Here is a 576,716-nt window from a genome sequence, read left to right on the forward strand (position 1 = left end):
ATGGAAAAAGCAAGAGAGTTCCAGAAAAACATCTATTTCTGCTTTATTGACTATGCCAAAGCCTTTGACTGTGTGGGTCACAAGAAACTGTGGAAAATTCTGAAAGAGATGGGAATACCAGACCACCTGATCTGCCTCTTGAGAAATCTGTATGCAGGTCAGGAAGCAACAGTTAGAACTGGACATGGAACAACAGACTGGTTCCAAATAGGAAAAGGAGTTCGTCAAGGCTGTATATTGTCACCCTGCTTATTTAACTTATACGCAGAGTACATCATGAGAAATGCTGGACTGGAAGAAACACAAGCTGGAATCAAGATTGCTGGGAGAAATATCAATAACCTCAGATATGCAGATGATACCACCCTTAGGGCAGAAAGTGAAGAGGAACTAAAAAGCCTCTTGATGAAAGTGAAAGTGGAGAGTGAAAAAGTTGGCTTAAAGCTCAACATTTAGAAAACGAAGATCATGGCATCCGGTCCCATCACTTCATGGGAAATAGATGGGGAAACAGTGGAAACAGTGTCAGACTTTATTTTTGGGGGCTCCAAAATCACTGCAGATGGTGACTGCAGCCATGAAATTAAAAGACGCTTACTCCTTGGAAGGAAAGTTATGACCAACCTAGATAGCATGTTCAAAAGCAGAGACATTACTTTGCCAACAAAGGTTTGTCTAGTCAAGGCTATGGTTTTTCCTGTGGTCATGTATGGATGTGAGAGTTGGACTGTGAAGAAGGCTGAGCACTGAAGAATTGATGCCTTTGAACTGTGGTGTTGGAGAAGATTCTTGAGAGTCCCTTGGACTGCAAGGAGATCCAACCAGTCCATTCTGAAGGAGATCAGCCCTGGGATTTCTTTGGAAGGAATGATGCTAAAGCTGAAACTCCAGTACTTTGACCACCTCATGCAAAGAGTTGACTCACTGGAAAAGACTCTGATACTGGGAGGGATTGGGGGCGGGAGGAGAAGGGGACGACAGAGGATGAGATGGCTGGATGGCATCACTGACTCAATGGATGTGAGTCTGGGTGAACTCCGGGAGTTGGTGATGGACAGGGAGGCCTGGCGTGCTGTGATTCATGGGGTCGCAAAGAGTCGGACACGACTGAGCGACTGATCTGATCTGATCTGATCTGAAGGACACTAAATTGATGCATGGAATGTAAATTCTTTGAAATAAATAATGCCAGTCCTAAAAAAAAAATAAATAAAAAAGCCTTGCATTTAAAAAAGAGAGAAGGAAATGAAATTTAGAAAAGTAAGCAACTTGGCATTATAACTTGCCTCAGTACCCAGTTGGGAGGATCCCAACAACCTAAATACTATCTTGATTTCAGACTTTCTTGGTTAGATCTTCAGAAGATAAACATATGACCTATGCTTTATTCATGTGAAAATGTTATTTATTTAAAATTTTCCATGAAAGTAATATGTTTATCCCAGAAATTTTCAACAATAAACATAACATAAAGAAAATTAAACTTATTAATGCTAAAATTAAATCCATACTACTAACTTTTTAGTGTTTTTTTTCCATTTTTTCCCTAAGTTCATGTATGTTTATATAAACATATGTTTATATATTTCTCTTTAAAAAATGTTTTATACATAATCAGTAGCATGAAAAGGCAGCCACAGAATGGGATAAAATATTTGCACCTGATAAGGGGCTAATATCCAGAATATATAAAGAACTCCTACAACTCAACAATAATAAAAACAAAATAAAAATGGACAAAGACTTGAATAGACATTTCTCCAAAGAAGACAAACAAATGGTCAGTAAACATTTGAAAAGATGCTCAACACCACTAATCGTTAGGGCAATGTGAATCAAAACCACAATGAGGGGAGCGGAAGAAGACGGCAGAGAGTAAGATGGGGAGATGGACTGCCTCCCCACAAATACATTAAAAACGCCTTAAAATATGAAGCCACTCCTACAGAGCAACTTCTAAACCAGAGCAGAAGATCCCAGGCCTCCAAAAAGGCAAGCTAATCTCTCTGGAACAAGAAATCAAACCAATACTGTAAAGCAATTACTTTTCAATTAAAAAAAAAACAAATTTTTAAAAACTACAATGACATACCATCTCACACCCACTAGGGTGGCTACTGTTATCTTAAAAAAACCGAAATAACAGGTGTTTCCAAGGATGAGACATTAGAACCCTTGTGCATTAATGATGCGAATATAAAATGGCACAGCCTCTATGGAAAAAGTATGGCAGTTCCTCAAAAAACTAAAAACAGAATTATAACCCAGAGTCTCGAAGAGATCTTCGCACACCTACGTTCATTAGTCATAACAGCCAAATCACAAGATCAACACAAGTACCCACCACCAGACAAATGGATGACCAAAGCATGATACATAATATAGTGGAATATTATTTAGCCCTGAGTAGGAATGAAATTCTGACACATGCTATAACGTGGGTGAACCTCGAGGACATAAAGCTTAGTGAAATGAGCAGTCACAAAAATACAAATACTGAATGATTCCATTTATACGAGGTACCTGGAGTCATCAAAATTCATAAAGACAGAAAGTAGAATGCTTGTTGCCAGGGACTGAGGGCAGAAAGAAAAGTGGGGAGGGAGCAATGCTGCTGAACAGTAGGGAGTTTTAGTTTTGCAAGATAAAAAAAAAAAAAAAAATGTTCTGGAGATTGGCTGCAGAACAATGTGAAAGCACTTACCCCTACCTAACCGTGCCCTTTTTAAGATGATAGATTTTGTTACAAGTATTTTACCACAATTGAAAATTAAAAACATTTTATAATTTTACTTCATTTAAAAATATCTGCTGAACATCTTTTCATATCAGTTGAACATTTTTGGTATTATCTTAGCAGTTCTGGAAAAGCCTATTTTATTGTTCCATACCTTATTTAACCAAATTACTGGTTTTTTTCAAATTCACATTTTCTACAAAACTCAAACATCATAAACAAACTGCAATGGACAGTGTTCAGCTACTTTTTGGACTCGCATGAATTATTTCCCCAGAATAAATTCCTAGAATGGAATTGCTGGGTCAGAAGAGAGTGGGACTGTGTCAAGGGTGAGACTGGGGTGGGAAATGCAATATGAAAACCAATCAACAGAGACCTGAAGTGGGGTGTGGCATAAATTAAGTGTTACATAAATGTTTCTGATTAGAAAAAGGGACTGTAACTTGCTCATTCATTTATTCCTTATCTAAAATGTACCGAGACTCCGCCATGCACCACTGTTCTAGACACTGTGATACCATGTTGCCCCATGAGATGCTCTCTTATCCCTCAAGGAATTTAAAGACTAGGGAAGACAGAAACAAAGAAATCACCAGCTTCAGTGTGGCATGGTAGATGAGGAAAGGGAGAGGTGCCCCAGAGCTAACAGAAGCCGGGGAGGAGGCTCAGCAGTTGGGGCGGCTTCTCCATGGGACTAACTGTGCATCAGTGGGCTGAAATTTGAGGGACAAGTCCGAGTCACTCAGACTTAGAGAGTGGATAACCCCATGGTATAGTGCACCTCCAAGATGGCACCCAGTGATCCCGACCTCCTGGATCAGGGCCGTTCTGAGTGCCCAATAGAGAAGACAAGTGTGTGAACTCTGAGACTAGGTTATAAAAAGCACTGCAGTGTCCTTCGTGCTCTGCTGGACTGTCTGCTCTAGAGGGGGTCAATGTTTGGGCCATTCGAGAAGCCCTGTGAAGAAGCCCAAGTGAAGAGGCACCCAGGCCTCTGACCAAGAGCCAGTGCAACTCACCAGTTAGGTGAACGAGCCATCTTAGCAGCGGATCCCCCAGCCCAGTGGTGGCTGCAACCCTGGCCAATGTCTTGTTGGCAGCCTCGTGAGGGAACCTAAGGCGGAACGGAAAGTCATGTAAGTGATCACTGGTTCCATGAGCCACGGAAAAGTTTTGGTGGATTTGCTTCTCAGCAATAGTTAGTTTAACATACTACATCTAAAATTTCTAAAATGGGAGATATTTGGGGTGACCCCAGAGAAGGTTACATGTGGGGGACCAGCAGGAGATGGAGAGGAAAGCAGCAGCCAGATGATCCTCGGCCGTGGTACACTCTGCCGCCCCTCCCTCCCCCGGCCGATGGACCCCGTCTTGTTCACGTGTTGGGTGGCATCTGGAGGAGGTCACACTGGGAGGACGTGCGTGTAAAGGACAGTGAGTCAAGGGGAAACCCTCAAGGGTGAGCAGAGGCAGAATGCTCTGCTCAGCCACCCACGAAAGAGGGGCCACTGAAATAGGAAAGAGGAGGAGAAAGAGGAACTCCAAAAGTCAGAGTTTCAAAAAAGAGGGAGCGCTTAATGCTGTCAAAGGTAACAAATCTAATTAAGGGGACTTCCCTGGTGGTCCAGTGGTTAAGACACCACTCTTGTATTGCAGGGGGCACGGGTTTGATCCCTGGTTGGGGAACTAAGATCCCTGCACTAAGATCCTACATACCACTGCATGAGGCGAGGGCAAAAAAAAAAAAATTAAAGGGGAAAAAAAAAGGAAATCTACCAAGGCCTGGAAATGGGCACCAGAAGGGTCACCCTTTGCGTTCTTGGTTAGGACCGTCAAAATGCTGGGTCTGACCCGAACACCAACAGTCCTTCAGTGGCTCATGTAACACCTGTCACTCCTCTGTTCCTCTGTCCCCTCCCACCTTCTCTTTTGGGCTTCCCTGGTGGCTCAGAGGGTAAAGCCTCTGCCTGCAGTGCGGGAGACCCAGCTTCAATCCCTGGGTTGGGAAGATCCCCTGGAGAAGGAAACGGCAACCCACTCCAGTACTCTTGCCTGGAAAATCCCATGGACGAAGCCTGGTAGGCTACAGTCCACCGGGGTCCCAAAGAGTCCAATAGGACCGAGCGACTTCAACCTCACCTTCTCTTTTCTTCTCTTCCCGTTGGCCACCTGGCCTCTTCCTTGCTCCCACCTCAGGTGTCTATGCTTTCTGCCTCTCAACGCGTAGAAGTTTCCTCATTAAGGTCCACACTGCTCCTTCCTTCCCCACAAGCTGATGCCCATCGCCTTCTGAGTGTGACCTCCAATGGGTCCTGCAGTTGAAACTCCCATCCCCACAGACACACCTTCTCTTCCGTCCTCTGCTCTCTTGCTCTCCCTACTGATCACTCTACAGGCCACATCTTTTACCTGGTCTTGCCTTTTGCATCTCCCCTTCTGTGTTGGGTGTTGTCATTATAGACATGCCTGAACCGGCTAAGCCTGCTCCTGCCCCTAAAAAGGGCTCTAAAAAAGCTGTGACCAAGGCCCAGGAGAAGGACGGCAAGAAGTGCAAGCACAGCCGCAAAGAGAGCTACTCTGTGTACGTGTACAAGATGCTGAAGCAAGTCCCTCCTGACACCGGCATCTCGTCCAAGGCCATGGGAATCATGAACTCCTTCGTCAACGACATTTTCGAGCGCATCGCTGGCGAGGCATCGCGCCTGGCGCATTACAAGCGCTCGACTATCACATCCAGAGAGATCCAGACCGCCATGCGCTTGCTGCTACCTGGGGAGCTGGCCAAGCATGCCGTGTCCGAGGGCACTAAGGCTGTCACCAAGTATACCAGCTCCAAGTAAATATAATATGCCTTGCCACTGTTAACGGAGAAGGCAATGGCACCCCACTCCAGTACTCTTGCCTGGAAAATCCCATGGACGGAGGGCCTGGTGGGCTGTAGTCCATGGGGTCACTAAGAGTCCGACACGTCTGAGCAACTTCACTTCACTTCACTCACTTCTCTAGGGTGTCAGCTTCAGCAGTTTGAACTCTATCCCCAAAATGGAGGACTCAAGTGTTCTCCAAACACCAGTTAAACGCTGCAAAAATAAGGCACAATTCCTGTTTTCAGGACTTGTGACTTCCAATCACAGGGTGACAGCTGCTACATCTGAAGCATGCAAAAGCACTAAGAGGTCTCCAAGGAATGAGGGAGGAAGCAACTTTGGAGCAGAGAATACAGGAACAGGAGAGGGGCATCACACTCCGATGCGTCAGGACCGTGGGGGTGGGGGTGGAGACGGGGACCGGTTGAAGGCAGACTGTGAAAGGTCTGGCGGAGCGCACACTCAAGAGCCTTTAACCTATAGGCCAGAGACTTTCAAACTGTCCCCTGCGAAGTCCCAGGGCCTCACACCTGCCAGGCCACTGGCCGACGGCAGTCAGGCAGGATGGAAAGTGGTGTTCTAGCCTCCACTGGTTGACATATCATGCTTCTGACGAGTCCTTCTCCTGGAGGCTCCAGTCCCGCCCACCAGCATTTTGAAAACCATCTCGGCCGTCAGTGAAACCTGTGGCCTTAAAAGAAACACCAAGTCCAAGGAGAATCAATCATTTCCTTTGGCCGACACAGGAGGGCAGGCCAGGCTTGGGGGCGGAGGGGCGGTGAGGTGGGTTAAGAATATGCAGGTGTTCTTGGTCAGCTTTGGCAGCAGTGGGTGCAGAAACCAAACCTGGGCTCTAAGCAGGGCTAGAGCCATATCAAGGCTCGGCCCGAGAGCACAGCGGCCTTCCATGCGTGTAACTAACAAATCCGGCATCCTGCGGCGCACCTGTGATCGGTGCCGCTGCACTCGCTGCTGCCCAAGACGTAAAGCAACTCACGAAAAGACCCACACCTTCATTTGGTGGCAAAGGTGGGGTTAGCTCTACCCAACTCTGGCGTTTTTAAAGCATTGTTTACAGCCCTAAACCACCAGATAAAAACAGTGCAACGGGCCGGAATGAGACGAGGGCAGAGAGCGCGGCGGAGGGAGGGGTAAGGACCACGGGGCTGTGGGAGTGGGGGTGGGGGTGGAAAAGGAAGTCAGGGAGTGGGGCAGGGGGACTGGGCTGGTCCCTTTCGGGCCAAACTCGTTTCGTTATCTGCCAAACCGGAGAAACTCGTGCTCTTGCAGCCACTGGCTCACTCTAAGACATTTCTTTGTTTCTGAAAAGTATAACAAGTACACGAACGTGCCAGATCCCCATTTTCTGTCCATTTCTGGGAAGATGCGGCGAAGGGAAGGAAAAGGAGGAGTTTTCCTTCCTGCATCACACCCATATCTGAAAACGCTGACCTTCGGAGTCCTCTCGGTCAGGGGCTGGCTCGGCGGGGGGATGGCTGGCTGGAAGCTACGTGACTGCGCGCTCGCCGCGCCCCCAGCCGCCCGGGACAGATGAGTGCCCCTGGCTGGCCCCGCCCCCGCAGCCCGGGCGGAGGGGAGGGGCGGCCCCTCTGCCTCCCGAGCCCCCTCCCCCGCCTCCCCCACCCCTCCCCGTCCTCCCCCGCCCCCTCCCCCCGCCTCTGCGCAGCTCCAGGTGTCCAAGTCCTGGGAACCTTGGACGCTCCAGACGCAGGCACCTCCTTCTCCTTCCTGGATCCAAGACGCGAAAGGTCACCAATCTTGAGTCTTGGCTTCCTAGTTCTTAGACTCACAACTTGGTGAGGCTCCCTAAGGGCCCTTCCGGATGCTGGTTCCATGAATGATGCTTTTCCACTCTGCAAGCATCAATAAGACCTTATCTGTAAAGCGCCGTGAGTTCCTTGCGATAAAAGTGCTGACTTAATTTGTCACCCATTGCTTGTAAAGTCAACTAAAATGGCATTTTAAAATCAACATTTACTTAGATGTAACCCAACCATAACAACCTTCCTGTGCAGCTTGCCAAATACTTTAAATGTCAGGCTAGGATCTGAATCATTACTTCATTTTTACAGATAAGGAAATGAAACATTGTTTATTATAATAGTAATCACCATGATATTATTATTACTGAATGATCCATTTTGAGTGAAAAACATAAATTGCTAAATACATGTATATCTGAGAAAGTCTTCTGGACCCACTTTCAAAGAATTCTTCCCATCTGACCTTACACAAAAGGAAAGAGCAAAGCGATGTTATCTTTTAAATCAGGAAAATAAACAGTTTTCTATTTTCTTCCCTCTTCTGTAAGCACTGACATTTGAGAGGTTTCTCACCATCACTTGAGCCTAAGCATGGCTGCGACAATATGGGGATCACCTAAAATGATGAGCTGGGAAATGGTAGAAATGGGGTCTGCAGATTTTAGGGAAATATTAATACCTTCCTGCTCCTTTATTGGTTGTGTGGCACGGTCTCCGAGACCCCTGAAAATGGTGAGCAGGGTAGAAAGGAATGAGATTTGTCCACATCCTCTTGCTTCCTTTGTGACGCTTGGGTGATGAATGTCCAAGGAACCTCAAGGGTGGAGGTCAAGCTGTCTAACTGGTCTGGGTGGGCGTGGTGGAGGTGGTAAAGGAATCTCCTCTCCAGACCCCCCTAGGTGCAGTTCAACCTGCACTGCAGGCCTAGGAGACATGACCATGATCCTCACTGCTGCATATATGAGGCCCAGGAAAGTTGCCTCCAGTAAAACAGCTGGGAAGTAATAGGACCAGCTTTCAAACCCAGCCATCTCAAGTCCAGCTTCAGAACTGTCTCCTTGGACTCCAGGAGTCTTTGGACTCCATCGGAGTAATGGTCCTGGGATGGTAGAGACTTGCCGGGGGAAGGAGATGTGGGTCTCTCTAACCTACCATGAGCTGGCTCCAAAGCAGGGGGATTTGTGGAAAAGAAATAACACAAGAGTTAGCAGCCTATGGACCATGGGCTACTCCAGCCTGTCACCAGTTTTTGTACATTTAGCCAGTTAAAACTGGTTTTTACACTTTTTTTTTTTTTTTAATGGTTGTGGGGGAAATAATCAAAAGAAGAACATTTTGTGGACACTTTTTTTTTTTTTTTTAATGGTTGTGGGGGAAATAATCAAAAGAAGAACATTTTGTGGCCTATGAAAATTATATGAAATTCAAGTTTCCCTGCCCATACGTGAAATTTTATAGGAACGCAGCATGTTCATTGCTTGCATATTGTCTGTGGCTGCTTTCACATTACAAACGCAGAGTTGAATGGAATGGGTTCTCGTTATTTGTGGCCCTTATGTTCTGTAAAGTCACCAGGAATACTAAATCAGCAATACTGAGCCACTGCCCCTAGGGAAATACAGGGTGAAGTTCCTGCAAGCCTCTGGCCACATTTTTGTTAACAGATCAATACATAACCTTATGTTTTGTATTTCTGTTTACAGAAACATTATTTTAAAGTATATTGCTCGCTCACTAAGACTGAACCCAAGACCAACTGCAGTGTAACTCATGCTTGGACAAAACTTACGTAACACGTGAATTTTCCTCTTTTAAAGCACATCTTCCTGTGCGTGGGAACACCAGACAGCACTGCAGAGCACAGCACTTGGGAGCCGTTTTAAACAGCAGAATCACTCACACAGTGAAATAAACATGACACAAAATAGACCCCAGAAAGAATGCTTGTGCACAGTGTGTGAGCTGAAATACGAAGGCAGGAGCTCTTGTCTGCCCTCACTGCTGAGAACGTGGGTGTCAGGCGATTCGTACGTTTTCCTGCTCTTCACACACCCATGGTGGTGGTTTAGTCGCTCAGTCATGTCAGACTCTTGTGATGCCATGGACTGCAGCCCACCAGGCTCCTCTGTCCATGTGATTCTCCAGGCAAGAATACTGGAGTGGGTTGCCATTTCCTTCTCCAGGGTCACACACCCATAAAGTGACTGCAAATGCACACAAATATTGATCTGGGGGGCTTCCCTGATAATTCAGTTGGTAAAGAATCTGCCTGCAATGCAGGAGACCCCAGTTCTATCCCTGGGTTGGAAAGATCCCCTGAAAAAGGGAAAGGCTACCCACTCTACTATTCATGTGGAGAGAATTTTCAAACTGTGAGTCAAAGCTTCAGTATCTTCCCTTCACGATCTGCTTTTCATTCAGCAAACATTTATCTATACTTTTACATTTGCAGGAGTCTGTGCTGAGAGTGGTAAGCTGTTCAGAGTTACTAGTTTAAATAGGAACACCCCCCTACCCCGCCCCCGCCTTGGTCAGCGGCTTCCAAGAGGGCGATAGTTAGTGATAAAGAACCTGCCTGATACTACAGGCAGACAGAAGAGACATGGGTGAGCGCCCTGGGTCAGGAAGATCCTCTGGAGGAAGACACAGCAACCCACTCTAGTATTCTTGCCTGGAGAATCCCATGGAGAGAGAAGCCTGGCGGGAGACAGTTCACAGGGTTGCACAGAGTCGGACACGACTGAAGCAACTTAGCACACACGCACGTCCCTTGTCAGTATCCTGAGAAGTGGAGTGTGAAAGGCTTCTGGGAGGAGAGGAGCCTTGACACACAGGGCCTGGCCACTTTATAACTCCGATCATCGGTCTCCGAAACGGATTAAGCAGTTTGCTTGTTAGGACTTTCTGGGATCCAGCAAGGGTGGAGGCAGTTTACAACCTGAGCCCCTGATACAGCGGGAGGAGGGGGACAGAGGGAAGGTGCAGAGGTCTGAGGAGTGAGGCAGTACCAACAGGCAGGCAGGAGGGGCCGTGGACTGGTTCTGCGGAGTTTCAGGTTGAACTCTGAAGATTCCCATCTCAAAAGACAAGGACAGGGAACAGAAAGTCAGTTCTGGAAGCAGACTTGGTGGAGGAAAGTCTTTCTGCAGCCCTTAGGAGTTCCAGGTGTTAGTCGCTCAGTTGTGTCTGACTCTTTGTGACCCCATGGACTGTAGCCCACCAGTCTCCTCTGTCCAAAGAATTCTCCAGGCAAGAATACTGGCTGCTGCTGCTGCTAAGTCGCTTCAGTCATATCCGACTCTGTTCAATCCTGTAGACGGCAGCCCACCAGGCTCCCCCGCCCCTGGGATTCTCCAGGCAAGAACACTGGAGTGGGTTGCCATTTCCTTCTCCAATGCATGAAAGTGAAAAGTGAAAGTGAAGTCACTCAGTCGTGCCCGACTCTTATCGACCCCATGGACTGCAGCCCACCAGGCTCCTCCATCCATGGAATTTTCCAGGCAAGAGTACTGGAGTGGGGTGCCATTGCCTTCTCAGAAGAATACTGGAGTGGGTTGCTATTTCCTTCTCCAGGGGATCTTCCCACCCACCCAGGGATCAAACCCGGGTCTCCTGCATTGCAGGTGGATTCTTTACTGTCTGAGCCACTATGGAAGCCTTTTCTAATGCGGGGTCTCTTTAAGTGGACCCAGCAGACGGAGGGGCCTCAGCTCCACAACCCAAGCAGATCCAAACCAAATGCCTAACTCTGTCCTGTTCTCCTCTCGGGGCTTCCCCAATGAAAACACAGCTCTGTGGGGGAAACTAAGGATTAAGTGTCTTAAGTATTTACTTTTCTGATGTCTGGCTGTATCCCAAGAAAGAACTCAAAGTACCGAAAAGAGTGATGGACTGAATAATTTTGCAATAACCCTTCACAGGGAACTCTTTCTCACTATCCTTTGGATAAGACTTAAAGGCATCTGTTCATGGGATTAGAGAGACCCTATTCTGTGTCATTAATTGAGGGACAGTCCATGGACATCATTGATTCAATGGATATGAGTCGGAGCAAACTCCAGGAGGTAGTGAGGAACAGGGAAGCCTGGCGTGCGGCAGTCCATGGAGTCACAAAGCGTCGGACATGAGTTAGCGACTGAACGACAGCAACAAACCATGGACTTTAGAAATAGCTGAGCACTGTGGAAGGGGAAACCACTAGCAGGCCAAGCCAGGAATTTTTTTCAGGAAACGGTTTGGGGTCCGCCCTAGCCCATGAACAAGTCCCAGCTTTATTTTACAGAGAGGGCTCAAGGTGATCTTATTCTGGAAGATTTTCAAAGTCCACCACCCCCTGAAAAAATTCCAGCAATGCTTACATTGTATGTACAGACAGAAAACTTGCGTTCCTTTCCCAAAGCCCCTCCAGAGTCTAGTATACCTGAAGTCCCTTCATACCTACCCTGACCCTTCGTCTGGGTGACAGTTTTATTCTTCCTGTCTCTTGACACGGAGACAGATACTCAGTTTAAGAAGCAGCGTCCTAAAAATCTGATCCCACTGAATTTCCCCACTAATCATGTCCTGTTTCTCCCAACTACAGGACTTAGTGGTATCAAAGGGATAGTCGTAGATGGAAGATTAAGTAACAGGATGTAGGTTACAGGATTACAGGATGGATAACAGTGTGACCTTCCCCATCCCCCACCCCACAAACACACATACCTCAGGCCAGCAGCTCGGCCTGCACATAAACGGCCGTGATTCTTAGGCACTGCAGTGTGGGCCTGAAAATCCTGGCTGGCGGACAGAGTTCATCCTAGCCGCCGGAAGCACTAACCATCTACTTTAGCATCTGATCTTATGGAGAAGTATCATCCATTGAGTCATAGAACTGGGTCTCTCTACCTTGAAATCTGCTCCTCTCTTCCGCCTCCCCGACCCCTATGCGTCATGAGCCTCTGAAGGTTTCCAAGCAGCTTCTTATACCTATGAAAAGCAGGTGTTAAAGATAATGCTAAAAAGAAAAAGAAAAGTCAGATGAGTAGATGATAAGCCCTTTCGTGGAGAGGATTAATTTGAAGGATTTGTCAAGTCCAGAGGTCTCTTCCCGGCTTGGTGGAATCCTGGTCTCCCCTTATGGATCAGGTTGGGAAATCCCAGTCTGACACCTCATTTTTGAACTAGGATGCCGCCTCCTCCCATGGTCCCAGCGGTTTATACTGATGCACTTCAAGGGGACCGGGATGTGGAAGTAGCAACGGGAGTCTGAACTGAAAACCTCAGCCCTTCAGCTTCATGTACATTAAAAACATTTTTTTCTCCCTGTTGTTGCAATCACATTCATTCTCTTCATGCCTCTTCCAGAGGGGAGGCTTTAGGCAAAGATAAGGGGATGTGAGGAGAGCCCCTTTATCTGGAAAGAGAAATGTAGAATAGAAAAGAGAGGGTGGCAGTTAAATTACATACAATATGCTTCTTATCCATTAGGGACACACGTCTGGCAGTTCAAAGATTTTAAAGGTAGCATTTCCCCAAATTCTTTTGTAAGCCTAGACTTCTGTTTGTGAGCTGTTTGTGCTGAGTGAAATAAATACCTGAAGACTCTATTGCTTTTTTTTTTTAAGAGAGCCGCTTGTATAAGCGAGGGGGTACATGACTAGAGAAGTTGGCTAAGTTACAGTACACCTACCAGGAAGTACATATAACAGAGCCCCCCACCCCTGGAAAATGGCCAACGTAATTCTCAGTGCAGACAAGGAATGCAACTACACACAGCTCTGGTAATGCTGGAGACAGCTGAGGTCTTCATTACAATCGGGGAGAAACACACAGAGGACGCATTTGGAGTTGAACCTTACTCTTGCCATTTTCCAGAAAGAAATTTTTACCCTAATTAAAATTTCCTCCAGGCTCCACTAGTCCTAACTCTGAGGATAAAAGCTTATTTAGATCCATCTTCTCACAGAGTCCAAACTGATAACGAGAAGACGATAACCACCATCCAGTTCTCGGCTGCGGGCATGGCCTGGAGGAAGAGATTCCTGTATCCAGCACACCCAGACTGGTGGCCTCCTCTCCACCATTTTCCTGAGACCAGAGCCTTTTTTTTTTTTTTCCAGAGTGCAAAATGCTTCTTATTAAATACTTTGGTAACCCAAAAACAATTTGTTTTTAAACACAAGAATCCTTTAAACACAAGAATCCACAAAGATATCCATTGCCGGCAGTGGATGTTAAATGAAATCGCCAGCTTGAGTGAATGGCAACTATAAAACTATGCATTTGGTTTCTGACCTTGTCCAGATAACCCTGTTTATCTGTATAAACTCACTGTTGCTCCTGTATTCATCATAGAGAAGTCTTCGTCCACAGTCTTGGATTATTCTAGAGTCTAAGGAATGCACATCTTCTAGGGACATTTTCAAGTTCTCTCTTACTTCTGGGTATTTTGAGGAATGTTGAAGCCATTCTGAACACCATCCCAATTAGCCATGAGAGCTTTCCTGTCAGCATCCTCTGTCTTCAAAGGCAAGTATCATTGTACAGGCAGGCTCCCCTGGTGGCTCAGCGTAAAGAATCCCCCTGAAATGCAGGAGCCGCAGGTTCCATCCCTTGGGTTGGGACGATCCCCTGGAGGAGGGCATGGTAACCTACTCCAGTATTCTTGCTGGGAAACCCCATGGATAGAGGAGCCTAGTGGGCTACAGTCCATGGGGTCGCAAAGAGTTGGACATGACTGAAGCAACTTGGCACGCACGTGTGCACACATTGTTGTAAAACAAATGGTCTGTGTTCTGCTCCACACACGTTTTTGGAGTTCTGGAAATACGCCAGGCACTATGTTACGTGTTGGGAACAGAGGCAGGAGTAAGGTAATGTTTGCCCCTAAGAGGTTGCCGTCTGGTAGCAGAGCCAGACCAAAACCAAAACAAAACCCAGACAGTGACAGAGGATCTGGGAAAAGAGAACCCAGGGGGAGACTTCACCCACCTTGGTGGGCTTCTTAGTCTCTGGAAGGATGGCTTAGAGTTCGCGGGGGAGGATTTAAAATTTTCCATTCATCTCTGTCTCAGAGTGTTTGGAAATGTGAGCAGGCCGGACACTTTGGTCACCTCCAGAGATGCCTGTGGCCTTGCGGGTGGCTCCCAACCCACTGACTAAGGGCCAAGCATTTGCTGTGGGTTCCTGGGCACTTTGCCAGGCAGGGTACCGTTTTATTTTTAATTCTCAGAAACTTCGTATTTTGAAAACTGATGTCTATCAATTAAAGTGTGTTGATTAAGTAAACCTATTTTTCCCATTATAATTTAAATAATTTAATAATCTAAGTGATATATGTGCTCTGTGTGTCTGACTCTTTGCGACCCTGTGGACCATAGCCCTCCAGGCTCCCCGACCATGGGATTCTCCAGGCAAGAATACTGGAGTGGGTTACCATGACCTCTTCCAGGGGATCTTTCCAACCCAGGGATCGAACTCACGTCTCTTACACCTCCTGCGTTGGCAGGTGGATTCCTTACCACTAGCGCCACCTGGGAAGCTCTAAATGACATATGACTATTATTAATTATAATCAATTTAATGGCACATAACTGCCGGTTGAAACTGCTGCTTATCACGGGATAGCAAAAGACACTACACAGGGGAGGATGTAGTTTCTTATAAAATCAACCAAGTGTTTTAATTAGTGTGTACAGGCTTATTGTGCTAAGGCATGGTTTGAATTAGACTTTTCTTGCCTTTTATTTATTTTTTTTTTTAAAGATAATGAAGTAGCAACCAGTTCTTTTCTCTGGGAAACACTAACTTTGTGAAACAGGGACTGGGTCTGAGTATCAGGGACTCTAGGGCAATTTCTGACTTTTAAAAATTTTGATGTGCACATTTATTCCATTTAATTGGGTTTTTTAGTTGATGCCAGTCACTCTTTTTCTATTCCACTTCTCCATGAGGCCTCCAGACCTGTATGGAAGGGATGCAGAAACAAAATTCATCCTCTTTAATTAACCTAGGGCATTCATGAACCTAAAACATCAAGTTAGGGAGAAAAGCCCTTAGATTCCTAGTAATTATCCAGGCGCCCTTCTCTCCCCACATCCCAGGGTCCTGGGATCTTTCATAACGTGACTTCCAGGCCCTGTGGCTTGCACAGCATAGGTGGCTTCTCTATTCTTCCCCGGGCCAGGACAGTCCATGGTTTCAGCTACCATCTACCCTTCCATCCATGCATCACACCAGGCTTCTCTTGGGAACTCCTGACCTAGATCATGTCCACCACCCACGGACAGCTCCCTGAGATGCCTTCGGAAGCCTCAGTGCTCTCACAGCTAAACTCACTGTACCTTCCAGCATCGTCCCAGATCTGTTTCTGCTCCTGAACTGCTTATCTCAGACGGCAGCCGCCACCCCTCCACCCAGGCTGCGGGGTGGGGTTTAATCCTCACTGCCCGTCTCTCATTCCAGCCAGACTGTCACCAAGCCCTGTTGTCTACCTCCTAACCAACCGTGTTTCCAGTGCCTCCTCTCCTCCTCCCCACGGCGCCCTCTAGGTCCTGGCGCTCATGATCTCGGGGTGGGGGGACTCCTGTGAAGGACTCAGTACTGCCTTCTCGGCCTCCAGCCTTCTTATTGGATCCACTCTCCACACCACCTGCAGTCTCTTCTTTTAAAAAGTCAGATCTGATTCTATTGCTTCCCTCCTTTAAAGATTTGCAAGCTTCCCACTGCCTGTAGGGTGACATTCAGATTTTCGAGAAAGGTATGCAAGGCCCTTGTCCACCTCACAGCTCCTGCTTCTCCCAGGTTTTTCTCCTGCCACACCTTCCCTACAGAACACCTCCCCCCACGTGAAGTGAAAGTGAAAGTTAGTCACACAGTTGTGTCTGACTCTGCAATCCCATGGACTGTAACTGCCCAGCTTCTCTGCTCATGAAATTCTCCAGGCAAGGGAGTACTGGAATGGGTTGCCATTTCCTCCTCCAGGGGATCTTCCCAACCCAGGGATCGAACCCAGCTCTCCTGCATTGCAGGCAGATTCTTTATCAACTGAGCCACCAGGGAAGATGTTTCCCATGTGCAAGGCCCTCCCAACTTCCTCCCCAAGCCAGGCTCCTCCAAGCTGCCCATCATCGCCCTGCCTGGAATGCATTTCTGCCCTCTCCCTCACCTTCATCCTTCAACACCCAGCTCAAATGTCATCTCCTCCTCAGGAGGAGATGGAGTGGAGTCCAGGTGGAGTCACTACTCCAACACATTTTATTGAAATGATTTCTCTGTCTGTCTTCTTGAAAAGACTACAGTCACCTCCAAGTCAAGAGGGATGACATATGCTTCTGTGGCTTTCCTTTGTTGGCACCTAGTAGCTATGGCTGTGAGAGCTGGACTGTGAAGAAAGCTGAACACCAAAGAATTGATGCTTTTGAACTGTGATGTTGGAGAAGACTCTTAAGAATCCCTTGGACTGCAAGGAGATCTAACCAGTCCATTCTGAAGGAGATCTGTCCTGGGTGTTCATTGGAAGGACTGATGCTAAAGCTGAAACTCCAATACTTTGGCCACCTCATGCGAAGAAGGGGACGACAGAGGATGAAATGGCTGGATGGCATCACCGACTCTATGGACATGAGTTTGAGTAAACTCCGGGAGTTGGTGATGGATAGGGAGGCCTGGTGTGCTGTGATTCATGGGGTTGCAAAGAGTCGGACACGCCTGAGTGACTGAACTGAACTGAACTGAGTAGGTATTCAACAAATGTTTGTTGAATGAATAACCAAGTTAAAATGGAGGGCTAATGCTGCTGAATTCTAGAGACTTCATGAAGAAAAGAAATTGTCAGGTCTTCACCACTTTGCTTATGGAGTCTGGTTATCCAAGCTTGGACAGTATTCATCTTAATATTAATTTGATGAATATGCATAGTGTATTTTACGCACAAGTTTAAACCAGGAAAGAATAAGAACCCGATATTTAGAAGTAATGATACCTAGTAACTACTGTGCATTGGGCAAGGTTCTATTAACAGTTTTTGTATAATAATTTCTCTGCTATTGTTATGTCTATTTTGCAGATATGAAAACTGAGGTTAAGTAACAATTTCTCTGAGATTATATGCTCAGTGTCAGTGATGGTTTAACTGTGAAACTCTGTCCAGAGTCTGTGCTCCCACCTGTTGCACAAAATGAGGTCTGTTATTTTTGTTGTTCTTTAGTTGGTAAGTTGTGTCAGACTCTTTGTGACCCCCATGGACCGTAGCCCACCATGCGCCTCTGTCTGTGGGATTTTTCCAGGCAAGAATACTGGAGTGGGTTGCTATTGCCTTCTCCAGGGTATCTTCCTGACCCCAGGGATCGAACCCAAGTCTCTTGCATCTTCTGCATTGGCAGGAAGATTCTTTACCACTGAGCCACGTGTGAAGCCCCAAACGACCTCTAGTATAATATTAAAAATAACAATAGCTAACTGACTCAGTGCTCACCACATGCTGGGCTGTGTTCTAAATGCTTTATGTGATTTATCTGATGGGGACCCAGACAGTTTAACCTAGCCATGCTTTGATTTTCTCATCTGTAAAATGACGTAACAATGCCTCCCAACCTTATAGGTGTGCACTGAGGATTAAGCAAGATAATAGATGGAAACGCTAGAATTGTGCAGACTTACGCACTTAAGTGCACAATAATTCACGTAACCCAGTGGCCACCCACAGCTTTAGGGAATAAAGTAGGCATGACACTTCTGGCCAACAGTGACATGGGTCCCAGCCCTAGAAGAGCCAGAAGTGTGAATGACAGTCACACTGGAGCACCTGATGGAGGTAAACTCAGAGGGAAATGGCTATCATCAAAGCATTCATGTGCTGTTTTATTGGAGAGGAGAACTCAAGGCCCTCCGGGTGACCGCTGTCACCCTAATGTGACTTCTGGCCCATTTGTTGCTGCAGTTTGAAACCTAAAGGCAGTCACAGACTCTTACAGGGTTACTGCTTCCACTTCTGGAAGATCAGATGGTGGGATTTAGTTATCTTGAAAGTCTCATCCAGTTCAACATGCTCTGACCCCACAGCCCCACGCTCTGGTTGACCAGGATCCTTTCTCAGTCTGTCCTTCCTTGCTGTCCCAGAGGAAGGCACCTTCCTTCTTTTCTTAAAGTCACCCTTCATCTTGTGAGCCCATTCTGTCCCTGTAACAGAGGGACTCTGAGGCTGTCCGCATCCCTCCATCTCCATGGGCAAATTTCCTTTGTCCTCAAACCTATGCATGTATGCCCCCGAACGTAAGAAAACTGCCCTGATCTGCTTTCTCCAAATCCCCTGCTGTGCCTGTACCTGTCCAGCAGAGTGAAGGACCATTAATTCTCTCCCCGGTGCCTTACCACATCCCGTAGCATTCCCTCATATTGCTGTCCTTGCCCAGTGAGGGCAGCGGGATAAAGAATTCTTCAGTCCATCTAGCAGAGATGGGCTGAATACCTGTCAATTAACAGAAGCAAGAGAATACAAAGTGATCTTCCTGCTTTGCAAATTGAAGCCTAAGAAACTACTTCAACGATTTTTTGTTTTTATGGTTTTTTTTTTTTTCTTGTTTGTTCATTTGGAAGGATGTGGGGCAGGAAGAGGAAGCATATGGAGATGTGAGAGATGGAAAGAGATGAAGGAAGAGACAGAGGGAGTCTTTCAGGCCATCTGGGAGCCCAGGGGAGGGCCTGGAGAAAAAGCTGGTTGGAAGGCATGAGGAGAGAAAAGTCACAGGAGAGAGGAAGTATTAGTGTGAAGGAACAGGGGCCAGAGTGAGGGGAATTCAAATATCAAGAGGATGTGAAGAGGAGGAGGTCAAGGAGTTTAGTGTGAAAATTGAAGGAAGAAATGGCATTTCATTAGGCAACATAAGAAAAAGCATCTGGCTCTTTGTGTCTCCAAACACAGAGGTAGGTGCAGAAGGGGTGATGGAGAGTTAAGAACTTTAGTGAGTATATTTTAATGATTAGATTCTCTTGCTTGTTTCCTCTTTATCCTATTTCTTTCTTTTGCTGCTTACTTGAGGGTTTTGTTGAGAGGCACGGCCCCTATATTTCCTGATTTTTATCTTGATTTGTACTTTTCTTGGCATAGAATGGGTTTAGGATCAGAGAAAACTGGAAAGTAAGTCAATGCCAAGAAATGAAGTTATCAGTCTTAGAAACTGCTTTTTTAACTGTTAGGTCTGCTTTGTTATGAAATGGGAAAAAAAAAAAAAAAAAGAAGAAGAAGTCAGCAAAAAACGCGATCCTGAAATTTAAATGGCCACTGGTCCCACCGATGCCAGGCTGACCTATGTCCTGGAGTCACTGACAAGGGGGAGTTCCCGGAGGATCCTGCTGGACCTCTCAGGATCAGCCAGCCGGAGCTGCCCATGGGTGGCAACTGGTGAGGATTAATCTGACCAAGAGTGATTATGGCATTAGGCTGGTTAAGAACAAACATCTATGTCCTTATCCTGCCTTACCAGTCAGGTTGCTCCGTTTCTGGAAATTTATCTTCTTTCCTTTCCGGATGGTGGCAGGAAAACATATCCCATTTTCAGTATTCTGGGCCATGGGGTGAAATATTCTCTAGCTCTTTTGAGATATTGCAACATTTTGCACGGCCCCAGGGACTTCACATCTCTTCTTGCTTTAATAATCTTTACAGTCTGTATGACCTCTTCATTTCCTGCTTTCCTGGAATGATATTAATGGTCTATTCATATTTTTACATTTAAAAATACTGCAACAAAATAGAGCTTGACTTATCTTTGCTATTGAAAAAAAATACATCCTATCACCCCAGGAAGTCAAGAAAACTGGTTTCTCTGGAACTTGACATTAAATCCCCCGTTTCCTTGATGAATTATCTGAGCAGGGCTAGGAACCATCACTCAACTACAGACCAGTGACTGGGAGGAGTCAGTGGCCTTGGACAGTGTTCAGCTTAACAGCCTTCGTAAGCTATTTTTCATTAAGAAAACTCTCAAACCATATGCCAATAAAAGATATTTCACACACAGGTCTAAGACCCTTCTAGACCTCATTCAGTTCAGTTCAGTTCAGTCGCTCAGTTGTGTCCGACTCTTTGCGACCCCATGAATCACAGCACGCCAGGCCTCCCTGTCCATCACCAACTCCCGGAGTTCACTCAAACTCATGTCCATGTAGTCGGTGATGCCATCTAGACCTCATTAGCAGTTTTAAATAGTATGTATCTTGTTGAAAATTCAAAGAAAACATTGTTGTTCGGTTGCTAAGTCATGTCTGACTCTGTGACCCACGGACTGCAGCACACCAGGCTTCCCTGTGTAAACTGTACTGTTTAATACCTTAAATCTTTGACAACTCTGAAAAAGAGTGGAAGGCAGTAAGCAATGTAGTGAAGAGTCCTTGGAAGCAAAAAGCTAGGACCCACTGTTGAAGATGTATCTTTATGTTAGAGTTGTTACCACGGGCCTTGAAGTTCTGACGCCTCACACATGTCAAACCTGGATCAAGAACTCCTATCACAATCCAGAAAAAATGGTACAGATGAACCGATTTGCAAAGCAGAAATAGAGACACAGATGTAAAGAATAAATGAACCGATGCCAAGAGGCTAAGGGTGGGGGTGGGGTGGGGATGAATTGAGAGAGTGGGACCTACATATATATACTATGGATACTATGTATTAAATAGATAACTAATTAAAATAGAAAACTTACTGTATAGCGCAGGGAATTCTACTCAGTGATCTGTGGTGACCTCAATGAGAAGGAAATCCAAAAGAGGGGGGATTATGCATGGCTGATTCACTTTGCTGTACAGTGAAATTAAAAAAAAAAATAAAAGAACTATTACTGAAGCACACCCTGGGCTCTGACAGCTGCTGCCAAGTGGCTACTCTCACCAGCATGCAGGAAGGCCTAGACACCAGCGACAAGGGAATTGAAGGGACAGATGTTGACCGCGAAGGGACCACTGTGGGTCCTGGACAGCAGCATCTGCCAGGATGCCTGGGCCTGCAACAAGCCTGGGAGAATGTTCTGAATGACAAAGCATTCTTTCAGGTCAGCTCCAGCTTATCTTTGGTTTGGTTATGTAAAAATACTCCACCAGCAAAGAAAAGAGGTCATCCAACTCAAGCTTGAAAATGCCGGAGCTGGCCACAGGACAAGGAACACACAGTTTTAGCCTCGTGACTGGTAGAATGGTTAGTGGATACTATCTGATCTGAAATGTGGGTTTCTACAATTGATTAGATTTCTTTTCCCTGCCTTTTTTTTTTTTTTTTTCTCCTTCCTTCTCTTGTTCTTAAGAGGATTATTGTAGGTGGTAGAGAGAGAATTGGATTGCTTGGAATTATTCTCAGATCTTTGGAATAAAAACTACACTGTCCAGTTCAGTAGCCACTAGCTACCTGGAACTATTTAAATTTAATAAAAATTAAGTAAAATGAAACATTCAGATCAGATCCTCAGTCACAGTAGCCACATTTCAGCAACAGTCACGTGTACCAGTGGCAGAATGCTGTGTTGTATTGTGCTGTTCTAGAATTTCTTGAGTCCCTTTGCATATATTATATAGCTGCTTTATTTCTTTAAGCGTCCCACTGTCTTTAAGCTTTTTCATTTATAAAATGAGGCCAGTAAGGTCTCCTTCAAAGGACTGCTGTGAGATTTAAATGTAATATTAATCAGGAAAGCATGTATTTCAGTACCTTGCACATTGATATGCTTATTAAAGGGTAGCTCAGCAGCAAGTCCTCTCAGACTTAAGCCAAACTCACTTGTATTTGTCAAGTACCTGTAACCTACGAAGCTTTTTGAAACAATTTCCTCAGGAATCAGACAATTTTTATGGGAACAAGTCACTGTTTTTGTGGGAACAGCATCAGCCAATAATGGCTGATGTCAAGTCATAATAAAAAGAGTAAGGTTTTTGCTCTCCATGGTGCTCTGTATCTTGACAGAAAAAGAGAAGGAAAGAAAGAAACGAAAATCCCCTATGAGGAATAACATTTCTAGCCCTCAATTCACTTTTTTTTTTTTAAGTCTAATGAGATGAAAAATCTCTCCAAAGAGGTGTTTATACTATAGGTGTCAACACAGCCTTGGGTCCAGACAGGCAAACCGGCTGCTCTAATGGGAACTGTGTATACACAGTGAGGGTAATTACTTTGGCTACAGCCACCGACATGATTTAGCAAACCCCCAGCCTGCAAAGATCTGATCATTCCCTGGAGAATGGGTCCAATTTCACCGCAACTGCACAGACCTACCTGAGTTTTCCCTGCCACAGGCTCTTTGAGGGTTTTTGTAATTTGCATTCCTTAGGCAACTGGAATTTAAATTCCTTAGGCAAATTTCATCCTGATGGAATACCAAGATGACATGCATGCCATGATCTCATTGTTTAGGCTTTCTGCTTTAGAATCATATATGTATGCTTCAACAGGCAGGTGAGGGAAAACATGTGGGCTAAATCCCACTTTGGTTTCACGAAGGATCCTTTACCTTTCAATGTGCTCTTGTTTTTCAAAGCACCTTCACGAATATGTCAGTGGCACTTCACAGTATTCTTGGCTGGTGGAAAGGGCACCGTGATGAACTGCAGATCACAGGACGGGGTTTCTGAGCCTGGGCCGCAGTCTAAGGGGCCTGTAAATAGCTATTTCCCTTGTATCCATGAAGCACTGCAAGACCCACCCAGGTCAGGTGGGTTGCAATCAGATGACATGTCAAGATTTTTCTGCAGGTACAGATGGGGAGGAGTGGGTCTTCTGTCTCACAGGAGGCATCACTGGAGTCTTGGTACACCACAAATCACATATTCAGTTTGCAAACAGAACTACAAATTCTCTGAACCATTAATCTGAAGCAAAACTTTTGCCTTATATTTAACTTTAGCCTACTTAATTTTTCCTTAAGCCTCTCAGTAATTGGGTGACAGAATAATTTCTTGGGAACTTTGACTTAATGTGATTTTGCTATGGACTTCCCTTTTCTCTGTGTTCCTTCTGATTCCAATGCTGAGATGACCTGAGTGAACTGGATCTTGCTATGAGAAATTTGTCACTGGATTAAAGAAAGATCAGCAGATGGGAGATGGGCTGGGGTAGGGATCAAGTGAGCTGGAATTTAAACTTCTTTCAGGCTCTGAACACTTTAACCTGTGGCTTAGAAGGAGAATACCTACGCTTCAGGGGGTGCATGTGAGGATTGAGTATGTGAAAAGTTGACAGAAGTGGCAAAAAGAAACCATGAATGTTGGTCTATGGGTTTGTCTATGAGAACTTGAACAGAATTTGTACCTACTCGTGTGAAAATTGTATAAATCTTATGTTGAATTGGTTCACCGTGCTTTTCAGGTCTACTATATCCTTCTACTTCTCTGTATATTCATTCTATTAATTTTGGGGAGTTTGATATTGAAACTCTAAAAGTCTTAATTTACTACTTAAAATAATTGTATATATTTTTGTATATATATTATATATATTATACACAAAATAATATATAGTGGAAGTATTTATAAACTTGTTCTGTATTTTCCAAGTCTCCTGGCAAATGTGTTAGTCTTTCATAATTAAAAAAAGTAAAAAGAAAATCTCACACAGCTCTTTTGCCTTTATCTTCTTTTGCATGCATACACACTCACACATACCCCTCTCACCAGTGGTGTTGGAAAAGCAGCAGTTTGGATTATCTTTCCTGGCTTTCCCCACTTTTTTACTTTTCCAAAATCTCAGCTGTTTCCCTTAGCCCTGCAGGCAAATTTCAAGAATTTTAATTCGTAAAATTAAGAATCCATTTAATTTTGTTAGAATCTCCCAAGTTACTCTATCTGTAAACTGGTGGGCAGGATGCTATGGGGTGTTATTATTTCCATATTAGTGTCCATGAGAGCAGATTTTCAGGACTGCAGTATCTTCAGGTCTGAGCTCCATATGGGTGAAATAAACAGGTGTTGGAATAACTGACTAAATGAGGTGCCAAGGACAATGGTGGTGCCAAGAGCAATCTGAATCTACCTTGGTGCCCGTGAGAGCATGTCTCCCACCGTGGTAACCACACTTAGCCTATGTGTAAGTCATGACTCCAGAGGCATTCAAACAACTGAACTTTTACTATTTCAGGCCTGAGACATTTTGATTTTTCATTTTATATGGCCCTGAGGAAACCAGGACTGGAGGCAGGGCCAAATAAAAAAGGCTTTGGGCTGTGTGTCTTTTTAAAAAAATTAACAAAACAAATTCTATTAAGGTTGGTTTTCCCCTTTACTAGGCCCATAGTATTTGTGAAGAGCAAATTTTAAGATCTGTATCACATTGTATTGGAGAAATGAGACTGGCTGAATTTCGAGCACAAAGAACTCTCTAATTTAGAATCCAGAGCATCTCTGCAGAGCATCTATGTCTTCTTCAGTTTGAACTTTGAGATTTCACTAGATGTAACAAGTTCCAGTCCCTGCCATCTCAAAATGGGCACGGAAGAGCCACAGTGACAGAGAGCATCATAGATTCGATCGATTTTCAAACAACAGACACAAATTCAATCAATTCCACTTGGCAAATAATAAATTTATTAGGTGCCTACAAGTACAAAACACTGAAAGCTGCTGTCGGGGATTATAAAGACATGTAGAAGAGCCCTGCTCTCAGAGAGCTTACAGTCTAGGCAATTAGTCACAATTAGTAAGTTGGGGCAATGTCACGGTAGGTGGCTTAAAGCAGACTTCTTGAAAATGTTCATATCCTTCACATTCTCCTCCGGTCAAATATGTAAGGAATCCTTTGAACAGGAAAGCAAACAGTGGGAAAGAGACCTTTTATGGAATGAATCCATGACCTTGGCTTTGCTTAGGGGCATCTTTCGGTTGCTGTTGCTTATTCTTGTAACTTTCTCAGCATCGTTTCCTCGTGACCTTTGTTTGGAGAGCATCTCTGTGCTTCCTGAACCTTCACCAGGGTTTCCTGTTTGTGAGTGAGTGGCTCAGTTGCAGTTTGGCCTTGGAATGATTTGCAGTCTGATTTTTTCCTGCAGCAAATCTGTATTTTCATTTCAATTGATGCTAGGATGGTAAGCCTTGCCATCTGTGGTTTGAAGGGTGGTAGAGAGATGCAATACAATGGAAAGCAGGCCAGACATTTCCCTTACTTTAAACATTTAATAGTGCACTTATTGATTATATTCTGTACAGATATAGAGCAAGTTATAAACCTCTTCTTTTATTTACTTTTTTTCACTTAGACTGTATTCATGTAAAGTGTATTTACATTAGCAAAAAACAAAAAACAAACCAAAAAGACTTGAGGTACAAAATCCAAAAGAATATCTGAGGTATAAATACAAGTATATTTTAAATAATAATTTTTATCATGCTTTATCTATGTTGGGAAGCACAGTGGACAGGTAGGTGTACATATTTCTTAATAGAATGGTATATACAACATACAATCTTACAAATCTGAAGGCCATTAAAATTGCATATACAAGTATATCTTCATGAGGAACACTAATATCCAAAATACTCAAATTAAACTCTCATCTGTCCCCCGCCCCTTAATTCTTCAAAGAACCTTTGAAATAACACTGACAATGGTAACTAAATTATAACAAAATTAAAATCCTTCTTACAACTCTCATTCATACATTATTCACTTTTGATCCATATAAAATAAATTTCACTAATACTGTCTTTTGAGCCAACCTTTACTATTACAGTAAAACCTGTATAAAGACCACCCTTCCAAAACCCTGCACAAGTGTATTTTTATTTGTTTTTACTGTGATTAGAACTTTCCATTACTACTAAAATCTATCCCAAGGGCTTCAGAAAAGAGAAGAAAAAGAAATATAGGAAAAACAAAACAAACCCTCTTTGCTGATAAGGACAAATCCAATTAATAAACATATGCAGCTTTAAAAAAATGCTGCTAATAACCATAACAACAACAAGCAACTTTTTGGTTGGGTTACATTTGCACGGAGTTCCCTGGGACATAAGTTTCCTGTGTTCCCATACATAGTGCCTTTAAGAGTTTCTCCTAACACAGACATGCAAAGACTTTGCAGATACATAGAAAGTATTGATACTTGATTCAGAAGTAGATAGAGTGGTCAGTTTTCACATCTCAACTTAAAAACCAAACCAAACCAAAACAAAACTGCTTTGGTGCTAGCAAGGAAGAATTTCCATCCCTGAATTCACCTCTATTGGATAACAACAACTTTGCTCCTTGCAATCAGATTTAGAGACAAACTGCGTTCGAAAGGGGCTATCTGAGTAAATTACAACCACTTTTAAGGTAAAGAAGAGGTTGGTGGAAAAGGAATATGTCTACTAACTCAGAAAAGAAAAGAAAAAAAAAGACATGGGTGGGTTGTCCAACACCCCAAAATAAACGGGTTCCCTTTCTGGACGATTCCATGGGTGGTCAGATATTCCCAGTTAAACTGGACCTGGTGCATCAAAATCCTTCTTGGAGGTGTCTCAGTGTGCCAGACACTGCGGCCCAACTTACACATCTCTGCCATTCAACCAGCAACAAACACACATACACACGCTCCTCTGTGCAAACCTTTCTTTGCTCTTCTCAGTGAGAAAACATGTCAAAGAGGACCAACTATTCCAGTGGATACACCCATCCCTCCACACACTGCAAAGAAAATGACATAGGTACATGTAACACAGACGCTGACATTGCAAGAAAATGAAGTCTCTTCATTATCTTCCCGAATGCAGTTATAGAGTTTTGCTTCTCAGAAGCAATTCAAATAAGAATACATTTTTTTTTTGCACAGTCATATATTCCAGTCAAGGTCCATAATACAGACCTTACACAAACAAGAAGCAGCTTTAAAAAGGTATCAAATCGCTATAGTCAGTTCCCACTCTCCAATTTGTAGTTTCGTTTCAGGATCAGACACTGAACCCAATCTTCCAAGAACTGGCAAGTGTTCTAGAAACAAACGCCCAGACAGTGGACACGCTTCAGGAATCACCTAGATTTGGTGTCTTTGGTTTCAGTGTTCTGATGACTGAAGGAGTCTCGGATCTTTACCACTTCAGCTGCACACAAATGTCCAAAAGATTTCGTGTACCACTCTGGCATGTGGCCCCTACGGCAGACAGAAAGGAAACGCAAACAAATTATTCAAGTTGGAAAACCCTGAATCAGCTGAAGGGATTTCTGAATACACTTCTATTTCTTGATGTGCAAATGTGCAAGTAAAGATCTTTCTTACTATTCCAAAGTAATCTCCTGGCACCTTCATCACACTTATGGAACCAGAAGTTTCTCAAGGAACAGCCTACTGAGTGCAAATATGGGATGAGACTGGGCTTCCCTGGTGGTTCAGACAGTAAAGAATCTGACTGCAATACAGGAGACCTGGGTTCGATCCCGGGGTTGGGAAGATCCCCAGCAGGAGGAAATGGCAACCCACTCCAGTATTTTTGCCTGGAGAATCTCACGGACAGAGGGAGGGTTAAGTCCATGGGGTCACAAAGAGTCAGACGTGACCGAACAACTAACCCACACAGACTGGGTATAACTGTTCAGGAAACCTCTGGCATATAGAACAAAAACAAAAGTACGGCAATGTAAAGACTTCAAACAAGAATTGATTTAGCAGGACAGCCACTTTGGAAAGTTTTCAGAGGTTGATTTTTTTTTTTTTCTTGTTTTTTTTTGATAAGAACTCACACTGATCTAAGACACAGAGCATAGGCCTAATTAATTACTAAAAGGGCATGTCATATTATTCAAATATCTTTGAATATAAAATAACACACATCGGCTTGCTGATTCAAACTCTCATTTCCTGTGGCTTTAAGCTCATGGTAGAACCACCATATCTGCATTGCTTTAATACCAAATTCTCTAAAGGGTGGAAATTAGTAAGTGGTATCCAGAAGACCCAGAAATGTGAAGGAGTTACTTTATAAACACTGCTCTTCATGGAGCATCCAAGATGCAAGGATGTATTCATTTAAGCCATTTTCTTTTTTGCATCAGACAAAAAGTCTGAATCTACTTTATGCCCCTCACTCACGATGTCAAAAAAAACAAAAAAAAATCAGCATCAGAACGTACCTTAAGTCTGCTCTGCACATGTAGGTGAGTTTGGATTTCCCTGACCCACAGGGTTCGATCAGATACCTGGCCAGGAGCACATTGACCCTCACTCCCACCACAGGGGCCCGGTCATGATCCACCGAGGTGAGTAAAAGGGCACAGGCTCCCTTGGGTAAATTAGTCCTCCATGTTCTGCAGAGACAAAACGAGACGGGGAGTAAATGGGAGGAGGTTCCTGAAAGCCAAGTTTAAAACGGGGCCTCACTCTTACAGGAGGGAGCTGAAAGGCAGGATAGGGGCCCCCTGGTGACCCAGCCTGGGCAGAAAGCATCCTTGTGCAAGAACTCACGAATGGCTCACTCTGTACAGAGCCCCTTCTGCAGTGTGTATACAGGCTCACACAGTCAGTTCTTTGAAAGAGAACCAAACTGAAGCAAATTTGAAAACCCTTTTTATGTTTCACAAATGTACTAGAACGTGGACGTCCAAATGAATGTTACTCTGTTGGAGAAGTTCTGGACTAATGATGTGACATTTCCTCAAAGATTGTTGAAATTCTTCCCTCAATAATGTCTTCAGAGAATGTAGGAACTACATATAAATCAGCTTCAACCACAGCTCACTTGGGACTCAAATGTTATTTCCTGGCTGATGCATTCACTAGCTATTTCTGAGAAAATCTATCCTAAAGGGGAAAAAATAGCTACCACTGAGCACATTTGATGGACTGTGCCTCTCTCTCTGAGCTCAGTTCTGAGACTTCAAACCATTTTCAGGGATGGACACACTGCTGGAATAAATGCAGATGTTATCTTTCTTATCTGGAAGGGGTCAATGCTTTTATGGAAGCGTATGTTCTATTTTAAGTAATTTTAATGTAACGTTCAGTGACATATAAGCTCATTCTTGCCATAATAATCAATCCGGAAGCTCTCACCTCAAAACGACATAGTCCCGAGCAGGATGGGGTGCCATACTGTTTTGGACATACTGGTAAATTTCAGTCTGGCTGTCCAGGATTTCAATCACTTTTGAATCCAACAAGTCTACATCCCAGAGGTGCTGCTCTTTCAGGAGGCGCTTTAAGATTTCCTCGGGTGTTGCAGGGACTTCGATGGTTGCCCGCCAAAGCCTCAGAGGTGGTCCTTCACTCACCTAAGAAGAAGATAGACTTTTCAGTGCCGAGACAGTCCCTACGCATCTAGACTCTTAAGACAAACTGCTAGCCGGGTACATGGACCTAATGCTTATTTCTGACTTTAACAGGCTGCTGACCTCAAGCATATTCAAGATCAGAACAGAAAGCAGATAGGACTGCTGGCGTCACCTCTGATTTTATCTGTTTTCCTGGGACCCATATTAGGGTCAGTGCTATGAAAGTAAGATCCGTTTGCACGTCCAAGCCTGCATGGCCATCTGGACTGTGCTCAAGGTTTCTTTCTTCTCAAGGTGGTGGAGACAAGTCAACAAATACCTCCACGTGCATGGAAAGCCACACAGGATACCTCTGCCCTCAAGGGGCTTTCAAGTTAAACCAACCATCCCTGCCCCCAGCACTCCCTGCTTATTAGAAGGTGAGAAGAGTGACTGAGAACAGAGGAGAGCCTGAGGAGGTTCTAATCAAAGGATGGAAACAGCCAGCTCCTCATAAAACGCCCGGAGGCCCAAGACCATTAGTAAAACATTCCAGGAAACTCTTGCATGATTCTGTGGAGCCAAAGGATTTCACTAGGGAGTTTCCTCTGACATGAGTTCAATGAGCACCACCCCTCATTGAACTGGTTTCCACTCTTACCGCGGGGATATGAATCACCTATCTGCCCAGCTCTAGAGGGAAAGCGATGGGTGACAGGCCGCCCCTGTGTTGGCAAAAAGGTCTGGTCTCTAATGAATCCAAGTCCCAACCACCAGACTCGAATGGCCGAAAATGAGAATATGACTTACCTTCTTATAAGAGAGCTCGGCCTGCTCAGATGTGGAGTAACTGACCCAGCCTTTGAACTTCTCCTTGACCTCTTTAAACAGGCTGTCCACACAGTCTTGGAGGAAGTGTTGGTAGTCGGCTGAGTCATCATTACAAAGGCGTCCTAACGCTTCGAGGGTAAGGGGCTTTAGCTCCTGTTCGGTGTAGGAATTTCGACATCGGCTCATTTCCTCAGGAACCTGGGAGGGACACGAGAGACAAAAAGGATGTCTGCTGCCCGTCGGTGGAGGTGCAGGATCCTCCAGGCTGCGAAAGCAGTCTAATCCCCAGGCTTCCACCAGGTGAAGGGTGTCCCTGCTGACTCCATGAGGTATCACGAGGACACAAGCAGAGCACCTTCATAAAGGTACCTAAGCTTATTCTTGTGCAAGGTCCTCCTCTTTAGGAAGAAGTTAGAGTAGAAGACAAAGTAACCAAACAAGGCGTACACTGACGAGGACACAGAATTTTGTTTTTGAAACTGAAGTATAGCTAATTGTTTTATATACTCCATTTAAACTTATGATAAAGTATTGCCTATATTCCCTGTGCTGTACAATGTATCTTGTGGTTTAACCCCTCAAACCACTATTTTGTTCTCTATACCCATGAGTCTGTTTCTGTTTCACTGTATTCATTGTTTTATTTTTTAGGTTCTACATATAAGGACATACAGGTGCATGCAGTACTTGTTTTTCCCTGTGCGGCTTATTACACTAAGCATAACGCCCTCCAGGTCCATCCACGGTGTTGCAAATGGCAAAACTTGAAATTTCATTCTTTTAAATGGCGGAGTAGTATTTCATTTTATAGACACACACACAGACACACCCCACATATTCTTTAGTTCTTTATCCTTCCATCTCATGGACACTTAGGTTTAGTGTTTTGTTTTGTTTTTTCTTTGGATATACACCTAGGAGTGGAATTGCTGGATTATAAGGTAGTTCTCAGAGGAGGCAATGGCACCCCACTCTAGTACTCTTGCTTGGAAAATCCCATGGACGGAGGAGCCTGTTAGGCTGCAGTCCGTGGGGTCGCTAAGAGTCGGACATGACTGAGCGACTTCACTTTCACTTTTCACTTTCATGCATTGGAGAAGGAAATGGCAACCCACTCCAGTGTTCTTGCCTGGAGAATCCCAGGGACAGGGGAGCCTGGTGGGCTGCCGTCTATGGGGTCGCACAGAGTTGGACACGACTGAAGCGCCTTAGCAGTAGCAGCAGCAAGGTAGTTCTATTTTTAATTTTTTGAGGAAAGGCCATACTGTTTCCCATAGTGGTTGTACCTCAGATACAGAATTTACTTCAGATAATTTGTAGCTTTTGTTTTCTAAATAAAGGGGTATGAAAGTTGGCAATTTCATGAAACATATTAACTCTACTGAGCTTATATATTATAAAATATAAAAATAAGACATTCTCAGACTACATATATAATTTCCAGCTTGGAAAAGATCTTTTGGTTATGATGTGAAAAGTATGGAGCCAAAGATTCTGCCCTATTTATATTATCCTCAACAAATAACAATGGAGAAGGCAATGGCATCCCACTCCAGTACTCTTGCCTGGAAAATCCCACAGACAGAGGAGCCTGGTAGGCTGCAGTCCATGGGGTCGCTAAGAGTCGGACACGACTGAGCAACTTCACTTTCACTTTTCACTTTCATGCACTGGAGAAGGAAATGGCAACCTACTCCAGTGTTCTTGCCTGGAGAATCCCAGGGACAGGGGAGCCTGGTGGGCTGCCATCTATGGGGTTACACAGAGTCGGACACGTCTGAAGTGACTTAGCAGCAGCAGCATCAACAAATAACAAAACTTTCCATCTCCCTACCTGGAAAAGCTTCTTGCACTCAGCAATCATATGGGCTAGCCCTTGAGTGGCAGCGAGATTCTCATTCAGATCTTTTTGATCTGGTTTGCCCAAACTCTGTTTTCTTTGCATTACCCTAGAGAGAGAAATGAGGGAGAGGCAAGATTCAAATGTTTATATATTTTTAATCAATGTGTTATTCTAGGAAACCTAAAGGAGAGAAAAAGGCTATTTCACTGGAGCTTATTTGACATTAAGTAGTTGAAGAGAGTTTTACTTTGGTCACTAAAATTTCTCAGTTGTACCAACAACACACAAAAAACATGAAAGAGACAGTCTGTGATGAAATCCAGGCTATTTAAAGCCATCATGTTAGGGACTTCCCTTGTGGTCCAGTGATTACATATCTAAGCTCCCAAAGCAGGGGGCATGGGTTCGACTCCTGGTCGAGGTAACTAAGATTCCCCCATACCATGCAGCCCATAAAAATAAAACCACCATGTTAAATAGGTTGCTATTGAAACAGAGAAGCTTTTAAGGTCTATAAATGTGGGGTAGGAAGAAGGAAAGGCAGCTTTGACTGGTGGGTGGGTGGGAAGCACTCATCATTGGGGTAAATAGGACCATTCTTTCCAGTTTAAAATTAAACAGGAGCCCCTCCTGTTGGTGAGAGAAAAGTCTATTGTTTCCTAGGGGTTTTGTCTTAATCTTATCTGATCTCTTTCTACTGCTCCCCTTTAGTTCTCTATCCCATTAAAGCAGGAATGCTCTAGTCAATGGTTAGAACTAGTTAATTAAGCATTGTATGTCTTTTGGAAGCAAAGCTAACTTCACCTAACACAACTAGGCCCCACCCCACCAACTGAGAACTATCTGTCAAGTTCCTTTAGAGTTGAGGAAAAGGATCAGCAGGATGAATTTGGTAGAAAGGAGTTAATGACGCCTTTCCTACTTCATATAAAATATTCGTGTAAGTAAGAAGTTCCTCTGCCATTTTTTGTGTTTTCCCCATCCATCAGACAGAAGCAAGTTAGTTCCTTAATGGACCTGCCTCGCAGTCCCACCTCATGTATAAAATAGATACTAACAGCAGCTTCACCTCCTTCAATTGTTAGGAGGATTAAAGTTGATAATGAAACCCAGGGTGTAGCCCCTTGCTGGGGACAGAATACGGTGCTGAGCAAACATCAGCCTTAGTTATTTTCCAGATTCCTCGACTTCCACAGTCACTTCACCTTCTCTACATCTAAGGAGAAACTCTGCAACATTGGCTCAGCAGGGTTCTTAACTTCGAGGCTGAACACCATCCTTCCTTATTTCACATCCAGCTCCTTTCAACCTCTGGCACAGGCCAGCAGCTCGGTTCTACTGAAGAAGCCAAGCCAGACTGGTTTTATTTATGCAGAAGCCAGGACTGTTTTTGAGGTCAGTAAACCCTCATGATTCTTTGTGGGTACAAAGTACGATGACCATGTTACCGAGGGCACTGACAAAGGGTCAGGGGAAACCCTTGCCGTGGCAAAGCAGGAATGCAAATGTTTCTCAAAAGCGGGTTAAAACTACATTGTCTAGGAGGCCACACCCCCAGGGCTGAGTAGGAAGGATAGGAGAAGCACAGGGGAGGAACGTGAGCTGCGAAAGAAGGAGGTCAAACTCCGTTTTGCTGGATTCACGTATTAAAACAACAAAAAAACAGGCGGACAGCCCTGTTAGGACAGGGAGGCTGCCGCTGTCCGAACAACGGGGCGTGTGCATCGTCACCGCGCCCGCAGCTCACTGGCCCCGTACCTGGGGGAGGAGTTCTCTCTCTTCAGAGTGTTGAGGTGGAAGAGAGAAGGCGCCAAGCACACGGCCAGGTTGGTGGGGGTCATCTGGTTCTCCTTGACGGCTGCGGTGACATCGCTCAGGAAGTAAAGGAGCGTCTGTAGGACCTCCCGGTTCTCGTCGGGCAAGAGCATGATGGCCGCCTTGATCGCCTGGAGACGCTGGTCCTTGGGCACGTCTGCACGACACCAGCACTTCCCCCGTCAACCCAGTGATTTTCCATGTACTTTCGCAAGGAAACGTCCCGAAAGCAAAGACCTCAGCCCAGCACTGAACAAGCACTTGCAGAAAGTGTACTTGAGGTTAATATGGAAGAGATTAGGGATTGCCACCAACGTCACTACCCTCAAGCATTTCCTGCCTGTGGAGGAACTGAGAATTTTAAACACCCACCATGCCAATATACTCCTAAATCCACCCAGAGTTCAACTCCAGATGATGTCTGCTGTTTTCTTTTAGTTTACAGAAATTTGATTCTTTCTTTTCTAAGTACTTTTTTCCAAAACTCCTAGTTTACCATTCTCAATTACTGAACATTATAGGCTTATACTTTTGTTCAGTTTCAAGAAATTTATTACAGACACATACAAAAGTACAAAAACTGAGATTTCTTCACTTTGACTACAAAGTGTTCAGCATCTCCGAGGACTTTCCTAATTTTAACCGATCTGCTCATTCTTTAAATGAGGAAAGGAAGCTGCGAAAATCTTCAATTTAAACAACAGATGTTTTTTATGTAGTAATTTAAGCTTTGGAAAGCCTACTGAGAGGCTGGTAGTAAAAATATATGCTTGAGAAATAAACCCATAAAAATATAAATAATTTAACAATGTAATACAATGTATATATATGTAGAAACTAATAAAACAGGTAGAAAATGCTAAACACAACTTTCAGGTCTCCTATACTAGGCAAAATTTTTCTTTTGAAAGGCATGTGGTGGAAAATTCAAGTCACTCAAACGCAGCTCCATAGGACAAACCGATTAAACAGCTCCATGGTTACAATACATAACAAATACCTTGGTGGGGGAAATGTGACCTGTGTTTTCATAAAATCTGAAAGGATGAAACAAATAATGAAATAATCCAGACCAGCTCCATGTCTCATAAAATCAAGTCCCATGCGCCAATTCTAAAGACAATTCTAGCTCTGAGAGAAGCTGCTTTTAAATTACATTGCTGTAATACCACACCGAGCCAAGAAAAACACAAGGCTGTAAAAGCTATAATCCTGATCTTGATCATTAATTTAGACAACTGTTTGCTTTAAGCTTTACTTAAAAGTGAGATGGGCATGGGGATTGTTTTCCCAACTATTTCTGGCAGAAGCTGAGATGCATAACAGAAAGATTATTTATTCATTTTACAGCAAGATAAAACACATGGACACCTGTGAAATTTTAAACACAACAGGCTTTGCTAGAGAGAAGTGAAGCAACGGAAATACCTATAGACAAGACAGAGAGAGAGAGAGATCTTGGAATCTGCTCTTTTAAGTATGTTAGATTAACACTGTTCTTGAATGAAAAAAAAAATGAGTTCCTGGATTTGAATGTAAAAATGTACAATTGCTTAGTAATTGGAGAATGATGACAAAGGAGTTTTTCCTGCACTGCTCAACAGATGTACACAAATCTGTTTTGCAAACAAGAAAGCAAAAAAGAAACAAAACAAAAACTGATGACCTGTCTCTAAGAGGTCACGATGTGGGTCCAAAAGAATGGCATCAAAGGAGCTACAGGTTTTGGCTGACCCCACTTTCCCCCCCGCCAACCATGTCAAGGTCAAAGAATACTCACATTGGTATATCTGCAGAAAGGTTTCTGAGAGTTTGTTTGTCATCAGTGGCTCAGGCAGATCTCGAAAATACTGCTTCAACATGTCTGCCACGTCATAAGCAGACTGTCCCTCATAGTTGACACAGTCTATGGTGCTTTCATTCATCTGGCGCAGAGCCTGAATCCGGGATTTGACACCCGATTTTCTGAAGAGTCCAACCTTTGTTGGAAAAACAAAACAAAGTGTAAAGTGTCAAGAGGAAAGCAACATTTTCACTGCAGAACTAGAAGATGATGCATGCACCTGAGCTCCCATGATTACATGGGACCTGCAGACGTCAGCTCTCACCTGATCCAAACAATGGTTGCGGAGGTAGCGCATGGCCTGCTGGATGCTCTGGGGGAGGGGCTGTCCTGTGCGCTGCACGTTGACTGTCAGAGGGACTCCGAATACATTCCGGTCCTTGTAGTCTGGAACCTTGATCCTTTTCATGAACTTGGGCACAGCCCTATCGAAAAAATATTGCGGTCGGAAGGGATACATTTACTCACCTTCTGCACATTTTGTCCATCTTTGCAGGTAAACCATGTGGGTTCTAGATCTGTGCTAATAAGTTGGCGATTTCAATTTAAACAAAATTACAAATTCAGTCCCTCAGTCGTATCAGCCACACTTTAAGCGCTAGATAGCCATTTGTGCCTGGTAGCTACTACTGGTCTGTGCAAATATGGACCATTCCTACCACTACAGAAAAGCCCACTGGACAGTGCTGTTCTAGATTTTCTAACCTTTGGGGCCATGAGGCCCAATAACATCTCCTCAGCTGGGGATTCTCCCTCCACTGTTAGCTCTGAGAATGGGGTCTGTCTTCTTAAGGGAGAAGATGGGCTTCCTTCCAAAACGGCGGCACAGGAAGGAACGAGAGGAGAAAGCTACAGTCAAGACCCTAAGTAGGCACTGCAGGATAGAGCCGAGAAACATGTTCCCATTTGTCCTGAAAATGGATGAGAATCATTTCTAAGCTCTTGATGAGATCCCAAAGTATTTAGGGTAAAAAAAAGATCAGGATGGAAAAAAACCCAGCAAATGCATAATGTTGGTCCCACATAATGAGAACCAACTCCAGAGCTCAATGTTGGGGGGAAAGGCAAGCTAATGACCTGAAGTTCAAATAAATTCTCCTGCTGATGACCCGAGAGAACACAACATCTTTAGCTTTCTAAAGGAAGACAGAGGAGAACAATGAGGGTTTTGTGAGCCCACCCCAGGCTCCCTGGAGTCCTGACACCGGGTCCAGCCTGAGCAGCGTGTGCAACAGCAGGAAACCGCTGTCATGTACTTAATGCTGTCAAGCAGAAATTCCAGCTCTACAAATGACCTCTCTGAATGGGACAAGAAAGGGCAAAGCTGAACAGGAAAAGAACTTTGTGTAGAATTTCTCCTTATTCCGTGGATCCCACAGTATGAGGCTTTAACGTTTGGTTTTGACTCACTGGAAAAAACTGACCAGAACTCAAGAAATATTCTGGACTTTCAGATTCTTGAGGGTTTGGTGGTGAGGGGGGGTGGTGGGCCACTCAGAACTGAGAATGTGAAATATGCAGTTTTAAATAGCCAGCAGGGAAACTCTGGCTCAAAGCATAGAGGAACATTGCGGAAGGCAGACTGCCTTGACTTTAGAGTGCTAAACCCACAGCCACCGTGTGTTACTGTTTATAGCTCAGGGAAAGGTAAAACTGAAGCGCAGGGCCAAGTCCGTATTTCCATACAGTGAAGTATATGGATCGTGGCTGTAAGTATGCATAATACTCGCTTTGTCGGGGGAGAAAAGCCCAGCGGCGGAATGTACAAGGAACACATTACGATCTCCACCGAGAATCTGAAGCATGTGGGGGATAAACCAGTCAATACTTATTTCTGTCATTCAGAACAAACAACTTCTGTATTTAGCAGGGCTCACATAATAACAGCCTTTGAACAGGAGATGCTTTGATGCCGAAGTTAACCTCACTATGAGTCCCAAGGAGGGGAGGAGCTGGGGAGAGAAGTTACGTTGCTGCGCTGATTCTGGTTTTGCTACCAAGTGCTACTCATGAAATGAACCGAGTCTCCATTTTATCAAGAACTAATATTGTGCAAGTGGATAATGAACACTTAAGATTAGTGAAAAGACTGAAGGATACCCAGCTGATACTGCAAAATGCGCTGGGATGTCAATGTAGAGACATTTATCTGCTTTGCACTCAGTAGAAAAAAATATGCACATAATGGCTCCTGTCCATGACCTATTCAGCCCAGCAGTCTATGTCTCACAGTATACACACCAAGGGCTGTGCTTTCAAAAGTGTAGACAGTTCAATACATTTTATTTTTGTACATTATTTTTGTTTATAATATATTAGAGTGGTATATTCCTTTATTATTCACTGCTCAAGAATCTTTGTTGGAAAAAACATAACCTAAACTCTTTAGCCCAGGTAGATTTTTGTGATATTGCAGATACCTGTATCAATCAAAAATGATTTCTAAAAAATGTGCATGAAGAGGGTTACAAAGCCAAGCGCTGTACATTAAGCATTTCAAAGTTGCTCTCATAACATCCTATGGTCTAAAATTTTCTTCCCTTCCTTCCAAAATATGATCTGATTCTGCACACGTATTTGCCTGTGGTGGGCTATTCCTACCACTGGGAAGGAAGAGCCCGGACAACGTGGTGGAAGAATAAGGAAGTCTCACCCTACCGACTGGCAGTTTATCATGCCCAGCGCTGAAAACTCAACCAACCCTGATGGAAATTCTCTAAAGCTATGCCAGCTTAAGCCGTATTGTGCGTGGACTTAAGAATGCAGACACTTACAGCGTCAGGACGATGAACTAAAGATACAGGATCCACCTGTTACACCCTCAGTGCTGGGACAGCGCTGGCTGAAAATGTTTTCAAATATGGTTCACTGGGCAGTTTAAATCCTTACCAGCTAAAGCCATGCTTATTAGAAGGCGTGTATTTCTCCAGCAGGGCGGTTAACTTCAAGAGGGAGTACTTCTGCAGCAGGTTCATCTGGGCCACTGACTGGCAGTTAATCTGCAGTGACACGGAGTTTAGGCTCGGCCGATGAGAGCTCTGGAAGCTGTGCCATCTCAGCCTGTGCCTGCGAGAGAAGGGGGAGGAATGTTAGTACGAAAGCTTTGTAATGGGTTGAGGCACAGTCAGCAGTGGGTCACTCACTGGCCTCTAATCTTAGGAACTGAGAAGATTCAATTTCCATTCCAGTTTGTTTTTATTTAAAATTTACTCCTTTAACCACTTTTAGTATACAGTTAAGTTCCCTTGTGGCTCAGCTGGTAAAGAATCTGCCTGCAAGGTAGGAGACCTGGGTTCAATCCCTGCGTTGGGAAGATACCCTGGAGAAGGGAAAGGCTACCCACTCCGGTATTCTGGCCTGGAGAATTCCATGGGCTGTATAGTCCATGGGGTCGCAAAGAGTCACACACAACCGAGTGACTTTCACTCAGTCAAGTACATGAAGCATTAAATACATCCACGGTGTTGGAGTTCCCTGGTGGCTCAGTGGTAAAGAATCCGCCTGCCAAGCAGGAGACATGGATTCAGTCCCTGTGGTCGGGAAGATCCCCTGGAGGAGGAAATGGCAACCCACTCCAGTATTCTTGCCTGGGAAATCCCACAGAAGGAGGAGCCTTGCGGGCTACAGTCCATGGGGTCACAAAGAATTGGACACGACTGAAGTGACTAAGCAACGACGACAACAATGTGTTATACAATCAATCAACCCCGCTATCCATTCACAGAACTGACTTCTTCCCAAACTGAAATTCCGGTACCCAGTGAACAATGTTCATTAATTGTTTAGGATGATAGGATTTTCCCATCTAGCACTTTCCTTAGGAATTTCATGGCTATAAATGGTTCAATCCCATGTTCCCTACACAGCACGCAGAAGCAGCCCCTTTCTGATCACCCGCCCCTCACCCCCACCAGGTAAGAAAAACTCTTCACCTGTTGGACCTGGTCAGGGAGGCCCCGACCCCAGAATCCCTCCTTTCCGGGATGTCAGAGGGCTCCTCAGGCTCATTCAGTGAGTTGCCTGTGCTGTCCAGGTCACTGGGGGTGGCTCGGTCATTGTCCACATCCAGGTGTATCTGCTTGGGAGAGGACGGGCATGGTGAGACCGAGTCCAAGGCCGAGTCGGAGTCTCCCTCATCGGAAAACTTCTCTGACCACTGGTTGACTATCCTCTGCATCCCCTTCACATGGTAGAGGATGTCGTCCAGCTCAGGGAAGATGTCCTCGTTCTCCAGATCGGCCAGGTCACCTGAGCTGGAATAGAGGATAGAGCCCGGCACGTTGTCGTAGATACTCAGGCGGCTGCTCACAGAGCTCGAGGAGTTACGTCTCTTAAGTTCCTTGGGGCTGCTGTTTTCTCTCCTCAGGCTGATGTGGCCGGGGCCGTGGAAGCTCCCGGTCCTCCAGTTCACAGAGCTGTTATTCCCTGAGGGAGAGAAACTGCCATTGGAAAGGGCTTTCGGGAAGGTGCCGGGCTTGTGATCTTCCGGGATGTAGAACACTGTGTCCTCTGGGTAGCTCTCCCGGTTTTTACAGTTCTGCTCCATGACGTTGTTGAAGGTGGACTGATTGAAGGGATCGAAGCCCTCCAAGTACATGCCTCCCCGCTTGTTGCAGGCGCTGAGGCTCCGGGTCCTGGTGACGGGACTGGGCGTGCTCACGTTGCTGCTGGTCTCAGACTGGCTGCTGCTGCTGCTGGTCTGCGTGGAGCTGGATATGCTCCTCTTCCGTACCATGGGGACGTTGATGTGGTTGCCGTTGAGGGCGGAGATCTCCACGCAGTTCAGCTGCTTCAGCTTCTCCTCGTCCACCCCCTCCTGCAGGATGGGCCCACTGATGATCAGACCCAGCTTGGAAGGCGCCTTGTGCTTGCTGTGGTGGGAGCCCTTGAGCTTTAAGCTCTCCATGCGCTTCAGCAGGCTGTGCGTCTTGGACTTGGCGGTCTTCTCGTGGCCCTTCATGCTGAAGCTGAAGCTGGACAGTTCCTTGGGAGAGGGCAGGCTGCAGAAGGAATCATCGTTGCCTACAAAGGTGCCTGAGGAGCAGACGCTGAGGACGGAGTTAGTCCGGGCTGGGGCCGCCTCCCCACGCTGGGGCGCGTGGGTGGTGAGGCTGCCGGTGCTGTGGACAGAAGCCACCTCCTGGCGATCGCTGAGGTCCGTCTGCATGTTTTCATGGCTCGGGGCGCTCTTCAGGTGGACAGCGTCTGGGGACCCAGGGATGGGGTCCTGTTTTGGAGAAAAGACGTCGAACTCTTCAAGCCGGGACCACCTCTTGCTGTCCCTCTGGAAAGTCCATTTGCCACTTATTGCACAAGGCTCGTCCTCGTCGGAATCTTCGCTCTGCAAAGACAGAAGGGAACCATTCGTCCCCTGAAACTGGCAGGCAGCATGGGGCAGGGCATGCCCCGAGGCCCAGGGGCCAGGAGACTGACCATAATGCCATTCGTGTCAATACCCCCCCTTACAGCTTTATTATTATTTTTTAAAATAGCCAAGATGAATGTAAGCATTTCACAGGAAAAAGCCTGAGCAAGTGTTTCAAGCTAAAGAAGAGTTATTTTATGGAAACTCTGGGATCTATAGGCTGCTCTTAAATCGCTCACAGAGGAAACCTCTGAGATCTGTGAAAATTCCAGGCATGTAAAATATTTTGAACTGGAATCAGCAATGGGTAGGACTCCCTCTGGTCTGCCTCCAGTTTTGCTGTCTGTTGACAGTATGTGTTTATATTCCGTTTTGCAACTAAAATGGTGGTTCTCGAACACTCTCATCTCTCAGCCTCTTCCCTGTTCCTTTTCATTCCTCCCCCACCGACATGGGAACCAGAGTTAATGCCACAAGAGTCCTATGATGTTTCAAACTCAGGCATGCTCCAGGCCATTCAATAAGGTTACACAAATACCCAGTTCTGCCGGCATGTAACATGCGCACAGCCGCCAGAACATCTCTGCTGGTGATGCCCGACTTACGGACAGGACCCAGGGTTACACCGTGACAGACTATTGATGGGACATCAAGTTCAGTGTGATGCATGGGAGTGTCTCCCGTGAGCAGGGCCCCCTGGGACAGTGGGTGGAGAGCACTGAACGCTGACCTGCAGGCTCCTCTCCACAGCTCCTCACAGTGTGCGGTGGGATTTGTTTAAAAGGTTTGACTCCCCCAAGAAGGCAACTTGGCGTAGGTTAGATAATTAAAATCGGTACTCTGACAATGAAAAATCTGTTCTTTGACCAAACTCACTTCTGTTTACTCTAATTTGTGGTATTCACTCCCACCACTACACCCACCTCTTCTCCTAAGATCTCATAAGATGTCCTCACATTTCAAACACAGGAGAAAATACCATCCGAATCAGTTACGTGCCGGCATTTCACTAGAATGTGTGGGATTTCCAGCCCTCCCTCTTTCTCCTCTAATTCCTTTTCTCCCTTCAAAGCTCTAGTCTTCCATATCCCACCAGCCAGCCTTCCCTGCCATCTCTACAGCTTCAAAACACAGATACTCTTACACGTGGGAAGACGGAGTTCCCAAGAACTTCAATTGCTGTTTCTGCAGGGAGGCAATGCAAAATGCACCGGAATTCCTTAAGCCTCATCCCTTTAATACGTTGTAGGCATTGAGTTAATGAGGCAAAATCACAGAAAATCTGTTCAGATCAAAAATAGCAGGTGAGATACAGGTTATTGGCTAGCTGTAGCTATTGGTTTCAACTACATAAGGCTACACAGTTTTTGGTAAACCTGTCTGGATTATAACATTTAAAATGTAGGCATTTTTAGAACAAGGAAGTAAGAATTTGTGAAACAAAATCTATCACAGAACACATAATCCAGTTTTTCATCTTCTCCTTTGCTCCTACCCTATGATACATTTTATATACATTTTATATACTCACTCTTTTCCGATGAGGACTGATTTCCAGCTTCATCACCGCACATTTGTTTAAAGTATTTAGACGCCTACAGAGCAAAGAAATAACATTAGCAAAGACAGGAAACCATGGATGGGTGGATAAATATTTTTCCAAACAGTTGACATGTTTGAGTTTCTTTAAATCCATTAATATCTACAATTGAGAAGAGTATTCGAAACTTCTTTAAAAAGTGGTTTAAAAATACTTATATATTTCACAAGTTTTTTTCATTTACATTTAATATTATTATTTTACAGTGAAATGGCACACTGCAGTGGTTCTGTCAAGTGCCTCTTATTCTTGACAGAACAAACAACCCTCATTTGAAGACATGTATTCTTCCAACAGCCCCTAAGTTGAGCCATTAAGTGTTTCCACCCAGGGCCAAGGAGTAAAAGCCAGTGATGCCTCCTTTCACAGAAACAGGAACATGAGCAAGTAACCAAGCTGAGATGCTGGTGAATAAAGTGTTTGCTGTCGTAATGTATTCTATCTCAAATCAAAATTCAAATACAAAAATAAAGCTATTTTTAGTTATCTCTGACAAATGATAAACAAATGATAGGTAGTCTTAAAAAATTTAGTGAGCTCTATATAGAAAGGAGATTTGAACTCTCTTTACTACCTAATTCTTTTTTTCAGCTTCCTGTATAGGACAGGAAATGCATTGGTATAGTCGTAGCAACAGTGCAAATGATTAATTTTAAAAACTGTATACTTCAAAGGTCAACATCTTTAAAAATTCAAAAAATGAGAGCTTGAATCAGATTCTTCTTTGGAACAGGAGTCAAATTTTTTACTCTGAATGCTTTTTTAAAAAAAATTCCTGCCAAAGAGTAATAACTTAAAATTAGGAAAGTAATTTAGCTTCGTTGAAAATGAAGTACTTAAAGCAAAACTCCACCTCACTGGGAAATAATGAAATAGCTCAAAGAAAGAAACCCTTTACAGATGCAGGAATAAATGGCATGTAAAATTGTGAATGACAGCTTTTCAGGCCCCAGATCTTTCTAACATCTTCCAGATGACCATCACTTAGTTGTCTTCAAATGGATCCTTAACATAGCTGCCGTCCACCATCAGTTAAGACTGCAGTTCTTCCTATTTCACAGGACAAGCGCGTTTAATGCACACAAGTTCAAACTGATTCTGAGCCCTCTTCAAGGCTCTATCGTTCTGATCCTGTTCTTGCAGCTTGTCTAATAACTTGAATAAAGGAGGGTAGAAAGTATTTTTGCCTGGTGATAAGACTGCCTTTGATTTCATAGATTATGTGGTAGCCTGCTTATAGGATAAACAAAGATAATCCTAAACAGAGCACCTATGCTCAGGAAAATTCTCTCTGATAATGGGAACGGAAAGAAGGCAAATAACTTAAAAAAAAAAAAAGTCCACAGACATTAAAACGAGTAGACATAAAGTCCCTTTCAAAGGGGCATCCATTACTTCAATGACTTGTATCCACAGTGTTTTAGTTCTCAAATGTTTTAAGATGTAAAGAATCCAGGATGGTTACAGTCTTAGGTCTGGGTTTCATTAATCAAACCTGAAATCAAATACCCACTTGACTTCATTAGGGCTTTAATGGTCGAGTGGTGTTTATAATCAAGTTTACTAGGCATGGATCCCTGTGGGGGTGGGGGAGGGACTTACTTCACAAGCTGCAGATTTGAGTCAAACAGAAAAGAAGGTCATTTTTGTAAAGGTCAGCGTTATCTTTTTCTCTAGGTAGCACCAAGCTAATGGCGCTTCAAAACTGAAGCCCAGGAGTTATTCCTGAAGTTTTTATGGAATTCACGTGTCCCCTAGGCACCTCCAAAGTGGGATGTTACCAATTTAGAGAGGGTACTGACATGAAGTAGCAGCTGGGGATGCACTCTGGGCCAGGCATTGTGCCTGGAGCCTCACGTGTATTATTTCATCTTGAGAGAGATACTACTATTTATTTTCAATGTATAGATGAGGAAATGAGGCTTGGAGTGGACACAAACCTGGTCCAAGGCTACAGGACTAAAACACAGTGACTCTGGCCCTGAGAAGCAGTCTCTTCCGTGTTCCTTTCTAAAATAAATGTTAATCATGATAATATACGGGAGCAGCTTCTACCCTAAGTATGACTCCTCCAGTGAGTGGCAGAACACTGGTATCTCACACTGTCTGTCCGGAAGCCCGGGGGTCCTTTTTGGCCTCCAGGGTCCCTGCTGGCTCAGCTCCTCAGGAATGTGTCAGTCTTATCTGCTGGGCAACTTGCACTCTGCTCAGAGGGGGAGGGAGCACGGAGTGAGCCATCAGAGGTTCAAGAGCTTTGCTGGCGGAGCTGCAAGCACCCTGATAAAACCATGGCAGGCGTGGTCCTGGGCCTCACGTACTCAAAGTGGAAACAGGGAAAGCAGAAGAGAAGTGAGAAAGGAAAAAGGAACGTATACCTATGACCTGATATATGGCAGAAACCATCACAATACTTTAAAGTAATTATCCTCCAATTAAAATAAATAAGCAATTTTTTAAAAAAGAGAATAAAACTTAAAAAACAAAACCCAAGAACATTGTTCCCCCATCTCTCTCTAAGAATATACCCCCCCTCCCAAAGAATAAATACTAGCCAGGTGTCAAGAACATCCATGAATAGCTTACCAGTTTTATTCTGCTTTGAGATGCTGAAGGTGAAATGAAAGGTTCAAAGAAATGTATTTCCAAGACGCTGTTATTATTTGGCACTAAAAGCATAATTTTGAGTTTCCTAAGAAATATACTATTTAAAAATATAAAAAAAAATAAAAAAGGAACAATTTCCCACATAGACCTGACAAATAAAAATTCTTCCAGGCCTTAAAGATATTTTCTTGGAATTACTGCCATTGCTTTTATTTTAATAGGACCAAAATAGTAACATAGCTGAAATGTACTAAGTAGCTGGGTGCTTCACAGAGCGTAGGCTCTTCAAGGGCGGTTTTATAATAAAGTTCAGATTGAAGATGCTACTGTCATTATACGATTTGTCATTATATGATTATCACTTTATTTAAGTAATTCTTTGGTGTATTCATAGGAGTCAGTTGTAACCTCACAGGAAAACAGCAATGTGGGATATATGAAGTTATAGAGAGAAGATTTCAGAAAAGGTATGCTAAGAGGTCACAGTTTGCATTATCATCTGCATATGCTTCAAGACAAGTGAGTCACTCCTTTAGTACTAATACTGAATGTGATGCTCTCAGAATCTTGGCCTTATCATCGGGGTTGGATCATAACAGCAAAGCTAGCGCGACTGGGACAAAAGCCAATCTCTCCAAGGAAACAAGTATGTTTACTCCTTACAAGTGTGCATGTTAAGAATGCTGGTGAGCAATGCAAACCCAAACAATCTAGTAGTTGCATAATTACACAACTTTCGGTCATTACAAAACTTTATAAAACTTTATATTAAGACAGTATCATTATCATTCTCAAGAACACACTGCCTACAAGTTTTCTGCTCTTAGTAGATTATGTTAAGAGGTCAGCGCCTACTAGATTATTGACCAAAAGGAGCTTTAAGATCTGCACAAGTTGTAAGTACATGAATGTTTATAATAACCTTTAAGCAGAACATAGGAGTGTGTACTAGTATGTAAATGGGAGCATTTGATCTGTGTGTATGTGTGTGGGGGGGGGTGGTGGCAGGAAAGAGAAACCATGTAAGAATTATTTCATTTAAAACAAACCTAAAGAAGTTTTAAAGTAAAAACTATTAAATATTTAATAATATTTTATTAAAGTAAAACTTTTAGCTGAGTTTCTGTTAACTACATTACCGTATGTATTTAAAATCAACTGCTCAAACTGTTTCAACAAGGCAAAAAGATGGAAGTCTATGAAAGAGTCTGTCTAGAAAAAAACTTAACAGATCACAAGGCAAAGTTTTAAACAACACTATAGATTCAGGATCTGCTGGCCCTTTGAATTTTGTGGGCTGAGAGAGTACATAGAAGAGGCCAGTCTAGCAAATGAGATGAATATCATCATCAGTAAAAGCAAGTGTCCCCAACTACTCTGATGACATCCCAGGATCTGGAGGGCATTTCCAAGGAAGATGCTTGCCACTTCCTTCTTCTTCAGAACATTCGTTTAGCCCTCTCCAAGGAAAATCATTTGCCATAAAAAGTCTGTTTATGTGAAAGTGTGGACAAGAGACCTTGGGTTTTCATTACAATCAACTTGATGACTATTCCTGTGAATTCTGAATCCTACCCCAAGCCTTTCTCCACATACTCAAATCTGGGTGTCGGTTTTAGGCCTGGTAATTTTTAAAGCACTTGACATCCATCATTGCATTTTCTTCTTATACTTAACCTATGAGATATTATTCTGCACATAAGAGAAATTGATCTGATGGACTGCAGTCCATGGGGTCACAAAGAGCTGGACACAAGTGGCTGACTGAACAACAATAACAGCAAGAGAAACCAAAGACCAATCAGAATACACCTGTGGAATCCAAAGAGAGAGCAAGGTCTAGTTGTTTTTGGGCTTTTCTTTTCATCAAAGATCTAAGAGTACAGATTTACTTCCTTCAAAGAGAGGCAGACTCTCTGATGGTGCTGACAGCCAGTGTAAGCCACAAAGTATGGAGGATGTCCTTAGACCCAGACAGGGTAACTACATTTCAAACTGATATTAAAAAAACAAAAACAAGAATCTAATCATGACCCCTTGGGCTGTGATGCTGCCATGATATTTTTATGACCCAGAAATTCCTAAGCCATTGCTGCTGTTTACAGGGCACACTCACTAAATAGCTTGAAATGTGTGAGATGGATGATCTGAGGCAATGAGTATGTCTCCTAGGACACATCTTAGGAGTGACCTCATTTCTATGCGTTATCACCAGTGATGAATTGAGAAGAAATTTATTCTGTCCCACAGCTAAGCATTCAAACATTTCAGAAATGTCTGGAGTCATTTATATTCCAGATGCGGTCTCCTTCCCTCCTAAACTGCGTCGGGGACATTTTTTCATTACAGATGACATAGCTATGATATTATACACTCTGCGGGGTGGGGGTGGGGGGCCTTGGCATCAGGTTCCTCTCAGAAAGTGTCTACATACCCTGGGCTTTTCTAAGCAGTCGTTCAATTGGATGTGAAAAGTGACAGTGTTTCTGTGGTTAATGTGGCTTTTTTTTTTCCTTTCTGAAGCCAGGAGAACTAGTCTATTCCATATTCCATTGTAAATACCCTATTTGTCTTTCCCTAAAACACCTGCTTAAGTTCGGTGCTTCAAAAACTAATGGATGACATAAGAAAGGCAGAAAACAGTATTTTCACAGAGCTACAACTGCTTTCTTTGCCTGTAAAAGAGAAATACATCCTGGGTGCCATTCCACCTCAATGATGCTTTTCCAAGTTAAAGGTAATACCGAAATTAAAAGAAAACTAATTTTACAATCAAATAAACAAGTGAGCTAGTCTGTGTATGATCTTTTTCTCCCCAGAATTCACCTTTGATGGCTTACAGGTTTTGAGAAAAATTACAAGGATGATTAGCTTAAAAACGAATAATATGTCCTGAAGAGCTGGAGAGGATTATCAGTGTCCTGTCACCGTCTGCGGCGTATTTTATCACTTCCACTTCGTTAAAGCCCGCGAGCTGCTCAGTGTGAAAATCCACCAGCACCACGAACAAGGCTTTCTGACAGTTTTTCTCACATTTCCCATCAGTGCTCATTTGCTGCCTGTCTACTTTCTGTTAAAGGCTGTGCTGAGTTATTTTACAGTCGTACTTAATCCTATTGTTATGAATGTGTACGTGGGGAAGCTCGAGAGGTTCAGAGATGCTTTCCTGGAATTTAAGCCACGGTCCTCCTGCCTCTAGTTTGGCGTAGTCTCCCCGTCCCCCACGTCCACTGATTCCTCTAAACGTGTTACTTCCATTCAACAGCAGCTTTGACTCTTTTAGGGTACCTGGGTGGGGCTGAGCAGTCAACTACACTGCCTTAAAAAAAAACAACCCTGTTCCAGGTTTTCAAACTGCCTGAACATTACCTGTTTCAGGAAGCACATGGTATCAAATATGGAATGGTACTGAGTATGCCCTAGGACAGTGCTACCTTAATGGCAATATTAAATAATAGGAAGTTACTAATTTTAATTAAAAGGCCTATGATTCATGAAGAAGTAATTCTCTATATACAAATACTATTCAAAAACCGGACATAAACAGGGACTTCCCTGGCCGTCGTGTGGTTAAGACTTCGTGCTTCCGCTGCAAGGGGCACGGGCTCGCTCTCTGGCTGGGGAACTGAGACTGTGCATACTGTGCAGCCAAAAAGAAAAAGACATCTGACCTAATTAGAACAAGAGCAAAGTCATCCCAGTGATAAATACTATGTTCTTAAAAAGGAAGAAAGAGAAAGAAAACACACGAAACATTTCAATTTACCTGCATAAAGCCTCAATAGCATCTCTGTCCAAAAAATCATGCTCTCTCTTGACTGAGGAAATATCAATGGGGAACAGAAGATCTGTAAGAAAAATAAAAACAAATATACTTACTGAGCATTCAGAGTCTTGCCAATCTAGCCCAGTTTAGCAGAGAGAGAAAAAAAAAAAACACAAAACCGTCAAAAACAAGATAATTTCTTGAATACTTACTGTGTGCAGGTTACCTCCTTCCCTACCAAGTGCTATGGGAATGTAAAGCAGTTTAAGACAATATCTTCTGTGTCCTAAAGGAGCTTGGATATCAAGTGGTCTGCAGACTCAAGTATCTGTTGTCAGAGATAAGTGGTTCAAAACACTGTTTCACCTTTAAACAAATCAGCAGTCAACAGACCTGCTATATAAATAATAATTTAAACCAGAATGAATACCAGAAGGATGCTCCCTTCTAATGTGGCTGCTTCCTCCCTCCCCCCACCATGTGTGTCTTTGCTCACATTTGATCAGGGAAGAGGTCACAGAAAACCAGGCCAAGGAAAGATCTAGAGAACAATGATGGTTGTCAATGGAATCCAACCATTTGCATGACATCAAAAGCTGAAGAGAATTCAGGATGTGCTATTTTTAAACAAATACAAGCACTTCCATATGGCTTTCCAGGGGTTTATATAAATCCCCCTGAAACAAAGGCCAGCTCTAAAAGCTGGTGTAGAAGGACAGAATCCCAAATCCTTTTATCGGTAGAAGAGTTCACTACTCTACGAATACGTTAAGTTATATCAAAATCGAAAAGCAGAAAGGGGGAAGAGTCAACTCAATGGAAGAATTCCCTTTTCTGTCCCTCGTTGATAAACACACAGGAAGAGTAGGGAGGAAGACGACCAGCAGTGCTTCCGTGGAAAACGACGGAGCTCTGGAACTGCCACTAGATAAGAGCAAGTTATCCCTCTGTGGTGTTCCAAGCTGTTAAAGTAAATAACGGGCCTTCCTATTAAAAGCTTGTAAAAAATCGTGAGGAAGACTCCTTCTATGCAACTCTGTGGGTCAGGAATAGAGCACTGCAGGACACCAGAATACACAGAGCCTAAAGATCCCTTTGGCCTCCCGAATGGGTAATGCTGCAGGGGGAAACTGACATGGCTGTTGGTAGTTTTGGAGACACAAGTAACTAACAGTATTCTAGTTCTGGGGTTGACGTGGGACATGATGGTTCGTTATGTTTTTATGGCTTCTAACTTATGATCATTGGTTTTAGAGGATGGTATCAAGCTCCTTATTTTCAGTCATCAATTTTCCAGAGATTATACTTATAAATACCTTTTTTTTGTTCCAATGTTGAAAACTAACATAATGAGTGTTGGGGTCCATTCTTTTTTCTGAAGGCTAAAGTTAGTGATCCTGTTCTCTGAATGGTAAGACAGACAGACCAATGAAATAGCTAGAGCTTAAAGAGTCATGAAGAAATTTATAAAATTCAATATTGGAGGGTTTACCTTTCTTCATTACCTCATAGACCAAATGATTAGGGAAATGATTAGTGGCACCCCTATAGTAGCAATAAGAGAGACTTCTAGTAAATGTAAATGATTAGTAAATAGAAGCAAAACCGATTATAAAGCTGTTTGAAGCTTCTGGCAACTGTATTTCACTTTGAACAGACACCATGCACTCTAAGTATTAAAGGACAAAGCTTATATTAGAGAATACGCTTGTATACTTAATACATGTAAATCATAAAGTTAGCACGCCCGTTGAGTGCATCTGAGACAGCAACTTTGTTATTTTAGCAATTCGAACTCAGTGTGCCCAGAGCTATATTTTAGATTATTTTCCTGACCCAAATTAACTTTAAAATTCTGTTTAGAAGAGAAATTCTAGGAAAAGTAGGGACTTGTGAAATAATTACTTTTTGTTGTTGTTGTTCAGTAGTTCTCAGAGTTCTTCAGGTTAGGATCTAAACTTCCAGCTTGGGTTTAAGTGCAGGATGTATATATTGTCAATGACCAAAATAAAGCTAGGAATTAGGAATGAGTGTGGTGGTATGGGGTGTGTGTACCTGCCCCGCACCCAGGGGCAGGACAAAGGAGAGAAATTACAAATGCTTAGAACAATGTCTAGTACAACCTCAAAAGTAGACTCAGGCTTCAAAAGACTTATAAACATCAAGGGACCCCCAAACTGTAACTTGCGAAAATATAGTCTGTCTCTTAGGATTTGGAAAGATGTAAGCAGAGACCGGAAGGGGATCTCAGCAAAGATACACATCACAAGAAAGGGCTGCTTGGCAGCAAATCAACACTAAAAATTGACATAATTGAAGGAAATTTAATTTCTAAACAGGAGAACAAAAGGACAAGCATATTCCTGCCACTGCAAATGCAATTATCTTTCCACATCTCCAGTAGAGCTGTGAACTGAAAATCCAATAGAATGCTTGGCCGCCCCACCCCCACCCCCGCCAAAGCCCTACTGAGAGACAGAGGTGCTGTAAATGGTACCAGGTCCAAAATTCTCCTACGGGAACAGTAAGCAACTCCACATAATACACACGCGGGCTAACCAAACACCTTAAAAGAGAGAAAGAAAGGAAGGAAGAAGGAAAAGGAATTGGAGATATTCTGTGAAATGGAGGAACAGTAAGATATTCTACATAGTCTAATTATAAAATAATTTTAAACCCATCTTCATGGGGAACTATCATACATTCAGTCTGGGCTACAAAGAGGAAGAACAGGCATTATTAATGAAGTAATGAGTTAGATTAGCTGAGTGAGCTAAGGATATAAAAGTGATCTCTGTGGTTTCACCCCAGTTTGCTTCTGGGGAGCATCCCTACTCCCTCCATTTCCCTCTTCAGTGCAACCTGCTGCAAGGGGACTCCCCTGGTGGTCCATGGCCTGGGACTCCATGTTCCCAATGCAGGCGGCCCAGTTCAGTTCCTGGTGGGGAAACTACATCCCATAAGCTGCAACTAAAAGCCAGTGGAGCCAAATAAATATGTCCTAAAAATGCAGCCTGTTTATCACGGGAGCACCTCCAAGCTGACAAACTGCATCCATTTAGCATCTGTTGTTCTTCAGTTGCTAAGTTGCATCTGACTCTGTCACCCCATGGACTGTAGCACATCAGACTTCCCTCTCCTTCACTATCTCCTGGAGTTTGCTCAGACTCACGTCCCTTGAGTCAGTGATGCCATCCAACCATCTCACCCTGTTGCCCTCTTCTCCTCCTATCTTCAGTCTTTCCCAGCATCATGGCATTCTGTTCATTTATTAAAGAAGAATGCTGGTGACCAGTAGATACAAGAGGGAGCCCACTGCCATTGCTACAGGAAGCAGCCTGCTTGTAATCATCCTAGAAGGATGGGAGAGCAAAAGAAACATCTTAAAATCACTATTTATTGTGAGAAGAGTTGAACATCCCTGGTGAAAAGACTGGAATGACATCGTTTAACCTGGCTCTTTCAGCAGTTCTGTCACACAATGCCTGTCTCACAGCATCTCCTTCCTCTTAAGTGGTGAAAAAGATGTATTCTTTCAGTGTAAATCAACTAAAATTATGCTTGTTTTTGAGATATCTGGCAACCTCTTAATGGTGTTCTTTGAGGTATGAACTGTTTTATTTCTACAAAATCTGCAGCATCTACCCAAGTGGTGGACACCCCTGATGGTGCAGAATTAATACTGGCTTGTTGATTAGCTGAATGGATGGTTGGATGGATAGATGGCTGGACAGATGAATGAGAGACACTTGGCAATAAGAACAATAAGCCTCCAGTTTGAATGAAAAACCTCTTCCTCCCTGCATTATACAGAGCACACTCTGCCCACCCCAAGCAGCCAAAGACATGAGTGAGACTCAAGGTGCTCAGCACCCTGTTTCAGCATTCAAGTGATGCTCAGGGTGCTGAGGAAGACATGAAGAACCAGCAAAAAGCCAGCCTGAAAGTGAAAGTGCTAGTCACTCAGTCGTATCTGACTCTTTGCAATCCCATGGACTGTAGCCTGCCAGGCTCCTCTGTCCATGGGATTCTCCAGGCCAGAATACTGGAGTGGGCTGCCATGCTCTTCTCCAGGGGATCTTCCTGACCCAGGGATCGGACCCAGATCTCCTGCATTGCAAGCGGATTCTTTACTGTCTGAGCTACCAGGGAAGACACTAAAAGTCAGCCTAGATCTTGACTTTTTTTTCTTTAAAAGGGTCCACTTTTTTCTTAATTAAAAACTGAATGACTCAGGAGAAATAATAGTGATCAAATGACAATCTAAGGAAAAGTGAAAAGTCTAATGACAAAGTAGGGAAATATATCTATGACACATGACCAACAAAGCCTCAGTGTTTAGAATAAAGAACTGTTATAAATTATCAAGAAAAGCACAATCAACTCAAGGGAAAAATAGGCAACAGATATTTCACAGAAGAGCAAACACATATGGCCAGATGACATGAATAAATGTGTCTTATCATCAATAGCTAGAAAAATAGCAGTCAAAATTTGTAAGATACCATTTTATATCCATTTGAATGGCAAAAATTAAAGTCTGGCAATGTCAAGGGTTGAGAGCATGTGCAGAGACAGGATCTTTTTATATTATATGGAGGGGTGGGATCAGTACAGGAACTTTTCAAAAACTTCCATTACAAAGTTGCATGTACATCTTTTCAACTACCCAGTAATGCTTCTCCTAGGTATGTGTGTCGGAGAAGGCAGTGGAACCCCACTCCAGTATTCTTGCATGGAGAATCCCATGGATGGAGGAGCCTGGTGGGGGCTGCCGTCTATGGGGTCGCACAGAGTGGGACACGACTGAAGTGACAGCAGTAGCAGCAGCAGGTGTGTGTGTGTGTGTGTGTGTGTTATTCCATGATGGTTACTTTGGCCAGGGGGCGGCAGAGTGACAGGAGACTGGTAGGTCTGCTGCTATCAAGGTCCTGGCTTTTTTCGGTGGTGGTGGTTTTAGGTGCTTGCTATATTTTTTCCTTCATGAAATATTCAAGTAAATAATAAAATATCTGAAAAAAAGTTGCAGATCAATAATAATCATATACCAAGGATACGCTTATGGCCATTATAAAGGAATGGCATGGGACTTCTCTGGTGGTCCAGGAGTTTGGAATCCACCTGCCGACGCAGGGGACACGGGTTTGACTCCTGGCCCAGGAAGATCCCACATGTGGCTGAGCAGCCGAGCCCGTGCGCCACAGCCGTTGAGCCTGTGCTCTAGAGCTCATGCTCTGCAACAGGAGAAGCCACCACAGTGAGACGCCTGCGCTCCGCAGCTAGGAAGTGGCCCCCGCTGGTTGCAACTAGAGAAAGCCTGTGAGCAGCAACGAAGACCTAGCGTAGTCAAAAGTAAATAAATGAAAATTAAAAAAAAAAAAAAAAAAAAAGGCGCTTCCAGCTTACCTTCATAAAGCTGGGCATACTGGGGGAATCCTGCGGCTCGGAGCCAATCACAAGCTTCTTTGGCTTCGATTTCTAGAAGAGAAGAGAGGACAAACAAACATGTTAGCTGTGTGGAACTCTGCTTCTTCTTCCTTAATAAACTCTGGTTTAGCTACATAATTCCCTGTTGGAGAAGGGATGAGCAAAAAACAAAACCCACTTATTCAAATGGTTTAAATTTTTTGCATCTTTTTGGACTTTAAAAGATACATATAATTATCCATCTTTCCTTTAAGAAACAAAAATGGAGTCTCAGCAGTAAGTCCCTCTGCACTGCTTCTGTGCTCTGGTTACAAAGAATTACAAAAACAGGGCATCATGAGAACAGTTGAAAGAGGATTAAACAATTGATTTTAGGTCTGGGTGGCTTAACTTCGTTTACTTTTCACATCAATAGAAGGCCACCAAGTACATCTGACACCTTGGAAGAGAACTGGCTTGACCCGATGGGATGCGTGCAGCGGCCTGTGTGCTGTGAAGGTGCCTCTTTGGGTCTATCAGGCGGCACAGAGGCGCTGGAGGGCACTAAGCCGATGAACCCCACAGTCATGGCAGGCTGAAACGCCCGAAACAGCTTCTGGCACCCTGTGGTTAATATCTTATAGACAGTACGGATAAATAGTACAGCCAAGAGCAACTGACATGGTGTTCAAATTCATTCAAGCCCTGCTTCAGATCAGATCAGATCAGTCACTCAGTCGTGTCCGACTCTTTGTGACCCCATGAATCACAGCACACCAGGCCTCCCTGTCCATCACCAACTCCCGGAGTTCACTCAGACTCACGTCCATCGAGTCAGTGATGCCATCCAGCCATCTCATCCTCTGTCGTCCCCTTCTCCTCCTGCCCCAAATCCCTCCCAGCATCAGAGTCTTTTCCAATGGAGTTTCAGGTTTAGCATCATTCCTTCCAAAGAAACCCCAGGGCTGATCTCCTTCAGAATGGACTGATTGGATCTCCTTGCAGTCCAAGGGACTCTCAAGAGTCTTCTCCAACACCACAGTTCAAAAGCATCAATTTTCCGGAGCTCAGCCTTCTTCACAGTCCAACTCTCACATCCATACATGACCACAGGAAAAACCATAGCCTTGACTAGACAAACCTTTGTTGGCAAAGTAATGTCTCTGCTTTTGAACATGCTATCTAGGTTGGTCATAACTTTCCTTCCAAGGAGTAAGCGTCATGGCTGCAGTCACCATCTGCAGTGATTTTGGAGCCCCCAAAAATAAAGTCTGTCACTGTTTCCACTGTTTCCCCATCTATTTCCCATGAAGTGGTGGGACCGGATGCCATGATCTTCGTTTTCTGAATGTTGAGCTTTAAGCCAACTTTTTCACTCTCCTCTTTCACTTTCATCAAGAGGCTTTTGAGTTCCTCTTCACTTTCTGCCATAAGGGTGGTGCCATCTGCATATCTGAGGTTATTGATATTTCTCCGGCAATCTTGATTCAAGTTTGTGTTTCTTCCAGTCCAGCGTTTCTCATGATGTACTCTGCATATAAGTTAAATAAACAGGGTGACAATATACAGCCTTGACGAACTCCTTTTCCTACTTGGAACCAGTCTGTTGTTCCATGTCCAGTTCTAACTGCTGCTTCCTGACCTGCATACAAATTTCTCAAGGCGCAGATCAGGTGGTCTGGTATTCCCATCTCTTTCAGAATTGTCCAGTTTCTTGTGTTCCACACAGTCAAAGGCTTTGGCATAGTCAATAAAGCAGAAATAGATGTTTTTCTGGAACTCTCTTGCTTTTTCTATGATCCAGCGGATGTTGGCAATTTGATCTCTGGTTCCTCTGCCTTTTCTAAAACCAACTTGAACATCAGGAAGTTCACAGTTCACATAGTGCTGAAGCCTGGCCTGGAGAATTTTGAGCATTACTTTACTAGCGTGTGAGATGAGTGCAATTGTGCAGTTACGACCCCATTAAAACTGACTCACAGAGGAGTTCGGGGCACAGTCATTAGTTTCTCAGTTTGCACAAAAAATATTCTTTCAACCCTTCTTCCCACCTTCCTCAGATCCGCAGAGTACTTAGCGTGTAAGGCTATTCACTCATTTGTAAATGTCTCAGTATTGCTTAATTTACTCCACATTCAAATGTTCATCACACTTTACTCCTCTGAGCCAGATAGGAGGTGGATAAGCCATCAGAGAGAAATATATATATGTCTCACTGTAATATATATCTCACTTTTGTGCAGTAACTTTATTGTTTTAGAGAATAGGTTTTAACTTATTATTTCATGAGTTCTTTGAGTCTTTAGAGAAAAGAGAATTGAGAACACTCAAATTCATTAAAACAAGTAAGGATGGCCTTACTGAATGAACATGCCAAAGAAAAAAGCCTGTTACTATCTTTTGATAAGTTAGTTAATACCCAAACAAAACCACTTATGGCAGCAGAGAGGCAATAAAAGACAGGGCAAGGTTTATTATTCTGATGAATCTTTTCAGAGTGGCGATGAAAGTAGCATCATAAACACAAGATTCAGGACTGAACTTGGGGTTTTGAAGGACAGAGTGGCTGGAACGTGTCACTCTATTGACATTGAAGAATCTCAATCTCGATACTGAATCAAACAATGTATCAAATTGTCCAATGAGAATTATCTACACTTAACAGTTTTTCTTGTATTTATATCCATACCTCATTCAGTAAGGAATTAAAGAATCTTTAAATAAAATCATAAAATAAACATTTCCCAGAAAACTGTATTGCTGGAAAAACATATAAAAGTTCAACATTTTATTTTAAGAGATGTGGAAACTACTTTCTCCTCTACCCCCATGGCCATGGCACAAAGATAGACATGGAGAGAAAAGAAGCTAAACGTTTGTTTTTTAAAAATATTTTAAATATCTTGCTTCTTCTACTCTCTAGAGGTTATTTCCATTCAACAGATTGTTAGATGTCAAACAATAGATTGTTAAAAAGTATTTGCTTTCTACCTATTTTACTTAATAAGTGATGAATAGCCACAAATTCTCAACATCTACTTTTTCTGGACTATATTCAGACATGCTATCAGATCAGAACACACACACAAGCCTTAACTGGACACAATTCTCCAGCCAGCATCACCACTTATTTAGAACATGTTCCTGATTTCTTATTAAAATGGCTTCATGCCAAGAGGCATGAAAGATGTATGGCATTATTTTTTCTAAAGAATGTTTAAATTTATTTATATAATACCTAACAAATCACAAAGTGTTTTCACATATGTGCTGTGCTTGGTCGCTTAGTCGTGTCCGACTCTTTGTGACCCTATGGACTGTAGCCTACCAGGCTCCTCTGTCCATGGGGATTCTGCAGGCAAGAATACTGGGGTGGGTTGCCATCTCTCCTCCAAGGAATCTTCCTAACCCAGGGACTGAACACAGGTCTCCTGCATTGCAGACAGATACTTTACTGTCTGAGCCTATTCATTTAAAGCCACTTCAGATCAGATCAGATCAGATCAGTAGCTCAGTCGTGTCTGACACTTTGCGACCCCATTTATCGCAGCACGCCAGGCCTCCCTGTCCATCACTAACTCCCGGAGTTCACCTAGACTCACGTCCATCGAGTCAGTGATGCCATCCAGCCATCTCATCCTCTGTCATCCCCTTCTCCTTTTGCCCCCAATCCCCCAAGCATCAGAGTCTTCTCCAATGAGTCAACTCTTTGCATGAGGTGGCCAAAGTACTGGAGTTTCAGCTTTAGCATCATTCCTTCCAAAGAAATCCCAGGGCTGATCTCCTTCAGAATGGACTGGTTGGATCGCCTTGCAGTCCAAGGGACTCTCAAGAGTCTTCTCCAACACCACAGTTCAAAAGCATCAATTTTTCGGCGCTCAGGCTTCTTCACAGTCTAACTCTCATTTCCATACATGACCACAGGAAAAACCATAGCCTTGACTAGACGAAACTTTGTTGGTAAAGTAATGTCTCTGCTTTTGAATATGCTATCTAGGTTGGTCATAACTTTCCTTCCAAGGAATAAGCATCTTTTAATTTCATGGCTGCAGTCAGCATCTGTAAAGCCACTTCAGGAATACATAAATGCCTACTGATGTCGTTACTCTTATTCATTTCCCACCACTAAGAAAAAGAAATGTCCCCAAATGACCAAAAATTGATCTAAAAATCTGTTCACATACCCACTCTTCTTGGGGGCAGTTGGTTAGAAAGAAACGATGTGACTAAGCCAAGATTTGCATCTTGTGCAGATAATTTAATGGAAGGCTTACAATGGCTAAAAAGCAGCACTTTCAAGAACTACAGAGATCAGTAATTTTACCTGCCTTTTCCTTTCCCTAATATAGATGAGAATGTCTTTCTTTTAGATATCAAACCATGGGAAACAGACACGCCTCTATTTAGTTTACATTTAACAGTGTCCACTCATGAAAGTTTAGGATGCATAATAAATGAGAACCTGTTGCTTCTATAGAAATCAGAATTAGAAAAACTGTAAAAAGCTGTCATTGACTTTTTAATAAATGGGATAGTTACTGACTTCACTCTCACCCCTTTGTAGTTACCAAGAGAAAATGGTAACAATCTAAGATCCATTTTATTTAATATGAAAAGAACCCATGTCTCCTACCAGGTCAGGTAGGGATTTACCCTTTCTAGTTCCCTCCTGATCCAGGCCACGACTTCCACTCTTACCCTAACTGAAACTCCAGGTCTCCTGTTCTCTTTCCTGAGACTCCTGCCACCAAACTTGCCTCATCAAACTTCCTCCATTACATTTTTGATCTTGTGTCTCCTGCACAAACTTCCCTGGAGCTCCTGCTCCACTGCTTAGAAAACAAGTCTAGACATCTCCCCGGGGTTTTTAAGGTTCTCCACGTGGCATGGAACTGTTCAGCTCCCTGTACCTGCTCCATACCCCAGCCAGAGTAAACATGATCCTTCTTCACCCCCCAACACATCCCTGGTGGAAAATACTCTCCCATTTTCTCATTATCAAATTTTACTCATCCTTCAAGGCTTCAGCCAAGTGTCACCTCCTATAGGCAGTCTTCCCAGATGCCTCCCAACAATTCCATCAATGGTTAACTTTTATTGAGCACTCACTATGTACAAGGCCCAGTTTAAGCACTTCAAAGGTGTATGAATTCTCTGACTCCTCATATTGATCCTAACACGTGAGTTGGGAATATCCCTAAGATATGAAGATGAGGGAACAAGTGGAGAAACAACCACTTCTTGCCATTCAATTGCCATAGTGTGACAGAGAGCAAAGACTTGCAGAAATAAGCAACCCCAATTTCCCTGGAAAAAAAAAAAAATCAATGAACAACGTTAACAATATTAAGCCAAACCATGTGAATGCAGCATTACTACTGTCAGGCGAAGAGCTGACTCCTTGGGAAAGACTCTGATGCTGGGAGGGATTGGGGGCAGGAGGAGGAGGGGACGACAAAGGATGAGATGGCTGGATGGCATCACTGACTCGATGGACATGAGTCTGAGTGAACTGTGGGAGTTGGTGATGGACAGGGAGGCCTGGCGTGCTGCGATTCATGGGGTGGCAAAGAGCTGGACACGACTGAGCGACTGAACTGAATTGAACCGGCTCTCGGGACAATTTTTTTTTTTTAATTCCCCACCAGGCACAAGTGCCATCAGAAACTGAAAATGCAGTGGAAATACAATGATACATTTAGATCTGGGTTTTCTCTAAGCCAACAACAGACAAACGTGTTAAGGAGGAAATAGGAAATTTTTATTGGAACCAGCTTCAGTAATGACTTGTGTTAGATGAACGAGGTTCGGGAGAACCTTTGGTGTCTCACTGGGAACCATGAGGCCGTATCTGCACACTTCCTGGCATGATGGGGTGACCCTAGCTTCCCCTCACCCCTCAACAGTAAGTTAGAAATTCCCCAACTCCGTCATCGTTCCGCGGAACTCGCCATCTCAGTGGTTGAGCAACGATCGGGTCTGAGCAGGATGTGAGTACTTCCACCTCCCCTCTGCTCTGACTTCAAGGTGGAAACTCTCATCGAGCTTCCTGGCTTCTTTGTGATTTGCCCTGTGCTTCCAAAATCAGGCCTCAAGGCAAATGCTCCACGGAATGCATCTCTTAAATACAATTCTAAGGAATCGGGAGGAATGTAAGAAAATTCAAGCACGTTCCGGATTCCGTGGATTCCCCTAGGCGGGCAGACTTGCAGGCACAGATCCATAGAAACGCGGATGCTTTACCAGCCGCGGAGAAGCACGTGGCTGTGTGAAGGCAGGCGCTGCTTTCTGATCTAAACCATGATTCCTAACCCCGGTCACAAACATTCCTTCAAATGGAAGGAAGAATTACTTCAAAGGATCAGTTCTCCTGCCTCCATTCAGGGCACCCACTTTACAGGACTGCCATACAGCTGGGCACCAACAGGCCCACCTTCCCTGGCAGGTGGGTTTCTCAGGGGCAGAGGAGCAAACCACCAGCCTCAGACACTTGACCTCGGAGGCTCTGAGCCCGGGTCCTGGCGGCATGACCTGGGGGAGTCTTCTAACCCGCCCCTACCCCCTACCCACGACTCCCAAGTGTTCTCATTTTCTCCACCTAGAGAGGATCCGACAACATCTTTTTAAAGAAGCTCCTGCTGCTAAGTCGCTTCAGTCGTGTCAGACTCTGTGCGACCCCATAGACAGCAGCCCACCAGGTTCCCCCCTCCCTGGGATTCTCCAGGCAAGAACACTGGAGTGGGATGCCATTTCCTTCTCCAGTGCATGAAAGTGAAAAGTGAAAGTGAAGTTGCTCAGTGTCAGACTCTTAGTGACCCCATGGACTGTAGCCCGCCAAGCTCCTCCATCCATGGGATTTTCCAGGCTAGGGTACTGGAGTGGGGTACCATTGTCTTCTCTGAAAGAAGCTCCTAAGTAAATGTAAAGGTAGTCAGGATCGGGGACCACTGAACCAGGTAGCATTTCTTCATATTCCTTTATCCCAGACTCTTTCTTCCCAAGGTATCCTAGCATCCTTCCCACAGAACTCTGATAACCCTTGCTCGTCCCTACCCTCATGAACTCTCTCCTAGTCCAAAGGGCAGGTGAGCCCTGGATTGGTCTGTAGGAAATACATGATTTATGTCATGTCATGTCATGTCACTCCTCTGCTCAGAATTCCTAGATGACTGCCACTACCTTTCAGACATGACTCCTCAGCAGACCCCACAGCCATCTTAACTCACCCTCTGCCCAGCCATTCTGCTCACGGAAGGCCTCCAAATGCAAGCTCCACTCTAGTCTTCCTGAACTCCTTTCGGGTCCCAGGATGCACAGGCTCTACATCTCCTACCTCTCTTGCTGCAGATAAATTCTCCCTCTGTACCCCATCAACCTCTCTCCCTCTCCTTCCCTGGACAGTGAATATACCTACTAGAAGCTTCTTAATTCATTCATTTATCCCGAGAGACTACTATTTCCACATTGGAAGCACATTTACATTTGTTTGAAGGCTAAGAATCCATTGACATTTGACTGAGAACTACGACTTAAACCCCTATCTCTTTGCAATTAATAAAAATAAATGTTTAGCACACGCACACACATGCTGCCAAAAGACTGGCTACTGGGAATTACCTATGTAAAGTGAATTTCTAGTTGGGCTAAGTCAGATAGCACAATGTATATGCTAATAGTTATTAAACTCTTCTGTTATCTAATCACAGCAAAGATTATGACTAGCCACTAGCAACATTCCTACCCTCAGGTGCCTAAAAAAAAAAATTCTAAACATCTGCTGTGCCTCTTCTCAAAGAGACCAGAGAGGAAGCTTCTGCAAGACCAGTCAATATAATTCAGTTCCTGGGCCATCTGGCCTTCCAGTAGCTGACCCAAATCCACCTTTAGATATATTCTAGCACAGCCACACATTTACGTGCAGCGAATCACCCTTCACTTCCCTGTTCAGCTCAATATTTATTTATTGCACATCCAGGGTCTGTGCTGCCTGCTGTGTTCAGGGACAATCAAAGACACAGGTCGCTGCCCTGAAGCAGGAAGCCAAAGGGAAAGGTAATTCACAATTGAGGATACTCAGCTGATTCTCTTATGAATGAGCTGGCTTCCGAAGGGCTCTTCTGATATCCATGTATTTTAGTCCCAAGGGACTCTGTCCAGGCAGCCCCCAAGAGTCCTCGTTTCATGGATGAGAGCCAGACTTCTGACAGCGGCTGCCGTGCCCTCGCGCCTTCCTCCATCCTGTTACCCCAAGGCCCCCGGGCTAACTGACCCACCCTCACAGGCTTCTTCTCACCCACCCCATGCTCCCTCTTCTGCTTCATCTTTTTCTTCTCCCAAAACATTTATTATGTTTATGTTGTCTCTGCCCTCTGTAAACTCGCCGAAGGCCAGTTTCTTTGCCTGTTTTACTCTTTGATATATCCCAAGCACCACCAACAGTGTGGGATACATACTAGAACTGGGGGCTGGGAAGACTCTTGGAACTTGTCCATTTTTTCCTCTTTACAAATGAGGAAGCTGGTCCAAAGTTTAGCCAACAATAATTTGCTTACGGTCCCAGAGGGCACCCCCACCCCCCCTCACCCGACCAGCCCTCACTCCTGGTTAGAGAACTTTCTGCACGTGGCAGTCTTGCCCACAAAGATTACCCTCACTTTGAAATCACTAGACTGTTTTCAATACAAGTAAGAACTGGGAGTTTTGAGGGAGTTCTCTTTTAAGTTTTTTTTTTTCCTCCTACTTGAGATTCAGAGGCAGATACATTGCTTTCTAGTAAAGAACATTCCTAGAAATAATATAAAGGGAGGGGGGCAGGACCCATTTTCCCTAATGATGTGATGACAACTTAATAAATGGCTCTGCTTTAAAGAAGGGACACATAAGGCAAGCCCACACCTGATAGTCTGCACAGGAGTCCACACTCCAGCATTGTAGAAATTAAATCAATTCAAGTTTCCTTTGGGGATCACTGAGTTCAAGTGTTTGCAAAACACTATTTTTAACACACAAACCAGGAAAAAAGCACATAGCTCACATCAAAAAATATATGCCCTTTCCGTGCAAAGGCAAACAGCTCTGGATCCATTTAAGCTCAGGCAGGACTGGGTGCTATCACTCCAGGCTTGAGCTGATCCAACTGTTTCCAGGAACAGAAATCATCTCCCAGTGAATCAGAAACTGGCACTTACTACCCAGCACACACACAAAAATCAAACTTAAATGAAAATAAACTGTTAAGGAAATGGATATTGCATCCTCACATCTTTCTACTTCACTGCAATCTGAGGTGGAACAAAACCCGCCTCCATCTACACACTCTCTCTCTCTCTTCCAGTATTCTGCACCACATATTCATGCCTTTCAAACCACCTGTTGCTAAGAAAAAAGATTTGAAGTAGTTTCTTAGATGATAACTGGATAGATTAGGAAAATGATTTCAAGAGAGGAAGCCATCTTAAACCAACTTTAAGGGTCCTTGTTTTTCTGAGTCTCATTTTTTTTTTTTTTTTTGCTAAATGAAGAAGATGGTTTAAAATTATATAATTTGCTTCCTTTTAAACTTACTTTTTCAAGGCAAAAATACCTGGTTACAAACCTAAAATAGCACCTACTTCCCTATCTCCACCATTCAAGACTGACATGTCAGCAAGTCTTTCACATATGTCTGCAAAGCCTATTCTGTAACACTAAGCACCTCTCCCCAGTCCGTGGCTTTTGCCCTAAGTTCTACAGCGTCACAGCTCAGGAAAGATAAAATACTGTGCAAACTGTAGTGCTACAAAACTTTAAGTTAGAAATAAAGGGAATAGTGAGGGATGGTACAGAAATATTCACTCATATTACAGTCCATCCTGACAGAGAAAAAAAGGAAATCTAGAATTGAACGAAACATCAAGTTGCCTTATCAAAGACCAATGAAATTAACGACATGCCAGATACTGGCTAATACAAGCAGACTTTAGCCACTCCTATGTCTAACCTCAAACAGGAAACACTACAGACAGACCTTGCCTTTACTGTACCTCACGGATACTGCAGTTGTTACAAATGGAAGGTTTGTGGCAACTCTGTCAAGCAAGTCTATTATTGGGCCACTTTTCAACAGCCTTTTAAAAAATCACTTAATAGATGACAGTATAAGGTAAATGTAACTTTTATACGTGCAAGGAAAGCAAAAAATCTGTATGACTTGCTTTATTCTGTGGTCTGGAACCAAACCTGCAGAACCTCCAAGACATGCCTGGGTTCAATTAGACTTTCTGACTCTTGAGTAGAAGGTGTAAGAAATAGAAGTATTACTGTCTCCTAGGTGAGCAAAAGAATTATTTTCATCAAAACTGCTTATGACATTCAGCCCCCGCCCCCACAAACACACACAATCCACTGGTCAAAATTTGACCCAAGTATTTTTGTTTAGTTTAGGACATTAATGGTTTTATAATATACGCTTTTCCTACAAACACATTAAAATCCTCATTTTGTTGCTTCCCTGTTTTATTTACACACGAGGACAGGAAGAGGTCTCCAGTTCCATTCAACTCACATATGACCTTGGACTAGTCCTTGAACTTCCAGGCAACTCAGCTGCCCCTCAGTAGGGAAGAGGCAATGTTTTTCCAGGCTGCCTTTGCATAGATCTGGAATTTCACCTGGAAAGGCTTTTACAAATGCATAAGCATCATACAAGATCCCTCTTTGGTGTCACACAGTTTGAAAAAGAGAGTTGTAAAGAGATGTCCTTGATGGTGAAAATGACTGCAGAATTTCGGCATCCTCTATCTCCTCGGTTATCTGAGTGAGACAAAAGGCAAGGCAGGGCGGGAGTGCATGGGCCACAGGCTATTTCACCTCCCAGGTCCCTTCCTCTCCGGCCTCCTAAGTGCTGCAACCAGGGAAATGCTATGAACTCAGGGTGTGGAAAACTTTTGTCCCTCAGACATCCTCTGGAGACTCTTGCAAGGAGGAGGAAGGCGCCTTTCTGTCGAGCTGCAGGAAGCAGCCTCTAGCCCTCTCCACAGGACACTCAGAGGTGGGGCAGGGGAGAGAACAAAATGTGGATGGGAGGCGTCAAAGGCATCTGAGGACTCTACGCACTGACCTCAGCCTTCAGCTAGCTTTTGATTTTCCTCCTGGGGGCAGAAAGGGGAAGACATGAGGAGGCCACCCGGTCGAGGTAGAACGTGTGGATGGAAAAGGAGCATACTTTCCACTGTGAAACTCACTCCAGTAGCAGCATAAAAAACAAGAATGAAGGACTGAGAGACTTGATTCCCACCGTGTGTGTTGGCTTGACTTCAGCAAAGGAATACTGTTTTTACCTTTTGGTGCCGAAGAACATTATTTCCTAATAGGTAGGCCTTTTCAAAATGCCATTCAAAATGTTTCCAATGACCTCTGGGAGAAAACTTTCCCTTGAAAACATTATTTTGGAGTGCTTTCACAGAAGTAAGCACTGTTCAGTATAGTCAACAGAGACTAGAAAATGGTATCCAAAACTCCTTCTTCACATATTAAAGACAGAGGCTTGAGTTCTCCATTCACGAGGCCCCTGAGAGGGGACGGAGAAACCACTCATTTGTCAACCTGGGACCCTAACGTTACAGGTCTCTACCTACCAGCACAAAGAAACTGTGGAGTAACTGCAAGGCTCTGTTTGGCCACCAAATATTGTTTTCTCAACCGAATCAACTCCTGACAAATGTATGTCCACAACCGGGATCTACAGTCACAGACACCTGGTTGAAATCCTAGCTTGGTCATATACAGTGATCTCAGGAAAGGTATTTAACTCTCTCCCAGGGCTCAGATTCCTCATCTTAGGAATGGAAATAACTAGATCTACTTTGTGAGGTTGCATGAAGATTACATGTGACAATGAAAGCAAACTTAAGAATACATTTTAACTTCTATAATGTGGCTCAGTGGGTTAAGAGTCCGCCTGCAACGCAGGAGACATGGGTTTGATCCTTGGGTCAAGAAGATCCCCTGGACGAGGGCATGGTAACCACTCCAGTATTCTTGCCTGGAGAATCCCAGAGGACAGAGGAGCCTGGTGGGCTACAGTTCATAGGGTCGCCAAGAGTTGGACATGACTGCGGTGACTGAGCACGCATACATAATGTCACTACTATTCTGTTAAAAGTCTATATATTAAAAAAAAGTCTATGTATTTTTTATAAAAATTAAAAAGAAGTATCCACACTAGAGAAAGCTGACCGTTGCTTATTAGAAACTATAAAATTTTTTTATATATACATATACACGTACATATACATATGTATAGGCTAAAAACACAATACTTTATTCCTACCCACTGTTAATTACGATGGCAAGGAGGAAATAGCTAGTGAAAAAAAATGTTGAGACCCAATTAAAGAAGTTCCAGGGAAACTATACTTACTTATCATTGATGATGATAATCCTTAACAATAACACAGGATCCCACAAGGAAAAACGCAAACAGGCAGGAAGAGGCTTTCTCAGCTGGGAATCTTACCCCTTTCACATTAATTAGATTTCTGACTGACTTGAGGTGGAAAGAAAACACCACTGATCATACTCCCTCCAGCCATCTATTCCTATAAAAACGTATTTTAACCCTACAGCACTGTCCTCCTTAAAAAGAGTTAGAATTACCCTCAAGTTCTGGAATTCCTCTCTACACAATGGCCACACAATCAGATACACAGACAACTGTGAAAATCCACTCCAGAAAAGCATTCTCCTCCTAACTTCACAGCCATGGAAAATAGGCACTTGGCACTGTGCTTTTTAGGACACAATGCTGGACCTTTATACCTTATGGCTGAGCATCAGTTTCCACCGCCCCCCCACCCCCACCACAGCGAGGACAATTTTTGATGTCCTGCATGCTATGAAGATTACTCCTTGTACTGCAGCCCCACAATGCCAAAGTATATTAGAGGTAAATCTTGCTAAAATGAACATTCAGAGAAATGACTCCATTTAGAAATTAAATTCTCTCTCCTCCACTGGATTCCAACTCATATCATTGTAAGCATTAGACTAAGTCAACTTTACAAATGAAAACCACTCGTCTTCCCAAGCCAGCTTTATAATTTCAAGAATAGGCTTGGCAATGATGAGACTTTCTGCCAGCTGTACCACGAGCCTGCTTGCGCTGTAATGTTCTAAAGCACAGAGAATTTGGTCTTTAGCACTTTGGCAATGTCCAGGGAGGAAGGGGAAACATCTGAAGTTATTTTTACTTTTGCAAGTCCTCTGGTTGTGCACAGTGAATGCTAGGGTGGGTCAAGTATTGTCTAGAACCTTCAGAGTCTTTTTTTTTTTTTGCATGGCCTCATTTCCGTCTTCCTGTTGCTAGGAAGGGGAGCTAAGCATGAGAAAAGCGTGTTTACAATACTGGACCATCCTGTCCAGCACAAGGCTCTCTTCAAAAGAGTACAATTCACTTCACCCACTGTACTCTGGATGCCCCATTCATCTGAACCAAACCACCCTCCCCTGAATATTTTCAAATTGCATATTTACCCACTGAAGCCATAAAAATACCACTTTCATTTGAACGTTGCATCATGGCTTAAAATCTCCATGGGGACACCAAGGGAAACCCAAGTACTTATTTTTGTATTTGAAACCACCTCTTGGAATCCCACCAAGCCTCTGATTAGAAGGCATCTCACCGGGGCCTCCCATACCCTCTTAAAGCCCCACACTAGTTTTACAAGGAAGAGTTTAACTACTATCCAGATTTTTCACTTCACAGTGATAAACTGTTTAATCATAACATGCTTTTCTATTAATCTGCTATATTTTCCAGAAGCAACCAAGCATTCCCCTTTAATGTAAAAACGCCCAGAAACTTCGCTCCATCTTTGGTTTTTGAACTACAAGACAGAACAATAATAAACAAAAATAAAAAGGCTTGAAAGGGGCATCCGATCTCTCACCTTTGCTCCAGAACTATAGGAAAATCCTTTGATTAGTCCAGTGTATTAAAACTTGGAACACTGCCTTCAATTAGCCATAGTAACTGTTTAAGCTTTTTGGTCTTTAAGGAGTTAGAGGTGGTGTTTCTCCTAAGGTCCACAATTAGTAAGTTAAGACACAAGGAAGTCATTGATATGACACTTCTCATTCACTGGAGGGAAAGATGAAGTTGGAAGCTACTTAGTCTGATTCTGTGGAGGAGGGAAACCAAGTCAATTCTCTGTCTTGGGCTTCCAGCCAGTTTGGTGTAAGGTGTCACTCGGCATGAATTAAAATAAAATCTGTTTTTGTCAAAAGCAAAGTTTTAAAACCAGCTGGGAGAGAAAGTCAGTCCGCTGTGCTTCATTTTAAACGCTGAACAGTAGTGCTAATGAAAAAAATATGCACTCAGGTTTGGGCCACGCTGTAAATCTGGCATGCCACAAGAAAAGTTAATACACACAATCGCCAACATTTTCTCAGAAAACGTCTCGAAATAACGTCTGAATGCACATCTGCTAACTATTTGACACTCATTTCCCAGGACTCAGTTCTATTAGGGGGACTGTTGACTTATAGGGCACCCCTCCGACCATCTGCTGCAGTCTGCAAGCCAAGATGGCACTAGGTCCCTCCATTAATTTCTCACTTATGCTCTGCAAATTATCTCTGCGGAGGACCAGCCTGCAGGCCAGATGGATGCTGAATTAGTCAACCTCTTGGAGCTGCTGATAGATTTACATCCAGAGTTCTGCTGGGCTATTATTTTCCTTCAAATCTTCAGCAAATAGAGTTTTGAAAAAAACAAAAAAGTAATCTGAGACTCGGTATTCTGCCTTCTTCAGAGCTATGATTTTTTTTTTCCCATCCAAATGCGTCATATACCCCGCCCTCACGAATCTTCCGGTAACGGAGGCTGTGCCTGGACTGCATTCCTCCGCCTCACCGGCCATCACTAAGGCAGCTTCTGAATCCTAAGAATGTACCCATTTGCTAGCCAAGTTGAGTGTAAAATGACTGGGGCAAAGCAAGCTTGGGCAATATTTTCTTCTCCACTCTACATGCAGGGGTTCCCTCCTTCTCTAATTAGCACACACTGGGTACTGAACATCACAGAGACTGTGCTCAGCCCTTGTCGTTTGATCCTCAGCACCTCCCAGCGCGGTAAACACAGTTATGACGCCCGTGGTGCAGCTGAAGGAGGTACGGCGAGGTGTCACTTCTCAGATTCACTCAGCTAGAAGGCTGCAGACCACTCTTCCCACCCTGCCGGCCTCACCCAGGGTCCGCGCGCTGGAAAGGCACGCGGAGACTGTTAAGTTACACGTGGCGGCGTCGACTTGCTGCGGCCAGAGGTGTAACTCCTGCCTAAGGATCAAAGGCTCGGTCCGCGAGGCTGGCGGTGGGGACAAGGACACGGAGGGGCAGAGGTCCAAAAGGCCGTCACCTCGATATACGGAAAAAGCCAGATCGCCCGTTGTGCTTCCTTCCTTTTGGCGGCCCCGGGATTCGCGGCGCGCGGGCGCCTCCTCCGGAGCCAAGGGCGTGGGCATCCCCGTGGGGCATTTTAGGAAACCCAGTTCAACGCCCCAGCACGTGAAGGCACAGTCTTCCAGCAAGCGCCCCACATGCAAGCCTTGGGGCTGGCTAAAACAGCTGCAGTACTCTCCAGGGGCAGGCAGCCACCAAAGCAAGACTTTCCTGGCTAAGCCTGAGTTATTTTCCAGTGTTTAAAATATTTGAACAAAAACGGTTGGAAATTAAAAGTTTTTTGGTAGGCTCACTTTTAAGCAGTTGAACATTTTTTTCCAAGGGTCACCGCAGTCTAAATACCCCTAAATAATAAGATTCTCAAAGGAGTCAACGCTGATTTTGGACTTGTAGCGTGAAGGACAGCAAGCGCCGAGCCCTGCAAAGGTCCTCAAAGGGAAGAGAGTAGAAAGAAGGTCGCTCCGCGCCCCCTCGGAGCCAGAGGCCACCGCCTCGGATTTAGAATAAGAATAGAAAGACCGCCAGCGAGGCTGGGCAGAGGGACTATGCGTCTTGCGACCCCGGCCCGGCCCTGTGCCCCCCAGCCCGGCCTGCACCCCCAGCCTGCGCGGGAAGTTATTGTGGGTTTCACTTCATCATTTACGGTCGCCCACCCCCCACCCTCACCAGCCCGTAGCCCTTCCCAGAGCCCACGGGGCGCGTCAGCCCGCGGCATTACCCGAGATTAAGACCTCCCTCCCGGACGACGACCCTGGTTTTCCCCACACTCCACCTCCTGCACTCCAAGAAACACGGGCGACTCGGTTCCGAGCCTCCTCGGAAAGCGCTGCCAAAGCACAGAACGTCAGGCACCGACTTGACAAGGCAGGGTGACATTTCCTCCGCGGCGGGTTCCCTCCGCAGCTGGCTCTCGAGGCCGGCCGGACGGCAAGGCACAAGTCTAGCTTACGTGTTAGGATCATGGTGTCCGGCTTCTCTCTGCACATCAAGTGCGGCAGGGGACGGCGGGCGCGCGGTGGGGAAATCGAGGCAGCCCCACGCAGCTCGGCTCCGGCGCCGGGACCCACGGCGGCACCCGAGACGCGCGCGCCCCTCCGAGCGATCCTCAGAGCATCCTTGCTCGCCACCCCAGAAAGAACGCGGGGTTTGCCCGAGATCGAAAAGGGGAGCGCTCAGAGAGCTGAGCCAGAAGCCCGGGAGCGCTGCTGGCTCCTGCCGCAGGGAAGTTCGGCCATGGCCGGGACCGGAGCCCTGCGCCCTCGTACTAGCCGCAGGAGCGCTCTGCCTACCGCCTAGCCGGCAGGCCGCGCCCTCCTGCAGCGCCCACCCCAGAGGGGAGGAACTAGACCCTGCGCGTCTCCTCCTCCCCGCCGCCGGGGTTTCCAGCAGCGTCTCCCGCCGGCCTCAGGCCCCGCCCTACTCTCCCGGCCCCGCCCCCTCACTACCAGGCCCCGCCCCTCCCCTCATCCCGCGCCGCCCAGCTAGCCCGCCACCGCCCGAGGCCTCCCCTGGCGCTGCCCCCCGTCAAGCCCCGCCCCGTTCCTCCTCCGCCCCGGGCTGGAATGCCTTTCCCCCGGCCGGCAAATCCGCTGAAGGAAGCGCCTACAAGTCTCTCATTAGTGGTCTTGGGGGCAAAGGCAAAGGCTGGACCCTGGGGGCATTTACTTGCTGGGGAGGTCTGGGCTCCACTCTGGGAACACTTTCCCTCATCTTTTTCTTGGTAGGTTTGCACACTTTTTTCTTTTTTTTTTTTCACTTGTTATCCTGCCTTTCATCATGACTGGAACCGCATAAATTCCTGGGAACCAAGGCGAGGTGGGGAGGGAGGGGTGAATCAGTGTTTCATTACATGTAAAATGGGAAGAAGACAACCTGTCCCTTGGACATTCATCATTCATTGCTAAGGTGCGCAGGGGTACAGAGGAATGTAACTGACGCTGTAGTAGAGAGGGACAGCTGTAACTCCACGTGTCCAGTCTCCTGTGCGCAGCCAGAGCCAAAGGTTTCCTAACCAAAGCCCTTGGGCCACAACCCAGTGCAGCTCCTGGAACTGGTAGTGCAGACTCCAGACTGCAGAATTAGAATCTCTGATGTTGAGAATCTGCATTTTTTTTTTTTTACAAGCCCTTGGGTGATTCTGGTGCACTGCAATTTGAAGACCCCTGATATAAAAGGAAGCTTCATTTAAAAAGATTACAATTGACTATAATCTCTGTAAAATTAAAAAGAAAAAAAACTCTGATAGAGATTGCATGAAAATTTCCTTTGAGGCTAGTCAGTGCTTTCTGCCTATTTCCTCTGGGTAAAGAAAACACCAATCTAAACCTATTCATTAAATACATCCAGAGCATTTATTTACCATGAGCCAAACACTGTTCTAGGCTCTGGAGATTCAGCAGTGAGCAAAAAAGATACACATCCCTTCCCTTCTGGAGTATACTTCCTAGTGGGGAAGATGCACAATAAAAAAAATAAGTCAGTGAAATATATATAATGTCTTGGAGATATATAAAGTTGGGGAGGGGACAGGGAAGCTTGAAGCAGAGTCTGTTTTCAAATAGGGTTAAATACAAATGGGAGAATTTAATCTCTTGATTAGTTTAAAATGTGTTGATTTCATAGCTGGGTCTTAGTTGACATACACAACTTTTTCACCCCATTGCTTCAAAAACAAAATAAAAACACTCATTTCACCACTGATTTCCTAATTTACCCAAACCGGAATTGGGCTCTGAGGAGTGGCATCCTGGGAGTGCATGGGGCTCCTCTATTTAACGGTTATTTCCAGGGCTTTTACCTACTTAGAGCTGCTGGGGACCCCAAGATAAGCAAGGGCAGGCCCTTTGCCTGCTCAGAGTTTAGTCTGCTAACAAAGCAAAGGGCTTATGAGAAAGAGGTCCTGGAAGGGCCTGAAAAGTGGGGACCCGACCTGGCCCAAGAAGAAAGAAAAGGGAATGTCCCTCTGAAGTCCAGGAGCTGGAAGAACGCTCAAAACAGCCGCCAGCAAGGGGGAATTCGATTCAGGGGAAACTGGAAAAATAAAGGCAAGAACTTTCAATTCCCTACACTACTGTGTTGACAATTTTTAAAAATCCTTAACAGCAAAAAACAATGTAAACCACTATAAAGAAAGAAGGCATCCCATGATCAGATTTGCATTTTGAAATCTTTGCTCAGTGCGTACTTCTTCAAAACTTGAAAAAGAGGAATATTTCCCTAAACTTCCCTTATACAGTAAATTCTCTTGTTTAGAAACAATCCAAACCTTAAAAATATAGATACTCTAAGCCTCTCCTCCAAAACATATCAATTCTCAGAATAAGTTCTTAATGCTTATTAGTTGGTTGAAGTTGTATTTTTCTTGAATTAGGTTTCCAGGCGTCTGTGCAAGTCTGATGTACCATCTGCCACTAAGCTATTCATCTTTCCAGAATAAAACCTACTAATGTTAATATTTTTGTCTCAAGTCTCATTCCTTTTTCCTTGATTTTTTAAAAATATCTTTTGATGTGGCCCATTTAATTATTCATTTGTGGCTGTGCTGCGTCTTTGTTGCTGTGCAGGCTCTCCTCTAGTCACAACGAGCAAGGGCTACTCTCGGCTGTGGTGTGCGGGCTTCTCTTGCGGTGGCCTCTCGTTACAGAGCATGGGCTTTAGAGCACGTGGGCTTCAGTAGTTGTGGTGCATGGGCCTGGTTGCTCTGCGGCATGTGGGATCTTCCCAGATCAGGGATCGAACCCCTGTTTCCTGCATCGGCAGACAGATTCTTTACCACTGAGCCACCAGGGAAGCCTCTTTCTCCTTGATTATTTATGTTGTTTTCTCTTTTTTCATTCCATCTCTTTGGAGGTTTGTGTGACATGGATTGCTCACCATCTAAAAACAATAGTAACTCCAGACACATTTCCTTGGTGATGCATTGGTTTTCATATAGCCTCCCCTGAATCTCATTGTCTTCTTCCATTCCTTGGTTTCCTAACATAGCCTGTGACCTGGGCCAAATCCCCAATTTTATTTTTTAAATTCTTACTCCCATTTCGTGGAGAAGGCAATGGCAACCCACTCCAGTACTCTTGCCTGGAAAATCCCATGGATGGAGGAGCCTGGTAGGCTACAGTCCATGGGGTCGCAAAGACTCGGACATGACTGAGAGACTTCACTTCTTCTTCTTACTCCCATTAGAAATGGATATGCTACATTCAGAAAACTGCTACACTTGTAGAATGTGGTTGAAACAGGACTTTGGAAATAGGTCACTTACCAACTGTGTGATGAATATATTATTTAGCCCCCTAAACTTTAGCTTCATCTTTGAAAAAAGAGGTTTGAAATAGTGCATATCTCATGAGGTTTTTCATGAAGATTGATAAGCTCATGCACATTACAGCTTAGCACATAGTAAGTACTTGATAAGGCTAGACATTATTATTATATATTAGTAAATGGGCACATCAAACTAAGCCAGGCAATTAGTATTTAAATAACCATCTAGGAGAAGATGAGGAGAAGGCAATGGCACCCCACTCCAGTACTCTTGCCTGGAAAATCCCATGGACGGAGGAGCCTGGTGGGCTGAAGTCCATGGGGTCACTAAGAGTCAGACATTGATTGAGCAACTTCACTTTCACTTTTCACTTTCCTGCATTGGAGAAGGAAATGGCAACCCACTCCAGTGTTCTTGCCTGGAGAACCCCAGGGACGAGGGAGACTGGTGGGCTGCCGTCTATGGGGTCGCACAGAGTCGGACACGACTAAAGCGACTTAGCAGCAGCAGAAGATGAAAACAACAAGATTTTGATTTCAATCTTTGTGAATCTGAGGAACCTGTACAAACTGGGGCAAGGAAGAAGTGGGGATGTCATTAAGAGTTAAACACACAGTGGTCCTTTCCGGATGAAAGAAGGTCCCCAGGAAAGAGCAGCATCCTGCCTCTCCATCTAACCATCAACTCATCACCCATGGTTTCATTTGTCTATCACTGGAAGACGCCATTAGCCTGGGTTTGTCAGCCAATGCATGGCATGAGATTTGAATATTGAAACACTGGACTCCAAGAGGCACGGAATAAGGGAGCCCATTTCCCTGCCCACAGTATATATGGTCCTCTGATACTCCTTTGATAAATGAGAATAAAAAGCCCTCACAGGGACTTCACTGGTGGTCCAATGGCTAACACTCTGTGCTCCCAATGCAGAGGCTCCTGGTCAGGAGATAGATCCTACGTGTCACAACTAAAGATCCTGCATGCCACAACTAAGAAAGATGCAGCCAAATAAATAAATATTTTAAAAAACATCACAAATTACCCCAGGTTTTGTTGCTACTGTAGCTGCTGCTGTTCTCAATGGTAGGTTAAAACCAACAACAAAGAAAATATTGGACATAAGGACCTGTGATGCTGCTCTTCACTTCCTGCCACACTCCTCTCAGTTGGAGCATCAATTTCAGGGAAGTTATTCACAAGGATAGCCAGGCCCTGTCATCTACATGGATGTTTTCACATTCAAGGGCTGTATTACCAAGGCAAACAAATCACACGGCGAACTTCTAAACTGCCAAACAGAAGGCTGGGTGACTTAATTGGGCTACCCTTTGATTCCCGTGTGTGGTAACTCGCTTCAGTTGTGTCCGTTTTGCGACCCACCAGGTTCCTCTGGGAGAAGGTAATGGCACCCCACTCCAGTACTCTTGCCTAGAAAATCCCACGGACGGAGGGGCCTGGTGGGCTGCAGTCCATGGGGTCGCTAGGAGTCGGACATGACTGAGCAACTTCACTTTCACTTTTCACTTTCATGCATTGGAGAAGGAAATGGCAACCCACTCCAGTGTTCTTGCCTGGAGAATCCCAGGGACGGGGAAGCCTGGTGGGCTGCTGTCTATGGGGTCACACAGAGTCGGACACGACTGAAGCGAAGCGACTTAGAAGCAGCAGGTTCCTCTTTCCATGGGATTCTTCAGGCTCTTTTCTGATGATTAATATTATGTATCATTGATATTGCCCCAGGGCATCCTTCTTGCTTTTTTTTTTTTTCCCATTAAAGAAAAGAATAGAACTCAGGTACCTACAGGCAGTCATGCAGATAATGCCGATGAGGAAAGCAAGTCATAGAGGGATGGCTAGAAGTTGAGGAACCCAGGGCCCCTCCAAGAGGGCAGTGCCACTCAGGCTCACTTGGTTCTTGGCTTGTGTTAACACAGCAACCCATTGTCCTGGGTTTAAAGATTTTGTTTTCAAGAGCCCCTAGATTTCTAAATTTTTATACCACATGTGCCAATTTTTAGATGCTGGCAACTAATTTAAAAAAAAAAACAAACATTGAAACCCATCCCTGTTTCAACTTTGGGCTTCATTTAGCTCTGGGGCAGCTAGCGTAAACTTCTGCTCTAGTGATACAAGCCAAGCACTCTCTTTAAAAATTTATTTCTCTCCCACAGGAACTAAAAGATTTCTGCACTTGGAGAATGTTGTAATATAATTTGTGTTCAATGGACCATTGTGAAATGTGTGTGGGAAATAAGTTTTTTATTTTTACTGTTCAAAGGAAATGTGATAAATAGTAGAAAGTAGTGAAATAGTTTGTAAACAGTATACAATTCAGAGAAATAATTAAATTTGAAATTTAATGGTTGTCCTTAAAACATTCATTCATGGTGAAGCTTCCATGGCCCAAATCTGGATTCTTTTCCCACCGTCTACCCTGGTATTCAGCCTTTTCCAAAATATTTGAAACCCAGATGCCAGCGGGTATAGGATGGTGAAAGAAGAGAAAAAGCAAGGTTTAGGAGGGGAAATGAATTAGCCTGCTTGTAATTCTACCTACAATAGCGGAGTCTGGCAGGCTACAGTCCATAGTGTCATAGAGTCGGACATGACTGAAGTGACTTAGCATGCATGCATGCATGCACACGATAGCTCTCTTAGACCATTTTTTGACTACATCTTTTGAACACATGAAGTTTAAAATATGGGGAAGGTTAACAATCTGTCAGTCAGTTTTAGTTCAGAGGAGGAAGTCCCTTGTTCCTGCATAAAGGTGGTAAAAATCTATTTTCTGGATAATCACTTAAGCCTCAAATATGATCCAGCCTAGCACAGAACTTTTATTATTCAACAAATATTTATAAAATCCTAGAAAAGACACTGTGCTGATGAGATAAAATTCAACAGGAATAAATAGGTTCTGGGATGTTATGTACAGAATGGTGATTATAGTTAATAACATCTTACTGCATATTTGAAGGGCTTCCCAGGTGGCACCAGTGGTAAAGAACACGCCTGCTAATGCAGGAGAGGCAAGAAACTTGGGTCCAATCCCTGGGTCAGAAAGATGCCCTGGGAGAGGAAATGGCAACCAGTATTCTCGCCTGGAGGGCTTCTGGGTTCCTCACTTCTTGCCATACCACTGTGACTTGCTTTCCTCACCAGCATCACCTGAGTGTCTGTAGATACCTGAGTTCTATTCTCTTTTTTAGTGGAAAAAAAATGAAAGAAGGATGCCCTCCGGCAATATCAATGATATATAATATTAATCATTAGAATAGAGCCTGGAGAATCCCATGGACAGAGGAGTCTGGTGGCTACAGTCCATAGGATCTACAGAGTCGGACATGACTGAAGTGACTTAGCACGCATGCATATTTGAAAGTTGTTAAGAGTAGATCTTAAAAGCTCTCACCATAAGAAAAAACAATTTGCAACAATTTGTGGTTCAGTTCACTTCAGTTCAGTCACTCAGTCATGTCTGACTCTTTAAGACCTCATGGACTGTAGCACGCCAGGCTTCCCTGTCCATCACCAACTCCATAAGCTGACTTAAACTCATGTCCATGGAGTCAGTGATGCCATCCAACCATCTCATCCTCTGTCATCCCCTTCTCCTCCCACTTTCAATCTTTCCCAGAATCAGGGTCTTTTCAAATGAGTCAGTTCTTCGCATCAGCTGGCCAAAGTATTGGAGTTTCAGCTTCGGCTTCAGTCCTTCCAATGAACACCCAGGACTGATCTCCTTTAGGATGGACTGGTTGGACTCCCTATAGTCCAGTGGACTCTCGAGAGTCTTCTCCAACACCACAGTTCAAAAGCATCAATTCTTTGGTGCTCAGCTTTCTTTATAGTCCCATCTCACATCCATACATGACTACTGGTAAGACCATAGCTTTGACTAGACGGACCTTTGTTGGTAAAGTAATGTCTCTGCTTTTTAATATTTTGTCTAGGTTGGTCATAGGTTTTCTTCCAAGGAGCAAGCATCTTTTAATTTCATGGCTGCAGTCACCATCTGCAGTGATTGTGGAGCCCAAAAAAATAAAGTCTGTTACTGTTTCCATTGTTTCCCCATCTACTTGCCATGAAGTGATGGTACTGGATGCCATGATCTTAGTTTTCTGAATGTCGAGTTTTAAGCCAACTTTTTCACTCTCCTCTTTCACTTTCATCAAGAGGCTCTTTAGTTCTTTTTTGCTTTTTGCCGTAAGTGTGGTGTCATCTGTGTATCTGAGGTTATTGATATTTCTCCTGGCAATGTTGATTCCAGCTTGTGCTTCATCCAGCCTGGCATTTCGCATGATGTACTCTGCATCTAAGTTAAATAAGCAGGGTGACAATATTCAGACTTGGCAAATTTCTTTCCCAATTTGGAACCAGTCTGTTGTTCCATGTCCAGTTCTAACTGTTGCTTCTTGACCTGAATACAGATTTCTCAGGAGGCAGGTCAGGTGGTCTGGTATTCCCACCTCTTGAAGAATTTTCCAGTTTGTTGTGATCCATACAGTCAAAGGCTTTGGCATAGTCAATAAAGCAGAAGTAGATGTTTTCCTGGAACTCTCTTGCTTTTTTGATGATCCAACAGATGTTGGCAATTTAATATCTGGTTCCTCTGCCTTTTCTGAATCCAGCTTGAACATCTGGAAGTTCACGGTTCATGTATTATTGAAGCCTGGCTTGGAGAATTTTGAGAATTACTTTGCTAATATGTGAGATGAGTGCAGTTGTGCAGTAGTTTGAGCATTCTTTGGCATTGCCTTTCCCTGGAATTGGAATGAACACTGACCTTTTCCAGTCCTGCGGCCACTGCTGAGTTTTCCAAATTTGCTGGCCTATTGAGTGCAGCACTTTCACAGCATCATCTCTTAGGATTTGAAATAGCTCAACTGGAATTTCATCACATCCACTAGCTTTGTTCATTGTGATGCTTCCTAAGGCCCACTTGACTTCGCATTCCAGTATGTCTGGCTCTAGGTGAGTGATCACACTATTGTGGTTATCTGGGTCATGAAGACCTTTTTTGTATAGTTCTGTGTATTCTTGCCATCTCTTCTTATAATATTTGTGGTGACTGATGTTAATTAGACTTATTCTAGATTTATCACAGTGATCATTTTGCAATATATACTTATATTGAATCATTATGTTATACTCCCAAAACTGATATAATGTTACATGTCAATTATATCTCAATTTGGGGCTTCCCTTGTGGCTCAGCTGGTAAAGAATCTGCCTGCAATGTAGGAGACCTGGGTTTGATCCCTGTGTTGGGAAGATCCCCTGGAGAAGGGAAAGGCTACCCACTCCAGTATTTTGGCCTGGAGAATTCCATGGACTGTATAGTCCACGGGGTTGCAAAGAGTTGGACACAACTCAGCGACTTTCACTTTCATATCTCAATTTTTAAAAACTTCAGTAAATGACAAAAACAAACAAACAAAAAACAGAATATAAAGAGAAGGCTTGGAAGAGAAAGCTCTTCGGTAGACAGTAGAAGCAAATAGAGTCTGCCACAGTTCACTGGTGTGCTGGACACACTGAATTCTCAATCTTGATTTGGTAAAGCATGCTTTCCTGAGAGAATTATAATATTCACAGTAGAATTTCCTTTGAAAGGCTATTTCATTTAATAGCTGAGATAGTTAATCAGCCCAAGGCCTCACAGCCCCAAATGGCAGAGAAGTGACCCCAGGACACCTCATCAGTGCCTCTGCCACCCCCACCTTCCATCTGTACTTTACCAAGGATGGCTCTGATCCTTTCAAGTGGCCTTTGACAACACAAACATCAGGCCAGAGAAAAGTAAAAACTGGGATCCTTTTTGAATCCACAGAAGAAAATGGTCTAATTTCCCACTGAATTAGACAATTTTAATGGCATGCTTTTGATTCTTTGTCTATTCTGACATTATTCTCAATTGAACAGGATTTTTTTTTTTTTTTTTGAGCTTGTAGCAAATAACTTATTGAAAACTAAGGATGGACAATGTTATTTTTATACAAATTAATAATATTTAATCTTTTGCTTTCTTATTTAACTTTTGTGACTATAAAATATTCATTGTTTAGAAATTTGGAAAATATGAAAAAGTATAAAGAAGAAAATAAAAACCTTCTCATAATTGCACTACCAGAGACAACTGGAGATGATTGACATTTTTATGTCTCTCTTCCCAGTCTGTTTTTCTAAGGACAGATCCTTTACTGTACAACATTGGAATCATAGTGTATATTGTTTGTAATATTTTCTTTCACTTCATATAACTGAAGAATATAGCTTTTGAAAGTTGCTTCGTATTTCTTCTTATGGATAGACAACAAATCGTCAATCAATATTGAATTTTAAATTTTTCACCGTTTTTCCTTTCATGGACATTCTTGAATAAAAATTTTTAAAGACCAAGAATGATTATTTCCTTCAGGAAAATTCACTTACTTCGAATTAAGAGGTAGAAAGACATTAGGACATTTGATATATATTTCGAAATCGTCATCCAGAAAGTCTGTACTTATTTTACATTTTCACCAGTGTTTGAATGTACCCATTTCTCTACAATGTTAAGCATCGTAATAATTTCCATTACTAATTTAATAAGCAAAAATATATTATCTCATTATTAAGTCTACACTTGTTTGAATATTAAACTGGATTAATTTACTATAGTAAAAATATATGTACCATAAAATTTATTTTAACCACTTTGAAGTGTACAGTTCAAAGGCACTGAGTACATTCACACCATTTTTCTAGCTGTCACTACTATGCATTGCCGGAGGTCTGTCATCCTCCCCAGCTAATTCCCCATTCTTCCTTCCTTCCCCAGCCTCTGGGAACCGCTGTTCTACTTGCTGTCTCTGGGAATTTGACTATTCCGTGTAGCTCATATAACTGAAATCATACAGTATCTGTCTTTTTGTGTCCAGTCCTTTTGTTATACTGGTTGAGTGTTTTCATATTTATTAACCAGTGATAATTTTAAAACTTGCCTATTTAATCCCACAGTTTTGTTCTTTTTTTTTTTTTGATGAAGCATTTTGTCTTTTCTTAAAGATATTAACCATTTGTCATTTGTCCCTATAAAAATATTTTTAGTAGTTTGTTATCTGCCTTTTAAGCTTGATTATGATATTTTAAAAAATTAACAAACAACATTCGAAGATCTTATTTGTTTTTCTTAATGATTAACTAGGAATTTACTTAAGAAGTTTTCCCAATGTGGTTTGAAGCCAGAAATGCTAAGACACAAAATCAATTTGCAAAGCAAGGTCATTTAACAGGTGGGACTTTTGCTTTAGTTATAAGTTTCCTTATTTACTCAAAGAAATATTCTAGGTATCTTATTTGATTTTTCTGTTTACTCTAGCATCACATATAGATGCTATATATAGAGTAAGGCCTCCATAAAGACTTACTGCAAAAGGCTCGCAGGTTTAGTGTATAAGTTGGAGACTTAGGGGCATTGAGTTTCCATAGTTTTGAAAATCTGCGTGAAATCATTCACGAGTTTGTTTTTACAAACAAGATGTTTTGTGTTCACTTGAGTTGTAATGCGTTGCTTTTCTTCATAGTAGACTGCGTCTTAAAATAAAAATACTATGGCATGGGTTAGGGTGACTGCCTGAAAATTAATAAACAGCTCTTTTTCTCAGCTGCTAACTACAGCATGTTGGCCATTATAGTATTATTTCTGGAAACCCCTACACAGCTCCAGATCATTAACTTACTTTAATGGCCAGAAGGAGAATGAAGCTGCAGTCAGTCGTTAAGCTTGGCTTTTCATGCATAGCTAACTCAGTCAATTATCTCTTATGAATTCAGTTGAATTAAGCTGCTTGGGGGGAACTAAATGACAACACATTAGACATTTTAAAAATAGCCCTGGTTATAGGAGTCATGAATTGTGAAAGACTGACCTTTGAAGATTTATCAGGAGAGACCAGAGTAGGTTGACTCTCTCCTATACAAATATTCTACTGCTGGACTCACAGCTATTTCTGTATTGATTATTGTAATCTTTTTCATGGGTTGACAAAAAAAACATACAATAAAGGGCAAAAAAATTAGAAAAGCCCACTGAATGTCACAACTGAGTTCTCCAGGTCTGAATTAGAAAAATGAATGTGTGAGGGTCCTTCAGTCCATGCATGTGTAGAAGAAAGAATGCTGATGCAACTCACGTTCCTGCCCTGGTCACAGACTCTATCAGTGACCTTGAGTTGCTTACATAATATTATCTCTTGTTCCTTAGTTTATCTTAAAAATTATATATATTAGATATATATGATATGTTCGTATTATGCTTTATTGTGCTGTGCTCAGTGCTCAGTTGTGTCCAACTCTTTGTTACCCTATGGACTGTAGCCCACCAGGCTCCTCTGTTGATGGGATTCTGCAGGCAAGAATACTGGAGTGGGTTGCCATTTCCTTCTCTAGGGGATCTTCCCAATCAAGGGATCAAACTTGCATCTCCTGCATTGGCAGATGTTTTCTTTACCACTAAGCCACCTGGGAAGCCTCTATATTTTACTATAGATAAATAAAAATAGATATAACTTATATGACAAGGATACTGGATCATTTAGCTTTAGGCTGAAGACATAATATAATTTGGAGGTGAACATTATTATCACAAATAAGATATTTAACTCAGAGAGATTATACTTAGCAGCTTGCTTGATTTAACACTGTTAAGAGCAGCAGAAGCAAAACTTGATCCTGGGTCTCTCTGCAGTGATACTTGTGAGCTCGGAGCAGGTTTTTGGGTCTCACCTTTTCTAGAATGTAAATTGAGGGGATGGGACCAGCGGTTCTCTCAGTTCCTTTCAGCCATCTATAGATTCTAGTTTGTCCTGACTTACAGTGTAAAGCTGAATTTACACTCACATTCCTTTCCTTGTTTAGAGCTCTAACATATCCAACTTTCAAAAAATCTACTAATTTAAAAAAAGAGTGGAAAGGAAGAAGGATCCACTCTTTTGGCCACCATGCCTCACACCAATTCAAAACAGAACATGGTGTCCCGAGTGTGCTACTGCAAATCCCAGGATTGCACCTGCTTGGCCGAACTCTTTTCCCGTGACAGGCAGTTTCTCATGTACAGAGCCACATTTCTTGAAAATCCCCAGGGAAAGCTGAACAACCTTCTTGACCATCACTGAGGCCTCATGAGGTATGTGGTGTGGTCCCTACACATGCTCGTGAAATTCAGACCATGCAGTGTGGTTTTGTAGAATTTCAAGGCTCTTTGCCAAAATGATCTTCTTCAAAATGATCTCTTCCTTTTTTCCTGTGTCATTGTTCTAATTTGCCGATCATATTTCGATTTTAATCTTCCCACCTGGGTTTTGAAACGGAATGCCTTTATTTGTGTGATTTCTTTCACACTTTTCACTAAGAGTTATTTTCCACTTTTCATACACTTAGTCTCTCTTCAGAATTTATTCTTCTTTCTAAGAAACCTATTGTGATTGTTATAAAAGAATATAAAATCACCATGGCAAAGTATTACTGATAGAATATTTTGGACCCATGCCTTTCCTCACAGTGATACAAACAGTTTTAAAACAACTACCAAACTAATAAAAAGATGACAATATGTGCGCTGGCTGTCTTGCTTTTATGCACTAAAACCTGCTACATCTGAGCCATTATCTATTATGTTTGGCATGTAACAATGCTCTTTTGCGTAGTACTCTTAAATATAAATGAAATTTATATTTCTATAATTAAATTTCATTTTCAATCAGATCAGATCAGATCAGATCAGTCGCTCAGTCGTGTCCGATTCTTTGCGACCCCATGAATCACAGCACGCCAGGCCTCCCTATCCATCACCAACTCCCGGAGTTCACTCAGACTCATGTCCATCGAGTCAGTGATGCCATCCAGCCATCTCATCCTCTGTCGTCCCCTTCTCCTCTTGCCCCCAATCCCTCCCATCATCAGAGTCTTTTCCAATAAGTCAACTCTTCGCATGAGGTGGCCAAAGTACTGGAGTTTCAGCTTTAGCATCATTCCTTCCAAAGAAATCCCAGGGCTGATCTCCTTCAGAATGGACTGGTTGGATCTCCTTGCAGTCCAAGGGACTCTCAAGAGTCTTCTCCAACACCACAGTTCAAAAGCATCAATTCTTCGGCGCTCAGCCTTCTTCACAGTCCAACTCTCACATCCATACATGACCACAGGAAAAAGCATATTAGTATTTATCAGTAGTAATAAGTATAAATGGTCTCAAGTTGTCACGTAAAAGTTGAAATTTATAGATTATATTGGTCTCTTAAAAATAAAAATACAGCTATATATATTATTTGGAGAAGGAAATGGCAACCCATTCCAGTGTTCTTGCCTGGAGAATCCCAGGGACGGGGGAGCCTGGTGGGCTGCCTTCTCTGGGGTCGCACAGAGTTGGACACGACTGAAGTGACCTAGCAGCAGCAGCAGCAGCATATATATTATTTGACCTACATTAAAAAGATTGGAATATGGAAAGGCTGAAAGTAAAAGAATAGAAAATAATTTACAAACCAAATACAAATTAAAAAAAATTAGGGTAGCTACATAAATACAAATAAAAGGCTTCGATTCAAAAAGGACTATAAATGATGAAAAGTTACTATACGGCACTAAAAAGCTCATTTAATGAGGAAAATAAAGTAATTCTGAAGCTATGTACCTCTAATAAAATAACCTCAAAATTTACAAAGCAAATATTGGTAGAATTTGAGGGAGAAATGGACAAATATCATATTGTTGAAAGATTTCAACATACTTCTCTCAATTCTGGATAGGTTGAGTAGGCAGAAAGAAAAGTAAAATAGGCAAGTTTTAATGACCATGTATAGATATCTGTACCCATCAATTAAAAAAAAGAATATATACATTCTCAACATTGCAATATTAAGACCAAGCAAACCAGACAAAACAAAACCACTGACCATATACTAAGCCATAATGCAAATCTCAACACATTTTAAAGAAGTGGTATCATGTCAACCACTGTGGTAGTTTTAAAACACATCACAAAACCTTTTGCAATCCTCTCATCAAGTGATAGAATCAGTGTCCCCTCTCCTGGAACCCAGGCATTCCTTGTGACTTTCAGTGACTAGAACGTGGCCTAAGGGCTTCTGCCCTTAGGTGGGTTAGAGAAAGTCATGTAGCTTCAGCAAGTTTTTCTTGGACAGTTTCTCGCTCTGGTGTCTTCCATGTAAGACATTTGGCTGCCCTGAGTTCCTGATGTGGAACCTCCAAATAGAAAGGCCAGGAGAGAGATGCCAGAAGAAATCCAGCTGTTTTGAGTTTCCCCTGCCCAGGCACCAGTCATGTGAATGGAGATCCCAATTCCAGTCACTTTCTGACTGCAACTGTCCAAGAGACTCTGAGGAATGCCTAGGTGAGTCCAGCCAACCTCCAGAGGAAAATGCATACGTGATTGCTATCACACTCTGCCCCTAGTAGTTAGTTCTACAGAAACAGATACTCAGAACCACCACATTCTCTGACCAAAATGCAAATAAGTTAGAAATCAACAACAACAATACCCGCCACCACTCCAGTATTCTGGCCTGGAGAATTCCATGGACTGATAGTCCATGGGGTCGCAAAGAGTCAGACATGACTGACTTTCATTTTCACTCATAATTTAAGAAACTACTAAATATCTCAGGACTGAAGAAGAAATTATAATGGAGAATGTTAAATACTGAATGATAGTGAAAGTAGTCTATATTTTAAATGGTGAAACACAGTGGAAAGAAGTATTTGATAAAATATATAAACTTAATTATTTATATTAGCAAAGAAGAAAGGCTAACTATTAATAAAGCACCCAGTTTTGAAAAAGAACGAGGGAATTAAAGAAGGCAAAATAAAGAAATTAATAAAAGAGCAAAAATTAATAAAATTAGAGGATAAGAAAGGCATGGAAAACAAGTAGTGAATAAACACATGGCAAGATACTTAAACTGGTTAGTAATGAAAAATGAAAATCAAGACCATATTTTACATATACAATATTTACAGTGAAAAAGTCTGACAATGTCAGGAAATGTTGGAAAGATGAGAGCCCATTTACATTGCTAGTTCAACCTCCTAGGAAAGCAATTTCATATTCATTTTAAAGCTGAACACTGTCTATGCTATGACCCAGTAATTCTGCTCTGTGGCTTGTTGCCTAGAGAAACTCTTGCAACTGTGCATCTAGAAAACTGAAGGAAGCGTGCACTAATATTATATTAGGAAAAACTGGAAATAATCTAAATGTCCATCTAATGGAGAACAGATCTTTTAAAATGGCATGTTTACACAGAGGAATACTACACGAGCAGTGAAAGTAAGTGAGCCATAGCTACATGGAACGACATGGACAACTCTTTAAAACAACTTTGGGTAAAATATCAACATTAAAAATGAAGCCTTACATGGTAAAAACATTTCATAAAATGTAGAGGGAATAATAAATTCAACATTCAGGACTGTGTTAGTCTCTGGAGTCAGGGAGACTAGCTAGGGTAGAGTGCATAGGTAGCTTTAACAGGAAAGGTAATTTCAGATATTTAGTTGGGTTTGGGGTTAATGGCTTGTTGTATTATTATACTTTATAATTTATATTCACATACATTTTCTTGGTATTAAATATTACATCACTAAGATTTTAAGTGACATAATCCTGGAGAAAATTTGTTTATTATACTGATAAGAATCCTGAAACTTCCATTTATTTGCTGCATGACTGTGGAGAAGTAACTTTATTTTCAAATTTTATTTTCCTTATACATACATGGCAATGGGCTTCCCCAGGGGCTTAGTGGTAGAGAATCCACCTGTAATGCAGGAGACGCAGGAGACTTGGATTCAATCCCCAGGTTGGGAAGATCCCCTGGAGGAGGAAATGGCAACCCACTCTAGTATTCTTGCCTGGAAAATTCCACAGACAGGCAGCCTGATGGGCTACAGTCCATGGGGTGCAAGGAGTCAGACAAGATTAAAGTGACCAAGCAACAGCAGCATACAAGGCAACAGTAATACCTTCTTGGGTAGTTGTGAGGATTAAAATAGATTATGTTTATAAAGGGCTCCATATTTACTTATATATGAACTTATTAAAAAATAGGAACTGAAACTGTAACTCAAAAATCTGTTTTGGGGGTACATGTGCATATTTTATCTGTTTAAACGTCTCAATATACTATATTTATAGCTGCAATTATATTACACTGCTATTTTATTTGTGTCTTAAAAGGTTTCTTTCTCTTTTAATTATTGTACTATTATTGTGTGTTGTAGTATTATTGAAAAGTTCCAGAACTAGTGACTTAATGAAACTAAAAACACTTAACTTTTTAATATCTAAATTTTTCACTCAAAGCAATCCCCTACAGCTATCTTATTTTCTCCTTTTACCTTCATTTGCATTATGAAAGCTAAATAATATTAATAATGATAATAATAGTAGTAATAATAATTTGACTCTGTAAAGGAACAACTGTGTGTGCGTGTTCTGTTGTTCACTCGTGTCCAACTCTACAATACCATGGACTACAGCCTGCCAGGCTCCTCTGTTCATGGCATTTTCCAGGCAAGGATACTACAGTTAAGTTGCCATTTCCTCCTCCAGTGGATCTTCCTGATCCAGAGATTGAATGAACATCTCCTGTGTCCCCTGCATTGGCAGGCAGATTCTTTTAACATTGAGCAATCCGGGAGGCCGCAAAGGAACATCTACTTTCTGCTATTAAAGTTTATTCTTATTGCATAGCATCTAAGACATGAGACTTTCATGTTTATTTCAGTTCTATGTTTTTAAAAAAGTTGTATCATATTGCTATCGCTCATGCTATTAGAATGTCTAAAGTTGGGAAGATAAAATCCAACATAGGGTTACAGAAAGATTTCTAACATTTCTTAGCACAGAGATCCAGAGGGAAAAGCAAACCCCAAAACTTAATCTGGAAGTGACAAGACATTGCTGGTTAGTTCTGACTTAACCTGGTTCTGATATAGCCCTACTCCTGAAAGACACTTTGAAATCTGCATTGAATTTAGAAAGAATGAAGGAACACTGATGAATGTGGTATAAATTTTAAATCTTTCTGGGATACTCAACCTCATATTAAGGCTTTTATTAGCAAAACAAACAGTGTTAGATATGAATCTATCAGTTCACAATTTATATATTTTTTCTTTATTTGTCTGGTAGGGTAGGTTTGCATATCTGTGTCTAACAGCCACACTTCAGTCAAAAGAATGATTTTGCTCATGAGGTTATAATAGAAACTGAACACAACAGTCGTTATCTCTGGGATTCTTCCTCAGAACTGAGATTTTAAATAATAATCTCAGTCTCCCAGGGGAGTGAGAGATCTAACCCAAAACCCTGACCTAAATAAATCTCAAGGGCAGAACTGAAGAATGGCAAGTTTAGGGAAGCTAACTTAGTATGCACAGATTTACTTCCCCCCTTTTCAAAATGAATGCAGCGCTTCTTCATACAGCTTTGTGACCTAAATTGTTCTATCCCAGTAGCTTTCATTCTATCGCCAACCTCACATCCTGAACTCAGAAAAGAAAGTTCTTTCATGCTCATTTTCAGATCTTGCGGCTCCCACTGACAAAGCTTCATCTGGATATTCCACAATTAGGAAGAGGTAGGAGCCTTTACCAGAAAATTACATGCATGGTGCGTGAAGAAGCAGGTCTGCTGTGACCGAGGCTAAGGTTTAAACAATGTTTGAGGGGACACCCTGTGACTGAGAAAAGGAGGCTGTCAGAGATGTAGAACCCAGTTTTGGTTTCTAGGCCACCAACAGCCACTCAGGAACTAAAGGGAGAAACTTCAACTAACTCCTGAGAGTGTGTGTGTGTGCAGGTGTATGTATACACAAATGGGGCACACATATGCTGGCATTTCCTCATAGAGGGCTTACGAGGGCTTTTCCTAAAGACCTGACTGTTAGCTTTAGCCTTGATGCTTACTTCTCACTCTTCCAGAACAGGAAGCACCCAGTTTGATCAGTAATAAGGTGAATAATATGTATTTTTTTTAGGAAGATGATTGGAAATCTCTCAGCAGAAACAAGTTATAGAAGGCACAATCTTATTCCTAGTCTCCTGACAAAGCTTAACTGATGCAAACTTTCAAAACCTCTCTGTTTGCTCTTCCTTGTCCGAATCCCATCCAAGAATCAGGCTCTCTTCCTAACTTCTTGTTCATATGTGAACCCTATTCTTTTTCTTTAATTTCCCTGAAATTCCAAAACAGTGCGACTAAGCTGCTGTCCATTATAGTCTGGACATTAATAATCGCCTCATTTCCTACTCCCAGAACTCACTCTGATATAGTCTCTTTCTTTCCTAGGGACAAACTATCGACTCAACTTCTCTTGCCTCCTACAAAGGGTAGGCAAAGCCCTGTTCACCATTAGTTCATAAAAATCTCCGTATTTGTCCTTTCTTTGTCTACTCCTCACCTCATTCTACAGTTCTTCCCGGCTCTATGCAGATCCACCTACACCGTCAAATCTCCCCAGACAAACACAGACAACATTAACATTTCCTAAGTGCTCCTTTATGGTGGATGACTGTGTCCTGCATCTTCAGAAAGGCAAAGAGATCCCGTAAACTTGGCCAGCCTTCCCACCAGCTGGAACAACATCTGTACATAGGAAGGAACGCGATATAAACAAACTAGCATCCCGACTGGCTGGGGCTGGGATAAAACAGGTGCCTATGAGACCAAAGGCTCCATTAACAGTCACCGGGGTCATCAGGCCTCTTGTTTGCACTTGGTTTGGGAAAGCTTGCCTAAGTGAATTACTCACAGCGTCTGAAACTGAGACTCCATGCTGTTGGTAACCACAATACTTGTTTACAGAACTCTTCCAGAGGATGTAATAGGCATTTCCCAAGATCTGTCAGCTCTGGGTCAGGATTAAATCAGCCATTTGTCTCTGAAGGGTGTAATACTGCCTGCAAAACCAACACCACCAAAATGTCTTTTGCAGCCTGTGGTGTATACATGTATGTGTGTGTGTGTGTGTGAATATATATTCCTCCAACCCTTTTAGAAGCTTAAGAGAAACATACAGGAAAGACAGGACTCTGGTTGGGTCAGGAGAGGATTTTCTTTTATTACATGCACCATCTGTTTTCAACAACCATTATTTTGGTTAGAAAACATTTAATGAGTGTTTTCTTTTTTCCCCTTTCTTAAAATATTATATTTTTATTTATTTTTGGCCATGCCACACAGTATGTGGAATCTCAGTTCTCTAGCCAGGAATTGAACCTGTGCCCCCTGCATTGGAAGCGCAGAGTCTTAACCACTGGACAACCAGAGAAGTCCCAATGAGTGTTTTGTTTTAAAATTCATCTCATCCTAATCAAAGGATCATAACCAAAGAGAAGTGATGGAGAATAAGAATTGGAATGGTTTGCCCAGCAGGCCCAGTGAGTCCTTTAAAGGTATATTTCTTTCTTCTAATTACATTAGACAGTGATTGGAAGGATGGTCACTAATAATAAGGGTTTCATTGTCTCTCCTGTTTTCTTTGTTGCCCATACCCTAATGACTCATTCTGTGGTACTTGACAAGGAGCCCTGGAGGAGCCCTGGTCATGTGGTTTGTGGGGACAGACACAAGATTGTCAGACACCGGACTGGCTGTAAAGGAAAGGAGCCTGCAATGGCTTTAATATCCCGTGAGACAGAAGCATGACAGATTAGCGGGCAGCTCCTTCCTTCTCAGGAAACCAGGCCTCTGGCTATAGCTTTGTCTTAGCTCAGTCTCAGATCTTTATAAACACTTTCCCCCTGAACTTTAAAGGACCTGTGCTTTTCAGCAATACTTAATGCCCATGAAGCAAAAACTCAGATAAAGGGTTCAAGCATAAAATCTTACTGAAGAGCCTGATTTCTCAAAACGCTTTCTATAAACTCAAGACTTTACATCCAGAAAAAGATGACAATTGTGAACATTTTCACCAGAGAAAACACCAGCCTGAAAAAATGCTTGAGCCTTGGTAAAAGATTCTGAATCTCAATTGTTTTAAAGAAATACAAAAAGTTGTACCATTAGGGACCAGTTGTAGTCAAGGCCTTCCGTTAAGATTCCTGGATAAGAGATGTTTAGAGACAGAGCAAGCCAGTTGGGAGGTAATAACTAGAATTACAGGGAATGGAACTGTATGATGATAAAATATCCCAGGAAGAAGAACTGTAGTGAGGGGAATATGAATCCTTATAAAACATGCATAAAGATATGTGGGTGTATGTCCAACACAAAAAAAAGACTTGAGTCCATAAAAACAAGGACATGATGTTTACTTGGGAAGACACAATATTTACACGTCAGTTCTCCTTTAATTAATCCATCAATTTAATTCAGTTCAGTTCAGTTCACTCAGTCGTGTCCGACTCTTTGCGACCCCTTGGACCACAGCACGTCAGGCCTCCCTGTCCGTCAACAACTTCCAGAGTTTACTCAAATTCATGTCCATTAAGTCAGTAATGCCATCCAACCATCTCATCCTCTGTCATCCCCTTCTCCTCTGCCTTCAATCTTTCCCAGCATCAGGGGCTTTTCAAATGAGTCAGTTCTTCTCATCAGGTGGCCAAAGTATTGGTTTCAGCGTCAGTCCTTCTAATGAATATTCAGGACTGATTTCCTTTAGGATGGACTGGTTGGATATCAAGAGTCTTCTCCAACACCATAGTTCAAAAGCATCAATTCTTTAGTGCTCAGCTTTCTTTACAGTCCAACTCTCACATCCATACATGACTACTGGAAAAACTATAGCCTTGAGTAGATGGACCTTTGTTGGTAAAGTCAAGTCTCTGCTTCTTAATATGCTGTCTAGTGAAACAGTTGGCTTAAAGCTCAACATTCGGAAAACTAAGATCATGGCATCCAGTCCTATCACTTCATGGCAAATAGATGGGGAAACATTGGAAACAGTGGCTGACTTTATTTTTCTGGGCTCCAAAATCACTGCAGATGGTGACTGCAGCCACGAAATTAAAAGACGCTTACTCCTTGGAAGGAAAGTTATGACCAACGTAGACAGCATATTCAAAAGCAGAGACATTACCTTGTCAACAAAGGTCCATCTAGTCCAGTCTATGGTTTTTCCAGTGGTCATGTATGGATGTGAGAGTGGGACTATAAAGAAAGCTGAGCGCCGAAGAATTGATGGTTTTGAACTGTGGTGTTGGAGAAGACTCTTGAGAGTCCCTTGGACTGCAAGGAGATCCAACCAGTCCATTCTAAAGGAGATCAGTCCTGGGTGTTCACTGGAAGGACTGATGTGGAAGCTGAAACTCCAATACTTTGGCCACCTGATGTGAAGAGCTGACTCATTTGAAAAGACCCTGATGCTGGGAAAGATTGAAGGTAGGAGGAGAAGGGGACGACAGAGGATGAGATGGCTGGATGGCATCACCGACTCGATGGACATAGGTTTGGGTACACTCCGGGAGTTAGTGATGGACAGGGAGGCCTGGTGTGTTGTGGTTAATGGGGTCGTAAAGAGTTGGACACAACTGAGCGACGGAACTGAACTGAACTAGGTTGGTCATAACTTTTCTCCCAAGGAGCAAGCATCTTTTAATTTCATGGCTACAGTCACCATCTGCAGTGATTTTGGAGCCCAAGAAAATAAAGTCTGTCACTGTTTCCACTCTTTCCCCATCTATTTGCCATGAAGTGATGGAGAAGGCAATGGCACCCCACTCCAGTACTCTTGCCTGGAAAATCCCATGGACGGGGGAGCCTGGTAGGCTTCAGTCCATGGGGTCGCTAAGAGTCGGACACAACTGAGCAACTTCACTTTGACTTTTCACTTTCATGCATTGGAGGAGGAAATGGCAACCCACTCCAGTGTTCTTGCCTGGAGAATCCCATGGACAGAGGAGCCTGGTGGGCTGCCATCTATGGAGTCGCACAGAGTCGGACACGACTGAAGCGACTTAGCAGTAGCAGCAGATGGGACCAGATGCCATGATCTTAGTTTCCTGAATGTTGAGTTTAAATTTAATTAAGTACCAACAAAACAACAACAGTATGTTTTAAGAGTAATGATCACTAATACGAATTGCATGCTATGTGAAGTACTTTCTGAGTGTTCTCATCGCTTAAATAGTTTAATCCCTCAATAATCTTATAATTATTCACTTCCTCATTTTATAAGTGAGGAATTTAGGCAGAGTTTAAGCAACTTGCCTGAGGTCACACAGCCAGTAAGCAGAAGAACTGAGATTTGAACCCAAGGGTTCAGGCTCTAGAACTTAACCATTATCTGTGCTTTCACATCAATAGAACTGAAGAGTGAGTCTAGAAATTGATTTAAATACAGGAATTTAGATGGTATCAAATGTAGCGCTGTGGAACATGGGAGAAAAAGAGGGATAATCATGTGGCCATCTTATGTGGCCATCTGGAAGCAAATAAAGTTGAACCCCAGCCTACTCTTTACCCCAAAGTATTTTTCAAATGTATTGAAAATTTTAAAATGTAACCATCTGAAGATAATCTGGGTGAGTGAATGACAGGAATTGGGGGACGACACTTAAATTTTATACTACTGGCAATTATTGTCTGTTAAAATTAATTATTTTTAAAAGAGAAAGAAAATAAAATGGTAGGGCTGCCTACAGGGTGTGAGTGAGAGAGAGTGTGTGTATGTATGTGTGTGCGTGTGCATGTGTGTGTGTATGTGTGTGTGTGTAAGTGACGTGAATTAATGCTAGTGCTATTCAGAGCTGTTCCTGAAGGAATCGCTCTCTGGAGGTTTACTCTACCCGGGAAAATGTGGCTGTCTCGTGTCTATGCCTATGTGATGCTTTAGATGGTTCACTTTTCATACTTTCTTATTAAGAGTATGAACTTTTCCTCCAGGTTATTGAATATAGTGTCTGAGTTTCTCTGAGTGAGAGATGGTGCTAGAATTTGGAGCACACTTTGGGGAAGTTCAGTGCCTATAAAAAGGCAGTTGTGCCAGATTTTCTGAAGTTTACATCGTGGTCTGCAAAAATTGTGCTGAAACAGCAGTCAATGTTGATCACAGTGGACAAGTCTGTGTGCTTTTCCTGACAGGTGCAAATCCTTCTTTTGGGTTCATTTACTAGTTTATAAGAAGAACACAACAATTCTGAGTTTATACATATATATCCAAAAGAAATGACTCAATACATTTGATGGGTTTCAATGCTATCTCAAGTAAGCTTTAAAGCATCTTTGTTTAGTCAAGTTATAGATTGTTCTCAGTAAAAGAAGCGATGGTTTTTACCCTGCATGGGATATGGAGGCAATGACGAGAAATGAGTTGAACTATTTCCAGTCAAATATTAGTTTTTAGAAATCTGACTGGCTGTAAGCCTTAATGTTAAATTAATGTTGTCTTTTTATTATGCTTAAGAAATGTCTGTATGCAACCACCTGGGGCCTTTTCATCAATTATCTGAAAAGGTCTGCCTTTTTTGCCCTGGGGTGAGAGGAATTTTGTTTAAGCTTATGACTTAATAATAAGGCTTGGTAACTATTTTGGGCACCACACACTCAGGCGTCTTCCTTTCCACTCTGTTGCCGCTCGCTGTATGTTGTCCCTCTGTTGGGATTGTTCTCTGCTTTAATATTTTTAAAAATAATTCTTTATTTTGTTGTTCAGTTGCTCAGTTGTGTCTGACTTTTTGCAACCCCATGGACTGCAGCCTGCCAGGCTTCCCTGTCCTTCACTATCTCCTGGAGTTTTCTCAAACTCATCTCCATTGAGTCGATGCTGCCATCCACCCATCTCATCCTCTGTCACCCCCTTCTCCTCCTGCCCTCAGTACACAGTTACATATAGAAAGTATGGAAAAAATAGACAATACAAATGATCAAGGAAGAAAAAAATATAGAAACAAGTACTCTTAATATTTTAATATGTAGATAAGGGTACCCTATTATATCGATCTTTGTTTTTCACAAATTGAAAAAATTCACATCATACAGGCTAACATTTAGAAAATCAACACAGAATCGAATGAACTTGGAAGTGGAGCTCCCCCATCTATTGAGGTAGCTAATATGATTATTCAAATCATTTTCTAAGCAATTGCCAGTATATTTTATATATTCTGCATACATGTATATGAACGCATTTTTTTTCACAAATTTCTACGTAAATTGTTCTACAACTTGCTTAAAAATATATATATAGTAAAAATAATGTACATGTCTTCATGTTAATGTATACAGATGTACCCAATTTCTTTCAAGGTTTGGATAGAATTCTGTTACATATCTATATCCTAATCCTAAGATAGTTATATAACTAGCTTATAAATACTATAATCATAATGGATGTCTTACTTTATAATTATTTCAGTTTTAAACTTTTAATCTACTTATATGCTATAGAAAAAAACACGTTCAACAAAATCAGATTATTTTCAATACCTCAGAAGGACCCTAAAATATTGAGATAAATGCTTTTAAGGTTAAGCATTCTAATATTTGTTTAATACATTCCCCTGTACTTTATATTGTTTACTATACTAACTTGTAATTTGAAGGTTCTCATCATAACTTTGCTGAAAATCTTGCTCATTTTAGAGTTACCCCTTATTTGAGATTTCCTGTTAAATAATACTTATTGATGAAAACTCAATAAAGATATCATTTAAATAGTTTGTATGAGGAATAAAAGAACCCAGGGCCATAGGTGAATAGTAACTTTATCTGTCTATATTAACTATATGCCAAAAGCCTATATAAAGGAATTTGAAAACTCCTAACTAGTTTCTGTTTGATAAAAATGAAACATTTTTGAATAGATGAAATGGAGACTAATCCTGTTTAATTTTTCATTCTGAATCCTAATTTTTAAGATTTTTTTTTTTAAAAAAGAAATGAGCTCTCTATATTTATTTTCAATATGTTTTTACTTTTTAAATTTGGGAAAATGTAGTAATTTATTCTCCTGTTGCTTTGCTTATTCAGCAAGGAGAATCCACTCAGCAAAGATGCAACTAGGTATTCAAGATGAATAATCTCTAAACTCCAGTACTATTCTTAGTTTCAATTAAGACATTGTTAAGCTCACTGGTGACCAACCACTCCAACCCTTGCCTCAAGCTGTGCCTTCAGCAAGCTCCTACCATCAATATGATGCCCCAAAGGCCATCCCGAAGGATCTAAATTACAGTCACACAAAGAATATTGAGTGCATAGTTTGGTTTTGTCCTGACTTTCTTCCTGCTGTGCCAAATGATTACAAGGTTATGAGGTTAAAGTGTGCTGGACGCACCAGATACTTTTTATATTTTAGCCCTAACTTTGCCTTACTTTGTTCTGCCTTGTGAGACGCCTGGAGGAAAACTCTTCTCTTCCTTCCCACCAAAGCCTAGAAAAACTCATCAGATATTTTCTCTCGGAAATTCTGACTCCCGAGTCATTGGTGGGCTGTGTACTCACACACTTCCCATCCCTTCCTTCCAGGGTTTAATCATAGTTGTCGGTTTGGAGGAGGAAAGGGTGGATTCCCACATGTATAAACTCTAGAATGAGAGGTTATGAAAAGTCCAAATGTCCCTGTGTCTGAAATGGCTAAAGAGAGAATGTCTGCAACTCAAAGGTCAGGGACTTTGGGCGAAAGGCTTGCTGAGAGAGCATGCCTGGCTAGGATGCAGCCAGCTTGTGATAACTATTACAAGATCTGCTCAGGAGCAACTTGATGCCTCTGCCCCTTTGGAAGTGAACACCTGCCTGAAGTTAATGTAATACATGAAGGAGAGAAAGAATAGCTCCCTCCTGTTGCCTTTCTGAGGGAATAACCTTTTTTTTTCCCTCCAGGTACAAAGTTTAAATGAAAATGCCAGGATTCACTGCAGTGACAGAAATTTGATTCCCAGACAGGAAGCATAAACAATTGTGTGAATGGAGCCCACGCAGAACCTTCAGACTGATTTACCAGGAGCTCTTTGGGACTCCTCATGCAAACTCCACTCCCTAAGTCAGAAGAGGCAGAGTGCTTCTCCACACTGTGACTTCCACAGTGAGTGCAGGTGCCCACTGCAACTACAGTAGACACCGTTCAGCAGGTTTGCAACACTGACACATTAAGAACTGGCAGACTGAAGACTTTTTGAGAGTAAAAGACAAAATGAAAACTTAGTAACTTGAGGTGGGGTTAGAGAAAGTGCAAGAGTGGAAAGTGCTTGAGCCTGGAGGAGTGTGGAAAATGAAAATTCACTATTGAGAAGAAGAACATGTGTTTTGCAGGAAAGCCTGCTAGTAGTTAGATCCAGAGGGAACAACAGGAATAAGAAGAGCTACGATGAATTAAAAAAAAAAAAAACAACTTTAAAATGACCATGATTAGAGGTCATTTAGCATTTGAAAAATAACAAAGCATTGGTAATCACATTGGAGCTATTTATTGGCTTCCAAATCATGGGCTAACGGAGCTTAATCTAGGCAGGCTGAGGGAAGAAAGGTCAGACTGTCTGTCCCTTCACAAAAATAATAAATATAATACAGGGACTGTGACCGAAAGGGGGAACTTCAAAAATGTTGTTCTCAGCTCTAGAATCTGAATATGTGGCACTGTGACTATATTTGAATTAAATCTAAATGTAAAACCTGGGAGAGAATCTGGTATGCTTTCACACTCTGACTGGGAACTTAACTTTTATAGTTTTTACTACATTTGAATCACAATGATACTCTTTTTCTTTTCCCACCAGAGTAATTCACATTTTTCCTCTCAATGTTTACTTATTCTACGTACTACTTGATACCAAAAATAAAGCAACATTTTTTAAAAAAGAAAAATATCTTACCAGTTTAGTTTATCCACTAGTTTACAGCAGCAGAATTCTTTGAAACTAGAAACCATGGGAATATTTCAGGATTTGGAACTTGTGCATATAAACCAGCTGGGCTTTGTTTAAAATTTTAAAGCCTTCAAATATTTCACTGAAAGAAACCCAAGATATCTTTTTTTATAGATGTCAAGAGGTCACATTTTTATTGGTTCATCTGTGTGTCAAATAAAAAGTCCTTAATATTTTTAACCACAGTAGGTCTCTAGGTTCTCTGCCCAATCACCCTATATCATCAAGACGGGTTTATTATGAGTCTAATTTTTGCTAAAATACAGTACTTATTTGTGGGAATCACATTTACTCACACTTGTCCATCTTTCTATTAAAAGGAATTCAAGAAACAAAAGAAGTAAAATTTTACAAAGCACTTGCTCTTCTCTGGGTAACCAGGTTACATTTCAATTTAGAAACAACTGTTCTGAGTGCACTTGTGTGCACACACATACCCATGCTGAAATAATCTGCATATTTGGGGAGAACTCATTTTTATTCAGCTAAACCTTTCCCCTAACTTCTCTATTCTCCATGAAAGTTATGATGGGACGTTGTCAGACCAGGCGGTGAGGTTCTGGCACAGATAAGAGAGGGGGAGATGCATCCTATCACATCAGCTTTTTCTTCCTCAAGTCCAACAGTATATTAGGGGGGTACCTATAAAGCGAGATGATACTTCCCATAGTAAAATCTGGAACATTCTCAAAGCAGCTGCATATATACTTATTTTCAGCTATAGCCCTGCTTCTCTTCCAGTGCTCTCTGTAAGGATTCTGCACTTAATCTTTACTGCTAGTCCCTACCCTGGTAGCTCCGTTGGTAAGGAATCCACCTGCAAAGCAGGAGACCCAGGTTTGATTTCCTGGGTGGGGAAGGGAGAAGGAAATGGCAACCCACTCCAGTATTATTCTTGCCTGGGGAATCTCATGGGCAGAGGAGCCTGGCAGGCTACAGTCCATGGGGTTGCACAGAGTCGGAGATGACTTAGCGACTAAACCACCACCACATTCAGAACAAATACACACACACACATACACACACACACACCTGTCTGTCTGTCTCATTGTCTCAAAGCATGAAATGGATCTAGGGTCACCTAGCATCGTCAACAGAAATAAGATGAGCACTTAAGAGTCTGAGCTCCCGACCAGGCGTGAGTGCCATCTACCCCTCCATGAGCAGTGCCACTTCTGGGAACCTGAGTTGTATTCTTAGAAACAGCTGCAGAATCTAGCAAGGAAATTTATGTAATTAGCGAAGCAGGCAGAGATAGGATTTTTGGCTTCAGATTGAAATTCCACTTCATGATTCCAAGGTGGAGAGTGTTTTGTTATCTACCCACGTGGGACTGATTTCCCTCTTAGGCCTCTAACTCAAATACCAGTACTGTGGCGAGGGCCCAAGAAACTGCAAGAGATCGAGGAAAAAAATTCTCATGCATCCACTCCCCAGAGTTTGGGATTCACAGTTTCAGGTGAAATTCAAACAAGGGAAGCAAAGTTGGGGATCTCACACTATTTTCCTTGTGAGGCGGTGGTGTCAGCCACCCCAGAGGTCCAGGACTGTTCACTCACAATGACTCCAGAGCAGTGTCCTTTATCCAGGGATTGGGACAAAGCTGCACATTCTTGCTTTGAGGTCTTTCTAGGGGTGGAGGAGGGACTTGGTTGACTCTCCTTGCTCTGTGCCCTGACATGAAGCCTGAGAACCCTCTCCCTCGCTTGAGGCACCATGTCATTCAACATCCCCTCTTTTGTTTGTTTATTATGCAAACTATAGGCGTAGCATCTCAATTATAAACCCAGACAGGGGCTTTCCCCTCCCCACACCCGCATCCCTGTCGCCTAATAAATTGCCCTGGGTGAGCTGGCACCCGCCCTGTGGAACACATCCGCACATGTCCTCTAGCTCCCCAGGTGGCAGCCCGGGCAATGTCCAGAGCCCTTGGTGGGTCAGCTGATGCATGGTCCTTGGGCCATTCTTCCAGCTGAAGGGCAGATAACAAAGAGGAGGAAGGGAGGGGACCCGGGAAAGAGTGGAAACCTAGCAAAAAAAAAAAGAAGGGGAGAGGAACACAAGCATCAGTAGCGCCAGCTTCAAGTCATAAACCTTTGAGTCATAAAGAATAGCTGATGAGTGGACCAAGCGCTGTTTAAGTCAGAGTATTCCAGTACCTGTCCCAGCTTGATTTAAAACTTTGACACATTTCTCAGCATCTGCCTGTGGCTTTCGGGGGTGCTGCCCTCCTGGACTTGGCGGTTAGGCGGTCCCATCTCCCTTTCTCCTCACTCAGAGGGTTCTCGCCCTGGACATGTCTCCCTACTTTCTACTGCTTTTCTTCTCTCTCTCTTATTGGCATTGGTTAAACCTCCGGGATGATTTGGCTTTGAAACCACAGAAAGCTTGCTGCTGCTGCTGCTGCTAAGTCACTTCAGTCGTGTCCGACTCTGTGCGACCCCATGGACGGCAGCCCACTAGGCTCCTCTGTCCCTGGGATTCTCCAGGCAAGAACACTGGAGTGGGTTGCCATTTCCTTCTCCAATGCATGAAAGTGAAAAGTGAAAAGGGAAGTCGCTCAGTCGTGTCCGACTCTTTGCAACCCCATGGACTGCAGCCTACCAGGCTCCTCCGTCCATGAAATTTTCCAGGCAAGAGTACTGGAGTGGGGTACCATTGCCTTCTCCATAGAAAGCTTACTGCATGCTAACTCTCGCTTAAGAGAGAGGACTTTTATCAGGGAGGGGGACAGGAGAGGTAAGGACAGTCAGTGCCCCTCACTGTTTTGGGGAAACATTATGTGGAGGAGGGGGTGTTATTAGGATGGATCTGGGGTGTTGGCACTGGGGGAGATAGGCCTATAAGACATTATTCTATATCTAAGCAAAGATTCGGACAAGACTGAAGCTACTTACAACGTATGCGTGCAACCTAATCTACTCATCTCTCTTCACCTTAAAGGTACCATCTCTGTGTACAGGAAACAGAACTGAAACCTCGATGGTGAATACATTTGCTCACAATACTAGCATAAATAGCTATAACAACAACAAAGCTAAAAATTCCAAGAGCAGCTTTCAATGGAGTAAAGAGTGGTAGGGATCTTTTAGGATAAGCTGTGAGGGCTTTTTCAAATAAAAGTCCTGATCCTAAATTAGCCCATACTCCCCCTCCCTGATTCTTCTGAAGTGAGACTGATAGGTTTTATGTGCCTCTGTCACTTAAGGAACTGTATCCCCAGAGAGAACAGTCCCTGGTCAGCATCCCTTCTGAGATACAGAACATATAGAATGTATCAAATGGTAGAGTGGAATGTGGGCCCATGTTAGGAACATTGCACTTCATGTTGTTGTTAATTGCTAAGTCAAGTCTGACTCTTTAGGACCCCATGGACAGTAGGCCTGCCAGGCTTCCCTGTCCGTGGGATTTCCCAGGCAAGAATACTAGAGTGGGTTGCATTTCCCATCAGGCTTCTCTCTCCATGGGATTTCCCAGGCAAGAATACTGGAGTGGATTGCCATTTCCTTCTCCAGGGGATCTTCCTGACCTAGGATCAAATCTGGATCTCTTTCGTCTCTTGCACAGGCAGGCAGACTCTTTATCACTGAGTCAGCTGGGAAGCCAGAACTTCAAGTAGAAGGTCTATAAATCAGTATTTGTAGACTGAAGGGACAAACTATTTCATTCTGATATGAACTCTGCTGGGAGGGATTGGGGGCAAGAGGAGAAGGGGACAACAGAGGATGAGATGGCTGCATGGCATCACTGACTCGATGGACGTGAGTCTGAGTGAACTCCGGGAGTTGGTGATGGACAGGGAGGCCTGGCGTGCTGCGATTCATGGGGTCGCAAAGGTCAGACACGACTGAGCGACTGATCTGATCTGATTAAAATACAGGTAGATGTTTTTGTGATGAATAAAATACAAATTTGTTTCAAAGTATACTAAATTTATAGCAGCATTTTTGGGAGGGGTACACTTCAGTCAATAGGAAATAAAAGGAAAGATAAAATTCTGCAGGCATTTACAAAAGCTTTTTCCTTCAATAAAGAATGTAAAACTGAAAGTTTAGGAACCAAGACTGACGAGTGCGTGCCTAGATAATGGAAACTTCTGATAAAAGAAACACTGTCATTACTATTATTGGAACAGCTTTACCACTTAATAGAAACATCATAAGAAGGAGTTCAGGAAAAGATAAACAAGCGTAGGAAAATCCCATGGATGGAGGAGCCTGGTAGGCTGCAGTCCATGGGGTCGCACAGAGTCGGACATGACTGAAACGATTTAGCAGCAGCAGCAGTAGGACCCTGGTAGAGAAACTGAAACAATTCTGGAGATTGAAGAGTATCAAAGTAAAAGCAATTATTATCTTGGCAACTAAATGGTGGTAGGCTATCGTTTTATATAACTGGGTTTGGAGATGCTTAAATGCTTATCGAACTGGCAGATCTCTCTCGGGTCATTGTCTGCACTGTGAGGTTGACACTAAATAGCCTAAGTATGACTGAGCCTCCTCCCTAAGTCATAAGCAGATATTGTTAGTAGTACAGGCATGCTCCTGACATGCATACACTAACAGCTGAAGGATAGTCAGGTAGCCTATTTTTTTAGCTCCAACCTCATTGCTTAGTTGGTAAAGAATCTGCCTGCAATGCAGGAGACCCTGGTTTGATTTCCGGGTTGGGAAGATCCCCTGGAGAAGGGATAGGCTACCCATTCCAGTTGGGCTTCCTTGTGGCTCAGCTGGTAAAGAATCTGCCTACAATGCAGGATACCTGGGTTCAATCCCTGGGTTAGGAAGATGCCCTGGAGAAGGGAAAGGCTACCCACTCCAGTATTCTGGCCTAGAGAATTCCAGGGACTATACGGTCCATAGCACGACTGAGCAACTTTCACTTTCACTTTTGCATGTCTGTTACCTTGTTAGTACTCAATTAAAGTCCATCCTTTTATAATACGACCACACTTCCTTAGTATGTTAGAGCTGTGACATAACACAAATGTTAATTCCTACATTTATAGAACATTTTACCTCATTCTATTAGTATTGGATTGTTTGATTGGTGAACTGCTGATCAACTTTAGGAGAAAGGAACATAATTAATCACTTTGTGTTCAGCACTGCCTGCAAGACCTCTCAGAAAGTACCCAGGACTAAGAAATGCTTTTCAAACTGGATGGCAGGCTCCTTAGTCTAGGGCTGGCAGACATTTAGGCGGAGGAGGAGTGACCCCTCCAATCTCACGTAAGGGGCTCATTCAGGCAGATGAACAAAGTACCTGTGGTAGCACCAACTGGGTAGTTCTTGCCTTTGTGTGTGTGGAGTGGGGCGGGAGGTCACGGGTGGCGATGCATTATGGTGAGTGAAACAGTGGGAAGCAGAGGAGAGCTGTCTACTGTTTCTAGAACAAAGTAGCTAAATGCATCCAGCAGGCAGTCAGGGAAGAAGGAGCCAGCAAAATCGAGATGGTACCCATGGTCCAACGTGGTGAGATAGTAATCATCCAACCAGTGAGAGTAGCCTGGTCTTTGGCCAATGCAGCCTGACTTCTTCCCTTGGTTTCCTAGCATCTTTCTGCGACATCTTATCTCCTGATATTCCCTTTGAAGACTTTCTGTGGCACTGACTTTAACCCAATCTTATCTTTATAAAAATATTAACTGGATCTTGAGCTAGAAACATCATTCCTCTGGAGCAAGCAGTACACACCCAGAGGAGACGATTATACTTATACACCAGGAAAGAACTTTTTTAATAATGTGTGTTTATTCTGGAGACTTCTCCACCAAAGTTTTTGCAAATGTTCTACACAGACACTTGACTGTGTTGAAACAGGACTAAAGCTGTTTGTCAGCTTGGATAATTCAGTAGAATAACCTGCAAAACTATATTAGTGAAAAAGGAGCTATGATGACTGTGAAATTAAATCCAAATCAGAAGAGACTGTGAGCCTGGACTTCCCACTTCCTGGTGGGTTTTGCAGTATTTTGTGAGCACAAGCTTGTGGACATGAGATAGCCCTGGAGACGAGTAAAGGAGACCACCATTAGAACAGGTAAGCAGCAGAATGGAGACTGATCTGGCTCTGGAAGTGGTTCTCAAGTTGTTTTCTTTGCAGTCGCATTGCCAGATAAAATGCAGGATGCTCAGTGGCACTGGAATTTCAGATATATATCAAGTAATATCTTAGTACACAAAAATATATCACATCATATCCCATGTGATATTTGGGATATACTTAAAAAACAAAACCCTCACTGTTTATCAGAAATCCAAATTTCACTGAGTGCTGGTTATTTTTATTTGCTAAATCTAGCAACTTTATTTCACACTGTGGTCTAAATGGATTTTCAATGTTAAGTTAAAAAAAAAAAAGGGCAGATGAAAGAAGGGTAATTGGCTTTATTCAGAAGGCAAAGAGCTTAAAGTGGTTTGAGCATGATACACTGAAAAGGTGACTGCTAGATAAATGGCATATAGACTGAGCAGCAGTATTTATATATTTCCAGAGAGATTCTGACCTTGTCACAAAATTTTCTAGTTCTGAGCACTTAGTTTCAACGCCCAGCTAGTGGTGTCTCCCTGAATGAGTGAAGTTCTGCTGGCACAGAACTATTAGTTGTGACAGCGGACCCAGGGCCAGGATTTCTGTTTGCCATGGCTCTTTTGGAAAGGAAGATTTGACCTGGCTTCCTAAAACTTAAACAGTTGCTACTTCAGCTACATTTTCCTGAAGAGTATAGCCAAAGCATCGGGAAGCTCCAATGAAACCAGTAGCATCCACACCTCTGTGGATTCCCCTACCCTGGCTAAATGAGCTGACCACACGTGAGTGGCAGTGACTCTCTATCCACTCAGTCTTGTGGCTTGACAGGAAGTAGGATGAGTGGCCTCCTTTGGTCCATTTCCTTAAGCACATATCGTTATATTGGCTCATCTGAATCAATCAGATGATTAGAGAAGTCCAGAAAGCTAACCCAGAAAAAAAGTGTTTGGTTCACTCCTATTACGCTCCCCTAGTGGTACTGCTGCTGCTAAGTCGCTTCAGCAACTGAGCACTAACTAAAGAGACCATCTTTTCTCTCAGGCTTTCCTTAATGGCATGATATCACAGAAGTCACATGAGCTCAGGTCCCAGCATCTTTTTTTGACCACCCACCACTGCATGTCATTCTCTTCCCACACAGCTGATGAGCTATTAAGCCCAACACATCTGACCTCTGCAGGGCATCTCCCATTGCCCTTGCCACCACCCTCACTCAGGGCATCATTACTTCTCATTAGGACCACTGACCATTAACTAGTCTCCTAGTACCTGATCTCTCTGCTGTTAAGTCATCTTATTTAAACTGATCAAACAAGCCAACTTGAGGCTGCTGACTAATTTTTTCTCAAACACGCCTTTGATTGTGAGTTTGGCCATTGAAAATCCACCAGAGGTTTCCTATCTCACACCAGGTCTGCCTACAAGAGAGGAAGAAGGTGGGGGCTGGCAGGTGAGCCCAGTGGGTGATGCTAATTAGCTGCCCTGTAGCTCTTGAGAGAATTCCTGTTTGTCAGAACTGGCAAGAAAGGAGGCAGGTTTCCTGAGCCCTGAACCCACTTCCATATGATGAGAATGAAGAAAGTTAGAGAAATTGTGTCCAGTTCATCTCCTTTCAAAGGAAACAAAACCATGAAAATGGACTGAATTCTGAACAAACAAATCAGAAGACTTCAAGAAGACTTGTATAGAGCTGAACTATACAACTAGAGGAAATGAACAAAAGACCTTTTCTAGTGGAAGAAATCTGTGTACATTCTAGGGTAAACACTCAGCAAGAAGATAATTCGGAAAATGGTTAAAAAGGGAGTTAAGGAAGTAAAAGATACAAAAGCTTATAGAAGCAGACTCTGCCAAATCGCCCTTTGTCTTAACATTTCCTAGGTTCTTAAGACTAATTGGTTCAGACTTTTTCTGAAAGGTTGCAGTAGAATTTAATCTTCATGTTAGGGATTTGGGGACTCTTTAGTAAGCGACTCTGATGACACAGAATTACATGTATTATGTGTGCGACCTGGACCATAGCTCCCTTTGGATTTACCTGGGTTCTTACACTCATTTCCCCGAGGATTACGGATTAAAACTGAATGGCTTCTCAGTGGGGAAACGTTTTATCTTCTGGGTCTTGACGCTGTTATTTGTGGCCTGATTGATGATGCCTAAAATCAGAGTCCAGCCCCCAAGGAATGCACAGCTTTTCCCGTGAGTCTGGCTATGTGAGAATTCGCCACAGCAGCTATGAAAACCATCTTCTATGATAACTTCCATTGGATCAGTGACTTAACTCCAGAAGGAGCCCCACAAAACAGTATTTCTTGAGTCCGTGCAGTCTTGCAAAGGCATCACCTGCATGGATTATTTTCGTTGTCAAATCTCCAACTGGGCATTTTATGAAGCCATGATTTAAAACAAAAGCAAAAACTAAACTTCTTATTTTTAGATCACTCAATCAATCAATCTGGTCTTTTATGACTCACAATACTACTGAGTACCATTTACTTAGTCCATGTACAGTCTTACTTTGTTTTCAAAATAAAAAACCCAACAAATTCCTATTTTCTCTTCATTTTTTCTGCCCCAAGGGATATAGAGCATCTGAAAATGAGGATCAGACTAATTCTTGCAAATAAAGCCTCTCTATGCCACAGTGAAAACATTTCTAGTAATGCTGCCACACTGGACTCAAATCTCCATTTTTTATTTCTTAGAGGTCACATCTAAAATAGAAACTCTGTCATTAAGGCTTTTCTTAAATAAGTAAAGCAGCACAGTTTTTAGAGCTGCTTCTCTATAAAGAAATTTACTAATATGAATATTAGATGGCTTTCCAAAATTCTAATGGGTGGCCAAGCCCGTATTATTTCCCAGATGAAACTCTTCTTCTCAGAGCTCTAATCTGTATCTAGATTTGTCCCAGATCCACTCCAGTTTTTTGTATCATCGGGTGCCAGAAAGGAAAATCTAAGAGGGTTTAAAAAAAAAATCTTTTACCACCAACAGCAATTTGGTGCCATTTTTACTGTACCTATCATGAAAACAAATGAGACAAGTCCCTGAAATTGATTTTACGCTTAAAATACATAGACTGATGGTCAGGATATTATTGCTAATCAGGAAAGGGAGTGGAAAGGAACACAGGAACCTCAAAGGAAAGGAAAGGACACAGAATCTTTTGTCTTTTGTCCTGAGATGGAAATAAACCCTCTCCCATCATGATAAGCCTCCTTTTGATCTTCCTCTTGGAATAAGGAGAGGTAAACAACTGGATGTTTTAAATTTGCTTTTACAAATTCAAAGTGAAGTCTACAACGAACTAATTGTTGACGGGCATTATTTCAGTCAGAGAGCCAACTACAGAAGTGACCTTCTTGTTATTCTATCTACTTTCCTAAGGATGCCCCCAAACCCCCACGGCAGTCAGGAAATGGACTTGGAGATTAGAGGGCTGTTTTTCCTGATGGTGACCCTGCAGTTATGACTGATGGATGGAAGCGTCTAATTTATTGTCATAACGTTAGGGGAACTCATACTCCTCTTAGCATTGTAGCAGAGGTCACAGGTATAGGAAATGAGATTTAGAATTTTCTGTGAAGTGTATTACTAGTCCAGAAATAGTGCACAGCCATTTATCTTTATCTTCATCATGTTATGGGTCAGGAGGAAATGTGACGTGTAGAACTTGGAAATTTGGGGGCTTTACTTCTAGATACTTCAAGGTTAGAACCTAGTAATACTGTTCATTTTTAAATTTTGATGTGTTTGTTTCTCACAGATCAACTACATCTGATGAGACTGTTTTCAGAATGTTTATATTTTAATATCTAAGAACTAGAAAGAAAAGCAGTGGAATGTAACTTTTTTTTTTTTTTGCTTTGAAGTTTGGATATACAGGGATTTAAATCTTGGCTCTGTTGTTGAATTACTTAAGAGAACTTGGGCAAATTACTTAATCCTCCAGACTTGAGTGTTTTTATAAAATGGGGAAATAATCACCATCTTGTAGGGGCTTATTGCTTTTAAATTTAAGGTCTAATATGTGTAAAATATCTTGGAATATTGCCTGGCTTTTAGTAGAGATGCAATAATAAACAGTTCTTTTTACTAATAAAAACCACAACTGGTCAGGTGTCAGGGCACCTAGGCTTCAGTTCACACTTGGGTTCTAGAAATTGCTTATGGCTTTGGTCAAATCTTAACCTATGGAACTTCAGTTGCCCTCTCTGAAAAATGAAAGAGGTGGTCTAAATCAGTATTTTGTTAAAAGCCTATTGTTATTATTGCCTTTCATCAAATTCCCCAAGACATTAAGAACATGGAAGAACATTTCATGATTTAGATCACTTAAGCACTAAAATTCTGTGATTTATGCAATAAAGCTGATTTCAAGCTTATTTAGCACAAAATTTTAATTTTTGCAACTGCTATTAGGCCATGCCATGCTAGACAGGACTATTGATATATTAAAAATTCTTCATAGATTAAAAGATATGATAGATGCATTTCTACATGTTCCTTAATATTTGAAGAGCCAGTAGTTCTCAGATGATGATTCAAGCAGTCTCTGCTAAGTCATGTCAGTCGTGTCCGACTCTGTGTGACCCCATAGACGGCAGCCCACCAGGCTCCCCAGTCCCTGGGATTCTCCAGGTAAGAACACTGGAGTGGGTTGCCATTTCCTTCTCCAATGCATGAAAGTGAAAATGAAAGTGAAGTCGCTCAGTCGTGTCCTACTCCTAGCGACCCCATGGACTGCAGCCTTCCAGGCTCCTCCGTCCATGGGATTTTCCAGGCAAGAGTACTGGAGTGGGGTGCCATTACCTTCTCCGTCAAGCACAGTAGAATGTCTCAATTAAAACACAGTCATTATCGCTGGGAAGAAAAGTTATTGAACAGTCTTTCACTGTTAGAAATTGAGAGAAGTATTATGACTTGAGAGTTAGTAAGATGTAATGGGCATGTGCTATTGATCCCAGAAGACCACTTTGAAAGTATGTTTCTATACCTTATTGCAGACTACCTATTTTGCAGACATCTAATGCTAGAGGAAACAATCATTTAGAACGTCTGAATGACCTCTGTTCATCACAACAGAATGATCATCTGTCCATTTCCAAGGCAATCCATTCAATATCACAGTAATCCAAGTCTATGCCCTGACCAGTAATACTGAAAAAGCTGAAAAAATAATGAAGTCTACTGGTATTAGCTACTGACGCAATCTTTCACAAACAACTCAAGAGGAGTGGGACCCACAGAGACCACTTTGTGCCTGAGGGCTCCTGCAGCTCTGAAATTCTGTGACTTACAAAATACAACTCACTTAACACTTACTGAGTACTAATTTTACTGTTATTTACTGGTTATTAGAACACGCCATCAGATGACTACTACTGTGGGCAAGAATCCCTTAGAAGAAATGGAGTAGCCACCATAGTCAACAAAAGAGTCAGAAATGCAGTACGTGGATGCAATCTCAAAAATGACAGAATGATCTCTCTTTATTCCAAGGCAAACCATTCAATATCACGGTAATCCAAGTCTATGCCCTGACCAGTAATGCTGAAGAAGCTGAAGTTGAACACTTCTATGAAGACCTACAAGATCTTCTAGAACTAACACCCAAAAAAGATGTCCTTTTCATTATAGGGGACTGGAATGCAAAACTAGGAAGTCAAGAAACACCTGGAGTAATAGGCAAATTTGGCCTTAGAGTACAGAATGAAGCAGGGCAAAGGCTAACAGAGTTTTGCCAAGAGAACACACTGGTCATAGCAAACACCCTCTTCCAACAACACAAGAGAAGACTCTACACATGGACATCACCAGATGGTCAATACTGAAATCAGATTGATTATATTCTTTGCAGCCAAAGATGGAGAAGCTCTATACAGTCAGCAAAAACAAGACCAGGAGCTGACTGTGGCTCAGATCATTAACTCCTTATTGCCAAATTCAGACTTAAATTGAAGAAATTAGGGAAAACGACTAGACTATTCAGCTATGACCTAAATCAAATCCCTTACGATTATATAGTGGAAGTGACAAATAGATTCAAGGGATTAGATTTGATAGACAAAGTACTTGAAGAACTACGGATGGAGGTTTGTGACACTGTACAGGAGACAGTACAATGACCAAGGAGATCAGACCAAGGAGACAGATCAAGACCATCCTCAAGAAAAAGAAACGCAAAAAGGCAAAATGGTTGTCTGAGGAGGCCTTACAGATAGCTGTGGAAAGAAGAGATGTGAAAGGCAAAGGAGAAAAGGAAAGATATATCCATTTGAATGCAGAGTTCCAAAGAATAGCAAGGAGAGATAAGAAAGCCTTCCTCAGTGATCAATGCAAATAAATAGAGGAAAACAACAGAATGGGAAAGACTAGAGATCTCTTCAAGAAAATTAGAGATACCATGGGAACATTTCATGAAAAGATGGGCTCAATAAAGGACAGAAATGGTATGTACCTAACAGAAGCAGAAGATATTAAGAAGAGATGGCAAGAATACACAGAGGAACTATACAAAAAAGATCTTCACGACCCAGATAATCATGATGGTGTGATCACTCACCTAGAGTCAGACATCCTGGAATATGAAATCAAGTGGGCCTTAGGAAGCATCACTATGAACAAAGCTAGTGGAGATGATGGAATTCCAGTTGAGCTATTTCAAATCCTAAGAGATGATGCTGTGAAAGTGCTGCACTCAATATGCCAGCAAATTTGGAAAACTCAGCAGTGGCCACAGGACTGGAAAAGGTCAGTGTTCATTCCAATCAAAAAGAAAGGCAATGCCAAAGAATGATCAAATTACTGCACAATTGCACTCATCTCACATATTAGCAAAGTAATTCTCAAAATTCTCCAAGCCAGGCTTCAACACTATATGAATGATGAACTTCCAGATGTTCAAGCAGGATTTAGAAAAGGCAGAGGAATCAGAGATCAAATTGCCAACATCTGCTGAATCAACAAAAAAGCAAGAGAGTTCTAGAAAAACATCTACTTCTGCTTTATTGAGTATGCCAAAGCCTTTGACTGTGTGGATCACAACAGTCTTCAAGAAAATTCTTCAAGAGGTGGAATACCAGACCACCTTACCTGCCTCCTGAGAAATCTGTATGCAGGTCAAGAAGCAACAGTTAGAACTAGGCATGGAACAACAGACTGGTTCCAAATAGGAAAAGGAGTACGTCAAGGCTGTATATTGTCACCCTGCTTATTTAAACTTCTATGCAGAGTACATCATGAGAAATGCTGGCTGGAGGAAGCACAAGCTGGAATCAAGATTGCCGGGAGAAATATCAATAATCTCAGATATGCAGATGACACCACCCTTCTGGCAGAAAGTGAATAACAAAAGAGTCTATTGATGAAAGTGAAAGACGAGAGTGAAAAACCTGACTTAAAACTCAACATTCAAAAAAGTGAGATCAAGGCATCCTGTCCCATCACTTCATGGCAAGTAGAAGGAGGAAAAAGTGGAAACAGTGACAGACTTTATTTTTGGGGGCTCCAAGATCACTGCAGATGGTGATTGCGGCCATGAAATTAAAAGACGCTTGCTCCTTGGAAGAAAAGTTACGACCAACCTAGACAGCATATTAAAAAGCAGAGTTATTGCTTTGCCAACAAAGGTCCATCTTAGTGAAAGCTATGGTATTTCCAGTATTCATGTATGGATGTGAGAGTTGGACTATAAAGAAAGCTGAGCACCGAAGAACTGATGCTTTTGAACTATGGTGTTGGAGAAGACTCTTGAGAGTCCCTTGGACTGAAAGGATGTCCAACCAGTCCATCCTAAAGGAGATCAGTCCTGAGTGTGCATTGGAAGGACTGTGTTGAAGCTGAAACTCCAATACTTTGACCACCTGATGCAGAAAGCTGACTCATTTGAAAAGACCCTGATGCTGGAAAGATTGAAGGTAGGAGGAGAAGGGGATGACAGAGGTTGAGACAGTTGGATGGCATCATCGACTCAGTGGACATGAGTTTGAGTAAACTCTGGGAGTTGGTGGTGGACAGGGAGGCCTGGCGTGTTGTAGTCTATGGGGTTGCAAAGAGTTGGACATGACTGAGCAACTGAACTGGACTGATGGGTAGCCATCTCAGAAGCTGCTGAAACAGAGGAAGAAAATTACTACTCTTATCAAAGATTTAGAAATCCTGCATGGTACAGGACGAAAAAGTGAATACCCTATTCTCACTAGTTACAACTGAGGATGAAAGCAAGAAAGGAAGAAATAAGAAGTTGCTATGAAATTATCATCTCTCCCAACACGGTGTCAAGTGTTTCTATAAAGGACTAAGTGAAATTTACCACTCTAATAACAGAAAGTGAAGAGGATCTAAAAAGCCTTTTGATGAAGGTGCAAGAGGAGAGTTAAAAAAGCTAACTTAAAACTCAATATTCAAAAAACAAAGATCATGGCGTCTGGTCCCATCACATCATGGCAAATAGGTAGGGAAAAAATAGAAACAGTGACAGACTTTATTTTCTTGGGCTCCAAAATCACTGCAGACAGTAAGCACAACCATGAAATTGAAAGACGATTGCTTCTTGGAAGAAAAGCTGTGACAAACGTAGGGAGTGTATTAAAAAACAGAGATCCATATGAGGGCTGGACCATAAAGAAGGCTGAGCGCCTAAGAATTGATGCTTTTGAACTGTGGTGTTGGAGAAGACTCTTGAGAGTCCCTTGGACTGCAAGGAGATCCAACCAGTCCATCTTAAAGGAAATCAGCCCTGAATATTCACTGGAAGGACTGATGCTGAAGCTGAAACTCCAATACTTTGGCCACCTGATGCAAAGAGCTGACTCATTGGAAAAGACCCTGATGCTGGGAAAGATTGAAGGCAGGAAGAGAAGGGGACAACAGAGGATGAGATAGTTGGATGGGATCTCTGACTCAATGAACATGAGTTTGAGCAAACTACAGGACATAGTGAAGGGCAGGGAAGCTTGGCATGGTACAGTCAGTGGGGTTGCAAAGAGTCGGACACAAGTTAGCCACTGAACAACAAGAACAAAGTGAAATTTTCCAGAATGGTATTATTTATGTCATTTAGGCTGAACTGATCTAGGCTTATTCTCATCCTCAATTCATATTTTTTAAAGTTTCTAATAGATATATGTCTGTGGGGACTGCGTTCACCGAGCGTTCCTAGGTGCTCCATTTCCTCTTCAAACATTGTTCACATACAGGAGAAATAGACGTTTTTTGTAACGTCTAACATGAAACATCTAACTAAATCCTTCCAAAAGGCACTGCTAATGATGACTTTAAGGCTCAAATTCCTTGAGGGAAGTCAGTGTTTCTAGAGAAGCTGATGCTCCAGAGGAGGACCTTTTGTGGAGGAGAGAAAGGAAGAAATTTGGGTCCAAAGCAAATTCTGAATGAATCCTAGTGCTACAGCTACAGGAAAGGCTGCCCTTGGGAGCAGGTTTATGTCCATCATAGAGCAGAGCTCAGGATTAGCTTACAGGCTCAGGAGTTAGTATAAAACCAGTACATCTATACGCAATCACCCCATAAAAAAGCTGATCCTAATTAACATCAACCCAACAAGAACAATAATTATGCTTCGTCTATATGGCTCCATGCTTTTGAGAAAAAATGTATTTTTTATAGACATCATTTGGGGGTGCTATTTTTATATCTAATTTATAGAGTCTGAGGAGTTAAAGATGTAATTATTTATTTTAAGAGTTAAGTTCCTAGACTTGTAAGATGCTCACGCAAATATTTCAGTAATACACTTGCAGCTTCATTAACAGAGAGCTCAACAGGGTGTGGCTAGCAGCTTTTCAAACCTAAATCCCTGCTTTAGAAAATATGTGAATTAGAGAAACTAAAGGAAGGAAATCAATAGTTACTTAGTATCAAGTATGTTCCACACACAAAGGGCTGGGGTTTTAACACTTAGGAGTGCAATTATTCCTCACATAGAATAATTTCCTGTGAGATAAGTAGTATTTTAGTATTATTGTTATACTAGGATTAAATGAGGCCATTTGTATAAGGAATTTATATCTGGGCTTGCAAAATAGCAATTCCTCAATAAATGTCAACCATTATTATAATTCTCTTTGACAGATGATACAATTTAGACTCAGTTTATTTTATAGACTTCCCCAACTCACATAGTCAGCAAGTGACAAAACGGATTTGAACCTGCCTTACTTCAGTTGGTTAGGAATAGATACTATTTTGAACAAACTTCTGATTTTTATATATATATATATATATATATTTGTGCAAAAATCAGAAAATGGAAATTCTATGTTTTGGTTGCTTAACTGATCTAATAGGAGTTTCCTAATCCTCTATGAAAAGGAACACAGGAATCAGCTCCCAGAATCTTTCAGAGACTGCAAGATTCAAATAAATCCCAGATTTAGCAACCCCTAGATAACTCTCTTTCTGAGTTCCCTGTCTCTTGTTAAATTCTGCTACTTCTCCAGCATTGTCAAATTGATATTGCTACTTCTTTATTTCAGACCCTCATCATCAGGTCATCCCAAAATTATCAGTCTGTATAAAATATTTCCTTTTTTCCCTCTGTTGAGAGGTCATTGAGACTGCATTTCTTCCCAGCACAGTTAGGATGATTGTTTTGAAATGTTTTGAACTCTGAGTAAACTCACGTATTTGAAAAACTGACATATTTTTGAAAGGTGCTTTCTGAAATTGTCTTGACTATCTCAAAGTGAATAAAGATTTGAATCCTCTTTTTAAAGGTCCCCATAGATTGAGTCCAAACTTTCAGTTATAAAATAAATAAGCCACAGGGATGTAATACAGCTTAGGAAATAGTCAATAATATTGGAATAACTTTGTACAGTGACAGATGGTAACTAGACTTATAGTGGTGAGCATTTTATAATGTTTAAAAATATTGAATCACTATGTCATACACCTGAAACAAATGTAATATTATAAGTCAACTGTACTTCAATTAAAAATATAATTTTAACATTACCAAAAAAAGGTCCTCATCAGAGGTTTGGCTTCTTGCAAACCAGTAGGGGAACCTCTTTCTGAATACACTCCACTCCCTCAGAGCTCATGTAGGATGGGAATTGAAGCGTTTCACGTGGTCTCTTTTCAGACCAGCCTGATGACTTAACTTTTGGTGCTTCTAAAGAAACCAAACAACATTACACTTTCTTCTCTTTTTTTTAGCTACTGGATTGAGGATAGAACTATTTAGTGTATTGAATTTGAAGTACATATGAGACTAGAGATCTGGAACGATTTAAGAATTAAAATGCATTTTGAGAACCCATATTGTATCGATTTATTTGGTCTCTGTCTCCATCAAATGTTAAACCATAAATAAAGTCCACTTTTCCTAATTTAAACATGGCCGACAGATGTTTAAGTGCTTATCTTCAACTTTTAACCATCTGCCCACACTCTCACTTCTCTCGTTTTATAAACACACATTAAAAAATCAACATATGTTCAAAATAATTATAGACTCACAAGAAGTTGCAAAAATAGTTACAAACATCATTCAGCTTTCCCAACCTGCATAATCAAAACCAGGAAAGGGACTGGCATAATACAATTAATTAGACTACAGACTTTAGTCAAATTTCTTCTGCATGCCCTCATTAAAAAGAAAAGTCTTTGTGTGTAATTCTCTGACCCTTCCTTACCTGCAGATAAAGATGCCTAAAGCCATCACCACCATCAAGATACACTACTGTTCTGTCACCACGAGGGAATTCTCTCCTGCTGCTCCCTTAAAGCCACACCTTCCTTCCTCTTTCCTACCCACTGCAAGCACTTATCTGTTCTCCGGTTTTATAATTTTGTCTTCAACAATGTTACAGACACAGAGTCCTACAGTTTGTATTGCTTCTTCATTATGAGTAGAGGATAAACTTCCCCACTTTTTAGACATGAATCTGTAAAACTCAAACTTCTCAGCACCTTATGTCCTTAAATTGTATTTCTACTTTTCTGCTTTGTTTTTCTGGATACAGAATTCCTTACTATATTTTGTAAAAAGTCAAATATATTACAATCAGGTTAGGACCTGGTTTGGTTTTATTGCTTCTGAAGCAAGAGTTTAATTGTTTTTCATTTTTTCTCCATTTCCTCTAGGGGAAAAAAATGGAATAAGTTTTAAATTGCCAAGAGAAGGATAACAATTGTCTACACATAAGCACTTTCTTTGTTATAGAAAAGACAGCAAGGGAGGAAGAATAACTAATGCTTCCTTCCTCTCCCACCTCCAATTCCATGTCCTAATCCTAGGAATCTATGAAGATGTCATGTTACTTGGCAAGGGAGAATTAAACTACAGATAGAAGTTAAGTTTACTAATATGTTGACCTTCAAATGGGAACATTACTCTGAATTATCCAGGTGGGTCCAGTGTAATCACAAGGATCCTTACAAGTGGACAAGGGAGACAGGAAGTTGGAAGTAAGAAGTACAAGAAGAATTTGCTGGCTGTTGCTGACTTTGAAGATGAAGGAAGGAACCATGAGCTAAGGAAAGTGGGACAATCTCTAGAAGATAGAAACGTCAAGGTTTCTTCCCTTGAGCCTCTAGAAGGAAGGCAGCCCTGCCAACACCTGGAATGGAGCCCAGTGAGACCCTTTTGGACTTGTGCCTTCCAGAACTGTAAGGTGATAGATCTGTGTTTTTGAAAGCTTGTGGTAATTTTTTAATACAAATAATAAACTGATTTTGTTTTGAGTCACAGAAATAAGAAGTCATACTAATACAATAGTCAACCTTAAAACAATTGAAGGAGGCATTTTATACAAATATTTCTCCATGATCTTTAAGAACAGAATAAAGTTTTGCCCATTTAGACTGATGGTGAGTTAGTATATAGAGTTTTACCCATTATTGTATAATAATCTAATTATTATTATACTATTGTGTAATAATCTATAGTGGAATACAGTCTGCAAAAACACTGATCACTATGCCATTCACCTGAAAAAATACAACACTGTAAATCACTATACTTCAATAAAAACTCTATTTCCTGCAAAAATGAATTCTTACTTGAACCATCAACATAATCAACATTTCTACTGTATTAGTGCATCTTTGTTGTATATGTACATATATGTGCATGTGTGCTCAGTCACTCAGTTGTGTCTGACTCTTTGTGAACCCACGGACGATAGCCTGCCAGGCTCCTCTGTCCATGGGATTATCCCAACAAGAATACTGGGGTGGGTTGCCGCCTTCTGTTCCAGGGGATCGTCCCAACCCAGGGATCGAACAAGAGTCTCCAGGAATGCAGACGGATTCTTTACCACCGAGCCACCTGCGAAGCCACGTGCACATATATACATACCTAAAGAAATGAACAAATATTTACACATAACATGCATACATGTATTTTTGTGTTATTTTTGTTTTTAAATTAGGTAGAACAACTTTCCAAAGTGAAACAGCAGCCTTTGACCCCAATTTGCAGAACACAAGTATGTATATTAGAGACATTAATAGAATCAGGAAAAGCATTAAATAGTACTTTAAGCAAAATACAAAAAATGGGAAAGATTACTGCCTTAGCATATTAGTGCATATCAGAAATAAAACATTTTGAAACTTCAAAAATAAACAAAAATAGAGAAAAACAATATATAATCAATTTCTATGTACCAAGCACTCAGCTTTAAACAATCAATCAATTCATTGTCTACTTCTTTGGTCCAAATCCCACTCACTCCATCCCACCCAACCTGAGTGGCTAACTGTGAAGCAAACCCCTGACATCATATCATATCATCCATAAATATTTCAGAGTGTATCTCTAAAGGCTAAATTTAAGTTTTAAAAGACTTAACAATAAGCACACTAAGAATTTAATGATAGTCTCTAACCATCAGTTCAGTTCAGTTGCTCAGTCGTGTCCGACTCTTTGCAACCCCACGAATTGCAGCACACCAGGCCTCCCTGTCCATCAACAACTCCCAGAGTTCACTCAAACTCATGTCCATCGAGTCGGTGATGCCATCCAGCCATCTCATCCTCTGTAGTCCCCTTCTCCTCCTGCCCTCAATCTTTCCCAGCATCAGGGTCTTTTCAAATGAGTCAGTTCTTCGCATCAATTGGCCAAAGTATTGGAGTTTCAGCTTCAACATTAGTCCTTCCAATGAACACCCAGGACTGATCTCCTTTAGAATGGACTGGTTGGACCTCCTTGCAGTCCAACGGACTCTCAAGAGTCTTCTCCAACACCATAGTTCAAAAGCATCAATTCTTCAGCACTCAGCTTTCTTCACAGTCCAGCTCTCACATCCATACATGACCACTGGAAAAACCATAGCCTTGACTAGACGGATCTCTGTTGGTAAAGTAATGTCTCTGCTTTTTAATATGCTATCTAGGCTGGTCATAACTTTCCTTCCAAGGAGTAAGTGTCTTTTAATTTCATGGCTGCAACCACCATCTGCAGTGATTCTGGAGCCCCAAAAATAAAGTCTGACACTGTTTCCACTGTTTCCCCATCTATTTGCCATGAAGTGATGGGACCGGATGCCATGATCTTCGTTTTCTGAATGTTGAGCTTTAAGCCAACTTTTTCACTCTCATCTTTCACTTTCATCAAGAGGCTTTTTTAAGTTCCTCTTCGCTTTCTGCCAGAAGGGTGGTGTCATCTGCATATCTGAGGTTATTGATATTTCTCCCGGCAATCTTGATTCCAGCTTGTGCTTCTTCCAGCCCAGCGTTTCTCATGATGTCTCTAACCATAATACCTATTAAATGTTCAAATCCTTAACTCTCCCACAATTTTAAAAATTTTATTTCTTCTAGTTGAGTATCAGAGTGGAACAAAGCATTTTTATGTGACAATGATATATTAGCGATTAAGTCGACTGACTCTGAGGGTTTTGAGTTTAAATTTTGTTTTAGACACAAATTTTGTGGGATACTTGGGTTGCATGAAAATTCGAAATATATTTCCCACCTTTCCTGTTATTCTCTGAAAGTTTTTTAATAAGAGGAGCTAGCTCTTCGATGATATGCCATTAAACCTTCTATGTGTCATCCGTTTACTCTGAGGAATAACAGTCTTCACAGTCTTTATCATTGTTGTTGTTTAGTCACTAAGTTGTGTCCAACTCTTTGTGACCCCATGGACTGTAGCCCACAGGCTCCTCTGTTCATGGGATTTTCCAGGCAAGAGTACTGGAGTGGGTTGCCATTTCCTTCTCCAGGGGATCTTCCTGACCCAGGGATTGAACCCGTGTCTCTTGTAGTGCAGGTGGATTCTTTACCACTGAGCCACCTGGGAAGCCATAAAGAACTAAAATGCACACTTAAAGTATTTAAATATAGCTGCTCTCAGCATAATGAGTATACTGCTTATAGAAATTAATAAGTGCAATAGCCTCCAACCACCCTTCCCTCAAATTCCTGCCTGAGAGTTGTGGTAACGCACTTGAGGTTTAGAGGCTTATTGGAATATAAATTACAAAGCAATCACTCTTTCAAATGGAATTTGAAGGAAATAATACAGAGTGATAGCAGGGGCTGCAAATGAAATTGTGGTGGTCTAGGGCAAACGTGCCAATGTTCCCGTCCATTTTGCTATTTTATACTCCAGATGCTGTTCCCATCGTTACTGTGACCAGGAGAAATTCTGGTTCTTGGACTGAGAATCACGTAAAAACCACGTGCTGTTTCTGGACAGAATGGAAAATGCAGAATCACAGTGGAACTACTCCAATTTAATATCTGTAGGATAGATTTACAGCAGTGAAATTAACTTATTCCTTCTGTAATTTCCTCCCTAGTATTTGCTGGAAATTTGAGTTTGTCAAACACACACACACCCACACTTCCCACACACTTAAAACTAAGATTTCAGATGATAGAAAACATTTAAGATGATAACATATATTTGATTCTTACTTATTTCAGTGGATATAAAACATCTCAAGTAAATTAAAATAACTATGTTTCAGTAAAATGGTTCTAAGTCATTTGGATATCCATACAGAAAAAAATTTTTATCTCAATCCTGATCTTACAGCAATTAAAAAAAATAATTTCCATGAATTGCAGGTCTAAGTGTGAAAAGTAAACAATACAGCTTTAAGACAAAAAAACAGAACTTCTTTCTGACCTGGAAGTAGGCAGGCTTCATAGATAATGCAAAAAAGAAAAAAAAACACACAGAAAACCCATTAATGATGAAAGAAAAATGATAGATATATTATGTTAAAATTAAGATCTCTTTATCAGGAGACAGTATTAAGAGAATGAAAGAAAAAAAAAGAATGAGGGAAAAATTTTCACTATATATACATTTAATAATGGTTTTTATATCACAAATATATGAAGAACTCCTAAAAATCAGTAAGGAAAAAACAATCCTCTGTCTGTCATGAGAATGGTCAAAATGAGACAGATGGGAAATATCAAATGTTAGATGTGCCACAAGTGAGAGTCTCAAAAACTGTAGGAAGATAAGTTGGTACAGTTTGGAAAACAGTTGGTAGTATTAATTAGCTGTGATACAGCAATTCTACCAAATATACACCAAATGGAAATGTGCACACTTGTTCACCAAAACACAAGCACTAGAACATTTATAGCAGCAGTATCTGTAACAGCTCCAAACTGGAAACCATCCAAATGCACATCAAGAGTAGAATAGATAACAAAGTATAGTTCAGCTCGCCTTTGAACAACATGTTAGTGGTACCCTTCATACAGTCAAAAATTCACATGTAACTTAGAGTCAGCTCTGCATATCCCGGGTTCATCATCGGAGGATTCAACCAACCTAGGACAGTGAAGTAGTGTAATATTTACTGCTGACAAAACTACTGCACAGTTCAGACCCAAGTTGTTCAAGGGTCAACTGTACATCGACAGAACAGAATGCCACAGAGCAGTGAGAACAGCTATGCCCAGCAATAGTGGATGTATCTCAGGAGCATAGTTCTGAGTGAGGCAAACGAGACACAAAACAGTGCAGACTGTGTGAGTATGTTGTGTGTGTGTGTTAGTCACTTAGTTGTGTCTGACTCTTTGCAACCCCATGGGTTGTAGCCCGCCAGGCTCCTCTGTCCATGGAATTCTCTAGGCAAGAATATTGGAGTCGGGTTGCCATTCCGTTCTCCAGGGGATCTTCCTGACCCAGGGATGGAACCGGGTCTCCCGCATTAGAGGCAGATTCTTTATCATCTGAGTCACCAGGGAAGCCTGTGACTATATTATGAGGAAGGAAACAAAGCTCTGCTGTTAGAAACCAGGAACCTTGGGGATGTGTGGTGCTATGACCTGAAGGGGTACGTGAGGTGTCTCCTGCAAAGCTGGCGATGTTTTGATTCTCAATGTGGCTTCTGGGTAAATAGATGTGTTAAGTTACCAACCTCTACAATTACATATTTCTGTGTATATATTATCCTTTAATAAAAAGTTAAAAGGCAATTACTTTGCATGCGGGCTTAGTGTGCCTATTTGGTTTGATTCTCTTTTCATGAACATGTCCTTGGCTTTGTGATGCTGGATTTACTGTGGATTGCTGGATATCAGTGGCAGCCCCAGATGTAAACGTTGAGTTTGCAGTGGATTTTCATATAGATGGTTAGTAATCCGGGTTCTTATCAAATGCAGATTGTGTGTGCAAACATTCCTCTACCTCTTAAGGTCACGTTTCAAGGTATCCACTAATGGGTATCTTTTTTCTGAAGCTGACCAAGTGTCTGCAGCCCAAACTCATTGTTCTTTGCTCTGTGCTCCCACTGTTCTTCGTTTGTACTTGTGTTACAGCACTTACTCTGTTACTTAGGGAGCTGTACTTAGTTGTTTGTGTATCTAAGCTTGTCCACTGGATTGTTAGCCTCCCTGAGGAGAAGTACCTTTTCTGAGTCACACAGCACAGTGACCAGATACGAAATAAACGCTAGATTGTCTTCAGGATTCCAGATCTGCAGTCTTCTGAAGCCACATATTGCTTCAGTAAACCTTGCTGGCTCAACCTTTAGCCACACCTAAATCCCTTCTTAGGCTTCCCAGGTGGCTCGGTGGCAAAGAATCCACCTGCCAATTCAGGAGACACAGGTTTGATCCCTGGGTCAAGAAGAGCCCTGGAGAAAGAAATGGTAACCCTCCCCAGGATTCTTGCCTGGGAAATCTCACGGACAGATGGGCCTATGCTTTTTCATGGGGTCGCAAAAGCACTGGACACGACCAGTGACTAAACAACAACAACAACAAACCCCCTCCCAGCACTTGCACTGCTATCAGCTTGTTCTAGGCCAGCATCATCTCTTGCCTGGGTAGCACCAGTAGCTTCCTAGTTTCCTTCCTTCTACTTTTGTCCCCTTTGAGTCTATTAGTTTAGTGGTCAGAGTGACTCTTAGAATTAAAGTCAACTAACATCACCAGACCGCCTGATCTGCCTCTTGAGAAATCTGTATGCAGGTCAGGAAGCAACAGTTAGAACTGGACATGGAACAACAGACTGGTTGCAAATAGGAAAAGGAGTTCGTCAAGGCTGTATATTGTCACCCTGCTTATTTAACTTATATGCAGAGTACATCATGAGAAACGCTGGACTGGAAGAAACACAAGCTGGAATCAAGATTGCGGGGAGAAATATCAATAACCTCAGATATGCAGATGATACCACCCTTGTGGCAGAAAGTGAAGACGAACTCAAAAGCCTCTTGATGAAAGTGAAAGTGGAGAGTGAAAAGGTTGGCTTAAAGCTCAACATTCAGAAAACGAAGATCATGGCATCCGGTCCCACCACTTCATGGGAAATAGATGGGGAAACAGTGGAAACAGTGTCAGACTTTAATTTTCTGGGCTCCAAAATCACTACAGATGGTGACTGCAGCCATGAAATTAAAAGACGCTTACTCCTTGGAAGGAAAGTTATGACCAACCTAGATAGCATATTCAAAAGCAGAGACATTACTTTGCCAACAAAGGTCCATCTAGTCAAGGCTCTGGTTTTTCCTGTGGTCATGTATGGATGTGAGAGTTGGATGGTGAAGAAGGCTGAGCGCCGAAGAATTGATGGTTTTGAACTGTGGCGTTGGAGAAGATTCTTGAGAGTCCCTTGGACTGCAAGGAGATCCAACCAGTCCATTCTGAAGGAGATCAGCCCTGGGATTTCTTTGGAAGGAATGATGCTAAAGCTGAAACTCCAATACTTTGGCCACCTCATGCAAAGAATTGATTAATTGGAAAAGACCCTGATGCTGGGAGGGATTGGGGGCAGGAGGAGAAGGGGATGACAGAGGATGAGATGGCTGGATAGCATCACTGGCTCGATGGACGTGAGTCTGGGTGAACTCCAGGAGTTGGTGATGGACAGGGAGGCCTGGCGTGCTGTGATTCATGGGGTCGCAAAGAGTTGGACACGACTGAGCGACTGATCTGATCTGATCTGAACATCACTCCTCTGAAAATCCTCCATTGGTTTTCTATCCTAGAGTAAAAACCAAAGTCCTTTCAATGTTCTATCAGGTCCTTCCTTCTGTTACCTCTCTGACCTTTTTTCCTATATCTTTTCCTTTGCCACTCTCATTCACATACGGCCTCCTTGATGCTTCTTAAGAAAGAACCTTGGGGACCTGCCTGGTGGTCAAATGGCTAAGACTCTGTGCTCCCAATGCAGGGGGCCCAGGTTCAATCCCTAGTCAGGGAAATAGATTCCACATGCTACAAGTAAGTCCTAGCCCAGCCAAATATATATACACATACACACACACACACACACACACACACACACACACACACATATATATATATATAGTCCATTCTAAAGGAGATCAGCCCTGGGATTTCTTTGGAAGGAATGATGCTAAAGCTGAAACTCCAGTACTTTGGCCACCTCATGCAAAGAGTTGACTCATTGGAAAAAGACTCTGATGCTGGGAGGGATTGGGGCAGGAGGAGAAGGGGATGACAGAGGATGAGATGGCTGGATGGCATCACTGACTCGATGGACGTGAGTCTGAGTGAACTCCGGGAGTTGGTGATGGACAGGGAGACTGGCGTGCTGCGATTCATGGGGTCGCAAAGAGTCAGACACGACTGAGCGACAGATCTGATCTGATCTGATATATAAAAGAAAGACTTTTGGGGAAAAAGGGACCTGAAGCTTGTTCTCACTTAAAGGACTTTGCACTTACTATTTTCTCCGCTTAGAAAGCCCTTTCTCCCAAGAACCATAAGGCTGCTACTCCTCCCTTCAAGTTTTGACTTAAATGTCACCTTCTCAGAGGGCCCTTCTCTGACTACGTTGTTTCAAATGACACTCACATTCTCCTTATTCCCACCAGCTCTATATTCTTTCTTTTCTGTTTTATACCACCCCACAGTACCTATTATTAATACCTACCAACATAATAATATATACATAATATATAATTTACTTATTCTCTGTGATTTGTCTCTCACCAGTAGAATGTAAGCTCCATGACAGCAGAAATTCTGTTACAGTCATTGATGTGTACCCAGAGCCTAAGGGCATTTGGCACATAATAGGTGCTCAATAAATATTTGTTGAATGAGAGAGAGTCTCTTTAACCTCTCTGTTTTTCTCACTAAAATAAACACAAATTGCTTTCAGGCAGGGATCATGTCAAATTCATCTTTCAGAGTTTAATATGGTCTCTGGCAAAGGGTAAGTGGCCATTAATATTGAAGTGAACTGTTGAAGAAAAACACACTCTATGAGTCTCTGAATACTGCATTCCAAGATGGACATTCCAAGAAGGGCTGGATACATGATACAGAGGAGAAACAGAGAAGGCCTCAGTTAACCAACAAATATATCGATATTAAATTTTATATTACACAAAAATGTAGATAGAATTTGAGAAATAAACAGAGGCTAGGGAGATTCTGGATTCTTACTATCATGAGAGTAGGGAGTGAGGATTTTAATCATAATTACCTGGGAATATTTGAGGGGTTCAACACTGCTACCTCTTTGGGAGAGCCTCTCGCATTTATGGAATATTTATTATGTGCCAGACTTCTGGATGAGATTTCCAGTGGCTGCCCACTGGTGTTTTCTTGGCCCGCACCCCTTGAGCTCCAGCCTGAATAACTGTATTTCTCTATGTGGTGACACTTTCTTATAGAAGAAGTAAAATCATACTAAAAGTTAATATTTTTCTCTTGCTCCCTTTCCTCCTCCTCCTTCTCCTTAATGGAAAAGTATTCGTAAAAACAAAATAGTTGCTTTGGGAGTTTAAGTTGCTATATAGAATCCAGGATAATTATTTTAAGGAGGTCCATACAATAGAGGCAGATTTAAATGACTAAACCAGCTTTTAAAGCAGCTCCATTGGCAGTAAAATTTTTACTAAAGGGAAAGTAATGATAAACATGAAATTTAGACTAGTAGTTACTACTGGGAGGTGGGAGGAACTTTCCAAGGCATTGGAGACAGCTTCTTAAGCTAGATGGTGAGTACATGTTATTACTTTTCAATATATTTCTATGAGACACATATTTTTATGAAATATTAAAAAAACTAATTGCTTCTCTGGACCAAGACTTTTCTCAAACAACCACTTAAAGACCCTATATTAGAATTAAAGTAAGTCACTTCAGTAGCATTAAAATTTTCCAGGGTAAAATAACTGTAAGCATTTCAGCCCTCCCTGTGGAAAGCTTTTATGTAAGAGTCTTTCAACAATAGAATCTAAAATAGCCTTTTCCTGTGAAGGTTGTATACAGATTTCTTTTGTTTGTTTGTTTATAAGTCATTTGTTTTAAACTCTAAATAATCTTCTCTTAGTGCCAATATTTAGAATTCCAGCAAAGGGGAAAAGCCTATTTAATAACTCAAAGAACTCTAGTGATGACACACAGCCCCTAACCACTATTTAACTATAATTAAATAAAAAGGCATTCAGATCCAAATTAGGAACACAAGTAGCATGGAGACAAAAGAAGGAACTCCTAGAGTTTGCTTCTGCATAAGCTCCAGGCTTTAGCAGGTCAGGAGAGACGCATCTGGCCTGAGATAGGTGTCTTACGAGAGTTTGGAGCAACAGAAATATGATATAGCCACTTTTGTTATTTAAAAATTTCTAGTAGCCACTTTGAAAAAGGAAACACGTGAAATTAATCTTAATACTACATATAGTTTATTTTACCCAGTATATCCAAAACATCATTTCAACAAGTGATCAATATAGAGATTATTAATGAGATTGTTTACATTCTTTTGCTCACAATGAGCCTTAAATCTGAAGTGTATTTTATATTTCAAAGAGTGGGTCCATTTGTGGAACCTACTGCTTTGCAACTGTAGATGATATAGCCATCTTTAACAAAAAGACGACATTCATAATACAAAATTATATATGACAGTGAACGTTAATTTAGAATTAAAAAGGCATCACAAGGAATTACTGGAGATTTGAAGATTCAGTGCCACCCCCATCCCCACTCCACCCTTTTGACCTCTCTCTTGGCAATTCACCAGAAATACTTAACACAGAATTGTTTCCTGACTCCAACTTGGCTTCCCCTCCCCAACCTGAACAGGACACCTCCTGGCACTCACAGGGGCTCCACCTACGTCAGGGTCTCTGAAGTGTTTAAGTTTTGTTAGTGTTACAGGTGAAGCCTTGATCCCTAGCACCTGAAAATGTTGGAGATAAGGTCTTTAAAGAGGTGACTGAGTTAAAACGAGGCCATCAGGCGTGGGCCCTAATCCAGTATGACTGGTGTCCTTAGAAGAAGAGGAAGAGACATGGAGAGAACAGGCCAGAGCAAACTAATACAATCAGCTTCTTGGGAAACTTCCTCTGCTTATGGACTCTGCTCTTTCCTGCCTTATCCCCTCGCTCACCAGCAACCTCCTCCTCTCGGTCTGCTCTGATCCAACCCAGTGTGAGCTTTCTCTCTTCAAGTCTTCCTAGTGGAGAGACCTCCTGGGCTCAGAGTGCATTTATACTGACTGACTTCCATCATTTAACTAAGGAACTCCAGCTTCCATGGGACCACTCCCATGTTAGTCCCATGTAGTGTTACTTTGACTTTTCAACGTATCTTTCTTCCCTTATGAGGAGGGACAAGATTTCAAGACTATCAGGGACAGTGTCATATCAAATAGGAATATCACAAATATTTCTTTCTGGGGGGATGTGCTTGTGGGATCTCAGTTCATTGTCCAGGGATTGAATCCGGGCCATGGCAACGAAAGCACCAAATCCTAACCATCAAACCACCAGAGAACTCCCTCAAACATTTCTTCAGCTATCTTTTTTTAAATTAGGAGGGAGGAGGCCCATCCAATGCTGTGGATGATAAAACAAAAACAAGGTGTGGGGGACTCTTTAAAAATGTTATTTTCAAAGTTAAAAGAGAACAGAATTCACCATACTTGCTGATAGTTTAGTGCTACATCTGCATCACGGCCGTTATGGCTGAAATCCCCTAATCTCTCCCATTGCTTCCTACTAATGCAGTGGGTCAGAGGCATTTATCTTTGTTTCTGCTGCAGCAACCCAATCCTGGAGGTTGCCTTCTGTTTTTCCACTGCTTACAACAGTAACGGAAGTTCACAAGAATATCTTCCAAAAAACTTTGGCCAGAACCAAAGGAAATGAGTACATTCAAGGGTGAAAGGATGATTCAACCTCTTTCAGTGCTTAATTCTTGGTTTGGTATTCCTTCTGAAATTTCTGAAAAGAATGCCAACAAGTTGTAATTACCATGGTGCTCCCTGGGAGATGGAAATCTGCCAGGAGTCATTGGATTTCAACCAGAAATTAATTTTAAATAAGTGTTCGAAGGAAATGAGTATCTTTTGGGGTTATTTATAGGGAATATCTGTGGTCCTTTCCCAAGTTCACAAGCATGCTTGATACAGAGTTTCATAGAACTATGCTTATCTGCACTTTTTTGGGTGCAGGCTTGAATGGGTACTAAATATAGTAATTCATTAAAAGGTTGATAAAAGAGAGTGGCAAGTATGTAGTCCCAGAATAAGTGTACCTCCAAATCTGCATTTGCTCCTCACAGAGAAATGTACGCTTATTCCCCTAGTAAGAAAATATATCTGGGTTCAAAATATTTATCAAATGTCATATTTTTCCAGTAAACCAAGGTCCTCTAGGGGAGACATCCATCACCATCCTCAGGAAAGTGAGAGGCCTGCTTTTGCAATCAGAACGGCTTTCCAAGTCTGTCGTGCCAATCGCCTTGTGGAATGATTCAACCTCAGCTTCGGAAACTTCCCTGGGAGCTGAGTGGGCGGCCATGAATCATCTCTCACCCTTTACACATGTCACTACCGATCACCTTGGAATATTATGTGAAAATAACACTTCGCATTTTTGTAAAGAATGCTTTTCCTAAAGGAGGAAAATTATCTCAGTAACTTTTATGTTGAAATGACATTTTACATACGTTATGCTAAATAAAATATATTATTAAAATTAAAACAAAACAAAAAGAATGCTTTCCCTGATGACGTTAGACAGTCCCAGAGTAAAAGCAGGCCCTGGTGTGCAGTGTACCCTGAACTGAATACATTCCAAAAATGTGTGCAAATGCTTCTCTGATTCTGAGTCAAATACCTGATCTGGAGGGCTGTCTGTCACAGTCAAAGCCTGACGGTCTGGCAAAAGCACAAGGATTTCTTTTGGGAATTAAAAGAAAACAACAACGAATTTTAGCCCTTTTATAGTCAATTTGAAGGAGCATTGTGATCTTCAATTATCTGGTTTTGTTATAGATGAGAAAATAGACCCAAGAAAACCTCTCTTAAAAAAAAATGCTATGTATACACTGAGAAAAACATTGAGAGTAGTTTTCTAGCTATTTCTCATTTATTTGGCCACAGCTGATGCCATAGTGTCCTACCACGTGGGAAGGAATGGCAGGAGCCTTGAAACCTTTGGGAGCTAATGCCACTTTATACTGCCAGTTTGCTGTGCACTTTTCAAGTTGCCTAGACTCCCCGGGATACCTGTTGAAGCTGACTGATAGAGTTTGCAGCATTCGGCGATGGCAGTCATTCTGTTGCAAGATCAAAAGCAGATGAATCATCTCATCAGAATGTTCTTACAAACAGTGACAGCTGCAATGGCATTTCTGACCCTTCACATATAAAGAGCTCCTGTCAATGGTGAGCCATCAGGCTAAAGGGATTGTGAATGCAGCTTGTTGAAACCAAGTCAACATACGATAACTACTGAAACCATGCCCCACGAAGAATAGTTGATTGAAAGGAGGATAGCTAATTTGTAGAAAAGACGATTCAGAGAAAATCTAGTAGTTTCTCTGTGTAACTGAAGGACTTCTGGGAAGGAGAATGAAATATGTTTTTGCTTGTGTGATATCAAAGTGTAGAATATGGCCACAGCAGAAGCCACATGGAAACAGATTCCAGACCAACTCAGGAGTCTCCTTAAAGATGCCCCAATACCGAATAACATGCTCTTCCCTGGAGGTGTCCAAGTGGACATTTGATGGTCATGGGGCAGAAACACTGTGATTTTACTACAGAAGTACTCCTCTTTTCCTAGATTTCAAGGAACATCTAAAAATAAGCAAGGGGATCATTACAGAAATTTAGGCTGTAGCTTTTTATTTTGCCACTTAAGGATATTTTAATTGATATTTTTTACTATAACCATTTAACAGAACAAAGGATAAAGCTAAGAAGAATAGGAAGGAAATACTGTAAGAATAAAGGATAGTTCTGGAGTAGTACTAAATAAATTCAGCACTATGAAAGATGTACCATCTATGTAACTTGAAAGTGAAAGTGAAAGTGAAGTCGCTCAGTCATGTCCGACTCTTTGCGACCCCATGGACTGTAGCCTACTAGGCTCCTCCCTCCGTGGGATTCTCCAGGCAAGAGTACTGGAGTGGGCTGCCATTTCCTTCTCCAGGGGATCTTCCCAACCCAGGGGTCAAACCCGGATCTCCCGCATTCCAGGCAGATGCTTTAACCTCTGAGCCACCAGGGAACTCCAACTTGAAACATACAACAACCAATACTGTACATTCTACATTCACACACACACAGACACATATACATACACATACACACAGATGTGGGTGTAAAAAGAAATTAGAAATGTGCATATATTGGAGTGGATGGGAAGAGAGACTAGGATAGTGTGCATGCATGCTAAGTTGCTTCAGCTGGGTCCAGCTCTGTGCAACCCTATGGGCTGTTGCCTGCCAAGACTCCTCTGTCCATGGGATTCCACTGGGACTAGATGGGACATCTAGTTTAAAAATGACAACAATCTGATCTACACTATTTTACTTCTTTATATAAAAAATGACAACACAAATGTGATAAAATGCCCACACTTTTCAATTCTGGATGCAGGAAGCAAGAATGTTTGTTATCTTTTTAGTTTGTGCTTTTCTATGTTAAAATAACCACCCTCTTCTACCAAATAAAACAGAACAAAACATCAAGCTTTACTACATTGTCTGTATTTTTCTCATTTCAACAGGCACTAACATAAATTAAACTGTCTATCAGCACCGATCCACAGGCCACTATCTGGGAGACAGGAGTCTTCCTTTATCAATTGTATCTCACTGCCCACTGTGGGACAGGTACTGTGTTTGTGCTTTCTTCTAGCCTGTGATTCTGTGGTTCTATGATTCTCATTTTCAGTAGATACTCCTTGTACAGTTGCTTTCTGATCTTACATTTCCTCTGAAACCAGGAAAAAAACTCCAATTATGTCAACATAGTTTATTAATAGAAGCTATTGTATGCTGATTAGACTCTCTAATTGGTAGCTATTTAAGCTCTTGATTTATTTTAAAAAGAAGGAGGGAGACTGAAGAAAAAAGCTTTTTAAAAAAAAAAGAATGAAGGAATCTCCAGGAAGCTAGTGGTTTAGTTGTTCAGTCATGTCTGACTCTTTGCAGCCCCCGGGACTGTAGCCCGCCAGAGGCCTCTGTCCAACAGATTCTCTAGGTGAGACTACTGGAGTGGGTTGCCATGCCCTCCTCCAGGGGGTCTGCCCAACCCAGGGATCGAACCTGTGTCTCTTATGTCTCCTGCATTGGCAGGTGGGTTCTTTACCACTAGCACCAGCTGGGAAGCCCATAAAAATAATACTAATTATATAACATGTAATATCAATTATATAAAATAATATAATAATCATGTTACATTAATAAATTTTAGAAAGTGTTGGCAAAGGGAAAAAGCAAAAAATGTTCACTCCTCAAATTAATGCTAGTGATTCTTGATTTCATGGTGATGGTGTTTGCTTTGAACTGGGACTGTTTACAAAGGCAGCACAGAGATGGTGGACCTGGTTTTAGATGTTTAACAACTCAGATAAAGCTGCACCTCCTTGGCATGACATTGAGATCATGAAGTTCAATCAATATCTACAACTAATAGCAATTTACATTTTATTATGAAGTTTCACTATAAACACATCCCTAACCACCGATGTCCAGACATGACTTCTTTTTATGTCACCAAACTCACTGACTAGTAAACTTCTCTTCATTCCTTAGAATACCACTGAAACATAACTTCCCCTGGGAAGCTTTTCTTTCTACTCTGCTAGTCCTCGCTTGCTGCTCCCTTTGTGTTCTCATTGTTTTTTTTTTTTTTTTTTTTAATACACTTTTATTAAATAGTTCCTACTTTATTTTAAAGTATTCTTGTTATATTAAAATAGTTCTTATTTTATGTTAAAATTATATTTTATGTAAGTCTTCCACACAGGACAGTGAGGAGAGGATGTCATTTCCATGGCTTATGAATGATGACATAGAGATAGGCGAAATGAGTAAAATCACAGACCAGGTGAGTTTAAGACCCTGAGCTTGAAACTAGGTCTTCTGTCTCTAACTCGTGTTCTTTCTACTCTGCATGATAGGATGCATGATAGGATGCCCAATTTCACTAAATACTACAAGCATCATCATTGTTCTTTAAAATGACAGTAATGAAATAATTTAAGAAAAGTAACAATGACTCTTAACAGTCTACATTTACTGTGTGTTTATAATATGCCCACAACGTTCTAAGATATTTAGATGTATTAATTCATTTAATCCTCATAATGATACTATAAGTACTACTATTATCTTTAGTGTACAGGTAAGGAAATTGAGATGCTGAAAGATGAGATAATTTGCTTGAAGTCACCCAGCTAAAGAGGGGCAGAGTAGAAATCCATACCCAGGTGGTCTGGATTTGTCATCTATATTCTTAATGGAAGTAGACTTAACTACTGGTCTTTTCTCTTCTCAATGGAACTTTGACCATGAACAATGTCTACAAGATAAGTTTCAATTTTGATACTATACGTACTATGGAACCAAGATTTATCTTTAGCTTTACATCTATAGCCTCAACTCTAATTACACAGCACAAAAGAGAGTGGGGGTCAATTCAGATGATTGACTACATTGAATTTCATATGGACAGTTATTATGAAACAAGTAGGCTTTTTATTTTTGGAATTTCCCCCCTCCTCCTCTACAGATAATAAAGGAAACTGGGAATTGAGAGAGAAAAGGAAAAAACCAAACGATTTCTGATTTGTTTGGGACTCCATTCAAGGTTGAAGGTATCATTCAGAGTTGTGTTTCAGAGTGTTCAAAACAACTGTTCTCTTTTGACGTAACTTTGAGATGAAAAAATAAAATTGTAAAATATGTTGTGACAAGCTACTTTGTGAAAGACTTTTTACATGTAGAACAATGAAGAATGGAACACTTTCATTACAGTTTACATTGTAAACACTATCTGAGTATAAAACCTAAATAACAACAAACTAAAAGCATATGTAAGAAAAAATCTTCATAAATATTTTGTGCCCTTTGATAATAATCAATCAAAAATTCACTTTATTAAGAAAGCAAATTTAAGAAGGCAATATTGAACAACTATCAGAATCATAAAATATAGCTGAGAATGTATCCAAGAAGAAAAACTTCTCATTTCTAACACACTAAAATATAATTCATAATCACTATTATAGTTATTTAAATGCTATTGCAGTTTACTAATTAAGAAGAAAAACAATTCATGCCTCTGAGATTTTAGGAGTCACTAAAATGCCCGATATATATTCTGGACATTCTCATCTACACCTTAGCAACACTGAATATACATCTCTCATTGTTTCCTTAAAATATATCTTGAATACTATATATACAGTTTTATTCCTGGACATTTGGGCCAAATGACCTGGTTCTTTCTCCTTCAGGCTTTCTTAAATTACTGTCTTTTTTTCTGTCCCTACATTTTCCTAATTTGCCTGTTTCCTGCACTTTTCCATCCTTTTCCTCTTTATTAATTAATTCACTTACTCATTCATTCATGCTACATCTATTTCACTTCCTACACCACGGCTTCGTATTTACCAAAATTGAAACTTCCCCCTTTTAACATATTACATGTCCTCTCTTTGTCAGGGACACCTTGAGCTTTTAGAATCAGTCTCTCCTACAAAATGAACAGTGGGAAAGTAGGATCCCTCCTAGGTCTCTCCTGAACCCTCACTTCACTTACTTTATCCTGTCCTTCCCTAAGCTAACATCATTTGGCCTCCTAGTGTTTAGGTGATGCTCATATACACACTGTCCTAGGAAAAGTTACTGTGTTTTAGGTTTCAGGTTGTAAGGTACTAGAGGGTACTCAGAATGAAGTGTCAATAATGACCATGCTCACCTCTTTTAACGGAGAGGGCAATGGCACCCCACTCCAGTACTCTTGCTTGGAAAATCCCATGGATGGAGGAGCCTGTTAGGCTGCAGTCCATGGGGTTGCTGGGAGTCGGACACGACTGAGCGACTTCACTTTCACTTTTCACTTTCATGCATTGGAGAAGGAAATGGCAACCCACTCCAGTGTTCTTGCCTGGAGAATCCCAGGGACGGAGGAGCCTGGTGGGCTGCTGTCTACGGGCCGCACAGAGTCGGACACGACTGAAGTGACTTAGCATAGCATAGCATAGCACCTCTTTTAAAATTTTTATTGGGTGATTTTTTTTTTTTTAAACAATACCTGGGCTCTATTCAGCCAAGATAATGAGTTGGGAGTTTCACTCGGAAATTAGAAACAAGGAAGATAAGTAAGAGGTGATAAGAAGTGCCTAGTTTCCTTCTATTGGTTTTGGAATTATGCTGGGATGAGTATTTCTAACTTGGACAATTACCAAAGTGACATGAAGAATGAATTTTCTTTGAAAAGGTAGAAAGGGAACAAACCCGAAGCTGTGTATAATCCCCTCTAAACAACGAATCAGCTGTTTGCATGGCCTGATAGAGTGAACTGGTGGTATCCCATCTGTTTCTTTGGCTGGCTTTACTCTAAGAATATATTTCCTCTCCTTCTGTACTGAATTGTAAACACAGGCACCCTCTTTTAAAGGCCAGTGTTCCTCAGGGTTATGGACACTAGAGGAAATTCCTTTTAAAATAGCTTTGTGATAGAACTTCTGTCCTTTACACGAAATAAACCTTTTGGGAAACAAAACAGAATGGATGGGAAATAACATGATAAGAAAAGAGCTCTGTACTTTTGCATTAATTTCAAACCCAACCTCTTCACTAGGTGAGTTGTTAAAAGTTGGTGCTGACTCATTTCCCTCCCTCTGCTGTAACCCTGGGGGGAGACACCATTACACGTCTCGCACATACTCATAAGTGTTAGTAACTTCTTGGGTCTTTGATGTGCTTTGGGTCAACAGAGTCATTGCAGCACACCTATCATGGGAGTGACTTTGAAGAGAGTCTTGAGGCTTGTAGGGGCAAAAACACTCAGGAGGAAAAGCTCCTGTTAAGAAACATATTGCTGTAAACCAGAAATATTTCTAAAGTCTTCATTCAGTCTAGCAAACTCCAAGGACAAATGGACCCATGAACTAATAAACTCTCCTGGGTGTGCTAACATACAGGGTCTGTGTGGGCTGAGGGGTTGGAAAACAGAGGGCCTGTGGGCGCTGCTGAACTCTGACAGCAGTAAATTTTGTCACAAAGTTCACTTACTTTCAGATATTTGAAGGTCAAGGTAATGAGAACCCCTTGCACAGACTAAGCTTAAATACACTATTACCCTCAGACTTTAAAGATCGCTTTAGTACTCTCTTGATTATTCATATGGGCAAAACTCAAATTCTAGATTAAAGAAAAAATTTTACATAAAAATAAATAAATAAATTACTGTAGATCTAGACAATTTCAGGGTAATATATGCACACACCTATATACTCACAGGTTTTAGAAGCAATAAAATATTTTATTAAGCTAAAGTCATGGCTATTTCATTTCATTATGAGTAGGATACTTTACAAATGACATAAATCATCGGCAAATAAAATGCTGCATTTTAATGATCTTAAAGCATAACATCTTTTTAAATGGTCACTAGATATTTTGCCGATTTTGCCAATTACTTGTCACACGTTGGCTGGAAATTCTGAACCATTCTATTCATTTATTAACTCAGCCAGAGAACTGTTTTAAAATTTATGAGAATGCTTGTGGTCAAATTCCTCCATTGCTTTTACCTATGACTCAGTGGAGAGAATGCTTCTCAGTCGGTTAGTGGTCCAAGCACCTGTCTTGTATTTGGGACACTGTGACTGTGACACTAACTGGCTTGTTCCTTAGCACTTTCTCCATCACAGTGCTTGAACTGGGCCAGTCTTGTAATGGAGCACTTTGTGATCACATGCTAAAGTGAAACTCTGATAGCACAGATGGCATTACTGGGAGGTCACCCTAGGAAAATCGAGACAGCACTGCGAGTTTTACTTTTCTATAGGAAAACAGGGTTCATTTCAGCCTGCGATGTAGTCTAATACACATCATTTGCACCTCCAAGGATACCCAGTACATATTGTAAGGCAGGGCCCTGAAAGTGGGATCTCCCACCCCAGTGAGTGTGCAACTAAGGCTGAGTTGCTACAACTAGAGGCCTACATGCCACAACAGAGACCCAGCACAGCAACCCCACACACACAAATACTCACCTATGGACAAACAGAGGTAACCTTAAGAGATTTAAAAGACATATTATGCATTTGAAAAGAAACCTGACTGAAAATAATGCTAATCAGTCAATACCCATAAAGAAGAACAAGCTAAAGCTGATACTTATTCTACTCCTAATGTAAACTCTTGATATGTTGACAAATCAGATTTGGCAAAATGTCTTCTGCCACCTGCCTCTGCCATGAAATTTTCAAAAAGACTATACTAATATTCACATATTGATATTCATGATATTCATGATTTTTCAGAATGAAGCTTGACCTGGGGTACAAGTACACCTTGAGATGAAATAAAGTTATAATAATTACTATGATGCATCCACCCTATGTATCCAAAATATACTCCTTTGATTGCTTCCATGATGATTAATTATGTGATACTCAATCTAATGTTTAATTTGAAATGTTTGGAAGCCACAATTGAAAATTCTCACTTGATAGACTGACAATACACTAAAGACATATTAAGGAAACACTTGTTCTTCTTGCCTTGGTAAAAATGCTTAATATAATCCTTGAAAAATAATACAATGTCAAGTTAGATTACATTCCTTTGATAGTAAACACTTACAAAAAATTCATAGTAAATATTATTAAAATTTGAAGAAACAACTTTTATAACAAATTATGTAATGGAAAGGGCATGGTATGGTTAAATGAAAGCACAGATGTTTCTCATAGGTCTCAGCTTATATAGTATTTGCTAAATTTTATTTCAATGATGGAATATGAACGATTGCCTTCTCACTTGTATTATGAGTCACTAAAGGAAAGAAAAACCAATGAGGTGATATTCTTATAATAAATGACTCTTTCAATAAAAATAATATTTTTCAAAAAAGCTGTTAATTTAACCACAGAAAGTATTCTAGGCTAAGTTTACAGGGACAACATTGCAAAATTAATAGATGAGCTATTTTAAGAAGGAAGTAAAAACTAAAAGTGTACAAAATGCTATAGGATGATGTTGACATTCTAATGATTTTAATTTAAGAAACTAATAAAGCATAGTGAATTCTTTACAGTATTTGAAATGAGGTAGGGAGTGACCACAAAATTCACTTATTATTATACAGAGGTTCACTGGTTATTTTACAGGAAAGAAGTTGAACCTGAAGATAAGTTACTTATTTTTCTTTTTTTAGAAAAGCATATGTTTAAAATTTGTTAAAATTTCTATGATGGTAAGTTGCTATTACTATTACATGACCTGAACATACATTTAAAAAAATCCTATATGATTTGTTTCCTCAAGATAAAGGTGACATTTAAACAATGAGGGGGGAAGTAACTGCTTTTTAAAATAAACAAACAACGTGGATTATCTATAAAGCACTGTGAAAATATTTTGGAAATGAGTGCATTGTTATGTGAATTTTTTACTGAAAATTATGTGTTGTGTCTCCTATTAAAACTCCCATAAACAAAGTTAAAAGAAATTTAATACAGCTTTCTAACTAGCTTTTTTTTTTTCTAAATGAAGAGTTGCAATAATTTCAAGCATATGTGTTAAAAATATAAAAATGCAATTTCCTACTAGTTTTTAAGGGATCAACACAAAGATATTTATTAGTGAAGTTTCAGCAAAATCCTTTCTTTAGACTGAATTGGCAATTTTGTATCATGATATAGTTCAAAAGTTTCATAGTTTCATTTTGTCCAACTGGAGTTACCTATCCTTTGCCTGGTGGCCTTTAAATTCAAGTACTTAAATAAACTGACAGTTTGAATCAGGATGCAATACATCAAGATTTAAAAACCAAGTTGAAGTACAGTCTGTCACATTTCTTTTTCTAAAAATTATTAATGATAACATTTATAGAGAAAGCAAAAAAAATTGTTTAGCACTACTAAAATGTAAACCTCAACCTTAAAAAGACATTTTCCATGTTTGCTTTACGTAATATATTAGTATTATTATACATAGCATTACATGTAGATGATTTAAAGTAGTGGTTCTCAACTGGGGCAATTTTACCCGCAAGAGAACATTTGGAAGTGCAGTGGCACCCCACTCCAGTACTCTTGTCTGGAAAATCCCATGGGTGGAGGAGCCTGGTGGGCTGCAGTCCATGGGGTCGCTAAGAGTTGGACCCAACTGAGCGACTTCACTTTCACTTTTCACTTTCATGCGCTGGAGAAGGAAATGGAAACTCACTCCAGTGTTCTTGCCTGGAGAATCCCAGGGAGGGCGGAGCCTGGTGGGCTGCTGTCTCTGGGGTCGCACAGAGTCGGTCACGACTAAAGCGACTTAGCAGCAGCAGCAGCAGAGATGTTTTTGGCTGTCGTAACTGAGGAAGGTACTCTGACGTCTAGACTGTAGAGACAAGGGATGCTGCTAAACATTCTACAATGCACAGGACAATCCCGCATGGTAAGAATTACCTGGCCCAAAATGCCAATAGTGCAGAGCCTAAGGAATTCTGCTTTAGAGATATATAAATATGTATACATATATACATAGTATACTATGTATATACACATACAATGTATACATATATACATAGTATGCACTCAAGATATTTCACTTAGGTGTGTACTCAATTTAAAGTTCTAAACCACTGCAAGTTATGGTTTCTCAGAAGTTCAGTTATGCTGTTTGGTTCAAAGTGCAAAATATCTGGTATTTGTTTCAATATACCATCATATCTTGACTCAAAGTTCACCTAATTTTTACCCCTGTGAATTATAAATCATGATTGACAAAAGAAGGACTTCTTAGGAAGCAAGGCCACAGAGCTGTTTTTCTGTTGTTTTTCTTTTTCTTTTTTTTCTGTTGTTTTTCTAAAGTGCCAAAATGTTTAAAACAAAGTTAGATTTTCATAAGGTTCTATTACATTTGCATACAGAATGCAAGAAATTTAATCTCAAAGTAGTGGCACTATGATGAATTTCATAAAACTTATCCTCTGATTACCTTGGAGTTTCCAGGCAAAGAACTGAATTTAAAAACAGCTAAAGACTTTTGTTATCAGGATCTCTGTCTCTACTTTGGTCAGCCTTTAAAAGAAAATTGTGGAGATAAACACAATTGTTAGCAGTTATCACTTTTATTTTTCCTCCAGTAAAAGGGTATTAAATCTTACCCAAAAGTTGCAGATTTACAATTTTAGTTTTCAAGGTTAGTATATTAGTTTTCCTGTTTTTGGTACAGGGGGTGGAGATTAAAAATTGACCAGAGGTGTTAACAGTCACTTTCCAACTTTAAATTCCTCTTATCTGATAGTTTATCAAACTTCCGTTTCCTTTCTGCAACGCCCAGAGCTTCAGATCATTCTTGAATCATGGCTTCACAATAGAGATTTAGCAACTGAGTTATAAAATTAAAAAGGCAATGGAGTTTTGAATATAGGACCAGACAGATGGAGATAAAGACAGACCAACAGACAGACACACTCACACACAATGAAATGAAGCAAGATAGTTTTACAAGTATTTCCTTAAAACCTGGAGAAGCTGATGATGGAGGAACAATATCATAAAAACCTTCTATAAATAAACAAAAATTAATTGTGTAGTAGTCCTTATTTGGGGAGGGGAAGTGAGTGATTTTAGCTTCCATAGCTTTGAATGTCTGTAGGGCATAGTTCTGTATTCCTGTGAGAAGATGGAGGAAGGCAGAAGGAAACCAACTTAAGTTTATGTAATTTATATTGTCTGTATTGATTGATTTTCATGTTATTTTGTTTTAGTTGATGCTAAAGAATGTAAAGAACGCTAAAGAATAAGAAAATAAAGAGAATGTTAAGAGTCACTGATGGCTTTGATTTTTCTACTGAATTTTCCTAAAGCCTGTACATTCTCTGCTGTTCTTTTGTATTAAGCATTTTTTTTTCAATTCTGACTACATTTAAATAGTGTTTTAGTAATAAAAAGTATTCATTAAAGGAGAATTTCAAAGTTTACAGGACTGAAATATATTGACAATGGTTATAATATTTACTGGGAGCAAAAAACTTCAGAAGAAGAAATAAAATACACTGAGCCTATTAATAAGTTGTAAAATTGGAACATAAAGTGAACAGCAACAATGGATTTGATCTCCAATAGAGATCCATATTTCAAAATCATTTCTGAAAATTCATTTATCATGTTAAATCAGTTTTGGAAAAGCTCCTTCTCAGACATTTGGAAAGAAGGAAATTTCTGCTTTGATATCATAAGGCAGATGGTCCTACTTATTTGTTATTCGGTAACTAGTGGCTCAATAGAACCACTTTGAATTTTCCATCCTTTAGTGATTTGATAGTTAAACACGTATATTTTGACATTTTTTGGAAAAACTGTTTTATGCCTTCATTATCTTCAAAACGGAAGCTACATAAGGCATTTGTCATTCTTGCTGCTTTTAAATCTCTTTCTCTGAAGTTCTTCATATAAATCTTAAATAATATAGTAATCCAGGTCATTTCATCTGTAGGAGTGAAACAGAAATCCAAAATGAATAGTGTTTTAGTTTTCTCATTCTTCCAGACTGAAAACTCCTGAACAAATGATGGGGAGGGAGAGTAAAAGCCAAGAGAAGAATGACTGGTATCTCCTGCAGGGACCTTTTAAAGATGAGCATCGATCTATTTCTAAAAACCACTGGCATCCACTGCATTAGTTACCAACAAATACTAGTCATGCTTCCTCTGTCTACTAGATAAACACCAATATAATACCATATCATGCTTGGTAAGGGAAATGTCAATTTCTTTTTCCTATTTCCTTATCACTGAAACTGTTATAGTTTAATAGCTATAAAATAGAAATGAAAAGTCAGCTAGCACTGAAAAGAAAAGCAAGGAAAAAAAAAAAACAAAAGAAACCCCAAAGCAAGGAGTGGGGGACTTTAAAAAAATCTCCATGAGGTCCTGGCAGGTAAAACAATCCTATGTGTTGTAAATATTAGTGTTCTAGAATGAAAATTGAATACAACTCACACATTGTATGTTGGCAAACTGCAGCTGATCAAGCATGAGATTAAATAAATCATAACCAGGACTTTACTCAACATAGAAAAGTTGTTCCTACAAATGCTTGGCACCTTGCCTGATGGACAAGAAATAATCGGTGCCTTCAGCTTAAACTAACAGTGGTATAAATACATAAACACTCTAGGGAGAATTTAACTTAATATTTCAAAGGCTTCCATCTCTGTTTAACAGCTAGATAAATGGCATTCTTTTTATTTGGGTTGTATAAGATGACCAGCCAAGCTTGCAGAGTTGCCTCGATCTTGTCCGTATCCCTAATCCTCTCCTAGGATAAGTCAGGTCTGTTAAGACACAGTTAAACAGTACTCAGCTTTTCTCTGGAACGCTCAGTAACTGCTGTTTCTTCTCTTGAACTGTAAGTTCCGCAAGGGCAGGGGTTGTGATGGCTCTGTTTATTGATATGTCTCTAGCACCTAGGACAATGCTTGACATACACGAAAGAATGAATGAATTCGGGTTTGTTCATTTCCTAAGGCTGTTATTTTCTTTCTATCTTGCTTCATCTGAGGATTTGGTCTTGGTATTGCTTTTGGCACTCATTTTACCAACGAAGATTGATTTAGAAAATGTTCATTTTGATGTGATACTTTTATGTCATAAACTTAAGAGAAAGGTGAAATGGATGAAAAATGATGGCCTAGCTTTTTCTTTTTGAATTTTTAAAATATTTTTTTGATGTGGACCATTTTTAAAGACTTTATTGAATTTTTTACAATGTTTCTTCTGTTTTATGCTTTCTTTCTTTTTTTTTTTTTTAAAGCTCCCTGACCAAGGATTGAACACCGAACCTCTGCTTTGGAAGGTGAAATCTTAACCAATGGACTGCCAGGAAGTTTCAATTACCTGGTTTTAATGACAGGCTGCCTGGTATCATTGTCAGTGCTTGTGTTTTCTCAAGTAGCTTTCTCAGAATAGTTTCAAGAACTTCAAACATGCCTTTCATCCTCATGTTATCTCTGTGATACGTGAAGTATTTTTGATATCACCATATAACAGCTTGGGAGGCAGGCAGGTCTGAAAGGCAGAAGTCCAGAAATGTTTTCCATTTGACCAAATGTTTGTGTCTACTTCTGGACTTCACTCATTTTAGTTTGACCTGATCAAAATTTGCTTTACTCCAGGGTACTGGACTGGTTTTTATTTGCATAGCTATATTCTGTTTGCTATAATAGAGAATTTTAAAATGGCTTGTGATTTACTTTTGATTCTTTAAGTTTTGAGAAGAGATGTTTAATGTGGTGGGAGCTTAACTATAATTTATTTGTAATTTCACAATTAAAAGTAACATTTATTTATTCATATTAATTTTTATTAACTTATTGCCCTTCTTTATAGTCTCAGAGATGATGGTGAAAGACTTTTAATAAAAATAATGCAGGATAATATCAACATTAAAATGCCCCAATAATTAACTTTAAAATACTGAGAAAACAGGTCTTTCCCTCAAGAGTGATTACTGGCTACAGGTAGCTCAGGAAAGCAAAATGATCACAAACCTCATGAATGTGCACTCATACCCACTGTGCATGGGCTCACAGTTATGTATCACACAACCTCATGTGTGCTAAGTCACTTCAGTTGTGTCCGACTCTTTGTGACCCTATGGATATAGCCCACCAGACTCTTCTGTGCGTGGGATTCCCCAGGCAAGAATACTGGAGTGGGTTTCCATGCCATCCTTCAGGGGATCTTCCCAATCCAGGGATTGAACCCGAGTCTCTTCCGTCTCCTGCATTGGCAGGCGGGTTCTTTACCACTAGCACCACCTGTGAAGCCCATCACAAACCCTCAAGCACACCCTTCCAATCTATGACGCTATATTCTTGAAACACATATTCTTCTCTATTTCTATGTAAATTTTGACAAAAAATGTGCCTCACTGAGTTTATCAAAAATCTTCATGATTTCAGAAAACATATAATTTGGGAAGATGCTGGAAAATTATTGGTTTTTACACCAAGGATATGCATTTTAAAAGATAAGACATTAAGAAAGAAAACTAATAGAGCTGGCTTCGCCCATGAATCAAATCTGAAACAGAGGGATTCTATTTCCAGTGAAAAGAAACCCCCAGCAGATTCCTTTCCCCTCCTTGGCTCCTCTTCAGTGATGAAACTTCATCTTTTAGGAGTCTTGGCCAAGTCTGCAGTTAAGGCTCCCACAATGCAAAAACACCTCAGACTAAGGTTTCATGAGAATGGTACTTAAATTCATATCAGAGTAAGTACCTTTTTTTTTTTTTTTTCTGTTTTCCTTTATAAGAAGATCTATCCTGGAATTTCCCCCTACACCAAATGAAGGGCTCAGGTATCATAAAGAACAACTTGCATGTTGATGTAGAAAATGAACAAACATTATTAATATAAATGACTAAGAAATACTCAGAATGGGAACTTCACTGGTGGTCCAGGGGCTAAGACCCCGAGCTCTAAACGCAAGAGGCCTGGGTTTGATCCCTGGTCAGGGAGCTAGATCCCACGTGCCTCAGCTAAGAGTTCGAGTGCCGCAACTAAAGGTCCTGCAGGCCACAACTAAGACCTGGTGAGGCCAAGTAAATAAACACATAAAATACTAAAAAAAAAGAAACATAGATATACTCAGATGGCTAAAGAGAATGGAAAATAGGCAAATGCGAGTCCTTCAAACCATGAAGAGGATCCTTAAATGACTGAGTTAGTGTTCTTCTGTTGTTTCAGTAGGTCTTTAGGAAAGCCACATTTTACATTTTTGGAACTCTGCTGACAGGCTGTCAAGATAGCCCTCCTCCTTGCTTTGTTTGGCGGTCCCACAGCCCTACCTGGGGAAGTAGGGCCAGTGGCCTGCGGTGACTGCTGTGTTTCAGGCTCCTCTTATCGCTGGCGGAACTGGCATCTTGTCAAGTCTTACTGAAGAGCCCTTATTTCTGTAGCCACTGAAGAGACTGGAGTACAACAGTCCTGCCAGGCGCACACCCGCCCAGACTATGTTTTCTTCCTCGGAACATGGAAAGGCCACTTTTGGGGAAAGGTGTAAGGAGACAAACCAGCTGCCACTTCCGAGGGGGAAAATTTGATCCCTTTGTGCTCTTATCTGCATCCACTTCCAACAGTACTGATTCATCTCTGCTGGGTTCCAGAGAAGGTAAAAAGGAGAGCGGAAAACGCTTGATGTGAGTGCTCATGGCCACGAATGAGTGACAAGAGATGGGTCTTGGTGGACGGCTTTGATAACAGTCTTAGTTCAGGACGGGGGTCAGGTACTGTCATACCCGGCCCCACAGGTGTACACGGTGTTTGATCAATCACACAGCCACCTGGGGAGAATGCACAGACAGCACATACTTCTTGTTCATTCGTACGTTCATTCATTCATTCATTTGACAATTTATTGAGTGTTACCATGAGCTGGCACTGGTTCTAAGCATTAGGGTTATAGCAGTGAATTAGGGTCACAGCAGTGAACAAACCAACCCCAAACCCCTGGCCTTTCGAAGCTTACATCCCAGTGAAGCCTACATTCAACATTCTCTATAGACATGATAAAGCCAGTAAGCCATTTTCCAAATGTCTTAAAAATAAATTATTTTAATTAAAAATAATCAACATGTTAAATTTTCTACCTTGGTGCCAGGCTGGCAAAATCTGAATTTAAAGATTGAATATGGGAAAATAAAACCTCAAAGATAATGTATTCCATTATCTATATATGCTTCAAAAATACTACCATGGTAATGCTTAGACTTTCCAGGTGGCATAGTGGTAAAGAATCTGCCTGCCGATGCAGGAGATGCAAGAGGTGCGGCTTTGAACCCCGGGTCAGGAAGATCCCCTGGAGCAGGACATGGCAACCCACTCCAGTGTTCTTGCCTGGAGAATCCCAGGGACAGAAGAGCCTGGTGGGCTGCCGTCTACGGGGTTGCACAGAGTCGGACACGACTGAAGCGACTTAGCAGCAGCACAGAGTCGGACACAACTAAGCACACAGCAGCAAGCGTCCTGCAAGGTAGGACAGATTCAAGAAAATCCAGCATCTAGTTTTCCTTAGAATTCTATTGTATGTTGATTATGAAATATTAAACAGCCACTCTTAGAAACCGCATATAGCTTTTACTTGTTCAATTCTACCTCATTACACAAAACCAGTGCACAAGCTCATGGAGTAACCTGCCTGCATTTCTGTCCACCTCTGCAAAGGGCCACACCTCACTCCCCAACACACCCTCAGAAGAGCTGCAGGAGTCAGTTTACCAGGTCATGGAAGTGCAGGGGCAGCAGCTACCTGGGGGAAATGATGGGGGGGGGTCTTCCCCCAGCTGCCTCCATGCTGGCCCCTCCTCCACTCATGCTGTTTCCCTGGAAAGGTGTCTGAGATGGTCATCCTTACCACACTGCCTCCTTGCTCTGTGACAAAATAAACCACACATAGCATCACTCTGCTCTAATGGGTTTCTGCTCCAGACGGTCCTGTCAGACCCAACCTTATCTCCTTGTCAGGCTTTCAAGGTCCTAACACTCTAAATCAACCCAATCTGGTAACATTCACAATCATAAAGTTAACAGCAATATTTCATATTTCCTCTTATAAACTGATTGTACACATGGGATTTCATTTGATTAAAATGATCTCTATTGACAGAGGCTTACTCTGAATTTCAGAAAGGTCAAGTGATTTGCTCAAAGCCACCCAGTTGCCAAGTTAGAGCCCAGTGCTTCTGAGTTCCAAACCATTTCTCTGGCTACTGCTTTTCCTTTTCATGACACACTCTTTGCTCCAGTGGGCTCCAGCTCATTTTCAGTTCCCACCACTGGCCACACTCCTCACCGACTGGTAATACCCTTCTGCTCAATTTCCCCAGCCCTGTCCCCAGCTGGACGGTTCAGGTCCCTTCCTTGCCCCAGGCTTCCCACAAAGTTTTCTCTTCTTTTTCTGAAAAAGTTCCTTAGCGAAGGTTTAGCCTAGAGTTTCTCAACCTCAGAATTACTGACATATTGAGACACATAACTTCTGCCATGGAGGCGCTGTCCCAGTGCATTGCAGTGGGTGGACCAGCATCCCTGGTCTCTACCCGTTAGATGCTAGTGGTGGCTCCAGCTGCGGCAGCTAACAGTATTTCCAAACACTGCCAAAAATCTTTTGGGGCCAAAAGACGGTTAAGTCTTGCTGAGCCTGCAGTTATTCTCTAGTTGAATGATGTGGGTCTGGTATGTCTCCCCATGAGACTTCAAGTGTGGGCAGAATGCATTTTCTTTGTATTCTCTGAAGATGTTCTGCACTCAATAAATATAACGGACCTTTGCCTCTCCTTCCAGTTTCATATGGGAGCTGCTGACCCTATCTTCACATTCCTGATTGAGTTTTATGGCATAGTAATTAAAAGTCCAGGCTATAGAATTTTAAGAAATGGGCATTAAAATCACCTCTATCATTTATTAGACAACCCACAGATGAAAGAAAATATTTGCAAGCCTATAAACATGCCTCCTAAGAAGATAATAGCAACAAGTACATGAAAAGAAACTCCAGGTCACTAGCCATCAGGAAGAAGTAAATCAAAACCACAATAACATACCATTTCACACCCACTAACATAGCTATAATTTAAAAAATGGAAAATAACAAATGTTGGTGAGAATGTCGAGAAATTGGAACCCTCATGCATTGCTGGTAGATGTAAAATGGTTAATCCTTTGAATAAGTTCAAAATAAATAACTATCACTCAAAAATTCTACTAGGTATAGATAACAAAAGAATTGGAAATGGATGTTCAAAGATAAACTTGTACAAGAATGTTCATAACAGCTGAACAATAGCTAGTTAAATATATTTTACAATAAATGTATTTTCACAATCGTTAAAAAGTGTAAACATTTCAAACAGCCGTCACTGGATGGATAGATAAATAAAATGTAGTAGAATCATACATGGAATACTATTTACCCATAAAAAGATGAAATACTGATACATGCTACAACATGGGTAAAAATTAAAATATTATGCTAAGTGAAGCAAGCCAGACACAAAAGGTCACATATTGCATAACTGTATTTACATGAGATATCCAGAATAGGCAAACCCAGAAAGCAGATCAGTGGTTTCTAGGTGTTGGGGAGCAACGGAGATGGGGAGCGACTGCTTAATGGGCATGAGGGGTTCCCTTTGGGGTGATCAAAATTTTCTGGAGCTATATAATGGTGGCATGCAAAGCAATGTGAATACACTAAGTACTTCTGAATTGCATATTTTTAAATCTTTAAAATGGTGAAGTTTGTGTTTCGCATATTTTGCTACAATAAAGAAAAATGAATGGCTGGTAATGGTTCAGTAGTAGGGATGTCAGTGAGGGTTCTTTTGAACAAGGTAGGTTTCTGAGCACAAAGGAGATACAAAATTTGAACTTTTCAGCCAAGAAATATAAGGGTGACCAAAATAAAGATGGAGGCCTGAGCAGAATGGCTGGTGGGACAAGTGGGGTTCATATGCAAATGCTAAGGTAAGTTCTTTTATATTCCACTATAATTACATTCTATAATAGAGTTACATTCTACTATAGAATGTAACTATAGAACTATATTCTATAATTTTGATCCAAGCAGGAATTGCTTTAAAGCACAAAATATATTTTCCTCAGAGACCAGATGCTTCCAGATTATTAAATACAAGTATCAGTAAGTGAGCACATCAAGTAGGATGCTATGTTCCTTGGATTTTGTAATCAGATATTATTGTCTTCTTACCCTTAAGAAAAGGAGCAAATATCCTTCGGCTCACTCACAGTTCATCAATTTTTATAACATTTGTTTTATAAATACTGCGTTCCTGTGGAGGAGAGAGGCGTAGACACACATTGCATATTTATTTTTTCTACATCAGAGGGTTCCACACATCACTGCTTTAGGGACTAAATACAGCTTTTGATTTACTATTGCATTAAAGTGTCCCCCCTCAAAAAAAAAAAATATACAGTTTCACATAAGGACTGCTACCCGTTCACATGGAGATTAACAGACTCAGGAGGTGTGACTGTGTGTCCTGCAGGGGAAGCGCGGTGACAGCCACACAGTCACAGCCTGGAATGTCGGCAAGAAGGGCTGTGGGCTGAGCGATGAGAGGCAGCCCCAGGAAGAAGGTGTGAGGTGACTGGGTCTCAAAGCTAATGGTGCAGACTCGGGCCAAGGGAGGCCTGGAGGTGACTCCTGTGCACAAGGAGGTGAAGGGACTATCTTTCAAGTCTTCAATCCTTAGCCACTTTAAACTCATTGGGTTTTCTCAGCCCTGAACTAAGGTTGTCACCTTTCACAAGTTTTCCCTACAAACTAAACAAACGCTGTCGTGTCGCCACCTCGTTCGCTCCCGGGGAGACGTTAGACACCACTGCCCTCGATGATTGCTGCTGGCAGCACACCCAGATAGAGACATATAGGCTGGAGAGAGGCCTCCAAAGCTGGCTGGCAACCCAAATCCTTCCCCAGGGACCCATCCCACACAATGGCGAAACTGCTTCCAAAGGCTTCCATTTCTTAATGCCAAGGAAAGCACTGCCAAGGAGAAGTTAGTCTTAGTTCTTTTAAGAGACAACAAAGAAGGCTGAAATTCTGAAGTCTAAGAAGGCCTTTTGATTACTTTCATCAATTAATATTTTGGCAATCTCTGGCATTCACAGTACTGTGCAATGGAAGATATCACAGACATATTACATCAGGAAACAGAGCCATCCTCAAAAATATATTTTTGATTTAATCACTCACCCTTGCTATTGTAGATGAGAGGGGGATAGAGGAAGTCCTATATCTTCAAACTCTTCAGATTATGGTAAGAAAATTTAAAAAGGTAGATAGTGTAGATTATCCTATGTTGGACTTTAAGCCATTGTACTAAAAGTGTTTTGAGAAAGGAAATTTACATTCCATATCAGCATTTTGTTGAGTTTATTGATAATGTTTTATATAGGCTAGAAACATGTCTAGAAACATAGCAAAATAAGAAACTAATTATTAAAAATTTCCCCTTGGACTTTACCTTCTGATTGCTCCTTCACTAGAATTTCCCCAAATTCTACTTGCTAAAATTTCAAAAGAGTTTCTAAACCCCAGGCACTCCCTGGTGATTCCAGAACTCTGTGTCCTAGCACAGCTTTCCTCCTGCTCCTGCCGATTGTTTTTCCGAGACACTGTTCTTCCACACCTTTCTGCTTTCTAGAACTATGCCTCCCTTCTCCACCATAATGAGAGGAGTTTAGGATTTGGAATTGAACAAACCTGGTTGAAATCTTAATTCCATCAGTTACCGGTTGTGTGACCTTTTGCAGTCTTCTTAAATATTTGTGCCTTGATGCCTTCATTTGCAGAAAAGGGAGAGTAACATTATAGGTTTGTTAAAGGCTAATGTGAGAGACTATATTTAAATCACTTAGTACAGAGTAGTACACATAGCTCAGTTCAGTTCACTTCGGTCGCTCAGTCGTGTCCGACCCTTTGCGACCCCATGAATTGCAGCACGCCAGGCCTCCCTGTCCATCACCAACTCCCGGAGTACACACAGTAGGCACTCAATAAAAACTGTTTCCTTAGCCCATCAGACAAGAACTGCACCTTCCCCTCATCCCACAAGTCTCTCAGTTGGTGTCTAATATCTTCTGGGGTATCTTTGCACCTAAGACAGTTGTGCTTTGTTTAAAGAACAATAAATGCTCATTTAAACTAACATTATAATCTATTTATGTCTCTGAAGCTTACTTTTTGTGTTGTGTCTATTTTTGATCATTCCTTTGATACTTTTCTTCAATGCAACAAGGATTAAAAAGTCTAAAAGGAAAAGCTGACCACCAAGGATATTCATTAAATAAGGCAAAAAGAGAATACATAAAACTAACTTTAACTTGATGTTGCAAACCAAACCATCAATATTAATTGTTATAGAAACATTTCTCTGTACATATTTTTGAGGAGGAAACTTGAAAAAAGGATTACTTGGTTGGCTAACACCACTGGAATGTCAAATTCCAATAAATAACAAGCGCTCCATTTTATTGGACTGCTAGGAATACATACATATATATATGAAAGTAGAGCATTATAATTTGAAAATTTTATTTTAGTCTTTAAGTCTTTAAAACTGGCTTCAACTGTTTTTACTTTTATATTGCTTTTAATTTTTCAGTGGTTAATACATTTCAGTAAAAGGTAGAGGGTTTTAAATTACATAGTAAAATAGAAACAAATCAAATGATTTCCTAAAAATGTGAAGAATGTCTGAAACTAACTCTAATAAGAAAGGAAAATGTATGGAGAGTATGTTTAAGAAGCTGTTTCTTTTTGCATTTATTTTACCCTGAATTGCCAAGACCAGATTATTGAATTTTTGGAATAACGATAGGCTCTGAGGACATATAAAATATCTGACAACAAAACTTTTTCTTTTTGATTACAAACATTTGGGATCTTTTGATTGTAAGTTACTTAATATTTCACACAAACTGTTTCTGTTTAACATATGATGGTTTCAGAATGCGGTGGTCCCTAGGAATGCTCACCAGTACTTCAATTCTCCTTTTATTGGGTATATGTCACATTTGTCTTTCTCTACCTCCTTGAAGATATATGTATCTTCATAGCTTGCTTTGGCTAAATGAACATTTGTAAGTAGAAGTCTTTAACAGTTAGTGGGCAATTCACCCATTCCCTGGCTCCAACACTGGAAAAATTAGAGGGAAAAAATGATGCCTGTTCATGATATATGTTCATGCCAGGGCGAAGGAATGCAGAGTATACGAAATGAGAGGAAACCTGGAGAAGCAGTGGTCAAGGTTATGGAGACGTTCAGAGCCAAGTGAAGTGTTTGAACTCTATTTCAAAAGCAATGGAGGAACTTCTGAAGGTTTGTGAACTGGGGAATGAGGTGACCAGAGCTGGGCTACAGGAGAAGCTGGAAAAGTTTTCAGGTGCGTGCTAGAAAAAGCCTAAGGAAAAAGGCCATTGTCATAAATGGACTGTTCAGGCTCATTCTGATGAGAGCTTGAAAAGAAAAGAAAAGTGAGCTCCTTGCAGAGACTGAATCTGCTGGCACCTTGATCTTGGACTTTCCGGGCTTCAGAATAAAATAAATTAAACATATTTTCTCCGTAAAACAACCAAAAAGCTTTTACGAAAAGTGAATCTTCTATAAAAACAATGACTAGCTACTTGTTTTCTGAGACATGTACATGAAGCCAGAGCCTATTTTCTAGAGGATCTCATTGCCAGTGAGCAGATGGCCACTCTGCTGGTCAGAAGAGCTTCTTCATGAACTAAGGGGCCACTGAATCTCATTAATGTTTTTTGCTTCTTGGCTGCTGTTGGAGGAATGTAAAATTCTTTGCAAAGTGTGAACAAATGGTGTCGACTCATCTGTTTATTAAGGATGTGAGAGCCTACGTAGTATCTGAGCACTCCAAACGCCAGTGAAGTTGATTTTAGAACACTGGTGATTGTTTATGGGCAGGGCAGGCTTGGACAGGTTTTGACATGTGTATCCCTGTCCGGCAGGACTCGGACATGGGGTGGGGAGCTTCAAGTGGTGGTCAAAGGTGAATTCTATTCTGAGAAGGTTCTGGTTTGTTTTTCCTGCACTGCCCACTTCCTTCCTTAAGGAGCTACTTCCTCTTAAACGACATTTCCTTGCCCCATATTAGCACAGGGCCACGTGCACAGTAAGGGTGAGATAGGGTGGTAATCCACAGGGTTGAGTGCTTACAGATTCTCTCTTCCAGCTATGTCGACTGCAGCTGCTCACCCGAGAGCCAAAGGCCAACTTTCTCACCCCGCAAATAATATAATGCATTGGGTAAGTTAACCATCAAAGACAAAACCAAAAAACAGAAGCTTCTCTAGGAATTTTCTAGGTAATAACGGAAGATGGGCTCCTGGATTAGGGGCTCAGTCATTTATTTCTTTGTGAGGGTTTCAATGAATTTTCCTATCTGTATCAGGAAACGAAACGCCAATCTGAAGAATTCTTGGAGAGCTCAGCCACTTAATCTCAACTAATTAAAGTCTGTTTCACAGGCGGAAATGCTTGTTTCTTCTATACCCCTGTGTGATTTTAAATAGAAAGCTGATATTCTTGTGTAAAGGTGGGAGTTCTGCTGAGAAGAAAACCATACTTCTTTTTCAAAGTGGCTCTTGACTGAGAGCATGTTTCCCCTGGACTGTTGAGGCAGCCCCAGGATGCTTTCAAAGGCTTCATTCTCCAGGCACTCCAACCAATGTAATCATCACATCTACATCTGAAGATTTCCCAAACAGGGGAAGTAAAGAGATTGGTCCAACAGAGTTCAGGAAGGAATGTGAACAGCCTGGCTGGCACCTACAACCAAAGAGGGCAAACACATCATTCACTTCCTTCCCGCGGAACAGGTATTTCTGAACTCACCACTGGTTAGAAGAGAGCGAACAAGAACACTAAACTGCATACGCAACACACAGAAAGGGAGATGCCCATGTGCATGGGTCCATTTTGGGGCAAACAAAACAGCAGAGATTGCCTTTTTTTCTGCAGTTGGAAAATTAGTTTTTCCCAAAATTTGATTAATTGACTTGAATATAACACTCCTGATGAATGCTACTTTTGATTTACGTTTTGAGTTTTTACCTAGGAAATAAGAATACAATTATTTCGCATATACTTTCATATTTTGGTAAAGATACAGGTGGCTCAGATAGTAAAGAATCTGCCTGCAACGCAAGAGACCCGTGTTCAATCCCCAGGCCAGGAAGATCCCCTGCAGAAGGGAATGGCTACCCACTCCCAGTATTCTTGCCCGGGAAATCCCATTGACAGAGGAGCCTGGCGGGCTACAGTCCATAGGGTCGCAAAGAGTTAGACAAAACTGAGTGACTAACACTTGCACTTTTTCATAGAGAAATTAGTGCTGCTTACGTGATAGTGAACACACATATATACTGCACTTTACCAGAAATGCTTTGTCTGGTTTTACACTTTAAGTTAATGGCAGAATAGAGTATGTGTATTATTTTCTCAAGTTTATGCATTACTATTAGATAAAAACCCAATACACACGCTCTGTGGTCATAATGAGTCCTTTAATTCAACACACACTCTCAGAGGGACAGATGTATGCATTTTAAGACATGTTAAAAGATAAATTAAGTTTTTGAGATATCTGATATCTGTAGTCATTCCATGGCTAATTTATTGTGATACTGGCTATTGTTTTACTTCCCATCTTATATTAAGACATCACATACAAAGAGGTAAAGTATTAAAGAAAATCATTTCACACAACCAGTGTGATGGCTCTTATATTTCACTGAATAGAAATACAAAATACTTTGACCTGCATATTGGGGCATTTATGTAGTGGACTTAATCTTAAGTGTGAGAAGGTACTTTACAAAATATCTCTACTCTGTTCCCGTCCCTTTTTTCCATTAGTAAATGGGATAAATGTAATATTTTGAAGAGCTGTTAGGAAAGTTACAAGAGAGTATGTATATCAGGGTAATTTGTAAACTCAAAATCTATATACAGACATGAATAACTTGTTGCAACAAAACTGAATGGGCTATGGTAATGACTTACTAAGTTCTTGTTCTAATATTATGATCAGAGCTTTTTCTCTTTCAATCTGTATATTTGTCAAAAGAGAATTCTGAAACATATTTTATTTCCTCTATTGTGACTCATGATTCCTTTTGAAGGAATTTCCTGTTCATATAAACAGGAAGCACACAATTACTGTAGAACATCTAAATAAAATTAAAAAGAGAAAACGCTGGCAAATTACATATTCAAGGATTCATGTCTAGAATACATGAAGCATGTGTGCATGCTAAATCACTTCAGTTGTGTCCGACTCTTAGAAACCCCATGAACTCTAGCTCACCAGGCTCCTCTGTCCATTGGATTCTTCAGGCAAGAATCCTGGAGTGGGTTGCCATGCCCTCCTCCAGGGAATCTTCCCGATCCAGGCATTGAACCTGCCTCTCTGCATGTCCTCAGTAATAAAAAGACAACTTGGTTAAAAAATAGGCAGAGGATCTGGATGGACATTTCTTCAGGGAGGGCATACCAATATGGTCAATAAGTATAAAAACAGGATAAGCAGTACGATCCAGGAATACAGAATGGGAAATGTACATCAAAACACAAAAAGATACCATGTCATACCTGCTAGGATGGCTCTAATCAAAAAGACAGACAGTAATTATGTGTTGGTGAGGATGCGGAGGGCTTGGAACTCTCACCTGATGAGACTGTAAATGCTGCTGCAGCTGTGGAAAACAGCCTGCACATACTCAAAAGGTTAAACATAGAGTTACAATATGATCCAGCATTCCACTCCTAGGTATATACACAAGAGAAATGAAAATACATGTACACACCACAGCTTGTATAAGAATGTTCACAGTAGTATTATTTATGATAGCCCAAAGCAGAAACAACCCAAATGTCTGTCTACTGATAAATGGATAAATAAAATGTGGTATATACATACAATGGGATATTGTTTGGTAATTAAGTACTGACACATGCTACAAGACTTTAAGTGAACAAAGCCAGTTGTAAAGGATCATATTTTGCATAATTCTACTAGATGAAATATTTGGAATAGGCAAATTCATAGAAGCTGAAAGTAGAGGAATAGTTGCCTGGTCATGGGGGGGATGGAGGTAGAGAGGTTTGGGGGGAAAAGGTAGAGTCACTGCTCATAGGTTTCTTTCCTTTTTCTCCCTCACTTTTGTTTCCCAGCTTTACTGACTTATAACATTGTGTAAATTTAAGGTAAACAACATGATTCAGTCGAGGGTTTCTTTACCAGGTGATGAACTGTTCTAAGATGGTACAACTCTGTGAATATACTAAAAACAATTTGAATTATACACTTTAAAAAGGTGAATTGTATAGTATGTGAATTATATCTCATTAAAGCTCTTGAAAGACGGCAGGTAGAGGGAGAATATGCTTCTTTTTCCTGGATTCTAAATTGTGTTTTTCCTTAAAAATAATGGATAACTTGATAAGATACAGGAACAAAGAAGCTATCTACCTCCAGACTGATGAAGAGAACCTGGCCCCTAGAAACTAACGGTAAATTCTGAAAGTGTTCATTTCCTTCAAACTGGTGACCTGCGGTTATCGGGAGCATTTCTATCTTAAACCAGATGGATTAGTAAAATGATTTGGTCCCGTGCAGACCAAAGAAGCTAATGGTCAAAAGCTTTGATGCTGTCAAACAACTAAGCAAATAACACGTTAGATGAAAAGAAAACAGACGTACAGACACCACTGAGGGAGTCTTTGATCTCCTCTGCGGTGGCTGCTCGCTCATAAAGGACACTGAAAACTGTTGCTTTTTCCTAATGAGCCTTCCCGGCCTTATTAGGGTCACTGATTTCACGTGCATCAAACAGGCGGGAAACGGCACTGCCTTCTAAGAGGGGGCTTTGATGTTTTATTGATACTCGCCAATAAACCATTTCTTGCACTCTCAGCCAGTAAATAGTGATTATAGGATACCTTAAAAACTACTATATTTAGCTTCTGCTGGTGTGAACAGAAGGTGCGCTGGAAAGGGTTACAGCTGAAAGTCCAGAATGCCTTGGAAGTCCTCATCAGACTCACGCAGCATCTTACTTTTTCTAGTTTATTGTTTATTTCTTAAGCTTACGAGTCATTGTTTGTCTCACAAAACTGTTAAAACGGTAAATTGTAAAGCAAGGTTAGGTTGCAACGCATCCACGATAGCTCACAACGTCGCTCCTCTTTTAGGTTTTGACTCCTGGGGAGTTGAGGGGAGACAGGCTGTCTGTGCACAGTGTATGGAGTATGTGTACAGGAGGGTTCTATCCAGATGGACATTGTTTTCAGGATTACACAGAAAAGAAACACCATGCAAAGGGTTGTAAGCATTTGCCACTTTGCTTCTGGTTGGAGAAGGGGCTGGTGGGTCACTGTGTCACATGCCGCTGGGCTAACAGCAGAGACACATGTGGGCCAGGATACTCAGCACAGGAGAAAGTGGGCTTGTCTATCACAGGACTTGTGTACTGTACAAAAAAATGCCTGACCTCCAAGTTCTTCAAATTCTTGGTTTTATTGCTAAGCCTCAATTTCTTTTAAATCCTGATAGGAAGACGAGAGAGAATCAAGGGAGGGGTTTTATTCTTGTTAACTGATGGAGATGATTGCCATTTTCTGTTTAATGTATCACTGAAGAGCGCCAGCCTTAGGGTCAAAGGAATTTGGTTAGAATCCATGACTCAGCATTAACGACTGTACACATTTGGGCAAATTACTTAACCTTTTTACTTTTCCATGACTAAAGGAGGTGATCTCTAGCATTGCTGTGCCTCTAAATATTTTAAATCAAAAAAGACACAATTAAGTCCTTAATTCCTAATTTACAAAAGGAATATATGTTCTTTGCATAAAATTTAGAAAACACAGAGGATCAAAGAGTTGGAAATTTCATTCACTTTATAATCTTGGGCACCGCCAAGTCAAAGACTGCTAGAATAGGGAGATACAGCAACAGTTATCTTGTCCAAACTTCTTGAAATTTAACAGATGAGGAGCCTGAGATACGACTTCTCCAGGAGCACACAGAGTACTCGATTGAGCGTCCTGTGCTCATTACTTTAAAATGTCTTATCCCCTAATTGTTTGCAAATGGCATTTTTTGATCTTCCCCTTTAGTGTTCGCTGCAAAAGTGGGAACTTGGAACCATTCTTTCTGTTTTTCTTTGGCCACACCTCATGCTATGCAAAACTTCCCTGACCAAGGATTAAACCAGCACCCCTTCCCCCACTGGAAGCGCAGAGTCCCAACCACTGGACCACCGGGAAATACCAAACCATCACTTCTTATATGTAGATATACTTGACTGTATTTTCTTCACAAAGGGAATCCTTGTGGCTTTTTAAAAAACATGTTGCTGTGTTCAGCTGCTGGCATCTCCACAAGACACAAATAACCTAAGAATCCCGACATATCTGGCACATCCAGTTTAGTCCACTGTTTACTCTGACTTATCCACGTCTGTCACAATGGCCCTTCTTGAGTTCTTAGTTCCCTAATCAGTGTGGTGGCAGCTGTTCTAAATAGAGAGGTGACCCTGTTTCACTTGGCCACTGGTCTCAGAAGCAGACACAGTATGGGGTCAGAGGTAAAGCAATATTAGGAGACCAGAGAGCCAAACTTAAAGGGTTGGGGAGACCAACGGTTCTGGGCCAAGGAATGCTGAAGCTGGGTTGGAGGATAATGTGTGGGGACAGATTAAGATTCTCTTCCTCCAGTCAACTGCACACACAGGAACTAGGTAGCCATTCTTATTTCTTTGCCATTCCAACCTGACTATTCAACTAAAATCGCAGACTTTGGGGTGTGAAGAAAACCATGACTGAAAGGCTGCTCCCCGCAATCCATCTTCACATCAAGTGATATTAAGGCTGCCTTGGCAACTGCAAGAGAAGCAGCATGTTTACCTTGTCACTTCTGGAATTTTAAATTCAAGTATAAGCTATTTCTGTACATTCATAAAATATCACATTGTATTAGAGTTCTTAAAAATAGCCATTTATTTCATTACATTATCTTCTTTTGTAATAGGAGAAAAAATTGTTTTAACATGAAAGAAATAAAGCTCTTCCATGATTGGTTCTGTTTGCTTGTTTTCTCTGAAGGAGCAATAATATTTGGGGAAGAAATAATGGCATGTGTAGCAAAAAAAAAAGTATTAAAAGGATAGTATGTATTCACATTTTGACTACTGCTAAATAGATATTTTACAACTCTGGTTTATGTTTGTGTATCGCCCTTGGCCACTGTGATCCTTATTTCAGACAGATGTTCCTATTTTCATCTGAAAGAAGTTTCAATACATTTTTTAGTATGTTCTCTTTCTTCCTAATAGTTAAAATTTTCTTCTCAAAAGATAATGTATTTTAAAGACTGACTCTTATTTTTAGTTCTATTCAGGTCATGGAGTATATTTCATGGAAGGAAATTTGCATAGGATAAGAATGTACTCCAAAGGAATTTTAAGTGAAGGCCCTGTAATCCCACATTCAGTGCACACCTCATCTTCCAGCACACTGCTTCAGTCTCAACAAAATATTTAAACCCATTAACAAACATCAAATAATTTGGCCTGTCATCTGGATATTTCATCAACACAATGTTTTGATACTTGGATATTTCTGAGTTGTTCATTTCATCCAGCTGTTTGATAATTAAATAAATACAACCTTCATGTGCCATAAGTCCTTAGAGCAAGAGAGTCTGGGATTGAGGATCTGGTTGCAGGAATGAATTCTACTGGTTTATCGTCTCTCTCTGAGGCTAAGATCATAACAACTGAATGCCACGAAGTCTCAACCACTCACAAGCTATAACAATTAAATTTTTTGTTTTTCTTTTTTTATCTTTCTTATTTTTAAAACAATGGAGTATATTCAAGGCAGTGTTAAGCCCTGAATCACACTGTAATTATTTTTTACACAGTTTATTTGCATTCAAAAAAATCTGATAACAGCACACAATTCACTCCAAGCTAGATACTGGTCCCTCATCCATGAGTTGAAGACAAACACAGGTTCCAATAAAACATTTAGTAAGTGGCTGGGTAATTCAGGACAGGTCTATTTCAAGCCTATTTCCTGTTTACATAAGCATCCAAGTCTAATTCTAATTAGCATCCTGAAATCAGCCTTAATTAGTACATATATTTTGGATAGTTCATTTAAGAAAACACACAGCCTATGAAGAAAAGATTTGTATACATGGAGATCTGAGGACAATATTACAATGAAGAAAACTTTCTAAGCACTACCATTTCAGATCAAAGGAGGCTACATAGGGAAACATTTGCTAAGGGGTAGAAATACCTTTGCTTGGTTCTTTATTTAAACATCTGTCTTAGGTTGAACATAAAATAAAACAGTGGTACATGTAAGTTATATTTGTAGAATGAACATTTGAGAGTTACATGGATTAAATTTTGAAGCCTCACTCAACCATAAAAAGCACACAAATGCTGGGAAGTTGAATTTTGGGGAGTCGTTTTGGCAAAGAAATGAGTTGTATATAAAGAAGAAAAAGCCCAAATTACTGATTTATAAATAATGTTGTTTAAAAGAAGACAAACCAGAAAATATTTTGAGACCTTTAGGAGGACTTCAGTTTTCTCTTTTAAACATCATCACCTTTCTATAAATTGGACATTATTATACCTACTTTTGAGATGAACTACAGTAGAAAGATTCAGAAAAGTTCAGCATCTTACCCAGCTCATTCAGCTATTAAACCACTGACACAAAATTTGAACCTAACTCATATTTATTCAGATTCCCTGGTAGCTCAGTTGGTAAAGAAACCCACCTGCAATACAGGAGATCCAGGTTCGATCCCTGGGAAGATCTCCTTGAGAAGAGAATGGCAACTTGCTTTAGTACTCTTGCCTGAAAACTCCCATGGACAGAGGAGCCTGTCAGGCTACAGTCAAAGCCCATGTTCTTTGCTGTTCACACATTTTGCAGCCTCTAAAAGTTTTTTAAAAAATAAAAAATAAATAAAAGTTTTTCAGTCACTAAGTCATGCCCGACTCTGTGACCCCATGAACTACAGCATGCCAGGCTCCTCTCTCCACCCCTATCTCCTGGAGTTTGCTCAAATTCATGTCCATTGAGTTGGTTATGCTAACCATGTCATCCCCTTCTCCTTTGGCCATCTATCTTTCCCAGCATCAAGGAATGTTGGTCTGAATCAATAAGGGAGAGGCTGAATTCCAGGTGGAGGTCAGGAGCCCATGAGACAGTGAGACCAGGCTACCTGGGACGGGCCATCCCTCCTAACAGAGAAGCGGGTGGGAAATGCTGCTCCTCTGCACCCCTGCTGCTGACCTGGGAGCGCTCTGTACTGTGTACAGGAGTCACCGGAACTGGGTAGGTAGGATAATCTTCATTACTGTGCACGTTGCACTTGAAGCACCAATTACCACAGTACATTAATTTAAAAGGGCTCTCCAGGTGGCACCAATGGTAAAGAATCCACCTGCCAATACAGGAGATGAAAGAGATGCGGGTTCAATCCTGAGGTTGGGAAGATCCCCTAGAGTAGAAAATGACAACACCCTCTAGCATTCTTGCCTGGAAAATTCCATGGACAGAGAACCCTGGTGGGATACAAAGGGTCCATGGGGTGGCAAAGTGTCGGACACGACTGAGCAGGCACACACGCACGCATACATTACTTTAAAAAGATAAGGTAAAGTTTAGCAGATTTACAAAAATAAAATAAAACATTAAAAAATGGAGCAATTTGTGTACTTTTACATTTTCTGCATCATATTGGCCATATTTTTCCCCAAAGGGAACTCAAGTTGTGTCTAGGGTATAAAGAAGCTGTACAGGAGTGTGTAATACATTTGATTAACAGGCAATTTACTTGTGATAGCTGTTTTCTCCTGCTTGTTTTTATTGTGATAGGGTCTTAACCAGCATTTAATAATAAAGAACATTGAGGCTGCTTGCATTTTTATAAGCATATCCATTTAGAAATGAAAAACTGGGAGCAAGGCAGTAAAAGGAAGAAATACACTTTATCTTTGACTCTAATTTTACAGATGAAGTATCTAAGGTCTCTTTGACTATGGAATGACATTCGATGGGCCAAGGACGACAATGGCCTTATTTGCACTTATAAAATGAGGTATTGATAGCTTGATGTTGGGTCTAAACCTGGTCCCTCTTTCCTCTGGGAGCTATATGGAAAATACGGAGAGAAAGCATTGCATTCTCCTCAAAGCTTAAAGCCAAAAGGAAATCTGTATATTCAACTAACTCTAACCACTTCATGGTTAAATTTCTTGATAAATTTCTTCAAGGGGTGGTATTCTGAGCCTGTGTATAAAATATCAACCTTGGGGCTAATTTGTGTTAATTTTCTTGTGCAGTAGAAAGAAATGCAATATTAAAGGACAAAGCCTCATAAACTATGGATTCACAATAATGAATCCATAGGTTGAACCCACCAAATCTAGAGTTTTTTTTTTTTTTTTTTTCTTTTTTTAGCTGAAAGATAATTGAATCTTTTCCCAGCAATCATTGTCTTGGAGGATATTTCCTTAGAAATGGGGCCAGATGGCTCATCATCACCCACTAGGCCCCAGTAATAAGTCAATTTGGACAAATTGCCATATACACATTCAGTCATGGCAGCCTTTAATTTCTAACAGCTTTAAAAGCATCCATTAAAGCAAAATAGAGGAGAAAGGACTATAAATAGCTGGCAGTTTTTAGGAGGATTGTTTGAAGACTAGAAGGTTTGGTACTTATACAAAATGCTAACAGTAAGAAGCAGGAAGAAGCGGTAAAAGGCAAAGTGAAATTTAAAAACCTACAATTAAGGTATTACCCATTTTCTGATGTTAAAATGGAACCCATTTTGGAAATTCTGAATAATATATTTCTAGTAAATCAAAAATATATTCTGTTAATGTAGAATGCTTTAAACCATATAAACTAGAAGAAATCATGAATTTACTTAAAGATTAAAAGAATGCAGAAGGTAGGCTCTACTATGGTGTTTCAGCAAGGAAAATGGTGCAAAATCAAGGTGTAGAAGCCTCTCTTTGACTATGATCTCTTTAAGTCTCACTCAGTTTTCTAATACATTGTTATGTTACAGATCCTTGATTTTCTGCAAACTTCAAAGATTTTATTTATTAGTTCAATTCTTTTTAACAGTCTTAGTTCAAGTTGATTGCCACATCAGTTAATGGCATTATTTTACCTTAACTAATGGGAAATGTGATTAAAAAATTCTGTCTGATCCTCTTTATAAATTGATGTTAAAAACAGAATTAAAACTTAGAATTCCTAACCCCCTAATTAGGCTGTCAACCTTGTCATACAGTTACTCTGCCCACATCCATAGGAAATTACCTATATAATGATGCCTTCAGTGGGGAAAAAAAGAAAAACAGTAATTTGTTTGAGTGTATTAAACCATAGGTTCTTAATTACTTTTAAAAATTAATAAACTCTGACAGTATTCCTTTTATACTCTGAGCCAGGTAACTCTTATTGCATGTGCTTTGGAGATGGATTCAAAAGAATCAATTAAAAATATTTGGCATAAATGTTGTACAGAGCAACGATTATCACCTTTCTATTGAAATAAAAACTTGAGGTTGATGTTACAATCTGATCTCTATCTACAAGGACTTACTACTCACCCAGGTAAACTGTTAGGTAGTAGAACAAAGCTACAGCTAGATGTTCCTGGCTCCTAGGCATCAAGGGGATAAAGGAGACACGGTGGGTCCTGAACATAATTTGACCTTTCTAAAATAAGAAATAAAATACAAAGCACCAAGTCTTTTCAGTTATGGAGTTTTTTTTTTTTCTCTGTAAAATGGAGAGACTGGAGGCTTATGTGGCTTCCAAGTCCCTTCCGGCCCAGATCTTCCATGATTATACACAAATTATTCTCATCCAGAAGTCCTTCCATGCTTTCAGGTGTTTTGCTTGCTCTGAGGACCCTGCAGTGCAGTGGTTAGGAACAGGCACAGTGACTGTACACGGAGAGGACGGAGCTTTCTGTTGCTCAGATTCCTCGCATTTTGTTGACCTTTCTGACCACATAGAAGATCATCTGCAGTAGTTTCAGAGTAGAGCAATCAAAGCCACACATCTCTTCCTGGGTTATAACTGATCGATTTTAAATGGTATGGACCTATACACGTGCTAAAAGAATGAATGAATGAATGAACAGGTCATTCATTCTGACATCCTTTGGATTAAGTTTATAAGTATCAGGTAACTCTATGCTCTTAAACATCCAGGCTTGCATATATTTTTACTTTTAGCCCAAACCAAGTTCTTTGTGTGTATGTGTGTGTGCATGTGTATAAATATGCATGTGTTAACCAATATGTATTTATATTGGTATACAGAAGCAGCTTAATTATAAAGGAAATCTAAAAACAAAACCCTCTATTCTCTACAGACTCTGATAATATAAAACTAAAACCTATCAGCTCATTAAACTAACTTTGACCATCCTTCCTCTCTGTGTATTAGACCTGAATCTCTAACTCACACAAAACCATCGAGGAAATCAGAATATGTACCCTCTCAGGATACCCCGCCCCACAGGTATGTGGTTTAGTGAGGTATTAGCACCTTTTAACACATTAGGAAAAAGCTTCCTGTCTTCAGGTGAAGCTGTCCTCCTCCAGGACCTGGAGATCTGAGGACAGGCTGGACTTCAGCTCCGAGGCTGGAAGCCCTGCAGCAGGGCTGCTGCTGCCCAACCATGGCTCTGGGTTATACACTTAGCAACTGGAATCAGCCCAATTTCCTGGAAGTTCATAAAAACCACTCCTCTCCAGAACCAAGCATTTGCTGAGCCTACTGTGTGATCTCCTAAAGCAAATCAACCCTGAAGGACTGGAAGGACTGATGCTGAAGCTGAAGCTCCAATACTTTGGCCACCTGATGCAAAGAGCCAACTCACTGGAAAAGACTGTGATGCTGGGAAAGACTGAGGGCAGGAGGAGAACAAGGCAACAGAGGATGAGATGGTTGGATGGCATCATCAACTCGATGGACATGAGTTTGAGCAAACTGTGGGAGATAGTGAAGGACAGGGAAGCCTGGTGTGCTGCAGTCCATGGGGTCACAAGGAGTTGGACACGACTGAGTGACTGAACAACAAACAATTGAGTGCCTTGTACTCTGCTGCGAGGTGCGGGAATATATAACAAAAGAAGACAGGTCCCTGTCTTCAGAGCACACAGTCTGGTTGGAAAGCCAGAACAAAACCAGGCAAAATGGTGCGGTCAGAAGTCAGGTTCTGAATATACAATCACTTGATTTTTCTCTCTTTTCCTTATACACAAAGGACACTGGGTAGGAGGACTTTGAGAGTACTGACCTACGGCTGTAAGTTTTTTATCTCTAATCTACAAACAACAGTGTGCAACACATCACATCCAGTGCTCATGGTGAAGAAAAACTATAAGAGTAGCTACGATCTGCAGATGTCTGGGGAGATTAAGGGCTTCATGTTAAATCACTAAAGACTGGGGTGAATATTCCAGGATTGGGATACTATGGAGGCAAAGACACAAAAATAGGAACCACTTTTAAGTTGTGTGTGGAGCAGTGAGAAGTCCAAGGTAAATGAAACAGGTATCAAGGTTGGGTTATACGGGGGGGAAGACAGGTAGGACAAGATCAGACTGGGGTCTACCATTCCATCACCTCTAGTAGATCACAGGCACATAATCGCCAAATGACTTGATATCATTTGGGGATATTAGTTGGATCTGTCACCATGGAGAGCCTTCCTCAGTGTGAAATGTTCCAGGATGGGATCCAGGATCCCGGTCAATATTACACCATATTCTAAGGACCCAATGAAACAACTACCCAACACACACACACACACTCACACATGGGCCCAGACCTCAAGAGGGAAACAATCCTGATATGTAATCTCTGGCCTATGCCATGTTCTCTGCTTCAAAGAAGACTCCAATGAGGGGAAAGTATTAGAAATGGGAAGCTTTCCAGAAGAAGAGTGTTAAAATATTGGCTCCTGCAGAACCGTAACCCAGAGAGAAATGTTCTCCTCAAACAACAAAACAGTTTACAAAGTGGCTTGAAGTCAGTTGGAGAGAAAGCAGAGTTTGGGAGGTAAGCCAAGGAGCTTGCATTTCTGTGATGCTTGTTCTGGTGCCAGTGATAAACACGAGTGCATCCCACCAGCCCTCCGCCTGCGAGAGCTATCTAAGTGGCTACAGCGCTTTCTGAACATAAATAATCTTAATCTTCAAATGAAGAGTAGACACAAGAGAACAATTCAGGGAGACTTTTTCCTTAGCCCTTTATGGAAACTTCCAGAGGAACAAACTTCAGCCTACTATGGAAATCTCACTTGGAATAGCTGTTTCTGGAACCTCAGGTGTATCTCTGTGCAGTTTACCAGACTGGACTTGCTCTTTTCCTGTAATATCGACCCCTAAGCCACAGAAGCTGTAGAAGAAGTAGAGGGCTTAGCCAGTTTCAAACTCACACAGAGGGGCTGGTTGTTCAAAGGAACATGAAAATGACATTTGAGTGAGTCATGTGATAGTTCATCTAGTTGTCCTTAAGATGTTTTAAATACAGGTACAGGAAAAGGATATAATGATCACTCGGCAGTGTGTTTTTTTTTTTAAGCAACATCATTAAGTTATTCATGAACAATTTCTATTCAGATGGAAATATATGCATTCTCTTTAATTTCATAATATTAATTTAATTTCATAATATTGGTAGGGAAAGCCCCAGGATGGGGAAAATCTGAATTTTTTCTGGAGATGCACATTAATAGCACAGATCAGCCTGTTTGCTTCACACTGTCACACTGGCAGCAGGTAAGGGTGGCTTGGCATGCAAACTATTCAATTATGAGTTGTTCTGGATAGTGTTGGACCATGAAGAAGGCTGAGTGCCGAAGAACTGGTGCTTTCAAATTGTGGTGTTGGAGTAGACTCTTGAGAGTCCCTTGGACAGCAAGGAGATCAAACCAGTCAATCCTAAAGAAATCAACCCTAAATATTCATTGGAAGGACTGATGCTGAAGCTGAAGCTTGAATACTTTGGCCACCTGATATGAAGAGCTGATTCACTGGAGAAGGCCCCGATGCTGGGTAAGATCGAGGGCAGAAGAAGGTGATGACAGAGGATGAGATGGTTGGATGGCATCATCAACTCAACAGATATGAGTTTGAACAAACTCCAGGAGATGGTGAAGGACAGGGAAGCCTGACATGCTGCAATCCAGGGGGTTGCAAAGAGAAGGTCACAACTGAATGACTAGACGGAACCAACAAGAGGCTCTCTCTACTAACTGTATTCAGGAGGCTGAGAAAGATGGAAAGGACAGCTAAAGCAGAGATGAAGAAATAAATCTATGAGGGAAAAGAAGGAGACAGCTGGGAAAGAAAGGAGAAAAGCTTTGGGGCTTTTCTACATCTAAGTTATTCTTACATAGACTCAAAGTCTAGTTGTGAAATATTGTGCTTTCATAAAGGGCTTCGGGATGACAAACTGTGGATTCCTATTGTCCCTGCATGGGGCTTCCCTCACAGCTCAGTCAGTAAAGAATCTGTCTGCAACACAGTTTTGATTCCTGGGTTGGGAAGACCCCCTGGAGGAAGGCATGGCAACCCACTCCAGTATTCTTGCCTGGAGAATCCCATGGACAGAGAAGCCTGCCAGTCCACGGGGTCACAAGAGTCAGAGCCTGGCAGGCTACAGTCCAGGGAGTTGCAAGAGTCCATGGGGTCACAAGAGTCATATATACAACTTAGGGACGAAACCACCATTGTCCCTGTATGCACACTTCGAACTTCTCTTCACCTGAAATAAAAGCAGATGCTCAGACATTATCCCAAGAGGTGAGACGGGCTTTTAATTAAGAGTTAAGGCCACTTAGAAATGTATTATTATGCAAATTTCTGTAGTAAACACCTTCAGTATGAACAAGCAGATGGTCCTATTGCACTTGCACACAAGTTTTCCCAGACTAAGGAAATGTACCTGTTTGGGGTACATTTTTTTCCTTTGGTTTCTTTTTCTTCAGTTCCTGGTCTTCAAACTCATTCTGCCCTTTGATACGTTTTTACATTCTAGCTGAGTTTCGACTGTAGATCATAAAAGGAAGAGAATTAGAAAATTAATGTTGAGGTAAGAGGCTCTACGGATGTAACAGAGAAAACAGAAGAAAAGCTTTTTCCCTTTCCTTCTTCATGCTCTGCCCTCACGTTCTCTGAAGGGCAGAGGAGTGCTGTGAGGAGCAGCTCTCAGGCTTTTCAACAGGAACAAAGGATGCTGATGGAGAATGTCTCTCTTGGTGCCCCCCTCCCTCAGTTCCTTCCTAGGGGACCCTGCTGGGCTGCAAGGAAATAAGAGGCATTACTCGCGCACCACTCACCATCTTTCAGGAACTAATTAGCTGGTATGGACTATCCAGACCGTGTGTCCCTTTCATTCCTCCTTTGGCAGCTTGCCTTTTGGTCATTTACCATGCTTCAGCAACGGGGTAAAGTTCAGATCTGCCCATTTGTCTCACCCTTAGGAGCACGGATGGCAGCTTTCTTGGGGAAGGCAATCGAAAGGGCTATGAGGGGATTACCGATGGATTAGGATTATCTAATCTGGTGGTTTTCAACTTTTTAAACTAGGAGTCCTTTTACAGGTTAAAAAAAAACACAAAAAACTTGAGCACCCTGACGGGACAGTAATTATACTGTTTGTGTCTGCTGAGGAAGGTGAGCATGTGCTCATAAAAAAGAAAGTCTTGTTCATCTCGTCTTCTTGCTCTTCAAACACATTCTCTTCTCCTGCCAACTCCTCTTGGAAAGCCATCTTTCCTAGGGCATCAACAATACTATGAATTCCTTGTGGTTCAGACTCAAGTAAAGCAATGAAGGTTTACAGGAGAAGCCTGGTATCTATCATCTGTTGGAAAGTCTTACTGACACAAATACAGATTGTTGAGATGTTTTGGAATAATGACTAGGAATAACAAGGGAAAACGAAAGAAAAATCTCTTTCCATTTCACGATAGGTGTTTCCATTTGTGAAGGCTTAAATTTGAAGATAGTTAGTGGTTTTCTTGTTTAGTGATGATTTAATGTATGTGTGAATCCAAAGAAACTGACATCAACTTAAGAATGCTGGAGATTATGGAGAGTATGATCCTAATGTGTTTTTAGCAGTGTTGCTGCCTAGTTAGTGATGGGCCTCAGGGTGAGGATTTCAGAGGACACGTGAAAGGCATACCAGCATGAGGAAGAGTTGCTAAGAGGTGCATGGTCAAAAAGAGCAACCTTTTATTTTTCCTGTGCATGGTCCCCATTTGTTGTTTCTCTTTGTTCATCGTTTAAACAAATTGTTCTCAGTATCTGGACTCCATCTTCTCTCAACAGATAATTAGTCTTCATCATCAAGAAAATAGAGGTGATATGGTTTGAACGACTTCAAGTAATTAGCAACATCTGCATTCTTGGAACCAAAAAGAGCTGCTCTTATCTTTCCATGGATTCTTACATTCCCTCCCCCATTCTTTTCCTATCTGCTGATCACTCCCAAGTCGGTATCTCCAGGCCTATCTATCGTCTTTCCAGTTTAGACTCAGACATGTACCTGACCACTGGCCATGTGCAGTGGGATGGCCACAGGCCCCTCATGCTCACCTCTTCCTCCTTAACCTGATTCTCCTCCAAAATTCCTCATCTTACTGGAACTACCATTCCTTCAAGCACCCAGGGTAGGAACTGGGTAGTAAATCTATATATACTTTGCTCTTTCCTTCACTCCACATGTGTGCTAAGTTGCTCCAGTCGTGTCCGACCCTGTGCAACCCAGTGGACTGTTTCCTGCCAGACTCCTCTGTCCATGGGATTCTCCAGGCAAGAATACTGGAGTGGGTTGCCATGCCCTCCTCCAGGGGATCTCCCCGACCCAAGGATTGAACCTGCGTCTCCTGCATCTCATGCACTGCAGGCAATTCTTTTAACTGCTGAGTCATTAGGGAAGCCCAATGTTAACACCCCAAGTATTATTTTACCTTCTAATAGTTATCAAGTCCATCCCCCACTGTGGAGTTCAGCTAAACTTCCTTCATTCAGGCTCTCTACCCTGGATGCTTACAGGGACCCTTAACGACTCTTCACTCTGCCTAAAAATAAGGTCCCTGTCTGCTCATGTGACATTCAAGACTTTTCGTGACCTTCCATTTCCACTTTGATCTGCCACTTTCCTTGGTCCACTTCACCAGACTGTACATACTAACAACTGCTTATATTCCCTTTACTTGAAATCTCCCCCTGTCCTTTCTTTCTTCATCTGACTGGCTCTAACCCACCTTCTCTGAACCTTATGACTAAGCTAAGTGCCCCTCCTCTGTGACCCTATGATACCTGGTGCATACCTGTCTCTTATCACCCGTATGTTACATTATATTGTAATTAACGGTTAATGCATTTTTCCCTCCTACATTTTTCCCCCTCCATCTGATGCTTCCAGTCCTGAAGGAAGATGGTTGCCTATACTGTGATGCAATGGTTTGTTTTTCGAAAAAATTCAGAAAGTTTCTGACATACTTTGAGAGCCGAGCTGTAGTCCTTGCACTGCCTTGAACTGGGGCAGGACTACCACACGCTTGTGACCCACAGAATGTGGCTGTGTGACCTTAAGGTCAGGTCAGAAGCCGTGATGCTGCCTGGCCTTTGCTCTGGAGTCCGGTTCCACCTGATAAGAAGTCTGGCGGCCCTGAGGTTCCCGTGCTGGGAGGAAGCCCAGGTCACATACCTAGAGGCCACGTGTAGGTGTTCTCTTGAGCCCCAGCTGAGGTGCCAGCTGATGGCCAGACCCAGATGAAGAAACCTCTGGGTGGCTCGAGCCCCCGGCTACGGCGTCACCCCAGTTTTTGAAACTTTCCCCTCTGAGGCCCCAGATCTTGTGATGCAGAGGCCCCTGTGTTCATCCTAAATCCTGCTCCACAGGCTCGGGAAGCTTCCTAAATGGTTGTTTTGCACCACAGTGTTTGGGGTGGTCTTGTAGCAATGGTAACTTAAGCACACCACAGCAGTAATCTGCTCATTAACTCTTTATTGACTCATCACTTATTGATCTCACCTCATTATTTCATCATGCTCCTGGTGCTCGTGTCCTAAGTAAGCTAATGCCCCCAAGTCATTGTCTCAGGGACTTTTTAAACAAGCGAAATCTAAGTAAAGATACTGCCCAGCCCCCACCTTTAGAAGTTACTCAGGTGGATGTAAAACACTAAAAATGGTTTAAAAAACCACTTTAACAGGCTACAGAAGGGGCCAGAACTTAGACCGAGACAGTGGTCCTGAGAAAGCACAATTACTAGAGAAAGCAGAGTAGCCTGCTTTACCTCCAAGGCTCTTTGCAACCCCATGGACTGTAACCCACAAGGCTCAGGCAGGAATACTGGAGTGGGTTGCCATTCCCTTCTCCAGAGCATCTTCCCAACCCAGGAATCAAGCCCGGGTCTCCTGCATTGCAGGCAGATTCTCTACCATCTGAACCACCTGAGGAAGCCCAAATACCAAATACTGAAGGTTAAAAGTCCAGTAACAGCTTTTGCCCAGAATTGAGATTTTTAGAGGCCATTTGCAATGATGGCAAATTAAAAGAAGAACTGAGATAAAGATATGTTTCATTTAAAGAAAAAAATAACTTTCTTTCCAAAAGTCTGAAAGCTTGCCTTTAAAATATCTTAGATTTTTTTTTTTTCTGTAGGAGTCTCAGGTATCTCAGGTAAGATTGATTTAATCAAAAAAGAATTAGGAATTAAGATGGCAATAGTGGTATCCTTAGTGTTCAGTGAAGTTATTGATAATTCAACATACGCAGTGTTCCTCCTTTTACTGGGGAGATCCAGTCACATGGTGGCGTTCTGGATTGCATGTATTTATGTATGTGTGTGTATCTCGTCTAAAATAGAAGAATTTGATGTTTCAAACGCTTTAGAAAATGAAGACCATTCAGAAATCTTATTGAATAAAGAGTCCAGGGTTGATATCAATTTAGTATTCATAATAAAGGTACCTACAAAACCATGACTGTTTTTACATGACCACATTCCATCATCCAACATTCACCTGCATAGCACTGCCTCACTCATTCCTTTACCAATTCAAATATCTGGAGATAGTCCAGGGAGAAGGGCTAGCATGGCGTCCCAGGGTCTAGCACAGCGCCCAAGACATGTTTCTAATATTTACTGGATGAATAAAGCAGTGCATAAAGCAATGCCTCCCATGATTTAGATCATAAATACTGTTCATTCCTGTCTTGTTGTCAGTACCGTGCCCCACCCAGAAGTGACCTTGATTGCAAAACTATAATGAACAAACCCAGACTGAGTGTCTCTATTCAACACAGGCAGAAACAGCCTCCTCTGTTAACGAGCATACCATCCGGATAGCCTGTGTCCTTAACCACGTTGCAAGGAGTTTCACCTCCTGCCCAGAAAGAAGCCAGCAAGTCGCTTTTTAAAAGTAAGTATTTAATGTATAACCACTGAAAATAGATAAGAGACAAAAAATGTGGCTGAAGTGATGGTGAGGATTCACGACTTGGTTGGATGCCAACTGAAAGTCAGTTCCAGTTGCTCCATTAGCAGTCCAAACTTCAGGCACTGCCAGACATTACTATCTGCTTGTGCAATTTGGCACAGTTGCTACTAGGTCCGGAATATAATTGCAAAGCTAGTACAGCCAATACTTGGCCCTGAAGGATCCACTATAGAAGATACAGCACCTTTTAAAAGAGAGACACACTATATGCAATTATAGTACCTGTTAACACTTACCGAGAATATGCCAGGCAGCGTTCTAAGTGCTTTGATTAAAGTGGCTCCTTTCATCCTCACAACAACCTCATGTGGTAGATGTGTTACTATCATGCCCATTTCACGGTTGAGAACATTAAGGCACAGAGAGGTGAAGTAACCAGTCCATAGTCACCCACACTGTACGTGGCAGAAAGGGAGTTCAAGTCCCCTAAATCTGCCTCCAAGATCTATGCTCCAAGTAGCCACACTGCTTTTGACAACAACGGTGTCTGCTTGTCCCGATGCAGTGCAAATATCTGACTATGAAGACACATTACAAGTACACTCAAACGGGTGTAAAAAATAGTCCAGGTTTAGCTCCCAGGCTAAATCCAAATGCTGAAAGCTAACAATGGTGCAAGAATAATTTTCTAACCGAAATATGCAATATTTTATTAGTAACCAGCCCCATTGCCCTACCTGAAATTGCTCAAAGTTAAGTGTTCTTTCTGGTCTGCAATTCATTTTAGTGAGATATTGCTTATGGCAAACCTAGTAAATAACATGTAAATGATTAGTTGCAGTCTTCAGTCACTTGAAACCATGCCTCTGCTCTCTGTCACCTTTAGTTATGAAGCAAAAGGCAAGCCTTTCGATATGGAAGTTTCAGGAAGGCAGGGACCTGTTAGTCCTGGTCATCAGCTCTGTATTTGCACAGAGCGGGGGCTCAGTAACTAACTGAAGCACCTCTTACATCGCATTGCCTGGCACAGCATTTCCTCACTCCTGTCTTATCCTCCCAGTCCCTGTCCCTGTACCACTGGTATCCTCACTTAACCGTTAACGTACTTTCTTACGTCCCTAACGTTTGCTGCTGCTTCTGTACCTCCTGCTCTGACTAGAGACCTGGATCTCCGGAAGCACACCTCTTCTCTTGCAGCTTTCTCCTGCTTTCACATCCATTAAATAACTTGCAGGAAGAGCCGTTCTCTCTGAACTACTGTTTCCTGATCCTAACACTCCAAATGCTCCCATTTCTTTGAAGTTGAGGCCATCAACTCTACATCAATCCCATCTCCTGCTGCTCCTCCTTCTTCATGGAAGACTCTAGCTCTTGGTTCATACACTTCTCTTTCATTTCAACTCCAGCAGACTTACCAGGAGGCCAAGTTCCTGTAGAGACTGCAACCTTACAATTTCCATCTGTGCTTCAACCTGGCAATTCCAAGACCATCACTGGACACAATATGGGTTGTTTTATCCCCTAGAGGGCTTGCTTCAGAAGTTTTCAGCTCCAATACCTCATTCTGATTCCAACCTCCAATCCCTCTCCTTCCACAGCCCAGTTCTGGGTGAACCACTCATTCATTTCTTTCTGACATGCACCCTCAATTCCCTGGCATCCCAGCTTCTTCCTGCCTTCAGCCAGACAAATCTCCACACAGAATTAGAGCTGCAATCCACTCCTTTCTCCTTACTGTGATAGTGAGTTACTGCTGGAGAGGATCCCGTAGCTTTGCAGACAGGAGCTATCACCACTCCAGGCTCCCTAACCTTCATGGGGCTCTTGACTCATTTCTGGACCTCTCTCTCTCTCTCCATTCCTTAGTGATTCCTCCAAACCTTCCTGACTCATCTCAGGCTCTGAACCATTTTTATCAGATTGCATTGCCAGAACTGCATTAAGAAAGTTGAGACTATCTGTTATGATCTATGTCAGCTCTCCAGACACTCCTTGTCAAGTGATCTCTTACCACAACTATCTCCACTCCATTTCCACTAGTCTCAGGCTTTAACTATTTTCTTATCCCTTTCTCAGAGTTTTGACTTCTATGTCTTTCTCTCTCCCTCCCTCTCTCCCTCCCTTCCTTCCCTCTCCCCTTCCCCCTCTTCATCCTCTTCAACTGGCAACTTTCCCTTCAGCTTAAGTCTCTTTCATCCTTATTAAAAACCAAACAACCCAAACCAAAATAACAAAAACAGCAATTAACAGAAAACCAAAACATATCTGGAACCAATTCTCTCCCATCCCAAACAATCCCCCTTTATCACTCTTTTTCCGTATTAGACAAATGTCTCCAAATGATAAGCCTTCAGTGATGTCATCCCTTCAGTGACACACCCGGCTGCTTCTTGCCTTTCTGCATGTTACCCACTCTCTCTGAAATGTCTCTGCCTGCTAGGACCCTCCAGGCTGGGCTGGGGCCTCTCCCTGGAATTTCTTTGGGACACTGTGCCCACTTCTGGAACTTCTACCATTTCCTTCAGTCTACTTGAGTAGAAGTGAGACCTTCTCACACATGGAGCGAGTCATCTTCAGTGCTGTATCTCCACAGTTTGGCACAATGCCTGGTACATGGGAGGGCATCAGTGAGTTTTTGTTGAATAAATGCTTCCCTATAAAGTTCTACCTAACGGCTCTGCTCCATTCATTTTACCTTTTTATTGCTTTAATATGACTTGATCATTTTCGACCCAAATAATCACTGCTCCCTGCCAGAACAATATTGTTCCCATCTGCTTCATTAAGCTTCTGCAAAGATCTCAGAGAGTTCTTTGCAGTTCAGAGTTCTGGATGAAGTCAGCTGGCCAACAGAACATCATTTCTTCTCTCATGTTCTTCTTCAATGACTTCTACACTTAGGAATGTCATAAACTAATAAGATTTCTAAACTATTTGAGCAGAGGATTTGATTGCTAATTTTTATTATCTTAAGTAAGTGCATTATCCAAATCATCACCCAAAACCAACTTCTAGATGATTACAATTTCATAAAAGTCAGGATATTTTAATGCAACAAAAAAGTTAGAAGGAATAACGAATAAAGATGGAATAAAGGATACGATTTTAAATAGAATACTTGGAAATTAACATTAACCTTAGTATTAATTTAATAAAGTATTAACGCATTTGATACTTAAAAACATTCAGCATGTTTCTGGATTAGTCTGCTCAGGCTGCCATAACGGAATACCAGAGACTGAGTGCCTTAAACAACAGAAATTTATTTTCTTACAGTTCTGGATGCTGGAAATCTAATAGATTTATATTTATTACAGTTCAAGGTGCCAGCAGGGCTGGGGTCTGGTGAGGACTCTTTCTGGAATGTAGACAGTCACCTTCCAGCTGTGTCCTCAAGTGGTCTTTTTTCTCTCTGTGTGCATGTTTCTGGTGCTTCTTGTTCTTAAAAACACTAGTCTTATTTGATTATGACCCTGCCCTTTAGATCTCATTTAATCTCAGTTACTTTTTTATAAACCCTATCTCCAAATACAGTCACTGAATTCTGAGGTCCTGGGTGTTTGGACTTCAACATATAAATCTGGGGGCTTCCCAGGTGGTACCAGTGGTAAAGAACCCATTTGCCAACGCAAGAGACATAAGGACGCAGGTTTGATCTCTGGGTCAGGAAGATCCCCTGGAAGAAGGCATGGCAACACACTGCGCTATTCTTGCCTAGAGAATTCCATGGACAGAGGAGTCTGGTGGGCTACATGTAGTCCACAAGGTCACAAAGAGTTGGACACGGCTGAAGTGACTTAGCACAGTTCAGTTCAGTTCAGTCACTCAGTCATGTCCGACTCTTTGCAACCCCATGAACCACAGCATGCCAGGCCTCCCTGTCCATTACCAACTCGCACAGTTCATCCAAACTCATGTGTATCAAGTTGGTGATGCCATCCAGCCATCTCATCCTCTGTTGTCCCCTTCTCCTCCTGCCCCCAATCCCTCCCAGCATCAGTGTCTTTTCCAATGAGTCAACTCTTTGCATGAGGTGGCCAAAGTATTGGAGTTTCAGCTTTAGCATCAGTCCTTCTGATGAATACCCAGGACTGGTCTCCTTTAGGATGGCATACATGCATTTAAGTTTGGAAGGGCCACAGTTCAATCCATAATAATTGTTCATTTCTCATTTTGTTGCAGGTCACTGGAAATTTCCTCTTGGATTGGCACCAATCTGCAGGCCAGGATTTGGAAAACACAATTATAAACACTGCAAAAATCACATATTTGTTGTTCAGTCACTAAGTCATGTCTGATTCTTTGCGACTCCATGGACTGCAGCATGTCAGGCTTCCCTGTTGCTCACTATCTCCTGGAGTTTGCTCAAATTCATGCACATTGAGTCAGTGATGCCATCCAGCCATCTCATCCTCTGTCGTCCCCTTCTCCTCCTGCCCCAAATCCCTCCCAGCATCAGAGTCTTTTCCAATGAGTCAGCTCTTCGCATCAGGTGGCCAAAGTATTGGAGTTTCAGCTTCAGCAACGGTCCTTCCGATGATTATTCAGGACTGATTTCCTTTAGGATGGACTGGTTTGATCTCCTTGCAGTCCAAGGGACTCTCAAGTGTCTTCTCCAGCACCACAATTCGAAAGCATTGATTCTTTGGTGCTTGACCTTCATCATGTTCCAACTCTCACATCTGTACATGATTACTGGAAAAACCATATCACATATACTGTTTTTAAAAATTACTTATTTTATTTATGTATAGGTTTACGCCTTGTTGCTGTACTTCTTGGTAGAATATGGTCTTTAATTTTTGTTCTTTCTAAAATTTTCTATTTATTTTAAATGGCAAAGTGCTTGAGGCAGAATCCTTGGGTGCAAATACTTTTAGAAAAAAATTTAGCCACCCAGTCAAACATAGTCATTAAGGACCTAACATATAAATAGAATGCAATCGAATATTGCCAGTTGTGGTGTCATGGAAAGAAATCTATGCTTAAAATAATAAGATCTGGATTCTTAAACTCTCAGAGATTAAGCTTCTTCATCTTTAAAATGGAGATAATCACATATGTTTCCTTAATCTCTTTGAAGGGATTCCATGGGAATTTATGTTGACTTTTTTTTTTTTTTTTAAGGTGTAAACACTACACAAATAAAGGAAAAATAATAATTATTAGAGATAACGCAGTTGGGTTAAAAATATTGAGACATGGGACTTTGATGGTGGCACAGTGGATAAGAATTTGCCTGCCAACTCAGGGGACAAGGGTTCGGTGATCCCTGGTCTGGGAAGATCCCACATGCCGAGAAGCAACTGAGCCCACGCACCACAAGTACTGAGTCCGTGTTCCAGAGCTCGTAAGCTGCAACTGCTGAGCCCAAGCGTCTAGAGCCTGTGCTTCACAACAGGAGAAACCACTGCTAAGAGAAGCCCGCGTACTGAAGCTAGAGAAAAGCCCGCGCAGCGACACAGACCCAGCACAGACAAAAATCAATAAATAAAAATATTGAAACATGAAGAATTAGGTGACAAAGCAATTCTTACACAATTCACTCTCTAAAGTTATTAGGCTACTTGATCGGGGACTTGGCCTGCCCCTGGTACTAGCAAAACATTTTACAAGTTTTAGTGATGTTTTTTCACACTGGATGGGTGCTGGGAAAACCAGATATAGTAGTAATACTTTAGCTGAACAACTAAGTTTTAAGAGTATTGATAACTGGATACATATGGAGAGAAGTCTTTATTTTGTCACTGATCTTGTCCTAAGTAGCATTTTGGTTAAATTAAATTTTAAAAATCTTTGATTACAAGTTCCAAGTGGAATGCTTACAAAGTCTATGGGTGTCACAAAGCTAAAATAAAGAGCTAGGATATGAAGAGATAAAGACTCGAAATTATCTCAATAGACTGGAATGATGGGTAAGGGGAGGTATACATAGGGTGAGCAAAATTAGATTTAACTGGAACATGGGCAAACCTTCTATTTAGATTCAGTAAAATCTAAACAAAACCATGCTGCACAAGAGAAAAGGCCTGAGGATTCCAGTTTCTGCTAAAAAGACCTCTTGCTTATAGGTGACCAAAACTTAATATGAATCATCAACAAGACATAAGTGATAAAAAGACAAAGAATAAATACACTGCAATTAAAGATTACATTAATGCTTTCATACAGCCGAGACTAAGAGAGGAAAGAATAGTACCATATCCTACCCTGCTCAGAGCAGATGAGAGTATCTTATCCACTACAAAGGGCTGCCAGGAGGCTAGCCAGCATCTAGCAAAGGCTGTTTAAAGATTCTGAGACATTCTCCAGTAAGAAAAAGCTGACATAATTAAGGACATATATCCTGGAAATAAGAGCTTAACTTTCTTACTGGCTTTCAAATACCTAAAGGTTCAGGATAGTCCCATTATAATTGTTCTGTTAAGGTGTCTGACCAAACAGAAAAGGCACAAGACTTCGAGTAAGAAGAATGTCTTGACTCTAAGGGCACACTTCTACTGAGGCGCAAGCTGTGTTCACAGAACATGTTAAGTATGATCAAGAACTGAAACCAGAAAGGTAATCTCATCATGAACAGATCACATCGGTTCACTGTTAAACTACCATGTACATCTCCATGTACATACTGTGAAGTTATAAAATGTTCACATAAAGTCATCCGAAGGACTGAGGTAAATGGGAAGCTATCATATGATCCTGCTCCCAAACCTGGCAATAGCAGAGCAGAACTTGGGGTAACACCCAGAAAACTGTGGGAACAGTGTCAGGTTAAACCAAAGTTGAGACACTAAACACTATGTAAGAAGTATTCAAAATATGTATGGCACTCGTTACCGTAAGACGTGAAATCAGTTAAAAAATGAAAAGCCGTGCGAATATCATAAATACATTAGTGGATACTGAGCTAAAATGAGTTTTGAAAGAAGACATTCTTACTGAGGATTTTCTGAATTTCTGGGCATGCATGTCAGAGAGTAACAGCAGCAATGCTTTTTCCAAACTGTCCTGGGACATTCACGGTAACGTGAGTCTGCTCCAGTGTAACTGCTCTGGTGCCAGTTCTCCTCCAGAGCAGTAAGCACTGTGTGTTGTGCATACATGTTGTGTTTACATACTTATAGATGCATGCGTGTATGTACACATACAACTAGGCTTCCCAGGTGGCTCAGTGGTGAGTAATCCCCCCACCAATGTAGGAGACATGGGTTCAAACCCTGGGTTGGGAAGATTCCCCGGAGAAGGGAATGGCAACCTGCTCCAGTGTTCTTGCCTGTGAAATCCCATGGACAGAAGAGCCTGGTTGGCTACAGTCCACAGGGTCGCAAAGAGTCGGACACTACTGAGCAACTAAACAACAACACACACAGCTAAAATCAGATTAAAAGAAAACAACTACAGAAATTTTCAAATATTCATTATTGATTTTATTCCTTTTCCTGTTTCCTTACTACATGATATTGAACCTGAAAAGACTTAACAAACCGCTTACGTTGTTTTAAGTCAAAGTAACAATGGAATGAAAATAGGCTTCTCTGAGCAGGCCCCGGGGCCCATCTTCTACAGGCTGCACATCCTAGGATGGCCTGAAAGTGTGCTTAAAAAGGCGAGGAACTGTTGCTCGGGGCCCGGGCCATACACTAATTGTATTTTCCCGTCTTCTCTGACACCATCGTGGATTAAGAAGAGTCTGAAAATAACAACCAAAAACAAACAAACAAACAAACAAACCCCAAAAAGGCAGCAAATGCTTACAAGTAACGAAAACATGGCTGAGTTATAACATCTGGACTTTATCACCACAACCCTGATGTCAGGGCACAGCCCAGATGTTAACTAGAGTAACCATCTAGAGTTTGGGTGAATGTGGTCTTCCCTTTAATTTACAAAATCCTTCTTGCAAAAATCCTTGAAAACATTACAACTCAGGGATATAAGTAGTCTACCAAATATTTAGGAAACCAACTTTGGTATTACACAAATACACCAGCTTTCTATGTGTTTTTATCTTCTCGGAATGCTGTGGCCACCTACCTGGAATCCCACTTCCTCTCTCCACCCCCTAGGAAAAGAATAAAGAAAAGAAATAACAAGTACTTGGAAAGAATGGCAAGAAGGGAAATTGTGAATGCACAAATGAGAAATGACCAGTCCTGGGCCTTAAAAGACATGCAGACAGAAGTCAGGACACGCTTCCTCCCCATTCAAGGGCAGGTTGCCTATGGCAGCCTGCTGGGATGAGCGTCAGGATGTCTGTGTTTTATGTATTCTCTCCACATCTTCTAGGCAGTTGAAGAACAAGAGAAGACATTAGAGAACAGATGGAAAAGAAAACAATAAACTGTATCTTAAATTTCTTTCCACTTTTGATTACTATATTGAAGTAATGCATAACTGATGCCTTATATACTTTTCACAGTCATATAATTAATGAAGCTATGCTACATAGGCTTGTCTTTGGGATGATACTGACATAAAATGGAATAAAACTACATTCCCTATCTCCTAACCCACCCACACTCCCAACTGCCAAATACCATTGGAAAAAGCGACTGGATAAAGACCAAACTATGGTTAAAAGCATGAGTTACTCATAGATGAAAGATCTCCTGAGAAGGGAATGACAACCTGCTCCAGTATTCTTGGGTTTCTCTGATGGCTCAGACATTAAAGAATCTGCCTACAGTGCAGGAAACCTGTGTTCAATCCCTGAGTCAGGAAGGTCCCCTGTAGAAGGGAATGGCCGCCCACTTCAGTATTGTTGCCTGGGAAATTACATGGACAGAGGAGTCGGGCGGGTTGGGAGGCTACAATCCTACCATCCATGGGGTCACAAAGAGTCAGACACGACTGACAACTAACACTTTCACTTTCTTTCACCCCTTTGTGATTTCACATACGGGGGTTATGACATGACTAAAAGTCTCTTTGCTTTAACAAAATACTTAGAGTTCACTGAACAAATACCTAGAAGGCAGAATAGTGCTGGTTAAGGCAAAGATCCTAGAGACAGATGATCTGGTTTCAAATCCTGACTCTCTCACTTACTATATGATCTTCGAAGATTTAACAACCTGCTGGGATGAGTTTAGAATCTCGTTGAGTGACAATCTATTATAAAATTGGGAAAGTAATATCTATCCTATTGTATTTTTGTGAAAATCAGTGATAAATGTCTGAAAATCCTACAGGAGTAGGATTCCCTTCTATGGCAAGGGAATATGCCATTCCCTTCAACGGGGAACCTTCCTGACCTGGCATATAAAAGCTCAACAGATTACATTATTAATTATACTAAAGGCAGAGATGAGTCCTGTCTATTTTTGTATCCCAGTATACAGTAACTTGATAACTGTTCAGCAATAGTTTTTAAATATATGAATGAATGAAAGAGGAAAGAGGAAATGAACAAATTCAGGGGTTGAAACCACAGCCTCTACTGAAACCAAGTGAGTTTACCCTCGGTTTCCAGGCCTTTGTTTTTATTTTTTTGTGGGGATGCTCTGTCCTGTGCATTGCAGGGTACTTTGCAGCGTCCCTGGCCTCTATCTGCTAGATGTTTTCACTGTCTCTGCACCCTCTGCCAGGGTTCACCATGTTCCCTCTTATTCCTGCATCTTGCCTACATTTGCCTGACTTAACCAACCCAGTTCCATCCCCACTGTCTGTCACGATCACTTTCCTCAGGACTTCAGGGACACCTTCTTTGTTAACGGCCATAGAGCTGGGCCTTACCTACAGGAAGTTATTCATACTTGTTAAATAAAAGAATATTGCCCTTTTTTATTGTTTAATGTTTATTGTACCCGTCTTGGGCGTAGGGCTCGTATTCTATACCTTTTCACCACAACATAGCATCGTGATGAACAACTACTTGGCACACAGCATATCTGGATTGAAGGACATTTAGCAATAATGCAATTGAACCCCATCTCTGAAGATGAAGAACATGAGGATGGCATAGGTTAATGACCTGCTCAAGTCTCACAGAGCAGGTACAGTCCCAGACTGGGGAATACAAATCAGACTCTTAACTAATCATGCTTGGCTGAACAGATGGAAAAAAAAATTCCTAAAGGAGGTTTGTAGTAATCACATGTATTTATTACTATGTAACTCAAGCTCTCAAAATTCCTAAGAACTCAAACAAGGTCTCGCTTAGATTAATTTATCCCAAGAATAATTGCTTTTCTTGCCACAGATTTCTAAAATAATTTAACTAGTCAAGGAACAAGGGCAGGCTCCTTGGAGATGGCCACAGGTGACTTGGAATAAATACCAGTTACATACTGATTAACGTGTAGAATGAAGGATACTTTTAAAACACATTTTGGAGGCTCGGAACCTATTACATGCATTCTCTACACTGTCTAGTATGTATTGGAAGATAGGATCAGAGACCAACTTCTCCCTTGAACTTCTTTCTGAAGCACGGCAATCAAGACGGTTGACCACAGTGGTCATATCTTGTGTTGCAAGACCAAGTTGTCTGACAAGGATTTTCTGTCTAATCTTGATAGGCAGTTCAAAAGAATGCAAACATTTATCTTAAAAAAAAAAAAGCCAAAAGTCTGACATGCCCATTGAGCAAGTGAATAGCACTACGGCTATTGGCAAGGATAGATGATCTCATGTGATAATCTACTTTCTATATTTTAGTCATCGTGTGAATGGATGCCCTGGTTAAAATGCAGATTCATGAATAAGGAATTGCTGGCTGAATTCAGCATTGGAAGTATTTTAGGGGAATATCCTGATTATATCAAACATGTCAACTGCCTACAGGATATGATGCCGACTTTTGTTTATGTCAGCTGTAGAAAAAAAAAATTTTTTTTTTAAAGGAATAGAAGCTGTGGGAAAGTGGTACACCGAAGCTAGAATGTTCCCTTAATCCTAACCAGCTGTCCTTGCTTGAATGCATGTGAATTTAACAGCAATTTCTCTCTTTCTCATAATGTGCTTGGTGAGTAGCCTGCTCTGTATGCATTTTATCAAAGCAACGACAGAGCTGTTTTCCAACTACCAAAGTGTCTAAGACAATTCAAGAAGGTCATATTCAAAAGCCAACTTAAACAAAATGTATGTAAGTACCAAAAACAGACTTCTCTAAGGCTGTTAAATGCCAAGGAGCCACAATTAAGTAACTACTGGAACACAGCAAGTTTCAATTCACTTAGCCTGTTTTTAGAGTGGTTATTATCTCAAGTTGAATCACCCAGCAAATCACAAGTGCAAGGGTGAGAGAAACACAACATTCCAGCACCTGAAGATAAATAGTCTAAGTGTCACACTCCAAACTCCTCAGATCTTTCAACTACTCCTCCTTCACATTTTTCTTTAGGGACTGACAAATTATAAATCCTTGACTACAGAGGAAACTGTAGATTTACTCTGAATCTCTTGAAGTAATAGGTCAAGAGGATACACAGAAGGAAGGAAAGAAATAACATTTTTACTTTTGGTTATGAAACTATGCTATGGAAAAATATGTAAAGAGTGAGTGATTTTGATTTTTGTTAGTTTCTAAAAATGGTTACCCACATATGCTCCCGTTTATTTATATATCTGCTTCCTGAGTTTTATTTCATTTCTTTAAGATAATAGAAACATCATGGACGTGGGGTTCAAGAGAATTGAGCTCACATCTGTATTTAAACTCCTACTAATAATGTGACTTTCGACAAGTTGCTTAACAGTCTGAGCTTGGGTTTCCTGACTTGTCAATGAGGAGAAGGCTATGCGCCTTAAATGGCTATAGCAGCACTCAGAGAAATGGATGACCCATGTAAACTGCTGGGCTATTCCACAGGTTCTCAATGAAAATTGGTCTCGCTCTCTTCTGATACTGCATTTCTGTGATTTCTCATATGGGCAGGAGACTGTCTAGAGCTAGCCTTTAGAACAGTTTCATTTTGCAACTACAGGAACAATGACAAAATTAAAAAAATTAAAAATGATAATTACAAAATGCCCATCAGTCACCCCAGCAGTATCTGTCATAAAAATTACAGCTATAAATAAAGATCTTGGCCACCCCATTCCTAAACAATATGAGAAATTATGAATACCAAATGCCCACAGACAATCCAATGGCATGAATAATAATGAACTGTAATGACCTGAATTGAGAGAAGTTAGAAATACGTTAATATAACAAATTTTATGAAAAACATATGAATACAGAGCTAGGATTTCCTTAGGACCTCAGAGGGATATGAGCAAGTGAGGGACTCTGAAGGTCATTAGAGTGATTATATATCTGCCTCGGACTGTGGGGGTACAGGGAGTCAGTGCTTTTTATTATAATTATTTTATAAACATAGATACTACAATCTTCAAAAATTTCACAACTTCTTCAAACCCATCATATTTCCTCCGTTTTTTCCTCCCACCTGCCCTGCTTGAATTGGCATGTAAACTTGTTTCTTCTGAGTAAGCCATGGGAATGTTGACTTATTTGAACTGGCGTGTGTGTGTGTGTGTGTGTGTGTGTGTGTGTATACGCTGCCTGAAAAAAAAGTGTACTGGTATGCTATGCGGGTGCATACCAGTGCTATATACAAGCACCAGAGATGTTTTTTCTGTTTAAGTAGATTCCTATCTAATTGGGTGGAGAATACTAACATATGAAATAGCAACAAAGAGATGAAATAAATAAAAAGAAGCATATAATTAATTAATACAACACTGAATCATTAAGTATTCAGTTTAGTTCAGTTTGGTTCAGTCGCTCAGTCGTGTTCGACTCTTTGCGACCCCATGAACCGCAGCACGCCGGGCCTCCCTGTCCATCACCAACTGCCAGAGTCTACCCAAACCCATGTCCATTGAGTCAGTGATGCCATCCAACCATCTCATCCTCTGTTGTCCCCTTCTCCTCCTGCCCTCAATCTTTCCCAGCATCAGGGTCTTTTCCAATGAGTCAACTCTTTGCATCAGGTGGCCAAAGTATTGGAGTTTCAGCTTCAACATCAGTCCTTCCAATGAACACTCAGGACTGATCTCCTTTAGGATGGACTGGTTGTATCTCCTTGCAGTCCACAGAACTCTCAAGAGTCTTCTCCAAGACCACAGTTTCAAAAGCATCAATTCTTCGGTGCTCAGCTTTCTTTATAGTCCAACTCTCAAGTCCATACATGACCACTGGAAAAACCATAGCCTTGACTAGACGGACCTTTGTTGGCAAAGTAATGTCTCTGCTTTTTAATATGCTATCTAGGTTGGTCATAACTTTCCTTCCAAGGAGTAAGCGTTTTAATTTCATGGCTGCAGTCAACATCTGCAGTGATTTTGGAGCCCAGAAAAATAAAGTCAGCCACTGTTTCCATTGTTTCCCCATCTATTTGCCATGAAGTGATGGGACCGGATGCCATCATCTTAGTTTTCTGAATGTTGAGCTTTAAGCCAACTTTTTTAGTTTCCTCTTTCACTTTCATCAAGAGGCTCTTTGTGTTACAAGAGTGCAAATAACATGGACATCAATAAAGGCTGATATTGTTCTAAATGTTATAAAAGCAAGAGAATTGAAAGGTGGAGATGACTTGTACTAGGGGACCCTGCTCTGTTGGAGGAGAAATGAGCACGGTGCTTTAGTGGAACATAGGGAGCTAGGGATGACTAAAGAGAGTTCATCTAGGTAACAGAAGACCTTCACACATGCATTGAGGGGTTTTGGTAATACATGCCTAAGAAATGCACAACACAAGGTTTTTGGGCAAAAACAGTGACGAAGTTAAGACGGCAGTGGCATGCAAGATGGATTGAAGTGGCAGATGCTGGAGTTACAAGGACAGGCTTAGAAGACCTGTTAGACTTTATCTACTGAAAAATAATGGCAGTCTGTGTCCCGGTGGTGGATGTGGAACGGGAAAGGAAGGGGCAGACGCTGAGATACACAGAAAGTGAATTTGACAGTATTTTGTCACCGAGGTGGTATGAGGGATAAAGGGTCAGGGAGGCAAGCTATAGAAGTTTATGAGGTTAACCTTGCAATTGTTGAGTTTAATCTGATGTTGCAAGACCACCAACATTTGATGAACATGTCCAGTAGACAGTTGGAGATACAGGATTAGAGTTTAAAGGTGAGGATAGGATAGACAAAGCTGGCTAGCTAGCTAGATGAATAGATAAATGTGTAAATAGACAGACATGTACACAGATAAAATAGATAAAGGAGAAAGGCTTAACTAATGCTGGTTGGTACAGGTGGAACTATAGTATCGTGTATATATATATAATAGTTTGAGCTTTAGGAATTATCACATAAAAGTAAGGATATAATCCAAAAATAATTTATGAAAAACAATATACATGATGTGTACAAGGGAGAGGGTACTGATTCAAATAGCTCCTAAGTGTTTGGTTGATACAGAAAGAACATGAGATGTTCAGTCTCAGCTTCCTGATACCTATTTTTTCCTTTTAGTTGGTTCTATACTAAATGTACTTGTATATTTTGATATACAATGTTCATACATGCATTTCTGCTTTTGCCAATATGTATATGTACATTTGGTTTTGGCTTCAAAGAAGAATGTAGATTTTAGAAGGAGAGACATAAACAAACCCACAACATACTGGGATGAAAGGATTGCAATTGGTTGATGGGAGAATGTGATTTTAATAGAATGAGCCAGAATGGCCTCTCAGTTGATGTACCATTTATTGGAGACCTGGATGAAGCGAAGGAGAGAGCCATGTGACTATCGGGAAGAGTTTTCCTAGAGGAGGGAACAGCAATTGCCAAGGAAGAGCAGAGGCCAGAGTGCATGGAAAGGAATGAGCTGGGGGAAGAATATAAGAAGGTGAAGGTGACTTAGGAGAGGTAGGCAGGCTTCAGGTCAGGTGAAGACTTCTTGGCCACAGAACAGATTTTATTCTAAGTGTGAGGAAAAGCTACTAAGGGTTTTGAGTTGAGGAGTTACAAAACGTGATTTACATTTAAAAATATCCCTCAGGTTGCATTGCTTGGAATATGCTACTGGAGAGAGGCAGAGGCAGAAGTGAGTGAGTGCGGGCTGAGCTGCTCCGTTGTGTCTGACTCTCTGTGACTCCATGGACCGTAGCCCACCAGGCTCCTCTGTCCATAGGGAGGCCAGTTAGGAGGCAATAGTGTGAACGCAGGTTGGAGTGACGGTGGCTTGGCCCAGGGCGGCCGTTCTGAAGATGGCAGTCAGAACGTCCAGGCGTTTTGCTGGGAGAGCTGACAAGACTGGTGGATGGAAGGAGTGCGAGGTATGAAGGAAGAGAGAAATTAATGATGAACTGAGATGGAAAGATAAGTTTTACGGAAAAGTGAAGAACTTGTCAATTTTGGACATGTTATGTGATTTTTGGCCAGTTACTTACCTGTCTGGACATATTTCCTCATTTGTAAAACAAAAATATAACAGGGCTAATAAATCTACTTCAGAATCTACTTTATGTGTGTGTGCATAGTTGCTCAGTCGTGTCTGACTCTTTGCAACCCTGTGGACTGTAGCTACCAGGCTCTTCTCTCCATGGATTCTCTAGGCAAGAATACTGGGGAGGGTAGCCATTCCCTTCTCCAGGGGATCTTCCTGACCCAGAGATTGAGCCCAAGTCTTCACTGGCAGGCAGATTCTTTACCATCTGAGCCACCAGGGAAGCCCACTTCATAGTGCTATGTAAGTATTAAACAATACTACAAGAGAGGCTCTGAGCAGAGCAACACACTGCATGTCAGGGGTCCAGCTAAAAGTAAATGTCAGGGAGTTGAGGAAACTTATCATCTTTCTGAGTTTAAAGAAAAAAAAAAGTTTAAAAACTTTAGCTACAATTTCTTTCGCTGAGCCCTTTTTTGGGGTATGGGCACTACAGTTGGTGTGGGAAACAGCGTTCGTTCTAAATGTCAATTAACATAATGAGTGCTAAAAATAATCATTTTTATGGTGACTGTCATTGAATAAGTAAATTTAGTATAAAAATGATGGATATTAGAGACATTCTAACTGAAATAGGAGACTTAAAAGAAGAGACAAGGTTTATATTTTGAAGAGAAGAACAGAAAGAACTGAACAGAATTGCTTGAGGGGAACATATTCCATGAGAAATTATAAAAGGCATTAAAATTAGGAGGAAAATCAATAATTATGTGATTATAAGAAAATCAGCATATGTTTTACAGGGCGTGGCTTGTTTCCATCCAGACTTCATGTTCTCAAAGAATGACGTGTGATCAACAGTAAAGTGAAAAGAGATCATTTAACTAAGGAAGCCGTAAATTCACCAATATTGCCAGGCAACTCTGAGGAGCCCATTTCCACTATCACATCTGAGGTCTTCACAATACCACACAGTGCACTGCTTCCAACTTATATCCAATCAATACAGAAAGAAGAAAGACTGCTAGGCGGATGGGAAAACACATATGCAGAGGCCACCGTGCCCTTACTCAGCAGTCTCAATTTTCAAACTGAATAACCATCTTTAGTTATATATCTCTGAGAAAAAGTTGAGGTAAAGACATTGATTTTTAACAGGCATATCATTCTAAAGCATGATGCTTTGCTTACAAAAGACATTTTTAAATAAAGTATTGCTATTTTACTCATTTAACAGAGAAGAATAAAAAAATAAAATCTACACTTATTTTTGCAAAATTAATGCTTCTGCCATTTGAGGATAATTATCCACCATTTGAGGAAAGACTTGCTTTTCAGTGACATTTGTCCCTGGGACTTCCCTGGCAGTCCAGTGGTTAGGACTCTGTGCTTCCAATACAAGAGGCTCAGATTTGATCCCTCGTCAGGGAAGTAAGATTCTACATGCTGCATGGAATGGCAAAAAAAAAAAAAAGTTTGTCCCTTATGCCTGGTTTTCACACTTATTCCAGGGAACCCTTGGTTCTCATGGAAGCCTTCAGGGGAATCTTTTTTTAACTTTGGTGAAGAGGAGCTATTTCTTCGGAAAAGGCAATGGCACCCCACTCCAGTACTCTTGCCTGGAAAATCCCATAGATGGAGGAGCCTGGTGGGCTGCAGTCCATGGGGTCGCTAAGAGTCAGACACGACTGAGTGACTTCACTTTCACTTTTCACTTTCATGCATTGGAGAAGGAAATGGCAGCCCACTCCAGTGTTCTTGCCTGGAGAATCCCAGGGACGGGGAAGCCTGGTGGGCTGCTGTCTATGAGGTCGCACAGAGTCGGACACGACTGAAGTGACTTAGCAGCAGCAGCAGCAGGTATTTCTTAATACAGGTTATTGTGAGAATATTATTTCTGAGTCACAGTTTCTGCTTCCTCTAATTCTGGGATAGATTTTCCCTCCATTTTCTATCCTCATTACCTACCTAAGTTGCACAAGTGCAACAGCTCAGTCGCTTAGTTACATCCAACTCTTTGTGACCCCATGGACTGTAGCCCACGAGGCTCCACCTTCCATGGAATTTTCCAGGCAAGAATACTGGACTGGGGTGCCATTTCCTACTCCAGGGGATCTTCCTGACCCAGGCATTGAACCCATGTCTCCTGCACTGGTAGGCAGATTCTTTACCACTGAGCCACCTGGGAAGCCCTTAAGCTAGATTTGTACCCAAATATAGACCCAGAATAGGCATAAATGAACTTGACATTTATTGTCACCTTTAAGCAGATATTTAATTACATTTTAATTAAAAAATTAAAATGAAAAATATTATTATTTATAAGCTTCATTCCAACCCTATTTATCTAATTTTTGCTTAATTCTATTAATAACTTAAAAACCCTTCATGATATACTTATATATGATATATACATATAAAAATGTACATATGTATATGACTATATATATAAGAACACATACATTTATATGTACTCATACATACATATTGATATATATAAATTTGACTTTGTTAATATCTTATACTATTTATATTTTTGTGTTTTTTTTAAAGTAAATATTCTACGAGTTTTACAGCACTTGAAAAATTCTCTTCTATTGAGATATTGGGTATTCTTCTATATCATTGGTGGGTGAACAATACATGAACACCCACCACAGTCTGAACAGTTTGGCCATATAAGATGTGCATAACTTACTAAGAAATCCCATCCTTACAAGAATTACCCTGTCACAGAGAAACTTCTACACATATGTACAGAGAGGTATAAACAATAGTATTCATTCCTAATAGCAGATGCTTGAAAAAGTGCATAACTGAAAACAAACTAAATGCCTTTCAACAGAAGGATGACTAAGTAAAATACAGCATATTCATAAAATAAATAATAAGAACAAATGATCTTTTAAGTTTCAACATGAATAAAATAATTCTCAAGGAAAACCTATACAGAATATTTTTTGACATAAATCTCAGCAGTATTTTTTTGGAACTGCCTCTAAAAGCAAAAATAAATGGGACCTAATTAAACTCAAAAGCTTTTGCATAGCAAAGGAAACCATCGACAAAACAAAAAACAACATACTGAATGGGAGAAAATATTTGCAAATAATATGAGTGATAAAGGATTAATAGTCAACATAAATAAACAGTTCATACAATTCAACATCAAAACAAAAACCAAAACCAAGCAATATGATTAAAAAATAGGTAGAATACCTGAATAGACACTGTGCCAAAGAGGAAATGTAGAGAGCCAACAGGCACATGAAAAGATGCTCAACACTGCTAATCATCAGGGAAATGCAAATCGAAATCACAATGAGATATCACTTCACACCTTCAGAACAGCTATCATCAAAAGAACATAAATAACGAATGTTGGTGAGGATGTAGAGAAAAGGAAGCTCTTACATACAGAGTTGGTGGGAATGTAAACTGGTACAGCCACTGTGGAAAAGAATACGGAGGTTTCTCAAAACGCTGAAAACAGAAATACCATATGACTTAATTCCAGTCCTGGGTATGTATCAAAAAAGAACAAAAATAGTAATTCAAAAAGATACAGGCATCCCAGTGTTTACAGCAGCATTATTTATAATTGTCAAGATGAGGAAGCAACCTCAGTGTCCATCAACAGATAAATGGATAAAGAAGCTATTCAGCCATAAGAAAGAATGAAATGTTGCCATTTGCAAACAACATGGATGATCCTGGAAGGTATTATGCTAAGTGAAATAAGTCAGAGAAAGACAAACACTATGATATCACTTATATATGGAATAAAAAAATGCACAACAAACTAGTGAAAATAACAACAACAACAACAAAACAGACTAAAGAAAGACTAGTAGTTACCAGTGGGGAGTCGAAATAAAGGGATAAGGTAGCAAGATGTACAAACTATTAAGTATAAAATAAGCTTCAAGGATATATCGTATAACACAGAGAATACAGTCACAATTTTATAATAACTATAAACTAAGTACAACCTTTAAAAATTGTGACTCACTATATTGTGTGCTCAGTTGCTCAGTCAAGTCTGACCCTTTGCAGCTCCATGGACTGTGGCCCACCAGGCTCCTCCATGGAACTTTCCAGGCAAGAATACTGGAGTGGGGTGTCATTCCCTACTCCAGGGGATCTTCCCCACCCAGGAATTGAACTCACATCTCTTGAGTCTCCTGCAGTGGCAGAAGGATTCCTTACCATGTGCCACCTGAGAAGCCCATATAATATTGAACAAAAACTAAACATCAATAAAAAGCTTAATTTATAAAAATATACTCAAAAATATAATTCTGAGCAAGATGACTTACAGAATGATATCTGCAGTATGGTCCCACTTAAAAATTTTAAATGTACAAAACAATAATTAGCACTGTTCTGGGTTACTTACATATATAATAAGAGTGCAAAACCATTATGGGAAGGATTGAATCCCAAGTTCAGGACTAGAATGTCAGGGGGAGTTGGGGAGGAAATGGGAGGGAATGGGATTCAGGAGGGGCACACAGTAATTTTAAATTAAAAATTTTGAGACAGTAATTTTAATGTTTTATTACTTAAGTTAGTGGTTGATACATGGGGTTTTTTTGTGTGTATGTCAAACACTTAATAATGATAATCTTGCCATTAGTTAATTGATAACATATCTAAAGATGTTTTTGGACAAAATATTTTTGGAAGGCAAAGGTACTGATTTCAAATGTTACCTGAACTGTATTGAATCAAAAAAACAGCGAGTATGTTATGAAAACAGCAACTTAAGCCACATGAGACACTGTGATCAAATGTCCCAGGGTAAGACTGCATGGACCATTAGCTAAAGCAACATCACCTTCATTTTACAAAAGCAATTAGTACATGCTTCAGTCTTCAAAGTGAGCAAGGATTACCTACTCTTAAAAAGTTATTAAAAGCACTTGGCTTTTGACCCTTAGAGCTCACTGGGTCCAAAGAATGGGTTAGCTTTTTTCCATTGTAATAAAAATTACAAAATGCCATTTTCCTAGACTCTGTTTAAAAACAGAGATGTTACGTAAGTTATTGTGATTCAAAAGCACGCACTTTTATGTAAGTGCATGTAAGAAGAGTGGATAGCTCATGTCATGGTGTTTCATTAATCAGTTAAAATACTTTAAGTCCAGGTAGGGACAAGAATATGGAACAAGGACAGGAGAGTAAGCACACACCGGACAGATTATGAATTCTGTCCTAATTCCACTTGTAGCTCATTTTCAGTGCAAACTGGATAAAGAAAAAGCAGACAGTCACAAAATCGGCTGGAGTCAGGGTCCGTGTGGGTTGATAGGGGGGTTAATGAGGATGAAAGGCCATGAAGGTTCACTCCGGGAATACTTCATGGGCAAAGTGGGAGTCATGCTCAGGGTCACAGAAATAAAAACATTTTCTGCGAACTGAGCTCACAAGAATGGGAACCTGGAATGCGTGTGTCGGTGGCTGAGAAGATGGGTGCGCTGTTGTGACCCATTCATTCTGGTGTGATCAGTGAGCAGGGGTTTACCCTCACCTCCCTGTTAAAGCCCTTTCCAGATGCCGTCTTTTTATTTTCCTTTCTTTCTTTAAAAAATATTAAATGTTTATTTTTTCCCATTTCCCAGCTTATTAACACTTGGCTAATCCTTGGGGTTTGTGCAGTGTGGCTGGTCACAAACTGCTGTTATTGGCTTAAATAGGGCAAAGGGGCATTTACAATAGATTTTCAGCCTGCACTTTGAAATCACTTTTCTGAGGTTTAACCTCCATGTTTATCTTCAGTTGTGCAAAGATTATGCTGTGCCAAAGAGCTCTGTCTGGCTGGAAACACAGCCTGGGTTCTAAGTCATCAATTTATACAAAGGATCACTGAAAGACTGAAAGAAATCTTTCTCTTCTTTTCTTACCCTAGCCAAAAAAAAAAAAAAAAAGAAGAAAGAAGCTTAATATTATGCACAAGATGCTGTACACAAATTGGGATTCATTACTGAATGTACATTTCACAAATGCACAGTGTAATCCTACATGTAACATTCCCAGTGCTGTTCTCATCCTATTGCTATCGAGGCCACCTGCATGCAAAGAACACAAATAAGGCAGACTCCTTGGGTTGTCTTGTCACACCTCTACATTTTTCATCCTGGTGCTCCCAGCTGCACACAGGTTTTGCTGGCATTTGGTTGAATGTGGTCTGCAGCCCTAGCATAAAAGAAAGGGCCTCAGTTTTTCCCTGGGACAGTATTCCACTCTGGTGTGTGCTCAGTCGTTCAGTCGTGTCTGACTCTTTGTGACCCCATGGACTGTAGCCCACCAGGCTCCTCTGTCCATGGGATCCCCAGGCAAGAATACTGGTTCGGGTTGCCACTTCCTTCTCCAGAGGATCTTCCTGACCCAGGAATCGAACCCAAGTCTCTTGGGTCTCCTGCGTTGGCAAGCAGATTCTTGACCACTGTGCCACCTGGGAATGAGTGCCGGCTCTTAAGTAAGCCCTCTGCAGAGTTCCTATCAATCAGTAACACTTAGAGTAAGGAAACCTAGCCAGGTGAACCAAGACTGAGGAGGCCTGGTACCACGCGCATCCCCACGCTGCTGTGGCTTTGGTCCTATCACTCCCTTCCTGCCCCACTGGCTTATCATCTCATTTGTTCACCCAGAGCCACACATGAGTCAGTGTGCATGTGCTCATTTCATTTGGCTGGAATTCACTAAATGAAATTCTAGCTTCTTGTAATAGCACAAAGGAGAGATGTTCCTATTGCAGTCTGAAAGTACATGCTCAAACTTGTTTTCATCGGTGAAAAATTATAGTCCAAAGACTGACTCATCTGAGGTGAAAAACAATATGTGTGATGGCATCCTTTACAACCTGAGATGGGCTTCATTTTCAAAAGTTTTATTTTAAATACAGCATATCGTAAAGGTATATGAGGAATGTCCTTACTCATCCAGTTTAGCTCTCTTTTTTTTTTTTGCCAGATGTTTATGTTGGTGAGAAACCAATAACACTGTCTAGACCTCTAGGATATAGTAATCAAGCATGAATGGAAAACATTCAGAGGTCACACTTCAATCTGGACCTACAACATCCTGCTATTCAAAACCAGATTAGAGATGATGGCTCATGATAAACGGAACCACACCGAATGCTGAGTCAGTGATTTGAAAGTTGTCTGCAAAAAACTAAATATGTCACCAAAATTCTACAAGATAAAACAAAGTCTAGACATCATTAAAGGAGCTGAATCTCTGCCCCTACTCCAGGCTGTTAACAACCAGATGCTACGTTGTGACTTTTACAGCAGCATCCTGTAAATCAGAGAGCCTTAGTCTGTTTTTGAAGAGAGGTTCCCTGAAGTCTTGGCTTCCTGAGGGATGTACGTGTGTGTGCTGAGTGTGCGTGTATGTATGTACACAACTGCCTAGAGGTGTTCATACTAATAATAAATCTCTTAAAGAGACACAGAGAGAAAAGTGATTTGTGGTGTCAGGATACTTAGAGATGACCAAGCAAGATTTCAGCCGGCAAAATATGCTGTGTTTTTTGCTATGTCCTGGTGATTTCTGTTGTCGAGAGGTTGTTAATTAGTTTTTCATTAATAGTGTTTCAGTTCTTGACTGAAATAATTTACTGATTGGAGATTCTTGCAGTACAGGATCAAAACTGACACTGAATTCAACACAAAGATATTTTTACTAATCAAATAAAGAGGAGACTGGATATCTTGGCAAATCGTAAAAACAGCCTCTGTTCTCTCCACCTCTTGGTTGCTACTCTCAAGCCCTTACTGAACTTTCGACTGGGAATACATTTGTGTTATACTGAATGCAAGATGTGGGTCAATGACTGTCTCAAAAAAGGGCAAACCTTACTGCTTCCAGCCTATACTGGGGCAAAATTGTGCTGGGATACTTTACGTTCTTATTTTTATTCTTTGGAGGAAGCAAACAGATGAATCCATTCAGTTACTAGTGTGAGGGTTTTTTTCCAGTGTTGAGGAACACCCGTATAACTTATCTGGCTGAACATATCAATGCTATTGTGAAAAAAATTTTCAATGTGAAACCCCTGTATTTATCATCCTCTGAGCACACATGCACGCGTGTGCATGCGCGTATGCGCGCGCACACACACACACACACACATCACTGCTGTCACATTCCCATAGTGACATAGAGGCTCTTCTCTGCAATGATTCAAATGTTTTCATTTCCATGTGCAATAATGGAAAAGTGATCATTTATGAGTTGAAAAGCTAGTTATCTCAAAGAAATTTTCACTTATAAATCATGTTTATTGGGATACAAATGAGCATGACTCTACCAAAGTACAGAAAAACCAGTAATGAAATAGTCTGGACATCCTTTTGTTATAATGTACTTGGGTCAGTAGTCAGTTCCTACTGTAGATAGACAGGAGAGAGAAAGAGGGAGGAAGGGGAGGAAGAAGAAAGCGAAAGAGGGAGGGAAAGAAGAAATGAGGGAAGAGAAAAGGAGGGAAGCAAGGGGGAAGGACAGATACTGATTGGCTCAGCAAGTGCCTTATGGGATCCGTCAAACCATGCCCTAGAGGCTAGTTTTCTCTGTAGGTTACTTTTTTTCCTGCCATCCAGAATCTATGGAAGTCTAGGGACAGTTTTTAATTTACGCTGTATATTTTCTAGCAGCTAGCATTACAGTCTGGAGAAGGCAATGGCACCCCACTCCAGTACTCTTGCCTGGAAAATCCCATGGATGGAGGAGCCTAGTAGGCTGCAGTCCATGGGGTCACTAAGAGTTGGACACGACTGAGCGACTTCACTTTCACTTTTGACTTTCATGCATTGGAGAAGGAAATGGTAACCCACTCCAGTGTTCTTGCCTGGAGAATCCCAGGGATGGGGGAGCCTGGTGGGCTGCCGTCTATGGGGTCGCACAGAGTCAGACACGACTGAAGTGACTTAGCAGCAGTAGCAGCAGCATTACAGTCAGTGCACAATCAATATTAGCTAATTAGTAGCTAGTACAAGGTTATGCCCATGCAATGCAAAAACCCTCTGCTTCAATGGATGCTCTGTCTGCCTTCTTGGTTGTACAGCATCCGAGCCACATCTCACATTTTCTCTAAGACCCCTTATTTGAAAACAAAATGTTCAGCTTTAAAAACTTTCTTGCTTTCTTTCATCCTTTGGCTTCTCTACCTGGAAATACTAAGATGCCACAATTAGCTGGATTCTTTGGAATATATTAGAGAAGTCACTTCTAAGAGAAAATGAGGCCATGATAGGTGAACTTACTTTCAGTACTCAAAATATGCTCTAATTAAAATGTGGAAGCTGTTAAAAGCAGTATTAATTCAAAGTCATACCTTCTTTGGTAATTTTCTCACTGATTTAAACTCTGCATTTGATAGATAACTAATGTTCAAATTATTGTTTCTCTAATTTTAAAATTACTGAAAGCAATCTAGAATGTCACTGATCTGAAATGAACTAGAATTTTTTGAGCTCATTATATATATACGAGAATACAGAATTGCTTCACTATAATTATGTGTGTGTGTGTGTGTGTGTGTGTGTGTGAGTTGTTCAACTGTATCTGACTCTTTGTGATCCTATGAACTGTAGCCCACCAGGCTCTTCTGTCCATGGAATTCTCCAGGAAAGAATACTGGAGCAGGTACCCATTCCCTGCTCCAGGGGATCTTCCTGATTCAGGGATCAAACCTGGGTCTCCGGTACTGCAGGTGGATTCTTTACTGTTTGAGCCAATAGGGAAGCCCCCATGATTACAGACTTGACCCTCAAATTCTATTACCTCAAGTATTTTTCTGTTCAGAGTATGATACAACCTTGGTGACTGGTAAACATTTAAGAATATAATAATTATGCTGTATTTTTGAGGTATAATAATTATGTCATATTTTAATATAACTCATCCATCATTATCTTTCTTTTCTTTTAAAAATCCAAAATAGGAATATCTCTTTTAAAGTTATTATGGGAAGAAAAAATGTCCTTACTTCCAGTTTGGTTCCATGAGAAATTCTGTGAAATAACAAAAGATTTTGAAAAATGAATTTTAAGTCTATAGCCCATGTATGTTGAGATCTGAGATCAATCTCATCAATAAACTAAAATATTTAAAACACAATCTCCAAGTTTAGTTCATTCTGAATTCTGAATCAGTCAAAAGCACCCTGTTTTAGATAGTGACATATTTTCAACTTTAGTACATTTCAACTTTGTAAAAAAGTCAGTATCTCATCTTAAAGAAATGGTTAAAGCTATGATCTCATAGCACTTTGGAGGTATCGAGTCTTTGTTCCATGAAGAGAATGGCTAGTTCATCAGGGAAGATGCACTAATTTGTCCGATCCTCTGCAGAGAGGGTCTCCCCTTGCTCCATCGGGTTGTCCACTGATGGCCTGATTTATTGATTTACATTTATAGGTTACTCTGCTCATGAGAGGAGTTGGGCTCGCTGGGATGCACGGATCAGTTTAAACTGATGTCTCTCAACCTTTATGCTCATGTTCCATCCCTCCCACCTGTGCATGATTTCTCTATCTTCAGCATTTTGGAGGATGCAGTTTACACTATGGAAACAATAAACGGATCGTGTGTATCTTTAAAACTACATGTGCTCTTTCCAATACTGCCCCTTCAAAGTGTGTCTTTTCTCATCCCCTTGAGAGTCATTGGTTTAAAGATCAAATCAGTGATGAGTTTTAGACCTCTCTCAATGTCAAGAGTGGAGAAGGCAATGGCACCCCACTCCAGTACTCTTGCCTGGAAAATCCCATGGACAGAGGAGCCTGGAAGGCTTCAGTCCATGGGGTCGCTGAGGGTCGGATATCACTGAGCGACTTCACTTTCACTTTTCACTTTCATGCATTGGAGAAGGAAATGGCAACCCACTCCAGTGTTCTTGCCTGGAGCATCCCAGGGATGCGGGAGCCTGGTGGGCTGCCGTCTATGCAGTCGCACAGAATCGGACACGACTGAAGTGACTTAGCAGCAATGTCAAGAGACATTGCACAGTTCTTCCTTAAGAAAATGGGGTTCATGTTGCCCATGCCAGGTCCCTCTTAAATTCAAAGGTAGAATTCAGATGTGATGTTCATGGCTGGTGGTTAAGGACTGTGTCTGTCTTGTTAGTTATCTGGTGCTTAGCACAACATTTTGCATATGATAGATTCTCAATACATATTTGTGATATTAATTAATGATGATGGCATATTTGGATGTTTCTGATTTTTGTCTATGGACATTCATTAATGGATTTTTAAGGTACTGCCAAAAATACCCTAGCTTAAATGGGAATAAAAATAGTACTACATACCTCTGAGGATCATTTTTAAGATTAAAGCACTTGGTAAACACTCAAATAACAACTTAGTTATTGTTATTATATTATTTGTCATAAAGAATCCATCCAATGATAATAACCACCTCAGGCTGGGTGCCATATTTAGTTCATATTACAAAAAAATTAGTTCATACTAGCTGCTTTGTCTTTGACGATTGCCTGAGGAATATAACAGTAGTCCTGTAGTTGCTAGTTTGATTATTAAAGGGATGAGTATCTTTGTTTTTTTCCATGGTTAGGTCTTCATCAATAATTCCAGGAAAATGATTCAAAAATATCAGTGGCTGTTCACAAGCAATGTGGGACGAGCACAGAAGGATCAATATGAACACATCATCATTACAAGTAAATAGCCCCAACACATGCCTTGTGAACAGCGTATCTTCTTTCTTCAAGAATGGCCTATTATTATTAAGTGACAGGAACAAGAAATTGAAAAACACATAAAAGGCAAGCTTGACTTCAATCTACTCCTTAATCATTCCTCTAGAATAGAGCTCCTCCAGTGGAATGTTCTTTTAAATCCAGTTTTGGTTTCCTGATACAGATTCTGATGCTTAGGCAGACCTATCACTAATATGAAACAGTCACTCAGTTGTGTCCGACTCTTTGCAACTCCATGGACTACAGCCCACCAGGCTCCTCTGCCCATGGAATTCTCCAGGCAAGAATACTGGAGTGGGTAGCCATTCCCTTCTCCAGGAAATCTTTCCAACCCAGGGATCAAATCAAGGTTTCCTGAACTGCAGGCAGACTCTTTACAGATTGAGCCATCAGGGAAGCCGCTAGGGAAGTCACAAATATAACCCTTCTATTAAGCCCCTGACTTTGAACACATCTCATGATTGTAATTATAATGACCTTTGGCAAACTGTGCTGACTGTTCATACATACTATTTTATGCCATTCTTTTCTGGAGAGACATACTATTTTAGGTGAAGAAAGTTACAGAAGTTTCGCTCCAGAAAGGGAGGCGTGAGAACTATCCCTTTCAAGTGGCAGCCTTGATGTTGAGCATACTTTTTCCTACTTCAGAGCTGGCCCACGTGCTTGGATCTCGCCTGCTGGTGCTGCTGCTCTTTCCCATGTTTGGCTCCAACTATCTAGCAATTTTCAAAGCAGGTTCCAACTCGTTTGGGAAGACTCTCAGATATTGTATAATATATCTAGCCTGACAAACTCATATGCAAAGACTAGTGTGTGAAAACAGTTATTCTCTAATCAATTCTTTTTGGATTTCAACCCAGGTTCTGTAAAAGTCACCTTCGTTAGAGTCTTCTTTGTTTTGCACCACAGGTACAGAAGTACATCCCATGTTCCATTCAAATGTTACATTTTCTTTTCATTTCCTTAGGACTGATGAACTCCTTTTGCCCAAAGACTTAGGCAAAAGTTGAGGTGTCACCCTATAGGGGTGAAGCTTCCTTGCAAGTAGAGCACAAGGAAACGGGAAGTTATACCAACCAAAAGCTGACAGAGGGTTTACTTATGCCAATGACTTTTCTGAGGACTTTGCGTAGTAACTCACATGATCCTTAAAACAATTTATGGCATAGATACTATTTTCATCCCTTTTTAAATTGGTGAGGAACAGACTTGCCCAAAGTTACCCAGGCAGTCTGATAGCACAGCCAGCTCGCTCAGTAACCGTATATTTCCTCTCATTCAAGTTGGTCTCAACATCAGAATGCTTCTTTTTTTTTTTTTTAAACTGAAATAGTAATATCTAATTTAATACACGCTCATATCCACCCTTCAGAAGATGACCGTGTCTCATGAAGCACTATTAATGGTTGTCTCTCAGGCCCTTTGAAATGTTCCATAGTGCTGCATTCTTCTAGAGAAGTCTTTGTTTACTGGAGGAGCCTGCATAGTTTGAGGCATACATCACTCCTGGTTAAAAGACATTCTATTTGCCCTTACTTGCTTTTCACAGTGAACCAATGAGTAGAAAACAGTTCACAGGAGTCAGTCTTTGTGGTTGCCTGTCATGGGAAATGGGCCAGAATTCTTGATGCCCTACCAAATTCAGAGCCAATATACTGTACCGTGTGTCAAGCATTCTTTTTTACTGGTGAAGTGGAGACTTGGTCAGCTGAAATGTAAAAATCTACTTTCCAAAAGATAGAAGATGCTGAACATCCAACAAAGTATCCCCGGGGGTGGGGAGGGGGACTCTAACCTAACATAGATATCTGAAGCATTTATTCTATGCCTATTGAATCTCACTGCTGCTGCTGCTGCTAAGTCGCTTCAGTCGTGTCCGACACTGTGCGACCCCATAGACGGCAGCCCACCAGGCTCTGCCATCCCTGGGATTCTCCGGGCAAGAACACTGGAGTGGGTTGCCATTGTCTTCTCCATTGTGTGAAGGTGAAAAGTGAAAGTGAAGTCGCTCAGTCAAGTCCAACTTGTAGTGACCCCATGGACTGCAGCCCACCAGGCTCCTCCATCCATGGGATTTTCTAGCCAAGAGTACTGGAGTGGCTTGTCATTGCCTTCTCCGGGGATCTCACTGAGACTGGTCTAAATTTTATTAATTTCTTCATAGGCAATTCAGTTCCTCCTCTCTTTAATGTTTAGCCATGGAACTAGTGACATGTGTTCATAACAGTTTGCAGTATTTAGGTTTTTTCCCCTTATGTCATCTTTCCCTAAAAGAATAGACTGAATACTTTTAAAAATCAGTATGTCTTACACTGTAGAAATTGTTCTTATTTTGTGTGTGTGTGCTTAGTTGCTCAGTTGTGTCCGGCTCTTTGCAACCCCATGGACTGGCAACCCCACGGACTGAGCCTGCCAGGCTCCTCTGTCCTTGGGATTCTGCAGGAAAGAATACTGGAGTGGGTTGCCATGCCCTCCTCCAGGGGATCTTTCCAACCCAGGAATCGAACTAGGGTCTCTTGCATTGCAGGTGGATTCTTTACCAACTGAGCTACCAGGGAAGCCCTGTTCTTATCTTATTACAGGTTAAATAAGAGCTAACATTTTATTGCTTTTTGGTTAATTTCTTCAGTCCACTTTCCAAATTGATGAAAGATACTTCACATATGTCCTCTGGATTTTGCCTTACTTTTAGTCTCTCTGTGTCTTCATCTTAATTTTTTTTTTAATTTCCTTAGAGGGCGTCCTGTTGGTGCATCAGTTTAAACTTGTTAGCGGATCTTTGTGAAATATACATCAAAGGATTCCAGCCATCTCATGTACGATAGCCTAGCATCTCAGGCAATAAGAATTTTTGACTGAAAGTATCTGAAAGCCATGGTAAGCATTAAGCATGTATTTTTAATTTAGGGTCTTTTGAGAGAATTCAAGGTGTCCATGAACTTGGAGGGGGAAATAACATTTTTATTGTCACTAAATGTAATTGAGATGTAGCATTTTTTTGAATTATGAATGTTGACAAATTGACACCATTCCACACACAGTGGTACTAGTGTCCCTGTGACTTCATCACCAGTGGAAGTGAGACTCTTCCAAACCACATTACAGTTATCACAAAATATCATTTACACTCATCCTTCCTCGATAGTTATGGCAGATGTCACATCCACTCCAGATCACACACGACTGCAGTTCTGTCCACAGATGTTCATGGGACGCTGTTGGCCCCATTCAGCCACTAAACAGGAAAGCTGAAGATCTGCATGTTGCCACCTAGATACGGATGTTGTTGCCCAGGATTTCCTCTCTCTGATGGTTGGTGACAAGGAGATGAATTAAGGATGGCTGTTCAGTTTAATGCTATTAATTATGGCTGCAGCAACAAACTGCACACCCACATCTTTTAAAAACATCAAATTTGTATTTAATTCCCTATATTGAATCCCATGGACAGAGAAGCCTGGTGGGCTACAGCCCATAGGGTCTCAAAGAGTTGGACACGACTGAAGTGACGTAGCACCTGTTTTGAACACATTATCCTGTTATAGAATTCATTCATGTTATAGTGCCATATTATAAATTTTGGGTTTGAACACCTTGATCCCTATATTTCATTCTAATTGGTTTCTGCTATAATTCTATACATTTTATTTATATATTAAAAATATTATTCTGAGAAGTGAGTTCAGAGGTTTCACCAGAATGCTAAAGAGATCCATTGGCACAAAAATGTGAAGTCCTACATGAAAGGATTAAGGGGCAACAGGTTTTTCAGGAATGAAATGCTCCCCAGAGCCAAGATGTCACTGAGCCCAAAGGGAAGAGTGGCAAGGACACAGCACACATGTAAGACCGATGCAAATTTGTCCAGAGAAGGGCTGTCAGCCCCATCTGTCACTCACTGTTAACCTCAAAGTTCTAATTCCCTGAAAACACAATGCCGTCCTATGTTTTTAGGAAAGAAAAGAGACTGAGAATAATGGTTGCAGAGGGGACGGGAGTAAGAGAAGCCCCGTGGGCTGTGGTTGTGCAGAACCAGCAATTACATATAAAGGAGGATGCAATTAAGACAGTCTGTTCTGTCCTTCCTCACGACCTGTCGGTCTTTCACCAGCAGCCAGCAACAATCCTGTCTTTCGTTTATGTAAGCCTGTGGATCCTTAAAAATAACAGATGGAATTTGTTTTATACATCAGAGAGTTTAAGGGAAGGAGAGGTAAATGATGGTTTGCGTATATAACACCATTTGGAGTAGAAGAACTAGGAGCTTCTAAGTTATGTAGTGCGCGTGTGCGTGCATGCGCGTATGTGTGTGAGAGAGAGAAAAACAGAGACCTACATTGATTGAGAGAGAAGATACCTAACAAGGAAACTTAAAACTCTGTCCCATGGCCAAACAATCCAGTCAGGGGAAACCTCTGAAAGAAACTGAAATCTCAGATTAGTGTTTGAGAAACTTGGTGAAAGTCATCAAGGTAACGACCATCATGGAAATAACATTCCAGGTACTATTAACAGAAGTTATTTCCCTTCAGAGGCTTCCAAACACGTTTCACCTGTCACCTCATTAACTTCACAACATAAGAGAAGTGGGCGGTTTGGATTTTCTACTGCCCTCCATTCTGCAAGAGAGGGCAAAGTAGCGTGATGTAGAATAAAGACTGGATTTGATGTTTAGAGAAGTGGCTTTTTGTGGATAATTAACAGCTAATATTTAGCCTTTGGCCAGTGGGACGGGGGTGCAGAGGAGACATTTGAGGGAAAGCATAGAAGTGTCCTGAGGTCTGGATGTGCACCAAATAGGTCTCCACTTGACTGAGCTATGAGCCAAGCAGGAGAGAGGACACAGAAAGAGTCCAAGTCCCCAGCAATCGCAGTCAGCTATGGTAGCCAAAGTCTGTTCTTGTTTAAGTATCATATCTGGCTATTCCACTGTGTAAATTACCAAAGAGGTTCATAATTGTCTTAGAGAACCCTTACAATATAAAGAATTTCTTACTTCAGTAGACCTAAAGCTAAAGTCCCACTTGCTGTTAGAGCTGGGGAAATGTTTAATTTTTATCACATGTAAAAAGTAACTATTTTTCTCCACGAGGTCTTCATGAGGTGCTATATTTTGGACTCCATACAGACCATTAATATATAACAGACAAATGACAAAGCAGAGACAATAACTTTCTAGGGATAATATCCTCATTCTAAGAGACCAACAGCTGTCAAAAGCTCTTCATTTATGAAAATACAAGAGGAGGTCTGGGAAGCAAGACTGTATGAATCAACCTCTAGTTTCAAATTAGAGCACCAAGCTACAATAAAATATTTTTGTGTTATTTTTAATAAGGCATGATTTGTGAAATCTTTCCACTTGGGACAAAAGATTTGTCAAGAAAAGCAACAGTGAAGGGACTGTTTTTTTAAAGAGCCAATCAATAGAGTCATGAATTTTACACTCCCATATCTTATGTCTTAAACTTCTTTTGGCCAACTGGAAATTATCATTACAAAAATCTACTTTAAAAAAATCTTCCTATAAAGTTGGATTTGTTCAAGGTATCATATTTTACTCTAAAGCCACAATAAAATTATTAAATTTAAAATGGTTTACTCTTTCTTCACTACCTTATGGTAGACTTGACATTGTTTACTCTTTTCCAGTCCTGAGCAGCATTATTTAGTTTAACAGAGAGAAAGATTTTCGTGGGCATTTGAGACAAATTTACAGCCTACAATGATAAGTAACTGCCAGGTTATCTTCTTAATCTGCTTTATCACAATCACAAACCTTAACTTTCACCTCTTCAAGTTATGTCAGGACAATTAGGTCAAAGTCAAAGGGCCTTTTATCAAGAACACATAGCACAGAAACCTGGATTGACACTTGGAGGCCACATCCAATATTTTTAACCATTGAGAACTTCATTTACTCTATGGAAAAACAATTGGATTAACCAAGAAGGTTAAGAAAACATAATCTTTGACCCATCCATGCAAACAGCAGAAGTATACAGACTTGGAGAGCAAACAAGAAGCAGCCATTAAACACTATTGGTGCGTCTTCCCTGGATGCAGAGAGGTTTTGTTTTTTATTGTGAGAAGCTATTTTTTACATCAATTTATGAATATTCTTAACATCACAATCAGGCAGAGGTTCCCTTTTCCTTAACATACCCTTTCAAACAGTCTGCCATTCTGTCTCTGTCACATGAACCCTAGAACGTTTGAACTGCACACTGTATTTATGTTTTATTATATTTCAAACGCCTGCCTCCAGCATATCTGACACCCTCTTGGAACTCAGAGCAGCCCCAGGCTGCCAGAGGAAATACCAGCAGGCTTTCACTGGGCTGCATAGATGACTGCCCTGCCACCCAGCCTCCCAGGCCCCTCTCTGCATAGGCCAGGCCACCTCACCAGACCAGCTCCACAGCCGACCCTCCCCGGCCCATCTGACCTCGGTGCTTTTGCCTGGTGGTGTTCATCACCACTGATTTCCTGACATTTGAAAGGTCCTTGCTTTTGTTTTCAAGGTTAAAAAAAAAAACAACAAAAAAAAACACAACCCACAAAACCTCTCATGAAACCTTATCTAGAAATAATCAGACCAGAAACCAGAGAGGCACTGGAGTTTCAAAAAAAAAAAAAAAAATCACTCCGGAAAAGCTAAACCTCAGAACAAGGGAGACTGAAATCCTTGCCATGACAGTGACGAACTTCACCCCGTTGATGAGCTCATGCATGATCCGAGTTAATAACTGTGCCTGTATATTTGTTTTCCTTTTCAGACCTCTCGTCCTCGCCCGCCCCTCTTCGCCTCTCACCTGCCAGCCGCCTGTCTCGGGTGTTTTTCCAAATGACATCCAGGGCTCTGGCCGTGGAGTCTCGGATGTGATCACTGAAGGACCTCCGGAGAGGGGCTCTCAGGGGCCGCGCCATCACGTGGGCCTCGGAGTCCCCCATCCGCCGCGGCCGCAGCGGACTTCAGCGCAGCCCCGGCGCGGCAACCCTCCCGCGGGGCGCGCTCCTGCGGCGGTCCCTCCCCGGCTGCGGGCGGTCGCCGTGCGAGGCGGCCGGGGTGCGTGCGCGCCGGGCCCGGGGGCGAGCGAGCCGCGCGCGAGCCCCGCGCCCTCAAGGGCCTGGCATTGCGGCTGGGCTCGCGCCGCGGCCCGGGGAGCGCCGACTGCAGGCGGCCGCCTGGCCCCGCGCCAGGTCCGCGCGGCTGCCACATCTGGAAAGGCTTACAAGTGAGCCAGCGACACCCGCGCGCAGCTCTCGGGCTGCCTTCGTGGCTGTCTAGATGATTTTGGCTTCCTGTGTGATCCAGTAACCTGACTTGGCAGAGCTCGGCTGTTGGTCTAGGCAATAACGTGTCCCCCTGCCCTGGCAGGCCGGGTACCCTTGCGTGTTTTGAAGGAAAGGCCGGGCAGGAGGCAGAAAAGGGACGGAGGGAGAGGAGGGGTGGGCAGGTGGGGCTGTCTTCCATCTTCATGGCTAATTCTCACTCACATTTGTGTTTTATTAACTCATGTGTGTTTCTTCATTAGGCTGTTTATGAGACAGAAAGTCCAGCCTTTAGTTGTGGTTGTGGGAAGGAGCTAGGGCTGTAGCGAACATTCTTCAGATCAATCTAGATTCCCTCTAGGAAACAGACACCTGCGTTTTAAAGCGAAATATTAATCAGCTCCTCGTATTTCCCCTCTAACTATGCTTCTACTTACAGCCAGTGGTTTCATCAGATAATTCTAGGTTTTACCCTTAAATAAGGATCAGATGTCCCCTGGTTTTGTGAATCTTTTGGCTCCCACTAAGCAAACTTCATCATTGTAATTGCACATCAAAAACTCTGCCCAAAAGAACTTAAAAAATAAATAGTGCCAAGCACCATGAAATAAAAATATGAGCCAACTGCTTCTTTTACAAGATATGTTTTTGAGTTTCTAAAATGCCAAGTAAATCTATTTCTCTGCCAATGAGTTTGGCTAATTTTCGGCCTTTCAGTGCGTTAATAATCCTGTCTTTTTTTCACTGTTCCCTAAATCCAATCTTAAAACTTTCAGCCTTTGGCATGGAGGCTTAATACTGGCATCAGATAGTATCTAAGAGCTAATTTATAACTTTTCAAAATTACAAGATGCTGTAAAAGCACTTAGTAAATCGCAAGGCATGATGCAAATGCTAATTATTATTGTAATTATTTTTGTACATGAAATCATTTTCAACCCGTGCTGATCCTGAATCTCCAAATTTCTGTAGTGTGCATCCTCTTTCCCATCACCTTTGACAACTGAATTATACAAAGGGTGAGAATTAAATTAGTGTAGTTATGCTCACGAGTTACAACTAATACTAGTACTACTGCTTATCAGTAACTCATGTGTCCTAAATTTACTGTTTCCAGAGTGCTCATGCCCTTGAGTCCCTTCAAACTGAGAATGTGCTCCTTGGTAGATACCACTTTGCTTTATCACTGGGCTGAGCATAGATGAGGAGTCAGTACCAACTGCTGAGGCATGTAGACTTCTGTGCCTGTGGGGGACAATCCTAAGGGAATATTCTCCATAAAAATCTCAAAAAATTGGACTGCCTAATGTCTGGTTCCCTTTTAAAACAAAGTACCAAAAGTCTGTGTGTGTGTGTGTCCTTCAAAGAAACCTGGGCACTTTGAACCCAGTTTACTCATTTACTGGTCAGATGGAACAGAACAGGTCTACGTGGACACTTTTTGCAGAGGAGCAGCATGAAGCAACCATAGCATAAGCAGGGAACCACACCCTGTGCTAGGCATGGGGAAGCGGAAGATAAATGGGACCCTGGCTGTGTCTTGGAGGAGGGAAAAAATCACACTGACTCACAAATGATTTCAAAATAGTGTGATTAGTTCTATGATTGAAGCATGTGCCAAGAACCACCGAGAAGGAAAAGGTAGCCTGCACTCCTCACTCCTGTTAGGCACGGACTTCATCTAAATTTCTAGAACTATGACAGAGTCAGGGACGTACAGTCATTTCTAGCACAGATATCAACAACTGATAGTCTGAGTCATGCAAAGAGACCGACTACAAAGGCACAAAGCTCTTCTCTACCCAAACACAGAAAGGAAGGGGAGCAAAAGAGAGGACATAGTATTTACTGAGTACCTATGATGTATCACAGGCTCTCTTAGCACTGGCTATAGACCCACGTATATAGACCACTGCTGTTATACAGACTACTATCAGTTTACTTTGTCCTCTTTATTGATGAGGAAGCTGAAGCACAGAGAGAAATGTTTTGAGAAAGGTCAGATAGTAACTGGCAGATCCAGGATTCACACCCAGTGCTGTCTGCGTCCAAAACTCATTAGCCTCCCAATCAATTTTAATGGTCAGAAACAAATAATAGTGATGATACGGATTCATTAAAACTATCTAGGCTCAGTTGATGCTAAGTTATGGATCAAAACTCCATAATCTTATTCAACTAAAACTACCACTGGACCCACTGTGTGGAGGAAGAAGCCAGAGTTTTAGATGTTTGAGGTGATGCCACCTACGGAACATCAGGGTCAATCAGTCAAGAGAACCAAGAGCTAGTCAACACATATTGTCAAATGATGGAGCACTCTGCTCATTTCTCCAAAGTGTTCCCAAATGACTCTCCTGCTTTGCAGCACTCTCTTTCCAGGACAATACTCCCAGTTTTGATACATTGCTTCTCAGAAAAAGTACTTCTTATGCTAAGTACAAGTTCCATTAGGTAGAATGACCTAAACTATCTGAAAGATTTTTTGTTTTTTTAAAAGGAAAATTACCAACATAAAGGTTGCTTTTTTCTTTTCTGGCCATGCTGCATGGCATACGATATCATAGTTTCCTCCTCAGGAATGGAACCTGTGCTCTCTACAGTGAAGTGAGGATTCCTAACCACTGGACCGCCAGGGAATTCCCATAATGTAACTTTTACTGAGAGATTACTAGAGAGGAGACACAGCTAAATGTTTTCAAGCAAGATGGGCTTTAATTTCTGATTTTACCATAGCCCAAAGTAGGGCTGGCAACTTGGCCCCTCATTTCTAAAAACTCATTAAATCCAAATTTCATTGTAAGGTCATTTCAAGTCCTTATGGAGAAACTTGGCCACATACCATGGGTATGGTGCAAACACATTCTAATACACAACCAATTTAAAATTATATTTTTATTTCTGTTTCCTATCTGCACTTACTGGCCATCAGAAGTGTTCCACAACAAAAAAGTGCCTTTCAGAATTTATTGTTTATAGAATAACTCCTCAAGTTATATTTCTACAAATTTGAGATAATCCAAGTCTCCTGTAATTGTGAGAGGTGAATACAGTATGTGATAATTAGTGTTGGTTTCAGCTTAGCAGATGGGAGGAGTGGGAATACGAGAAGTCATTTGATGTTTTTCAAGATCCTGCTGGGAATTGTAAGAGCAGTGAAAATAGCAACATCATGCCCTGATTGCTTTCCAGCTCGTGCTTTTTATGATAAAGGACTAGTTTCAGCCATTGGTGGAGCTGCCCTCTGACCTGAGGAAGCTTTGCAAACGCGTCTAGATCCCTGGAGAGCAGGGATTCTAGTCAGTATACCAAGCTAGAGATTCTGGCTTATGTATGTCTCTGATATTTTCCATCTAAGCAAATCATCCCACTCTGGCAATGTATTACAGATTTTATCTAATTTATAAATGTCATCTTCTTATTGCAAATTAATCTTTTAATTTCATAGTGTTTCTAGGTCTGTGTGCTTTGATCTAACAGCAGGGATACCTTCTTGTCCGAGCCAGTGTAACACAAATCTGCTTTGGTCTTATGGTTACTCTCACTTGCTGATGCAACTTACTTAAGCCTTTTAGGACTACTCAAAGTTGGCTCAGAAGGAAAAGAATCTTCCTGCCAATGCACGAGACATGGGTTCGATTCCTGAGTTGGGAAGATCCCCTGGAGAAGGGAATGACTACCCACTCCAGTATTCTCCCCTGGAGAATTCCATGGAGAGAAGAGCCTGGTGAGCTATAGTCCATGGGGTCAAAAAGAGCTGAACACAACTGAATGACTAACACTTTCAAAGTTCTGGTAGATTCTTTCAAAATAATGTCAATGATGGGAAATGGAATGTTTATTAAGAGTCACTGCCATGCATGGACCTAGGTCTTTGGTATAGGAAGGACATTATTAAAACTGCATTTGGTTAAGCCCTATGAGTGAGACAGTGCCTGCAATAGGACAGCAGGTTTAGTGAATGACAATGTCTGCCCTGGCAAAATAAGTCTGTCTCCAGGGCTGCAACTTCACAAAGGAGATCTCTTCCATTAGGGAGGTATCCAAAAGCCCATGTCAAGGAGAATTCATAGTCTGAAGCTTCTGTAACTCTGAAGAACGTGTAAATGCTTTCTGTTTACTCCAGTGAATAACATCTAGCGTGTAGATTACATGCTGCCAATGACTGCTTCGTTTTGAATTTTGTTTATTTAATATGATCATCTTTACTACATTTACTACGTTTGTATATTTACTACTACATTTGGTGCAAATGGCAATTTTATTTCTTAATTTGCCTCTACGTTTGGCACACTAAGGAGCTTCCCTAGTGGCTCAGAGGGTAAAGAATCTGCCTGCAGTGCGGGAGACCCAAGTTCGATCCCTGGGTTGGGAAGATCCTGAGAAGAGAATGGCAATCCACTTCAGTATTCTTGCCTGGAGAATTCCATGGACAGAGGAGCCTGGCAGGCTATACAGTCCATGGGGTGGCAAAGAGTTGGACACAATTGAGCTATTAACACTTTGGAATGCTAAGGGTTACACTGAATTTGGTTGAGCATCTCTTTTGTGATAAACTCTAATGTTCTCAAAGGGCTCAAGTCAAGGTCGTTTACACTATTAGGTATCTATGTATGCTTGATGGACCAGTAGACCATAATGACAATATTCTTGGTGATCTCTGACCTGGCAGACAGGACTCTCCTCAGAAAGGGAAGAAAATCTTAGAATCTATATCTATGTATATAGTTCTTTAAATATTTCTACTTTTGTCAAATGTGCAAAGCATATAAGTATAGTGATTTATTACCTAATTTACAAATAAATGTATATATTGGGGTTCCATGCTAAGAAAGTTTTACTGATGGGAGTTAATGATCAAAGAAGTTCAGAGACCTTCTCTGAAACTAATGATATATACCAAAATCACACTATATTTCAGAGTAAAAACTTGTTTGGGGCATAGTATTGAATAAATATAAAAGAGGAAAGGGTGTAATAGAATAGGAAACGAATATAACAAGAGAGAAAAAGACTTCCTTTTCTTCTTGATTGATGCAACAATTTTTTATTTCCTTTTCAACTATGGATATCTCATGCTTTCTGAAACAAAGTTCACCTGGGCTGAGAGAAGTCACGCCTGTAAAAACTGCTATGGAATGTTTGTGTTACCCCCAAATTCTGATGGTAAGGAGAAAGAGCTTTTAGAAGATGATGGGGTCATGAGAGTGAAGCCCTTATGAATGGGATTAGTGCCCTTAAAAAAGAGACCTCAAAGAGCTCCTCTGCCATTTCTGCCATGTGAGGGTTCAGCAAGAAGATAGTGTCTATGAACTGGGAATTCAGCCGTCAGACACTGAATCAGCCAGCACCTTGATCTCAGACTTGCTAGCTCCAGACTGTGAGAAATAAATTTCTGTTGTTTGTAAGCCACTCAGTCTATGGTATTATGTTAAAGCAGCCAAAACAGACTTAGACAGAAGCAGGCTTTATTTCAGTCCTGCTTCTTGATAGCTTTGTGACTTTGAGACAGCATTCTCACAACTGCTAAAGATGGGATTGACTAGATCGCTAATTCTGGCCCAGAGGGGAAGATGGAAATGGTGAATATCAGAATCATACAGGATGGGGCCTCTTCTATTCAAGTGAAACAAAAAAGGAAAATAATTCTACTGGGCTAGATGGCCTCATTCCCTTTCTGAAAAATACCTCAACAGAATCTTAACTATTAATAAATTAATGGACCATTTTTAATCCTTTCCTCAAGCTATTTTCAAGTGGCTTTGAATATATTTCTTTGGAATTGTTCATTTATCTTGTTTTACTCCTGTCTCAATTATTTCTTTCTCATTTTCTGTAGTTGACTTATTTTCTATACTGACATTTTTGGCAAAGAGATAATAAAAAATGATAGAGAATGGAAAGAGAAAGTAATGGTGCTCCCAGAATTTTTAATATAATAATTTCAAATTTTATTTTATGATTTCAGAAAGTTAAAATATTTTAAATTTCTATAGAAAAACATACATGGATACCTCACCAATACTAATGCTAAAGAAAATAATGCATATATAATTTATATTTTCCTATAAACTTTCTTTCTTTCTTATAAAATAATAGGCTATCTAATGGTAAAATAAATTATGGATACAGTAAAAACTTTAGAAGGAAGTGATCTCCTTTTTCTTAGTCTTCACTTTCTTTTAACTTTAAATTCTTCCTTTTATTCTTTTAGTTTCCTATCCTTTATTCTTCACAATGTAAAATTCCAGTATTTTATTAATTAAAGGAGTTTAACATTATGACCGGAGAAGGCAATGGCAACCCACTCCAGTACTCTTGCCTGGAAAATCCCATGGACGGAGGAGCCTGGTGGGCTGCAGTCCATGGGGTCGCTAAGAGTCGGCAGGACTGAGCGACTTCACTTTCACTTTTCACTTTCATGCACTGGAGAAGGAAATGGCAACCCACTCCAGTGTTCTTGCCTGGAGAATCCCAGGGACGGGGGAGCCTGGTGGGCTGCCGTCTGTGGGATCGCACAGAGTCGGACAGACTGAAGCGACTTAGCAGCAGCAGCAGCATTATGACACAGAATTATGGTCATGTAATTTCTCTGCTTATTCAGGTTTAAAGTTTATTATGACTACTATGGATTGCTTTTAAATTGTATTTATTTCAATTCATACCAGCTATTTTATGGATAATCTTATTGAGATCTGGATCAAAAAGAAATAACCTCTCACCGATTCTGAATTATAAGGCTTCCTTCTGAAAAGCAAATAATATATTAAAACTGTTTATTTTACCTTTATGTATGTCCACTGCCACAAGTCTCAGTAAGGAATGCCAGGTATGATTATCCTTTGGATTATAACAATTAACAATAACTTCAAATAACATGCTACACTAATAATAAACCAAAAGTAATTCTGGATGATAGCTGAATGGTATCAAGCATATACACTCAGGAATAATTTCAAAGTCAGACCAAATAGGAATCCAAATATTTGTCTATGTTAATGTAACCTATTGATTACACCCTTCCAATAAATGTTTTATATTGTGATAAGACCTGAAACAGTGCCAATACTAAAAGGCTGGGATGTTTTTGTGAAAAAACTCTTTTACAGGTTGACTTAGCTTTTGTCCATGAAGGGATCCTGCTCTTTCTCTTCTCACTCTCTCTCTCTCATACACACACACATGAATACAAAACAGTGTTTTCCAGAAAATGTAAAATAGGTGATGCAGGACTGTAATCTCTAAAAGGTCAAAAAAACAAATAGATGAGCTATACTATTGCCCCAAATAGATGAGGTGTACTATTGCCTGGGAGAAGTTTCTGGGTCACGGAGTAGAAATAGGAAAGCCACACACAACCTGACAGTCTTGAGGGGAAAGGGATCAGAGTTTGTGGGGACTGAAGCAGGACAGAGGAGCGGCATAGACAGTGAGCTTAGGGGGTCTGCAGAGGGATCTCCCCAAACGCTTGACTGAATGCTAATTGGCACAGGTGTAAGAAGGAACTCTCCAAAGCCAGGGAAAGAGGTATTGGAGATCAGGAGGCAGATAACTTCCTGGAGCTCACAAAGTGAAAGTAAAAGTCGGTGAGTCGTGTCTGACTCTCTGCACCTGTAGAGCCCATAGAATTCTCCAGGCCAGAATACTGGAGTGGGGAGCGTTTCCTTTCTCCAAGCGATCTTCTCAACCCAGGGATCAAACCCACGTCTCCCACACTGCAGGCAAATTCTTTACCAGCTGAGCCACAAGAGAAGCACCTTTCACTTTCACTGAAGCCTAGGATTACTTCTGTTCCCACCAGTTGGCATGAGGAGTCCTCAGGTAATCTGGGGCACTGGATGAAATCCCCAAAAGAGTTATGTGTCAGTAGGGGGACTAAATTAGTGTCAGAAAGAAGAAGAAAGGAAATAATAAAGATAAGACAGAAATCATGGAAATTGAAAATGGACAAATGATAGAGAAGATCAAATCTATTTCTTTGAAAATAATCAATAAAATTGATTAACATCTATTTGGGTTAACTAGAAATAAAAATTAAGTTTAATGAGGTCACAAGATTCAAGGTCAATATAAAATAATCAGTTGTATTTCCATATACTAGCAATTAACGATTGTAATTAAAATAAATGCCACTTATGATATGATTAAAAGATACAAACTACTTAGAGACAGATTTAACAAATATGTAGACAAAAACATATACATTAAATGCTATAAGAAACTGCTAAGAGAAACTAATGACCGAAATAAATAGAGACATATACCATGTTCATGGATTTGAAAACTCAAAATTGTTAGGGTTTTCCCCATAATAATCTCCCCTTAATGATACACAGATTCAACATAGAAACAATGAAAATTCCATAAGGTTTTTTAGAAAAAACTTGACAAGTTGATTCTAAAATGTATTTGAAAATACAAACGACCAAATGAACCTAAAAGACTTTTAAAAAGAAGAGCAATTTTTAGATGATTTACACTACCTGATTTCAAGATTTACTATAAATCTTCAGTAATCAATTCAAGGAAGGATGATACTGATATAAGGATAGATGTACAGGCCAATGGAACAAAATAAAATTCCCCAAATAGGCCCATACTTTACTACACGTTCAGTTGGTTTTTGATAAAGATGCCAAGGTAAGCCAATGGGGTAGGATAATTATTTTCAAATGTTGCTGGGATAATTGGGTAACCATTTGGGAAAAATGAATCTCCACACTGACCTCACACTTAAAGCATTAAGTCTAAATGGACCATGAACCAGAAACCTAAATGTAAAACTCTTAAGACTCACAGGAGAAATTTTGTGACTTTAAGGTAAGTAAAGCTTTCCTAGGCCTTGATAAACATGAATCATAAAAAAAGGAAAGAGAGAGAGAACAAAACAGAACAAAAACCTCTGTTCTTTTAAAAGGACTGTGAAGAAGAGGAAAAGACAAACTACTGGCTGGGAAGAAATATTTGTAAAGCATACATCATCAACAACTTGTATTTGGAATGTATGAAGACTCTTATGATTCAGTAACACAAAGGCAAATAACCAGGCTTTAACAGTGGGGCAAAGAATCTTCATAAAAGAAGATGTATGAATGACCAGTAAGTACAGTAAAAGATGATTGGCCTCATTAGGGAAATGAAAATTAAAAGCATATTGAAATACCACTTCAGTCGTGTCCAACTCTGTGCGACCCCATAGACAGCAGCCCACCAGGCTCCCCTGTCCCTGGGATTCTCCAGGCAAGAATACTGGAGTGGGCTGCAGTCTCCTTCTCCAATGCATGAAGGTGAAAAGTGAAAGTGAAGTCGCTCAGTCGTGTCCGATTCTGAGCGACCCCATGGACTGCAGCCTACCGGGCTCCTCCGTCCATGGGATTTTCCAGGCAAGAGTACTGGAGTGGGGTGCCATCACCTTCTCTGTATTGAAATACCACTACTTACTAAAATTAAAAAGACAAACCATACCAAGAACTATATTGGAGAGGATGTGAGGCAACTGGAATTCTTATACATTGCTGGTGGGAATGTAGAATGGACAGACAGCTGTCTGGAGATGAGCACAGAAATAGAGGAAGCATTTAGAAACCTCTAAATCAATTCTGAATATTCACTGGAAGGAATGATGCTGAGGCTGAAGCTCCAATACTATGACCACCTGATGCGAAGAGCTGACTCATTAGAAAAGACCAGGATGCTAGGAAAGATTGAAGGCAGGAGAAGGGGATGACAGAGGATGAGATGGTTGGATGGCATCACCAACTCAATGGACATGAGTTTGAGTAAGCTCTGGGAGCTGGTGAAGGGCAAGGAAGCCTGGCGTGTTGCAGTCCATGGGGATGCAAAGAGTCGGACATGACTGAGTGACTGAATAACAACAAAAAAAGTGTTAGGTGGGCTTCCCAGGAGTCTCAGTGGTAAAGAATCTGCCTGCCAAGCAGGAGATGTGGGTTCAATCCCTAGGTCAGGAAGATCCCATGGAGAAGGAAATAGCAGCCCACTCCAGTATTCTTGCTTGAGAAATCCCATAGACAGAGGAGCCTGGTGGGTCGTAAAAGAGTCAGATACGAGTTAGCAACTGAACAGCATAGCAGAGTATAATAGTTTGACAGAGTAATTCTATGTCTGTTGAATCTGACGATAACACACTTTGCCTTCTATTTTTTTTTTCTGTTTTTCCCTCAATTTTATTTTTTCAGTGCTCTCTTTTTCATTTTAAAATGGTATATGTCCAGAAGAGATTAAAAAAATTGGTCACCATAAATAGTTTGGGAAACCCTGCTCTAAATGTATGTATAATATACCTAGAGAAAATAACTGCTTGGGTATTTCAAGGGGTGGTAATTTAGCTTCCTTGTATGTACATGGAGAGGGGTTCCCTGGTGGCTCAATGGTAAAGAATCTGCGTGCCAATGCAGGAGGCATAAGAGACTTGGGTTTGATTCCTGGGTCAGGAAGATTCCCTGGAGAAGAAAATGGCAACCCACTTCAGTACTCTTGCCTGGGAAATCCCAAGGACAGAAGAGCCTAGTTGGCTACCTGTCAGGGAGTGGCAAAAGAGTGGGATACAACTTAGCAATTAAACATTAGACAAAAACAACAATCTACATGGAGAAAAAAGGTAAAACACTATTTCATAAGTGTTTAATTAGCCTCTAAATTAAACAACTTTCATTATTTGCACATTTCTTGCTATTTGTTATTTACAAATAAAGTAACATAGGCAGCAATAATATCTGAAGTTGGAAATTGAAAAAAAAAATGAAAGGACATAGAAGTATTTTTTTGCCTTTGGAATTTCGTGCACAATAAGAGGTTCATTTCTGCCACCAAGACCATAGATCACTGGTGATACAAGCACATCCAAACCTGAAATATTTAAAGAAAAGCAAAGGATGGATGGTGGCAGGAAAAAGACCAGGAAATTTTGTCATTTAAGTGTAAAATATAATTGTTTTAAAATAAGCCTCTTTTTATCTAGCTATTTTTTAAGAAATGGTTAGCATTTTGTAGGAGGATGACTTGCTCCAAAACCTTTGTTGTTGTTGTTTAGTTACTCAGTCGTGTCCGACTCTTTGCAACCCCATGGACTGTAACCCACCAGGCTCCTCTGTCCATGGGATTTCCCAGGCAAGAATACTGGAGTGGGGTGCCACTTCCTTCTCCAGGGGATCTTCTCAATCCAGGAATCGAACCTGCATCTCTTGCATTGGCAGGCAGATTCTTTACCGATGAGTCCCCAGAGAAGCCCCTAAAATTTTGTGCAAAGACACTGTAAAGAAAGCTGAGCACTGAAGAATTGATGCTTTTGAGCTGCGGTGTTGGAGAAGACTCTTGAGAGTCTGTTTGACTGCAAGGAGATCCAACCAGTCAATCCTAAAGGAAATAAGTCCTGAATATTCATTGTAAGGACTGATGCTAAAGCTGAAACTCCAATACTTTGGCCACCTGATGAGAAGAACCGACTAACTGGAAAAGACCCTGATGTTGGGAAAGATCGAAGGTGGGAGGAGAAGGGGACGACAGAGGATGAGACGGTTGGATGGCATTGCCAATGTGATGGACATGAATTTGAGTAGGCTCCTGGAGTTGGTGATGGACAGGGAAGCCTGGCATGCTGCAGTCCACGGGGTCGCAAAGAGTTGGACATGACTGAGAGACTGAACTGAACTGATTTTCTTTAGTTCCCTAAATTCATGTTACCTCCTTTTTATCTTAATGGTATCACTCGTTACTTATTATCATGAGCATGGTGAATTATAATAAAGTAGAACTCAAGTTTTAAAAGTGTATCACCAAAACAAAAACCAAAATCTTCTGACTTTTCTCTAAACTCATCACTGAATTCCTTGTGATGTATACATATTAAAAGTCCTTGATCAGTGTTGACTATAGCTGTAATCTAATGGGTTGTATGGATGTGAGAGCTGGACTGTGAAGAAAGCTGAGTGCCGAAGAATTGATGGTTTTGAACTGTGGTGTTGGACAAGACTCTTGAGAGTCCCTTGGACTGCAAGGAAATCCAACCAGTCCATTCTGAAGGAGATCAGCCCTGGGATTTCTTTGGAAGGAATGATGCTGAAGCTGAAACTCCAGTACTGTGGCTACCTCATGCAAAGAGTTGACTCATTGAAGACTCTGATGCTGGGAGGGATTGGGGGCAGGAGGAGAAGGGGAGATGGAGAAGGGGAGGAGAAGGAGGATGGCTGGATGGCATCACTGACTCGATGGATGTGAGTCTGAGTGAACTCCAGGAGTTGGTGATAGACAGGGAGGCCTGGAGTGCTGCGATTCATGGGGTCACAAAGAGTCGGACACGACTGAGTGACTGAACTGAACTGAACTGAACTGAGTGCATCATTTAAAAAAAAAAAAAAAAAAGGTTCTGCCTCCTTTTTCCAAACTACTTAATAAAGAGTTAAGAATGAGGATGTCTAGATTTTTGCAGCTGGGGTAATACCACTGATTAATTTGAAAAGATTTACTATTCTTAGTGAAAACTAAAATCACTCTCTGAGGCCTGCTAGAGTCTGGACTCATCCCATTTTTTCCTATCTTCTGTCCTTCCAAACACAAACTCTGTGTTCCAGCTGGCCAGGCCACACCATTGCATCACCGTGTCTTGTGCGTTCCCACAAAGCCTAACTTTGCCAACACCACTGTCCTTGCCTAGAAATGTGTCAGATCTTCCATTCCAGTTTTCACAGCTTTCTGTTTCCCCAGATTTTCTCTGGATCGTTCCAGCCCAGGTGTCCTCTCTCAGATAAAAGTCTAGAGTCTCTTGACTATCTCACCACTTAGTCATTGCTATGTATCTTGCCCAGCAGGCTGGAGGCATTCTCAAGGGATGTGTCCTCAAGGTCTGGAATAAGGAAACTCTGTGCTGCCTCAACAGAAGAGGCAGGAAAAGAAGCACGTACTGACACCCCTCATTCCCAGACCTCCCCTCCGACCCCGATCTCCGGTGCTGAGCTTTATAGTGGAGGGCAGGAGAGAGAAAGAGGTTACCCTGTCTGGGATGGGCTGACATTTGGCTGGACTTGGATTAACCTGGAATAGGGATAACAGGTTCCATTGAGGGGAAGCTAAAGACTGTGGACTTACTAAAGAACTATAATGTTTACATCAGCTGTCAGCAATATATGGCAGTGATTTTTCAGTGTCACTTGGGCTGTTTCTAGGATTCCATAAATTATGTATAAACTACTTATGTCATTCCTTCATTTCCCTCTCTGAACATGACTCCTGAGATTTATTCCTTTTCCCTAATTCATCGAGTCTTTCTGCCATCTGACTATCCAGAATCACCACTGCACAGGTTACTCCTTCATCTCCAAACACCCTCCATCTCACAGAGGGTGGAATTTCTGTTATGTGGTGCTTGATAATCCTTGCTGGGCCATTCAAAGATGAAGATTAGCTGTAGGAGAGGACGAGGAGGGTGTGGAGAAATTTATATCTAAAACAAGAACCTGGTCCAGATAAACATCTCCTTATTGAATGCGAGGGGCTTCCCCAATGGCTCAGCAGGTAAAGAATCTGCCTGCAATAAAGGACAGAGGAGACATGGGTTCTATCCCTATGTTGGGAAGATCCCCTAGGGGAAGGCATGGCAACCCACTCCAGTATTCTTACTGGGAAAATCCTACAGACAGAGGAGCCTGGCAGGCTACAATCCAGGGGTTGCAGAGTCAGACACGACTGAAGTGACTGAGCACAATGAATGTGAGAAGTGGAACAACCAGGACCTCCAGCTCTTCACTGCAGAGTCTCTGTTTTTTTTTTCTCCTTCTATCATGTCTGCATTTGGAGTTATTTCCACTGCTTTAAAATGCTGTTATTTTAATTTGATTAGGCAGTGAGTATGCTAGATAATTTGCTGGCATATTGAGTGCAGCACTTTCACAGCATCATCTTTCAGGATTTGAAATAGCTCATCTGGAATTCCACCACCTCCACTAGCTTTGTTTGTAGTGATGCTTTCTAAGGCCCACTCAATATGCCAGCAAATTTGGAAAACTCAGCAGTGGCCACAGGACTGGAAAAGGTCAGTTTTCATTCCAATCCCAAAGAAAGGCAATGCCAAAGAATGCTCAAATTACCACACAATTGCACTCATCTCACATGCTGGTAAAGTAATGCTCAAAATTCTCCAAGTCAGGCTTCAGCAATTTGTGAACCATGAACTTCCTGATGTTCAAGCTGGTTTTAGAAAAGGCAGAGGAACCAGAGATCAAATTGCCAACATCCGCTGGATCATGGAAAAAGCAAGAGAGTTCCAGAAAAAATCTATTTCTGCTTTATTGACTATGCCAAAGCCTTTGACTGTGTGCATCACAATAAACTGTGGGAATTCTGAAAGAGATGGGCATACCAGACCACCTTACCTGCCTCTCGAGAAATCTGTATGCAGGTCAGGAAGCAACAGTTAGAACTGGACATGGAACAACAGACTGGTTCCAAATAGGAAAAGGAGTACGTCAAGGCTGTATACTGTCACCCTGTTTATTTAACTTATATGCAGAGTACATCATGAGAAACGCTGGACTGGAAGAAACACAAGCTGGAATCAAGATTGCTGGGAGAAATATCAATAACCTCAGATATGCAGATGACACCACCCTTATGGAAGAAAGTGAAGAGGAACTAAAAAGCCTCTTGATGAAAGTAAAAGTGGACAGTGAAAAAGTTGGCTTAAAGCTCAACATTCAGAAAATGAAGATCATGGCATCTGGTCCCATCACTTCATGGGAAATAGATGGGGAAACAGTGTCAGACTTCATTTTTCTGGGCTCCAAAATCACTGCAGATGGTGACTGCAGCCATGAAATTAAAAGACGCTTACTCCTTGGATGGAAAGTTATGTCCAACTTAGATAGCATATTCAAAAGCAGAGACATTACTTTGCCAACAAAGGTCCATCTAGTCAAGGCTATGGTTTTTCCTGTGGTCATGTATGGATGTGAGAGTTGGACTGTGAAGAAGGCTGAGCGCCGAAGAATTGATGCTTTTGAACTGTGGTGTTGGAGAAGACTCTTGAGAGTCCCTTGGACTGCAAGGAGATCCAACCAGTCCATTCTGAAGGAGATCAGCCCTGGGATTTCTTTGGAAGGAATGATGCTAAAGCTGAAACTCCAGTACTTTGGCCACCTCATGCGAAGAGTTGACTCATTGGAAAAGACTCTGATGCTGGGAGGGATCAGGGGCAGGAGGAGAAGGGGACGACAGAGGATGAGATGGCTGGATGGCATCACTGACTCGATGGATGTGAGTCTGGGTGAACTCTGAGAGTTGGTGATGGACAGGGAGGCCTGGCGTGCTGCAAATCATGGGGTCGCAAAGAATCGGACACGACTAAGCGACTGAACTGAACTGAACTGAACTGATGCTGGATAATATGTGAAACTATAGGACACAATAGGACACCTCTGATGACTTTGCTTGTTTCAACCAACTTTTCATATATATCATTTCTCTCACCTTGACCATAAGCTCTCTGAAGCTAGTACCTTAAATAGTTTTATAACCACAGCACACTATTTGGTAAAAATAGATATTCAGAAATATTTCTGGTTATATTTATGATAAAACATGACATTACTTCAGTCTTTCAGTGTCAGGATAATTTTTCTTAAGCCTTAGGCTTTTGTTATGCTGTACAAACTTTGAACTATGTAATGAAATTTATGTGCATGTGGAAGAATAAATGTGAAACTTTCATTGACATTAAGCAATGATCCTTAAACTTTAGTACGGATAAGAATTCCCTGGAGAGTATGTAACATTTAAGATTCTTGGGTCTAAGATATTCTGATTAAGGAAGCATGAAGGAATATAGGAACCTGGGTTTTAAAACAAATATTCTAGAAAATTCCAGATGTACAAGCTTGATTTAGAAAAGGCAGAGGAACCAGAGATCAAACTGCCAACAGCCACTGGATCATAGTAAAGGCAAGAGAATTCCAGAAAAAAACATCTATTTATGCTTCACTGATTATGCTAAAGCCTTTGACTATGTGAATTACAACAAACTGTGGAAAATTCTTAAAGACATGGGAACACCAGACCACCTTACCTGCCTCCTGAGAAATCTGTATGCAGGATAAGAAGCAACAGTTACAACTAGACATGGAACAACAGACTGGTTCCAAATTGGGAAAGGAGTACGTCAAGGCTGTATATTGCCACCCTGCTTATTTAACTTATATGCAGAGTACATCATGTGAAATGCCAGGCTGGATGAAGCACAAACTGGAATCAAAATTGCCGGGAGAAATATCAACAACCTCAGATATGCAGATGACACCACCCTTATGGCAGCAAGCAATGAGGAACTAAAGAGCCTTTTGATGAAGGTGAAAGCGGACAGGGAAAGAAGCAGGCGTAAAAGTCAGCACTCAAACAGTGAAGATTATAGCATCCGGTCCCATCACTTCATGGCAAATAGGCTAACAATGGAAACAGTGACAGACTTTTATTTTCTTGGGCTCCAAAATCACTGCGGATGGTGACATGAAATTAAAAGATGCTTGCTCCTTGGAAGAAAAGCTATAACAAACCTAGACAGCATACTGAGAAGCAGAAATATTACTTTGCTGACGAAGGTCCATCTAATCAAAGCTATGGTTTTTCCAGTAGTCAGGTATGGATGTGAGAGTTGGACCATAAAGAAGGCTGAGTGCTGAAAAATTGATATTTTTGAACTGTGGTATTGGAGAAGACTCTTGAAAGTCCCTTGGAAGGAGATCAAACCAGTCAATCCTAAAGGAAATTTACCCTGCATATTCATTGGAAGGATGAATGAAATCAGTCTGAATTCAGATTGATGCTAAAGCTGAAGCTCCAGTAGTCTGGCAACCTGATGCGAAGAGCTGACTCATTGGAAAAGATCCTGATGCTGGGAAAGATTGAAGGCAGAAGGAGAAGGGGATGACAGAGGATGAGATGGTTGGATGACATCACCAGCTTGATGGACATGAGTTTGAGCAAGCTCCAGCAGTTGGTGATGTACAGGTAAGTCTGGAGTGCTGTAGTCTGTGGGGTTGCAAAGAGTTGGATACAACTGAGCAACTGAACAACAATTCTAGAAAATGTTGAAGTGTACTTCAACATCTTACATTAAGAGAGTATGCTTTTATTTTCAATTAAAAATGCCATTTTTCTTTCAAGCAGAAAATTATTAAATCTTCTTTATGTGCAAGGCATTCAAAGATAAATTAGACATTGGTTTGATTATATAACATGAAAAAAATAAGTCTTAAAAATCATAACAGAAGGCATAAAAAGATAAAGATTGTATGAGAAGTTTAAATATAATATTGAGAGATCTGGTAAAAAGGGCTGCTTTCAGAGTAGTGGAGATCTTGGAAGCTTTCAAAGAGGAGGTGTATGAAGCAATTTGGAGATAGCATGAAAGGAAATTTTAGGAAAAGGTCACAGGAGTAGTGCAGACTCTGAAGTAGAAAGAGCAGGATGTGGAGGGTATACGCATTCCTGTGATGGAGTCTCAGGGGCGGCTGGAAATGAGGTGGGCAGTTTGGCTCACTGGGCCTGGACATTATGCAGACACATCTTCATTTGGATGAGACTTCTAAGAAAGTGTAAGGACAGACAAGAAAAGAAAATCCAAACATCAATGCCACGTAACTCATTTAACATTTAGGAGGGGGCTCAGTGAGACAAAGATTCAATCATAAATATTATTTGTTAATTACATTAAATAAGATATTAATGAGTTCTATGATATGAATAATGTAACTTTATTTCTATGTGCTCTATGATATTAACATCTATGATTTGAGGCAAACAAAGTTAAGACTCTCAAATTGGAAGATTAATACCAATATTCAATCTAATAAAATAAAAATCAAAGCACTGTCTATCTAATGCATTTCTAAAATATAATTCCATATAATTGACTAGGTACTTTATATACATACATATACATATATTTTTTTTACCATCTATATCACTTACGTAGACACTTAAATATAAACCAGGCTCAATTCTAGAGAATCACAAAAAAGTTATAAAGTATTCCTTTGCTCTCCTTCCTCTTAAAAACAAAACAAAACAAAAATCTGAAACCCCTAAGGGTTAAATAACTTCACTAAAGAAAACAGAAAGGAGATAAGCTGAAGTCATGGGAAATGGTAGAGAAAGAGCAAGAGGCTGGAAACCTACCACAGATGGAGCAAAGATTTTCCAGATGTGGAATTCTTCCTATGGATCTGCGCTGTTGGCCTGGCTCACTTAAGTTCTACCAGGAAAGAAAATGCAACCATGGCTTCCTTCTATCTGTAATCTAACTAAACCTCTTTTGCTGAAATTTTATATTTTGTTTCTGCTAGGAAAAAGTCTTGCTATCTGTGATCTGCAGTTAGTTTTTAAAAACTGGCTTCCATTCCAGATGGGAGTGCTTTTGAAACACCCGAAATGATTTGTCTGTGTGTCAGAATAGCTCTATTGCGAAAGTCATTTCTAACTTCTCTTTGTCACAGTGCTGTGTCCACATCACAGAGGGCCAGGGAGCTGCCTGCACGTGAGGGTGGTGGGGTTACTGCTCTGTTTATGTTCTGCTGTCAGGGACCATCTGGGAGCACGGCTCCTGATTAGCTGCAGAGTGATGAGTGCCATCTTAGAGCCAGGGTCACACGTTAGAGCAAGATAACTTGTTTTTTTAAGGCCCCCAAATTTGGTACTCGAAAATATTACAAAACAATGAAAGTTTCATGCTGTAATAAATAAGCTGGTGTTTTGACTTACCAAAATCCACAAATTTAGAAAACCCTTATATCCCCCACCTGGCTGAGCTGGGTTTTACACAGATGAAAGCTACTGTTTTCATGACTGCAGCTAGAATTCAATCATTGGTGGTCTCAGAGGGGAAAAAAAATCATAGAAATGCCTCCATATCCCACAAACAGGTGACTTTTTAAGATTAAAAAAATACTAAGTCATAAAATATAGGGAAGTTTAATAGAACTCAGATTTTTTTTCCTTTTAAAGACATTTTATTTTAAAAAATGTATCAACTGTCTCACTCTTTGATTATTTGTTTCTATGCTTCCCTCTTCTGGTTTTATACTGTTAACTCTTATTATTTAATATCTGACATATATTAATCATATTCAGTGGAATAAGGGAACGTGAATATAGACTATAAAAATATGAAATTGTTGAGGGCAACAGCACTTGACTCAAATGAATTACAATGCAAATTAAAAACTGAATGGCATGGTCAGGATGACGTTAAGTGATTTTAAAAGGAGATGATTTATTTGGTCAAGGGGGAAAATACAATCAACCCATGAATCTCATAAATACAAGATATGATGGTTGAAGGTGACTGAAAATGGAGAAACATGTTCTATGGGCTAAAAGGTAATTATGAAGCAGTGATAGAGTTCTGTAGTCTAAAATGGCAGTGTAACTGAAAAACTGTAACTTTATTGAACATTCACTATATATGCAGTTCTTGCTAGATGTTTTACAGTAAAATAAATCATAAACAGGAGATCAAAATATTCCATGGTTCTTCACGGTTGCTGCATATTACATATTTTGAACATGTATATGTTTATATTATACATAGATATGAAGCAGAAAATAGTGTTATAAGACACGTAAAATAGATAATTGACTATTTTTGATACTAATTATATTCCATAGGGATTTGGAGAAGGATGTCTAATCATCTGAATGCAAAGAACTCATTCACGTTTGATGATGTTCAGTTGCTAAGTTGTGTCCGACTCTTTGCGACCCCATGAACTGCAGCACGCCAGGCTTCCCTGTCCTTCACTGTCTCCCGGAGTTTACTCAAACTCATGTCCATTGAGCCAGTGATGTCATCCAACCATCTCATCTTCTGTTTTCCCTTTTTCCGCCCTCAATCTTTCTCAGCATCAAGGTATTTTCTAATGAGTCAGTGCTTCATATCAGGCGGCCAAAACATTGGAGCTTCAGCTTCAGCATCAGTCCTTCCAATGAATATTCAGGGTTGATTTCCTTTAGGATTGACTGGTTTGATCTCCTTGCTGTCCAACTAAAAGCCTGAGATGTGAGGACACAGAGATACCCTGCAGATGAAGGGTGGGGACCTCCTGAGAGTTGGAACTGATAGAAGCAGTTTCCTTTTCCATCTTTTTCTCTAGTTTGCATCATCTCTACTCTTCTTTTTTAGGTCAGTTGCCCCTTTACCCTGCTCCTCTCTGTAGAATCATGTTTCCTCTGTGACTCCATCTAACAGTGGAGTCCAAAGCACCTGTTACAGGTTGACGGAGTTTCTCTGGCTCATAATATGAAGAAGGAGAGAGAAGGAAGAGAAGGAGGAGGAGAAGTGAAAGAGAGAGAGAAACAGATCATCCACTGGTCACTCAATGTATTCTCTGGCCTTGAGTCACATGTGTCTCTCACCCCAGCCACCTGCCCCCAGTCCAATGGACTCTGGCCATAGGATAGGATGGGGGGAGGGAAGTCACAGTGTACATAGGCTGCCACTTCCCAGGGAAGAAGATAAGATGAGCAGTGACATCTGTCTGATTCAAAGGAAGAGCTCATCCAACAATACAGCAACTGAGGTTCTGGACAAAAAATAGCACTCAGGCAAATCCTTGAAGGAAGTGTATGATTTGGAGAGAAAACAATAGAAGAGTGTTTTGGGAACAGTAAACTTCAGGAGCAAAGGCATAAGAAGAGAAATAAGTAGACCACATAAACTATATGAACTATTAGAGTTTTAGTAATTTCGGTCATAATTTTTATTAGAAGACTCAGACGTGGGAGACGTACGTGGTGCTGTTAGGCAGGACAAGGTGGAGGGAGCATCAGCTTTGGAGCAGGAGAAAGTCAAGTTCTATGAGCTCAGGGTGCACTAAAGATGATATTGGGGAAGCGTCTCTTCTCAGAGACCGCGAGGTAAGTGCACAATAAATAACAGCTGTGGATAATGCATTTAGTAGTAGTATCTTTCCTTTGAGAACATGAAGAAATTCTGAAGGAGAGAAATGAAGTAATCACAATCAATGGCTTAGAGAAGAGAGTCTTTTTTTTTTTTTTTTTTTGCCTAAAGAGGAAGAGATAAAAATTAACAAATGTGGTGTGTGCAATATATTTTATGATCAATGAGTTGAAACATTTTTACACTAAAAGTATGTTAAATAAGCTCCTCTAAATGTGGTATATTCAAGCAATGCAATATTAACTTAGTACTAACAAGAAACAAGCTATTATATTATGAAAAGACATGGAGGAATCTTACATGCATAGTTGTAAGTGAAAGCAGTCAATGTGAAAAGCCTACATGTTGTACCACTGAAGCAGCACATAGAATAGCTTCCCTGTCTTAAAAATCCTCTGTGCTCCATCAGTTCATGCCTCCCTTTCCCCAACTCCTGGCAATTCCTGATCTTTTCAGATCAGTCGGTCAGTCGTGTCCGACTCTTTTCGACCCCATGAATCGCAGCACACCAGGCCTCTCTGTCCATCACCAGCTCCCAGAGTTCACCCAGACTCACGTCCATCGAGTCAGTGATGCCATCCAGCCATCTCATCCTCTGTCGTCCCCTTCTCCTCCTGCCCTCAATCCCTCCCAGCATCAGAGTCTTTTCCAATGAGTCAACTCTTCCCATGAGGTGGCCAAAGTATTGGAGTTTCAGCTTTAGCATTATTCCTTCCAAAGAAATCCCAGGGCTGATCTCCTTCAGAATGGACTGGTTGGATCTCCTTGCAGTCCAAGGGACTCTCAAGAGTCTTCTCCAACACCACAGTTCAAAAGCATCAATTCTTTGGTGTTCAGCCTTCTTCACAGTCCAACTCTCACATCCATACACGACCACAGGAAAAACCATAGCCTTGACAAGACAGACCTTTGTTGGCAAAGTAATGTCTCTGCTTTTGAATATGCTGTCTAGGTTGGTCATAACTTTCCTTCCAAGGAGTAAGCGTCTTTTAATTTCATGGCTGCAGTCAGCATCTGCAGTGATTTTGGAGCCCAGAAAAATAAAGTTTGACACTGTTTCCACTCTTTCCCCATCTATTTCCCATGAAGTGATGGGACCGGATACCATGATCTTTGTTTTCTGAATGTTGAGCTTTAAGCCAACTTTTTCACTCTCCACTTTCACTTTCATCAAGAGGCTTTTGAGTTCCTCTTCACTTTCTGCCATAAGGGTGGTGTCATCTGCATATCTGGGATTATTGATATTTCTCCCAGCAATCTTGATTCCAGCTTGTGTTTCTTCCAGTCCAGCGTTTCTCATGATGTACTCTGCATATAAGTTAAATAAACAGGGTGACAATATACAGCCTTGACGAACTCCTTTTCCTATTTGGAACCAGTCTGTTGTTCCATGTCCACTTCTAACTGTTGCTTCCTGACCTGCATACAAATTTCTCAAGAGGCAGATCAGGTGCTCTGATATTCCCATCTCTTTCAGAATTTTCCACAGTTTATTGTGATGCACACAGTCAAAGGCTTTGGCATAGTCAATAAAGCAGAAATAGATGTTTTTCTGGAACTCTCTTGCTTTTTCCATGATCCAGTGGATATTGGTAATTTGATCTCTGGTTCCTCTGCCTTTTCTAAAACCAGTTTGAACATCAGGAAGTTCACGGTTCACATATTGCTGAAAGTATACTTTAAAAGAATGTTATATAATTTTTTTTTTTTTTTAGAATGTTATATAATTTGAACTGTACTTTCCACTCAGTTTTCCTATGAACTGAAAATTTCTTTAAAAAAATAAAGTCTATCAATTCAGTAACCCCTTCTTAGGTGCACAGCACCGTGCGAAGGATTCTTACAAAACTGCTGCGGGCAGAACACGCAATGGACAATGGCAATCCACATATGATTAAGAATGAAAATGACCATAACAAGACTATATATGCTGTATCATTTCAAAAAGCATGAAATTAATATGAGCAGGAGTTGTTACAGAAGACTACAGTGAAGGTCGGACCCAAATGAGACCTTGGGGGATGGGGCAGTTAAATTTCTGGAAGGGAAACAGGAGGAACAAAGGTCAACTTATATAGAAGCAAATTCAGGAGAAAAGCAAGGTTGCTACCATGGTTACAGCGGAAGATGCAAGTCAGGGGAGGACGGGAGATAAGGTGGGAAAGGAAGGGTAAGGTCTGTCTGATTAAGGAAAAATTTGTTCCTCAGCCTTAGGAACTTTGGCATTTAGCCACTACCTGCAGCATAGTGGTTAAGAACACGCGCTCTAGCCTGTGTTGCTTGCTTTGAATCTTGCCTCGGCAGTAGTGTGACTTTGGTTATTTTAGGAAACCTCTCTGAGTCTCAGCTTCCTCATCTCCCTAATGTGGAAAACATTACGTCTACATTATATTATTGCTAGAGGATTAAATTAAGTCATATCAATAAAGTGCTTGGAAAAGTGCAGGCACAGAGTAAATGTTTGATATTGAGCCATTCAACCATTCATTCGACAGACATTAAGTCAAAAACCTCCTAAGAGGCTGGTGCTATACAGGTGCAGGGAAAATGTCTGCCTTTAAGGAAATAACAACACAGCAGGAAAAACACTGGATAAATACATAGAAGACCAGAGATTAAAAAGGGTAGATAAAGAAGTGATGAAGTGTACCACATTGTTCTCCATTTATCTATTTCCTCAAATCCATAGAAACAACAGATTTAACATTTATTTTAAGGAGTTTATCACCAGCATTAACATAATGTTGTAGGTCAATATACTGCAAAAACAAACTCATAGAAAAAGAGATCAGGTTTGTTATTACCAGTGCTAGAGAGGGGGAATTGGATGGAGGTCAAAAGGTTCAAACTTCCAATTATAAAATAAGCAATACTAGGGATGTGACAGAGAAGGCAATGGCATCCCATTCCAGTACTCTTGCCTGGAAAATCCCATGAACGGAGGAGCTTGGTGGGCTGCAATCCATGGGGTCGCTAAGAGTCAGACACGACTTCACTTTCACTTTTCACTTTCATGCATTGGAGAAGGAAATGGCAACCCACTCCAGTGTTCTTGCTTGGAGAATCCCAGGGATGGGGGAGGCTGGTGGGCTGCTGTCTATGGGGTCGCACAGAGTCGGACACGACTGAAGCAACTTAGCAGCAGCAGCAGCAGCAGCAGCAGGGATGTGATGTACAACATGAGAAATATAATTAACACTCTGTGGTGCTCAGCTGCTTCAGTCATATCTGACTCTGCGACCCTATGGGCCACAGCCTGCCAGGCTCCTCTGTCCATGGGATTCTCCAGGCAAGAGTACTGGAGTAGATGGCGCTTCCCTTCTCCAGGGGATCTTCCTGACCCAGGGCTCAAGCCCACATCTCTTATGTCTCCTGCGTTGTCAGGCGAGTTCGTTACCTCTAGCATCACTGCTGTATGTTATAAAGGAAAGTTGTTAAGAGTGTAAATCTTAAGAGTTCTCATCACAAGAAAAAAAGTTTTTCCTATTTATTTTGTATCTTTATGAGAGGATGGATATTCATGGAACTTCTCGTGGTAATCATTTCATGATATAGCTATGTCAAATCATTATGCTGTATACCTTAAACTTACACAGTGCTGTCTGTCAATTAAATCTCAAGAAAACTGAGAGGGAAAAAAAGCAGTTTATAACATTAGCAGTTGGGAGTCGCTGGAATATGTTTTCTGGGGAAGCACAGTGGTTAGAAAAATTAAGACAAAAAGCAAAACCCCAGTTTGGTGGGCAAGTGAGGGCTCTTGATGACCATTTTGCTTAAACACCACTCATAGAATTCTAGAAGATCATTTCTACATGATAACAGTAGTCAGGGCAAAATAGTTCCTTCTAGTCATGAACCACTCTCCTGAAATGGCCAAACTGGTACTCTGGACAGCCAGCACATAACAATATGAGCACCAGCCTTTTCTTGGGTATTGGTTACTTTATTATGATTGTAAATTACTGTCTTAGATGTCCCACTTAGATAAGCCATATCTCAAAATCATACTTTAGTTATAAAACAGAGATACTTATGGATCCATCTGGAAGAGATACTGATCTCAGTCCTTTGCCTATAGAAACACAAATCAAAGTCCTAAAAACCAATGGAAGATCAAGAAGAGAAGAAAAATACGATCATACCAGCAGACTTTTTAGTCATTCCACACTCATGTCAAAGTGATACCTCTCATATGTACCTTTCCAGGCTAAGTGGCACCTTTCGAAAGAAATTAGAATACGATACACAATTATCTTGTGGGCACATATTTGTGTGTACATTCAAACTATTAATAAGAGTAACTGAACTGCAAACTGAGGACTCTATAAAGGTAAATATTTGGAGGAATCAGATGATCAGATATGATTTTCAAACTAAATGCAAGCTGTATTGCTTTGTAAATAAAACTGATAGAAGGAGGTCTTTTCATAAACTGTCTTTCTTCAGTTCAGTTCAATTCAGTCGCTTAGTTGTGTCCAACTCTTTGCAACCCCATGAATCGCAGCACGCCATGCCTCCCTGTCCATCACCAACTCCCAGAGTTCACCCAGACTCACGTCCATCGAGTCAGTGATGCCATCCAGCCATCTCATCCTCTGTCGTCCCCTTCTCCTCCTGCCCTCAATCCCTCCCAGCATCAGAGTCTTTTCCAATGAGTCAACTCTTCGCATGAGGTGGCCAAAGTTTCAGCTTTAGCATCATTCCTTCCAAAGAAATCCCAGGGCTGATCTCCTTCAGAATGGACTGGTTGGATCTCCTTGCAGTCCAAGGGACTCTAAAGAGTCTTCAACACCACAGTTCAAAAGCATCAATTCTTCGGCGCTCAGCCTTCTTCATAGTCCAACTCTCACATCCATACATGACCACAGGAAAAACCATAGCCTTGACTAGACGAACCTTTGTTGGCAAAGTAATGTCTCTGCTTTTGAATATGCTATCTAGGTTGGTCATAACTTTCCCTCCTAGGAGTAAGCGTCTTTTAATTTCATGGCTGCAGTCAGCATCTGCAGTGATTTTGGAGCCCAAAAAAATAAAGTCTGACACTGTTTCCACTCTTTCCCCATCTATTTCCCATGAAATGATGGGACCAGATGCCATGATCTTAGTTTTCTGAATGTTGAGCATTAAGCCAACTTTCACTCTCCTCTTTCACTTTCATCAAGAGGCTTTTTAGTTCCTCTTCACTTTCTGCCCTAAGGGTGGTGTCATTTGCATATCTGAGGTTATTGATATTTCTCCCGGCAATCTTGATTCCAGCTTGTGTTTGTTCCAGTCTAGCATTTCTCATGATGTACTCTGCATAGAAGTTAAATAAGCAGGGTGACAATATACAGCCTCGACGTACTCCTTTTCCTATTTGGAACCAGTCTGTTGTTCCATGTCCAGTTCTAACTGTTGCTTCCTGACCTGCATACAAATTTCTCAAGAGGCAAGTCAGGTGGTCTGGTACACCCATCTCTTTCAGAATTTTCCACAGTTTATTGTGATCCACACAGTCTTTCTTCAGGGGAGATTAAAAATGACAAATGAACTTTCCTACTAATCAAAGCTCAATGTCAGTTAAAATATGGAAATGCAGAACTGCCTCATGAGCCTGTCCAGGTAGTTCATAGCCACCTCTTCAATGCTGACAGCCATTCTTTCAAGTGATAAAGTCAGACAGCAAAATGTTCACAAGACTTTTTAAAGGAAGAATTTTCAAGCTTGTTAAATACTGTGAACAGCTATAGTCACTGATAGATCAGAGATGAACTAAATGCCAGTATGAGTTGTTCAGTAAATCACATAAATGGATTGATTTAAAACTGTTTCTTGAGCATCTGTTCTGTGCAAGATCATATACTGGGTGAGGGCTGACAAAGATGAAATGAAGGGTTTATGCCTTAATGGAGCTCACAGCCTGATGTGGAAGAGAATTCCTGAACAGCAATACATCATAGGAATCATTAAATACTGTAAAAAGATACCATTCCTTTTTGATACCTACTCCATGTGCAGGAAGCAATATTTGAATTGCTACTTGTTAAAAGAAAAATTTTCATGCCCTTGTATTGCTTGTAATATAATTGAGAAGAAAAGGAAATATGTGTGCTTGGTTCTGGTGATAAGTAGCTTTGTTTTACCTGCTGCTGCTGCTGCTGCTAAGTCGCATCAGTCGTGTCCAACTCTGTGTGACCCCAGAGACGGCAGCCCACCAGGCTCCCCCGTCCCTGGGATTCTCCAGGCAAGAACACTGGAGTGGGTTGCCATTTCCTTCTCCAATAAATGGAATACCAATAGAACATTAAGAAACAGATTTAGAAAATTATCTGTACTGGAAAATATCCTATGAATTCAAGATCTTTCGCATTTAAGAATAACTTACTTATATTTTTCACGAATTCCTTGATACCTGAAAGCTAATGTGTTTTCTCTCAACAGCCCAGTCAACCACAGCCAACTTTTTCATGGATTAGTTTACATTAGGTTTCAGAAAAACTGAGAGGTTATTTGTGGGCATACCCTAAATTCCTTTCTCATAAAAAATCAGGCAAACAGAGACTATAATACTAAGAAAAGTAAAATAAGTGAGTATTTATAAGCCATTAGTAAAAATCTAATGAAATTCATTTTCTGAGAGTGAAAGGAAATAAAGAATTTGGAATGTTGGCCAAAGGCCAGTTTAGCCTGATAAAGACAATTTTCAGATCCTGTTTAACCCTGTGAAACAGCTGGGGGTCTTTGCAGTACAGAAAGTGTTTCACCTAGAATAAAATGATAAGATTCTACATTTGGCTTTGGGAGTATTGTATTTGAAGATTTTAAAAATATCTCATTTATCCATTCATTTACCAAATATAGGGCAACTACAATAATGCCAGGCATTGGAAACACAGAGCTGAATGAAACAAAATTCCATCTTACAAAATGCTTAGAGTCTAATGAGTGAGACAGCCCTAAAACTGACCTGATCTGTACTAAAATGGAGACACAGAATGGGGCACAGTCTTTCAAAGAAGAATGCTGAAATCGAGCAGGCCTAGTTTTGTCTGTCAAATCTTTTTGGATCTATCGATACTGGAACATGACTCAGAGTGGAATCTTACATTGCATGGGTAGGTCTCTGAATTAAAGAAATGATAATAAGACTGGAAAAGGAGGAATATCTTTGCGTTTCAGTTTTTCTCTTTTTGTTATCATCATTTTCCTTCTCAGTGGTCAAAGGCAGCCAAGAAAATTAATACCAAAAGGCACCATGTCTGGGCTTTGTTATTTACTATATTTACAAGGAGCTTGTAATGAAATTGTGAAAACCTCGTTTTCCCCTCTTACACGTGTCACAAAGAAGTGCTTGATTTCTATGTTCTGTGTTACCACAACACAAAGTTTGGAGAGACTGAATCTGTTATATGCCTCCAAAAGCTATCTTTCACAAGTGTTTCAGGCTATACTCATTAATTATCTTGATTTTTAACATTTTCTGACCAACAAAATAACCTAGAGACAGGCAAACAAACATCCAAAGAAAAATGACCAATGAATGTAACTAAAGTTCGATTCTGAATCATCTTTCTCAATGGCGCCCTTTGCACATTTGTATGGAATAGATCCCCAAATAACATCCTTAATTAATTACCTAGTTGAGATACTTGGCAGTTGTGTGGGTAGCAGGCATCAAGAAAGGAGTTGAGGTGAGGAGTCAAAATGTTTTGGAACCATATTAACTGTAAAGATTGAAGCCAAAGCATTTTTGTAATTACAATTAATTGGTTAACAGGTATTTACAGAGCACCTACTATATGCTAAGAGCTGTTTTAATTACAGAGCACACAAAGATGATATTCCTAATCTAGAAACACTCATAGCCTAGAGAAGAGATCATACAGAAAAGCAAGATGACAAAACAGTAATTGAAAACACAGAGTTTTCTAGGAGCACAGAAAAGTCCAGGACTAACCCTGCCTTGGAAATAATTCATGAAGGAGGTGTTATTGTTGGATAAGTAGAATTTTCAAGACAAAAAATGCAAAAAAATTAAAAAGTGTTATTTTTGGCTCATGATTTTGGTATATTTTTTATGGGTTGCTCTGCAGCCTAACAAAATTTGTGTTATATGATTTAACTTTAGAATGAGAGATTTCATATTATTCCCTATGACTACTTTTCAAATATGCTTAGAGAGTCACATTTTGCTGACTAAAAACCAATGGTAATTGTCTAATTTTCATGCCTTTGGGCGATGGAGGACACGTTCTAAATAGTAAGGATGGATATTTTTCTCCCCCATGTGATTAAATGAAACTCTATTCATTTATGATAAAGAAAAACATGGTCCATCTCTTCTCTTTTTCCTGAATAAGTAATTTCTCTTTTTCTCCCTCTATCTCCACCTATCATCTGTATTTTTAAAAAGGCAGTTGCATGATCTACATAGAAGTAGAAGGATCAAAGTTAAAATGGGTTCTGTGGCTGTATATTATGGCTGAAGTTGGACAAACCAACCAACCAACACACACAAAGGAACAGAAAGAAGAGAAAATATTGGTGGGTTTATCAGTGAAACCCTTAGCAGGAAACAGATGGCAACCCGGGTAAATTGAGCAGAGTTTAATAACAGAACTATTGACAAAGGTGTAGGGGAACCACGAGGCCAGAGGAGAGAATGATTTAAAGAACATGGGAATCTGGGTGGAAAATGCCAGCTGTGATTCCTCGGGAGGCAGATGGGGGAATAAACGACCCAACCTCACAGCCCTATTGTCCTTCCAACCATTATTCTCCTGTCGAGGCTCCTCACTGGTGCAACAAGAACACAGAAGAGAGCAGCCCAAGCTTTTGCCCACCCTGGTCCACCTCCAGATCACAAAACTGGGGAGAAGGAGGGTGGAGGGTGAACTCGAGGGGTGACATGGGCATATCCAGTGCAATACACAGCATCCAGATTACAAACGGCCAATGACGTCAAGCAGCAAAGTTTGATCTTATCGTGCAATCAGTACGGAGGTTAACAAAAAGCTGAAATAGGAATCGATATGATCAGGTGATGCTTTTCAAAGATAATTTTGGTGACAGTGTAGAGAGTGAACTGATGTAATGTTAAGTTAAGGCAGGGAAACCAGTTCTGGATGCTGTTTCCAAAGCCCAGCGCAAAGTGGAGGGCTGCTTTAAGACAATGGCAGGGAGAATTGACGTGGGATGATAGGATGGCAGCATTGACTGGACCATATGCAGGAGGCGAGGGACGGAGAGTGGGACTGAGTAGACAGGATCCAATTACCCCAGCATCTAGGACATACATTTCTCAGGGAGCAATCTTTTGCGAAAAATCAAAGATTATCTATTCACTTGAGAGAATTTCACATTAATAGAGCTAAGAATTTCTAAAGAGACTTTAAAATATGGACAAGTCTGCCTACACTGTGATAATCTCTGTCTGAATGAACTGACTCAAAGAAAGTGATCTCTTTCTTCCACATGGACAGCTGCTCAGCTGTGTTAATTGGTGCCCTGAGGAAGTGTTCAAGAAGTCTGAGCAGACACGGGCAGGAGTAACATAGCTAGAGTCTCTCCGGCTTTCACACGTGGTGGTTATAAGCACAACTCATTATCACAAGACACAGCTACCATTTTTTAGAGCCTACTTTGTGCCAAGCATTGTAGCCTTACAATTACAATATGGCAGTTTCTTTATTTATTCTCTAGAAATGGGAAAATGAAGAGGTTAAGTAACTTGCTCAAGGCTACACGGACAGGAAGCAGATGTGCTGGAAAATATACCAGTGGCTTTGGGCTCACTCTTTACAGATTCTGGTGGCATAAAGGAAGCTAACTGAAATTATTCTGTGTTGAATACAATTACACATACTAATACTTGTGCGATTAATTCTGATTTTTTAAAACAAAATGTATTGGACTCTCAAGATCTGGAGAATGCACATTCCAATATAGAATTTCTTGAAAACAGTATTTTTATTTGATTCTTTTCTTGGGAGGCTTTCTGAATAACTTGGGTTAAGAATTTTTCTTTGAGAAAAGGAAAAGGAGGATGCTGGCCCAATGCAATATTCTCCTCTAGAGTCTGAGTTCCTTCTGGGCGAGGACCATGTCTTGTTCGTAACAGCTTCCTTGATAAAACCTAATACGACGCTTAGTGCATGTTGCTTTTCAATACATATTTGTGGAGTAAATGGACCAATGGGATGCTGTTTAACAACCGCAGTCTTCCTTTGCAGGGCTTTGTCATCCCAAGATGGCAGAGAAGCAGCAGAATGATTCCACTGGGCTCAATTCATGTAGCAACACAGATCAGAAGAGAAGACAGCTACTTAGACCCCACACTGGGGCAACCACACAACTGCAACTTAAGAATTATTAATAGCATGCTCCCCAAATGATTTTGTTTAGAGCTTCATAAAGCCTGGTGGAGCTGGTTCCAGTTGGCTTGGACGAGAGGTCACACAGATTAAAATAGACTTTCTTAATAAGAAACAATAGGCTACATTCATTTAGCCAAACAAAAAAAAAATGACAGGCCTTAGGGGTGGGAATGAAGCTTAATCCTATTTAAAGGCTCAATTAACCCCTAGAAGATTGAGTAGGTCCTCTGCCTTTCCTGTCATTCCTCTGTCTAGCAGAGCTTAAAAACAAAGATTCATAAAAAGGAATAAAGATATTCATATCTGTACATAAAACACTCAAAGTATTTTAAATATGGCATAATAAATTTTAGAAATTTAGGAAACTGATTAGACTTTCATAGTCCTTTAAAACCCTTTGAAATGAATCATACTCTCTTTTGAATTGGCAAATCTGTTGCCAACTGAATAAAATATTCAAACATAAGCCTCTATCTTAACATTTAAATTCATTGATTAAAAAAACATTTCTTTCTTGTATTTATGTTCTCAAACAAAATTGTATTTCCTCCTTCTTGTATTTCCAATTATATTTCCTTATAATGTACTGTACATTCTCAAGAAATCTAAATTAGAATCCATTCTGGAGTGAATTTCAATCCTTCTAATGTTTTAATGCACAGAAGCCATGTTCTGCTCAAATCAGCCCATCCTGGGTTAAACGTCTGAGATAGGGCATCCGGGGGCCCGCTTAGGTCACACATACGAAAGGTCAGTGCATCTGACCTTTCACAAATCATCTGTAAATGAAACTTATCAACTTAAAAATTTCTGCCCCAGCAGTGTAAAAATGACCCAAAGAGATAATTAAATAGTGACACTTAATTTCATGTTTTTTGTTGTTGTTGTTGTTATTGTTGAGGAGAAAAACATCTGGGACTATGGCTTTTAAAAAGTGTTGTGTGCATTATATGTATGTTCCCTGTTTAATTAGCTCTTTGTTTTAATAAAAATGTCTTTAAGAGGAGCTTGATAACTGAGGTGCTTCTCCCTAGCACACTGACGTCACTTAGGCAGAAAAAGTCTTCACCTCTTCAGTCTCTCAAGCAATGGCATTTCCAGCCTTTCTCCCCCTGCCCCTCCAGCCAAGAATTCCTATCCTAATTTTCTCCTTGGGGTATGGAAGAATGTGCTGATTTTCTGGAATAAGATGACAACTTTGCTCTGTTACATCCTTTGTTTAAATTGTAGCCAATCCTGCAAATTACAGAGAATGTCACAGCACAAGATAAAGCACAGCTTTGGCTAAGTTCCTTTTTCTTTGTGATGCAAATGCGCTCTTCACCATTTATGTTTTGTTCTAAGGAGATAGCTAATACGTCAATTATTGAAGATATAAGAGCTTGGTAACGGTAATTTGAATCTGTTTAGTATATAGCATTAGTCCAGCGCATGATACCAACGCATGATAAACCGAGCAGTTTTTCTCTTGAACTGACACAAGATACCAGTTCCACGTTTTTCTTTTATTTGGAAGGCTTACCTTTCAACATATTAGACAGAAGAGGCTAGACACAGCCTAAACAGAGGAGAACACTTTAGCTCTCGGAAGGACATAAACTATGAAAACTCGTGTGTGAAAACTATCTGGCAGCAAAAATCGAGTCACTGAACTTGACACAACATCCCCCATAAAACAATCTTATCAGAACAACTCTATTGCATTAGTGTAAAGTCACTTGAAGTCATGACATCTTTTAGATGATTCTATAAACTTTTAATTTGGCTTTTAAAAATTACACACATCAAAGAGCTAAGTGATGTGCTTCAAGCTTGGTAAAGCACCTTTAATCTGTTTTTTAAAAACAGATTAAAAATTTTTTTTTTTAAATTTTACACAGAAAACGTTAAGACCATACTGAGGATGATCAACAGATTGTTAAAAAGCATACCATTCCACCAATCTGAGTCTAATTTTTTTCATATTTCTGCATTTCTCATTAATCCTCATCTACTTCCCACAGTACTGTTGAACAGTTATAATTATAGCACAGAGCACAAAGATATATTATCATTTTTTTCTAATGAACTATCCATATCGCTACACAATTGTATTTTTGATGGCATGACATAATCTTTAAACAAGCACAACTTTTTCTAGGACTACTAAACGAGCTACTAAGATTTTTATTTTTTTTAATTTAATTTAATTTTTAAACTTTACATAATTGTATTAGTTTTGCCAAATATCAAAATGAATCCGCCACCGTATACCTGTGTTCCCCATCCTGAACCCTCCTCCCTCCTCCCTCCCCATACCATCCCTCTGGGTCGTCCCAGTGCTCTAGCCCCAAGCATCCAGCATCGTGCATCGAACCTCTTGGTCCCTCAGTAGCCTCAAGGGACTGGTTCTGGGACTCCCTGTGGGCACCAAAGTCCACGAATGCTCAAGTCTCTTACATAAAATGTCCCAGTACTTATACACAATCCACACACATCCTCCTACATCCTTTAAGTTCCTTCTAGATTAGCTATAATAACTAACACAAAGTAAATGCTATGTAAATAGTTGCCTTTGTGGCAAATTTCAGTTTTTCTCTTTTGGATCTTTCTGGAAATCTTTGCTTTTTCAAATATTTTTGACCCAGATTGATTGAGTCCATGGATGCAGAACCCATGGATCCAAAGGGCTGACTGTATGAGCAACAGATCTCCAAAGACCATTCCTCAGTACACCGAACAACATCTAATTGTTTTTCTCAAGAAAAGAGTTGTGATCGCATTTACAATTAAGGCCACAAGAATTACACACCGTATTCTAACAAGATATAATGTTATGTTAGAAAACCATATTTTTTCATCGCATTTTGAACAAAACTTATTTTCCAGGAATTCAACCATAACTTTTGCCCAGAAACTGAGGAGATGTATGCATTTTAGATATTTAATGAAATGTCTACATGAAGATGGAATTTTATTCTACAATGGATAGGAGTGAAAACAAAACCAGTGTCAACTTACCAGCCTTTTCCTTCTCTGAGAGACCTGGAATCCCCTGAAAAAGAAGAAAAGCCAGAAATTGTGGTATTATTAGAAGGAAATAGCAAACAATATTATTAGGAACAAAATGATGCCCCATAAATGAAGCAAAAATTAAATAGGGCCTGACACTAGAGATATCAGAGAAGAGGAACTGAATAGACATTTTTTTTCCCCCAAAGAAGACATATAAATGGCAAACAAGCATATGAAAGGTGTTCAGCATCACTAGTCATCAGGGACACGCAAATCAAAGCCACAGTGAGACATCAACTCACACGTACAGAATGCCCATCGTCAAAAAGACGAGAGATGATTAGTACAGGTGAGGATGTGGAGAAAAGGGAACCCTTGTGCACTGACAGTGGGCATGTAATTCGGTACAACTATTATGGAAAGTAGAATGGAGGTGTCTCAAAAAGTTAAAAATACTTTATACTTTCCATATATATGATCCAATAATCCCATGTCTGGGTATATATGTCTAAAGAAAAGGAAAGAGGATATCAAAGAGGTATCTGCACTCCCAGCTGCACAGCAACATTATCCACAATGGCCAAGATAAGGTAACAGCCTAAGTGCCTACTGATGGATGAATGGATAAAGAAGATGTGCTGTGCATGTGTGTGTGTGGTTGTGTGTGTGTGTAATATTATTCAGGCCTGAATAAGAAGGAAATCATACCATTTGCTTTAACATGTGTTTTGACGTCATTATGCAAAGTGAAATAAAGAAAAATACAACATGGTATTTTTAATATGTGGAATCTTTAAAAAAAAAAAAAAAAACATGAAACAGAGAGAGTATAAAAGTGGTTGCCAGGGGCTGGTGGAGTGGGAGAAATAGGGAAGGATTAGTGAAAGGTATAAATGTTCAGCTATAAGATGAATAAGGTCTAAAGGATTTAATGTAAAGCATGGGGATTACAGTTGATAACTGTATTATATAATTGGTATTTTTTAAGAGAGTAGAATTCAAATGTTCTCACCAAAAAAAAAGACAAATATGCGAGGTGATGGGTATATTAATTAATGAAAGAGGGAATCCTTCCACAATGTATGTGTTCTGTGCTTAGTCACTCAGTTGTGTCCGACTCTTTGTGAGCCCAAGGACTGTAACCCACCAGGCTCCTCCGTCCATGGGATTTCCCAGGCAAGAATACTGGAGTGGGGTGCCATTTCTTCCTCCAGGGGATCTCTCAACCCAGGGATTGAAGCTGCATCTCCCGTGTCTCCTGCATTGCAGACGGATTCTTTACCCTCTGAGCCATCAGGGAAGCCCTTCACGATGTATACATCAATCAAATGAGGTATATGATCTGATGTCTATAATCACCAATCAAATGATGATTGATTTGATATATACATATCAAATCACTACAGTGCACACTTGAAATGTCTTAACATTTTATTTGACAACTATACTTCAATGAAGCTGAAAAGAAAAAGGAGAGCGAGCTGTGGTACTGTTGTAAAGTCACTAGATCCAGCTAAGCTCATTGTAAATTAGTCATGTAATTGTCTTCCTCTCTGAAGACAGACTCATCTCACCCTTAAAAGGTATTGCAATAAATGAAACTAAAAACACTTTGAATTTGGATCGAATTTTTTATAGTTCAATTTCTTTGTCCTATTTTGGGAGGCAAAGAATGTTAATTGTTTGGTCAGTATCTGGGCCTTTCAAGTCTCTGTCCAGTCCTCTCAAGGCTCAGACTCCTCCTTTATACAAGGGGATAAACACCTCGACTTCACAGGGCTGCTGAAAGCGCCAGATGTAGTGGCTTCTGTAAAGCACATGAGGTCCTTAGGAAAAGACAGCCGCTCTATTTGCTACTTTGGGCACTGGTCCAATGAGCAAATTACTGAAATGAGAGGTTTAGAAGTTCAATTCCTAGTAACGATTATCTATCACTATTATTTAGAAACTAGAGTTCAGGATGAGATGTCTTCAACAGACTTTAAGGTACCTTAAAACAAACTAAGGAAGTGAGCTTATGATTGCCATTCACCTCAGTCACTCATGTATAAAATACAGTTAGCATGAGGGTATTAACTTTTATTGGAAAGCCTTTTATAAATCTATCTGGCCTACTGGGATTTCACGCTTTCAATTCCATAACTGCTGACCACACAAGATGTCTACAAGCATGTCTCTCTCCCCTTCTTTAGGGGACAAAGTCTTCAGAGTTGAGGGAAGGAAAATAGGCTCAAATGGGAAATTAATTTTGGTGCACATGTGTATGAGAGAGAGCGAGAGAGGGACAGAGGAAAGTTCATGTGCACCTCTCTTGCAGGTCAGCCTAAGAAAATAATATCAATCTCCATTTTTGGAAATCTCAAAGATCAAGACTCTTATTTTCTTTGTGAGATATTGATTATTGTCGAGAACCTCACCTTTGGAATTTACAGGATTTGGAGATTGTTGCAGTTTTTCAAGTAAGGGAAAAATCTATGGATAAAAAAATGGAGGATTTGTTTTGGCAAAGATTGATCTACAGTGAAAGCATATTTTGACTTAATCTTGATCTACCTTTAGTTGTTCACTTCTTGTTCTCTGGCTGTGAATGCTGACTCTGCAACCTGGCAAAGATGCAGCCCTGAGGAGAACATTGGGTTATTAAATGGCAGAGTGGAGGACCACGTCCAGACAGCAGGGCATCAGATGGACTGCATAGGCTTCCACCCCTGTCCTCAGCACCCTTTTATTTACAGCAAGATCATCTGATTTCTTCTTTGTTTCAAGAAGAATTTCTCTGATTCTGTCTTCCCTTGACAAGAAAGTCATCCTACAGCTTTGGCAATGTTTGTTTACTTCTTATGTCTCTATTTTGGGAAACGTCTAAGAATGGAATTAAATCCATACTATATATTTTAAACCTAGCCTCAGATTTGTCCCCTGACTAAAGATAAGGGCTTTTAAAATTAAATTTTCTCTTTTGTTTCAAGCAAATAAACAACAAAACAAAATAGAAACCCTTTTGTTGACAAGGTTGTAAAGGGTGGTAAATAGGTAATTGGCTCAGCTGGTAAAGAATCTGCCTGCAATGCAGGAGACCCACGTTCGAACCCTGGTTTGGAAAGATCCTCTGGAGAAGGAAATAACTACCCACTCCAGTATTCTTGCGTAAAGAATCCCATGGACAGAGGGGCCTGGTGGGCTAAACTCCATGAGGTCGCATCGAGTCGGACACGATTGAGGGACTAACATTTTCACTTTCATGGAGAAGGTTCCTCAGTGTATGAAGAGCTAACACTTACTAGGTTCTCAGTATGTACAAGGTACAGTTTTAAGATTTTACCTGCATAAACTCACTCAATCCTTACACCAACTCCATGAAGTCTTAAAAAGCACAGTAAGTTTTGTGAGGTCACATTAATAGAATGGAAGCCAGGATACAACTACTCGCATGCTGATCTTCGAGATCACTAATTTCAAAATGCTAATCAGAGTATTTTGAAACAAAGGAGAAGAAAGGTTTGCAGAGGTCCTATGGGCAGATATTGACTTAGACCACAAAATGCTTGTGCAGGATGTCTGTATGAAACATTTAAAAATTTTCTAAATAAGCTCTCTCTTCTTATGGCTAAAGTGTTTTAGACAAATTGAATGTCTTACTCCAATTCCAAGTTGATCAGTGACAGGCCTTCTCCATATTTTATTCTATTTGATTACAAAGTGTGTAACCAAGCATGTGTAAGTAAATATTTCATAAAGATATTAGCCCTATCAAACAAAAATATTTTAGCCTCCAAAGAGCCAGAACCAATATGTCATGTAGACAGTGCCAGTTACTTTAGAATATCACCCCATGCTCTGCATGATTCTTTAAGTTACCAAAACTCACCTCCATTAAATAACAGCAATGGCTATATCAGCACATGGAGAAAGGAAAAGTCAAAGTTTAATGTATCCAACATTTAATACCTTTTCTTTTAAAGCATAATCACATAGTAATAACAGCTGGATATCCTTCAGCTGATTTATATTTGAATTTGAGGGAGAACCATCTCTTTAGAAAATGGTTTATGAATACATTGATTAGATTTGTGAAATTTTCTAGTGATGAAAGGCAATAAATTAAAAAAAATGCTGACACCTGGATTTCAATTAATTAAAGCTATTTGTTGTTTCTTAATTAGTAGCAACTTTTGTGTGTGTATGTGTGTGTGTGTGTGTGTGGAATTCATGATCCAGTTGAAGAAGATAGAGAATAGTTCCACTCAGAGGTTGCTGAATGACAATGATTAGCACTTTTATTGGTGCAACATTAAAAGGTGTAGGAAGATAGTAAATAATTAGGACTACCCAGGCGGAAATGGGATGGTTTTCCTGGGTGTTGAACCCCTGGGGAGAAAGTGCTGGTCAGGAGATTTCTTTTTGCCTTTGATGTAAGAATACTGGAGTGGGTTGCCATTTCCTTCTCCAGAGGATTTTCCCACCCAGGGATCAAACTCAGGTCTCCAGCATGGCAGGCGGATTCTTTACTACTGAGCCACCAGGAAAGTGCATTTCTGGGCTTGGGAAAAAAAATCACTTCATGCAAGCTGTCTGTATCATCTGGTACAAAGTAGGTGTTCATCAAATTTTTGTGGGGATAAAAAACCAAGTGTATATTTGTATATATAGTTTAAGTAATATGCATGACTGTTGCTTATGAGAAAGCTCCCATAAAAAGCATATTTTTGAATTCATTAGGGGTTTTTTTCTTAATAGCTGCCATATGTTTCATTTGAACTGTATCCTCAGGAAGTGATTTAACATTTCTGGCAATAAAGCAATTAAGTAGGATTTTCCTGCTGGCCATATGGGTTCGCTGTAACTTCATATTTTCTTCTCTCATTTCTCAATGGAACAAAGGGAAGTCTAGTAATAACTTCCAAATGAGAGAAAAAAAATTATTCATCGTCTTTTGTTATTTTTCTCTGTGATATTCAAATGATAGTAACACAACCTTTTCTGTGGCTCTCCTTACCTTCCAGTAGTGCTCCACATGCAAAGATTTTTCATTTATGTTCATTTGTTTTAGGTGTTTTACAATTGAATTTTTAAAAAGCCATTAAAGAGAAAGCTTTTTAGTAAAAGGGGAGGAAACAATTTGCTTTCTCTTAATGAAGTCTTTTAAAGCTGTGTGTGGGAACCTAGACTGTGTGTGCGTCTGTTTATGTTTCTGGACATGAAACGTTTTGGGGAAATGCTCATTTTGACGTGCCTTGCGGAAACGCTGTAGACATACGCTGATTCATTTGGTCTGTTGCTAGAATGGCTTTCTGCACTTACAGAAGGACCTCAGCTGGATACCTTTTAGGAATTTATACCAACTACACAGAAGCTGCTAACATAAATAGTAACACAAGTAATGGATGTTGTATCTGAACCCATTTTATAAAATGACAAAACATTCTAATTGATCTTGATGATTTCTAAGTTCATCTTAATGATTTCAGGTAAAATTGAGTAGGATTTTTCCTCTTTAATATGTTAGTTTTATTAATATGTCAAGTCATATATATTGTTGTTGTTGTTCAGTCGCTAAGTAATGTTCGACTCTTTGCGACCCCATGGACTGCAGTACGTTAGGCTTCCCTGTCCTTCACTATCTCCCGGAGTTTGTTCAAACTCACGTCTATTGTGTCGATGATGCCATCCAACCGTCTCATCCTCTATCACTCCCTTCTCCTCTTGCTCTCAATCTCCCAGCATCAGGGTCTTTTCCAATGAGTCGGCTCTTCGCATCAGGTGGCCTGATGCTCCAAAGCACTGGAGCTTCAGCTTCAGTATCAGTCCTTCTAATGAATATTCAGGGTTGATTTTCTTTAGGACTGACCATTTGATCTCCTTGCCATCCAAGGGACTCTCAAGAGTCTTCTCCAGCATCCACAGTTTGAAAGCATCAATTCTTCAGTGCTCAGTCTTTTTTATGGTCCAACTCTCACCAGACTTCCCTGGTGGCTCAGACGGTAAAGCGTCTGTCTACAATGCGGGAGACCGGCTTCAATCTCTGGGTTGGGAAGATGCCCTTGAGAAGGAAATGGCAATCTACTCCAGTACTATTGCCTGGTAAATCCCATGGACAGAGGAGCCTGGTAGGCTACAGCCCATCCAGGCTACAGCCCACGGGGTCACAAAGAGTTGGACACGACTGAGCGACTTCACTTTGACTTTCACTCACATTTGTACCTAACTACTGGAAAAACCGTAGGACCTATATGAACCTTTGTTGGCAAAGTGATGTCTCTGCTTTTTAATACCCTGTCTAGGTTTGTCATAGCTTACCTTCCAAGGAGAAAGAGTCTTTTAATTTCATGACTGCAGTCACTATCTGCAGTGATTTTGAAGCCCAATAATATACATTATTTAATATAAAATAATATATATACACATATATAATATAGAAATATGTATATATATTATATAGAAATGTATTTATATATTGCCTATGACAGTTACTTTTTTCTGTGTTTTGGAATTGGGATGATAGTCTACTACTGTTAAGAAGGCCTTTTGAAGGAATTCCCTGGCGGCCAGTGGTTAGGACTCCACACTTCTACTGCAGGGGGGAACAGAGTTCTTTCTGCTTGGTCCCACAAACCATTCAGTGTGACCAAAAAAAAAAAATGCCCTTTGAAAGTCACCCCCTTACAACAAAGGACAGTAATGAGAGGCTGAAAGATTCTACTTGTAGGTTCCATGTAGGGAAAAATGCTACCATTTATTTTGTCCTTTCTGTCTTTATGCTGCTGCTAAGAAGCGTCAATCGTGTCCGACTCTGTGCGACCCCATATACGGCAGCCCACCAGGCTCCCCGTCCCTGGGGTTCTCCAGGAAAGAACACTGGAGTGGGTTGCCGTTTCCTTCTCCAATGCATGAAAGTGAAAAGTGAAAGTGAAGTCGCTCAGTCGTGTCCGACTCTAGCGACCCCGTGGACTACAGCCTACCAGGCTCCTCCATCCATGGGATTTTCCAGGCAAAAGTACTGGAGTGGGGTGCCACTGCCTTCTCCGTCTGTCTTTATAGGTAGTGCTTATTTTGTATGTTTTCAAATATTAAAGATGCCGGCGCAGAAGTGTCTGGAATATTGTCTTTTTCTATAGGAATTTTTCTCTATTTGTCTTCTTAAAAATGGGAAGAATCAGTGACAGAGTAAATTATTCCTTTCCTTTAAAAACATTCCCTTTTATTCCCACAAAATGTTGTATAGTAAATTTCAAAGTGCATAATTATGTCCCTAAAAATTGCAAGAAAATGTCCCTCAGTGATGGAACTCCCTCGGTCTCAGAGGAGAACACACAAGAGTCCCTTGTGCCCACCATGGACAACAGGAAGGGGTTGGAAAGTCACATTTTTTTTTTAAGACATGAAAGACAACATTAAAGGAAAGTAGGTACACTGGAAAATGGGTTCGTTTCCATATCTATTTATAGACGCTTTTGAAATCACTCCTGTCTGTGATATTGTTAACCAGTCAATGATTTCTGTTTGCTTTCATCTGAACAAAGAAGTTCATTGAGAAAGCTGTGTCTGATTGGCAATCTGATATCATCTGTTTTGGTTTACAAAGTCTTTCTCCAGCTTTGACAGTCATCTTTCACTGAAAACATAGACTTTATTTTTAGAGCAGTTTTAGGTTTACAGCAAAACTGAGAAGAAGCTACAGTTTTCCCCCTAAATCCCTTGCCTGGACACATGCATGCTGCTGCTAAGTCGCTTCAGTCGTGTCCGACTCTGTGCGACCCCATAGATGGCAGCCCACCAGGCTCCCCTGTCCCTGGGATTCTCCAGGCAAGAACACTGGAGTGGGTTGCCATTTCCTTCTCCAGGACACACGCATAGCCTTACTATTATCAATAACTCCCACCAGAATGGTACACTTGTTACAACTGATTGGCCTACATAGTCACATTATTGGCATTCAAAGTTCATAGTTTATATTCAGGTTCACTCTAGGTGTGGTCTACTCTACAAGTTTGGACAAATGAATAAGGACAGGAAAAAAGTGAGTGTTAGCTGCTAAGTTGTGTCTGACTCTTTGTGAAGGCCAGGCTTCTCTGTTGGTGGAATTCTCTAGGCAAGAATACTGGAATGGGTAGCCACTTCCTTCTCCAGGGGATTTTCCCGACCCAGGGATCAATTCTGGGTCTCTCGCATTGCAGGCAGATTCTTTATCGTCTGAGCCATCAAGAAAGCCCCTGTATAAGGACATGTATCTACCATTAAAGTATCGTAGGGAACAGTTTCATTGCTCTAAAAATCCCCTGTAAATCCTCTGTACTCTATTCAGCCCTCTCTCCTTCCTAACCCCTGGTGACCACTGAGGTTTTTACTGTTCCCATAGTTTTGCCTTTTCCAGAATATCATGTAGTTGGAATCAATGTAGCCTTTTCAGATTGGCTTTTTTTCACTTAGCAATATGCACTTAAAGGTTCCTCTGTGTCTTTTCATAGCTTGATAGCTCATTTCTTCTAAGCACTCCATATGTTCCATTGTGTGAATGTGTTAGTTTTTTACCCATTCACCTACTGAAGGACCTCTTCGTTGCTTTCAGATTTTGGCAATTATGAACAAAGCTCCTATAAATGTCTGTGTGCAAGTTTTTGTATGAACATAAGTTTTCAATTTCACTGAGTACTAATGAGTGCAATTGCTGTAAGCATGGGTTTAGTTTTGAAATGTTCATTTTTTGATGAAATAGATAGGTGAATAGTTGTATTAAATAAGTCACGATGGGTTTACCCTTCTGACTTCTATAGGCTCCTCTAGTAGTGTGTGAGATTCATGAGCAGAGAACAAAGTTCTTACTTTAATATATGGTTATAGTTGAAAGATGACTGGTGAGACTTCCCTCGTGGTCCAGTGGTTGAAAATCCACCTTCCAATGCAGGGGACATAGGTTCAACCCCTAATCAGGGAACTAAGATCTCACATGCCACAGCTAGAGAGGCCCGCACACTGCCAGCTGCTGAGCCTGCGCTCTCCAGAGCCCGTGTTTGACAATAAGAGAAGGATGTGTGTGGCAATTAGAGAAAGGCTGTGCACTACAATGGAGACTCAGGGCAGCCAGAAATTTAAAAAACTAAATTACAAAAAAGATGACTGGTGGTGATCCTCTTTTCCTGACCTTTTCCAGATATGATCTAACAAATACCTCCCTTTCAAGAGCAGCATGTAGGCTGCTCACTGGTTTAACAAAGTGCACTCAGACCCAAGCAGCTCAGGGCAGCTCAGTCCTTACTGACAGAAGCGCCAGGTGTGGCTGCCGTACGCGTCCTCGGTGGACAAGCCAGTTGTGCTCTGGTGCCTGCTGCAGCCTACAGGATGCACAGTCTGGTGGGCCAGGAGGAGATGTGGGCTAGGTGTATGTGACGTGTGCGTGCAAGAAATGTGTGGGGAAGCAAAGGTGCAGCAACTCTGCCACAGAATGAACGGAGCAATAGGGGCCTTCCTGCTACAGTGGCGCCCATTATTCACTGGTAGGAAAATCTTCAACAGTAATATAATTGTTGGGTAGCAGGTTTCTTTTTCTTTTTTTTGCAGTAGTTATTAATATAATTAATTTTAACAGCTCCTTTAACTCTCAAAAACGTCCCAGTTTGGATAATAATTTATATGAGAACAAGGATTCCATCAATAGCATCCCATGTCCCTGGTTTTAGGGTAGGTTTGGCCTATGGAAAGCCCCAGTAGGAGATATAAGGCTGTGATATTATTTATAATAAGAAATATATCTTTGGATCTTCCATCCCTTTCCTAGCACAGGGCTCCTAAAATGCTTGGAATTTTCTAAGTTAGGAGAGTGATAAAAGGTGTCTTCTGTTATGCTAATGAGGTGACTCTTTGACTCCACTTAGAGATGGGGGCTGGCTGCCAGTGAAGCCAACCAGCCTCCTGGAAGGAGAGGGCTGTAAATGGGGACCCAGTTCAGTTGCCAGTGGTCAGTGAATTGCCAGGAGTCATGCCTATGTAAGGAGCCTCCATGAAAACCTAAATGGCCAGCTTCCGGGTTGATGAACACCTGGAGATTTGAGGAGACTGGTGTGCTTGGAGACGGCATGTTCCCATACCTACCCTTTGCAGTTCTTCCATCTGGCTGTCCCTGAGTTATATCTTTTCACAACAAACCAGTAGTCTAATAGGTAAAATGTTTCTCTGAGCTCTGCAAGCCACTATATCAGCTTAGTTCAACCCAAAGAGGGAGTCAGCGGAAGCTCCAGTCTATAGCCTGTTGGTCTGAAGCACAGGTGATGACCTGGGCTTACAAGTGGCATCTGATGTGGAGGGAGGGGGCAGTCTGTGTGACTGAACCCTTAACACGTGAGATCTGATGTGACCTCCAGGTGGATAGTGTCAGAGCTGAGTTAAATGGAAGGATACTCAGTGGTGTCTGGAGAACTGCTTGGTGGTGTGGAAGAAACCCTCTCCCACATTGGAAATTGATTCCTAAACCCCTCCAAAGGGAAAGGAGTATTTATTCCTATGGATCCTACAGTTGCCTTGAACTGTCTTTTTACCCAAGGTCATTGCTCTTCTCAAGCAGCTACCTCTGCAGACTTTTCCCCTCTAGGTCCTGCTAACTTCTCTTTGGGGCCTGATCATGGCTCAGCTCGGGGTACGCCCTACTGGTTATTGCACTAACCCTTGTATTTCTCCTCCTTATGAGTTTGTAAACAGTCCCTTTGTAACTGATCCTTCCCCCCATATAATCCTATTTTAAGTGCTTCTTCTATTTCCTACTGGAGCCCTAATTGGTACACCTCTCTTCCTTTCTTTCTTCTATGAATGTGCACAAAAATTTCATTTCTCCGCTTGCTCCCCTCTCTCTCTGTGGGGCATTATGTAGGGTACAGATGGTAATAAAATAAAAAGCCTTAAGAACCACTCATGTATCTTTTAATGTCTATCTTAGTCCCAGAAAACTGCATTTCAAAATAAGTCAGTGAATTGTGAGCCTTCTGAGAAATTAAGTTTGTGACACTGACACATTTTCAACTTCTGCTAATGTTGACAAGGTTAGAATTGTTGAGGATTAGGAATATAAGACTTGGGGAGAGCAATGCACTCAGAGAAGGCATGAAAGCCTGTAAACTATAAGATTAAGTAAGAATATGAACAGTTAGCCACATTTTTGTTTTTAAATTTAGATGGAAGGATTGGAAGGATAATTAGCCATAGCAAGTTTGAAATCATCAGCATCCAGGTAGAAGTGCTTCAACGTTAATTTTCTATATAAAACTTAAGTGTATTTTGCACATTAGCCATAAAAGTGAGACTTTGTAGACATACAAGGGCCAACTGAAACTGACACATAACTTTAGAAGTTAGATAACATTTTGACTTCATCAGTAACTAAATGTTCTGCTAGATATGTTTTCAACAAATATTTATCAAAGGCTGAATAGGAGATAGGAGATGGCAGGAGAAGGCAATGGTTCAGAGTTTTAGAGAAAAGAGAGGGTTGAAATGACCAAGTGCACCATATTTTGACTAATATCACTAAGGAACGAGTGTTTACAGGGGCAGGTGGAAGCTGAGGAGGACAGAAAGAGGTTGAGAAAGGAAAGGCGGAGAGAGAAGCAGGTCAAGAAGAGTCACATGATTGTAGGCATCAGAAAGGGTAGTGTTTTGGGAAAAGTTGGACAAAATGGCAAACTGCCTAACTGCCACAGGGAACAAGCAACACGTAGTAAGAGGTGACTCTTATCCAGCACCTACTCTGTGGCAGGCACTCTTCTAAGCACCTGGCACATATCCAGTTCAGTTCAGTTGTCCAGTCGTGTCCAACTCTTTGCGACCCCATGAACTGCAGCATGCCAAGCCTCCCTGTCTATCACTACTCCCGAAGTCTACCCAAACCCATGTCCATTTAGTCGGTGATGCCATCCAACCATCTCATCCTCTGTCATCCCCTTCTCCTCCTGCCCTGAATCTTTCCCAGCATCAGGGTCTTTTCCAATGAGTCAGCTCTTCACATCAGGTGGCCAAAGATTGGAGTTTCAGCTTCAACATCAGTTGTTCCAATGAACACCTAGGACTGATCTCCTTTAGGATGGAGTGGTTGGATCTCCTTGTAGTCCAAGGGACTCTCAAGAGTCTTCTCCAACACCACAGTTCAAAAGCATCAATTCTTCAGCACTCAGCTTTCTTTATAGTCCAACTCTCACATCCATACATGACCACTGGAAAAACCATAGCCTTGAGTAGATGGACCTTTGTTAGCAAAGTAATATCTCTGCTTTTGAATATGCTATCTAGGTTGGTCATAACTTTCCTTCCAAGGAGTAAGCGTCTTTTAATTTCATGGCTGCAGTCACCATCTGCAGTGATTTTGGAGCCCAGAAAAATGAAGTCAGCCATTGTTTCCACTGTTTCCCCCATCTATTTGCCATGAAGTGATGGACTGGATGCCATGATCTTAGTTCTCTGAATGTTGAGCTTTAAGCCAACTTTTTCACTTTCCTCTTTCACTTTCATCAAGAGGCTCTTTAGTTTTTCTTCACTTTCTGCCATAAGGGTGGTGTCATCTGCATATCTGAGGTTATTGATATTTCTCCCAGCAATCTTGATTCCAGCTTGTGCTTCTTCCAGCCCAGCGTTTCTCATGATGTACTCTGCATATAAGTTAAATAAGCAGGGTGACAATATACAGCTTTGATGTACTCCGTTTCCTATTTGGAACCAGTCTGTTGTTCCATGTCCAGTTCTAACTGTTGCTTCCTGACCTGCACACAGATTTCTCAAGAGGCAGGTCAGGTGGTCTGGTATACCCATCTCTTTCAGAATTTCCCGCAGTTTCTTGTGATCCACACAGTCAAAGGCTTTGGCATAGTCAATAAAGCAGAAATAGATGTTTTTCTGGAACTCTTTTGCTTTTTTGATGATCCAGTGGATGTTGGCAATTTGATCTCTGGTTCCTCTGCCTTTTCTAAAAACAGATTGAACATCTGGAAGTTCACGGTTCATGTACTGCTGAAGCCTGGCTTGGAGAATTTTGAGCATTACTTTACTAGAATGTGAGATGAGTGCAATTGAGCATTCTTTGGCATTGCCTTTCTTTGGGATTGGAATGAAAACTGACGTTTTCCAGTCCTGTGGCCTAATAAAGTGTGTAAGTTCCTCAGTCATCTCCAACTCTTTGCAACCCCACGGACTGTAGCCTGCCAGGCTCCTCTGTCCATGGAATTCTCCAGGTAAGGATATTGGAGTGAGTTGCTGTGGCCTCCTCCAGGGGATCTTCCTGACCCAGGGATTGAACTCGAGTCTGTTACATCTCCTGAGTTGACAGGTGGGTTCTTTATCACTGGCAACCCTGGGAAGCCACAACTGAGTGAACTCTTTCCAAAGCCAGGTGCTGACAAGGAGCACTTCAGATGGAGCTCGCTTTCGCAGACTGGGATTTTTCATATCAGCAGGGATGCCAAATGGCTAATTTATACTTAGAATGGGTATACCTTTCACCATGGTCAAAAGTAATTGGTTTAGTGGATATTTAGTTTATAAAAATGTTTGTGATTATGAGCACATCAACAAAAATGAAAGCATACAGGAAGCATAGAATAGACACCTGACCCCAGACAGCAACTGCATGATAACTGAGAACCCGTTTCTTCTCCATGGCAAAGAATCCTTGCAGAAATCATGCTATCAAAACCACCCCACTATTGTCTGCTTCCCTCAATCCACTCCTTGGATCCTTCTCCAAACATTGTTCAACTCTGTGACTTATTGTTTAAGCTGACAAAAGCTAGTTTGGGTTTTAAATGATCAAACTGGCACTAAGTAAAAAAAAAAAAGAAATATATTCTAAACTTCAACCAAATGCCGCTGTATTATCATAAACTCTTTTTGATCTCCATTTGGAATATATGGCCTCATGGTGACTTTCACTCTCCATGAAGTGAGTTAAAAACTTATCCAATCAATTGTTTTTGAGAACTTAGGATCCTGTTGGGATAACTCCAAACTTTTGTAATGGGTGCCCAACTTCATCCAAGGATCCATTTTCTGTACTTAACAAAAGAACATATTTGGTAACATGTTTTAAAATTACAACATGAAAATAATATATTTCCCATTTTTAAGGATTATAATACAGTAAGAGTCTAAAACCATAAAACTGATGTCATCCCACTTACTTAAAATGCAGAATCTAATACCAGGAAAGAATGACACAGTTTTTGAATATTTAGGTTTATTAACCTAAATAGGGAAATAGTAAAGGAATTGAAGACAGTGATGTGATCCTAAAGTGAGATATCTAATTAGTTCAGTGCATTTGGATAACAAACAGAAAATTCTCTTTGTAAAGAGGACTTTTCCTCTTTCCTATGAACCACTGTCTTTTCTATAGGAAATTACCACTATATGAGCCCTGAGTCAGGAGCACACTTCATTCAATTCTCAGGGTTTTCCGAAATTTCTATCTTTATTTTTTTAGGTAAGAAACAAATATTCTTTTAAAAGGACTGTTATTTGCAGGCTCTCCTGATAATGATTCACACAAAATCCACATGGCCCAGATGAAAGAGTGACCCATTTTTAAGTGTCTTTTGTAGAAATTCAGTAAATGTCTCACATTCTCTGCTAGGCCTACTTTTAATTCCCACATCCGTTTTTCTTACTATTTGGGTCAAAATTCAATTAATAAACAGTACTTTTCCATATATTCTCCATGCTGAGAACCTTGAGTACTAGAAAATTAAAGATTTGTTGAGGTAGGTCTGAAAATATTTCTATTCAAATACCTTATTTACATTAGGGTTTTGAATAACTATTTTTTTTTAAGAACTATAGTAAATTTTCTTTTATGATATGCAAAATTAAGAATAAAAATAAATCAAAATTGCTTTTATTAAATGCCTTAATTTGTTAATCAAAACATTTAAGATAATATCTACTAGCTCTTTTAATGGATACCTATTGCTATTCAATAGTTTTAATTGTTACAGTTAAATGTTTGGAAGATTTTTGTTCTACTTAGGCAAGGACTGTAGTATTTTTCTCTCTTTTTACCCCTTGTAAAACTTGCTTACTTTGATAGGCACAGACTGTTACACTGAATTTAGATTATTACCGTGGACTTCATATAGACCTGACATTCTACCATATAATTAATCCCCAAAGGAATTAAATGGGGTATTTGGAGACCTCGGAGCTAGTTCTATAGCCTCAAGAAAATTAAACACTTTAGATCACGGTTTTCTTAGTTATAAAGTTTTAGCATATCTTTAAAGTTCCAAACTTTAAATAATTCTTAATTTGTGCTGAAACCTCACGAGTTTCTCTTGGAAATGTCTGTCAGCAAAAAACTTAGCCAAACTGAAACCATATGAGTTCTAGGAAGTAATCTTTCTTTACTGCATAGAGATGGTATTACCCATAGCGTTTACTGTGATGGTTTTAATATATGTCCAGAAATCTTTGACCCTCCTTCCTTTAAAAGGTGAAGGCTCATTCCCTTCTCCAATAAAATATGGTGAAGGGAAACTTCTGACGTGATGTTACACAAAGCGTTGGAGCTTCCTCCTTGCTCTCTCTTTTGTGTGGCCCGCACTAGGATCAGCTAGTTCCCATACCATGAGGACACTTAAGTCCTGCTGTGTGGTTCACATGGCAAGGAACCAAAGTCTCCTGCCAACAGCCATGTGAGTGAGCCATATTGGAAACATCCTCCAGTCCTAGTTATGCCTTCAGAAATCCTGACAGCACGCGCAGGACAGATGCTAAGCCAGAACCACCCAGCTAAGCTGCTCCTAAATTTCTGACGCACAGAAACTGTGTGGGATCATTCATTGTTATTTTAAGTTGTTAAATTTCAGGGTACCTTGATATGCAGCAATAAGTAACAAATCCATTTACCTGTATATTCAAATAAGGAATTTATGACTATCTTTTGTACACATTTGTGAAACTAACTGAACTAAAATTCATCTTATTTCCTAGAGAACTAGATTTTTTTTTCATGCTCCTTTAAAAGATTGTTTCATGGGGACTTCCCTGGCAGTCCAGTAGTTAAGAATCTGCACTTCCTTTTCAGGGGACATGGGTTCTATCCCTGGTGGGGGACCAGATTCCACATGCCATGCAGTATGGCCCCCCAAAAGCCATATATTTGGAAACTAATAAACATATTTCTAAATAACTCATTAAAAAAGGCTATTTCATGTTCAAAGACATTAATTTGCTCCTAATATTCAAAATCACAAATTTCCCTTGACACAATTAAATAGCATGTTCTTTTGTGGCAGACCTGATGTAAATAGGCAGAACAATTGGCCTCTATTCTTACAATTTTTCTCTCATCATTCTTTGCAGCTAAGGATTCTGCTCGGGTTGATGATCATCAATTATTAGCATATTTATTGAGTTCTTCTGGACATTTTAAGCAAAAATAAGAACTATGCACAACATAATAAAAACTTAGTTCTACTGTTAAGGAACTTAGATTTTTCAACAAGGAATGATGTGAGCATACACAGGCATATGGTGTTCACACCATACTGACATATACACAGACATAAGGTAATGCAGTAAAGTGAATGCCTTATTGTGTTATATAACAAGTATATATTGTTAGGTAATAATACATAAAATATAATACCACCACTTCTTGGTGGTATTATTTCTTTTGAAAATAGACTTTCTCTGATTACTTTTTCTGATTATATCTTAGAGACTTAAAAATATGGAAAGATTCTCTAGTGCAATGTAAGTGTATATCAACCCAGCAAGCTGACTTATGAAACATGTGAAATAGTACTGTATCTCAATGCATCCAATTCTGTGGCTTCATTAGAGCCTGTCAGCATGTGCTGCTGAGCACAGTAGGGACAGTCTGTTACTTGAAAACACTGCCTACAGGGTCTAATAAATCAGACTGAAATCTTCGAGTCTTACATCAGAGAGAGATCTGGCCATGTTTTTAAAAATTTGTGTTGTTTTTGCTGCTGTTCTCTCTCAAGTGAGTTCATAAGGAAACTCTCTAAAATACCACTGAAAGCGCACAGAAGATTTTTAGCAGCTCATATTATTGACAAACATGACACAGACATGTCTCTAGGGCCATTCCTCAAACATGACTTTAAGGTAAGTGCCAACGTTATCAACAGGATACGACATCCTTCTTTGTTTTCTTTTCTGTGTTAATCTGAATAAGATCTTAGCTTCCAAACCAAATTCAAACCATGTACTTTTACTAATGAGGTAGAAAATGGAAGGTTTTTTTTTTTTTACAAATTAGAATCTTATTGCACATCAAGCACTTGTAGAGGCTTTACTAAACAAAAGAATTTGGAACTTAAAGCAACCAAAATACAATTATAGTTGTGTTTTCCTTGATAAACATCAAAAGTGTTATGTTTGTGTGTAAAATATACATACATGTGTGTATTTTAAGGCAACTATTAGAGTATCAAGTAGTCTTTTGACTATACTTTGGTGATGCTATGAAATGATTACCATAAGATAATGCAAGTAACTTACTTGTTTAAACACTAAGTGCTAAAAACATTTCTGCTTTTCCTGAAATTACATGGGCGTGTAAATGACTACACAAACAGACACAACTGGGAGTGAGGATCATAACAAAGAATTTTTTTAAAAAGAACTTTGTAACTAATGGCCATTATTTTACAAAACAATTGAAAAAATAAACAAGAAAAGAGAAATCTCAGAAGCTGATCAGTCTTTGCCTGTATAGCCTGTTGAGAGCCCTGAGAGCTTGGAAAGGAAGTAAAAGTGAGGCTAATGAGGTTTTGGCTTTTAGACCTGAGCCAGTCCCTTGAGGACACTGTTGGATTAGTTCAAGTATGGTGAGGGAGGGATAATATGATACACAGAAAAATTTTTTTTCTTGCTTCCAACAGTCCTACTAAATTGCACAATCCTTCAACAACACTCCTCAAACATTTAGACATGTTCTGGGACAATAATTTTTTGCATACACAAAGATAATCTCAGAAGGCCATAAATGTTGTCCTGCTACATGACAGGTTGACAAGTGGGTGGTTTCTAAGGACCAATCATAAGGTGGAGACATAAATGAAGCAGGCTGAGTGAACAATTCTCAGTACATAATTGGCCTTTCATGTGAAGACAAACAGCTGCTAGAACTTTCTGGAAAATTCTACAGAGGTTTAAGAATTCATAGAAGAACAACTTTGGCACTATAACAGATGAAAGTTAGCACTGAATAATCTCTGGGAAAAGACTTCCCTCTTGCATCATATTTAAAAACATGAGGTGGTTTATATTTATTCCAAATTCAACTAAGAAAATGGCTCTATCGACCATTCACTCAATATATAATAAAACTTAGTATTACAAGGCGTCAGTAAACTTGAGATTTAAGAGAGAGAAAAAGACATCCATATGCAAATTTCAGTAACAATTCAAGAAAACAAGAGGTAATGTTTGACAGTAAGAAGGTCTAGATCTTTATTTAAGGAAGTCCCACTCCAGTACTCTTGCCTGGAGAATCCCATGGACAGAGGAGCCTGGTGGGCAGCCACCTACGGGTCGCACAGAGTCGGACACAACTGAAGCGACTTAGCAGCAGTACACTTAGAGTATTATGTGAGTATCAGTTGCGTGAATGCCTGCTAAGTCGCTCATGTCCGACTCTGTGTGACCCCAAGGACTGTAGCCCACCGGGCTCCTCTGTCCGTGGGATTCTCCAGGCAAGAATACTGGAGTGGATTGCTGTGCCCTCCTCCAGGAGATCTTCCTGACCCAGGGATCAAACCTGCATTTCTTATGACTCTTGGATTGGCAGGCCAGTTCTTTACCACTAACGCCACCTGGGAAGCCCGAGTATCAGTTGACCTCTACTTATTTTTTGGAATGTGGTATAGCAGAATGCCCAAAGGCTCACATAAAAGTACACATAAGTGTGTATATATCTTGTCATTCAGAACTGCTTTCCCCAGTCAACTTACTAGGTTGGACAAGCAATATCGTGGGCTTCAATAAGTTGGAGCTCCAATAACTTTCCTCCACTAAGCCCACCAAAAGAACCTGACAAATCAGATACATCTGGGTAGTAAAACAGATAGAACTAGGATTTTAGGCATTCCCATCTCAGATTAGCAAAGTTAATGGTTCTCAGACTCAAGTGTACATCAGAATCATCTTCTGAACCCTCTTTCTAGAGTTTTCTCATTCAGTCAGTAGGTCTAGGGTGAGGCTCAAGAATTTATATTTTCTTTAAATGATACCACTGTTGCTGCTCCAGCGGCTGTACGTGGAGAACTGCTGAGCTAGGAGACCACATTGGTTTGATTCTAGTTCTGAAAACAGAATCTGCGGCTGGAGTCTGGTAAATTGATGGAAAGGCTGGCATGAGACGATGCTACAGAATTAGGTGACAACTAGGTTATATAGACTTGTAGTTCATGTTAAGCCCTGACAATCTCTTTGTGGTTTTTAAGGAGATGAGTCATGTGATCTGATGTGCAGTTTTCAAAGACCATGATGGCTGCATTGAGGAGAATGTATTGGGAAGAAGAGGATCAGATCTGAGTACTGATAGGTAAGAGGTGATAGTTCAGGGCTGGTGATGAAGATGGGGAAAGTGATCAATTATCACTTACATTTTGGAGGGAGAATCATCAGCAGACACTTGGCAGTGGATTGTTTGTGGGAACATGGGAGGGGCAGATGCCCAAGAAGACCCCAGGGAGCTGAGAAGATGGAGTTGTAGAGGTAGAGAAAACTGCAAGGGGCATGGCTGGACTGGGTGGTAGCAGGAGTCAATTTCAGTTTTGGACAAGGTCAGTCAGACTCTTTTAAATCACTGGTTACAGGAGTGTGAAGATCAGAAGAGAGGTCTGGGATGAAATATGAGTTCTGTGGGACCTAAAACTTACAGAGATGTGGCTTCAGAGTATGAGGGTCCCACATGGGAAGAGAGTGGGCCTGGACACTGGTATTTAAGGACCAAGTTGAGAAGGAGCCAGCAGAGCGAACTGGAAGAGAAGGACTTCCAGACAAGGATTGGAAGAGAAGAAAGAAAAACCTGCAGTGTGTGATGTCACGGAGGCTTAAAGAAGCAACATTTTTGAAATGAGAGGGGCAATCTGGAGATGGAGGTGATGCTGAGGTCAAGAAAGATGAGAATGAAAATATGGTCGCTTGATCCAGCAACAAGGAAGTCAAGGAAGGCTGAAAAACCAGCAGAGGCAGATGTGGACACCTGGTAGGGAAGCTGGACTGAGTGAGCTGAAGAGTGAGAGGGAGGGGAAGAAACAAAGACACTTGCTCACTGAATCACTGATTCAGACATGGATTCATCCGATTAAGTTTTAAACAAATATTATGTGAGCTCAGCCCTGGGGGAAAGAGGAAGGATCAGGTTCCTGCTTTGCAGTGGCTCATTACAGTCTACAAGGGGAGACAAAATGGCAAATACCTTCTCTTGTGCCCGTCTTCCCAGACTTTCCTCACACAAGTATTGCTTTCTGGAGGCATAAGTATCTTCTGATCTCATAGACCTTCCCAATGCTTTCACACCAAGGTGTACATAAAAAAATTATAATATTGGTACAGATCACTGAGTTGACTAGAAAGGCTGCTGAAGGCTGGAGTTACGTCCTAGACAAACACACCCCTCCAGCCTTTGAGATAAACAGAATCATCCCAAGACTGACTCACCTCAATCCAGGTATGGTCTGTTCTATTCACATCTAGGATTTATCCACCAAAACTATGGTTCAGGAGCCCTGGTGGAAAATAAATACTCTCTGAAATAAATAATTTTCTACTGAGTTTTGGGGTTGCCTGGCTTTAGTTATTTTTTGACCCTCCATTGTTCTATGAGAGTACAAAATGTTATCACTACTAATGTAGCATTTATCTGATATATTTTTATTTTAAAATATAATTTTTATTTGATTTTTATTTAAAAATCTTTTTACATATTTTTATTAAATTTATAATGTCATGTCTTATTTCTCCAAGGGAACTCTATGATCCCCCAGGACAGGAGATTTGAATACATTTTCGTTCTTTTCATCCTCCCTAAGCCAGTATAGTATCTTGCACACAGTAGGTAATGCTTATTGACTGATACACACAGGTATGTGAAATCCATGTGTTCAGGCTTTGTTTGAAGTAGAAGAGAATGCATTGCTTTCTTATCCAATTATTAAAATCAACACTGATTTTTGCCTTTGGCTGACAGACTTGTCTGATACTGAAAAAATCCAGCAAAAATCTGTCTAAGGTGAAACACTAGCAGATTGTGGGCACACATTTTTAAAAAACCGATTATTAGATATTTAACTATCATACCTATGAACTTTTGACTGGACACAAAGTCTACCTTACTAAAATACAGGTGGAGGGTATTTGTGCCTCTTTCTCTGCACCTCCTTTTTTGAGTAGAATATTGCATATTCTGTGAGCTCCAAGCAAACACTAGTGGTTGTTGCTCAGTTTCTAAGTCATGTCTGACTCTCTGCAACCTCCACCAGTTATAGGTACAGTAAGTCCCATACATACAAACCTTCAAGTAGTGAACTTCCAAAGATGTGAATGATGAAGAGCTGAGAGACTGGAGGCCCCAGAGAAAGGACAAAGAGAGACAAGAGGGAGAAAAGTAACTGAAGAACTGAAGAGATTCATGATGCAGGAAATGACAAGGGGGTTTTCTTTATTTGAGGAGGTGCTGGTGTTCTTGAGACACGAGATCTGAACATAGAACAGTACAGGAAGGCTGCAGCAGCCACTCAGAATGCAATCCAGGGCTGCTGTGACATCACTGGATTGTTTTTCAAGAGGGTAGATAGAATTGAATCCAGCCAGAAACTAGAACCTGTGCCATCAACATCAGTCAGTCAGTTCAGTCGTTCAGTCATGTCTGACTCTTTGCAACCCCATGGACTGCAGCATGCCAGGCTTCTCTGTCCGTCACCAACTCCTGGAGCTTGCTCAAACCTATGTCCATCAAGTTGGTGATCCCATCCAACCATCTCATCCTCTGGCATCCCCTTCTCCTCCTTCCTTCAACCATTCCCAGCATCAGGGTCTTTTCCAATGAGTCAGTTCTTCGCATCAGGTGGCCAAAGTATTGGAGTTCCAGCTTCAGCATCAGTCCTTTCAATGAATATTCAGGACTGATTTCCTTTAGGATTGACTGGTTGGATCTCCTTGCAGTTCAAGGGACTCTTAAGAGTCTTCTCCAACACCACAGTTCAAAAGCATCAGTTCTTCACGTCAGATGCAAGTGAAATTACAGCTTGCCCTCCATCTCCTATTGTGACGATTCTTCAGCTCTACCACATGCCACCCCCTCTCCCTCCTTCAATCAAAAACTCTTCTTGCCTGTTCTCTTGATGCCAGCCCCTGTATGCCAGCTGTCTCACTGTACTAGAACAGTAGGTGTCAACACATTCAAAGCAGTAACCAGCTACCTTTCTCCAAGTCTTCTTGGCCAGTAGGGACCTTCCTATTGTGTGGCAGTAATGCTTCTCATCACGTTCCCAGGACCCTACATCCTGCGTGTGCAACAACACCTGGAAAGAGGTTGTGAGGTGACCATCTAGCCAGAGGCTCTGATCATATACATCTGTCTTTCCCCACTTCTTGTCTTAAATTTTATTTTTCTCTGCTTAACTCTTCGCCAGACTCTCTGTGCAATAATTGGCTATGAACAGTTATTCTAAAATACTTTCCTTATAGAGTGTCCTAATCCTAAAAATAGCTTAGCCTTACAGGTATGGTTTCCTCTCTGTGAAAAATGCTTGTGCACTTGAAATTAGGTTAAAATGAACAAAAAGAATAGATATGAAAAAGAAAAAAAAAGATAGAGCAAAGAATATACCCCCAAAAGTTTAAAATAAGACTCAAAGATTTAAGAGCCAGTAGAAAAGCTCACTCACCCATCCAAGACTCTTCTAAGCCAGATTCCTCAAGTTACAGGAGTTTGGGTGGCTTCCTAATTTCTGTTACACCAGCTCCCTAGTAACCAATTCTCATGTTATGAGAATTTGTTCTTTTTAAACCTAGGCTAAGATTTCATAGCCATTCAGTTCAGTTCAGTAGCTCAGTTGTGTCCGACTCTTTGCCACCCCATGGACTGCAGCACACCAGACTTCTCTGTCCAAAACCAACTCCATTCAGATCAGATTAGATCAGTCGCTCAGTCGTGTCCGACTCTTTGCGACCCCATGAATCGCAGCACGCCAGGCCACCCTGTCCATCACCAAATCCCAGAGTTCACTCAGACTCACGTCCATTGAGTCAGTGATGCCATCCAGCCATCTCATCCTCTGTCGTCCCCTTCTCCTCCTGCCCCCAATCCCTCCCAGCATCAGAGTCTTTTCCAATGAGTCAACTCTTCACATGAGGTGGCCAAAGTACTGGAGTTTCAGTTTTAGCATGATTCCTTCCAAAGAAATCCCAGGGCTGATCTCCTTCAGAATGGACTGATTGGATCTCCTTGCAGTCCAAGGGACTCTCAAGAGTCTTCTCCAACACCACAGTTCAAAAGCATCAATTCTTTGGCACTCAGCCTCCTTCACAGTCCAACTCTCACATCCATACATGACCACAGGAAAAACCATAGCCTTGACTAGATGAACCTTTGTTGGCAAAGTAATGTCTCTGCTTTTGAATATGCTATCTAGGTTGGTCATAACTTTCCTTCCAAGGAGTAAATGCCTTCTAATTTCATGGCTGCAGTCACCATCTACAGTGATTTTGGAGCCCAGAAAAATAAAGTCTGACACTGTTTCCACTGTTTCTCCATCTATTTCCCATGAAGTGATGGGACCGGATGCCATGATCTTCGTTTTCTGAATGTTGAGCTTTAAGCCAACTTTTTCACTCTCCTCTTTCCTTTTATCAAGAGGCTTTTTAGTTCCTCTTCACTTTCTGCCATAAGGGTGGTGTCATCTGCATATATGAGGTTATTGATATTTCTCCCGGCAATCTTGATTCCAGCTTGTGCTTCTTCCAGCCCAGCGTTTCTCATGATGTACTCTGCATATAAGTTAAATAAACAGGGTGACAATATACAGCCTTGACGAACTCCTTTTCCTTTTTGGAACCAGTCTGTTGTTCCATGTCCAGTTCTAACTGTTGCTTCCTGACCTGCATACAGATTTCTCAAGAGGCAGATCAGGTGGTCTGGTATTCCCATCTCTTTTTTCCACAGTTTATTGTGATCCACACAGTCAAAGGCTTTGGCATACTCAATAAAGCAGAAATAGATGCTTTCCTGGAACTCTCTTGCTTTTTCCATGATCCAGCAGATGTTGGCAATTTGATCTCTGGTTCCTCTGCCTTTTCTAAAACCAGCTTGAACATCAGGAAGTTCACAGTTCACATATTGCTGAAGCCTGGCTTCGAGAATTTTGAGCATTACTTTACTAGCGTGTGAGATGAGTGCAATTGTGCGGTAGTTTGAGCATTCTTTGGCATTGCCTTTCTTTGGGATTGGAATGAAAACTCACCTCTTCCAGTCCTGTGGCCACTGCTGAGTTTTCCAGATTTGCTGGCATACTGAGTGCAGCACTGCCTGCGCTTTAGCACGCCCGTCACAGCCAACTCCACGTCCAAGGAGCCGTGGCTGCAGAGGCGCAGGAGGGCCTAGAGGAGCTATCCCACGTTGAAGGTCAGGAAGGGCGGCAGTGAGGAGATAACCCTCATCCAAGGTAAGGAGCAATGGCTGTGCTTTGCTGGAGCAGCCATGAAGAGATACCCAACACCCAAGGTAAGAGAAACCCAAGTAAGATGGTAGGTGTTGCAAGAGGGCATCAGAGGGCAAACACACTGAAACCATACTCACAGAAAACTAGTCAGTCTAATCACACTAGGACCACAGCCTTGTCTAACTCAATGAAACTAAGCCATGCCCATGGGGCAACCCAAGATGGGCGGGTCATGGTGGAGAGATCTGACAGAATGTGGTCCACTGGAGAAGGGAATGGCAAACCACTTCAGTATTCTTGCCTTGAGAACCCCATGAACAGTATGAAAAGGCAAAATGATAGGATACTGAAAGAGAAACTCCCCAGGTCAGTAGGTGCCCAATATGCTACTGGAGATCAGTGGAGAAATAACTCCAGAAAGAATGCAGGGATGGAGCCAAAGCAAAAAGAATACCCGGCTGTGGATGTGACTGGTGATAGAAGCAAGGTCCGATGCTGTAAAGAGCCATATTCATAGGAACCTGGAATGTCAGGTCCATGAATCAAGGCAAATTGGAAGTGGTCAAACAAGAGATGGCAAGAGTGAATGTCGACATTCTAGGAATCAGCGAACTGAAATGGACTGGAATGGCTGAATTTAACTCAGATGACCATTATATCTACTACTGCGGGCAGGAATCCCTCAGAAGAAATGGAGTGGCCATCATGGTCAACAAAAGAGTCCGAAATGCAGTACTTGGATGCAATCTCAAAAATGACAGAATGATCTCTGTTCATTTCCAAGGCAAACCATTCAATATCACAGTAATCCAAGTCTATGCCCCAACCAGTAATGCTGAAGAAGCTGAAGTTGAATGGTTCTATGAAGACCTACAAGACCTTTTAGAACTAACATCCAAAAAAAAAAAAAAAAAAAAAAACCCAACTCCATTAGCCATCTCCTAATGATGGATAGGAGAAAAGTCTTCTATTAGCTGGCAATCTCAGTTGGTAGGGTTCTTTTTGCTCACGGATCTAGGCTGTGTAACGATGGCCTGGGTACACAAGGAACATGCTGGGAAGCTATATGGATTGATGGTTTGTAAATAAGCCTGAACTTTTACTTTCATTTTTGACTAATAATGCAAGTACAGGCAGACCTCATTTTATTATGCTTGTCTTTAGTACTTGGCAGATACTGTGTTTTTTTAACAAATGGAAGGTCTGCGGTGACTCTACATTGAGCAAGTCTATCAGCACCATTTTCCCAACAGCATCGATCACTTTGTGTCTCTGTGTCACATTTTGGTCACTCTCAAGGTATTTCTAACTTTTTCCTTATTATTATATTTGTTAGGGTCATCTGTGATCAGTGATCTTTGATGTTACCTTTCTAATTATTTTTCGTTTTTTAAGTAACAAACTATTTAAATTAAGGTACATATATTAATTTTTTAGATGGAATGCTATTTCACATTTAATAGACTATAGCATAGTGTAATTTTTATATACATAGGAAAACCAAAAAACCGGTGAGACTCATTTTATTGCAATATTTGCTTTACTGCAGTGGTCTGGAATCGAGCTCACAATATCTCCAAGGTCTGCCTGTACCAGACAGGCCACCTTGGTTATTTGATTATAGTTTTCCTTTTGTCAATGTGTTGCCTCGTCTCATGTGACAGGCAGGTGAGAGGTGAGGGGAGCTTACTGAAAACTCCATAAGGTACCCCACATCTAGGTCCTGGCAAGTACATGCAATGCATGCTTTAGTCCTGTTTTGTTTAGTCACACAGTTGTGTCCAACTGTTTGCGACTGATCATCTGTAGCCCACCAGGCTCCTCTGTCCATGGAATTCTCCAGACAAGAATACTGGAGTGGGTAGCCATTTCCTCCTCCAGGGCTCTTCCTGACCTAGGGACAGAACCCACGTCTCCTCCATTGGCAGGCAAATTCTTTACCACTGAGCCACCTGGGAATCCCCAAGCTTTAGTCTTCTCATAAATTATTTACAAACAACAGAAGATACCCCAAGTGACAATACTTCTGTTGTTGACTCTAATTCTGAAGCATAATTTTTACTGTGATACAAAAATAAGTTCCTCTTTCAGCAATCAAACTGAGGTCTTGTGAGTTTTGGTGAGCTTGTTGAAAGTACACTTTCTTTGCTCTCTATGTACAAAATAATGGCGGACAGGAGAAAATGTTGTCTTCTCTTAGGTGGCAATTCCAGTTAGTAGGGTTCTTTTTTGCTCACAGATCTAGGTTATGAAACCATGGCCTAGGTGCACAAAGAACAAATTTTAAGCCTAATGTATTTTAATAAGTCTGACTCTGTGAAAGCCAGTACTCCAAAGAAAGTTGAGAATAAAGACCATCCAGTTTGAGGAATTCTGAGGATAAGGTATTGCTTTGTTAAAATAGCTATTGTGGTGGACGATTAAGAAGGGGGGAGAAATTATTATGCCTGGTTTTGTCATTCAACTACAGTCACTCTAGAATGTCTTCAAATTTTAAATGTTTATGTTCTAACTCAGAAATGATGCAGATAGAAATATCTCCAAATGCTAAACCAAAAAATAAATCTCCAAAAGCTAAACCAAAGAATATACCACTTTTTGTTTAAAAATACAATCTATTTTTTGAAATTTCTAGGATTTTCGTAGCATAAATATTTTTACATACCAAAAAGTGAAATATTGATATTGGCATGAAGTCAGTCCTTGCTCTTTGTTTTTAAGGAGCTTTAATATTATCCTGCCCTTGCCTTATTACTTTCTGCTAGTCTGTTCCTTGACATAACGCACTGAGAATGTGAGCACAGGACAATGTGTATAACTCCTGAGTATGAAGTCTCAAACCATGTTCAGTTGAGTGCAGCTTCCGTAAAATACAACAAAAATTTTCTAAAGTTAAGAATTAGCTTCAGCATTTTTAATGACCTTTAAATCACACATAATAAAATTTTGATTGGCCAGACTATTTTGGAAATGGAACATAAATTGCTTTTTTTCTTAATGTAGCTTTAAATTTAAAAAGGGAAAAGGTTATTTCAACCATTGCTGAAAATCTTTGGAAAGTGGATCAGCATATTTTCTTGCCTTAGCAAATAAAGCATAATGAACACAATGCAATCTTTCTTTGAAGACTTTGGTTCTTGCAATGCCTTTAGCTCCTAATCATCTAAGCTGCACACCCCATCCTCTACTTTCAAGAAGTACCTGAGGGTCAGAGAGTGAGCAAAGCATACATAACACACCCTGGAAATTTCCTGAAATAGTAAATACAGTATATGTGTATGTATGTGTGTACATATATATATATATGGCTTTACCAGGGGCCCAGTGGTAAAGAATCTGTCTGCAATGCAGAAGACCTGGGTTCAGTTCCTGGATTGGGAAGATCCCATGGAGAAGGGAAATATCAACCCACTCTAGTATTCTTGCCTGGAGAATTCCACGGACAGAGAAGTCTGATGGACTACAGTCTACGGGATTGCAGAGTTGGACACGACTGAGTGACTAACACTTTCAGGTTCATACATATATATATATATAATATACACTGTAGGTGATCTTCTTGGATTTGCCTTTTGTCTAAGTTAAAGGTAACTTGATTAACCCATCAATTAACCCAGAAAATTAAGACAGTTTATGTACAACAATACACTTAAGTGTAATGTTTTCTGAATCATACTGAGTCTCTACTAAAATGGATGTATAAGGGTGATTCTGTGATTCTGGAATATCCTGTCCAGAAGTTTACAAATATGGAATCTCTATTTATCCTCCCTGAAGACAGGGAAATGGATTAAATCGCCTCTCTGGAATTTCTATAGCACTGTGAGTCTAGAAAGTTAAGTAAAATTTAAGGAAAAACAGTTATTTAAGCAAAATTTAAGTAAAATAACTATAACTTTTTTTAGAAAAGATGATACTATTTTCATACAGGGCTTATTAGTTCTCATCTAATTAAAAACTTTTTTTTGGTTATCTTATTACTAAAATGCATGTAAAATTCTTGCAAAATATCATTTCCCTACCAATATTGAATGAGTTTTTCTTTAAGATGCAGAATAAAAATTTTTTAAGACTCAAACTGCTCAAGGGAGAATTTAAAAATGGCTCTCCAGTTTACTACTAGAGTGTCCTTCATCTCTTCTCATCGAAAATAGGACTTAAAAAAAAGGACTTTATTTAGAATATATAAAACAAAATGCCAAGCAACCCAAATTCAACATGAGTTTCCTAAAAGGTTCAGAATGCCTCCTCCTCCTTCATTACCTAACATCCATTTGTCAGATATCTATAAGCATGTTCCTTTTCTTAAGGTCCGCATCAGAGTAGGACTCTCACCATAAGATCTCACCAAATCCAGAGTTAGTCAGACACAAAGCATTTTTCGAGCTTCTTCCCTGTGTTCCAGGCACTGCTCTAGTACTGGAAACTGTGATGAACAAAACCAGAAAAGCCCTTCCTCTCAGGAAGCTAACACTGCAGGAAGGGAGACTGACTAAAAACATCAAAACAAAAAAGTTAATGTCGTATTCAGGTAAACACAAGGAAGAGGGTAAAATGAGATGAGGCCATGAGTTTGGAGTGACCTGGGCTGCGAGAGGCGATGGAAGGTGGCTGAAGTCAGGGAAGTCTGCTCTCAGGAGGTGGAATTAGAATTGCAAGCTGAGCAATGAGGAGACACAGGGAAGCAGCAGGAGCTGCTGGTAAGTGCTTGGGACAGAAAGGAGCCTGGTTTGCTCTTCAGAGACTAGGCTAGAGTTGGTGCAGCAGAGTGAAAGATGGGAGAGAACAGAGGAAGAAAAGGTCAGGGAGCAGGGCACAGGCCAGACCTGTGAGCTCTTGTAGGAATGTTATGCTGGCTGTAGGGGAAAGCGGCTGGGAGGGTTTAAGCAGGAAGAGTAGTTTGATCTGATTCATGTTTAGAAAGAACACCTTGTGGCCTGGATCCACTGCAGGGAGGAGGGAATGTGGGGGACCAGCTGGGATTCTGGGAAATATTGGAAACTTGAGTTAGGACTTGGGAGACAAAGATCAGTTGTCTCTGGCCAAGGATAAGAAAAGGGGAAGATATCAGAATATTTTTGTTGGGGAAATGGGCAGGAACTTCCTGAGACACAGATTGGATGGGTCATTTGAAGGATACAGAAGAATCATAGATTGCTTCTAGGTATTTGGGTTGGATATTGACAGGGAACCTGGGTGTGTGGAGAAGAAACCAATTGTCCTACTTTGGCATGTTAAGCATGTGATGCTTGTTAGATATCCAAGTGGAGATAGGTCATAATTACAGCTATGCGTTATCATTGCTGGCTATGCTCCACACACTGTTCTAAGTCCTTTCAGGTAATTTAGTTCTCTCAGTGATAAATGCCAAGTAGAGGCTACTATTACAACTGCTAAGGTTGTAGTAAGTGTCATAGTCTGAACTAGTCCACAAAAAACCTGGCTTGAGACTTGAGCTGGTTATCACTGTGCTGAACTGAAGGAAGAGAGAAAAGGCTTATAGGAGAGAACTATATATCAGATTTACATTTTAGAGTCATCAGCCTACAAAGCATCTTTAAAACCAGGGGGCAGGCTGAGATCTCCCAAAGAAAAGGGGTAGATGGAGATGAAAAGATGACTGGAGATAGTGTCTTGGGGCTTTCAACAGTTGGGAAGGAAGAGCAAAGGAATGTGAGACATAGCAACTAGTGTGACTGGAAGAAATCAGGCAAATAGAAATAGAATCTGTCTAAAGTTCATTGGTGTTCAAATAAAAAACTTTTAAAAATATATCATATTTAGAGAGGACACATGAGCCCAACATTTTTCTCTATGTAACTTTAATATTTTTAGAGAAAACCATATAAGCACATAAGAAATTCTTTTCCAGATAACTTCATTTATACTATCAAGTCATGAGACTTTGAGGTATGGTAGAAGACAATTAAGGGAGAGTTATCAGAACCCTGACTGAATTTCTCAGAACATATCTGAAACTAACATCCTAAATCTCCCTCATGTTAAAGTCAAGTTGATGAAAATCCTTATTTTTCATAAGAATAGGCCTTCGAGTAGTATAATATATATCACATATTCCGCCTTCGAGATAACACTAATAACAAACTAAACACTCAAGCCAAATCTAGATCTATTGTTCCATAAAACCACAGCAACAGTTCACTTATCCACACTACATAAAGACTACCATGGTCATGACGAAATGAAGAAGCAAAATTAATCAATCATTGTTCACTGGACCTATACTGAAATGTGTATAATTGAGACTTCATTAATTTCAAAACAATCTGATTTTCTGACAAGAGAATAGGTTTTCACAAATAACTGTTTTACAAATTATGAGAAAAATTACTTTTTGTTTATGAAGGTACATTTTACTGCTTATTGTACTTGAATTATAGCTGGGGAAGGAAAAGATATGATATCAGAATCTTTCCAAAAACTGGAAAGGATGCATATTTCCAAGGGCTCATCTTTCTTTCTAAAATATTGAGGTCTTTTTTCTTCCAAGTTTTATAATAGGAGCTAGAGATCATTCATCTCAACCTATAAAACATAGCCATTATCTGCTAAAATCTAGGAAAACAAAACCTCTAATAAAATTTACTTTTCTAACAATTATACAGTCCTAAGGTGAAGTTGCTTGATTACAAGATAATATGATTTATTATTGAGACTGGAGGTTGAATTACAATGCATAAATTACAACATATCAATATGTGTTATATTTGCTAAGTTATTTTAATATTTCAGACTAGGAAATATAACAATTCTAGGAGAAATTTTTTAACCTTCAGAAGGAGAGTCCTATTTTTCTCAATGTAAGAGATTAACTTCTGCTTTGAAGTTAAGTATACAGCTACTGAGATCTTACAAAGAAAAAGCAGTCAAGATTAAGCAATCAGATTACTACACAGAGCTAAACCATGTGTTCTACTGTGGGGAGCTGCTGTGTAGTTAGAGTTGGATTTATCAGAAGGCTGAGCTTGAATATGCGCTCTGTCACTTACTAGCCACATGCTCTTGGCTTTAACCTCATCTTTTTTATCTATGAAATAAGAGTAACTACAGTGGAAACAGTGTCAGACTTTATTTTGGGGGGCTCCAAAATCACTGCAGATGGTGACTGCAGCCATGAAATTAAAAGACGCTTACTCCCTGGAAGGAAAGTTATGACCAACCTAGATAGCATATTCAAAAGCAGAGACATTACTTTGCCAACAAAGGTCCGTCTAGTCAGGGCTATGGTTTTTCCAGTGGTCACACATGGATGTGAGAGTTGGACTGTGAAGAAGGCTGAGCGCCGAAGAATTGATGCTTTTGAACTGTGGTGTTGGAGAAGACTCTTGAGAGTCCCTTGGACTGCAAGGAGATCCAACCAGTCCATTCTGAAGGAGATCAGCCCTGGGATTTCTTTGGAAGGAATGATGCTAAAGCTGAAACTCCAGTACTTTGGCCACCTCATGTGAAGAGTTGACTCATTGGAAAAGACTCTGATGCTGGGAGGGATTGGGGGCAGGAGGAGAAGGGGATGACAGAGGATGAGATGGCTGGATGGTATCACTGACTCGATGGACGTGAGTCTGAGTGAACTCTGGGAGATGGTGATCGACAGGGAGGCCTGGCATGCTGCAATTCATGGGGTCGCAAAGAGTTGGACACGACTGAGTGACTGAACTGAACTGAACTGAGGAAATTTGTATTTTGTCATCAGTTTTTGCCTTGATTTGATTTGACAACCATATTAGCATCTCTGATTATAAACAGAAAACTAAGAGGTAGATTCTGGTGTCTTGCCATGTTGTTCAACTTTACTACATGAGAGAATTTAGGAGGATAAGACAAACTCAAAAAACTGAATTTCCAATATTATGTATATATTATGGTATGTACGTATACATAATTAAACCTACAATGTACCTTTCCCATAAATTTGGTAAAATAAGACTAGGAAGCATAACACTACTGATCTTTAACAGAGATAGATTCATGACAATAAAAACTTAACATAATATTCACTAAATTACTGAATCAAGCAAGAGTCTCTTGTGGAAGAGGTAAGTCCCATTCTTCTGCTCACCCCCTTCTATATCTTGCTGTGGCTCTGTGTCCATGTCACAGGTGAGGTTCTATTACAGTCTGACCAGCAGCTGATCAGCTTACTCAATTCTTGAGACAGTAGAGTAATAATAAGTAGTCTTTGTTGTTGGTTTGCAGAAATCAAAACATTCTATAGAATCAGCAATAGTTATGGACATCCAGAATTCCACTTTTGTATACTTTTGTTTGCTTTTTATTTTCCAACACAAAATATCTATAAATTCATCAAGCAGTTAAGCCAAACACATTTACGGATTAGGATTTTCTTTTTTTTTTTTCCCAGAAGTACTTCATATATAACCATGCATGTGTTTGGTAACAAGACAGGGAAATATCCATAAAAGCAGGAGGTAAGCAATTATTCAGAGAATGACTGATAATGAATTAATTAACTGAATCATTCTTTTGCTTGTCAGACAGGAATTTTACAGACTAAACTGCCTTTATTATAGAGTTGCTGTGAGGTTAAAAGACAAAATGATGCATATAAGAACAATATTCAAAGTGAAAATGGCTATTCAAAGGGGATGAACATAGCTCAAATGATACAATAACTGACCTCTAAGTCAGAAAAGACAAGGTATAGTATATGACTATTCAGGCCTCTGGTGACAATCTTTCTGGGATATTTATAAAAATGAGATGCTGCATGTGAAACAGTTAGCAGGCACATAATAAGTGCTCAAGAATTAAAGTATTATCTTCTCAATTCTCTAGTCTCAGTTTACAGTTAATTTCTCTTTGTAGGGTACCTCTCTAGGAATGATCATATCAGAAAACAGACCACACACAGTACAGTATTTTACATCTCCAGTTGACACTTGTGTGTGTTTTAAAATCACTCTTCTGACTTGATACAGGGTAGAGATGTGCTGTCATTACTTCACTGTTCTTAAATAAAAAGAGAAGAAGGTTTTCACTGCCAGAAAATTTTCTTAAGGATCGGAGATTATGTCTGATTTAAGTTTAAAAGTCCATTTCTACAAAAGTAAACCTGAAAGCACATAAAGCAGGTTTTTTAACATGGGGCTCCTCGTTTTTGAACCCCTAAAATTGTGCAACAAATTTATTTTTGCATGTGTATATTTACTTCAGAAAACAATCCTCCAGCTTTCAGTAAATATACACAAGAATTGGGATTCTTTCCAAATTAAGAATTATTGGTATAGAAAGTTCATAACAATGAAATAGTTTATGATGTGTTACATTTGTGGCTCAAGGGTTCATATTTATTTCTTCCTTCTTTGCTTTTCTACTCATTTAGCAAATATTGATTGAATGTCTACTATGTGCTTAGAGCACCAGGAATACAGCTGTGACTAAAGCATATAAAATATCTGTTGTTCTCACTGGACTTATATTCTAGAGGGACATAGATGAAAAATAATTAACAAAATACAATATAAAATCAGGTAGAAACAAGGGTTATGAAACAAAAGCAGAGCCCAGAAGTCAAGCATGACGGGTAAGGGAAACCAGGGGTTCAGGGAAGCCTTTCTGGTGAGGTGTCCTCAGAGCATAGACCTCAGAAGAAAGGTAGGAGAAAGCCATTCACAAAACTGGTGAAAAGCATTCCAGGAACTCTTTTTAGCTAGAAATCATCTTCATTTTTTTATGCTGACTTTTCTTATGCCTACAGAAGAAAAGCTATGACAAACCTAAACAGCATATTAAACAGCAGAGAAATCACCTTGCTGACAAAGGTCTGTAGAGTCAAAGCTATGTTTTTTCCAGTACTCATATATGGATGTGAGAGTTGGACCATAAAGAAAGCTGAGCACCAAAGAACTGATGTTTTCAAACTGTGGTGTTGGAGAAGATTCTTGAGAGTCCCTTGGACAGCAAGGAGATCATCACATCAGTCAATCCTCAAGGAAGTTAACCCTGAATATTCATCAGAACAACTGATGCTGAAGCTCCAATACTTTGGCCACCTGATGCAAAGAGTTGAGTCACTGCAAAAGACCCTGATGCTAGGAAAGATTCAAGGCAAGAGGAGAAGGGGGAGTCAGAGGATGAGATGGTTGGATGGCATCATCGACTCAGTACACATGAGTTTGAGCAAACTCTGGAAGATAATGAAGGACAGGGAAGCCTGAGGTGCTGCAGTCCATAGAGTTGCAAAGAGCTGGACATGACTGAGTGGCTGAACAACAATGGTCCTGCTTACTTTTTGTTGCTCCTTTTTTTGATTGTTTTCTTTCACAGGCCCAATGTCTGTAGATTTTGGCTATTTCCTCTCTTGTGAGATGAGGGTGTTTGACCAGCTGGTTCCTTAACATGTTAACATACTGTGCTGACTGTTGTTTTATTATTTTTATAAACTTCACATTTCAGATTTCTCCCAAATTCAGTGACAATTTGGCCTAAGTCATACTTCCTGGGTGACTCAGTGGTAAAGAATCTGCCTGCCAATGTAGGAGATGAGGGTTCGATCCCTGAGTTAGGAAGATACCCTGGAGAACGAAATGGCAACCCACTCTAGTATTCTTACCTGGGAAATTTCATGGACAGAAAAGCCTGGTGGGCTACAGTCCATGGGATTGCAAAGAGTCAGACATGATTGAGTAAACAAGAAAAGGATACTTCTGATTCAATCAGGAGTATTTTCAAATTAAATTACTCATTACCTGCCTCATTTGAGAATAACGACATGACTGAGTGACTAAAACAACAATAACAATACATTCCATAATTAATTCACCAAAGAGTCACAAAGAAATAAAATGTATGTCCTCACCTCTAAAGAGCTTGAAATCTGGCAGTGATAAACTTCCTGGAAAATTTAACTATGCTCTATCCCTGCATTTAACTGTAGAGAATTGTTTTTATTCTTCAGGGTAGTTTTACCAGCACCTAAGCCTATCTGAAGTTCCTCACATGTGGCACCAAAACCAGCCATCCCTCAAGCTCAGGGATGTCCAGAATCAGTATTGCTCCTTTGAGCCTCATGTTGAGGGAAATAGGTGTTTGGTAGGATTGGAGTAAAAGGAATGGATGGAGATTCACATTTCAGCAAAATTACTCTTTTTCCTGTTGAACCAATTTCTCTAGCCTGGAATCACAACATTAAAAAAAAAAAAGGAACCAGTGACAAACAAAAAACAGAAAAGAAAGGGAAGCAAAAGAAAGCCCTCAAGAAATTCTACAGCTTGATGTATGCCACTGTATGGAAGAGAATCACTGGGATTGTCCTTTGTCTACTGTCTTCCACAAAACTGAGACCAGTTCGCAGAATGAAGCTGGTGGGTGGACCTGTAATGGAGCCCATGAGAGTCACTCACACTCTGGGCGTGGGCGTGTGCTGTGCCTTTAGCTTAGAGCAGATGTTGGAAGTTCTGCAGGTTCTTAAACTCCAGGGCGCATGGGGATACCCCAAAGGGCTTCCTGGAATACAGGTCACTGGCTCCAAGCACAGTTTTCTGAGGACTGAAAGCTTTTACTTCTGAGAGTTCCAGGTGGTGCTGACGCTACTAGACCACACTTTGAGAATTCCCCAATAGTTCCTGATTAGAGAAATGCCACTGGGCTGCTGAGGGTGTCCCAGCAGTTGGAATGTCATAAGGAATCCTGGCAGAAGGGCTTAAAACAGGGCAGCCAGGGTGTGACTCCAGTAAGTGGAACTGGCAGGCTCATTCTCCTGGTATGCAGCTGCTGAGATGCAAGATTCTTTTCAGACACTGTGCAGCTCTTAGGTTGGTGCCCCAGGGAAGGATAGGCCCCATCAAAGCCAGCTGAGAGCAGACTGACTGCATCTGTACCCAAAGTGTGAGGGGCCAAAAGTCTTCCATCAAATTCTCTAATCACACATGAACATGAAATCAGCTGAAAAATCTTTCAGTAAGTAAAATAGTACTGTTCAACATTCTATAAGCCAGGCAGTGATACACTCAGCCAGTGTGAATTAAAGAGTTTATTTGCTTTCACTTCCAAACTAAATGAATTCCAAAAAAAAGCATTTCTGATCTTGAAGAATCTAAATATGATTGATGAGCTATGACAAAATTAAAGCAGAATCCTACCTCTTCCTATGTGTAAAAAATGTAAGTAATCCACAACAGGTAATAAGAGCTTTCCTATTTACAAACTAGTTGATGATTCTGCTAAGAAACTATAACTTTATATTTCAGGGAAAAATGTTTGAAAACACATAGGAAATTTGGAGGGAACTCCAGAAAATTATGTATGATTAAAATAGCAAGTCAATAAGGGAATTGTTAGTATCTTCAATATTTTTGTAACAACCTATAAGGGAAAAGAATCTGAAAAAACAGATATATATGTATGTATGTATGTGGGCTTCCCTAGTGGCTCGGTGGTAAAGAATCTGCCTGCAATGTAGGAGATCCCGGTTCCATACCTGGGTCAGGAAGATCCTCTGGAGAAGGAAATGGCAACCCACTCCAGTACTCTTGCCTGGAAAAATACCAACCCATGGGGCTGTAAAAGAGCCAGACATGACTGAATGACTAAACAACAACAAAATGTACGCGAAACTGAGTCACTTCACGGTACACCTGAAACTACTACAACATTTAATCTACAACTCTTCAATAAAAAATAAGATAAATAATAGCAAGAAAAGTAAATAGTTTGGTCAAGCAAGAAATATGTGATAGTTACTTTTATTGGCTGGTCTATGATGCCAATTGTTCAAACACAAATCTTGGTATTTTGTAAAGGCATTTTTCAGATGTGATTAACATTAAATCAGTTGACTGACCAAAGCAGATTACTCTTCATAATGTGGGGGGCAGGGGTGGGGTTCATTCAATCAGTTGAAGGTCTTTAGAGCAAAGACTAAACTTTACCAAAGAAGAAATTCTGCCTCAACTCTGTAACACAGAAACCTCACCTAACTTTCCAACCTGCTGCTCTGTGGAATTTGTACTTAAGATTATAATATCAAATTTTTCTTGAATTTCCATCCTCCTGGACAACTGTATAGATTTTGGACTTGTCAGATTTCAGAATCACATGAGTCAATCTTTAGAATAAATCTCTCTGTCTCTGTCTTTGCCTGTGTCTGTCTCAGTGTCTGCATTTATCTCTCTCATTTTATAGCTATGTACCTATCTACCTATCTATTTAATCTCTTTTTTTTCTGGAGAACATTAACACAGTGTATATCAAAGACAAGACAAGACTAATCACACTGGAGTTGCTGGACCTCAAACTGTTTTTAATATGACTATGGTGAATGCCACAATAATTTTTTACCTGAAGGTGTACTTAATTTTTCTCTTAATCTCCACTGCCTCCACCCTTTACCCATCAAAAAGCAGAGATATATACTATTTACTATTGATACTTCTGTGAAACAGGTTAACCTGTCCTTTCTATAATTTCATTTACTTTAAAGATGTCAAGAGGGATAGATTAATGATCCTTAGTGATTCGATCAAATTGAGAGATTGGATCGTCCAGCTTTTGGGCTTTCTCCAGTTAGTTCATGTCCTTTGCAGCCTTATGTGTAGTTACAACAAGTCATTATTCTGGCCAGAAACTGATGGCTCACTGCCTGAGACAGGAACATCACGTACAAGGCTGCTGTCTTGCACAACTCCTGGGATTGTGCAATGTGGTGTCCCAAATCAATTATGATCACTGAATGGAAAAAAAGTAAACTACATGTCTCTGTACATTTAGAGCTAAAATGTGCTCAAACAAAAGTTACAAGATGGGGAATGTTGCCTATTCTGGGTAAGGCACTGCTGCTGCTGCTGCCGTTGCTAAGTCACTTCGGTTGTGTCCGACTCTGTGCGACCCCATAGAGTGTCGCAAGGAGTGGGTTGCCATTTCCTTCTCCAATGCATGAAAGGGAAAAGTGAAAGTGAAGTCGCTCAGTTGTGTCTGACTCTTAGCGACTCCATGGACTGCAGCCTACCAGGTTCCTCCGTCCACGGGATTTTCCAGGCAAGAGTATTGGAGTGGGATGCTATTGGTGCAAGGCACTACACTAAGTAATTAGATATATAATCTTTTTTATTTTTTAACATGTCTATGAAACAAATGATGTTGTTGATGATGACAAAGACTCTTATTTTCTGGGTAAGAAAAAGAAGGTCAGAGATATTAATTGACATCTTAACGTCAAACTCTTAGTAAATAAAGGACATGAATTTAAGTCATATCTGATTCCAAAGCCTGGACTCTAGGAAAATGAGACTTTCACATAGTTTCAATGTCTTTTTAGATACACCATCTTGATTTTTCTCAGAGAGGCACCCTCTCTAGACATTGATCTGAAACTAAATCTACAGCAGGTGAATCTAAGTCAATACTGCATATCATTCTGAGCTATTCAGGGACCCAAATTTGAAATACTTATGTATTTATGTTTCTGGAATGCCAGCACAAAATGGTCCAAGCCATCAAGATGTTTGGTTAGTACCATTTTCTTTGGAAATGTGGTGAGGGTTTCTCAGAATCTTGGGATTTGTTTTGCTTTGATATTTTCTGAATGTATGTATCCTCTAAACCACACACTCACTTGCTCATTTATTTTTTCGTTTAACACTTACTGAGTCCTTATTATATCAAAACTCTATTTTAAACTTAGGAAAGTATGAAGATGAATTAGCTATAGGTTCTTCTTTATAGTCCTTTCAATCTGAGAAGTTCTAGTAAGTGAGAGGAGGACAGAGCAGAGTGACAAGTGGGTTTACTGATGTTAGTGACAACATTTGCAGCTTTATCAGTAAAAGAGTTCTTGCAAAACAGAGGTTGAACTGATTATGGATGAAACAATGCATGAGGTTAGCCACTGTTCCTCTATAGCCATCACTATAAAGACCATGATCATGATAATTCAAGCCAGATTGCTCTATTAGGACAACAAGTATAGATAAAAAACATTTGGGTTGATTTTTTTTTTCTTGTGGCTAGAAACAGAGAAGGAAGTAATAACCATAAAAGTGGATTTCACTTTGTAATTAGATATAATTTGTGTGTGGTGTGAAAGGAAGAAAGTCTAACTGTGTACACATGTACCCAAGTAAGTTTCAGTCAGTTCAGTTCAGTCGCTCAGTCGTGTCTTGGTCGCTCTTTGCGACCCCATGAACCACAGCACACCAGGCCTCCCTGTCCATCACCAACTCCCGGAGTTCACCCAAACTCATGTCCATTGAGTCGGTGATGCCATCCAGCCATCTCACCCTCTGTCGTTCCCTTCTCCTCCTGCCCCCAATCCCTCCCAGCATCAGGGTCTTTTCCAATGAATCAACTCTTCGCATGAGGTGGTCAAAGTACTGGAGTTTCAGCTTTAGCATCAGTCCTTCCAATGAATACACAGGACTGATCTCCTTTAGGATGGACTGGTTGGATCTCCTTGCAGTCCAAGGAACTCTCAAGAGTCTTATCCAACACCACAGTTCAAAAGCATCAATTCTTCAGTGCTCAGCTTTCTTCACAGTCCAACTCTGACATCCATACATGACTACTGGAAAAATCATAGCCTTGACTAGATGGACCTTTGTTGGCAAAGTAATGTCTCTGCTTTTGAACATGCTATCTAGGTTGGTCATAACTTTCCTTCCAAGGAGTAAGCATCTTTTAATTTCATGGCTGCAATCACCATCTGCAGTGATTTAAGTTTAGTCAACTTCTAACTATTTAATTATTTCTCCAAATTGGGTAATAGATGGAAAATGAGAAATGATGAAAAAGTGACTCCAGTAGACTGAAAATTAAATGAATCTATAATTCCAGACAGTGAAGTGGGACAGGAATTTAGAGCTCCCTACAGAAGTTGGTATAATTACAAACAAATCAAGAATTAAAAAGATAGTTGATCTCAGTTTCCCTAGAATGAAAATAGAAAGTGATGACTGCAGAGAAAATGAAGGAAATGAAACTGTTTGAAGCAGGGGTTAAAGGCTATCTCTTGGGAATGAGAGTGAGGAAGGGAAGGAGTCAGCAGATGACTCAAAGGTGAAACCTCTGGCAAGAGATAATCGACTTATGTGGTTGATGGAGGGTTTACTGAAGTAATTTCTCATTCACAGTGTCAAACTCAGCAATGAATTTGGGTAAAAAGATAAAGCTTTCATTTTAACCTAGAAAAGAATGACTTCATAAACTTTTGATGATGTTGTTTAAGATGTTTATAAATACTATAAAGCCATTCACTTTTTCTTTAATCGAGCTGTACATCATGTGGGATCTTCATTCACCAACCAGGGATTGAACCCTTAGCCCCTGCATTGGAAGCACAGAGTGTTAACCACTAAACCAACAGGGAAGCAACATTCTTGTTTGTTATTGCGAAGCTCTGCTCTGTGCATCTGCCACATCATGTTACACAGGGTAGGTACCTTCTACTACATTATGAAATGATTTCACAAGAGTCTGACATGAGAAAAAATATTCTGAAAATATGTTCTGAGTGGCACTTTGAGATTACACAATGGTATCCTTGTAGAATATATTTCACTCGTCTCTAAAGCTTGGGTAAAAGTTAAGTACATGTCCTTTTTAATGTCGAGATCCAAAACAGTATTAAAAGAGGCTCTTTCACTTCAGCTAAATTTTTGAACCATATTTCAATTCTGCTGGGTTTGAGGGAAGTAAAATTGTTCACAATCATAATTTAAGATTTTTCAGTTAGCAGCAGGAATGAGACATAGAGTAATTTGAATTTGCAAGTAAGTTGTAGTCTGTATGTTCACTTTCCAGTCTGTTCTTTGGAATTCTGAAATCATCTTTTTGTAGACCAAAATAAACAAACAACCCGACCTGACATGGTAGCCCAGACTGTGAAATCTGCTCATTAAATCTCTTTAGATCATCATGTACCTAAAATCTAACTGTTGTTCTTGTTCTTTGTAACATAAGCCACAAGACCCTAACGACAAGGTGCATAGTTCCTCTAATGTATGGACTCACTGACCTTCCTCTTGTCCAGGCAGGTGTGTTTCTAGGAGGAAGGTGACAGAGAAACTGGATGGCCTTGCCACAGTAACCCCCCAGCACACACTCTTTTTATCACACAGCCCCTAGCACTGGTTCTCTTGCTTCCCTTTCCAGGCACAGTAGATATTTCCTGACGTTTTATCTCTTCTTGGGTTCAATTCAGTTCAGTTCAGTCGCTCAGTCGTGTCCGACTCTTTGAGACCCCATGAATCGCAGCACACCAGGCCACCCTGTCCATCACCAACTCCCAGAGTTTACCCAAACTCATGTCCATCGAGCCAGTGATGCCATCCAGCCATCTCATCCTCTGTCGTCCCCTTCTCCTCCTGCCCCCAATCCCTCCCAGCATCAGGGTCTTTTCCAATGAGTCAAGTCTTCGCATGAGGTGGCCAAAGTACTGGAGTTTCAGCTTTAGCATCAGTCCTTCCAATGAACACCTAGGACTGATCTCCTTTAGGACGGACTGGTTGGATCTCCTTGCAGTCCAAGAGACTCTCAAGAGTCTTCTCCAACACCACAGTTCAAAAGCATCAATTCTTTGGCACTCAGCTTTCTTTATAGTCCAACTCTGACATCCATACATGACCACTTGAAAAACCATAGCCTTGACTAGACAGACCATTGTTGGCAAAGTAAAATCTCTGCTTTTTAATATGCTATCTAGGTTGGTCATAACTTTCCTTCCAAGGAGTAAGAGTCTTTTAATTTCATGGCTGCAATCACCATCTGCAGTGATTTTGGAGCCCAAAAACATAAAGTCTGGGTCCAGAAGTATCTAAAACCAGAATACACAGCTTTTGGTAATTTTCCCAGGTGGCACTAGTGGTAAAGAACCTGCCTGTCAATGCAGGAGATGTAAGAGACACAGGTTCGGTCCCTGGGTCGAGAAGATCCCCTGGAGAAGGAAATGGTGACCCCCTCCAGTATTCTTGTCTGGAGAATCTCATGGACCGAGGAACCTGGAGGGCTATGGTCCATAAGGTTGCAAAGAGTCAGACACGACTGAAGCAACTTAGCCTGAATGAATGTTTTAGAAAACAAAGTGAGAAAAAACTACTAAATGAGTCTATTTGTGAAAAAAGAACATTACATTTTGGTGATAGTGGTGACGAAAAAAGCTTTATCTACATTTCTGAGGAAAATCAGATACAGATAGTCCCGAGCGTGTCCTCATGGGAGCTTGAAGATGGGCTCGCTTTCTGAGGCCAAAACCTGCAGTGTGGGAGCGGAGGCACAAGAAGGTGCGGACCTGGGAATTTAATCTCTTTTCTGTAATATACACGCATTCTGGACCACCCTTGGTGTGCAGATTTAACCCTCAGTTAAACTGGTTTAATGGTTAGAGACAGCAGAGAGGGGAGGGAAGAGAGAAAAGAAAAGTGGCTGGTATTTCCATGGCTACTTCCAGGAGGGCTGGATCACCAGCAAATGAGGAAAGACGAAGAAGCCACACTTCCTCCCCCAGAAGCACGAGAAGCTCGTTTTAGTATACAGTATGTATGGAAAAGGTACTTTCTATAACTCTTGCAACCCCATGGACTGTAGACTGTCAGGCACCTCTGTCCATGGAATTTTCCAGGCAAGAATACTGGAGTGTGTTGCCATTTTCTTTGCCAGGGGATCTTCCCAACCCAGGGATAAAACACAGGTGTCCTGAGTTGCAGGCAGATTCTTCACCAACTGAGCTATCAGGTAAGTCCAAGAACATAGAGCAGGGGCTCCTAATTCTCTAGGGAGAAGGGAGTATTTTTAAAAGTCTTCTCTGGAGATTTCACTGCGTTGTTGTTGTTGTTGTGTAAATGGGGAGGGAGAGAAAAAAAGGTGTGTCTGAAGGGGAGGAGGTGGGAGACAGCATGGCCTCCGTGAGGGTGGCGTGTATACACCTGGTGGTTGGGCACAAGCTGTTTTGTTTTGCTGGAGCATAAGGTCCACTATGTGGCAAGGGGTACAAAAACAAGCATTTGAGATAGGATCATTCAGGGCTGCATGCTACACTACGGAAGTTGGATATTGTTCTCTAGAGCACAGGGAGATACCAAAGCTTAGCAGAAGTGACACGAGAGATGTGCATTTTGGATGGATGATTGTGCGTGTTGGATTCAAGGATGACAGACTGGAAAGGATATTGCTTAGGAGACTGTTGTCATAAGAAAGAAGGTGAAGACTGTATGAAGACCATCGTTGGAGTATTGATAGCAGTAACGGAGGGTGTAGTTTTTGATTCTAAAAATGTGGGTTCCAAATGGATACTTTGGTTAAATATGACTGAATAAACACATTCACCCCAAACACACTGTAATAGTAAAGAGAGAGAGAACGTAAGAAAAAGAGGTAACACAAGTCATGCCAGTAACATTTTTAACCCTGGGAAGTAGATGGACTGTTGGTAACTGCTTAGAGGGTACAGAGAGCTGTTTTCTCAACCTTCTTGGGGGAAGTCAGTAAAAAGGGATCAGATTCCTTAAGCTTAAAGAAATCTGAAACTCCAGTACTTTGGCCACCTGATGTGAAGAGCAGACTCACTGGAAAAGACCCTGACGCTGGGAAAGATTGTGGGCAAGAGGAGAAGGGGGCGACAGAGGATGAAATGGTTTGATGGAATCACTGACTCAATGGACATGAGTTTGAGCAAGCTCCAGGAGATAGTGAAGGACAGGGAATCCTGGTGAGCTGCATTTCAAGGGGTCACAAAGAATTAGACATGACTTAGTGACTAAACAATAACAACAAAGAAATCTGAACTTGCTTAAGGAATGGAGGCATCAGTTACTAGGGTTGGGAATTTAAGGATGAAAAGAGGAGGGATGACTTTACATGTGATAGTTAGATTCCCAGATCCACAGGCCCACACTGCACAGCCAGTTAACTGCCTGTCTGCTATGTCAGCAGGGGACAGGAAGTGGTTCTCTGTGGAGACAAATTAGACAGGTTCTGGACCCAAGGCATCTGGGCAGAGCTGAGGATAGTATGAGATGCAGCAGTGGAAAGAGTAAGTGAAAAGCTGGTATTCCCTTCTCCTTCACAGTTCCTTGGATTTTGACAATCAGACTTCATCTAGGAATTACTAGAGAATTTTTTTCTGGAGAAACTTGTCAGCCAAAGGGAAAAGACCAATACATGTTAGCAGTTGAGAAACTTCCTAAAGAGAGCTGAGTTTCAACCGGATCACTAGTCACCAGTAGTCAAATCCCAGAGTGGCCATCTCCAATTTAACACAGAGCATCCAATCAATTTTAGTGACTTATTTTTATATATAAACATATAGCTAATACTCATCAGATATATAAGGAAGGCTATTAACATGAAAGGCAGAATAAAAAAGAATACATACAAAAAATGAAATTTGGAGAAAACATAGATGATGCAAGGAGGAAAAGAAAACTGCAAATAGAACCATAATTACAATTTAAAATTTAATTTGATGTTACACAATGGAGTATTTGCTGCTAAGTCACGTCAGTCGTGTCCGACTCTGTGTGACCCCATAGACGGCAGCCTACCAGACTCCCATCCCTGGGATTCTCCAGGCAAGAATACTGTAGTGGGTTGCCATTTCCTTCTCCAATGCACAAAAGTGAAAAATGAAAGTGAAGTTGCTCAGTCGTGTCCGACTCTTCACGACCCCATGGACTGTAGCCTACCAAGCACCTCCATCCATGGGATTTCCCAGGCAAGAGTACTGGAGTGGGTTGCCATTGCCGTCTCCGAATGGAGTATTACTCAGCCATTAAAAGAATACATTTGAATCAGTTCTAATGAGGTGGATGAAACTGGAGCCTATTGTACAGAGTGAAGTAAGCCAGAAAGAAAAACATCAATACAGTATACTAACACATATATATGGAATTTAGAAAGACGGTAACGATAACCCTGTATGCGAGACAGCAAAAGAGACACAGATGTATAGAACAGTCTTTTGGACTCTGTGGGAGAGGGAAGAGGGTGGGATGATTTGGGAGAATGGCATTGAAACATATATAATATCATATATGAAATGAATTGCCAGTCCAGGTTCAATGCATGATACAGGATGCTTGGGGCTGCTGCACTGGGATGACCCAGAGGGATGGTACGGGGAGGGAGATGGGAGGGGGGTTCAGGATGGGGAACATGTATACATCCGTGGTGGATTCATGTTGATGTATGGCAAAACCAATACAACATTGTAAAGTAATACAATACAATTAAAATAAATAAATCTAAAAAAAGGAAAAATAATTTAATGTTAAATTTTAAGAAAAATTTAAAAATTCAATATAAGTTTTGGAATATAAATTAGCATAAAAATTTCTCAGAAAGAAGATAAAAATGAAAAAGGCATAGAAAATGGAACACAAAGGTTTTTAAAAAGTAGAAGATAAGCCACAAGGGTCTAATATCTAAATCACAGGGGATATAGAAAAAGAACACAGAAAACCAAGAGGAAGAAATAATTTTAAAACTGCAAGGATATCACCAGAAATGAAGGAATGAGTTTTCAGATTTAAAGGGACAACCAGGTACCTAGAAAAAAAGAGAAAAAAAGAACAGACTAACACTAAGACATATCAATGTAAATTCTCACTCCATTAGAGATAAACTAAGAATATAAATTTTTGATAGGTAAGATGGAAACGGTTCACGTGGAGGATTGGGAATGGGTGTCATTGTACTTTTCAATAGCAAAACTGCAAGCTAGAAAGCAATCAATACTTAGATATTTTACGGGAAAATAATTTCTAACCTAGAATTCTATATCTGTCTAAGCTCTCAGTCAAGTGTTGGGACAATAGTCAGGTATAGACATTAGAGTTGGGCCATAAAGAAGGCTGAGCCCCGAAGGACTGATGCTTTCAAATTGTGGTTCTGGAGAAGACTCTTGAGACTTCCTTGGACAGCAAGGAAATCAAACTAGTCAATCCTAAAGGAAATCAATCCTGAATATTCACTGGAAGGACTGATGCTGAAGCTGAAGCTTCAATACTTTGGCCACCTGATGTGAGGAGCTGACTCACTGGAAAAGACCCTGATGCTGGGAAAGATTGAAGGCAGGAGGAGAAGGGGATGAACAAGGATGAGATGGGTGGATGGCATCACCGACTCAATGGACATGCATTTGAGTAAACTCCAGGAGGTAGTGAAGGACAGGGAAGTCTGGTGTGCTGCAGTCCATGGGGTCTCAGAGAGTCAGACACGACTTAGCAACTGAACAACAGGGACATGGAAATCAATTTCAAAAATGACATTTCATGCACGAATTCTTAGGAAGTTGTTAGATAACTGGCTCCACCAAAACAAGGAAGTAAACCAAAAAAGGGGGTATGTGAATGAATTCCAGGAAACAAGGGATCCATTCCAAAGAGAATCCCCTGGATGAAGGGAACAGGCTGATAACTGGGAAGAGGCATAGATAACAGATAATCCATAGTGAAGCAGAAGGCTGAAAGAGGAGAGTGGAAAAGCTGGTTTCCTACAGCTCAACTCCAGAAAAATAAATGACCCAATCAAAAAATGGGCCAAAGAACTAAACAGACATTTCTCCAAAGAAGACATACAGATGGCTAACAAACACATCAAGATGCTCAACATCACTCATTATCAGAGAAATGCAAATCAAAACCACTATGAGGTACCATTTCACGCCAGTCAGAATGGCTGCGATCCAAAAGTCTACAAGCAATAAATGCTGGAGAGGGTGTGGAGAAAAGGGAACCCTCTTACACTGTTGGTGGGAATGCAAACTAGTACAGCCACTATGGAGAACAGTGTGGAGATTCCTTAAAAAACTGGAAATAGAACTGCCTTATGATCCAGCAATTCCACTGCTGGGCATACACACTGAGGAAACCAGAATTGAAAGAGACTCGTGTACCCCAATGTTCATCGCAGCACTGTTTATAATAGCCAGGACATGGAAGCAACCTAGGTGCCCATCAGCAGATGAATGGATAAGAAAGCTGTGGTGCATGTACACAATGGAGTATTACTCAGCCATTAAAAAGAATACATTTGAATCAGTTCTAATGAGGTGGATGAAACTGGAACCTATTATACAGAGTGAAGTAAGCCAGAAAGAAAAACACCAATACAGTATACTAACACATATATATGGAATTTAGAAAGATGGTAACAATAACCCTGTGTATGAGACAGCAAAAGAGACACTGATGTATAGATCAGTCTTATGGACTCTGTGGGAGAGGGAGAGGGTGGGGAGATTTGGGAGAATGGCATTGAAACATGTATAATATCATGTATGAAACGAGTCGCCAGTCCAGGTTCGATGCATGATACTGGATGCTTGGGGCTGGTGCACTGGGACGACCCAGAGGGAGGGTATGGGGAGGGAGGAGGGAGGAGGGTTCAGGATGGGGAACACATGTATACTTGTGGCGGATTCATTTTGATATTTGGCAAAACTAATACAATATTGTAAAGTTTAAAAATAAAATAAAATTAGAAAAGCAAAAAAAAAAACTCAACATTCAAAAAACTAAGATCATGGCACCCAGTCCCACCACCTTATGACAAATAGAAGGGGAAAAAGAGGAACAGTGACATATTTTATTTTCTTGGGCTCCAAAATCCTGTGCATGGTGACTGCAGTCATAAAATTAAAAGATGCTTGCTCATTGGAAGGAAAGCTATGATGAATCTAGACAGCATGTTAAAAGGCAGAGACATCACTTTATCAACAAAGGTCCATGTAGTCAAAGCTATGGTTTTTCCAGTAGTCACATACAGATGTGAGAGCTGGACCATAAAGAAGGCTGAGCAGTGAAGGACTGATGCTTTCAAACTGTGGTGCTGGAGAAGATTCTTGAGAGTCCCTTGGACAGCAAGGAGATCAAACCAGTCAATCCTAAAGGAGATCAACCCTGAATATTCATTGGAAGGACAGATTCTGAAGCTGAAGCTCCAATACTTTGGCCACCTGATGTGAAGAGTTGACTCATTGGAGCACCTGATGCTGGGAAATATTTGAAGGCAAAAAGAGAAGGGGGTGACAGAGGATGAGATGGCTGGATAGCATCACAGATTCAATGGACATGAATTTGAACAAACTCCATGAGACAGTGAAGAACAGGGGAGCCTGGCATGCTGCAGTCCATGAGGTCACAAAGAGTTGGACACGACTTATTGACTAAGTAAAAACTGCAACATGAGAAATTTCTTCAATAAAAAAATAAAACAAGACCAAAAAAAACCAGGGAGATTACCAGATGAAGAATGTCAACACATTGAAAAAAGTTTTACCACTCTGGCAGAGTCTGGAGACGAATATGGTAGAAGAATTTAGAGCATAAGTCCTACTTCCCTCAAAGGAGGTATCTAAGGGGGGAATATTGTTTCCAATAAAGGAATATAATCAAATATTATGAGCTGTGTGTCTGTGTGGTATAGGAGAGATAAATCTTTATCTTTTAGAGCTTTAGCTTTAGTTATTTATAACTAAAAAGGAAAATCAAAAATCACAGTTTAGCATATTAGTTAAGCATGCTATTTACAAATATAGAAGCACATATCAATAAAAACAGATTTCCTAATGGCTCCGTAGATAAAAAATCCTCTTGCCAATACAGAAGACGCAGGAGACACTGGTTCTATCCCTGGGCCAGGAAGATCCCCTGAAGGAGGAAATGGCAACCCACTCCTGTATTCTGGCCTGGAAAGTCCCATACCCAGAGGAGCCTGGCATGGGCGAGCCCCAGTTCATGGGGTCGCAAAGAGTCAGACACAACTGAGTGATTGAGTACACTCGCATCAACAGAAACAGCAAGACTTGTTTAAAATGATTGCTTTGGGGAGCAGAAATCCAGAGGGGAGAAATGGGGTGGATATTGCTAATTTTTATTGTACATGTAGTCATACTGGGCTTCTGTGGTGGCTCAGACAGTAAAAAATATGCCTACAACCATGGAAGACCTGGTTTCCATCCCTAGTTCCAGAAGATCCCCTGGAGAAGGGCATGGCAACCCACTCCAGTATTTTTGCCTGGAGAATTCCATGGACAGAGGAGCCTCATGGGCTACAGTCCATGGGATTGCAAAGAGTCAGACACAACTGAGCGAATAATGCTTTCACACTATGTAGTCATACTATTTTGGCTATTAAAAATTTAGCATGCTTTTTGTTGATACAAATTAAAAGTAAACATCACAAAAAGGAAACAAAGGGAAAATCACCTGGATTTGAAGTTGGCTGGGTAGGTGAGGTGACAAAGGTAGGGTATTACATGTGAATGATTAGATTAGGCAATGGGAAGCTGATTCCCGGAAAGGACCAGGTATCTGAGGGCAAGAGCTATGAGGAACAAAAAGAGATAAAGCTGCATTTTAGATATCTTGAGTTGGAAAGCAGATGTGGCCTCAGGATGATCTGAACTAACTGTATCAGGAATCCATCTTTCCGTTTTGCTTATCTTTTCTTTGTTTACTTTAATCTCTGGGAAGAGCTTCTCCACGCGGCAGTTGATGCGGCTGCATGCATGTTGTGAATTACATTTTTCAGTTTGTGACCAGAAACTAAAGTATGCAGTCTTGCCTACAGGTCTGAAAATTTCTGCAATTATTATGCAATCCAGGCTGGATGACATGCTCCCCTCTGTGGCTAGAGGCTGGATGTGTTACCAGGAAAAGGTGTCTTAACAGAAAAGTACTGCATACCACATTCATAACTTTTCTTAAAAATAGTCTTCCCTTCTTTCAAGGCCCAACTACAAAGGTTACCATAATGATAGATGTAACTGCCTTAGCTGGAATTCATTTAGCCTTCCTTCATAACACCCACTGCTGTATTACCTGTATGTCCCTTATCATTTATTACAATTAGTTGCATTTTTATGTGTGTATATTATATCTCCTCTCTGAGATTTTAAGCTCCTTATGTGAAAGTGTAAAATATAACTATAAGGAAAAACACAATAAGGTTTCTACCTAAATGAGAATGTCCAATAGTGAACTGGGAAGTGTGCAGATTTTAACGCTTTCACTACGCAAACCTTGCCTAGAAGGCCCTTTGGGTAATTTTTTTTCAAGCTTACTACTCATTCTTTTTTTAAAAAAATGTTTTTAAATAAAATTTTTATAATTTTTACAATTTTAAAGATTAGTTATTACAGAACATTGGCTGTATGCCCCATTTTGCACAATACAGCCTGTGTGACGCCCAATAGTTTAATGCCTCCCCTCCCCCATTCCCCACTGGTGACCACTATGTTGTTCTTAGTCTATTAGCCTCTTCTTCCTTTAAAATATTTGTCCTTTACATGATAATTACATCTTTTGTGAGTCTTTTTTTTGCCTGCATTACGCAGCACGTGGAACTTTCCTGATCAGGCACGGAAACTCGCGCCCCTCTGCAGTGGAAGCACAGTCTTATCCAATGGACTGCCAGGGAAGGCCTTTCCTGTGAAGCTTTTTTTTTTTTTTTAGACAATTGTATTTTTAAACAGTCAAATCTAGTGACAGATTTCATGAAGTAGAATTCTTAAAGTAAATTTCTGATACAGATGTTGATTTAGATTTATATTTTTGAAATGGACAAATTCAGGGACCGTCTTCCTGAAGAAGGTAATGATAACGTAATGATGTTTTCTTCCACGCTTTGTAAATTGGCTTCAACAATCTTTCTGAAGGAGTCCCAAATGCTTTTAAACAATGAGGTTATTTACTTAGTAAATACGATGACAGTATTTATTATATGCCAAGGATCATTTTAGTTCCTTTGTATGTTTTAACTCATTTATCACCACAATAAACTAATGAGGAAGGTACTATTATCATCGTCATTTCACAGAGGAAGAAACTAAAGCACAAAGAATCTAAGAAATGAATGTTACAGACTAGGAGAGTTGGGATTCAGTCTCAAATCAACGTAATTCACCACTGATGACAGCTACACTATTCTGGTGTGCATGTGTGCTAAGCTGCTTCAGTAATGTCCTACTCTGTGACCCTATGGACTGTAGCCTGCCAGGCTCCTCTGTCCATGGGATTCTCCAGGCAAGAATACTGGAGTGGGTTGCCATTTCCTACTCCTGGGCATCTTCCTGATCCAGAGATCAAACCCAAGTCTCTTATGTCTCCTGCATTGGCAGGCGGGTTCTAAACCACTGGTGCCACCTGGGAAGCCCAACACTATTATGGTAATGTTCTCTTTTCCAACATGCTCACTAAGGAAGGAGGTGGATGCTCTGCCCTTGAGCCAAATCCATCCTCCCCAGTTTTGTACAGCCTGTAAGCTACAGTTTTTGATGTCTAAAAAACAATCAAAGGGAATATATTATGGTGCATGAAAATTACAAGAAATTGAAATTTTAGTAGAGTGTGTTAGTTGCTAAATTGTGTCCAACTCTTTATGACCCCATGGACTGTAGTTGGCCAGGCTCCTCTGTCCATGGAATTCTCCAGGGGAGAATACTGGAGTGGGTAGCCATTCCCTTCTTCAGGGGATCTTCCCAACCCAGGGATCAAACCCGGGTCTCTAATCTGAGTCTCCTGCATTACAAGCAGATTCTTTACCATCTGAGGCACCAGGGAAGCCCCTTAGTATCCAGAAGTAAGGTGTTACTGGAACACATTCATGTACATTGCTATATGTATTGTCCATGCTGCTTTTGCAATATAATGGCAGAATTCAGTAGTTGTGACAGAGACTGAATGGCTTGCATATTTGCTATCTGACTCTTTATAGATTCATAGATCTGACTCTTTATAGATTCATATTTTATAGATCTGACTTTATAGATCAGATCTATAGAGTCAGATCTATAAAGTCTATAGATTTATAAAGTCATATTTTATAAAGTCATATTTGCTATCTGGCTCTTTATAGAAAAACTTTGCTGACCCCAGGCTTAGAAAAACAATACTTGTCTTGTCTATGTTCAGACACATTTCTTAAAAGAAATTCCAAAATATAATTGTTTTAGTAGTTTATATTAGTGATTTGATTTGATGTTTCTTATTTTAGATTAAACTTATAGTCATAGCATAATAACATATATCCATTCATTCATCAAATGTTTAATCCACATATGCCAGACACTGCTCGTAGAAAACACAGGAAAGTATAAAGATTAAAATAAAAACTTAAGTATCATTATTTTACTGTCAGTTCTCATGCTCCCACAAACATCTAAAGGTGCTTTGCACACTGTTAAGAGATCAATAAATCTTTATTAGTAATTAATTTTCTCGCATTTTACACATAGAGTGTGTTTCCCATTATGTGCTGAAAGGCTCCATATGCTTATAAAGAGATAAAAGGAAGTTATGCACAGACAGCTTTATGATGAAAAAAATGTAAAACATTAATGGAACTAGAAAAGAGGCAGTGGAACCCTGCAGCTGAAGGCAGATCCTGGAGCCAGACTGTCTGCCTTCCAATCCTGCTGTGTTACTAAGTTCCTGCTCAAGTTACACACAGAAACCCCAGTGTGGGAAATCTCCCCGCTCCCTGACTGCAGTTTCCTCATCTGTAGACTTCTGTGCTTGACATGAAAGGATCTGTAGGGTCTCAAGGATTTTGTGAACAGATATGCTGGCTTTTGATTTTTAACATTTCCATTAAGAGATGTTGTTTGGTGTGATGTGGGATAACAAGATCAGAACAGGGTCAAATAAATATTTACCATTGGCTAAACATTAACCAATGCTTTGTAATATTAGACAAATTATTGTCATTTAAAAAGTAGAATCCTCATTCATGCATGGATTAGCGTATGGGCCTTTTCACTTTTCAAAGTGAAGTGATAAATATATAATAGTAGAGATGAATTTGATGCCTAAACAAATTGTCCAGAGCTATAGTTAAAGCTGAGTAATTTTTTTTAATCAAATCTAAATAGTTGGAAAAGCCCTCCTTTGTTCTCCAGTTCAAAACATGATTCATTTAGAGAAATATAGAGATAAGTAATAACTCTTCTTGGGGACATATTTTGCACCTAGACTTTTTACTTTTATTATATCAATAGGATAGTAAGATGAAAACGCTTATTTTAAAAAAGACATACATTTGAAATATCAACAGTCTTTTAAGAGGCTATCACTGCTTGAGAAAATATTTACGAATTTTCATTTAAAATAAAGTATATGTTATGTTAAACAATGATTTATTTTTATGTTTTAGCTTCTTGGGGTAGTTGGGTTATGAAAACTGTTTAAAAACACTTTTCAATGTGAAGTGTGTGTGTGTGTGTGCGTGTGTGTGCACTCACCTAACACACATGTGCTGGCACACAGGCTCACATTCACATATGCATTCCTAGAAAGCCATCAGATGCAAAAGTGAGTATAGGGGGATCCTTTTGTGCAGGAAGCTTCCTATGCGAATTTACTTTAAATAAATAAAATAATAATGTTAGTTTAGTCAATATCTTGTCATTAATATGTATATGGTAGGGCTTCCCTGATAGCTCAGGTGGTAAAGAATCCACCTGCAATGCAGGAGACCCCGGTTCTATTCCTGGAGCAGGAAGATCCCCTGGAGAAGTGAAAGGCTGCCCACTCCAGTATTCTTGGGCTTCCCTGGTAGCTCAGCAGGTAAAGAATCTGCCCGCAGTGCAGGAGACCTGGGTTCGATCCCTAGGTTGGGAAGATCCCCTGGAGAAGGGAAAGGCTACCAACTCCAGTATTCTGGGCTGGAGAATTCGCAAAGAGTCAGACATGACTAAGTGGCTTTTATTTTCACTTTCACATATATGGTACATTGTCTTTGGGGGAAAAAGAATCATTAGCCAATTGTGATGACTATGATTCTGGAAAAATAAATTTATGATCAGAACATTTACAACACTGACCCCACACCTATCGGTAATACCAAGTATTCTTGGTAATTCTAATTCTCCCAAGTAATCAACTCTTCTGTAGAGAGGATAAACAAAAGCTGAAACGCATAGACATCTACTTAAGAAAAAATATATCTTGGTGAAACAACAACAAAGCCCCACAGTAAATTCATTTTATTAGAAAATTAAACCTTCTTTCCTTTTCAAAGATACTATATAATTTTCATGTTGTAGATGATATTATTGGCTTCCCCAATGGCTCAGAGGTAGAGAATTCGCCTGTGATGCATGAGATGTAGGAGATGCAGATTCAATCCCTGGGTGAGGAAGATCTCCTGGAGAAGGGCATGGCAATCCACTCCAGTATTCTTGCCTGGAGAGTCCCATGGACAGAGGAGCCTGGACAGCTACGGTCTACGGGGTCGCAAAGAGTCAGACAACAACTGAAGCAACTGAGCACACAGCACAGGTGATATGACTCTGCCTTCTAAGTTTGTTAACATAGACCACTTTGCCCTGAACGGTGGCTTGGCCAAGGTGTCTTTTCTCTTCTAGGCTACAGCCTAGACTGGCTATAAGCCTTACGCCAAGGGGAGGCTTGCCCTGCCCAGTCCTTGGAAGAGGAACTCCCAGGGAGAGGAAGAGGACAGAGGCATTTTGGTCAGGGGTTTCAGACCATCTAAAGAAGTTTTTTCCTCAACTACATATGTAGCATTTCTTCTGAGTCAGATGGAAAAAAATATGTTTGAACTCATATATAAAACCAGTAAAATGTTTCACAACCTTTTACTGCTTGTTTACTTAAAAAAACAAAAGCTTGTTTTTCTAGAGCCCTTCCGGCGCTAATGGTCTACAGTAAGCTAGTAAGGTAAGGCAAAGTTCTGGATTTACTTAGTGAAGGTCAAGAGTGAAACAGGCTACTGGATTTGTCCGTGGACCCCTGCTTCTTCATGCTTCAACCTCTTGGGATTCTACCCTCAGCCACAGTGAACTTCTCTTTGTTTCTGTAATTGGCAATGATCTTCCTTTTCAGACCTTCAATATGATATTTATTCTGTCTAAAAACTCATATTCTGCTTCTTCATTTAGCTAATTCCTACGGATTCACCCTTCTCATTTGATTTAGTTACTGCTACCTTATATATACAACCTCCTTCCAGGTTTTGCTTAAATAAAACTTTTTCTAGGTAGACTTTCCTGGTTCTTGTAACTAGTTAGATGCTTTGCCACCGGCTCCCACAGCAACCTGCACTTCTGTCATAGCCTCTAACATATTCTGTTGTCCATCAAGTCCAATTTCTTTGTCATACGGACTTGACTGTGAGCTTAGCAGGAGCTGGGAATGGGTTTATCATCTTCACCTTTGCCTATTTCCAGAGCCCAATGCAGTACCTGGCATCAAGCAGTTGTGAAAAGATTCATGTTGAGTGAATGCCAAAAATAATTACCTGAGCTTTTAACACAGGTATGAATATAAACAGAACTCCCATGAAGTAGAAAAAAGAAAACTGAAAATTGAACATGTTTGGTGTGAAATTCATTTATGCATCAAGTTTATTAGCCCCACTGCATGTTTTGAATGCCACTAATAGTTAGCTTAGGCTTCCCAGGTGGCCCAGTGGTAAAGAATCTGCCTGCCACTGCAGGAGATGAAGAGATATGGGTTTGATCCCTGAGTTGGGAAGACTCCCTGGAGAAGGAAATGGGATCCCACTCCAGTGTTCTTGCCTGGGAAATCCCATGGACAGAGGAGCCTGGTGGGCTACAGTCCATGGAGTTACAAAGAGTTGGACACGACTGAGCAAATGAGGACCCACACAATATTTAGTTCACTGAAAAAGTTTGGATGTGCTGCTGCTGCTACTGCTAAGTCGCTTCAGTCGTGTCCGACTCTGTGAGACCCCATAGACGGCAGCCCACCAGGCTCCCCCGTCCCTGGGATTCTCCAGGCAAGAACACTGGAGTGGGTTGCCATTTCCTTCTCCAATGCAGGAAAGTGAAAAGTGAAAGGGAAGTCGCTCAGTGTAACAAAATACCATAGCCTGGGTATTAAGAACAGAAATTTACTTCTCACTGTTCTGAAAGCTAGTAGTTAAAGATCAAGGACCAGTAGATTTGATTTCTGATGGTGGACTCTCTTCATGGCTTACAGATGACTGCCTTAACTTCAAACGTCACAAAGGCTTTCCTCTGAGTACATGAGGGAGGAGAGCAAGCTCTCTTGAGCTTCCTCCAGTAGAGACACTAATCTTATTGAATCAGGGCCCCACCCTTATGACTTCATTCAACATTAATTACTTCAATATCTAAATATATTGAGAGTTAGGGCTTCACGATATGAATTTTGGGTATCCAATGCAGTTTGTAGCTTTATCATTCTAGAATAACATTTTAAGTAATACAACTTGAAGCCATGAGAAAAAAAATTTTGGTCTATATTACACAAAGTAGTATTAATTCATTAAAAAAATTTTTTTTCAATTAAGTACTGTTATGATGATGCAAGGGAGTTTATTTTTCTGGAGTTCAGAGTACTAGTTACTGACTTGGCATTATCTTTACAGTAATTTATATAATCTGACCATATATCACACAAGGCATTTCCTCTTGAACTTTATAATGCCATCTTATTTAGACTTTCAGACCTGGTCATGAACTCAGAAATCACTCAGTCCAATTCCTTTATTTAAAGATGAGGAAATTTAGGTCAAAGAGTTAGTCAAAGTTTTTCACAATTTGTTTCAATTTATATTTTATAAAAATTGTTCTTCCTTCTCCTGCACTGTATATTTTCACCATACTAGATTATTTGGCAATTACTTTTTCAAGTCCTGACTGAAATCTCTCCAAGACTATTCTGCCCAAACAGAAATGATTATTCATTTCTCTCTGTCTCTATAGAATGTTTCCAAATGCTTGTATATCACTTCTTGAATTATGTAAAAGTAATTTGTATTAATTTACATTCTTCATTAAATAATGATGTTACTAAAGCTAGCAGCTGGGCTTCATTTATATTCACAAGTCCTAATATATAGTATAGGACTTTAATAAATGATTTTCAAACTTCATTTCTGAAGGTCATGTGGCTCACAAGTGATACGTCAATAACAGAAATTTGGGTCTCCTAATTTTCTGATCAGTGTTGCTCTTATTCTGAGATCACACTTCACTCTTCAGATGCTCCTTTTAGAGTTCTAGAGGTCTCCTATGGCAAAACCCTTCTAGGGCAAAGCATAAGTCAGAAAAGCCTCAGAAAAATCCTTCCCTGAGTTAAACATGACATCTGAATTCACTCTCTGATGTTCCACATGGTTAAAATACACCACAGCAATGAAAACTGTTATATTTCTCAGGGGGCAAAGTCACCCTAAGAACTGAGCACTCAAAGTCACGTTTGGATGTTCGTCTTATGCCTGGCTTGCAGAAGAACTGGAAGAATTGTGCAGGAATTGAACATGGTCACATTGTGAGATGCCACATAGAAAAATCACTGATGCCCCAAATAGATTAAAGGTCATGAAGTTAAGCCTAGGGCAACTGTTCTCTGAACTCTGGCACATTCTTACTGGGTTTCTACTGTTTTATTGCATTTGGCTCTTCCCTTAAGGTTTAGCAAGGATTGTGAAATTCTGAATAAAGTTACAAGAAGACAGGTTGCTTCTCTTTTCATGATTCAAATTCCAATCCTTTTCCTCTTCAAATTGTTTTGTCCTGAGAATTACAATAGTAGAGGTATTTTGCAACGGATTTGTTGCATACATACAAAGATTGAGATGGATAAAAAAATTTTTACTGTTATTTTTAATGTTGTATGAATATCTAGAATTAATAAGATATTAAAAATTTTGCCATCCCCCGAAGATGTAAAAATGTACAGAAGAAATTAGAACTGGGATACTTGATAATTAAAATTCCACTTTTAATTGTGGAATTTTAGGGTACACATTTTATATAAATACCTGTCCATATATTCTCATAAACTAGATATTATCTTAAAAGAGATAAGAACTTTAAAAAAAATTCCCAGCTAAATCTTTAAAGGTAACCATGCTATAGTATTTTGCTTTACAGCGAACATGCTCCTATCCACCTTAAGTTTTTCTGGAACTAAAAGCTGTAAGTCAGAAGACTCTGACTTACTGATTAACTGAAATTGATGTTATCAGTACAAGTCTCTTTTCCAATCTGAAAGTCAAAGAAAGGGGAATGGCCTTTGATTTGTATTTATTACCAAAGTGCTTGATTTCTTTGGTAAGTATTCCTTCTTATGTGTTTGACTAGCAGCACAGACCATTATTAATTTACCTCCTATATTTTCTTCTGCCCTATGATAAGTGAAAGAAATGTAGTAAGACTTTTTTTTAAAGAAATAAACATTAAAATATTTTTCCATCTTATCCATTAGTTACTCTTTCCCAAATAATTACAAAACACAGGGTTACAATATCCTTGGAAGTACAACATAAAATTCTTGCTAAGGAAGGAGGCAGATAAACGTGCTAACAGTAAACAGAAATAAAAATGAGGTGGTGAGCAGAACCTCTGATCTGAACCCAAGCACCCAAGATGGCCATTTCTTTTAAATCTTCTTTTCTTTTCCCTTTTTGCATATGGTCCCTGACAAAGGTGCTCAAAAGAAGACTATGTTACACTGCAAGCTTGTGGAAGATATTTGTTTGCAAAATTATGTGGAAGGTGATGTCTATTTGATTATGCAAAAGTAAAGCAGTTACAAATCAACTCTTTAAACAGTGTTTGTCCTCTGATTCTCTTCTGTCTCACAAAACCTGCCCCCCAATAAGCTGATCCAGAATTCCTGGCAATTGAAATGGCTTACTTGTATCCTTAACCCGTCAATTTGACTTTATTGGGTAATGTTACGCTCAGGTAATGCTATACAAATCTGGGTAAATGAGTTTTACTTCAAAGACCTGGGACTCAGATTGTAAACGAAAAGGGCCCAGTTTTGCTGGCCATGTGCACCTGCAGCTCCGCTTGAGGTCAGGGGACCTGCTTCTATTGGAATAGGAGAAGTTTACTTTCAGCCAGTTCAGCAAAACACAACTCATTCTAAATACAACATCAGAGAGGAAATCTCAGCAAATCCAATGATGTTGAAATCTGTGCACAAAGGTAATCCAAAAACTGGCTTTGTGACATCAAAGAGTTATCGATTGTATAAGGAATTTTGCAAAATTCTTTGAGGAATTCTCAAAATATTCTTAACTATTTATTATCAAAAATGATACAAAATAAAAAATATCAAGCATACCAGGATTTCAGAAGAGATGACAGACAGTGATATAAAGTTTAAGCAATAAGACATTGTTATAACTTTCAACAAGTAAGTTTAAGTTTTAAAGCATTACAATAAGGTATCAAAATGTACATGACATTAATGTTATTTAGGTCATCGTAGAAAGAATTATCAGAAATGCCTAGCAAACTGCAGATGCATTTACACTTGATGGATTCTATAGGAATGGGACAGTTGCTAGTTGGAAAACATGAAGAGCTACAGCATCACCATTTAAAAGTGGGTAAGCCAGGTTCCTCATTAGGGTACTTAGAAAGCACAGAAGTAAATGGGATGGGCTGCCATGAGCAACTTATCACGTATCTCTGAGTTCTAGTTTTCTCTTCTGTAAAATGAGGATAATAAAGCCCATCTCGATGGATTATTTTGAGAATTAAATGCACATAAAACACTCAGCACAGGGCCTTGCCCAGCATGAACTCTCAGTGAATGTTAGTTTACCCTGGGTGGTAAGAGTGTGAAACTCTTTCTATACATCAGAATCACCCAGGAAAACGAAAACATAGAAGTGCCAGGGCCCCACTACAAACCAATTAAATCAGAACCTGGGGTTAGGGACCCTACATGTGCTGGAATTATAAAAGCTCCCCTGGAGATTCTAATTACAGTCAAGGTTGCAAACCACTGATCTAAACTATCTAATTAGTCTAACAGTAGTTTTAAACCCTGGCTGCACTTTGAAATCACCTGGAAACTTAAAAAATACTGATGCCTGTATTTCTGTTCCTGATTTAATTTGTACACCATTCAGCTTAGGAATTGGAAGTGTTAGACATTTTTCAGTTAATTTTTATTTTAATCTCACTTTACTGAAATATGACTGACATACACAGAGCGGTACATAGTAAAGGTATACAGCTGATGACTTTGGCAATAAGTATACAACCCTGAGAAACAGTGGGCTGGAAGAAGCACAAGCTGGAATCAAGATTACTGGGAGAAATATCAATAACCTCAGATATGCAGATAACACCACCCTTATGGCAGAAAGTGAAGAAGAATTAAAGAGCCTTTGATGAAAGTGAAAGAGGACAGTGAAAAAGTTGGCTTAAAGCTCAACATTCAGAAAACTAAGATCATGGCATCTGGTCACATCACTTCATGGCAAACAGATGGGGAAACAGTGGAAACAGTGGCTGACTTTATTTTTTTTTTGGGCTCCAAAATCACTGCAGATGGTGATTGCAGCCATGAAATTAAAAGATTCTTACTCCTTGGAAGGAAAGTTATGACCAACCTAGATAGCATATTAAAAAGCAGAGATATTACTTTGCCAACAAAGGTCCGTCTAGTCAAGGCTATGTTTTTTCCAGTGGTCATGTATGGATGTGAGAGTTGGACTATAAAGAAAGTTGAGCACTGAAGAATTGATGCTTTTGAACTGTGGTGTTGGAGAAGTCTCTTGAGAGTCCCTTGGACTGCAAGGAGGTCCAACCAGTCCGTCCTAAAGGAGATCAGTCCTGGGTGTTGATTGGAAGGACTGATTTGAAGCTGAAACTCCAATATTTGGCCACCTGATGCAGAGAGCTGACTCATTTGAAAAGACCCTGATGCTGGGAAAGATTGAAGGCAGGAGGAGAAGGGGATGAGGGAGGGTGAGATGGTTGGATGGCATCACAGATTCAATGGAGATGAGTTTGGGTGAACTCCGGGAGTTGGCGACAGACAGAGAGGCCTGGCGTGCTGTGTGGTTCATGGGGTCGCAAAGAGTCGGACATGACTGAGAGACTGAACTGAACTGAACTGAACACAACCCTGAAACCATCACCACCATCAAGGTCACACACACAGACATCACCTCCAAAAGATTTTTCCAGCCCTCTTTGTTTATTTTTATTTATTTTCCCTCAGTTACTTCTAATATGCCCCAGGTTGAGACCCACACAGTATTAGTAGAATGACACTTATCTTGTGTGCTCAGGTGGCAAAACGTGTTTTCTTTTCTTTTACAAACACTGTAATTTTTGTGATTATACTAGCAATCCATGTCTTTAAAAATCATTAAATGCAGAAAACTGAAGAAAATAGTAATTTAAAAATTCCATAATCTCACTGTCCAGATATAAACATCTTCAACAGTTTGTTTCCTTCTTTGTATGCTAATTGTTTTACATGGGGGCTTATGCTGCACATACAATATTATATTCCTTCTCTTTTTTATTTTACAGTTGACTACATTTTTATTTTTAAAATTATTTTTTATTTTTATTTTTACTAAAGTATAGTTGATATACTTACATATATGTACATACCTATAATCAATTTTTTTTTAACTTTTAATTTTGTATTGGCATATAGCTGATTGACAGTTTCAGGCAAAGAGCGAAGGGACTCAGCCACACAGACACATGTATTCCTTCTCCCCCAAACTCCTGTCCCATCCAGGCCACTACACAACACTGAGCAGAGTTCTATTTGCTATACAGTAGGTCCTTGTTAACCATTTTAAATATAGCAGTATGTACATGTCCATCCCCAACTCCCCAACTATCCCTTCCCCCATCCCTCCTTCAGGCAACCATAAGGCCATTCTCCAAGTCTGTGGATCTCTGTCTGTTTTGTAAGTTTATTTGTATCATTTCTTTTTAAATTCCACATATAAGAGATATTATATGATATTTATCCTTCTCTGGCATTTGACAATATTTTTAATGTCATTTGGTATCCATTTCAGATATCATTTTAAAGAAGTAGCCTACCTTTAAAAAGCCTCCATTACATATTATTATTTTGCATATTTCAAAGAAAATTCCAGACAAATTATCTAGGAACATTTTTTGGCAAACTTCCCCTACCAAAATAAAGTTTCCCCGAGGAAGGAGAAACCTCAAGCTTCTTGTTCAAGGCAGAACTCAAGAAGCTGACATTGGTATTGCTGCCAAGTTCTCCTCATCAATTCCATTAAACAATGACCCTCTACAAGAAAGTTACGGCCCTGGATGCTGAGCACTGGGCCAGGTCATGGTTTCAATGTTCGGGCAAGCTAAGATAGACCTCCAATGGTTGAGGCAAGAAGAGGGATGAACAGAGAATATCCTAAAGCCAAAGAAATAAATCTGAACTCAGAGCTAGAGTCACTGAATCACAATCAATAGATGCCAACCACTAAGTATCTGAGAAAATCAGCAGAACTTGCCAGTTTCCTGTCCTACAAGAGTGAAAGTATTGAGTGGTGGCTTAAGCTGAAGCTAAGATGAATTAGCATAAACTAGCTTCATCTAGTCTGTGGAGTCAGTCTAGAAGCTGAAGATAAAATTTGCAGGAAAGGTGAACTCAATGGCACTAAAGGATGCAGAAGCTGAGCAACGAAGCTTCAATCACCTACTGGAAGTTAACCAGTAAAACGGGAGAAAGAATCCATGTCTGGGACACTGTAAATAGTCTGGCTTGAAAAAATTTCCTTGACATCCTTCTCCAGAATGGAAGTACTAGAGTGTGAAATTAGAACACTCGGTGCAGGCAGATTTCTGGGCACTCTCTAAAGTGGGAGCCAAGCACCACATAGTGTTATCATTTCAAGGCTGAGCTTGAAGTGAGAGGTAAACTCTGATGTAGCGTCACCTTTCTAAGATGCCTCAGCTCACAACGCTTCCATTTCTGAACAGGGACATCTGTTTCCCATGCTGTGCTGGGCTGTGCTAAGTCGCTTCAGTCGTGTCCAACTCTGTGTGACCCTATGGACTGTAGCCCAGCAGGCTCCTCTGTCCATGGGATTCTCCAGGCAAGAATACTGGAGTGGGTTGCCATGCCCTTCTCCAGGGGATCTTTCCAACCCAGGGATCGAATCCAGGTCTCCTGCATTAGCAGGCAGATTCTTTACCATCTGAGCCAACAAGGGAATTTGCCCTCTAGTATTATTGCCTGATTTTTATATGTATGTTAATCTTGTTACCAAAACAAAACTATAAACAAGGGAAGGTGTGGATGAGAGAACGGAACTTACATTGTGTTTAGAATAATGCTCAAATTTACCCTAGTCTGGGTCCCTGTGTAACCTCTCTGCTGGCCCATTTCACATACTTTCCTGTTGCAGGGCCTTTGCCCGTATTTCCTATCTAGAATTCTCCTCTTCTGGCTCTTTTCATCCCCATGAATGGCTTCTTCTCATCATTCAAGTATTACAACATCCTAGAGAGGCTTTCTAGATTATCCTACTAAAAGATTTACTTCCTCTTATCTCTGTCTTTTCTATTACTTTCCTTATCACAATGCAGTCATTCATTTATTCCAGAATGATGCATATTTGCCTTCTCTGTGCATGGTAATGGCATACAATAGTTGGTCTCCAGGAGATTACACTTTAGTTGGGGGTAGAAACAGGGCTCATACACTCTCATAAATCATTGCGAATTCCTAATCCTGTTAAGATCTATGAATGAGAGCCTGTGGAACTAACCTTTAAGTATCTGACTTTGGATTTCTTTGTGGTTTGTTATCTGTCTCCCGCTTGAATATGTGTTTCTTAAGGGCAGAGTCCTGGCTTCCTATATGGTTCTGCACTGTAGCCTCACAGTATGCACATTTAACAGATGTTACTGAATAAATGAATGCCAAGCACTTACATTTACTCTTTCTGTTATACGTCATGGTGACCATGAGAACTGCGTACAATTATCCTAATTTCATGGATTAACAGCACTGAAGCTCAGATAAGACATTAGTTCAAGGTTGTGAAACTGGTGACAGAACCAGAAGTTGAACTAGCTCATATTCCAGGTTATTGCTCTTTCTATTTCACAAGGTATGGGAGAGGCAAAGAAAAAATTACTGTAAATTGCTTTACTCTGATGTGGAACGTAAGCGATCATTTTCCTGTGCAAAAATCGAAACAGACCAACCGACCTGATACCATGCAAAAGAATCTTACAACTTTATTTTCCAATAGCATCTCAGGATCAACAAACTCTAACCTTGCCAAGCAAGCTCAAATATTTCTGGTGTTTAGTGATTGCAAAATTGGATTTCGTTTGGATCTCTTTATATTTGGCACCAAAACGGCAACTTGAACAATCAAGAACAGAGCTGTATGCTTGTGTGGCATTTGCTTGACTTGGCTAAAGGAAACCAGGTACAAAGGTACATACTCTCTTAACTCTTTCTGTTCTCTAAGAAGTTCTCGGAAATTTGGAAGAAATGCCTACAGTTGTTTCTTTGTTAATTATGATACATGAGTGTTAGCAGGGAGAGACTTGCACGTGTGTGTGTGTGTGTGTGTGTGTGCAGGTGTGTGTTTTGCTCACATATTTGCTTTTATATCCTCTGATTTTCCCTCCAAGATCTCTCCTTTCAGATCTCGGATAATACAGGTCTAGCCTCCAGCTTTAGAGAAAAGCCAAGAGCTCAAGGGGAGCCAGAGAGTACTAATAAGGCGGTTTCTGACTGAGATTCTCAGATGACACTCTGAACTTTGCACAGAATGTCAGCCTATCAGCTTTATTTTCAGATGTGCTCCCTGCAGCTTGCTTCTCTCCTCACAAGCATTGTTTTCAAGTTACCAGGTCTCTGGTAAAGCCACTCCGAGTCCTCCTCATGTTGGTGACCTTAAGTCCTGGAACAAAACTCAAGGAGATTTCCTTCTTGGAATAGAGTTAAGTACTGGAACAAAACAATCTCAACTCAAGAAGATTTCCTTCTTGGAATAGAGTTAGGTGATTTTTAAATTTATTAAGACTTCTTTCCAACCTTCCAAAGATCAATCAAAACTAAACATCTTTCCCCTAATTAAATAAAAACATGTGTATTTTAAGAAAAATTGTCTCATTTTTCTAATTCAATTACCTGTAAACCATCAGAACAATAAGAACTAATTGTTGCCTACAAATCTCTTTTGAGTTTGTTAAAAGGTAACTGAAAAGTTTTCCCTTCATATTTAAGTAACCTCATATTCTGCCAAGGATTAAGTTTGGTATGTTTGAGATTGGATGATAAATCAGTGCCCAGAGACCTTCAACACTTTCTCCAGCTGGGACAAATGTCCTCCTGTTCTGATAAGCAATTTACATTTAATCCAGTCTGCATTCCATTAGTATAACCCTTAGCCATCTAATTCCACTTTTAATTTCCATTTCACAATCTCTATCCTATTACTAGCTTTCATGTACGTCAACAGAGTACCCTGTAGGAATACATTTGTTGACATAAACAGAGAAAAATTACTTTGAGTTAAACTGATTACCCCTGTCCTTTGCAATGAGTCGCACACTGGGCTATGAAATCTAATTAGTCAAGTGACCACGTGGCTTGTGCTCAGGTTATGTAGAAGGAGCTGATCCATCCCCTTTTGTGGTGTGTTATCCTCCCTTGTCGGAGAAGGCAATGGCACCCCACTCCAGTACTCCTGCCTGGAAAATCCCATGGACGGAGGAGGCTGGTGGGCTGCAGTCCATGGGGTCGCTAGAGTCGGACACGACTGAGCGACTTCACTTTCACTTTTCACTTTCACGCACTGGAGAAGGAAATGGCAACCCACTCCAGTGTTCTTGCCTGGAGAATCCCAGGGACGGGGGAGCCTGGTGGGCTGCGGTCTATGGGGTCACACAGAGTCAGACACGACTGAAGCGACTTAGCAGCAGCAGCATCCTCCTCCCTTGTAGGAGGACTTACTGGTCTCAGTTCACCTGAAGACACCACGGTATTTCCAGGATCCTCTGGAAGGCGAATGATTCTGTGCCTTCATCCTGCTATAGATGTGATCAGCCCTCAAATACAAAGCACCTTGGAGTACATGGGATTCAAATGCAGAAGGTGCCACAGATGTCGATTTTGAGAATCTGGGCGTCTGCCTTCCTCAATTAACCTCCTACAACACCTTCATTGTATACCTCAGAGCAAGCAGCCTCGAGACGGTGTTGGTGCTGGGTTTCCAGACATGTGTCATTTCCACTGCATATTTAGTAGGGCATAACTGCCTGAAGTGGGGAGACGGGAATGTGAGGCATGTCTCACTGAGGAGGAGGGTTTTTATTTAAAAAAATATCACTCAACTGCTAATGGAAACGTCAACCTCCCAGCCCTATTCTTAAAAATAAATAAATACAAGGAGTTCCTCGTGTGAGAGGCACATTAGGGACACAAGATATTCATTTCCATGAAGTCACTCACAGCAGGTCTGTCTGGAAAAATGCTTTCATCTTCTGGGATGGGAGGCAGGGGGAAACGGTACCAGAAAGAAGGTTTAAAGACCAAGTCTTTGAAGTAGAGGGTGAAGTGGGAAGAGTGATCCCCTGGTCAGGTGAATGTGGGACAGGCCAGATTAATTTCTATACTTCAGTGTGTGCTGTGTGAGGACCATAGAGTTACAATTTGTAGCAGAGAAGTTCTACATCCAGCCCAACGGTGTTCACACGAGGTTCCCTGAAGTCCTGGTGATTCCCCCACCCCCACCCCAGGACTCCAGGGTGCAGAGGGCAGCTGGAGTGGGAGATGCCCTGTTGCCACAGCCAGGACAGCTCTGCTTTTCGCTGCTTCATGGATTCCGGTGATGACGAATTTAATTCATTTAACATATATTCACTGAACATCTACTATGCTACTGGCACTGTTCCAAGTATGGTCTACGTGATAGAGACCAAGACAGATGTGGCCCTGGCCTCAAGGAGCCTATAGCTTCAGCAAGGTTCTTTGTGGGCTGTTGGGAGGTGTGTGAGTGCTAACATGCTCACTCTGAGGATGAACAAACTGAGGCCCAGAGAGATGACGCCCTCCAAATAATTAACTGAAGTTGTTGTTCAGTCACTCAGTCATGTTCAACTCTCTGTAACCCATGGACAGCAGCACGCCAGGCTTCCCTGTCCTTTATTATCTCCCAGAGTTTGCTCAAACTCATGTCCATTGAGTCAATGATGCCATCCAACCATCTCTCTCTTCTCCTCTTACTTCAGTCCTTCCCAGCATCAGGATCTTTTCCAATGAGTCGACTCTTCATATCAGTTTACCAAAGTATTGGAGCTTCAGCTTCAGTATCAGTACTTCCAATGAATATTAAGGATTGATTTGCTTTAGGATTGACTGGTTGGATCTCCTTGCAGTTCAAGGGACTCTCAGGAGTCTTTTCCAACACCATGCTTTGAAAGCATCAATTCTTCAATGCTCTGGTTTCTTTACGGTCCAACTCTTACATCCATACATGACTATTGGAAAAATCTAGATGCTGTGACTTATATTTCTATGTTCTTCCTCCTAAGCCCAGAGCCCAGACAGGTAGAGAAAGGAATAAAAAAAAAAATCAGAAATATGCTCAGCTTCAGAGGATGTGAATTTCAGTTCATGACTAGGTTTTATCTCTATGTGTGCTCATTCAAGCATTCTCTCAGGCTGCAGTCCATGCTCTATACCCATTCTTGGGCTTGGGGGACATCAGATGCATAGGCCTCATTTCTTCCAGACCAGTGTCTCTGATTCACCTCTGATAGGAGGTCATCCATCTGACTGCTCTTTGTTCCAGGAGCCTTCCCTTCAGTCTCGGTCTGTTCACTTGGTCTGCACAGGTCTCTGTGTAATCACTGGGGCTCTGGCATTCTTCTCTGCCCTGCATCACTTCCTTCCTTCCCCTCCCCCATGCACGGGGAATACTTTCCCTCTGGCCCCCATTCCTGCTGCTCAGTCTCCCAAAGGCGACCTTTGTCTCTTTCCCTTTCCTTTCTCTGTCCCCGCTGGGGCTCTGTTACAGTACTTTTATAATGCTGCAAACCAGGATGGGGCGGGATACAATTTCATGTGTTTTCCCTTTGAGTGTGTTTCTGTCTTGTTCTCTCACTGTCTGTTTAAAAGCCCTCACTTTTTTTTTTAATTATATATTTAATTATTTTTGGTTGTGTTGGGTTTTTGTGGCTGTGTGGGCTTTTCTCTGGTGGTGGAGAGCTGGGTCTACTCTGGTTGTGGTGCACGGGCTTCTCATTTCAGTGGCTTCTCTTGCTGCGGAGCACATGCGGGCTTCAGTAGTTGCGGCTCCCCGGCTCTAAGAGCACAGACTCAATAGTTGTGGTGCATGGGCTTAGCTGCTCCTCGATTCGTGGGATCCTCTTGGATCAGGAATTGAACCTATGTCTCCTGCATTAGCAGGCAAAATTTTCACCAATGGACCACCAAGGAAGCCCAGCCCTCACTCTCTTTTAAGTGTTGGGTTTCAACTTTAGAGGGCTTTCCTGGTGGCTCAGACGGTAAAGAATCTGCCTGCAATGCAGGAGACCTGGGTTTGATCCCTGGCTTGGGAAGATCCCCTGGAGGACGGAATGGCACTCTAGTATTCTTGCTTGGAGAATCAGTCCATGGGGTCACAAAGAGTTGGACACTCCTGAGCAACTGTCACAGGCTTCACTTTCAACTTCAGCTTCCTGCCTGCTGTGCCTCTGTCCTCTTCACATCTGTAACCACCTGCAGTCCTGTCTCCAGTAAGGTTAGATCTGATCAGCTTTTACATGAAGAACAGCAACCTGCAGTGCGTATGACTCAGGATGTGGAATGCTCCTTACTCAGTCCATCCAGTCCAGACCTTTACCTGCTGGGACACATGATATAGAGTTGCTGGCGGTGATCCTATAATGCACGCAGCATCTTGTTATTGGGAGCTGCTCACATGTGAGCTCTCATCACTCAGTCCTTGTTAGGGGACATGATGGAAGGAAAGGGAAAAGCAGCCTCCACCTGTTAAAGAACTTCTCATGAACTGTTTCTTTATTATAGTACAAAACAAAACTAAAGAGTGCTTGCTTTTGAGAAGAAGAGGTTGTTTTTACACAGGCCAACACACTGACTCTCTCCTGTACCCTTCGAAATCCTAAAATCAATTGTCCATAATCTTTAGTTAATACTGTTTGTAGAAGGGAAACATTTTGTGGTTTATTCTTCTCTTCTGTGTATTTTCTTTCATCAAACTGAACTAATTGAGAGTGAATTTAATGCTTCTTCTACGCGCCAGCACCAGTGCAAAGCACGCAGGATAGAATTAAGTTTTGAGAGATCTTTGAGTTAAATTGGCAAATGAGGGTGATATGATATTATTAGGAAAGGAGCCTTGGGGAAATTTTCAACTGCGAGATTTTGCAGAAATAAGCATACTCTGTCTTCTAGCTCTGATTATCAATTGTTTTGTGGGGTCTGAATGTGGTGCTAGGACAGTTTTCTGTGTGTAACCTCATCAGTTCAATCAAGGGCTGAAGCTTTGACCCTGACCTCAAGTGACCACTGTGTTCCAAATGGCTGAAACTTTTTTCCCCAATAATGCCTAACTCAGTGTGGAAAAGAAAATCAGAGCTGTTTTGTTGGAATTAGTGATAGCGAATTTTCAAACAGATAAAGTTTTGATCCCTACTTCAGAGCCGACAGATAAATGGCCCACAGTGATAAAGGTCCTTAAGTGGCACGTCATCTGTCTCCTCGGGAAATACATTTTCCATGACACCAGACCCAAGTTCACGAGGCCTTTTTCTTCCTTCCCTTTCCAGTTTCCCTGACTCTTTTTCCACGGAGCCCTGGCCCCTTCTCCTTCAAGGTCAGGGCATCTCTGGCTGATTGAAGCGTTGCCTTTACATTTCATGCAACAGAACTAATAATAAGGTCAAGTTATTTGCTCCAGGAAAATCACGAAGGACCTGAGCTTGATATAAAGGGACCTTACCCAACTGAAAATACAAGGTAATTCTTCCCAACATGTAAAAAAGAATCTTACAAAACATTAATGTTTTATTAGTGGGGGCACCTTCCACATTAGGCATTCTTAGGCATGTACTGAGTTGCTTCCGGGGAGGTGAATCTAGGTAGTCTGGTACAAACACATATACTCTGAGCTTTCAGGCTAAACAGACCTTGCAGGACAGGTGAGGGTTGGGTGTGAAAGGTTCACAGTTTCTAGAATAAACAGAAGGTGTTTTTTTTTTTTTTTCTGAGCAGAGAGGCGGTACTGATGTTAGCAATGCTCCTTCTGCTCAACCCCTCTCCAACAACATTAAAGGAGCACTGTGTATGTCGGCTGGGCTCACCTTCATATTGGCAGCCTGTGGTCCCTAAACACCATGTCTCCAGCTTCTCCCCATCTCACCCTGCTGTGCATAGATTTGTTGAATCTGCTTGAGCTTCTAATAGGTTCATTCTTTCCATTCAATCTGTAGATATATCTCCTTTCATAGTCTAGTAAATTTGGTATCATTGACTCTGGGGGAAAAAAGATGATTTTTTTCACCTAAGTCAACAAAGACCTGCTTCTTCTTTTGTTGTTCAATCAAATAGTCAATTTTTACTCTTTATTTCCTTGGTTTTTCTTAGACATTTAAAAGTGTTAACTGTGTCCTCCTTCTCAAAATGATGTTCTTTTGTATTCAGTCATTAAGTGGCCTTGCTTCCTCCCTCCTCTTTACTCTCTACATTCAATACATGACTGCATGAATTATAATTTTTTTAACATATCTTGAAGAAAAGCTATGACCAACCTAGGCAGCATATTAAAAAGTAGAGATGTTACTTTGCTGACAAAGGTCCGTCTAGTCAAAGCTATGGTTTTGCCAGTAGTCATGTATGGATGTGAGAGTTGGACAATAAAGAAAGCTGAGCACCGAAGAATTGATGCTTTTGAATTGCAGTGCTGGATAAGACTCTTGAGAGTCCCTTGGACTGCAAGGAGATTCAATCAGTCAATTCTAAAGGAAATAAGACCTGAATATTAATTGGAAGGACTGATGCTGAAGCTGAAACTCTAATACTCTGGCCACCTGATGTGAACTGACTCATTGGAAAAGACCCTGATGCTGGGAAAGATTGAAGGCAGAGAAGGGGACAACAGAGGATGAGATGGATGGCATCAGCTGACTCAATGGACATGAGTTTGAGCAAGCTCCGGGAGTTGGTGATGGACAGGAAAGCCTGGCATCACAGAGTCAGACACAACTGAGCAACTGAACTGAACTGAGCTCAGAGCCTGCACTTAGGCCAGACCAAATCACCTGCCAGTCCCCAGATGTGACCATTTTGCCTGGAAAATTCTTGGTTTCTGACACCTCCACTAAGGTAGCTCCATCTGTCTTTAAATACTTAAGAAATACTTTAGAACACACACATCATATAATCTTTCCCTGATTCCCTCAAAACTAGTGTAGGTGTCCTGCCTGTAAGTTAGAATTGATTGTTTATTAGTGTGTCTCCCTGTTTAGCTGTGAGCTCCCTGAGGAAGTCTGTTCTATCTTGAGTATCTAGCACGTGCTTGGCACATAGTAGGCACTCAATAAATTATTGATGAGTAAGGAAATAAACTGTAAATAGCCAAAAGGTAAATTTGGCATATAAAAGCATCTTCACTACTGAGCAAATACACTGTAAAAAAGATCAACTAAAAGTTTTGGTTCTATAACACTTCATTCTGAAGGGCCAAATCCTCTTGTAAACACTCAACAGGAGTGATGGACGCAGGTAACAGATGCATTAAAATAGATTGAGAGATGATTCATCTGACCTGAGGTTTGAGATTGTGTTTATTGGGAAACAGCTATAGCTCCTTTTCTATTTATACTTCACTTATTGCTTCTTTCTAAAATGTGTGCATGTGTGTTTTTGATAATGGGAAATAGTATACTAAATGTCTGAAGAAAATGGGGCTGAAGGGAATTAACCTTTATCAGGGATTATTTTAAAAGTCCCAGAAAATTCCAAAACAAAGGTTCAAAATCTTGTTTTCCTTGGTAATTGCTAATAAAGATTAAACATTTATAGAGAGAACTGCAGCCAATATGTCATTGTTTCCATGGGTAGCCTGTTTACAACCATTTTGTACACAAACAGCCGTATTATTCTAAGGTTGGTAACCAGTTCACTAGCCTTTCAAGAAAATATTCAAACAAATTCTTCCCTGGTAATGTGACCAGAACATCATTTCTTCAGAGGCACCAACACAGTGCAGAAAGCCTTTCTAAGTGTTTGTGTTCCTCATGATAAAAAAGATGATTACTTGATGGCATCTGAATTATTACAATTATGAGACAAAATATGTTTTGTGTACTCTCCATCATATTCTGACCAAAGGTAAAAGTATTTCCTCCTGGAGGAGGAAATGGAAACCCACTCCAGTCCTCTTGCCTGAAAAATCTCATGGACAGAGGAGTTTGGCAAGGCCACAGTGCAAAGGATCACAGAGTTGGACACGACTGGGCGACTAAGCACAGCACGTAGCACAGAGGTGTTTTCTCATCTCCTTGAGTACAAAGGAATATGCCATTGATAGACATGGAAAAACTGACAAGGGTACACAGATGCTTCATTTCAAAAGACACAGAATTCCTCTTAATATTCTGTTTAGCACAGATTTTCGCTCGTACAGAAAGAAGCCTATGTATTAGGTCATTAAGAAGCCAGATAACACATTTTATGGAGATATATGTATTTCTAATTTATAATATATGTACTTCAGAGTATTCCCAATGAGGAAGGATGGTGGGGATGCCACCCACACCATGACCCAGCATCTACCAAGCCCTGGCTCAGAAAACAGCAACAAAGAAGCAGCTGGAGAAACCAGCAAAGATGGCTGTGACTGAAACTCAAAGGACAGCTATTAAGATGTATGCAGACAGGGGTGACTGAATTATTCATCTTTTTCCGTCATCCTCAGCTTCCCAGATAATGACCACATTCATTAGTGTCATTCTGAAGACAAAAGTGCGCTGTTGGGTTTCTCTGCTGATGAAAGGGCTCCTTCCTCTTTCACTTTTCCCTGTGGTGGAATATCCCGATCTTCCTGGGAACTTGACTCTAATAATCGCTCCTCATCTAAGGCTAGGGCGTGTAGGACAAGCATGTCCTTTATGGGCTGTTGATCTGCTTAGTTAACTCAATTGTCTTGGTCCTTTTCTAAATTACACACATGTGTCTCCCTAATTCACCCTAGCATGGAAAATACCAGAATTTGCTTCAGTTCAAAGAACAATCTGCCATAGAATTAAAGCAAAATGCAAACATACATGCAATTTAAATACTAATTGATTCACCAAAGTAACTTTATGTACTCCTTTTAAAGAGTGCATCTATTATATAAACTGAAGTATAACAGCAATCACGGCTAGAGAGCACACTGCGCACTGAGTACTCTGCCAAGGGACTTATTTCCGTAATCACTGAATCTTCATCAGTAGCCTTTAAAAAGGACTAGTTGAATGATTTAATTAAAATTAATATATTTTAAAACTAGCTTATTATAAATAATAAAAAATAAAATGCATACATTCATATATAAAGTATTTTTATAATTTACTATAATTATTATGAGTATAAATTATCATTACAGAATATTGTATAAAGCTATATTGCTCTGCTTCATGAAAATATTTACCATAATTTCTTGGTTCGGAGTGCTTTATCAAAATTTAACCTAAATCTAATAATTTTCTAAAAGAATTTTTAAAAACTCATAAAAGGACAAGTTATATAGCAAACTATAACAAGTCATTATCTGCTTAAAAGGTTTGTGTGGAAATGTCATAAATGAAAGAACTATCTCTACTTTTTAATATTTAAAATTTTGCCTCTTGAACTAGGTCTCAACGGAATAGAAATACTACGTTAATGGCCATGTATTGTTACGGATTTAGATCCCCCACAGTGAGCACTTCACATCCAAGCTTCAACTTAACCTCTGTCCCAAGAGGCCAAAGGGCAAGCTGACTCAAACCTAAATTCTTTAAATTTACTATCTAAATTGGAAATTTCAACAGTGATTATTTTTTTGCATGTGATGAAAATTTTTTAAATTGTTCATGTATTTCAAAGCTTGGCTACCACTCTAATTCAAAAAAGCATAAAATACATGTAACTATGAGTCATGTATTAAACTTGTGAGACTATATATATATATATATAATATCATATATTATATATCTTATATACTATATAGGACATATATAATATCTTATATATTATTATATACCACTCCTCCAGTGGATCAGACAGTAAAGAATCTGCCTGCAATGCAGGAGACCTAGGTTTGATCTCTGGGTCGGGAAGATCCCCTGGAGGAAGGCATGGCTACCCACTCCACTAATCTGGCCTGGAGAATTCCATGGACAGAGGAGCCCAGCTGGCTATATAGTCCATGGGGTCACAAAGAGTCAGACATGACTGAATAACTGACACTTTCATTTTCATATGTTATTACATATTATCATTATAATACTGTTAGAGGAAACACACTGACTGAAACCGCCCACCCTGGCCAGGCGCCATAGTAACCATTTGCATGCGTTGTTTTAAAACAGGAGGTCCTGGTAAGGAACACAGAACTAATAAGCCTCCACCAACCAGAAGAGTTTGGGAAAGGTCAAAAGGAGACACCACATGTCCAACCACCTCCCAGAATCCTTCTCTCTGGCATCCATCTTGGCTGAACAAGGTGTGCACCCCCAGGAAGGACTCTGAGTCAGAATGATTGGCTGAAGACAATCCGGAAACTAATCCCATCACCATAAAACCCGAGACTGCAAGCCATGTGGCAGAACTGTTCTCCTGGGTTCCCTGACCCTACTGCTCTCCACCCAGGCGTACTTTCCCAATAAAATCTCTTGCTTTGTCAGCACATGTGTCTCCTCAGACAATTCATTTCCGAGTGTTAGACAAGAGCCCAGTTTCGGCCCTGGAAAGGTTCCCCCTTCCTGCAACAATACTGTGTATTATATACATACTGTTAACTTAAAAATATCAGGAATTATTGATATCTACGATTCTTATTAGAGTGGCTTGTGGATTCTCTTCTAATTTCTCCTAATTACTTTTGAGAGCACAAACACTGGAAAGATTTAAATTGTATTCTAGCTACTGCTCTAAGAAAAATTATCAAAAAGAAGAAAGATGTTCCCATGTAGTCTTCGTGTGTCTTCTGGGTGAAGAGATGGTTTCGCTGTGAGGAACTAACTAATCCCATTCATTCTTATGCTGTCTGTGCAGTGGCTCCTATCTTCTCTTACAGAGAATATGAAGAGGATTTTTACACCACCCTGTAAACTCCATTCAATAATGCATGCGATCACTTCCCTGTTTCCTTTTAATAAGGCAGAGGACAATGAGGTGCTGTCCCAGCTGGGAGCATTAGTAAGGATGTGACTTTCCCCATGGCTCAGGGGTAAAGACCTGCCTGCAATGCCAGAGACATGGGCAAGAGATGTGTGTTTGATCCCTAGGTTGGGAAGATTCCCTGGAGAGAGAAAATGGCAACCCACTCCAGTATTCTTGCTTGGGGAGTCCTATGGACAGAGGTGCATGGCGGGCTGCAGTCCATAGGGTTGCACAGAATTAGACAGGACTGAAGTGACTTAACATGCATGACCGAGTATTGTTGCCTGAGAAATCCCAGGCAAGGGTTGCAAAATAGGGTTGCAAGAGTCGGACATGACTGGATGACTAAACAATAACCAGTATTCCTACTGCCTCTAGGTCTTCCTTACAGGCAGCCTTCCCTGGGACCTGGCACTGAGAGAGCTTGGGGACCCTCCCAGTCACACCCTCGTCTGAAGCCCAGAACCCTTTCCTTCCCCTTCTCCCTGACCATGACCACCCTACTCATCAGGCAATTTTTGAACATGAGAAAGACAAAATCATTAGAATAGAAAGTGTGATTTGGGGATAACAGAGTTAGAAATGTTAAGAAATAAGGCAGGTAAGTGTGTGGGAGACAGGAGGCATGCTTTGTTTCATGGATTCATATAACTAGCACGGGGAGGGTGGAAATCTAGAGTTGTCAGGACACTTCATCTTCCTTGAGAATTCTATCTCATGATATCATTCCAAAGCTCTGACAAAGTAACTGCCTGCTTTTACCTGCTGAAGTCTTCCATGTGACGAGAAGTAAGACAAGACTGGTCTTTTCAGCCAATATTTAATCCTACTTCTTGTCATGTGACTCAAGTCAGTGGGTCTCACTGTGTCAAGATTCTCCACCTGTTAAATATTGATTGCTGTGGCTGATTTCATGGCTATTCAGGGTGGATTATATGTGTCAGAAGATTATAAATAACATGGGAGAAAAAAGTGAAAATCTGGTAGAAACCATCCGTGACAAAAAAAAAAAGTAGCTAATGAGTCTTTCAGTTGTTCTAAACTCTTGCACTGTGACTTTTCAGCTTTTGGTCTTGGTAGATGAAGATGTTTTTGGTGGATAAGTTGGTTATCTAGTGTGGTACAGTGAAGATTTTTAGGGCTTGGCTCAAAAGAACCCACTAAATTGCATGCTTTTCATTTTCAGTGCCTATGATAGAGATATTGGTACATGTAAGAACTCCACTTTTTGTTCAAGGAAGCAATGAGAAGGAATAAAAACTAGTAGAAGTAGGAAGTAATCATATGTGTATCAAATCTAGCCCTTTATATTACATATCACTTAATGAATCATTCTAAAAGAAGTTAAAAATACGAACAATTCTATGACAAGAAGGCATGTCTGTCACAAGAATTCTCTGTTGTGAAGAGGACATTTATTAATGGTGTTTATAAAACACTATAAAATAATTATCAAGGGAACCACTAAAAATTTGTAGAAAGGAAATACAAAATATATATCAAAATTGCTCAGTTAAGCCATAGATCCTTACAGAAATACAACAAATATTCCCTCAAGATACTTGGTCTTATCTGTACTTTCGGCATTTATTGTGCAACATACACTTCTGGATAGCACTGCAAGTCCTCAAATATCCTCGGTGAATTCTTAAAGTTCCTGAAAAGTCACTTAAAGTTCTCTGGTTTTAGAGCGTTGGAAGTACAAATCTTAAATAAGTGACTCCTAATGATAAAAGGTGAATTTACATAACTAAATTGCCTCATAGTGTGGGTCTCCTATTTTGTGTATGAAGTGATACAAAATTTGACCAGAAGATGGCAGCATTCTGAAAGGAAAAAAGAAAACAAGAAAGCAAACAGGAAAACAAAAGGCAAGATATAGCAATCATCATGCTGTTCAAGGGTTTAAGAATGACTATTTCAATGTGTTAACTTTTTGTATAATTTATTTGTTTCAAGGTATAATATCTCCTAATCCCAAGAATAGTAACTTGAGTACTCATAAGAGCCTGCTGCTGCTGCTGCTAAGTCGCTTCAGTCGTGTCCGACTCTGTGCGACCCCATAGATGGCAGCCCACCGGGCTCCCCTGTCCCTGGGATTCTCCAGGCAAGAACACTGGAGTGGGTTGCCATTTCCTTCTCCAATGCACGAAAGTGAAAAGTGAAAGTGAAGTCACTCAGTCATGTCCGACTCTAGCGACCCCATGGACTGAAGCCTACCAGGCTCCTCCGTCCATGGAATTTTCCAGGCAAGAGTACTGGAGTGGGGTGCCATTGCCTTCTCCGCGTAAGAGCCTACCTGTACTATTTTCTCATTAAAGAAGAAAGTCCTTTCAAAGATCCAATAATTATATCTAGATCGAATTTTAAGTCAGTAGTGTATTCATTTGCTCTTGGAGTAAAAATAATATTCTAAAATAATATATATGGTACTCAAATTTATGTCCCAGAAAGATATTAACTGCATTAGAATTTTCTCTAAAATATCTGTTTGGAGTGGAGGAAAGTTCTTGTGTACTACAAAATGCATTATATAGAAACATAATTTAAAAAACATGAAAATATTCTTCCATAGAGAATTATATATCTCTTTATATATCTATATATAATTTTATTTACAAATCTTTAAAAAGAAAAAGTCCTACATCAGCCTGAAAGAGTAACAGAATTTTCCTATGTGCTTAACTTAACTAACAGCTTGAACTGAACTGAACTGAAAAGATACACAGGGGAGCATATACTCCATGTCCTTTTAATGTCTCTTCCAATTTGTACAGCAAATAGAATTATGGATCATCCGCAATGACAGTATTCTTCAAACCAGTTAATGAGTAATGTTGTTTATTCTGTGTAACTCAGAAATACACTAGGATAATTGTGGAAAATAATAAATATACGATGGTAACTAATAAAAAATAGAAATGATTTAAATTTTATGTCTTTTGCTTTTAAATGGAATCATATAGTTTTTGCCATAAAATTAATTTCTGGCTTGATAGTAATATTATTAATTAAAGTTTTCAGGTATTTGGTAAGAAAAAAATTACATTTAGTATCCTATTGCTTCAAACACTTAAGAAAAATAGTCCTTCAGCATGAGTCTGAATATAAGCAGGTATCCTTGGGGTCAATTCCTGCCACCCAGGCAGTTTGTAAGTCAGAATATATCCATTTACTCCATTAAGTTGTGCTGTGCTATGCTTAGTCACTCAGTTGTGTCCGACTCTTTGTGACCCCATGGACTGTAGCCTGCCAGGCTGCTCTGTCCACAGGATTCTCCAGGCAAGAATACTGGAGTGAGTTGCCATGCCCTCCGCAAGGGGATCTTTCCAATGCATGGATTGAACCCAGGTCTCCTGCACTGCAGGCAGATTCTTTACCAGCTGAGCTACCAGGTAAGTCCCTCCACTAAGTTAGACTGACCTAATTCCCTCCATCCATGCTTGATCTGACCATTTGAGACCCAGTAAGTGTACTTATTGCTGAAACCCATCCTTCTTTATGCCAAGAAGCTACTTGCGCTTCTAGAGTTCAGCCACAAACTATATGTCCAGTAGCTCTGCCAGGCAGGGTTCATCCCTTGTCACTGCATTAGACCTCGTTGCCATAACAATTCCCAAGAAATGGACTCATGCAGAAGGATGTTTCTTCAGTACTTGTTGGAGCTGAAGAAGAAATCAAGCCCTCCAACAGACAAAAAAAATTATGCTATGTAGACCCCCAAAGTAGAAAAAAGTAAAAGTCTAGGCAAACAGCTAAACACTTACATTTTACCTCTCTGCAAGAATACAGTTATTTATTTTAAACCTTTGGCATCATTCATTTTTAAAATTGTGTTCAAATTTGTTAATCTACAGCTCAACTGGTATCACTGACTCAACGGACATCTGTTTGAGCAAACTCCGGGAGATAGTGAAGGACAAGGAGGCCCGGTGTGCTGCAGTCCATGGGGTTGTAAAGAGTTGGATACAATTTAGTGACTGAACAACAAACAACAACAACAGCTCAATTGTCTGTCAACAGACAAACCATGTTGGAGTATTTTAATGTGCCATCTGATTAGTATGTTTTCTGACTTGATGTTTTTAAGGAAAACCTATTTTTTAAATATTTTACCCTCCTTTAGGGGCTATGAGTTCTGCCTTTAGCTGGGCCAATCAAGGAACTGAAAAGCGGTATTCACCCCATTTGGGTGTGTGCCTACCGGTCTTTAGTCTTATCTGAATACAGTTTCAGAGAACAACAAAAAAGTACCACCATAACCTTGAATCTGTGGTTTTATCTTGCTCAGTGTTCTTACCTTTCAGACAGCAGTAGAGAAGAAACGTGCTGCCCTGGCAGCCATCATCACAGCTCATCAGACACAGATCTGTGTGATAGGATGTTAAAACTGAAGTTCTGACTTAAACCCTAAGGTGAAAGATTCAATATCAAAGTGAGTTGTGATACAGGGGAAAAAAAATGTAGATCTTATAAAAAGATTTGGAGGAGAATGCATTAGAGAACTCTCAATCTCCTGTAATCCCCAAAGGATCTAATAGGATGAAGAATCAGAACATTTGGGGAAAAGTGATTTTGGAGAGGGATTTGGGTTCTGTGAGTCCTCTTCCACATTTTTCCCTACAAGGAAAGGTTAGTAGGGAGCCTGTTCTCATTTCAAGGCTGGTTAGAGGAACCTCAATGGGACCCTTCAGACATGGAGAGGGCGATGTGTCAAGTATAACATGAGGTCCCCAGGAGCCTAACCCAGCCTATTCTATCCCACCACATAGCACAAGTCCATAGTGAGTTCTTATGGGGTTTTTTTGGGGAAAAAAAGAATTAAGATTTGTAACGTTAATGTTTACAACATTAATAGAATTCAAGTTCAGCTACATTATAAATTAGAAAGGCTTTTGTTTAACAAAATGTAGAATAATTTCATAAGACATGAATACATCATTTAGATATATTACACATGGCTAGTAAATTTTTTTACATTCTGATTAAGATGTTCAAATATCTAATAAATATTTTAAAAGTTCAATATTAGGAGAAATAGAAAATTACTCTTTAATAAATATGTGAGCCCTTTTTTAGTCTATGTAACTACATAAGAGAATATTAGAATGCAGACAAAAATATATGTAGAACTATTCTTTATAGTGTTATATAATATTGTATTTAATACAGAAAAAAACTACAAATGTGCTATCAGTAGGGAAATGATTGCACAATTTTGATATATTCACAAAATTCAAAACGTAAAATTTAAATTTGCTTAGGAAACACATTTACATAGAAATTCTACTAGTTCTGAGTTCTAAATGTTTTTATCTCATAACAGTTATTTAAAATTCTGACTTAACTCCCCAATAGACAGTTTTTTAAAAAGTAAAACTATCTACCTACAGTTCAGTGTCTGAAATAGAGAATTTAATGATCTGAACCAGCAGAATTCCAGACCCAGGCTAAGGTGAGTTGCTCTGATCCAGGGCCTGCTCTCTCCTGCCTTTTTGTTTTTGATTGGCACCCAGAGCTCAGGACTCAGTGATGATGAAACTTTGTGACTGAAAGTGTTGCCCGAGCAGCAGAGAAGTTCTGGGTTAAAGTTCAGCTTTACCAGGATGCTCTTGGATATAAAGTAGACAGATATCAGAGGCTATCTGGACCCAAAAAAAAATTCTCCAACATTTTGGAAGGCTTATATATAAGACGGATGAAAGTAAGTCTGGCTGAGACAGATGGAGGAAGGCAGTTTCAGGGGTGCCCAGAGCGCCATCTGAATAGCACTGATTTATTATTATTATTTCTTTGTTTGTATGATTCTCTGCATTTCACAGTATGACTAGTTTGGTAATGCCCATTTGGTATCATAGTGTTTATATAAAGGTAGTGCCTTCAAAACGAGTCAACAGACCACAGCAAAATAAAATGGACAAAGCAATCTACGGTAAAAAGGAAGTAACTGGAGTTGTTTTCATGAGCTGCTGCTGCTGCTGAGTCACTTCAATCCTGTCCGACTCTGTGTGACCCCATGGACTGTTGCCCACTAGGCTCCTCTGTCCATGGGATTCTCCAGGCAAGAATACTGGAGTGGGTTGCCATGCCCTCCTCCAGGGGGTCTTCCCAACTTAGGGATCGAACCCTGTCTCTTACATCTCCTGCACTGGCAGGCGGGTTCTTTACCATTAGTGCCACTTGGGAAGCCCCGTTTTCATGAGTGTCCACTGATTTTCTTTCGAAGGTGTTTAATAATCCAGAAGTTGCCTCCCTTACACCAAGTCGTCACAGTGGAAAGAATAGAGTCACTAAAAAGTAAGAGTGGCAGCAATAAAGTACAGAATATGAACTATTCATTGCATTCAAAAATAAGAAAGTAACATACAAAATGCTCATTAACTAACCAGAGTATCAAGAACACTGGTAGCTTTCAAGTGATTGTGTCTTAGAACCCCATGAAGAATGAACAACTCCCTTATTTTCATATTTTTGTTACATGATTCCAACTGTTTAGATGGGTGATATTCAGAATACGCAAAATGCTCTGTGGCTGTTTTTACTTTTTCATTTAGAAATCTGGTTTGTGGTAGATAGCTCAAAACTATAGTCAAGAAAACCCTCTGTGTAAATTTAGTGTAAAAGCTACTGAATAGTCACATGGAAAATCCAGTTAACCATTTCAACTGACTCTGTTGAAGTGAGCATTGAGGAGGCCATCAAACATCAGGGGCAGCATTAATTATCAATCAAAAATCAAAGTATGGAATTACAAAAAGAATGGAAACACTGAATATGTAATTAGAACTTGGGGACAACTCAGTTTGAAATGAAGAAAGCGCTGTGAAAAAGGCTTACGGGTTATTATTACTGCTCAGTGCTATGAATTATATTCTTGGTTGCTGTGATGTGGCATGCTGTTGGCTTGCCATTTTACATTGCCCAGAAATAACTGGAAGTTGTTATTTCTCTTGGATGAAAATATGAGCTGGATTCGAGAAGTAACATCAGCACATGGAAAAACTAAATTTTTCTTATTGTAATGATGATAACATACAAAAGTACTATTCATATGACCAAATCCTAGGTTGCAGAATTTTTTTTTTTTTTTTTTTACCATTTCTTGTCCTCATTTATATGTTTCATTTTCCCCATCTTTCTTCTAGTTGTAGGAATTCTGCTCCAGATGTCTAATTAACCAGGTTATTATAAATGAAATATGAACAAGACAGAAAAACACATTTTCCAATTAAAAAAAAAAAAACATAACTACTGTGTGCTCAGACTTTAGTATGAAGGATTAGTGTATCTGGATGCAAGTTACACTTATTCTTGGCACAATGAAACTCCTAGATTCAAAGTGAAAAATCTTACGTGAGGAGGTTATTGTGGAGATCAAACAGCCCATCCCAAACAATACTATCAGGAATTAATGTGCATTTGGAATGGAAACAGATGTCAGTAACTTCAAGCACAAGAAATGAGAGAACTGTGAATAATTTTAAGTAGAAAAGTAAATGGTTATGAAAAATGTTTCTATTTTTCAGAGCCAAGCTTAATGAATTAATATTTATTTATAATTTCAAAATCCAGAAATGTGAATGGAATCCTGTGTTAAGAAATATCTCATTGTAATAATCACAGAATGATTTCCTTTTTAGAAAAATGTTTTCCTCAGCTCTCTTGTGGCTCATTTTTCCTTAAAAACGCTATAAAATTTGCCTTATTTTTCTCTCTCATAAACAATGAGGATCTTAGTGAACAAAGAAAAATACTTAAAAAATCCACATACTTTAATGTTATTGCTTAGCTAGGTCAAAATTAAATTGTCACATTCGAAAGCATTACAATCAAAGGCATTTTTCTAAGACCATTACATTTTTCTTCACAAAGTGGTAAAGTTTACTAATTCAAATGTTTTGATGTTTTAGAAGAATTGGACTAAACTCTCTTTACAAATTCTGTGTGGTTATTTTTTCTTTTACTATGCTATTTTCCTTACTTACCATAAATGACATTATGAAACAATATTTAAATTCTAGTAATTTTATGTATTTTCCCTCTAAGAAATCAGTAAAAAGGAGTATTTGCAGTTCCTGTTTGCAAAAAAAAGTTAATGTTTCATCCCTTTGTTTTAAATAATGGACAGCATTAGACAAAACTACTAGCTTTGTTAAAAAATCTGATAATCACTTAAGCAAAAATACAGAATAATATCTTGGGAAAACAAAATAGAGACCTAAAATTTTGCATATGAATCGCGTCTTAAATGATCCTTGAAAAGGATGTGATTTGAACTCCTGAATCTACAGGCTGTTCTTCAGTTTTACTGCCTACCATATATTAATAATATGTCACGTGCATAATGCCTTTAGCTTAATAATTATATGTATGAGAGGTGTGATTACAATTTGTATAAGTGCGGTTTACATTGGAAGCTTTATGGGGAATCTCTGATGGTTTTTCTTTTCTTTCTTGAATAAGTTTTAATTTCCTTAATATGCTATATAATTAGGACAAATGACCACAATAGCAGATTAGACCGTATCATATTGGATGAAAAAAGGAAAAAATAAGATCTTGTTTTTAAATGACTTAAATGTTAATAGCATTCATTAAAAATAACATCAAGTCAAAATTCATATACAAAGTCATCACCCTTCTTTTTACCTCCACTTCAAAACACTTATGCTTTTTCGGGAGGACAGTGCTATTGACAAGTGAATGTAAGACTCCCAGATTACTGTTTGCTTCTATTATGCCAGAGAGGAGAAAAATAGATTTATATAAGTGCCTCACAGTTGTGTTTCAGAGACATATTGAGAGTTTTTTGTTTTTCTTCAAGGATAGGTTACAATGATCACACAGACTTTGAAACTGTTGGTGAAAGCGGCTAAAATATCAGGTTGACTGTGGCACTGGAATTCCTTCTTTTTCAAAGTCACCTAGAAATGACCATGAACTTGCAGTCAGGACATGCTCTTGAAGCTTTATTGCGGTCACCCTCCAGTAGCATTTAGGTAGGACTTACTCTGAACCATTCTTGGGAGGAGTTGGCAGTTCCTGGCTGGGTGGCATTCTATCTACCCTCAGCTTCCACCTCCTCCATGAGCTGTGTCTCCACCCTTATCTATCTCATTGCTACTTTGGTGAAAGTCACTCAGTTGTGTCCGACTCTTTGTGACCCCATGGACTATATAAAGCCCATGGAATTCTCCAGACCAGAATGAGTGGGTAGCCTTTCCCTTCTCCAGGGGATCTTCCCAACCCGGGGTGGAACCCAGGTCTCCCGCATTGCGGGCAGGTCTCCTGCATTGCGGGCTACTTTGGTAGTAATGATGAAAAGATTAGGGATGTATTTGGTCTGTGGAAGTAGAGCTATTGTTGCCACACTGAGCTGGAAAAAGATATATCTGTCTATTTTCACCCTGCGGCAATTATAGTAATGAAGGTTAATAATTCCTGCTGTTTTTGATGTCTTCAAAGGAAGGTTATTTTGTGATTCCAGTGTTCAATATACTCTAATATGAAAGCCAATATCCTCCAACATTCCTTTTGATAGTTGAAGATACACTCAAAGCTGTCTAGCTGGGGTTCCCAAATGCCCCAGATGATTGAGGTTCTCAGTTCTGTGGTTGTTGGAATTCTATCACATGGCAACGACGGGGGTTGTTTTTCTATGAAGCTAATATTATTGTATAGCGCAGAACACCCTCCTTGTTCCAGCAGTACTTATTTTACAAATAAAATCTGTGCTTTTTCTTATCTCAGGCTTGGCCTCTTTCTTCATGTATTCAGAATATATAAAAAACTTTTACAATTCAGTAATAGAGAAAAAACCTAGTCTTTAAAAAGGCAAAAGGCTTGCATAGACATTTCTCTAAAGAAGGTATACACATGCCCAAGAAGCGCATGGTGAATTGTTTGGTACACTGTCTCAATGTTAAAAAAAAGAAGAATCGAACAGAAATTTTAGTACTGAAAAAAAAAGAGCTCAGTGTGGATTAAACAGCAGGTTAGACAAAGCTGACTAAAGAATTAATGAATTGAAAGATAGGTTAATCGTGATTAACAGCGATTTAATGACCACCTATACTGATTAGTAGCTTTAAGTAAAACAACCACCACAACAATATTTCTGGGGTTTTGGTGCCCAGCTTTAAAATCTTTCATATAAAAACCCTATACTATTTCATGCACGAACAACTCAAGCAACCGATTATCCTGGTCACAGGATGTCAGAACACTGTTCTGCAGTGGATGAAAGCACTATATGAAGATGGTATGACTACACACGGGTTGTTTGCCTAAGTGTCTAGTGTGAGAGGCATTACAAGACTGCCTCAGAGGATCAAAACAAAGAAGTTAAGTAAGAAATGGATGAGATTCTTTTCTCTGATCATTGTTGCATCTGGGACCACCTCAGTGCCTGTTTCAGTTGGGTGTTCCCTCTTTTTACTGTAAATCGCATTTTATACCTATTTGTGAGTCACGTACTTTTTAGTTACTTGTTGTGCATTGTGTGTAAAGTAGGGACTGAAATAAACATTTACACCTGGTAAAAACAAAAAAGAGAGATGGATGAGATTTTTGAAATAAAGCACCAGACCTTGTTTTTAATAATGTGTTTTTTGGTAGTAGATATCTTACCTTCTAGCTTTTTACTTTTTGTGTGTCAAATACATCTCAGAAATCTACTTGAATGCTCAGTTTTCAGCTTGATATATACATGGTATTTATGAAAAATCTGAAGATTACTCATTGGTCCCCTTCTAATAATAAATATAAAAGTAGAAATCTTATTGAAACATTGGCACTTAGAAATCCAGAGACCTTACACACAAAAGGAAAGCCAAATATTTGTGGTAGTTAGTCACCATTATAAATAGATTCATAACAGCAAATCAAATGTAACATTAAATCATTCTGAAATGAAAGTAAGCATTCTGTAAAAATATGAGAGAAGTACACAGAACAGAAATTTAGTTAATTTTACGTGGATATTTGAAGTAGGTGTTCTTTGAATTTAATGTTTCTACTTAATATTAAAGTTGAAATTTTAGTTCACAGTGAAAACAACTACTCTGTAGGATTCTACAGTTCTTTCCATTTTTCACAAAGTAGCCAGTCTGTCATTATTCCCTAAGCTCCAAATTGAGGGGAAGTACGTATTTAATACCTCATAAAATAGGTAAAATTCTTCATTCTAATATTTTAACCTAGGGATAACTGAAAACATAAAACTGATCCATTGCAAAAGACTTCTTATCTAACTTTACTAAAAAGGAATACTCAAAATAATAGTAACACCAAAACCAGCAAAAAATAAACACATGTGCACATTAAAGTGGCCCTTATGCTAACACAAAAGCTTGTTTTTCAAGGTACTTTTTTAATTGTTCTTTTTCTTTAAGGAATTTCCTAAAAGTCAGTTGCCTTCGACAGTAGAGTGTTTCTCTCCCACTCTGGGTACCTCTCATGGCCAGCTGGAGAATTTGACTAAAGTCCTAGGAAAACCGATGGCTTTATGTTTCTTATTCTGAAAGCTTACTGAAGATGGTTACCATAAAAACACGTACACATCTCAATAGAAACATAATGGCCACATCTATAAACACCGGAGTACTGAAGAAAGACTAAGGAACTGTATACAGAGTGGCAGCAATTTTTACAAATTATAAGGTGACCACACACTAAAAAATTTACATTTCAAGGGAGAAATAGCAGATACCAACAGTGATTATTCTAAAGTAAAAGATGAACACAGAATAAATGTTATAGTAAAAAGAACACTCTAAAGGTCATTAAAAGGTGCTTTAAAAACTGATGTAAGCATAAATACCATAAAAAAGGAATTCACCTCCTTTTCTATTTCTTTCTCATATATCAGCCCCACACCTGTTTCCAGTGTTCAGAAAGCCAATGCTCCAACGTTTCCCAAATCTTCAAGCTAAAACTCTCAAGAGGTGTTGATCTTTTTCCTTAATAAGAATGTGGTAAAATCAGATTGTTTGGCTTCTATTTGAATTCTGCATTTCAACTTTCTCTGTTCATTGTGGAAAGGAGAGACCCATGTCACTGCAGTCTGCCCAGTGGCATGCATATTGGACCCTATTTTTTCAATGAACCATAAAATAGCACTGGGTAGTATGTCATTGGTTCTTCCCATTTCCAATAAATACAAGCACTAACGTGTAGCATGTCATTGCATTTCACTGCTTACATGCCTTCCTCTTTTGCTAGACTGTGCGATAGTTAAAGACAGAGAATATATTTTCATTGCTCTCTAAGTCTGTTTCATCTAGCATAACACATGGCACATCATAGGTGTTCAATATTTATTCCATCAAAAGTAATCTAGACATTCTTGCAACGGAACATATCTACTATGTTTTAAATTCAAGTATTCTCTTTTGAGTTTTATTTCGGATTTGCCTTTTATTTTAAAGGCAGGCAAAAAGAGCAATCCAAACTCATTTCTCTGTGTTAAGCTAACATGGACATTTAAAAAAAAATAATACGACACTATGATTTTCACTAAACTAGGAAAGGTTATTTTGGAGCACTGGGACTTTAGATATTTGAAGTAGTAATTACTTCCTCCATAAATGTTACCTTTAGAGTCAAATACTGCTTTCCTGTTGCAGTTCAACTTTTTTACTTAAAGGAAAATGTCTTTTATTCACAATTTACCATAGTATACTTCTATATGTGGTGATTCTTCTTTTCATTTGTTTTTGTAGCATTGCAAAGTCCACTAAACATCATAATAATGACAGTAGCTTACACTTTTTCAGTTTTTTTTTCTGTGCCAAGGATTTTACCAAGCACTTGACATACCCACACAAAACTTATCATATGTGTGAAATTATATACCTATCTCTACCCTTTAATCTATCCATCTATCTGTTTATGTACTATCTATCCATCCATCCATTCATCCATTAATTTTCCCATTGGTAAGCCTTGTAGTCCGGAGAAGGCAATGGCACCCCACTCCAGTACTCTTGCCTGGAAAATCCCATGGACGGAGGAGCCTGGTAGGCTGCAGTTCATGGGGTAGCTAAGAGTCGGATACGACTGAGCGACTTCACTTTCACTTTTCACTTTCATGCATTGGAGAAGGAAATAGTAACCCACTCCAGTATTCTTGCCTGGAGAATCCCCAGGACAGGGGAGCCTGGTGGGCTTCCGTCTTTGGGGTCGCACAGAGTCGGACACAACTGAAGTGACATAGCAGCAGCAGCAGCAAGCCTTGTAGTCAAAATAATAATACAGGGAAAATCATGTGAAGGTTTTCATTCTTATTTCTTTAAAGTTCTGAGTATCCAGCAACAAAATTTAATACCATATTTTGCATAATTTTAGAACAACGACCCATTTTAGGAAAGTACCTGTATAATCATCTATAAAACAAAAAAAATAACATTTGTTGGGTTATAGTTAAACATTTCAAGTCACTACAACTAAGAATCCAAGAGTATTTCTTCTAAATTGAATAGATGAGATATCAACTCTTACATGATGATCATCAACACTTCATGCTGAAACTGTTATCCTATATAACTTACCATAGACTTGGGTTTGGTTCCAGAATTGGCCACTGGGGTGGAGGACTGTGGGTCAGTGGACTCAGTGTTAGAAGACAAATTTACTTGTGTCTGATTTATCGAAGTGGTATCTGTTCCACTCTCAGGTCCTGATTCCAGATCCTATTAAAAAATTAATTGATATGGAAGATATATCCACACTCTCTACATGCCTTTCTCCCTGCCTCCCACACATTTTCACCTCCTCCTCCTCCCAACACACACAGACACACCACATAGTTATGACAACCAACACTGGCCTGTCACACATAACCATGCACTATTTTGTATTAATGATCGTACTCTTTAGAGGGTCTCACTTTAGAATGCAAATACTGAAAAGAGGTAATACACTCCTTTAGTAACTTAACAGCCAACTGTGCATTGGAAAGGGCAGTAGTGGTAGCTAGCTGCTGCTGCTGCTAAATCGCTTCAGTCGTGTCTGACTCTGTGCGACCCCATAGACGGCGGCCCACCAGGCTCCCCCGTCCCTGGGATTCTCCAGGCAAAAACACTGGAGTGGGTTGCCATTTCCTTCTCCAATGAATGAAAGGGAAAAGTGAAAGTGAAGTCGCTTTGTCGTGTCCGACTCTTCACAACCCCATGGTCTGCAGCCTACCAGGCTCCTCCGTCCATGGGATTTTCCAGGCAAGAGTACTGGAGTGGGGTGCCATTGCCTTCTCCAGGTAGCTAGCTAGGACACTGCAATAAGTCGGTAGATATTAATATAAGCCCACAGACAACCCTGGCTCATTGTGTGACCCTGAGTAACTCACTTCACATTTCTCATGCAATGGAGTTATGGGTGTCAAATGAAAAGATAGTTTTCATTTCTTCTCACCTCACTCTCTTCTATGTTCCCATTAAATCTCCATGGTGACACCTACCATCATGGCCTGGAATCATTTAGCTCAAGGGTATGTCTATCTAATGAACATTTTTCATTTTAAATGAAAGCTATTTAAGGGCAGAATTACACTTTGTCATATGTAATTCAATTCCCTCATTTGAAAATGAGTATAATAATTGCAGGCACTCATAGAGGCTTATGAAGATTAAGCCAGATAATGCAAATTTTATGCAACAAGCACATATTCAATTTCATTAAATGCTAGGCATTACTGTAAATAATGTTATTATTAATATCATTATGTTTTCTGAGCAACTAGTGCACAATATGTGGATAAGACATGCTGGTTCAATGAACGCAGTTACTCAGTAATCGCTCCAAAGGTTGCGCCTTTAATTTACTAAATGCTATCTGCATGTTATACAGTGGCCTGAGAACACAAGGAAAGGCAAGGATGAGGAGAATGCAAAGGATGGTGGGTGGGCGGGAAGTGAAGGCATACATCACTTTATAATTTTATCCCGAGAAAATTATGATTTAAATACCTTTGTGTCTACTCTTGCTACACCTCAGCTGTACCATGGCCCACATGCTTACATATCATCTGCCCTGTACCCCGACTCTCTGGTCTCATGTTCCACCATTCTCTTGTTTCTGTTTGCTTCTGTTATACTTGCTGTTTGTCAGTCCTTCTAGCACACCAAGGTGGTTCCTATAGCAACTATGCCCTTTCTAATCCCTTGCCCAAGTATTTCCCTTTGCCGGCCCTTGTCACTCAGCTCTCATTTTGAATATCACTTCTTCAGAGAAGCATCCTTTGACATTCCAGGCTCAAATAGTTTCTCCCCTTCAACCTCCATAGCATATTATTCTCTGTTTTACAATCTTATCACCTTGTTTATTTACCTTTCATCAATTTTATCCATTGACCATCTTTACCTATGTATGTATCATCTACCCACCTTTCATTCATTTCTATATCTAATCCTTTTATGTCTCCCTTTATTGGGAATCTACGTATCACCAGAGTAGGGGTTTCACCTGTCTTGTTCACTGATACATTCACCAGGCTTATAGTAGTACCTGGCACTTAGAATATGCTCATAAATATTGTTTTATGAAAGAATAACTAGACTGACAAACATTAATATTTAACCAAGAGCTTCCCTTGTGGCTCAGCTGGTAAAGAATCTGCCTGCAATGTGGGAGACCTGGGTTCAATCCCTGGGTTGGGAAGATCCCCTGGAGAAGGGAAGGCTACCCATTCCAGTATCCTGGCCTAAAGAATTCCATGGACTGTATAGTCCATGGGTTCGCAAAGAGTCAGACACAACTGAGCAATTTGCACTTTCAAGGAGGCACAGCATCTCTACATTAGGAACTATAAGACATTGATGAAAGAAACTGAAGAAGACACAAATGACTGGAAAGCCATCTCATGCTCCTGAATTGGAAAAAATAAAACTGTGAAAAATACCATGCTACCCAAAGTGATGTATAGATTCAGTGCAATCCCTGTCAGAATGCCAATGACATTTTTCATAGAAAAGGAAAAAATAAAGCCTACAATTTGGATGGAACCACAAAACACTGTGGATAGCCAAAGCAATCTTCAAAAATAATAACAAAGTTGGAGGCATCACATTCTCCTATTTCAAATTTTAGTACTATAGTAATCAAAACAGTATGGTACTGGCAGGGAAACAGACACAGAGATCAGTGGAAGAGCACAGAGAGCCTAGAAATAAAAGCAGGCACGTACAGTCAACTGACATTCGGCAGTGCGGTGAAGAATACTCAATGGCGAAAGCAGTCTTTTCAATAAGTGATGTCGGGAAAATCAGATATCCACATGCAAATAAATTAAATCGGACCCCTTCACAAAATTTAACTTCAAGTGAATTAAAGATGTAAATGTAAGATCTGAAACTGTAAAACTCCTATAAGAAAGCATAGAGAAAATGCTTCTTGACATTGGTCTTGGCAACAATTTTCTTGGGTATGACACCAAAAGCACAAGCAATAGAAGCAAAAGTAAACAGATGGGACTGTATCTAACTATAGGGCTTCTGTACAGCAAAGGAAACAACAGAGGGAAGATGTAGCCTATAGGACTAGGAGGAAATATCTCAAACCTAATACTGGATAAGGGGTTAACATACAAAATATATAAGGAACTTATACAACTTACTAGCAAAAAACAAATCTGACTGAAAAATGAGCAGAGTGCCTGAGTAGACATTTTTCCAAAGACATACAAATAGGCAACAGGTACACGAAATGATGCTCAACGTCACTAATTATCAGGGAAATGCAAATTAAAACCACGGTGAGATATTACCTCACACCTGTCAGAATGGGTATCATAAAAAAGACAAGAGATAATGAGCGTTGATGAGAACGTGGAAAAAAAGGGAATTCTAGTACACTGTTGGTGGGAATATAATGAATATAGTTACTATGGAAAACAGTATGGAGGTTCCTCAAAAAGTTAAAAATAGAACTACATATAATCCAGCAATTCCATGTTTGGGTATACATCCAAAGGAAATGAAATCACTGTCTTGAAGACACATCTGCATCCTTCTGTTGTTATATTATTCACAAAAGCCAAGACATGGAAACAACCAAAGTGTCTATTGATGGATAAATGGATACAGAACATGTGAGATATACATATACAAATACACACACATACACACACACAATGGAATATTGTTTATCTACAGAAAAGAAGGAAATTCTGCCTCTTCTGACAACATTGCTGCTGCTGCTGCTAAGTCGCTTCAGTCGTGTCCGACTCTGTGCGACCCCATAGACGGGAGCCCACCAGGCTCCCCCGACCCTGGGATTCTCCAGGCAAGAACACTGGAGTGGGTTGCCATTTCCTTCTCCAATGCATGAAAGTGAAAATTGAAAGTGAAGTCGCTCAGTCATGTCCGACTCTTAGTGACCCCATGGACTGTAGCCTACCAGGCTCCTCCGTCCATGGGATTTTCCAGGCAGGAGTACTGGAGTGGGGTGCCACTGCCTTCTCCTCTGACAACATGGAAGGACCTAAAAAGCATTACGTGAAATGAAATAAGAGACACAAATACTGTATAAATCTCACTTATATGTGAAATCTAAAATAGGGCAAAAGAAAAACAAGGTAGAGGGGTGGTTGCCAGGGGCGGGGAGATGGGGAAAATGCGGACATGCTGGTCAGAGGGTACAAGTTTCCAGTTATAAAATGTTTAAGTTCTGGGGATCTAATCTTCACTTTCGTGACAGTATTAACATCACTCTATTATATACTTGAAAGTTTCTAAGAGATTAGATATTAAGTGTTCTCACCACATACATACACACAGGCACACAATTGTAATTACACTAGTTGATGGATGTGTTAACTAACCTTATTTGGTTATTATTTTGCAATTAAAAACCGTAACAAATCATTACATCATACACCTTAAATGTTGTTATACGTCAACTATATCTCAATAAAGCTCCAAATAGAAATTTAAAAAGTGGAAAACAAAGAAGGTGTATAAAATACATACAAAAGAATAATAAATGTGAAACAGAATACAACAGTCTTTAAGTATGTGTGTGTGTATATAACCCTAACCAAATTTCTCATTCCTGAGTGATTTCAGATTAAGGGCTACATATTCTTTTTTTTTTGCATGGAAAAGACATTTTACATTTTACCATAAGAGAAAAATAATGTATTAAAATTTCATATTGAATCAACATTAAATGGATAATCATAAGTAATTTATAAATATCAAATGCATAATCTTAAGTAGCAGGTAGTTTTTAAGCCATTTCTATTTGACATTTATGTTTATCAAAAACCATTTGCATTACTTTTCCTTCCTGTTTATGAATTAATTAGGTAAATAAGAGGGTAACCTTGCACCTTTCTAACAATATAATAATTCTCAGGTAAAATAATAAATATTTTAAAAATCTATCACTCATTGTGCTTTTACCATTTATAGATAATACTGTACTGTTCCATGTTCACAAACTCTTTGGAAGATATTATTATCACCTGATGGATGATGAAGCCAAAGCTTAAAGCAAGTAACCTGACTAAATTCACAGTCTGTGGCGGACTGACATTAAAACTCAGATCTGTCCGACCCTCACTTGTCCAGCTCTATCAAGGCAGCCTTCATAAATGTTAGCTCTACCCTTATGAACCTATTTGCAGGGCAGGAAGAAAGACACAGACACGGAGCAGATGTGCGGACATGGTGGGGAGGTGGGTGGGATGAACTGGGAGACTGGGGTTGACATATATACACTACCATTCATAAGTGAGAGAGCCGGGGGAAGCTGCCGTGTAGCATAGGACCTCAGCTTGGTGCTTTGTGGTCACCTAAATGAGGAGGGCTGGGATGGCGTTTGGGAGGGAGGTCCAAGAGGGAGATATACAAGTGTACATATAGCTGATTCACTTTGTTGTACAGCAGAAACTATACTCCAATAAAAATACCCTTATTTTATTTTTAAAGCCATTCTTTAAGACCCCAGCTCATATTATTTTTTACCACTCCCTTTATTATAGAGAATCTGCCTGCAGTGTGGAAGACCTGGGTTTGATCCCTGGGTTGGGAAGATCTCCTAGAGGAGGGTATGGCAACCCACTCCAGGATTCTTGCCTGGAGAATCCCCATGGACAGAGGAGCCTGGCAGGCTACAGTCCACAGGGTTGCAAAGAGTCGGACACGACTGAGTGACTAAGCACACAGCACATTATACGTAGAACTCACTCTAATCTTTTCTTATAAATAATTTCAAACTGAGGTCACTGTTTCATTGTATGTCTTCCCCTCCGTCCTAAACTGTAGATTCACAGTGGAGTATGAGGGTGTGTCAGAGGAGGCTTCTCCTCTGAATCTGGGACAGAGCTCCTTGATGGACAGTCAAGATCATAATCATCTGTTACAACCCACTTATTCCATGGCACAATTATCAAATGGAATGGAAATCGCATGTGGAAAAATTTTTGATGATGAGAGAATGTTAAAATTAGCTTTAAACACCAAGGAACAGAAATAAAGAAAAAGGGATGACTTAGAAAAACACAGAGACCAAAAAGAAATTTTGAGGGATTCAGGCTATGTCTTATTCATCTTTTGCCCAGTCTCTGGTGTGAGTGAAGACATGGGAGAAGGAAAATAAATTAACAAATACCAAATATGTAGTCTGTATCAGGTCTTTTGGTGCATTTACATATTTTCTTTCATTAACTCCTCCCAACAAGCCATTAAGTAGGAAACAATCTCTCCTGCTTTTACGTGAACTTGAAGTTGAGAAATTAAATACTTTTCTTATCTTCTCAGACATTCAGTTGCAGAGCTGGCATGTGAACCCAAGCCTGCAGACTCTAAAGTTTATGTTTCTATTGTATTATTGGGCTTTTTTCAATTATCTGCTCAACTAAAAACTCAGAAACACATTTTTATTTACAGAATCAACCACTGCTCAGCGAGGATGGTGATGGTCCATGAGACAGTGCATGTGATATAAAATCCAGTTTACACTTGAAATGGAGGGAGAAGAAACAGATGTAGGCAAATCCTAATCATCGCCCACCTTAGCTCTTGTTTTGTATTGTCTTTACCTTTCAATGAAGAACCACATGTAGCAGGTAAGGGCTGTTCTGCTCTCTGAGCTGGAGACAATAATGTGGAGTTTTATTTAGCAGAAATCTGTGCTGTGCTTTTTCCCCCTAAATACCTAGTACTGAGGAAAGGTTAATATAGAAGGAAAAGAAGAACCATTAAAGAGATAGGGAGAGATTAGCAATTCATAATAGAAAACTTTAAAAGAGAAAATGTATCCCACATGTACATTAATGGCAAAAAAGTACTGAGAAGCCTCTCCTATTGAAAACAGGGCTTTACATTTATTGAAAATGAAAATGAGCACAAAGTGAAATGGTGAAAATGAGCATGAAGCTTCTCTACACCTTTCACCTGTAAACAAGGGTAAAACACCCTTCTTGTTGGTCTTCAGGAGGCCACTTTGGTTGTGTTTCCTTCACGTGGATGCCTGTCCTACTGAAGTATGTGTGAGACACTATGGTACCAGGAGAGGAGTAAGTGATTCTGTCTGGGAAGACATACGGAGATTTAGGGAAGACTTCACTGTAAAGAAAACAACTGAGATGAATCCTGAAGGATAAGGAAAAATTATCCAGAAGGTTATAAACAAGAAGAAAAATGTCATTTCTACTGGCTTTCTAAGTCTAGACTGAAGTATTTAATGTCACATATTTTTCATTTTTAAATTAAAATTGTTTTTTACTCAAGGTATCAGATTCCCATAATAGTCAGCTATGAAAAGAAGTATGGGATAGTGGTTGAATGACGTGGCTCTTGTACATACAATTACTAACTTTTCTATTCTTTTTACTCTGAACAATGTTATAAGGAAGGAATGTGTTAGCATACGTAATGCACACTATATAATGCATTCATATATCCTAAGGTTAGCTACTAACTTAACTTGCTTATTTTCTGTGAAATATTCTGTACCACAGTCAGAATAAGTCTTGAATAACTTAATAATCAAGAGTAGAACTATACAAAATAATTTGATACAGAATAGTTCTATTTTGGTAGGTTCTCAAAAGGGGTCCATGGCTTAATTATAAGTAAATTCTACCATCACGTTTGCTAGATATACAAAAACTAAGCTATTTAATATGAACATAATATTAAATATGTGAAGTGTATAGACATTTTGGCATCTGTGTCTTCTAAATTTTATCTTGGGTGTTAGACTCTCAAAAGAGAGTCTATCTTATATGAAATTAATGCACAGTACAATATAGTTTTCATCTCTGTCCTATTCATTATGTTTCACTGAGTGAATTTTAGAGTGTTCTCAAGTTGATTTCAGGTAAATTCTTTCTTGTAATCTGCTGAGTTAGTTCAATCAGCATTCATTCCTCCATCCATCCATGTGCCTACCCATCCACCCATCTACTTGCCCACTCATCCACCCACTCATCCATCCATCCAATCATTCATCCATTCATCCACAGATATTTATTAACCATATTCTATATCCAGTGTAAACTTGTGGGATACTGGAAATAAAATACCAAACAAGATAAACAGAGCATCGCTAATGGTGTTTACAGCATATCAGAGAAGACTGACAATGAGGGAAACAACAGCAATGAAGAGAATTTGATCACTAGGAAACAAAGTAACTTCCCAAAGTGACCCTCTTTCCTGTCTAATAATAACCATTTTCTTTTGAATCACACACATCTCTTATGGACTCTGTGTGAAACCTAGAATGATTTGAGTGATCTTTATGGAACACTAAGGGTCGCAAGGGGGTAGATTGGGCCATCCAAGATGTTTCATTCTCAAGAGGGCCTCTGTAGGTGCAGGGACACATTCACACGTGGGAAGCGGGAGGTGGGAAGCTCACAGGGACTTGCCGCCGCAGGCTGGTTGGTGTGCTGGACGGAGAGGAGCTGGAGCTGAGGGCATTCTCAATGTCCTGATCGAGCTGGTCCAGTTTCATGATCAGCAGCACCATCGAGTCTAGTCGTGCCCTATCCCGATCTTCTCTTATTTCCTGAGGAACAGAACATGCCGTTACTGAATCTGAAAGGCCATTTCTTGGAAAGAATAAAAAGTTCCCTGTTCTTCAATGGGACACAAAGGGCACAGTAATACGCAATCTTGTATTTAAGGGGCAGGAACGTTCTATTCTGTACCATCAGCGGACTCTTCACTGGGAAGATACCGCCCTCCTGCCAAGAAGGCATTTTTACAGGAATATTAAATACATATTTTCTAGAGCAAGGCACAATGAAAAAGAGGCTTAACATCAATGATACTGATACATTTATTATTTTCAGATTAATTATTCTTGGGAAAAGTTGTATATTTTCTTTTGTCAAATCAGTTATACACACAAATCATTTATAACATACTAATAATTGTTTTCAGGTTAGACATTTAAGGATGTACACAAGATAATATTTTTGGATGACTATTTCTGAGTATAGTAAAAAAAACAGGAAAAGAATCAAACAAGGCAGAAATTTTTCTTTGTTTTGTTTTTTGCATGAGGCCACTTACTTACTGCTTTTTCAAGCTATGTTATTGCCAATATTCATTTTTTTTTTTTAATTTTATTTTTCTTTTAATATAAATTTATTTAATTGGAGGCTAATTGCTTTACAATATTATAGTGCTTAATAAGCCAATATCACTTTCAACCTTCTTTCACACACTTTTGGAAAAAAAAATCCTCTACAATCACATGAATTGTGGTTACTTCTTTGAATTCTCTATAACATAAACATATTATTTATGGAAATACTTTTTCTTATAAAAATAGTTAAGTTTCTCACTGACCATACAGAGTTATTTGCACATGACTGTTTACTATTCTTGTGTGTTCAAGTCATTAGTATTAGGAAACTTTAAAATGTTCTGTAAAGTGCAAAGTATCAGGGTTGGGCAGAACAAGGGTTGCTGCTGCTGCTACTAAGTCACTTCAGTCGTGTCCGACTCTGTGCGACCCCATAGACGGCAGCCCACCAGGCTCCCCCGTCCCTGGGATTCTCCAGGCAAGAACACTGGAGTGGGTTGCCATTTCCTTCTCCAATGCATGAAAGTGAAAAGTGAAAGTGAAGTCGCTCAGTCGTGTGCGACTCTTAGCGACCCCATGGACTGCAGCCTACCAGGCTCCTCCATCCATGGGATTTTCCAGGCAAGAGTACTGGAGTGGGATGCCATTGCCTTCTCCGAGAACAAGGGTTAATGAAATAAAAACAAAACAAAACATGAAAGCACTGTAAGTTTCCTTAGAAGCAAGATCTACTGAGAGGTGTCATGGACTCAGGACCAGCCCTTTTCAGGTAAATCGTCATTTGTGACTCATGTTGCCATGTTCTCATCTGTCTAAGATATTTACCTGGGTGAAATCAGCTTTGAAAGGGCCATCAGCAGTGACCTCAAAGGCAAACTCTACTGTGATGAAAGCCGGAAGAGTGGGTACAAGGGAGTGGTTGGGAGGTTTTGCTAAGGGGATGGATGAGTAGTGGCGTGAATGAGGTGACTGCTTGAATCAGATCTTTGATTTTGTTTTTGGACTTTTTCTTTTAATCACCCTTAATTCCCTAATCACCATTAGGGCAGACCCCAAAGAACAAGGACTAGGGTAATTGCATGGAGTCATCTAATGCCATAGGGGTCTCTGTACTTCAAACAGGTAAAGTAGACTGTTAATATTAACAAAAACTATTTTTCACAAGTCAAATAATTGGTTTATTAGATGAAGTTGGTCAAAAAATCATTAGTTCAGCTACCATTAAGAAATTATTTGGGTAAGCTGAACCTGTGCTTGGTTGAAAGTTTAATGTCAAACTGAAAGACTGAGTCCTACTTCCATAAAGTCATTAATTTTGAGAATACATTAAGAATTTTTCTGAGTTATGTTAATTCCCTCAGAGTACTATAGTGTAATTATTTCTTCCGTTTCCTGCCATCATCTGTGTTGCCTAAAACATTTAATAAGGCTCTGACAGAGAATTACAGAACTTTTGTGATCATAAAGTTTCATTGTGCTTAAGAAGGGCCAGGATATTTGCAAACAGACCTGAACGTTACACTATATCATATTCCTCAATGCTACAGAACTTTGTTATATATTTTTAAAATGTTATTTATAGTAAAACCCTGCTTATACTTTAAAATAGAGTCCCAGAAATATTAAAAAAAATTAATTCTCTTCTAAATAATACAGAAAATGGGAGAAACTGCCTGAATAGAAGATTCTTTGCTTATATAATTTCCTTCTCATTTAAACCAAACTTGTGTTTGGCAAGGTAACGTTCTTTGCATATCTCTATGTTCACGTACGCTTTTGTGTGATTGTCTTTCATTCACCAGTCATAACATCCTCAAGCATAAAGATGAGGTTTTACCACCAGGCAGACACAGAGTCAAGTTTTACACTGTATATGCAACACTTTACAGGAATAAAAATATTAATGAAATCAATAGGAGCCAGTGAAATAACATTTCCCGGAGTGTTAGAAAATATGTCTTGATATTTTTCCAGCTACTCAGTTAACGTTGGATAAAACAGTATACCCTGAAGCTATCCTACCTATCAACAGTAGACTTAGAAACAATTTGTATTAACTGGATGCTGAGATTGTGCTTTAAAAACTTTTTCAAGGCTATGGGCTGAGCATCGAATTATTTTAAATGACCTGCCAAAAGAATAAAATCAAGCAGCCTTGGTCTAAGATATTTGTTTAGAGAAATAAACTTATTGCATTTCCCTTTCATTCATGGAGGCTTCCTTGTTTATCACCTATTACAACGTTCAGCCTGAAACGTAAGGTACACAGACTAGCATCAAAGATTACACATTAAACATCACAAAATAGAGTTGGCTACAAATCAGATGCTTTGGATACATCTTCTGTCCTTGTTGTTAAAGCTCAAGTATGAATATTTTGCAAAGTTCTAACTTTTCATATGTCCATGGCTAAACTCCAGCAAATAGCTCATGTCTGAAAACAAAGCTGTGTGTTTGCAGATTCTGGCAAGGTTGAACTCTACAGCAGAGCTTTCATTTCATGCTGTCACTACAGGCCAGGGGAAGAGGAACTTCTTAATGAGCGAGGCGGCCTTAGTTCTATGCATTTCAGTAACTTAATCCCCTTAAATCAAAGCCAAGATGTGAAATTTTCTCCCCTCCCATGTTCCCTGCAGTCACAACTGCTCTGTGAAAGGGAACAAAACGTTCATCAGTGAATAAGAGATAGAAAATCTCTGCTGTCTTCAGTATTATAGTCAGCATGAGAAGACATAAGGAAAGGAAAAAAATGCATATACATATTTTCTGATAGGAACAAGGGTAAGAAGAAAATAGATAGGGTAATGAGGTATACAGTAACTGCAGGGGAAGTGTCCCATCTGGTGGAGTGTGGTCAGAGAAGAGCTTTCTGCCGAAGTAAGAGTAAACCATGATAGGGATGAAAAAAAAATGAGGTAGAGGAGAGAAAGAGACAAAGATAGAAACGGAGAGAGAGAAAGAGAGAAATAAGGAAGGAAGGGGGGGTGCGAGCCGGGGAGGGAAGGGAGGAGGAGGAGAAGAGAGGGTAGTAGAAGCCGGAAATCAGTGTCCCATGCAGGGTGAAGAGTGGTATGAGAACGCTGGGGTGAGAACAAGTGTGGTGAATAAGAAGAAGTGAGAAAAGGTTAGGGAAGCCAGGGGAGGGAAAGCGAGTGGGAGAGTGAGTGGGTGCTAGGGCAAAATGAGGCTGACCATAAACAGGAGCCAAGCTGTATTCCATTATGAAGGTCACTATAAGGAGGTCAATTTTATTCTTCGTGTAGTGGGGCCACGGGCAGGATATCAGCAAATGAGTGATTCAGTGATTTTCAACCTTTCAGAGTTCTTGCCACGTTTGACAACCAAACATTTTTGGAACCTCATCACATTGTATGTCCAGCAATGCCACACAATGAATACAGGTGCAACAGTTTAGTTTATCCTAAGATGATTCTTCCAGTTCTAGCCATAGTCCTTTCTTCTGCTGAGGTCCCATGTTACCGTGATCAAGAGGAAATAATAGAAATTTTTATAATCAAGTCCTATTTATATAATCAAGTCCTATATTTTGAGATCAAAGTGAAAAAGAAGTAACTGTTTAGGGATCCTATTTCTTGGAAGTAGGGAGTGAGTGGGCAGTGATACGTCAGGAAATCTTTAGCAACTGGATCTCCAAATAAATAGAAAGCCCTAATTTGTAGTGTGTGCCGACTTTTCTGTGTAAATACATCCACGGCCAATTTCAAGCTCCCAGATAGACATTACTGAGTGCAGTTTTGGGAGAGATGCACACAGTTGGCTCTTATGGTCTGTGGCGAGGTAATGCACAGCAGCTCCAACACACACATGAGGAGCGGGGACCAGTAGGATAGAGAATCATTCTTAGAATCTGACTTGAATGGAAATATTGACAATTAAACCAACAGCTGTAATGAAGGTGTAGTCAACATAATCATATATTGGAATAATGCATTTTATTTAGTTGATGCATTTACTCTCCCTGATATTTGCTTCCATTGCCCAGGTAGAGTTCAGTATATATTGTAGGTTTAAATTTAATGACCTTCTGGAAGGGTCTCTTTTTTTTCTGGTAGTGGCTCCTTTATCTACCTTCTTGGTATCATCCCTTATCTATGTTTGCAAAATTCCCTAAATGTATTATCACGAGCATATCTATTTGTATTTTTACTTAAGTAAGTCAAAATTCATTTCTTTAGGTTATTCATTACACCATTTGGATACTTCATTCAACACCTGAGACTTTTGAAACCTACAGGTCCAGGACAGTGGTATTGGTACCAATGTCCTAACTTTGCAGATGAAAAGTGATTCCAGCGAGTTTTAGGTCCAGGTCACATTTCTGTTGGTAAACTGACAGGCCCAGAGCTGGCTCTCCCTGTGCCTTGCCCTAGTCTCTTTCCACTTGGCCTTCTTTCCATGATTAGTTTAGTAATCATTTCCACATCATGCATACTCTCTTCCAACTCCCACACCCTGGTTTATATTCTTTCTAACATATAGAAACTATGTTTTGGAAGAACGCCAATGACCACAACTTATTACAAGATATCTTTGAAGCATCTGGCTCAATTCTTTATGCTTTTATTTAACAATCATTCAAGATATGTTTATTGACCATCTACTGCATGCACTGCGTTTCCTAGGAAGCTACTGCTTTCGTATTTTTACAGCATAAGTTTTAGAAATGCTGTTGCTGTTGTTCAGTTGCTAAGTCGTGTCTGACTCTTTGCAACCCCGTGGACTGCAGCATGCCAGACCTCCCTGTCCCTAACTATCTCCCTGAGTTTGCCCAAGGTCATGTTCATTGAGTTGGTGATGCCATCCAACCATCTCAACCTCTGGCATTTAGAAATGTTATGGAGACAGATTCTGCCTTTCTCTACCTTCCCAGTTTCTCCCTCCAGAACTAAACAGCCTAAGTAAAGCCTGTTCCACAAAACAGCCTTTCAAATATTTGAAAAACTATATTGCACCCATTTTCTTTTTCATGGTAAATCATTCTCAGTTCCTTTAATTATTTCTGTTATATTGTTTATATATATATATATGAAAACATAATTATAATGTTTTCAAATCCTTATTAGTTCTGTTTACTCTTCTCTGGATATGAGATAGTTCTATCAGTGACCCAACTAATGGCTGGTACCAAGGATTACATATATTACTTTACATGTTTTCTGACCATGAAGACAGAGAAGGCAAGTATTTCTCCATGTTCCGTATACCCTCTTTAACACAGCCTAAGAATTAAGTGCCTGTTGAGAACATGAACAGGCTATTCTTAATGGGATAGTCTCAATCTGCTTTTTTAATGAGAAGGATTTTTTTGGCTGTGCACTGACCTTGAGTCAACCATGTGATATATGTCTCTTTCTCCCAGTATGTGCCTGTGTCCTGCTAAGAACAGAAACATCCTGTTGTCTTGAGACTATAACCAGCTGTTGTCAAGGTATAGATAATGTACGTAGCTGCTGTGGAACAAATTTCCAGTTGTTTCTTTTTCAAACACAAGTCAGTGTATACTTAGGCAAATTACAAGAAAATCCTCCTTTCAATTTGATTTGTTGTCAAAACCTAAGATGGCCAAGCCACGCGGTGTTAATTGGGCAATTGGAAAGAGCTCCTTCTTTACTCCCTTGAGCTTCTTAGACCCTGGGCAGTGAAGTCACTTCGATCACAATGGTATCGGGGGAGATAAACAGAGATTTTAGGAGATCATTCTCTCCAGGGTCATAAACTGGAATCCACTGAATGGGAGCTTCTATGACCCCTCTTTCCTTCCCTCTGAGGAAGATAATTCTGACCCTCTCTCTTTCTCCAAAGGCTTTTTATTGAACAGCATAGAACACAGCACACACACAGGGAGTGGGGATGATGTGTAAGTTATTGGACATTTCACAGACTGGGAAAACATGAGCTCCAGAGCAAAGGGCGCCTCCCTTAGAGCTGCACAGGCTCCGTTTTCCTTATGCCAAGCATTTGGAAGGGAACCAAAAAATTCAGTGAAATACCCGGATGCTTCCAAATAGAAGATATTTGGCTCAGCAAATTCAGCGCTGCCTGAATGTTCTGCTTGTCAATGAGTTGTGGCATCCCATAGACAGGCATAATAAATTAAAGGCTAGGCCAGGAATAGAATTAAGACTTCCTGATTCACAAGCCAAGGTTCTGGCCTCTACACTGTCTTTGATTCCATACACATCTTACTGGCTATTCTGGGCTGCTAATACTCCTTGCTCACCCGTAAAAGAAAGAGACCTTTCAGCGAAAAGCTTGGCTCAACTTCACTCTGAATTATTTGATCTAAAGCCAGCTGGACTAGTATGAAATCTCATATTAGTGTTATAAATTTCATTTGACAATAAATTCCTCATTCTAGACTTTCCTTTCTTAACATAATATCCTGCTTGAAGAATCAGAAAGTGATTAAATCTTTGTTTCTTCAGAAGCAGTGAAGATTTTCATCTGAGTTGACTGGCAGAAGCTAAAAATAACGTAATTATTTTATGCCAGAATTTCTAGGCAAGTTCAATAAGTCAGCCTTAATTTTTATTCAGGTGCATTTTGAGATAAAATTTATGCAGACTGGTAATAAAGGTAAACAGATGCAATAAAAAAAGCACAACTACTATCTCCCACTTGCCAGACATATTCTGTTTAAACACAAAATCTTTGTATGTTATCTTTAAGGAATAATAACATGCCAATATCATTTTAATATTAGATGACAGAGAGAGATAAATATTACCCTCATTTAAAGTTGCTACAAGGAATCTTTTAACTGATATGTACATTGTAGCATTATATTAAGTGTCTGTGTTTAGTTCAGTTCAGTCGCTCAGTTGTGTCCGACTCTTTGCGACCCCATGAACCACAGCACACCAAGCCTCCCTGTCCATCACCAACTGCTGGAGTCTACCCAAACCCATGTCCATTGAGTTGGTGATGCCATCCAACCATCTCATCCTCTGTTGTCCCCTTCTCCTCCTGCCTTCAATCTTTCCCAGCATCAGGGTCTTTTCAAATGAGTCAGCTCTTCACATCAAGTAGCCAAAGTACTGGAGTTTCAGCTTCAACATCAGTCCTTCCAATGAATACCCAGGATTGATCTCCTTTAGGATGGACTGGTTGGATCTCCTTGCAGTCCAAGGGACTTGCAAGAGTCTTCTCCAACATCACAGTTCAAAAGCATCAATTCTTCAGTGCTCAGCTTTCTTTATAGTCCAACTCTCACATCCATACATGAATCCTGGAAAAACCATAGCCTTGATTAGATGGACTTTTGTTGACAAGGTAATGTCTCTGCTTTTTAATATGCTGTCCAGGTTGGTCATAACTTTTCTTCCAAGGAGTAAGCGTCTTTTAATTTCATGGCTGCAGTCACCATCTGTAGTGATTTTGGAGCCCCCAAAATTAAAGTCAGCCACTGTTTCCACTGTTTCTCCATTTGCTCTGAAGTGATGGGACCAGATGCCATGATCTTAGTCTTCTGAATGTTGAGCTTTAAGCCAACTTTTTCACTCTCCTCTTTCATCAAGAGGCTCTTTAGTTCTTTTTCACTTTCTGCCTTAAGGGTGGTATCATCTGCATATCTGAGGTTATTGATATTTCTCCTGGCAATCTTGATTCCAGCTTGTACTTTATCCAGCTCAGCATTTTGCATGATGTACTCTGCATATAAGTTAAATAAGCAGGGTGACAGTATACAGCCTTGACCTACTCCTTTTCCTATTCGGAACCAGTCTGTTGTTCCATGTCCAGTTCTAACTGTTGCTTCCTGACCTGCATACAGGTTTCTCAAGAGGCAGGTCAGGTGGTCTGGTATTTCCATCTCCTTCAGAATTTTCCACAGTTTATTGTGATCCACATAGTCAAAGGCTTTGACTACTGACATAGTCAATAAAGCAGAAATAGATGTTTTTCTGGAACTCTCTTGCTTTTTTGATGATCCAGCAGATGTTGGCAATTTGATCTCTGGTTCCTAACTTTTCTAAAACCAGCTTGAACATCTGGAAGTTCATGGTTCATGTATTGCTGAAGCCTGGCTTGGATAATTTGAACATTACTTTACTAGCATGTGAGATGAGTGCAATCGTGTGGTAGTTCACTCTCTATTAATCTCCCCTCCCATTTAAAAGGGATGTGAAAAAAATTGGTCACATATTTGCTCAATTTTTAAACTTCAGTGAGGCTTCAAATGGAGCATTTCTTAGCCCAGACTTTGTAAATTTCCTACACAGTCTCCTAAATGGTTTCAAAGGACATTTATGCAGCAGGTCCTAAGGAGCACTCACAAGTGGCAAGTGTGAACCAGGAGAGAGGTGTGTGGGCAGCAATTCCTCTCTATCTCAGGGGAATCTGAGGATGACTTCCTCCACTGGCTTTAAAGGCTCATTTTTGGTTGGGATATAATTTCTAGCTAAATAATTTTGTAAGCATTCTGTAATCAGTTTTCACTTTAAGTGCTAAAGCTTTAGATTGACATTCAAGGTCAATTAATGCATGTATTTATTTAGACACAAAATCAGCCTTTATGGATTATTCTGTGTTCTGTGTCATCATGCCTACACAATAACCTGCAAATCCCTGTAGTTTTTTGTTGTTGTTGTTGTTTTGTTTACAATTCTCAGAAGCTCTTTGCTAGCTCAGATATTAAAGGATACAGGACTTATTCTGGCTGGAAAACATCTACTTAATATTAAAATTCCATAAATTATTTCCAAGAGTATTATGATGGTCTTTCCTTAGGTGTAGATAACAAAGAAAGGCATAAATAAAAATTTACTTCTTTTCCAGAAAAATACATGACTTAATTTAGAAGAAAAGTCCTTTATTGACTTCACTTCTGTCTACTTTTCTAATTTTACCTCTCAGCACTTCCTGATCCTGCCCAGTGTTCCTCAAATTCAATCATTCTGAGGACAACTCCATATTTCTTGATATTTTTCTTTAAGTAGACTTAACATTTCACAGTTAAAAATGCATTTCTAACCTAAATGGGAAGGAAATCTAAAAAAGAGGGGATTTATGTATATGTATAACTGCTTCATTTTGCTGTACAGCAGAAGCTAATACAATACTGTATAGCAATTGTACTTCAATAAAAACATTTTTTAAATGCACTTTTAGGATCTGAATAGACATTTTTTTCAAATAAGATGTAGAGATAACAGATACATGAAAAGTTGCTCAACATCACGAGTTATCAAAGAAATGCAAATCAAAAAAGCATCAGATATCTCTTCACAGGTAGTTGTCAGAATGGCTATTATGAAAAAGATAAGAAATAATAAGTGCTGGTGAGGATGTAGAGAAAAGGAAACCTTTGCTCACTGTCGATGGGAATGTCAACTGGTACAGCCACTACAGAAAAATGTACAGAGGTGCCTCAAAAGAATAACGAAATTGATCCAGCCATTCCACCTTTAAGTATTTATCTGAAGAAAACAAAAATACTAACTGGAAAAGATAAATGTATCATTATATTCATGGCAGTGTTATTTAAATAGTTAAGATATGGAGGCAAGTGAAGAGTCCAATGATGGGTGAATGAGTAAAGAAAATCAAGAAAATGAACAATGGAATATTATTCAGCCACAAATAAGAATGAAATCATGCCATTTGTGACAACATGAACGGACCCTGACAGTATTACACTAAGTGAAATAAATCAGACAGAGAAAGAAAACTACTATATGCTCTCATGCAAATGTGGAATCTAAAACAAACAGACAAACAAAAACAAAAACTGAACTCGTAGATACAGAGAACAGATTGGAGCTTACTAGAGGCAGGCTGGTTGGGGATGTGGTGGGAAAAGTGGGTGAAGGGAGTCAAAAAGTACAAACCTTCAGTTATAAAATAAAAGCCATGCAGTGTACTATATAGCACTATACATTAGTAATACTGCATTGTGTATTTGAAAGTTACTAATAGAGTAGACCGCAAAAGTTCTCATTTCAAAAAAACTGTGACTATGTGTAATGCTAAAAGTTAACTAGGCTTCAGTGTAGTGATCATTTTGCAATATATACAAAATTCACATCATTACTATCTACACCTAGTACTAATATGTTATATGTCAATCATATATATCTCAGTGGAAACAATGAACTTTTAATATATAATGTTGCATAAAATAAAAGTGAAAATCTTTTCTTATATTTTTTCTATAAAATGACAAAATTATTAAAATAAAAAATCTTTACACTATCTGATGTAACCACACATAAATCATACTATACTTTAGGAAATACTGTACTAGAAGTACAGAACTTTTGGGTTCTCAAATATGCCATGTTCCTTCTCATTTGCAACTAAGATTACCAGATTTAGTCAACAAAAATTACATTTGAATTTCAGATAAACACAAAATATATATTTTTAGTAAAGTCCCAAATATTCAGTGAGATGGTACTGTATGGGATATACTTATTCTAAACATGTTTTGTTCTTTATTTGAAATTCAAGTGTAATTGGGAATTCTGTATTTTATCTGACAACTCTATTTTTTTGGGGGGGAGTTTTAAGACTTTATTCATTTACTTTTTAAGAGCAGTTTTAGATGCACAGCAAAATTAGAAGGAAGGTACAGATATGTCCCATATACCCTTTACCCTCCCTGTCCCTCCAATGCACACACACACACACACACAGGCATGCACACACAAAGCCTCCCTCACTGTTAACATTCCCCACCAGATGGAACATTTGTTACAACTGATGAACTTATATTGACACATCATACTCAAAGTCCATAGTTTACTTTAGGATTCACGCTTGAATTGTACACTCAATTGTACACTCTGTGGGTCTGAACAAACACACAATGACATGCATCCATCAATATGGCACCTGACAGAGTGTTTTCCCTGTCCTAAAAAATCCTCTGTGCTCTGTCTGCTCATCCCTCCCTCCCTCCCCTCACCTCTGCAATCACTGATCCTTTTACTGTCTCATTAGTTTTGCCTTTTCTAGAATGTTATTTTGTTGGAATTATACAGCATGTAGCCTTATCACATTGGTTTCTTTCGCTTAGTAATATGCATTTAAGATAGCTCATTCCTTTTCAGCGCTGAATAGATTCCACTATTGAATGTGTACCACAGTTTGTTAATTTATTCATCCTCGGAAGAGGATCTGTTGGCAACTCTATTTTTGACTCAGTAATAATGCTTCTTTGGCTTAAAACACCTCTCCCTTGCCTGAGTATATCAAAGGAAACCCCTTGGTTTCAAATTCAATGTCACTCCAATGGAGAACTTTTTCATAAGGTTGTTTCCTTGAAGGAATGAACGTTAACTGCCTTTCAAGTTTAGTGATACAACTTCAAAGAATGGAAATTGTTTCTCAGTATCTTATTCAGAGTAGTTAAGTATCTGCATATTATTCAGATAATAATCCCAAGTAAATCTAAGAATTGGCACTTTGTTTTCTCTTTAGTAGCAAAATTAAATGTGAAAAATGCATAAGGCTACTCTCATGGTATTTTTAGGATTACACATTTACTTAAATTGTTACTGTTTTGTAGTAAATCTTCCATGAGAGAGTAAATTCAGAGTAAATTTTTTGCCATTGTATATTTTATAACTATCAACATGTTATGTGTGTTTGTGGTTTTTCTGACATTAATGAAGAGCCCTCACATTGAAGAAGTATGGGAACTATTTATCTAGCCCAGTCCTCTCATTTTTTTTCCCATGTGATGATAACCTTAGCAAGTTAAGACTTTCCCAAGGCTACAGACATAGTAAATGGCAGAACTGGAAACTCTGAGTCTCCTGATTCAACTCAGCTTTGCTTCCTATTACCCAGTTAGTAACCACTAACACCTTTAGTCCTTTAAGGCATTTTCTTCAATTCTAAAGGTGACCCAAAAGGCTATATTCCCCATGCAAATTCACGTGAAGTGAGAGATTTGAGTTGAATACATGTAGATTAAAAAGTAGACTTAGTCACGCATTGACTGGCACCATCTTACTGCTATTCATCTAGAAATTTAGAAGATAAACCACCCGCCTTTCTTCTTTTTTCTCCCTTTCCTCCCCTCCTCTCCCTTTTCTTCCCCTTTCCCTTCTTTCTGTCCTGTCTACAATGAACTCTATCAGGAGTTCTTAAATATTAGTGCACATCAACATGATCTGAAGAACTTCCTAAACACAGAGAACTGCTGACTTGTAGGTGTCTGACGGAGATAGAACACTGCATTTTTAATAAGTTCCCAGCTAGTGCTACTGCTGCCAGGAGCCACACAGGAGAACCTCTGAACCTGGAAGGCTACAGTCCATGGAGTTGCATAGAGTCAGACATGACTGAAACTGCTTAGCACACACATGAACACACACACAGTAGAGCAATAGTCAGCAGTGGCTGATTATAAGGATTCTTGTAGAGCTTTGGAAACGTTGACATGCTAAGGCTCCACTGACCAAATTCTGATTCAGTTGGTGTAGCATGGAGCCATGCTAGTGCATTCTGAAAGTTCCGCAGATGTATTCAAAGAATAGTGAGGGTTGAGGAACACTGAAATACTTTACAGAGAGAGCCATTACTATGGCTTCAGACAAAAATGAGAATAAAAATTAGATTCTGACCCAGAGTAATTCCACAAGAAACCCATTAATTCCCTATGGTAATAGATTAATGGCAACTATACACCAAAAATGTCATAAAGGCATTCATAACATTGAAAACCTATTTAAGACCAATTGTTAGTGATTTGATAAAAAGAACAACAACAAAACAAAAAGTGTCTCAAGTAGCAAGTTTTTGAAAGGCAACATTCTTAACTTGACTAAAACTGAGTATCAGATAATTAGAGTAAATATTGAGGATAATGGTGAAACATTAGAAACACTCCTACAATATTAAGAAAAAGTAAAAATGCTCATTATCACAAATCCTATTCAACACTGTACTTGAAGTTCTGGCTGATACAACAAAAACAATAGCAGCAACAACAAATCAGTGAGGATTATATTACAAAGGAAGAAAATTAGTGCCTTTAAAGTCTCAGAGAATCATCTGATAACTTATTAGAACAACAACAACAAAAGGATTTGGTTCAACAAAGTAAAACAGACGCATTCGTGTGCACTGTCTTTAAACATTTAAAAAATGGAATAGAAAAAAATCACAATAACAACAAAGAATCATACAATATCTAGAAGTAACTGAATGAGAAAAATCAAGAACTTTTACAGAGAAAACCAAAAATGTCACCAAAAAAAACCTAAAAGAACACTGAACAAATGAGGAGATATGTGGTTCTGAATAGGAAAATTCTAACATGCTTCACATCTTGTGTATATATTACATATACATATTATGTATATCGTCTTTCACCACTAGAATGTAGCAATTGTTGCCTGCTTGGCTCACTGATACAACCCAGGAATCTAGAGCAGTGGTAGACATATTATTGTCACACAATAAAAGTTGACTGACTGAATGAATGAAATGTTGCCCTCCAATTCATTTATAAATCCAAAGTAGTCTAACCCAAAATCCCATGTGATTTTTAATGGAATGTGGAGAGCTGATTACTAAAAAGTAAAAATAAAGATAAGGAAAAATCCCAAAAGAAATAGATAAAAAACATTTTTTGATGAATTTCTTTAAACATATACCAAAAAAGAAAGTGAAAGTCACTCAGTAGCAATTCTGTGCAACCCCAGGCCAGAATACTGCAGTGGGTAGCTGTTCTCTTCTTCAGGGGATCTTACCAACCCAGGGATCAAACCCAGGTCTCCAGCATTGCAGATTCTTTATCAACTGAGCTACAAGGGAAGCCCAAGAAAACTAGAGTGGGTAGCCTATCCCTTCTCCAGGGGATCTTCCCAACCCAGGAACTGAACTGGGGTCTCCTGCATTATAGGCAGATTCTTTACCAACTGAGCTACCAGGGAAGCCCCACCAAAAAAAAAAAAAAAAGAGAGACAAAGATAATATAATAAACACTGTGTGCCTCTCAGCTTAAAAGTTGTCATTATTTTGTCAATTTTACTTTATCTTTATTTTTTAAAAAACATATTTCACTTCAGTTCAGTTCAGTCGCTCAGTCGCGTCCGACTCTTTGCGACCCCATGAATTGCAGCACGCCAGGCCTCCCTGTCCATCACCAACTGCCGGAGTCCACCAAAACTCATGTCCATTGAGTCGGTGATGCCACCCAACCATTTCATCCTCTGTCGTCCCTTCTCCTCCTGCCCGAAATCTTTCTCAGCATTTTTAGTTAGACTAAAAAAAAGAGGGATGACTAAAATTAATACAATTATAAATTCTAAGAATTATAAGAGACTACTATGAACAAATATATATCAACAAATTAGATAGCTTATAATAAATGCTAAATTTCTAGAAACATACAACATACGAAGACAAAATCGTGAAGTCAGAAAATATGAACAGATGAAGGAGCAAGGAGATTAGATCAGTAATCAAAACTCTCCCAGCAAATAAAAGCCCAGGACAAGACAGTTTCACAGCTGAATTCTACCAAATATTTGAAAATGAATTCATACCAATCCTCAAATACTTCCAAAAAGTGAAGAGGAAGAAATACTTGAAAGACATAAGGTCAGCATCATGCTAATATTAATGCTGAAAAAGTACACTCCAAGGAAAGAAAATTACAAGTCAATGTCTCTGATGAACCTAGATGCAAAAATCCTCAGCAAAATATTAGTGAACTGAATTCAAGATCACATTGCTGCTGCTGCTGCTGCTGCTAAGTCACTTCAGTCGTGTCCGACTCTGTGCGACCCCATAGACGGAAGCCCACCAGGCTCCCCCGTCCCTGGGATTCTCCAGGCAAGAACACTGGAGTGGGTTGCCATTTCCTTCTCCAGTGCATGAAAGTGAAAAGTGAAAGTGAAGTTGCTCAGTCGTGTCCGACTCTTAGGGACCCCATGGACTGCAGCCTACCAGGCTCTTCCATCCACGGGATTTTCCAGGCAAGAGTACTGGAGTGGGGTGCCATTGCCTTCTCCCAAGATCACATTAAAAGGATACTATACATGATCAAGTGGGATTTATCCCTGTGATGCAAGGTTTAACATTTGCAAAAAAATAACTATGATATACTACATTAATAGAATGAAGTACAAAAATCATATTATCATTTCAATAGATGCAGAACAAGAATTTGACAAAATTCAACTTATTCATGATAAAAACTCTCAACCAATCATGTTTAATAAAGACATATATGACAAGCCCACAGCTGACATTGTACTTAGTTGTCAAAAATTAAATGCTTTTCCTCTAAGATCAGAAATAAGACAAGGATGCCCACTCTCACTACTTCTATTTAATGTAGTACTGGAAGTCCTAGCAATAAAAATTAGGCCATGAAAAGAAATAAACTACATTAAAATCAGAAAAGAAGAAGTAAAATTATCTCTATTTCCAAGTGATATAATTTTATTTATAGAAAACCCTAAAGACTCCACTAAAAAATCTGTTAGGACTAGAAAATGAATTCAGTAAAGTTGCAGGATACAAAATCAACATATGAAACCAGTTGCATCTATGCATTAACAATTAACTATATGAGAGAAATTAGCTATCTCATTTACAATAGCACCAAAAACAATGAAATACTTCGAAATAAATTTAACCAAAAAAAAAAAGAAAAACCTGTTCACTAAAAACTACAAGACACAGATGAAAGTAACTGAAGAAGATAAAAATAATTGCAAAGATATCACATGCTCTTGAATTGGAAGAATATTATAAAAATATTCACGTGACCTAAAGTGATCTATGTATTCAGTGCAATTCCTGTCAAAATTCAAATGGTGTTTCTTACAAAATAGAACAAACAATCCTAAACTCATACGGAAACTCAGAAGACTGAATAGCTAAAGCAATCTTGAGAAAGAACAAAACTGGAGGCATATTTCCTAATTTCAAAGTATATACCAAATCTATAGTAATCACAACAATATGGGACTGACATAAAAACCGGAAGTTTCCACTGAAATGCAATAGAACCCAGAAATAAAACAGTGCATATATGGGCAACTAACATGTGACAAAGTGATCAAGAACACACAATGGGGGAAAGACAATCTTTCCAATATAACTTATTTCATAGAAACAGAAAGGAGAATGGTGGTTGCCAGGGGCTGTGGGGAAGGGGAAAATGGGGAAATATAGGTGAAAATACATAAATTTTCACTTAGAAGAAGAAGTTCTGAGACCAACGTATAGCGTGGTGACTATAGTTAGTAACATGGTACTTAATACTTGAAAGTTGCTGAGAGGACATCTTAAGTCTTCTCGTCACACACACACACACACACACACACACACACGAGTTAACTATGTGAAGTGACAGCTGTGTCAATTATCTTGATTTCGGTGATCATTCCACAACATATATGACTATCAAATCATCATGTTGTATACTCAAGTATATACAAATATATTTATCAATTGTTCTTCAGGAACGTTGAAAAAAATCCAGGTTGTAGATCATTTACTTTTAGCACATGTATTTCTTTCACTGATCTCTTTTTGATGATTAGTAATTAGAAAAGAAATAGCTAGTCAGTCCACAGGGTCGCAAAGAGTCAGACACGACTGACCAACTAAGCGCAGCGCAACACAGTAGCTCCTTTATATTATCAAGTATTTCCTGCACATATAGATGCCTGAATTAAGTTTTAAAACCCATATGAGAAGAGATGGGAACTCAAGCTTCCTGTAACCACTGAAGGACCTAGCAAAGAAACTGCCAACAGTAGGATTCAAAAGTATCTTTCGATTAATTAATAATCAGTTATCTACAAAATTCCAATCTTTAGTGAACATCCACATAATACGGTCAAGCTCTAAGAGTCAAAGTTTCTAAAGAGAGAAAACATAAACAGCTACTATGGGAACTTTCCTTTTTAATTGAAGAGAACTCTTCCGATGCACTGATGAGAACATGTGCTGGCAGTGGAGTGGTTCATTGTTTGTGTCCTTACAAGACTCAGTGAAAACTCAAAAACGTCTTTGTGGTATAATATTTCTTGGAGTGAAAGGGACATTTGAAAAATAGCCTTTTACTTCCAAAATATTGCGGTTACTCATCCTCCAATTCCCTGAGATCATTAAGACCTGTTTGTTTGCTTTTCTCTTGTGCATAAGGAAACCAAACATGCCTCTTCTTTCCCAATATGGCCATAACTCTTAACCCAAATTTCTGCCTGGGGAATCTCTCCAGCACACTGAAGAGGGTCTCTGTCTACATGTCTAGCTTTTCTCTGTATAAACCATGGGCCCATGAAAAGGACCCATAAGTTTCGATGGTTTTTAATTCAAATGGTCATATTCAATAATACAAGTCTCCTGTGGAGTTAACTGCTTACTACAATGAATGGTGATTATGTAGCTACTAATTGTATAAACACAAATAAGTACAGAGTATTAATAAAATGTGACTGATAAAGCTTGCAAGTTACTTTAAGAATAATATTAAATAGCACTTGAAAATGGGGTCGAGTTTGCTTAAAATATTTGGGTTTGAGGTATAAATAAATACGTGTGTGTGCGTGCTAAGTCACTTCAGTTGTGTCCAGTTCTTTGTGAACCTATGGACCATACCCTGCCAGGCTCCTCTGTCCATGGGATTCTCCAGGCAAGAATATTGGAGTGGGCTGCCATGCTTTCCTCCAGGGGATCTTCCTGACCCAGGGATCGAACCCATGTCTTTTACCTTCCTGCACTCTTTTTAAGACTAGCGTCTCCTGGGAAGCCCCATGTACATACAGTATACGTATTTAATGGAGGTTGAAACAACAAATAAAAGTAACTTTCTCTGTTTTCAGAAGGTGGGTTTAAGACAGTACAGTATCATTCTTCTCAGAAGCCCAAGGGAGATGGGATAGTACTTAGTGATAAAAATCTGTTATTTTCATGGTGAAGTTATGAAACAAACAGACCATGGAGTAGCAATTTAAAGCTGGAAAGGACTTTAGTTGCTTATAGCTTTTTTACCAATGAAAAAGTTGTCTAAGATTAGTAAATCAAGAAACGATTGGCTTGCTAGGTTCTGACTGTAAGGGATGATAACTAGCTGTGTTCAGTCTCTAAGTTGTGTTCAACTCTTTTTGACCCCGTGGACTGTAGCACACCAGGTTCCTCTGTCCTCCACTGTCTCCCAGAGATTGCTCAAATTCATGTCCATTGAGTAGATGATGCTATCTAACCATCTCATCTTCTGCTGTCCTCTTCTCCTTTTGCCTTCAATTTTTCCCAGGATCAGGGTCTTTTCCCATGAGTCAGCTCTTCACATCAGGTGGCCAAAGTATTAGAGCTTCAGCTTCAGCATATTCAGAATATTCATGGTTGATTTCCTTTAGGATTGACTGGTTTGATCTCCTTGCAGTCCAAAGGACTCCCAAGAGTCTTCTCCAGAGAGAAGGTTAAAATATATACTCTGAAAACTACACACGACTAATGTACACATTAGTTGACAAATCGGTATATTAGCCCATGTGAATCTCTTCTTTTTGAATGCTTAAGTTACACATAATGCAAAATTGGCCCACCTCTCTCTTTTTTTTTTTCAGGTCTAGGTTTCAGGTAAGTGGTTGTATACATTTTTCCCCCATATTTACTGAGCAACTCTTAGGTCAATAACACTGTATTGTATACAGGAGATAAAACAAATCTTCTCTTCATTTAAGAAGTTCATATTACATCTAGTTGACTGTCATGCAAACAAGCAGCCAAAACAAAATGGGATGAGTATGAGTTTAGAGCTAGAGCAGAGTGCCATGAAAGCAAAAAATAAAAAATAAAAAAATAAGAGATTCTATTTGGGAGATATGGGGTCAGCTTCATAAAGAAGGCAATTAAACTGAGCCTTGAAAATTGAATAAGACTCAGAGGGATGGATGGCATGGAAGTACAAGGGGTTCTGGAAATACAGGACACGAAACATGTTTGAAAAATAGATTTACGCTGATTGAGTTGAGGCACGATCCGAGATTAGCTCTGACTAGAGGCTTGTGTGAAGCACAGCAAAGATAAAACCAAATACACAGAGAGCAGTTGACTTGAACTCCACAGGTTCACCCTGTCCCTCAAGCTTGCCATGCACATAATCTTTCTATTTTTTCTCTTTACTCACCATATTTCCTTTTCCAGGTCTTCATTATGCTATTTCTATGAAATAAATAACTGTATTTTTGTAAAAATATACTAGAACTACAAAAAGCAAATGCTCCCTTTCTTCTCTCTCTGAAATCCCCACTGCCTCATGGTGTCACCTCTGTCTGGGGTATTTGGGTGTTTATGCGTGCTAAGTCACTTCAGTCACGTCTGACTCTCTGTGACCCGATGGATTGTAGCCCTCCAGGCTCCTCTGTCCATGGGATTCTCCAGGAAAGAGTACTGGAGTGGGTTGCCATTTCCTTCTCCAGGGGATCTTCCCCAGCCAGGGATCAAACCCAGGTCTCCTACACTGCAGGCGGATTCTTTACCGCTAGCGCAACCTGGGAAGCCCATATTTCCCTTATTTTTTTCAAGGTGAACCTAAATTTACCATTGAAGTGATTTGCAGGAGCAGACCTGTTTTATAAGCTGTTGCGGAGGATCTCCTGCTAGATTGGTAAAGTTTCACCACTCTGTTGGTCTGGTAACAGTTGAGCCCTAGTATAAAGTTTTAAGAATAACTTTTTTTTTCTTTTACATTTATCAAATTTTCAGGCATTTCTTAAACATTCTGTGGCTATTTAATCAGAAATGGCATTTCCACAGGATTTCTGCTTTGGTGCATGTCATTCAATTTGATAAAATTCTATTCAAATTTTATTTAACCACAGATGTTTGCAGATAACTAAATGGTCAAATACATGAGAAAACATAGATCTTTTCATAGAACCTGACACCATTACTGATAAAATAATTTGAAGTACATATTTTTATACTGTGAGCAAGTTAAAGAATTGGGTGTTCCTATTGTAAAGGTCTTCTGGATTGAAAACATCGATTCATTACAAACTTAGAAAGTCCAACCAAGGAGAAAATAAGAATTATAATCTTTAAAATTGTTATTTGCTGAGCAAAATATAACCAAAATGTGAGTTTTAGTATGTCTATAAAAATAGGAAGTAAGTTAAATAATCTTAAGAAATGTGTTTATTCAATATAATAGGATTTTAAGGTGGGTGGTTTCTTATGTTACTGAAAATAGAAACAGCAATAGTCTTCTGGCTGACAGTTCTCACAAAATTTGCAAATTAAAACAACACAACTCATTGCCCTACCTGGAAAAGATAAGAGCAGTGGTTAAAAAAAAATAAAGTCAGAGCTCCATTATTTACCTAAAGATGTTTCTTCTGCTCTTGGTCAGAAATTAGTTATTTAGTAGAACTGACATCCTTTGAGCAAGTATTTATAAGAGCCTCTGCATTTAGTAACACAATGCACCAACACATATTGAATATAAACAGCTGTGAATGTGATAATATGCATTAACATTGATAAATTTTGTGAGGAAGAGAGTAGTAAGAATCCTATGAACTTTCTCATATACCAGGTCACTAGGAATGTTCTTACAAGGCCTCCAAGCATTCGGGAGATGTGTGTCTTTCTGAGTTCCTAGGACACAACGTGCAGTGGAAGGAGAAGGGTTAGGAAGAAAGGGTCACTATCTCTAAGGAAAATATGCAAGCGCCACAGATGCGCCCATCAAGCTGCTGTTTCCCACACACTCCACGGCTCCTCTTGAGCACAGGAAGGGAAAGAAAAATCCTCTAAAAAATTAACCACATGTTAGTATTGAAACGTTGCCAGGAACACAGACGACCCTAGGGGTTTGTTTCAAATCAATATTGATGGAGCCGTAGTGGGGGGGGTCAAGAGAGTGGCACATCTTGCTCTTAGAGCTCACAGGACAGAGTATTTTTATTCATCCAAAGAGGAACACTCCGAAAACAAACAAACAGCAGTGGGAACGGTACAAGCAGCACTAACAGTCTGCCTGACATCTTTAGATTGATATATAGAGAGAAGGTGGGTCACAATCTCAATCAATCTCGGATTTATCCAATCCTGGGAGGCAGAGGGTTCTTTTTCAGCAGAAGGTGACATGGGATATTAAAAAGCCCTCCTGGTTAATGAGAAATTGGATTTTGCTGGGATTTTTTATGTATTGGATCAATGTCACTATTATAGTATGTTGCAGCAAATGTGACCATGCCATATTGCCAAGGTCACAGTAACTGTAGTTTAACATGTAAAGCAAAAACAACCTACCCCCATACTGTCCACCCCCCAACCAAAACATCTACACATTATTTCCTCCCTTTTTTGAATGGACCAATCTGATTGTATACAAATTGAACAGATGCTTATGCTTACTACTCCAAGTAATTGTTAAGTAACAGTCATTTTTTTCCACATACAGAAATTTCAGGCATTATGTATACAAACTGATAAGCAGTAGGCACTCAACAAATGTCTTTTCTCTTGTTTTCTTAGCCTCAATAGCATTTTCTAAATTACACACAGTGATAGAGAAGGGAAGAGGTTTTATTAGTAATAATAAATGCAGTGTTAAGTACATACTAATATTTTCAGTTATCTGAATATTTACTTCTATATTGTAATAAAAACCATCTTTTATATCTCAGATAGAATTCTACTCAGTGTCTACATTCAAGTAAACCATGCTCTCAGTCTTTTTGCTTCATTTTCTCACTCTGTGCCATCTTTGTTCTGAGGATCATAGAATTTAAAGCTGAAAGGAAAACTTGAGACCATTCAGATTATCTTTATTTTTAAGCCAATGTGACAACTGAGACCAAGAAGAGGCTTAGTCAGGACAAGGCTGATCTAGAAACCAGCCCTTCCCCCTCCCAGATGTGTTCCATGACTTTTCCTATGTACTTCATTTCCCAGAGGGATTACGAATTTTATAGTGCCGTTGCTTTATTTTACATATATTTTCCCTTCTGTTTAAACATTGCCTACATTTATCTCTTACTCTAGGATTTCCTCCAATTCTCCCTACCGGCATTAGACCTTATCTCAAGATAACTCACAATGAGACCCTACTGAAACGTTTCTTGTTATGTGGGCTTTTCTCAATGTTGCCCAGTGTCAGCACACAACTGACCACCTCTAAGTGCCTTTGTCTAACGCAGATGTGACCCAAACTTTAATCTGTATTTTGGGACTTCCTGCTTTTTGCTTTGATTCCGCCCTCTTGCACTGTCCTGACACTGGACTGCTCTGTTCTCTCCTCTGGCTTCCCACACAAGGACAGCTGGCTCAGCTCCCAAGAACCACTCTGCTCTTTACTCATTTCTTCCTCCTTTGCATTTGTATCGCCAGTCTAGGGAGTGCAACTTAATTTCACACCAGTTCTCTCTACTTGTACAGAGTGGGATTTTTTTAACATGCGTGAAGATCAGACAAATCTTTCTTGATCTGTGTCTCTCTCGTGTCAGCTTGAAATCGATGCTACTCTTCAGCTCAGAATTCACCTCGTTTCCTACTCCATGTGGAAAATCCTACTCATTCTCCAGGGCATAATTTATTAGTTGTCCTCTCTATGACTCCTTTCCTATTCCCTTTTCCCAACAATTAATCAACCCCTTTGCCCTGCACTTGTGGGCCCCTTGTTCTCTTATAGTCATTTTTGTCTATTTTCTTAAAAAATTGTAAACTCCTTAGGGTCAAGAATAAATCTTGTTTCTTTAAATCCCATGGTTTTCCCTTGAGTCTTTTATAATTTCTGCCTTTTCTAGAAACATATTCTTAATCCTTTATTAGGCTGAAGCTCTCAGATGCAGAGATAATATCTTCTTACTCCTTTGCACCCCTTACCATAGCTAATAAAATGTTGAGCACATGGTGGTCACTGGACACTCTGACTGCTTGACCATCTGACCAGAAATCTGGTAGCAGAGTTCCCAGTTTGGTCTCTGAGAGACAAAAGCCCCTGTACAGATGGATTTGGACACAAGGGAAGGGTTATAGTTAAAATTTAGAGCTCAGGAAGAAAGGAATTTAGTTCTTCTTATTAGTCTTTTAATCTCAGCCATTTCTAGGTCTTTGGGTGGTCATGTGACAATGTATAAAGATAACAATGCAAAAGAGAAGAGAGGGATTGAAGTCAGAAATACATGCATTGAGTCCACTGGAGTCTTGGGATAAGAAAACATGTCACTGGCAAGAGCTGCTGTGCGCCACTTTCATCAGCTGTTTCCAGCACACACGTGGTCTAGCTTAATGTTCCCCAAACCGGTATCTGAGGATCCTAGCACGGATTTTTCACTTGAGATGTTAATAGTTCTGACTTGAGAAAAATGTCTGAATAGTCAAATAAATTAGCAAAATTCTCTTTTCTGTGATGTATATTTCCCACGATTGTTTACTGAAGCATTATAATGTCCATTAGCATATTGAAAGCTTTGAGAATTCCTGAAGTAAATAAAATTATTTAGGTTTATTTAACCAAGCATTTCTCAAACACATTTGAGCATGGCATGCTTTTACCCATTTGTTCGTTTTTCACAGAACACTAGTTTGAGGAATGCTGACCCAGTTACTCCGGGGTGACTCAAGTTCAGAAGAAAAGGTTCTCCCTGGGAAATGGTAGGACTCCATCTGTTGAGTCTCTGAGAGGTAAGAATTAAGTTGCCCAAGACAAGAGCTATAGCTAATGCTGAAGTAAATCAATTTTAATTAATTGCTGTTTCTCAAACTTTAATGGACTTACATATACCCTGGAGATCTTGTTAAAATAGCGATTCTAATTTAGTAGGTCTGGGTTGCAGCCTGAGATTTTGAATTTCTAATAAAGTCCAAGCTGATACTGATAATGTTGGTCTTCAGGAAGCCCTTTAAGTAGCAAGATAGTAGAGTGTTTAGATGGTGGATAAAGTCTGGAAGCCACTGGGCTACTGTGGACCCCAGCGCTATTAGGATTCCAGCAAAAGGGTTGGTTCTCCCCAAGCAAGGAAGACTGGAATGGCAGAACAGAGCTAGGGGCCAAGGTTCTGCAATGGCACGTGGCTTTCTCAGGATCTGTTGTCTGTTCCAATGTATTGCACTTGAGTGTGAGGAGCATTCTGTCTGTGTATTCCCCAACATATGCCATTCTAGAAAGTCTATGAGTGTTCTGCCTGATCATTTGCTTGCATTTATTTGATAGTCTTTTAGAACACAATTTCTGAGTAGAGACAAAGAGGAATTGGGAGGTTTGAAAAGTTAAGAAGCAAGTTAGGAAAGAATTATTCATATTGTTTTTCAAAAGGTCCTTCATATAACAATTCTAAACCATTGATTCAAACTTACTTTCTCCTTTTCCTCAACCCAGAGCTGTAAGGCCCATTTAGTCTAGTCTCTTCCTTAGCCTGTTCACATGCCACGCTAAGCTCCTCCTTCACAAAAGGACACAGGCTGTGTGCTTCCATGCTTTCCTTTTCTTTCTAATTCTTACTCAATGTGAGAGCCTAGCTCAAGTTCTGCTTTTTTCATATAGCCTCTCCTAGTCACCCCAAAGCACATTCTACAGAAGAAAATGGACACTAGTGCATTTTATTTCTTATTCCATTTCCAACATTCTTGTCTCACAGTTACACTTGAGGTTCTTTGAGAACAAGGGACATACCTTATTATTATTTTGTAAATTTTAATTTTACTTTCTTGTTTTCTGCTTTTCTAGACTCTTGCATTTTATAGTTTCATGCTTGTGGCCAGCAAAGAAAACTTCTCTAAGGACTTTGTTATCTCATCTGTGAAACACAAACATTGGACTAATGTGTGGTTTTCAAATACCTTGGAGATTTAGAACTGTTTCTTCCAAGAATATACTACATAGTAAACCCAATTTGGGGGCTTCCTAGGTACTTAGTGGTAAAGAATCTGCCTGCCAAGCAGGAGTCATGGGTTCAATCCCTGGGTCAGGAAGATCCACTGGAGAAGGGAATGGCAACCCATTCCAGTATTCTTGCCTGAGAAATCCCATGGACAGAGGAGTCTGGTAGTCTACAGTCCATGGGGTCACAAAAGAGTCAGACACAACTTAGCAACTAAACAACAACAGCAACCCAACATATGAAGAGATCAAAGTAGACCTTAGTAGGGCTGCAGGGCAACATGGGGGGTGGGGAAGGCAGAGACTTTTCTCTTGCACATCCTTCTACTCTTTGTAGAGCTTCAATTAATCATAAAGTTGCACAGAAATCTAGAAAACCACTGGATTCAATGATATTTAAGTTTGTTTCTTTTTTTAAGATTTAAAAGACTGCATTTAATCACCAGAAGAATTTTAGCAGTTTATACTACAATAAGTGAACATATCATGACAAATAAAATCATAAAATAAAATCCATATCCCATAATGATTTTTAAGATGTGGTTCACTGAAAGCCTGCATCAGAAACACTGTGATGCTTTTTAGAGATGCCAGATCATTGGTCTCCTTTGAGACCAAGTGAATCATAATGGGTGAGACCTGAACATTTGTAGTTTACCAAGTCCCCAGGCTGATTCGTATAAACATAGAGGTTTGAAAATCAATGATGGAGAGCAGTGATTTTAAACAACGGTGCACATAAGGATCAACCATTAAGTTTTGTGCAGTGTAAGTATCTGGCTACCCCTGCCATAAGTTCTGATTTAATACATTTTGGATGAGGTCCAGGTATCTGTACTTTTAAAAAACTTTCAGAAGTAATTTTCTGTGTACTGCTGAGAAGCACTGATACAGTGTAAAGAGAAGTAAAATACCAAACATTGAGATGTGTACAGTTGCTGTCATTATGCAGCAAGTTTAGCTTTGAGTTTTCCAGCAATTAAAGCAAAAAAGAGAAAGTTTTAAATATCTTTTTGCCATGAGGTGCAGAGCATAAAGTAATGCTCAGTAAGTATATGTTTATTTACTGGAAGCACTCTTGCATTTTTTTTTTTTTTTTTGATGTCTCTTGTTGTGGTAGGAACACAAAATCCAAAGGTTAAATCCTCATGTGTTTTTGATGGCTTTTATTTTTAATTATACATTTCATATTTAAAAACTAAGTGATTCTTTCATAAGCATCTAAGTTGTTCTGGATTAAACCTTTTTTTAAAGCTTGATGATACCCAGGCCATGCTCCTGAATAGTTATATCAGGATCTCTAGGGGTGGAACCTACCTCCAGCATTTTATAAACCTCTCTAAGGAATTCCAAGGTGAAGCCAAGGTTCTAGTTTTGGCCAATAGTTCTCAAGTTAGAGAATCCATAAAAGTCACCTGGAGGGTTTATTGGAAATGCAAATTCCCTTTTCTCCTACAACTGAGATTCTGATTCAATAGGTTTATCTAAAAATTTAGATGTGATTGTGCTGCAGGGGTGTATTTGAGAAACTAAAGTTGGTGGGGGAAAAAAATCAAACCAATTCTAAAAGGAAATCTAAAAGTAAATGCATTAGAAGTAAAAATGTGACCTATTGTTCCAATTCTGTTTAATTACCCTTTACCAGGGGACATGACTGGAGACCTCTGATCTGTGATGGATGCTAGGTACCAGTTACATATCTGAGTCCTGGGCGCTTGTGATCAACCACTAACTGCACCAGGAGACACACTTGAGGACAACGGACCACCGAGACATCTTCAGTTACGTTAAGTTACCTTACGTCAGCATTTTGAAAGATGATTTTTAGTTATTTTTAAAGGTGCTGCTCACTGTCTCTTTTTCTCTACTGAACTTTGGAAGGTTAAAAAGGTTCAACTTGGAAACATACTTTATCCATTAAATAAAAAATTGGGAAAATTATCTGAAATATTTTGGCTTATGAAATTTGGTAACTGATTTTTTTTTTTTTTTTAAACTTTACAATATTGTATTGGTTTTGCCAAATATCGAAATGAATCTGCCACAGGTACACATGTGTTCCCCATCCTGAACCCTCCTCCCTCCTCCCTCTCCATACCATCCCTCTGGGTCATCCCAGTGCACCAGCCCCAAGCATCCAGTATCATGCATCGAACCTGGACTGGCGACTCGTTTCATACATGATATTATACATGTTTCAATGCCATTCTCCCAAATCTCCTCACCCTCTCCCTCTCCCACAGAGTCCATAAGACTGTTCTATACATCACTGTCTCTTTTGCTGTCTCATTCACAGGGTTATTGTTACCATCTTTCTAAATTCCATATATATGTGTTAGTATACTGTATTGGTGTTTTTCTTTCTGGCTTACTTCACTCTGTATAATAGGTTCCAGTTTCATCCACCTCATTAGAACTGATTCAAATGTATTCTTTTTAATGGCTGAGTAATACTCCATTGTGTATATGTACCACTGCTTTCTTATCCATTCATCTGCTGATGGACATCTAGGTTGCTTCCATGTCCTAGCTATTATAAACATTGCTTCGATGAACACTGGGGTACACGTGTCTCTTTCCCTTCTGGTTTCCTCAGTGTGTATGCCCAGCAGTGGGATTGCTGGATCATAAGGCAGTTCTATTTCCAGTTTTTTAAGGAATCTCCACACTGCTCTCCATAGTGGCTGTACTAGTTTGCATTCCCACCAACAGTGTAAGAGGGTTCCCTTTTCTCCACACCCTCTCCAGCATTAATTGCTTGTAGACTTTTGGATCGCAGCCATTCTGACTGGCGTGAAATGGTACCTCATAGTGGTTTTGATTTGCATTTCTCTGATAATGAGTAATGTTGAGCATCTTTTCATGTGTTTGTTAGCCATCTGTATGTCTTTGGAGAAATGTCTATTTAGTTCTTTGGCCCATTTTTTGATTGGGTCATTTATTTTTCTGGAATTGAGCTGTAGGAGTTGCTTGTACCACCAAACCAGCTCTCCAACAAATACTAAAGGATATTCTCTAGACAGGAAACACAAAAACGGTGTATAAATTCGAACCCAAAACAATAAAGTAAATGGCAACGGGATCATACTTATCAGTAATTACCTTAAACGTAAATGGGTTGAATGCCCCAACCAAAAGACAAAGACTGGCTGAATGGATACAAAAACAAGACCCCTACATATGTTGTCTACAAGAGACCCAACTCAAAACAGTGGACACATACAGACTGAAAGTGAAGGGCTGGAAAAAGATTTTCCATGCAAATAGGGACCAAAATAAAGCAGGAGTAGCAATACTCATATCAGATAAAATAGACTTTAAAACAAAGGCTGTGAAAAGAGACAAAGACAGTCACTACATAATGATCAAAGGATCAATCCAAGAAGAAGATATAACAATTATAAATATATATGCACCCAACATGGTAATTGATTTTTAAAAACTCTATATAAGAGAAGGCTGAGAAGACTCAACATTACATTGCTTATACATTTTCCACCTTAAAACTAAATAGTAAATAGAATTTTATAAACCATTAGATTTTTTGCAAAATGCGTTTTATGGCCATTAAATTACCAACAATGGATTATATTATGGATAAATAGTTACTGAGATAGTAAAATTCAGAATATATTTTTATGTTTAAAAATATTAAAATATGGCTTGTGCAGTTAATTGCCATCACATCTGGTTGCATGAAAGACAGTGATACATTTAAAAAATAAGAGAATGAACAGACAACAAACGAGGATAAGTTATAAAGTCCTCAACAACATGAGGATAAACTCTAAGATCGACAATGTTTCTTCCATGTTAGTCAAGTGAGGGTTGATTAAGCTATAGCATAAGTTTGAGTCCCTCATAGAAACACTATTCAAACTAGTTGAAGTAAAAAGGAAATGTTTGGGGGATATCACCAAGAATCTAGGACATGGATTCAGGGATGCAGGCACAGACGTACTTAGGAATCTACCGAAGTTTGTGCTTCTTTTTAGTCTTTGTACATTTTAGAAACTTGGTTTTTATTTTATATTATAGTTGATTTACAATGTTGTGTTAGTTCTGGGTGTGCAGCAAAGCCATTCAGTCACATATACACATCTGTTCTCCCTCCGATTCCCTTCCCATGTAGGTTATTACAGAACGTTGAATATAGTTCCCTACGCTATACAGTACGTCTTTGTGGATTATCTATTTTATATACAGTAGTGTATATATGTTAATCTGAAACTCCTAATTTAACCCTCCTCCCACTTTTCCCCTTTGGTAACCAAATTTTTTTTTCAAAGTCTGTGAATCTGTTTCTGTTTTTGTAAGTAAGTTCATTTATATTTTTTTTTCCTTTTTTCCTTTTTTATTTTTTTTTCTAATTTTATTTTATTTTTAAACTTTACATAATTGTATTAGTTTTGCCAAATATCAAAATGAATCCGCCACAGGTACACATGCGCTCCCCATCCTGAACCCTCCTCCCTCCTCCCTCCCCACACCATCCCCCTGGGTCGTCCCAGTGCACCAGCCCCAAGCATCCAGTATCGTGCATCGAACCTGGACTGGCAACCCGCTTCCCACATGATATTTTACATGTTTCAATGCCATTCTCCCAAATCTTCCCACCCTCTCCCTCTCCCACAGAGTCCATAAGACTGTTCTATACATCAGTGTCTCTTTTATATTATTTTTAAAGGAATACCAAAGTTATTACAACTCTGTGTCTCTTGTCTCTATGATGACTTCATTTCCAGGTAGATTTTCTCAATGTGATACCAAACCTGGGTACCTGGAGCTTAAGACTGAGTACAAGATACTTTCAAGACAATCTTTCTTGGATAAAGTACTCTCAGAAAACAAAACAAAGCAAAACAAAACTGGGTAACTGTGGCGAGGGAAGTAAGTTATGAGTGGCCAGAATGGGTGATATGCTTGCAGATGCCTAGGTTTTGAAATAAAGAGTTGTGGGCGGGAAAGGGTGCAGAATTGGGCAAGGGGGTCATGGGATTGACAGTCTCCTTCAGCCAAGAAGAGCAGATACAGAAATAAAAATATTCTGGGCACATAAAAGTCAATGGCTTCCCATAATAGTACAGAAAATAAGTCCAAAGAAAGGAATATTTTTTTACCAGATCTTAGAAATTCACATGTAACATTTTATCACAGGTCTTATGTTTGTCTATTTCAGTCAGTGGTTTTCTGCCTCACTATCAAATTTTCTTGTTAACAGTAACAAACATTTATTTACTGGAAAGCATTCTTACATTGACATTTTTAAATGATGGAGCAAAGTTAACAATATCAATAGGCTACTACCTTTGACTAAAGTAAGTCCACTTTCACAAATTGTAATCAACTCACCAATGCATTCTATTTTAAATGAAACCTAAGTATAGTAAGCTTAATAACATATTTATTGCATTTTTTTTGCTATTCAATATAAGCAAATGTGAATGAATGATAGCTTAAAAATAGTATACATGGGAATCATGAACTAGTTTGAGAGCAAAACATACACCCAATAAAAATTACTGTGAGTAATTTTAAGACAATATATCCCCAGTCATTAAATGATATAATACATCCTATATGCACTCATGCTAATAAGATTAGAATTTTCATTTTAATCCTACAGTTTGATGACTCCTATACACATAAGGCAATGGCACCCCACTCTAGTACTCTTGCCTGGAAAACCCAATGGACGGAGGAGCCTGATAGGCTGCAGTCCATGGGGTCACTAAGAGTCAAACACGACTGAGCGACTTCACTTTCACTTTTCACTTTCATGCATTGGAGGAGGAAATGGCAACCCACTCCCATGTTCTTCCCTGGAGAATCCCAGGGACGGTGGGGCCTGGTGGGCTGCCATCTATGGGGTCACACAGAGTCAGACACGACTGAAGAGACTTAGCAGCAGCAGCAGCATACACATAACAGGTTTATTTACATTCTATTAAACATTATTGTAGAAGTGTTCAACTCTTTTCACTAAGAAAGGCAATAGTTTAGTCATTAAGCTCAGTCATGTCCAGTTTTTAGAACTCGATGGACTGTAGCCCGCTATGCTCCTCTGTCCATGGAATTCTACAGGCAAGAATACTGGAGGGGTTGCCATTCACTTCTCCATGGGATCTTCCCAACCCAGGGATCAAACCTGGGTTTCCTGCATTGCAGGCAGATTCTTTACCGTCTAAGCCACCAGGGAAGGCCAAAAAAAGGCAATATTCTAAGTTAGTTTTACAGTTGATCTTTGCTTTACACCATTCAGGGCTGGAAAATCTCTTACCCAAAGGAAGATATTTTGACAATGAATGCAGAGTATGAACTGCCTGAGTGAAAATGCAAGAAGATTCAAATGCTTTGAAATTTTGGTGACCTGGAGATGGTTAGGGACATTTGTAAGGTAGCTCCAGTAGAGTCGTAAAGCTGCAAGACAGTTGCATGAAGTGTAAACAGGAGGTGAAAACATGAAGACAATGATATTAGACTAGCCTTACAAAAAGCTGGGCTAAGAAGAAAAAACATGCTCAAAGGTAGCTGCTATCTCTTTATGTTCAATTGCTTCGGGTTCCTTTCCTTTTCTTGTCCCATCCTGCCTCTTCATTTTTTTTCCCTTTTCCCTTTTCAAACACTGGGGAGACTAAATCTAATTTGCAGGTTGAAGACAAAAACTAGAGAACAAAAGTTGTTGATAGCACAGAAATTTAGGAAAATTGATTTAGGAAGAAGGGATGGGATGTGGAACACGGGGGAAGATGTTGGTTGGGGGAGGGAAAAGGAATGCGTTTCATGAAAGGGAGAATTCAGATGAGGGGAGAGGACAGGGATGTGAAGGAATTGTCTCACCCATCACTCTATTTTCTCTTTGAACAAAGAGGCAGGTTTCACTGCTGAAGGTGTGTCAGGGTGTTCTGGGGCAAGTGTCCCCCATAAGGCTTGAGGAGTGTGGTGAAAGAAATCTTTGAAATAGCCATTCCAGGGGTGGGGAGTGTCATATTTTCACAAAGGAAATTTCTATTATGGTAGCTGCAGGTTAGGAAAAGGCATGGATTGAAAGCTACTCTTAAATACAAATCAATCACAAAGGCCTGTCTCAACTGGGAAGCATTAACACCAAGTCTATTTTTCTGATTAACTGTCAAATATCTAAACGATAAATACAAATATAAGTTGTATGATTCTTAAGCTTTCTTCCTTCAAAATAGCAAGTAACTGATTTTTGTTTTATCTCTAAAGCTGACAGACTAATGTGAGATTATATAATTATATGCAGGTTGTTGTTTTCAATTATGTATGATGTCAGGGTACTTTGGTCCTATAAATTTTGCAAGATGCTCTGTTGACTCACACACACACACACACACACACACACACACAAAACCCTTCTTTTTTGGGAACAAATATGAAAAAATTACGAAGTTTCCCCCAATTATAATGTGTTGATTGGAGGGAGAAAGAAAAGAGGATGTTCATATATAAGCATGGGTTTATGATAAACTCTAATTTAATTCTGTAGTTTTACAAATGAGGATGATATTCCATATGGAATTCCCGTAACAATAGAGTTGAGATAGACTAATGACTTCTAAGCCATTGGTCTTTTAACAAAACAGAAGAGGGATATTTGGACACAGATATAGACCCACACGGGAGAAGGCTACGAGAAGACAAAGGGATAGACTGGAATGATACCCCTTTAAGACAAGGAATGCTGAGAATTCCTGATGACCACAGAAGCTAGAAAGAGGATATAGAGGGGTGGATTCTTCCCTAGAGCCTTCAAAGGTAACATGGCCCTTCTGACACGTTAACTTTGGACTTCTAGTTTCTAGAACTATAAGAAAATTAACTTCTGTGGTTTTAAGCCTCCCAGTTTGTAATACTTTGTTCCACAGCCTTAGGAAACTAATACACAAGGTTTCTGATAACACGGAAAGGATCCAAATGTGAAGTTTACCAAGAATAAGATAGAGATAAGGAATTTCAGAGCTTAGTACAACTTTCTCAATTGTAAATGAGAAGATTTAGGACTACTGAGATAAAAACTACCTCCCCCAAATTGATTAATGGGAAGCGGGAACCAGAATCCAGGTATCTTACTTCCCATCCTAACTTTCTTTTTCATGTTGTCCAAATGTATGTAGGAAACATGCTGAGCTCTGGAGAGACACATTAGAAAAAGAGACACATTCTATTTCTGATTTTGCCTTATTGTATTAGTTCACCAGGTTTTGTGGCTTTCTTGAAAGTAACACATCAAATTTTATACACATTAATCCAATATTAATTACCTATCAAGACTAATCCTTGAAGTGACTGTGTTGGTACACCAAAAGGACTGACTCTTTTTCAATATTCATTATCTTCACTTTTCCAGACTCTTCCATAAAAACAGATTTTGAGATTTAAATATATATATTTATCATTGTCTGGACAATTCAGTTCAGTTCAGTTCAGTTGCTCAGTCGTGTCCAATTATTTGCGACCCCATGGACTGCAGCACGCCAGGCCTCCCTGTCCATTACCAACTCCCGGAGTTTACTCAGACTCATGTCCATTGAGTCTGTGATGCCCTCCAACCATCTCATCTTCTGGTGTCCCCTTCTCCTCTTGCCTTCAATGTTTCCCAGCATCAGTGTCTTCTCAAATGGGTCAGGTCTTCACATCAGGTGGCCAAAGTATTGGAGTTTCAGGTTCAACATCAGTCCTTCCAATGAACACTCAGGACTGATCTCCTTTAGGATGGACTGGGTGGATCTCCTTGCAGTCCAAGGGACTCTCAAGAGTCTTTTCCAACACCACAGTTCAAAAGCATCAATTCTTCTGTGCTCAGCTTTCTTTATAGTCCAACTCTCACATCCACACATGACCACTGGAAAAACCATAGCTTTGACTAGACAGACCTTTGTTGGCAAAGTGATGTCTCTGCTTTTTAATACCCTTTCTAGGTTGGTCTAGGCTTTTCTTCCAAGGAGTAAGTGTCTTTTAATTTCATGGCTGCAGTCACCATCTGCAGTGATTTTGGAGCCCCCAAAAATAAAGTCTGACACTGTTTCCACTGTTTCTCCATCTATTTGCCATGAAGTGATGGGACCAGATGCCATGATCTTTGTTTTCTGAATGTTGAGCTTTAAGCTAACTTTTACACTCTTGTCTTTCACTTTCATCAGAGGCTCTATAGTTCTTCTTCACTTTCTGCCATAAGGGTGGTGTCATCTGCATATCTGAGGTTATTGATATTTCTCCTGGCAATCTTGATTCCAGCTTGTGCTTTATCCAGCCCAGCGTTTCTCATGATGTACTCTGCATATGAGTTAAATAAGCAGGGTGACAATATACAGCCTTGATGTACTCCTTTTCCTATTTGGAACCAGTCTGCTGTTCCATGTCCAATTCTAACTGTTGCTTCCTGACCTGTCTATAGGTTTCTCAAGATGCAGGTCAGGTGGTCTGGTATTCCCATCTTTTTCAGAATTTTCCACAGTTTATTGTGATCCATACAGTCAAAGGCTTTGGCATAGTCAATAAAGCAGAAATAGATGTTTTTCTGGAACTCTCTTGCTTTTTCCATGATCCATTGGATGTTGGCAATTTGATCTCTGGTTCCTCTGCCTTTTCTAAAACCAGCTTTAACATCTGGAAGTTCACGGTTTGCCTACTGTTGAAGCCTGGCTTGGAGAATTTTGAGCATTACTTTACTGGTGTGTGAGATGAATGCAATTGTGTGGTAGTTTGAGCATTCTTTGGCTTGGTCTTTCTTAGGGATTAGAATGAAAACTGACCTTTTCCAGTCTTGTGGCCACTGCTGAGTTTTCCAAATTTACTGGCCTACTGAGTGCAGCACTTTCACAGCATCATCTTTTAGGATTTGAAATAGCTCAACTGGAATTCCATCACCTCCACTAGCTTTGTTCATAGTAGTGCTTCCTAAGGCCCACTTGACTTCACATTCCAAGATGTTCGGCTTTAGGTGAGTAATCACACCACCGTGATTATCTGGGTCATGAAGTACAGGTCATGAAGTACAGTTCTTCTGTGTATTCTTGCCACCTCTTCTTAATATTTTCTGCTTCTGTTAGGTCGATGCCATTTCTGTCCTTTATTGAGCCCAACTTTGCATGAAATGATCCCTTGGTATCTCTAATTTTCTTGAAGAGATCTCTAGTCTTTCCCAATCTGTTGTTTTCCTCTATTTCTTTGCACTGATCACTGAGGAAGGCTTTCCTATCTCTCCTTGCTATTATTTGGAACTCAGCATTCAAATGGGTATATCTTTCCTTTCCTCATTTGCTTTTTGCTTCTCTTCTTTTCACAGCTATTTGTTAGGCCTCCTCAGATAGCCATTTTGCTTTTTAGCATTTCTTTTTCTTGGGGATGGTCTTGCTCCCTGTCTCCTGTACAATGTCCCGAACCTCTGACCATAGTTCATCAGGCACTCTGTCTATCAAATCTAGTCCCTTAAACCTATTTCTCACTTCCACTGTATAATCGTTAGGGATTGATTTAGGTCATACCTGAATGGTCTAGTGGTTTTCCCTACTTTCTTCAATTTAAGTCTGAATTTGGCAATAAGGAGTTCAGGATCTGAGCCACAGTCAGCTCCCACTCTTCTTTTTGCTGACTGTATTATAGAGCTTCTCCATCTTTGGCTGCAAAGAATATAATTATCTGGACAATTCAGTTCAGTTCAGTCGCTCAGTCATGTCCAACTCTTTGCGACCCCATGAATCACAGCACGCCAGGCCTCCCTGTCCATCACCGACTCCCGGAGTTCACCCAGACTCACGTCCATCGAGTCAGTGATACCATCCAGCCATCTCATCCTCTGTCATCCCCTTCTCCTCCTGCCCCCAATCCCTCCCAGCACCAGAGTCTTTTCCAATGAGTCAACTCTTCGCATGAGGTGGCCAAAGTACTGAAGTTTCAGCTTCGGCATCATTCCCTCCAAAGAAATCCCAGGACAACTGGGGCTGTACAAATTCAGAAGCTCCTTTAGGAGCAACCAAAAACCTTTTTTACTTTTTAAGCAGCTTTTTAACACATGGTGCTTCCCTGGTGGCTCCGATGGGAAAGAATCTGCCTGCAATGCAGGAGACCCAAGTTCAATACCTGGGTTGAGAAGATCCCCTAGAGAAGGGATTAGCTACCCACTCTGGTATTCTTACCTGGAGAATCCCATGGACAAAAGAGACAGTCTATAGGGTTGCAAAGAGTTGGACATGATTGAGCGACTAACACTTTTAACACACGGCAACTGAAAAGTACAGATAACAGGTAAGCTAAGGAGGAAATTGTATTTCCCCAGAGGTCTACTTCATTGCTGTGTCCTTTAAGATCTTGTGCCTTGTGAAGATGTTTGATGCTACAATGTCCTATTTATCTTACTCCTTGCCAAAATGCAGAGAATATTAAAAAATTCACATAATACCAGAAATGTGAGAATGTATTTGGTCACTGGACTCTCACAGATTTGAGGTTTAAAAAAGGAACTTTCCCTGTATCTTTGTACTTTTGGAGGGACAGGGGCAGGGGAGGAGTTGACATGACTCAGTCCTGAGTTAAAAAAGAGATTGATGGTTTCTTATATAAAATACTCTATAAAATCTACATTTCTAAAAATATATTATTAAAAGGCAAACTTTGAGAGAATATATTTGAGTTTCTAGTCACATAGTTTTTGAGTTGTTCATCTTGAGTTGTGATAATGTTATCTTGAGGCATCTTAATGTCATGTAGGACATTAAAATGGTTTTCCATCATCTCTCAGAGATTTCCCAAAAGCGCTGATGGCGCACAGAACTTTGACCTTGTCCTCAAAATTTATATAGCTCCCACCTCTTTTTGCCCTCCTCCCTTTTTCTCTGCCATTCCTACTGTTTCTAAAGTTGATGAGTTAAGAAACAAAGACGTTAGCAAAGAGACTCAGTTTTCCCTTCAATGAAAACATTAATCAAGGTGGCGAAAAAATGGTCAGAAGATGAAAGCAAAGAGAATGCATTTGAAGGCCCTCTACTTGATGGTCATTAGACTTGCTGCTGGCTTTCTTTTAGGTCCACGCTGATTTCTTATATTTCTATGACATGTTAGTGGATATGTTAGTCCTTTGAGCATCTTTTGAAAGTTGAAATATGTCTTTTATTTTCTTACAGTCAAAACACAGAGTTCTATCTTACACATGATCTATGCCAAGTGAATCATTTTCACATTAAGTAATAAGGTTTCCTTTCTGGTGATTAACTCTGTGTTTATTTCTTTCAACAAATCACATCAGCACCCATGACCTCATGTAATGGCTATGCCTGAGGCTCAGAAGGTCCACATGCTTACGTATAGCAAATAATATCATTGTATTACTCGGGTAACTAGCTCCTAGGGACCACTGGGTATGCAGACCTGCAGGGGCCTCCTTGCTATCTTTTGGGGGATGATCTGGGTACAGATGATGGTGTTTAAAACTCCCAAACTATGCCATTCCCCGCCAGTAAGCACTATCAGGTCATAAATGCAGTACAAATTGATTCAAGTAACAGAATCAGGAGGCTGTCTGGGACCGCTAAAGGCCATCTGATACTGACACAGCTCCTAAGCTGAATAACGTCTGCTTCAGACAAATGGGTTCCCAGTCTGATTTTAAAACTGTCCAGGACACTGAATAATTTTGAAATTCTTATACAATCTCCAGGAAAAGTGAACTCCTAGATAATTTATGCTGCATACTGAACTGCTCTTAGCTATCCTATAAAACTTGGTTTTGGGGTTTTTTTGTCTTTGTATTTTTCTCTAAAAGTGATGGTTCTCAATCCTGGTTGCACATTAAGGAGATCTGGAGAGCTTAAAACAAACAAAACACTGATTCTCAAACTCTACTTGGAACAAATTAAATCACAATCTCCTTGTGGACTCTAGCACTGATATTTTTAAGGGTTGGCCAGAAAGTTCGTTCAGGTTTTTCCATGCTATGTTACAGAAAAATCTGAACCAACTTTTTCTGCAAACCCAATTAAAGCTGCTGAGATTTTAATGTGCCATCAGAGCTGCAACCACTGATTTAATATATCGCCTTTACTGATGACAGGTGTTTAACAATAGTATCTCTGTAGCCTGATAGTAGACTAAATGCTAATGTTTTAATTTGGAATTGCCCTGTTTCTTTCTTAGTTGTCTCCCTGGAGTCAGTTTTCAACAAAATAGCCAGAACTATTGTTTTAAAACAAATCAGTTCACGTTACTTCCTTAGCTCAAAAAAATTCAAAGCCTTATCACTTAACATCCAAATTTACTGTGTCTAAAAAGAGGCTGTGATCTGGCCCACCCCTAAGGCCACATCTCCTAAGACCCATGTATCTCTCACATCACTCACCTCCCCTCTTGATTTCCAGCTGTTTCTCAAGCATGCCAAGTGGAGTGCTGTTGCCAAAAAAACTCTTCCTCGGATTTTTACAGGCTGGCCTGCTCACTTTTTCAGGTCTCTCTATGCTCAAATATCATTTTCATACCGAGATTTTTCTGTCCCAAAGAGCCACTTCCCTTCTGAGATAACTCTTCGTCTACTGACTGTGATTCATTGCACTTATCAATACACACAAGACCCTTTAACACCAGGGAACAGCAAATCTTTCTATAAAGGGCTAAACAGTAAACATGTCAGACTTCGCACATCATATGATCTCTTTCATAACTACTCAGCTTTACTCTTATCAGTGCCTGCTTGGTGAAATCTATGAATGTAATCAAGGACAACCACATGTTAATTGCTAACTATTTAAAACATGTTTCTAAACAGAATGGGCCAACTTAGTCACAGTAACTGCTGATCTCCATAGGTGAGCAACCCATGAAGATACAACACTGATTTGTCTTCCATCATCAGGGGTGAAAAATATACAAATTATTTCTGAACCAAAACCATAATTACCACAGTTAAAAATGCTTTACTGCTAATATGGCCCTGGCAGAAAGTATATATTTTATTTCCTTAAAATTTTTTAAAAATCCCTAAGATACTAAAAACAAAAATGAAAAAACAACTCCCCTCAAGCATTTGTCTCTACTTTTCCCATTTTTAATTTGTGACATGTACACTTATGATTGCTGCTGCTGCTAAGTCACTTCAGTCATGTCCGACCGTGCGACCCCATAGATGGCAGCCCACTAGGCTCCTCCATCCCTGGGATTCTCCAGGCAAGAACACTGGAGTGGGTTGCCATTTCCTTCTCCAATGCATGAAAGTGAAAAGTGGAAGTGAAGTTGCTCAGTTGTGTCCGACTCTTAGCGACCCCATGGACTGCAGCCTACCAGGCTCCTCCATCCATGGGATTTTCCAGGCAAGAGTATTGGAGTGGGGTGATATTGCCTTCTCTGCTTATGATCGCTAGGTATTTGTAAATAATAAAATAGAACTCGCTTAAAAAAAAAGAATTCCCTGCATGTCCGGTGGTTAGGACTCCACACTTTCCCTGCTGGGGGGCAGGGGTTCAATCCTTGGTTAGGGAACTAAGATCTTACAAGCTCAGCTATGCAAAGAAACAGAAAAAGAATACGTGGACACAAAGTTATGGAAATGCCAAACTTGTTTATTTGTTTTCTTATGTCTTGGGTGTAATGGTCCTTTTGGTTTTTCAGGAAGGTTCATCATTTCTGAATACTGTAAAACTGTGATAAACTTTATATTAAAGCTGTATTTTAATATGACCATTTTGAATCCTTAAATGAAAATGTTTTGAGAGTTGTTCTAAACACATGCCAAAGAAGCAGTATTTAATAAAACCAGATTTCAAGAAATGGAACTGCAGGCAATATGTAAACAAGTGAATGTGTTCCAAGACCCCCAGTGATGCCTGAAACCACAACAGTACCAAATCCTTGAGATACTATGTTTTTTCCTATACATACATAACTGTGATGAAGTTTATTTTATAAATTAGGCACAGTAAGATATTAACAAAAAATAGCAAATAGAACTATAACAATATACTTCATTAAAAGTTATGTGAATATGTCTCTTTCTTTCTCAAAATATCTTTTATAAAAATTTAATGCTTTTCCCATCTTAACTGTGGGCTTCCCTGGTGGCTCAGTGGTAAAGTGTCTGCCTGCAATCCAGCAGATTCCAGTTCTATCCCTAGGCCAGGAAGATCCCCTGTAGACAGTAATGGCAACCCACTCCAGTATTCTTTTCTTGCCTGGGAAATCCCATGGACAGAGGAGCCGGGTGAGCTATAGTCCATGGGGTTGCAAGTGTAGGACACAACTGAGTGACTGAGCATGCATGCACCACCACCATGAGTAATCACCACCACCACCATGAGTAATCACCACCACCACCATGGAAAAATAAGGGTTGATAGGGACCAACATGGAGAAGGCAATGGCACCCCACTCCAGTACTTTTGCCTAGAAAATCCCATGGACGGAGGAGCCTAGTAGGCTGCAATCCACGGGGTCGATAGAGTCGGGCACGACTGAGTGACTTCACTTTCACTTTTCACTTTCATGCATTGGAGAAGGAAATGGCAACCCACTCCAGTGTTCTTGCCTGGAGAATCCCAGGGACGGGAACCCTGGTGGGCTGCCGTCAATGGGGTCCACAGAGTCAGACACGACTAAAGCGACGCAGCAGCAGCAGCAGCAGCAGGGACCAACAACCACCCTTTTAACTAAAGCACTTAATCACGTGGTGTGGCCATAATTTTTGCAGTTAGAAATGCAACAGTAAAACCACATGGATTTCTTTTTCCTTCAATGCTTTCTAAGGGATAGAAGATTCTTTCTTACCGTAGAACTTAGCAACCTCAGGATACGATGTTTTTCCTTATAGGTCGAGACCTTTCTTTTCCTTAAAGAAGCACTTCACAGCTTCTCTTTGGCATATGGAAATTGCTAGTGTCACAATTGTGCTTTGGCATCATTATTAAGTAAAACAAGAATCACCTGAATACAAGTGCTGCAACACCATGATAGCCCCTTCATGACTCAGGTGGCTACAAAGCGACTAACCATCAGGCAGACAAAGGGGTGGTTCACAACCTGGACGGACGGAACTGGATCTAGCGAGATTTCATCATGCTACTTCACATGATGCACTACTCAAAACTTAAGGATTGTTTACTTCTGGAATATTCCGTTTAATCTTTTCAGGCTGCACTTGACCATAGGTAACAGGTTTCCCCTGTAGCTAAGTCAGTAAAGAGTCTGCCTGCAATTCAGGAGACCCAGGTTCGTTTCCTGGGTTGGGAAGATCCCCTGGAGAAGAAAATGGGCACCCACTCCAGGATTCTTGCCTGGAAAATCCCATGGACAGAGGAGCCTGGCAGGCTACAGTCTATGGGGTCTCAAGAGTTGGACAAGACTAAGCACACACAGTACAGTACAGTAACGGGTTTAGGCACTGCATTTTCTGTTACTGATAAAATCACCTCCACTAAAGATATTCCAAATTAATGCATCCAAGTGTAAATTAGCAAATTTCAAATGTAATTACTATTTGAACCAATCTTGGTAGTCTTTCCAATTGTAATGGAAACATATATCTTATGTGCTCTTTTTGAGCCAAAAAAATCCTTTGAGGGATAAAACCCAAACTAGCTATTTGTTCTCCAGTAATTTGGGGATTTGTAGCAGATCTAACATCAAAATACTACTGCTAGTTGTTTGTGATTCATAGAAAGAAGATTTACATTGTCTTCTGAGTACTACTATCCAGCTGCTGAACATCCCTTGGTGTCTCCGTCTTTTGTAAACCTGCTTAGTTTAAGAAAGAACATCCTTCTCTTGACAACTCATCTTTGATGAAGAAGAGTATGATAAACATCTTAAACCTGGTAGACATCTTTTTCTGACCCATCAGCCTTTTGAATTTACTGTAAGGTTATGCTTCCTAATGGGAAGATGAAATGTCCATAAAAATAGTCTTGTGTTCCTCAAAGTGTATCCCTGGTGGCTCAGACAGTAAAGAAGTAAAGAAGTGAAATTGCTCAGTCGTGTCCAACTCTTTGCGACCCCATGGACGGTAGCCTACCAGGCTCCTCCGTCCATGGGATTTTCCAGGCAAGAGTATTGGAGTGGGTTGCCATTTCCTTCTCCAACGGTAAAGAATCCACCTGCAATGTGGGAGATGTGGGTTCAGTCCCAGGGTTGGGAAGATCCCCTGGAGGAGGGCATGGCAACCTACTCCAGTATTCTTGCCTGAAGAATCTCATGGACAGGGGAGCCTGGTGGACTGCAGTCCATGGGGTCGCAAAGAGTCGGAAATGACCAAGCGACCAAGCACAGCACAGCACAGCACAAAGTGCATTCCACTGAAAACTGCATTTGTGAAATGATACTAGGTTTTTAGGTGGAAAAAGTTTTTGGTCACATAAATTTGAGAACTACTAGTTTCTTTACTGCAGGAACATCCTGGATAAAAAGGTCAGGGGATACTTTGATCTGTTATGAATTTTCAAGAAGGAGCTAGAGCATATACAGGTTCCTCAATCTTTTCTGATCATAGAAACTTGTAGTATATTTCACAGAAGTAGGGTTTCATAAAATCCACCTTGAGAAAAACAATTAAATTTGACATCCATTAAAATTATTTAATAACCTCTGGAAATGTTACTGATACAAACTGCTTTGATTATTTGAAAATATGTTGAGAAATATAAATAGATATGTGAAGTAGTTTGTCCATACAAATCTCAAATACCTATCTTAGTTCTTGTTGATTAGCTATGTATCTCAATGTAATGCCCAGATACAGTGATACTGCTTTTGCATATTTAAAATTTCAATAAAAATATTAAAGGACATTAAAGCAACCATGATCATTTTTTGTTTGAGATGAAGCATCTAGTTCTATTTCTGTGTAATACAGAAATATTTCAAAGTAGGTCATCATAATTCCTCTAAAATTAAACCTCGTAAGAGAGTAATGTTTATGAAAAAGTAAACCAAAGAAACACTGCCAGCTAATAGAAGGAAGTTAGTTTAAAAAGGCAGAAAGAGCAATAACTACTTCTTTTCAGCAGTAATTTCCTTTTCACTTTCCTACCTAGAATTTTGTGTTGAACTGCTTTTACTTCCCACTATGTGTATGTATGCTTAGAAATATTTTCTAAGAACACTGCTTTATTTAGCTTCCTCATAAAGTGACTCCTAATTATGATAGGTGATATTAACACTCAAACAGTTCAAATTTGGAATATATCCTGGGATCTTTCTAACCAAACTACCATTATGAAGAATTTCATTCATTGTCAATATGTTCAAAACCCCCATGTGGACAAATGTGTCTGATTAGAAAGCCAGAAAAAACATGGTACTCTGTATATATTTCTTTCATAATTAAAACCAAAGGGAATATGAAGGAAATTTTAGGAACACAGCTTTGCTTTCCTGTTAATTCATTACCCACAGTCCTTTTAGTATTAAAAAGAACAAACTAGATATATAATACATATGAAGAGTTACAATGTCAGTGTCTTAACTTGTCTTTTAGATACCTTGATCTTCCATGATCTGTTAAATTATGTTGACCTAATATGAAATCATCCCTCATGGCCAATGTAAGTTTCAAGGACAGCTGAAGTTTTTTGTTTGTTTTTTTTTATGAATCTCTGTCTTTTCCTTTAATCATTTAACTTGAACCTGAAGTTCTTGACTATTTAATACTTTATTAAAGTGTTCCATTGGATGTTTATTTCATAAATACTAAAAAGGTCTTTAGTGAAAAAAAATAATTCTGGGGGGCTATTTAATTAGGGAAACACTATGTTAAATACAAGCAAGCATCTCAAAGAGGCTGTAATACTTCTCTCAGCCTTCGTGTGATCAGGAGCTTTATGCAGTTCCAAAAGGCAACTGTTGTATCGCATTTCTAGAACACGTCTTCGCTAACAAGTGCCTCTGTTTCTTAAACTAGGCAAATGTTTGGCTATCCCTTTTACCCAGGATTTGCTATTCTTATTTAAGGGGTAAGTTTAGCCAGCAGTATCTAGAATCCACAAAATATCGATAGTTTAGTTTTAGTCATTAAGCTCAATCATGTCTGACTCTTTGCAACTGCATGGACTGTAGCCTGCCAGGCTCCTCAGTCAATGGAATTTTCCAGGCAAGGATACTGGAATGGTTGCCACTCCCTTCTTTGGGGATCTTCCTGACTCAGGATCGAACCTGCATTGCCAGCAGATTCTTTACTGCTTGAGGAACCAGGGAAGCACCGTAAAACATCATTAGCAGTCATATCCGTGATGTCAATACAGCAATATATTTTTTAAGCTCTAGAGTAAATACACAATGCAAGCAAAAATATTTGTAAAACAAAGCAAAAATATTTCAGAATCGTAAGTTCAGAGGATAGGTTTAGAATTCTCAGCCTTCAGATGAGTGACAGAAGATTTCAGTGATTGATTCAGCAAATTTAGATGCGTTTTAATGAATGAAGAAAAGTACTGTTAAACACTTTAATGGATTATTGTGAAGACCAAAATAATATTGAGTATTTATTATTATAAGCTACAATATTTCTCATCTCATATATTTGTTATGATCCAGTTTTAGTATAAAATATTATTCTACTGTATTTTTTTTGTAAAATCACAATAATACAAGCAACTATCATTCATTGTTAGAGGAGATTCAGGGTGATTATCTATAATATTTAGTGACAGTTATGGTTCATGGAAGTTTTCAGTGCAATTTGAAAAAAAAAAAAAAACAGTCATTCCATTTCAGTAATAATTAAAGCTTTGCTTTATGTCTCAAATTGTATTTCTTATTAGTTTGCACAGCTCCATTTTCTTATTTTTAACTGGAGACTGTATATGATCTAGTCCCTTTTTCATTAATATGTCATTAAAAACCGATAGTCAAACACTTACACACGGTCTAGCCTTTTCTCTTATTTCTCCTCAAATGTATGCTCCATGATATCTGATTCCAGGAATATGCATATTTATTCTTTGCTGAGACTTTTGTTCCTTTAGGTCTTATTGCCTTTTAAATGTATAGCTGTTTTTCTCTATTTAATTTTAAGCAGTAATGACTGAATTTCTATTTATTTTTACATGTGTATATACATATATATATTCTTTTATAACATTCCTTTCCATTATAGGTTATTACAAGATATTGGGTATAGTTCCTGTGCTATATAACGGGTCTTAGTTGGTTATCTATTTAATATATAGTAGTGTGTATATTTGGAGAAGGCAATGGCAACCCACTCTAGTACTCTTGCCTGGCAAATCCATGGATGGAGGAGCCTGGAAGGCTGCAGTCCATGGGGTCGCTAAGAGTCAGACATGACTGAGCGACTTCACTTTCACTTTCACTTTCATGCATTGGAAAGGAAATGGCAACCCACTCCAGTGTTCTTGCCCTGAGAATCCCAGGGACGGGGGAGCCTGGTGGGCTGCCGTCTCTGGGGTCGCACAGAGTCGGACATGACTGAAGCGACTTAGCAGCAGCAGCAGCAGCAGCAGTGTGTATATTCTGGGCTTCCCTGGTAGTTCAGGTGGTAAAGAATCCACCTGCAATGCAGGAGACCCCGGTTCCATTCCTGGGTGAGAAGATCCCTGGAGGAGTGCACGGCAACCCACTCCAGTAATCCCTGCCTGGAGAGGAGCCTGGCGGGCTAGAGTCCATGGGGTTGCAGAGTCAGACACAACTGAATGACTAAGTACACCACAGCACAGCAGTGTGTATATTTTAATCCGAAACTCCCAATTTATCCCTACCCCTCAACATTTTCTCTTTGGTAACCATAAGTTTGTGTTCTATATCTGTGAGTCTATTTTGGTTTCATAAACAAGTTCATTTGTATCATTTTTTATATGATATTATGTGATATTTGTCTATTTCTGGTCTGGTTTACTTCATGCTTTTCACTACTTTTTAAGATTATCACTTTGACTGCTTTTGAAATGATACTAGGTTTTTAGGTGGAAAAAGTTTTTGGTCACATAAATTTGAGAACTACTAGTTTCTTTACTGCAGGAACATCCTGGATAAAAAGGTCAGGGGATACTTTGATCTGTTATGAATTTTCAAGAAGGAGCTAGAGCATATACAGGTTCCTCAATCTTTTCTGATCATAGAAACTTGTAGTATATTTCACAGAAGTAGGGTTTCATAAAATCCACCTTGAGAAAAACAATTAAATTTGACATCCATTAAAATTATTTAATAACCTCTGGAAATGTTACTGATACAAACTGCTTTGATTATTTGAAAATATGTTAAGAAATATAAATAGATATGTGAAGTAGTTTGTCCATACAAATCTCAAATACCTATCTTAGTTCTTGTTGATTAGCTATGTATCTCAATGTAATGCCCAGATACAGTGATACTGCTTTTGCATATTTAAAATTTCAATAAAAATATTAAAGGACATTAAAGCAACCATGATCATTTTTGTTTGAGATGAAGCATCTAGTTCTATTTCTGTGTAATACAGAAATATTTCAAAGTAGGTCATCATAATTCCTCTAAAATTAAACCTCGTAAGAGAGTAATGTTTATGAAAAAAGTAAACCAAAGAAACACTGCCAGCTAATAGAAGGAAGTTAGTTTAAAAAGGCAGAAAGAGCAATAACTACTTCTTTTCAGCAGTAATTTCCTTTTCACTTTCCTACCTAGAATTTTGTGTTGAACTGCTTTTACTTCCCACTATGTGTATGTATGCTTAGAAATATTTTCTAAGAACACTGCTTTATTTAGCTTCCTCATAAAGTGACTCCTAATTATGATAGGTGATATTAACACTCAAACAGTTCAAATTTGGAATATATCCTGGGATCTTTCTAACCAAACTACCATTATGAAGAATTTCATTCATTGTCAATATGTTCAAAACCCCCATGTGGACAAATGTGTCTGATTAGAAAGCCAGAAAAAACATGGTACTCTGTATATATTTCTTTCATAATTAAAACCAAAGGGAATATGAAGGAAATTTTAGGAACACAGCTTTGCTTTCCTGTTAATTCATTACCCACAGTCCTTTTAGTATTAAAAGAACAAACTAGATATATAATACATATGAAGAGTTACAATGTCAGTGTCTTAACTTGTCTTTTAGATACCTTGATCTTCCATGATCTGTTAAATTATGTTGACCTAATATGAAATCATCCCTCATGGCCAATGTAAGTTTCAAGGACAGCTGAAGTTTTTTGTTTGTTTTTTTTTATGAATCTCTGTCTTTTCCTTTAATCATTTAACTTGAACCTGAAGTTCTTGACTATTTAATACTTTATTAAAGTGTTCCATTGGATGTTTATTTCATAAATACTAAAAAGGTCTTTAGTGAAAAAAAATAATTCTGGGGGGCTATTTAATTAGGGAAACACTATGTTAAATACAAGCAAGCATCTCAAAGAGGCTGTAATACTTCTCTCAGCCTTCGTGTGATCAGGAGCTTTATGCAGTTCCAAAAGGCAACTGTTGTATCGCATTTCTAGAACACGTCTTCGCTAACAAGTGCCTCTGTTTCTTAAACTAGGCAAATGTTTGGCTATCCCTTTTACCCAGGATTTGCTATTCTTATTTAAGGGGTAAGTTTAGCCAGCAGTATCTAGAATCCACAAAATATCGATAGTTTAGTTTTAGTCATTAAGCTCAATCATGTCTGACTCTTTGCAACTGCATGGACTGTAGCCTGCCAGGCTCCTCAGTCAATGGAATTTTCCAGGCAAGGATACTGGAATGGTTGCCACTCCCTTCTTTGGGGATCTTCCTGACTCAGGGATCGAACCTGCATTGCCAGCAGATTCTTTACTGCTTGAGGAACCAGGGAAGCACCGTAAAACATCATTAGCAGTCATATCCGTGATGTCAATACAGCAATATATTTTTTTAAGCTCTAGAGTAAATACACAATGCAAGCAAAAATATTTGTAAAACAAAGCAAAAATATTTCAGAATCGTAAGTTCAGAGGATAGGTTTAGAATTCTCAGCCTTCAGATGAGTGACAGAAGATTTCAGTGATTGATTCAGCAAATTTAGATGCGTTTTAATGAATGAAGAAAAGTACTGTTAAACACTTTAATGGATTATTGTGAAGACCAAAATAATATTGAGTATTTATTATTATAAGCTACAATATTTCTCATCTCATATATTTGTTATGATCCAGTTTTTAGTATAAAATATTATTCTACTGTATTGTTTTTGTAAAATCACAATAATACAAGCAACTATCATTCATTGTTAGAGGAGATTCAGGGTGATTATCTATAATATTTAGTGACAGTTATGGTTCATGGAAGTTTTCAGTGCAATTTGAAAAAAAAAACAGTCATTCCATTTCAGTAATAATTAAAGCTTTGCTTTATGTCTCAAATTGTATTTCTTATTAGTTTGCACAGCTCCATTTTCTTATTTTTTAACTGGAGACTGTATATGATCTAGTCCCTTTTTTCATTAATATGTCATTAAAAAACCGATAGTCAAACACTTACACACGGTCTAGCCTTTTCTCTTATTTCTCCTCAAATGTATGCTCCATGATATCTGATTCCAGGAATATGCATATTTATTCTTTGCTGAGACTTTTGTTCCTTTAGGTCTTATTGCCTTTTAAATGTATAGCTGTTTTTCTCTATTTAATTTTAAGCAGTAATGACTGAATTTCTATTTATTTTTTACATGTGTATATACATATATATATTCTTTTATAACATTCCTTTCCATTATAGGTTATTACAAGATATTGGGTATAGTTCCCTGTGCTATATAACGGGTCTTAGTTGGTTATCTATTTAATATATAGTAGTGTGTATATTTGGAGAAGGCAATGGCAACCCACTCTAGTACTCTTGCCTGGCAAATCCCATGGATGGAGGAGCCTGGAAGGCTGCAGTCCATGGGGTCGCTAAGAGTCAGACATGACTGAGCGACTTCACTTTCACTTTTCACTTTCATGCATTGGAAAAGGAAATGGCAACCCACTCCAGTGTTCTTGCCTGGAGAATCCCAGGGACGGGGGAGCCTGGTGGGCTGCCGTCTCTGGGGTCGCACAGAGTCGGACATGACTGAAGCGACTTAGCAGCAGCAGCAGCAGCAGTGTGTATATTCTGGGCTTCCCTGGTAGTTCAGGTGGTAAAGAATCCACCTGCAATGCAGGAGACCCCGGTTCCATTCCTGGGTGGAGAAGATCCCCTGGAGGAGTGCACGGCAACCCACTCCAGTAATCCTGCCTGGAGAGGAGCCTGGCGGGCTAGAGTCCATGGGGTTGCAGAGTCAGACACAACTGAATGACTAAGTATACCACAGCACAGCAGTGTGTATATTTTAATCCGAAACTCCCAATTTATCCCTACCCCTCAACATTTTCTCTTTGGTAACCATAAGTTTGTGTTCTATATCTGTGAGTCTATTTTGGTTTCATAAACAAGTTCATTTGTATCATTTTTTTATATGATATTATGTGATATTTGTCTATTTCGGTCTGGTTTACTTCATGCTTTTCACTACTTTTTAAGATTATCACTTTGACTGCTTTTTTAAATGATGACTTCCCTAAAAGTGGATGCTGCTAAGTCGCTTCAGTCGCGTCCGACTCTGTGCGACCCCAGAGATGGCAGCCCACCAGGCTCCCCCGTCCCTGGGATTCTCCAGGCAAGAACACTGGAGTGGGTTGCCATTTCTTTCTCCAATGCATGAAAGTGAAAAGTGAAAGTGAAGTTGCTCTGTTGTGCCCGACTCTTAGCAACCCCATGGACTGCAGCCTTCCAGGCTCCTCCGTCCATGGGATTTTCCAGGCAAGAGTACTGAAGTGGGGTGCCATTGCCTTCTCTGTAAAAGTGGATATCACTGCATTTATTTTTACTTGTATTTGTAGCAGTTCTTGAAATTGTCAGAGACAAAAAGCAAGATATGAAAAATATATGGAAATACAATTAGATAAAAATTATCTGCTTTATATTTTCCAAGATAACATTCATGTAATTGATCATTTTCAGTATCTTTATTTTGGATTGGCTTTTATGGGATTTTTAATTGGATCAGCATCAGCAAAGTAGAGGGGAAAAGGCAGAAGCAATGGTATTTAATCTAAGTGGAAGTCAAAGCCTGTCTCTAAAATGATTGAGTGATGAGGGACTCAACTGACTTAAAAAAGCACTAGGATTTGACAAATGAAAATGCAATACAAAACATCTTAGTTGTCTTGAATGTGACATGGAGCAACAGTGGAAGGAAATGCCATTTAAGGGTATTAATTGTGTAGGGAATTGTAAAATTTTCAAATGTAAAACACCGCCTGCATTAAGGAAGTCACTCAGGCCACTGATTACACAAAAAAGGGAAAAGGCCAGGACGTTCATGTATAAGGTCATGTATTCTCCAAACTCCATATTTAAAACATATAAGAAAGGCAGAAAGGCAGGAAAGAAGCAAGGAAGAAAGTGAGGGAAGATGGGAGAGAGAAAGGAAGGAAGGAAGATGGGAAGGAGGGAAGGAGGAAAGGAGAAAGAATAAGCAAACGGGAGGAAGAAAAGTGAGAAAGACTGAAGGAAGAAAGAGGGAGGAAGAAAGAAAGTGAGATGGAGAGACAGAATTAGTTAACAGCGTCATGGTTTGATCTCAGTACATGCTCTTAGTGTCTTTCCGCTTTTGTCCAAAAGTCAGTAGGCAGCTGGCCACAGTTTGCTCTGCTTATTACATGTTTAACCAGGAACAGAAAGCAGAATTATTTTGGAGGAGAGAGAGGCAGGAGAGTAAAGGAGGAATCTGAAGAAAGAAGGAGGAAGCTCTAGGCACTAACAAACATAAGCCTGTACTTCAGAGACAAAAGCTCAAACACACAGCCTAGCTCTCCACTGAGCTTGTAAACCAGGGGATGGAACAACAGCTGCAGGGCTTGTAGCATCTGACTTTCCATCCTAAACCCAAAGATATAAACACAGGCACAGAGTAAGGAACCACCAATTATTAAAGCTATTACCTAGAACAACCCCCAAAACAGAACATCTGGCTAATTCCACAAAAGCCACAGTAATGGGTAGGGACAGAATTAGCACCTATGACATGCTGGTGACTACAGACGTAACTAGACATTACTGTAGGGAGGCCTCTTTTTTGAGTGATATCATCCTACCCTGAGGTGCAACAGCTGTAAAAGAAAGGAAAACAAAGCAAAAATAACCCAGACATCTCTCTTTTTCTAGGTTAAAACCCCAAGGAATCTGCACACTCAGCACCTAAGAGTTTTTCAAGGGACCAAACCTAATTCAGCATGTTGTTCAGCCGCTCAGTTGTGTCTGGCTCTTTGCAATGCCATGGACTGCAGCACACCAGGCTTCCCTGTCCATCACCAACTCCCAGAGCTTGCTCAAACTCATATCCACTGAGTTGATGATGCCATCCAACCATCTCATTCTCTGTCATCCCTTTCTCCTTCTGCCTTCAATTTTTCCCAGCATCAGGGTCTTTTCTAATGAGTTAGCTCTTTGCATCTGGTGGCCGAAGTATTGGAGCTTCAGCTTCAGCATCAGTCCTTCTAATGAATATTCAGGACTGATTTCCTTCAGGATTGACTGGTTGGATCTCCTTGTAGTCCAAGGGACTCTCAAGAGTCTTCTCCAACACCACAGCTCAAAAGCATCAATTCTTCGACCCTCGGCCGTCTTTATAGTCCAACTCTCACATCCACACACGACTATTGGAAAGACCATAGCCTTGACTAGGTGGACCTTTGCTGGCAAAGTGATGTCTCTGCTTTTTAATATGCTGTCTAGGCTTATTTCAGCATATCTACATGCAACTGAGAGATATAAAGAGACACACATTTCAGTGTATCCATATTCATCTAAACATATTTCAATGTACCCATATTAATCTGAATATATTCATTTCATTAAGGAAGATTTAGAGAATCCCAAGAAAAGACTTAGGAGGTAGTGTAAGCCATTACTGAATCATAGGGTTGTTGACTGAAATAGTGATCAGCCCATTGGTAAAATTGCTTTTATCCATGTTAACTACCTGAAAATTTTAGTAGTATATTGATCACAAAGCAGAATATCACATTAAGACAAAAAACCTTCAATTTGTTTTCTAAAAATTAAACAAACAAAAAACTCCCCAATGTCTAATTATGATATTTGGTGAAACAATGGTAAAATTCCTTCTGAAAAGAATAAAAATTGACACAGACATAAGTTTCACAATTGAGAACAAAGAAACATGAAAAATGAGGATAGAAAATAGCAGTATCAATGAGATTTCTAATCATGCTTATCTTACTGTCATGGTGCTACTCAAACAACAATCCTTAGGAATATAAAATGTATGATATTATAATGTATTTCAGCAATACTACGACAGAATTTAATCTCATGGATTTTAAGTAAGCTTATTTGTTTCCTTATTGCATTATTTTCAAATTGTGAGGAATGAAAAAAAATAACATTCATTTTTGTTTTGGTTTCTTGATTTCCATAAACCTTTCCCAATGGAAAAAATTGTTGTTGGAAACCATGGCCTGGGCTTGTTCATTTAGTCATGACTAAGTTTTAAATCATACACTTGAAGCAGAAATTTTTGGCTCTGTGTAAATTAAAACAAAACAAAAAACCAGAAAAAAAAGAAAAACAACAAGTAGGTCTTAGTTCTTATGTCTCTTGTGACTTTAAAACAGTTCCCCAAACTTTTACTGTGTTCAGGGCTCCAGCCTTCACTGCATTGAGTAATATGTATTCTATGAGTCTCAAATTATTAACAACTCATTTTCCCTATGTTGATTTTTGGAATCAGAATATGATTCATTTTCCCAAGAAATAAAAAGATGTCTCTGGAAGTTGACCTATCTTCAACACTGAGATTAAAATATATTCTGTTTTTTACTAAACATTTTTTGTACATTCATGTTTTCTTACCAAGTACACAATTTATGCTACTCTTTATGACATCAAGTAATATCTACTTGGCATACATTAGATTTGGTTTAGTGAACGTGTGGTTGTGAAGAATTGGTCTGCCATACATTGTCAAATATTTTATTTTTATTGACCAGATTCTCCCAACTAGAAAGTGGTGGAGATTTCTGTCCAGATAATCTGACTCCAGGGCCTTGGCTTTTTATTGCCTCTCAATACTACATTAGAAAAGAAAAACTTGCTTATTAGATACTATGTCTCTATTTCTTTTATGTGATAAATCTTACATTAAAATCTTCCCAGAGTTTGTCTATTTAGGTTTACACAGATGATAGGCTAAGATTTCAGGTACAAGTCACACAATAAAACTTTTTTTCTAGTATTTGTTACCATTCTAGAGTGGAAGTTGTGGTTGCAGTTTGTCCTTTTATTTTCAGTTTTCAAACTGTAGGTTTGTTTTTGTTTTTGTTTTCAATTAGACAGCCAAATTGATTTTCCTGATCCTTTGAGAATACTTTGCAAACTAATTTCAAATATAAAAATATCCTGTTAATTTCACATTTTTAAAGAAAGGTTTCTGTTTTTGTTCAGTAGCTAAGTCATGTCCCACACTTTGCAACTCCACAGACTGCAGCATGTCAGGCTTCCCTGTCCTTCACAACCTCCCAGAGTTTGCTCAAATTCATGTCCATTGAGTCAGTGATGCCATCCAACCATTTCATTCTCTATCACCTCCTTGTCCTCATGCCCTCAGTCTTTCCCAGCATCAGGGTCTTTTCCAATGAGTCACTTCTTTGCATCAGGTGGCCAAAGTATCGGAGCTTTAGCATCTGTCCTCCCCATGAATATTTAGGGTTGATTTCCTTAGGATTGGCTGGTTTGATCTTCTTGCTGTCCAAGGGACTCTCAAGAGTTTCCTTGCTGTCCAAGGGACTCTCAAGAGTTTCCAACATTACAGTTTGAAAGCATCAATACTTCAGTGCTCAGCCTTCTTTACGGTCCAACTCTCATATCCATGCATGACTACTGGAAAAACCATAACTTTGACTAGATGAACCATTGTTGGCAAAATGATGTCTCTGCTTTTTAATACCCTGTCTAGGTTGGTCATAGCTTTTCTTCCAAGGAGCAAACATCTTTTCATTTCATGGCTGCAGTCACCATCTGCAGTGATTTTGGAGCCCCAGAAAAGAAAATCTGGCACTATTTCCATTGTTTCTCCATACATTTGCCATGAAGTGATGAGATTGGGTGCCATGATCTTAGTTTTTTGAATGTTGAGTTGTAAGCCAGCTTTTTCACTCTGCTCTTTCACCTTCATCAAGAGGCTCTTTAGTTCTTCTTCACTTTCTGCCATAAGGGTGGTGTCATCTGCATATCTGAGGTTATTGATATTTCTCCCGGCAATCTTAATTCCAGCTTTTGATTCATCCAGCCTGGAATTTTGCATGTACTCTGCATAGAAGTTAAATAAGTAGGTGACAATATACATATACGGCCTTGATGTATTCCTTTTCCAATTTTGAACCAGTTCCCTGTCCGGTTCTAACTGTTGCTCTTGACCTGCATGCAGGTTTCTCAGGAGGCAGGTAAGGTGGTCTGGTATTCCCATCTCTTTAAGAATTTTAAACTACTTTAGATATATTTTCAGAAGTTCATTCTATCAAGCTCTGAAGTATTTCTGAATTCTGTATGTGTAAATCTTCCTAAACTGTGTCCTTAGTATAGTGACATATGGGAAAGATTCAAGGTCCAGGATACTGGCAGTATGGATAACTAAGTATTAACACATATTTTACTCTGAAGAGCCCAATTTTTGAAATAAAACTCATCTTGGAATCTATCCCCAGTCAACTTGGTCAACATCAGTGATTATAGCTGGACAGGGCTCTTACCAGGTGACTCACTCACATTCACAAATGCTCAGACTATGGTACGTCACTGTGGGTATCCACTGACACACGGAAAAAAGCCTGGTAATGAATCATGAAGTCCTGGAATAGAAGTATATTTTCAAGCAACATTCATGGGATTTCCCAGGGTTGAAAGAATAATTTTTCTTTTGTATCTATAAAATTTCTTTTAGGAGTAGAATCTACATTATTCATAAAATGAATCCCATCCATCTCTTTTCTCCACAGTGTTTAATTTTTCATTTTAACTTCAGAAACATACCATCTTGGTTTAGAACATTTTGGGTGCAGGTGCTGTAGCTTCTAATATACTTCCACAAAGGCACACTAGCAGATGTGGCAACAAAGGAAACGCCATTGTTTTTGAACATTTTCTGGGACCTACAGGGACTTGGGGGCATTTGTGCTTTCCTTCTAAGAGCCCTTTAACCATTTTGTTTTGAGACCAAGATGAACTCAGGCAACTCTGGTCTGTTTGCTGGTACTTCATGGATTACTGAAAAAACCAATTTAATGAACATCTTGTACCTTACAAGCCACAATCATTCCAGAGGTTAACCTTATGAAGCAATTAAGAAAAATCACCCCAGTATTGTGAAATGACCTAGAATCAGAGATCACTGGGCTTGACAAAGGCGCTTTTTATGTAGAAAGCTAAGTATACAGTTGGACTTGAGTAAATAATAGTCTTTGGAGATGTGGAGATTGGCAGATAGCTCAGCTCCAATGCAGTTGATAAAATAGAAACAGAGGTAACCTTTGCCTTTGCAAGAGAAAAAAACAAGGAAAGGTCATTTTGGAATTCATTAGACAATATTTCTAGTGTCAAATGAAGGATAACTGCCTCTTTCAAAGAGGAGAATATACTGGTATTTGTTTTAATTAACTCAAGAAGTGCAATTTTCAAGCTTTACTTATTACTTACTGGGTGTTGTATGCATCACTGTCAAACATAAGACAGGACTTAGGAATCAGACTTGGGAGACAGGAGTTCCATGCTGTCCCCTTTTGTGCCAGTGGCAGGGTGTGATGAGATGTGTAGGAAAATGAAAATCTTGATCAAGAACAGAATGGGATATTATCTAACTGAGGAAAAGTTTTCATTTGGTGGCAGATAAAACTTGGTAATATCAGATTACAAATTTCCCCAAATGTGAATTATTGTGAAGTGTTGGTCGCTCAGTTGTGTCTGACTCTTTGTGACCCCATGGACTGCAGCCCATCAGGCTCCTCCATCCATGGAATTCTCCAGGCAAGAGTACTGGAGTGGGTTGCCATTTCCTTCTCCAGAATTATTGTGAAAGTAATTATGTGTGCCATTGGGATTCTCAGGTTTTAGTCTCTGAACCTAACCATAATTCATGAGTCTTTTGATATCATTTTCTTATACATTTAGGAAGACATGTTTTTAACAAATCAAGGAGAAATGTTACAATAAAACATATTAAAAGTAGAGGTAATGTAAGTTAGTTTAGTGTAAGAATAAAATTAGAACTAGATTTTGATAAGTAGATTTATTAATATTTTTAACTGAAATTAGATGTTTTTATTTTCTGAACATTTTTCTAGTATATAACTTAATGCTTAGTCGCTTTAGTCGTGTCTGACTCTCCGCAATCGTATGGACCAGGGCCTGCCAGGCTCCTCTGTCCATGGGATTCTCCAGGCAAGAATACTGGAATGGGTTGCCTTTTCCTTCTCCAATATAACTTAATAATATTTTACAATTTTATAGTTTAAGACTGAAAAGTTTTCCTGAATAATCTTACAAAATTAACGGCCATGAATAAATTTTTCCAAATACTACTATCATCAGAACAAAAATAAAAGCCTACACATACATATGTCAGATTTCCTTAAGATAACTGTAAGATAAAGAAAAATAGAGAGTAAACCTATTTGGAAAAGTGTAAAATCGTTTTTTACGTGATTTAGGTCACATTTCATTTCCTGGGGATTTCTTCTTTTTTGATTTCTTTCTGTATCTGGCTGTGCTGGGCCTCAGTTGCAGCTCATGAGATCTTTGGTCTCTGCTGTGACAAGCATCATCAAGTGCAAGTCCCTCAGTCGTGTCCCACTCTTTGCGACCCCCATGGACTGTGTAGTCCACGGAATTCTCCAGGCCAGAATACTGGAGTGGGTAGCCTTTCCCTTCTCCAGTGGATCTTCCCGACCCAGGGATCGAACCCTGGTCTCCTGCATTGCGGGCAGATTCTTTACCAGCTGAGCCACAAGGGAAGCCCAACAACACTGGAGTGGGTAGCCTATCCCTTCTCTAGCAGATCTTCCTGACCCAGGAATCAAACCGGGGTCTCCTGCATTGCAGGCGGATTCTTTACCAACTGAGCTACCAGGGAAGCCCTTTGCTGTGGTATGCAGTATCTTTTAGTTGCAGAATGTGACTTCTTAGTTGTAGCATCTGGGATCTAGTCCTCTGATCAAGGATTAAACCTGAGCCCCCTGAGGTGGGATCATGGAGTCTTAGCCACTGGACCACTAGGGAAGTCACAGCTGGCAGTTTTTTAAACAGACTTATTGCCTTTAAGCCTGACTTGTTTTTTCAGCAGCATCTAGCATCAAATTTTGTTTGACAGACAGTGTTTAGAAATCTTACATAAAAAAAAAAAACAATAAGACTGCAGCAACATTTGAGGAGTCATCTAATGAGAAAAGGCCTGGCAGGCTACAGTCCATAGGGTCACAAAGAGTCCGAGACAACTAAGGCAATCTAGCACACACACAGGCATTCAAACAATATTTAATTGATTTTTCTACATAAATATATATGTTTACAAATATATTAAACATTAGTTGATTCACAAAATTGTAGCAGATCATAATTATATCTACATCTACCTATAATCTGACTCACCTTAGTAGTTAATATCTGTTCTAGAAATTAGACAGCATGACGTGAGAGTCAAAGAGTTACTCAACTCATGTTATCCTATGGATGGCTGGTGGAGATACTGAAATATTTTCTACCTAATATCAAATTATCCAGATATCCTCATGCTAAGTTGGTGATGCAATTTCTGTATTTCACAAGGATTTTTACTTTTCAACCATTAGCTGAAGCATTAGATACCAATAACCATCATATAATCACTGGTAAAAAATAAAGCAGTTAGTTGAAATTATTGCTCTGTTCTCCTTGAACCATTTCAGGAGAGAACACTGATCACAAGTGATCTTAGAATGAAAACAATGGTACCCTGCATAGAGCAACGTAACCTAGATCTGAGAATGGCTGCCTTGGCTATACATTTGATACAAACCATCCAAACCATGCTGATCTCATCTGGCTAAATCTAGAGTCTCAAGGTTAGGGTGAGCCCACAGGCATACACGCTCAGTGGTTCTGGGACTGCTGGGTTTCCTCCCTGGGATATCTAATGTCAAGATGGTCTATTATGGCTGTGTTTGCTTGGCTGTCTTCACAGCTGAGCTGGCTGCAGCTTCCAGAGGAGAATGGCCATAGTATGAATAATAATAATGATGTAACAAAGCGGCTTGAGCTTCCCTGGTGGCTCAGTGGTAAAGAATCTGCCTGTGATACAGGAGATGTTGGTTCAATCTCTGGGTTGGGAAGATGTCCTGGAGAAGGAAATGGCAACCCACTCTAGTATTCTTGCTGGGAAATCCCATGGACAGAGGACCATGGCAGGCTACAGTCTGTGGGGTTGCAAAAAGGGTCAGAAACAACTTAGCAACTAAACAACAACAAAAGTGGCTTACAATTTTGTCTTTGTCCCTTTCAGCAAGAGTTTAGACTTTCCTCACTTGCTCTTCACAACAACCCTATCAGGCAATTTAATTCTTATTTTACACAAACACTCTTGCTGTTTCCATGATCCAGCAGATGTTGGCAATTTGATCTCCAGTTCCTCTGCCTTTTCTAAAACCAGCTTGAACATCAGGAAGTTCACGGTTCATGTATTGCTGAAGCCTGGCTTGGAGAATTTTGAGCATTACTTTACTAGCGTGTGAGATGAGTGCAATTGTGCGGTAGTTTGAGCATTCTTTGGCAGTGCCTTTCTTTGGGATTGGAATGAAAACTGACCTTTTCCAGTCCTGTGGCCACTGCTGTGTTTTCCAAATTTGCTGGCATATTGAGTGCAGTACTTTCACAGCATCATCTTTCAGGATTTGAAATAGCTCAACTGGAATTCCATCACCTCCACTAGCTTTGTTCATAGTGATGCTTTCTAAGGCCCACTTGCTTCACATTCCAGGATGTCTGGCTCTAGGTCAGTGATCACACTATCATTTATTGACTATGCCAAAGCCTTTGACTGTGTGGATCACAATAAACTGTGGAAAATTCTGAAAGAGATGGGAATACCAGACCACCTGACCTGCCTCTTGAGAAACCTATAGACAGGTCAGGAAGCAACAGTTAGAACTGGACATGGAACAACAGACTGGTTCCAAATAGGAAAAGGAGTACATCAAGGCTGTATACTGTCACCCTGCTTATTTAACTTATATGCAGAGTACATCATGAGAAATGCTGGGCTGGAAGAAGCACAAGCTGGAATCAAGAATGCTGGGAGAAATATCAATAACCTCAGATATGCAGATGACACCACCCTTATGGCAGAAAGTGAAGAGGAACTCAAAAGCCTCTTGATGAAAGTGAAAGTGGAGAGTGAAAAAGTTGGCTTAAAGCTCAACATTCAGAAAACGAAGATCATGGCATCCGGTCCCATCATTTCATGGGAAATAGATAGGGAAACAGTGGAAACAGTGTCAGACTTTATATTTTTGGGCTCCAAAATCACTGCAGATGGTGACTGCAGCCATGAAATTAAAAGACGCTTACTCCTTGGAAGGAAAGTTATGACCAACCTAGATAGCATATTCAAAAGCAGAGACATTACTTTGCCAATAAAGGTCCGTCTAGTCAAGGCTATGGTTTTTCCTGTGGTCATGTATGGATGTGAGAGTTGGACTGTGAAGAAGGCTGAGTGCCGAAGAATTGATGCTTTTGAACTGTGGTGTTGGAGAAGACTCTTGAGAGTCCCTTGGACTGCAAGGAGATCCAACCAGTCCTTTCTGAAGGAGAAGAGCCCTGGGATTTCTTTGGAAGGAATGATGCTAAATCTGAAACTCCAGTACTTTGACCACCTCATGCGAAGAGTTGACTCATTGGAAAAGACTCTGATGCTGGGAGGGATTGGGGGCAGGAGGAGAAGGGGACGACAGAGGATGAGATGGCTGGATGGCATCACTGACTCGATAGACGTGAGTCTTCGTGAACTCTGGGAGCTGGTGATGGACAGGGAGGCCTGGTGTGCTGCAATTCATGGGGTGGCAAAGAGTCGGACATGACTAAGCGACTCAACTGAACTGAACTGAACTTACACAAAAACTGAGAAACAAGTAAGTGATCTAACTAGCCACATTACAATGAGTGTCTTCAGTATTTTTATCGAAATCAAAGGATGCCATACTTTATATATAATTATTTATAAAAATAAAGAGAAGTGGGATATAATTAGATACACAGTAATTAAAACAGATTCATTTTATCAAAAAAGACTGATAAATCAGTAAGTCACTTATAGCTATTCCTTTTTGTTTGTTATAATTATGAAAAGAGAAATTCCCTACATATTTATTAACAGAATACACAGCCTAGGATATTTTAATTTTTGTTTTTTCAGATAGATATGTTTACTGAGTCTAAATTGAGTAGTCAATTCATTTCTCTGGTTTAAGAGAGCATATTTCACTGGAAATTTCATGACTATCCTCAAAAGAATTTATAGAAATGCCACTAGACTGGCTAGATTTTCTTTTTATTCAACTTCCTGTGTTTTGAAAGTCAACAGTACTCAATTATCATTGTAGAAATGTTATTATTTCACAGTTAAATTTAATTACAATTACTCCGTCTCTGTATGCTAACATCTGTTTTTGAATGTAAAAGATACTGATTTCTGCTAATTATTTATGTAAATAAATACATTCTGAATTTGCAAAACATGGCTGCCTTCTTTGTAATTCATGTCCATTCAGCTGACAATCAAAAATTGAGAACCTACTGCAAAACCTTTCTAATATAATAATTTAAATTTTTTTACTAAATGTGCTAAGTTTTAAAATCTTCATGATTAAATGGTAAAACTAACATGTTTTCATTGCCACTATGTTAGAACTCCTTGTAATGGCATTTTAAAACTGTGTAATGAAAAAGGAAGAATTAGTTTTTGGACTACGTGCAGTGTGGCTTGTTCATGTAGTTACAAAAAAACAAATGTTTGTCCAACAAAAGGCTGAGTTGTGTCTCCTGGGAAACTTATACAAGGTCATAGCTTCATGAGCATAAAAAATCTTGTAAAAGCACACTAGCATGTAATACGAGAAAGTAAAGAAGTGGTTGGGGAAAAATGTGATTCTGTTAGTTGAAACATCTATTAAGGAAAAAAATAATAAGTTATTGTCTTCTTAAAATAATAGTTCATATGCAAAATGTGTTTACAAAGTACATTATTTCCTTAAAAGATCATTTCCAACAAGTTGCTGAGAAAGAAAAGAGAAATGATAACATTTTAGCATTTTTACAGAGAAGGGAGGAGTTAAGCTAGGAACAGAACTGCCTGATGTAATGAGAAGTGGGTACGAAAAGAGCTTCATAACAGTTGTAGAATGGGCAGTATTGGGACAGAGTGGTGGAGGTGTGGAGGTGGGAAAGATTATGCAGTACAGTCAAGGGTGGCTGTGACCTCTATCAACGCTAGGATCCTACTGGTTTCATTCACCACTAACACTCAGCACATGGGAGACTCAACAAATAACTGCTGAACAACTGAACAAACAGCAAATAGATGAGCAAAAGCAAACAAGCTAATTAGACAAAGGCGTGAGAACGGATTTGATACTAGAACCTGTGGACAGTTCATCACAAAATAGGCGAAATGACTCCTTTGTTTCCAAAAGCAAATATTACAAAAAAGTATAAACAAGCACAAAAATAATTGCCTTTGGTAAAGAATAGGGCTTCCCAGGTGCAGTGGTAGAGAATCTGCCTGTCAGTGAAAGAGATGCAAGGGACTCGGGTTCAATCCCTGGGTGGGGATGATCCCCTGGAGGAGGGAATGGCAATCCACTCCAGTATTCTTGCCTGGGAAATCCCATGGACAGAGGAGCCTAGTGGACTCCTAGTGGACTCCATGGGGTCACAAACAGTTGGACTTGGCTAAGTGACCGAGCACAATCACAGACACACATAGAAAAGGGAGGAGACAGAATGTTGTACTAACAGAATCAGATGTGTTCAGATGTATACACTGTACACGTGTTGCCCACAAAGAAATCAACTTGTCTGGCCTGTTAAAATGTGTGTATCGGATCATGTTACTCTTCTCCTAGGAAACCCTCCAAAGGCTCACAAGACATTCAGAGTTAGGGCCCAAAGTCCTCAAACACCATCATTTCTTGGACCTTTTCTCCTACAGGTTTCATCGATTTCACTCTGCTCCAACCACACCTGCCTCCCCAGCTCCTATTTCAAGCACTTCCTGCTGGCTGTATCCATGGGCACTGCAGTTCCCTGACCCCCACCCTGAAAAGCTGGCTCATCCCCTCATCTACTTTAGGTCTTTACTCCAATATCACCTCTCAACAGGGATGCACTGGCCATCTTGTCTAAAATTGCATCTCCTGTTTTTTTCCTGCTTCATTTTCACTTATCACATATACCTTCCTATATATTTTACTTATATACCTTTTATGTTCTGTCTTCCTCACAGTAATGTAAGCCTCATGGGGGTAGGGATTTTTGTCTGTTTTGTAGTTTTTGTGTCTATTTTGTATCCTAACTCTTTAGAACATTGTCTGAAAGATAGCATTTGTGGAATTAATGATAAACAAATGAATAAATTAACCAAATTAACAAAAATTTTGAGGCTTTCTGTTGAACATCTGTTTTCCTTCATTTCCAAAATTTTCAAAGATGCAAATGACAATTATGAAGCGAAATGGCAACTATTATAAAGAGATAAACAGCTTTGTGTCTAAAAAAGGAAAAACATCAATTCTTCTGCAGATTTCATGCAATACAGTTTTCTAAAAGTAAAGTCCTAGATTAAAGGTTCTTAATGTGGGGTTCACAGATCCCTAACAATTTCAGAAAGAGTCTCTGAACCTGTGTATTTTCAGGCTAACTTGTATTATGCATAGTACTTATTTTTCTGGTAAAATAGGTCACAGCCTTTGTCACATCCTCAGACAGTATTTACAAAAGTATGGTCTCCTTACCATCTATATTGATATAACCAACGTTGGGGGGATATAACCAACGTTGGGGGGGTGCTTATAAAGATTGTACATTCCTGGGCCCCCTCTAGATGCAGTGAAGCCAGAATCTCTGGAATATGGGCATGAGATAAAATATTTTGCAGCCATTTTCCCAATTGACTTTTAATCAAAATTTCATTTCAAGATTCACTGCTGCCAGTAGGTTGTGACCTCTCAAATATGACAACCATTTCGCCTGGCTGTTTTCAAGGTTATATAGTATTACTTACATCTGACCATCTCAGCAAGACAGTGAGGCCTATAAAGGTAGGTAGTTTCTCTGTTCCCTGGCAAGGAAACTGAGGCTGGGGAGAAGTGACTTTTACTCTATGTGGATACTTTCTGATGAGCTTCTTCCATGAAGAATTCACGGGGATCTGTGTAATATAGTAGCCATAACATTTCCTGTAACACTCAAGACATTTACTGAATTTTTCAATGCTATCAAGTAAACACGCAGAGCAATGTAAACAGCTCAGGCAAAATGAAATTTTAGAAGCATTGCATGACATCTTTCTATACAGTTTATAACCTTTTTCATCTCTAGCTGGTTCCTTCAGGTTGCAATTCTCTATTGTTTTTGCTCACATTGTCCTCTCTCTTCTCAATTATTTTTACTTTCAAGTCCAGCATCATCCAGTGTAGTACTTGTCGTTTCACATGTGAAAGTTGTCTTCCTACGTAGCCTTTGAAAGCAGGAATTATGTGCTTCCCTTTCTTTTATATGGGACTTGACAGCTAGTAGGTCCCCCAAATAAGACGGTCTTTGTGGCCCTCAGGTTTGAAAGCTGCAATCAGCTCAAAATACAGATTCTACTAATATGGTTGGTTTTTTTTGTTTGTGTTTTTTTTTTTGGTTGTGCTGGGTCTTCATTGTGGTGCATGGGCTTCTTGTTGCGGTGGCTTCTCTTGTTGCAAAGCACAGGCTCGTAGAGGAACTTGGGCTCAGTAGTTGTGGCGGACGGGCCTAGTTGCTTCGATTAGCATGTGGAATTGTCCCAGACCAGGGATCGAACCTCTGTCCCCTGCATTGGCAGGCAGATTCTTAACCAGTGCACCACCAGGGAAGTCCAGATTCTACTAATATTGATTGAGTTCGTACTGGAGCACTCTTCTGAGTGTCTGCACAGACTAGTCTGGCTGTGTATCAAGCTTCAGAAAATCAACTCACAACAATATAATTAAATCTGCTATGCTATCAGTGGGCTTGAATGGTAGCATGCTTATTTTATTTTGCAGTTGTCATAATTGAAAACACTATCCCATTTTTAGAATACAACTTTAATTGTGAATTAGATTATCTGTAATTATTTCAAAAATTGGATTTAAAGTCTTTGGTTCTTAATACACTTTCTATTCTTATGCATGACTCTATACTCAGAATTTTAAAATGAGATTCTCTACAGAAAAAGTAAGTTATCAGTAGAATGTACAGTATGGAGAATATAGCCAATGACTATGTCATATCTTAGTATAATGACATTTCATAACTAGACTTATTGTGGTGATTAGTTTGAAATGTATAGAAATATCAAATCACGATGTTGTGTAACAGGAACTAATGTGTTGTAGGTCAGTTATACTGCAAAAACAAGCAGACAAACAAATAAACCTATGGAAAAAGAAATCAGATCTGCGGTTACCAGATGTGGGAAGTTGGAAGAAGGGGAATTAGAGGAATGTGGTCAAACATACAAACTACCAGTTATAAGATAAATAAGTACTTAAATATCTTATAAGGATGTAAGGTTAAACCTGATACATATAGCTAACACTACTGTATGTTATATATGAAAGTCATTAAAAGCATAAATCCTAAGAGCTCTCATCATAAGGAAAAAAAAAACTTTTCCTATTTCTTTAATTTTATAACTATATGAGATGATGGGCAATCATTAAGCTTGTGAAAATCATTTCATGTATGTATACCAAATCACTATGCTATATAGCTTAAACTTATACAATGTTGTATATCAATTATATCTCAATAAAACTGGGAGAAAAAATAAAAATGCATCTCTCTTTCTCAGAGTATTGTAAACTCCTTTCCTGAAACTAGCACTATGCCCTACTCATGTTAACTATTTGACAAAATGTTTACTAAATAAAAGAATTAAGACAAAATACTTTAAAAAGTATAAGAAAAAATAGACATAATTTCTATGTCTATTTTGTTGAATTATTTAAAATATTCTTCTATCAAACAAAAATTACTGTATATTATAAAATATACTCCTGCACTAATAAATTATTATAATAATGACTAAGACATTTATTAGACTTCTTAGACATCTTAGAAGTTTCTTAAATATGAAATCAGGAGAGATGAGACAAGAAAGATATGTCTTACAGAATATATAAAAAGAAGTTGAAAATTATTTTACAAATATATCATTACTGAGGAAAAAAGAGAAAATTTACATAATAGTTATTCATTTTTAAGACAGCAAGGCAAGATCAGTTAATTAAATAACTTGATGTTATAGGAAATTCTAAGGATATTAAGAAGAATAAAATATGAGCAGTTGTCTAGAGAAAGCCAATGTATAAACAAATGATGCTAAGTGAGAATATGAAAGTGAAAACAAAGTTCACACAAATTGTCCTTGGAAATCTGGTGGTTTAGTTTAATCATATGATTTAGTCATACTCACACTCTTACCCATCCAAGTAGTAATTAAACCTTTATTGGTTACTTCTGTATTGTGGGACTACAGAGTGTGAGAATACTTGAAAAGAGGGATTATTTGTTATTTCTCAAAAGTATCATCACTTACCATCTTCTCAAAAATACTGTATTAAAATATAGTATATGTTCAAGAAGAACCAATACAGACCGCAACGTTAGATAGTAAAGTAGTAAGTATGAGAACCTTGAGATGGTGCAAATCTCAAGGTATCAGTAGATACCAGAAAAATTCTCTAAATGTTGGGAAAGGGTTTCTGCAAAGTCACATTTCTTTCAAAAAGAAAACAGAATAATTCCAGGAACTACAGAGCACAAAGTTTAAGTCATATGAATATGTGTTCATGCTAAGTCATTTCAGTCATGTCCAACTCTCTGTGACGCTATGGACTGTAGTCCACCAGGCTTCTCTGTCCATGGGATTCTCCAGGCAACAATACTGGAGTGGGTTGCCATTCCCTCCTCCAGCGGATCTTCTTTTTTTTAAATTTTATTTTATTTTTAAATTTTACAATATTGTATTGGTTCTGCCATATATCGAAATGAATCCGCCACAGGCATACACGTGTTCCCCATTCTGAACCCTCCTCCCTCCTCCCTCCCCATACCATCCCTCTGGGTCATCCCAGTGCACCAGCCCCAAGCATCCAGTATCATGCATCGAACCTGGACTGGCGACTCGTTTCATATATATTATACATATTTCAATGCCATTCTCCCAAATCATCTCACCCTCTCCCTCTCCCCCAGAGTCCAAAAGACTGTTCTATACATCAGTGTCTCTTTAGCTGTCTCATATACAGGGATCTTCTTGACCCAGGGATCAAACCTGTGTCTCTTACATCTCTTCCTTTGGTAGGGAGATTCTTTACTACCCGTGCCACCTGGAAAGCTTCCATATGAATATTCTACAATCATATACTATCAGAGTTTAAAAAATTAATGTTATTCAAAATTTGAATGTTATAAGTTTATAATTATTAGATGCACAACTTCAATGGAGCCATTCTGGCAAGATTCATTATTTGAGAGTTGGAGAAAACCTTAACCAACATCTAGTCTCACTCCTTTGCATTTCTGATAATGGGCATGAAGTCCAGAAAGATAAAGTCACTTTCCCAGGGTCAACTTGGGTAAGAAGTAAAACACAGAACTTCTAACTCTCAGTCCACTCCTACTTCTACTAACTGAAGTTTTTATTTTCTTGGAGCCTTGATAAGATATAGTCAATAAAATGTTCCAACATGGGGTGAACCCGATAAATAATTCCCTTGTTATTTGAAATGCTAAGTTGACATTTGAGAAAACTCCAAAATAATACTTTGTTCTCTGTTACCACACAGCTCACACTGTACAGCATATGCAAACAGTGATCTGATATTAAGTCACTATTACAATTTTGAAATCACAGATGTTGCTGACACATTATAAGTCAGAAGTTGAAAGTACTTCACATGAACTTTTGAAATATGAGTTCAATCTATAATTGCAATTATTTTCCCTCTCAAAGCATTTCTACCACTCTCCTACCACCATCATTTATAATGAACACTAAAAACAAGCCTAGAGTTTTTTTCAGTTAGGAAAAAAGTTTATCTCTCTCTTTTGGTTAAAAATCCCGCCCAAATTTACATATTGCTAACTTTGTAACCAATTTTGTAAGCCAGGATAAATATAAAGTCTCATGACACAATAATATAGACCATCCTTTTGTTGAATAAAATCCAACTAATTCACTAACAACCTAAAAAGTTAATGCCTTCAGTACAGTTCCATTATTACAGATTAATATATTTCTTGTGTCCAGCTAGTGAATAAGAATTCTTTCCTAATAAAATGCAGTTTTTAAGCAACCAATAAAACTATAGTTTGGTTTTCTAAACTTAGCACATCTTCTAAAAGTTCTCGAAGAAAATGTGCTAAAAGTTCTAAGAAAAAAAAACTCTTGAAAGTTCTTTTTTTCCTCCTTTGAAAGTTCTTTTTTTCCGGGCTTTATCTCTGGAAGATTTCTAAGTTCTATGAAGCTCTATGTTTTTCAGATTTCTTTCTTTCTCTCCTCATTCATTCTGTTTCTGTTTTTTTTTTTTTTTAAACTCTCTTCCTGGGACAGGAAGTTGAGGGTGTTGATCTTATCTGGATCTTTTCCAATCTCAGAAAGTGGTCTTAAAGGATTCTGATCTTAGACTTCTTCCTGATTTTTTATTTCAGATAATTGTGTCAATAAATGAGTTGTAAATGTTTTCTCTCCTCCTCCTTCCCCATAGCTGTAAAATCATCAGGTAGACTCCTTTGAGGCTAATTACTAGGCTTTTAGAGAAACAAGTATTATCTCTTGGCTCATTGAAACTGCACTGTTTTCCTGACGGGGGTGGGGGGTGCGGGTGGGAGCTGGGGGTGCACAGTGTCGAGCCCTCTGGTCCACAGGCCCTGGGCTCCCTGGCATCAGTGTGTTCTATTCTAATACTGCTCAGCCTATTTCTGCGACACAGAAACATCTCTGAAAGTTTGCTGCTATGATTTCCTTTTCCCATCTGGTCTAAAGAGTGGCCTCTTTGATTCTGAGAAAAGGGAAATGTTATGTAAAAACTACTTCCTGTGAATAAGCATAATAAAAGTAGAAAGATACAAATGTCACATAACATACTCTATAAAAATATTTTTGCCCACAACTCTTTTTATAAGTTTATGAGTAAGAGGATTGCCTGGGGAACACCCCCTCCAGCTCACCCAACATGTGCCTGGAATGCCATCCTGATTCCACTCTGCCTGTTTCCCAAACCACCCCCCTCCTTCCATGAAACTGAAATGACTTCCTTCTGAAACTTCTCCAGATGATTCTGCTCACTGCTGAAGGATTAGCATCTGGGGCAGTGCTTGGAAACTATTGAGCACTTAATAAAGATTGCTGAGCACATGAACAAATGAACCCCAGCAGTCAGTGAGGATACCTGACTCTGAGATATGTATTGTCTGTATCCCTTGCAAGTTTTTAAAATAGTCTTGTACATTTACACGTGAATAGGTTCATCTAATTGATTTAGCATTTAAAGAGCTGTTTCTTTTCTTCTTAGCAAATGCTTCTCTCTCCCAGCTCCTTGTGAAGTGCCTTTCCAGTTCAGGATAAACACCCAGCAAATGTTGGTTGTCCAATTAAAAAATTTCCATAATGATTTTCCCCATGCTTATTGTAAATGTTCTATGCATCTATTCATTTAGTCATCATGACAGTTATATAGACCTCGTTATGGGCTGAAGTTGCAAAGGCAAATAAAAAATGGTCTTTACCTCAAAGCATCTAATTTCGTAGGGTAGGGACAAAGTTAATAGACACTGACAGTTCAAGGTCATGAGTGTCCATCTACTAGTAAGACAGTACACCTGCAGGAGCATGTACAGCGTTCTGAGATGGGACACAAGAAAGCAAGGGCACACTTGGGAAGGTGATGATGTGGATCAAATTTAGGGGCACAAGGAGACACTTACCTCCTGTGTTTCCTGCTGCCACACCCCTGCTATTTAAAGGGTAACAAAGATCACCACTAGTGAGGAGTAGATGTCTAATATTAAAGGCCAGGCAATGTTAAAGGCCAGGCATACCTAGGAATCCCAATGACACAGCAAACGCTACTGCTGTGACGGCTAACACCGAAGACAGATTCCTTTCTTGTATGGAACTATGTTCATGCTTCACATTCCCACAGATATAAAAATATTGGTCCAGTGGTTAAGAATCCACCTGCCAATGCAAGGGACACGGGTTTGATCTCTGGTCTGGAACATTCCACATGCCATGGGGCAACTAAGCCCTTATGCCACAACTAATGCAGAAGCCCAGTCACCTAGAGCCTGTGCTCTGCAACAAGAGAAGCCACCGCAAGGTGAAATCAGCACACCGCAACTAGAGAGAAGCACCCACTCACCCTCGCCGCAACTAGAGAAAAGCCTGCACAGCAACGAAGACCTAATGAAGCCAAAAGTAAATGAATAAATTCTAAATGTGTAGAAACCGCCATGCCAGTGAATTAGATTCCTATACCAACGTGTCTTGGGATGATTTCAAACTACACATGGTATTTTAAAAGGGGCATTTTCCCAAGTCCCTGCTTAACCCCCTTGCAAAGTGTTACATTCAGTCCCCCTTTTTCTTCAGGCTTAGAAACAGGTTCATTGACTTACTCCAGATCACAGAGATAGTTACGGGTAGAGCGGGGCCGAGCCTCATCTTTCTCTCTGACACAAGCACTCTTCTGTCAACACACGGTATCTTTCTGACTTGTGGACAAGGCAGCATGCAAGGTGTGTAAGAACGCTGCCTAAACTATGCTATTAATACATGATGTTTCTGCACGTCTGGCAGCAACAACTATAGTGCGGCATTTATCTCAGCTAATATTTAGTGCTTTCTACATTAGCAATACCGGAGAGAAAGCTCGGTTCTAGCATCTTCTTTTATCACCCTGCTCTATACTTGCACTGCAAGGGGGAGAGTCACCTAACAGGGATGGATGGGGTCTGATGAGCCTCTTAATGTCCTTCAACCCCTGTCCCTTCCTAGGAAGGCACAGATCTATGGCTGCAAAGTCAAGGGCTACACAGATCTTATCATTCAGCAAACATTTTCAACTTAGTCCACACAAATTCTATTCAAATATATTCAAGATAATTTTTATTCAAAATCTTCTAACTCTTCAGCTGTCATTTCATCCTGTAGCCTACAGTAACATAAACCATATGTGCCAAGAATAACAGAAATCCTGAGTCCACCTGGGAACTTTTCTTCTATAATTCGGTTGGTAATCCATCCTGAAGAAGAGGAATGAAATACCTTTGCCATCCTTGTTCTTATTGCACACGTCTGTTTTTACATCTCAATATAATACCCCCTGAAAGGGGAAGAAACGGACAGGGACGTAATCAAAGAACTTTACAAGGTGCTGAAGTTCATGCTCTACCCAGAGCCTTTAGAACGATCACTGAACATGTTTTATTAGTTGCTGCAACTGCTTCTGGAGCTCTTGTAGCTCTATGGTTTGATTGTTGATCATTATGATACACAGGTATCATTCATGTAAATAAATCAAAACTTACTAGCTTTTTTCTTTGTCATTACAGACACCATACATCTGGTAGTTCTGAATTGAAATATCTCAACTACGCAAGATAGCCTCTTCTACATTCTTGGAAAAGCAAGCAGAGGAGTTTGGGAGATGCTTTTTATCTGGTTGCCAGCATTCAGGGAACTTCACAAAAGACTATTATCTAGAATGATAACTTGGTGTGACTGAATACATATTAGGTTTGCAATTCCGTGGGAAAATGATCACTGGAATTTGAGCCTTGACTAGGACCACAAGTTTCAGATTCTATTAGGTGCAAAGAAGAATAACTGCTTAGGGGTGAATCTGACTTTTTGGAGATAAGGTGGAGGAATCATGGAAAGGAAATATTTAAAAATAAGACTTGATACCACATAGATTAGTTTCTTCGTATCTACTCAAGGAATAAAAGACTAATTTGATACATTTTCAGAATACCTGGCTATTCACTATCTTGCTTTTTCTATTGGTTATTTACAGATATTTGTTTACGAAAAAACCTTAACTGTATTTACTTTTGCAATAGGTCGATTGGAGCTAGTGAATCTGGTAAAGATTTCATGTAGATTAGATAATTTTTTTTAATCTTGATTTTGTGCCTAATTGTCTCCAAACTGAGACTGGTCATTTCCGGCCATGGGGAAGAAACATTGTTCTAATAGTTGTTTAGGGCTATTATTTTTGGCTTATTAGTCTCTGAGGAGGAAACAGAAACCTGACATTTTGCTGGATTCCCAGGACCTATGTCTTTAAAGACTGGGATTATCACCCTTCCCTAGAGAGATGTCTGTTAGGGAAAGAGGGCCATCTGGGACTAGAGTGGCAGTTCTATTTGTGGGGACATGAAAGAGCTCAGAAGAGCTCGAAGGAGAAAATGACAGCTAAAATACTTCCTTCTTTGCAGTCCAAGGGATGAAATAAATCTAAGAGATAAACTACAATAAAGGAGAAAAAAGACAAAATTTAAATACAGTGAAAAGTGTCCCCCCCATCCCATCCCCACCCCGAGTCAAGAAAGACTCAAGCTTAAGGCTGAAAGTGAATAAAAACTGAAGCTTCATTGATGTGGGCAGAGGTCCTGGGGCAATTTATAGTGTTGGTGTTGCAGGACACAGAGAATAAAGCTTCCTAAAGCCCAGAGCACCTCAGGAAGAGAGACCATTATCCTATTAGTCTGGAGATCTAGATGTGTTGTAACCAAGCACACTGGGTCCAAACTCATCTGGACTCACCCAAGCAAAACAGCAACACAGACAAACCAAAGGCAACAGCAGACACTCTTTCATCTTCAACAACGTTAGAATTAAAGTTATAATCTTTGCCTTTGGGCAGTTAATCACTGAACTAGGTAAAATAGATTTCAAACACAAGAATTTTAAAATGTGGAAATAAAACTTTTTAAATTTTTACAGGAAAGCATATTCACATTTGTTACCACATTTAAGCATTTCTCTTTAATACATCAATTTATATATGAAATGTATTCCATATATGCAAATTTGAAAGCATGATTACAGTGATTACACTGATTCCCTCTGAATCCACCATCTCACTGCAGCACTGGAACATGACCAATGATTTAAATCCACTTACATGTTCCTTTTCTTTCTTATCCTCACCTCCCTTTACTTTACGCTTTTTGCTTTTGTGTTTCATTCCTTTGCTTTCTTAAAAATATAATTTTTAAATTGCATATGCTGCTGCTGCTGCTAAGTCGCTTCAGTCGTGTCCGACTCTGTGCGACCCCAGAGACGGCAGCCCACCAGGCTCCCCCGTCCCTGGGATTCTCCAGGCAAGAACACTGGAGTGGGTTGCCATTTCCTTCTCCAATGCATGAAAGTGAAAAGTGAAAGTAAAGTCGCTCAGTCATGTCCGACTCCTAGCGACCCCATGGACTGCAGCCTACCAGGCTCCTCCATCCATGGGATTTTCCAGGCAAGAGTACTGGAGTGGGGTGCCATTGCCTTCTCCGAAATTGCATATATATATATATATGCCTAAATAAGATGTTACTTAGCTTTATTTTCAACTCTATAAATGCACTGAATTTTTATGTAGTTTCCTGAAACTTGCTTTCTTCACTCTCTACATTATTTTACAAATACCCACTGTTGGGTCGAGGTGTTTAATTCACTTTGAAAAAAGTGAAAGTGTTAGTCAATATTATCTGACTCTTTGTGACCCCATGGATTATAGCCCACCTGGTTCCTCTGTCCATGGGATTCTCCAGACAAGAATACTGGAGGAGGTTGCCATTCCCTTCTCCAGGGGATCTTTCCGACCCAGGGACCCAATACAGGTCTCCTGCATTGCAGGCAGATTCTTTATCATTGAGCTATCAGAAAAGCCCCTAATTTACTTTACATCTGTATAATATGCCACTACATTAACAGACTACAATATATTTTTCTTATCAGTGAATATTTGAATTTTTCTAGTTTTTTGTCATTATGAACAATAATTTAACACACATTCTTGTATAAATTTCTTGGAGGACAAATTCAAGATTGTTTCTAAGGATGTATCTAGGAGTAATACTGGCTATTTCTAGAGTATATTAATATTTAACATTAAGTTATGGGCTTCCCACGTGGCGCTAGTGGTAAAGAACTCACCCACCTGCCAATGAAAGAGACATAAGAGATGTAGGTTTGATCCCTGAGTCAGGAAGATCTCCTAGAGGAGAACACAGCAATCCACTCCAGTATTCTTGCCTGGAGAATCCCATGGACAGGGCAGCCTGGCGGGCTACAGTTCACAGGATTGCAAAGAGTCAGATATAACTGAAGTGACTTAGCACGCAACATGAAGAAATAATGCCAAATTGCTCTCTAAGTTTGTTGTTATCAATTATTTTGATACCCAGAATGTATAGGCGTTTTCATTAAGCCAATCAACTCTTGACACTTCATATGTTAGACTCTGTAATTAATGATAATCTTAAGGGGGTAAAACGGTATATCACTGTGATTTTAATTATCATTTATCTGATTTGAAAGCACCTTAAAATGCTTCCTTTATATTGTGTTTTGGTAAATAGGGTTTCTGAATTTTAACATATTAAATATAGCCATCTTTTCTTATGTACACTCTGTATTCACTCAGTGTTCACTCTGTATTATTTATTAACTCCTTACTATAGAAACTCAAGGTCATAAATTTATGTTTATGCTTTTTAAATATTTCAAGTTTTCTTTTCATATTTAAATCACTGTGCTGTGCTTAGTCCCTCAGTCGTGTCCGACTCTGTGACCCTTATGGACTGTAGCCTGCCAGGCTCCTCTGTCCACAGGGATTCTCCAAGGCAAGAATACTGGAGTGGGTTGCCATGCCCTCCCTTCAGGGAATCTTCCCAACCCAGGGATCGAACCCCGGTCTCCCATATTGCAGGCGAGTTCTTTACCATCTGAGCCACCAGGGAAGCCCTTTAAATCATTAATCCATCTCAATTATGTGTGTGTGTGTGTGTGTATATGAGAGAGAGAGAGAGAGGTGATGGATTTAATTTTACCCTTTTCTATATAATCAATTTTCCAGATATCATCCCCCTTTCCTTCATCCCCCTCTATCTACAGCTTCCAAGGTGGCTCAGTGGTGAAGAATCCACCTGCCATTGCAGGAGACGTGGGTTTGATCCCTGGCTAGGGAAGATCCCCTGGAGTGGGGAATCACAACCCACTCAGTATTCTTGCCTGGAAAATTCCATGGAAAGAGGAGCCTGGCTGCCAAAGAGTTGGACACGACTGAGCACACAGCACACACTCTATATTAAAGTCTCTATCTACATGGGTCCTTCTGTTCCATTAGTTAATTTGTCTGTCCTTCATAAATATTACATTATGCTAATTCAATACTTAATATTTTGACATTTGGTGGGTCAGCCGCTCACCTTAGGCTCCTTCTTCCATAATCTCTTTGCTGTACTCTGTCTGTTACTTTTCATATACTTTTTAGAATCAGTTTGTCAAGGTTCTTGAAAAACTCTGTTGAGACTTTGATTTTAATTGAATTTGATTTTAATAGAAATGATAGACCAATTATGGAAACACTGATTTGTTACAATATTGAGTCTTTCTATTTGTGAGTATGATGTATCCCTCTACTTATTTAGATCATCTTTAAAATCTTTCACTCAAGTTTTATAATTTCCTGTATAAAGTATAACATAAAAAGGTACAACACTTAAAGATTTACTTCTCTGTGACTTATACTTCTTATTGCTTTCATAAATGGCAAATTTTAAAACATACATTTTCTAAATTTTTGTGGGTGTACTAAGCTCTTTTATTATTTTCAGTAATTTTTGTGGGGATTTCTGACAGGCAATGATATCATCTTCAAAGTATTTGATTCTTAGACTTATCGCTGCTGCTCTTCCCCCATGGTAAGCCTCTCCAGAGAGACCATGGAAGTGTGTCTCCATTAGAAATACCATTTGCTGGAGGCTTAAAAAAACAAAATAGATAATACTTTGTTGGTTTAAGATAGTTCTAGTGTGTTCCTATGTTTTTCATTGAAAAAGCAAACAAGCCATAAATGGGTTTGGATTTTGCTAAAGACTTTCTCTGCATCTCTTAAGATGATAATACATTTTTTTCTCCTTTAACCAATAAAGAAATGCTTAAAATAACACATACAGATTTTCTAGTGTTAAACAACCCTTTAATTATGGTATGACTCAAACTTGGTTCAGATGTTAATCTTGCTTTATACTTCTGAATTCTGTTTGCTAATATTCTGTTCCGGTTTTGCGTCTGTGTTCATGAGTGAGATTCATCCTTTCCCATTCTTTGGAAGAGTTTACAAGGGGTTGAAATGATTTGTTTTTTCAGAGCTGAGTAGAATTTGCTTGTAAAACCATCTGGGTCTGCTGTTTCCTTTGTAGGAGAATTTTAAACACATTTTATTTTTATAAAATTATATTTTTTTCTTGGTTTAGTTGTTATATTTTTCTAGTAATTTGTCTATTTTATCTAATTTTTCAAGTTTATTGACCTAAAGTTTTGCATTGTATTCTCTAACTCATCTTTATTAGTCATTATATTCTACTTTCTTTTTCTTTCTTGATTTGATAGAAGTTGTTATATTTATTTTTAGGTTTTCCAAATAATCAACGTTTTTGTTATCACTGATTCTTTCAATTTTATGCTTGCTTTTTCCCTTGATTTTTGTTTTTATCTTATTTACTTTAATTTGGTTTATATTATTCTACTTTTTTACTGCTTAATACACTTGCCTCATTATTCTTCAGCTTTTCTTCTTTTATAACACAAGGGCTTAAGACTTTACATTTCCCTACAAGCACCTCTTTTATTGAATTCCACAGGTTTAGATGTACATTATTGATTTTATTACCACTGAATTATTATTTTAATATTTAATATTTAAATTATAAATTTATATAATTATAAATTATAAATAATTATATATATAATATATATAATTATATATAATATATAATATATATAATAATTATATAAATAATTATAAAAATTATAAATAATATATAAATTATTAAATATTAAATATTAAATAATTATTATTATTAATCATACCAAAACTATAGTTTTCTCAAAATTTCTACCTAGTTATTGTTAACGCTTTCTTTATATATTTTAGTCTTTTCTGTTTGCTGTATGCTGTTTAAATTAACTGTATTTTTATGGTGAATTGGAACTTTTATCAGTGTTGGTGACATAATTTTGTGTGGTGATTTTAATAATTTCTTTGTCTGAAATATCTTTATTTCTTTTGCATTTACCTTTTATTTTTTCTTTTTCTTTTCCAAGTCCTTATACTTTACAGCATTAGGTTGAAATTTTTTTCCATATAATAAACTTTTAATTGACTATTGAAATTCACTGACATTTATTGTGATTAGTGATACAGTTAGATTTTGTCATACCATGTTAATACTTTTTTATTTATTACATTTTTAATGTGTTTTCCTTTTATTTGGGTACTGATTGGCTTCTTTATTTGCTTGCATCCAGTCCTGTTTTCTGGAATTTGTTTACCCAATTCCATTCCTTTAGCAATTATTCTTAAAAATTTACCATTTATTTTTAGCATGGCACACTTATAAAATCTAAATGTTGATGTATGGCAAAAACCAATACAATATTGTAAAGTAAAAAAATAATAATAATAAAAAAAAAAAAAAAAAAACAAACAAAAAAAAAAAAAAAACTAAAGTTAAAAAAAAAGAAAAAACTTAACCTTTACTTTCTTGAAAGGTAGAATAAACTTTGAGCTTTTTAACTTTGATCATCCCTCTTCTGAGGTTTCCTTATAGTAGCTGCCTTCTGTGTTTTATAATCTGTGATTGAATCTCTTTATTGATCTTAATAGGTAAGATGTCTGTGGCCATAAATGGGGTTGGGGCCACTTTTTTTTTTTTTTTTTTTTTTTGCCACAGAGGTTTTGCTTCTGCCCGTAGCTAGGAGATGCTACCAAATTTGAGGGACTTAGCTCAGCATGGCCTCTCCTTCCCAGACTGAAGCTGGCTCGAGATTCACTTTCCCAGTTGTTATGCTGCTCTTAGCATGTGTCCTCAGGCAACCCTGCTGTGTCTGTCCACTGCTCAGGCTCCTATCAAGGTTCCAGGTCTTCCTTTTGTTCCTAGCACACAAAGAGATGTTCACTGGTGACCTTCCTTACCCCTTGTGAAACCAATGGCAGCTGAGAGAGTCCTTTCCAAGGTTTTGTTGTGTTTTTTCCTTCTTTGGTGTTATGCTCAGCTGTGTTCAACTCTTTAAGACACGATGGACTGTAGCCACTAGGCTCCTCTGTCCATGGAATTTTTCAGGCAAGAATACAGGAGTGGGTAACTGTTCCCTGCTCCAGGGGATCTTCAAAAGATCGAACGCATGTCTCTGGTGTCTCCTGCATTGGCAGGTGGATTCTTTACCAACGTACCACCTTCCAAGGTTTAACGTGACCTGAAAGTCGCCCAAGTAGTGTCCGACTCTTTGCAACCCCATGGACTGTAGCCTGCCAGGCTCCTCTGCCCATGGAATTCTGAAGGCAAGAATACTGGAGTGGGTAGGGGTTCCCTTCTCCAGGAGATCTTCCCAACCCGGGGATCGAACCGAGGTGTCCCGCATTGCAGGCAGATTCTTTACCATCTGAGCTACTAGGGAAGCATTTAGATGAAGTGAAAAAGGAAGCTCCTTTGTACCACATGGTTTAAAGGGAAGTCTCTTTCAATCATTTTAATAATGCAATAAAGTAAAAATTATTATCACATATTTATCTTGAAGAAATTTTGACATAGAGAGGCTAACCTGCACAAGACACAGGAGCAATTTAAGAGATTAGACTCCCATATTCTTTTTTATTGTAAAACTATTAAAAGATGAAAAATAACTTTAACACATTAATACTAAAAGAATGTAGAATAAGAATGTGATCTGAGTTTTTGTTTTCATAGAAGCAACTGTTGTTTTTAGAGAATATGTGGAATTCAGTTAATAAGTGTACTACTGGTGGTGGTTCAGTTGCTAAGTCATGTCTGACTCTTTTGCAACTCCATGGACTAGAGACCGCCAGGCTCCTCTGTCCATGGAGTCCTCCAGGCAAGAATACTGGAGTGGGTTGCCATTTCCTTCTTCAGAGAATCTTTCTGACCCAGGGGTTGAATCTGTGTCTCCTGCACTGCAGGTGGATTTTTTTTTTCCTCTGAGCTACCAAGGAAGCCCAATCCATCTCCTCACATTTTCCTAGTACCACCAATCCCTACCACCATCAGTTCCCATGACTCAGATCATTGCCATCAACTTACTCTAAACAGTATAAAAATAACACAAATTCTTGTGCAGGAATTCATTTCTTTGTCTCCTTTGTGACAGATTTTGTGATAATTTTCCATACTTGCATCTCACTGTTACTCCAACCACATAGATACAACTAACAGATTAAATAACTTCCTCATTGTCACAATCTCATATATGGTGAAGTTCCAGAATCAAATTGAATTCTCTTTCCAGAATGCATTCTCTTACATTTTCTAGCTTTTATGAATTTTACATAGCAGCACTGCTTTCGAGGATTGAGAATGAATGGGACAGTGATTACAGTCTGAATAGCAGCACTGCCATTTAGATTTCCATAGGCCCATGTTCCAATGCACAGGTCAAAGAATAAAAGTCCCTCTCTTTTTTATAGCTTTGGAAGTTCTAGACTTTATCTATAGTTTAAATAAAGCCTTAGAAAGTGAGATTAATATTGCTTTTCTAAAAAATCCTTTCTATTCCATTAGATACAGGCTAGTCCATACCATGGCCAGAATAACGGGCTTTGGAGCCCTAATTGACTAAGCTCTGAATAAAAGCTCTGACACTTAACTGCTCTGTGATCCAGAAGTATCTTCCTTATTTGTCAAGGCCTCATTTTTCTCATCTACCATTTTGTACCTAATGTGTAAGTTGTTGTGACAATTAATAAATCAGAAAGAGAAAAACAAACATATTAATGCTTATATGTGGAATCTAGAAAAATGGTACAGATGAACCTATTTGCAGGGCAGAACTCAGACACCAAGAACAGACATGTGGACATGGGGTTGGAGGGGGGGGGGGGCTGGGGTGAACTGGGAGGATGGGATTGACATATATGTACTACCATTGTAAGACAGAGGGATAGTGGGAACCAGCACAGAAAGCTCCGCTTGATGTTGTATGATGGCCTAGATGGGTGGTGTGGGGGGATGTGAGAGAGGTTCCAGACAGAGGGGATACAGGTATATATATAGCTGATTCACTTCATTGTACAGCATAAACACAACATTGTAAAGCAACTATATCCTGATAAATTAAAAAATAAGTAAATAAATGAGATCATGCACATAAAGAGTCTGGATCTGATGCCGATGCATACTTAATGCTCACATAAAAGGAATTACAGGTATTTGCAAAGTTAAAATATTTACAAGTCACACAATTTTCCAAATCCTGATAGTTTTATTAAAATTTGTATTTGAAGGTTAAGATTAACATGAAATAACTTCAATAAGAAATGATTGATAGATTTCCTGAAATATGTAACCTAATTTGACATGATTTTGACCTTCTAAACAACTTTAGTTGTTAAAGTTTGCATGTCTAGAGAAGTGTGATATCGCTTTGCTATAATCTATACAGACTAAATCCACTTCAACTATCTAAACAGTCTAAAGCTCTTGAGTTTTCCTGCAGGGAGAGGATAAATTGTGAAGAAAATTATATATATATATATATATATATATATATATATATATATGGAGAAGGCAATGGCACCCCACTCCAGTACTCTTGCCTGGAAAATCCCATGGACGGAGGAGCCTGGTAGGCTACAGTCCATGGGGTCGCTAAGAGTCGGACACGACTGAGCGACTTCACTCACTTTTCACTTTCATACATTGCAGGAGGAAATGGCAACCCACTCCAGTGTTCTTGCCTGGAGAACCCCAAGGGCGGCGGAGCCTGGTGGGCTGCCGTCTATGCGGTCTCACAGAGTCGGACACGACTGAAGTGACTTAGCAGCAGTATATATATATATATATATATATATAAAAGCAATTCTAGTTTCCATCCACCAGAATAGCAGCATAATAGCTCAACATTGTAGGAGAACATCCGCATGGGGCAGTTTATTTTTGTATAAAAAGTGGCAATTGGATTTCTGTTAATTTTTATGTCGCTTATATAAAGCTCTTCCTAACAATAAATCCACTTGTGTTCAGCCACCCTTCCAACCTCACGTTTTTTTTTTTCCCCTTGGTGAACAAAGTTACTTCCTCTTGTGGAAGAATTTAATATGACATTTGAATAAAATAATCCTTTGATAAAGCTGGAAAAGAGGAAAGTACATTTGTCTTATCTGACTATATCACTTAAAAGTGATTCATAAAAAAAGTAATTTACTGCCCAAGGGACTTTTATTTTATTTTATTATTTGAGCATAATGTGCTAGGTGACTATTCTAATGGCCATTTAGTATAAAGAATGCCTTTCAGTAAAGTCCCTGGAATGCTCCTGGCGGATTCCCTCAGCTCTTCCGCTCCCACCCACTCCACTGAGTGACATCAGCTTGGGCCCTTACCCCAGAAGGACATTTCAGGGCTGGGGGGCAGCCATGAAGCTCTCCCACTTTGGGACCACAAAAATCCCAAAAGCTTCTTAGCTAACACTCTTTAAAAAATTGAGGCCTGTGGAAAACCTACGCACGGAAAGTCTGTTTCTATTTCAGTTGTGTATCAGTTAAGATGGAAAATTTTTAAAGTCCACACAGATGGTAAATAAATTTCTGCTACATGAGGCAGTTCCTGGAATAAAGCAATTTTCTCAAATAACAAGTGCCAACTTATTTTTTTTTTTTTTTCAGTAGGACTTATTTTTAACTTTCCCAGGGAATGGTTGAGAGGCTGAGAGCAGTGTCCTTCACCTTAGGAATCCAAGGCTCCTTCCAGAAGAAGCTAAGGCTTTTCTCCCTACAGATTTACTTGTATGCAGACAGACAGACATACACTGAGTGAAGGGAGTGGTTGTTCACAGTCTCGGGGGAGGAGAATGAGAGAGGAGATGAGAAGATGGCAATTTTGCACAAATATTTATATCTTCGTTCAATGTTTAGTTTGCTATAACTTCCTCCAAACAGCATGTAATTAACTCATATTCTTGTGTAGGAATTCCTTAACTATCTTGAACAAATGGCCATTAATCCTTAGGGATTCTTCTCCCACTGTTAGACTTGGCCTGTCCTGAGAAATCTTCAGCATCTGTCTCCTAGGTCACAGTTGCACCCCGCTAATGGTTTGCTGGGTTAGGCATCCCAGGGGAGACATCCTGGAAAGGGCTCCAATTGGCAGGGAATGCATGGGTCTTAAGCAAAACCATGCCACTTGCTAAAGAGTGATTCAAACATTTCTTGTAGTAGCAGAGATTCTCTGTTCAGAAGAAACACAATGACTATTAAAATTTAAATTGTTTGTAACACACTGATTACAGCAGAACGGGCGTAACAACAGAGGGTGAAAGAATGTGTTAGTCGCTCAGTCGTGTCTGAGTCTGCGATCTCATGGACTGTATGCTGCCAGCTTTCTCTGTCCATGGAATTCTCCAGGCAAGAATATTGGATTGGGTTGCCATTCCTTTCTCCAGGGGATTTTCCTGACCCAGGAATCAAACCTGGGTCTCCTGCACTGCAGGCAGATTCATTACCGTCTAAGCCATTACAGCAGAATGCTAAATTTGTAGTCTTCACAAATTCAAACTTATCAACTTTATCATTTCTTTTTCTTAAAATCTTTCACTCAGCACTACAAACGGTCTATCAATCTATTGATAAATGTTTACTGAGGGCCTGAATAGGAAGTCACTGTGGGAGTAAGAAAAAAAAAAAAAAACTATCTTTAAAGAAGTTATAATTGAAGAAAGAAACACCGCTGTACCTCATTTCACTGTTCGCCTTACCGTGCTTCGCGGTTACTACTCTTTGTTTTTTAAGAAATTGAAGGTCTGTGGTGACGGCGGCATGGAGGGAGAGAATTGCGGCAGGTTTCCCACCGTACTTGCTCACATCATGTACGTTTTTTGCGGCAATTCTCGCGAGAGTTCACTTTTTCGTTACCTTTATACCTTTATCGCAGAAGGCAATGGCAGCCCAATCCAGTACTCTTGCCTGGCAAATCCCATGGACCGAGGAGCCTGGTAGGCTGCAGTCCATTGGGTCGCTAAGAGTCGGACACGACTGAGTGATTTCACTTTTACTTTTCCCTTTCATGCATTGGAGAAGGAAACGTGTTCTTGCCTGGAGAATCCCAGGGACACCGGAGCCTGGTGGGCTGCCGTCTATGGGGTTGCACAGAGTCGGACACGACTGAAGCGACTTAGCAGTTATACCTTTATATGGTGATCTGTGATCCTTTATGTTGCTGATGTAATTGCTTTGGTGGTTTTTTTTCCGCGACAAGTATTTTTTAATGAAGGTAAATACTTTTTTTTTTTTTAGACAGTGGCTGCTGCTGCTGCTAAGTCGCTTCAGTTGTGTCCTTAATAGACTACACTATATTGTAAACAGTGTATTCCAGTAGCGCTAGTGGTATGCTGCCTGCCAATGCAGGAGACGTTAGTGACGCAGGTTTGGTCCCTGGGTCGGGAAGACCCCGTGGAGAAGGAAATGGCAACCTGCTCCCGTATTCTTGCCTGGAGAATCCCATGGACAGAGGAGCCTGGCGGGCTATCATCCATGGGGTTGCAAAGAGTCAGACACAACTATAGCGACTCGGGCGGAATCTCTGAGTAAAGCATTCAACCCACATGAAACAAGAAGACATTTTTCTGAAAGAGAATTTTTAAGTTCTTTTATTTTTATGACGCTCTTAGAACTTAGTTGCAGTGACTACTTAGTGTGGGTGTGAGAGAGAAATTCTGATGCTTGAGAGTAAACACTGACAAATCACTACATTGAGGCACGAATACAATTTACTAACAAACAAGTATGTGGGGATTAGAGAAGTGAGGAGCTGGGAGGAATGTGAAGGTTTCTAATTCATCACCCCGACACAAGCCTGAGGAGGGGACAGATTTGCTCAAAGGTGTTTTCAGAGATGTTGTCAACATTTTTCCATGACCTAACTCTGTGTCCCCTAGATCATAATGTAAGAAGCAATAACAGATTTCAGTGTTTCTGTTCTGTAGTATTTATGTGAAAACATGTGAATCTGGCTGGCTTCCTGATAATAAAATACATCTGAGATTCACTCCCTCATTTTTTTCTCTGTTTTCTTTCACTTGGTCACTAAGTTTCCTGTGATTTTACACTAAATCAAAGGGCAATTGAATGAGAACATATTTTGAGAGTGATATAATGGCATTTTTCATAGACAAAGAAGACCACACTGTAATCTCAGTTTTAAAAAGAAGCAAATTACTTAATATTTGTAATTTTTTGACTTAAAAAATATGTTGTATCAGGGTTGAATTGCTCAACAGTCTTCAAAAAGTGGTTTGAAGTACAGTAGAGATATCTTAATAATTAAAGTTTTTTCTGAAAATCTTTACTTTGAAAAAAAAATTGATTTTCCATTTTCGTTCAAAAAGACTCAAATCTTCTGACTCTGAAGGGCCCAGCAAAAGGCCATCTTTCCTATCAGGTCTTTGGTTAGAAAATAGTGGTTCAAATAATGAATTTCCTGTTATTCTTAGCATGTGCCCAGAAGCCATGGAGATTTTTGGACATACTTAGTGAATTAAAGAAAGAAAGTGAATAAAAGACTCTATTATGAATAGCAACCATAGAAAATAAAGCTTATAAACAGTAGTAGTTTCATGATGCAAAGAAAGACATAACTGTAACCACAAAATCTCTTCCAGAGATGGGGAGACTCCTGGGTGAATTTCAGCCCTGAGGTAAACTGGAAGATATGCAAACCCTGAGGCTGCTACTCAGGTCCTTAAAAGAACATACTAAGGACTGAGGTCAGTGATTGACACGTGATGCATATGTGGTATTAATTGAGTTTGTGATGTGAAAGAGACCAGGATGTCATTTTGGAAGACTAATTAGCAAGAGTGAAATGTTACAGACTCACTTATACTCTCATCATTTCCTTCAACCCAGTATTTTCTGTAGTTCCTGCATGCTTGGGTCATTCTTTCATAATCAGGTCTTCACTGAATTACGAATGGGTGATGGAGAAACTTCTACAAGAATCAGTTCTCAGTACATTTACTATCTCCCAGGGAATCAGAGAAGTGAGTATGTTGCCTCTTGGAACAACAACAACAACAAAGTTGTAGGAGTGAACTGTGATGATGAAAAGATATCCATTTAAAAGCAATAAGCATTTATACTTTTTGAACTTTAGAATAAATGAGAAATTATTTTAGTACTACTTCAACAGCCTAATTGCTTTGCAAATCATTTACTGCTTTGTGAATATTGACTCCTCCATGACTTTCTGTGAACATCCAGCTGTAAGAGCTTTATTTTTATGATGGTTTTAAAACATTATACCAATTATCCAAAGCTGAATCTCTGTCCAAAAAGTTGGATTGAGGTTTCCAAATATTAGGAAAATTAAAAACATATGCAAATATAGTCTAATAATTTCAACAGAATTTTCTAATGCCTCCAGGAAGTTTAAATTTAGAGAGAGGAGACAAAGGACATTTTCATTTTTACATACACATCAATGGCACAGTTCTTTTTAGTAGGGCTAGTTCATAAGTCAACTATGTAATTTGTCATCCAAATGGGACACTTCAGAGTGAAAGTGGGAGCTAAGAAGGCAGGATGTGGGGAAAATGGCGTAACCAAAGTGGCTGGACCAACCAAGATGAATAGTCACCATGCTAATGGAGCATGTACCATGAGAGAGTTATGGATGTTTTGCCTTCAAGGTTTTTGAGTTTCTTGGGAAAAATGACAGTAACTTATTCATCTTTGATTGCTGCTAAGTCACTTTAGTCGTGTCCGACTCTGTGCAACCCCATAGACAGCAGCCCACCAGGCTCCCCCGTACCTGGGATTCTCCAGGCAAGAACACTGGAGTGGGTTGCCATTTCCTTCTCCAATGCATGAAAGTGAAAAGTCAAAGTGAAGTCGTTCAGTCGTATCCGACTCTTAGCAACCCCATGGACTGCAGCCTACCAGGCTCCTCCATCCATGGGATTTTCCAGGCAAGAGTACTAGAGTGGGGTGCCATTGCCTTCTCTGTGATTATCTGGAAACTAATATAATACTTAAAGTTTAGATGGTAAGAAATGCTAAATGAATAATGATTGAGTGAATTAACAAAATTACAAACAAGTGTAATTTTATTGTGGGGTACACTTCTTCATGTATGTGAAATCAAAGATTAAAACATTCAGAATAAAGGACATGAGAAGCTAGCATAGTTAGTATTTCTTTTTCCCTTCTTCCCTAGTAAAGGAAGCTGTATTTTTCTCTTATATCAACCTTAATGAAATTGGAGACAGTTCTGTAGTCAATTGTGGTTAGAGTATAGACTCACTCATTAATTTGTCCATGAGCCTATCCATTCAATTCATCCATCCATTCATCCATCCATCCATCCACTAGATGACTTCTATTTTTCAGTATCCATATTGGTCACTGAAGCTACACAGGGGAAACCCATATTATTTGCCCTCAATGAGCATATGAGTACCACCAAATGAGGGCATTTATTAGGTTCATCATCAAGCAAGATGAAAAAAATATTAACCTTCATTCATTTTATGTCTTTCCTTAATGAAGACATTTTCAGGGAGAGAAGAGGAAGAAATAGCTTTGCAAACTTAAAGAAAGTGGGATGAGTTTGGAACAGGTAAGTCCCAAAGTGAGGCTGAAGTGAGGCAAGTAGGTGTACAGAGTAACCGCTATGAATCCACAATGGCCAAAGAGCATGGATCTGTAATGTTTCTATAGGAATCTCATTAGAGTGGGGAGAACAGCCTTAAAATTCAAGAAGGACCAAATACAAAGGACTTTATCATGCAAGCTGGGGGAATATGAACTTTATCTGATAAAAACTAAGAGATTAGATCTGTTTAATGAAGGGAAATCACCTGCCAATGATGTCTTCTTAGGAAGGTTAAGCTGATTATACTATGTAGAAGGTGCTAGAATAAGAGAAAATACTGGATTCAGGGAGATAGCAAGGGATTTATTATAGTACCTTTTTATTCTAACATGAGCATCTAGATAAGGTGGACATATGGGAAATGGAGATATATAAATGATATATTCCTACAAGAATCACAGAGAGATCGAACAGCAGTCACCTATTCAAACCAATTTTCCTTAGCCATACTAGGAAAGGCTAACCAAAATCACTGTATGTTTAAGAAAAATCAATAGCAGGGAGACAGACCATGGTACAAAAAGAAATAATTCAGGTAATACCAAAACACATTGAAAACCTCAAAACCTCATGTGCAATTTAAATTTCCTTTGAACCAATGTGAGTAAAGCTCTTAAAACTACAGGAAATTAATCCGTGTATCAAAGATGTGTTTCAGAAATTCAAAATGTCTATTATAAACCATTATTAGACACATCATGCTCCATGTCTGTATATATCTGTTGGGCTGGTCATAATTCTAGAAAGTTCAGGCAGAAATTTAGAGATTTGGAATCCATCTTTACTTTAGAAACATGTAGAAAAGTACTTGTGAGTTTAGCTGTAATGAGCTGTTATTATGGAAATAATAATTCTACATCCTCAATATTTTTCATGCCAAGCCCCTTAAATCTTCCCACCATCTCTTGCTCAATTTACTGCTACGTCATCCTAACTGGTTTCTTTGACTCCAGTTCTAATTGCTGCCAGTCCATGATCCATACTGCATCCAAATACACCTATACGATGTGGTTCTGTCATGCTCCCATTCATAGCTTTGAAATTCCAAGGTGCTAGTCAAGGTTTTCAAGGACAGTCACACTCTGGGCCCTGTGTGCCTCCCCAGTTCATTCTGTGCTTCTGTTCATTTCATATTTTATAGCCACATTCAACTTCTAGTTGCTGAGGCTCTCTGTATTCTTCTCTCTCTCTTCTTTCTCTCAGAAGGCTCTTCCCAGTCCACCTTCCTGCCCTTGCCATTCTTCAGGTTTTCTCTTAAAAGTTTGCTCTAAAGGCCTCCCAGAACCCCTCAGACTGAACTTGAACCTCGTTGCAGTGTCCTCTGCCCCTGTGTAGGCCTGCATTACACTTATCTCTCAGTGTTGGTATCATCAATTAACTTCTTCGTACTGCAGTAGTTGAATTGTGGCCCCCAGAAGGAATGTGTGTGTCCTACAGCCTAGAATCTATGAGTGTGATCTTATTTGGAAAAATGGTCTTTGCAGATGTGATTAAGTTAAGGACCTCAAGCTATGAGGGTACATATTTTTAAGTTCTTTAACATCCATAAGAATCATCTTGCCCACACTTCAGTGATTAAACAGGTTTAGAATTCTAGGTTTATTTGATGGTATTCCTTAACTTTCCTGTGACCCTGTATTTAAACCATGAATATCGATGTCACAGTGATAACTTGTTTTTTGTTGTTGTTGCTTTGTTTTAAAGTCTCTGAATATGTTAAAGGCATTTTCTTAATCCTTGGATATATAAAACTTATCAGGATGTAACTAAGAGCAGCTTTGCTTCTTTTGAGCGTAATCTAATGTTTACTAAGATCTTTAAATCTGAAGCGCCATGCCCTTTAACAGCTTAGGAAATACTCCTTTCAATATTTTATGAGTATTGCTACCTCCCATTGTTTCTGCCTGGAATTCCTATTAGATGTTTTTGAATAACCTGCATCTAAGTCTCTTAATTTCCATCTATTATTTGATATTTCTCTTATTTTTGCTTTATTAACTATGAGAGTTCATTGACTCCCTGTACCAGATCAACAGTTTGGTCTTTGGATGTATCCATTTTATTATTCGCCATCAATTAAAACACTTGTTTAGGTCATATGTTTAACTTACACAGCTCTTTTCCTGTTTTCATTCAATCACCTAGTCAATACAGAGTTATTGAGCACTTACAATGTACCAAGCACTCTTCTGGATGTGAGGGATACAAAACAACATCTTCTCTCAAAAGAACTTACTTTCTAGTTTAAGGAAGCATAAAACAGACCAACTAAGGAATGGGCCAAACAAATGCAGGAAAAGAATCAAGACTAGGATCCTAGAGGTTGTGTTAAGAAGCAGATTCTAAAAGAAGAGGGAAATCAAACTTTACAAATGCCATGAGTTGATCAAGGAGAAATTTGGCACTGAGCAACATCAAGTTCATTGGCCAGCTTGTTCATAGCAGTTTGGATAGGAGCAGATGCTTGCTTTCACTGAGGTTGAGAACAAAAGGGAGGACAGGAATTGAAGAAAGTGAGCAAGGCCAACTATTAAATAATGATTTAATAACTGCTATAAAGGAACACAAAGAAAGAGGAGGATGTGGTGTCAAGAGAGATTTCTTTTTAAATTTTAATGGGATATTTTTGGACATCATATTTGGAAGCTGACAGAAATGACCCAGTAAAGGAAACATCACTGATCCAAGAGAGAAGGCTGTTCTAGGAGTGATGCCCTTGAACTGATGAGAGAGGAGGGGGTCCAGGGCCCAGTGGGGGGACTAGGCTTAGGTTGAAACTGAGAGTTCATACCTGTAACAAGAGGGAAGGTGAAGAAGTATGAAGTATGCTTTCTGCTGTCTCTTTGCTGGTAAATATAAATTCATTCCAAATTGAAGGGATGGGAGTGTATGTTTGGGTGGTAGATATTGCTTATGACTCACTCTTAATTGTATGAAAGTGAAAATGTTAGTCAGTCAGTCGTGTCCAACTCTTGGCAATCCCATGGACTTGCGAAGGAGGGGTCCACTAGGCTCCTCTGTCTATGGGATTCACCAGGCAAGAATACTGGAGTGGGTAGCCATTCCCTTCTTCAGGGGATCTTCCCCACGCAGGGAAGGAACCTGGGTCTCCTGCATTGCAGGCAGATTCTTTACTATCTGAGTCACCAGGGGAGCCCCCTAACTGTATGCTGCTGCTGCTGCTAAGTCGCTTCAGTCGTATCCAACTCTGTGCGACCCCAGAGACACCAGCACACCAGGCTCCCCCGTCCCTGGGATTCTCCAGGCAAGAACACTGGAGTGGGTTGCCATTTCCTTCTCCAATGCATGAAAGTGAAAAGTGAAAGTGAAGTTGCTCAGTCGTGTCCGACTCTTAGCGACCCCATAGACTACAGCCTATCAGGCTCCTCCGGCCATGGGATTTTCCAGGCAAGAGTACTGGAGTGGGGTGCCACTGCCTTCTCGGCCTTAACTGTATACATCTGTTCAATTGTTTTGGCTTCAAAATGTTGCATGAGAAAAGGAATGCAGAAGGGTGTTCTCAGAGTGGCAAAGGAATTCTGTACCACTGGGAGATAATATGTCACTGAGAACATAGGCAATCCAGTTCACTCCTTCTCACCTGGGTGTCCACTGGCCCCGACAGAGGGTTGCATAATAACTGGCCTGCAGAAGAGAGATTCCCAGGCACCTGAAAATGGCCTGACCAACAACATCAGGCAGAAATATTTGCTAATTTGCTAATAATTCTTCCAGTATTGTTTTATTGATGAAGCGGTAACAATGACTTCAATATACTGTGTCACGTATAACTCCCAAGGATTTGAAATATAGAACAGCATCATTAAACATCCCTAGACAAGGTTCTGATCCACCTTAAGAGTGTTGACTACATCCCTATGGTATTTTAAGCATGACTTTGTGGCTGCATGATACTCCCTTCCAATTAACACACATCTACTATTTCCTCCCTAGGAGAGACTGACATACTCTTTCTGCTACAAGCCCCAATATTGTGTAGGAAACCATAGAGTGATCATTTTGGTTATTCCCAACATTCTGCTTTGGTCTTTCAGCATAAACCCAGATTTAAAACAACTTGAATGTAGATTGATAAATAGTAGCCTAAAAATGTTTCTTCCCTCACTAAGCCTGCACACTCCTTGTTCTCAAATACCATCCCCACCTATTCTTCGCTGTGTGGATGCTCAGTTGTGTCCGACTCTTTGCAACCCCATGGACTGCAGCCTGCCAGGATCCCCTGTCCGTGGGATTTCCCAGGCAAGAATACTGAGAGTGGGTTGCCATTTCCTCCTTCAGGGGATCTTCCTGACCCAGGCATCGAACCTGTATCTCCTGAGTTCGCAGGCAATTTTTTTACCACTGTGCCACCTGGGAAGCCCATTCTTCCCTATCTTAAATAACTATGTGTGTGCCAATTTTTGCGATAACAATCTGCACAATAACCAGCACTCCAGATCAGCATGGCACATATACAAACTGAGTAGCAACTCAAATGCATCACTCACTTTATTAACGCTGTGACTTATCTTACATCTCCTGAGTAAATGCAGTTCTCTTAAAAATGAAAAGATTTATATTAAAGTTAGAATTTAAATTTCTTCATCATCTGGCTTCATGCAAGCAATACAACTATTGCCCATTCATTCTATATCAAAAACATACATTTTTCGTAGTGGTCAGGGTTGGAAATTTAGGATTACAATAATTATAAGGTACTGCATGGGGTAAAACAAGATTTGTTTTCATTGTAAGTTGTCCAGAACAGGCTGATGGACAATGTTGCATGCTCTTTGTTTCTAATCTAGATAGAATTATAGGCATAAAAATTTAGTGCTTTACATGATTGCCGATATGTTTAAAAGAAAAATTTTCATGAAGATGATACTGAAATGACTGGCTAGCTTCTTTTCTCTTCTGGTCTCCTTAAGGATTGTTCACAGTATGGAAGTTGTTTGAAATACTTTTCAGCTTGTTTAAAATTTATCATGCCTCAACCCAAACACTGTGGACATCTGAGAGAAAGCACTTTGTAACTTCTAAGTGGACAGAGATAATATTTATGATAAAGGTCTAGGTTGATCATAGGGAAAGTGTACAGAATAACTGAATTAAATGAAAATTCATGTCTCAGGAAAGACTGACTTTTTACTATTAAACTAGAAAGCAAGAGAAGCTGAGAAAATCTTCATTTTTGACTCCATTTTCAGCTTCTAAAAATTTATATTTTTGTCAACATATACCTGAAATAGTAGTTCAGTTCACAAAGACATTTTTTTTTTCCTGCACACAGAGTGGACAAATGTCTGAAATAGAAGGATAAAACATTTCCTTTCATCGTTCAAAAAAACCTTAATATTAGGTTTGTGTTACATTTCAGTGTTGGCCAATTCTTTCTGATTACTTTTAAATTACAGCTTTTGCAGGATAATATGCAAGTCAGCATCTTTCCCGTGGGGCAGCAACTTTGCCTTGGTAACGGGACATACCTCTGTTAACATGCTAAATTACAGCTCTTTGGCCTTGTCAAGATACACACATTATTCCAGTTAAAGTGAAATGCATGGATGTTTAAAGTCTCTTCCTGTTGGAACAGTCCATGAACCTATGAAAAGCAAATTCTCCATATCCTATCTGTTTATATGATGCTACCTACAACAGTCTAGGCAATTGAGCAACATGTTGCTTGTAGGGTAAATCAACATGTGACAGGACATTCAACATCATGTGACCATCTTACAGCAAAATGAAGACAAAATTCAAGGGATTTTAGGGATGGATTGAAAATCCAAAGTCTCAGCTACACAATGGCAAATGCATTCTGAGACAGATATTCTACATGAAGAATTCAGCTATTCCTTAATGCAGGCTCTGGTCAGCTGTGTTGACTCAAATGCTACTTCCCTGTGCCTTTGAGGAGTGAGAGTGTGAGGAAAAGGTCCACAGGTCTCAAAGATGATATTCACCATACAGGCAGAGCCTGCTTCTAGTTTCTTTTGCACTGAGGAAACAGCACCATCAGCTGACTTACTAACCTCTTGGCAAGAGCAACCACTTAGTTCTTATGTTATCTATCCTCTATTCCATGTCTCAGTCAAGATTGTACTTACTGCAGGCAGGCAAATATCACATCTCAAATTATGCTTGATTACTGCATATATTGAAAATTAGGTACATGTGTATATAATGTAGTCATTATATACTATATGTTATACATATATAGTATATTATTAAATGAACTTATTTTACTCTTAGATTTCTTGCTATAGATTTGGGATTTAAACATTCTGTAATTCTCTTAAGAAAAAGTTTAATTTATTGAGAAATTCATAAATGAACTTTGTATGCAGTGGTAAAGAATCTGCCCACCAATGTAGGAGACTCAACAGATGCGGGTTTGATCTCTGGGTTGGGAAGATCCCTGGAGAAGGAAACAGCAACCCACTCCAGTATTCTTGCCTGGAAAATTCCATGGACAGAGGAGGCTGGTGGGCTGCAGTCCATGAGGTTGCACAGAGTCAGACACAACTGAGCACGCTCACACACAGCCATAAATGATTTTAACATATCTATGAACATATAAAAGTAGGAATCACTGTCTCATCTCATTTCATCATTATTATATAACTGAACCATTCTGTTGATGCTTTAGTTATCAAGCAAATTTCCATGATTCATTTCGCTTTTCTGCTAACTAATCAAATACTAGCTGGGGAGCAAATTAACATGGCTAGCGTTTTTTTCAGAACCCATTAGTATGTTGAAACTGAGATTATTTGTTTATGTATTTATTTAAGATAAAGTGAGCCCAGAAACTACTTAGCTAAAAATCTAAGTTTAAGAACAGAAAACTGTTTTGCTGAAGCTAAAGCCTGGTACATGAAGTACCATCCATCCTATTTCGATTTTCATATCACTATGAAATATTCTTCAAAAAAGAAAAAACCTTAATATTTAAAAGTGTCTGTTTACAAAATGGCCTTTTTGAAGTATTTGCTTATTTCACTTACTTCCTTAAGTCTGTGTATTTAAAAATAAAATGGTATTTTCCAAGAACAGTTTAAAGGAAGCACAAAGAGATCCCTCTCCCTTATTCTCACAAATGGAAAGTCTCTAGTGCCTTCCAAGCTCAGCTCAGGCACACCCTGGGTGAAGCCTTCCCTGACCCGCTCATCTGCAGGGGTTCCCCATCCTGGCCAGAGGCATGTGGGATCTTAGCTCCCTGATCAGGGATCGAACCCACATCCCCTGCATTGGAAGGTGAAGCCCCAACCATTAGATCACCAGGAATATCCCGCTCCATAGATCTTAATACTGTGTACCACTGCATTAGGTTGAGCCAGGGTATTACTGTACATGTGGTTCAAAACCTAGTATTACATTAGGTTCTAACAGTAAATAGGTATTAAGGTTAAAAGTTTGTTTAACTGAATATTTTGTTATTTGTTATTTGAATTATATTGCCCCTACCACTGTGTAAGCTCCTTGAGGTAAGGATGCATATATGATGCTTATTCAGATTCTACACCATACATGGCAAAGTGCATGGGGGAATGCATATTCAAGACTGTACTCTATAACAATAATTAGATAGCAATGTATGTATGTATGTGTGGGTTGACTTACTTTCTAAATCCTCTCTCACATGTCGTCAGTCTTTTTCCATAATTATTCCCAGACAGTTCAGCTTATTCTTGGATCTGTGACTAGGGCATTTTAATAAGACAAACAGAAAATAACAACTCCTACTGTTAAGAGATGAAGTTACACCGAGTTTGCTAGGTGTCAGGCCCTGTTCTAATTACTGCATACATATGAACTTTATCTTCTTGAGAAAAAAATGAAGCATCCCATTATATAGGTGAGAAAACTGAGGTACAGAGACAGTAAATAACCTAAATGATTACAAAGCTGTGTGTGAGGGAAGCAGTTTGCTTTTAGAGTTCATTGGCTTAATTACTTTTTACAGAACCATGGTGTAGGAGCTGTGGAGATTTACCATGAGCTATGAAGTGTTCTAGAGATTTCCAACTAAAGTAGCTACTATACCCTTATTGACTATATATACCGTGACTCTAGGTTCCACAAGAATTTGACCAATTCCCAGATCTAATTCTGCAATTCTTCACTTATTTATCTGTCAAATCTTCAACTCAAATTTTGGCTAAATAATGGACTTTTCTAGTGGTTGTGATATGTAGCATTGAACCACATTTTCCATCTCATTTAATAACCTAACAACCTGTGATGTAGGGACTGTTGTCTGCATTTTTCAAGAATACATAAAGCTCACACAGATTAAAAACACCCCTCAATTTAGACAATGCTCCTCCTCATTACAGCTTAATTTCTTGGTTAAAAAATCAAGCTCAGACCAAGCTTTTCATTTTCTAGACCAAATAATGATGCTATTTCAACAAAAACAACAAAAAAACTCTGGGTTAACTTTCAATGTATATAAAAAGCAGTATATCCTTTTGAAGTTTTACTGGCTCAAAAAATAGAACCCAAAACGGAAGAGGTTCATTAATCTCTGTTTTATTCCTATGCCAATGTAGAAATAGAACTGAAAAAAGAATAAAAGTGACTCTCCTATTTGCTTGTATTTCCTTTGAACATTTTGAGGTTATCTCTAAAGTAGCACTATAATTTTCTCAACATAAAATTATTTGTAGAATAGAGATCTTGTTGGCAGCAGGGATAAGTACTTTATTTCTGAGAACATGAGCCAGAAAATGAACAGATTCCTTGGCACCACTGTGCTTAGTGCCCAGATAACAGAGGCAGGGCCCTGTTTTGAAGGTTTTGCTAGCTATCCCAACTTTTGTGGATACTGGCGTTTCTTTGAGGGAGGCAGCCAAAACCTTTGGTAGTTTTGTTGGTATTAAAAGATTAATAATTGGTTCTGGTTTATAGTAACAGAAACCCACCAGGAAGAAACTAAATCAGTTTCACTATTAAGATAGCCTCTAATGTGCAACTGGCTCTGAAATACACATTAATTATTTAAAATAACACATAAAAGTATATTATTTCTTGTTCCAATAAAAGCTGATGTTGGGTTAATGTGAACTTAATAATGATCTTGTTACTAATAATGTAAATTTGCTGTTTTGGTCAAAGTCACTGCTTGGATCAGAGGTCTATCACACATCATAACTACTTTTTTCAAAAATATCTGGAATAAGAAACATTTAAATCTAATCACTCTCATTCAGAGTATATTTTTCTGCCATAATGGCACCTGGCATCAAATCTCTCTACTCTATGTGGTTTCCACACAGAAATTGAAAATAAATTTACTATTGTCTGACACTCTCTAAACAAAAGTCTCTTCATCTCCCTTATTCATTTGTTCTTTAATTTCTTACTCTATTATTCCCATCATCTCGTTTCTACTTCCAATGTCCCCAAAATGACAAAAAATGACAAAAAACTAGAAAAGCTAGAGATATTCTAAACCAGTGGCCTCCCAACATTTTTGATTATGTACTTTTCAGTGAGCATGTGTATACTATTTACTTATACTTTTGTAGCAACATATCATATATCTTATAAAATATATACAAAATTAAAGGATAAATGAAAATAAATGTGAGTGGGGACTTCCTTGGCAGTCCAGTGGTTAAGAATCTGTGCTTCCACTGCAGGGCGTGTGGGTTTGATCCCTGGTCCAGGAAACTAAGTTCCCACATGCCGAGAGGAATGGCCAAAAAACAAACAAACAAACAAATGTGAACAGATATTCTAATATTTTCCTCTTTACAATCACCCTTGCCCATTCTTTTCTGAAGACAACTGAATAGTTTCTAAATAACATTCACCACTCCGATTGCTATATAACTATTTAGTGACAATTAACTGTTTGGTGGCAAAAGATAATAACCATCTTAAATTTGAAGGATGCGTCAGAGACCAGAATTTACATAATTATCTCTTCCCTCTCATCCCCTCATCCCTCTTTTAGCAAGGAACTATTAATAGCAGGGAGAATATAGAGGAGATTATAAAGTATGAGATAATTGGTCAGTGATTTTTGGCTATATAAGCCTCATTTCTTCTGTATCCTTATGACGTGGGTTCTTGACATCTGATATGGTCTTCTGAAAATAAATCCTTTACCCTGACATGGCTATTCATTCATTTAAGCACTTATGAACAGGATTCTAAGCACTGAGATGGATGCTACAGACACGAAACTGAATCGCTACAGACATAAAACTTCCCCCAAATGAGCCGACGTTTTCGTTAGTAATGGTGGGACCAGGTGTATTTGCAATAAACATTCTAATCGGAGTAAGTCCTCTATGGGTTAAGACAATCAAGCAACAGATCCGGCTGAGGAAACTGGGGAAAGTCCCTTCAAGGTGAAGACACTTGAGGATTTTAAAATATGAGCTTATCAGGTGTTTGCTTTCAGCCTGTTGGAGACGCAGGGCATGAACACTGCCTCTAGCTGGCAGAGTTCCTCCTGTGAAATGGCAGGAAGTATTATTTGTCTCCACCTGCTCTGTCATCACTGGAGTGAAAGTCGTGTTTCTTGTCTCCTTATTAAACTTGTACTGGTGGTGACCATAACTCCATCATGTTGAAAGAGTTCTGATTTCTGCCTGCTAAAAATGTCAAGGAACTATAGTTGCTTTCTTTTCCAACTGACTGGTGCTTCCCTTGGTACCCAGTTTAGCCCATCCTCTCTCTGTATCCCTCTCTGCCTCTCCCTCTTCCTGTTTGCCTTCTTCTCCCTGATCCTATTCGTTCCATGCCACCCTCTCTTCCTTTCTCACTACTGTTCCCTCCCTCAGTGCTGCCATTGTGTGTTAGTTGAACAAAAGCTGTATCTGGGGATACCAGTAGCATTTCAGGGACTATATGCTTCACAGTGTAATGAACTCTGCCATTCAGCTTGTGGTGGTGTACCATGGTCCCTGGAGAAGGCAGTGGCAACCCACTCCAGTACTCTTGCCTGGAAAATCCCATGGACGGAGGAGCCCGGTAGGCTACAGTCCATGGGGTTGCAAAGAGTCAGACAGGACTGAGTGACTTCACTTTCACTTTCCCTGTCACCATGGTCCACAGAACGGGACTTGGGATACTGAAGATGATCAATGTTAATTACTTATTAATTTTACCAGACAATACATCTAGTGTCATCGTTTATCACATAATTAAATGTTTTTTGCATTCTGGTTGATTTCGGGGAATTATGTTTGCTGTGAGGCAAAATATTTGAGCCCCAACTATCTGTAAATATTTTTTTGGCTTTCCAGGTGTTTTTGAGGCAAAACCCCAGTTTAAATGGCGTGTAATAATTTGATGGTTTTTGCTGGCATAACACACAAAATGAGCTACTTACAAAGCTACCAGTTTTACCTGGGACACAAATCCTGCTAAAAATATGGCTGAGAAGACCTGTGTTATCCATCTACACATAGATTTTCTACCTGGTAACAACTTTTCTCTGCCAGCCCTAGTGTTAGAGCTAGGAAAAAGGTTTAAAAACAATACAGTCTGCTCTTTAAAACCAGTGTGATCTTCATGTAAAATCATATTGTCATTAAAAATCTATCAGCAGAGCTATGTAGACTTAACCCTGTTTCCCAGTCCTTCCCTCATGGTCAAATGAAAACAAACTCTAATTCTTCCACTAGTCCTTGATTTCATTCAAAGCTGGGGCCACAGATTAGCCATCTTTAGGTTTTCATTTCATAGACAATTTTTTCTTCCTTTTTATATTCTTCCAGCTGGCCTCTTATCTCAGTCCATCCTATATTCTGCATAATTTGTTATGTTCTCTATGTCACCCATTGGCCAATGTTAGCCTTCTCATGCTACTAAGCCCTCATATAGGCATTCAGGAGACAGAAAAGATCATGAAGGTTATAGAAAGAAATAAGAAAGTCATTTCAGATATAGGTGTGCTTTTACCAAATATATATACCAAGGGAACATTTCATGCAAAGATGGGCTCAATAAAGGACAGAAATGGTAGGGACCTAACAGAAACAGAAGATATTAAGAAGAGATGGCAAGAATACACAGAAGAACTGTACAAAAAAGAGCTTCGTGACCAAGATAATCACGATGGTGTGATCACTCACCTAGAGCCAGACATCCTGGAATGTGAAGTCAAGTGGGCCTTAGAAAGCATCACTATGAACAAAGTTAGTGGAGGTGATGGAATTCAAGTGAGCTATTTCAAATCCTGAAAGATGATGCTGTGAAAGTGCTGCACTCAATATGCCAGCAAATTTGAAAGACTCAGCAGTGGCCACAGGACTGGAAAAGGTCAGTTTTCATTCCAATCCCAAAGAAAGGCAATGCCAAAGAATGCTCACACTACCGCACAATTGCACTCATCTCACACACTAGTAAAGTAATGCTCAAAATTCTCCAAGCCAGGCTTCAGCAATATGTGAACCGTGAACTTCCAGATGTTCAAGCTGGTTTTAGGAAAGGCAGAGGAACCAGGGACCAAATTGCCAACATCTGCTGGATCATCGAAAAAGCAAGAGAGTTCCAGAAAAACATCTATTTCTGCTTTATTGACTATGCCAAAGCCTTTGACTGTGTGGATCACAACAAACTGTGGAAAATTCTCAAAGAGATGGGAATACCAGACCACCCGGCCTGCCTCTTGAGAAACCTATATGCAGGTCAGAAAGCAACAGTTAGAACTAGACATGGAACAACAGACTGGTTCCAAATAGGAAAAGGAGTACATCAAGGCTGTATATTGTCACCCTGCTTATTTAACTTCTATGCAGAGTACATCATGAGAAATGCTGGGCTGGAAGAAGCACAAGCTGGAATCAAGACTGCCAGGAGAAATATCAATAACCTCAGATATGCAGATGACACCACCTTTATGGCAGAAAGTGAAGAGGAACTAAAAAGCCTCTTGATGAAAGTGAAAGAGGAGAGTAAAAAAGTTGGCTTAAAGCTCAACATTCAGAAAACTAAGATCATGGAATCTGGTCCCATCACTTCATGGGAAATAGATGGGGAAACAGTGGAAACAGTGTCAGACTTTAATTTTTTGGGCTCCAAAATCACTGCAGATGGTGACTGCAGCCATGAAATTAAAAGACACTTACTCCTTGGAAGAAAAGTTATGACCAGAGGAGGAGCTAAGATGGCAGAGGACTAGGACGGGGAGAACACTTTCTCCCCCACAAATTCATCAAAAGAACATTTAAACGCTGAGTAAATTCCACAAAACAACTTCTGAATGCCGGCAGAGGACATCAGGCACCCAGAAAAGCAACCCAAGTCTTCGAAAGGAGGTAGGAAAAAATATAAAAGACAAAAAAAGAGACAAAAGAGGGAGGGACGGAGTTCCGTCCCGGGAAGGGAGTCTTAAAAAGAGAGAAGTTTCCAAACACCAGGAAACCTTCTCACTGCCGAGTCTGTGCCGAGCCTTGGAAGTACAGAGGGCAACATAACAGGGAGGAAAAATAAATAAACAATTAAAACCTGCAGATTGCGAGCCCTACGGTAACTCCCCCAGCTAAGAAGCAGTGCAGACGCCTGCACACGCCACCAGCAAGCGGGGGCTGGGCAGGGAGGCATGGCGCGGGCTGCATCGGTTAGAATAAGGATCTGGCCTGAATACCTTGAGTGTTATCTGAGCGAAATAATTTGGGCTAGCAAACCAGACTGTGGGATATCTACCACACAAAAAGCCAGCCCTAACCTAAGACACCGCCAGGCCCCTGCACGGAACAAAGGACTGAACAGAGATAGCCGGCTGCAGACCATCCCCCTCCAGTGACAGGCAGCCAGAGCCGGAAGGGGGAAATCGCAGCCCCAGAGAGACATTATCTATAAAACTGTAAGAAGGCTTCTTTGCTAACTAAAACTTCTTGGGGGTCTGGACAGTCAACATCAGCCGGAGAAGGTGTGCCGGTTGTACACCTAGATAACTGAGTGGCGGGGAGGCGATAAGTCACAGCAATCGCGCTCGCCAAACACCTCGCCAAACTGAGCAGTCTGAGCTGCTCGGACCTGGGAAGGGCACAAAACGCAGGCCCAACCGAGTCTGCACCTCTGAGGACTACCTGAGTGCCTGAACCTGAGCGGCTTGGACCTGGGAGATGCAAGCAGCCCTGGGCCAGCCACAGAAGGTTCCCGACAGAGCAACCTAGAGCCTGAGCAGTGTGGGCAGGGGGGCTACACGCTCCGTGAGTGGGGGCAGACCCAGTGCAGCTGAGGCACTGCGAGCACACGCCAGTGCTATTTGTTTGCAGCGTCCCTCCCTCCCCACAGCTCGACTGAACAAGTGAGCCTAAAAAAAAAAAAAAAAAAAAAAAAGTGTCCACCACTGTCCCCTTTGTGTCAGGGCGGAAACAAGACACTGAAGAGACCAGCAAACAGAAGAAGCTATAACAGAGGGAACTGCCTTGGAAACTACAGGCAATAGATTAAAACCCTGTGGTTAGTACTGAATACAGAGGTAGGGGCCTATAGATCTTGAGAAATATAAGTCAGACCAAGGAACTAGCCAAAAATGAACTGACCCCACAATACCCACAACAAAACCAGAGAAAGTCTTAGATATATTTTTACTATTTTTACGATCATTCTTTCTTTCTTTTTTTAAAAAATTTTTAAAAAAAATATTAAGTCCTCTATTATTCCTTTAATTTTCACTTTTATAACCTACTATTACTTTGAAAAAAAAAAGACCCTATTTTTTTAAAGCAAACTTCATATATATATATTTTATAATTTTTGTGACCTTGTTTTTTTTTTTCTTCTTTTCTTTAACATTGTATTTTTGAAATTCCAATCTCTACTCTAGATTTTTAATTTCAGCTTTTTGGTATTTGTTATCAATTTTGTACCTTTTTTTTTTTTATAATTTTTGTGACTTTTTTTCTCTCTTTCTTTTCTCTTCTTCTTTTATATAACATTGTATATCTGAAATTCCAAACTCTACTCTAGATTTTTAATTTATGCCTTTTGGTATTTATTATCAATTTTGTACCTATATTTTCTTTATAATTTTTGCGACTTTGTTTTTGTTTGTTTTTTTTAATCTCTCTTTCTTTTTCTTCTTCTTTTTTTTTAACATTGTATTTTTGAAATTCAAAACTCTACTCTAGATTTTTAATTTTTGCTTTTATGTATTTGTTACCAATTTTGTACCTTTAAGAACCCAATCTTCAGTACCCATTTTTCACCAGGGAGCGAGATTACTGGCTTGACTGCTCTTTCACCCTTTGGACTCTCCTTTTTCTCCACCAGGTCGCCTGTGTCTCCTCCCTAACCCCTCTCTACTCTACCCAACTCTGTGAATTTCTGTGTGTTCCAGACGGTGGAGAACACTTAGGGAACTGATTACTGGCTGGATCTGTCTCCCTCCTTTTCATTCCCCCCTTTTATCCTCCTGGACACCTCTGTCTCCTTCCTCCATCTTCTCTTCTATGTATAACTCCATGAACATCTCTGAGCGGTCCAGTTGTGGAGTATACATAAGGAAGTGATTACTGGCTAGCCCACTCTCTCCTCTATTGATTCCACCTCATCTCATTCGGGTCACCTCTAACTCCCTCCTCCCTCTTCTCTTCTCCATGTAACGCTGTGAACCTCTCTGGGTGACCCTCACGGTGGAGAAACTTTTCATCTTTAATGTAGATGTTTTATCAGTGGTGCTATATATAAGGAGAAGTTTTGAAACTACTGTAAAAATAAGACCGATAACTGGAAGCAGGAGGCTTAAGTCCAAACCCTGACTCCAGGGAACTCCTGACTCCAGGGAACATTAATTGACAGGAGCTCATCAAACGCCTCCATACCTACACTGAAACCAAGCACCAACAAGGGCCAACAAGTTCCAGGGCAAGACATACCAAGCAAATTCTCCAGCAACACAGGAACACAGCCCTGAGCTCCAAGATACAGGCTGCCCAAAGTCACCCCAAAACCATAGACAAATCATAACTCATTACTGGACACTTCATTGCACTCCAGAGAGAAGAAATACAGCTCCACCCACCAGAACACCGACACAAGCTTCCCTAACCAAGAAACCTTGACAAGCCTCCTGTACAAACCCACACACAGCGAGGAAATGCCACAATAAAGAGAACTCCACAAACTGCCAGAATACAGAAAGGACACCCCGAAATCAGCAATTTAAACAAGATGAAGAGACAGAAGAATACCCAGCAGATAAAGGAACAGGATAAATTCCCACCAAACCAAACAAAAGAGGAAGAGATAGGGAATCTCACTGATAAAGAATTCTGAATAACGATAGTGAAATTGATCCGAAATCTTGAAATCAAAATGGAATCACAGATAAATAGCCTGGAGACAAGGACTGAGAAGATGCAAGAAAGGTTTAACAAGGACCTAGAAGAAATAAAAAAGAGTCAATATATAATGAATAATGCAATAAATGAAATCAAAAACACTCTGGAGGCAACAAACAGTAGAATAACAGAGGCAGAAGATAGGATTAGTGAATTAGAAGATAAAATGGTAGAAATAAATGAATCAGAGAGGAAAAAAGAAAAACGAATTAAAAGAAATGAGGACAATCTCAGAGACCTCCAGGACAACTCGAACGCTACAACATTCGAATCATAGGGGTCCCAGAAGAAGAAGACAAAAAGAAAGACCATGAGAAAATACTTGAGGAGATAATAGTTGAAAACTTCCCTAAAATGGGGAAGGAAATAATCACTCAAGTCCAAGAAACCCAGATAGTCCCAAACAGGATAAACCCAAGGCAAAACACTCCAAGACACATATTAATCAAATTAACAAAGATCAAACACAAAGAACAGATATTAAAAGCAGCAAGGGAAAAACAACAAATAACACACAAGGGAATTCCCATAAGGATAACAGCTGATCTTTCAATAGAAACTCTTCAAGCCAGGAGGGAAAGGCAAGACATACTTAAAGTGATGAAAGAAAATAACCTACAGCCCAGATTATTGTACCCAGCAAGGATCTCATTCAAATATGAAGGAGAAATCAAAAGCTTTACAGAGAAGCAAAAGCTGAGAGAATTCAGCACCACCAAACCAGCTCTCCAACAAATACTAAAGGATATTCTCTAGACAGGAAACACAAAAATGGTGTATAAATTCGAACCCAAAACAATAAAGTAAATGGCAACGGGATCATACTTATCAGTAATTACCTTAAACGTAAATGGGTTGAATGCCCCAACCAAAAGACAAAGACTGGCTAAATGGATACAAAAACAAGACCCCCACATATGCTGTCTACAAGAGACCCACCTCAAAACAGGGGACACATACAGACTGAAAGTGAAGGGCTGGAAAAAGATTTTCCATGCAAATAGGGACCAAAAGAAAGCAGGAGTAGCAATACTCATATCAGATAAAATAGACTTTAAAACAAAGGCTATGAAAAGAGACAAAGATGGTCACTACATAATGATCAAAGGATCAATCCAAGAAGAAGATATAACAATTATAAATATATATGCACCCAACACGGGAGCGCCGCAATATGTAAGAAAAATGCTAACAAGTATGAAAGTAGAAATTAACAATAACACAATAATAGTGGGAGACTTTAATACCCCACTCACACCTATGGATAGATCAACTAAACAGAAAATTAACAAGGAAACACAAACTTTAAATGATACAATAGACCAGTTAAACCTAATTGATATCTATAGGACATTTCATCCCAAAACAATGAATTTCACCTTTTTCTCAAGCGCACATGGAACCTTCTCCAGGATAGATCACATCCTGGGCCATAAATCTAGCCTTGGTAAATTCAAAAAAATTGAAATCATTCCAAGCATCTTTTCTGACCACAACGCAGTAAGATTAGATCTCAATTACAGGAGAAAAACTATTAAAAATTCCAACATATGGAGGCTGAACAACACGCTGCTGAATAACCAACAAATCACAGAAGAAATCAAAAAAGAAATCAAAATTTGCATAGAAATAAATGAAAATGAAAACACAACGACCCAAAACCTGTGGGACACTTTAAAAGCAGTCCTAAGGGGAAAGTTCATAGCAATACAGGCATACCTCAAGAAACAAGAAAAAAGTCAAATAAATAACCTAACTCTACACCTAAAGCAACTAGAAAAGGAAGAAATGAAGAACCCCAAGGTTAGTAGAAGGAAAGAAATCTTAAAAATTAGGGCAGAAATAAATGCAAAAGGAACAAAAGAAACCATAGCAAAAATCAACAAAGCCAAAAGCTGGTTCTTTGAAAGGATAAATAAAATTGACAAACCATTAGCCAGACTCATCAAGAAACAAAGGGAGAAAAGTCAAATCAATAAAATTAGAAATGAAAATGGAGAGATCACAACAGACAACACACAAATACAAAGGATCATAAGAGACTACTATCAGCAATTATATGCCAATAAAATGGACAACATGGAAGAAATGGACAAATTCTTAGAAAAGTACAACTTCGCAAAACTGGACTGGGAAGAAATAGAAAAGCTTAACAGACACATCATAAGCACGGAAATTGAAACTGTAATCAAAAATCTTCCAGCAAACAAAAGCCCAGGTCCAGACAGCTTCACAGCTGAATTCTACCAAAAATTTAGAGAAGAACTAACACCTATCCTACTCAAATTCTTCCAGAAAATTGCAGAGGAAGGTAAACTTCCAAACTCATTTTATGAGGCTACCATCACCCTAATACCAAAACCTGACAAAGATCCCACAAAAAAAGAAAACTACAGGCCAATATCACTGATGAACATAGATGCAAAAATCCTTAACAAAATTCTAGCAATCAGAATCCAACAACACATTAAAAAGATCATACACCATGACTAAGTGGGCTTTATCCCAGGGATGCAAGGATTCTTCAATATCCATGAATCAATCAATGTAATACACCACATTAACAAATTGAAAAATAAAAACCATATGATTATCTCAATAGATGCAGAGAAAGCCTTTGACAAAACTCAACATCCATTTATGATAAAAAACTCTCCAGAAAGCAGGAATAGAAGGAACATACCTCAACATAATAAAAGCTATATATGACAAACCCACAGCAAACATTATCCTCAATGGTGAAAAATTGAAAGCATTCCCTCTAAAGTCAGGAACAAGACAAGGGTGCCCACTTTCACCATTACTATTCAACATAGTTTTGGAAGTTTTGGCCACAGCAATCAGAGCAGAAAAAGAAATAAAAGGAATCCAAATTGGAAAAGAAGAAGTAAAACTCTCACTGTTTGCAGATGACATGATCCTCTACATAGAAAACCCTAAAGACTCCATCAGAAAATTACTAGAACTAATCAATGATTATAGTAAAGTTGCAGGATATAAAATCAACACACAGAAATCCCTTGCATTCCTATTCACTAATAATGAGAAAACAGAAAGAGAAATTAAGGAAACAATTCCATTCACCATTGCAACAGAAAGAATAAAATACTTAGGAATATAATATACCTAAAGAAAATAAAGACCTATATATAGAAAACTATAAAACACTGGTGAAAGAAATCAAAGAGGACACTAATAGATGGAGAAATATACCATGTTCATGGATTGGAAGAATCAATATAGTGAAAATGAGTATACTACCCAAAGCAATTTATAGATTCAATGCAATCCCTATCAAGCTACCAATGGTATTCTTCACAGAGCTAGAACAAATAATTTCACAATTTGTATGGAAATACAAAAAACCTCAAATAGCCAAAGCTATCTTGAGAAAGAAGAATGGAACTGGAGGAATCAACCTACCTGACTTCAGGCTCTACTACAAAGCCACAGTCATCAAGACAGTATGGTACTGGCACAAAGACAGAAATATAGACCAATGGAACAAAATAGAAAGCCCAGAGATAAATCCACACACATATGGACACCTTATCTTTGACAAAGGAGGCAAGAATATACAATGGATTTAAAACAATCTCTTTAACAAGTGGTGCTGGGAAAACTGGTCAACCACTTGTAAAAGAATGAAACTAGAGCACTTTCTAACACCATACACAAAAATAAACTGAAAATGGATTAAAGATCTAAACATAAGACCAGAAACTATAAAACTCCTAGAGGAGAACATAGGCAAAACACTCTCCGACATACATCACAGCAGGATCCTCCATGACCCACCTCCCAGAATATTGGAAATAAAAGCAAAAATAAACAAATGGGGCCTAATTAAACTTAAAAGCTTCTGCACAACAAAGGAAACTATAAGCAAGGTGAAAAGACAGCCTTCAGAATGGGAGAAAATAATAGCAAATGAAGCAACTGACAAACAACTAATGTCAAAAATATACAAGCAACTCCTACAGCTCAACTCCAGAAAAATAAATGACCCAATCAAAAAATGGGCCAAAGAACTAAATAGACATTTCTCCAAAGAAGACATACAGATGGCTAACAAACACATGAAAAGATGCTCAACATCACTCATTATCAGAGAAATGCAAATCAAAACCACAATGAGGTACCATTTCACGCCAGTCAGAATGGCTGCGATCCAAAAGTCTACAAGCAATAAATGCTGGAGAGGGTGTGGAGAAAAGGGAACCCTCTTACACTGTTGGTGTGAATGCAAACTAGTACAGCCACTATGGAGAACAGTGTGGAGATTCCTTAAAAAACTGGAAATAGAACTGCCATCCAACACAGCAATCCCACTGCTGGGCATACACACTGAGGAAACCAGAAGGGAAAGAGACACGTGTACCCCACTGTTCATCGCAGCACTGTTTATAATAGCCAGGACATGGAAGCAACCTAGATGTCCATCAGCAGATGAATGGATAAGAAAGCGGTGGTACATATACACAATGGAGTATTACTCAGCCATTAAAAAGAATACATTTGAATCAGTTCTAATGAGGTGGATGAAACTGGAGCCTATTATACAAAGTGAAGTAAGCCAGAAAGAAAAACACCAATACAGTATGCTATGCTATGCTATGCTAAGTCACTTCAGTCGTGTCCGACTCTGTGTGATCCCATAGACGGTAGCCACCAGGCTCCCCCATCCCTGGGATTCTCCAGGCAAGTACACTGGAGTGGGTTGCCATTTCCTTCTCCAATGCATGAAAGTGAAAAGTGAAAGTGAAGTCGCTCAGTCGTGTCCGACTCTTAGCGACCCCATGGACTGCAGCCTACCAGGCTCTTCCGTCTGTGGGATTTTCCAGGCAAGAGTACTGGAGTGGGGTGCCATTGCCTTCTCCGCCAATACAGTATACTAACGCATATATATGGAATTTAGAAAGATGGTAACAATAACCCTGTATACAAGACAGCAAAAGAGACACTGATGTATAGAACAGAATTTTGGACTCTGTGGGAGAGGGAGAGGGTGGGATGATTTGGGAGAATGGCATTGAAATACGTATAATATCATATATGAAACAAGTCGCCATTCCAGGTTTGATGCACAGTACTGGATGCTTGGGGCTGGTGCACTGGGACGACCCAGAGGGATGGTATGGGGAAGGAGGAGGGAGGAGGGTTCAGGATGGGGAACACGTGTATACCTGTGGCGGATTCATTTCGATATTTGGCAAAACCAATACAATATTGTAAAGTTTAAAAATAAAATAAAATTTTAAAAAAAGAAAAATTATGACCAACCTAGATAGCATATTCAAAAGCAGAGACATTACTTTGCCAACAAAGGTCCATCTAGGCAAGGCTATAGTTTTTCCAGTGGTCACGTATGGATGTGAGAGTTGGACTGTGAAGAAAGCTGAGCGCCGAAGAATTGATGCTTTTGAACTGTGGTGTTGGAGAAGACTCTTGAGAGTCCCTTGGACTGCAAGGAGATCCAACCAGTCCATCTTAAAGGAGATCAGTCCTGGGTGTTCATTGGAAGGACTGATGCTGAAGTTGAAACTCCAATACTTTGGCCACCTCATGCGAAGAACTGACTCATTGGAAAAGACCTTGATGCTGGGAGGGATTGGGAGCAGGAGGAGAAGGTGATGACCGAGGATGAGATGGCTGGATGGCATCACTGACTTGATGCACATGAGTTTGGGTGAACTCCAGGAGTTGGTGATGGACAGGAAGGCTTGGCGTGCTGTGGTTCATGGGGTCAGAAAGAGTTGGACATGACTGAACGACTGAACTGAACTGAAGGAGAAAATATTTTATTTTTTTCAGTCATTGCTAATTTTTTTCAGTCATTTCAGAATGTATTGGGTTTCCCCGGTGGCTTAGTGAGTAAGAACACTCCTGCAGAGTAGGAGATACAAGTTCAATCACTGAGTCAGAAAGATCCCCTGTAGAAGAAACTGGCGACCCAATCCAGTATTCTTGCCTGGGCAATCCCATGAACAGAGGAGCCTGGCAGGCTATGATCCATGGGTTTGCAAAAGAGTCAGACAAGACTTAGTGACTAAACAACAACAATGAATGTATTATATTTCTCCAAAGATAAAGTATAGTATGTACTATACTAAAGTATAGTATAGTATAGTATGTACTATACTTAAAGTATAGTATAGTATAGTATAGTATAGGATTTACCATCTGAGCTACCACTGCTTCCCTGGTGGCTCAGACGGTAAAGAGTCTGCCTGCAATGCAGGAAACCCAGGTTCAATCCCTGGGTCAGGAAGATATCTTGGAGGAGGGCATGGCAATCTACCCCAGTATTCTTGCCAGGAGAATCCCATGGACAGAAGAGCCTGGCGGGCTACATTCCACAGGGACTCAAAGAGTGAGACATGACTGAGCAACTAACACTACACTACTATGTACAGTATACTGTTTTGGCTTTGGGCAATTTGGGCAATTCCTCAACATATTCATGTTATCAGGTATCCTTCAATATACATTTTTTCTTCTTCTTTGGTAACAGAATTTTTAGCAGACACCAGATTGCCCAGGATACAAACTCTATTTCTCAGTGCTTATTGCTAGATGTGGCCATACAGCTAAGTTCTAGAATATGAAATATTTGAAACAAAGAAATGTGCTCTTTCTGGGTCCTGCCTTTACCCAGGAGTGTGGTCATCCCAGTACACTTCCCTCTTCTTACTAATCGGGATATGGATAAATGCTCAAGGTGGTAGACCAGATGGATAAGAGGGTCTAAGGTTTAGAAAACATACCATTCCAGAATTACTTTTACCCAATTATTATGTCGGAGAAGGTGATGTCACTCCACTCCAGTACTCTTGCCTAGAAAATCTCATGGATGGAGGAGCCTGGTAGGCTGCAGTCCATGAGGTTGTTAAGAGTTGGACACGACTGAGCGACTTCACTTTCACTTTTCACTTTCATGCACTGGAGAAGGAAATGGCAACCCACTCCAGTGTTCTTGCCTGGAGAGTCCCAGGGACGGGGGAGCCTGTTGGGCTGCCGTCTATGGGGTCACACAGAGTCGGACACGACTGAAGTGACTTACCTTACCTTACCGTAATTATTATGTATGTGTGAGAGAAAGATGTTGGTCAAGCCATGTTTATACTGATTTTCTGTGAAAGTAGTCAGATCGATAACATAAAGGATACTTTTGTTGCCTGTTGGAATGTGAGGTTTTTGTTCAAATGGAAAAATTGGATGTCAAAGCTCAAATCATTTTTATATTATCTTTTGTAGTTTACTCTGCTTGGTAACATGGACTATGTCTTATGCAAGCCAATAAAAATATTTTATATATTTATACAACTATTATGGCTATTCAAAAATTGGGGAACTATTTAAATAGTCTCTAGAGAAGACTAATTTCAGACTCTCTTTAATTAGTAAACCACCATCAAGAACAAATATACTGGCTCTTAAAAAAAAAGTCTAACCTCAAGTCTTTCCCTACATGTTTTCCATCTTCACATCCCATCTGGTTTGAAGAGACCACTTCTTAGACTGTCTTCCTCCCCCACATTTCTTTGGAACTTGTCTCTGAGAATTGCTCTTAACCAGCTGCCTTACCCCAAAGACCCACCCACAGCCTATAAGCGCTGGTCACATGCCACATGACCTTCTTGGCTCATGCACTGATGTCTGCTCATGATCTATTTGGTTTTCCTTTGATTTCAGTGGCTTTGATTTAATGATATATTTCACCATATTGAAGGGAATTATTAGCTTAAAAGGTCAATATTTATCTATATTTATTACAAATGTAGTCACTCCAATTGAGACTTCTAATAAGTATGTCTGGCTATCTTTGATGGCCAGAAATATCACTGGAAAACAAGAAAAAATACATCATGCTGAACAACAAATGCCTGCCAATATTTATAGGTTTGAAGGAATTTATGTCTAAATTACAATGATAACTCTAGAGTAGTATTTCAGTGCATTCTGAGAACGACTCTTAGAAGCTCTGTTTTTGTTTTTGTTTTCTTTCCAAGTCTTAAAACCTGATCTCCCTCCTGCAAAAAATTCATGTTCATAAACTCAATGACAGATTTGGTTCACTCATATGCCCATCAGATAATGAGCTGATTAAAGTTCTCTAACTAAAGTTTTATTAGCTTATTCTGCTTTACCTTTCTAAGCTCTAATCTCAAAGCTGTCACCATGCTTGAGAAATAGTTTAAAATATACAGACAACTTAGCAAACTGCTTTCACAATCAGGCCCCTAAGACCTTAGACATGAAAATATGGTCCATGTGTCTCTCCGGAGGCTTATCTGGAGATAAGTTTTAAACTAGCTACACTAGAATTGTGTAGTTGATTGAAACTTTTGTTGATATTCTGAAAAAGTCTGTATTTGCTTCCATGTCATAAAAGTAATAATAGTCATAATAACTGTATAAATAAAGGGTCATCTTATGCCATGTAGAAAATGCTTCTAATAGTTAACTGAACCCACATCTCCTGAGTCTCTTGTATTGGCAGGTGGATTGTTTACTACTGAGCTACCTAGGAAGACAGTCTAATATTAGGATCTAATATTATTTTGTTTTTGTATCTGCTCATTGTATGCATTTTGCTCAGAATAGTACTACCTTTGAGTTCCCCTGGAGGCTCAGCTGATAAAGAATCCACCTGCCACGCAAGAGACCTGGGTTTGATCCCTGGATTGGGAAGATCCCCTGAAGAAGGGAACAGCTACCCACTCCAGTATTCTGGTCTGGAGAATTCCATGGACCGTATAGTCCATGGAGTCTCAAAGAGTCAGACACAACACCTTTTATAAAAAATATATAGGCCAAAAATGGAAATGCCCTGCCTCTAACCTTTTACTTCTGTTATCTCAAAGTAAATGTTGTCAACAATTTTGTGCCTATTTATCTAGAATTTTGCATATTCTTATTTAGGTAGGCATTTAGAGAGGGTCATAACCCATCTATATTTCTATCTATGTCTGTATCCACATATTTCATCTTATCAGACTGAGACATGCTACAAATATTGGCCTGCCACTGTCTTTTTCTACACACTCTATATCATGAGTACCGTTCAGTTAGAGAACATGATCTCAATCCATCTTTTTCATGGCTGCATACCATTCCAAACTACAGATTAAACAATCATTATACACTAAACAATGATTCAGATCAGATCAGTCGTTCAGTCATGTCCAATTCTTTGCGACCCCATGAATCGCAGCACGCCAGGCCTCCCTGTCCATCACCAACTCTCGGAGTTCACTCAGACTCACATTCATAGAATTAGTGATGCCATCCAGCCATCTCATCCTCTGTCGTCCCCTTCTCCTTCTGCCCCCAATCCCTCCCAGCATCAGAATCTTTTCCAATGAGTCAACTCTTCGCATGAGGTGGCCAAAGTACTGGAGTTTCAGCCTTGGCATCATTCCTTCCAAAGAAATCCCAGGGCTGATCTCCTTCAGAATGGACTGGTTGGATCTCCTTGCAGTCCAAGGGACTCTCAAGAGTCTTCTCCAACACCACAGTTCAAAAGCATTAATTCTTCAGCACTCAGCCTTTTTCACAGTCCAACTCTCACATCCATACATGACCACAGGAAAAACCATAGCCTTGACTAGATGAACCTTTGTTGGCAAAGTAATGTCTCTGCTTTTGAATTTGATTATACATCCTTGATTGATGGAAATTTATGTTATGTCCTTTTTGTCAGTAACATACAATACAATGATGGACATATCTGTACATATATATTTATGCATTTGTTTTATTATTTCTCTTGGTAAAGTTCTAAAATGGCTAGTGGGCAACTTGAAGCTATTATAACATGCATTCAAAATCAAATCGAACAAAACTTCCTACACACTGATTCTAGAGGTATCTTCTCTTGTAACCATACTTTTCCAGAGTAATTTCCAAACCTCAAATTTTTAATTTAATCTGTTTATTACAGAGCACCCCAAATGAGTTGTAGAGTCAAAACAAACACTCCTCCAGACAATGTCATAATACTTTAGAATGATGAAATGCTTAAAATAGCACATTTAAGTTAGAACTTGTAAATGAGATATAATTATGGCTCTCGTAATGCAACCATGCTATAGTGACACATCCAAGAGCAAATTCCTTCTTGCATTCTTAGAATTGATATAAGTGTCCAAGTGGTGAGCATATGTTTCTGGAATGTTTAATGTTCCTGTCGGCAGTTGGGCAGGGTCTGTCATATTTTAGGGGAACTATGTCATAGGTCAGTTAATACTTTCTTATGTCATTATTGCATTCCCTCCAACAGATTTGATTGACTATATGGACATTTCTGAAAAAGCAACCTGAGCATTCCAATCATAACAACTTTATGCAGCATTAACATTCTAATACAATTTATGCAAGAAAGGAAGAGTTCGCCAGAAGCACAGAATGCTCTGTGGGCATGTATTAACAGTTTGTGCACATTGATCTTTGCTGTAAAGTTTTTACTTCACTTAAACTTACGACACGTTACTGATCTAGTTTGTTAGCAAAACGACGTTTATGGTTTATGGAAACCAGATTTCTTCACCAAAAGGGAGCTGGAGTTTTTGCTTCTCATTCTTGATAGCTCCAGTTGTGCAGAACTGAGAAGTTTAGTTTTGTCTTAGGAGAGTTGGAATTATGGACTCATATTGTATCAAGAAGGGCAAGGTTGCTGCCCTGAAATGTCCAATCTGCAGGGTTTTTTTAAATGTCAATGGCATGTTAGATTTACAGAAGAAATGGTACTCATATTTACATCAGGACTTTAGAGTACTACATTGTGGGAAGAATGCTGGGGAAATCCTGAAGGTATGACAAACTTTAGTCAAGAGTTCTCTAACCAAACCATGATTCATGCAGTTTGTCTCCAATCCTTGTGTCTCTCACTTGCACACTTCTCAAGGGATCAGGGTATCTACAGGATTAGTCAAAGGTGCCTCAGCATAAAATTTTATTTCAGTTATTGATCCTTTTGGTCAAAAGTTAACAGAAAGTTCATATAGCTATGGATAGCAAATGTGCCAGGGTATCATTTAAAATAGCATTAGCATATTTTGGGGGAAGGGGGTACTTTTGCCTTGGTATATGCAAAGGGCTCATTTAAAATATGTGACTTATACCACTTTTATTATAATAAAATATATTTTCTAAAGGGGAAAGAGAAACAAACTGAAATATATAATTTTAATTTAAAGATATCATGATATTCTTTCAGAAAATTAGAGATTGCCCTTCAGATCTATGAGCTATCTGGTAGCTATTTAATTCCAAAGAAAGTGAAATCAGTTCTGTCTTCAACACAATTCCAAAATAAAATGCTCAGGAACCATTATAAATATCACTAGTGAAATAGGTTATCCTGTTTTAATTTTTACATATTGTGATGATTTTCCCAAGATTCTCTTTAAGTCATACAGCTACACTATGGGGCAAAAGAAACAGCAACATATCTTTTTAACCCTAGCAAGAATAATAAATGATGGAAACAAGGATATTTACAAAATTCCAAAAGCCAGATAATTGGTGCATGCGTCTTACCTTTCTTTTACGAAGTCTGACTTGGTTATCTGTGGGTTCCTGGGTGGCCAGAGTCTCCTTGAAGTGTAAACACTGCATGCCATCTCCTGAGTTGAACTTTGGAAGACTTTTGTTTTGATGTTCTGAGAAACCACTCGTCTCCAGGCCATTTTCAGCTGACATTCCACTAGGGCAGGAAGGAGGCTGCAGAAGGCAGCTTCCAGGATCTGTTTTTAATAATGGCAGTCCTCTGTCCATACGAGGAATAGCCAATAACTTATCTTGTACTGCACTGCAGGTGTTGCTTTCATGTTCATCTTTAGGGAAGTCGGGTTTCCTTCGATGTTGAGCAATTACAGCAGAATTAACCAACTGCTTTTCTGGCACAATATCTTTCACATTCAAAGAACTGCAAGCATTCATTTTGGACCGATCTTTTATTTCACTTAAGCTTATCTCCTTACAAAGCTCCAGGCTTTTACTCACCATGTCAACAACTTTCTTGTCCCCCTTTTCCTCAACCAGCCCTAAATCAACTCCACCAGCCATTCCCCAGGAGTCATAAGAATCTTGGTTACTTTCCACAATGGGCAGCGTCTTTACTAAGGAGCCTGCTCCTTTGACGCTATGTTGGTCTGATGTTTCAGGCCCTTGAGTAGTTAGAATCTGTTTATCATCTGTGAGGTACAGATCAGAATCGGTGTCCTCATCAGAAACATGCACGAGTGTTTCTGTGCTGGCCTCCAGAGAAAGGAACTGATCTTCACCTTCATGGCTGTCATCTTCATCCACCTCCTTTGAAATGTGACCCATTGGCCCCTCAGGAATCTCTCTCAGGTCTGAGCCATGACAGCAGTCTGGGAGTGAAACACACCTCTCTTTGCGGTCCACATTTAGAGTTGCATCTTTTTCCATACTTGCCTGCAAGCTGTCAGCTACTAGTCCATGATGACATGCTGTGTTACAATCATCAGAACTAAAAGGCTGTCCCATCCATTGGGTCACATGTTCTTCCCAGCTTCTCTTTCTGATAGCTACAGACATGTCATCGTAGTTTAACAACAGACAGAGAGATACATTCCGTATGAGACTAAAGGAGATGAAACTTGATGAAAGATTACTTCAAATTCACTGATTGAAGAAGAGAGGAAGTTTTGTCATTTCACCACCTATTAAAAAAATAAAATATATACATAGAGTTCAGGATATAATTCTAAAGTCAAAATCTATTGTGGAAAAGAGAGTGCTTAAGCAATGCTATGAAAGATTAAATAAGAGGTTTCAATAAAACTTCCAATTAACAACCTTAATAGGGTTATTTCTTCAAGAAGCAGGCTAATAGAAGAAAATTTTACATTTAGTATCTCTGGTCAAAAATCATTGACAATACTTTTAAATATAGCTGGATTGACTGACCTATTAATGAATAACCCAGTAGTGCTAGTGGTAAAGAACCTGCCTGTCAATGCAGGAGACAGAAGAGATGTGGGTTTGATCCCTGGGTTGGGAAGATCCCTGGAGGAAGAGATGGCAACACACTCCAGTATTCTTGCCTGGAGAATCCCAAGGACAGGGGAGCCTGGCGGGCTACAGTGCATGGGGTCACAGAGAATTAGACACGACTGAGCGACAGCAGGAGCACAAGCGTGTGTGTGTGTGTGTGTGTGTGTGTGTATAATTAAAAATCCCACTAGGAAAATAACTGGACTGCTATACTTAATAATTCACCAGAAGAAACAAGTTGCTCTAGCTTACACGCTTCCCTGGTTAACTTTTGTGGAAACAAATTGCTAGAGAAATCTATTGGCTGTTTGGTTTGAATTGCACCAAAGGTCACCAGGGAACTACTCATGCAAAACCTGAGCTACAGAGACAACAGTGTAATATATTAGCATGTGAAAGAGCTAATACAGACCCCAAATCACCAGGACACATTTACCCCAGGCAGTGACTAAGAAACTCCCGGGGTAATCAGTTTAGCTCATATTAACACATAATTCATGCATAAGAAGGCATACCACACACCATTTGCAATGCCTTTGGTTAAATGGGCTTCCCAGGTGGCTCAGATGGTAAAGTGCCTGCAATGAGGGAGATCTGGGTTCGATCCCTGGGTCGGGAAGATCCCCTGGAGAAGGAAATGGCAACCCACTCCAGTATTCTTGCCTGGAAAATTCCATGGACGGAGGAGCCTGGTAGGCTCTAGTCCATGGGGTCACAAAGAATAGGACATGCCTTAGCCCACTTTCGGGTTAAATATATTTACATACATCCCTTTGCTACCATGACCAGTTTGCAAGCTAGTATTGTTAAAGCTTAGAGAAGTTAAATGACTTGCTTAAGGCTACATATCTCAGGGTAAGCCTGGATTCAAAGTAGGCACCAGTTCTAAGACCCAGAGAGGCAACAAACTTCATTGTCTCCATGGAATGAGATTCTACAGCCTCCTTTCCTCCCAGACACCTTTAATAGGTATAAAATCTAAACTCTTCAGGTAAGGATTCAGGTGAATCAAAAAGATGTGAGCACAGTAAGACAATTGAAACAGTTCTTTAGGAATTTCAGTCTCATTCTGTTTGGCTTCCAAGGAGTTTAGTTTGTATATTTCTGTTAGAATTTGGCCATAAAAATTTTAAGTAAACATGAAAACCAAGCATAAGATAAGGTCAGGATATAAACACATTCCAGATATCCATCCATCCTCTCTGCCTTGAATTATTCAAAGCCTTAGTTAAAGGCAACAAATTACACCAATGTAAACGCAACCTTATAAAAATGACTAATCCAAATTGTGTCCCATAATGAAACCTAATGACTGAATTGTAAAATAAAAAATCTCATTCAAGAGCAGACACTTCTAGTTTCTACGCCACACAAGAACGGTCAGCACATAACATGGACTGGCTTATTGATTTCAGTCATAAACAAGATTAACCGCGGTGCTGGTTTTGGGTCACTTCAGTCTATTGAAAAGGAGTCTGACTGTCCACCAAAAATTTCAAGCTATTCTGACTAAGCACATGCCAGAAAGGTAAATATTCTCATCCTGTAAAGACCAGGAATGTACTAGAATTCTGGTACCCCAGACTGACCAAATAGCATTCTGGATGCTATTTGGTTTCCTTAGAGGTCAGTGTGTATCTTTTTGAAAATGGCCAGCATTCACATTTTCCATGTTGGCATTCATTTTGCATTCAAAAGAAAAATATAAAGTCCCTGAATTCCATGCATAAGTCATTATCGTGTGGGAGGCTACGGAAAGTGGAAAAAACGCATAGATGCAGGCCAGAAAATTTCTGCTTTCATGGGCAAATTTGGGTTGTAATAGGGCGGTTCTGTTTTAGATGCTTTCTTTTCTTTATTTTTATCCAGCGTAGAAAGAGCAGGCTAACTTAAGAAATGCCAAGTGGTATTACTGTGTCATTTCTAAGCCACATTTACATTTAAGTTGAGGCTGACTTCTGGTTTTATTTCTTTGATGAAGAAGGTGAAAGAGTTTTATTAACCCCCTGGGGAACAGATTACATAAAAGTTTTGCCTTTAAGTCCTTACCATAATATTAGTTAACTTATTGCACTCAACTCTGGCAAGTATTTTTATAACATCAAAGGAAGACAGTTAAACAGTTCTGAGACAATCTAGATGTAAAGAGAGACTGTAAATTAGACAGGTTCATACACCATTAACTCCTTCTGTCCTAATTTCTTATCTAGGTCCTTTGGACACTTCCAATATCATTCCTGTGAATTTATAGTGTCTTCATCTCAAAGACATAAAATTTTCTAATTTTCATTATGACCATCACCACTATAGCGTGGACATTCACTCCAAATCCTGTGGTCTGATAGATTTTTTTTTAATTATCTCAACAAGCTTTCTTATTCACACTTAATTAAATTCTGATTTGTAAGATTTATAGTTAAAAATCTGTCTGCAGGATCTAAAGGCGGAAAACAGTATTAATTAAAATATGATTATTATTGTCTGGGCTGCCCGGAGGGTGCTAGGGGTAAAGAATCTGACTGCCAATGCAGGAGATGCAAGGGATGCGGGTTCTATTGCTGGGTCGGGAAGATCCACTGGAATAGGAAAATGGCAACCCACTCCAATATTCTTGCCTGAAAAATTCCAATTCCATGGACAGAGGAGCCTGGCGGGCTACAGTCCATGGGGTCACAGAGTCGGACACAACTGAGTGACTGAGAACATTATTGTCCATCACATATGAGCACCCGGGACTCATTTTCTAAGTCATCTGAATTGACTCGAATCTGTCCTGTAAGATTCAGAAGTCTTTGTAAAAAACCTAAGTTTCCCTTTGAGCCTTCTCACCAGGCTGTCTTATTCAAAATTACATTTCTAACTACTGATGACTTACTTTGCAAACTTCTATTACCATTTTTTAAAATAATCGTTATTATGCAGTTTCATTCAGAATGAGCTCAGCTGCTCAGGGTTTGGATGAGGGATCTGGAAAAGCGTAAGTCATTCTAGGGTGTTGATTTTATGAAGTGAATTTCCATGGGGATTTTTCACTTTTTTAAATGTATGTGTTCAAACACCACTGTATTAATATAACAAGAAACCCTATGTACCTCTAATTATGTAATGATTCTGGAAAATATTTGTGAAATGTCCACATTTGCTTTTTGTGATGTTAGGGCATAGGATGTTTGGACACAGAGTGATTTAAAATGTATTATGTGGGCTCATTTTGTAACACTTACCACCCTTTAACATAAACATTTTGTGGCATACAGTCTGTATTTTAAAATGAATCAAGGTTGAATATAGTACTAAAAACAATGGAAGACATTCTAGTTTGAGAATCCCTGACTTATTTCTGACATCAAGCTATCATGCTCTCTTTTGCAACTGCTTCTGAAATGAACACACATTTTGTATTTTGACCTGGCAGTGGTCCTCAGGGAAGAAGAACCCGATGGGAATCACTACTGCTGACACGATAGCCTGGGAGAACTCGGGGCAAATGAAGTACTTGTGGCTGAAATCAAGTGGGCAGTACCTTAGAACTGATAGCAACACTGCCTGATCATAGTCATTTATTCAACAAGTATTTATTTAGGACTGAACAGGCTACAGAAGGCTTCCCAGGTAGCTCAGTGATAAAAGAAACCACCTGCGAATGCAGGAGATGCAAGAGACACGGGTTTGATCCCTGGACTGAGATGATCTCCTGGAGTAGGAAATGGCAACCCACTCCAGTATTTTTGCCTGGGAAATACCATGGACAAAGGAGCCTGGTGGGCTATAGTCCATGGGGTCGCAGAGAGTCAGACACGACTGAGTGACTGAGCATGCACGCCTGGGCTGCAGACAGTCTGCTAAACACTGGGAATATAAACCTAAATATATATTAAGTTGTTTTGTCCTTTCAGAGCACAGATGACATATATAGATATACGTGCACATATATAAATAAATACACACACACGCACATGCACATGATTGACTCCTGGGTTGTTTTTAGACACCTTCACACAGATGCTGCATATTAACAGAAGAGAAAATAAAGGCATAACAGTACTGCTGGTTTCTCTGTATTTTCCTACTTTCTTCTAGACAGCTTGGCTAGAATTACTTCTGGTTTTCCTTTACGTCTTTCTTCTTAATTACACATCCTGTATTAAATTTCTAGGTCATGTTTTTCTCCTACTACTGTTGTAACGCATATGTGCATATGTGTGTGTGCATGTGTGTGTGGGAAATAGTTACCACATAGTATGTATTCAGTCACTGGGAGAAGGAATGAATATTATAAGGGGAATAATCTCCTTTTAATTAAAAGTAAGTTAAGCTCCTTCCCTGATGGCTCAGTAGGTAAAGAATCCACCTATAATGCAGAACACATAGGAGACACGGGTTCGATCCCTTGGTCGGGAAGATTCCCCAGGGTAGGAAATGGCAACCCACTCCAGTATTCTTGCCTGGGAAACCCCATGGTCAGAGAAGCCTGGCAGACTACAGTCCATTGGGGTGGCAAAGTGTTGGACTATGCACACTATGCACACACACACGGATTAAATTCCCTAACATGAACTCTTGCAAGAATAGAGAATGCTCCTGAACCAAGAAAAGAACATTTCTATTAATACAATGGCCCATGCTGTTACTAATATAAGGGTCAAGTTGGTGATATGGAGAGATGGGGAATCTGAGCATCCTATAATGATTTGACATCTTAATGGATCTTGGCCTGCCCTCGGGGAGTCAACTTTGCATATCATGCCACCCAAACACTTATTGAGTTGAATTAGACAATCAGAACAGGATCAACAACAGTCAAACAGACACAGGTCTTCAAATGTGTGCTCAGAATGGCAAAGTAAATCTTCCTGACAGTGAGCATGGGTGGAGGTCGAAATGGAATTCATTTTCTTGATGGAGCTGTCAAAGAACAAATCATCTAGCAAACTAAACTGTAGCACATCTGGGCACCTTCCACTGCCCCCAACTCAATGATAACATGAGAGGAGTGCTTTAACATGCAAAACTGGTGTCACGTATTCAGGAGGCTTAGGATCAGCGAGAAAGCCTGGGACAGACATGGTTAATCTCAATCCCTGTATGTAAATGCATGATGAACAAATAGCCAAAAAAAAAAGAAAATCACATATTTTAAAAAAACATTTCTATGAGTCTAGTCAGGGTAGCCAACTTTTAATAAAACACAATTAGCACTTATTCTTTAAAATATTCATGCTCTCTAATCCAAATTAGACAGGGTTAGAATTAGGCTTAAGGAGAGAGAAACCTCCTCCTCTCCTTAAGCCTAATGTTTTTGCATAACATGATGCAAAAATTTCTCACTATATGATCGTATGCAGATTTCCTTTTTTTAGTGGCAATCTGGGTCTATTCCTTCACAAAGTCATTATTCATCTACTTTTACATACTGTGTCAAAAGTTGGTAGTTATTCATTATCCCTCATCAGCTGTCTGTGGAAAAAACAAACTCCTATTAAAATCCTTTATTGATAAATTACTTAATAGAGCTTAAAATATTATATCTGGAAAAGCTTCTATGTCTTTAGGCTGTCTGGAAATTATCAACAGCCTTTTAAATTATAGGGTAAACCACCTAGAATAAACTAAGTCAATGGAGTAAGTAGTACATCACTTTTTCCGGCAGACACATCTAAGCTTCCATCATTTTTGATCTTAAGAAAAAGAATGAAGAAATAGGTACCCAATTAAAATACTTTTTAAAATGTTTACCTATTTTCATGTATATATTAGTTTTACTGAGCTTGGTAATCTTTTCTCCTTCTTAGCTCTCAGAGTCAAATATGTTCCAGGAAGCAAGTATATTTGAAAATTAACACAGTCAATCCACTAGAAGTCAGCTCATCGGAAAAAAGAAAGCTGTTAAAAAATTGCGAATTATTATTTCTGAGTTGTCCTATTTTTACCTCCAGCTTCCTCCTATATAATGTAGCCGTGTGTGTGTGCGTGTGTGTGTGTGTGTGTGTAGTCACTCAGTCCGATTCTCTGTGACCCCATGGACTGTAGCCCGCCAGGCTCCTCTATCCCTGGTAGTTTCCAATTCCCTTGCAGGGAGGAGCTCAGATACTGGCAGTGTCTGACTTATCACCACTTTATAGCTCAAGTCAGCCAGGTTTGCATATTCCCAGAACATTTTCTTAAATAACCACGTGTAATGTGACTAAATCTTTTAAAATGTCATGATATTTGCCTGATATCACTAAAAGTTTTCTGGAGATAATTGGTTTCCAAGAGATCCCAGAATTAACGCAGTCTTGGGGGATAATATTGTATCATGGATGCAGTTATTTCTAGATATCTATATTTCCTTTGGGATTCCATGTTTTATTTTCTTTTTTTATGTACATAGTCTTCTCAGTAAGTGTTCCATTTCATGCAGATCCCTTTGAGCATCTAGAACTACACTGTAGCTTAGGTATTTCTGCAAATAAATTCATTAACGAATGATTAATTATTTCGCATTTTGACTTCATATCTTTTCTGCAAACTCCCTTAAAACCAAAGAAAAGTATTGCTTTCGCTCTGAACTTGTTGCACTTGAAATTTTTGATGCAACAGGAAGCAGCTTAAAATTAAATTTTATATCAAATGTTCCATTGTCTTTTTTTATGGCAAAGCAATATGACTGAAATGTGATTTCTGCCTTTTTGTAAAAAGATACTTCTATTCCACAACAGACATGAATTATAATGCTTTATCATCAGCATAGTGAGATGTGGCTTTGCTTTAAGTGGTCACTTTCTATTTTTAGCTTTGCTATCATTTCTAAGAACACTCCAACGGTAGACATAGTAATCACTAAGTATAAATAAGAGATAGGGCTACAGCAACACAGGTGCTCAAACAGCTCGGTGACAACATGATCCTGAGATTTCAGCCATTTGATAAGTACAACTTTCACTGAAATCAGGAACATGAAATCATTTGAGAACTCAGTTACTTCTGTTAGGTTGGTCTCCCATCAGGAATTGATGCCTCTGATATCAACTTTTGTCCTCTGCGGTAGTGGTGGTTTAGTCGTGTCCAGCTCTTTGCGACCCCATGGACTGTAGCCTGCCAGGCTCCTTTGTCTATGGGATTTTCCAGGCAAGAATATAGATCATCTCCAGATGATCTTTCCAGCTGAGGGATTGAACCCATGTATCCTGCATTGCAGATGCTGAACCACCAGGGGTATCCTTCTATATTTAATATCTATCATTCTCAGCTTATTTTTTTCATCTCCTTATGTATATTTTAGATTGTTTTTACTACCAACTGTCCCCAATACCCAAGAAATAGTTGGTGCATTAGAAACTTTTGATGATCATGGTAATAGTGATAGTAAAAAAGCTTCCATGTATTAAGTGTTTACTGTGGATCAGGCCCTTGGAGAAGGCAATGGCACCCCACTCCTATACTCTTGTCTGGAAAATCCCACGGACAGAGGAGCCTGGTAGGCTGCAGTCCATGGGGTCACTAAGAGTCGGGCACGACTGAGAGACTTCACTTTCACTTTTCACTTTCGTGCACTGGAGAAGGAAATGGCAACCCACTCCAGTATTCTTGCCTGGAAAATGCCAGGGACAGAGGAGCCTAGTGGGCTGCCGTCTATGGGGTCGCACAGAGTCGGACACGACTGAAGTGACTTAGCAGCAGCAGTGGATCAGGCCCTGCATTTGGTGTTGTCCTTTCACTGTCTCCTTAGTAACAATATTCATGAGCAATAAGTACTCTATGTAGTGGGTACTGTTATTATCCTATTTTATACAGAGACGTTTTGGCAGGACTAAGGAATACGTCAATGTCCAACACCTATTGGTGGCTGGTGTTTATTATCTCTATTTTTTTGTGAGGGCAAGATGTCTGTTAAACAATCTTTTTCTTTTTCTGGTGATTTGCATTCATTACTTAGGTTCTGTCTTCCCCAGTTTTATCACTTCAAGGATAGGAATAATGAAAATCATTGACAGAAATAGTAATATTGGGCTATAATAATAATGATGAGCTGATAATACATGTAAAGCACTTAATCCATGGCATAGTGCAATAAAACTAGATACTAGAAGACGATGACGATGATGAAGATGGTGACAGTAGTAATTCCTTTATTTTGACAGATCTTAGCTGCAGAATCCTTAACTGAGGAGGAGCTGGAACTATCCTTTGTATGCCCATGTTATTTCAATACAGATGAGTGATTTGACCACAGAGTGAAATGCCATGATTCTTTCTTTCTCGATTCATTTGACCTCTGCTTTAAAAAAAAAAAAAACAGAAATTTGTTTGTTATACTGTATGTGACCCAACTGGCACATTCAAAGTCTCATCTGATGCTCAAAATGACCCGGTGATATAAATATTTACAGTATCTTCCAGATTTTACCAATAAAAAGCAGAAGCTCAGAGTAGATATGGGGCGTGCTTGAAACCACAGAGCAGATTCAAATGGCAAAGATGCAAGACTGAGCCCATTTTCCATCTCTTCCCATGAGCTTTCCAGTACACCACCCCATTTAAATTGTGGAAAATTCACCAGTGCTCTGCTCTCACTGGCCTCATGTAACTTTTAACTTTGAACTATTTTTGGATGCTCACGCTTCCCTCTGGTTCTTAATGAACTTGTAATGTCATCTTATGAGAGTGTTGTTAACCTCTGGCCTCAGGCTCTGATGACTCTTGCCAACCTCTTATTTTCTTTCCTCTTTAAAAATTATTATTCAGTCATTACAGGATGTCTGGAAAACTTAAAAAAAAAAAGTCTCACAACACCCACTCTTCAACATTGGTTTTCCTTTCCTTTCTTCTTTCCCTCCTATTTACTCCACAAACATTTACTAAAAAACAGGTATTGACAGTACCTGACACACTAGACATTTTGCTAATTGTTGGGAATAAAAAGCAACACTTACTGAATTTCTGATCTTGCTTTCTGCTCTTCCTACTTTCTTTCTATCTCATTTCTACTAATGGACTGATTCCCTCTGGATTATCTGAACTGTATTGCTAAAGCCATTCTGTTATTTCAGTCTAAGACAACATTTTCATACATAGAGGTCTTCCCTTGTGGCTCAGCTGGTAAAGAATCCACCTGCGATGTGGGAGACCTGGGTTCCATCCCTGGGTTGGGAAGATCCCCTGGAGAAGAAAAAGGCTACCCACTCCGGTATTCTGGCCTGGAGAATTCCACGGACTATATAGTCCATGGGGTTGCAAAGAGTCGGGCATGACTGAATGACTTTCACTTCACTTTCATACATACAAGCAGTTACAACTGCCTTTTTCAATCCTCTATTTCTTTCATGAACAAGTTCACATACATGCTGTTTACACTGCCTTTTTTTTTTTAACACAAAAATTCCTATTCAATATTTTCAAGTTCACTTATTATACTTTATAATACACTGAATCAAAATAAATAATCTCTTTTAAACTAGGTCTCAAGGTCCACCTTCATCTTTATTCTGAATAACTTCCTCAAAAACTAAGTCCATCTATTTCTCAAAACTCTATGAGCAGACCAGCAGTTTAGTGCCAAATGAGAATGGCAGAAATACATGCTGTATTTCTGTATCCACACCAAAGACAATCTGAATTTGGGCTTCTCTATAAACCTGTTTGACTTAAATTGTACAAACAAGGGCCTTATCATTCACTTGGAAGAAGAAGGCTCAATATTTATACTATTTTCTTAAAATCTGGAGGAATTTTCCCTCTTTCTCTTTAAATTCTGATGTAAAATTCTTAACATTTATTCAAATAATAACTGATCTAAACCTAAATCATCACTCATTTGGAACTTTGCTGTACTGTAATGATATCTACAGAGAGAATTCTCATTGTAAGATGATACTGATGCCAATTCATTCATTCTCTAAAAAGAAAATGAATGAAAGGATGGTCCAGTGGCTAAGACTCTGCACTCCCAACGCATGGGGGCCTGGGTTCAATACCCGGTCACAGAACTAGATCCTACAAGCCTCAACCAAGAGCTCGCATGCTGCAACTAAAGATAGTACATGCACAACCAAGAATCAGCACAGTAAAAACAAAACAAAACCGAAAAGACAATCCTATAAGACTCTTTCTCTATAAGTAAGATTAAAACATGCCTAAAGCATTTGTGGGCCTTCCTGGTGGCTCAGCGGTAAAGAACTCAGCTGCCAATGCAGGAGATGCAGGTTCAATCCCTGAGTCAGGAAGATCCCCTGGAGAAGAGAATGGCAACACACTCCAGCATTCTTGCCTGGAGAATCCCATGGACAGAGAAACCTGAAAGGCTTCAGGTAGACTCAGTAAGTCTACCCCATGGTCCCCAAGACTCGGACCCGACTTGCTGACTAAACAAAAACAGGGGTAGGTATGGGTAGGGGCTTCCCAGGTGGCGCTAGCCATAAAGAACCCACCTCCCAGTGCAGGAGACATGAGAGATGCGCGCTCGATCCCTGGGTCAGGAAGATCCACCAGAGGAGGGCACAGCCCCCAGCTTCAGGATTCTTGTCTGCAGAATCCCATGGACAGAGGAGCCTGGCGGGCTACAGTCCATAGGCTGCAAAGAGTCGCACATGACTGAAGGGACTTGGCACGCATATATGGTATGGGCAGACTTGGATAGGGCCAGAAAAATTCTCTTTTTTATTATAACGTACTCAAGAAAAAATAAATAAAATGATGTACTACTCTCTTTTACTAAGCCCTTTAGTTAATCATGCAATCAGTTATATGGGCTTTTGCTTTACGTGTTTATTCCTCATTCCAATCATGTAGAGTGTAGAGACATTGGAAGTGTTGAATAGCTTATCATTTAAGTGGTAATAACATCAGGAAATCCAATTTGGTTCATAAAAATGGGGGGAAAAGGGTCACGACTCACATTTTCTCTAACAACATGGGATGTACTAAAAATGAAACATATTAGTTTTATTAGAAAGGCCCTTGCCATGAAAAGTGCAGTGTTTCAGCATGATCAGCAACATATACTGTCATATATGAGGAATGGTACAGATGAAACAGCCAACTCCTCCATTTAACACTGCACTGGTCAGCCATTTATTTATATACCATAACAAATTCTGCATTCTACAACTAAAGGACTTTGTAGAAGGCTCAGAGTAGATATATGAACCAATTAAAGGACTAAAAATAAGCTGTTGAAGGCATGATGAAAAGAAGTGGGTTTATTTGGCCTCAAAATGTACACATATTTTCACATGTCCATTTAGCCTTTTCACATTTCCACTCAGGTAAAAATGCATAGAACTGGAAACAGGCTATAGCAATGGAGATTTAGGTTATTTAAATAAAAACATGTCTGGGTGTGTAAGATTCTTAAACTGATTCCAATGGGGGGCAGTAAAATCTTTCCTGAACGTCACTGGTTGGGTTGGGTTATAATGATACCATTTAGATACAAAAATATGAATCAGACAACCTCCTTTTTAACTCTATGTTTTTAAGAAACATCAGTTTAAAATTAATATAATTATTAGCATATGGATTGATTTCCTGGGCATAAACATGAAATGTAACAAAACGGTCACAAACAAGTTACTCCTTTAAAGTGTTTGTTGAAGGTAGAAGAAAACTTTTGCATTTGAGGAAATTTCATTACTTAGTAAACTTGATTCTTTTTTAAAACCAGGAATTTTCTTTTCCCCCCATGCTGTAATACTAGTGGCAGCTGTAAGCCTTTTTTTTTTTTAAGAAGCATTTCAATTTTCTGTTTAAAGGTAGCCTTCTACCAGATATGGATATGTTCATACCCTATTATGCATAATTATTATTTGGGAGCAAGATGATGTGATATAAAGTTATCTGAATTATGACACAGGGTATGGTGGTTCCAATGTCATCTTTTCAACTAGCGGTTCGACCTTGGACAGGTCATTTTTGAATGTCATACTTCAGCTTCTTTATTGGCACCTTTAAAACTGTTAGAAGAGGTGACCTCTCATATTTTTTTCCTTCCTTAAAATTCTATTGAGGAATTTTATTAAATTATAATTTAGAAAAGTCAATATTTTAACATATTAAACAGATTCTTTTTATCACTTTTAAGTCTTAACATGACTTAAATTGTTAGTGAATAGTTAGAATTTGTCAACACAAGTTATTCTAGCATAAAATTTAAGCATGATTAGCTAATACAGCAAATGGTCACCTTATACCATGTCAAAGTTTATGACGAAAACTTTGACTTCATATGATCCAACTGTCAAATAGCTTTCATATTTCATTTAGGATATTTTGTGTTCATCTAATAAATTTGGAAATATGCATGGCTATTTGTTTCTTTCACATATCTTTCCATATTATTTCTATAAAATAATGGTTTTCATTCTAAGTATTCAGAAGTATAAATATAACACTATGTTATCTATTAAAACTCTGCTATTTCAGACATTACTATATTTCTTTCCTTATACACTGCACGTGTAAACATAAGTTAAAAACACTACAGTCCTGTGGAAATGTAATTTTATGATTACATGAATTATGGACACAGATCAGCTTTTCATATGATTTTAGTGATCTCCAGCAACCTTAAAATGGTAATAAGGAATGTCATTGTCATTGAGATTTACTTTAATTATTCAAAAATATTCACACAGAATTTGAGCAGTGAATAGTTAAAATTCAGGAAAGTTAATATATATCTTAAATCTAATTCTGATATTTAAATTTTTAAAAATCAGAGTAAATTCTATTTAGGATAGAAATAAGTTGTAAACTTTCATGTGTTTACTTTTTTGAAAAATAAATAAATAAACCATTTATTAGCAAGCTGTACATTAGCAGTTTGACCTGTAGTTGAAACTGGGTGGGGACATACTGAAGACTCCAATCTTCATATTTTAAATGAGACACAAACTTTTCTTTGAAAGATGCATTATTAAGAAATAAAGTCATTCTAGTAGGAACTACTCTTCTCTTGGCAAAAGACGGGGAAAAAAAAAAAATCATTTACACTTCACACTTAATGTGTGACAATAATGTATTTGTTTCACAAAAGTCATAAAATAGGGAAACTGGTCTTCTGGCTTTAGTCATAAATAAGGATGAAAAGGACTTGAAAATAAGATCTTACTTTGCGGAGAAAAAGAGTGAAGTCTCCCTGGAGCCTATTTCCGAATTGACATTCTGCTAAAACAGTTTGACCCACAGTTTTCTTCTTATTAAACCTTTTCCACTTCTGATTTCGTGGCTCAGCTCTAACACCCAAGAAATCACCCACTCCGTGCAAGATGCTAACATGTCTCTCAATCTTTCTGCCTCTCTGTAGATTGCCTCAAAGCGGAGAGATAGATAGTCCACAGCGTCTTACCTCGACGAGGAGGAGCTGAAACGCCGAGGCATGACATGCTTCAACACTCAGCCTAGGAGAGGAGTCCGTCTCCGTTACTTTCTCCAAAATATAAGTTCACATTTCGTGGTTGAGATCATGGCTCTATTCTAAGCGGTTCTGCGCAGTGTGTGATTCTAACAAAAACAGCCTCCGCAGCTGGAGGGAGCCTTAGCCGAAGCCGGAGTCTGTCAAGGCGTTCCTAGTGACTTCTGTCTAGTAAATTCAGACTGATGTTTTGCAAAAGGGGCCTCCACAACCAGGCCCAGATTGCCTGCGAAGCATTTCCTGCCTCTGAGTGGTGTGCGTGTGAGAAAGACTGAGCCGGGAGGAGGGGAGGGGGGAGCCCTGAGGCCGGCGATTTAGGAGTTCTGATTTTACACAGAACTGAAGTGAGTTTGTCAAAACCCTTGAGGTGATTAGCTGGAGAGTCATAAAGCCGTAAAGCCTTTTTCTATCCCACACTGCTTATGGAAAAAAAAAAAGATAGAAAACAGTTCTTTCCTTCCTCTACAACTTTTCCACTGTATTCAGTGTATACACACAATGTAATCAAAATACCTTTGCAGGACTCCTTTCAAAAGATCTTTTAAGGGAGCAAGATGCAGTTAGAGTTTTTTAATACCGTAATTCTTCTAAATTTGAAAACCTTTTGACCGTTCCTTCATTTAAATTGCTGCAGCCAGATTACACACCGTACCTGAGATCTGTTAAGTGAGATCCTAGGAATCCAGCAAACAGAACGTTTTCTTCAAAATCTCTGATCCCAAGAATCCTTCCCGGAAATAAAGTAGTTTGTGTCAGGGCCCAGGCAGCCTTGCTTCTGGCCAGAATCCTCCAGTCACACACATCTAGTGCTGGAAAAGCAGAAGACAGACTCCATCTTGATCCTATTACAGTCTTGCTGACATTAACCACTTGCAACTGCTTCCATCCCGCAGAACAGAGTCTGGGACTCACATCTCTCAAGCAGCTCACAGTATCTGTATCCTTCCTCCGACACAAATGTTGTGAACTATCGTCTGTTTATCTTTTCTGCTTTCTTGTGCCTCCACTGGATGACTTCCTCCTAGCTGCTCTAGGCTGGGAACTTGGACTACCATTTGGTTTTGATTAAAACCAGACAGCCAACTCTGGAGAATGTAGGGAATAAGCTAATGGAAACAGCAAGTATGGCTTTAATTAGTGCGTCAATTAATAATAGATGTTCGCTCCTCTTATAATAAGATGACACAGATATCAAGGCAGAGGAAGCGCAAGTCGTTTCAGGAAAGAAGTTGCACCAGTTCTTCCTTTATGACCCAGGATTCTCTTTGGGGAACTTGGAAGGAAAGAAGGGTGCTGTGGCCTTGAGACATCCAGGTTGTGTAGAGGCGGGTGCAGCAGGCTGGTTGTTTATACCAGAGAAACAGGAAACAGCATCTCTGAGTTTAATTATCTTGCTTGGTTGAAACTGTTCAGTAATGCCTCCCTTCTACTTTATTTACAATCAATGGATTCTCTTGCGGTTTATGACATAGGTATTTCTTTCAGTGGTTAGTGATCAGATTAACCTGATCATTGGGTCTACATGGGGCTTGCAACTACCCAGAGATTTCCAATAATGAGAGGAACAATCCCAATTTATATATGAGAAAAGAGGAACTTAAAAAGGGATATAAGAAATATTAAACCTATTAGCCCTAGATGTATGTGATACATCTCTGAAATTGTAAGCAGTTTTCATTATTCACATTTATTCTCTAATTTTTATCAAGACTGACAGACACCTAGATAGCATAATGATCATGTTTTGAGTACTTGCTGATACTACTGAGTAGATGACAAGTCAGAGTATTATGTTATAGCCATTATTTCTTTTCTTATTCGGTAGCTAAAATCTCTCAAAGATAGTGCAAAGCATGGACTATCAGAAATATCAAACCCAATGCTTAACATTTGGTTTGTATGTTAAATTTGGTTAAAACGGTAAGTGGCAGGGATAACATTTTATATATAATTTTCAGATGAAGAGCATTCAAATAACCTGGAGGGAGAAGCAATTTTTAGGAGTTTATCTCAAACTATTACTGATTAAAAAAATGAGCATTTAGATTCCTTGAAGTTAACCTTCAGCCACAAGAAGGAAGTCCACAACTTCATAAATTCTTTAAAGGGTCATTTATGTTCATATTCAAAATACTTCCACTGAAACTATTTAATCTTCCCAACTATCATTGTGTGTATTCTTATTTTTATCTTACAGATGAAGTATTAGAAATTTATGAGAGTAATTTTCTCACAATCAAATGATGGACAGTAGCCAAGTCTACTTTGGAACCCACATTTTCTAACTGTAACACCCTGAGTTCAACTGTCTCTCTTGACGCTCTCTTAATTGCTGTGTGAAACTAGGAAGACTTCTTAAACTCTCTGAGTTTCAGATTTCTCGTTATAAATAGGGACAATTCCACATAACTCCCAGATTGGAAAATAGGATTAAATTTATATACAGATATATTTATAAATTTATCTCTTTCCCTTCAGAAAACACTGGAGCAGAATGGAATGAGAATTGATGTAAGTTCTTTCCTAAAATAACTTGTATATCTCTATACCTATCTGCTTGTAGCTCTGCCTCTGGTAACAGAGGGCACTCAATAAACATTCTCACTCCGCTAATTCTTCTTGACTAGATTCTCCTCCTGAGTACTATAATCCCCCTCTTGTATAATTTAGCCTTGTTTCTGTTTATATTGGCCTGAGGAAACAACAAAACCCTGTTCACATAGATTTATAAATGGTTTTTTAGATATCCAGATACTCTTATTAGTAATTTTCTCCTTAATGTTCTCTTCCCTAAACAAATAAGACTTCACGATTTACTCTATTATTTAGAAGGATTTCTTCCCAAATCTTTAATCACTCTTATTTATTTTTCATCCTTCAGTTGCCCGACTCCAAACAAATCCCAGAACTTATATTCTCATAAATGCTTTACCAGATATGAGGATAAAGATAACTAATGAGATCGTTTCCTAAATATTTAACATAGTGTCAGGCACATAGAAGGGGTCCAAGATATTTGTCCTCTTCTCCTATCCACTTGTAAATCTCAATACAAAACTCCTTTAAATGTTTGCATATTATTCAGCTAATAAAATATGGTAGAGGGGCAGTTAAAAAGTTGAAAGCAAAGTATCAGGAAAGAACTCTGGCTCCAAAACTAACAATCGTGATGACCCTATTCAAATTACTTATCCTGCATAAACCTTGGTTTTAGTCTCTGGATCTAAGGGTTTTTCAAAATTAGAGATGATAGTCCACGTCAAGTCATTAGACTTCATGGCTGGTGTGACAGTCATTGTTATCTAGAATTATTTTTACCATTTAAATAATTGCCTTTTTCATGTTTGCATCTCTATTCTATGATTGTTTTCCTGAAGACTTGTATCTACTGAGCTCAGTTAAATGTACACATTTGGAACAACTTTATTGGTGGAGCAATTAGGTACTTTTTTTTTTTTTTTTAAGAAAAAGGAATTGCAGAACGAGGATTATAAGTTATTGTGAAGATGAGCTTTTTTTCCATGCTGTTATTGTTGTTCAGTCACAAAGTTGTATCTGACTCTTTGTAACCCCATAAACTGCATCATGCCAGGCTTCCCTGTCCTTCTTCCCATGTACTAGGATCTAAAAAATAAACACTGGCTATGACTGGATAGCTAATCCTCAACTATCATTGGGAAATTTAAATCTGCACTTTTATAGAATTCAAGGACTCTAAAGTCCAACAACCTTTTGATTGTGTGAAGTGGAACCTATCCTTTGAAAATAGTGTTTAGCCCTTTATGAATTGAGTACAATCATCATTAATTCAGCACTCACATTTAACATTTGTGATATTGTGGGTATAAGCAGGCTTTTATTTTTCTGTTTTAGTGAAAGAATAGAGTCCTAATAGTAATGAACTTAAAATTAATATAGACAGTGTCTTTTTTTTTTTTTTTAACATGTAACTATTTTATTGAACAAGCTTGATTTAAGAGGATATAGGCCAATCTTATTCCCTATCGCTTCTTTAAAGCACTTTAGAATTGTCCACACAAGTACATGCCGTGCTTAGTCACTCAGTCATTTTCAACTCTTTGCAACCCCACGGACTGTAGCCCTCCAGGCTCCTTTGTTCATGGGGATTCTCCAAGCAAGGATACTGGAATGGGCTGTCACGCCTTCCTCCAGGGGATCTTCTTGACCAAGGGATCGAACTCTTGCCTCTTGCATTTCCTGCACTGGCAGGCAGATTCTTTACCTCTAGCGCCACCTAGGAAGCCATGAAGAAACTGTCTCTGAAAACTGATCTTTCAAAAATCTACGTGAAAACTTTGCTTGCAATTTATTGGAGTAACCACATATGTGTCAGAGCAATAAAGATGTAGTATTTGATAGATTTCTAGTTATTTTTTCAGCAATATTTACATGTACTTTCTTCCAATAGGCTCATTTTGATAGACACATACCCATGTAGGAAAAAAATACAATTTTGTAGTTTTAATAATCTGCATATGCATATTAGTTTTGGATCAGTGTTGTCAATGATCCAAATTTGGTTAGCTCTTGATAAATGTTGATTTTTTATTTTTTATCACTGATTTTTGATCAATGTAATTCTGATTGGTTAGTTTTTGGATCAATGTTGTCACACTTTTGATACCACATTTTGCCAAACATTTAGTATTCATCCAGAAGAATTTATTAAAGGAACACAAGTTTGATGTTAAGCTGACAAAAGTAGCAAAACCATATAAATTCACCAAAACCCATTATATCTGCTTTTTGGATTATTATATACATTGCTTCCCTTCCAATTACAACTCTGGAATAGCTATGAAAAAAAGTATACTGATAAATTCCCAATAGAAATTAAAACATAAACTTAGAAAACAGTAAAAAAAAAAATAGAAGAAAGAAAAACTACACTGGCACAATATATATGGTCTCTGAAAACGTTGAATCTCCCTGCCTATTCAAAAGGGCCAGAATATTCTTAGAAGCATGAAGATCCCAAGCCATGAAAGATACTTGAGAGAGGTCTAGGTGTGCCCAGCTAGTGGAGGTGAAGGTTAGTTCTATGTCCCACAAAGATTTGTTCCGTATGAAAACTTAGGCTAACATGGCCATTTGGTACTCTTTAGCATCCTTGTTGAGGTTAATATAACTTTCTCTGAAATTCTCATTTCCCTGTATCTTCAGTCTATTCAAAAAATGTTTCCTCTTCTCTTTAGGCTGAAAGCTCATACTCTCTCTAGCTTCTCTTGTTGTCCTTTCAAATGCTTTTATTGTTCTTAGACATTGTCTCTTGCGCTCTCTGTTCGCCTGGAAAAGGTGAAACTATCTGTGTCCAGATTTCTTCATCTCATAAAACTTCTGCTCCAGTTAAATCTCTGCCCTTTGAGAATCATTCCACCTGACTCCTTATCCTATACTCCAGCATCCAGGGCATCGTCCTCAGTGTACCGCTGGAGGGGGAGCGGCAGGGATGGGAGTCATGAACTCGTTACCAAGGCTTGTAGCCTTGAAGGGATATCTGTTCAATTTCTGTTAAAATACAAGTATACTTCTCATATTTGTCTCTTTAAAACTGAACCACTGGAAAGCCTCAGAATACTTATCGAGTGACATACTTAATATCTGTCCCCACACTCAAGCAATATTTACTTTGTATTTGCTATATTCATGGTACTGTTCAGTGCATGTAGGAAATATCATTAAACACCCCCCAACCAAAAGGAGAAAAAGGACTTTGCCCTCACGGACATTAAAATGGAGGGTAGAGGGTTAGTAAAGCACAACAAGCATAAATACATAAATTATCTAGTATGTGAATAATTACTAAGGGAAGCAGAAAATGCAGAGCATGATAAAGAATATGAGGAGTGAGGGACAATCATGTTAGAGAATTAACTAAGGGATATCAGGGGAAATCTCTCTCAGGAACGTTTTAGTAAAAGTTTTAAAAGGAGAGGGAGATGGCCATATAGATATCTGAGGGTCATAGAGTCTAGGCAGTGTAAACAAGATCTTAAAAAAGAGTGTGCCTGGTAGTTTCCCCAAATAGCAAGGAAATCAATGAGGCTGGGATGGAAGGAGGAAAGGGTAGAGAAGGACAAGATGCACTCAGGAAGGTAAGGAAGAGTGAGTTAGTTAGGTGGTATCTTGTAGGGACTTTGGCTTTGATTCTGAAAAGTGGTGCCCTGGCAAGGCTGAGTGGCAAGATCTGCTTTACATTGGAATGGGGTTACTCTGGCTGCTGTATTAATAGGCTGAAAGTAACTAAGGGCCAAAAAAGGACCAGGTAGGAGGTTACTATGGAAATCCAGTGAGAGACATGAAGGGCTTTGATGGAGGCGATGAGAAAGGTGAACTTTTTTCAGTGTGTGATGCCAAGAGATCTTTCCTGAAGAATTAGATGTGCTACATAGGAAGTAAAAGTAGAGATATCTTGGTGTATTCTGCATACAAGGTCTTTATCAGATGATTTGCAGATATTTCTTCCCAGTTTAGTTTGTCGTTTCATTTTTTAACAGTGCCTTTTATAAAGTGGAAGTTCTTACTTTTGAGAAAAGAAAAATATTAACAAATTTTTTCTTTTGTGGATTGTGTTTCCCATCTCAAGGCAAAGAAATTAGGTTTCATCGCCCGATCTAAGATCACAAAGATTTTCTCCTATATGTTACGCTGGAAGTTTTATGGATTTAGATTTTACATTTAGGCTCTTTGATACATTTAAAGTTAATTTTTTTATATGCCATAGTAAGAGGGTGGATTAAACTTTTTTTTTTGTAATGAGGATACCCAGTTGCTCCAGTGCCATTTGTAATAGCTTTCCTCCACAGAATTGTCTTTATCCCTTTAGGATGGGGAACACATGTATACCTGTGGCGGATTCATTTTGATATTTGGCAAAACTAATACAATTACGTAAAGTTTAAAAATAAAATAAAATTTAAACAAAAAAACAAAAACAAAAAAAAAAAAACAAAAGAATCAATTGACCAAATATGTAATGTTCTATTTCTTGACTCTATTCTGTTCCATTGACTTATTTATCTATCTCTTATGCAATACCACATAATATTCATTACTGTAGCTTTATAGTGGGATTTGAAATAAAGTAGTATAAATATTCTAACTTTGTTCTTCTTTTTCAAAGTTGTTTGGATAATCTAGGACGATTACACTTGTATATGAATCTTAGAAGCAGCTTGTCCATTTCCATGTAAGTGCTTGCTGGAATTTTGATCAATTTAGGGCAGAAGTAACGTCTTAATAACATTGTCTTCTGTTTCATGAACACAATCTGTCTCTTCTTTTATTTAGGTTTTTAGTTTCTCTTACAAGTGTTTCCTTCTTTTCACTGTAATATAGTTTTGCACATTTTTGTCAGATTTATCTCTAAGTATTTCATAGTTTTGAGAATATTGTAAATGATATATTCCAAAAATTCCATTTCCAATTGTTTATTGCTGTTACATAGAACACACTTTATTTTTGTATGTGAATTTGTATCCTTCAAACTTGCAAAACTAATTTCAGTAGCTTTTTGATGGTCCCTAAGATTTCCAACATAGATTATGTTGCATGTGATTAGATAGTTTTGCTTCTTCTTTTTCAACGTGAACATTTTAATTTTTTAATTAATTAATTTTGGCTGTTTTGGGTCTTTGTTGCTTTGCACAGGCTTTCTCTAGGTGCAATGAGCAGGGACTGTTCTTGGTTGCAGTATATGGGCTTCTCACTGCTGTGGTTCTCCTGTTGCTGAGCACGGTCTCCAGGCACACAGGCTTCAGTAGCTGTGGTCCAGGGGCTTAGTTGCGCCACAAAATGTGGAATCTTCCCGAACCCAGAATTGCCTGCATTGGCAGGCAGATTCTTTTCCACTGCACCACCAGGGAAGTCCTGTTACTTTTTTTATTTGTTGTTGTTGTTTTACTCCACAGGCTAGAATCTGCACTACAATGTTGAATAACATAGGTGAAAGTGAACAGTTTCGTCTTGTCTTGGGTCTAAAGAAGAAAGCATTTGGACTCTTACCATTAATTATGATATTAGCTGCAAGGATTTTTTTTTTTTTTTTTTGTAGATGTTCTTTATCAGATGAGGGAATTTCCTTCCATTTCAGTGGTTCTCAACCAAGAGTAGGATTTTATTTAATAAGGATGTTTACAGATGTTTGGAGATATTTTTTGGTCATGCAACTGAACAGAGTGGTGCTTCTGGCTCCAAAATATACTGTAATGCACAATTACAGTTTGCCACAACAAATGATTATCTGATCCAAAATGTCAGGTTCCCACAGCAAATAATTATCTGACCAAAATGTCGACCATGTTGAGGTTGAGAAACCCTTCGCTACTTCTAGTCTGTTGAGAGTTCTTTTTAATCAGGAAATGATACTTCAATCCAAAAAAGATTTTTCTGAATAAGATTTTTATTTTTTAGTCTGTATAAAGTTTTTATAAGTCTGTTAATAATGCTGCATGTCATCAATTGATTTTCAAACTTTAAACAAATCTTCCGTTCCTGGCATAAACCATTGTGTTGTTCTTCACTCGCTGTCATGTCTGATTCTTTGTGACCTCATAGACTGCAGCATGACAGGTTTTCCTCTCCATCTCCCGGAGCTTGCTCAAATTCACGTCCATCAAGTCAGTGATGCCATCCAACCGTCTCATCCTCTCTTGTCCCCTTGTCCTCCTGCCTTCAATCTTTTCCAACATCAGGGTCTTTCCCAATGAGTCAGCTCTTCGAATTAGGTGGCCACATTTTTGGAGCTTCAGCTTCAGCATCAGTCCCTGAATATTTAGGGTTGATTTCCTTTAGGATTGACTGGTTGGATCTCCTTGCAGTCCAAGGGACTCTCAAGAGTCTTCTCCAGCACCACAATTCAAACACACCAATTCTTTGGTGCTCAGCCTTCTTTATGGTCCAGCTTTCACATCCATACATGACTACTGAAAAACCATAGCTTTGACTATATGGACCTTTGTCAGCAAAGTAATGTCTCTGCTTTTTAATACACTGTCTAGGTTTGTTGTGGCTTTTCGTCCAAGGAGCGAGCATCTTTAATTTCATGGCTGCAGTAACCATCTGCAGTGATTTTGGAGCCCAAAAACTTTGTCATGATGTATATTTTCTCATACACTATTGAATAATTTACTAAAATATTGTTAAGAATTTTTGCAGCTATGTTCAAAAGGGTTAACAGTATGTTATTTTCTTGTTATCTTTGTTGTTGATTTCTAATTTAATTTCATTATGACTGGAGAATCACTATGGATGATTTGAATTTTTATTGAGTTGTTTTATGGCTAAACATATAGTTCATTTGAAAAGAATGTGGGTTTTTCTTTTTTAGTAATGTTTTTATAGATAAAATACATGATCAAAATCTAGAGAACTGAAAAACTTTCACCACTATTTTGTCAAGCAGGAATGAAATAGCGTCTATTATATATAAACTGGAGGTATATAATCAAAGAACCATTAGTTTCAATGGGTTATCAGCCTTGATAGAAGTGATATATAAGCCATTAGTATTAACGAACACAATTAGAAGTGAAAGGTTGTTTCTCAAACTCTTGCAAAATGTTGATAATCTGTTCGGTTATCCAATAGGACAAGTTCCCATTTGTATAGTATCACTTCTACAGCCTGATCTTAATTTATTTTCTTGGGTAAAACAATATACAACAGTGTTTTCTTTCATAAATTGCAGTGACCAGTTTCCGTTTTGTATAAGAAGAGAAAAAATTTTTTAAACTTTAAAATTAATGTTTTCATGAAATTATATATCTCATTTTAAGTTGAAGGAACGTATGTTGGGCAGAATGGAGCAAAACCATTGCCAAAATTCAAATGTTAGAAAAATAGTTCAAAAGAGTTTGTAAAACATGTGTCATAATGGGTTTCCTCTATCTTTATGTTGGAAAGTTGAATTTCACTATGAAAATAATCTTATTGTGGAATAAAATATAGGAGAGTTTCCTCTCCTTATATTAGGTATTCGTGGGTCAAAATGGAGTGTCAATTACAGTTGCCAAGTTCCTATGTAGACAAATGAATCAGAGAAACACAGTAGCTATTTCATTTGGGGCCTTGCTGAGCTGCAAGATTTTTAATGAGTTAAAATAATATTTTGGGTTTTGAGAAGAAAGTGTGAACTATCAAAAACACAGACATTTGACTTTAAAGTTTAGGGCAAAAACAACTCCACATGCTAAGTCATCTTGAGCAACAGACACACTGAACTTGGAAACAGAATTCCCTGAGTGATGGGCCCCAGGCCTGTTTTCTTTGGGCTCTGCATCAGCGAAGCCAGTCTGATGATACTGAAGCTCATGAGAGAGGAGTTTTCTATCACTGGCGTGTATCTCAAAACTTTACATGTAAGAAAAATTGTTTTACCGTATGTCTGTATAGCCCATGGGTTTCCCCGCAGTGCAGGAAACACGGGTTTGATCCCTGGATCGAAAGATCCCCTGGAGAAAGAGCTGGAAACCCACTCCAGTATTCTTGCCTGAGAAATCCCATGGACAGAAGAACCTGGCAGGCTACTTACAGTCCATGGGGTTGCAAGAATCAGACATAACTTAGTGACTAAATCACCATATAGCCCATGCCAGGATGACTATTTGCTTCTTTTTTAGATGGGAAAATAATAATAATGATAATTACTGTTAAAAACTAAATTGGATAGAAACCACAGCATGTACAGATATATAAACAAATAGAATAAGTGAATTAGAAATATTTAAAGAAATGGATCAAATAATTGTGTTAGCCTCTTTTTTGCCAAGAGGTGATTAGGAAAAGAGTATTAAACACAATAAATGTTTTTGTTACCTACAGCAAGACCCACGGCTTCCCTGGCAGCTCAGGCAGTAAAGAATCCACTTGATTCTTTACAATGCAGAATACCTGGGTTTGATCCCTGAGTCAGAAAGATCCCCTGGAGGACAAAATGCTACCCACTCCAGTATTCTTGCCTGGAGAATCCAATGGACAGAGGAGCTTGGTGGGCTACAGTCCACAACTGAGCAACTAACACACACTCACAGCAAGGCCCACTGTTGTTAACGATTTTAAAGATAATTGTGACAATTTAAATAAAATTGAAATAATTACTTTATAATATAATAAATAAAAAATTTAGACATGCATCCTCTTTGCAAGCATTTGGTACTGTTTTATTTTCCATTTTAAGTGAAAGTCATTTTAACATTTCTCTCCAAATGTTTGTTATCCTAAGGCCTAATTCTAATAATATCTGCTTCTCTGTAAATGCCTTTCCAGATGACCCCAAAATTATATGTAACTACTCTTTTCTTTATTTTCTTTTAATATTGTACTTGCTTCCCTGCTGACTCAGACAGTAAAGAATTTGCCTGCAATACAGGAGACCCAGGTTCTATAACTGGGTGGGGAAGATCCCCTGGAGAAGGGAATGGCAACCCACTCCAATATTCTTGTCTGGAGAATCCCATGGACAGAGGAGCCTGGTGGGCTACAGTCCATGCAATTGCAATGAGTAGGACACAACCGAGTAACTAACACACAATACTGTATTTATACCTCTTTTCAAACATGCCTCTTGTCTGGGGACTATTGTAAGGGAGATTTGCTAAAGAAATACCTTAAATTAAAGACTGATCTTTGCCATTTAGAGAGATCATTTTTTGTAACTGAAATAAAAATTTCAGGATGGAAGAAAGAAGATAGATAAGAAAAAAGGGAACATCTGTCGTGCAAGAAAGATGCAACAACAAAATTCTAGAAATTAATGGGATGTCACTGCCAAAAGCCTAGTTTTTCCTGTGTTGTAAATATATGTTACTGTCCTGCCTGCTAAGATGAATCATATCTGATTCTCCTGTTCAAGTTCCATGTCCTACTTAGAATTTTATTCCTAACACTACACAATTAAGAGCTGGGGTTGGGGGGTAGCATGGAAAGTTATCAGGGAATCACATTTGAGCAGTAGTTTAATTAGATTTTTTCCTCCTATCCATAGGAACAGGAATTTTGATTAGTGTGGACTGTAGGGAGGAGGGTTAGAACCAAGGAGGGTAATTTAGAACAAGGGGCATGTGTGGGCAGAGTGGGATTGAGCAGCTGGTCTATAATGACACTTTGGGGCTTATGGGAAACCAGAGTGAAACATGATGGCACCTAAGGGATTGAAGTTAAAAGTCAAAAGAAAACAAAACAAAAAGGGCTATTTTGCGACCTTATGTGTAGTTGAGCAGTGTGTGACTTTTCTTTTTTCATATCATGTTTAAATGCTTTTTCTATGTTGTCTGTGCTTATCTATAAACTTACTGCTGTCACAAGGTTAATACACCCATTTCTTGAGAGAAATAGAATTATGAGATAATACAAAAAGAAACTTAGTTACTGCTGAGTTTTAAAAATTCCTTGAAATGGAAACCACAAAGGAAATTCTTAGCTGCTTCTCTAAGGGATGGCGGAAATTGGTAGGACAAGATACTCAGTTCTGGTTTTTGCTTTCATTCTCCGAAGACATTTCTGTGTTTCTTGGCTCCATGTCTGTATATGTGTGTATGTGTGTGTGTGTGTGTGTGTGTGCATCCGTGTGTGTATTTCCAGAGACATGTAGCATATTCTTGAGCCAGACCACATGCCTATGAGTCAAAACTTCAGCCTGGGTTTGTCTTAAACCGTGAAGCTCTGGGTGTAACCTAACAGAATCTGGCAGGTTGTCTGAATAGTTCTTTCACCACTTGACCCAAAATATAGTAAATCAGATGACATATTGTTCCAATTTTACGTTAGTACTCATATTTTAATAAGGAAAGGAAGAGTGTGTTCTATCAAGATTTTCAAATACCAACAAAATCTAGTTTCAGATCCAAGCTATTATGGAATTGAATATTGGAGTCAATTTGCTTTTTTTTTTATGTATGTCAGTATTTTAGTATTTGCTATGGATTGCACTGTGCACCCCACCCCCCAACACACACACTCTAAATACATATTTGGAAGCCCTAACTCTGTAATGTGGTCATATTTGGATATAATTAGATTTAGATGAAGCCATGAAGGTGGAACCCTTTGTGGGATAATGATGGGACTAGAAACCTTGTAAGGAGAGAGAGAGAGAGAGAGAGAGACAGCAGAGGTCACTCTCTGCCATGTGAGGACCCAGGACACACAGGAGGTCATTTGCACACCCAATAAGGAAGAGGGACCTGATCAGAAACCAAACTGTCCAGCACCTTAATCTTGGATTTCTCAGCCTCGGGAACTATAAGAAATAAATGTCCATTGTTAAACCATCCAGTCTATCATATTTTGTTACAGCAGCCTGAAATAATAGAGCATGGTCAAGTTTGGAAGCTTCATTTAAAGTTAAACTCAATACTAGAAACTGAATGTCTATATAAGTAATAGTAGTAGTAATAATGATGATGATGGGATAATGGAATTTTATGACTTATCCTTTCTGTCTTGCTAAAATGCCTGGGGCAAAGTAAATTAAGATGAGGGTGAAATTTTATTATTCCTTCTAAGTAAATGTTGGTGCTATAATAGACATTGAGCACATGCACCATTGTCAGCTCTGCTGTCTGTAAGAGGAATTAAAACTTTTTGCACCCCTATTTAAAAAAAAGACTTAACATATATTACAAAGGGGAAAACACCATATATTTCTGCTCCTTTTAAAAATAGATCCAGTTATAGAATTTCAATTAGGTAGGTGACTGTTCTAGTCACTTAGTCAGTTAGTGACAAGGCTCCCTCCTCCCAGCCCAGGGAAAGTTCTTTCAGTCTCAGCATAAAAGCCTAACTATATCCTATGATGTTTTTCTCATAAATAGTTTGAAATAGAAATAGTTTGTCTGTGCTCAGAATTCATTAAGACCTACTACTACTACTACTAAGTCACTTCAGTTGTGTCCGACTCTGCGCAACCCCATAAACCCCATAGAGCCCACCAGGCTCCCCCATCCCTGGGATTCTCCAAGCAAGAACACTGGAGTGGGTTGCCACCTGCTTCTCCAATGCATGAAAGTGAAAAGTGAAAGTGAAGTCGTTCAGTCGTATCCGACTCTTAGCAACCCCATGGACTGCAGCCCACCAGGCTCCTCCGTCCATGGGATTTTCCAGGCAAAAGTACTGGAGTGGGGTGCCATTGCCTTTTCCACATTAAGGCCTAATTAGAGCTAAAAGAGGCAAGACAAAGTAAAGAGATTTGGAGCTTCTTTCAAAAGCCTGAAGAGACTTTCTTTCCCTCCTTTCTGCTAACACATCTCTTCCCAGGAGGCAATAGGCACTGAACTGCCTATTGGGGTGGAATGGGACTAAGAAAATGAATGGGAAGAGGCTCTTCTAAACTTGATTCCCCCCACAATCTAAGGGATATTTTAAGGATGACTTATCTCTCAGCAGCCCTGTCCATCTGTTTCTTTCTTTCTCTTACATACACTTCAACTTTTCCTAAAAGGAGGAAGCCATCATTCAATCCTGTCTCCACTTGGAACTCTTAATTCCTGACTCTGTTTTTCGTTACTAAAGCTTTGGGAATCATAACAGATATGCACTGAGTGTTCACTAATTGTCAGACCATATTTTCAGGGCTATACTGGTCTGCTACTTAAACCTGACAACAATCCTAGGAGCCAGGATCTATTAATATGCTCCTTGTATAGATAAGGTAACTGAGGCCGAGGTGTTTAACTAACTTGTCAAACTTCTCACATTGGAAAGTGTTGAACTTCAAAGCACACGCTCTTGACTCCTGCCTTTCTATGTGTGTGTGTTATACTGCTTACTACCCTTTCTCACCCTGTTGACACTTATCCTTCCATTTCTAAACTACTGTGCTTGTCTCTTTATCAAGTCCCTCTCAATATTGGCCTGAAATCATTCAGTTGCATACACCGAAAGGTATAAGATGAATAGAAAGGATAAATATTTTAAATGCCAATTATTTTAAAATTAGATTCCAAGTTGTTTTTGTTCCTTAGTCGCTCGTTGTTTTCGACTCTTTGGGACCCATGCACTGCAGCCCACCAGGCTCCTCTGTCCATGGGATTTTCCAGGCAAGAATACTGGAGTGTGTTGCCATTTCCTTCTCCACAGGATCTTCCCAATCCACAGATCAAACCCACATCTCCTGTGTCACCTGTATTGCAGGCAGATTCCTTACCCACTGAGCCATTAGGGAAGCCAAAGGCATAATTCCATGTGAAAATTTGGAAGTGACCTGTTGAATAAATGTGAATAAATGCTGATAAACTTGGAGTATGCATTAGTTGAAATGCTGTGTGCCATTAATAATGCTTAAATTAGAATACTAATTAATTAAGCTGGAAGCAATAAAACCACCATGAAGTAAAAACAAAAACTCACAAAAATCCATCCCATAGAGAGGAATGTTAAAAAAAAAAAAAACAGCAAAATATAATAGTGATTATCTTTGAGTAATAGATCTTGGTGAGATATTTCTGTGTTCTCTTAATTTTTGGTAGTATCTAAGTTTTCCATTCTTGTTTAGTAGCTAAGTTGTGCCCAACTCATTTTGGACCCCGTGGACCGCAGCCTGCCAGACTCCTTTGTCTGTGGGATTTCCCAGGCAGGAATACTGGAGTGTAGCCATTCCCTTCTCCAACCCTGGGATCAAACCTGTGTCTCCTGCATTGGCAGGTGGATTCTTTCCCACTGAGCCACCAGGGAAGCCCTAATACTTCAATAGTGGAAGGACAAAACACTTATGAAATCTTGTAGAAATAGTATATGTACAAGAGCTGAGATATCATGATCCTTAGTCAGCAAATACCTGTGGTCTCAGGTAAATAATTTCTTTGGATCTCAGTTTCCTCATTTGTAAAAAGAGCACAAGGGACTAAATATTAATTACAACTCCCATATATCATGCTGTAGCTTTCATTTACAGTAACTCTTAAAATCTTCCGTGTAGCCATGAAAAGTAGACAATATCAGCTAACTTTTTATGGATGAAAAAGTTGAATTTCTGAGCACTTAAGAAACAAACATTGTGTGGTAAGGACCAAAAATAAAAACCATGTATTTCCAAAGAGGATACCTAAAATCTCCTCCATCACAAATATTTTATATGCTATGTTCATATAGTTCTTATTACTTATGACCTCCTTTCTTCATATCATTCTTTTGACTATTACCTTCAAATTCCTTCCAAGTTTTTGGGTCTCGTTCAATTGATTCTTTCCCATTTATGCTAGCAATTCCTGACTATCTTTCCTATTTCTCCAAAAAACTTTGTTCCATCAGCCCAGCTGACTGTATCTTTTCACCACTTTTGGCACATACACAATAAGGATGTGAAGACCTTACATGTTTGTGTCTGCTCTAACTTCGTTAACAATAAGGACTATATCTTTTGTTGATATTGTATTTAACTCTTACACACACACTTTACCAATTGCAAATCACTAGACAGGTCAGCACATTTTAACTTAGATTTTGCAGATTATAATAATTTGGAGGATTATACTGCGCATTGTTTTGAAATCCCCATAAAGTAGCATATATGTTCTGTAAACTTTCAGTGCCTGTATGGTAGGCACCATTTTCCTCCTCTTATTCTCCAATTGCCCTGGAGGTCCTACATGGAAGTTAAGGTACTGACCTCTAGAAAAGTGTGTTTTAGTTGCTCAGTCATGTCTGACTCTTTGCAACCCTATGCACAGGTTTCCAGGCCCCTCTGTCCATGGAATTCTCTAGGCAAGAAAACTGGAGTGGTTGCTATTTCCTTCCCCAGGGCATCTTCCCAACTCAGGGATTGAACCTGGGTCTCCTGCATGAAGGTGAATTATTTACCTTCTGACCCACCAGGGAAGTCCCGAACTCCAGAAAAGACACCACCAAGTAATGCTCAAAATTCTCCAAGCCAGGCTTCAGCAATATGTGAACCGTGAACTTCCTGATGTTCAAGCTGGTTTTAGAAAAGGCAGAGGAACCAGAGATCAAATTGCCAACATCCGCTGGATCATAGAAAAAGCAAAAGAGTTCCAGAAAAACATCTATTTCTGCTTTATTGACTATGCCAAAGCCTTTGACTGTGTAGATCACAATAAACTGTGGAAAACTCTGAAAGAGATGGGAATACCAGACCACCTGATCTGCCTCTTGAGAAATTTGTATGCAGGTCAGGAAGCAACAGTTAGAACTGGACATGGAACAACAGACTGGTTCCAAATAGGAGAAGGAGTACGTCAAGGCTGTATATTGTCACCCTGCTTATTTAACTTCTATGCAGAGTACATCATGAGAAACCTTGGGCTGGAAGAAACACAAGCTGGAATCAAGATTGCTGGGAGAAATATCAATAAGCTCAGATATGCAAATGACACCACCCTTATGGCAGAAAGTGAAGAGGAACTCAAAAGCCTCTTGATGAAAGTGAAAGTGGAGAGTGAAAAAGTTGGCTTAAAGCTCAACATTCAGAAAACGAAGATCATGGCATCCGGTCCCATCACTTCATGGGAAATAGATGGGGAAACAGTGGAAACAGTGACAGACTTTATTTTTCTGGGCTCCAAAATCACTGCAGATGGTGATTGCAGCCATGAAATTAAAAGATGCTTACTCCTTGGAAGGAAAGTTATGACCAACCTAGATAGCATATTCAAAAGCAGAGACATTACTTTGCCAACAAAGATTCGTCTAGTCAAGGCTATGGTTTTTCCTGTGGTCATGTATGGATGTGAGAGTCGGACTGTGAAGAAGGCTGAGCGCCAAAGAATTGATGCTTTGGAACTGTGGTGTTGGAGAAGACTCTTGAGAGTTCCTTGGACTGCAAGGAGATCCAACCAGTCCATTCTGAAGGAGAAGAGCCCTGGGATTTCTTTGGAAGGAATGATGCTAAAGCTGAAACTCCAGTACTTTGGCCACCTCATGCGAAGAGTTGACTCATTGGAAAAGACTCTGATGCTGGGAGGGATTGGGGGCAGGAGGAGAAGGGGACAACAGAGGATGAGATGGCTGGATGGCATCACTGACTTGATGGACGTGGGTCTGAGTGAACTCCGGGAGTTGGTGATGGACAGGGAGGCCTGGCGTGCTGCAATTCATGGGGTCACAAAGAGTCCCACACAACTGAGCAACTGAACTGAACTGAACCCTATTATCCAGAGATCAAGTTGCCAACATCCATTGGATCATCAAAAAAGCAAGAGAGTTCCAGAAAGATGTCTATTTCTGCTTTATTGACTATGCCAAAAGCTTTGACTGTGTGGATCACAACAAACTGTGGATAATTCTTAAAAAGATGTGAATACCAGAAGACCACCTGACCTGCCTCTTGAAAAATCTGTATGCAGGTCAAGAAGCAACTCTCAGAACTGGACATGGAACAACAGACTGGTTCCAAATAAGGAAAGGAGTACATCAAGGCTGTATGTTGTCACCCTGCTTATTTAACTTACATGCAGACTACACCATGCAAAATGCCAGGCTGAATGAAACACAAGCTGCAATCAAGATTGCCGGGAGAAATATCAATAACCTCAGATATGCAGATGACACCACCCTTATGGCAGAAAGTGAAGAAGAACTAAAGAGCCTCTTGATGAAAGTGAAGGAGAGTGAAGAAGGTGGCTTAAAACTTAACATTCAGAAAACTAAGATCATGGCATTTGGTCCCATCACTTCATGGCAAATAGATTGGGAAACAATGGAAACAGTGACAGACTTTATTTTCTTGGGCTCCAAAATCACTGCAGATGGTGACTGTAGCCAGGAAATGAAAGATGCTTGCTCCTTGAAAGAAAAGCTATGACCAACCTAGATAGGATATTAAAAAGCAGAGACATTACTTTGCCAATAAAGGTCTATCTAGTCAGAGCTATGGTTTTTCCAGTAGTCGTGTATAGATATGAGAGTTGGACCATAAAGAAAGTTAAGCGCCAAAGAATTGATGCTTTTGAACTGTGGTGTTGGAGAAGACTCTTGAGAGTCCCCTTGGACTGCAAGGTAATCCAACCAGTCTATCCTAAAGGAAATCAATGAATCCTGAATATTCATTGGAAGGACTGATGCTGAAGCTGAAACTCTAATACTTTGGCCACTGATGCGAAGAACTGACTCATTGGAAAAGACCCTGATGCTGGGAAAGATTGAAGGCAGGAGGAGAAGGGGACGACAGAGGATGAGATGGTTGGATGGCATCATAGACTTGATGGACATGAGTTTGAGTGAACTCTGGGAGTTAGTGATGGACAGGGAAGCCTGGCGTGCTGTGATTCATGGGGTCTCAAAGAGTCGGACACGACTGAACGACTGAACTGAACTGAGGCACAGACTAGTGCAGAGTGAGAACAACTATGGATAATAATGACAACAGCAAGAATTAATTGCTTCTAAGAGTACAGGGCTTCCCTGTATCTCAGATGGTAAAAAATCTGCCTGCAATGCAGGAGACCCGGGCTCAGGAAGATGCCCTGGAGAAGGCAATGGCAACACCCCCCCCCAGGGTTCTTGCCTGAAGAATCCCATGGACAGAGGAGCCTGGCAGGCTATAGTCCATGGGGTTGCAAAGAGCCAGACATGACTGAGTGACTAACACTACTACTAACAGTAATAGCAGTAACAGCCAACTCTTGAAAGCTTAGTATGTCCTATGCTCTGAACTAGGCATTTGACATCAGTGACCACATTTAAAGATTCCATGAAGTGTAATAAAAATGATTAAAATTATTTTTGAAATAATTTAAATAATTATTAAATAATTGAGCACTCACTATGTACCTAAGACTTTATAGGATTATATCATTTAATTTCACAAAACCCTTCAAAGTTCTGCAGGGAAATAGGCTTATTTTTTTTTTAAATCAAGGTTTGATTTAATTGACATATAACCTTATATTAGTTTCTGTTGCACAACAGAATGATTTCATATTTGTATAAATTGTGAAATGATCACCATAATTAGTTAATATCTGTCACCATACATAATTAAAACAAACTTTTGTATGATAAGAACTTTCAAGATTTACTTAGTCAACAACTTTCAAATATGCAATACAGCGTTATTAACTACAGTCTCAAATGCTGGCAAGTGGGAGCAGAGATCATTACTAGGGTCCGCTGAGCATGGATACCACATTTTCCCTCCAGCTGAGGAAGGGGACTTGCAAGCTTGAATGTGGATCCAGAACCCAGAGAAACTAGTCTGTAAACATTCTTGAAAATGGTAATATATTTATGTTGGACAGGCCCTTCCAGAATGATGATGTAGATACTAATTATGAAAGTATAGCAGAACATCCAGAATTAGAGTTTCCTGATCTGGTGACACCCTACTCTGCAGGTGGCAGATGGTGTCAAGGGCAGCTGTGTGGATGAAAAATTCAACAGGACACAATCCCAGGTTGCACTTCCTCTCATGCTGTGTGGCCCTCTTGCTTCAGAGATGTTTTGAATGTGTACTTGGGCTTCTCTTGCGGCTCAGCTGGTAAACAATCAGCCTGCAATGAAGGAGACCTGGGTTCAATCCCTGGGTTGGGAAGATCCCCTGGAGAAAGGAAAGGCTACCCACTCCCGTATTCTGGCCTGGAGAACTCCATATACTGTATAGACCATGGGGTAGCAAAGAGTCAGACACGACTGAGTGACTTTCACTTGGCTGTTCAAACGAGGAACTGACTCTCATGCTTCCATGCGTGGTGTTTCCATGGGTGTGACATGTTGGCATTGCTTCTATCGGTTCTTCTCTGGCACACTGACCCAGGGTGAGATGAATGTCCCCATTTTACAGATGGAGAATCAGAGGCTTAGTGTCACTCTGTGTCTTGTCCACAGTCATTCAAGTGATAAGTGGTGGAGGCAGGTTTCAACCTCAACTCTTCGCTTATTATCCCCTCATTCTGCGTACATAAAGTACTGGTTGAAAAAATAGTCCCTCCCCTGTCCCCCAGCTAAGTGGATAACAATATTATCGACATTTTTTTTTCCTTTGCCCACAAGCAATAATTTCATTTCATAAAGTTTTCCTATTTTCACATTTTCCTCTCACTCTGAAAACACACGGCCATTTAAACACCTGTCATTTCTTTTCTGTTTAGTCCTTTATATTCTTCTGTTCTTCATAGATAAGTCTTTACTCTTAAATCTTTTAAAATATTATTCTTTTGAATAATTTCACATCATACTGTCACATTCGATCATATCATTATTTATATAAAGTATTGGTGACATTTAAATATGCTTTTTTTTGCTAGATCTACTAATTATATCTCAGTGAAAGCTCAGAGGAGATCAGCACGCTGAGAGCTACTTCCTACATGTTTACTGACCTCCCTCCAATTTACCCCTTGTGGCTGGATGCCTCCTGCCCTTAGCAGAGTGGGTGCCCAGGAAATGTCTTTCAGGTTAAATATAAAATCTTCTACAGGTCAGCAAGTTAATAGCTTTTATTCTTTGCTTCTGCTCCTGGAGATGAGGCATTGGAGAGTTGCAGGGAGAGGAGGGAAGGTGGGAAGAGGGGAGGTGTTCTATACTAAACATTGAAAGAATCTGTAGAGTGAACTGTTTCTAAGTAATGGGGTAGGATTGGGTGATGAGAAAGAAAAATAAAAAGATTTTGGGTAGCAGTGATTTAAATGACTGCTTTAATTTTCTTGACCAAACCCGGGATAAACTTGAAAATCTTTTCCAATGCAGCAATGAAGAGAGGAAAGATTAACATTAGTCACAGGTATATATTTTTTTGAAAAGCTTGAGAGGAAACCGGGTTCACAGAAATGTGTGAATAAGAGTTTTATAAACTTAGTCACAGGGGACTTTGAATTTTTGATAATCACATAGATTCTGAGGGCATGCTGACCACAGTATATCAGTCCTGATAAAAGAAAAGTATAATGGAAATATAACAGTAGATATGGGATATTGAGAAACACAGACCTCAAAAATAAGTGAACAGATAGGCAGTTCAGAAACAGCAAGAGCTGGAGAAGACCCAGTCAAAATTCACTATGGTCAGTTCTGTCACTCCAGATAAGCGTTTCACTACTCCCTTAAAGTGCTGCTATGATTAAAAATAGGTCTAAACTTAAATCAACCATTCATATACTCCACCCCACAGTAAAATATCCATACTTAGTGAATGGTTTTTGTGGCCTTTATGAAATTCCAGGTTTAATGAGCCTTTCCAGATATGATTAAAGTGAGGTGATTGAAGGCTGGTACTTGACAGAAAATCCCACTCAATATTCCAATTCTTGAACTGGATACACCAAATAAGTTACTTTCCCCTCCCTACAAAATCGTGTCTGGACAAATTCTGGCTTTGGTTATGTCACACATTTTCTCCTTAAGTATTGTTCAAAAAGTATACGTTTGACTCAATTAACTTTTGTTATCATGAAAATGTTTGCTAGGCTTAAAATTAATTATTCCTGAATTTGGTAATGAGGTTGTTAAAACAAGATAAGAAACCCCAGTTTGTTAATGAAGCCTCAGGACATCACTTATCTGGAGATTTGTTCAAATAGCCATCTATAAACACGGTTCTGAATGTCAGAACAGACTCTGACTGCAGAAGAAAACCAGGGCAAGAAAGGGTTGAAACTACCCTCTCAGGAGTTAGCAAATCTATGTTATTTGTTTTTATACAATAAATGCAGGATCTTAACTGTTTAGAATTCTCTTTGAGGGACATGGAACATACTTCAAATTTCTATGCTATCAAATAAACAATTTAACAGAGTAATTCTTTATTATTATTATTGTCTTCATTGAACTATAATTTACACAAAGAAAAGTTACAAATTTCAAGTTTACAGTTTGATGAGTTTTGATAAATATACAGAGTCTTATAATCACCACCAAAACTATGCTATGGAACATCACACTCACACCAGAAATTTCCCTGTATCCTTTACAACAATTCCTTTCTCTTAACCCTTGGCGCTGGCAACCATTGATCTTTCTAACACTAGAGTTTTTTCTTTTTCTAGAATTTCATACAAGTGAAATCATACATTATATTTTCTTTTGGATCTGACTTTTTTCATTCAGGATAATGGTTTTGATATTCATCCAGATCATTGTGTGTGGCAGTAATTCAACCCTTTTTTCTGGGTGGGATTCCACTGTATGGATGTACCAGGGGATCTTCCCGACCCAGGGACCAAACCCAGGTCTCCCGCGTTGCGGGTGGACTCTTTACTGACTGAGCCACCAGGGAAGCCGCATGGATGTACCATTTTGTATTTATTCACAAGTTGATGGACATGTGTATTATTTCCTGTTTGGGGTTATAGCAGATAAAGTTGATACAAATAGTCAAGGGCAAGTCTTTGGGTTGAGACATGTTTTTCTTTCTCTTCGGTAAGTACCTAAGAATGTAATTCTTGGGTCATGTGTTAAATGTATATCTAGTTATAGAAAAAGCTGCTAAACTGTTCTTTAGTGTAGCTGAAGTTTTTAAAAAATAGGTCTACAATGTTGTGTTAGTTTCAAGCATATAGCAAAATGATTCCATTTTATATGCATATTCTTTTATACATATATATTTTTCTGATTCCTTTATTTATAAGTTATTAAAAAATATTGAGCATGTTTCCCTAGATGAACTTTTTTGATATCCAGCAATTTCTGGGAGGTCCAGTTGCTTTACATCTTGAATATACTTGATATGGTCAAATTTTTAAATTTTAGCCATTCTAGTGGGTGTGTGATGGTATCTAATCGTGATATTATTTTCATTTTCCTAATAATATTGAATGTTTTTTCATGTATTTATTTGACGTTTATGCATTGCCTTTGGTGTGGTGTCATTTAAATCTTTGGCTAATTTTTCACTTGGGTTTTGTTTTCCAATTAGTGAGTTGTAAGATCTCTAATAAATTCTGAATATAAGTCCTTTCTCACTACACATTTTACTAACATTTTCTCCCAGTCTATGACTTTCATTTTATTAAGAGTGTCTTTTGGTGGGACAAATGTTTTTAATCATGATCAAGTTCATTTTTTCATTGTTTTGTGGTCTGAGATTTTTCTGTCTTATTTAATAAACATTTACATAGCTTAAGATCACAAACATTTTCCTCCATGTTTTGTTTAAGATGGTTTATAGCTTTAGCTTTTATATTTTTTTTTCAGTTTTTGTATTTTTTTTTCAGTTTTTATATTTATTTTTTCTAGCTTTTATATTTAAGTAAGTGATCTATGTAGAGATAATTGTTGTACATGGTATGAAGTGAGAACCAAGATATATATAGATATACAGATCTATATATATATATATATATACAGGTCATATTAGGGTCATATCGTAAGCTGATCTGACATCAAAGATTCACAGGTGTCGGTGAATCTCAACCCTCTGAGTGCAAAGCCATGGCTGGGAAAGGCTACACAGGCTACAGCATTAACCTCCCCTACAGAGACCTGGCCTCCGAGGTGATGAGGCGCAGGATCACCATGACCAGGAGAGAAGAAAGATTTACCAAGCAAAGTGATGGGGAAATACCCTCAGATGTGGAATCCAGACAAGCCCTTCCGAGTGCAGCTAGCCCCAAAGTACCCCCAGCCCCACCTCCCTCTCCAGCTGAAGACTTCCTAAGCACCTAAAACATCGGTCATTTTGAACTGGACTTTGACAGAAAACTCCAGAAAACTGTTTCTGCGAAGTCATTGGGGTTGGTTTTGAAGAATGTCTTGGCAAATCTTTATTCTTTCTTTCCCAGTTTTCTTCAACCACCATTGAACACTGTTTACCCTTCCTCGTGCACTTAATCTTTGGTCTCAAGCCAAATGATGTTCATATTCAGTAGTCAATTTTTGTTGTGCTAGAGAACAGTTATGGTAGTCAGTTGTATTTGAATTAAAAAAATATATCTATATATATAATATATATCTATATATCTATATATATCTTGTGTGTGTGTGTGCTAAGTCACTTCAGGTGTGTCTGACTCTTCTTAACCCGATGGACTTTAGCTCGCCAGGCTCCTTTGTCCATGAGATTTTCCAGGCAAGAATATTTGAGTAGGTTGCCACGCCCTCCTCCAGGGGATCTTCCTGACCCAGGGGTTGAACCCACGTCTCTTATGCTTCTTGCACTGACAGGTGGATTCTTTACCACTAGTGCCACCTGAGAAGCCCCATGTACACTGCATATGGATATACAAGTTTTTTTTAACCTTTGTTGAAAAGACAATCGTTTAACTACTGAATTGACTTTGTACTGTAATTGATATTAAAGTACCTATTAAATTACCTATGTATGTATGGACTTCTTTCTGAAGTCTTTCCTCTGTTCTACTGGTCATAAGTCTATCTTTTGAGAATGTGGTATTATCTTGACTACTGTAAACTTATATGAAGTTTTTATTTTTTAAACTTATTTTGGTTATTTTAGGTGCTTTGAATTTTCATATAATTTTAAGAAACAGTTTATGAATTTCTTCAAAAGAAAGTCTTCTGAAATCTTGATTGAGATTGAGTTGAATCTGTAGCTCAATTTGAGGAAAAGTCACCTTTTAACATTACTGGTTTCCAGATCAATAAACAGGAGATATCTCTAGATTTATTTAGGTCTTTTAAACATTCAACGATGTTTTATAGTTTTCAGTTAATAAGTTTTGCATTTTTTGGTTAAATTTACTCAGAAATATTTTCTACTTTTGATGTTATTCTTAATAGTTTTAATTGTTGGTTACTGAACTCCAATATTTTGGCCACCTGATGCGAAAAACTGACTCACTGGAAAAGACCCTGAGGCTGGGAAAGATTGAAGGCAGGAGGAGAAGGGGTGACAGAGGATGAGATGGTTGGATGGCATCAGTGGCTCAATGAACATGAGTTTGAGCAAGCTCCAGGAGTTGTTGATGGACAGGGAAGCCTGGTGAGCTGCTGGGGTTGCAAAGAGTTGGACACGACTGAGCGACTGAACTGAATGTATAATAACATAATTGATATTTGTATATTGAACTGTGATTTGTTATATGATTATATAACTTATTATATCTAATAGCTTTTCTGTGGATTTCTTAAAGTTTTCTACTTAGATAATTATGTTGTCTATTAATAAATACAGTTTTATTTAATACATATTTGTAAAAAGTCAGTTATGCTGCTGCTGCTGCTGCTAAATTGCTTCAGTCATGTCCGACTCTGTGCGACCCCATAGATGGCCTCCCACCAGGCTTCCCCATCCCTGGGATTCTCCAGGCAAGAACACTGGAGTGGGTTGCCATTTCCTTCTCCAGTGCATGAAAGTGAAAAGTGAAAGTGAAGTCACTCAGTCATGTCCGACTCATGGACACAACTTCATGGACTGCAGCCTACCAGGCTCCTCCGTCCATGGGATTTTCTAGGCAAGAGTACCAGAGTGGGGTGCCATTGCCTTCTCTGAAAAAGTCAATTATATACTTGTCAAATGTCTATTTAACAAATATGTTCTTCTTATATATTGCAATTAATGTCAAAATAAATTTGTCAAATGCTTATTTAACAAATATATACTTGTCATTTATTATACTTTAATTATATGATTTTTTTCTTTTTCATGTTATAAGTTACATTGATTTTCTAATCATAAACTAGCTTTGCGTGTGGACAAACTCTGCTTGGCAATGATGTGATAAATTGAAGAGGAAGAAGCTATTGCTTGTTTTAATGATTCTGTGCCCTGTATGTGATTTTCACTTAGTAAATATTTACTTTTAAATATAGTCAGTTAAAAGAAGTGAATGCAAACTAGCAAAGAAATTTTTGAAGGGTTAGACTTAGAGAAAGTATAACTTTTAAGGCTTTCCTGAAGTAGTGCCTTTTTGCAGAATTGTGCGGTTTTTTGTGTGTTGTAAATTTCCTTAAATTCAGAAATAGATAATTTAGACCAAATAGCCTATGCACCCATCAAACAAATACGGAAAGACAAAGATGACAATTTTACTATTCATTATTTTTTATCATTTGCATTCCATATATAACAGATATGTACATAAATTGTATATATTCACACAAATAAGTCAATTTATCTCTCCTCTCTGTCATTCTCTCTGTTTGTCTGTCTTTCTGTCACATACACAAGCACATTGCCTGCCACAACATGTTCACTAACACATACTCACAAGCATACACATGTAGGCAAATAAAAAGTACCTTAATATATCGGTCAGCTTCTCTGTCAATGGAATTTCCCAGACAAGAATACTGGAGAGGGTTGTCATTTCCTTCTCCAGGGGATCTTCCTGACCCAGGGATCAAACCTAGACTCCTGCACTACAGGTGGATTCTTTACAGTCTGAGCCACAGGGAAGCTCTAATATATTGGTCACTTAAATGACAAACCCAACAACTTGCAAACTAGAGGCCAAGCAAAGCTCTCAGAGCCACCAAACTGAGTTAAGTTTTGTCAGTGATTTTCCTTATCATGTTTTTCCCCATGCTCTTATATAACATATATAACCTTTGTGTATAAGGGAGAGAATGTGATATAATTGTTTAGAGCAAGTTTTGCCATGTAACTAATCTTTGCATCATGGGTTAAACAAAGTAATTTAGCATGAGGAAGTGAAACTCAGCCATAGGTGCAGAGATGGGAGGATCTGAGTGAGACAGCATGAAGGGAAAGATTACAAAAAGCAGACAAAAGAACTGCAAAGTGTAGCAGCTGGGGCTGCTCAGTGACTGCATACTATTGCGCATGATTCATGCTCCTGAGTATAATCACAGAATTTTAGCACAGCCTAATAGCCTATGTTCAAGATGATGAAATGGAGTCATTAAGAATAAGTTAAGTCTGATCAGTATATTCTACTCAACAAGGCATGGCAGTGTATAATCCATTTTAAAAAGCTGTCCGTTAAAATAGTTTAAAATATTTTGGCACTTCTTGGAGTAAGCTTTCTTTCTCTTGGGAAATTCACTTGGGAAATACACTTCAACATCTCTTTGTTCAGTTATGCTGCTTAAATGAGGAGTTTGATGTATTCCGGAGCAGTCACCGCCACTCAGGATAAGGGTCACACAGTCCATACACTGCCAACCTAAGGGGATGCTCTTCATATAAACTTCCAGTTTAATCGTACTCCCCCCTCCAGAATTGTGCAGTATTGCAGCCCTGTTTACAGGGGCCAGAATTGAATATTTCTGTTTTGTTCCCTTTCAATATCCTCAGTGCTAGGACACAATGCATGGTTCACAGTAGATACTTAGTAGCACTTAGAAGAATTAATTATGGATGAATACAATGGTAACTGAATTTAAACAGTAACATTTAGAAACATAATGTTTGAAGAAATAGTTATCAGAATAAATACTTCATTAAATACTCATTTATTAAATGACCAAAACATTCAGGATATCCTATGTAAGTGAGAGCAGAACATGTGATTGAAAAGTAATAGGGGGCTTCCCTGATGGCTCAGTGGTAAAGAGTCCACCTGCCAATGCAGGAGACATGGGTTTGATCCCTGATAGGGAAGGATTCCACATGTCATGGAGCAAGTAAGCCTGTGTGCCACAATATTGAGTCTGTGCTCCAGAGCCCAGAAGCCGCAACTACTGAAGCCCACAGTCCCTAGAGCCCATGCTCCATAACAAGAGAAGCCTCTGCAATGACAAACCAGTGCACTGCAAGTAGAGAGCAGCCCCTGTTTGCCGCAAGAGAGAAAAAAATCCATGCAGCAACAAAGACCCAGCACAGCCAAAAATAAACAAAAAAAAAAATAAAGGTGATAGGGAAGTGTCTATAAAGAAAAGGAAAGAACTGGGAAAACTTCACCTTCATGAGTGTCTTGGAGGAAAGCTTATGGTTTCCTCTAAGTTCACCTTCGCCTGCTAGGATTGGCCCTGTCTTTACTGGCCAAAAGTGGAGCGCAATGTGGCTCTCTGCATTCCTGGACTGGATCATGGAGCATCATAGGGACAAGGCTTACCCTTCTCATTCTCTGCTCCTAAAATCTGTCTATTGTAAACTGATTCTGTGGTGATGTTGAACTGTGTTTAATTTACTTTGTCAGTTCTAGTTTGCTACCATATATAGAGAGCATTTAGCCAGATGATGATACTAATGATGACAACACATTGAATCTGAAATCTGGGGATTAAAATTCTACATCTGGCTAAACCATCTATGCTAACATAAATGATATTATATTTGGGAAAAAACTTTGTATTTGCCTTCTATCTTTTGTTTATCTACAAGGTTAGTAAAACTTCAGCATTATTATACTGTTAAGGGTAGCAATTAAGCAATTTAGAATCCAGTGTTTTCATACTTCATGATGAATAAAATGCCACCTACTCTATAAGACATATTAAAAATTAACCATTTTTGCAATTTTTAAGTTTATTGATTTCTTTAAAGGCACATTGGGATACCAGCCAAGCACAAGAATTCATACATAGTCATTAGATATGTGCATTGGCTTCAAAGGTATGTTGACGAGAATAAGAGAGCAGATTAAGAAAACATTTTTGCAGCATCTTGGAACTCTTATCTATTATAAAGTCAAAAACAGTTTCGAAAATCTTATCAAGGATATGCTATTTGTAGGGCCGATGGTCAGCTTGTCAGATGTAATGGTTTTCTCAGATTGGTCATTAATCTTTATTTCAGCAATAATCACAGACCACCATAAATTCTAAATACCCATGGAGTTTCTTGGTCTGATATTATTCTGCAATTTAATGCCCAAGCATTAAAAATAGACCAAGAATTTGAGAATTTGTTTTCTTTTAATCAGTTGCAATGTAAAATGTTTATGAATCTCAATCTTGAAAAACTATTTTAATATGATGAAATACTTTGGAACACTTTAAAAAGCCTTGACAGGATTGAATTACATCCTTTATAGTGGAATCGACAGAGGAACTTTTTAAAAAGCCATATTTAGCTGCAAAGTTTTGCAAGATTATGTTTAAGGTGCAACTTGAAATCACCTTCCAGATGTCTCATTAATAGATTATGACTAGTTCATCCATGAATCACCAACATGTCATTCTTCTTCCACATTGAAGTTTCCTGCAAACTAAGGAAATACCAGAGTCCTCTGTTCTCTTGGGTCTTTTATTATAGGATCCACACAGTCTGTACTGCCTCTTGATAATGAAAGCCAGCATTAGAAGATAGGCCATGCTTCCAATGGGGTCAAAATCTTAGTAATTGGCCCTAATTACTCTGGAATATTATATCCCAGGTTTAGGCTTCTTTCCATCGTCTGTATTGTATTCATCAATCATGGTTTTCTGTCATAACTTGGCAAGAGTCTCTAGAATGCTGTATATTGTTAAAACAATCCTACTTTTCCTGAAATAGACATTCTACGTGTTCAAGGGTGAAGAAATCTTTGGAGAAGTTCTTTCTTCTTGAATTGAGTTGCATATAAAAAGTACTCTTAATAATAATCATATGCTAAATATCTATGACCAATAATTCCTTAAAATGTTTTGCATCAACTACTTTCATTGCATGTGGACTGTTTCGTAAAATAATAAGGAAAATTTCACACTGACAGAAAGTTGATGATATAATGAAAATACAGCATTACCTTATATCAAAGCAGTTTATTTGGAAAATTAATAATATTTTCAATTCAGAACTTATGATTAAGACAGAGCTATTTGTATAGCCTTTGGGAAATTCTTGATAGTTATTATTGATTAATTATTGGTCTTTCCTGGTGAGTGTGTGCTCAGTTCCTTTTGTCGTGTCTGACTCTTTGAGACCCCATGGACCCCACCAGGCTCCTCTGTCCATGGGATTCTCCAGGCCAGAATACTGGAATGGGTTGCCATGCCCTCCTCCAGGGGATCTTCCCAACCTGGGGATCAAACCCACATCTCCTGCGTCTCCTGCATTGCAGGCAGATTCTTTACTGCTGAGCCACTGTGGAAAGCTCCGATCATTCCCTAGTAAGTCACATTTATTAAATTTATTGAAGAAGAAAATGGGTACATCTGTCTGACAAAGCAGAAGTGGAACCATAGATATCATTCTCTTGACTTAATACTGTTCAGGCCCCAGGGAAATATTTCTCTCCATTTCTTGTTCTTTGTATGAAAAAGAAAGGTGAGTACATCCTATTGCTATGAATGTTGTAAAGGTTTATGGGTTTTGCCTCTGCTGGCAGCAGAGACAGACACAGTTCATGCATTTAGAAGGCATATTTGTCAAGGCTGGAAAATACAGCAGACTTTATGTAGGTGTTTGATTGCTTGACTTGTAAGTTAAACGTTTAGCCTCTATTTGTACTTTGCCTCAGTTCCCACCTTCATATATCTGACTCCTCCTCTCTTGCCAATTTCTTCTCTCAGACCTGCCTCTCTCTAAATGCTTTATCTACAACACCTTTATCTCTCATTCAGTTTTCACTGGTTGTTCCTTCCTTGAAATCACTCTTGTCTTGTGGGTGAAAATTTTTCATCTTCAAGAATCTATTTGAGTTAACACTTCTTTGAAATTTTCTCAAGAACCCCCGCTTCAACATGGATTGATCTAAAATAATAGTTAAAATATGAAATGCTAACATTAATGCTAATACTAAGTCCTAAAATAGTAAGTGCTTATATATATATATATATATATTAATATATTAGGCTATTATATATAGGCATATATATGTGCTCAGTGCTTAGTTCTTTCAGTCATGTCCAACTCTTTGTCATCCCATGAACTGCAGCCCTCCAGGCTCCTCTGTCCATAGGATTCTCCAGGAAAGAATACTAGAGTGTGTTGCCATGCCCTCTTCTGGGGGATCTTCCCAACCCAGGGATCGAACCTGCATCTCTTAAGTCTCTTGCATTGGAGACATATGCATACATAGGCATGGGGCCTGGCACAAAGCAAGAACTCAACATGTTTCTTTTTTTAAAATTAGTTCTTATTGTTAAGTTTAATTATCCTCTCCTTACCCTCATCTCACCCTCTCCCCACCATACTAGATTAGTTAACACTATGTTTCCAAAGCATTCTGTACTCCCATATTGGATTTTTAACACTCATATACTCAACTAGTATTTGTCTTTCTGTGTATGTCTCATTCATTCTTTTAAACCAAGAATCCAGTATTAAGCTGAATTAACAAATTAGTTCCCAGAGGGAGAATAGGAGATGGTATTTGTAGATATGTGAGGGTCTGGAAATACAGAAGTAGAAATGGAAACAATGGATAACATTACAGGATTTTAAAATAAAATTAAAAAGCTATGAGGAATGCACAATAAATATTTATAAAAATAAAAGAAGGGGCATTTGAAGCATTTTCTTTGATACTCCAATAAAGTATCTGTTTATCTGGAAATGGTAGGGAATTGTTAAATGAGTAAGTTTACTCCCTTATCCTTTTACTCCGGTTCCATTAGAGATACTCAGCTGCCTTACATCAACTGCCAAAACATCTTCTTCAAAGTCAGTGTGCCTTGTTTATATCTTCTTCAAGGGAAAAAAAAAAACTCTCACTTAAGCATGAGACAATTCCTTTTATTGTCTATAACTGGCATATAATAGGTGTTTAACAAATAGTGTAAAGTATTGCCCTTCTGAACAATAATATAACTGTAAAAATATGCATACATATGATCACTTCTGGAAAAAGAACTTTGCCATAAAAACTTTAACGGAGGTTCAGGATACTATTCTTAACCCTGGCCAGCTCTCATATGGAATTAGTAATGCAGCAGCTTCAGTTTACCTCATATCTTAAGAGCACACCACCTCTTGATAGCATAGAAATATGAAGTATTTCTATGACAGCATACAGATAAACAAGGCTTCCCAGGTGACTCAGTGGTAAAAAATCTGCCTGCCAATACAGGAGACTCAGGAGACACAGGTTCAGTCCTTGTTGAGAAGATCTCCTGGAGTAGGAAATGGCAACTTTCTCCAGTATTCTTGCTTGGAAATTTCCATGGAGAGGAACCTGGTGGACTGCAGTCCATGGGGTCAAAGAGAGTCGGACGCGCCTGAGCACACACGAGTAAATAAACAAGATAGCCGGTCATCAATACAATCTAGTTTCTATGGATTGATATTATTACTGATTATATTCTTAGCTGAGTCGTAGGAAGCCTCTCATATTGTTTTTGACAACAGAATTTCTCTTTTTAGAAAATACTTTTTAGGGCCTCCAGAAAAATGTTGAAATACGTCACGTGAGAAGACAATTATAATGACTGAATTTCAGTGAAATCTGTCTTGTCTCTTTTTATACTTTATCCACTCAATTTATAAAATATAAGAAGTTTATCCAATTTCTGGACTTTCCCCCTTCCATTAAACTTAATAGTTATAATCGACCAATTATGTTAAAAATCAAGAAATGAGTAATCCACCCATTAAAAAGACATTTTCTCACTCTAGGGCTGGCAAAAATTAGCAGTAAAAATACAGGAGAAAAATAAGCACGTTAAGTAGAGATTACTTGAAGTCAAGTCTTCTAAAGTTCTATCTACATGAGGTGACAGGTCGGTGAGTAATAGGACAAAACACTGAAGGACAGGTAAAAATGATTACAAGAGACTCAATAGCTTTTTAAAAAGCCTTTTCTTTAGCAACTCATTATCCTGAAGAAAATTATAAACTGTATTAGAAAACACTTCTATCTGAGTTGAAAATTGCTTCAAAAACTCTCTATGGAGCACTAGATGAGGTAAGCAAATTTAATGGTTTCAACCCTACAATTACATTTCCACTCTCTGTGCATCCACATTTCCCTAAGACATCCCAGTGAAATTACACAGAAACATCGCTGTGTAGCTAATACTCATCACATAACTCATGTAAGTGACACAACTGGTCTAAAAAAGGTTGATACATTAAACAGCAGAGGAATTAATTTTTAAGTCATGTTAAAGGATGTGGTGGAAAAAAAACATCTGGAAAAGAACAGGTTGATTGAAATAGGCCTGCATGGTTTCAGAAATGGAAGATCATATTAAACTAATCTCCAAAAGAACTCTGAGAGTATTACTGCCAACATAGACAAAGGCAGTTCAAGGATGTAATACATTTGGATTTTCAAGGATCATATGAAAATGCTGGAGCTTAAAGGGTCAGTCTAGCAATGAGTTATCCTTTTATCCTTCCCATTGTTTTCAAAGATGAAGCTCTGGCTTGTTTTAGAGATACATAGGGATGGGCAAGAACATTTACATTCATTGTGCCTACTACATGCTGGGCTATGATTGATATTAGAGTGATATATCTTCATCTAAGATGTCTGGTCTGGAAGCCAGGCAACTATTTTGACAACACAATAGAGACAAACACTAATCCAGGCAGATTTTACATGATCTGCTTGAGATGTTTAAGGGAAATTTGAATTTTAAAATTAAAGCTGAGGATAGTCCTCATTCCCATCTAATGATGATGAAATATACAGGAAGGCATATGGTGTTCTGCAGAAGCACTTTGTAGAAATAGAAAAGAAATGATATAACCAGAATCCTAAAGCAAAATGTCATTTTGTACATTTTTTAGTTATTTGTAAAGCAACTTCAACTCTTTTAAAATAAGCTTAACTCTTGTGGAACAGATAAGTAATTTAATTAGATTGGTGACGGCAGTTACCACTTGAATCTAGCTGCATGATTTATGTTTAATCATAGAATCATAAGCCAGAAAGAATCATAGACTATAGTTCCAAGATTCTTGAAGTGTGTTTTATAATACAAAATAAAAGTTTTTATGGTCAAATAGTTTAGAAATTAATGGGCTAAATGAAGTGAAACTGGGTTTTCTTCTTAAGGAAATTTCACTGAATTTACTCTCCCAATGTGTATTTTTTTTTCCCCACAAATAGACAGCACATAGAAAGTCTAACATAATGTTAACTGGAAGTGGCAAAAGTTGGCAGTGTTCCTTGTTCTGGGGGAAAGGATTTTAGTTTTTCACCACTGGGTGTGTTCCTGGCCATGGGTTTTTCATATATCGCCTTTGTCATGGTAGGTTTCTTCTATTTCTGGTTCACTAAGTGTTTTTGTTGTGAAAAGGTGTGGAATTTTGTCAAATTTTTTGTTGCATCAGTTGAGATGATTTGGGTCTTTTTTCCTCCATTCTGTTAAGGTGACATATCACACTGATTTTTGTTCGTTGACCCATTCTAAAATTCCAAGAGTGGATTCCACTTGGTCATGGTGTATAACCCTTTTAATGTACTGCTTTGGGTTGCTCAGATTTTGTTCAGGATTTTCATGTTAATATTTGTAAAGGATATTTGTGATGTTCTTGTGGTGTCTTTGCCTGGCTTTGGTATCAGTGTATAAGTTTTCAAAATACATTCTGGATTCAAAAAAAGAGAGAGACAGCACGGCTTATAGTATTTACCAAAGTACTCTGACTATGCACACACTTAATGCGAACATGTAAGAGTATGAACACTTCATGGGAATATGCACTGGAAAACTCTTTGGAAGATATTGCTTTTGCCCAACTCCCTTATTTTGCAGAGACAGAATTACGATTCAGTGGGTGAAATGATTTACACAGTCAAAAATCAGTTATAGTGAGCCAAGATTAAGAATCTTGCTTTTAGATTTTCAATTAGCACTCATTCTTTTAAACTATGGTCTTCAATTTGCATACACATAACTCTCAGAGAACTTAGGGATTTTCCTGACATATGTTGGCATAGATAGTTTTAAGGGAATATAGTGTCATATCTGTTTCTTAAAATTGATTTGTATTAAGAACAAGCCTGTGAGTTGAGTTGATCATCCGGGCAGATTGCTTTCATCTTTCCTATAACGTCTTCCAAGATATCCTTTCTTTTTTATTTGATACACTGGGAAAAATGATTTACTTTTATAGAAAAGCCATATGCTTTTAAGAAATTTACCTGGCTGTCATTGGCTATCCACAGAATTATAAAGAGTACTATTAAATGAAAAAGCTTGTTATTTCAGCTTACATAATATTGGTCTCATCAATGTAATAGTTATTAACACCCACAGAACATAAACATACTTACATTTGGATGGCATTCGCCACTAATGTGCCATGGATTATTAATGATCAAGGAAGCGACCTGTATAAGTCATTATATTGCAAACTCAATACCCATTGGATTTCATGTATATATCTACTACCTTTATTCCTATTATCTTCGATGAGTCTGTGCCTGTCTGAGACTAGTCCTTCATCCGTGTGCTAAAGTCCCTCCTCTCCCACCTGCTAGAGGTATCACCTAAGCCTTTCTTTCTCTATCTCTTGAATCTCTGTGTTGTACTATTCTCTTTCATATTAAAGACAATCCCCTCCAACTTTTATAATTTAAAAAATTAAAAAAAACCCACAATGCCCTTTTGATTCCACTGGTTCCTCCAGCTCTTTCTCCTTTTTCTATTGCCCTTTATAGTAATAAATTTCCATAGTTATCTATACTCATTGTCTCTGTTTTCTCTCTTCCAATCCTCTACAAAACTAATTGCCTTGTGTCTTTGATCCCTATCGCTTCAAAGCCACTTTTGTCAAGGTCATCCCAGTCTCCTCCATTAATAAATTATCTAATGGTTAATTCTCAGCCCTTGTCTTACTTCAGGGCATTGGATATGGTTGATCACTTCCTTCTCTTTGAAATACTTTCTTCACTGAGCTTCCAGTACACCACATTTTCCTGTTTTTTTTTTGTATGCCCCTTGCCACTCCTCAGGGTCCTTTTCTGGGCCCTTGACAGTCCCAATCTTTGGACATAGGGCTTACTTGTTTCTCTTCTTATCTGTAGTCACTTCTCATATGACTTCCTTTAGCTTCTTGGCTTTAAATGCAATCTCCATGCTTATGACTTCCAGCCTTCTACACTGCCATCTCCGTGTTTTTTTCCTTGGTCTCCAGATGTGTATACTGCGATACCTACTTGATATCTGTACTTAGGTGGCTAAAAGACATCTCAGCATTTCCAAACACCCCATTTCCGTGCTTCCTTTCCAATTGTTTTTCTTGCATTTAATCTGTTTCCACTAACGATAGCTCAGTCTTTCCAGTTTCTTATCCTTGATGCTTCTCTCTCCTCATATCTCATATGCCCAATGCCATCGAGAAATCTTTTAAGCTCAAAATGCAAAATGTTTCTAAAATAAGATCATTTCTTATCAACTCCACTGCTGTCCTTCTGGTTCCAGAAACTATCATGTCTTGCTCAGACTTTTATCTTTCTGCACAACCCCCATCTTGCTTTCCCGTCTTTATCCAAACTGTCACAGCAGCCAGAGATGTCCTGTTAAAATATCTGCTTGAATATTCCATGGCTATTTTTCTTAGAGAAAATCCCGAAGAGTTCACAGTAGCCTACAAGACCCTCGAGGTGTCAACTTCCTGCCGTCTGCTGGGGGTTTTGTGGCAGAGGTCACTGAACTGTTCCAACTGATGGATCAGGGATAAGGACGCAAATGCACACCTAGGCTGTTTACCTGACAGGTGTGCTTCTTCTGAAGGAGGCCTGGCTGGTCCACTATTTCAGGAACCTGAATCGCCTTTACGAGCAATGCAACAGTAGGGAAAACATATGCCGACTTCAGAGAAGAAAGCTGTAAGCGATACTGCTGACTTGTCAGAGCTGTTGCCAGGCTATCAAATCAATCACTTAATCATTTCATTCATGTATTCTTTTCCAAATGTATTGATGATCAGAAACGTGTAAGGCATATAATTTAATGGTGGAGAAGACAGAGTTTTCCCAGGCATGGTAGGGCTTTCAAGCTTTTAGTTATGAGGGACAGAAAATTGTTATCCAATTGTGAATTATTGATAATGTGGTAATTGTTCTATGCACATTCTGGGTACTGAAATCATGAGTAGTAGGGAGTGGAGGGCAAAGCTTGCCTGAAGAAATGACAGATAAACTGAGGTCTGAAGGGTGAGTGGTCATCAGGAGACCTGGGTCGGAAGCAGGGGAGAACTGCTATTGAATACAAAGTATTAGTCTATTTCTTGGGATAGTTCTCAGATGCTTGAACAATCTTCTTTCTCTTTTTCCCTAATGTGTTTTTACAGAAAGCCTTTAATAACAGCATTACCCCAAATGCTTCACTTTGTTTTTGGTTTCTTTTGCAATTTGGAAAAGCCAGTTCATATCCGAGGAAGAAGTTTGAAACCAGTGGTTTCAGACAAGACAAAATGAGGAGAAGCTATAAGGAACATGGAAAGGAGGGATAGAGTTTGAGCTGAGGGAAGATAATTGTTTAAAAAGGAGTTGCAGTGGAAGGGAGGTAGAGATGAAGTGAAGAACGTGAGGAGTCTAGAGCCTGTGAAGGCAACTTGAAGACAGGTGCAGTAAGTCCAGTGAAAAATGGTGGTGTCCTTGACTAGGACATTTAAGAAGTCACTAAAGGGAAGCAGCCAGTTTGTAGAGGTGTTGTTACTACAGGGTTGTGGGACTGACTGGAGGGGTGATGGGGGAGAGGACGGACCTACAGATGGCTCTTAGAATTTAGACTGCTGTGCTCATTAGTGGGTTTCTGCTTTGTGTTTCATGAGTTTTTAACCTCATAACCATAATCTCTTGACTATATTCCAAGTATCCAGTCTCTTTTATTATCTGATTACTTTTAATATCTAATAATTCTAGACTTTCAATGACATAAGTATCTTCAAATACTTAGTATGAAAAACAGTAGGAAATCAAATTACATAGAAATTTTTAAAAAATTGCCATTTCTTTAGTGAGGAATGGAATACTATCTAAGTGGAAGCATGTTGCTGACCATTCCGTTTGAATTCCTTTTGTCCTGTGATTCTTAGAATATGATGTTTCGGAGTCACTGGGCTAAGACAGATCTGATGGTGAGATACAGTTTTATGCTGAGGGGTGGAGGGTGGGCGTGCCAAAGACTTGGAAAAAATATTACCTACCCTGAGAACATTCAATCAAGATGACAATTTGGAACTCAAACAGAAATTGCCAAGAATATTGACAAAATAGCATGATAATCTCACATGGAATTTGTCTGCGTTAGTTAATCATGTTGTCCTGATACACTATAGTCCATGGGATAGCAAAGAGTCAGACACAACTGAGCGACTTTCACTTCACACTTCACTTCAGATACACTCATCAAATACAAAATCGATACTTAACTGAGATATTTTTTTCTGAAAGTGAAAGTCGCTCAGTCGTGTCCGGCTCTTTGCAACCCCATGAATGACTATATAGTCCATGGAATTCTCCAGGCCAGAATACTGGAGTGGGTAGCCTTTCCCTTCTCCAGAGGATCTACCCAACCCAGGAATTGAACCCAGGTCTCCTGCATTACAGGTGGATTCTTTACGAGCTAAGCCACAAAAAGAAAGTGAAATACTTAGAAAAAGAAATCTGCATATAAATATTTTAAAGGTTGGCAGAAACTGTATTCATAGTTTTAAACTCCTATCCCAAACGATTCCCACTTCAGAGTTGGTTTTGATCTCTAACATACTTCTAAGCAATACAAGTATTAGGTGAAGAATGGAGAATTATCTAAAAAAAATAATCGTTTTTTGAAAAATTATGAGAATCCAATAGCTTTTTAAAGTATACTTTAAAAAATACCTTACTATGTGATATAGAGAGGTGATTCAGCAATTATTAGGAATAGTAAAGGTCTGACACAAATGCATTAATGCTATTATTAGTATTATAATACATGAATTATTCTGTTATTAGATATGTTCCAACATTAAATACCAATCTAAAGCTAATTACAATTATAGCTTTAGGTTACTTACAGCATGTTCATTAATCAAAAATCAGGATATTTGATAGAAAACATTTTTTAATATAAAAATATGAAGTGAAACCAGGAAAACAAATTCTGTGTAGGGATATGAATCTATATGCAAAGAATTTAACACGTTCGGTGCATGCATTTTAGCAGGGAAGAGGACAGAACTTAACCTCTGCTGGTTAGAACAGGAGCTGGCTTTGTGAAGTTTATTTTTCTGGCACTTGTATTCTATTTACCTGAACATTTTGATCATCTTGCTAAAGTTGGGAGATTAGAGAATCAGAAAAAATATGAAGGTGGTAGCAATGTTGAACTAGCAGAGCCCAAGGAGCTCACATGTTTTAATCGTTTTTTTGTTTTTCTTTTTAATTCCAGCAAGCAACTTGTAGTTATTTGCTGTTCAAATTTGCTTTTAAGATCAGGAGAGTGCTTTGGACCATTTTATTGGGTAGGTAGGATAAAAATGGGAAATAATCAGAAAAGTAAAACACTTCTTAAAAATTAGAGAATTCACCATGAAGAGCCAGTATTAGAAAGATCTCCGTCTTCAGCTTCATTATGAAATCTACTCCAAAACTGTAATGATGGTGGTGACCACAGTGTCATGTATTGAGTAACAAGTTCTCCATATTATCTCATTTAATACTTAATACCACCCCCAAAAGATGGCTGCTGTCCCTGTCATATTATAAGAGACAAGGATGAAGGAATTGATGCAACTCCTTCATAACTTTTTTCTTTTAAAAATTCATGTGCTCTGACAAACCTTTCAATGTTTATTGTGTATATCTAGGTTAACTGAAGTTCATATTTTATAGAACCCTGTGGAAATGACTGGGGCTTCCCCGGTGACTCAGATGGTAAAAAATCTGCCTGCAATATGGGAGACCCAGGTTCGATCCCTGGGTGGGGAAGATCGCCTGGCGAAGAGAATGGATACCCAAACTTCAGTATTCTTGCCTGGAAAATTCCATGGACAAAGAAGCCTGGTGGGCTACAGTCCATGGGGTCACAAAAGAGTCGGACACAATTGAGTAGCCAACTTTCACTTTCATGGCAATCACTATTGTTTTATAGGTCACTTTACCAAAGCTTGCATTGGGACATATCTATATAATAACAGCTAAGTAAGGAAGATGACTAATCAGATCACACAGTAGGAGAATAGCATGTTAAAATATAACAAGTGGACCACTTTCAATACTTTCCAACTACATTTAGGATTAGGCAGTCCAAATAATTTTGATCTCTTTGATGCCTTTCTCTTCATTCTAGATGAATTAAATTCTTGTTCTCATTTTTATAGTGTTAGTTGTTATCACTATATTTAACATAGAGGAAGGCCTTGCAGAAGAGTTTTCACCCCTAAGCCTTTATCTCCAAGTGATTTCCAAATTATAAATTTGTGACTTTGAGGAGACGCTATAATAAAAGAGGGGAAAACCAAACAAACAAAACCGACTTCACAAACAGCAGAGCAGCTTAATGAGAGAGAGTAAAGGGTCTCACAAGTTTGATGCATAAAATTTAGCCACAGAAAAGACAAGAAACAGCTTCTACTAGCCAGAACAAAGGCTGACATTGTGCGATTGCAGTGGCATAATATGTGGGCTTCAAATAAGAGTTCTGGTCAGCGGGACATAAAGGAAGTGCTTCATTAGCTATCATAGTGCATACCTCCCAGGCCCGTACCATGGGGCAGCATGCAGCAAGGGCAAGGGTGCAAAGAATGAGCTATTCACTCAGGTTTCATAATCTCGCTCTGTTTCAGCCTCCTGGGTTGACAGCTTTCAAGTTAAGCATGGAAGGCTCTAAAGAAACAGTCCTACATTCTTCAGTGATAGAGTTTGTTTTTGGAAAATGCCTATCTAAAATAAAGAGATAAAACAAGTTAAGACTGTGAGTTCAATTTATTGCATTAGATGTCTTTCCAGAGCCCAGTGATATTTTTATGATGACTGTGAAGACTTCAGTAGAATACTTCTACAGAACGATTGGTCTCAGATGAAATTATTTGCAATTCCTGTGTCATTCAACCCTATGCAATCATATGAATATTCATTGTACAGTGAAAGCTGACTTTGTAAGTAGGAAAATTACAGTGATATTGAGCAGAAGAAAAATAATTCTGTGCAGTAGTTTTTCAGGAAACCACTGTGAATTTTGATCTTTTACCCAGTCATTTAGAGACACAGACCTCTCTCCCTCAAGGAAAACAAAACTATTTAACTCAAATTCAAATCAATGGCAACATCACTGAATTCATTTCATATATCTTTGAAGAGAAATACATTATATTTGGGTTTAAATTTATAATAATTTGCTCAATGCCAAGGTCAATCTTAAATCATGTTGCCGGAAGGCTCAGGGACCTAGCTGCATGAAATTGCATAAAGATGCTGAGAACAGCTCCAAATTTAAACTACAATGAAGGGGAACTAAATAAGGGTAGAAAACCTATATATTATGTTGTTATTACAGAATTTTCAGAATAAAATGGTGAAATATACCATACAATTCAAGTTCACACTTAACTCTGTTCCTTGTGAATAATATCATCATCGCTGCCCTTAAAATATTGAAGATATTTGTTTCTAAAATAATTGAGTAATTTACGTTCTATACTTCTCTGACACGACTGAAGCAACTTAGGAGGAGGAGGAGGATAGTGAAGCTGTGGGAAGTCATTGTTTAATGCCTGCAAACATTAAAAATACTGAAATACACCAATCAAAATATCTTTAAAAAACTACATAATATTAAAATTTAAAATTACTTGTTTTTCAATAAGAACAATAATTTCTAACCTAAAATACTAGATATAAGCAATCTACAGTCTAGCCAGTCAAGTTCGAGATAGTGTCAGAAAGTATGACTAGCACTCATAAAGACGCCCATGGGTTGCCATCTAAAACAAATATGCTTCTTAATTCACAGAGAAATAAGTGATACTCACTGCAATTGATATTTTTCCCACTTTTCCCAGTAAACTGGGTGGGAGTTTCTCCCTTCTGTAATCCCTTCCACCCAATAAATTTGGTAGGAGGTTTTTCTTTCTGTAATCTTTTTTTTTTTTCAACCCTGCTGACTGTTACAGGGCTTGTCCCATTACAATGACAAGAATTACAGGACTTAGGGCTGTGCAGCTTGCAATTAAGAAGCAGCATCTTGGAATTAACAGAGAACACTGCCATGATGACCTGCATAAAGAATAATACAAAGCGGGAGGGGAGGGGAGTTTTCTGTTAAAATCTCATCCTGTTCTGTTAATGTTCCAGCTACTGGGGAACCCAAAAGTCTTTCCCCCTCTGTTGTCTCCCTGTATGAATTTTTCTTGGGCTTCCCAGGAGGTCCAGTGGTAAAGAATCTGCCTGCCAATGCAGGAGACTTGGGTTTGGTTCCTGGGTAGAGAAGATCTCCTGAAGAAGAAAATGGCAACCCACTTCAGTATGCTTGCCTGGAGAATTCCATGGACAGGGGAGCCTGGCAGGCTACAGTTCAGGGGGTCATGAAAGAGTTGGACATGACTTAATGATTAAGCACACTGTAATGTAGCTTTAGGCTCACCTATAAAGCAGTTTGTCTTAAGTCCTTGTACTTAATTCTATTTTATTTTTCTCACTTAGCAAATCACAGTCAGACCTTAATCTGGTTTTCATATAAAACACATATTTTATAGATTGAATTATCTTCCCCACCCCCCAATTCTTATGTTGAAGTTCTAACCGACAGTGACTCAGGGTGTCTTTATTTGGAGATAGGGTCTTTACAGAGATAAGTTAAAATGAGGACATTAGGGTCCGATGTGTGCTCAGTTGCTCAGTCATGTCCGACTCTTTGCCACCCTATGGACTATAGTCCGCTAGGCTCCTCTGTTCATGAGATACTCCAGGCAAGAATACTAGAGTGAGTTGCCACTTCCTACTCCAGGGGATCTTTCCCACCATGGATCAAACCCATGTCTCTTGCATCTCCTGCATTTCAAGTGGATTCTTTATCCACTGAGCCACCTGGGAATCCTGTATTTCTGGTTAGGAAGACCAATTTAAAAAAAATCCTCAGTGTTTATAAGTTCAGTGCATTTCAATAAAATACCATATGTTTTTTACTTTTATCCTAGATCAAGACAAGTTGGTTACAAAGTTCATCTGGAATAATAAACAAGAACATCCAAGAAGTTGTTGAAATGGATGACAGGAGTCTGGCCCAATGAGAGATTAAAACATTATGCATGTATGCTCAGTCATGTCCAACTCTTTTGTGACCCCATGGACTACAGCCCATCAGGATCCTCTGTCTATGGGATTCTCCAGGAAAGAATACTGGAGTGGACGGTCATTTTCTTCTCCAGGGAATCTCCCTGACCCAGGGATCGAACCCATGTCTCCTGTGGTTCCTGCATTGGCAGGTGGATTCGTTACCACTGAGCCACCTGGGAAGCCCTAAAACATTATAAAGCCCTTTAAAACTCTATGATATTGATATGTAAATAGAAAAACAGACTAATGTACTAGACTTGAAAGTCAAGGAAAAAAAAAAGACTAAGTGCATATGGGAATTTATGACAAAAGACAGCACCTAAAGGATATAAAATATTGTTGGGCTCACTGGCTAGCCATATGGAAGAAAATAAAATTAAACTCATTCTTCATACTGTACTAGAGAAGTAACCATAAAAAGATCAGAGTTTTAAAGCAAGGGAATAAAAAGAATCACAAGTACTACAAGGAAATATGAGTAAATGTCTTTATAACATGGGCATAGGAGATTTTTCTAAATGTGGCTAAGAATCCAAGAACAATAAGGAAAATGATTGATAAATTTGTTCTGTGAAATAAAAATGTTTTGCATGGAAAACAGCATAAGTAAGTAAAAAGACAAACTGGGGAAATCATTTACAGCTTATGTCACAGAAAAATGAATAATAATATTTTGATTTTTAAGTGGGTTTCAAGAATTGAGAAGAATAAAACAAAAATGTTATGGAAAATGGGTCAAATAAATGAATAAACAGTACACATAAGAAGAAATGTAGATGTCTCTTGTATACATGGAAGGTGTTTAATCTCACTTAAAATAAGAGGAATTCAATGTAAAATTACACTGCATACCATTTCTCTTCCCTTAGAATCACAAATTTAAATTTAAGTGCAACTCCTGTTGGCTAGGCTCTTGAGAATAGCCACTCTCACACGTTTACTGGCAAGAATGCAAAATGCACACTCCATATAGTGGGAAATTTGGAAATACTCGAAAAAACTATATGTACATTGATTCTTGGATCCAATAATCTGACTGCTAGAAGTCTTGCTTGAGTTACATCTCCAAAAATGCACAGAAAAATTGAATTTTTTATAATCATAGAAAGTCCATCAACATGTGGAATAACTATGGGAAAAATATTCCCACAATGGAATACCATGCAGCCATAGAGAGAAATGACGAAGGTATCTATAGTTTTATGTAAAGTAATATCCAGAATATATTTTTAAGAAAAAAAAACCCAAAAAAGATGTGAACCAATGTGTAGAATATACTGAATATATTTTTTTCATAAGAATGGGGATTCAAGTATATATTGATTTTAAAAAATAAACTTGGAAGGATACATCAAAAACGTTAAAATAACGATATAGGAAACATTACAGTAAATAGAAAAAAGTTCTGCCTGCTCTATTTTTTCTTTTCAGTTTTTTAAACTGTTTTACATGGTAAGTGATGTGGAGTATGAGACATTGGAGCCAGATTAGCCAAATGCAGTGAATGGACCTTGTTTGGATTTTGATTCCAAACTGCAATTCCCAAAACAGATTTTTGAAACAACCAGAAAAATGTAAATACAGAAAAATTATTAGGTGATATTAAGGAATTATTATAATGTTGTGTTTTAGATGTGACAATCAGAATAATGTGGTTATGTTTTTAAAAAGGTCTTACCTACTAGAGATATAAACTCAGGTATTACAGACAAAATAATATTATATTTTGGATTTTTAAATACTGCAGAAGGGAGGGAGTTAGATATCTCAAAAGCCTTAACATTATACATACATTTGACCTCTCAATTACAATTTCTAGAATTTATCCTAAATATATAGTTATGAATGTGTATAAAGATTTAGCTAGAGAAATACTTATTCCAGAAGTTTTTAGTGGCAAAAACCTGGAAATGCCTTGTGTTTAAATAATTGTATTAGTTAAATAAATCAAATAATGCAATATCACCTTTAAAATTATGTTGAAAAAGAATTTATATAAATTGAATGGAAAAGTGTTCATATTATTGCTAAGGAAGAATTCATAAAACCATAATCCAATATAATTTAGATTTTATTAAGAAAAAATTCTTCAAGGAAAAATATTAAGGTATTATGCAAGTGTTTTTAGTGACTATTTTAGGGAAATCAGAATTCAGGCAACATTTACTTAAATTCATTGTTTAGTCACAAAGTTGTGTCCAACTCTGCAACCCTAAGGACTGTAGTCTGCCAGGCTCCTTTGTCCATGGGATTTCTCAGGCAGCAGTACTGGAGTGGGTTGCCATTTCCTCCACCTGGGGATCTTCCCAACCCAGGGCTCGAACCCGCATCTCCTGTGTCTCTTTCATTGGCAGGCAAATTCTTTACCACTGAGCCACTGGGGATATTAGTAGTTTATCTTTATCTTTTAAACTACTGACAATCAACATATGTTATCTTTGCAAAATAGAATAGCTATTAAAGTAAAAGAGAGTTCTTCATCAAGCAATTCATCAATTTCAGAAAAATAGTAACACTGAAGACATAGAAAAAATAATGTAAAGATTGAGATATTTGTCTGGTAAAACATTTTTCAAATATGAAGAACAGCCACTGCACTGTAAATTGAAATCATTTTTTATCACGAATGATGTAAGATTCCTGTCTCCTCAAAAATGGTTTCTCACAATGAGATTTCTGATACCTTCAACCTAACCCCTTAGGAGAGGAAGTAATTTTTCATTTTGCTTGATCACAGAACCAGGCACAGTGTTATGAAGTTTATGTAGAGGGTAGACTGTTTGTAAAGAATCTGTCCACTTAATTTCTCTTATTCATAAACTAGATTCCCTCTTGGTACCCTGGGTCCACCCCAGTGGCTCCTGGAAAGGGTACAGAATGCCATCCTGGAGAGGAGGCCACTGTGATTCCTTGGAGGAGAAGTGCTTGCCTGACAGGAAGAGGCTGAAAGCTTGCCCTTCTGCCTCCGAGGAAAGAGAAATGAGAGAGAGAAAGAATCTGACAGGAAGACTAATATGTTTTGACCTCCTGTCTCTGGGGTTAAGTCCCGTAGCTGCAAAGCATATTTGATTGTTCAGGAAAAGCTGGAAGGAGAGCTTTTGTTCTCCTTAAGGACTTCGAGGGAAGAGACGGTGACAGCAGGCCAATAAAAATAGTGCTGCGACATAAGTCGGCCCGGAGCGCCTGATTGGTCTCTTCCCCTCTTAGGACTTTCCACCTCCACCTCAGGCAACTTTCAGTCACGCTGCTGTTTCTAAAGGACCCAGTGTTACGATTAGCCCCTAAGAGATGGTACGATGCCTGAGATTCCTGGAGGAGGACTTGCCACCGGAAGTTGTCTGAGTGATGAGGAGGTTGCAAAGCTTTAGGCTATGCTGTGTCTCCCGGAAAACATTCTCCCTTTTCTCCACCACTTGTCAGAAGCTTTTGAAAGAAATGAAGTTACCTGTGGGTGTCAAGATGCAGGCAAGAGAGCCCAGAGAGGGTTTGGCAAGGTCCAGTAGCCTAGGATTTTGTCAGGGTACTGGAAGGGACCAGAATAACTGTGCCTTGGTGGGAAACAGCGCACATCCAAGTATCACCTGCAGTTTGTGGTGGAGACCAACAAAGAGACTGGCACAAAGTTAGGGCCCCTACACCAGATGTCCCAAAGATAATAAGGATTTTCCCTCTGCAAAGCACTGTCTTGGGAAGGAAGAGAGTGAAAGAAGGAAGGAGTGTGAAAGAAGAAACAGCTCTGTTAGAAGTGGTATTAACATTGACTGAAGATTTGCCAAAATGAGACTGAGACTATCAGGACATCTTTAATTATCAGGTTAATAGTTTTTCATAGCTATCAAAGTGAGTGAGAACGTGTAAAGAAGATGACATTAAAACAAAGTTAAAATGTAGCATGTTCTTGGCATATTTGAATACTGATAGCCAATTTTTTTTGTTGTTTTTAGTTTTAGTTAATTTCAGTTTTTGCAAAAAATGATTCTGAACTTCACAGATAGTTGATAAATAAAGAAGCAATTATATAACGGTTACTGAAACACTGAAATGTTTCTATGAATTTTCTGGGACAGCTACAAATGTTTCCTGTTAATTCCTCGATGTTTCTTTTCCTGATAAAAACAACAACAAAAATTTTTAATGACATACTTTGTTTTTTTTTTCCCCCTGAAAAGCTTGATAAAATCTGCTTTCAGTAGAGTGAGTAGGAGTGACTTGTATCCATTGGGATAGTAAAAAGATTTTAGATAAGATGGGAAGTTGCAACTGTCTCTCCTTCCCTTTTCTTCTTTATATATTCCTGTTCTTAAAAAAAATTTTTTTTTTTACTTTTTATTTTTTGCTCTCACTTGAGATATCTAAGGAAAAAGATTAAAGGCAACACACTTGTTCACAATTCTGTTAAGAAGTCAGATTATATATATTTCTTGCCAGTACTGCTCATGGACTGTTCTGAGATTTTGTTTTCACATGTGTATCACTGACCATGCTCATATGCAAAGAAAGACAGAGTCCTGGGTTCAATCCCTGGGTGGGGAAGATCCCCTGGAGGACTGCATGGCAACCCACTCCAGTATTCTTGCCTGGAGAAACCCATGGACAGAGGAGCCTAGTGGGCTACAGTCCATGGGGGGGCAAAGAGTCAGACAGACTGAGCGACTAACACTTTCCCACTTTTCACATGAATGTGTAAATATTTCAGGGAATGAGGGAGACTTTTGAAACAAAAATTAAAAATGAAAATCTTGAGTCCTTGAACTGGAGATTACTTGGCTTTAACCACAAATTATATATTACCTCTTTTTAAAGATTAATATTATATGATAAAATATGATTTGGGTGGAATGAATGAAGCTGAGATCTCTTCATCTTCAATATGAACTGGCTCATATTTGAGAGATGCTTGTCGAACATTGCAGAGTTTTGCCTCACTGCCAAAGTGAGCACTTTTGTAATAACCTTAAATATATCTGGCCAGACTTGAATAACCGCCCCCATCCCCCTACTCCTCCGCCCTCCCTCCACCCCGCCCCGGAGAGAACTGGGAGAGGGAAATTATCTCATTTGGAATTATCTCATTTGAAAAAGACTGTAGTTCCTCGACCTTGTAGTACTTATGCATCAAGATTGAGGTGCGTACCTGTGTGAGGTAACATTTATTTCTGTTTGCATAGTCATTCAACACATTTACTCAGTAACGATTTATTGAGCACTTTCTATGTATCAGGTACCCGTGGAGACTGCAGCACAAGACACAGGATTTCTGCTTTCATGGGGTTTTTAATCTGGAGGCGGCGGTGTGGGAGGTATTATCAAATGTGTATAAAATACAGAGTTGCAAACCCGGAAAGAAAGGCTGTGCAGTAAACTGTTGGGGTCAGTGGTGGATATGAAGCTCTTCCAGAAAAAAAAAAAAAGGTGTGTGTGTGGGGCGGGGGGGTGGACTTGAAAGAGGAGCAGTATTTAACGAAGAGGGAAGAGCAGCAGTTGAAGTGCCATTCAGAGGAGCACTGCCGGAACAAAGGCCTGAGAAACTGAGATCTGGGAAAACTGCAAAGTCGTCCAAAAATGCCGGAGCACAAAAAGCTGTGCAAGACGAGGCCGGAGCAAGCGGTAGAGTCGATGCCCTGCCACGCAGGAATCTCACAGGGTGGTTTCAGTATTTAGATTTTCAAAGATGTGCTCTGCGATTAGATGAGCTCTTAGCTATCTGATAGGCAGATACGTTTTTGCTTGTGTTTTTCTGGCCAGCAGGAGGAGGTATGTTTTTGTTTGTTTGGGGCTTTTCTTTTTTTTTTTTTGGATGCATTTAGCCCGCGTGTGCATTATCGGATTAGTCAGAGGCCATCTATTCCTGTTGGGAAAGAGGCGTGTTTACTTTTTTGACCCCTGGGGAAGGAGAGTTTGCAACCTTTTCTCGATCGTTATTGGATTTTGCACTAAAACAGCACCGAGGAGGCGGAGACTCTGGAGAGCCAGAAGAGAGGGAGGCTCCGAAAAACTACACGAACTGTGCGGGCGGAGTCGGCTCCGAGGACCGTGGGGGAAGGGAAGGAGCGCGGCGCCCCAGCGACCCTCTGCGCATGACCGCCTCTGGTTGCCAAGGCAGCGGGACGGAGTCGCCCGGAAGGGCTTCCCTTGAGGAACTGCCGGCACCTAAAACTCATCCCCGAGGGGCTCGGGACTGACCAGTTCCTGAGGCAATCTTGACCACGGCAAAGCAGATGAGGCTCAGAGCCTGATGCAGTGTGATGGCCATCCGCCTAGAAGCTGGAGGATTCAGAGAAACAGGGAGAATTGGCCCCAGCGGACACCGGGTCTATGGCAGACCTTTCTAAGGAGACCTTGGAGTCCTTGACTGATGAGGTAAAGAGTTCCGGTTCATTCAGTTCCTCTGGAGGACTGCAGCCCTGGTCTTATGCCTCTAGGAGCAAGTCTGAGAGTGGATCGCTGCCTTCCCGCTCGGAATATGGAGACAACCAATCTGAGCTTTCGGACTTCAAAGCTAATGTAAAGAAATTGAGCAGAAAATGGATCCACAACCTCAAGGGCAAGGAAACGAACTCTGAACAGTACCGACCGGACACTAACCATCAAACAGAAATCACTCAGGCATCCCCTGAAGAACTGAATGCCCTGCAGTCTTTCTGCACCGTTAAGGTAAACCTGATCCACCATAGAGCAAACTCCAAGGGGAAAAAGAGCAGCAGACATAAAAAGCTGCAGCTTGGACCCGAGGCAGAAGCTCCAGAGGTAGATGCCTTAAAGTGTACTGTCCCTGACGAGCTTTTGAATAGAATCTATTTTAAAAACATAAGGACAACACCCAAACAGGTGGGAACAGCTAAGCAACACATTTCTTCTCGGTGTCCCGACTGTATCAGAAAAAGGGCAGAACTGGCCCAATCTGCCTTCCTGAAACAGAAGAAGACTTTACTGGAGTCACTTCTACTCCAAGAGAAAATAGATGAACATCTTCATACGCAAGACTTCCTTACCCTTGTCAGAGAAGCACACCAGAGCCTTCCCAGGCTTTCAGATGACCCCAGAAGAATCTGGGAAAGACTGAATGAGAGAAAAGTAAAATTGGAGACTCTGGTTTTTGAAAGGTCAGATATAAAGCAGAAAATGTAGCAGAATGGAAGTAGTGCTTGTCATTCACCTTTTTGTCCGCTTATTCGCAAACCTCTTATTCTTAACCAAACAGGGGGTGGTGTTTATTAATGATAATGTGTCCTGTGGGTTAATGTTTCTGTTGTGTATTTGAATAATTATCATCTCTGTAATAGGGGTGGAGTGGGCACGCAGCCTATAGCACCCAATTCTTAGCGTGGCCACGGTTATTGGGAGACCTTGAGGACAGCAGTTATAAGGTCCCACTCTGCCTGTGGTCACCCCCCAGTGGCCATCGTGGCAGAACGTGGGGTGCGAAGCAGTCATGGGGCCATGCCTGGGGACAGGCTGAGGGCTGTCCTGAAGAGCCCCAGAAACCTGGCATGGCCTCCTAACTGGCCAGGCCCAGGCCTTAAAGGAGCAGCGAACCTCTCCCATCCTCACCTCCAGGACCTGTGGTCTCCATGCCTGGCAGTTCAAGGAGGCCTCAGCAACTGGAGTAAATGGGGAATCTGCCACTCAGGTAATAGCTTCAACCAGCTTCAGTCTCTCTGTTCAAGTTTCAGAAACTGGTCCAGCTTAGATCGATTGTCTATCCTGAGGAAGTGGCCAGAGGTCAGGAATAATTTGCACAGACATGGAGCATCTACTTCAGGTCCACCACTGTGGTTGGGTCTCTTTTCAAAGAAGGGCAATTGTTTGAGCTAGGAATTCACATGATTGGTATTTGCTACAGCACATACTCCTATCGATCCTAAACAAATGATTCTCTCTGATTTAAATAAGACTGAGAGTCAGTTGGGTTCTGGGTTCCCATCTGGGCAGGGACTGGGGACTTAGCCATGAGGGTGCCTGTCAGCTAAGGTCTGCCTCCTCAGCTAGGCCTGGGCCCTGGCGGGAGGACCCGAACTGGGTGCATGACAAGCGCTTCAGGCAATTATTGGCCTGTGCAAGGATCACCCTCCTATTAGCCAAGCTTGGACCTTAGAGGGTGAAAGTTGAGCTTTGGGATCTTGCCTTTTCTTGTCTGAACTGAGAATAACATTTATTTTGGTGAAGGTTTATGAGGAACACCTTGGGCCATGGACCAGACCTCAGGAACAAAGGATCTGCCACTAACAAATTTGTAACAACTAACACACCCTCCCTCACCTTTCCTATTAAGGGGATTTGTTGAAAGCTTTTGGGGCATTATGGGGTTCTTAAAGCATGGCCTCACAGTAAACCATTCTATGCTCCAAACTCTTAATGTTTTAATATCCTTTGGCCTAACTGTGTGTGGGCACATGGACCTGCATTCTATAACATTTCTACAGTCACTTTGGAAACAAGAGTTTACTATTCTTCTCTCACAGATTTAAGGACTAAAACTTTCCACCCAGTGATTTTTCATATTATAGAAGGCAACATTTTAGTTGAAAGAGTTACAAAGTTTTTATAACAATCTAAGAGAGAGATACTGGCATTTTGGATTAGGATTTTGACTGTACAGGTAGAAAGAAAAACAGAAATCTAACAAGGATTTAGAAGGCATTCTTTGGTGAAGAAATGAATATAGGGGTTTAATAAAAGGTAAATGTTAAGAATTGACTAAGTTTCTGACTTGTACATTTGTATGATATGATAATTTCATTGAGATAGGAACAATGAAAGAGGATGGTATTTGATTAAGAAGGCAATTATGTGGACATGATTAGTTTGAGAAATATTTGGGACATTCACGTTGAGAGGTTGACAAACATTTGGTTATGTGTGCTTGTGATTTGAAGACAAGGTCTAACCTAGAGATTTGAAGTAAAGGGTTGAGGGGGAGGGGATCACTGGAAGATACTGTAGTTAGAAATTGAAGTTATAGATGTGGTGAGCTCTTCTTGAAGAAAATAGAATGAGAAGAGAAGAAAGGCTATGACCAGTTCTTGAGAAATTCACCAATTAGTGGCTGGGTAGAGGAGAATAGGAGAAGGCAATGGCACCCCACTCCAGTACTCTTGTCTGGAAAATCCCATGGATGGAGGAGCCTGGTAGGCTGTAGTCCATGGGGTCGCTAAGACTCGGACACGACTGAGCGACTTCACTTTCACTTTTCACTTTCATGCATTGGAGGAGGAAATGGCAACCCACTCCAGTGTTCTTGCCTGGAGAATCCCAGGGACGGCGGGGCCTGGTGGGCTGCTGTCTTGGGGTCGCACAGAGTTGGACATGACTGAAGCAACTTAGCAGCAGCTGCAGCAGCAGAGGAGAATAAGGTTTCCCTGATGGCTCAGTGGTAAAGAACCCATTTGTCAATGCAGGAGATGCAGGTTTGATTCTTAGGTCGAGAAGATCCCCTGGAGAAGGAAATGCCAGTCCACTCCAGTGTTCTTGCCTGGGAAATCCCATGGACGCAGGAACCTGGCAGGGAATAGTCCGTGGGGTTCCAAAAGAGTTGGACACAACTTAGCAACTGAACAACAGCAACAACAGAGGAGAATAAGCCAGCAAAGGAGACTGAGGAGGAGTCATCCTAGAAGAATAAAGGAAAACAGGAAAGTGTAGTATCAGAGAGCAGAGAAAGAGAAGATTTCAAGGATGGGCTGTCAAAACATGCCAACCCAACAGAGTTCACAGGAGATGGTTTAGTCACATATTGGCCTCTTGGCCTTAACAGCAGTCACTTCACTCTTAGAATCTGGGCAGACTGACAAAGCAGATTGAGGAATAAATGTAAGCTAAGGACATGAGGAATATGGGTATAGACTTTTTTTTTTTTAACTTGAAAAGCTCCTTTATTTTTAGTACAGTTAAAAATATCAGAAAGCATAAAGGGCTGATCTAGTGCCCCCTTGCATTTTGTTGTCCAAATCATGATTAACAACAGTCCAATTATGTTATGAATGCTGCTTATTTCTGAAATTCTGAGTAATTTCTTACATTCTGAGTAAATGTCACCAGTTTTCTAGATGACTTACAAATTGTTACTAATCTTATTTTCAAAGGAAGTGGTATGTAGACTCCATGAAGTTTAGCTGTGGAAGGAGAGCGGAGGAGATAATTTTTGTACATGTCTTTACACCTAACCTATAATAATCAAAAACCTATAATAATCAAAAACTTGTAAAAATCAGCAAAAAATAGCTTTTGTATCATATTTCAACTCTTTAGTACTAGTCTTTGCCTTGGAGAAGGCAATGGCACCCCACTCCAGTACTCTTGCCTGGAAAATCCCATGGACGGAGGGGCCTGGTGGGCTGCAGGCCATGGGGTCGCTAGGAGTCAGACACCACTGAGCAACTTCACTTTCACTTTTCACTCTCATGCATTGGAGAAGGAAATGGCAACCCACTCCAGTGTTCTTGCCTGGAGAATCCCAGGGACGGGGGAGCCTGGTGGGCTGCCGTCCGTGGGGTCGCACAGAGTCGGATACGACTGAAGTGACTTAGCAGCAGCAGCAGCAGTCTTTGCCTTGACCTTCATTTATGTATAAACATGCTCCTTTTTTTCTATAAAATTTATTGTATTTCTATTAGTCATTCCTAGATAAAACGGGAAAAGAAATCATAGTAACTTTTTATTTGAAATCCACACTATGTCATGCTTTATCTTTGCCATATTAGTATAAAAAATTCTGAATTATTTTCCCATTAAGGGTCGTAATTCATCCCTTCAGTCAATTAGGCCTTCCAATCCATGCACAAGAGATTTTAAATTTTGTTTAGGTCTTTAATTTTGAAACAAGTGTTTCATGTTTCGTGCATACAAGTTGTGTGCTTCCTTTATTCCTAAGTATTTTACTCCATTGTTTGCTATAGTAAATGGATTTTTTTTTCAATTCATTTTCTTTTTGGATGTTCATTGCTAGTGTGTAGAAATACAACAGATTTTTGCCTGTTGATTTCATATCTTGAAACTGCTGAATTTATTGATTTGCACTGACAGTTTTTAAGAAAATGGATTCTTTAGGATTTTAGAGCTAGAAGATTTTGTCATTTGTAAACAGAGATAATTTTACTTCTTTCTTTTGATTTGGACACTTTTTTTTTCTTGCCTAATTGCCCTGGCTCTAATTTCCAGTACTGTAATGAATAGAAGTAGTGAAGTGAATACTCTTGTCTTATTTCCGATCTTAGGGGAAGAGCTTTCAGTTTTTAACCATTGAGTATGTTTGTGGGTTTTTCATAAATGGCCTTTTTCATTTGGAGTAAGTTCCTTTCTATTCTTAGTTTGTTGAATGTTTTTGTATCATAAAGGGGTATTTCATCAGTTGAGATGATCATGTAGTTTGATGTACTCCTTAACCCATTGTCATGCCTCACCTTCTTTGCACTCAGCCCATAACCTTGAAACACTGACTAATCAGAATTAGATGTTGTAGTCTGTATGCTAAAGCACTAATATAAATTTATAACACTTGTGTCTTCATAATCTTTTCTTTCTTCCTTGATTTGAACAACTGGAGGGTGGAGGTTCCATCTTATACACTTTCCATGGGACTTAGCACAATGCCTGACACAGGATGGTGCTCAAGAAAAGTTTCAATGATGGAAAAATAAGTGCATCCAAATAATGAGATTTAATATGTCTTTTGCATCAGAACAAGAAAATAATCTGCTAGTGTTTTGCCTTTGTGTGGCTATTTTCTATAATTGTTCTCTTTCTCTCCATGGCTTGGATTCCTTTTTATCATGTACATTCATACTTTCTCTCAGTGGCAAATTAGTGGAACACTTTTTGATATCTTTCCATATGCAGCCAATTAATACAGTATTCATTTAGAAGAATATAAAAATATCTCTCTGGAATTCATGTTTTCAGATAGAAAAACATTTATGTGACTTGTTAACTTCAAAGATAATTCATGACTTTTTGCAGTTTTGAAATGAGGTAGAAATTCTTGATGCTCAAACTCGAAAAATAGTTTTTAATTCTTCTGAACAAATTCAAAAGGAATGAATATCCTTTCTCCAAACCCTTTATAGCGGCACCCAAGAGATTCCAGTAAGTCTGGAAAGGAAAATCTATCAGATCAGATGCTAAGAAACCACATATTTCCCCAATGCACTAAAAATGTATCTGGCAACTTGGTACAGGATTAAATAAATGCAGCATATGTAACTGTAATATAGACAATCTATAAATATGCATCCATGTAGTTTATGTTTTTTATCTAGATTTTTAATGAAAACAAATTCTGCACTGAGAAACAAATCTATGCATTTAACGAGTATTAGAAAAACAAAATCCTTAGAACAGAAGTAAGTGATGTGCCAGATTGAGAGAAAAGAAAGTTCAGTCCTGAACCTCTGAGTCATTCAAATTCCAGTCTCAGAACTGTTTAGGAATGTTTGGGACACCCAGCTCAGAATACCTCCAGTTTTAAACATGTTAGTTTATTTCATGATGAAGCCTAATATAGTAACATAGTTGTTTCTGCAGCAACATAGTTAAATAGGCTGCAAAGAAAATAAGAATTGTGGTTCTACATGGGTGTGGGTTCTCCTTCAATTTTTTTTTGGAATTGACAGATGAAAAGTACATACACAAATAGTTAATCTGAGACAGAAAAGGAAAAGACAACTGAATTCTCAGTTGACAATGCCCTCTGCAATAGAGAATTTCAAATTCTCCAATTTTCTGTAAACTCAAATTACAATGGATATTACAAAATTCTATCAGAGTGGCTCCAATAATCCCAGAGCCTAGTTTTGATGAGCCCACTGTTGAGGTATTAATTGGGGTTTAGGAGAAAGTATGTTATGGTCATTCCATCCTAAATTTGCTTTGAATGTCAAGACTGATGACCCCACGTGAAGTCTGAGAAGGTCTGAAAAGGTCTATCGCTCACATATTGAAAGTTGCTTCTGAGGGACACAGGGCAAACTCCCAAGCTGATCTAAAAATGACTGGAGAGAGAGGAAAGATACTGATTTGGATTTTACTGTGATCAGGGAGTGGGGCTCAGGTGAGGATTCACACCTGTGGACTGGGCTTACATGGTCTGAACTTCCTGCCAGTACCAAAGGGAGCCCCTGGGATTTTATCAGCTAGTGCGAAGGTGGAGTGGGAATGAAAGGTGGGCGTGCACGTTTTTGACTGTCAAACATCAAAAATGGAATCAGACTCTTTATTACCGGTCATCCTTAATGTTTGACTGTTGATAAAAAATGTCATATTTCATTTAATTAAAATTTATCTTTCTTGAGTATGCTTGAGTAAGAGAACTCTATGAGGCTTGTAGCCTGAGACAGACAGGGGTGGGGAAAGTTCCATTGAATACCTTGTTCAAGAGCTCAACATTGTGTATTTTTAGAACTGAAATGGTCACCCTTAACATCTGGCATCTCAACATGGATAAAGTGAGGCCTGTATTGTGGCTTTAATATGTCACCTTGATTTATATTTTGGGTATCTGTGAGGCAGGAGACTCCCATAGTTATTTTCCCCAAGGAGGGAAAACTTGGATAAATAATTGCTGTGGTTAACACTGGTGGAACTAGGTGGCTAGAACACTGCAATGGCCTGAGAGTCTGTAAGCAAACACAGATGCAGGCAGTTGTTGGGCAGAATAAAGCTGTTGACTACATGAAATCCAGCTAATTTTGCTGATCCTTGAAGCCCATCCTTTGTCAAGGATGTCTGGATTAGGGAATTCAAAGTAGCAGCTCTCCGGAAAGCTCTATAACATGCAGTTTTGTCCATAAAGTGTACAAACTCCTACTCCTTTCACTCATTTGACTCCAAGGAGTCAAATGCCAAGGGCACAGAGAGAAGTTAACTCTCAACTGGCAAGGGTCTGAGGTCAGAGGAGGCCACCCTTTTTCCTACAGGTGGGGTACTCCAGAGGACCCCAACTTAGGTCCAGGCTGCAGCTAACACTTCTGCTTAGCAAGGAGGTCTCAATGGCTAGGCTGAGTTCATAGAAGGCTGCCCCACAGAAAGTAATGGAGCTGCAGAGGCTCGGGGACTGCGAGAGTGGATATGTATTTCTAGGGGACCAATAGGCAGTCTCCAGTAGCCACTCTAGTGGTATATAGTATGAGGCTCAGGAGGGCAGTTTCTCAAACCAGAAATCCACAAGCAACTTACAGTCATCACGGGTGGTGCAGAGGTTTCAGGAGCTATGAGAGGCCTTTGCTCCAGCTTCTGCAGTGAATGGTTCTCTGGGGGCAGGGAATGGGAACTAAGGGGAGAGCCTGCTGGACTGCCTCTCAGAAATTCCAGAGTCCTTTGTTGGAGGGGAGCGCCAATTCAAGATGGGACAAATTGTGAATAACAGCGTAAAAAAGCTTAATAAAACTTGTAAATGAAGAATATGTTGCCTCCAGATCCCCCAAAGGCCTAAAAGATACTGGGCTTGTTTAACATTGTGAGTGCAGAGAAGGTCAACTGCTGCTTCTTGACAGAGATGCCAGGGTCCTCAGGTTACCAAATACTTTCAGAAATTTCACCAGGGTTGTAGGGCTTTGTACTAAATGCAGGAATACCCTCCCACCCCAACCACCCCCATTTCTGAGCTCCCCTCCTCTCCCATGTGGCTCAGATGGTAAAGAGTCTGCCTGGGTTAGGAAGATCCCTTGGAGAAGGGAATGGCAACCCACTCCAGTATCCTTGCCTGGAGAATTCCAAGGACAGAGGAGCCTGGCAGGTTACAGTCCATGGGGTTGCAAAGAGTTGGACATGACTGAGTTATTAACACTCTCACTTTATTCTTCCTCATCTTCTCTCTCTCTCTCTCTTTTTTTTTTTTTCAGTTTTATCTTCCTACCTAAAAAGAGTTTTATTGTATTTCATGCAACTTAAAGTATCCACATCAAAGTCACCTAGAAAACATTTTTAATGCATTAAAAAATAAAATAAAAACTTGTGTGTATGTCTGTGTATGAAGGAGGTAGAGCAGATGGAAAAAAAATTCTAGTCTCGCAGGGTCCCTGGGAGAGAAAGTTTCGGAAAATAACACCCTATCCACTCTCTCTGGAGAATAACTTCATCTATCATACAAGAGACTATTTCTATAACCCATGGGAGTAATCACACAGAGCTCTAGGTCAACAGATTTTCCAAAAGTCAGGATGTGGCAATGCACACCCCAGAGAGATTTTCTCTCACAATGAAGTAAGTGTTGAGGGAAAAAAAATTCTGCAACCACTCTTCAAGACAACATCATAAATGTGATATTTAATATTTTCATTTCACAGTATTGGCCACACCAATAAAGTAATTACATATTTAGCCATATGTTGATTCTTTAGGGGAAAAGGAAGTAAGGCTGTGAGCAAGAATCTGTGCTATGCCCTCGCTTAGTTTCTGGTGGTTTGCTGACCATTTTTGATGCTCTTTAGCCTGTAGACACATCACCCCAGTCTTTGCCTTCATGCTCACACTACGTTCACCATGTATGTATATCTGTGTCCAAAATCTCCTTCTACGAAGGACACCGGTCGTTAGTATTTGGGCTCACTCCAATGACCTCACCTGATCACCTCTTTAAAGATTCTCCAAATAAAGTCACTTTCTGAGAGAATATGAGTTAGAACTTCAACATGTGCATTTGGAGAGAAACATACTCTAGCTATAACAGACAGAACACTAAAGCAGAAGAATGAAACGCCCAGAATTTCATCTCAGTGAACCTATTCTAGAATCTTAATTAAAGAGAGATGCTCAAGGTAACAATTTTCAACCATGGCTGCACGTTAGAATTATCTGAGAAGCTTTCAAAATATACCCATGCCTGGGCCCTCCTTCTGTATATTCTTATTTAAATGTTGCTGAGTGGAGATCTGGCAGTATTTTCATAAAATTTCCTAAGAGTATAATATACAGCTGCGTTTAGAGCAACTGTTTTGGGATGATAAAGCTTGAAGCAGGAAGACCAATTTGAAGGCTGTTTTGTTCATCAAGGAAAGAGATAACAAGGCTCTGAAACATGGCATCAGCACTGGAAAAGAGGAAGAAATAGATGTTTTGTAGAAACAGAAAGTAAATCAGCAGGACTTGATGACTCATTGAATTGGAGGGATCAAACCAGTCCATCCTAAAGGAAGTCAGTCTTGAATATTCATTGGAAGGACTGATGCAGAAGCTGAAACTCCAATACTTTGGCCACTTGATGCCAAGAGCTGACTCATTAGAAAAGACCCTGATGCTGAGAAAGATTGAAGGCAGGAGAAGGGGGAGACAGAGGATGAGATGGTTGGATGGCATCACCCACTCGATGGACATGAGTTTGAGCAAGCTCCAGGAGTTTGTGATGGACAGGGAAGCCTGACATGCTGTAATCCATGGGGTCTCAAAAGAGTCGGACACGACTGAGTGACTGAATTGAACTGAACTGAACTGGAGGGGACAGGTGCAGTAGGGAAGAGCAAAAGGTGACAGGTTAGTTCCCGTCAGGTGTATGCTGGTGTTGTCAGAAGATGTTATAAATTAAAGTTTGTTTTCTTTGGAGAAAGCGTGATAATTGAATTGAGGTCTTTTTTAGCAGTTAACTTGCTCTTTTTGAGATCACTGTAGATTGACATGAAGTTCTAAGAAATAATACAAAAAAAATCCCATATACCATTCACACAGTTTCTTTCTAGGGTAACAGCTTGCAAAGCTATAGTCCAACATCACAGCAAGATGTTGACACTGATGCAGTCGAGATACAGAACAATTCCATCAAACTGGGATATAATGAGCTTGAGGTGCCTATGGATAGTGATTACATGAGATTTGTTAAGGTGGGATGGTATAAGAAGTGCTCTTATCTGGTACTGATCACTCTAAAAGTACCAGAAATCTGCCAAAACTAAGATCAACCTACTTCAGTACCTCAAAGTAATAATATAGAATAAGGATTTTTTTTAAAACTTTGGATTTACATAATGAATATCTAGCAGTGACTTGGGAGTACACATAGGCAACCACTTCACCTATAGAACAAGATCTACTTGGGGAAATTCTTTAAACACAGCCATGCGTGCACATCCAGAGATGTGTGCACACATACTCCACAAGCATGTTTACACACAGGTGCAACTTCTATTAGAAGACACACAATTTTGTGAGTGACCACTTAGACAAACTCATATTCGAAGAGAGTGACGATTCTGCCTTTTAAAGGGTGTACTTTCATTTTAACTGCAGCAAAAAAAAAAAAAGATTAAAAACAGCTGGAACATGTGTCTATTTTCACCTCCTCCATCTGCTGGAACTTTGTTTTTGGATATCACAGACATTTTCCAAACAAAACTCTGCTGAGCAAAATGATAAATGTGGAAGGGACATGTATGATTCCCTTTTTCTTTGAAGAGCTTTATAGAATAAAAAGTACTGGTGTGCTTTTCAAACATAAAACTAAAACTTTAAACATCGCAAATACAGTTTTCAGTGGGTGATATGACATTAATTTACATTTGAAATTGGGTGGTGTTGTCAACTTGAATGCTGGGTCTCTAACCAGTATTTATCTGGGAAGTAAAAATGAAGTCTTTTATTATATGTTGATATTTAGAAAACTGAAACAGTGTGCTAACCAGTCTTTCAAGTTTCTGTCAGTACTTTATCTTTTCCCTTTAATCTCCCCTCCAGAATTACTATTGCTAGGCCTTTGTCATGTCATGCTCCAATTACTATAATAATTTTCTCTCTTTCACTGAAGGCAGTATGCTTTTATACTAATACACCCTAAATAATAACTCAAAATTAATCTCTTAAAAACACTTTGGGTAACATCACTTCCACTGGGTATAGACTAAAATCACAAATCCTTGGCTTTTATTTTGTATGTCCTACTTCACTTTTCAGCAGGTATTGAGGCCTAGGTTTAAAAAGTCTTTGGTTCAAATTCTAGTTCTTCCAACTACAAGCACGTTTTGCAAAGAGTCCATTGTCCTAACCGAACTGATGCGTTTTGAGGGTGTGAAATAATGGCAGATCCAACAGATGGAAAATTGAAAAAAAGAAAAAGATTGCAGATAATAAAATGAATCAGCCTTGGTGACAAATTGATTGAAAAAGGGAAAATGGTATCAAGCATGATGTTTTCCTTAAGCTATAGTTTGTATTACCTAAGAGAGAGTCCAGGAAAGACAGGTTTGGCAGAATGAGGAGGAAATCATTATTTTGAATTTGGTGTATGACAACTAAGTGAATATATTTACTCCACAGCAGCTAAGAGCCAGAGAAAGAGAGGCAAAGATAAAAATTTTGGAGGCAGCAGAAAATTACAATCACCCTGTTCATCCAACACAAGACCATTAAATATAAATTCACTCCACTACAGAAAAAATACAGCCTAAGTGTATTGTGTATTTAAAACCCCCAATTTTACTGGATAATAATGCAATAAAATTAAAGTGTATTCCATAAAAATGACAGAGTATTAAACGAAAGTTCAAATAAAAATCTTGGTACCATTTACCTTGAACTTTTGGCTCAATATAAGATGATTCAGAAATTATGGCTACTTTACTATCTCAGCAGCTGTTTTCACAAAGACTAAAGATACAGACTTGGAATTCATGGTTAAGTGATATTTATTAGACTCGGAGAAGTATGGGGGCTGGGAGAGGTCATGGCTACCCTTTTGTTCCACATTTAGGGAAATTCCTTTATTCCGTGACCAAGCATACAGTTTCAAGATAACAGAGAAAGGAGAGGATCACCTGGCTAACAAGCTAGATCACCCCAGGGCAGTTGACCAGGTGACAGATGGAGTCAGATTGCCCTCACATTCCTATACGAGAAGATATTTTTCACAGTTCTGGACCATATCCACTCAACATAAAACAGAATCTGATAACAATTATGAGTTGCTAGTGCACAGTGAGAAGTCAAATACCAAAGCCAGTCCTTGCCAAGTTTTTCTTTGTATTTTAACCACATGATCCATATTCTTGATTACACTATCCTTCATCTGTCTAAACAACAGGCTGTTGTTAGTTTACGAAACTTAACCATTCTTAGCCCAGACAAGCTTCTTTAAATTTACAACAAATGGAGGTTTTTGGAGTTCATGTAATTACAGAAAAAGCTAATGGAAAAACAAAAAAGCAAAATCAAATCTTTGTAAGACTATTTGGGAAGGTCTAAAGGAACAACATTTGCTGTTGCAATAGTCAAGGGCAATGACTTTCCATTTCTGCTGGGAAAATTTTAGCAGATCTTCCCCTGTTAGGTAGATGACATGTGCAATCACATTCAGGTGTTTGTGACTTCTGTTGAGTTGATTTTCTGCTGTTCAGAAGCTCAGCTATTGGTTCACTGAGAAGCATTTTAAATTTGCATTTATCTTATTTTAGTGACCTTGAGAATCTTTTTTCATGTTGATCAGCTACTTCCGTGTTTCTTATCTTATGGCTTATTCTTTGTCTCTTTCCTACCCAGTTCTATATGAAATGTTCTTTTTTTTTTTTTTTCCTCACAGATAAAAGGAGAGAGTGGATTATTGGTGATAAATAAATTTTGACTTGGACAAGTGAGATGGATGGTGGTGAAATACACTAACGTGAAGACAACTGAGGGAAGATTAGATTTATGAAGCAGGGAGAGAAAGCCAAGATTCCCTTTGACCTTGTGAAGTGTAGTGAGTGAACCTTTTCCATATTGTGGGAATTTAAAATCAGCAGTTGGAAATAAATACCTGGAGTTGGTGGGTAGAGTGCTCCTGCTCAGTCGCTCAGTCGTGTCTGACTCTTTCGTGACGCCAAGGACTGGAGCCTGCCAGGCTCCTCTGTCCACAGGATTTTCCAGGCAAGAATACTGGAGTGATTTACCATTTCCTACTCCAGGGGATCTTCCCGACCCAGCAATCGAACCTGCGTCTTCTGCATCTCCTGCATTGGCAGGCGGATTCTTTACCACTGCGCCGCCTGGGAAGCCCCTAGAGATCAGATATTTCTTCATTGGTATATGGGCTTTAGAGGCTTAGAATTGGGTGAGGTCACCTAGGGAGCACCTGCTTATAAAGAAACATGCCAAGAAGGATGATGTCCCTGGGCAACCCAGCAGTCAGAAACCAGGGAAAGAGGATCAAGCAAGTCGAATGAAAAACAGTAGCTACATTGGGGCAAAAGATCTTATATTTATTGACTTTTTGAAATGACTTTAGAAGTTTTAAATTCAACTGTTCTGCCCATGACCCCTATTTTTTCTATTAGGATATTTGTGAATTATTGTTGAACTTTTTTCATGCACCAAAGACATGGACTCTTTGTTATATATAACAAAATGCTTAAATTCCATGCACCCCAGTTGTCTTTAATTTCATTTATCTTTTGATATCTCTGCTTTTTGTAGCCAAATCAATTGATTTTTTAGTGTACAAGATAATGCATTGCTTTTTTTTTCCTCGTCCAACCCAAGTTTACTAAACATGGACCAATATATTTCTTTCAGTTTTTATGAACTCTTAAAAAAAAAAAATCTCACTCTCTAATTCATCTGGAATGTATTTTGATAACTGAGCAGACACTTCTTGAAACTTTGGAGTGAACCTTGGGTAGTCAATCTTGCTGCCAAGGTTCTTCCCACTGAGAGGGTTTCCCTCAGTATCCTGAGTCCTAACTCTGCTGCTGCTGCTGCTAAGTCGCTTCAGTCGTGTCCGACTCTGTGCGACCCCATAGATGGCCTCCCACCAGGCTTCCCCGTCCCTGGGATTCTCCAGGCAAGAACACTGGAGTGGGTTGCCATTTCCTTCTCCAACGCATGAAAGTGAAAAGTGAAAGTGAAGTTGCTAAGCTGTGTCCGACTCTTCGCGACCCCATGGATTGCAGCCTACCAGGCTCCTCCGTCCATGGGATTTTCCAGGCAAGAGTACTGGAGTAGTCCTAACCCTAAGTAGGGCACTAAGAGCAGAGCTCAGCAGAAGACCTTACTCCCTGAGCCAACAAGTTCATTTTGGTACATATCTGTGAGCCTTACTACTTTTTAGTGACTAAGCAATGATTAATCTCTGTTAAACAAGTTTGGTCATGTTAGCTTTCCAACTATTCTATTTGAATCTGTTGCCTTGTAATTAATCCCAGAAATCTTATTGAGTCATGCTCTTTAAACAGGGTCCCACCCTTATGTCCTCCTCCCTTTTTTTCCTCCAAATATTCCAAGTTTGAGTGCTATTTCCTTTTTATTTCTTTTTAAGGGATTTAGCTTCAGTGTAGGAATAAGATATTACGATCTAAGGTAGCACGGCTGTTCACATTTCTTCTGACTCTGTACTGCAGTATTTCCCACTGCACCTCACCCAATTAGTGTCCCAGCTGCAAGGAATTTTTAATAAGCACCATCATCAGTCTTGTTAGCAACAGGCCAAGAGGAGGTGTTTTGGAGAGGGAGTCTGGCATCTCTATTTCCATTGCCTCCATCCCTCGGGGTTTTTTTTTTTTTTATCATCACACCTACTTTAGGAATATCAGAGAATTTAACTGCCTCAATTCAACTGGGAACATGTGGCAGCCATGAGTTCTATTCATCAGATATTGCCAGGTCTTCTTCTGGGTCCATGTGGAATTCTTTGCTCCCCTAAAACTAAGTGTTTCACCTGAGCTGGTCTGATCAGTGAGATGTTGAGTGGAGGTGATGCGTGTCACTCTGACGGAAGCCCTAAGGGTCAATTCACTGTTCACCAACCTGCCAGTTCTACAGAGTAGCTGTCCTGGCAGCCTGGGTGCTGGACGCCGCCCAGCATGAGACAGCAGCAGCCACAAGTTTTGACTGAGAAACAAACCCGAATTGTTTTAAATCTCTTTCCTTACCAGGTCATTTATTGTTACAATCTAACAGAGTGCCTCCTGACAGATACAGAATTGGTAATTTAAAGTAGGTTACTAGGACTGGGCTTCCCTGCTGGCTCAGCTGATAAAGAATCTGCCTACAATGCAGGAGACCTGGGTTCAATCCCTGGGTTGAGAAGATCCCCTGGAGAAGAGAAAGCCTACCCACTCCAGTATTCTGGCCTGGAGAATTCTATGAACAGTATGGTCCATGGGGCAGCAAAGAGTTGGATAGGACTGAGCAACTTTCACTTTCACTGGGACTGGCCTGACTGGACACCATTCTGTGAAAGAAGACATTGATACTAGTCACATCCAGAAGTGATATAGTAAAAATTGATTAGGAAATCAGTTGTGCACACCCTGAGGGAAGGCTTTGGTGTGGGCAGACCTTCATCCTTGTGGTTGAGCTTATAACAGGTACCCTGCTGTACACCAGGGTGAAACCATCATATTGTGGCAAAGCGCAGGCCAAGCAATTGAGAGAAAATGTTCATGTAAAGATCTTCTCACCATATGAAAATGAAAATGCTAAAATAAACATAAAGCCTAAATATAAGGCCTCCTTGTTTAAACAAAAAACTTCCTGATCTTCTACTTACAGGCCCCTTATTGACCTTGCCTGGGACAGTGTAAGAGCTTTCTGCGTGGCCTAGTTGTATGTGTGTGTGTGTTAATTGCTCACTTGTGTCTGACTCTTTGTGACCCCTTGGACTGTAGCCCGCCAGGCTCCTCTGTCCATGGAATTTTCCAGGCAAGAAATACTGGAGTGGCTTGTCATTTCCTTCTCCAGGGTAATCTTTCTGGCCCAGGGATCAAGCCTGGGTCTCCTGCATTCCAGGCAGATTCTTTACCATCTGAACCACCAGGGAAGGCCACCCATGTGACCTACTTGGGTCTGTGTTTAGTTTAGAGCAGTTTTCTACAGTTGTTGATTCTATAGAAGTTATTTTTATTTTTTAGCAACAAGCTATTTACTTATTCTTTCACTATCTATCCTAACATTTATGCCAGATTCTCCCAAATTACTTCCATTATTTGCCTGCATTCTGAGATATTTCACAAATTTATCATTTTTACATCAGTTCTTCACTTTTCTCTTTGGTATCTGCAGCCCTTGTTTTAATTGTGCAGATATCATTCTTTTTCTCTTAAAGCCAATTTCTTTACTTCTTATGTTGTTGTCTTTTCAAAACAATCTGCTGACCACTTTTAAGACATATACTTGCAATGTAGGGATTATTGCAGAAAGTTTTCAAGCAAGTTAAAAGCGTGTCACGCTACCCCATGGACTGTACAGGCCATGGAATTCTCCAGGCCAGAATACTGGAGTGGGGAGCCTTTCCCTTCTCCAGGGGATCTAACCCAGGTCTCCCGCATTGCAGGCAGATTCCCACCAGGAAGCCCAAGAATACTGGAGTGGGTAGTCTATCCCTTCTCCAGCAGATCTTCTCGACCCAGAGATCGAACCAGGGTCTCCTGCATTGCATGCAGATTCTTACCAGCTGAGCTACCAGGGAAGCCCTCAAAACAATCGGCTGACCACCTTCAAGATAAATACTTGCAATGTACGGATTGTTGCCGAAAGTTTTCAAGCAAGTTGAGTGATAACCTCATTTGGGGTTGTTTTTATTTTAAAGCTTCATACAATGCATGTTTAAGCCAATTTATTTCACCTTCCCTCTCAATCAATCTTATAGACTGTGGAATCTCCTCTAAGATTTGACAACTAATTGACTCTCACTCTTTGATTTCTATTTTACTGTGAGTTTCTATAGATTATTGTACAGTTGTTTTTATTCGCTTAGAAAAAAAAAATGGGATAGTCTGAATCACAGACACCATTTTTCTCTTCAGACATCTAGAGAATCTGACCGGAATGGCTAAAGGTCATTTATGAAGTGTAATCATGACTGTTTTACACAGTCACAAGCATTAAGATCACTGAGAAAGAAAGGATGGAGATGCTTCCTACCCTCCCAAATCAAAGGCACATTTAGTTACTTTCAAATTTTTTGGCTAATAAAAAATCACAAGCATGCTCCTTTTGAATGAGGGTAGTGTTCTAGATGTCAGGTGACAATTCTCCTGACTGTTCTATGATAAGTGTGTTTATTTTCATGAACGTACACTATCAAACCAACATTATGAGTACAACATCTTGGAATAATTAAAAAAAACAATTAGGTAAGCAGAAACAACATATCTTTCAGTATTCAAAAGTCATCTGTGTTTTTGGAATTTTGCCAAAGAGAAATTCATCAAAATAAGATGAGTTCTGAGTAAATATTAAAACTTATTTTTAATCTTAAAGTCTTCAAAGACATTTTACAATCATCAAAGAAGCAATTTAGGAAAAAGAAGTAAGCATGCACCAAATTTGTTGAAGAGCTATGGCTCTGAGTTAAAGGAAAAAAACCCGGGTGAAAGATATGCTGGTAACTACTAGAGATACATATTTAAACATAAACATACTCTCAAGTAGAGAAAGATTACTAATTGTGAAAATATGTATCATTAATACAGTGCCAAAAGTTGCCTCTGGTTTATTACACTAATATCTTTAAAAAGATCTTTAAATAGAAAGGCACATTTTTTCCCCTGTAGACCCACAAATGTTAAATCAACCTTAGTAAAATGGTTTCAATAAATTTTGTGGGAAATCTGTGATCATTGCACCTTATGGTGTTGGAGTTTTTATTTCTAAATATATCACTCAAAAATGATCTAGAAAAATGAGATAGTAAGAAATCCTCTTTTTATAAAGCAACCATTATATATGCATATGTCTTCTAAAACAGGGATCCCTGACCTCCAGGATCTAATTAATGTAAATGTAATGTTCTTGAATCATCCTGAAACCATCCTTCTATCCCCCTGGTCTGTGGAAAACTTGTCTTCCACAAAACCGGTTCCTGGTGCCAAAAATGTTGGAGACCACTATTTTAGAACTATATGTGATGAGCTTAACAAGTCCCTGAATTAGATAGTTTTTAGTATACCTATACCAAATGGTTTACTTTGGGTATGTTCTTTTGAGATGAAAATGATTTAATTCTATTTAATCATGGAGAAAGTGAAAAGGATGAATAAATGGATTCCAATAGTGTCACATCTTCATCTTATAGTCATTTACCTGTGGCTGCCTCAGCACAAAAAACATAAGGAATCTCTCAAACGTGGCTTCTGATTTCATGATTGCTTTGTCTTCTGGAAGTAGCTGGATGGTGAGATTGGAGACAGTTGGAGGATCGAAGGGTGGCCTTCTTGGCAAAGCCCTCCAGCTCTTTATGGCTCATAAACCTGGAAGCAACAGCCTTCAGCCTCAAGTGTGTCTTATTTCAGGTTCTGCCACAGAGGATCTGTGGAAATTTCCTAACCCTCTTCACACATTCTGATAATCAGATTTCTAGAGCACTTTCTCTAAATGTACTTGATATCTTTATGGAAAAGCTAGTGCTTGGACTGCTTAGGAAGTTCACCGAAGAGCAGAATCTGGGTGTTCAGGGGTACTTGCATTTTGAATGAGAGCCTATGATCTGAGGAAGGAGGCAGAGAGAGAACAGGGAAGCTCACTGGGTTACATATGGATACATATTTTCCAATGAAGTTTTTACTTTCTTTGTAAATTTTCCAAGGATCCTCAAGGTTTTCCTTCCAAAACCTTGGCTTCACAGAACTGACAATAATCACATGTAACACTTCACATAAACCACAGTTTTGCTAAGAAGTTAGACCTCAGGAAAGCTTTCTTATCAAACACTTGTCATAGGCAAATCCTGAAAAAGGCAATTATTTTAGAATGGTAATTGTTCTATCCTGCTAAATGCCTGTGCACCCAGTGCAGGGGTAGTGGGGTGTAGACCAGTACTCCAAACTGTAAATGCTACATGCACACTCTCTTATTCTTCAGTGTTCAGTTGTTTGAAGGAGAGATTAAAACAGTGGTGCCATCTTGTTCTTCATAAAAAGTCCAACAAGAGCAAGAAAAATTTAGATTTTTTCATCTGACTATGCCCACTTGAACTTTCCTTGGCCGGATATCAATAGTATTACTTTTACACTACTGGAGCCAAAAGTTCTGATCACGTTTATTGATATTATTTAACATTCTGAATCAGATTATCCACATTTAATTTGGAAAAAAAAGTCAGCTGAAAGATGGATGCATTTCCAGCTTATATCTCAAGCTTTTATTATAGCTGACATTGGACCATTTTCAAACTAGAGAAATGACATAAAAAGTGACTGGGCCATCTGCTTTGCTTCTCCCATGTCTCATGCCAATTAATCATCCAATCTTTGTCGAGACTGCTAATTTTAGCCACTTGAATGAGTTTTAATACCATGTTAAAACTAGTAAAAAATTTGAACACCATCCGCATTTATCAGGCTATCCTTCTCAGCCTATTGATAAATTTAGATATTTTGCTCTTTTTAGTTAAAATAAGCAAATTTTATTTAAGGTATCTACACTAGGATAAAGGTCGTAGTGTGTATGTGTGTGTGCACACGAGTGTGTGTGTGTGATGGAGGATAAAATCATTAATAGAATTACAGTGTACACAAACATAAGAGGCATTGACCAGGCTATAGCAAATGATATTATGATATATGAAATGTGTGTGTATGTATACAGATATATATTTAGTGAAGATATGCTTATTCAAAGTCAACATCATGCTCTCTTGCAGATCACCACTGAAAATACATTTCATAACTGCATAGAATGACTAAGTTAAAAAAAAACTTGTAGACATATTCTCATCTATTTTTAATTTGAATTACTCTATCCAAGATTTGGAATTACATCATATATAGAATAAGAGAGCCACCAGACAACTAAATTTAGCCCCTTTTGTGAGGAATGTAGACTTGAATAAATTATTGTGAGCTAAGAAAATTTATATTAAAAAAAAAGAAAAGTGTTATCAAGAGTCTGATTACTAGTTTTTCTCTGGCACTAGTAATGTTTTCTTTTTTGTCTTAAAAAAAAAAATCCCTCTAGGTGTCGATTTTCTCATCCAATTGAGAAGCTTATTTTCTAGAGTATTTGTATTAACAGGTGATTTTAAAAATGTTTTTAAATAAATAAATTTATTAATTTAAAAGCATTTTTTAAATCTCCTGTTAATTTTGACTGTGCTGGTCTTTGTTGCTGCAGAGGCTTTTCTCTCGTTGTAGAGAGTAAGGGCTACTCTTTAGTTGTAGCCCATGGACTTCTCATTGCAATGGCTTCTATTATTGTTGTGGACCATGAGCTCTAGGGCTCAGATTCAATAGTTGTGGAGCATGGGCTTAGTTTCTCCGAGGCATGTGGGATCTTCCTGGACCAGGGATTGAACCCGTGTCTACCACGTTGGCAGGTGGATTCTTAACCACTAAATCACCAGGGAAACCATGGTGAAATTGTAGTCTGATTTTATTTTCTTTGTAATACCTTTCTGAATTTTTTTGACATTTTAATAATTCGAATTTTACTTAAAAATCTTAACTGTTGGGCTTCCCTGGTGGCTCAGTGGTAAAGAATCCTCCTGCCAGTGCAGGAGACTCCGGTTCGATCCCTGGGTCAGGAAGATCCCTTGGAGGACGCCATGGTGACCCACTCCAGTATTCTGGCCTGGAGAATCTCATGGACGGAGGAGGCTGGTGGGCTACAGTCCATAGGGTTGCAAAGAGTCAGGATTGAGGCAACTTAGCACAAACACACAGTGTTTAGTGCCTGCTGCTGATTCAAGCCCTTTCAGGGCTTGCTCTACACTGAGCAGGCTGCGGGGAAATGGGACTGCCGAGCCCAGAGTGGATCTGCTTTGGTCAGTTTCATTATTTACATACCCAACAAATATTTTCTTTGAAGAGTTTCTTGACTGAATAAAATATAAGAGTGACTGCCAAATGCTTCCTAAGATCCCTTTTAGAAATAATCTGCTATTTTCACATTCTTTTATAAGCCTAAAAGTATGATAAAATTTCCCTAGTTATCTTTATTTTGTTTCAGTTTACAAGCTGATATGAACATATTTGCATTTGCATGCACTGGATTTTTCTTTAAATGACTCAATGCTAAATTTATTACCATTGTATTACTTTTATTACTTTGCTTTAATTAATCAGTATTAGATAAGTCAATTTACACAATGGCCTTAGTATATAACAAATCAGCCCGAAGTCAGTTCCCTAGTGTATGCTGTTATGTTAACATTGCCTCATTCCATGAATGAGCTAAAAGTTTGAAAAACAATTAGGAAATATTTTGCCATTTGGAATGTTATCATTGCAAAACTATTATTTCATTTTTCAAATAAGAAAATATGAGATTCTGTATAAAACATAAATGTAAAAGTTATCTACGTCTGTAGTTATACTCTAAAAAATTATAGCCTTCATTGCTTCTATAACTGAACAAGAACTGAAAATAAATTGAACATTTAACTTGAATACAAAAAAATAGGGCAAACAGAAGTAGCAGAAGAAAATTAAATGAAACAGATGAAACCTGAAAATTGTGAATTAGAAAGAAAACAAGTATACTGATTGAAAAAGTCTGCTTCTATGGCAAGAGCAATAATAAAAATACCCTTCTCATGTGTGATTTAGACAAAAGGAAAAATATATATATATGCCATTAGAAATTATAAAGTAGATATACTCACAATAGTGGGAGCAATTAAAGAATTATAAAGATCATTATGTTAACTTCATGTTGCTGATTTTGCACATTCAATAAAATGAGTAGTGTTATAGAACAATAATAAATAACTCAAAGTGACTTGAATAGAAGAAAAAAACTTGTACAAAATCAAAATCTATGAGTGGGAAAATTTTTGTTTATTGTTAAAATAGAACTAGGGGAAGGTGGATTTTTTTTTTTCTGCTTTTTTAATTAGTCAAAATAGTCTTATGACAGAAGAATGAAAAGTCTTACTTTTATAATGATTTTATTACCAAATACTGATGAAGAAGGCAGAAATAAAAGATTAACCAAGAACATAAACATCTAGGAATAAACTACAAAACCTGTGGAATCATTCTCTCAGAGAATTATGAAACATTATTAAAAGACTAACAAATATCTAAATAAGTGGACACAGATACCAAATACAGAGATTAGAAGACTCAAAACTTAAATATCAATTCTAGCCATGTTTAATACATAAATTTAATACAAATTAAAATCTCTCTCTTTTGGTAGAAATTGACAAAGTAATTTTAAATTGGGAGATGCAAAGTTTCTTAAATACCCAAGATAATTCTGAAGAAAGAAAAAACATTAGAAAAATCTTATCTAATAAGTAAAATGTACAGTTGAGAAAGGAAAGTGAATCTCTAACTATGTATGTATCAGTTTGCATGACCTATGAGCATATTGGACAATCTGATTCAAGTTTAACATCCTCAATTGGTTCTCTATTCTCCACTGAAAGTCACTCAGTCATGTTCAACTTTTTGTGACCCCATGGACTATACAGTCCATGGAATTCTCGGGACAGAATACTGGAGTAAGTAGCCATTCCCTTATCCAGGGGATCTTCCCAACTCAGGTGTCGAACCCAGGTCTCCCACATTGCAAGTGGATTCTTTACCAGCTGAGCCACCAGGCAAGTCCAGGAACACTGGAGTGGGTAGTCTATCCCTTCTCCAGTGGATCTTCCTGACCTGGGAATTGAACCAGGGTTTCCTGCATTGCAGGCAGATTCTGTACCAGCTGAGCTACCAGGGAAGCCCATTCTCCACCGAGCCTTGCCCAAATCAGAAGCACTACCTGATGTTATTATTTGGAGAAGCTGACACAGATGGCAGTACCAGAACTTTAAGTCTGAAAAATCAATAGAAAGTATGCTTTTCTTCTAGAAGTTGTGCTAGCTGTTCAGACTATTTGGGATCCCACTTTATATAATTCTCAATTATTTTTTAATGGATTTGTATTGAATTAAGTGTGCTGTTAGGAGACATACCTGTGTCTCTGATAATCTCTCATCTAATTTATAAAGTCTCTTAGGTCATGGGTTGTAAAAAATTCCGTGATTGAAACCTAGTAAGAAGAAATGAATAAAAGAATTCCTTGGGGAAATGAAGACCTAAAGTAATTAAAATATTCCAATGAGGCTCAGTAGTCAACATTCCCTCTCAGATACATACATTGTTCGTCCTATTATCTCAACTCCAGAAAATTAACTACAACTGGAGGGTCCAAGGGAGTTTTAAAATAAAACTCAACATCAAAGAAATTTTGCATTTTCTGTCAAATACTAGCATAACCCTCAAGCAATCATCTTCACTCAAATAAGAAAGTGGAATAGACATAGTTAACATGAAGGCAAAGCAGCAGTATAAATATATACCATAGTATTCTTGGACATGATTACTTTTATTCCTAATAGAGATTTTTAATTTTTATGCCTTTCCTAATTACAGGTTATTTAAATGTTTCTTTTTTTATTTAAACTTATTTTAACATAAAATATTGACATTGTGATAAACAGCATCTGAAATTAAGTTTGTTCTCATTAATTTTATTTCCATATTGTGCACATAAATAGCTACAAGCATCAACAGATCAAGGGCCTTTATTTGTGTGATCATGGTACAGTAATGTTTTAAAGAAGATAGCTTATTTTTAAAACAAGCTTTCTGATATAAACGTGAAATTACATGTTGTCTAAAAATTACTTCTACATAACAAGGGAACTAAGACAAATAGAAGGACTATATATGAAACAAGAATGGCCATATGTGTTGATTGTTAATGCTTGGTCCTAGGGACCTAGAAATTCATTACCCTGCTGTGTTTTTACATATGTCTAAAATTCTTCATAGATTTCTTTTTAAAGTTAGGGCAAAATAAGGGCATTTCCAGGCTATTGAACAAACTAAACTATTCAAATTCCTGTATTTCCAAAATTAAGCTATAAAATTTCCAATTGTGAAGGTTCTAGGGAAGAACTGTATTTTCCCTCTTATTTTTAAAATTTGTTTAGATAAAAGCATCTGTAGCTAATATAATGTTTTATCTGCCATCAGACCACTTCCACATGTACTAATAATGTAACTGAATTTTAAGAGGTTTGCTAGGTTGAGGACTTATTTTAAGGTATCAGAAATTAAGATTTCTTAAGGTTTGTAGGTGGCAGTACATTAGATAATACAGCTGTTAATATAAAGTGAACATGCTAAATTTTAAGATAATTAAAGATAATGAGTAAATTAAAGCATTCAAAGAATGAGCAATTTTAACAAAATTAAAAACAGATTTCTTATTCTGAAAACTCTGTAATAAGAAATATGAAAAACATGCAGGCTAATACTTGCAGTGATTTTTTCTTGCGCATTAAAGATGCTATTGGAAATATGAACTTGATTTTTCTCATTAGGATGCTGACTTTAACTGTCACCCATCTCTATTTCAATGTAATGTTTCTAACATCATTCATTGGTTTATAACAGTCCTGGCAATATTAAAACAGAAATTAATATATACAGTTCACTGATCTAGACAAAGTTTTATTGATGAGAATCAGAAGTTTTCTTCTTTAAACAGAAGAGAGATTATTGAATCAACAGAGAGGTAACAGAATCATATCAGGAATTTATAAGATTAATTTGTAGTAATATTATCTTCCTGCAAATTAAAATGGACAATGTACTCAACATAAGTTAAAAAAAAATGCATAGTAAGTTTTAATTACTTATGCTGAAAGGTCCTACACTCTACATTATATTGACTATTTAAATCTTCCCAGTCTAAATGTTCAGGACCTTTGCCCTGTTAGAAAAAAAACAAGTGAGTAAATGCAAGTGATTTTAAATTAAGGAGACTGTGCAATTACTTTAGGGAAGAGAAAATTAGCTTATCCATTAGCATTATAGGTTGCTGTAAGGGAAAAACAGGCTGTCTGTTCATTCTATTAACTCTCAACCTCAAGGCAACCAATCATTTCATTAGTAACATTGTTGATTAAGCAGCTCTGAATTAAAAAAAAAAGCTATGTCTTTAGACAATAACACCTTTGCACTATGTTTCTCTAGAATTGCTTTGATCTATTTGGTACATCAGTCAATTGTCAGAAGAGGCAAGTGTTTTATCTAACAGACCTTGATCAATTTTATGAAAAAGTTTATGATAAAAAGAACACTGTAAAATTTATTTTTCTAGTCAAAATAACTTTAAACATAGATGAACATTATTTCAAAGCACAATGTTCAATCTGTATTGAAGTTATTCAATAAAGTAACAGATGAAAGTGTAAATCCTGAATAGTATCATCTGCTTTAAACAAAACAAACGTTTTCACTTTGAACTTTGTAGAGGAAATCATTTTTCCAAACAATTACATGACATACCACTGCAATTATCACTTACTGTTAAAAATTCATACTTCCACGAGAAAATATTTTACATTTTTAGATGAATATAATTTCCATCAATGCCAGAAAGTGACACCAAGCGAGCATCTTATGTTTTTTTGTTTAAGTATATATAACCTTAGGCATTTTTCTCTTCTTATAAAACTTCATTTCATGAGCAACGTATTATGATTGTGTTTTCAGAAACACTTCAACATGCAAACGGCTTACATAATGATGCACATATATTGTTATATATGATATTAAATATAAAAGGAAGAGTAAGAATTTTACCTGGTTAATCACCTGTGTTGGTCTCTCTGAAGCTGGCTAGAACAGATGGATTCCCAGGCGATGTCTTGTCGGATGATCCTGACTGAGGGTGGCCGCAGTTTGAAGGGGTGGGACTTGTCTTCAGCAATGAATTCCCAAGGGACTGCTTCCAATCAGGGAATGCTGTCGCAGACAATGAAACCATTCTCCATTTGTTGACCCTAGTTTTGTAAGTACGATCTGCTGTGGGTGTATTCAAGCATCAGTGGAGGGACTGACATATATTTCACTGAAGTTTATAGCATGCAGGATATTTTGAAATAAGGATTACATGAAAATGAGACCGATCTGTCATTTCTTGGAAGTTTTTCCACTGTGTATTAATTTCTTCTAATTTCCCCCCTGTTGAGACATAAAGCATAAAAAGGCTTAACTCCAAGCAGTATAATCTCTCACTTAATGATACTGGGAAGCCCTCTGAAACAAAGCTGGTGGCAGGATACACACCGTCTCTGCCCATGAAAATTTGAATGATGGGTGGGGAGTGGAATCTCCCTATTTTTTGGAGCCTCCTTATTCAATTCTGGAGCAGGAAATGGCAACCCACTCCAGTATTCTTGCCTAGGAAATCCAATGGACAGAGGAGTCTGGTGAGCTAGTCTGTGGGGTCGTAAAGAGTCAGACACGACTGAACGATTAATACACTTACCCAGTTCAGGATGGTATTAACCTGTTAGACATCTCTACATCTGATGGTTATTTATGGATAATATTGTCACCATAATTGTATACAGTCATACATTTAATTTCTGCATTGCAGATAGCTTTATTTGACTATCAGTCTGAGAGATGCATTTTCTGGAAGTATTGTGTAGTCTTTCTAGTTTGTTTTGACACTTCTGTCAGTTCCTTTAAGTATATATCTAGACTCCAACAACTCCCACCACTTTGACCTCTCCTGCCCTGGCAGAGCTGACCGGGAGCTCTCTTTCTAACTAGCTCGTCTTTTGCTACACCTCAGTCCCACAGTCTATTCTCCATACAACAGCCTGGCTGATCTTGTAAAAACCTGTCAGATCATGTCATTTTCCTGCTTCTCCTATAAGGTCCTACTCATAATAAGTGATCTTGAAATTCTTTGGTATCTTCCAACCTGATTCAGAATAAAATAAAAATTCTTAGTGATAGTCTGCTGTAGCCTGGCCCCTCACCCCAGCCCTGTGACCTCCCTTCACACTCTCACACCTTCTCTTGCACTGCCTCGCTTGCTCCCTGAACTCTAGGCACCCACGCCTTCCCGCCCTTCCGCAAAAGTGTCAAGGGCACTCCTGCCTCAGGAACTTGGATGTGCTGATCACTCTCCTGGGATACTCTGCTCCACATGGTTTTCTCTGCTTTTAATTTTCAGTTCAAATGTCAGTTTAACTAAGGGATCCTCCTTAACTGCCTGTGAAAATAGCAAGTACACCTTCATCACACTCTCCTGACCTTGTTTTCTTTCTTTCGTCATAGCATTTAGTTATTTATATGTTTTTGTTTATGAGTTATCTCATCCAAAAGAATATAAACTCCCAGAGAAAGGGGACTTTGATTTATCTTAGCATTGAATAAAGCTTTGCAGAATAGGTACTGAATAAATGCTTTTAAATGAATGAGTGATTAAGCTTTGCTTTTTCTTCCCCATTTTATAGAGTATTCTATCCAATACAATGTAATAGAATAAATGAAATATCAGTCTATTCTAATGATAGCTTATGTTTACTGTGATAGTTATGACAGCATAACTATCTAATGTATCTTTAAACCTCAAAACCTGAGAACCCCTTAATGTTCATTGTGATTCATCTTCTGATACCAGGCTGGACTGCATTTTAGTCTGAAATTGAACCTACGGACAGTTTTTTTCCTGATGTTCTTTTATATCTGCTCAATTGGCTTAATTACCTTTATTATAAGAAAATCTTTTCTGCATAAAAACTGGTTTCTTTCCACAAATAATCTCTCAGAAGATTCTGAATGCTCTTAATAGACTTTTTTCTACCTTAAAATATGTGAAGCTTCTTTGAGGCATTAATTTACTATAGGTCTTAATTTATTCTTTCACAGTGAAAATTTATTTCCATATTCATTTTAGCAAAATCTGTACATCTGTATTAAAACATCTATTTACTGGAGATTAAAACATGAAGTGTCAGTTTTGTGAAACAGCATACAAGTAAGGGTAGCTTTACCCTCCCTTAAGCGAGAATTAACTTTCACATTTTATCTCTGGTTTGCCCCAGTGGTTATTTCCAGACAATGTGAGGGAAAATGGTGCAACCAACATATGAATTTCAATTTGTGAAAGGCCTCTATCAATTTGTAACTGTTTTAAAGTTTCTGCCAGGTCATCGATTAAGATATAGGTAGTAATGTGAGAGAGCAAATGTGTTAGAACTCAGAGGATGTAGAATGCATAGGACTGGGTGGTTTCAGAATGGTTGGAATGTTAAGGTGTTTCATTAGTTTGGTTAATATATATATAGCAGTGTATTTGCTGTAGCTAAAAACTTGGTAAAGCAGTAGGAGACGGGACAACAGCAGAGCAGTCCTGGTCTGATGGCTTTAAAATAAAATGTTCCCACATATTTAAAAAAATGTTTATTTATTTATTTGGCTGTATCAGGTCTTGGCTGCAGCACGTGGTGTCATCATCATGTCATGGGGGATCCTTCCTTGTGTCACACAGACTCCCAGTTGTGGTGCTTGGGCTCAGTAGTTACAGTACTTGGGCTCAGTAGTTGCAGGGCTTGGTCTCAGCTGTTCTGCGGGTGTGTGGGATCTTAGTGCTGTGACCAGTGATTGAACCCATGCCCCTTGCATTGCAAGGCAGTTTCTTAACCACTGGACTGTGAAGGAAGTCACCCAAATATTTTTCACTGGATAGTTCTTTTAGGATTTTACCAAGGACCATGTCTGTCTGTGTCTCTATTCTCTGTTTATCTACTTAACCTATTTAGCTATCTTTAGCCACGCATAAGGGAAGATGGGAGAAGGCAATGGCACCCCACTCCAGTACTCTTGCCTGGAAAATCCCATGGATGGAGGAGCCTGGTAGGCTGCACTCCATGGGGCTGCTGAGGGTCGGACACGACTGAGCGACTTCCCTTTCACTTTTTATTTTCATGCATTGGAGAAGGAAATGGCAACCCACTCCAGTGTTCTTGCCTGGAGAATCCCAGGGACGGGGGAGCCTGGTGGGCTGCCGTCTATGGAGTCTCACAGAGTCGGACACGACTGAAGCGACTTAGCAGCAGCAGTAGCAGAAGGGAAGATACTCAGAATATTTAACAACAGCCTTACCTGAGGCAATAACTAAATGGAATGAAATTTGGCCATAATCCTTGGAGTGGAGTCTCAGTGGCTCTTTACGTTGCTAAGCATCACTCTGATTTGTTGGGTTACAGAGACAGGGTCCCAGTGTAGGTGCTGAGTTCCATAAGGGTGTTCAGGACACTTGATACAGTGACCAACTAATGACCAGCTAGCTAATGACCAATTGGTTGGGAAATGTTTTGCTACTTAACAAGTGGTGAGATTTCTTTAATTATGTAATCTCTGCCTTTTAAAATTATACATGCACACAGAAAATAAATTTAAAGGATGGAGTAAAAATAAAAATTGTGGTATCTGTGCACAGTTACTAGTTAATTACTAACCACAATAAATTCTGAGAGCAAGGTTGCTTGTTAATGTTCAGTAGAGTTCAGTTCAGTCGCTCAGTCGTTTCCGACTCTTTGCGACCCCATGAAGGGCAACACGCCAGGCCTCCCTGTCCATCACCAACGCCCGGAGTCCACCCAAACCCATGCCCATTGTGTCGGTGATGCCATCCAGCCATCTCATCCTCTGTTGTCCCCTTCTCCTCCTGCCCTCAGTCTTCCCCAGCATCAGGGTCTTTTCAAATGAGTCAGCTCTTCGCATCAGGTGGCCAAGTATTGAAGTTTCAGCTTCAACATCAGTCCTTCCAATGAACACCCAGGACTGATCTCTTTTAGGATGGACTGGTTGGATCTCCTTGCAGTCCAATGGACTATCAAGAGTCTTCTCCAACACCACAGTTCAAAAGCATCAATTCTTCAGCACTCAGCTTTCTTTATAGTCCAACTCTCACATCCATACATGACCACTGAAAAATCCATAGCCTTGACTAGATGGACCTTTGTTGACAAAGTAATGTCTCTGCTTTTTAATATGCTATCTAGGTTGGTCATAACTTTCCTTCCAAGGAGTAAGCGTCTTTTAATTTCATGACTGCAATCACCATCTGCAGTGATTTTGGAGTGCAGAAAAATAAAGTCAGCCACTGTTTCCCCTGTTTCCCCATCTATTTCCCATGAAGTGATGGGACCAGATGCCATGATCTTCGTTTTCTGAATGTTGAGCTTTAAGCCAACTTTTTCACTCTTCTCTTTCACTTTCATCAAGAGGCTTTGAGTTCCTCTTCACTTTCTGCCATAAGGATGGTGTCATCTGTATATCTGAGGTTATTGATATTTCTCCTGGCAATCTTGATTCCAGCTTGCGTTTCCTCCAGCCCAGCGTTTCTCATGATGTATTCTGCATATAAGTTAAATAAGCAGGGTGACAATATACAGCCTTAACGTATTCCTTTTCCTATTTGGAACCAGTCTGTTGTTCCATGTCCAGTTCTAACTGTAGCTTCCTGACCTGCCTACAAGTTTCTCAAGAGGCAGGTCAGGTAGTCTGGTATTCCCATCTCTTTGAGAATTTTCCACAGTTTATTGTGACCCACACAGTCAAAGGCTTTGGCATAGTCAATAAAGTAGAAATAGATGTTTTTCTGGAATTCTCTTGCTTTTTTGATGATCCAGCAGATGTTGGCAATTTGATCTCTGGTTCCTCTGCCTTATCTAAAACCAGCTTGAACATCTGGAAGTTCACGGTTCACGTATTGCTGAAGCCTGGCTTGGAGAATTTTGAGCATTAGTTTACTAGCATGTGAGATGAATACCATTGTGTGGTAGTTTGAACATTCTTTGGCATTGCCTTTCTTTGGGAATGGAATAAAAATTGTTCTTTTCCAGTCCTGTGGCCACTGTTGAGTTTTCCAAATTTGCTGACATTTTGAATGCAGCATTTTCACAGCATCATCTTTTAGGATTTGAAATAGCTCAACTGGAATTCCATCGCCCCCACTAGCTTTGTTCATAGTGATGCTTCCTGAGGCCCGGCCAACTTCACATTCCAGGATGTCTGGCTCTAGGTGAGTATGAGTGATCACACCTTTGCGATTATCTGTTAGTGGGTGGAAATTGATATTACAAATAAGCTTCAAAAGGTTTTGCTGGCCTTGTCAGATTTTACTTTGTATATTTGCTGATGAACAACACACAATAGAGGGAAACCTCTCAGCTCTTCAAACTTCTTATTGCTGTTTTCATTTGTATTCTTCTTCTTCTTATTATTATTAAATCCAATATATAGATGGTAATTGACCACTAAGATCAGTATTGAGAAGAAAAAATAATGTTTCTCATTGGGAAAAAATTAGATTGCTTTTTCTACCCTCACTAAAATTTGTGCCACTATTGAAGCCTTTATTACTTCACCTGTGATTGTTTCTTGTGATACTTACCAGATTTGACTACTAGACTGTTTTCTGGAGTCGAGGACAGGAGGTTTTCATTTAAATGTGAGAACTCTAAACCATATAAAGAGCTCCTCAGGATAAAGAGTCATTTTATCCATTGCTATATTTTCCCAATCTTCATAAATCTTGAGCTCTATGCATCCTTAATGACCATTTTTTTAGCACAGTTTATATTTCCTAATCTGTGTCACCAGGTATGGTGGGAGATACTGGAGATAAGTACAGATATAAATATAAACTTGCCTTCTAAAGATTTCCCATCTTGTTGAGAAACTAGAATAAACTGTCAAATGATAAATAAATCAACAAATCAGTTTAAGTGATAGATGGGTGACATAACATAGTTTTTAAGTGTTTGGCAGTCTATGCAAGTCTTTCCATAAATTATTTTGTTAACTATCAGTGCAGGAGTTTTTATAATGTAGACCTGAAATTACTATCCAGGCATAGTATCATTGCAACAGTTGTGGTCTGACTGCTACAGATAATGAATTATGGTAAAATATGTGTGTGTGTGCTCAGTCACTTAGTCTTTTCCGACTTTTTGCAGCCCTATGGACTATAGCCCACCAGGCTCCTCTGTCCATGGGATTCTTGAGGCAAAAATATTGGAGTGGGTTGCCATGCCCTCCTCCCAACTCAGGGATCAAACCCACATCTCTTGTGTCTCCTATAGTGGCAGCAAGTTCTTTCCTCCTAGAGACACCTGGGAATCCCAAAATATATGTGCAACTAGCTATTAGGTGAGGACCAGGGGATGGAATCTGAGTCATATTCACATTATTTGAACCATGTATGATGAAAACACATGTATGCTTATGCAGTTGAATAATTTGATAATTTTAAGGTGGAAAAAAAGTGAAAGTGAAAGTCACTGTGTCGTCTCCAACTCTTTGGGACTCCATGGATAGTCCATGGAATTTTCCAGGCCAGAATACTGGAGTGGGTAGCCTTTCCCTTCTCCAGGGAATCTTCCCAACCCAGGAATGAACCGGAGTCTCCTGCATTGCAGGCAGATTCTTTACCAACTGAGCTATCAGGGAAGCCCAATATTTATTTATTTATTTGTTTTTTTAGGTATTGCCAAATGCTCTTTAGAATCCATCATAATGATATTTTAGGAAAAACAAAAAAGGTTGGTGCTGCAAATTTATGCATCCATGTGAACTGTCAAGCAAATACTGAATATTTCTCCAGTGAATGTTTACAGCTGACTTCAGTGGAGGTTGTTTCACTTTCAGAGATATATTAATCAAGGAAAAGTGAAACCATGAATTTAGCCATAGGAAATTTGAGAAAAAGCTTTGTGTCATTTATATGCTAAAGAGGTCAAGATCATGGGCAAAATCTGTCAAGAGTAAGATGTGACTTTGCCACCAGGTATGGGTGGCACAGTTGGTAAAGAATCTGCCTCCCAGGGCAGGAGACACAAGAGATGCTGCTTTGATCCCTGTGTTGGGAAGATCCCTGGCATAGGAAATGACAACCCACCCCAGTTGTGTTGCCTGGAAAACTCCATGGACAGAGGAGCCTGGCGGGCTATATCCTGTGAAGTCACAAAGAGTCAGACATCTCCTCTCTCTCTCTCTCTCTCTCTCACACACACACACACACACACTCAAGTGCTGAAGAAAGCAAGAAATGCAGCAGAATCTGTACTCCCTGGGTTGGAAGACAGTTTATACTCAGACTTCCAATCTGATACTGAAGAAGACATTCAGTTACTAAGACAGATAAAATGTAGTTACTAATGCAAACCTATTTTGGTTTTTGGTTGCTTAAAAGTGGATATTTAACATTTTTCTTTGGGGAAAAAAAACCATTTTTTTTTTTTTTTTACAGAAAGGTATTTTACAATAAGTTGTCTTCAAATGCAGACAGTTTGTATTTGAATGAAGAACATCCCACTGGCCTCATAATAAGGTTTCAACATTGAGTCCCTTGGACTGCAAGGAGATCCAACCAGTCCATTCTAAAGGAGATCAGCCCTGGGATTTCTTTGGAAGGAATGATGCTAAAGCTGAAACTCCAGTACTTTGGCCACCTCATGCGAAGAGTGGACTCATTGGAAAAGACTCTGATGCTGGGAGGGATTGGGGGCAAGAGGAGAAGGGGACAACAGAGGATGAGATGGCTGGATGGCATCACTGACTCGATGGACATGAGTCTGAGTGAACTCCGGGAGTTGGTGATGGACAGGGAGGCCTGGTGTGCTGCGATTCATGGGGTCGCAAAGAGTCGGACATGACTGAGCGACTGATGTGATCTGATCTGATCTGAGGGGGCAGATCTGAATAGAGCAGTGTGGTAATCCTTCTCCAATAAGAAACTTGACCAGTTTTCCTGTCAATTTGACTGCCCAGTTCATTCTGCTGTCTCTGCCAGTACTTCTCCAGGCCGAGAGCTGAATAGAAAATTAGGACAGAATCACAGAGAAATGCCACTTCAGCTTACGTCAGTTCTTACATAGACGATAGATGTAGAAGTAGCTTTGAACATTAAACACACACACGCACAAACATTTTATAAATGGGTATATAAGGTGTTTTTTAGATATCAGATTTATGAGGATGATATTTATTTTCTGATAAGCAAGGATTAAATGTAAATATGTAATAACAAAATGTAAATATGTTATAAAAGCCTATTTGGAGACTCTATCCTGGGATCTATGGTGTTACCATGATGCTGGACAGATACGTGCTTCTTAGTAAAAATTTCTTAGTGTGAAAAAAATTTTTACTGTAAATATAGAAGTTGGAATGATAGTTTTCTAACAACTTTTATAATCACTAAAGAGGAACTATGTCCTTCATATTTGTTTTTAAAATATTTCTCCACAACATTTGAAGTTCATAAAATTAGTATATTCCTGGCTTTGCAAACCACTTTTTTAGATCAAATACAAGCTTAAAAATCCATTTAACTGTTCTTCAGCAAAGGGATAAATTTGTTCATTTTCTGAGTTCTGTGTTGTGCTTCAATTAGATTACTGTCTAACTGGTTTCCATCCACTTTCCGGATTACCTTAATAGAAAATAACATTACTGCCCCAGGTCATTTCTCCTGATATAAATGGATTAGATACATATATTTTCTTAGTGCTCCTTTAGGGAGGTTTAATCCGGCAGCAGCATTTTCTGAATTTAACACTGGCCGAGAAACACTGTATCCATTAGCGACCAAGGTACAGTTAGATGTTAACTAAGTTATCTTACTCCATTTTGTAGGTAGATTGTGTTCTCTTTAGAGAAAATTAAATTCGTAGAAGAATTCTTTTCCCTTGGAAATGAAAAACCTTTTTGCATGGTTAGCAGCTGCCGTTCTACCTTTTGATGCTGTACATAGTGTGATGGAAAAGATGAAGTACTTCATAATCAAGACAGTGTCTCAGAAGAGATTGCAGTCACGTATATACATCTGGGAGAAGCTCATTTTATATTTGAAAATAAACATTTTTTGATGACTGAAAATCAAACCCTTCTCTTTGAGTGCTGAGAAATGAGAGAGGGCAATTTGCATTTCACAGCTCTAGAATTATAAGCGTGCTATTGTGTCTTTAGTTTTTCTCCATGAGGAAGAGCACTCTCCACATGTTGCTGGGGCTGTTAGAAGCCCTCTGTGCCAAAAAGCTGGATCAAAGCCTATTATCTTAGTGATCTTTGTCTCTTTTGGACCAAGCCAGAGGATTAACAATACATTTTTTACAAAAATTGGATTTATGGAGTTATCTGCATGTTGAAAGTATGTTTCCATTACCCTAATTTCTACACCCAAGGTCTTAAGAAACCTCCTTTCCTTTACCTCTTTTTATCCAGTCATCCTCCCTAAGTCCTAAGACAGTCTGGTTTCCCCAAGTACACAGGGGCAAGGTTGGGCTATGAGAGGGAGGGAACAAACAACATATGTATGGGCTTGAATGTTAGCAAGCAGAGAGGTGCACGTTTCCCTGGTGGCTCAGATGGTAAAGAAACTGCCCACTATGCCAGAAACCTGGGTTCGATCCCTGGGTCGGAAAGATCCCCTGGGGAAGAAAAGGGCAACCCACTCCGGTATTTTTTTTTTTTTAATGGTTGGACTTTCTTGTGATTTGCTATTGAAAGTCTCAATATCCATGCACACAAAAATATTACATTTTGCTATTAGAAAGTGTTCTTGCATTCTCCAATGGTACTCTGTAGTCATGCATTAAACAGAATTTTAAAGGAAACCAGGAAAGGACAGGACAAGATAGGAGGGTAAAAAAAACCCAATCTCAAGGTCATCCCACAGATGAGCAATGTGCCAGATGGGGCAGTGTCACCTTTTGGCAGACTTCAGACCACAAGTTTCAGGAGTCCGCTGTATTAAAATCTGTGGTTATCATATTTCAAAGGCGTTAATGTAGTAGTTTTATGGAAATTATCAAAAGCAGAGAAAATACTGCCACACGGATAACATGCTAACTATAGAAAATAATTAGCACTTTCAGGCAGTGGGGATTGGAAGATCAGTTTTTCTAAATTCTTCACCAAACTCATCTAACATTTTTCAGAATACAGCAAAGGAATTTCAAAGCAGAAAACCACACCAAATTCTAAGGATTCGTGGTCTCATAATGCATCATTCTAGAATGTTCTAGAGTCTTAGTGATCTTTGCTGGAAATCCTACCGTGTATCTTCAGACTAGAACCAATAATTGAAAGTTGCGGGTAAACCTGGCTCATTCAGGAAAATGCATCGCTGTATTTCAGGTCTTTACAAGCAGATGTTTTTGTGGGGCTTGCCAACAGAGGAAAGTACTTCAGGTCTATGAGCCACCAACAAATCTGAATGGCACCGATGGGGCTTACGGGCCATATTGAACAAGCAGGAAGAAAACTTGAATGGAAGTCAGGGAATCATCTCACATCCTGGCTCTTTCACCAAAACTCTATTTGTGGGTATACAGGATACATTTTCCCCATCCAAAGGCAATCCAGAAATTCTCCCACAGGCTTTAGAAATCAAATAATGAATGATATCACCTTTAGTAGTAAAATAAGGAAACATAAAATACAACAGCAAAGATAGAGTTTCACATCATAATGGTAATTTCCCTTAACACATAAATAACAAACCGCAGGCCATCCAACTTGTCAAAAGGAAAGTATGGGTTATTACTCAACCATTTTAGATTTAAATTTGTTACTACTGTACACTGCTGCATACTAATGTTGATTGACCCTGATACATTCTTTGGTAGTGCTGAGGTTTTTGTATATATATATTTTTTCCATGGTAAGACTTTTTCTGCTGGTATGGAACCCATCACTCAGTTGTGTCCGACCCTTTGCGACCCCATGGACTGTAGCTTACCAGGCTCCTCTGTCCATGGGATTTTCCAGGCAAGCATACTGGAGTGGGTTGCCATTTCCTTCTCCACACTCCAGTATTCTTGCCTGGAAAATTCCACAGACAGAGGAGCCTGGCGGGCTATGGCCATGGGATTGCAAAGCATTGGACATGACTGAGCAACTTCACTCATTCACTCAAGAAGAAAGGACCATTATGTGTGAAAATAGACTAAATTCTACTTTATTGAGGCCCCTCAGGGACATATTTAGATAAGTCTAAGCTAGAAAAGTGAATACAAAATTTTGCTTTTAATCCTAGTATTCTAACACGGGCACAGGAAATTTTCATTTAATTTTACTGATTTTGTTTGTTTGAAACATCAAGTGTGCAATTTGAAATTCTTTAATGATTATTTTTATATTATTTTCAAATTTTATCTTCTGAACAGTTAGCTCCATGGGTGTGTGATATCTGTGTATGTGTTAAGTCACTCATTTGTTTTCGACTCTTTGCGACTCCATGGTCTGTAGTTGACCAGGCTCCTCTGTCTCTGGGATTCTCCAGGTAAGAATACTGGAGTGGGCTTGTCTTGCCCTTTCCAGGGGATCTTCCCAACCCAGGGCTTGAACCCACGATTCCTGCATTGCCCACATTGCCAGGAGGATTCTTTACCATACATGTAGGATAAAATGGTGCTTCCATTTTGATTTATTTATCTTAGCACTGGATCTGAAAAAGATTAAACAGTCTTATCAAGCAGTTTTAAGCTGTTCGTTCCACCTTCTGCATCCATAGTATGACTGCAGCATCTCAAGAAACTATGTCTGAATTACGAAAGCAAAGGTTTTGTAGAAGCCACATTCAGAAGACCAGTCACTTCTTAAGGGGAAAGAAGTTACTGTAATTGGCATACAGTACTCATGTTTTATCCCTAGGGATTTGAATAGTAACCCCTTCTATCCCTAAAGCCAAGGGATCTCCACCATTGCTACTGTGATCTGGGAAAGGGAAGGAAATTGACATTGGATTGCAGTAGCCAGTGTCAGAGGCTGTCACACCAGATGGCATTCCTTGCTTAAGATTCTTCTTGCTAGGAAGCAGATTTGTATTTTTTTTCTTGCAGTAGTTTAATATATAATCTCTGAAATGATAACAATAATGACATTTCTCCTTTCCATCGATTTGGGATAGAATCAGTACATTGACAAAAAGTACTTAAATTCTGTGCAAATAGAATAGAAAATGTGCAATTTATAATAGAATTTTATCAAATAGTTGGGAAACCAGGCAGTATGTTCTTGTGGAAGCTGCACCAGCTTTGGAAGCAATATTCAATTTATTTACCCTTTTAGAGACTCAGTTTATTCATACAAAATAGGAATTCAACTTTCAGGGTGCTGTGAACATCAGATGAGATTAGGTATGGAAAACACTTATCACAATTCTTGGCACATACCACTTCCTGATAAATAGTAGTGACTATTATAGTTTATGGGGGCTATGCCCTAACATATTAATTTGATCATAGCAAAAACTTATGATCTCAACATGTTTTAAGGATGTGTGTGTATACATATATACACTCCATCTGTAAAATGTGTATGTTTCCATTGTAATACTCTTGGGAATACAGTCAAATGACCACTTAAATGGGGATAACAATATGACGTATTAACAGACTAACTGAACCATATCTTTGTTTACTATTATTAAAATAAGGATTTCTAAAGCAACTGGCACACTTAGCATTCTCACAGGTTCACTTACAAAGTATCATGGAATTAAACGCTTTGGATATTGTGCCCCAGTATTGAAAAAAAGAGCTCAAATTTGGTAGGAAAATACAGCTTCTAATCATGACTTTGGTACAGAGGTAAACAGTTTCATTTTGAGTGATATGCGGTGTAAATTGCACTCTTACTTAGTCTAGGACTGCAGAAAAGTTATTCATTCTTAGCTGCTGAAGGCTTTCATCAGTAGCTTAATGGAATAAATCATTATTCTTTTCAAAAAAGTCTTTATGGTTTTTTTTTTTTTTTGCTTTTATGTAAAATTCTAATTATAGAATAATTCTAGTATAATTAGACAACTGAGTAAATTTTCATGTGTTTATTTAAAGGTGAAGTTAAGTTTTATCTCAGAGAAGGCGATGGCACCCCACTCCAGTACTCTTGCCTGGAAAATCCCGTAGATGGAGGAGTTGGACACGACTAAGCGACTTCGCTTTCGCTTTTCACTTTCCTGCATTGGAGAAGGAAATGGCAACCCACTCCAGTGTTCTTGCCTGGAGAATCCCATGGATGGAGGAGCCTGGTAGGCTGCAGTCCATGGGGTCGCTAAGAGTTGGACATGACTGAGCGACTTCACTTTCATTTTCCCTTTCATGCATTGGAAAAGGAAATGGCAACCCACTCCAGTGTTCTTGCCTGGAGAATCCCAGGGATGGGGGAGCCTGGTGTCAGGCATGACTGAAGCGACTTAGCAGCAGCAGCAGTTGCTTGTATATTTTTGAGATTAGTTGTTTGTCAGTTGCTTCATTTGCTATTATTTCCTCTCATTCTGAAGACTGTCTTTTCACCTTGCTTATAGTTTCTTTTGTTGTGCAGAAGCTTTTAATTTTAATTAGATCCCATTTGTTTATTTTTGCTTTTATTTCCAATATTCTGGGAGGTGGGTCATAGAGGATCCTGCTGTGATTTATGTTGGAGAGTGTTTTTCCTATCTTCTCCTCTAAGATTTTTATAGTTTCTGGTCTTATGTTTAGATATTTAATCCATTTTGAGTTTATTTTTGTGTATGGTGTTAGAAAGTGTTCCAGTTTCATTCTTTTACAAGTGGTTGACCAGTTTTCCCAGCATCACTTGTTAAAGAGATTGTCTTTTCTCCATTGTATATTCTTGCCTCCTTTGTCAAAGATAAGGTGTCTATAGGTGCGTGGGTTTATCTCTGGGCTTTCTATTTTGTTCCATTGATCTATATTTCTGTCTTTGTGCCAGTATGATACTGTCTTGATGACTGTGGATTTGTAGTAGAGCCTGAAGTCAGGCAGATTGATTCCTCAAGTTCCATTCTTCTTTCTCAAGATGCTTTGGCTATTCGAGGTTTTTTGTATTTCCATACAAATCGTGAAATTATTTGTTCTAGCTCTGTGAAGAATACTGTTGGTAGCTTGATCAGATCAGTCGCTCAGTCATGTCCGACTCTTTGCGACCCCATGAATCGCAGCACGCCAGGCCTCCCTGTCCATCACCAACTCCCGGAGTTCACTCAGATTCACGTCCGTCGAGTCAGTGATGCCATCCAGCCATCTCATCCTCTGTCATCCCCTTCTCCTCCTGCCCCCAATCCCTCCCAGCATCAGAGTCTTTTCCAATGAGTCCACTCTTCGCATGAGGTGGCCAAAGTACTGGAGTTTCAGCTTTAGCATCATTCTTTCCAAAGAAATCCCAGGGCTGATCTCCTTCAGAATGGACTGGTTGGATCTCCTTGCAGTCCAAGGAACTCTCAAGAGTCTTCTCCAACACCACAGTTCCAAAGCATCAATTCTTTGGCACTCAGCCTTCTTCACAGTCCAACTCTCACATCCATACATGACCACTGAAAAACCATAGCCTTGACTAGACGAACCTTTGTTGGCAAAGTAATGTCTCTGCTTTTGAATATGCTGTCTAGGTTGGTTATAACTTTCTTTCCAAGGAGTAAGCGTCTTTTAATTTCATGGCTGTGGTCACCATCTGCAGTGATTTTGGAGCCCAGAAAAATAAAGTCTGACACTGCTTCCACTGTTTCCCCATCTATTTGCCATGAAGTGGTGGGACCGGATGCCATGATCTTCGTTTTCTGAATGTTGAGCTTTAAGCCAACTTTTTCACTCTCCACTTTCACTTTCATCAAGAGGCTTTTGAGTTCCTCTTCACTTTCTGCCATAAGGGTGGTGTCATCTGCACATCTGAGGTTATTGATATTTCTCCCAGCAATCTTGATTGCCTAACAGTATGAAAAGGTAGCTTGATAGGGATTGCATTGAATCTATAGATTGCTTTGGGTAGTACACTCATTTTCACTATATTGATTCTTCTGATCCATGAACATGGTATATTTCTCCATCTATTAGTGTCCTCTTTGATTTTTTTCACCAGTGTTTTATAGTTTTCTATATATAGGTCTTTAGTTTCTTTTAGATCAGATCAGATCAGTCGCTCAGTCGTGTCTGACTCTTTGCGACCCCATGAATCGCAGCACGCCAGGCCTCCCTGTCCATCACCAACTCCCGGAGTTCACTGAGACTCACGTCCATCGAGTTAGTTTCTTTAGGTAGATATATTCCTAAGTATTTTATTCTTTTCATTGCAATGGTGAATGGGATTGTTTCCTTAATTTCTATTTTCTCATTATTAGTGTATAGGAATGCAAGGGGTTTCTCTGTGTTGATTTTATATCCTGCAACTTTACTATAATCATTGATTATTTCTAGTAATTTTCTGGTGGAGTCTTTAGGGTTTTCTATGTAGAGGATCATGTCATCTGCAAACAGTGAGAGTTTTACTTCTTCTTTTCCAATTTGGATTCCTTTTATTTCTTTTTCTGCTCTGATTGCTGTGGCCAAAACTTCCAAAACTATGTTGAATAGTAGTGATGAAAGTGGGCACCCTTGTCTTGTTCCTGACTTTAGGGGAAATGCTTTCAATTTTTCACCATTGAGGATAATTTTTGCTGTGGGTTTGTTATATATAGCTTTTATTATGTTGAGGTATGTTCCTTCTATTCCTGCTTTCTGGAGAGTTTTTATCATAAATGGATGTTAAATTTTGTCAAAGGCTTTCTCTGCATCTATTGAGATAATCATATGGCTTTTATTTTTCAATTTGTTGATGTGGTGTATTACATTGATTGATTCATGGATATTGAAGAATCCTTGGATCCCTGGGATAAAGTCCACTTGGTCATGGTGTATGATCTTTTTAATGTGTTGTTGGATTCTGATTGCTAGAATTTTGTTAAGGATTTTTGCATCTATGTTCATCAGTGATATTGGCCTGTAGTTTTCTTTTTTAAGAAGGACACTACATAATGATCAAAGGATCAATCCAAGAAGAAGATATAACAATTATAAATATATATGCACCCAACATAGGAGCACCGCAATATGTAAGACAAATGCTAATAAGTATGAAAGGGGAAATTAGCAATAACACAATAAGAGTGGGAGACTTTAATACCCCCCCCCACACCTATGGATAGACCAACTAAACAGAAAATTAACAAAGAAACACAAACTTTAAATGATACAATAGACCAGTTAGACCTAATTGATATCTATAGGACATTTCACCCCAAAACAATGAATTTCATATTTTTCTCCAGTGCACATGGAACCTTCTCCAGGATAGATCACATCCTGGGCCATAAATCTAGCCTTGGTAAATTCAAAAAAATTGAAATCATTCCAAGCATCTTTTCTGATCACAATGCAGTAAGATTAGATCTCAATTACAGGAGAAAAACTATTAAAAATTCCAATATATGGAGGCTGAATAAGACACTGCTGAATAACCAACAAATCACAGAAGAAAAAAAAAAAATAAAAATATGCATAGAAACGAATGAAAATGAAAACACAACAACCCCAAACCTGTGGGACACTGTAAAATCAGTGCTAAGAGGAAAGTTCATAGCAATACAGGCATACCTCAATAAACAAGAAAAAAGTCAGATATGTCCTAACTCTACACCTAAAGCAACTAGAAAAGGAAGAAATGAAGAACCCCAGGGTTAGTAGAAGAAAGAAATCTTAAAAATTAGGGCAGAAATAAATGCAAAAGAAACAAAAGAGATCATAGCAAAAATCAACAAAGCCAAAAGCTGGTTCTTTGAAAGGATAAATAAAATTGACAAACCATTAGCCAGACTCATCAAGAAACAAAGGGAGAAAAATCAAATCAATAAAATTAGAAATGAAAATGGAGAGATCACAACAGACAACACAGAAATACAAAGGATCATAAGAGACTACTATCAGCAATTATATGCCAATAAAATGGACAACGTGGAAGAAATGGACAAAGTCTTAGAAAAATACAACTTTCCAAAACTGAACCAGGAAGAAATAGAAAATCTTAACAGACCCATCACAAGCATGGAAATTGAAACTGTAATCAGAAATCTTCCAGCAAACAAAAGCCCAGGTCCAGACGGCTTCACAGCTGAATTCTACCAAAAATTTAGAGAAGAGCTAACACATTTTCATCTAATGCCTTAAGATAAAAAATGAGTAGAGGCTTAGAAGAATTTTAAGTACCACTTAAACTAATGAAATTGGCTGTCCTTACCACCATTTTGAACAATAACTTAATTTACTCTATTGATAACTCAGCAAATTTAATGCAAATAACACATTTACTTTCCTCGCTATTCAGATACATTACAAAATACTTCTAACTCTAAACATAGCTTTCTCCAAAATAAGTGCATGTTCACAGTAAAATTTTAGTATAACGAGATTTCATCAAAAGTGAAATTTTAAAAAGATAAATAACACATTTCCTTGAAAGCACATCTCACTATTATACCTACATGCATGCATGCATGCTCAGTGATGTCTGACTTTTTGTGACCTCACGGAATGTAGCCTTCCAGGCTCTTCCATCCATGGGGATTCTCCAGGCAAGAATACTGGAGTGGGCTGCCATTTCCTCCGCCAGGGGCTCTTCCTGACCTAGGGATCGAACCTGAATCCCCTGAGTCTCCTGCATTGCAGGCAGATTCTTTACCAGTGAGCCACTGGGGAAGCCCATTATACCTACAGTGTGGAGACATTTACTATGAAGCAGACCAGCAAAGACAATGTATTGGGGAAATTTAAGGTTCAAGGTGCTTATTGAAAGAGGGTGTTGCTGAATAAGCTAGGTTAGGCAAAAGATATTATAAATAGCTCCCTAATCTCAATGGATTAATATAGAAATGTCATTATTTGTTCATATCAGAGTCTAGAAAGAGCAGGCAGTAACTCAGAATTCCCTCTTGTGAGCCTACTGTCTTTTAATTTCAAGATATTCCTGGCAGCATCAAGTTTCCACGAGGGTAAAAGAGTGAGGAGTCTCACACACTGGATACTTAACTACATTAGTCCAGAAGATATATATCACTTTCACTCATATTCAGTTGGCAAGAAATAGATATATGATCTGACCTACATGTAAAGAAGAGAACCTAGGAATGTAGTGCTGTATCACTTAGTCACTTTCAAGAACTTACTCTATACCACAGAAAGGGAACATGAGACCTTGGGAGTCAGCTGGCTCTGCCATCATCCTCAACTCTCCTATTATAGATTTCAAACTCTTAGAAAGACAGTAGGGAGTCTGACATATGGTAAGTGGCTATGGGTTGAAGAAAATGCCATCTCTGCCCTGGCATCTAATGACAGTTCCTAAAGATGACTTTTTCCAAAGATATACATATAATGATTCCATTCCCGCCCCCCCACCCCACCCCTTAACTGAGAGATGGGAGACTTTTAAAGTTTTACAGAACATGCCTTTATTGACAATAGAGAATCATGTCTACAAGAGGGTATTGTGATCGTTATTGGCGAAAATTTAGTAGAACGTGTTTTAGAGAACTACTCCTCCACATAGATTTGATTATTGACATCAGCATGGACAGTCAGAAAAAAAGAAAAGTGAGTTTCTCCCTTTTGTTTATTGGTGGTGGTCGCTAAGTCATGTCTGACTCTTACGACCTCATGGACTGTAGCCTGCCAGGCTCTTCTGTCCATGGGATTCTCCAGGCAGGAATACTGGAGTGGGTTGCCATTTTCTTCTCCAAAAAAATCCTACAGCACCTGGTATTCCCAGTTGGTATCCCATCCAAATACTAACCAGGCCTGACCCTGTTTAGCTTCTGAGATCAGATGAGATCAGGCATGTTCTGTCTATTAATAATCATTAAAAATTTCCATTATCCTTGGGTGGAATCTACCTTCCTCATTATTAAAATGATCAGTTAGAAGGAGACTTTAACAGGAAACAGAGTTCATGGTAGAGATTTTCATTTTAGTTAATGTCATGAATTGGTAAAATGGAAAATCCTTCCCAACGAGAAAAGACAAGCTAACTAAGGTGGATAAAATAATAATTGACAAAGTCAATGCTAGCTGAGTTCACACACACAGAGTAAGATGGGTATGTAGGAGCTATAAATGAAGTAGGTGAAGCTTGTAAGGCTCAAAAAGCAGTGGGCTAGGAACAAGATGGAACATAAGATTTCCCAATAATAAAGAAAATGAAATTAAAAAACCCAATCATAAAAATGTCAAGAAAAGATAAAGGAGAATAGAGAAAACAACTAAGTTAGTTCTAATGATAGAAATAAATACAAAAATATCAATAATTTCCATAAATATAAATGAATTTAGTTTGTCAGTTATGAGAGAGAGATTATTACATTGAATACAAACGCTCCACCTCAAGGTATATCTAAAAGTAAAGATGAAAAAAGTTAACAGAAAAAGAATAATAAACTAGGAAAACACTCAAATGAAAACTGAAGTGACTACTAGTGTAAATAAATTGGTTTTAGTTCAAAAAAAGAAAAACAGGTTTTAAGGGGTTATTGCATAATGAAAAAGGTCCAATTTCACTAAGAAATGTAACAATTCTTAACTAGAATGCTGCTATCATATAACAAATATTTGTGAGCAAAAATTGCTAGAACTATAAGAAACAATTGAAAAGTTATTTTTGTGAGGGAATATTTTAATGTAAATCTCTTAGTAATTGATTGACTCTGAAGATAAAATTTCATAAAGATGATTTGAACAGCACAACAAGTTTATATAACAGTTATATCTAGGAAATAGAAAGGCATATTCTCAAACTACTTGCCAATAACATATCATTATAAATATATTTATATAACATACTTATGATTAAATAATGATAAATTGTTACATATTCAATGTAGTAATACTTAGAAAAATATATTTCCATAAGTGTAGATATTATGAATGAGGAAAAAACTTAAAGACATAAGTGACATAAAAATTCAAGCCAAGAAATTATAGGAGAAACAAAATATATTTCCATAAATGTAGATATTAGGAATGAGAAAAAACTTAAAGACATAAGTGACATAAAAATTCAAGCCAAGAAATTATAGAAGAAACAAAATAGACCTGAAGATGATAGAGATAATAATAAAAAGAGTGTGAAATTAGTAAAATTGAAAAAGTTACAATAGAGAAGACCAACAAACTCAAACCTGATTCTTTGAAGAGACTAATAAACTAGTCAGATCTGAAAGATCTTTAAAAAAAAAGAGATAAAAGGAATTCACAAATAAATACTATTAGGTATTTTAAAATGGAATATAATTAGTGTGTCAGATGGTAAAGAATCTGCCTGCAATGCAGCAGACCTGAGTTCAGTCCCTGGGCTGGGAAGATTCCCTGGAGAAGGAAATGACTCCAGTGTTCTTCCCTGGAGAATTCCATGGACAGAGAAGCCTGGTGGACCACAGTCCACGGAGTCCCAAAGAGTCAGACACGACTGACTGACTCACACTTTCATTTCGCACATGTTTATATATGTATCAAATTTGCTAGATACACAATCTACAGAAACAGTTTAATTTACTGCATTACAGAAAGAAAATTAGAAAATACAAATTTCAAAGTATTCAACTCATAATAAAAATAAAAAATAAACCAGGTTCGATGCACGATACTGTGGCGGATTCATTTTGATATTTGGCAAAACCAATACAATAGTGTAAAGTTTAAAAATAAAATAAATAAATAAATAAAGTCTGTATTTAACTGAGGAAAAAAAAAAAAGTGCCTAGGAATAAATCAATCATAAGGTCAGAGAAACTATGTGGAGAAAAGTATATAAATTTTGTCAATAAATATGAAAGAAAGTAAGCATATAAGAAGAACTTAAAATTAATGAAGACCATGACTGACTCTGGCATATTTAGAAATTTTATAGATGACAAGTTTGGCATTATAGATAAGCCAGAGAGAGAGAGAGAGAAAAGCAAAATGAAAGCTTTAAAATCATTTGGAATGAAACAAAGTAAGAATATTTATAAAATTTTGGAGTGAGAACAAAAATGCCAAAGGAAATGATTAATATACTTGACTGTTAAAACTAAAAATGTCTGGTAGCAAAAGACACAATAAAAATGAAAAGACTATGGCAGTCTGGAAGATATTCGGAATGCAAAAAATTAACCAAGATTAGTATTCAAAACAGACTTTTGAAGCTACAAATCAAAAAGTAAAGGAAAACAACCAAGTAGAAAAATAGAAAAAAGATATGAAAAGGCAGTTCACAGAAGAGGAAACACAAATGGCCAATGAACACATGAAAAAATGCTCAGTCTCACGAGAATTCGGGAAAATGCAAATTAGAGTCACAAAGAGATACCATTTCTCTGTCTTCAGACTGGGAAAAATCTGCATAGTCCAAGAATAACAAACACTAGTGAAGATAGGGAGTGACAGAATTTCTTTTCACAGATGAAGAATAATGCTGGAGAGTAGTTTGCTATTATCTGTAGATACAAGGTTGTATATAGTTTGTCACAGCAATTGCATTTCTCAACCTTATATCCTACATATTAAAAAGATTTGTACAGTAAACATCATGGCAGTGTTGTGCATTACAGCAAAAACCGGGAAAATGAAATGTTATCAATGAGAGAATAGTGGGTAAACTGTGGTATGTCTACCAAAAGTAATATAAACGTCAGTGAAGAATGAGTCAACATGAGTTAATATACACTCTTGGATGATTCTCACATATATTATGTTGAGAGAGAAACAGAAAGATGTCAAGGAATTTACCAGTCTGCTATGAGTCATAGAGAGTTTATAAGCCCTAAAGAGTGTGCGATACATGGTTTAGGATACATACATATGTAGTAAAGTACAAAGAAATTCTTAGTAAGGATAAAAACCAAATCCAACATTGGGATAACTCTGTGAAGGAGATTGTGCTGTAGTCATTCAGTCGTGTCCAACTCTTTGCAACCCTATGGACCAAAGCTTGCCAGGCTCCTCTGTCCATGGGGATTCTCCAGGCAAAAATACTGGAGTGGGTTGCCATGCCCTCCTCCAGGGGATCTTCCCAACCCAGGGATTGAACCCAAGTCTTCCACATTGCAGGCAGATTCTTTACCTTCTCAGCCACCAGGGAAGCCCATGATGGAAGCTGGGGAATGTCTTTTGGGAGTTAAGAAAGCCTTAATTGTATTTGTAACATGGATGTTGAGTACCCATTTGTTGATATTATTGTTTATGCCTTTTTGTGCGTCAGAATGATTTCTTAAATTTTTCTCCAAAGGATACAGATTGTTAAATAAATCTAGTCTAGTTTGATGCTTTTATGGATGTACAGTTGGCTCTCTGTATTTGTGGGTTCCTCATCCCAAGATTCAACCAGCTGCAGATTGAAAATATGTGGAAAAAAATTCCATAAAGTACTAAAAAGCAAAACCTGAATTTTCCCTGCTTCAGAAACTATGTATATAATATTTACATTCTATTTGGTATTATGAGTAATCAAGAGATGATTTTGGAGAAGGAAATGGCAACCCACTCCAATGTTCTTGCCTGGAGAATATCAGGGACAGGGGAGCCTGGTGGGCTGCCGTCTATGGGGTCGCACAGAGTCGGACACAACTGAAGCGACTTAGCAGCAGTAGCAGAGATGATTTAAAGTATAGAGTTGCATGTCATAGATTATATGCAAATACTATGCCATTTCATATATGGGATTTGGTCATCTGCAGATTTTGGAATCCAAGGGAGGGTGCCTTGGAACCAACCCCCAAAGATGTGGATAGAGAGGAACTCCTGTGTGTTTCATTGATTGATTCATTAATTGACTGAGTGGTAAGTAGGGTCCAGAGTGAGGAAATAACTTAATCAATGATATCTAGCTACTTAATGATAGAATTAAGACTAGAAACCATATCTGACTCAAACTCCAGTGCCTTAATAATTCCTGTTGCTAAGCAACTATAGAGAATAAAATGCTTAGCCCCTTTCTGCAATTAGGAGAATTGATTATGAGACAGTTAATGGACTGTTTTAGGGTTACAGAATTAGAAAATAGTACAGTGGTTTCTCTACCCTAATATAGTCAATAAGTACATTTAGCAAAAAAGGTAACTTAAGTGGCCATGATTTTTAAATCAGGTAATGGTTAAGCATGATGTATCAGGATTTCAAGATAAAATGTATATTATCTGAAAATGCCCACTAGGAGGTTCTGATATATTATTTCCCTCTAGTGGAGGAAAGCTTAAGGGGACTATTTCTACCCATGTAATTGAAGAATAATTTCACCTTCAGTTCAGAAAAACTGAACAAATATTTTTGTTTTTACGTATGTATAAAGTGTGTGTGTGTGTGTGCTTGTCTGAATATAGATTTTCTACGTTGATGGCAGAGAAAGGCATTAGCTATAAATATGTAATTTAAAAGGACAGAGGGTGGCAAATGTATAATGTTAAGTAAAATCTACCTGTTCAAGGAGGAAGTCCAGAGGGCCAGAGATTACAGCATGGCCCCGCAGGTAGATGAGAGAATGGGTCTCCCATTGAGTGGATTCATACTTAAAGTTGTCCTGGTACTTTTCTGTTATTTCATGCATCAAACAATGACCTGGTGACAGAATACAGCTTTTAGGAATTGAGCAGCTTCACCAAGTTCCCTTTTACGTTGTTAAGTTTTCAGACGTCGCAGATAATTTTGAATCTTCTTACGAATCCAGGAAAGCTAGTCAGATTTGTCTGGATGTCTGAGAGATTTTCTTCCTTCAACTGTATCAGGAGAGCTACCTCCCTTGTTTTGTTTTGATAAACAGGGATTAAGATGGACAGGCAATAACCACACATGATTTGGGGTTCTTTGAAGCTCTCAGGCAAAATTACAGAGATAGAAGAAATTACATAGGGCTTAGTTAAATTTTTTAAAGATTTAAAATCCCTCCAAGTCAGTAACCCTAGCATGATCTCTAGAATGAATAGAACAAACATGGAAGGCAAATAATCAATTTGATGGCTGTTATTTTACTTTTTTGAAGGACCTCCATACTGTTTTCCATAGTTGCGGCACCAATTTGCATTCCCAGGAACATTGCACAAGTGTTCCCTTTTTGCCACATCCTCAGCAACAGTTGCTATTTCTTGCATTTTTCATCACAGTCCTTTTAACAGATGTGAGGTAATATCTCATTGTGGTTTTGATTTGCATTTCCCTGGTGATTAGTTATGTTGAGCACCCTTTTATGTATCTGTTGGTCATTTGCATGTCTTCTTTGGAAAAATGTCACTTCTGAGTGTGTAACAAAATCACTATTTTGAAGGAATATATCTCACCCCAATGTTCATTGCAGCTTGATTCATAAATAGCTAAGAAATGGAAACATCTGTACTTTAACAGATGAAAAGATAAAGGAAATGTTATATATATATAAAACATATATATTTATATATATGATAAAAAGGAGGCAACTCTTCTGTTTGTGACACCATATATGGAACTTAAGAGCATCATGCTAAGTGGAAAAAAGTCAGAATGCATAAAGACAAATGCTTATGGTCTCTTACTTTCATGTACAATCTAAAAAAGTTCAACTCACAGAAAAAAAAGCAGAACAGTGGTTGCCCGGGCTGGGGGCTCAAAGCATACAGATTTCCAGTTATGAGATAAATAAGTTCTGAGGATCGAATATGTACATATGTGTACAGCATGGTGACTATAGTTAAGAATACAGTATTGCATAGTTTAAATTTGCTAAGAGAATAGATCTTAAATATTCTCACCACACAAACACAAAAAGGTAATGATGTGAGGTGATGGATGTGTAACCAGCTGTTATGTAGTGCTGATTTCACAATATATGTGTATATCAAATCATCACACTGTACACTTTAAATTTATACAATTTTATTTGGCAATTATACCCCACTATAGCTAGAAAAATATCCATTGGCCCTGAGGTTCTTACTAGTCTGTAGAGCAAAGCTCCTAGGCTCGGTCCAGTAGAGAAAGCGAAGAGTAATGTTATAGAAGAATCATGCCAGCAGTAGTTATGACATCATCCGTGCTAAAAAGATGAATTGGTCTCTGCCCAAGGACAACCTATAACTGAAGGAGAACTTTGGAAACTTACATGTAATGAGTGGTATAAATACAAAGAAGAAAGTAGTCAGAAAATTCCTTGCTTCTCTTGCAGGTCCCCCTCCAGTGGCCACTGTCTAGGATATGTCTAGAGTCCTATGTATCCTATAGGAAAGGCACCTCAACTTAGAACCAATATTGAAGCTGTTGACTACTATATGGGCCTTGGATTAGCAAAAAAGATCCAGAATTATGGATTTAGGAAGCTTCAGCATGTGAATGGTCACTGAAACTATAGTTATTGCAGAAATCATGTAAAATTAGAACTATGAATACAGAAACTTGAAGAAAACATCATTTAAGTTGGGATTATCAAATAGAAACTTTTAAGGAGATAGAAAAGAAAGTGATATAGCTAAAGTTGAGCCAAAATACAGTTTAAAGACACATGAATAATACTCTCCAGGACTTTAAAGGGGACAAATAATATCAATCTATTGGTACTGGATTTGGCTGGCAGATGCCAACCAGTGACTTCAGTGGTAGCAGGTTCGGTGGAGTGATGGGCAGTGAGGACCTGTAGGTAGAAAAGGGAGGTTCCTGTTTTAATAAGTGAAGTGCTCTCACTGATCGTTAAGGCAAGGAGAGGGATAGTGGTTGGAGAACCACAAAAAAAGTTAAGTTTAATAATAGGGATAAGTGTAATAATAGAGGTAAGTTTAATAAACCTGCAGAAGAGGTTTGTTAAATAAAGTTTAATAAAGGTATCCGTTGGGTGTAAGGAAACCAAGAGAAGCTGGGAGAGAGGATGCAAGGGTCCAAGGACGATAAATATAATGGCATAGAAACAGAGAGAGGATTGTGTGAAGAGGGAGACCTGATATTACCTATAACCTTTATGGTTGAGGGATGCTGCCAGTATCCAAGATGATCCTCCAGGGAGGAGGTGATCCTCCAGGGAGACAGTGCTCCTTCAAGGAGGCCGTGTTCCCATTCTCCTCTCTCCTTTTCTTCTCTTGCTAGCGTTCCCCATTCATAAGAAGTCAGAGGGTAAGCAATCTTTTGATGGTGTCCATATTGGCCGAGGGAGAAGAATGGAGGGTGGATCTGAGTGGACAAATAGAACCGCCAACAAATGGAGGGACAGTTTTGTGCCCCAGGTGGACTTGTGCTCTTTTTCTCACTCTCATGTAAAGAGAAGAGTCTCCATTCAAGGAAAACGAATGGAATCAGTCAGCTTTTCAGACAAGAGGAATGAAGAATTTGATCTGTAAGACTAGACATATTCCCATGACAATGAAAAATATAAACACATTTCCATTTATAATACTGGAAAAGCTCAAGGAAGTGAACATGCTATGATCCATAGTAAAATGTGCCATAAAAACTGTACATTATTAACAATGTGTAGGCTATAATGATGATACTCAATTAAAGAAAAAATAACATGATGTCAGAGTTTTTAAAACCACCCCTTTTTGTTGTTGTTCTGAAAAAATGGAAAGCAGAGAAGCTTGGAGTTTTACCAGCACAGAGTCTTTCACAGTCAACAATTGGCTCTTAAACTTGCGAAATATTTGGAGCATGTGTTTTTCTTTGCTTGTTAGTTTTCCCACACTACAGATTTTTTAGATTTTGCTAAGTTAATCCGAGTGCCTGGTTCCCTTCTCCCTCAGCGTCCTGATGCATTTCCTCTTTGGGTCGAATTCCCTGTCTAAATAAGTACACAATTCTCTTGAAGAAACAACCAAATAAAAAGGAATGATAATGGACCAGCATTTCTTAGCATTATTTAAGACAAAATGTTCTAGTATTACTCATTTAAGTTTGTTCATTTAAAAATCACGACAGAGCTGTACGAAAGGATAAAAATCATAGGGTTGTCTATTTTTGTTTTTTTGCATGGTAAGCACACAATGTAAGATCTGCCCCTTTATCAGACGTTTAAGTGTATGATACGGTATTGTTAACCAAGAGGTACCAAGTTGTTCAGCAGATCTCTGGGACTTCTTCATCTTACATAACTGAAACTTTGTACCTTTTGACTAATCCCTCCCCGTATTCCTCTACTCTTAGTCCCTGGAAACTACCACGCTAGTCTCTGCTTTAATAACATAGTAATGCTAATAAATTAAGAGGGCAGGAGAAAACCTTTGAAGGTGATGGATATGTTTATGGCACAGTTGTGGTGATGGTTTCATGGGTGCATACTTATCTCCAAACTGATCGAGTTGTCTACATTAAATATGTACAATTTTTTATTTGGCAACTGTATTTCAAACAAGTGGCCTTAAAAATGTTCAGTTTGAGTTATAAGATCTTAATTAAAGTCACTGATTTGCTGTTGTTGCTTTGGTAATGGAGGTATTTTGCTTGGGGCCATTTAGTAATAAAGTAAGGTTTAGAGGAAGAAGTAAGTAAACTCTTTCAAAGGAGTTTTACTGTTTTCCCTCTACCAAGCTTTGTTTGCCCAGTGAAGAAAAAGTAGGTAGGAAAGCCTAGGTTGTATGGGGCAAGGAGGGGTGAAGAACAGGAGTGTGGAGAGGAAGCCTGGGGAAGCCCACTGGGTCTTTATCAGCCGGTGGCTCACTGTTATATAGAGCCCTTCCAAAAGTACAGATTAAGAGATGTGGGGTCTGGACCACAGACTGATCAATCAATAAAATGCTGAGGTGACCTTCAAGGGGTTTTTCTTCTGAAGTGACCAGTGAAGCTGCTTCACCTGGGAATGGCTGTCTTGAGGTTCTTATTTGCTTTTGAGGGATATGGTCTAGGAGTGTGAAGGGATTTCTAGAAGCATTGACTTCTGTCGTAATCTACATGATTATCAGAATTTTCTCTGGGCAGTCTTAGCCCTCAATGTATACTCATCCTTGCTTTAATTAAGAATTACAGAATATGTTCATGTTTCTTGAGCTTCATCACTTACACCCATGTACAGACTCAGTAGAGAATATTGGCAACACTGTTATTAAACAGGGAAGATGGCTTTGATTTGTTTTACTTGTAATCAACAATGATGTAAAAAAGAATTTGAGCATATTTTTCTTGGTGGTGGATGGAATAGGAATGGATGTTCACTGTTGTCTGGATTAAGTGAACACTCTTTTTCCAAAACAGCCTACCATGGATGCTTTAGGTCTTGGCTCAGACCAACAAGTATGTAATTGTAACACACATCTGCATGAGAACTTTGCATTTGTTAGTGAGTCACCAGTCTTACAGGGAACTTAAGAAAATACCTAAAGTTTGTAGTTCATTCAGTCAACTGAATGCACAGACTATTTGCCAAGAGGATTTGGGGTCTTATTACATAGAAGCAAGCAACCAAATTCCCTGGGCTCATGGAGCTTACCAACTGGCTGCTTAGTAATACACTAATTGGTAGACTAGTGTTACCTTCTCAGTTTTCCTCAGGAAATTTTTACCTCAAGGATTCCCAACACAATTGGCACATAAATAGATGAGTTCTTAACTGCCTGAACAATAGTGCAGAAGTGCCTTCTGTTGAGAAGTCCCCACTTGTTTCTAATTGGCATTGGATGTAGGAAAAGTGTTTCTTTGTTATTCTTACATCCCACTTTGGAAGTCTTTTCCTTCCAATCTAGAGTCTATCCTGAACTTAAGGATGTTAATTTAAGTATCAACTGTAATTCCATAAAAAGCTTCAGGGACAGATCCTTATGGAGCTGTTGCATTAAAAAAAATATATTTTACTTTTACTCTGGTGGTTCAGACAGTAAAGAATCTGCCTGCAATGTAGGAAAACCGGGTTCGACCCCCAGTTCAGGAAAATCCCCTGGAGAAGGACATGGCTATCCACTCCAGTATTCTTGCCTAGAGAATTCCATGAACAGAGGAGCCTGCTGGGCTACAGTCCATGGAGTCACAAAGAGTCAGCCACAACAGAGCAGCCAACATACACACACACACACACACACACACACACTTTCTGGCTGCATTATGAGGCACGTGGGATCTTAGTTCTCCAAGTAGAAATTGAACTTGTGCCCCATGTATTGGAAGGGTGTTAGCCATTGGGCCACCAGGGAAGTCCTGGACCTATTGCATTTTTAAAGTAACTTTTCAAGATGAAGACAAATTTTTTCTTTTAACATTTCAAAATGACAAGAAATAAAGTAAGGTGATCTTTTGATGGGCAGTGTGTGGTAGAAGAAAATCCCATGGAGGGAGGAGCCTGGAAGGCTGCAGTCCATGGGGTCACTGAGGGTTAGACACAACTGAGTGACTTCACTTTCACTTTTCACTTTCATGCATTGGAGAAGGAAATGGCAACCCACTCCAGTGTTCTTGCCTTGAGAATCCCAGGGATGGGGGAGCCTGGTGGACTGCCATCTATGGGGTCGCACAGAGTCGGACACGACTGAAGCGACTTAGCAGCAGTAGTTAACGTATCATCAAATAGCTCAGAATTAGCAGGAACCTTCTCCCGTGTTCACTTTGTTTTGATGTTATGGAGTCCGTAACATCGAATCAGTAAGTCTTTTGTACTCCTGCCATATTTGAATGCCATTAAAAGTGCCGTTGCCATTTTTCAAAGGCTAGTAGAAACTCTAGCCAGGTAACAAATAAGCTAATAACTCTTCATTCTAATTAACAATGAAGGGGTTCTTAAAACTGAGGAGTTTGATTTTTGACACTCAAGTCGCACCAACTCTTCTCTTCCTTCTCAAGTTTGTCCTTAGAAACTTAGTTGAATATTAGGATTTAGTAAAGATTTTGGACAAAAATCATTCTAAGCAGGACATCTCTTTGGCATTACAAATCAATGGTATTTATCAACAGTAATTTCTATTTTTATAAATGTGAGATCATGTGAGTTTATAAGACAGAGCTCTCTATTTGTTAGAGTGAGATTCTTCATGCTCTCCCATGACAAGAAGAGGCACAAGGCTAATAATTTATCTGTTCACTCTCCGCTTTTAATTTGAAAGCAGTAACTCTTCCAGCATTGATTTATGTATGTGTCAAATGTGATTTCCGGTAAATATTTACATGTTGTATATACAGAAACTTCAATTTTCAGAGTACCAGTAATCTATTAACATAAAGATATATTGATATTTTTTTACAATGTGAAATCCCACAAATCCACATTAAATTAAAACAAAAACCAGGCTGAATGAAGATGTTTCAGTTTTAGAAAATGTTTAAAGGAAGCCAGTCTTATTACCTCTACACACATATGCCTTATAGGGATACAGTTGTTACTGGTCAAAGTCTTGAGATTATTTAGTTTAATAAACAGGTAGGAATGAACTAGAGTTAATATCCACCCCGAATATTAAAATAATTTAAGAAAAAAATTGTAAAATAAGGTGTTGTCAGCAGTTCAAGTCCTGCTGTGTAAATGTATGTTCTCTCATGATCAAAAAATGAATTTTATCAAAGATATGGGAACTTTAAGCTTGAGAACATCACATCCCAGAAAATCGTGCATTGTAAAACGTGGGATTTTCAGTTTTTTATCAGTCTTGATTTTCAGCTGGATGACACTTTTTAATGTTTACAACTATTGTTTGGAACTCTTAAAACTTCATCCAAAACCATTTTGTTTATTTGCATCAATTCCTTGGACAGCTTCACAAACTGAAATGTTTGTGATACCTGGTAGTACATTACATTAGCACATCTCAAGTTGTATTTATGCTAAACATGAACTTTCACAACTCTTTATACATACATTCCTTGTGGCAGAAGAAAAGATAGTATAGGCTTTAGATAAGTATCTTGATAGGAAGAGGGTGTTCTTCTCCTTTCTCAGTTCAGTTCAGTTGCTCAGTCACGTCCGACTCTTTGCGACCCCATGGACTGCAGCACGCCAGGCTTCCCTATCCATCAGCAACTCTTGGAACTTGCTCAAACTCATGTCCATCAAGTTGGTGATGCCATCCAACTATCTCATCCTCTGTTGTCCCCTTCTCCTGGCTTCAATCTTTCCCAGCATCAGGGTCTTTTCCAGTGATACAGTTCTTTGCATAAGGTGGCCAAAATATTGGAGCTTCAGCTTAAATATCAATCTTCCAATGAATATTTAGGACTGATTTCCTTTAGGATGGACTGGTTTGATCTCCTTGCAGTTCAAGGGACTCTCAAGAGTCTTCTCCAATATCACAGTTCAAAAGCATCAATTCTTTGGTGCTCAGCTCCTTTCCCATTGGATGTAAATCCTAGAAATTCCCTTGAATCAGCATATCTACAAATCTCTGTTCCCCCAAATAAAATCTGTAGCTCACAACTCACCTTCCATCCTGAGTACTTACCTTCTCACTACTCAAGTGTGGACTGCAATAACCCGCTGTTTCCATGCCCTTTGTCAGGTTCCTTTGTAGTTCCTCCCACTAAACCGTTCAGTTCAGTCACTCAGTTGTGTCCGATTCTTTGTGACCCCATGGACTGTAGCAAGGCAGGCTTCCCTGTCCATCACCAGCTCCTGGAGTTTTTTCAAACTCATGTCCATCAAGTCGATGCCATCCAACCATCTCCTCTTCTGTTGTCCCCTTCTTTTCCTGCCTTCAATCTTTCCCATCATCAGGGTCTTTTCCAATGAGTCAGTTCTTTGCATCAGGTGGCCAAAGGATTAGAGTTTCAGCTTCTGCATCAGTCCTTCCAAAGAATATTCAGGACTGATTTCCTTTAGGATGGACTGGTTGGATCTCCTTGCTGTCCAAGGGACTCTCAAGAGTCTTCTCCAACACCACAGCTCTGGAGAATTCCATGGACTGTATAGTCCATGGGTTCGCAAAGAGTTGGATATGACTAAAGTGTTAGAAGTGATTTTTTCTGCCTGAAACTATGAGTTTGACTATGTGACTTGCTTTGTTCACTAGAGGCCGGTGGAAGTAGCAGCGGTTCTGTGCTGAGCCCAAGACTCTAGAGTCCCAGAGTGCATCTCCTTGCTCTTCTACCTGTCCGCCATCACTTTAGGGACATCTGGGCTGGTTTGCTGGAGGCTGAGAAGTGCCCGGAGCAGGTCAGTGGGGGCCAATCCAGATAAGCAGATCTGCTGGCTCATCTCCAGCCATATAAGAAGCCCAACCTTCAGACACGGAGCTGCTTAGGAACACCCAGCTGATTTCAGCCATTTGAACATTAACTGCTCCTTGTTATACGCTACTGATATTTTGCTTTTTGCTGTTAACTGATAGGAAAATTCATTCCATTGGAAACAGAAAAGTTTATGAAGTGTTTTTTATTTATTTATTTTTAAAATTAATTTTATTTTATTTTTAAACTTTACATAATTGTATTAGTTTTGCCAAATATCAAAATGAATCCACCACAGGTATACATGTGTTCCCCATCCTGAACCCTCCTCCCTCCTCCCTCCCCATAGCATCCTCTGGGTCGTCCCAGTGCACTAGCCCCAAGCATCCAGTATCGTGCATTGAACCTGGACTGGCATCTCGTTTCATACATGATATTTTACATGTTTCAATGCCATTCTCCCAAATCTTCCCACCCTCTCCTCTCCCACAAAGTCCATAAGACTGTTCTATACGTCAGTGTCGCTTTTGCTGTCTCGTATACAGGGTTATCGTTACCATCTTTCTAAATTCCATATATATGCGTTAGTATACTGTATTGGTGTTTTTCCTTCTGGCTTACTTCACTCTGTATAATAGGCTCCAGTTTCATCCACCTCATTAGAACTGATTCAAATGTATTCTTTTTAATGGCTGAGTAATACTCCATTGTGTATATGTACCACTGCTTTCTTATCCATTCATCTGCTGATGGACATCTAGGTTGCTTCCATGTCCTGGCTATTATAAACAGTGCTGCGATGAACATTGGGGTACACGTGTCTCTTTCCCTTCTGGTTTCCTCAGTGTGTATGCCCAGCAGTGGGATTGCTGGATCATAAGGCAGTTCTATTTCCAGTTTTTTAAGGAATCTCACACTGTTCTCCATAGTGGCTGTACTAGTTTGCATTCCCACCAACAGTGTAAGAGGGTTCCTTTTCTCCACACCCTCTCCAGCATTTATTGTTTGTAGACTTTTGGATCGCAGCCATTCTGACTGGTGTGAAATGGTACCTCATAGTGGTTTTGATTTGCATTTCTCTGATAATGAGTGATGTTGAGCATCTTTTTATGTGTTTGTTAGCCATCTGTATGTCTTCTTTGGAGAAATGTCTATTTAGATCTTTGGCTCATTTTTAATTGGGTCATTTATTTTTCTGGA

General features: G+C 39.6%; 3 protein-coding genes and 1 non-coding gene across 10 annotated transcripts; 2 read left to right on the top strand and 2 right to left on the bottom strand.

Moving 5' to 3' along the window:
- The first annotated feature begins 5,202 nt into the window (after positions 1-5,202).
- Positions 5,203-5,580, top strand: LOC138985962 (histone H2B type 1-C/E/F/G/I-like). The gene has a single exon (XM_070364270.1). It carries the CDS (start codon positions 5,203-5,205, stop codon positions 5,578-5,580), a length of 378 nt encoding a protein of 125 aa, XP_070220371.1.
- Positions 5,581-24,912: 19,332 nt separating this feature from the next.
- On the bottom strand, positions 24,913-467,918 carry DLC1 (DLC1 Rho GTPase activating protein). 7 transcript variants are annotated; one of them, XM_070364153.1, is made up of 19 exons: positions 467,701-467,918; positions 452,174-453,321; positions 337,610-337,759; positions 333,137-333,220; positions 329,296-329,436; positions 239,962-239,995; positions 54,642-54,713; positions 49,236-49,317; positions 42,797-42,860; positions 39,833-41,241; positions 38,790-38,966; positions 36,166-36,325; positions 35,838-36,036; positions 34,001-34,214; positions 32,234-32,348; positions 30,379-30,597; positions 29,372-29,589; positions 28,453-28,626; positions 24,913-27,475 (listed from the first exon to the last, which is right to left on the bottom strand). In XM_070364153.1, exons 2-19 carry the CDS (start codon positions 453,194-453,196, stop codon positions 27,355-27,357), a joined length of 4,656 nt encoding a protein of 1,551 aa, XP_070220254.1. In that variant the 5' UTR covers positions 453,197-453,321; positions 467,701-467,918; the 3' UTR covers positions 24,913-27,354. The 7 variants fall into 7 exon arrangements, 6 of the variants coding, with proteins under 6 accessions (XP_070220254.1, XP_070220253.1, XP_005891013.1 ...); XM_070364152.1 differs by lacking the exon at positions 467,701-467,918 and adding an exon at positions 466,983-467,260; XM_005890951.3 differs by lacking the exons at positions 333,137-333,220; positions 467,701-467,918 and adding an exon at positions 466,983-467,259.
- Positions 90,611-90,683, bottom strand: TRNAG-UCC (transfer RNA glycine (anticodon UCC)). Its single transcript has one exon. It is a non-coding gene; the product is annotated as a tRNA-Gly (tRNA).
- Positions 467,919-516,413: 48,495 nt separating the features above from the next.
- Positions 516,414-533,378, top strand: C27H8orf48 (chromosome 27 C8orf48 homolog). Its single transcript, XM_070364159.1, has 2 exons — positions 516,414-518,055; positions 530,445-533,378. The coding sequence occupies exons 1-2, from the start codon at positions 517,268-517,270 to the stop codon at positions 530,446-530,448; spliced, it is 792 nt and encodes a 263-aa protein (XP_070220260.1). The 5' UTR covers positions 516,414-517,267; the 3' UTR covers positions 530,449-533,378.
- The last annotated feature ends 43,338 nt before the right edge of the window (positions 533,379-576,716 follow it).

Source organism: Bos mutus, chromosome 27, assembly GCF_027580195.1.
Source record: "Bos mutus isolate GX-2022 chromosome 27, NWIPB_WYAK_1.1, whole genome shotgun sequence".
Lineage (NCBI taxonomy): Eukaryota > Metazoa > Chordata > Mammalia > Artiodactyla > Bovidae > Bos > Bos mutus.

Bases quoted from the DNA above. Each gene is read 5' to 3' on its own strand.
- LOC138985962 (XM_070364270.1), top strand. From the start codon at position 5,203: ATGCCTGAACCGGCTAAGCCTGCTCCTGCCCCTAAAAAGGGCTCTAAA.
- DLC1 (XM_070364153.1), bottom strand. From the start codon at position 453,196: ATGTCTGTAGCTATCAGAAAGAGAAGCTGGGAAGAACATGTGACCCAA. The intron at 239,996-329,295 runs GTAAGTTATATA...CTTCTTTTTCAG, and splicing joins GAACCAAACCCAAGTCTATG to GGGATTCCAGGTCTCTCAGA. The intron at 41,242-42,796 runs GTGAGTATATAA...CTGTCTTTGCAG, and splicing joins TCAGTCCTCATCGGAAAAGA to AGCGAAGATTCCGACGAGGA.
- C27H8orf48 (XM_070364159.1), top strand. From the start codon at position 517,268: ATGGCAGACCTTTCTAAGGAGACCTTGGAGTCCTTGACTGATGAGGTA.